The sequence below is a fragment of the Eumetopias jubatus genome, unplaced genomic scaffold, assembly GCF_037043125.1.
Source record: "Eumetopias jubatus isolate StellerSeaLion01/CBP00866 unplaced genomic scaffold, mEumJub1_p1.0 scaffold_10, whole genome shotgun sequence".
Taxonomy (NCBI): domain Eukaryota; kingdom Metazoa; phylum Chordata; class Mammalia; order Carnivora; family Otariidae; genus Eumetopias; species Eumetopias jubatus.
In genome coordinates this window covers 12,594,348-13,159,235 of record NW_028274816.1, presented here as the reverse complement: position 1 = coordinate 13,159,235, position 564,888 = coordinate 12,594,348, and the positions used below count along the sequence as shown (strand labels likewise).

Here is a 564,888-nt window from a genome sequence, read left to right as displayed (position 1 = left end):
GGAAGAGGCAGAGGCAGTGGCAGAGGGAGAAGCAGACTCCCCACTGAGCAGGGAGCCCGATGTGGGGCTCGATCCCAGGACCCCGGGATCATGACCTGAGCCGAAGGCAGACGCCTAACCGACTGAGCCACCCAGGTATCCACGAAGGAGAGACTTTAATCTGGGCTCTTTCTGCTATGGTTCCAGTCCAGAAAAGGGGGCAGGGTCCCCTTTGTCCTTGTAGGACCTCCCCTGGACTCAGGCAGCTCGGGGTTGGGGTAGTGAACACTGAGGCTGGAGGTCTCCAAATGGTCCAGGCAGAAATCAGGATTCTTGGAGCCCAGGGTCCCGCATGCTTTTTAAATATCTGACTGCCTTCTTCACCTTCGTGTCCTTGGGGTCTGAACAGATGGACTTGTTGTGGACAGTTACAAGCCTACGAGAGAGAGGAACCCGTCAGCAGGTGTCAGGGCAAGAAGGCCTTCCGGAGCCCTGGGATCAGCCTTGCTCTGCACTGACCAGGACCCTGAGGCCCCAAGAGGAGCACCTGGAGTCACACAGCACCTCGGTGACAGATCTGGGACATCAGGCTTGCCGGCAGTGGTCTTGACTCCCAAGGTCCCTGCCAGTCCTTCCCAGGGAGCCAGGACTGTAGGACGTTCTGCCCCCCCCCCCACTTCAGCTCGCTCACTTCCATCGAAAGCCTAGGAACTAGGGGTGCCCAGGAGGCGCCCAGCTCAGGTCCAAGCTGTGGGAAGTGACCACAGCGGTCACTCTGAGTGCCGGTGTGACATGAGGCTGCCCTGTCTCTCGGGGCCTCAGTTTCCCCATAAATCGGTGAAGAGGTTGTACCTCATGGCCTGGGGCCTTTTGGGACTCACAGAGTGGGGTGCAGGAGCTGCTGTGAGGAGCAGGGTCGGGGTGGGAAGGGGGCCACGAAGTCCCCACTCTCTCCTCTCCCCAGTGGCCCTTCTGGGAGCTCTAGGGGCCACCTTCTCCCAGACTCAGCTCCTAGGAGCACGGCTAGGGGGAAAGGTGAGGGGGCCGGGCACACTTACACGATGGCTTTCTTGGGACACTCCCTTGAGGTCTTGTACCACATTTTCAGCCTTTTGAGAGGAACGGCTCCTTTGAAGTACTCGAGGCAGCACTCCCGGCCCACATTGGTCCCTCGCACTATGGAGAAAGGAGGCAGGAGCGGGTGTGTCTGTGAGCGTCTTTGTGTGTGTGTGTGTGTGTGTGTGTGTGTGTGTGTGTGTGATCACAGTGGGTCCGTGTGTGTGTTTGGGAGTCTCTCAGAGGGGAGTGTCTTGTGAGCGTCTGTGTGTGTCCGTATGTGCACATTTGTGTACCTGAGGAGTCTGCCCTTTGGGGATCCCTGTGGGCTTGTAGGTCTCTCTGTGCATATATGTGCGGGTGTTTGGGAGGGTTTGTGTGCACAGGTCTCTCTGTGTGTCTTTGCCTGTTTGTGTCTGTGTGTGTCTGTGTGTGCATCTGTGTGTGGACACACTTGTGTGTGTGAGGTCTCCTGTGTGCTCTGGGGGACCCTGAGTGTTTGTATGTGTGTGCACACATCTCTGTGTGTGTTTGGAGGAGTCTGTGTGTATATATTGGTTTGTGTCTATGTGTGGCTATGTGTGTCTGCATGTGTGTGCATCTGTGTGTGCACACACTCAAATACCAGCCCGGAACCACCCAAGAATTTCCTCTGGGCCAGGCTCTGGGCTGAGCCTCTGCCTGCAGGAGATCATTCAGCCCTCACGGTGCACCCAGAGACAGGTACTACCACTACCCCATTTTACAGATGATTACACGGAAGCCCAAGGTGCAAAAACACTTTCCTGGGCCTCAGCTTCCTTCTCTTTGCACAAGAAAAAGTTTCCAACATTTGCAAATCGGCAAACCGGTGATGCGTGGCTTTAATTAATGCTACGCTCGAGTGTTTTCTAAGAAGCCCCCAACTGTCCTCCGGCCATCTCGGGGGTATAATTGGGTTGGACTAACTCACAGAGCTACCCTGACCTGCGTTTTACAGAAGTGAGAGCCACGGGTGACGGCTGTGGCGCTGTGGCCAAGTGGGGCGCTACAGCCGTGTTCCCACCTTGGCTGTCTTATTTCGGCCTTTCTCTTCCGCCTGCGGATAGACAGCTCTCCCTTCACGTGCTCCGGGAACCGGCGCTCCTGCCTTCCTGCTGATGCCCTCAGTGTCGAGAAAGACCCGGGAATAAAACAGCCGCTAACCAATGCTTCCGAGTATAGGTCATGGTCCGCTGTCAAAACCCAACCCAGGTCATTGGCTCTCAGTCACCGCAGAGAGAGACGGGCCAGCACTTTGCTCCTCACTGAGCCGATCCACAAGCTCTGGGGTGGCATCCTCCCTATGCCTCACCCTTTTCCTTTGAACGCCTCCCTCAAAATCCTACTGCTGCCAGCCTCCCCGTCCCTGGAGGAATAGCTGGGCTGTCACTAATGCATAAACAGTGGGCACTGCAGCCATGATCTTGGTGCCCCTGCCCCTCCTGACCCAGGCCACCTCTCCTCGGCTCTCACCTGCGTGGGTGACCTGCAGAGAAGCCCCCAGGAGGAGCATGACCAGGAGCAGCATCTTCAGGGGAGTCATGGTGCCAGGAGCCCAGGAGAGGACCTGTGAGTGTAGGTCCTTCTGCTCGGGGGGAGGTGAGGATGGCAGCCAAGTATGGAGGTGACCTATTTAACCTCTTTGGGGATCTTGCCCCACCTCCTGTCACCTCCCCCAGACATTCTTCACTACACCAGTGGAGTCTGAAGATTTTGAGATGATTCAGCACAAGTCGAATCTTGGAATGTTTGTGGCTTTCCAGAGAATGGACACTCCGTTGGGGACAGAGGTTGGGTATGTGTGTCCGGGGGCCACGACAGTGACATACTTCTCCTTTCACAGGGACATTTCTTGGTTCCTCTATTAAGCAGAACTGAAAAGCCTCTACCCTAAACCGGGTTGGCCTCTGCCCTGAGGCTAGTGAGCCTCCTTCAAGCATTGTGTCCTGTGTGTGTGGAGGGTGAAGGGGACAGCAAGAGCGGAGCCACGAAGGGCTGCCTAGCCTGGGCCTGGAGGAGCTCCCAGGCTCCAGGCGGGCCTCCTGGGTGGGGGTGGGGGCTCAGCAGGCTGCATGGGCACAGGGCGTCTTTCAGGGCGTACCCCAGCTCCACTCATTCTGAGAAAGGCTCAGGGCCCAGATGACTTTGGTTGTGGGTGCTTCCCCAAGCTGGGCCCTGAACCACAGGAGACCAGAGCCTGACAGGTTTTAATCACCATTTAGTCCAAATCAGCCCCTCTATAGATCGGGAAGCCCAGCTACCCAACATGGGGCCCCTCACCCCGGGTGGCAGCGATCTGCGAGGGCCCAGTCTGCAGTGGACATGTGGTCAGGGTCCAACGTGAGCCGTGAGCAGACTTTCCATGCACCATGGGCCACAGCATCCCTGCATCGGGCCCCTCCCCTGGCCACCAGAGAAAATGGCCAATGGTCTGCTCCGGGCTTCCCTGGGCCGGGTGTTAGGAGTCCCTTCCCCGGGAGGGAGAAGGGCCCGATGCAGGGATGCTGTGGCCCATTTGGACTAAATGGTGATTAAAACCTGTCAGGCTCTGGTCTCCTGTGGTTCAGGGCCCAGCTTGGAGAAGCACCCACAACCAAAGTCATCTGGGCCCTGGGCCCTTCCCATGCCCGCTTCCAGGTGGCAGCATCTCAGCAGGGTGACCCCGGACCCTGGTTCTGACAGGTGGGACCCGGGCCCAGCTCTGCTCTGTCCCCAAGTGGCCAGCCAGGAGCCGCTCAGATGACACCCGGGCCTGCGCCATGGGATGCACGTGTTCCTCTCGCCACAGCCGGCTCTGTCAACCTGGGACCATTGTTACAACTTCATCAGCAGGGATGGTGACCACAGCAGGTGCTGTCTGTGGAAAGCCACCCCGATGGGGGGAGGGGTGGTGCTCAGACTGTCACCTCGCAGGGCTCCTCCTCCTCCCCCCCACCCCAGGGCCACCTTGGCAGGCTGGGTCCCCTTCTCGTCCTGGCCAGGGGAGTGCCCTGTCCACGGCAGGGCGTCCCCTGGGCAGGATCATCTGTCACCGTCTTGCTGTGTGCCTTTGGGCAACGCACAGACCCTCTCTGGGCCTCACGTCATCACTAGTAGAGGGATGTTTGGACTGCCCCGGGGGCCCCACCAAAACGGCAGATCGGACATAGCTTGGTCCTCTCAGCGGCTCTCACACCAGCATTTCCTTGCTTCTCTTAGGGTTATGTCCCCCCCTCCTCAAGCCACAGCCAGGGGGGTTTTTTGCCCCCAGCCTGTTTGGCTGGGCCATTCTTCCTGTCTCTGGGACAGGCTGCAATGTGCATGTGCAGCAGAGGGGATGGGAGGGGAGTAGGGTCTTCCTGCCTGTGCTCATCTTGGGCACCCAGCTTCCTGCACAAAGTGGGGACAACCTCCACCCCAAACAGAGAAGCACCGAGCAGGCCCCATCCTGAGGAGTCAGAGGAGGCCAGCCTGGACTGGGGAAGGGGTGCTGGTGCCCTCGTGAGCCTGCCTGGGAGAAGACCACTCTGGCCTGGGGAAGACCTGGGCTCAGAGGAGATGCAAACACCCCGAGGTGGTTGGGGAGGGCCTGGGTCCCAGGAGGGGCAGAGGATTTCTCTGCCGATGCTGCCCCTTGTGGGTGGAGTATCTCCTGACCCTCTCCGTCCTTCAGGCTCTCTGCCCAGTGGCTTCTCCACCTGCCACAGGGGCCATGGATTGCTCTCCTGTGTTGGACAAGGCGGGGCTGTGAGAACGATGATTAATAACTTTATTACCAACGAGGCTGCCCAGCCCCCACCGCTGGGGAAACTCCCTGACTGGGGCTTGAGTCCCCCCCCCCTTCTTCTGCCACCAACTCAGAACTTTTCTCCAGAAGGACCCAAATTCCCCTATCCCTTCTAGGGAATTGGTTGTGACAGCAGGAGCAGAAGGTTCTGGACTAACTCTGGCCTGGTGCAGGATGCCTGGTAAGGGAGGGCACAGAGCAGCAAACATGTCAGTGGGCACCTGCTGTGTGTCAGGTACTCTGCCCGGGGCTGTGGAGGGAGGGGAACAAGGCCCGGCCCAACATAGGAATGTGCACGTGACAGAAAAGGCTGTGGGCCCAGAGCAGGGAGAGGTTGCTTCTTGCTGAGAGACCTTGGAGGGCTTCCTGGAGGCAGTGGTCAGCGAACTGGGCCTTGTGGCTGGGAGGATTCACACCAGAAGAAGGAGGGGTGGGCATTTCACAGGAGGGAAGCGCTTAGCATGGCGCAAAGGAGGGAATGTGCAGAGATAAGTGAGAGAAGCAGCCCAGAGTTCTGGGGTGGGGGGGTGCGGGCATGGTCCCGATGTGACGTGCAGACCGTAAACGCTGTGACGACAGGGGCACGTCCGCCACCGCGTGTATCCCAGCGCCTGCACACAGCCCACTCTTGACCATGAACAAAGGACAAGGACAAGGAGGTGAGCTGGACCCAGAGCCTGGGGAGGAGCCGCAGAGAGTACCTCACTTTGGAGACAACACAGACCAGGGACATTTTTGAGGTGGTTTCCTTGCCAGGGGTTAACTGGCTTATTCCTCCTCGGCTCTCCCAGCTATGAAATGGGTTCCCGGGGACCTTCCAGATGGGATGTCCTGGGGTCTGGGACTATGCTAAGGGCCTCAAGAGACCTTTACGGTGCTGGGCAGACTCTAGGGCTCGGAGGTCGGGCAGGGGAATCAGGAATGCTCCCTGGAGGAGGCAGTGGTGAGGCAGAGTTCTATGGAGGCTGGCTGGGGAGAGGGCGCCGGAGGAAGGGCAAGGTCACAGGTGGGGAAAGCAGGCTAGATGCAGGCCGAGTAGGACAACAGAGTTAAAGGGGAATTGGACCTGAGTGGAAGGGAGAGGCCAGAGTGACTGCCTGTCTCAACACCTCTGACTCAAGCTGACTCTGCAAAATGCCTTTGCACCTGCCACCCGTGCTGCCCCAGGGCCCGAGACCATGGCCACAAGGAGTCCCTGATGGACTAGAGAGGATCAAAGTTCCCCCACCTTAGCTCGGAGGGGCTGCAACCAGCCGGATTCTGGGTAGCTCACGCTGAAAGGGAGGGAGGGAATTCTTCTGCCCCACCTCTGGCTCTGCTGTGGGCTGGGGCAGAACCAGGGATGCTGTTGTCGAAACCCCCAAGAACTTAGCCCCAAACCACTGAGCAGGGGCCAGGTTGCTAGGATGGAAGCTCTCTGTCATCTTCCAATTGCACATGACAATTGTCACTGAGGTGGCAGCCCATGACAGCTGAGGCTCCAGGAGGAAGAATGACTTGCCTGGAGCCTCCCAGTAAGGATCTAGCATTTTGTCCATGGAGCTCTGTCCTCTGACAGCTGAAGCTAGATTCATTCTGTCCTTCCCATGGTGGCTGATATGTGAAGATCCCAAATGTGATCCCCATTCCCCAATCCCAAAATACCTCCCACTCCCCTGTCCCAAGGGCCTGATGTATTCACTGATGAGTCAACCTTCCCTGACAGGTCGTCCGTCTCCTTGACCCCCCCCATGGTCAATGGGCAAGACCTGTTCAGCAGGCCACCTGGATGTGTCCTTAACCAATCCCCTTGTCACCATCCACATGGCCCCCCATCTCCAACTCCCTGCTGGACTCCAGCCCCGCGCTCATCTCCCAGCTCCCGGGCTTGCCACTCCAATCCACCCTCCTCTCTGAAGCCCGGAGATCTTTCCAGAACACAAATCTGAGCAAGGCTCTCCCCTCTCAAAAATCCTTCCATACCTGCCCATTGCCCTCAGGATGAAGTCCAGATTCTCATTGACAACTCCAGCCTCAAGTTCTGCCTCCAGCCCCACCATCTACCCCATTACTTTATTCTAGCCACATGGACCTTCTTTCAGTTCCTTGAAAATGCCAGGCTCTTTGTATAGCTCTTCCCCCTATCTGGAACTCTCTCTCTTGCTCCCCCACACCGCACTTCCTTCCACTCCTACCCTCCTCAGATCACAGCTTAAACCCTCGCTTCCTTCCTTCAGCCCCCACCTTCCTCTGTGTCCTCACAGGTCACTGGCCTCCCTCTCATGCTCTCATCACATTACACTGTGATCACTGGTTTGTTTGCCGGGTCTTACATGGAAGGCTGTGAACTCCTTGAAAACAGGATCTCTCCTGTGTTCCTACTTGTAGCTCTAGGACTTAGCACCCAGTAGGTGCTCAATAAAATATGTTTATTGACTAGGTAAGAGGTGGATGGTTGGATGGATGGGTGAATGAATGAATGGATGATGGATGAAGGATGGGTAGATGGATGGAGGGATGATGGATGGATGGACAGGTGGATGGGTAGAAGGATGGATGAATGAATAGGTTGATGGATTTCTGAATTTCTGAACTACAAATTCCTGAACTACAGCTTGGGCATAGCTTACATTCTATCCCAGGGTCTCTTTCACTCCAGAACAAATTATTTTTGGTCCAGTGTGTCCCATCAGTTCATGAGACACACTTGAATTCTCCTGTCATAAATGAGGCAGAAGAACCCAACCAAGGCACTCATTGACTCTTTTCCCATCTAGTCTCCAACTTCCTTGTGGCTTGTGGCCATTTCCTGCCTCCTGTCAAACCTAAATTTCTTTGACCATGGCTTTGCTCTCATTCCTTCTTCATCCCAGGAAGGCCCCCTTCCCTCAGTTACACTCCCACCTCCTGGCTCTTTGTGTTCTCCCTTTCCATGGTCTCCTCCCCTCTGCTGATGACATGATCTAGGGTCTCTGCTTCTGGAAAACCCTCCTTGACTCCCCAACATGCTGTCCTCCTATTTGTCCTTTTATTCATGACCAAACTTCTCCGATGTGTGGTCTACACCTCCCACTAACATTTCCTCTCTGTTCACATGGGATTTAATTCTTAGCACTATGGCCCTGACACTCTGGGGAAGCCACTTTGTCTGGGCTTCTCAGCCACCCATGGCCACCCTCTGAACTTCCCATCCCCTCACAACGGGCAGCATGGGGGAGTGGTTACCCACAGATGATCTGGAAGCATTCTCTACAGCCCTGGGGCCCAGTCCCTCTTCCACCTGTTCCTGACTGTGTGACCAAGAACAAGTCTATGAGCTTCACTCTCCTCACCTGAAAATTGGACATGTTGATAGATGCTCCCTCACGATATTGCTGGGAAAATTAACTGAGACGATACGTGTAAACTTCCTGGTCTCCAGCTGGTTTGATGAATCTCCTTGTCATCGCTAGGAACCATTTCCCTTCCTGACATTCCTCCGCACCGGGATTCGGGATAGGTTTCTTCCCTGAGCCCTCTGCGGGTTCTTCTTTTCGGTAACATTTCTGAGCTCTCACTCCAGGCTGGGCAAGGCTCTCAGCAATTACATCTATTAGTTTACTTTGTTCTCACCATAACCCGAGGAGGTAAGAACTATTATTGCCTACGTTCTACAGATGAGGAGGAAATTGGGGACCAGCCACAGCGGTTAAGGAACTGGCCTAAAGGTCCGCAGGGCTAACAAGTGGTGGAAGCGTGTGTGGGTTTCTATCCTAGGGTTTGTTTTTGTCTCAGGCAACCCTCTCTCCCTCCTTGAGGTCATTTACTCAGGCCTTTGACCTTGAACCTCTGTCTCCAGCCCCAACCAGTTTCTGATCCCAAGACACCCCCCTGGGCCTTGCCCCATCCTCTGGCCTCCTCTTGAGCCTAGCCACTCTGGACTGCGGGCTCCTAAGAAACAGAAATCTGTCCCTTTGTGGTTCACTCAGTCCAAGAACAAGAAAGGAGGCGCCAAGTTCCTCTCAACCAACTCCCCCCCTTTTTTTGGCTCAGACTGGCGTCATTCTCCACCTCGCATCCGCCCCTCTGGTCTGAAATTGTGCCCTTGACTCATCTCTCACCTCCAGGCCCCATGGCGCATCAGGCACAGCCTCTGCCCAGCGATGTCTTCAGGGGGTGCTCAGCTTCCTGATCGCCTCCCCATTCCCACTGGCTGGGAACCTGAATCCTTCACACGGGGCACCATGTTGACAACTTCCAGACCTGTTTCCTCCTCTCTGGTCCTCCTGCATGCTCACGTCAGATGGGTCTTTCTCAAGGGCTACTCTGACTACACAGAGCCCTCAAGAACCATCAGTGGCTCCCTCTTCCCTGCCCCCTCCACTCAAAACTCTTCGGGCCAGCCTTTAGGCTCTAGCATCCCTCCGGATCATTCTCACCTCGAGGATCCCAGTGCTCAACTTCTGTGAAGGTTGATGTGCACCCTCACTAGGGGACTTGGTTGGCTATGTCCTCCTGTTGTCTGGATCACCCATCTCCCTGAACCAAATTATAGCCACTTCTCATATAGGACATGTCATAAAAGATTAAACAGGGGAGACCCTGGGGAAGGGAGGGGCTCAGAGCTAAGACTCTTGGTTGGGTAACCCCGGTTTGAATTCAGCTCTGCCATCAATGGGCTGTGAGACTTGGAGCCAGTGACTTCTCTCCGAGCCTCAGTCTCCCCACCTGCGAAATGAAAATAATAATAGTAAGTACATGAGCAGGAGTTGGTTCACATCGACTGCCTTCGGGCATGTATCTGGCAAATAGTACATGTTCCTGACTTTTAATATCATCTATATGCCAAAGACTCCCAACTTTTTCTTGCAAGCTCCAGACTTGTATGTCAGCTGCCTCCTGAACACGCGGAGCGCGCGTCTCAGACCCCTCCAAGTCCGAAGCTGAGTTCCCGATTCCCATCCACCCCCACACGTGCTCCTCCCCTGTTCTTCGCCAGCCCCTTCCTTCCCCGTTGCTTGGCCCAGAAACCTGGGCACCATCCTGACGTCTCTTCCTCTCACCCCCTCCTTGCCATCTGTCAGCCCCTCTCCTGGCTCCTCTGCCTTCAGAATCCCTCTGGAGCCCACCATCCCTCCCCTGGATCCCTACACCGGCTCCTGGCGGAGTCCCTGCCTCCATCCTCGCGCGCGCTCCACCCTATTCTCAGCACAGTCGCCACGGGAACGCGAATCTCCTCTGCTCGCAGCAAGCCCTGGCTCTCCCCTCCGCCCGGGAGGAAAAGCCAAAGACCCTGCAGCAGCCTCGAGGCCCCACCTGGCTTCCCATGCTCTGGCCTCACCGGCCCCCTCGCGGAGCCGCCGCCGTGCCCACCACCGTGCCCGACGCTCTCCCTCCCGAGGACGCTTCCCCAGACTGTTCTTTCAGCCTGGAACATTCTTTCCCCAGTTACATGCATGACGCACTCCTTCACCTCCTTCGATCTCTGTTTAAATGTCACCTTTCAGTGACGCCTACCCTATTTAAAACTGCAACCCACCTCACCTCTTTCTCTGCCCTATTTTTTGCTTTTTTTCTTTTTGCTGCCGGCCTTACCACCTCCTAATAACGACACCACTGACTGACTTATTCCGCGTGCTGTTCATGGCCCGTCTCTCCCTGACATCTGCCCTGGAACATAAGTGCCATGGGGCAGAGGCCCTGTCTCTTTTGTGCAGTGATCGTGGCTCGTGGGAGGCCCTCAGTACATACGGGTTGAATTCAGTGACTGAACGGCTAAATGGCTGGTATTGTTCTCGAAGCCGAGTACATAAGCACTTCTCATTGAGTCTCACTCTTACCCGTGGACGTGTCGGGATCTGTCTCCCTCTCTCGTGCCTGGGCCACAGCTCCTCTCCTGGCCCCCACCTGAGCCCTGTAAATCAATTACTTTCATTCACTGCTAGAGTCCAACTCTCTCTTTCCAGGGAGCCTTTGCTCCTCGTTCCAAGTATCTCACAGGCGGTCTTCGGCCTCCACACAACACTGGGACAATCCAGGGCTGAACTGCCAAGTGACCAGTTCAAGGCTCACCCCTCATGGTGCCACGATGGAACCTTCCTTTAGAAATGAGAGGCCTGCTGCAGCCTGCTCCAAACCTGGCAGCCTACCTGGGGGGCGGGGGGGGGGGCGATGGAGGTGGGTGGGTGGGAATCCTTCTTGACACACGGGACCCTTTCTTCTCCCAAGGAAGGTTTTTTTCGACACCAGGGTCAGCACCAAGAGCCCAGCATCCGGGAAGCACACCCATCCAGGAAGGCACCTTTTCTGAGGAGCTTGGGCCCTTTGAGAGGCTAAAGATCTCCCTGCTTTGGCGTCCAATCTCACTGCAAAGAAGCCAGCCGGGGAGGGCCAGCGGCGTTCGGCCATTTGTCACGTGACACGGTCCTACCTGTTTCGTGGCTCACTCGGGGGAGCCCACGGTGTGGAAGGGTGTGGCCGCTTCTGAGTAAGGTCCAGACCCAGGAAGCAAGTGCCTCTAGAGGTGACTGAGGTCCTGCTCTCCTTCTAGAGAGGAGCAGGTGCCTCCGCGGTCCTCTGGGCCCCGGCCAGAACGGGCTGGGGCTTGTCCTTCCACAGATGGGGGCTTTCTCCTCAACCCCACCTGGCTTCACACAGGCTCCTCCCTTCTTCCTGCTCTGCCTGGGCTTCCTGCTGCAATCCCGACTCGTTCCTTTTTTTTTTCTTTTCTCCCAAGTGAAACTAAAACTACCTAATCTAGCTCCAAAAATAATTTGGTGTTTTTATTGGCACCAGGTTGAATCTACAGACTTCCTTAGGGAGCTGTTTTTCCTGTCAATTCCCATCTACTCCTTGAAGTCTTTCTCACTCTCCTCCCCCAGCCAGCGACTCGTTCTGGAGCCCACGGTGGGCTGCAGGCTGGGGAGCACGGTCGACTGGCTCTTCCATTGTTGGGTTCCTTAAGGACACGCTCCCAGGGGAGGTGAGGGAAGAGCAGAGGAATGAAGTCAGAGAAGGAACTGAGGCCCAGCAAAGGTGTGACCTCAGGCAAGTGCCTGGGGTGGCTTCCTCCTGACATCCCATCCACAGGGGCTCTAGAGCTCCAGTTAGAGGGGCGCTGGAGTGTCCCTAGCTAGGGCATCCCTGGCGTCCGGCTCTTGATCTCGTCTCAGGTCTTAAACTCAGGGTCGTGAGTTCAAGCCCTGCATTGGGCTCCACACTCAGCATGGAGCCTACTTAAAAAACAAAAACAAAAACAGGGCAACTGAGCCTGGGTGGCTCAGTCGGCTAAGCGTCTGCCTTTGGCTCAGGTCATGATCCCAGGGTCCTGGGATAGATCTCTGTGTCAGGCTCCCTGCTCAGCGGGGAGTCTGCTTCTCCCTCTCCCTCTGCTCCCCATCCCCCCCCCGTCCCATTGGTGCGTGCTCTCTCTCTCAAATAAATAAATAAAATCTTTAAAAAAAAAAAAAAAGAACGTTAGTTAGTAGTGAAAGCAACTGAAGGGAGTGGGCTCTGGGTACACGAATGTACTTACCACTAGATTAAGGGCTAAATATTACCCTCCCTGAGGCCCATGTGCCTCTCCTAATCCATCCCTCTCCAGACTAAAAGACACTGAATTGGGCAGACATTAATCCCAAGCATTTCTTTGTCTTACTGTTGCACGTGTGCGTGAGCGTATGTGTCCTTACACCATGTATGGCATTGTTTATACATGTTCTTAAGCTTTATATTAATATTATCATATAGTATCTCTACTTGCACATCTTGCAATGTTGAACTTAAGAGTCATGTGTGTCAGGAGGAGCCCGTGTATTTCTTGTCACCATTTATGTGATCCCATGCAATGACTATACCATACCACAGTTTACTAAAAAAAAAAAAAGTGGGATCTTTAGTGTAGGGCTGCCTGCTGGCCTAGCCACTTACCAGCTGTGTGACCGTGGGTAAATTCCTCGGTCTCCCGGCGCCTTGGCACTTCCATGTGAAAAATGGCGTTCATGTGAGTAGAACCTCTCTTAGAGCAGGGGCAGGGAGTAAAGGAGAAAATTCATTCAAAGCCTCATAGTGGTGTGTGATGGAGACAGTGACCTGCAGGAGGGGAAGGCTAGAGTCTTATTCATCTCTGGCGATAATGGAATGACTCCTCCCTCCTCCCTGCTTCCCCGTAAGGACCCACTACTTCTGCCCTTGATAGTTTGGTAAGAGGACCGTGGGCTATGTACCTGCATCCCGGTGCTCATGTGGACGGGCCTCCAAGTCCATCAATCTGGTGATGGTCATGACAATATGGAAAAACTGGGAAATGGGCCGCACAGGTACAGATGAGGCCCCGGGGGTGGGGAAGAGAAGGGGAGACCCAGGAAGATGTCTAGGGGGACAGAAGTTCCCAGGCTCAGAGACTCCAGAGACCCCGGGGCTGCTAGATTCCCCCTCTGCCTGCTCAGTCCTCTAGAGAATCTGGAGGACCATCAGGACTGTGACCCAGTCCAGGCTTCCCAGGGGTCTTGGCTGGGCCTGGGGAGCAATTTCAAGACCAAGGTGTGATGGTGGAGGGTCAGAGGGGTTTAAGAGTGACTTGGATGCACCTTCACAGTGGCCCCTTTCAGTCTCTGAGATCCCTTTGAGGCAATTCAACATTTTTTGCCAGGAAGTGCCTTGAAATGCAGCCCCCCCGCCCACATGGATGGGTGGCTTGGCATAAATCAGAAAGCCATGTGGTACAGGCACCAGGTCAGAAAGAGCCAATGGGATCCAGATGGCAGTGGGTGCTGGCCCTTCCTCTCTTTCACTTCTTCCGAGACCTGTGGTAGTCACTGGGGCACAAAGGGGAAAAAGACACACACATCCTCACCCTCATGGATCTTACAGAAGCTCAGTGAAACAAGCAGGCACAGCCGGGTCACGTGAGGGTTATCATGGGTGCAGGTGTTGTGAGTACCCATAGCAGGGAACCTACGTGAAACCAAGAAGTTAGGGAAGACCTCCTGGAGGAAGTGACATCTAAGCTGAGACCAAAGGATGAGTAGGAGTTGCCAGAGGAACAGTGAAGGGGGGAGTTGTTCCAGGCAGGGGGACGGCCCGTGCAATGGCTCAGAGGGACAAGAGAGAAGATCAACTTGAGGATGTAAAAAAAATGTGTGGCCAAAGGCATAGCGGTGGGGGCTGGGTAGCAAGACTGGGGGAACAGGGGCGCCTGGGTCGCTCAGTTGTTAGGCATCTGCCTTCGGCTCAGGTCATGATCCCAGGGTCCTGGGATCGAGTCCCGCATCCGGGCCCCTGCTCCGCGGGGAGCCTGCTTCTCCCTCTCCCACTCCCTCTGCTTGTGTTCGCTCTCTCGCTGTGTCTCTCTCTGTCAAATAAATAAAATCTTAAAAAAAAAAAGACTGGGGGAACAATATCAAGAGAGGCAAGGCTGCAGCCCACGGGCCAACTGAAATCCTCCAGGAAAATAGAGACACTGACCGCGCCTTTGGTTCCCACAATTGTGCAAAAGCGGCCAAGTCCTGTGACAACAGGTCCAGGTTACCCAGGTTGGACTGCTGGGCTTAGGAGCTACACGAAAGACTGGTTGATCCAGATCATCTAGCAAACAGCTGGTGCTCAATAATGTTAATATTCTCACCATTTACTTCCTTGTCTCCTGAAGCCATCACTGGCATATCTGAGCCATGAGAGCTCCCAAGCATCAGCATATCTCAGAGAAACTACAAAGCCCTTCTTTCCACCTCCACTCAGCGAGAATCCCAGATAAACCCAGACAGCTGGCTGGTGACCGTCGACCATCCCATCGGCAGAGAGAGCATATGGAGAGTGGCGAGCTTGGTAACTGAAAGGCTGTTTCTCCCCGGTTAAGGGAATGTTTTCAAGCCTTTAACACCATCCTGAGGTTATTGACAAGTCATTCCTACTTGTCAAGGAACAACATACTTCTTTTTCCTGGTTGCTGTATCAGTCAGGATGGGCTAGGTTATGTTGCAATAACAAGTAACCACGAACTTTCCCTGGCTTAAAACCACAAAGGTTTGTTTCTTCCACAGAGGTCAGCAGGAACTTTTTCCATGGCTGGAGGCTCTGCTACCATTATCACTCTGAGACCCAAAATAATGAAGCGGTCACTTTCTGGAAAGCTGGAGGTGCCGAGCCAGAAGGACTAAAAGTTCTTTTTTTTTTTTTTAAGATTTTATTTATTTATTTGAGAGATAGAAAGCACGAGAGGGAAGAGGACCAGAGGGAGAAGCAGACTCCCTGCTGAGCAGGGAGCCCGATGTGGGACTCGATCCCGGGACTCCAAGCCGAAGGCAGTCGCTTAACCAACTGAGCCACCAGGCGCCCAGGACTAAGAGTTCTGAAAAGTCTCTCAGCAATTCAGTGGTTGAATCTAGTGATACACATTCTTCCACTCTCAGCTCGCTGGCCAAAACTAGTCATGTGGCCCCCGTCCACCCCAAGGGGGCAGGAAGAGCAACCCTCCCCTGTGCCTGGGGGTAGCCAGCTGGAAATATGTAGGGAGAGAGACTACCCCAGTCTCCACAGACCTGAAATTAACAAACTTCCCTTTCTGTCCAAGTCTGAGATTCAGACGTCTTGTTAGTCTGGTATCAATTAATAGGGATTCATTAGTTTTGGCCTTGCCAAGTTCAAAAGCAATTTATAGGAGAAAAGTTACCTCAACTTGAATGTCATCTATTAGTGTAGGGGAAAAATTATGCAAATTCCAAATTATTCTTATCTGCTTAATGGCACCCTAACATTTCTTCACCCTACTTTCCTGAAAACCAAGAAGACTACATTTCTTTATAGATACCTTATAATTCCACAGTCTTGCTTGGGTTGCCAATAACAAAAGTGAATAGAAATAGAATGTTTCAAATCCTTTGGAAACATCTACTGCATGATCATAGGTTCTGTTTACCGAGAGCTGGCTATGAGCCATGGAGAAAACTGAGGCCCAGAGAGGTTAAGCATCTTGCCCGAAGCCACACAGCCAGAAATCTCCATGCTATATTCTGCCCTTGTGCTGGTGGTTAAAAAAACAAAAACAAAAACAAAACCACACACTCACAAGATGCTCATTGCAAATAATTCTACTCTGTCCTTTGAGGGCAAGAGATCCCTTGAATTTAAGAGAGGGGCCTCTCTTCCATCAGTTTGGGGAGATTAAGATCTTCCATTGGTCCAGCCACTGGAGTTCGCAGTCAGTTTAAGAAAGTCAGCCTGGTGCTAGATCTTTTCTTAAATCCCAACAGCTGAAACATTCTTTCTCCAGGAAAACACATGACTAAGCAGAACTGAATGGGGCACGAGTTGTCCCCCGAGCTCTTGCACACATAGGAGCAGCAGCAGCACGCGCGCACGCACACGCGCGCACACACACACACACACACACACACACACACACACGAGCAGCTCCCAGGAGCCTATTATTCAGCCTCACCCTGGAAATTCCCAGCCATTCATTTCTTTGTTTTTCTGCCTGGCCTCACCCATTTGGGAATGTACAGAGGGCACAGGGGAGGAGAAGGGGACTTGTGGCAGGGCAGAGAGTGAGGAGCCTGTAGGTAGCTACCACCCACAGGACACTGCAAGCCTTGAGGAGGATGGAGTGGGCTGGCCTGGTGCAGGGGCAGGGCTGCAGGGGGGCGTGGAGGAGGAAGGGGGGTGGAGGGGGAAGGGGGGGGCTCTAAAACTTTGGCTAGGTGCCAAATCCCTAATTTGGAGGGCAGTGCAGGGCAAAGGAGGCAGGTAGGAGAGGAAGTGGTGGGTGGGGGCAGGGACAGCAGCTTGAAGGTGCAGAGCCCCAGCCCTCCCACCCCTGGAGTCTGGATCCAGTAGCTCTGAAGTGGGATCGGGCATCTACACTTTTAAGAATCTGTGGCTCATACTTTCAGAAACAATGGCTAAGATTCAAGTGCTGGAGAAAGACTCCAGGTCACATCCCGTCTCTGCTGTGTGACCCTGGGCAAATCATGTGTGCTTTGAGAGCTTTACTTTCCTCACCTGTAAGATGGGGACATTCTATGCAAAGAACTTAGCGCACTGCCTGGCACCGGGCTCCCGCCCCAGGCCACTGGCACTACTGAGGGGACACACCGTCCTCCAGGGGCCTCAGTGGGGGCAGGGAACTGTTGGGTTCCGCGAAGAGGCAGCTGAGCTTGGGCTTCAGGTCGTTCCACACCTTGCTCATCTCCTTGTGCCCTTGGATCTGTGAGTTGACAAAGGCCCCGAGAATGTGGGAGGTGAGGGGCAGGTAGACGTGGACCAGCTGCATCTCCTGGTGCAGGCAGAACAAGGAGAAGTAGCTCCGAAGCTTTGGCTATTATTATCCGCCATCATGGCTCAGAGACTTGACAAGCTCAGTCGGAGATTTCTGAGTCTCCAGCAAACTCTGCGTGAATCTGGGCACCACCTGAGCTGGAGTGCAGCTCCGTAAGCGAGAGAACACAGAACATTCCAGGATCTCTGGGGAACTGCTCTTGCCTGAGCCCGAATACAGGTTTCTCCCACCCTCCATCCTCTTGGGGAGCATGAGAAGTGTAAACCTTACCTAAGGATGTGATTAAAAAAAAATCAGACAAATCAGGGACACCTAGTTTCATTGCCAAGCCTCTGCTGGTGTTCCGTGTTGCAGGAAGGATGGGGTGCGGGGAGAGGCTGAAGACCTGTGACCTCGTCTCTGAGCTCCTCATTGGGGGTGGGAATGGGCAAAAGGGGGTGGGAATGGGTTGGAGGGGGCACAGGGAGAGCAGCTTGCTGCTGAAGAAAGTACTAGAATTTATAGCTTGCGAAGGGGCAGCAAACTCAGACTCCCACAGGAACCTCAAACCCACTGGGCGGGAGCCCGGTGCCAGGCAGTGCGCTAAGTTCTTTGTATAGAACGTCCCCATCTTACAGGTGAGGAAAGTAAAGCTCTCAAAGCACACATGATTTGCCCAGGGTCACACAGCAGAGACGGGATGTGACCTGGAGTCTTTCTCCAGCACTTGAATCTTAGCCACCGTTTCTGAAAGTGTCTACAGGGTTTGGCAGGTAGTAAAATGAAGGAGGAAGCCAGCAGGGTAGAAGCGAAGTCATGTGCCCATTGTGATCTGTTTTTCCTTGTCCTGCTTTTGGTGGAGACTCGGGCTGGGACAAAAATATCCTTGCTCTGAGACAAACGAGAGAAGGGCAATCATAAATGGCATGGCCTGATGTGGCCACAGGCTCCAGGAGCACGAAGGGGTGGAGGGGATGCTAGAGGATGTGGGGGGCAGGGTGTCTCACCCTGGCCTCGCCCCATCTCCAGAGGCAGCTGCTGCTTTGGGGCCCACCCAGCCCCTGTCCAACTGCAGGTCACATACCTGGTGGGACCAGACCTTCCCAGTCACGGAAGAGTGGGTTCATGTGTGTAATTTCCTGATTTTTAAATGCTGTCTCTGATTTTTAAAAACCCCGTGTATACATCAAACCTAAAATGCCATTGGTTGTGAGACATTCTGATATTTAATAAACAACTAGTCAAGAAAACAAGACCTGTCGATTAAACTATGACAAGCCATTGATTGTAAGACAAACCCCAATCGCAAAGATATCACAATGTGGAAAAAATGCGCACCTTCGGATCCATGAAATGCTGTGTGATAAGAGGCTGGACTTGGTCTGTGACACCTGGCGCAGTTCCCAACCTGCACAACTGTACATGGCCGCTCTTGGGATGCCACCCTGGGACACTGGAGGGCTTAGGGACCACCAGGAGGTTTGTGTTTGGGTCATATCTCTGAACACCCAAGTCCCTTGAGAAATAATCGCTTTTGATCTTTATCTGGACCAGCAGTGAGTCAAGGCAGCAAAGAGGAAAAGGTGGCCAATTTGCTCCCAGGGGTCATCAGATCACTAATGGTGATACCATGGCCCCTGAGATGGTGGTTTAGTAGTCATAGGGAAGGGTGGGGTGGCTCCATAAGGGATTCTGATTCCGGCCAGGGATGGGAACCACTAGGAGAAATCTCACATCTGATTTTATACAGGCTCAGAGAGGTAAAGGCCCTGCCCAGTGTCACACAGCTGGGCAGGACAGAGCCAGGCCAGGGGCTCAATCCTCCTCACCCTTATCCCCAGTGCTGCTTCTCCTGCTGACTGTAAAAGTTCCTGTCACTCTGCCCCAGGCAGGCTGGACCCAGAGATTCCTGGCCCTTCCCTTGTTCATTGCGCCTGAGGCTCCAGTTGCTGAGCCTGCCCTAGAAAAAGCTACGTTATTCGATTCACAAGACTTTTCCATTTTATTAGTAAAATACAAAATGGCACAGACATTGGTGATAGGGTTGGAAAAGCAAAAGGATCAACCAACTCCTTCCAAGGTTCCCCCCATATTGTCCTTGTCCATGTCCTGCTTGGGGGAACTAATCAAATCCGTGGAAGGGGGACTAGCTGCTCCCAGCTAATTGCTCACAAAAGTAGGGGAGCCCCATTCTGGGGGCCCCACCCATTGAAGGCTCTCCCACCAGCCTCGAGGAGCCCCCAAAAGTGCATTCAGACCAGCTGCCCACCCTCTGAGCCGTCAGAGTGCCCCCCACTAGAGCCAGGCCTCAACATCCCAGGTCATGCCTAGCAGGGGGTGCAGGAGGGCTGGGTGGACTCAGGTGGACTCAGGTGGCCGCCCCCTCTCTGTGGACCAGAGCTGTGTCTGCTTCCTCTGAGCATCTATCTGCCAAGTGGAGTGTCACCCACCCTGGTCCGTGGGAGGCTCCCCAGGTGGAGGAGGGCAAGGGTCACCTACGGAGACCTTTGAGGAAGGTGGGGAGCTGCCAACAGGGACCCTGAGGGGTGAGGCCAGCAGCCAAAAAGGGAACCCCTGACTTTGTGCCCACAACTTCCCTCCCCGCAGGATGGAGTATCTTTCAGAGGTAAACACGAAACCTCAGGTTTCAACGGTGGATTCTGGTTTCATGGAAAATGTCCTGGAAATCCCTAGCCCCGCCTGTGGTGGGCAGTGAGGTGAGAGAAGATCCTGGAATGGGGACAGCAGTGTTTTTAGGGAGCGAGAGACGGGGTGGGGGGGGCGGTGGCGGGAAGCCAGGCTGCAGGAAAGAAACAGCAAACGCGCGGGGCCCAAGTCCCTGAGTCGGGCATGGAGCTGCTTCCAGCAGCCTCCCCGCCCCCCCAGGTTCCTTTCCCTGAGCACCTCAGCCTTCCCCGGAGCCTGCAGGCCTTCCCTCCTCCTCAGCCCGTCCCACAGGCTGTCTCCACATCCCTGCGAGCCTGGTGAACACTGGGAGGGCTGCTCCCCAAGCCAGGCAGCGGCGTGCCCCTCAAGCACCCCCCCAGTCCCCACTCAGGGGGCCCACAGAGCTGACTCCCTCCCACGGAGCAGGACCTGAGCTTTCAGATCCCTTCCTTGCACACACACACCCCACCCCCCTCCAAAGTCACAGGGCCCACCAATGTGCCAGGCTCCCTGCTGGGTGAAGCCCGGCTAAGGTATTCTGTTGTGAGGCTACACCCCTGGTCTGGGAAAAGGGGTCTCTGGATCAATGAGTGATGCCCATCAGGGTACAGGTTATTGTCACACATTTGCCACATCTCTTTCCTTCCATAGACGGAAAACCAGAGGTACGAATGTCCTGCTGGGTTGGTGGCGGACCTGGGACGAGAACCCCAGCCTTCACACCCACAGCCGAGGTTCCGCCAACGCACGGCATCCACTGAGGAGGAGAAAAATAATCCAAGCCACGGGGTCACTTCATGTCCCCTTCCCACAATGCCTAACGGAGGGCAGAGCCTTCCCGGGAGCAGTCCCAGGGAACACCACACTAGGCTCATGCAAGAAAAGACAGGTCCCCGGCTGGGTGTGGGCTCTGTACAGGGGATGGGGGAGATAGCACCGCAGGTGGCCGGGGTGACTGGCAACTGCAGCGGGACCGAGAGACACAATGAGATCTGAGGGAGCGGACAGAGGGGGCCTGGCCTGAGGCTCATCTGAGAGGGGGAGGTGACTCAGAGGGGCTGGGCATTTTCTAATAAATAATTGTTCATCGGGTCTGGGACTGTCAAAGGGAACCTCTCACCAGCCAGCAGCAGAAGTTTCCTGACTTGGGGACATTGGGGTGAGTTGCAGAGGTCACCACTTCTGTCCCCAAGGGGTCAACAGTGGTCAAGTGTGGCCTCCTGGCGTGTGCTCGGGAGCCGGGAGCCGGGAGCCGTTGCGTGTGGAAGATCCTGCCTCCTCGCTCTGATCACCCCAGCTCAGGTCAGGCCCTTGGGTGAGGGTGGGTGTGAGGACGGGGGACCCCAGGCAGCTGTCGGAGTCGAACAACCGGAGGCAGGCAGGAGGCCAGCTCACACCGGCACCAGGACATAGGAGTTGCTGCCACAGCTCCGGGGGACGTAGCGAAGCCCCTCCACCATGTCCCCAGCTAGCTTGCGGGGGCAGCCCTGGAGGCTCTGATAGGCAAACATGGCCACCCCCAGGCAGAAGAGGAGGCCAAGGAAGGCCAACAGCCCTACCGCCTGCCGCCGGGTAGCGGCCTGTGAGTCGGGGACAGGGGTGATGACGACACCCAGCCTCTGGGGGTCCACGGTGGCATGGATGGGCTCCTCCGCCTTGGACGTCCAGCTGCCTGAGGCCACTGGCTCCCTGCTGGGGACGCTTTGAGAGGAGACAGGGACCATGGAGAGATGGGGCGTGCCGTCAGGCCCCCCGAAAGTATCCGTGTGAGCTGAGATGGGACCCATCTCCTCAGGCCCTAGAGAGTTCTCTGGCTTGGGATTGTCTCCTGTGATCCACACAGGTTGGCCTTCAGGGCCAACACTGTCCTCTGAGGCTCTGTGTGAAATAGTGGGGGTGTGGGTAGGGGGGGCCCGGGTAGCGAGGGTCTGGGTGGAGGGGGCCTGGGTGGGGGGGGCCTGGGTGGAGGGGGTCTGGGTGGAGGGGGCCTGGGTGGAGGGGGCCTGGGTGGGGGAGGCCTGGGTGGAGGGGGCCTGGGTGGGGAGGGCCTCAGAGGCCTTTCCCTCTGTCCAGAGGCCTGACCCGGGTTTGTAGGCAGGAGAGCTCTGCCAGGACGTTGCGGTGGTGAGGGTAGCAGCGTTGAAAAACTCAGTTTTCTGGGACCCAGCTGGAGGTCCTCCATCCGGAGCCTTTGGAGTGGAGGGGAACCTGGTCCCCCAGGAATCAGCCACTCCTGTTGGCAGCTCTGAGGAAGTCCCCGAGGCCCTCTGTGCCTCCTGGCCACTGTTTTCCTGGGTGGATTTGGGCTCTGTGACCGCAGGCCTGTCCATTCCCCTGGTGGCCGGGGTGGTCCTGGGCTCACCCACACCAATTTGCTTCTCGAACGTGCCGCCATTTTGAATTGGAAGAGCTGTCTGGCGTTCTAGATGTGCTATGGCTTTCTGAACCCATATCTCCTTTGGATCAGCACAGAAGGTTCTGTTCTTTATCGTCCTCAAGCTACAAGGAAGGAAAACAGGGACCCAGTGATGCCCAGAGGCCACATGGAGTAGAAGCATCAAAAAAATGCTCTGCAGGTGAACAGACCCGGCGGGAAACCCTGCTCCCACCCCTTATTAGCTGTGAGCTGTGAGCTGATTAGCTCAGGCCGCCTGACTCCTACAACTTGCGTGTCCTCACCTGAGAAATCGAGATAGCATACCTACCTTCTGTAGGGTGACCAGCCTCCCCAGAAGAGCTGGGACTGAGGGGGGTCCTCAAGATACAGGACTTTTTGTGAAAGTCCCAGAAAACTGGGGCAAGCTGGTCACCCCACTTTGGTGTTATTGTTAAAAAAAAAAAAAAAGAAAATTATGTAAAACACCCAACTCAGAGTAACAGCCAAAAATGATAACATTGTTAATAATAATAATAATGTCTTCGCCATTAAGGCAGGGGGCTCTGGGCTGTGCCTTCTGATTGGGGGGAGCTGACCACCAGTGTTCCCTGCTGCCAGGTGTATGACTGGTGAGCTCTGGAGTGGGGCCTCCTTTCTCTGGAAGGAGCTGACCCAAATGTCCCTTCCTCTGCTCCCTCCGTTACGGGCTGCCCTCTGGACCCTCTACCTCTTAGTGTGTCTCCTCAGGCCGAAAGCACACTGAGTGAGCTCCAGCCACATATATGGAGGTCCCGTTGGGACCTCGAGTACCATTTAAATCTTGAGCTTCCTCGGAAGCTGGGTGTGGCTGGCTCACTGCCGAGAACACGGCTCAGAGCTGACAGGAGCTCATGCTCCACACCTCTGTGCTAGGCATTTTGCCTATTTAAACCTCCCACCCATCCCGAGAGGTGACTATGGTGACCATCCCCATTTTACAGATGAGAAAACCGAGGCTCAGAGAGGTCATGTGAATGTGCATGGCTCTGGTTCACTAGGGAAACCAGAGAAGTGCAGGAAGCAAGCATAAGGCTTCAGGCCCCCAGAGGCGAGGTGCGGCTCGGGGCCATGGCCCCCTCCCTGGGGCTTCCCACTTCCTCTTTACCTAGAAAACAGAAGCAAATAATTGGGGGAGTCTGGGGGAAGCAAGCCTCAACAGGCGAGGGGAGGAGAGCTTAGGCAGTAGCCCCCATGCCCCTCTTAGCAGCTGCACGGTCGGTGGAATGAAGCACACGACTTCTTTTTGCTGAGCCCTATACTTCGAGAACCTGCCAGCCACTTCCTGACGCCAGGCCCGAAGGCCAGTCTGTAGACTGGCCCGAAGTCTCAGAAGGATCCTGTTTCCCCCACTGTCAAGTATGGATAATAATCTCTGTTATCGCAACAGCTTCCGGGCAGCCTGCCAAGCTGCTTATTTGCATTATCCCCTGTCATCCTCCCAACTATCCATTTCACAGATAAGGAAAACTATGGCCCAGAGGGTAGGCAACTGGACGCCCCGCCCCACCCCACCTTGTAAGTGATGGCGCCAGGATTTGCACCACATTGGTTGGAGTCTGGAGCCTGCGCTCTGAGACCACCATGCCTGATGTCCCCAAGAAATCCACCCGGTTCGACTGCCACCTGAAACACACCACCCGCTGTGGCTGTCCCAGGCCCCAGGCCTTTCAGGAAACTGCTCTCAACCTTTACCCTCGGGGGCAGATATTAAGGTCAGCCATGGGCCAGGAGGCAGGGGCAGGAGGAGAAATTTGCTGAGGCCCTTGGCAGGAGCCCAGATGAGAAAGAAAGATGTGGATGCGGATTCACAGAGGCCAAGAGGCCAGTACCTACATGATGGCAGGCTTGCCGCAGGATTCTTGATTTCGATGGTAGTGGTCTAGTAAGGCCACAGGAATCTCCGAGGTCATCCTGTTGCAGGTGATGTTGCATTTCTTCACACCGAGGTGCTGTCCTGAGCCCACAGAGGCCCCCAGTCAGCAGGACTGTCCAGGGGCATCTGGCTTCCCAGTCCCAGGCCAGCTCGTGCCAGCCACACCATGCAAGCCACAGCCGCTGCCCTGCACGCCCTCGTCTTCAGCGCCCTTGACCTCAGCCCCCCTGCCCCCCCACCAAAACAAAACAAAACAAAACAAACAAACAAACAAACAAACAAAAAAAAAAAACCTCTCTATGCCTCAGTTTCCCCACCTGTACAATAGAGACAATGATAGTATCTACCTCACAGGGATGTTATAAAAATTAATGAGAATGAATTCTTACTTATAAAGCTCCTACTGCCTGGTAAGTAGTGAGGGCTTACTTTTAAAATTAAGTTGTCGTTGGTCAGTTGTACAGAAGAGAGGACACATCTGAGAGTGACAGGGATCTGCCTGAGGTCACACAGCCAGCAAGTGAGGGAACGGGCTCTCCTCCCAGGCCAGGTTCTGGCCCCTTCTGGGCCCATGGCGGTATGCACCCCCCACACTCTCTTTACCCCAGTAAGTCACCTGCTCAACTATCGCCCCCAACCCTCCACCCACCACATACACACCCCATTCCTCCCTGTCAGGCTGACCCATGTTCGTGGATTTCCACGACCTCTGAGACACACGTCATATGCCCACCTATGACACATCCACATGCATCCACACACACCAACAAACAGGACGGCACATATGTACCCGCCCCTCCAAAACCACGTAAAGGCATTCATATGATCGGACACATGGAACAAATAAAAAGTGTTAAATGTGGAAGTATAGTCACCTTCTGAGGAGGCTGGGGGTGGGGTCCAGTGAATAGGGGACCCTTTGTTCTGCCGTGAAGAGCCAAGATGAGTTTGGCAGCAGTTGCTGAGGGGAACTGAGGAGGTCATTTGGAGGCCCCTGGGCAATTTAGGGGCACAGGAATAAGGAGGAGGGGTGGAGATGGGGGTTGTGCAAGGGGTGAGGGGCTGAGGGGGGTGACTAGGGGCCTGCTGATGGCACGGAGCCAGAGAGAAACCCCAGAACAGGTGGGGGGTGACTCAACAGACAGTTGAGAGCCCAAATATTTTTTTAAAGATTTATTTATGGGGCGCCTGGGTGGCTCAGTCGTTAAGCGTCTGCCTTCGGCTCAGGTCATGGTCCCAGGGTCCTGGGATTGAGCCCCGCATCGGGCTCCCTGCTCAGCGGGAAGCCTGCTTCTCCCTCTCCCACTCCCCCTGCTTGTGTTCCCTCTCTCGCTGTGTCTCTCTCTGTCAAATAAATAAATAAAATCTTTTAAAAAAATAAAAAAATAAAGATTTCTTTCTTTATTTTAGAGAGAGAGTGAGCGCACACGTGAGAGAGAGAGCACAAGCAAGGGGAGAGGCAGAGACTCTCAAGCAGACGCCCCGCAGAGCCTGACCAGGGGCTCGATCTCACGACCCTGAGATCAAGACCTGAGCCGAAATCAAGAGTCGGACGCGTAACCACCCCGGCACCCCGAGGAGCCAAATATTTCATATAAACATTTGAAGTTGTTTGCACTGCTTTTCCTCCTTCCTCCGTCCCCTAAAATCTCCAGCAAAATTTATTCTCCTTGGTGTCAGTTCAAGAGCAGTATGTGAAAAATAAGGAAGAGCTTGAGTTTCAGCTCTGGGTCAAGGTCATAGGCGGTGAAGTAAGGCCCCAGAGGGTTTTGCAAAATTCTAGAGGCCAGGACTTCCAGGGCAGGGGAGTCTAGTGAGCTGAATGATCTTCTCCAGCCAGGCAGGGCCTGGGCGGCCCCAGCTGACCCTTACTGCTCATGCACAAGTATTTACGAGGATGTGGACGTGCAAACATGCTCTGCTTTCCCAAATACAGGTGCAAGCACACACACATCCCTTCTAGAATGTGCCACCTCCTCTGCCATCACTTCCTCTTAGCCTCAGCCTACCCCGACTATGGAAGGGGGATTCGGGGCCTGCAGGGCTGCGCTGGCCTGGGCCATCCAGGGGCAACACTAGCAGCTCCTGGGGTGGGCAGAAAGCACTCGGTGGCTTGTCCCTGAGTCACAGGCTGCCCTTTCTCTCTGAAGAACCAGGATGTGAAAGTTACCTTGCTGCCTTTCACCTGCCTTCTTCCCCGGAGGGACTTTGGAATGACTCAGCTGCATCCGCCCCAGGCCCTGCTGAATAGAGCCAGGAAGCCCCCCTCCCTGCATTGGTCTGGCAGGGGTCTTAGGCCACCTGGAGCTGAGGGGAGGCTGCCGGGGGGGGGGGGGGGCAGGAGGCATAGGCTAGGTATGGTCAGTCGGCTCTCTCGACTCTATGGCCCAGGGTGGGGAAGACCACTGCTCACATGCTTTAAAGAGCCACAAAGGCAGCCTGACTCCAAAGTCCCCATCTTCTGCCACGGTGCCTACATACCCTTGGCCAGGCTCTATTCCTGGTTTTGCTTGGGGTAGGGCTATGTAACTAACCTGAGGGAGGGTTTCTCCTCAGAAGTTTTCTTTTCAGTAATTGGAAATAATGCCTCCAGCCAGGCAGCCATTTACTGTCCCATGAATTTCAGGAAGGCAGGGACTTTGTCAATCTTGGTGTCACAGTGCTTCTCAGCACAAAGTGGATACTCAACAAATATTCACTGAATGAAATAATGTCTCATTCTACTTCTCCTTTCACCTACCTCTCCATTTGCCCATCCATCCACATCCATCCATCCATCCATTGGTCCATCTATCCATCCATCAGTCCATCTATCCATCCATCCATCCATCCATCCATCCATCCATCCATCCATCTATCCATCCATCCATCCATCTATCCATCCATCCATCCATCTATCCATCCATCCATCCATCCATCCATCCATCCATCCATCCATCCTTCTATCCATCCATCCATCCACATCCATCCATCCATCCATTGGTCCATCTATCCATCCATCAGTCCATCGATCCATCCATCCATCCATCCATCCATCCATCCATCTATCCATCCATCCATCCAACCATCCATCCATCCATCCATCCATCCATCCATCCATCCAACCATCCATCCATCCATCCATCCATCCATCCATCCAACCATCCATCCATCCATCCATCCATCCATCCATCCATCCATCCAACCATCCATCCATCCATCCATCCATCCATCCTTCTATCCATCCATCCATCCACATCCATCCATCCATCCATCAGTCCATCTATCCAACCATCCATCCATCCATCTATCCATCCATCCATCCATCCTTCCATCCATCTATCCATCCATCCATCCATCCATCCCTTTCCTGATTCAGCCAATATTTGTTTGAATTACCTTTGAGTATCTACAAAGACCCAGGCTCTCTTGTCCTTGACCCTGAGCTCTTTCTCTCATTGGTGCTGGTGCTGAGCTTAGAGAGAATACCTCAATCCCAATAAACACCATCAGCTTGCAGTGTTTACTCGGTCAACCAATAAATGCTGCCATTCCCTCTTCCCTGAGCTGGGTGCTGTGGGGCATAGTCAGATGGAGGCCTGTCTCTGCCTTCAGAAGGTCTCAGCCTGAAGGGCAGCCAAGACAGGCCCACAAAGTACCAGAGCTTATCTTAGTTGAGCACCTACTTACTGTGTACTGGACTATGTCCTCAGCGCAGGTACATCTGCTCTCATTAATTCCCAACATCCCCAAAGGGAGTATTGTTATCCTGATTTTATTGATGCGGAAACTGAAAATCAGTGAGGTTAAATAACCAGCCCAAGGCCACACAGCTGCTTAGTGGCAGATCTTGTTTTCCTCCCGGCCTCTAGGCATCCCGCTGTTCTAAACAGCCTTAAATACCAGGTAGAAACACCATGTTCCAGAATATACCCCCAAATGTGCTGAGATTTGCACAAGGGAGAGACTACTTCCCACTGCAAGTAATCAGGGGAGGTTTCTTGGAGGAAGAATCCTTTCGGCTGGTCCTCAAGGACTGCTAAGAGCCTTACAGGCAGGAAAAGACAAGAATGTTCTGGGTGTCCCAGCAAGGTGGATAGAGAGAGAGAGGGCTTGAGCCATTGCTCAGGTGTGTGACCTGGACAAGTCTATTAAGCTCTCTGAGCCTCAGTTCCCTTACCTGTAAAATGGACATGCTAATATCTGTTTCACATGGTGGTTGTGAGAATAAAGATTTTTAAATATCTGGACCCTTAGAGTAGGGTTTTCTCGACAGCAACACCACTGACATTTTGGACCAGATAATTCTTCATCATGGGAACTGTCTTGTGCACTGTAAGATATTTAGCAGCATCCCTGGCCTCTACGCACTAGATTTCTGAGCATCCCCCAACCAAAAATGTTGAGACATCTGTAATAACAAAAATGTCTCCAGAAATTTGCCAAATGCCCCTGATGGGCCAAATCACCCACTGAGAACCACTGCCTTAGAGATACCCACAAGGATCTTCCCTCGCCTCCCTCAATGTCCCCTTCTCCAAGGGTCTTCCCTGACCCCTACTTAAAATCTGAACACCTCCCCCTGCAACCCTCTCTCTCCATATATATATATATTTTTAAATCACAGCCTGTTTTTCTAACAGACCAAATCGTTTACTAATATATTTTTTGTATCATCTTGTCTTCCCCAGTTGGTGCTCAGCACTCTGAGGTCTGGAATCTTCGGGAGTTTTATCCATTGATGTGGCCTCAGCCCTTACAACAGTGCCTGGCACATAGCCGATGTCCACTAAATATTTGTTCAGTGAATGAACAAAATGCACAAGGAAGCGCTTTGTGACACATAAAATTGTAACCAACGAAGGAATAGAGGAATTTTTATTTAAATTCCACGGGGGCCTGGATCTAACACTCTGAAGTTAGCCTTCCCTGCCTTCCCCATCCGCCTCCACGGCTAATCAGGGGGCAGACTACAGCAGCTTAAAACAGATTTTTTTTTTTCCTCTTTCTTGCTGGGGCTTGAGTAGGAGTGAATGCGTCAGTGCTCGGCGAGAAAATTCTCTGCTCTGACTTGTATCTGCAGGTTGGTTATATAAAGCAGAGGAGCCTCCCGCCTGACACAGCCCCGCAAACCCACATTTGGGGACTGACGCAGCCGCCCTACACCAGCTAGAAACCCCCAGTCCCCCAACCCCCACCCCGGGGCCTCTCTGTCTTCAGGACTGCCCCCTCGTCCTGCGGGGGGGGCTCTCAGGGCATCTCTCAGAGCCACAAATGACAGTGTGGGTGAGGACCTCCAAGGTGGGCCTGGCCAAATGCCAGGAGGAGGAGGCAAAACTCAAGCTCAGAAAGGTTGAAATAGTGTATCTTCCAGCAAAGTCAGTGACCAAGATTAGGGCAGAAACCTGATGTCCTAAAGCCTTAGGCTATAAACAGAGTGTCCGGGGTACCCTCAGCCCGCTCACCACCCCCTCCCTCTTCATCTTAGCATAGGAACCCTTCTCCCTGCACCCAGCGCCAGCCTTCCTATAAGTAATCTTCCTCCTCCCACTTCCAAAATACCCTCCTAGGCTTTGGAGCCCCACGGCACCAAGAGGCAATAGTTACATTTAAAGGTGCAGTACCTGGGACCAAAGAACGCAAGACCCCACTCAGGGTCATGGCTATGGCAAAGCGACCTCCATCTGACTCCCTGTCTTTCAGTGCTTACTATCTCCAAACACCTCTGGCCTCGGGGTTCAAGCCCACAAGGCAGGAGGCTAGCAGCCCTTGGCCCCTACTGGCCCCCACCCACCTGTTCCCTGGCCCGCTGGTTGGTTTCCCCCACATAGAGGGACTCGAAAGACAGTGTGTTCCATAGGGGTGTCCTGGAAGCTTGAGACCATTTTCATCCTACCAGACTTGCTGTGTGCCCCCAAGGCTCACTTGCTGTGAGCCTCTCTGAGCCTCTACGTGCCAGCCGGTCTAGGTCAAACAGTTCTCAGAGGCCATGTGGCCCACAGAGGTGGTGAGCACGCAACCAGGCTCTCTCCTGCCCTACTTGCTGGCTCTGCATCCTCGGGCCAGTTTCTAGACCTCCCTGGGCCTCCATCTTAATCATGTCAGGGGGATGAATACATCATGCCCTACCGTGTCCTGGGCTCCAGAGAGCCAGTATCTGGAGGTGAAAGCCTTTTCTGAGCTATGCTTGGAGAAGGAGGACGGTATCATGGTCGAGATACAGGCAGAGGGACTGGGGCTGCAGACCAGAACGAGCAACAAGCCCAATCCATGGTCTGCAGTGACCTTGATCTCTACTGGTCCTGGGCCCCCTACTCGAAATCAGGGCAGGAGAAAATCCTAACTGTGACTTGAGACTCAGGAGTCAGGGTTTCAGGTTACACATTAACCCGGGGAGGGGAGACCTAGCCCACTGTAAACCAGGGCCTCCCCCCCCACCCCCCTCCGCCCCCACGAACCTCCTCAGCCTTCCCTGTCCCCTCCCCTGCAACACCCCCTTTGTGCCTGGCACCCTTGTGCCACCCACACCACCTCTTTGCGCTGCCAAGCAGTAGCCCCCTTGCTCACTGGGCCAGGCGGGCAGTCCCTGGAGCCTGGAAATCTTTCCGGCGGGATGGGCAGCCCCAAATCTGGGGTCAGGGAGGGGTCCAGCCCCCTCCACCACACCTTCTGGAAGGAGCTGCTGTGGACCTTACCCAGGTGGGGTCTGGGGGCTCTGGTATCAGGCCTGAAGGGCACAAGTGGAGCCGGAGGCTCCCCTACCTAGCTCGTGCAGGAGCCCGCCCCACTCACCGGCCAGCAGCGCGGTCAGATGGCAGAGGGCGGCCAAGCGGAGCAGCCCCCAGAGGGGTGGAGGAGCCATGGCTGCGGACGGCCGGGGGTCCAGGCGGGGGTCCAGGCGGGGCCGGGCCGGTGTCTGAGCCAAGTGCTGTTCCCTCGCTGCCCGAGCTCTGTCGCTTTTTATAATGGGGCTTGCTGCCTCAGCCTCCGCCTCCAGCCCGGCAGGCAGCGGGTGGGAGGGGAAAGGAAGGGAGCCAGCCAGCGTGCGGCGGCTGGATTCCTCAGGATGTTGCCAAGGAACCGAGCCAGCTCAGGATCTGGGCTCCGGCCTGCCCCTGCCGGGGGAAGGGGGGGCGGTGTAGGAGGCTGGACCAGGCCTGAGAGCATTCAAAGGGCCTTCTCTCCCCCCGACCATCTGCTGGGGCTACCCACTTCGGGAGCTGGCCCTAGCCCTAAGTGGGCCACGAAACAAAATGGCAGGCTGGGGAGTGCTGGCTGCCGGCAAGCCAGGAGGGACTCAGGACCCTAGAGTCTGGCTCTGACAAGCTCCCCTTTGCTCTGGGAGAGGTATCTCTCCCACATCATGAAGGACCCCAACCTTGCCCCCTTGAAGCCCCAGCTCCTGGGGGGCCTTATTCATCAGTGTATCCCCGAGCCCAGCATGGAGCCTGGCAAACAGTAGGGGCTCAGTCCAGTCAACGTTTGCTGGAAGAATGATCCAGCCCAATTTCATAGGGACAGATGGGGAAACTGAGGCCCAGAGAGGGGGTGGGATCCCCTGAGGTCACTCAGAGCGCTAGGGTGGAGACCAGACTAGAGGTGCGCAGGGCTGTGTGCAGGTTAGGACACAGAAAAGAGCCCCGGCCTCCCTGCCTCCAGCTCCTCAATCTCTCCTTTCTTCCTCCACACCCACGGCCAGCCCTGGCTCTGGCCCCTGCAAGGAACGTCACGGCCACCGGCCTCACCCTGGGTCATTCGGTGGTCTCGGCTTGTCCTTGGCTCGGCAGGTGCCCTGGGGGAAGTCCTGCCTTTCTTGGGGGCCTCAGCTCCCTCTCTGCACAGGAGGGAGTTGGGCTCACCCACTGGGGAGGGAGCTTCGCAGCTCTGACTTCCCAGCTCCTCGCTCCGTTCCAGGTGGGGCTGGGAGGACCAGGTGGGACCAGCCAGCTCCCACCAGCCTGGTAGAAACGCCTCAGGTGTTGCTCCAGCACAGCCTTCCCTGAAGACAATGGCCACAGTCCCCGAGACTCCAGAAGACTCCAGCAGTCGCCTAGCCCAGCCTGGTGCCCAAGTTAACCATGAACCCACCACTCTCATCTAGGTGTCTCTAGCAACTAGCCAGCCAGAAACCAGTGTGTCTGTGAGCCACTGCCCCAGGCTACGGAGCCAGCTGGTTAAGGCTGGGCTGGGCAGAGAGGTCTCAGCTCCCAAGGCCAGAGGCTCCCCGTCTCACCCAGCACAGTAGGGGGGGCTGGGGCACGGAGGTGGGAGGCTGGACACTCCTTCTTGATGGGGAGGAGCACCCCTGGCACGGCCCAACTGCCTTCAGGCTCAGAGAATCCATCCCAGTCCATGCAGATATAAAGCAGGTGACCTTCACGTTTCCGTTGTCCAGTCCCTTCATCTTATGACTGAGAAAACTGAGGCCCAGAGAGGGACAAGGTGTGATAACACCTGCAGTCCGAGGTTCTTTCTGCTCTGCCCATGGAGGTAGGAGCAGATGACGAAGGGGGCAGATGGAAGGGGAGAAAGAAGAGAGGGTGGAAGGGAAGATAAGGCGAGCAGTGGGAGAAGAAGGGGCAAGGGACAGAAGGGGCTGGGGAGGGGAAGGCGAGGCAAGGGACAAGTCCTGGGAAGCCCCACACTCCATCTTTATGATGGCCATAAAACCTGGCCAAAAGCCAGGTTGGGCAGGGATTTGGAGGGTTAAGATCCTTGGTGCAGACTTTGCTCCAAAGAAGTACTTAGGAAGCGGGGGCCTTGGAATCTGATGGCCCCGGCTCTGGCACTACTGTGTGATCTTCGGCAGCTTCCCTACCTCTCTGCGTGCACACTCACTCCGAGACAGGCACTGTTTGAAGTGCGTTGTATGATTAACTCGGGTCACCAGGACCCGGCGTGTGAGCAAAACACCACTATCGTGGTCCGTTTTATGGATGGGGAAACTGAGGAATGCAAGAGTTAAGGAATTTTCCGATGATCACCAGCCAAGAAGTGGGGGAGCCTGGGTTTGCCCCTGCCCCCTGGCCTTGGAGTCTGAGCTCATGACCAGGAGGCTACACCACCTCCCTCCATCCCCACTGTGAGGACAGCGGAGAATTAAGTGAGTTGACGCCCAGAAGGTGTCAAAACACAAAGTACAGCTCTGCTTTTCCTTGCTCAGCCCTTGGGGACATCCCCTACCCTCTTCCGGCCCAGCTCCTCCCCCGACAAAGTCGGAATGGGCAGCCCCATCTATCTTACCAAGGCGTTAAGGACTGAGTGTTGATGATTCTGTTTCGACACAGGAACTAGGCTTTCAGGTCAGCCAAGACCTGGAGGCAAATGTGATCCCACCACTTAGAAGAATCACCTTTGGCAAGTTACTTAACCTCCCTGAGCCTCAGCTTCCCCATCTGTAGAATGGGATGCTAATAGTCACTTTACCAACTCACTCACTGGGGGAGGTCATAAAACGAAGGACTTTCGCAGTGCCTGGCATGCAGGAGCCATTGGGTTTTGCTAGTAAGCCCTGGTGTGTGCCTGGCACCGTGGTGGGACCGGGGACCCAAAGGCAAATATGCCAGGTTCTTGCTCCAAGGAGCCCCAGCTCATTAGGAGAGAGAAGTCCCACCAGAGACTCTAAGGCTGTGGGCCTTTATTCTTGTCCAGGAATCAAGGAAAGCAGGAATGAAAGACAATGTTTCGATCAGAAGAGGGGCAGACTTTTGCCCTGTTTCTTTTATGCTATTGTTTTGAAAATTCTAAACCGAGGCACCTGGGTGGTTAAGCGTCCGACTCTTGATTTTGGCTCAGGTCATGATCTCAGGGTCCTGAAATTGAGCCCCCCTGTCAGACTCCAAGCTGGGCATGGAGCCCGCTTGAGATTCTCTCTCTCTTTCTCCCTCTGCCCCTACCCACTCCCTGCTCATGCGCGCAGCCTCTCTCAAAAAAAACTAAAAAATAAAAATAAATTTTAAAACATGATAAACAATAAAGAAGAAGGAATGGAACAAAGACTTTTCATATCTCTGGCACCTAAATTCAATGATTAGCATTTTCCTGTTATGGCTTCTTCCTCTTCTTCTTTTTTGCCAAGCCATTTCAAAGTAAATTATGGATGTCTGAAACTTTGCCCCTAAAACCTTCAGCAGGCATCTCCATAGTATAAAGATGCACTATCTTACATAAATATACTATTATCCCACCTAACGAAATTAACAATAATTCCTATATGTCGTGTGACATTCAGTTAATAATTAAATTTCTCCATTGTCCCCAAGATGTATTTTATAGCTTCACCTTCCTTTGTCTTCCCTTCTTTCTTTGCCCCTTCCACTTCCCTTTCTTCCCTCTTACTTTTACTTTTTGAACCAGGATCCAATCTAGGTTTATGCCTTGCAGATGACATTTCTTTCTTTTTTTTTTTTTAAAGATTTTATTTATTTATTTATTTGAGAGAGCAACAATGAGAGACGGAGAGAGAGCACATGAGAGGGGGGAGGGTCAGAGGGAGAAGCAGGCTCCCCGCGGGGCAGGGAGCCCGACGTGGGACTCAATCTAGGCACTCCAGGATCATGACCTGAGCCGAAGGCAGTCGCTTAACCAACTGAGCCACCCAGGCGCCCCGCAGATGACATTTCTTTTTTTTTTTTTATAAAGATTTTATTTATTTATTTGAGAGAGAATGAGAGACAGCATGAGAGGGAGGAGAGTCAGAGGGAGAAGCAGACTCCCTGCTGAGCAGGGAGCCCGATGTGGGACTCGATCCCGGGACTCCAGGATCATGACCTGAGCCGAAGGCAGTCGCTTAACCAACTGAGCCACCCAGGCGCCCGATGACATTTCTTTTTAAGACTAAAACAGAACTCCCGCTCATTTTTCAAGGCATTGACTTTCTGAAGAGTTTCAAGACTGTTGTCTTTTTTTTTTTGCCCAAGGTTTATTGAAGCTAATACAGCACAGCAAAAGAGATCTAACTCATAGGAAAAGACTATTGTCTTATACACTGTTCCCATTCTTAATTTATCTAAATTGTTTCCTTGTGATGTCATCTAATTCATTCCCCTAACTTATGCTCTTCCTGTAAACCAGCATTAGAACTACAGACTCGATTAGATAGGGGCTACACAGAGTTGGCAAGAATCTGGCATGAGTCATACTCTGTACTTCATGGTGCACCTTACATCCACCACGGTACAGGCTGTCACGCTGCTCGTGGTGGGTTGATGGACAACCAACCCTAGACCTCTGGCTGGAGAAGTGTCAGCCCCTTTGTGATTTGTAAGTAACCCGCCCTGTGCCGACCGGCCAGATTTTGACATACTATTCCAGGCGGAGGGCAAACCTAACTAAGGTAAAAAGGGAATGGGGAATGGTCTGATGCCATGGGCTCTGAGGAAGGAGTGGGCAGGAAGGCTGCCATTGGACACCTGGAAGCTGGAGTGAGGAACGAGAGTCCTGTTCAGGGGCAGAGGGGAGCTGGGGGGGTTCTGAGCTGAGGAATAATTACAGCAACAATTGGAACAGCCCTGGGCAACAGGACAAAGGGTTTCCTCGGACAGTTAGTGGACAGGAGGGGTTGGGGCATCTCTGCCCACACCTTCCTCGGGCCATCTGCCAGCCTGCCTGGGTGCCCCAGGGAGCAGGCAAGCCTGCATATTCCTGTGGGACGCGAGGGACTCCCCTAGCCCCCAAAGCAGAACAGAAACAGCTGTGGGGAGCAGGGCGGGGCCCCCGGGACACTCCGGTGGGGCCCCAGGATGGTAGGAGGGCCACCTCCAGGGCCCCTGGGGGACGATCCTGCCTAATTCTTCCCCGCCTCACCCCACTCTGCTCAGCTCACCTCTTTGGGTCCATAAGAGGAGCTGCTCACATGTACTTGGCCCTTCCCGCCATCTGGGCACCTGCCTGGCCACACCCTCTTTTATACTGTGGTAAAATATCCGTATCGTGAAATTTACTTTTTAACCACTTCTAAGTGTTCCGTTCAGTGACATTAAGTACATTCACAGCGTCGTGCAACCATCACCGTCATCCATCTTTAGAACTTTATTATCTTACCAAACTCAACTGCCGGACCCATCAAACAATTAACTCCCACTTCCTCCTCCCCCCCAGCCCCCCCCCCCGGCAACCACCAATCTACGCTCTGTCTGAGTTTCACTACTGTAGGAATCAGACAGTATTTGTCTGTCTGTGGCTGGCTTATTTCACTTATCATCATGTCCTCTAGGTTCAGCCATGCTGTAGCAGGTGCCGGCACTTCTCTCCTTTTTAAGGCTGAATAATATTCCGTCGTATGTGTGCACCATATTTTGCTTCTCCACTCACCAGTCAGACACGCGGGCTGTTTGGTTATTGTAGAGAATGCTGCTATGAACATGAATGTACAAATATCTCGTCAAGTCCCTGCTTTCAATTCTTTTGTGTATATCCCCAGAAGTGAGATTCCTGGCTCATACGGTAATTCTCCGTTTAATTTTTTTGAGGAACTGCCCTCCTGTTTTCCATGGTGACTGTTCCATTTTACATGCTCACCGCCAACGCACAAAGGTTGCCATTTCTCCAAACCCTCACCGATCTTGTCTTTTTTTTTTTTTTTTTTAAGATTTTAGTTTTAAGTAATCTCTACACCCAGCGTGGGGCTTGAACTTACAGCCGAGATCAAGAGTCATGCTCCTGAAAGCAATTCATTGAATTTAAATAAAAATAAATAAATTTTTAAAAAAGAGTCATGCTCTATTGTTTGTCTTTTTTATAGTAGCTGTCCTAATCGGTGCAAAGTATTATCTCCTTGTGGTTTTGATCTGCATTTTCCTGATGATGTGGGATGCTGAGCATCTTTGCATGTGCTTGTTGACCCTTTGAATATCTTCTTCGGAGAAATACATATTCAAGCCTTTGCCCATTTTGTTATTAGGCTGTCTGTACCTTCTTATCTCCTTGGATTCTCACAATCTTGTGCACTGATACCTGCTTTTATTGCCCTCTGATCACAGAGGGAGAGATTGAGGCTCACAAGGACCAAGCAGCTTGCCCCAGACACCAGTCAGTGAGAGTTCCTGGGATTGTCTGAATCCATGACATGTGCCCTTCCCAAAGCTTGTCCCTGCCTCCCAGACAAGTGCTCTTGGTGTCTGAAGCCGCTGCACTGGATATCCCACCGTGAGAGCCAGATCTAAAGGGGAGTAAAGACCACCAGTGCCAAGATGTCTGCGGAGTGATGTTTAAACTGACATAATAAAGATGTCCCAAGGACGGAGGAGTCCTTTTCTGTTGTTCTGGCAGAATGAGTTATGTCTAGAACTCCAGGAAAGCGGGCCCATGTGAGAGTCCAGAGGAGTCAGCACCACATGAACTAGACGCTCCCCATACTCCTCCTCCCAGACACACAGCTTGGCTGTACTTCCCAGCATCCCTTGCGGTCAGGGTGGCCATGTGACTGAGCTCTGCCAACGGCAGGTGGACAGAAGCCAGAAGCCGCCTTCCCGGCCTGGCTCCCAGCGGCCTCATTTTCCTGTAGAGGAGTCCAGGTCCTGGAGGAGGGCAGGACCAAGAGAAGGAAGGAGCCTGGGTCCTTGCATGGCCATGTGCAAGGTCACCTACAGACCAGGATCGGATGTCACGGGAGAAGAAAAAAAGCTTGTGTGGAATCGAGTCACTGAGATTTTGGAGCTGTTTGTTGCAGGAAGCAACCTTTCCTGACTAATACACTCTCCTCTGCGTTGACGCTTGAAGGGGGAAGGTTGAGGTTGGGTTATTAAATCAGTGACTAAACGAATGAATGAATAAATGAATGAATATGTTGCCTGAAGCTCTAGACTTGGGGACTGAATGAGTGATTTCATCAGATCCTCCTGACAAGAGGTTTGGCAGGGGCCAGGCTTGGCGGACAAATGTCTGGGGTTTGTGTAGCTATTCCCCAGGTCCTCATGTCTAGTCCTGGCTCCCTACCGCCTCACAGGCTGACCTTGGGCAGGCCAGCTCACACGTCAATAACGTCAAGGGCTTCCCCACTGGGAGAGAGGGGGCCGCCAGCCCACCTTACCGGGACAGCAGATGCCAAGGAAGCAAGCAGACACTGTTGTAGAGGATTTATTTTTTCAGAAGGCCTGAGCGACACGGGCAGGACAGGAGGGGAGGGGAAATCCCAGGATGCTGGAGGGCCCTATGCACGGGCAGTGGGCAGGTCAGCACTCCAGGGAAGAGTTTTATTCCCCATGTCTTGGACCTAAGTCCCGCAGCCACCCCATAAGATGGGTATTCCCATTCTCAAGTGAGGCTCGGAGAGGTTCAATGGTCTCAGAATCCCCGAGCAACGACCACCCTGCTGCACCACCCCAGGCCCCCTCGGAAAGAAACAAGCACTTATAAAGTTTATTTCTTTTGCCTGGTGAATCTACGTTCCCCAAGGAAGTGCAGATAAGCCCCAAATCCCAGTCCCTATGCTGACCCCTGCCAAATCTTCACCCAAGGCTCTTTCATTTAACTATGCCCCGCACACTCCCAGGGCCAGAAAAGCTCCGCCTTGTCCCCCTCCCACACAGTTCTTAAAATTCTTCCATTCATCCACTTGGCCTCTTAAGCATTTGCCCTCTTTTCTTATAAAAATACAGCTAGAGTTTGTTAATACCAAGCCAAGGGTAGTCATTCACACCATAGCGAAAATTTGGTTACTGTTATTTGGGAAAAAGAAAGGGAAAGTGGGGGACTCTGAAGAGGTCAAACCTGGGTGTTGGAGGTTGGAGGAGCAGTCAAGACCAGAGGGAAATAAGAGGAGTAAAAAGGTGACACATAAAAATAAAATGGGGAAGAAAGGTGAATCTGGGCAAATTTGAGGCTTCACAGTTGACTCAGCTGGCTGCTTTCTAGATGAACTTGAGTCTCTGTATTGATGTGTGAGGGTCTTTGGGGGTTGAGAGCTGGGAGAGGAACATTACTTTTATTGATTCAGCCTCTAGCCATTCATTGAGCCCTGATTCTGAGCCAGGCCCTGTGCTCTGTGTTAGAGGCCAGGAGACAAAGTAACTCAGATGTGGGACCTTGGTCTAGCCAGTGGGGCTGAAGGACAAGCCCCCAAGTCCCGAGAATTCTGGGCAGACTGATCGGGGCTGTTAAGAGAGGGCAGAGGGTCAGGGGACATCTGAAAAATAAAACTCAATTGCTTGCTGCTTGGGTTGTGCAATGCCTTGGAGGGCCGGGAGGGTTGGACACACATAGGTGATGGAGAGACATTCTGGGCATCTGGAGCAGCCTGGAGAAAGACCTGGAAGTGGATGTGTACAGCATGAGTTTGGAAAACAGGGAGCTGGAGTCCAATATGCGTGAAGGGAAGTGAGGCAGGGCTAGAGGCAGGGGTGCCAGGCTCCCGAGCTTTCACCTCAGCCTGGGGCAAAAATGGGGAGCCATGGGAGGGTTTTGAGCCAGGGAGTGACTGAGCAGGATTGTGGCCTCTCTGGCTATGGTGGTGGGGCAGAGGATGGTTTGGAAGGATAAGAGGGGAATTAAGTGACAGTGTGGAGGCTTGTCTGAGGATGACAGCTTCAGGGGGACAGAGATAAAAGATGGTGGAGAGACTCGTTGGCACAGGCTTGTGTTGGGGGGCAGCTGTAATGGCCAGGAGGTGGGGTTCTGTGAGCCTTTCTGGACAAGCCAAGCCCATGAGTCCTCATGAGTCCAGTTTCTGGAGAATCTTCTTCACCCAGGGCATTCTGGGGTCAGCACAGATCTCCCGGTCCTTGACAGTTAGGAAGCTGGAAGGAGGAGAGAATGAGGGAGCATTAGCATGTGGCAAGAGTGCCACAGCCCTTCTCTGGAAGCTTAGCATTTATGTGTCACTTACTGTGTGCAGAGATGCCCACCATACAGAGTCACTTAGCATGTATGAGGCACCTGCCCCGTGCAGGAATACCAGCTATATAGAGTGGCTCAACATTTATGCGGCCCCTGCTGTATGTAAACACACTTTTCCAGGGGGCGAGGGGGAGAAGAGCAGCTAGGACTTCCTGGACTCTCAGTCCCTCGGTCCTGGGCTTGAGTGCCAGGTCAGGCCAGGGAATAAAATGCCCAGGAGTCTCGGGACCATTGCTGACATTGCCTTAGGGGAGAGAATATTGAGTAGGATCCAAGAGCATGAACTTTGGAGCCAGCTCATCTGGGTTAAAATCCTAGCTCTGACATTGCTAGCAAGTCCCTTAGTTTCCACATCTGTAAAATGGGGATGATAATCATGGCCCAACCTCATAGGATTTGAATGAAGATTAAATGAGTTAATACAAACTGACGTGCTCAGAGCAGCTCCCAGCTGAGAGTAAGGGCTCTGTGACTGCGCCAGGAGCTGGCCCGAACTCTTAACAATGATTTTCTAAATAAATCCTATGACGCCCTATTATTCTACCCATTTCATAGGTGAGGAAAGTAAGGCCCAAGGGGGTAAAGCAGCTTGCCTGAGTGCCAGAGCTGGTACGATCTGATTCACTGTGCCCCCAGGAGCCCAAAGAACAGAGAAGAGAGATAGGCACTGACCCAGGATCACACAGCAATCGTGGGCTAAGTCTCCCACCCTTGCCCAAGGTGTGGTAAGTAGCAGGCCAGGCCCTTGGGGCACTCGGCCTCAGCCATTGTTGGAAGAAATGGACTTAAAGCTGGCTGGAAGTCAGGGACATCCCCACAGCTCGACTCCCTTCCTGCCTCTCAAGAGCCTGTCCATGGGGCCTGGAAGCTCCAGGCTCCCCTTACTCCCCTGACCTGCCCCCACCCCACGGACAACCAATGAACAGAAAGAACAAAGAAGGCAGCAGTGTTGTTCTTGGCCACGTGGGCAGCCTGCCCGGCTGCACCAGGCAAGACTCAGCTCCTCTCTGAACCTCAATCTCCCCATTTGTCAAGACACATTCTCTCTAGAGTTCCTTCTGGCTCTAAATCCAATAATCACGTGTGCTGTCTTGTACTGAGCATCTCTTATATGCCAGGCACTGAGCATTACACCTTCCACTTACTATTACCATGTCCCGTGCTGCTCAAGAGGTTCCATAACCTCTCTGGGCCCCTTGCCTCACCTGGCAAAAGGGGATCACAATAGTACCCACAACTTAGGGTTGTTTCAAGGACTAAATGAGTTCAAATTTATAAAGTGCTTAAACAGTGCCTAGCATTTAGCAATTACTCTTTACAGATTTGATAAATAAAAATAAATGAAGGAAGGGTGCCTGCACACTCAGTGGGTGGAGTGTGCAACTCTTGATCTCGGGTTTGTGAGTCTGAGCCCCACGTTGGGTGTAGAGATTACTTAAAAGTCAAATCCTTAAAAAAAAAAAAAGCCAAATCCTTAAAAATAGATGATAGATAGATAGATAGATAGATAGATGTGATCGCTCCTGTTACAGTGATGGGGAAACTGAGGCTCAGCACTGAAGCCACACAAACCCACTTCAGCCCTCTTTGTTATTCATCCACGCACCCCTGTGAGGGATGGAAGATGAGTATGGAGGAGGAAGATGAAAAGATGATGGAGCCTCAAAGGGGGTCATGAGGCCCCAGGCCCAGACACGGCGCTGAGCACGTTGGCAGGCAGCAGTCTGGAGGGGCGGCCCCGGGGACAGGCCACGTCACCCGGCCAGTGGCAATGGCCGCCTCAGGCTCCAGGCCAAGGAAAAGGAAGCAAAGACATGGAGAGAAAGAGGCAAAAGAGAACAAGAACCTCAGGAGAAAGCCCTGAACGGGGATCCAGGAGTCCCGGTTCCAGCGGGGGCAGCCTTGAACAAATCAGTCCCCCCCACACACACACCCCGCACCTGTCTCTCCATCTGCCAAATGCAAACGATCACGCTCGTCGTAGGAAGGCTGTGAGGGTGACCCGAATTCACACAGGAACGCTCAGAACCGCGCCTGGCCGCCTGGCCAATGGGATACACTCTCTGTCAGCTCAATACTCTTTGGGCAAGAATGGGCTGCCTCAAATAACTCCCAGTGAGCTGGGGAGGATTCCAGATGCTTCTGATGGGAGCATCACTGCTGACTCAGAGGCTCTGGGCACGCTGCCGGCACCCTGCTCCCCGCGCTGCAGCTCCGCGCTGCCCACGCACACACTCGATCGTGTATACCGACAGCCGGCGCCTGGCTCATTCAGCTCCGCATCCTCGGGACCCGGCGCGCGCCCCGGCACCCAGTAGGCGCCCCATTATATTTGTTGAATGACGACACGACTTCTTTTCTTGGTACACCCAAGCCCGGGCTGAGCCGTTTCAAGGATGGAGGCCAGTTGCACTCCTCCCGTCCCTGGGTCTGCCCCCGCCCACCTGCTCCCGGGCCCTCCTGGGCCAAACCTGCCAGGCTCTCCAAGGCCAGGCCCTGCCTCCCCAGCCCCATACTCACACCACGCCAGGCCTCCGGCACGAGTCTGAGGTCCAGTAGAAAAACTTCAGCATGCGCGGAGGCAGAGGGTGACGGAAGTAGTCCCGGCAACAGATACTGTCTTCCACGTTGGCGCCATAAGGACCTAGAGGAGGGGAGTGCTCAGAAGACTCACCAGCTGGACACAGGCAGGTCACCCTTGGCCCCAACCTCTGAGCCAGCACTTCTATTCTCATGTGGAAGGTTGGTGTCCCGAGGACTCTGAGCCCTCAGAGTCCCCAGGCTCAGGGTCTCTGAGGAGCACCAAGGGCCCAGTCTGGGGTGGGGGTGGGGGTGGGTCAGCTCCAGGGAGAGGAACTCACAGCGACTGAGAATCAACAAAGCCCTAGGCTTCTAGGTGGGACCTGAGACTCTGCACAGGAAGGCGCCCCAGCTATTCAAGGTGAGGCCCATGCACCGGCACCATCAGCATCACCTGGGAGCTTGTCAGAAATGCTTGGCTCCCAGCCCCAGCCTGATCCCACTTCAGAGCTACTGGATCCAGACTCCAGGGGTGGGAGGGCTGGGGGTCTGCACCTTCAAGCTCCAGCCCTGCAGAGTCAGACGTGCATTTTGAGGAGTCCCCAGGCAATCACAGAAGTCGGCTTCAGCTCACACCTACTCCAGACTTCGTGGTGCACGTGGGGAGGCTGAGGTTCAAAGAGGAGGCTGTCTGGCCCAGGGTCACACAGCATGACTTTGGAGAGTCAGGATAAGGGCTCAGGCAGAGTCCAGTCGTGCAGACCTGGGTTCGAGTCCTGTTCTGCCCCGAGTCACCAGGCCACCCTGGGCAAGTTTCTTAACATCTCTGAGGCCCACTTGTCTCCTCTGACCAAAGGGGTGATAATAGTACCAAACCAATGGGGCCTTTAACGCAGGAAAAGCTCCCAGGAACCCCCAAAACTGAGTCATTATTGTTCCTAGCTGCCTGTCTCCCAGTCCAGTGCTCGTGCCCTGACCCAACACCAGAGAAGTTAGGGACTCAGTGTTGAGGGCAGGCTCTGGCGCAAACATGCGGTGGTAGGAGAGCAGGACCAGCTTTCCGAAAGAATATCCCTTACCCCAGCTCCTGCCTTTTTTTTTTTTTTTTAAGATTTTATTTATTTACTTGACCGAGAGAGACAGCGAGAGAGGGAACACAAGCAGGGGGTGTGGGAGAGGGAGAAGCAGGCTTCCCGCGGAGCAGGGAGCCCGATGCGGGGCTCGATCCCAGGACCCTGGGATCATGACCCGAGCCAAAGGCAGATGCTTAACGACTGAGCCACCCAGGCGCCCCCCAGCTCCTGCCCTTTCCCATCCCAGATGGCCCCCTTTGGTGGATCCTTCTCCATACCCCAAGGGTCCTATGCTTGAGTTCTCCGGACTAGAGGACCCCAGGCCATGCCCCCTACCAACTGAGACAGATACTAGACTCCAAGCCTTCAAGACTACCCATTTCACAGATGTGTAAACTTAGGCCCAGAGAAGTACCGTGACTAGCCCAGAGCCAGCAGCAAACTGGGGTCATCTGCTCTCAGTCCGGTGCTCTTTCTGCTTCATGAGGAAGATACCGCAGTGTCTGACCCTGGCCCCCGCAGGGAGCCCTCCCTCTCCCCAGCCTTACCTGCCTCAGTTGCTTGAAGTGTCAGAGCAAGAAAGACAAGGGCAGCCAGGAGCGGGGTCTTCAGGCTGGCCATGTTCTTGTTCTTTGTGCCCCAGCCCAGGTGTCTGTAATCACCGGATGATGGGAAGGTCTGGTATTTAAACACTTGTTACACCCACCAGCCTCAGACACTCTTAGTCACTGGTGGCCTCAGAATCTCTGACATTCACATTATGAAAGAAGAACTCCCGCTTCCTCCAAATAAAAGGAAATTCTCTGTGGCTGGGAACAGCTCAGAGGGGACCCCCCCACCCTGTCCTCCCCTCTGAGTCTCAGGAGACTTGTAAAACCCCCCCTGAGCTGGGCTTCTTAGAGTCCTGTGCTCCCCAGGGCCCACGAACTGGACGGCCCTCACCGTGCCGCTGGATGTCTCTGGGAATCAGTTTGCCCGTCTGGAAATGAGGGAGATGGTTTCACAGCCCTACCTATTTACTTCAGTGGTTGTTCGTAAGGCAGTGAGGACGTGGGCAGGGGCTGACCAGTCCTAAACCCTCACCTTGTAGCCTTGATGATCTTCATACCTGATCTCTCTTCAAAAGGAGAGGCCTGAGAACCTGTTGGGCTGGTTTCTGTGCCCCCCTCCACCCACCAGCATCTTCTACCGCTTCTCACAAAATCCCAACTTAGGCCAGTGCATGATCTCCTCAACAGTTGCAAAGAGCTTCCACACATTTCCCTCCTGCCTGTTCTTCCTTCCCAGCTGTCTCCAGTCTCTTCCTCATCCACCGCCTTCTCCATCTCTCACCATATCCACTTCCTATATTTCTCTTGGATCTGTCCCCTCCCTCCCATGCCCATGGTCCCTGCCCAGTCCAGGCCCCTCCACCCCGGGCTCTGACGCTGGCCGTCAGTTCTCTCTCTCCACACACAGCAGCCAGCGTGGCCCATGTTCAAAGCTGCATGGGCCTCTTTCCTGCTTCAGAACCCTGCTGTGGTCCTTTGACCTGAGGGCAGAGCCCAAGCTCCGAAGTGTGGCCTTCAAGGCCTCCTTTCCAGACATGCTCCCTCCCACCCTGGTCTCCGTCCTCTGAGGGGTCACGCCACATTCCTCACACTTCCCCAAAGAGCTTGGCCATCAATGCCCTTTCTACTTCTCTACCGCATAAACTCCTACTCATGCATCAAGAGCCATTTGAAATGTCACCTTCTAGGTAAGCATACCCCCTCATGACTTGAAGGTTCTGTGGGGTGACCTAGAACATGGCCCTGAGCAAACTACGTCAAGTTTTCTCTTTCTCAGACCCCTTCCTAGAAGCCAAGCTCCACACTCTTGGAAGACAAGGGTCTGCTTATATCTGTCTTGGCATTTCCAGCATCTACCAAGAGTGGGGTACACAGTGGGTGGTCAGAACACATCCAACGAAGGAGGAAACTGAGGCTCAGAGAATAAGGGGACTTGCCCAAGGTCACACAGCCGGTAAGTGACTGAGCCAGCCTAGAAATTCAGGACTCAGCCCTCCATTTGCAAAGGGTCCCATCCATCCATTTATTCATTCATTCAACAAATATTTATTGAGCCCTGTGGTAGACAAAATAACGGTCCTCCCAACATGTCTTAATTCCCGAAATCTGTGAATATATGACCTTACATGGTAACAAGGACTTTGCAGATGTGTTTAAGTTAAAGATTGTAAAATAGGGAGGTTGGATTCTCCGGGTGGGCCCAACGGCCTCACGGAGTCATTATAAGAGTGGGTCAGACTCAGAGCAGGAGGTGGAATGAGGGAAGCAGAAGTCTGGGAGATGCAGAACCATGGGCCTGGGAATGCAGATGGCCTCTGGAAGCTGGAAAAGGCAAGGAAACAGATTCTCCTCTGGAGCTTCCAGAAGGAACATAGCCCTGTTGACACCTCGATTTCAGTCCACTGAAACTGACTGAGGACATCTGACTTCCTGAACTGGATTTGTGTTGCTTAAAGCCACTATATTTGTGGTCATCTGTTACAGCAACAAGAGGGAACTAATACGAGCCTCCGTCATGTGCCAGGATCCGGGACATGGCAGTGAACACATCCCTGTAGCGTAGATTTTACCCTGGAGGCTGACGATAAATAGGCAAATACCAAATAGGGTAATATCGGGCTATCGTGAGTGCCGTGAAGAAAATCAAACAGAGGAAAAGAGACAGTGACGACTGGAGAGCAGTTTTGGGTGGTCAGTAAAGGCCTCTATGAGGAGGTGACATTCAAGCTGAAATGCACAAGATACCAAGAAGCCTGCCAGGGAAGAAAAGGCAAGTGCAAAGGACCTCGCAGGGCAAGGGGCTCCTGGGTGGCTTAGTCAGTTGAGTGTCTGCCTCTTGATTTCAGCTCAGGTCATGATCTCATGGGTCGTGAGATTGAGCCCTGTATCGGGCTCAGCGCTCCACACAGAGTCTGCTTGAGGATTCTCTCTCCCTCTCCCTTTGCCCCTCTCCCTGCTTGCACGCTCGTGCTCTCTCTCTCAAATGAATAAATACATCTAAAAAAAGGCCCTGACAGGGAGAGAGGGCTGAGCAGCTGGGGCAGAGCGGGTGGGGGAGCAGGAGGTGGCCACGTGGTTCCTGTGAACCTCCGATGGAGAGTCATCAGAAGTACACAGCATCACCTGGGAAGACCTCGTGTCAGAGGGCGTTACCCAAGGCCAGAAGGACAGACACTGTATGATTCCACTTCTATGAGGTTCCAAGTCATCAAATTCATAGAGACAGACAGTAGAATGATGGTTGCCAGGGGCTGGAGGGAGGAGGGAATGGTTAGGGTTTAATGAGCCCAGAGGTTCAGTCTGGGAAGATGGAAAAGTTCTGGAGATGGGTGGTGGTGATGGGTGCACAGCCACGTAAATGTACTTAATGCCGCTGAACTGTACTCTCAAAAATGGCTAAAATGGTAAATTTGATGTTATATATATTTTATCAGTTAAAAAAAAAGAATGGCTCAGTTGGAGAAGCATGATCTCGGGGTTGTGAGTTCGAGCCCCACGTTGGGTATAGAGATCACATACATACATAAATCTTAAAAAAAAAGAAAAACACGAAAGCATACGGAAAGATGCTCCAAATCATATGTCATCAGGAAAATGCAAATTAAAACAACAGTGAGGTACCACAACGTGCCCATTGGAATGGCCAAAATCTGGAACACTGACAGCACCAGATGCTGGTGAGGATGCGGACCGAGAACCCCAATTCATTGCTGGTGGGGATGCAAAATGGTCCAGCCACTCTGGAATGCAGTTTGGCAGTTTCTTACAAAATGAAACGTACTCCCAGCATAGGATCCAGTGATCACGCTTCTTGGCATTTCCCCAGAGAAGTTATTTATGTCCACACAAAAGCCTACATTCATATTCATAAATGCCGAAACTTAAAAGCAACCAAGATGTCCTTCAGTAGGGGGATGGATAAACTGTGGCATATTGAGCCAATGGAATATTCTTCAGCGCTAAAAAAGAAATGAGTTATGAGTTATCAAGCCATGAATAGACATGGAGGAATCTTACATTTACTTAAATATGACTAAGTGAAAGAAGCCAGTGTGAAAGGCTGAATACTGTATGATTCCAAGTCTACGACATTCTGGAAAAGACAAAACTATGGACACAGTAAAAAGATTGGTGTTTGCCAGCAGTTAGGGAGACGGAGAGATGAATAGGCAGAGCACAGAGGACTTTTAGGGCAGTGGAAATACTCTGTATGATACCACAATGATGGGTATATGTCAATAGCATATATTTGTCCAAACTCATAGAAAATGTAAAGCCAAGGGAAACCATAACATAAACAGTGTAATTAAGTGTATGTCAATGTGGGTTCACCAGCTGTAACAAATGGCCCACTCTGGCTGGGGATGTTGATAATGCGGGAGGCTATGCATGCGTCGGGGCAGAAGGTACATGGAAATTCTCTGGACCTTCCTCTCAATTTTGCCGTGAACTTAAAACTGCTCTAAAAAACTAAAGTCTTAAAAAAAAAAAAAGAAAGAAAGAAAAGAAAGGATAGGTATTACCCAGAATCTAATCAAGCTTCTAATCCTAACTTCTAGTTTGTAAGAAATACAGAGGCTAGAAGAAGATGAACGACCTCATGAGAAGACAGACATCTCCGGAAGGCCCCTCTACAAGGTAACTATCCTGAGATCAACAAAAAGTCAATGTTGTTTTAAAAAAAAGGTGGATAGGGACATTTAAGGTTAAGGAGATTTAAGAGACATAACAGCCCAAGATGTGCAATGTGTGGACTTCGAATCCTAGTTTTGGAACACCTGCTACAAAAGGCATTTTGGGGACAGATGGGGAAATTTAAATATTAGATGATATTAGGGCTTTATTGTTGATCTGCTTAGGTGGAATAAAGACTTTAAGAATATGTAAGAGAACGTCCTTGTTCTTAAGAGATGCACACTAAAGCATTTAGGGGTGAAGGTCATGAGGACCTTACTTTTGAAGAGTCCATGTTCAGGGGAAATATATATGTGTGTATGTACGCGTGTATATGTAGGCGTGTGTATATACAGATGTGTGTGTATATGTGTATATATGTACTGTGCATGTGTAAACGTGTGTGTGTTTGTATATAAGTGTATGCTTTGCACATATGCGTGTGTGTGCATATATGTGGTTTTGTATGTCCATGTACTTGTGTATATATACTGATATCCCAGAGAGGGAAAGAGAGAGGCAAAGCAAATATAGCCAAATATTAACAATGTTGCAGCTAGGTGGTGGATATGCTAGCCCTCATCGAACTACAAAATTCCTGAGCATTTGAAGTGTTTCATAACAGGGGTGCCTGGGTGGCTCAGTCAGTTGGGCCTCTGACTCTTGGTTTTGGCTCAGGTCATGATCTCAGGGTCCGGGGATGGAGCCCTGAGTTGGGCTCCGTGCTGAGCGGGGCATCTGCTTGAGATTCTTTTCCCCTCCCTCTGCCTCTGCCTCTGCTCCTCCCCACCCCCTCCCCTGCCCCACACCCACAGGCACACGTGCACACATGCTCTCTCTCTCTCTCTTTCTCTCAAATAAATAAATAAATAAAATCTTTAAAAAAAGGTGTTTCATAATAAAAACATGGAAAAGAAGAAATACTTTTTTAAATGTGGAAGTTATCCTGTGAAAAATTAGCTGTCATTGGAAAATCGCAAGGGACAGGCAGAGAACCAGTCTGGTGGTTCTTCATCTGAACTTGGGGTTTTCTTACATGGGGCCCTCCAGGGCGGAGGCCCCTCCATGGTGGGCTCAGGGGCTCCCCCTGGAGAGTCCCTGAGCCCCGAGGGACTCAACAGGCCCCAAGCCCTTCCTGCCGGCTCAGCCTCTGCCACCTCATCACCCCATTTCCCTGAGCCTTGGAAGGAGGGTGAGCCACACATGCAGCCAGCCAGGCTCTGCTCTCCAGGACCCCTCTGCCCCCCCAGAGCAGGCGCCGAGGCAGGTAGACCGTTCAAGGAGCCCTGAATTCCCAGGGAGGACTCAGGGAACCAGCTTTCAAAAAGGAAAAGGGAGTTCCTCAGGCAAAGGTGGGAATCACCGGAGGTTGCCCATGGGGCCGTTTTCTCCCCTCCTAGGGGGCGGGTGATGCTGCCCCTATCCTTCTGAGCTCGCTCTGAAAAGCTCCCAGATCAAATCTGCTTTTCTCCAAACTTCCTTCGTTTAAATTAATTCTTGTTTATTACAAAATACGTAAAAGTGGAAACAACTCAAAAGTCCACTGACAGATGAACAGATAAGCACAATGTGGTACACGCACACAATGGACTATGATTCAGCCTTAAAAAGGACGGAAATCCTGACACATGCTACAACAAGGATGAACCTCCAGGACATTTTGCTCAATGAAATAACCCAGACAGGGGCGCCTGGGTGGCTCAGTCGTTGAGCATCTGCCTTCGGCTCAGGTCATGATCCCAGGGTCCTGGGATCAAGCCCCACATCAGGCTCCCTGCTCGGCGGGAAGCCTGCTTCTCCCTCTCCCACTCCCCCTGCTTGTGCTCCCTCTCTCGCTGTGTCTCTCTCTGTCAAATAAATAAATAAAATCTGAAAGAAAGAAAGAAAGAAAGAAAGAAAGAAAGAAAGAAAGAAAGAAAGAAAGAAAGAAGAAAGAAAAAGAAAGAAAGAAAAGGAATAACCCAGACACAGAAGACAAATGCTGTAGGATTCCACTTACAGGAGGTACCTAGAGGTGGTCACATTCACGGAGACAGAAAGTGGCCTGGTGGGTGCCAGGGACTGGGCTGTTTGATAGGACGGAATTTCAGCTTGGGAAGCTGAGAAAGTTCTGGAAGGGATGGTGGTGGTTGGTGGTGGTGGCCGCACAACACTGTTCATGTACTTAGAGCTATAGAGCTATGCCCTTGAAGTGGTTGAAATGAGAAATTCTATGTTCATGCGTATCATACCTCAATTAAAATATACATGATTACATATAAATGGGTATTCACACCGATACATAGTATAGATCTCACGAGTCGCCCCTGAGGCAGGAACGGGATAGTGGGTGGGGGCAGGTGTTCAGAGGAGGGGAGGCTTCACTTTCCACCAAATATCCTTTTGTATGCTTTGAAACTTTTTTCCCCCCGTGCATGATTGACTTATTCAAAAAGATAACATTTGTAATGTATGCAGCACAAAAGGGGTAGACAGAGAAGTAATTCTCCCACCTCTAACCACCACCCTTCTGTGTATCATTTCTTTTCCTCGGAGAAAGACAGGCTTAACGATTTCTTGTTTGTCCTTCAGGAACAGTGTAAGCATATGCAAACACATATGTAAAGGTATTCCTTTGAAAGTAATGGAAGAGAGGGAGGGAGGGCAGCATATAGTAAATACCAAAATACTGTTCTCTACTCTGCTTTTTTCACCTAAAATGCATCTTGGAAGCGTGCCCTGTTAGTACACTTAGATTGGCCTCATGCTTCCCAACGGCTGTGTGGTTTTCCACTGTACAGACGTACCAAAATGTATATAGCCAGTCCCCTGTCGATGGGCATTTTGGGTTTTTCCAGTCTTTTTCATTTAAATTTTAAAAAAAATGCCAAAATAACTTTCCTTGAGCAAACTCACCAAGGGGAATGCATCTGGTGGATAAATTCCTAGAAGTAGATTATCTGGGCTTTTGCTTCCAGGGAGATGCAAAGAGAAAGTCCCTGCCCCAGACAGCTGCCTCGGAGCTTCCCCTTTTCGGCAAAAGCAGAAAGGGGGGGGGTGTCCCAGGAGGGGGCTCCACGTGGGGCTTTGGGGACTCACCAGGCCCCTGATTTGGGAGCGGCTGTGAGCCCCCACTCCATCCTGAAGCCTCCCGGAGGGCATCCCGCCATCCCTCCACTTGGCTGGGTGAAGATCAGCACCCCAGCTTTCCCAGGAGCTGGAAGGAAGGATAGGCGCATTTAAGTGAGGACAGTGGGCTGGCAAGTCTACGTGCTTGTGGGGAAAGAGAATTGGTCAAAAGCCCACCCAGGAGGCAAGATCTTTTGAAGGTCCAGACCACCACTTGGGCCAGACAAGCAGACTGTGAGGTAAGTGGGAAATCCTGATATGGAGAGAATGGGGTGAGGAGGAAGAAGTAAAAGACTTTGGGGCTAATTGGCCACAATGACAACCTGTATGATGATGATGATGACGATTGATGATGATGCCGACTGGTACTCACTGAGAGCCAGATGCACTGGGTCTTGGATTATACATTCACTATCTCACCATCTCCCCATAGCAACACTTAGAAGGGGCCACCATCATCATCCCCATTTCTCAGAGGAGGAAACTGAGAAGATCAGATAAGGACAGAGACAGTCCATGGCCAGCGAGTGATGGGGCTTGAATTGGCGCTTAGGTCTGACACCGGAGCCCAGCTGCACCCTAACCGCTCACCCTCTGCAGCTGGGGTCAGATTAGGCCCAGAGGCACCAGGGAGAATGGCAAGCCACATGTGGAGTCCGTAACGGCCTGAGTTACTGACGCCTGATGCCTCGGATGAGGAACCAAGGCTCAGAGACCGGAAGCCATGTGCTGGGGCCACACCACAGAGTCTGGATTGGGTCCCCAGGTTTGTGTTTTTGTTTTTAAGATACAATTCACATACTATAAAAAGTCACCCCTTTAAAGGGAATAAAATTCAGTGGTTTTTTTTTTTTAAGATATTCACAAGGCGTGTAACCACCTTCACTATTTCATTCCAAAACATCTTCATCACCCCAGAAAGAAGCCCTGAGCCTACCAGCACTCATCCTCCGTGTCGCCCCTGTCCCCAGCCCCTGACAACCACGAATTTACTCTCGGTCTCTCTGAGTTTGCCTTTTGCAGGTATTTCATAGGAACAGAACCACGCAGCATGTGGCGTTGTGTGTCTGGCTTCTTTCTCCGCCTAATTTCTTAAGGTTTGCCGGTGCTGTAGCATGCATCAGTATTCCGTTCTTGTTTCTGACTGAATGGTATTTCCTTGTGGAGAGACCATATTCTGCTCATCCATTCATCCATCAGCGGACATTTGGGTCATTTCCATGTTTTGGCTATTCTGAATCATGCTGCCGTGAACATGATGTCCGCGTTTTTGTTTGAGCATCTGTTTTCAACCTTTTGGGGTACGTAAGGAGGAGTGGCATTGCCGGGTCATAGGATAATTTTATGGTTAAATTTTAGGGGGCCTGTCAGACTGTTTCCAGGGAGGCTCCCGCAATTTACATTGCCACTGGCAACGACGTTCCAATTCTTCCACCTCCCTGTCAACCCTTATTATCATCTGGACTGTGGATTACAGCCATCCTAGGACGTGTGAAGTGGTATGTCATCGTGGTTTTGATTTATGTTTTCCTAATGACTAATGTTTCTGAGCATCTTATCACGTGCATATCGGCTGTTTGTATATCTTCTCTGGAATACCTATTCATGTCTTTGCCCTTTTTCTTTTTTAAAGATTTTATTTTCAAGTCATCTCCACACCCAATGTGGTTTCAAACTCACAACCCCAAGATCAAGAGTCACATGCTCTTCCAACTGAGCCAGCCAGGTGCCCCCATCCTTTGCCCATTTTTAAACTGAGTTGTTTGTCAGAGCGCGGGGGGTGGCTCAGTCCATTAAGTGTCTGACTTTGGCTCAGGTCATGATCTCAGGGTCCTGGGATTGAGCCCTGCATGGAGCCCGGCATGGAGTTCCCTGCTCTATGGGGAGTCTGCTTCTCCGTCTCCCTCTGCCCCCCTGCCCCTCCCCCTGCTCCTGCTCTCTCTCTCAAATAAATAAATAAAATCATAAATAAATAAAGTTGCTTGTCTTTTTGTTGTTGAGTTGTAACTGTTCTTTGTGTATGCTGATATTATTTTTTAATTCAATTAATTAACATATAATGTATTATTGGTTTCAGAGGTACAGGTCTATGACTCATCAGTCTTATATGATACCCACTGCTCATCACATCACATGCCCTCCTTAATGTCCATCACCCAGTTACCTCATCCCTCCACCCTTCTCCCCTCCAGCAACCCTCAGTTTGTTTCCTATGATTAAGAGTCTCCGGGGGGTGAGGGGATGGGTTAGCCTGGTGATGGGTATTAAAGAGGGCACATTCTGGGACGCCTGGGTGGCTCAGATGGTTAAGCGTCTGCCTTTGGCTCAGGTCATGATCCCAGGGTCCTGGGATCGAGTCCCGCATCGGGCTCCATGCTCAGTGCAGAGCCTGCTTCTCCCTCTCCGTCATTCCCTCTGCTTGTGCTCTCTGGCTCTGTCTCTCTCTCTGTCAAATAAATAAATAAAATCTTTAAAAAAAAAAAAAAGAGGGCACATTCTGCATGGAGCACTGGGTGTTATGCACAAACAATGAATCATGGAACACTACATCAAAAACTAATGATGTAATGTATGGTGATTAACATAACAATAAAAATTTTTTTAAAAAGCGTCTCCTGGGGCTCCTGGGTGGCTCAGGCGGTTAAACGTCTGCTTTCAGCTCAGGTCATGATCTCACGGTTCTGGGATCAAGTCCCACATCAAGCCCCACATCGGGGTCCCATCGGACTTACATCGGGCTCCCTGCTCACCCAGGGAGTCTGCTTCTCCCTCCCTCTGCCCCTCTCCCCCCTTGTGCTCTCTCACACTCTCTCTCTCTCAAATAAATAAATAAAATCTTTAAAAAATTTTAAAAAAAGAGTCTCTTATGGTTTGTCTTCCTGTCTGGTTTCATCTTATTTTTTCCTCTCTTCCCCTATGATCCTCTGTTTTGTTTCTTAAATTCCACATATCAGTGAGATCACATGATAATTGTCTTTCTCTGATTGACTTATTTTGCTTAGTGTATGCTGATTTTGGATCCTTATTTTCTCCCATTCTTTAGCTTGTCTTTTCACTTCACTGATAGTGTCCTTTGGAGCACCAAAGTTTTTTATTGTGATGACATCCTATTTATCTTCTGTTCCTTTGGTTACTTTGCTTTAGGTGTCATCTCTAAGAAACCATTGCCTTATCCAAGAGTGTGAGGACTTATCCTTATGTTTTCTTCTAAGAGTGTTACAGTTTCGGCTCTTTCATTTCGGTCTGCGATCCACTTTGAGTTTATCTTTGTATATGATGTGAGGTAGGGGTCCAACTTCATTCCTTTGTGGTTGTGCCAGCATTACTGGTGGAAAAGACTATGCTTTCCCCCATTTCATTGTCTTGGCACCTTGTCAAAAGTCAGTTGTATTTTGCTATATTTTAGTTTGTAGTTTGGTTTGTCTTTCTCTTTTTTTCATTAAAAAATAAAATATTTTCAATACAACCAAAGCTACCATACCCCTACCCTTACCCATTTCCCCTCCATCGCTTTCCATGGGTAACCACAAAACCACCATACTGAAGCTGCTGGGGGCCCCTCCCAAGAAGGTCATTATTCTTTTATAACTTTATAAATAAAATATAGTATTGTTTTGTGGGTCTTAGATAGGTAGCATCATACTTAATGTAACCTTTTACAATTGCTTATTTCACTCAAGCTCATGTTTATAAACTTTATTGATCCATGTGGATCTAGCACATTCACTTTCACTGTTGTGTGTAGCCAATTCTATTTTGGACGGATCTATTGTTTACCCACTCCCCTGGCAATGGACATTTAGGTTGTTTCCAGATGTTCACTATTACTAAGAGTTCTGTAATGAATGGACATTCTTATCTGGGTTTTCCTGTTCCCTTCATCTTTTTGCTCACTTTTCATTCTAAACTTGGTTCTCCTCTGAGGACCCTGTTCCCCTGTAGCCTTCTTAGCAGTGACTATTCTCACTGTGGGGCCAGGGGTGGGATAAGCATCCTCCTTGCTCTTCAAAGCTACTTCCAAGTCAGCCATTCTTCCTCTCTCCTTCCTAAAGCCCATAGATTCTTTGAAATGGATGTGCCCAGATGTTACCACCCCTTATCATTCCTGGTTGCAGCCCTCTCCACCCCCCTTGGCTGACAGTTTTAGCTCCCAGCTCATAGTCACTCTCTCCAATGTGATTCTGTCACAATCCTGGTAATTACAATAACCAGTCTCTCAGTTCCATGACCTCCTCTGCTCCGATGAACTCATCTTCCACCTACCTCAGCCCCTCCATCCCAAGGTCATACCCTTGACCACATAATTACCCGTAACAGTGCTTGCATAATCTCCATTTCAAACACCCTTCCCCAGCCACCACCGTCTATCAGTCCAGCTTACTGATTTGAGTATCCAATTCCAACAACCCTTCAACCCCACCCAGACCCCACCAGGGAAAGGGGACAACCCTTCAACCCCACTAGGGAAAGGGGACAGGATTTTCCCCTTTCCCTGTTTTTACTTCTCTCTTTACTCAGTTCAACTTCCACTTTACTTCTCTCTTTACTCAGTTCAACTTCCACTTTACTTCTCTCTTTACTCAGTTCAACTTCCACCATCTTCCATTATAAGCACTGTTTGCCTATGCCCTCAACTCTCTTGCCCGAATAACTTCCAACTCCCATTCTTCTTGCTACATCCTGGCACAACCATGACCAGAGTGAAACCCAATGCTCCATTCAGTGCACCAGTGCAGCTGGACATGGCTGGAGAGAAGTACCAAGTCATGCCAACTGTCCTTTCAAGATCACCAGTCTCCCATGGTCCCTTGGTGCTGCCCCAATGTCCCACATTTCCTTGGCTCGTTCACCCTCCCTGTCCTCCAGACCATTCCATTCTCTCTTCCCTCCTCTCAGACCTTCAACCCTTCCTCCCTGATCTGCACTCTCAACTGATGACCCTGATTCTGATTTCCCCAAGAAAAGAGAAGTTATCAGAAGAACACGCCCACCTGCAGTTGTAGTATCTGCCCACAGAAGTGCATCTCCCTTGCTCCTGACTAATCCCCTCTCCTACTCAAGGACATTCTCATTCTCCCATTTCTTCCTGGCAGCATCAACTTCCCCCCTCAACTGTAGCATCTCATCTGCATGTATCATACTGCTGTTTCTCCTATCTTAAGAAAACAATGACCTTGACCCTACATCTCCTGCAGACACTGCAATTTACAGCAAAATTCAGGAGAATAGCCCATACTTGCTGCCTCCAGTTCCCCTCCTCCTGTCTCTGCACCCCAATTCTGATTCCAAAGATTTCCTGGGAATTCTCTGTGATAGCAGATTCATGAAAGGAAGACCCACTCCAGGGAGAAGGATGGGACATGAAACACTGGAGCACATTGTATTTCTAGGGTACAGACAGAGGTTTAAGAAAATATTTTTAGAGGGCGCCTGGGTGGCTCAGTTGGTTAAGCGACTGCCTTTGGCTCAGGTCATGATCCTGGAGTCCCGGGATCGAGTCCCACATCGGGCTCCCTGCTCAGCAGGGAGTCTACTTCTCCTTCTGACCATCTTGCCTCTCGTGCTCTCTATCTCTCATTCTCTCTCTCAAATAAATAAATAAAATCTTTAAAAAAAAAGAAAATATTTTTAGGGATGCCTGGGTGCCTCAGTTGGTTAAGCATCTGCTTTCGGCTCAGGTCATGATTCCAGGGTGCCGGGTTCAAGCCCTACGTTGGACTCCTTGATCAGTGCGGAGCCTGCTTCTCCCTCTGCCTGCCACTCCCCCTGCTTATACTCTCGCTCTCTCCCGTGCTCTCTCTCTGGTAATTAAATAAATAAAATATTTTTAAAAAGGGGGGAAAAAGAAAATATTTTTAGTTTATGTGAGATGGAGAAATTGTTAAACACGTGAAGGATATACATGTCTTTTGTAGCTTAAAACAAATTGTTGGAATCAGGTAAGCTAACATGTGTTAGGAAATGTCACACCAGATGCTCTAACAGATAAGCCTCCAACTAAATAATGGCTTGATCGTGGATAAAAGTTTATTTCACACCACACAAAGTCCAAAACGGGTGTTCCTGATCGGGGCGCAGCTCTTCTTCAAGCAGTGATGCAAGAACCCAGGCTCCTTCCCTCTGTGGCTCCACTACCGTGAAAAAGTCACACGCTCATCTGCACGAGTGAACGGATTAGAATGCAGAGCATCGGGGGCTTTTCTGGCCCACGCCTGGGGGTTGGCACAGCAGCTCCGCTCACATCCCACTGACCAGAATTTAGACACGCGGCCTCACCTGACTGCGAGGGAGGTGGGAAACATAATCTGGCTGAGTGCCCAAGAAGAGGAAACAGGTTCAATGAAGAGTCAGCCAGTCTTTGCAAATGATGAACTATGAAAGTCCTCCAAGGAGCAGTGGCCGGGCAAGGAGAAGACGATTTATCCTCCCGCACCTTATTCCGAATGGAGAGCTAGCTCTGGTCTGGAATCAGAGAGCAAGCCCCATTGTCAAAGCCATAATTGCTTTTTTCCTCTTCGAAAAGCAAACAGTCCTACACATTCCATCCATCCCTTCAGCCATTTGATATGTTTTTGCATTTCCAATCTGGTTTTTCAGTGCTCTATAAAATGAGAGGAATCTTGAAGCTTTAGAATGCGTCTACTGTGGCTATCCCCTAAGGTTTCAGAGATCCCGGCTCTGGCTCGGCTCCAGCACCACTGGCAGCGAGAGCTTGGCTAAAAGTCTCATGCCCCTCGGGCTCGGGTTCCAGTTCTGTGAAATGGGGATGAGTAACACTTGCACCTCCAAATTGTTCAAGGACCAAAGACTTGTTCATTCTCTGCTTCAAACAATCCTCACGACAGCCCTTTGGGGTGGAAAGAGCATGGATGGCCATTGCTCATTCCACAGAAGGGGAAAGTCTGAGCTGGAGAGGTTAAGATGCCTGGCCCAGGGAAATCCCAGCAAGCAATCTCCAGACAAAAGATGGTGGCTGGAACTATGAGAGGACATGACACCCTCCAGGGAGGGAAGCAGAAGAGGGTGAGGAATAATGAAAAGAGGAGAGGAGAAAACCCATGGAGGTAGATCTCCAAGCTCAAGGTTCTTTCCATAGTGGCTCCTAACCCTCGCTTGCTTGTCACTTGTTTGCCCTGATGCCCAGCGATCTGGGTCCACAGGGAGGACTATGAGAGGTAGGGGGAGCTAAGGCACCTGGAATGCCCCAGAGCTTTCAGGCAAGAGGATGACTGAGACTAGTATCTCTTGAGAAAGGATCCTCCAGGACAACCCACAAAGGAAAGGGATGCTCTCCTTGGGTACAGTATCTTCCACATGGCCCGGACCCGTTATCCCGGGATGCTGTATCTGCCACGTAGGCCCAGACCCGTTATCTGAAAAGACAGAATGATTTAAAAAAGAAATGTAGCAAAATGTTAACAGTGACTCAGGGTGATGGGAATACAGGAGTTTGTCATACTGTTTTTGCAAGATTGCTATAAATTTGAAATTACTTCAAAACAAAAAGTAAAAAATAGAAGATTATCAGCACCCAGAAGCGCTCTCACGACCTCTTCCAAACACTAGCCTCTCAAGGGAAGCCACCCTCCTACCACCTAATACTGAGACCAGTGTTTTGTCTATTTGCACCATGTAGAAAGCATTCTTCCGTAGGTGGCTTCTGTCATCAACATGGTGTTTGTGAGATTCAGCCACGTGGCTGCTTTTACCTTCAGTTCATTTGTCCTTATTCCTACACCGTATTTCATTGTCAGAATTTATCATACACAGCTGGGATTTCTGGAAAGACCGATGACCTCTGAAAACACTCCCCACCAAAGAACAATGATAAAACTGTGCAAGATAGTCAAAAAGAACCTTTCAAAACTGGAAATTGATCAAAATCATATATAGTAGGCAGATTCATGGCCTCCCAGAGATGCCCATGTCCTAGTCTCTGGAACCTGGGAAGAAGCCGTTCCAAGCAAGTTTATGTGAGATTAAGGTCGCAGGTGGGATTAAGCTTGATAATCAGACGGCTAGACAATAAAGAGATTATTCTGGGTGATCTGGGCGGGTCCAGTATAATCATCGGGGTCCCTTAACTGTGCAAGAGGGAGGCGGGGTGAGAAAGCCTTGACTGGCCGTGGCTGGCTTTGAAGATGGAAGGGACCCTCAAGCCAAGGAATGCAGGCACCCTCTAGAAGCTGGAAAAGGCAAGAAAGCATTCTCCTCTAGAGCCTCCAGAAGGAAAGCTGCCCTCTGGACACCTCGATTTTAGCGCAGTGAGACCCATTTTGGATTTCTGACCCCTAGAACTGTAAGACGATTGATTTTTATTATTTTCAGCCCTAAGTTTGTGATATGGTGTTATAGAAGCAACAGAAAACTAATACAACACTCAAGAAATTGAGAAACGTTTACTCAAGAGAATCTCCGGAACCTGAACAGGAAGAGCGTGAGTCTATAGTGTTCAGCGTGAGGCTGTGTGGCATTGAGCAGGTCGCCTTCCCTCTCTGGGCCTTCAGGCCAATCTTCTCCAAGGAGCTCCTCTCTAAGCCTCACCAGCTGGAGTTTGTTGCTCCCTCTTCAGGGTTTCCACACACATGATTTACAACCACCCTCCCTCTGCCCCCACTTCCCCTCTCTTAAATAATCTTTAACTGAGCACTTAGAATGTTCTGGGTCTATGCCAAGGATTCCTCATGTGCTGGAGTCTCAGAACAATATTGAGAGGAAGGAAGAATCTGGGCACACTTGGTAGATAAAGAAACGGAGTTTTCAAGAGGTCAAAGAACTTATGTCACATAGCTAGTTAGCATCAGGGACAGAAGTCATACCAGGCCAGCTCTGCCAACTGCAGAATCCCTAAGGTGACCTACCACTCCCTTGGGCCTTGATATTAAAGTGTAAGCTTAGAAAAATTCACATCCACCCCCAGACAAAGAGGGCGAGCCCAGAGAGCAAACTGCCCAAAGACATACAGCCACTGGGGCAGAGCCAAAAGTGGAACATTTTCTTAGGCCTTTTGGATATTTATCGTGTGCTGGATGTTGGGGACATGGAGGTGACTAGAACACCTCCTGTTTGGGGCGCCTAGGTGGCTCAATCGGTTGGACATCTGATTCTTGATTTCTGCTTGGGTCATGATCTCAGGATCATGAGATCAAGCCCCTCATGGGGCTCCATGCTCAGCACAAAGTCTGCTTGAGATGCTCTCTCTCTCTCTCCCTCTGCCCCTCCACGCTGCTAGTGCTCTCACTCTCTCTACGTAAAATCCTTTAAAAAAATAGAACACCTACTATTTGCATCCAAGTTGCCCACAGATTTCATCTATGCAATGGTCGAAGCCAGGTTTTGAGCAGAAACTACAGGCCAGGCATTGTGTGGCTTACTAGTGTGTTCTTCACAGCGACCCAGGAGGAAAGGCACTCTTGTCCCACTTACAGATGGGGAAACTGAGGCTTGGAGAGGTGAAGGAATGACAGCCCTGGAGCTGGAGCTCTGGCCTGACCCCAACCTATTGTCCTAACCACCCTGCTGCCCTGCTTCCCTGGCTTGGGAACGCACAGTACTGGGAGTAGTATATAATACCTCATAACAATTATTATTATTTTTTAAAAGATTTATTTATTTATTTGACAGAGAGGGAGCACAAGCAGGGGGAGTGGGAGAGGGAGAAGCAGGCCTCCCGCCGAGCGGGGAGCCCGACACGGGGCTCGATCCTAGGACCCCGGGATCATGACCTGAGCCGAAGGCAGACGCTTAACGACTAAGCCACCCAGGCGCCCCTATTTTTAAAAAATGTATTTATTTTAGCGGGAGTGCATGAGCGGGGGGAGGGGCAGAGAGAGAGAAACTCCCCTGAGCGAGGAGCATGACCCAGGGCTCAGTCTCACGACCCTGAGATCACGACCTGAGCCGAAACCAAGAGTCAGATGCCCAACCAACTGAGCCACCCAGGTGTCCCTACTACATAACAATTACTATTATCAACAGGGTACTGTTACTAGATAGCCCTTCCCCTCAGGCCTGGGCAAGAAGAGTAGACTTTGGACAGCGGGCTCAGGATATTTCCTGGCCCTTCATCACCCCAGGGAGAGCAGCCAAACCCCTTCCTTAGACGGGAAGGTGACTCAGACGTTCCTCCAGGACATTCCAAGTCCGGCTTGAAATCCCAGAACGTCAAGACTGGCCCAACCAGCAGCTCCCATCTCTCGCCCAGAGAATGGCCTGTGGAGGGAGAGTCCCCAGGTGATTTCCCTGGCAGGGAGAGATGGGGCTTTCAGCAGCTGAGGAACAATCAGAGCAAAAGTTCACTCCCTGGGAACCACGGAGATGGTTCTGAGGTGAGAGAAGAGGAGTGATTTATCCAAAGGCCCCCAGATTTATCCAGAATCCCATAGGAGCCAGAAAGGCAGAGGCTGAGGTGAGCCTCATCTGGAACATTGAACAGCTCTTGGATCGGTCTACTGCTGTGTGCTTGAGGCTGGCGACACCATGATGGATAAGGCCCAGAGCCTGCCTGGAAATGTTCATGGCTCGCTGTGGAGCGACGTCATGACTGGGCAAAGCCAACATGGCGTGTCCACACCAAGGTGGAAAGGAGGGGCAGCCTGGCAGCCTAGCGGGGGATGCCGTGGAACTCTGCCTGGTGGGCAAAGGGGAGCATACAAGGGGAAGCATTCGGATAGGTCTGGAAGGGTGCATTTTGGGAGGTAGAGAAGGGAGGAAGGGCATTCTAGTAGAAGAGAACAACGTGACCGAAAACTCAGAGGTCCCGAGGACTTCAAGAGGCAGCAAAATATATAAGTCGAGAGCCCACAATTTAGAATCAAACTACTTAGGTTTGAATCGTGGCTCTATCACTTACAGCTGTGGACCTTGGCAAGCAACCTAACCCCTTGGTGCCTGTTTCCTTCTCTGCAAAACAGGGAAAACAAGAGTCCCTACCTCAAATGACTTTTGTGAATATTAATTCAATCCACATAACAGAGAGCTGGGCAGAGTTATCACCTGCTACTATTCACAGGCAGAATGTCCGTGGAGTCCAGTGCTCTTTCCTCTGAGCTTGTCTATATCTTGCTCTTTTGGGGCTCCATGAAACTTTCCCCCACTCTTGCCCAGTGTTGAAATTCCTGAAGGGTGACATGGAGAGGGGGAGATTCTGGGAACAGGGCTAGTGGAGCTTCTGGAAAATCCCAGCTGCAGGATTGGGATCCCACCTCAGGGGTTAGGACAAGACAGAGGAGATTCTCTACAGAAGGTGGGAATATAGGAATGGATGGAACAGAGAGACACCCCCACCCTACCCCAGGCAGTGGCCCTCTGGCCTAAGGGCTCTGGAAGTCTCTTGCAGGACAAGTCAACTGGAGTAGGAAGTCACAGATTTATGGCCATCTGTAACACAGAAAGAATTTGCCTGGACCTCCCAGGCAGGGACGTGGACTTCCCACAAACCACTGGGGTGGGGAAGAGTAGGCAAGGGCAGAGAGGCACTGGGGCTCCCTTGAACAGCTCAGTCCCCTCCCCTGGTCTGAGGAAGGCAGGGGGTCTCCAGTCGCCAGCCCACCTTGACCAGCCTGGGGCTATGGAGCCAGAAGAGGTGGCCGCCTTCCCCAGCTGACTCAAGTGTCAGTGGAAGAGCCCCATCTGAGCCAGCTGCTTTGAGGAACAGGATGTGCTCATGACTTCTGGGATGAGGGCATGTCATAAGGACACACAGGAAACGGTACTTAAGGAGATGGATGGGACTGTCTCTAAGGATCCCGTGGGGGGGGGGGGTCTCCTGCCCTCAGGAATGGGACCTCCTGCTTCCTGCGCCAGGTGCTCCGCCATCTTGGTGACTTAGCTTCTCCCTGGGTCTGGATCTTTTTCTGCGGCTGCTGCAGTCTCCCTAGGTTAGCCATGGCTCCCACCTCCTCACATCCCTCATGGCACATGGGCCCTACTCACGGCTTCCTCTCAGGAGGAAGCTTCCGTGCCACTCTCTTCATGTCAGAAGCACAGTGGGGTTTGGGGAGAGAGGCTAACACCCCAACACACCCTTCAAAAGGGGTGCTTTCCCTACAATTCTCTTTTCAACAGACTGATGATTTAATATCTAATTGATTTATTTATTGTAAAATAAATAAATACTGCATTTATTTTTGACATGTTAGTCAGTGAGGGCTGCTGTAATAAAATACCATGAACTGAGTGGCTTATCAACAACAGAAATTCATTTCTCACAGCTCTGGAGGCTGGAAGTCTGAGATGGTGGTGCCAGCAGGGTCACCTTCTTTTTTTCTTTTTTTTTAATTAATGTATAATGTATTATTTGTTTCAGGGGTACAGGTCTGTGATTCATCAGTCTTACACAATTCACAGCGCTCACCATAGCAGATACCCTCCCCAATGTCCATCACCCAGCCACCCCATCCGTCCCACCTCCCACCACTCCAGCAACCCTCAGTTTGTTTCCTGAGATTAAGAGTCTCTTATGGTTTGTCTCCCTCTCTGGTTTCGTTTTGTTTCATTCTTTCCTCTCTTCCCTTATGACCCTCTGCCTTGTTTCTCAAATTCCACATATCAGTGAGATCATATACTTGTTTTTCTCTGATTGACTTATTTCGCTTAGTACAATACCTTCTAGTTCCATCCACATCGTTGCACATGGCAAGATTTCATTTTTCTGATGGCTGCATAATATTCCATTGTATATATATACCACATCTTTATCCATTCATCTGTCGATGGACATCTTGGCTCTTTCCATAGTTTGGCTATTGTGGACATTGCTGCTATAAACATTGGGGTGCACGTGCCCCTTCGGATCACTACATTTGTATCTTTGGGGTAAATACCCAGTAGTGCAATTGCTGGGTCATAGTGTAGCTCTATTTTCAACTTTTTGAGGAACCTCCATACTGTTTTCCAGAGTGGCTGCCAGCAGGGTCACCTTCTGGTGAGGGCCCTCTTCTGGGTTGTAGACTACCAACTTCTTGTTTTATCTTCACATGGTGGAAAGAGGGAGTACACCAGCTCTGTGGCTTCTTTTTTTTTTTTCTGTAAGATTTTATTTATTTGAGAGAGAGAGAATGAGAGAGAGCATGAGAGGGAAGAGGGTCAGAGGGAGAAGCAGACTCTCCACTGAGCAGGGAGCCCGATGCGGGACTCGATCCTGGGACTCCAGGATCATGACCTGAGCTGAAGGCAATCACTTCACCAACTGAGCCACACAGGCGCCCCAATAAATAAAATCTTAAAAAAAAAGTACTAAGCATAAGGAGAAAAAACCTGATTAATCTGACGACACTAAAACTAAAACTTGTGTTCACCAGAAAACACTGTTAAAAAAGTGAAAAGTCAAACAGTGGGATAAAAAAGCTCTTATCTAGAATATATAAAGAACTCCTATGAAAATCAATAAGAAAATGACAGACTACTTAAGGGGAAAAAAGGGGCAGTAATGCTTGAACCAGAATTTCCCAAGGAGGATTTCCAAATGGCCAAAAAAACAAAGAAAATTTGAAATGATGTTCAATTTTATTAGTCATCAGGGATATGTAGATTAAAACCAGAATGAGGTACCCACTACACACCCATCAAAATGACTGACAAGAAAATTACAGACAATCCTAGTGTCAGCAAGGATGTAGAGCAACGAGAAACTTCATACACTGCTGATGGAGAGGTAAGTTGGAGAAAACTCGGGAAAAATCCTTGGCAGTAGTTACTAAAGGTGAATGTACGCATACCCTGTGATCCAGAATTCTACCGTTAGATATACACCTCAGGGAAATGTGTACATATGTCTACCAAGTGATATATACAAGAATGTCCACATTTGCAGAATTTATAATTGCTCCAAAGTGGAAACTACCCAAATGTTTATCAGTGGTAGAATGGATAAATAAATTGTATATTCTTTTATTGTTGCTGTTTTGTTTTTTTAAGTGTACAATGCAATGATTTTTAGTAAATGTAGAGTTGTGCAACCATAACCACAATTACATTTTAGAACATTCCATTACGCCTTGAAAGAGCCCTCATGCTCGTTTGCCATCACTTCCCTTTCTCTTTCCCCAACCCCAGACAACTACTAAACTAATTACTGTCTCTACAGCTTTGTCCTTTTTGGAAAACTCATAGACATGGAATCATCCATTATGTGGCCCTTTGTTTTTGCCTACTTTGACTTAGCATAGTGTTTTTGAGGTTCATCCATGTTTTAGCATGCATCAGTACTTCATGCCTTTTTGTGGCTGAATTACAGTATTCCATTGTATGTGTAGAATACATTTTGTTTATTCATTCATCCATCCATGGACATTTGGGTTGTTTCCACTTTTTGGCTATCATGAATAATGCTGCTCTAAACATTTATATTTAAGTCTTTGTGTAGACCTATGTTTTTATTTCTCTTTGGTAAATATTCCTAGGGTTACATAGAAAATTTATGTTTGACTTCTTAAGAAACTTGCCAAACTTTTCCAAATAGGAGGTACCATTTTGCATTTCCACCAGCACTTTATGAGGGTTCATCCTTGTTAACATTTGTTATTATCTGTCTTTTTTATTATAGTAATTCTTGTGATATGAATTGGTATTTCATCGGGTTTACATTTCGCTAACGACTAAAGATGTTGAACATCTTATCAAATGCATACTGATGTTCATATAGCTTCTTAGAGGAAAATCTATTCAGTTATTTTGCCTATTTTTAATTTTTTTAAAAGATTTTATTTATTTATTTGAAGAGAGAGACACAACGAGAGAGGGAACACAAGCAGGGGGAGTGGGAGAGGGAGAAGCAGGCTTCCCGCTAAGCAGGGAGCCCGATGCGGGGCTCCATCCCAGATGCCCCAATTTTGCCTATTTTTTAAACGAGTTTACTTTTAAGTAATCTCTACACTCAGCATGGGGCTTAAACCCACAACTCCAAAATGAAGAGCTGCATACTCCACCAGCTGAGCCAGCCAGGCACCCCTATTTTGCCTATTTTTGAATTGGATTATTTGTCTTCTTTCTGAGCAGTAATACAAAGTGTTCTATATGTCTTTAAACACACGCATAAATTATGAATATTTACTTCTAGTGATTAGATTTTCTAATGGTGACTCATAAGGTTTTAAATTTTGATGAAATCCAATTTATTAATTTTTTAATTTTATGGATTGTTCTTTTGCTGTCATATCTAGGAAACCTTTACCTAACCCAAGGTCACAGAGATTTTCTCCTAAAAGATCTACAGTTTTAACTCTACATTTTGGCCTCTGATCCACTTGGGGTTAAAATTAGTGGCTGGTGTGATTTGGGGGGGGTCCACCATCATTCTTTTGCATGTGCATATCCAATTGTCCCGACACATTTGTTGAAAAGACTATTCTTTTTCCACTGAATTACTCCTTTGTTGCAAATCAATTGACCATAAATGTACACGTTTATTTCCAGGCTCTCGCTTCTGTTCCACTGATCTATGTGTCTGTTCTTACTCAGTCCCGCTCTCTTCTTTATTACTGTTGATTTATAGTAAGTTCTGAAATTAGGAAGTTAGGCTCTCTAACTGTATTTTTTTTCAAGATTCTTTTCACTAATTTATGCCCTTTGCCTTTTAATATACATTTTAGAAACAGCTATTCAATTTCTGCCAAAAAAATGAATTTAATTTTGATGAGGATTGAGTTAGATCTGTAAGTCAAGTAGAAGAGAAATTCCCTATTGAAAATGAGTCTCAGGGGCGCCTGGGTGGCTCAGTCCTTAAGCGTCTGCCTTCGGCTCAGGTCATGATCCCAGGGTCCTGGGATCAAGCCCCCATCAGGCTCCCTGCTCAGCGGGAAACCTGCTTCTCCCTCTCCCGCTCCCCCTGCTTGTGTTCCCTCTCTGGCTATCTCTCTCTCTGTCAAATAAATTTAAAAAAGAAAAGAAAACGAGTCTCCCAGGGGCACTTGGGTAGTTCAGGAGGGTAAGCTTCTGACTCTTGCTTTTGGCTCAGGTAATGATGAGCCCCGAGTTGGGCTCCGTGCTGGGCGTGGAGCCTGCGGCTTAAGATTCTCTCTCTCCCTCTGCCCCTCCCCCCACAAAAAAAAGAAGGGAGGAAAAAAAGAAAATTAATCTTCCAATCCAGAGACATGGAATGTCTATTTATTTAGATCTCTTTAATTTCTCTTGGCAACGACTTATAAAATTGTCACTGTGCAAATCTTCTTACACTGCATTTGTTAAATTTATTCCAAAGTATCTTATTCTTTTTGATACTATTCTGAATGGAATTGTTTTCCTCATTTTATTATTGGATTGTTCATGAGTGGTATATAGAAATATAGTTGTTATAAATTGACCTTCTACACCACCATCTTACAGTACTACTTTTGCTTCTAGTAGGGTTTCTCCATGCCCTTCCCCTTCTGGCCAAGATTCTATGGCTCCTGTTCTAGGAAGGGTTGTTTGTTTGTTTGGGTTTTTTGTTTGTTTGTTTTGGTCCCTGAAAATTTTCTGTGTATAAAATCATATCATCTACAAGTAGGGATAATGTACTTCTTCCTTTCCAATCTGGATGCCTTTTATTTCTCTTTGTTGCTTAATTTCCTGGCTATCACCTCCAATTAAATGTTGAATAAAGGAGAGCAGAGCAGAAATTCTTGTCCCATTCCTGATCAGAGGGGGAATGCACCCAGTCTTTCGCCATTAAGTATGGTGTTCGCTGTGGGTTTTTCACAGATGCCCTTTATCAAGTTGAGGAAGTTCCCTTCTATTCTTAGTTTGTTGAGTTGTTTTTGTTTTTTTCTTTTTAATCAGGAAAGGATGTTGGGAGTTTTTCAAATTCTTAGATTATGTAAGTGTAGTCCTGTTAAAAATTTTTTTTAAATATATATAATGTAAAAAATGTGTAAAGTATTGAAATTCAGCATTTTTTTAAAAGATTTTATCCATTTATTTCACAGAGTGAGACAGCGAGGGAGGGAACACAAGCAGGGGGAGTGGGAGAGGGAGAGGCAGGCTTCCCGCTGAGCAGGGAGCCCGACGTGGAGCTCGATGTGGAGCTCGATGTGGGGCTCGATCCCAGGACCCTGGGATCATGACCCAAGCCTAAGGCAGACGCCCAATGACCAGGCCACCCAGGCACCCCTAGCATTTTGGTATTTTTAAAATGCTATAACAGTGACTGAGGTTTTAATTTCCTTTTAACACACTGGGATTCAAAGAAGAAAATCCTCAAAGGGCAGGGATCTCTGGCCAGAGACTTCCTGATGTTTGCAGGAAGAGGAGTCAGGGACAGAAAGAAAAACATATATGGTTGGAAAATTCAATCCTCATTAAGAGAGGCACAAAAAGGAAAGTGAAATCTCCCTCCCTGCCCATCGGAATCTCTGACAATAGCTTTTTGTGATTCATTGGTGGGGGGGGGGGGGCCGGGACTAAAACAAAAACAATAATAAAAGGAAGAAAAAGAAAATAAGCATGTGAACAGTTTCCATTTCATTTAACCCCTTGTGTCTCTGTAGGACCTGTTCCAGCAGGTGGCTGGGGCTCAATTCTCCTTGGCCAGGAACGCAAGCCAGAGGGCCTCCTTGGAAGCAGCGTCCCTGTCTTCCGTAAGTTAGACAGTGACATCCCCAGGTGGTTCCTGGGGAAAGGGAGGCCACCCTGAGCCTGCCCACCCTCAGGGCCTGTCCCCTGGCAAAAAACTTCATGACCTGGCTGTGGCCACCTTGGTCATCTATCCTCAGAACCACGAGCATCTCCCCAGTCAGATGAGAAAGGTGGGGAGGGTTTCCAGAGCACATAGGCCTTTTTCCAACATCTTTTTTATGATAAAAGGAATACATGCTCATCGTTAGAAATTCCAAGAGCACAGAGAATGAGAACTCCTTTCTCATCCCCTCTCCCCAGAGTGAACTGAGGTACCAGGTTTCTTGCCCTGGGAGGCAGTAAGGGTAATGATCCTATCCTACAGATGAGGACATCGAAGTTTGAGAAGAAGAAACTATCGAGGCCACACAGCTGAAAAGTGGCAAAGTTGGGATTTGAACTTGACTCTCCTGCTCTCAAGTCTACAAATTTCCACGAATCTATCAGAGGTGTAAGCCCTGAATGGCTCCATTCCAAGTGTGGAGTGCTTCTTTGCCCCATCCCTTGTCCCACACAGACAGGCAAATCCTCACGCCCGGATACAACACACACACAGCCTCTAAGCCAGACACACAACAATGCCCCCCATACCCACACTGGCCCAGCAGGGCACCCGCACCCCCAGAGACACACATCCATCTCTAAACCAGCACGCACACTCACACACGCTTAATCACACGTGTGCGATGTGCATAAACACACTCACACACACGCTCTCACTCCCAGAGACATGCACTTCTACGCACCCATAGACACAGATGCTGGCCCACCCCCGTCGTCAGAGCCCACCCTAGAGTGGCCACATCCCCATCTTGTCAAGCTGTCTGCAGAGATCCTGCCTTCTTCTGCCCAATCAAATTCCACTTGTTTCCTAAGCCTGCTCTTGTGTCAGTGGACGCCACCTGTCCGCAGCCAGAGCTGGGCACCCGTACCTCCATGCCCTTCCCCTTCTGGCCAAGATTCTATGGCTCCTGTTCTCACCCCATGGCCCTGGTACCTCATGGAGTTTTGGTGAAGAACCGCACGGCTCATGGCGTCTGCCTCCTGAGGTTTATGGGCACAGGTATCTTGAAGGGCTGAAAGATATAAATCCAAGCCCAGAGGTAGAAGCCCAACCCCGGTGACCTTTGCCTTCTCCAGCTGCTGGCTTCACAGAATGTTTCTGAATCCCTTGCCTCAGTTTCCCCCAAAAAGTTCTCAGAGGATAGAAACCTGCACATTCGGTCTAATTTGAGGCTCCCTATAAACGTAGCTCCTTAACATAGCAGGGACATGGGAGAGACTTCATGGAAACACACGCTCCTGCCCCCACACCTATTTGGGGCCCCTAGGGCTGGTGCGGAGAGGGCACTCAATTGGGGGACTAGGTAGAGAAAGGAACTTCTTCTCTCCCACAGCCAGACATTAGGAAAGAATTGCTTCCTCTAAAATGTCATCTTGGGGCTTAGAACACAGGGACTGAGGTCCTTTGTGGGGGTGTGGTAAATATCTGGCAGGAAAGACTCTGAATGTAGGATTTATCCATTCATTTGCTCACTTAATATTTCCAGGGGCACCTTGGTGGCTCAGTTGGTTAAGCGTCTGCCTTCGGCTCGGGTCATAATCCCAGGGTCCTGGAATCAGAGTCCCATATCGGGCTCCTTGCTCCGCGGGGAGCCTGCTTCCCCCTCTCCTCCCTGCTCATGCTCTCTCTCGCTGTCTTGCTCTCAAATAAATAAATAAATAAAATCTTTAAAATAAATAAATAAATATCTATATTTCCAGAGTGCCTACGAGGCACCAGGTTGGGGATCAGTGGGGGATGAAGAGCCCAGGCAGGCCCTGCCCACAGGGAGTGTGGGGTCTGGTGGGGGTACATGTGGCCTGAGGTTCAGGCACACACACACACACACACACACACACACACACACACACACACACACACTTGCATGTAACCACACACTGTGCTGGGGTTCTGGTGCACTTGTAGCGCAGACAGGGGACCTGCCCGGCTGGGCTCAGCTTCCCCGGGGAGGGGGTGTCCAGTGGAGAGCTGAGGGCCAAGTAAAGGCAACAATGCTGAATCTTTTTCAGACCGTGTGACCTAGAAAACTAATGCATCAGACTCTGCCTCATCGTTATGGGGAGCTTGGTAAACCAAGACACTCGCCCTATATATCTGCTGAAACCTTCGGAGAACACGAGAGGTATCAGTAATGCTTTTTTTTTCTTACAGTGAAAAGTCATTTCATGGCTTTTTATCTTTTGCATTGCAAAAGCAGTGAATTTGGGGAGCACAGCTCCCCCGGGGGAGATTCTGGCTGGGGCGCAGAGCACCCTGACTTTGTACGACTCGGTGATGACTCCTGGGACTCCAAGGGTCCACCTATCCCCTGCCCAGGCCCCCGCTGGCATATCCTTATCCTCTAGGACATGAGTATTTTTTCTAGAATCTGGATGCCAGTGGGCATAAAAAGGCACTGCAGGAAACAGAAAAAAACAGTGTTTCTGTTTCCTAGATAAAACAGAAATTGGTAGGCATAACAAAAGTTCAGAGGAAAACCCGCAACTATCTGAAGATGAAAGAATTTCTGGAGGAAATGTGGAAGCTCTGGGTGGCTCCACACTGGTGGGAAAGGCCTGGAGCTGCGGGTTCCTGTCCCTGCCCAGAATCGGGGCTCCTCTTTCCCGCCTTGGAAGCCCCATTTTGATGGGTTTGGTCATGGGACATGGCCTACAATCCTGGGTTCCAGCATTTCAGGGGCCAGAACCGACTCTTGCACAGCTGGGGAAACGCACCAGCCCTGGGTCCTCGTGGTGCACACAGAAAATGTATGGTGGGCAAGTGGAATATTTGTCTCTTTGTATTGCACCCTCCCCAAGACCCACCTCCCCAGCTTCCCTGGAGGAATCAGTGGCCCATCTTAACCCTCGAGTCTCCTCTATGCCACCGTCGGTTCTCCTCAGACCCATCTTGTCTGAGTCCCACTCCCAGGCCTTTGCTCACAAGGTGCCCCTTACCTGGGATGCCCTTCCTCTCAATCCCTGCAGACCAGGCCTGTCCTTCTTTGCCTTCTTTGGCATCACTGGAGTTTTTCCCAGGGTGCTGCCTAGTTTCATTGGATAGGCTCTGATCTCTTGCTTTCCAATGTTTTGCTGATTAGCCAGGAGTCCAGCACTGTCCCATAGAAAGATAACACAAGTCACATACATAATTAAATTTTCCTAGGAGCAACACTGAAAAAGTAAATAGAAACAGTTGAAATCAATTCTAATAACATTTTTTTTATTTAACGCCAAAATATGATCTCTTTGACATGTCATCAATATTATAAATTAATAATCAAATAGTTTCTGCTTATTGTCCTACTTTGTTTGAAATCCAGTTTGTATATTTCATTTACGACCCATCTCAATGCACTGCAGCCACATTTCAAATGCTCAGAGCCACCTTGTGATTTCCATGTTGGCCAGAAGAGATCTAGGCTGTATTCATCTTTGGGTTACATGTGGCGGAAGTTTACATTAGATTGTCTTAAGTGAAAAGGGGCATTGGCTCCTGAAACTGAAAAGACCAGGCACGCATGGCTTCAGGCACAGCTAGATCCAGGTCGGTACCAGAAGACTGGAGAGGAGAGGAGGAGGGACAAGCGATGGGAAGGGGAGGCAGCCATAGTCGGGGTTGGATTGAATCCAAAGAGGGCTCCCAAAGAGTCCTGGAGTATCAGGTAGAACAGGAAAGCCATAATCTAGTCCTGTGGATATGTTCAAAATATTTAATGACAAGTATGGCACCTGCCAACAAGAACAGACAACAGCAGGCTGTTGGGTTGGTGGACTGCAGGGAGTCAGGAGTGAGGAGGGGCCAAAGTGGTGGGGGACACACAGGGCAGCCCTGCTAACCAGCTAATAGGGCAGTAGCTTACTCCGGTACATGGATGTGGCGTAGGGAGTGTGCCAGGAGACTAGTCAGGGGGCCTAACCTCAGCCACTGCATCTCCCCTCCCCCCCTGCTCTAAGCACTCAGCCTGCCTGAGAGAAAGCCCTGGGCTGGAGGGACCCTAAGCAGAATACAAAAGCCTTTTAAGCTGGAAGAGGCAAAGCAGATGGGGCCAGTGAGGGGACCTGGAGGTGCCTGAGCACCAGATGGGCACGAGGAGCTGATGTGCCCATGCAATAGGCTGGACATGCGGGCCAGAGATGAAGAGGGGAACGCAAGGGGTCACGGGGGCCTCACCTGGGGAGGCTTCCTGAGCTCCACCATTGAGGGACAGAAAACCGGCTTGAAGAGCCTGGGGAATGTACTCGTCCGTCCGTCCATCCATCCATCCATCCATCCATCCGTCTATTCATCCACTCATGCAGTACTTCTTTATCAAGCTCCTGCTGTGTCACAGGTGCTGAGCTACCTGCTGGGAGTAACTGGTGAACAAAATGGCCAAGGCTCCTGCTGTTACAGAGCACAGAGCCTAGTAGGAGAGAAGCATGATCAGCAAAGAAGCCAGCCAATTAGCCCAGAGGCTTTGCATCTGCAAGAAGGAGGCCAGATAGAGAGCAAACAGGTGGTAAGGCGAGGGGCCACTTCGAGGGGCCACTTTCGCCAGGGTGCTGCGCCCAAGACATGGAAGCTGACACGGAGCAGGAGCGATGAAAGGAACCAGTCCTGCATAAGCTGGGGAGTGGGGGGCGGGAAATGGCTCCACAGAGGGAATACCAGTGCCAGGGCCCCAGGAGGGAACTTGCTTTGTGCACTGAAGAAACAGCAAGATGGGGGTAGGGGGCTGGAGGTGGGAGTCCAGGTTAGAGAGGTGAGCAAGGCTAGTTCTAATGCGGCAGTTGGTCGGGGTCTGCTGTGGTCGTGGGGATGCCTACGACAGTCTCTGCGCAAAGTCAGTTTGGCAGCTGAAGACTTGCCCCACAATAGCCACCAGGGGCCAGAAGCAGCACAGGGCTTTGTTTTTCCTAGGCTAACACATAATTCTCTGCAGGCACTCTACCTGCTCGGCATGCATTAACTCTTTCATCTCTACAACAACCCTTTGAGGCAGATACTATTCCTAAATCCATTTTACAGGTAGGGCAACTGAGGAACTGAGGAACAGAGAAGCTAAGTAACTCCCCTATGGTCACAGAGCTAGCAAATGGCAGACTGGTTCCAGAATCCACAGGCTGACACACTCAGCCAAGCTGCCTCAAGTTAAAATAGGCTCTGTGCCCCTTGCTTATCAGAGTGGTGAGCTACAGGGTCCGCTCCATTCCTAGGGTTCTCTTTCTAGGGTGACCTGAGGCTTTGGGGGCATGATAAGTGGTCCAGAGAAGTTGGAAGTGAGCTCCTGGCCTTTGGTCCCTTCTGGTCACCACCGTCCACATGATCCATTCAAAATCGGGAAACTGGGCCATCTACCTCTGACTATGCCAAGGCTGGACCTGGGTGGACTGAGACGTTCCCATCCCATCGCATCAGAGATCCACGCCTGCTTCATCCACTTCACCCCTGGGCTCCCCACTCAGGAGGCCGGGATGCCCAAACCAGGGCCTTGGCAGGGCTTTGGGGCTGGCGCCTGATGATTTCTGTCCCCCCAGCTTTGCCAAGGAAACCAGAGCCTGAACACAAACACTTGGTCATGCTGCCTGGCCTGGCTTGCTGGGAAAAGCCTACCCTTTCTTTTAAGTCTCCCCCGAGAATAAAAATAGGAGTAAAATTAACATCACAAAGTTTCGCTGGCCATTTGGCAACCTTCATTGGGTTTTGTTGTTGTTGTTACAGAAGACAATGTGAAGAAAGCATCTATCACAGTTCTAGGCCCCCAGTAGTACTCAAGAAGGGGTCTTGAGCCCGAAAAATCAGGCTCTACTTATCAGCTGGGCGAATCTGGGTAAGTTACCTGGCCTATCTGAGCCTCATTTTCCTTCTCTGTGAAATAGGAGCGGTGACGACCTATGTTGTGGTACCGTTACGAACATCAACGGAATGGGTGTAAAAAAGGCACTCATAAAACTCAGCTTCCTGCCACTCTTTCCCCAGGCAGAGGTGGTGATGTGTTCCAAGGTCACAGGGATGCTAGGATCCCCCTTTCGGGCCCCTCGGCTGGCTGAGCACCAGCTTGCCAATTGGCCGCTGACTCCATCCACACTAATTGGGGCCAAGCACAGGAGGAGCCAGGCTGGGGCATCCCCAGGTGCTGGTGGACTTCCCAGGCTGAGCTTAGGGGACTTTCCTCTTTCAAGCTGGACAAAGGCCCACAGTGGGGACTGGGTGAGGCCTGTCCCTCTATGGTCCACTGCTGATATCCAGGCTGCTGATAAGGGGGAAAATGAGATAAACAGGATCTCTCCTTGCCCATTTTTGGTCTTGGAGGCCTGAGCTACCTGCTTTTAGGAATGGGATCCTAAAAGCCTTCCTCCAGGCCAGGAGTCTGGAACCTGAAGAGTGTGGAGGGAGGACCGCTGACCATCCACCCAAACTCAGAGGATAGAGCTGGAGTGGAGCCCCAGCACTGACCCCCAACCAGCGAGCGCTTTCTCCCAGCCAGGCCGGGAGGGCAGCAGACAGAAAGGGGCCGGCTTGGGCTCCAGCAATTGCCTGCCCGTTTTCTCATCTCTAAAATAGTACACGGTATAAGGCCTGAGGGAGGGGGGTTCCAGAGGACCCTGACAAGTCATTCAGACTGTCTGAGCCTTAGCTTCCTGCAGTGGGGCAGGAGTGGGGAGCTAGCAGCCCCTATCTGATGCAGTTGCCTTAAAGAGAAGTTGTGAGTACCTGGTAACCTGGCCCCTCTATGGCCTTAGTGACTTTCTGTCCCATCTCTGTGTCCCGTCTCTCCACATCTGCACCCCAACAGGCACTTCAGCCAGCCAGCAAGGCTAGTTCTTTTTACCACCGAAACACATCTTGAATCTTGAATTCAGCCACCTTTTGCAGTCTTCACTTCCCTGGTCTAGCCACTTCATCTCTCATGGCCTTCTCCCTGGGCTCTGATTTTTCTCTTGGCTTCTCACATCCACCCTTCACACAGCAGCCAAAGGAAGCATTTTCAAAGGATCCAGTTAGGATCACTCCCCTGCTTAAAGCACTCCAGTGACACCACCACGCACAGAAGAAAATCCAAACTCCTCTCCCTGGCATCGTAGTCCTTGTGATACGAGCTTCAGCCTCTTCCATTCATACCCCTCCCCCAATGGCTTGCTGCGCCTCCAACAGATCACACTCCTCCCTGCCTCAGGACATTTGCATTGGCTATGCCTTCCGCGTAGAATGCCACCAGCTTTGATTTTGCTTGTTTCTCCCTGTCCAACTCAGTGTCACCTCCTCAGGGAGGCCCTCCTTTACCACCCTTCCCATGAGAGCTCCTAGTCATTTCTGATCATGGTTAAAGGAGTTTTTTTTTTTTTTTTTAAAGGTAAAATCATGATTCTCATAGAAATATGAAATGAACACAAGTCAAACATTTCATGGAATTCATTAATTCTGAGGAAACCAATAAGATGTTACAACTGGTTCTAAGGAGAATTCAAAGATACCTGTATGGGGTGCCTGGGTGGCTCAGTCGGTTGAGCCTCCAACTCCTGATTTCGGCTCAGGTCATGATCTTAGGATCCTGGGATTGAGCCCTGCCTAGGGCTCTGAGCTGGAAGGGCATCTGCTTGGGATTATCTCCCTCTCTCTCTGCCCCTTCTCCTCACTCTCTAATAAATAAATCTTTAAAGACACATGTATATTGGCAATCAGGAATGATGAAATGAATTTTTAAGTAGATGGGGAAAATGGTCAGTATCCAGAAGACAATCATTAATTGCAATTCACCCCGACAAAATCCACTTGCATCTCTATGGACGAGATTCATTTGTATGTAGAAGTAATGGAAAGCCCTATCAAATCAGATGGCCAGAACTGGTGCCCCAGACAGGATTGCTGGTTACCTTACAGGATACCTGGTTACCTTACAAGTTTCCTGACACATCCTCTGTCCTGCACTTATCAACACCTGACCTTCTTTGCCATTTTGCGATTCGCTTATTTCTTCTCTCTCTCCCTTCACCCCATGCTTGAATGTATCTTGAGGGCAGAAATTCTGTTGTGTAACAGCATCTAGAAGTGTCTGGCACATAGCAAGTGCTCCCTAAATGTTTGTGGATGCCCCTTCCAGTGTCCAGGGCAATTTGTATTTCAGGAAGATACAAAAGAGGTTCTTGCTGAACCCAAAGAAATAAATTCTGACAGCCAATGAGGAGGGGGCATTTGTGGGAAGGAAAGGGGATGGGGAGGTTCATCACCCGTTAAATAATCAGGACCTCTGTGTAGCCCAGAAGCCACACCACCCCTTGACCTCCCAAGCCCTGAGGGTCCGAAAGGGACCTGAGCCCGGGGTTGGTAGGGAATGTTCTCTGGCTGAGGCTGCTCTGTGATACCATCTTGGGTGAGTCGGAGGGCACTGAGGGGCAAATGTGACTCCACTACTCACAGTCTCTGAGTCTGTCCCCTGGACTCGAGGGTCGAGGGTCGGCTCACAGAAGTCACCCTCAGTCACCTTTCAGACCCACGTTATGCACAGCCAGTCAGGGGCCCAGCCTCGCCAGAACCTCTGTCTCCTGTCCCTCACCCCCCACCCCTTCTTGCCTGCCTTTCTTTAGGAGCTGCGTCTTCAGGGCCTCGGGGGAGCCTGCGAACTGGGGCGTATGACATCCTGGGAGGGTGGAAGTGCCCTTTTCCCTCCCGGAAATCCCCTGGAGAAAGGCGCCCTCGCCGCCCTTAAGTCTTCTGGTCCCTGGACGGAGCCAGGGGCGTGAGTAAGTCCGGGGTTATGGAGGGAGGGGGCGGAAGGTGCTGCGGGGGTGGGGATCTGCTTCCCACCGAGGCGGGGCGTGGGGGTGAGGGGCGGTGGCTGGGGAGGAAACGTGAATCACCACATGACAGAAAGCAGGAAGAGGGAGGCGAGGGAAGGATTAATCCACAGACATTTCCTGCGCGCCTACTGTGTGTCAAACCCGGTTTGGGCTCTAGGGACACAGTCAGGAACAGAGCGGGTGTCCCGCTGTGCCGCTGCAGGACGCGGTGGAACCCCGAGTCTGAATAAATGGCTGTAACACACATACAAATGTGAAGTTGCAGTTTCGACAGATGTTCGGAAGGAGAACGCGAGATGCGTGCGATCAGACCTTGCGATAGCCGGATTTCACCTGGTACGGGCGCCAGCAAACAGATCTCTAAGCCAGTGCGGGAAGGCGGGCTTGACTGCTTCGTGCAGGAAATGCACAAGGAAGTGTATGCAGAAATGCCAGGGTGCTGGCAGATACGCCAAGTCTCAACGTCGACTTGAATCGTAAATGAATGCACGCATGCACGAGTGCTCGGCCGGGGCACGAATGCCTGCGGGTCGAAGTGAGAGTTCTCCATTCTCCAGCACGCTGCGCGCGCCCTCTGCCGCCACCTCGGCGCCTCGCTCCGCCCCTTCGAGCCAGCGCGCCTTTCTAGTTCTTCCCAACACCCAGCGCGAAACAAAGCCCGCCCTCCTCCCTCCCCCCGCCCCCTCCCTTTCCCTCTCCCCGCCCCCTCCCTTTCCCTCCCCCCGCCCCCTCCCTTTCCCTCCCCCCGCCCCGCGTGCTGTTCGCTACGCATGCGCACACTAGAGCTATTCCGAAGAGGTTTAGTTGCAAAACAGGGAACGAGCAGTCAGGATGGCCGAGCGGTCTAAGGCGCTGCGTTCAGGTCGCAGTCTCCCCTGGAGGCGTGGGTTCGAATCCCACTCCTGACAAGAGCCGATTTTTGTTTCTCACCAACAGCTGTAGATCAACTAGGTGATACTTGACACATTCTGATAGCCTCCGTCTAATCTTTTTTTTTTATTATGTTATGTTAGTAGCCATACATTACATCATTAGTTTTTGATGTAGTGCTTCATGATTCATTGTTTGCGTATAACACCCAGTGCTCCATGCAATAGTGCCTTCCTTAATACCCATCACCGGGCTAACCCATCCCCCCACCCACCAGCCTCCATTTAATCCCTTTACGAAACAAGTATTTCCTTCTTAACAGGCATTTTCTTCCTAATGACATTAATTTGACTTTGGAATGTAAAAAGAAAGCCCCAATCTGTACCGCAGATCCCTTTTTAGGGAAGTCAAACGTACACGCTCCCCTCCAAGGTTGCGGGAGGAAAAGGGCAAAACGTAGGAGTTGTCAGAAGTGGGATTCGAACCCACGCCTCCAGGGGAGACTGCGACCTGAACGCAGCGCCTTAGACCGCTCGGCCATCCTGACTTCCTGAAGACTTAGCTGAAGTACTCCATGTAGTTGCTATTTCCATGCCACGCGCCTCGAAAACGAGCCGAGCAGTTGTGAAGTAGGCGGCAGCTCTGGGTCTGGACGGGCGGTCTTTGTCGTCCGCAAGTAAAAACCACCCGTGTTGCCGAGACTTACTGTTAACTTTCAACTGATTCGGTCTTTTTTCTAGGTATGTGTTAAGTGGAAACTCTGTAGCCTGAGCAGAAACGAAAAACCAGTGTACCCTGCCATCGATCGAAAATAACCCTAAAAATAAACGCAATGGAAACGAAACTATATTGTTAAATTCTAGCCACTCGCCAAGGTTCGGAACCTGAAGATGTGATGTTATTTTTAACGACTGCTATTATCCGTGGCCAATGTCGGGACTATTGCTGGGCCCCTGAGGGTAGTGGGGGGGGGGGGTTAGACGATTCTTTTTGGAAGGGAGGGGCTCTGTGATGGACTTTGCCGTGAGCTCCTCAGGACTGGAAGCCGTGGGAAACGGGATCCCATTCCACACCTGTTTAACTGGAGCCTCATCCAGAGAAAGTTGGCTTTTATACCTTTTTGATACATTGAACAGGGGAAAAGTTGGAGGCTGTTAAATTTGGAGAAGAGACCAATTATCTGTCTACAAAAGCCTGATGTGTACAAGGGTTTGAGATTGTGTCCGTCTATCCTTCTTGCTCCAGGAACTGGGGTTTGAGGTGGGCATGCAATGGGTGGGTAGTTACAGAGGAAGTTTTCCATAGAAAAAAGAGCTTGGGGGCGTCTGGGTGGCTCAGTTGGATAAGACTCTGCCTGCTGCCGGGGTCATGATCCCAGGGTCCTGGGATTGAGTCCGGATGGGGGCTCCTTGCTCAGCGGGGAGCCGGCTTCTCCCTCTCCCTCTGCCTCTGCCTGCTCCCCCTGCTTGTGCGCTCTCTCTGTCAAATAAATACATAAAATCTTGAAAGGAAAGAAGGAAAGAAAGAGGGAGAGAGAAAGGAAGGAAGGAAGCAGGAAAGAGAGAGAAAAAGAGAGAGAGAGAAAGAAAGAAAGAGAAAGAAAGAAGAGCTTGTTGGAAAGGAAACAGGGTGCCTGCATAGATAGTGATATCCCGGTCACTGGAGGCATTGAAGACAAGGCTTGGAGAGCCTCTTGGGGGAAAGGCCAGTGAGGGGATTGGAGAGTCCCTGTATTTGTGGGGTTCCCCAGCTGAACGCGAGAAGATATCTCATTGTGGTTTTGATTTGCATTTCCTTAATGATTAGTGGTGTTGAGCATCTTTTCATGTGCTTGTTGGCCATGTGTATATCTTATTTGGAGAAATGTCTGTCAAATCTTTTGCCCGTTTTTTTCACTTTGTTTTTGTAATTTGAGTTGTAGGGGGTTCTTTGCATATACCATAAATTAACCCCTCGAGTCAGATATATGATTGACAAATATTTTCCCCCATTCCATAGGTCACCATTTTACATATTGTGTCCTTTGATGCACAGAAAGTTTAATTTTGATATTGTCCAATTTACTTATTTTTACTCTTGTTTCCTGTGCCTTTGGCGTCATACGCTAGAAATCATTGCCAAATCCAAAGTCATGAAGATTTTTTTCCCTATGTTTTCTTTTAAGAATTTTATAGTTTTAAACTTAATGTTTAGGTTTTTGTGTTGCCTTTTTTTAAAATTTTTTATTTACTCATTTGAGAGAGAGAGCGAGAAAGCCAGCACAAGCAGGGAGAGAGGGAGAGGGAGAGGGAGAAGCAGACTCCCCGCTGAGCAGGGAGACCGATGCGGGGCTCAATCCGAGGACCTGGAGATCATGACCTGAGCTGAAGGCAGACGCTTAACCATCTGAGCCACCCAGGCACCCGGTCCTTTTTTTTTTTTTGAGATTTTATTTATTTGACTTTGACAGAGAAAGACACAGCGAGAGAGGGAACACAAGCAGGGGGAGTGGGAGAGGGAGAAGCAGGCTCCTGGCTGAGCAGGGAGCCCGATGCAGGGGCTCGACCCGAGGACCCTGGGATCATGACCTGAGCCGAAGGCAGCCGCTTAACGACTGAGCCACCCAGGCACCCCGTGTGTTGTTGCTTTTTAAAAAAAATTTATTTACTGGGGCGCCTGAGTGGCTCAGTCGTTGGGCGTCTGCCTTCGGCTCGGGTCATGATCCCGGGGTCCTGGGATCGAGCCCCGCATCCTGCTCCCCGCTCCGCGGGAAGCCTGCATCTCCCTCTCCCACTACCCCTGCTTGTGTTCCCTCTCTCGCTGTGTCTCTGTCAGATGAATAAAATCTTAAAAAAAAAAATTATTTACTTTAAGTAATTTCTACTCCCAATGTGGGGCTTGAACTCATGACCCCAAGATGGGGTCACGTGGTCCTCTGACTGAGCTAGCCAGGCTTGGAGTTAATTTTCACATATGGTGTAAGGGAGGTCCAGCTTCATTTTTTTGCATGTGGACATCCCATTTTCCCAGCACTGTATGTTGAAAGACCGACCTTTTCCTAGTGAATGGTTTTGACACCCTTGGTGAAGCCATTCGACCATATATACAAGGGTTGTGTGCACTTTTTAAAAACTAAGTGTTTCCTTGGAATAGCCTCATTTTTAAAACTGTAATAAATGTATTTTGAGAGGAATGTTATAATATGGCTATAATAGGACACCTGCATCATTACCTGTAAATAGAAGGTCACAGTAAAAATAAGCATAATGGGAACAAACCCCTGCCATTAAATTCTAGCCAGAATCTTTGCTCACTAAAAAGAGATGAACAGAATTAGATGTTAAAAACATATCAGCACCGAAGGAGCCTTTCTCATTGGCATAATTAGATTGAAAGCGAAGTTAAAAACAAAATGCTTGTAATGAAGCACCTGAAGTATTTGATGACTGCCCCTGGACCATCAAAAATTATCTCACATTCTGCACAAAGGTCATTCCTGGGGGGAGGTGCACTGCCCTCAGATCCTAAAGGGGGGGTTCTTTCAGTGATGCCTATTCCCCAAGCCTCTCCCACCACTAGTCCATACCTCCTGGGGTGGGGACTGCAATGGACTGAAAGATGCTCTGGTCTCCAGCTCCCTCTGGAGAAGGTAGGAAGGGGCAGAAGCAGCTGGGCCAGAAATGGGAGGGAGACACGCAGTCAGGCCTGCCTCTCAGGATTCCTGCTGGGGATGAGAAGCTGTAGACATTGATTCTAGTTCTGCTGATGTCTGTAATTCAATTGGTGACCCTGGGCAAGTTTCTGCCCTTTCTCCAGCTTGTTTACTCATCTGTAAAACCAATGATGAGCAGCCAGTTTGGAAAACAGTTTTGCCATGTCTTATAAAATGGATGATACACATACCATAGACTCCAACAATTCTACTCCTAGGTATTTATGCAAAAGAAATGAAAATATATCTTCACACAAAAAAACCTGCATGTGAATGTTCATAGCGGTTTTATTTATTTTTTTTATTTTTTAAAGGATTTTATTTATTTGACAGAGACAGAGAGCACAAGCAGGGGGAGCACAGGCAGAGGGAGAGGGAGAAGGAGCCTCCCCTGCTGAGCAGGGAGGTGGATGCAGGGCTTGATCCCAGGACCCTGGGATCTTCATAGCCACCCAAACTGGAAAGTACCCAAATGTCAATCAACTAGTGAATGGATAAAGATATTGTGGTATATCAATACAATGGAATACATTCAGCATTAAAAAGAAACAATCTACTTAACCTATGCTCAACAGCATAGATGAATTTCAAGAGCTTTATGTTACATGAAGGAGCTTTTCACAAAGGACTACTGTATCAGTTTCCTCTTGCTGCTGTAACAAATTATCACAAACTTAGTGGTTTAAAAAACCACAAATTTATTCTTTTTTTATTTTATTGTTTTAAATATTATTTATTTATTTATTTGACAGAGAGAGACACAGTGAGAGAGGGAACACAAGCAAGGGGAGTGGGAGAGGGAGAAGCAGGCTTCCCGCCGAGCAGGGAGCCCGATGCGGGGCTCGATCCCAGGACCCTGAGATCATGACCTGAGCCGAAGGCAGTCACTTAACCAACTGAGCCACCCAAGGTGCCCCCCAAAGAATTTTTTTTAAATTACTTACAAAGCAAGTCTCTGCCATTTTTACATATCATGTGGTAGTGAGGGAAGAAAACAAGATATGCTAGGAGGAGCACCTGGCTGGCTCAGTCGGAAGAGCATGCTATTCTCCATCTCAAGCTTGTGAGTTCGAGCCCCACATTGGGTGTAAAGGTTACTTAAAAAACAAAACAAAACAAAAACTTAAAAAAAAGGAGACATAAGCTAAGATACTCAAACTCTTCTCAGTGATCACCTGGAGGTGAAGGTGATGACGGAGCAGAAGGAAGGAATGTGAGGACAAAGCACAAGCTGACCTCCCACAACCGCCGTTCTCACCCCGACCCCCACCCCACCCCCCGCTCTTGGTGGGATATGTGTGACAGTCCTCCAGGAAACTTCTAACTTTTTAAAGATTGTATTTATTTAATTTGAGAGAGAGAGAAAGAGAGAGAGAGAGAATGAGAGCACGAGAGGGAAGAGGGTCAGAGGGAGAAGCAGACCCCCTGCCGAGCAGGGAGCCCGATGCGGGACTCGATGCGGGACTCCAGGATCATAACCTGAGCCGAAGGCAGTCGCTTAACCAACTGAGCCACCCAGGCGCCCCGGAAACTTCTAACTCTCTTAAGGTTAATGCTTTGCTAGAGGGAAAAACAACCTTAGCTTGATAATAGCAAGGCCTCCAGTATCTTGAGGGTCTTCTTTAGCATATGAAAGTCCTTTAAAAAAAAAAAGATTTTATTTATTTGACACAGAGAGAGCGCGCGTGCGCAAGAGCTCGCGCGCACAAGCAGGGGGAATGGCAGGCAGAGGGAGTGGGAGAAAAAGGCTTCGCAATGAACAGGGAGCCCGACATGGGGCTTGATCCCAGGACCCTAGGATCATGACCCATAGCTGGTCAACCAACTGAGCCACCCAGGCACCCCTATGAAAGTCCTTTTAGACACCTCCCTTTTTCCTTACCGCCCCCAATTACCAAGTATATGATCAGTCACCCCTCAAAATCCCAGGTCAGCAGCTCCTTCTGCCCTTGGGTCCTGTCCCTGTAATTTAATAAAAGCACCTTTTTGCACCACAGATGTCTCAAGAATTTTTGCTTGGCCCTCAGCTGCTCCAGACTTCACCAACCTTCCAAAATACATCAAAGGTGCAGGTTTGGAGATGTGTGTGTGTGATGTGCAATGAAATCAATTAATGAATTAATTATGCAATTGAAAATAAAGACATTAGGGCGCCTGGGGGGCTCAGATGGTTAAGCGTCTGCCTTCGGCTCAGGTCATGATCCCAGGGTCCTGGGATCAAGTCCCGCGTCGGGCTCCCTGCTCTTTGGGAGCCTGCTTCTCCCTCTGCCTCTCTCTCTCTCTCTCTCTCTCTCTCTCTCTCTCTCTCTGTCTCTCATGAATAAATAAATATTCATGAGCATAGGGCCCTGAGCATAGGGCCACGGAAAAGTGTTTAATCGATAGTTGCTGATTACAATCAGTACCTCCCAGAGTTGGCTTCTGGAAGCTGCTTGTTGGATTAGCCCCAGGGGAACTTTTATGAATTTTTTAAAAAATTGTAAATCAAGGGGCGCCTGGGTGGCTCAGTTGTTGGGTGTCTGCCTTCGGCTAAGGTCATGGTCCCAGGGTCCTGGGATTGAGCCCCGCATCGGGCTCCCCGCTCAGTGGGAAGTCTGCTTCTCCCTTTCCCACTCCCCCTGCTGCGTTCCCTCTCTTGCTGTGTCTCTCTCTGTCAAATAAATAAATAAGATCTTTTAAAAAAATTGTAAATCAAAAGATATAACTGCCCTCCAAAGTTTTTTTTTTTAATAATAAAATCCACCCCATTACCAAGGGTTTAAGAACCAGGTGAACTGGGCCCTGGCTCCCTCCTGAACCTCATCTCTCCCCAATCCCTTCAGCTCATAATCTTCTGTCCTTCCTCAAAGACCCCAAAGTCTTTCCTGCCTCAGGGCCTTTGCACATATGGTGGCTTTCTCCACTGGATTCCTATTCATCCTTCAGGTCTCTGTTTAAATGTTTATACTTTCCCTGACAACCCCCAACCCTCAATTATTCTTTCCCATCGAGCCCTGCTCTTTTCCTGTAGTAATACTATCACAATTGATAATTATCAATTTATCTGCAGGCTTGTATATCTAGTCTGTCTCCCCCATCAGACTTCCTAAGGGCAGGGTCTCTGGTTGGATGGCTCATAGCTCTGTCCCCAGTGCCAACCACAATCAAGGTACACATTAAACATCTGCTCAGTGCCTGAATTCCCACTGCCTCTCCAGCACGCTCCCATCCTACCCCAAAGGAGGGAGGCTCAGCACACAGTAGGGGCTTGACCAGAGTAGGGAGTCTTTATAAAACGGAGGAGAACTGAGACAAAGGCCATGTGTTCTATGTGGAGATGGCTGGCTCAGACCCCAGGGAGGGGGGGCAAGCCTGGGAAAGGACAGGCATTCTTGGCCTTATCCCCAGCTCTGTTTCCCCCACCCCATCCCAGAACTTCTAAGGCACCAGTGGAGACTCTGGGTGGGTGGCAGTTTCCAGCCTGGGGACAGGTTCCTTCCCACTTTTTCTGACTGAGGGCGAGAGTGAAGTTGGTCTGGAAGAAAATGTCAAAGTAAAAAAACAATGCAGTGATTGACTCTTGCTTGCTGCCATTTGAAAGGAATGAAAGTGGGATTAACCAAAAAAACAAAATCTAAACCAAAACCAAAACACTCTACTGTTTAGATGCTGCCTTGGAAACAATCATCTTACTGTTTTCTGTGTCATAATAAAATTAAAGGTTTACCCAAGAGCCTTGTGCAGTGTACAGGGAGGCTGGTCTCTGGGTTTGCAGCTACCAAGAAGCATGGCTCCTTTCTAGTGCCCACTGCATGTGGGGTTGGGAGGAGGGTCTCAGGTGCCTACAGGGAAGGGGTTGAACATTTAGGGGTGGGTAAAGGGCTCAGTCATCAACAACCAGTGATATTTTCTATCAGACATTGGCCATCAGATCTTGTCCCTCTCCTGTTAGAAACCCACCAGGCCTTAGAATAAAATATTAACCTCTCCCCTCCATTACTGAGTAGGCAGAATAATAACCATACAAAGATATAAAACCCTATCCCCGGAATCTGTATATTTTACTGTATAAAGAAAAAAAGGATCTTTGCAGATTAAATTAAGGTTCTTTTTTTTTTCTAAAGATTTTATTTATTTAGAGAGAGAGAGAGAGAAAGCAGAAGCAGCAGGAGTGGGGAGCCCAATGCTGCATTTGATCCCAGGACCCTGGGTTCATGACCTGAGCCAAAGGCAGACACTTAACTGGCTGAGCCACCCAGGCATCCCTAAATTAAGGTTCTTGAGGTGGGAGGTTATCCTGGATTACCTGGGTGGGCCTTAATCCAATCACAGGTGTCTTTCCTAGAGGGGCCAAGAGAGATTTGATCCATACAGAAGAGGAGGTGGCACTGTGATACTTGAGGCAGAGATTGGGGAGATTAGGTCACAGGTCAAGGACTGCCAGCAGCCACCACCAGAACTGGAAGAGAAACAGATTCTCCTCTAGAGTCTTCAGAGGAAGGCCGGCCCTGCTGACACCTTGATTTGGGCTCACTGAAACTGATTTCAGATTTCTGACCTCTAGAACTATATGGGAATACATTTGTTTTTTGTTTTTTGTTTTTTTAAAGATTTTATTTATTTATTTGACAGAGAGACACAGCCAGAGAGGGAACACAAACAGGGGGAGTGGGAGAGGGAGAAGCAGGCTTCCCGCGGAGCAGGGAGCCTGATATGGGGCTCGATCCCAGGACCCTGGGATCATGACCTGAGCTGGAGGCAGACGCTTAACGACTGAGCCACCCAGGCGCCCCCCCCCCCTTTTTTAAGACACCACAGTCAGTGGCAGCCACAGGAAACTAAGATCATCTAAATAGCCTTATGGGACCTGGTCTGCCTACCTGTTGAATCTCGCCCCTTGCTCATGTTGCCTCAGTCTCACCAAGGATCTTTCTGTTCTTCAAACTGTCTAGCTTCCTCCAGCCCCAGGGCCTTTGCACTTACTAAGTTCTTCCCTAGGCTGACCCTACTGATGATTCATCTCTCTGCATAAATGTCACCTCTCCGAGAGGTCTTCTCTAACCAGTTTATCTAAAAATTGCCTCCTGGCCATCTCTGTCACATCTCTCTATTTTATTTTAGTCACAGCATTTGTCACTGAGGTGGTTTTTTCCTCCCAGTCTATCACTTATCACTCCCAGTAGAAAGTGGGATCTGAGAAGCGTTGCCTGGCTTGTACCTGCTGTTTCCCCAGGGACTGGGATACGGCCTGACATATAGTAGAGGTTCTGCAAACGCTGGTTGATAAATAAACCGTGCAAGCCTTTACGGCCTGAAGAGAGAGAAAGAGAGAGAGAGAGAGAGAGAGAGAGAGAGAGAGAGAGAGAGTGTGTGTGTGTGTGTGTGTGTGTGTGTGTGTGTGTGTGTCCGCGCGCGTGCGCGCATGTTTCAGGGTGCAGGTGGAGTAAAGAAACCGTAACTCCAACATCATCTCCCACCTTGTGAGTGCCCCCCATGCACGCCCTCGCCACGGTGTGCCAGGAGTTTCTGTGAGGTGAGGTCCTTCATCTCTCCATATTACAGACTAGGAAACTGAGGCTCCATGATCTCCTAAGTTACTGCTTAGTATATCCAGAAGTGAAGACCACATAAACTGAGTCACGAGCAGCCTCAGCTGACTCAGAGCCTGACCTCCCTGGTGCTCGGTAGGTCGCCCGGGACTCCTGAAGAGTCGCTGCACAGAAAAAAGCGGATCGCGCTGTAAGGAGAAACTTCAGAGAGGCGCCCTAGAGGCCTCCGGGAGAGGCCTCGGAGTACTGCAGCCGCGTTTACCTCGGGCTTGGAAGTGACTGGCTGGCGGGGGGCGGAGCAGCGGTGAAAGCCGCGGCGACGCTGAGGGAGGGTCCCCGGAGGTGGCTTTCCCTAGGAGAGAAAAGCGCGGCGCTCCAGACTGGTTGTGGAGGAGCCATCTCATTTACCGCGGCCTCAGTTTCCCCGTCTGGAAAGTGGACGCGGCCACGAACGGCTCGAGGGGGGAACCGGCCGGCGGCGAGCGGAGGGTTAAAGGGGCGGGTCCCGCGGGGGGGCGGGGCCGGGGCTCGGCCGCACCTGGCGGCCAGCGGCTCTCCTCCCCGACGCCGCGCGTTGCGCGGGGTGCCGCCGCGGGAGCCGGACACCCCGGCGAGGAGCGGCTCGGCAGCCGGCACCCACCGCGGGAGGGGCGGCGGCGGCCGGAGCGACGTCGGGAGGCGAGCGGAGCAGCCATGGCCGAGTTCCCGTCGAAAGTGAGCACGCGGACCAGCAGCCCCGCGCAGGGCCCCGGCGCCTCGGTCTCCGCGCTGCGCCCGGACCTGGGCTTCGTGCGCTCCAGCCTCGGTGCGCTCATGCTGCTGCAGCTGGTGAGCGCGCGCGGGGCCGCGGGGCCGCGGGGTCGGGGTGGGGGGCGGCCGGGCCGGGAGGGCTCGGGGCTGCCTCGTTTGTTCCCAGAACACCCTCACCTTAGGCTCCGCCGCACCGCGCCTATCCCCGGGGCGCCTCCAGGACGTACGTCCCCGAGACCACCCTGGAGCCCTCTCACCTCGAGACGTCCCCATTGCCGTCCCCGCGAGCACCCGTGTTCAGGGTGCCCACTCTCGCACGCCCCATCATCCCCCGAGGTGGTCACTGGAGACCAGCCAAAGGAGCGCTCACAGACGCACAGTCATTGCGCACAATTCGCTCTCTCAGCCTCTCTGTCTCAGCCTCTGTCTCTCTCTGCCAGCACAATATCCCCAGCCCTCCAGGACACCCAGCCTGAGTGAAGCGAAGTCCACTCCGAGCGGCTCCGCGTGGCCGCGCCCCAGAAAGCCCCTTTTCTAAGCGAGAGGACGCCTCCGTTCCGGCGCATACATTTAGGCGCGGCCCTCTGGGCTCCCGTGCAGGGACCGGGCTTTTCTGGCTTCCCCTGGGTGCCCCACCGGGTTCCAGCCGGTTTGGCCGGCCCCGCGGGGCCGAGATACCGCACCCAGCGCAGGCGGGAGGGGTTTGTGGGAAGCCAGAGGCAAGGCTACGATGCCTCCCAGACCCTGGTGCAGAAGATCCCAGCAGAGTCGGACCAATCGGAACACCCTTCTCCCCACACACCAGTTTCAGGCCTGGCGATGTTCGCTTTCTTCCCACAGTACCCTCTGGTGGGTAAGGAAGCTGGGTGGCTGCCCCTGTGGGAGGATTCCCCCGGGAACTGAGGTTCCAGAAGACTTAAGGCGGAACTGGAGGTAGGCCAGGATCCATTTTCTTTTAGGGCATCTCCGCCGCCCCCCTCCTGCCTGATCCTGGCTTGACTGCCAGGCTGGAAGGCTGGGTGGTCTGAGACCCCCACCGCCCGTGAGCGCCTGGCCGCACTGGGTCAGTGGTAGCTCTGGTTTTAGGATTTCACAAATCTCTCTCTGGGGGGCCCCCCACCCCAGCCTCAGACTCTCTTGGAGGGGTTTGTTTAAAATGTAGATTCCTGATCCCCACCCCCGGAAGAAAATGTGGAATTGTTATTTGAATCTCAGGAAGTGCAGCCCAGAAATCTACATTTGTAATATTCTCCCAGAGTTGTTTTGGAGATTCCCGGGGTGGTTAAGAGGTCCAGTGGGGGGCCTGATTTAAATCTGCAGGTAGGTTTGCCCCTGACCCAAGCGGTGCTGCTGTTCTGGGCTCCAGGACAGGACGGTGGGGAAGGCACCGGGGGAGTGGGAAGGGATCGTCAGGCCCTGGTCTGAAAGGGCACAGGAGAGGGGGGTGAACTTGGAGTCCAGGGAGGTTCGTGGAGGAGAGGGATCTTTTGACTTCACTGTACTTTGGCAGAGGAAGGGAAAGGGTGTTCAGGGTTGGGAGAGTGCTGTGTGAGCCAGGGCTTGGGGATGGGCAAGTGGAAAGGAAGTTGCGGATATCAGGTGGTTGAAGCTGAGGGCGCCGAGTGCCCCGGGGAGAGATGGGGATCTTGTTCTGTTGGCTGCCTGGGGGTTTTGCAACCGCGGAAAGATCTCCGCTGGGCTCTGCGGCGGACGGTGGGGTGGAGCCTTGGGCTTAGCTCTTGGTTAATGGGACCTGAGCACTGGCTTTTGCGTTTGAACAGTGAGAAGTGGAGTTGAGAGGAAGGGGGCCCTGCTGTGCCTGCTGGGACCTGGGTAGATCCCTCTGGAGGAGGCTGCTGTTTCTGATTTGGGGGTCCCTGTGGGCCCAGCAGCCCAGTCCTGAATATCTGGGTCCCATTGCACAGATACGAACCCTGGGCTCTACACAGGGTGTAGGACTTGCCAGAAGGCCTTGCTTGGCACTTAGGTCTCCAGACACTGAGGTACTGGGTGTGAGGGGGGTGGCCTTCCTTTGCCCCCCTCCCCCTGCAGTGCTTTTGGGGCTGAGGGTGGGGGGATGAGGGTCTCCCATCAAAGGTCTGAAGACCTGTCCCTTGTAGTGCCTTAACCATCCTACCTGTGGGAGAAGCTGCTTCCTGAGCTATGTCTCTGGCCACAGGTAGTTCCAGTGGACAACTTCTTGGGTCCATAGGGGGCTTTACCCCAACAGGCACCACCGTCTGCTGGGAAGCCATAAAAACTCTCACCAGTCAGGTGCGAACTAGGCTCCGGGTTCTTTGGCAAGGGCTTTATATTCTCTGTTCACCCCATTTTATAGGTGAAGAAACCGAGACTCAGAGGTCAGTTCTTTGCCCAAGATATGAGTGATAGAACTGGGATCTAAGCCCTGGGTGATCTGACTTTTCTGGCCCATGCTTTTAATTACCACACTCAGCTGTGCTCCCACAGGGCAGAGGGTGTGGTGCTTTTGAGGGAGTGATGGAGTGGTCATCCCTCCCAACCCCCTAAAAGGCCGAGCACCTACTCTCCAAGGGCTCTTGGTCTGAGGGAGGTACCCAGAGGATGAGCTTTCTGCAAAGGGATCAGGGAAGGCTGCATGGAAGAGGTAGTAAATGGGAAGCTGAAAGCTAATTCTTTGTTTCCCAAAGGATTTGGTGAAGAGTTCTAGCTGTGGTGGGAGGAGGGAGGTGGGGTGGGCAGAAGGCCCCAGCTTCTTGGGAAGGAGATGTGTTCTTTGTCTGATATTAAATGTGTCCTGAAGGGAGCCTGAGTGGCTCAGTTGGTTAAGCGACTGCCTTCAGCTCAGGTCATGATCCTGGAGTCCCGGGATCGAGTCCCACATCGGGCTCCCTGCTCTGCAGGGAGTCTGCTTCTCCCTCTGACCCTCTTCCCTCTTGTGCTCTCTATCTCTCATTCTCTCTCTCTCTCAAATAAATAAATAAAATCTTAAAAAAAAAATAAATGTGTCCTGAAGAACCAACTTCAGTGTTTACTGATTTATCACCCCCCCCACACACACACACCCCATCTGGTTCCAGAAAGGACATTAGATGGAATGTGATATTTAGCTATGTACAACAGGAGTTAAAGTCATATGTTTCTAAAAGTTGGTGGTGTGTGCAGAGGAGGGGGAAGGATTGACTTAAGGAGAGCCAGAAAGAGATCATTGTCCTCGCAATCTATAGCAAGCTTAAGGCCTTCGATTCTTTGTCGAGTTTCCTAGCATCATAGGCAAAAAGGGAAACATGATGAATTTCTGCAGATAGTATCTAAAAAGCAAGCAGGCAAGTTTGATCTAGAGACAACTCTTGTGGTCATAAAAATCTGGAGGTTTTGATGCTTGTATAAGGTCACATGGGGTAGAGTGGCAGTCAGAATTTGCACTCAGATCCAAAGCCTGGCTCTAGCTATGCTTCCTGTTTTGTTGGTATGGGGTGCAGGTTCTTGGGGGTGCTTTGGAGGGGAAAGGGAAGGGAGACTCCTCAGGAGCCAGGGCCACTAAGGAAGGCTTTCTGACAAAAGTGGGCTCCAAAGGGTTTAGTTACAAGGAAGGAGGTAAGAAGGAGGTTCCGAACAGATGAACCTCAGATTAGCTTGCCTCAAAGCCCTGCAGTCAGAAGGCATCCCCGAGGCCACAGGTGTAGAAGCCCATATAAATGGTCTGTGGCACTCGGGCCATCAGTGTTTGGCAGGCTCTATCCTTCCTTTTTGCCGGACCTCCTGGGATTGGGGGTGGCCACACAATTCCCGTTTTGCAGGTGAATAAACAAGTGTCAGAAGCTTCACCCACCAGTAGATAAGAGTGATTTGTGGGTGATGCAGAAAGTGTTGGTGGGAGCACTGGCCTGAAAGAGAGCCTTGGGTTTAAGTCCTGGCTGCCCCTTCCTGTCTGTGTGATATTGTACCTTCCCTAATATCCTAGAGCTTCCGTTTCCTTGTTGGTAAAATAGTGATGGTGGGATAGTGAGGAATACGGAAGATGGTGCTGTAAAGGGCTTAGTGCAGCATGTGTTGGAATGAAGGGCAGTTAGGATTCACAGAGCCGTAGAATCCTAGGGTTCTCTTGCTTGCTCTGCTTGCTCCCAGAGGTCCCTCAAGCTTGCATGCTTCCAGGGTCGGGGAACTCACTCTCTCCCACGGCTGCCTGCACCATCCTTGTGCATTTGGGAGTATTAGAAAGTTCTTCCTTGCGGTGATCCTGACTCTTTCTCCAGCCTCAGCAAGTACGTCATTCCTCTCCTGTTGGGGGTTAGGGCAAGGCCTGCAAGTCACCTCTGTCCTCCAGGAAGAGGCTGCCTGGGAGAGGTTGTTGGGGTCTCCAAGGTGTGAGCAGAACTCAGCCCCATTGGAAGTGCTGTACTGGGGCCTCCCAGGGCATTCCTCAGGCCCTGCAAGCTCCCCGGCCACCTCCTGTGCCCAAAGGAAACCAGTGCTTTGTCTTGTTAGCTCCACCCACACGCCCCGCTGGTTGTGGCCAGGAGGGAGTTGAGTGTTTGGAATAAATATGTGAACACATTCTCCTTAAAAAATGAAAACCTTTTACAGATAAGGCCAAAGTTATTCTTGGATCCCTTGTCCCTCTCCCCAAGGGGACCCCTGTTGGGAGTTGCCAGTTCTTTTTCCTGTGCATTGTAAAAAACGGGGATGATTTTATTCCCTCTCCTTTGTTCAGCAAGTTGCTTTTCTTTCCTTTTTTTTTTTTTTTTAAGATTTTATCTATTTACTTGAGAGAGAGAGAATGAGAGATAGAGAGCACAAGGAGGGAAGAGGGTCAGAGGCAGAGGCAGACTCCCCGCCGAGCAGGGAGCCCGATGTGGGACTCGATCCCTGTGGGACTCGATCCCTGTGGGACTCGATCCCTGTGGGACTCGATCCCTGTGGGACTCGATCCCGGGACTCCAGGATCATGACCTGAGGTGAAGGCAGTCGCTTAACCAACTGAGCCACCCAGGCGCCCAGCAAGTTGCTTTTCTTACACCCAAGGCACCTGAGATCTCTTCTGTTATACAGATCCATGTCCCTCCCTGTTAACCGTTTCAGGGCATGCCCGACTCTCACTGTCATCCCCTTTCGTGTAGGCCTTTCTCTACTCATGGGTCCATTTAAAAAAATGGTTCTATCACTTGAGAAAATACACAGGCACACAGCAAAACAGTCCAGCAATACGAAGGGTAACTGATGCAAGTGTCATCTCTCTCCTCCCTGACCAGTCCCTGACCAGTCCCCCGAGGCAGCCACCTGCAAGAAGGCAGCATTCCACGCTGAGTCTTAAGCATTTTTCTGCATGTGACCCCTGTCCTCACTTAAAAACCACAGGTGGGAACACTCTGTGCATGTGCCCTGCCGTGCTTTTCCCTTGACGGTATGCACTTCGATGGGTCTTTCTTTCTCTAATCCTTCCTGTTCTGAATTTCTTTAATAGGTAATATATTTACTATGGTTCAGAATAAAATAGGCTGGGAAAGGGCAGGCTGACAAAATCTCTGTCCCTTACGGTTAGAGTAGCCCTGCCCATTCCCGCTCTGGTTTCCCAGGTTCCATTTTAGACTCTTTTTTTTTTTTTTTTTAAGATTTTCTTTATTTTTTTGACAGACACAGCGAGAGAGGGAACACAAGCAGGGGGAGGGGGAGAGGGAGAAGCAGGCTTCCCGCGGAGCAGGGAGCCCGATGCGGGGCTCCATCCCAGGACCCTGGGATCCTGACCTGAGCTGAAGGCAGACGCTTAACCACTGAGCCACCCAGGCGCCCCCCCCCCCCCATTTTAGACTCTTGAGAGAAACGCACATGTGGCCGCACATATGTGGCTGGAGAGTCCCATCTCTCCCCACTTTACCCAAGGGATGCCCTCTTTCCATCCTCATCCTTCTGTACCTGCTCCTTTTTCATGTAAAAATGTGTCTTGGTGGTCTTCTTGTCTCCGTGTATGGAGTGTGATCGCTTCTGGCTTAGGGCTTCGCAGTGGTCCATTGTGTGGCTTCCGTGGGACTTGTGTGGCCCGTCCCTTTGTGGACAGACACCTGGGGTTCCCGCTCTTGCTGTTGTGCACCCTGTCACAGTGAATGAGCCCACACAAGCCACTGAGCGCATCTGTGCAGTACATTTCCAGAAATGGGACTGCTGGCTCTGGGTGTGTGTGTTCGTGATTTTGGTAGAGCTTGCCAGATGCCCTCCGGAGGGGTCACCAGCATGGTGAATCAGCACCTGGGCCTGTGCCCCTCCATTGCTCGGGATAGTAGTGTTTTGTAGTTCCCTTATGAGTGAGGTTGGCCTTGGAAAAACATGTTGTTGAAGAGCTGTTTGTATCTTGTTGTCTGTCTGTATCTTGTCTGTTTGTCCTCCTTCTCCATTCTGCGGCGTCCTAAGTCTTTTACCATTTGCTAGGACCTCCAGATGATTGGCAAATATTTTTTTCCTAGTGTTGTTTTTGACTTTGCTCATAGTGTTTTTTTATGCCACATAGACTTCGGTTGTTTTTTTTAATTTCCCATCAGCATTTTATTTATTTATTTTTAAATATTTATTTATTTGTCAGAGAGAGAGAGCGTACAAGCTGGGGGAGCAGCAGGCAGAGGGAGAAGCAGGCTCCCCACCGAGCAAGGAGCCCGATGCGGGGCTCAATCCCAGGACCCTGGGATCATGACCTGAGCCAAAGGCAGACGCTTAACGACTGAGCCACCCAGGCGTCCCTTACTTATGTATGTATGTATGTATGTATTTTAAAGATTTTATTTATTTATTTCACAGAGGGGGAGAGAGAGAGATCACAAGTAGATAGGCAGTGGGAAAGGGAGAAGCAGGCTCCACACCGAGCAGGGAGCCCGACACAGGGCTTGATCCCAGGACGCCGGGATCATAACCCCAGCCAAAGGCAGACGCCCAACTGACTGAGCCACCCAGGTGCCTCCCTTATTTATTTTTTAATTGAAACATAGTTGACACACACTGTTACAGTAAATTACGATACATTTATACAGTGGCATATCATGCAGTTCGTAAAAAGATAATGACTTGCTCCTCTATGTAACGAGGGACAGTCTCCAGGCTGTATGGTTAAGTGGAAGAGGCAATGTGCAAAACTGTGTGTGTAGAATGTGCATGTGTGCGTGCGTGCGCAGTCTCTGGAGAGACACATAAGAAACCCCTCTTGGTTGTCCCTGGGGAAGAAACTGAGTATCAGGAGAGGAGGGAGACATGCTAAAAACACCATTTTGTTACCCACCATGTCATACAGATTACGTATTTCAAAAATAAATGATACAACTTATTTAAAAATCTTTCAAATACATGAAAATACAGAGTAAAAATATAGTACAGGTAGTTTGTGCTTGTGACAAAAACTGTGACGGTGGCCCTTGAAGGCCCCTCAGGCCCCGATTGGGGAAGACACCCTCCCATGAACACACGGCAGTAAGCATAGCCTTGAATTCAGTGTTATGGGCTGGGTGACCTTAGGTGGTTTTCTTAACCAGGTGTACATGGAAAGAGGCTGCAGAGCTGTCCTCCTACGGTGGATGGTTGCTGCTTCTGTATGTGTGACAGGGTCAGGTCGTGGTCACCCCTTGATAGCTGGTGAGTGGTTGGTGGTGGAATTCAGTGAGGCCCAGGCCCTGATTTCCTGCTCATCAGTGGTCTCGGGGAGCCCCAGGGGTGCTGCCCTGGTCCTCATGGCCACTGGGAACCTACCTGGTGGGCAGAGAGGGGTGAGCTGGTTTTCTTGGCAGCCCAGTGAGCTCGACCCTGGATATTAACAGGCCCTTTGCTGTTGGTCTGGATTGACCTATCCTGTTTGCCCAAGAGGGAGAGGGCAGGGTGGCACCCCAGGATCTCATGCACAGAGACGGTCAGGACAGGAAGACAAGGGCTAAAGGTTAGGCAGGACTCAGCATGTGAGCTGCTGGGCAACTGACCTGGGCCCGTACTAGGCTATTCCAGCTTTAATTTGGGGGTGGGGGTGGTCAGACAGGCCATCTGCCCTCTATGAGGTTAGCCAGATGAGGTCACCTGTCCCTCCTTGAAGTTGAGATGGGGCAGGGTTTGCTCAAGGTCACCCTCGTCATGACTGCCAGGATCAGAACTAGAGCCAGTGTCTGAAGAAGGAAGTCCAGGGAGTAAGGAAGAGCTTCGCTTCAGGCTCCCCCATCACCCTCTTCCCCAGCAGGCGGACACCAGGCCTCCTGGGTTTGATGAAGTTCCATGTGCTCCAACGGCCAGATCTCTCTGGAGGGCCAACCCCACCGCCACTCCCTGGGGGTTGCTAAGAACAGAAGCTTCTGTCACCCCCTCTGCCCAGGGGTTGGAGGTCTGCCCTCGCCCTTCTCTGCTCAGGTCCTCGGGGGAGTGTCCCCACCTCCTGTAATGTGGAGACCCTTCCGCAGGGAGACCCTTCCTCCCCTCTGGGTGACTCCATCCCCCGGGGCCACAGTGCAGGGATTGGGAACTGGCATGGGGATATGCAGGAGGCAGTCTGAGTTTAATGTTGGGAAGATTTTTCTAAAACTCTGAAAGTCACCATGGTAGCAGTGGGCCCCTCCACATGCAGTGTGCACACAGGTGCCAGAGGTCCTCGCTAGGGGGGCCCGGGGGGGCTGCTGGGGTAGGTGTGCAGAAATCGCTTCCATCTCTAGGGCTTAAAAACCGCAGTTCCGAGACTCGAGACTGAAGAATAGCAAGTAATGTGACAGGCCGCGTTTGGAAAGCCAGCAGGTGAACCAGGCCCTGAGCCAGCATTTCCAACCTCACCACCTTCTCTGCAGCAGCCCAGGCTGGGAGTGGCGTGTGTGCTGCGTGCGTGCATGTGTGTGGGGACTTGGCCGCGGGCTCCCTGCTTCACCCCCAGGGTCTGTAAGGGCGCCGGGCACACAGCGGGCCCTCAGGAGACTTTGTTCAATGACCAAATGATGGCTTTGCAGTGAAAGGGAGGCTGAGAGGCGTGAAACCTGTGGCCGCTGGTGGTGGAGCTGGGAGGCGGCCCCCAGGTCTCCCGAGTGCCCGGGGTTTACAGTGCGGGGATTCCAGGGAACCTTCCCTCTGCCCCGCCCCCCCCAGCCCGCCGCCTCTGCACAGGAAGGGGGTGGTGTGTGGATTTGTTGTGGCCAGTTCAGGCGCCTGGAGCCTCTGTCCCCTGCGCCTTTGTCTCCTCTGACACAATGGGTGGCTTTTTGTCCCCATAAAGTCCCTTTCACTGTCCGGAGAAGGGCCAGGGCGGGGGTGGAGGCTGGGCCTGGCCAGGCCAAGTTCAGAGTGTCCTCAGCTGCCCAGATGTGTCCCTGTGAGGGGGAACCCCAGAAGGGTTCATGTCGCCCCTGGGCCTCAGTTTCCTGGGTAGTGCAGTGGGGAGAAGGGAGTTTTGGTGGCTTTTGGGTGGGCCCCGTCCTCACATTGTCTCCGCAACCTTTGGGTTCATTGCCAACATTTAAAAAGCTGAAGATTGGGCGCCTGGGTGGCTCAGATGGTTGGGCGTCTGCCTTCGGCTCAGGTCATGATCCTGGAGTCCTGGGATCGAGTCCCGCATTGGGCTCCCTGCTCCTTGGGAGCCTGCTTCTCCCTCTGCCTTTCTCTCTCTCTGCCTCTCTCTCTCTCTGCCTCTCTCTCTCTCTGTCTGTGTCTCTCATGAATAAATAAATAAAATCTTAAAAAAAAAATAAAAAGCTGAAGATTTCACATACGAATTCAGATTTCTAGTGTCTCTTGGAAAATTGGAAGTCTCGGTTACCCCAGGCTTCATCCCTCTCCGCCCCCCCCCCCCCCCCCCACGCCAGCAGGCTGCTCTCAGCTCTGCAATCCCCGCCTTGGCCATTTCTGTGACCCACCTGCCTTGGCTGAATTTGAGTCCCCGGTGTCAGCCTCCAGGCCCTGAGGTGCTGCCCCTCCTGGAGGCTCCCCACTCTAGGAGGTACACACCCCCATCTCCCTCCCCAGAGCCCAACAGCCCTCATACCACCCCCGACCACTGCAGCTATTGACTTTTTCCTTCATGGCATTTTACCTGCAAGACATGCCTGTGAGGTGACCAGGATGGGTGTACCTGCCCAACCCTCTCACGTGTCAGATGAATAAACAGACCAGAAAGTTTGGGAGACTCTCCCAAGGTCACACAGCAAATCCACAAGGGTCTCACCCAGCCCAGGAAGTGGAGAGGGATTAGAAGGGTGACTGTCTTTGGGCGGGAGAAAACAGCTTAGTGCTGGGGCTGGTGGAGTCCCTTCCGTACCAGGGGGAGAGGGTTCTGGGCCCACCTGGGGGAGGTGTGCAATTGAAGAGTGTCAGGCCCAGATTGAAGGGAGCCTTGGAGAGCACTAAGTGGAACCTCCCTGCTCCCATTGTACTGAGGGGAAGACTGAGGTCTGAGGCTGAGGGCTTCTCCCCAGAGCTCCTTAACCTGTGAGGAACAGAGGGAGTGCCCTTCCAGGAGGCGGTCTTGGTTGAGCCAGGCTGGTCCTGGCAGGGCTGCCCTTCTGGGGCCTCCCTTCAGATAAGCCCGGCTGCCTTATCTGAAAGACAGGTGGGGCCCACACTGGCATGGGGCCTTTAGCTGCCAGGCACCGTGCCTGGTGCTTAAGTTTAGATATATTCTTTATCTCAGTGCGGCCTCACACCCCTAGGAACTGCGCACACAATTACTGCTACCACCTTAGGAACGTGGGCAGAGAATGGATTGGAAAACCCACATTCCAGCCTCTCAGGTTGATAATGACAGTAGAATGTGTTGATCTAAGTCCCTTACGTATATTACCTTTTTAAAAAAAATTTTTTTTAAGATTTTTGATTTGTTAGAGCGCATAAGCAGGGGGAGGGGCAGAGGGAGAAACCGGTTCCCTGCTGAGCAAGGAGCCTGATGTGGAACTGGATCCCAGGACCCTGGGACCATGACCTGAGCTGAAGGCAGCCGCTTAACCGACTGAGCCACCCAGGCGTCCCTGTATATTACTTTAATCTCAGAACTACCCCCTGAGATAGGCACATTTTGAAGATGAGGACACTAAGGCACAGAGAGGTTCAGCAACTTGCCCCAGGTCACGCAGCTGGTGAGTTGGCAGGGCCAGAGCCTGAACCCAGGGAGTTAGTAGGACAGCCTTCCATCAAAACTGATGCCAGTATCACGGTTAGTCAGATCATGACATCCGTCTGCTGTCAAAGAGCAGCTAAGATGTACTGGTTTCCCGGGGCTGCTACAACAAAACTACCATAAACTGGGAGGCTTCAGGTGGTAGAAAGTTATTGTCTCACAGTCCTGGAGGCTAGAAGTTCGCAAGATGTTGGCATAGTCGGTTTCTTCTGGGGGCTCTGAAGGAGAATCTGTTCCATGCCTCTCTCCTAGCCTCAGGCTTTGCTGTTCCGGCTGCTCACAGGTCACCTTCCCAGTGAGATCTTTCTTGGCCTCTGACCTGAAATTGCAAATGACCCCACTGCTTGTCTCTTCTCAGCTGCGTTTTCCCCATAGCAGTGACCCCGTGGCTCACTTGCATTCACCAATGCATTGGGCTTTTATCTGGGTCCCCTCAGTAGAGAGGGAACAATGGGAGAGCCGGGCTATTTGTCTGTTTGGCTCACAAGGCAGTACGTGTCCAATGGATGCTTGTTGAATGAATGATCCCAGAGAGGGGCATCCGAGCTGCAAGGCGACTGTCCTGGACAGAGGGGCCTGGGCCAGGCCCTGGAGACAGGTGGCCTTCTTCTGCTCTCCACCCTTGGCTACCTACTGCTGTCCCCCTCTCTCTGAAAAGTGGGGTTTACTCTTTTTTTTAAAGATTTTTATTTATTTATTTGTCGAGAGAGAGAGAGAGAGAGAGAGAGAGAGAACACAAGCAGGGGGGAGTGGGAGAGGGAGAAGCAGGCTCCTCACTGAGCAAGGAGCCCGATGTGGGACTCGATCCCAGGACCCCGGGATCATGACCTGAGCCGAAGGCAGACGCTTAATGACTGAGCCACCCAGGCGTCCCAAGTGGGGTTTACTCTTGCACAGTGGACCACAGGACAAGTCCTCTGGCCCCTTCTTCCGGCTGGAGGACGGGTCCACAGCCGGAGGGAAAGGAGGCCGCTCAAGCTAGCCGAGGGGTCGGCGTATGTGGGGCCGCCCTGTCCTGGTGGGGTCTCCCTGGGGCCCTAGCCTGGGGTGCGCCATTCAGATTCTTGGGGCTGGGGGAGAGTGGACGGGAAAAACCAGTCTGTCTGGTTCCGAGGGAAGAGCGGACCTTGAAACCGAGGCAGCTCCCAGGGCACAGGGCTAGGTTGGCAAAGCCAGGAGGAACCCCAGAAATTCCCGCTCCTTATCTGGCGGCTTCATCTCTCAGAGGCTGTACTTGGCTGATCTGGAGACCGGGGCTGGGCTGGAGGGCAGGGCAGAGCCAGGAGACAGCTCAGGTGTCCTCTCGTCTTTCACACATCACTAAGTAACTCTCACTAGTCTGGGTTCCAGAGAAGGACAGATCTGGGTTCCGATCCTGCCCTGCCCCTTACCCCCTGGCTGACCTTGGGCGGCTACAGACACATTTTCCTCTGAGCTTCTGTTTGGAAAATGGGGAAAATACATAGTACCAACCGATGAGGGGGTCATGGGGAAACCGTGAACCCACCGTGAACCCCATGGCTTACCTGAGGCCTGGCACAGAGCCGGAGGGCATTCAGTGGTTGTTGTGGCCAAATCTAGGAGTAATCATACCGATGATTGGTAGGTGCACATTAAGGTGAACCCGAATTGGTCTTCTCTTGATTTTCAGTTCAGTGCCTTTTCTAATTTCCCTTTCTGGTGGTTGGAACAGGCAGCACGTTGGCCTGGAGGCTCATAAGGACTCTGACTGAAGTGGAAAGATGACTGTTTGTCCCTGATGAGTCCAGTTCTCACCTGGGAGGGGCCTGCAAAGTGCTGAGTTGGGGGGGTGGTTCTCCTTCAGAGCGGTGGCCTCACCCAGCTCTGGGGGCTCTTGGCCCCCTTGATATGTCTGTCTCGGGCAGGGTGTCCTGAGGATGAGTGGTAAAAGGTGGGGGTGCTGGGCTGAGACACCCCAGCTCTGGGTCTTCACGGGCTCTGCCCCTGGCTTGTGTGCCTGCAGGCAGGGCCCTGCCACCTGTCCCGCCTTCCTCGCCTGCAGAGTGGGCCGCACAGGCCGCTGCCAGGCCGTCTCTGGTGGGTGGCGGGGAGTGCAGAGGGGAAGCCCTGAGACCGGCGGGGTGCCGTGTGGGTGGCATCCCTGCTGGAGAGAAGGAGTGGATGCATTTCTCACCGCCCCCCCCCCATGGGCTGAGACCTTTCCCTGGGTGGAGGGGGGCAAGGCCAGCAGCACGTTCAACAATTTCACACCTGCTTCCCGTGCAGGGCAGGTTTCTGACCTCCATTTCACGGATAAGGAAACTGAAACTCATTAGCTTTGCGCACATATGTATTGAGCAGGTACTATGTGCTAGGCACCGCTGGGCCCTGGAGATACAGCAGTGACCAAGCTCGGATTCCTCCCGGGACCTGTGTTCTGGCGGGGAGACTGGAATTGCCCCAGGGGAGCTGCGCAGAGAGGGAAAGGTCCTTGCCCAGGGTCCCACATCATGGGCAGGATTGAAGCCCAGCTGTTGGCTCCCAGGCCTGGGGCTCCACCTCGCACTTCACAGTGGGAAGAAAGCCGACCACACCCTTCCCCGGCCTCTTGTGCAGGAGGGGCAGGAGGAGGAGAAAGGAACATTTTCCTAGGGATTTCTGGACTCTTGGCCCACTCGGCTAAGGTCATTCCTGTCCTGACTGCGCACATGTAGGGGGATGGGTACGGAAACATCCCTTTGATCCTTGGCAGGGGCACTGGGACGGGAATGTGCAGCAGGTGCTCAGTACTGGCCGTGCTCCAGGGTGAGCACCAGCTCTCCAGGGGCTGGTATAGGAGCTTTCGGCCAGGGGACTTTTTGTCTCCAGAACTGGCAGCCAGAGATGGATCTGGCTCCTGAGTCTCTTCTCTGTGAGCCATCTGATGGTTGGCTCATTTTCTGGCTGTGGCAGGGTCCCTCTGTAGGCTTGCTGCCACAATGCCTGGATGCCGTCCAAGGAAGAAGAGGGACAGTTGTCTTTGTGCATCTTCATCATCAGCAAAGGAGCCTTTCTCCAAAGCCCCCCGCTAGACCCTCCCTGCCTCAGCAGCCAGCGCTGAATCATGCCTAGCTCCAGAGATTCCAAAGCATGCCCTTATGGAGAAGGGAGGATGCCCCAGCCTCGGGGATCTTGGGCAGCAAGGAAGGGGGTGAAAGCCGTGGAGGAGGCCAGGATGGCTCCGTGGGAGGTGTACTGGCCGCCTGGATGCAGCTGTGGATGAGACAGTCGCTTTCCTGCCCTCAGGGAACTCAAATCAGGGGAAGGAAACAGAATCCTGGTCCTGGGTGGTGGGTGCCTGGGGGGGGGGTGCCAGGCGGGCACAAAAGAAGGTTCTAGAACCCAGACTGGAGGAGCAGGGAAGTGTGCAACATTTCAGCTAAGACCCAAAAGGAGGAGTTACCAGGCAAGGGCTTGGTATACAGTGGTATGCACTAGGAGCCAAATAAATTTTTTTTTTTTTAAAGATTTTATTTATTTGACAGAGAGAGACACAGCGAGAGCAGGAACACAAGCAGGGGGAGTGGGAGAGGGAGAAGCAGGCTTCCCGCAGAGCAGGGAGCCCGATGTGGGACTTGATCCCAGGACCCTGGGATCATGACCCGAGCCGAAGGCAGACGCTCAACGACTGAGCCACCCAGGCGCCCGCCAAATAAATATTTCTTGACTAAAGGAGAAATGTGTCCTGCAGAGGGAGCCCCGTGGCCTCCAGCCAGAGTGGTGGGGGCTCTGGGGGACCCTGGCCCTGTCTTATCCCTCCAGGTGCTGGGGCTGCTGGTGTGGGCCCTGATTGCCGACACCCCGTACCACCTGTACCCGGCCTACGGCTGGGTCATGTTCGTGGCTGTCTTCCTCTGGCTGGTGACAATCGTCTTCTTCATACTCTACCTGTTTCAGCTGCACATGAAAATGTACATGGTGCCCTGGCCGCTGGTGGTGAGTCCCAGTGGGAGCACGGTGTTGGAGGGGGGTGTTGCTTCCAGGCTGACCCCTCTGCCTCTGGGAGCAGCTGTGACAGAGCCATCTTCCCTACATGAGAAGGGGCTGGTGGGGGTTGGCCCTCAGCCAGCTGCAGAGCTGAGTGGGGGAGGGAGGATCAATGGCCACAAATTAGGGAGGACGTAGGCTTGGCTTTCTTCAGGGAAGGGAGTAGAAGTGAGGGGCTCTCTCTCTTTTTTTTTTTCTTTCTTAGATTTTATTTATTTATTTGAGAGAGAGAGAGCACAAGCAGGGTGAGCAGCAGGCAGAGGGAGAAGCAGGCTCCCTGCTGAGCAGGCAGCCCGATGCTGGACTCGATCCCACGACCTGAGCGAAAGGCAGATGCTTAACCACTGAGCCACCCAGGCGCCCCATGACGGGCTCTTGAATGGAGAACCCACTGCATTTGGAATCTTGAAAGTGTTTTTCTGGTTTGGGGGGCAGTTGGGATTTGAACCTGTGTTGCAGGGGGTCTGTCAGACTCTGGCAGCCCTGGGCCTGGAGGCTGGGCTGAGCTATCAGGAATTACCCAGGATGAGGCCCCGACAGCCCAGGAGAGGGTGGCCTCCCCGCTTTGTTCAGGTCAGTCTCCTCGGGACACAGAGCTGAGAGTGGCCATAGGAAGTACCCCGGCCAGATACAGAAAGCTTGCTGGGCTTTTCTCCCTGACCCGGAAAACTCCTGCAGCTGGGGTCTGAGGCTTTTCAGTGAGCAGCGAGGCAAGAGAGGCGCATGATTGTAAGCCAAGCAAGGCTGGGACTAGGCGGCATTGTTTGGAATTCAATGACTGTTTAAACTGAGGAAACGTGAGTCATCCTCAAGACAGAACGGGTTTGTTAGATCTTGACATCACTGGCAGGAGCCAGGCAGTGTTTGTGGTGGGCGCTGGGCTTGGAGGGAAGATCCTGGGATGAGGAGGGGACGGCCGGACTTCCTGGCTAGGGTCCAGCCCCGGCCCCATGTCCTAGGAGCTTTGAAGAAAGAAATCTCCCAAGATGGCAGGGGCCTCGGTGTCTCTGAGCACAGATCTGGGGCTCCGGCCACCAGCTGTTGTTGGAAGGAGGCTCCTTTCCTGGGCCAAGATAGCAGGACAGTGTCTCTTAGACTCCTGGCCTATTAGCAGATAAGGCTTGACTGCATCTAGAGACGACTGGATTGGGTTTGTCAAATTGGCATTTTCTGGGATGGGGGCTACAAGCCCCCTATGGGGCCTGGGCAAGGTGAGTGAGTGAAATAGGTCAAGGAGAGGTTTTGGAGAACCTGTACCCGTCTCTCCATAGGGAACCACCTCTACCTGGCTCCTACCCTCAGTGGGAGTGCAGGCCCCTTGGTGCCAAATCTTAATATTTTAAGATGGAAAGTTTTATATGAGATCGTCAGCTTTTCATATGAAATCTCATTTTAGAATGTTGGTAATTTTTTTTTTTTTAATCTATAGGTTGAACCAAATGTTCCTGAGGGCCATCAGTTTGCAGTCTCTGCTAAGGCTGTTTACTGGCTCCAGGGGCCAAGCACTGGGGAAATGGGACTTGGGCCTGAATGTCAGCTGAGGGTCCTTTCTGCCAGAGTGGCCCAGAATTCTGCTGGGTCCTCACCCTGGCATTTGATATGGTGGCCTTGAGCCTAGGATGTGGCCCACAGGCAGACCCAGATTCCTCCCCCTGGAGGCAGAGAGGGATGGGAGGTCTTCCCAGGGCCAGCCTCAGGACCAAGACATGCAGTGCCAAGAGGGGCCAAGCTTGCGTGGAAGAGTGTGGCCCTGGAATTCTTTAGCTGGTGCTCTCAGAGATGGCCTTGGCTTGCTCTCCTGCCATTGGGAATGGGGTTTTGCCTTGTGGGGCTGTCACTGCCCCCTGACCAGATCACTTCAGGCCTTCTCATCATTTCCCCTCCCCTCTAAGCCCTACGTGTGTTTACGCTCCCCGCTCAGATGGCCTCAGGGTTGACCCCATGTGGACTGCCGTCCCGAGGAGCATAGTATCTGCCCACATCCTTGAGCCCCAGCCCCTGTTCTGGATACTAAAGGGGTGTGCCGGGGCGGGGGGAGCCGAGAGGTTCCACACTTACTGGAAGAGTCTGCCGTCTTAAGCCTCTTCTCTCCCCTTACCCCTCAGTTAATGATATTTAATGTGGGCGCCACTGTTCTCTACATCACGGCCTTCATCACCTGCTCTGCCGCCGTCGAGCTGACGTCACTGAAGGGCACCCGGCCCTATAACCAGCGTGCGGCGGCCTCTGTGAGTATGGTTCCTGGGGGCGCCCTTGGCAGTGATGGGGGCGGGGAATGGGTCAAACAAGTCTGTGCCCCTGGACTTCCACCACTCTCCGAGGCCAGCACCTGCCACCCCCAAGGGACCTCCTTCTCGGGGGTTTCAGGGACACTGAGCTTTATCTTCCATAATTAGCAGTAAACCTCAAGGAACTGGAACGCTTGGGAAATACTTTTGATGGTAAATAGAGGTTTTGGGTTCATTGTTGAACTTTGCTGGGAAGCAGGTGCTCCATACTGACTTAGAGTCCTGTGCCCCCTTGGAGAATCCATTAAAAACTGCCCACCCTTCTTGAAAAGGGCGCATGCAAACCTTTTGGTTGAAATCATTTGGGGGGATTTACAGCTCTCAGGAAGCCCAGACTTGGGCTCCATCCACATCAGGCAGCCAGGGGCAGACCAGTGACCGTGTCCACACCTGTCACGCCTCAGTCCATGGGCCCTGCACAGACACTTTCTCACAGGACCCCCTGACTCCCACAGTGAGGGGACAGGAGCTACCAGTCCTGTCCCATCTGGACAGACAAGGAAACTGAGGCTCAGCGAAGTGAACAGACAGAGGCACAGTCCAGGGTAGGGCAGGAACGAGACCAGGGCATGGGTTTCCTCAGTTTCAGAATGTGGCTGCAGGGCACCTTTGAACTGATTCCAGAAAATTCCTGGGTACCGTTTGAATGTTGTCTTTTTAAAACTAAGTCCCTGATGTGTGTCTCAAGGAGTTCCTACCCCTCGGTCATTCTCAGCACATTGTCCAGTTGCCCGTGTCACAGTCTGACCTACCTTGCCTGCGTGGTTAGTCATGGTTTCCCCCACAAGAACGTAACGTCGGCACCCCCACAAATACGTAGGAAATGTGTGGCTAATTGGAGTTGGCGTGGCTACCAGAGCGGCTTGTTCTGGTTAACTGGGGGGCGCTACTCCGGCTGTGTTGTGTGCCCATCTGAGGCTGTCTGGGGCTCGTATCTGCCCCCCCTGGGCTTCCCCCCCCCCCGCCCCCGCACCGGGCCACACTGCACACCGACTCAGCTCTGGTGTCTTCTTTCTCTTCCAGTTCTTTTCGTGTTTAGTGATGATTGCCTACGGAGCGAGCGCTTTCTTCAGCTTCCGGGCCTGGCGGGGAGTGGGCAGCAATGCAGCCACCAGTCAGATGGCTGGGGGCTACGCCTAGACCACCCGTGCCATGGCCCACCTTGGGGCTGAAGGCTGTAGCCGGGTCCCAGTGTGGGGCGGCCCGTGAGCCCGAGGCCTGAGCCCTCTGTGGAGTTGGCCTGGAAGGGACTACACTTGCTCTGCTCGTCAGACTCGGGCTCACCCAGCACTCCTGAGGAATCAGGATCCATCCTCTGGTTTGGCCCAAGTCAGCAAGCACAGGGGCTGGAAGGAGGCCGGTGGCCGAGACCGTATGCCCATCGTCTGTATTTAGTGGAAGGTGACGGGGGATATGAGGCTGTCAGTGTCTCTGCTTTGTCTTTTTACTTCAGTGTCCCAGGCTGGGGCCCAGGCTTCTCACCAACACTAAGTACACTAACAAGGACTCCAGACCTGCAGCCCCTGACCCTCCGTAGAATAAGCCTAACAAGCTACGTGTATTTATCTTAGTCTTTGTTCTGGGACTGCAGAGCAAGTTTTCGAAACCGGTCTGATTCCTTAAAACACAATTTGTTTTTTCTTAAGTAGGCTCCATGCCCTGCGTGGAGCCCAGTGCAGGGCTTGAACTCACGACTGAGACCTGAGCTGAGATCAAGAGTTGGCCACTTAACCGGCTGAGCCACCCACGTGCCCCCCACCGCCGCCACCTTAAAACACAATTCTGACTTGACCCTTCCCCAAACCAGAGGCTGCTTCAAGGGAGACCTTTGTGGAAAGAGGGTTATGGTATCTGACAGCATGGTCTTCCTTTCCTGCATTCCAAACGTACGAGTGATTTCACACAATCGGTTGGAAGCAACTTCTCAGTGATGAAATACCCAGCCAGCCTTCATCCCTCTCCCCAGCCCTTGTTTGTAATACTCCCCTGGGGAAAAGCTAACCATGCTGACTGCTTCCCTGACCCTGCTGATGAGGCACAGGGGCCATGGAGGAGGGAGAGGGAACCGGGACCTTGCCTGGTGAGTTGTCCTGTGCTTGGTGGTGACTTTGTTTTTGAGGTTTTTTTTTACAAAAATAAAAATGGAAGAACTTATTTGGAAAAGGTGTTGGGTAATCCTGGTTGTAGATGCTTATAAATTCTGGGAAGGTGCAGGTAAGGATGGCAGTGACAGGGGTTCCAGATGCCTGTGGAGGGCAAGTCCAGTTCTGGAGTTGCTCAGCAGCACCCGTGATGTCCTTGACCCAAGGCGGCCTGACCCACTTCCTGCCTGCCCTGCCGGGTACAGCCCTGCCTTATGCCGTGTGTCCCAACAGGTTTAACGGCCCCTTTTACTCTCACAAGGGTCTCAGCTGAACACTAAATCATGACTCTAGCTTTAGGCTCATTAGGTCATCTTGCTGGACTCAAGATTGCCCTCCTGTCAGCTCCCTGGAAGGTTTTGTGCAGTTCAGGGAGCATGTCATCAAAGCCGATGGCCACGCTTGATCCAGGAAGCTGGCGCAGACCCCAGCGAGGGGCAATCCTCCTGACTGAGCTCGTGCTTTTGCTGCCACCAAGTAACATGCTTTGAATCATCAGCTGAAGGCATTCTTGGGCACCCCTGGGTCCTTTTCTGGGTCCTGCAGTTTCTGTGACTTGTGACCAACGGTAGTCAGGAAGCAGATGATCCTCCTGAGAAGGCTGACAGCAAGGTCGCTCTGCTCCCAGCTCCTGCGCCCTTCCCTTCCCTTCCCCTCTCCTCCTGTAGGTGCCGTGTCAGCTCCCGTCATCAGAAGAGTACAGGACAATAGATCTTGAGAGACCACGCTCACATAACTTTCGTTAACAGTATATTGTTAGAATGGTTTTATCTTACTATGCCTTTTGAAATTGAATTTTTTTTTTAAGATTTTATTTATTTGACAGAGAGAGACACAGCAAGAGGGAACACAAGCAGGGGGAGGGAGAGGGAGAAGCAGGCTTCCCGCCGAGCAGGGAGCCCGATGCGGGGCTCGATCCCAGGACCCTGGGATCATGACCTGAGCCGAAGGCAGACACTTACGAATGAGCCACCCAGGTGCCCCTGAAATTGAACTTTTATCATGGGGGGGATGTAGAGGGAAAAACACAGTAGAGTTTGGTGCTCTCTGTGATCTCAGGTATGGGGGTGTGGGGTCTTGGGACAGACCCTGTGGACAGCGGTGTGTGGCTGCTGTAAAGTCGCACGGATGTGGCAACAACTCCAGCTGGAGGGGGGGGGACTTGGGGATGTGGCCAGACACCCACATCCCAGTCAGCCCCGGACAGGCCCAGTTCCTGCCTGTTGGAAACACAAACAGCAGCCCTTTTTACTCTCAAGTGTCTCAGAATTTGATCAGTTTCTAGTTGTTCCAGAATTCAACCAGAGAAGAGTTCAGTCTTAAGGATCAACCCATTTTCTTTTGAGGCTAAAGAGGAAACAAAATCATTAAGGAAGTCTTCAGGGTTTCTGACCTGCTACAACAGCCTACTCCCTTGCAGATGTCAGTGCTCAGACTCCTCCCTTTTGGTTTAGGCCCTTGCCCCACCCCCATCCTTCGACCCCGCAGTTCAGGTGAATATTGCTTTCCATGGGTGAGGAGGCCGGAGGCGGCAGCAGTACAACAGTGCAGCTGTCTCTGAGGCCGGTCGCCCTGAGGCCCTCAGAGGTGACACAGGAGAACAGAAGTTCCTGTGTGGACAGACAGGCTTCTAGTTGGTGGGTTTTTTTTTTTTTTCTTTAAGATTTTATTTCAGAGCGAACGTAAGCATGAGCACGGGGAGAGGGAGAAGCAGACTCCCTGCTGAGCAGGGAGCCCGATGCAGGCGCAATCCTGGGACCCTGGGATCATGACCTGAGCCGAAAGCAGATGCTTAACCAACTGAGCCACCCATGCGCCCCACTAGTTTGTTTTACAAGAAATCAGAAAGCCTATCTGCTAATATTTAGCTACAACAGGCTTCCTGCTTTTTTTCCCCTCTGAGTGGAAAAGAACCGTTTGCCTCTGTTTTCATTTTTCGTAAGTGATTCTTTGGACTTGTCGACATCCATGGCTTTTTCCCCCCACCAAGCAGACCAACAGGTCTTCATCAAGTACTCCGAACATGCTGGGCCTACCGTGCGCAGGCCTCTATCAAAAGGGCAAGAAGGGAAAGCAAGGCCAACAGAGGCAGCATTTGAAAAAGCTGGCAAGTCTTCGGCTTGAAAGGGGTGAAAGACCAGAGTAGCAGTGACCCAATGGCAGCAGTGACAGTAAAGAAGGGAAGACCCTGTGAAGAATCACAGTTCTTGCAACGCACCTCCAGGTTTATTCATGGTACAAAAAAGTATTTAATAAGCGCCACACAACAGTACAGAAAAAGTCTATATAGCTCATACTTTAAAACCAGAACAGGTGATTAAAATCAGTATAGAGTCTCATTTTTACTTAAAAACAATATAGAGGGTACACACTGGGAATTGAAATACCATGTTCTTTCTTTCTAGAGATGTGACATCTGTGTTTTCTGGTCAGTAATTTCTATGAAATATTGTGCTAAATCAAAGCATACAGGTGACCAGAGCTGTCTCCTCTCCTAACTCATGCTGAACTAGCTCAGTGGAACACCATCTTGGTAGGGAGATTTTGACAGGAGGAAGGAACTACAGGGACCCTACCCCAACAGAAAACCTAACAAACTGATTTATACAGAAAGGGTTTTAGCAAACCTATACAAACACTTAACATGCTGCAGGAAAGGAAGACCTTTGAGCCTACTTCCAGCATAAGCACACACTTGTTGGCACCCAGTAAACCAGGAAGGCCAACGTAGAAAGCATTTTTGCTTTCATAGCACTAACAGCTAAAAAGCACACAGCATATAATACTTTGATCTTTAAGTGGGTAATCGTGGAAGCTCCAAGATTATATCCACTAGGTTAGCCTGAGTATTTTTCTATAAAAATATTTTTCTAAAAATGCTTAAGAGAATTCTAGAAACAGACCACATCAGGACCAGCAGAAGGCAATGATGCAAGGACTGCAAAATAAGACAAGGAAATGATTTTCACGTGTAGCTTCAGGCAAGGGACATCTCTCAGTTGATTCTAACTAGCTGGAATGGGATGAGCTGCAGAAAGCTCAGCTGGGCAGGCAGCTGGCTTGACTGACAGCCTAGGGACACATTACCCCACAGGCAAAAAGCCCACTGAGGCTGCAAGTCTGAGAGACTGAATACAGAGGGCTGTGTGAGCACACAAAAAGCCTGGAGGACATGCAGAGCCTGCTGAGCCAGAGGGCTGGAGATGGCGGGTTCTTCCAAATGCTGCTGACCTACCAACACGTATGCTGGGGAAGGGGCAATGCTGGCCTTGGGCTTGCTCTGGAGGAGCCTGATGAAGAGGCCTGAGCGGGGTCTGCTTGGGGGAGGAGTGCTAGGATTACTGAACATGAGAAGGTGCTTCAGGGTCTCAGGAGGGTCAGACGATTGTCTTCTAACCCATCAATACTTAACATTAATAAGGAGTTGCAGAATGGTCTTTCCAACATGTATTCTGTCACACCGCCAGAGCCTCTTCCAGTCTACTGGCTGGCAACGTCCAGAAAGATCGCATTGCCTGGTGGTGGGACCTAGGGCCACAGGTCATTCTGGGAAGCTGGCACAGAAGATGATTTGCACAATGAAGTCACCACTAAACCACTGCTTAAGTCCAGTCCCCGGCCTTCTTTTTCCTGCATGAGAAAAAAAACAATCCTAAGAGGCAAGGAATAGGAGGGGAAAAAAAAGTCCTTTCTAGCTCAGAACCGTGCCTTGGCATGGGGAAGGAGGTGCTGGGCTGGGAGGATGGGCCACAGGGGAGCAGACTGGAGGGGGAAGGAAGTTATTTTGCATTCTTGTTCAGCACTGGCCCCATCATTCTTTAAAAAGTGCTCCCTCTCTTCACTGAAATATATTTTTTCCTGTTAAGAGCCTGCATTATAAGAGAGGCAAGGGAACGAGACCTGCTTTTCGGTTTTGTCCTTTTGATTATTTAGGGTCTAATAAGAGGTACCTGGGACCTGTTGTGACAAAACGTTAAGCATGCAGTCCCTCAATAAGGGTACTGGGTCCCTGATGGAGGAAAGCAGCTATGCTCCTGACACCTTGCTAGCTGCTAGACTGACACTGGCCAATCGTGGGGAGAAACCTGGCAGCCGGTCTGCGCTTGACAGGTCTACTTGGAATTTGCTCAGTGGTGCGATGTGGCTGACAAAGTGAGCAAGAGTGACTTACTGCTCTGTAGTCCAGAAACATTTCTTTAAAAGCCAGAAAATCTGTAAACGTGAGCAGCATGTCAAATATGTCACCAGCCACTTCATCTTTATGGTGCCTGCAAAAAAAAGGATGGCTGTTTCATCAAAGACTGAAACCGATTGTCTCTTCAAGATTCCACTAGAGGGTTTTTGAGGGCCTCCCACCCCAGGACCTGACCACCAAGTGCTCTCAACCTTCATGTTCATTCAATAAAGAAAAAGGAGGGTCTTTTTTCAGAGTGGAGGAGTAAGGGGGAGGGAAAAAAACGCAGAGTCAAGCTCAACTCACTGTAAAGTTGTGGTGAAAGCTGCCATGTTAAATCCAGGAATCCGCTCCAACAGCTGCTCTTCAATATACTTTTCTACCAAAGAAATCTGTCACGGTGGAAAGGAATCTTGGTTTTAGGAAAACAAGGTTGCTTTCCAGAAAGCCCGGCCTCTAGCGCTTTGCAAACATTTCCTAAGAGCCTATTCTACGAGCCAGGCTCCATGCTGAGCGCTCGGGATACCAAAGAACCAAAATACAGCGCCTGTCCTCAGTGAGCATGCGCCCTGGCCCACGCGGGAGAGCGGCTGCGCAGGCAACGGCACTGCGACAAGACGAACGCGCCCACGTAGGTGGAGGCGGTGGGCAGCAGGGCTCCCCTCCCCCCCATGGCAGGAAGCGAGGAATGAAGTAAGTAGGACCTTTTTTCTTGGGTAGATGGAATCTGTAAAAAGAAGGTACAAAAGAAGCATATTGTTGCAGGTAGTCCGTTTCCTTATAAGCCGAGGCCCGTCTGGAGAAAACTGTCGAGTCCGCCATGTTTCTAAGGTTAAGAAAGTCTGGAGGATCAAACCTTTGCTCAGACAGACGAGATCTTTCCAGGAGGTTACTTGAGGCCTCAGCACAATGGAAAAACCTAAGGGTCCAGAGCTGAGACTCCTGGGTTCTAGTCTTGGTCTCCTCACCAACTAATTAATGATCTCGGTCTTGGTTTTCACTTCTAACAGTCATGCAGTACCTGACTGGGTATGTAGTAGAAAAAAATAGTTGCCCCTTGAACGATAAGGGTTTGAACTGCGTGGCTCCGCATATTATGTGGGTTTTGTTTTTGATAAATACAAGACTTTAATTGTATTTTCTTTATGATTTTAATAACATTTCCTTTTCTCTAGCTTCCTTTATTATAAGAACACGGTATAGGATACCTATACAAAATATGTTTATCAATTATTTCTGTTATTGGTAAGGCTTCCAGTCAACAATAGGCTATTAGTAGTCACATTTTGGAGGAGTCAGAAGTTATGTGGGGATTTTGGACTGCACAGGCATCGGGACCCCTAGTCCCCACATTTTTTTTTTTTTTAAGATTTTATTTATTTATTTGACAGACACAGCGAGAGAGGGAACACAAGCAGGGGGAGAGGGAGTAGCAGGCAGACAGACGCCCCAACGACTTGAGCCACCCAGGTGCCCCTCCTCACATTGTTTAAGGGTAAACTGTAGTGTGTGCAAGACCAGAGGTTAAAGCATATGAATGCAAGGTATTGCGAACCCATATACTATAACTGATTATAACTGAAAACAGGACAATGATCAAGCCATTTTTTAAAACAGAAGTTGGACAAAAGTCACCAAACACTGCAGAGGAAAGCAATGGGAGGTGAAAACTAGACCGGATTCTTAACAATTCCTGGCAGGTATTGGTGGCAGCTTCTAAAAGTGCAGCAAACGTCAACATCTTTTGGTTCTAAATTCACATTTTAAAGAACTCCTAATCTCCGGGGAGAGAAACAAAATCACTTACGTATTCGTTAAAAATAGGCGTGTAGGTGAGTTTATTCTCTTCTGTGTCTTCAAACTCCTGATAGTACTTGTCCATGAAATTTCTCTGTAATAACTGGAACTCGTCATCTGAACCACAATAGGGAAATTTTATGCTTTTCAGTAGAGACTAAAAAACATTCTGACTGATACAGGCAGGAATTCTGTGCCAGCACAACTGCTTTCTCAGTGGCTGGTCTCTAGGAGAGGGAAAACTAAAGATGTTTTAAGGAAGTATTCGATAGGACACCGACATTCAAAGAGCACAATCCAGTCTTTTTATTAATAACAAATACTAATATTTTTAATCACATAAAATTCACCATTTTAACCATTTTTGAGTGTGGTTTGGTGGCATTAAGTACATCTCCATTGTTGTGCAACCATTACCACCATCCTTTGGTCCATTTTAAACACACCCAAACAGTGGCTTGGGAACGCCTTCACATTCCTTTTCCACAAAGGAATGGGATGGTTCTCTCTCTCTTTTTTAAAGATTTTATTTATTTATTTGAGAGAGAAAGAGTGAGAGAAGAGCTTGAGTGGAAGGAAGGGGCAGAGGGAGAGGGAGAAGCAGACTCCCCACTGAGCAGGGACCCTGATTCGGGGCTCGATCCCAGGACCCTGGGATCATGACCTGAGCCGAAGGCAGACACTTACCGACTGAGCCACCCAGGCACCCCAGGATGGTTCTAATAAGATTTCAGCAGCTATGGTGGAAACAGTGTAGTGGTTAAGCATATGGGCTCCGATCCTAGCTCAGTCACTTAAGTTGTGTGACCTTGGGGACATTTCCTAGTATCTCTAAACCCCACTTCCGTCAACTAGCGAATGAGGATGATCAGAGTACCTATCATAAAGGATTGCCAGGTGGAATTCAGAGGATTTGTGTAGAGATTAGCTTATAGCAAACACCTAAATGTGAAATAAGGAATTTTAACAAGTGAAGAGAATATTACTTCTGAAAATAAAAGGAAAGCTTCACAAATGACCTAGCCTTTAGGATAAATACTCTGAACTTAAAAAAGGCCCCTTTTCCCATGGCACACAGGGTGCCCAAATGGATGGAAGAACTCAAAAGTAGTCCTGAGGATTCCCCAGAAACCCTCAGATTCACACAGGACAAGGGCTTACTGGTGAAACCTCTGTATTTAGGTGTTAAGGGTGTGAACCTTTTTGGGACCTGAAGATAAAACTTGGGTCAGTAATTATCAGACTAGACTAGACTATGAAACACAGATTATGAAATACCACCAAAATAACGGAGTCCTTTTTTTTTTTTCCTAATTTAAAGAAAACTCAAAAGTTTTCTCAAAGTTTTTCACTCCCATGTTATTTGTCTTAAACCTTGGGTGCCTGTTACTGCTTATTATACTTAGCAGGTCTGTATGCACCAAAATGAATGCACAAAGAGGAACTCAGAACCCAGGAAAATACAGAACCAGCTGAAGTATGGCACTTATTTTCTTTATAGACACGTGTGCTATGGCTATGGTATTATGCTATGGTTCATGTCATGAAAACGTTAAAGCTCAAAACTGAAAAATGGAATTCCTCTTACTCTGAAATAAAGTAGGTCAGTCGCTCCTGAAGTTTTGCCAAGAGGCTCCTAAGGTCTAGGGCCCCATTACCTGAGTAAGTCCCTCCCAGGACCTGAAGCTATGGTTATTAGTTGTTAAAACAATGAGGGATGGGGCGCCTGGGTGGCTCAGTTGGTTAAGCGACTGCCTTCGGCTCAGGTCATGATCCTGGAGTCCCGGGATCGAGTCCCACATCGGGCTCCCTGCTCAGCAGGGAGTCTGCTTCTCCCTCTGACCCTCTTCCCTCTCATGCTCTCTATCTCTCATTCTCTCTCTCTCAAATAAATAAATAAATAAATCTTTAAAAAAAAAAACAATGAGGGATGTTTGCCTCTAAAATCACAGTAAGGCTTACTTAATAATACTCTGTGCTACATTAAAATTTATATTCAGCTTGCTGTTTTCTCTCAATATTAACTCTCCAAACCCCAAGGGTGTAAGAACTAAATTTAGAGCACAGGTTAGACTGAGGCCCAAGGAAGCTTACCCATAATAATGTCCTCTAAATATCCAACCACAGCATCAAATTCTGCATCAGAGGCGGAAGAGCTGAAAAATATAACTGGATTAGGTGCTCTTTCAAAGAATTCGCTTAAAAAAGTGTATCAGGGACATTTTCAAACATGCCTAAAAACAGCAAAGTCAACGTCCCATCACCCAGCTTCAACCAATTAAGAATGATTATTGCCTAATGTAGCAATTTCGAACAGGAAAACCCACTTGACACATTTATGACATCAAAGTTGAATGGCTCCATTTTCAGAAAACCTGTTAGGACACAAGGAGCCACAAAAGGAACAAATAAAGGGGAGCAACGGCTCGCAGGGCACATCTTAAGGCTCCTCGCATGTTTGTCCTTCAGGTTTACTCACCGCATCTTCGCTGTCACCCCCCACACCTATCGGCTTGTGAGCGTGAACCGGGCGCCAGCGAGATACTGGCCTGGGGGGCAATCGGCTCAGGAGTCCCCGAAGGAGTTGATGGTGGAGGTGGTGGTGGTGGAAGGTCCTCTGACCCGTGGTCGGCCTCGGCAGCTCAAAGCTGCCAGGTTTTGCTGACGACTAAGGGTCCGAGGCGGGGGGACTGTGATGGAGGCGTCGCTCATCGCCTGACACTCTCCCCGCACTCCCGTCCTCCCGGCCTGAACCTGGCGGTCGCTGCGGCCCCGAAATCGGCGGCGGGAACTGGGGCGGATCCTTGGCGGTCCCTGACCCCCATCCCACCCCTCCAGGGCACCGTTTCACAGGGCGGAGGCCCAGGCGAGCGCCGGCAGCGCCGGGCGGCGTCACTTACAAGGACAGCGCGAAGCTCTCTTCCTCTAGGGCGTCCATCGCCGCCGCCGCCGCCGCATCCACCCGCGGGGAGAGCGGGCCGGTCGGCCTCCTACCCTGTTCGCGGCCCGGGCCCAGCCTCCGCTCTACTCCGTAGAGTCCAAACGCGCATCTAGGAGGCCTCGCCGCCGACGCCGCGGTCGCTCACGGCGCAGCCGGGTAGGCCCTGCGTGCGAGGCCCGGGCCTCAGGCTCCCCGGCAGCGGCCACGCGCCTGCGGGGCACCCCACAACCGGCCAGGCCTCTCAGTGCGCGCCGCTGCCGCTGTGGGGTCCGGGCGTCGGTTACCCACCAACCGGCCCCACGCCCCGCCTCCCGTCACCATGGCCACCAAAACCCCTTCTGCCGCCTCCCGCTTCCCGAGAGCCAATCACAGGTGCGCGCTGCCTGGTGCCGGGGGCGGGGCAAAGGTGGGGAGAGGAAGTGAGGGAAAGGGATTGAGAGGCGCTAGGGGAAGCCTTTTGAGACTCAAGGGGACGCTTGGGGTTATGGGAGTGTTCTCTCTCTTTGTGGCGGTTAAATCTCACATTGCCCCCATTTTATGGAGAAAGGAATGGAAGCGAAGAGCCTCAATTTCTTCACTTGCAATTTGGGAATAAATTACAGGATTTAAGAAGATTAAATAGGGGGCGCCTGGGTGGCTCAGTCCTTGAGGTGGGACTCTTTTTGATTTCCGCTCAGGTCATGATCTCAGGATCCTGAGATTCATCCTTGCGTGGGACTCAGCACTCAGCGTGGAGTCAGCTTGAGATTCTCTCCATCTCTCTCTGCCCCAACCCCTTGTGCTCTCTCTCTAAAATAAATATCTTTTAAAAAAGAAGATTAAATCGTTTAAAGTGGGTCTTAAGAGCACTGTAAACTGCAGATTTCTTGGGAGCCAATCCCTTAGCTTTTTTTTTTTTTTAGGTTTTGAATCAGATAATGCAGACCTCTGATTCTCAAGACAGTTACTCCCTTTTGTGGAAAGAACGCCCACCGCAGGAAGTAGAAGTCTTGTAATTTACATCATAAAGATAATAGTCACACAAAAGATAATGTTCACATCATAAACATTATGTGGCATTTATTAGTTCCTTGGCTAATTAGGCAAGATAAAAGTTGACAGTCACTGAATCAACGTAATCAGAAATCGGATAACTTTGTTCCAGGAAAACTCTCCCAAACTGCCAAATTTTGCAAAAGGATTCCCTAGAGCTGATTTCTTTTGATTGGACCACTAGGTGTTATGTGTCTTTGGTTGCCATTGTACCCTTGGGCCAAATGTGTGGTACATGTCTAGAGTGATTTAAGCTCTGGCTTAGGTTTGATCTGAGGGTCAGATGGCCGGCCTGAATGAATTGACATTTTGAATGGATATAAAATAGTGAAGGGGTGTCTGGGTGGCTCAGTTGGTTGGTTGGGCAATCCACTCTGTGTTTGGCTCAGGTGGTGATCTCCGGGTCATTGGATGGAGCCGGTAATCTGCTTGTCCTCTCCCTCCCCCTCTGCCCCTCCCCTGTTCACTCATGCTTGCTGTCTCTATCGCTCTCAAATAAAATACAAAAAAAAAATAGGTAACATTGGGTTCTGGAACTAAAAGTGGTTACCAAGACACTGTTATATCCAGGGTGAATGAGATCAGTTCTCAGAGGTACTATAGTTACCACCAAGTAGAAGACAGGTAGCTATAACGGTTTGCTGATTAACTAGACTGAATTAAATTTAAATTAAGCCCTGGTTTTGCGGCTCAGAGCAACCTCAGCATTTCCTCATGACCTATTTTTCTCTATAAACCACTTATTTCTTCTGGACTAAATGAACTTGCCCACCCTTTTTCTTTTTTTTTTAAAGATTTTATTTATTTATTTGAGAGAGAGAGAATGAGAGATAGAGAGCACGAGAGGGAAGAGGGTCAGAGGGAGAAGCAGACTCCCCGCCGAGCAGGGAGCCCGATGTGGGACTCGATCCTGGGACTCCAGGGTCATGACCTGAGCCGAAGGCAGTCGCCCAACCAACTGAGCCACCCAGGCGCCCTTGCCCACCCTTTTTCTACTTCTAAATCATATATGGGATCAGACTGGAGTAGGAAACTTGATGATTTCATCTGTTCTGGTTATCTATTGCTGTTACAAAGCACCCCAAAATTTAGTGGCTTAAAACAACGATTATTGTGCTTACTAATCTGCAATTTAGGCGGGACTTGGTAATGACAGCTAGTCTCTGTTCCACTTGGCATCAGTTGGGGCAGCTGGAATGGTGCTAGAGGAGCTTCTTCCAACCTGCCAACTCACATGACTGGCAAATTATTGTTGGCTTTTGGCTGGGAGCTCAGCTGTGGATGTTTGTTAGAGGACTGGTGGTTGGCAGGGAGGGGGGTCCTCAGTTTCTTTCCATGTACGTCTTCCCAGGGATGCTTGGGTTTTCTCACACCATGGTGGCCGGGTCCAAGAGCAAATATTTCAAGAGACAGTAAGTGGAAGTTGCCAGTCATTTAGGGACTGGAAACTGGCACAGTCTCACTTCCACTGAATTCTATTGTCAGACACAGAGCCCATCCAGATTTTAGGGGAGGGTACGTAAACTTCATTTATATAGATGGGAGGGGTGTCAAACAATTTGTGGCTATTTTTAATTCACTTCACCATGTCTGGCTTTTTTTTTTCTTTTTCTTTTTAAGATTTTATTTATTTTTTTGAGAGAGAGAGACAGGGCACAAGTAGGGGGAGGGGTAGAGGGAAAAGCGGACTCCCCGCTGAGTGGGGAGCCCAACATGGGGCTGGATCCCAGGACCCTGAGATCATGACCTAAGCTGAAGTCATGCTTAACCAACTGAGCCACCCAGGCCCCCCCACCATGTCCAGCTTTAAGAACAAATGGGCGGGGCGCCTGGGTGACTCAGTCGTTAAGCGTCTGCCTTTGGCTCAGGTCATGATTCCAGGATCCTGGGATCGAACCCCGCATTGGGCTCCCTGCTCAGCAGGAATCCTGCTTTTCCCTTTCCCACTCCCTCTGCTTGTGTTCCCTCTCTCGCTGTCTCTGTCAAATAAATAAATAAAAAGTTGTTAAAAAAAAACAAATGGGCATAAATAATAGGTACCCATTTACTCAGGCATGTGCCAGTTACTGTGCTAAACATTTATAAATACATTGTCTCTTTTTGAAATACTTGAAACTCTGAGAAAAAAAGAAACTTCTAAAGGTTTTGTTATCTTGATCTTACAGATTAAGAAACAAAGGCTTAGAAGTACTTGCATACAGGTGATAAGTGGCATCAGGGAGCTGGAACTGGGTCTAGGCTTACTCCCAAGGGCATGTTTAACTGTCATGCTTATATATGGCTCCAATCCCTGAGTTCTTAAACAATACTCCTAGAAATCAGAACATGGTATTTTTCTGCTCAAGACAGAATGGTGGCCTTTAAGGGAAAAATTTAAAACTTACTTGAATATATTAAATGTTTTCCACTAATAATCATTTCCTAAATCCTTTGATTGTGGGTAGAGCATTAAAAAAATTTTTTTTAAGATTTATTTATTTGGGAGGGGGAAGGGGCAGAGGGAGAGAATCTTCAAGCGGAATCCCCGCTGAGTGAGGAGCTGGGTAGGGGGCTTGATCCCACAGTCAATGAGATCATGACCTGAGCCAAATCCAAGAGCCAGACAATCAAACTACAGAGTCACCCAGGTGTTCCTGTATTAAATTGGGGGCGCCTGGATGGCACAGTGGTTAAGTGTCCCACTCCTGATTTCGGCTCAGGTCATGATCTCAGGGTCGTGAGATGGAGCCCCCATTGGGCTCCACACTCAGTGCGGAGTCTGCTTGTCCCTCTTTCTGCTACCCCCCCCAGCTCATGCTCTGACTCGCTCTCTCAAATAAATAAAATCTTAAAAGCAATTGTTTTAAGTGAATAAATAAAAAATGGCCAGTCTTGGAAAGAGCTAGATCTTAGTTGGACGGTTTGTTTCCAGGATACATATTCAAGGTGTTGGAAATGCATGCAAAAGTCATTTTCTGCAAATGAAATTGTTTTCTGTGATTGAATCCTTGTTTCCTAGTGTGCAAATGGCACCATAACTTTACCTTGCTTTATTGATCATTCCAAAAAGATAGAAATTCATTAAAAACTTTTTTTTGCTAGAACCCTGGGAGCATTTACCCAATAAATCATTGGAGAAAGGCCAGAACTTAATTTTTTTTTTCTCTGTGGTACAGTTTATCATCAGTAAAAGCCTAGCTTTTAATTTCTCTTAAAATGCTTACATGCAATGCAGAATATTGATCTACTGTTTATTCTCTTCCACATTGTTATTCCCTAGTTTTCTATATGGTCTTTCCCTTTGAAGCAGTTCCAAGATTACAATTTATGAACAAAATCCAAGGGTAGATTTCTAGAAAGCTAATAGGCTCCTGCATTCCTTTGATTTGTGACAGATTACCTATCAATGCTGTTTTTCTCCACTGAATTTATAGGCCACCTTCACCACTCTGCTGGACTCCAAAGTCTCCCTACTGGACTATTTCCATGTTTTGCTTGTCCTCTGTCCTGCACCCCACCCCACCCCACCCCTTTTCCATTCTCCATATAGATGCCAGGGCTGTCTTTTAAAATTATCAAAGCACTTCCATGCTTAAACTCTTTTTTTTTTTCTCTTGCACTTCGTTCATGAGCGGTCCCCTGACCTTTCCAACATGGAAGCACACTGTTCTACTCTCTGTTCCTACCTTACGAGCTATGGGGCCTCCCCTCAGATCCTGGAGCTTACTGAGCTTTCCTCCTTAGTTAGGCCTTCACCTAGAATGTGTTCCCATAGCTATGTAGTCCTAGAAGCTTGTCCTCGGCCTCTGTGCCGGGCCACGTCCTACTTTTTCCTTGGCGTTGTTGCTAAGATTACTTCCTCAGTGAGGTTTCTTCTGCCCCCTTCTGATGAAGTTTTAGAATATAAGTGAGGTCCGGAGCCGACGACCAAGAAGGAATTTAGACGTCTCTGGTGCAAAAAGGCGATTTTATTAAAAGCACGCCCCGGGCTTGGGAGGGGTGGTTCATTATCTCCTTGGGAGCTGGGGCGGTGAGGGCAAAGGGCGTGTTCAGAAGGGCTGTCACGTGCCAGAGACTCTCAGGATACTGGACACCTGGCTACTGTCAACCCAGGGCTGTTTTTCCCTCTAATAAAGTACCAACGTGAAGACACTTTGCAGTTTCCTGGAGGAATGTTACGTTCCTCCTATCACACCGACTTGTCAACGGGCTTTAGGTTTAGAAGAAATTCAATTTTATTCACATTTCCTTCCGTCGCAGCCTCCCTTAATTTTATGGAGGGGTAGGTGATGTTAGGGCTCCAGGAACTGAGTTATGGGTCTCTGGAAGTTAAGCTATTGGTAAGAAAGCTTCTTCCTTGCAAATCACTAGGACATTTGTAAACTGAGGGAGACTCCTGTTCTTCTATCAGTGAACCATTTGTTCTTCCTTTCGCTCAGCCAGGAGTGCCTGAGGAATGTCACATATGGCACAGGGGGGGTGGGGGTGTAGGGCGTCAGCTTCTGCTTTGTCCTCAGCTGGCCTTCTGCTCCCTCCTCACTCCCACTCATCTAAATTAAGTGCCCCTCGTTCTCCCTCGTAGTACCCTAATCTTTTCTTTTAAGGCACTGACAATTTATTAAAATCAACAAATTTACTGTCTTCTACCCACTATCAGATGTAAGCTCTACGCACAGATCTGTTTTGTATACCACGTAGGCACAGTGCCCAGAACATATTAGGTACTCAGTAAAGATCTGCGGGATGAGTAAATGATGACCCTTGCTTAATTCTTTTTACTTGACTCTCTCCTACCCTGGAAAGTAGCCCTTAAAACTGAGAGGATGAGGTCTTAGAACCTTAGCAGTCGGCACCAATGAAAGTTGTGAAATCTTAGTCAAAAAGGCAACAAATGTTTTATTTCTTCAATGCAAATTACTGTATTCACCACAAGCTAAAGAAGAGAACATATATATATTTATATATATATTTGAATTTACGGAAGACCAAAGACATGGAAAAAAATCCAGCACCCCAACAAGTACAGCCAGGAAGGAAATCAGCTCTGTAATAGGACAGTTCAATGAATTACAAACAAGAAAGGGTGGGAAAGGAAGAAAAAAAAAAATGTGCATTGAGTTTAAGACACTGTAAAACTCAGAAGACGTATTTACTATTCAAGTATAAACTCAGTAAGGACTTGGCATAAATTGAAAGGCAGCTGCTGAGGTACACCATTATAAAATAAGTTCTATGAATTTACAATTCTACCTTCCAATTTTCTGGGAGAAAAAACCAAACTCTTGAAGGTCTTCACCAGAGACCCTGAGAGGGATTAACACTTTTGATGAAGACATAGGCAACAATCCATGATTGAATTTACTATTCAAAAACATGTATTTATTTAAAACAATAGGAATACGCGCTCTCAGACTGTCCTCTAAGAGTTTTTGAGACTGTTAGTTCAAGAGTTTCAAAGTATATTACTTCCAAAAACAATACTGATTAAAAAAAATTTTCAACAAAAAACAAAAAACCTGATTTGATGGTACCTTAAAAATACCCTAAATACCAAATTTTCTCCAGTCTAACATTGCAATTAATTTAAGAATTCCTCCTGCATTGTTAAAACATTTTTTTCCTCAGAAAATGCGGGTACTGAAACTGGATAGAAACACCATGAATGTGAAAATACCACCAGTTTTCTGCAGTTAAAAAAAAACTACAATGTTCTTTGGAATCACAGAAATATCAAAAATTGGGTTTTTTTTCCACAGTCTGTGCACCTTCTTTCAGGCCCTCCATGTTCCTTGTAGCATTGACCTGTGTGGTTCTAGTTTATAGATTCAAGTCTTGCAGTGCAATATCCACGCTTAACACACCGCTGTCTCTCTGACCAACGGGGAGTTATGCTTAACCCAGAAATGCTGTTATTTACTTCTCCATAATGACTTCTGCCCCAAATAAAAACTTCAGAATGAGACAAAACATCCTGTTAAACAATCAAATGCACCCAACATGGAGAATTCCGGTGTGGTTTCGGCACTCGGGAGGGCACAGTCTCCTATGGTTTTTCATGGAAGGACCACAGGCCTAGCTGTTAGCATTCAGCTTTCCTTGGCCTTAAAAGGAATTTCTCAGGGCTGGCAAGTTGGGTTAGATTCTAAGAGAATTTTGTCTTTGACAAACTACCATTTTTAGCATAAAATCTGGCCATGGCTATAAGTTTCAATGTGCGCACAATTGATTAGAGATGTTTTTTTTCCTTTGTTTTTCTCTTCAACATTGGCTGGAATTGAGTAGAAATAAGTCCATGATGCCTCTTCACGTGTGTCATGAAATATGAGAAATCTGTCTGACTCTAGACACTATTTCTTTACGACACAACGGGCAGGTCTCCAGTTGCAAGGCACAATCCATGCACAGGTCACTGAGGAGAAAGATACAAGCACTGGTTAGGTTAATGCTTCCAAAGGGCAAACCGACAATGTGCTGACTCAATCTGAAATATTAACAAGTTCGTTCAGTAAAAGGGTAATCATTACACATGGTTAAAAAATGAACTAAATAGGGGCTTTAAGCGTCTGCCTTCAGCTCGGGTCGTGATCCTAGGGTCCTGGGATGGAGCCCCGCATCGGGCTCCCTCCTCAGCGGGGAGCCTGCTTCTCCCTCTCCCACTCCCCCTGCTTGTGTTCCCTCTCTCGCTGTGTCTCTTCTCTGTCAAATAAATAAAATCTTAAAAAAAAAAAATGAACTAAATATATAAACCAACAGTGAGTCTCCTCCCATTTCTGATCCCCCATCTTCCTCTTCTGAGGAATAAGTTCAAGTACATTCTTCTAGAAAGTCTGTATGTACACAGCAAAAAGTTATAGATGTGGATATGTGGGTAGAGACACAACATGGTATTTTCCCAGACAGCTAGCCATTTATCCCAATATCAAACAGTCCATCTTGCACTGCAGAATTGACACAAGGCCTTTATATGTTAAATTTTCATTTGTATGTAATTAGTTTCATTTCTGGGTTTCTATTCTGTTCCACTGTCTGTCATTCTTTTCATATACTGGGAGCAAACTATAAGCATTTTTTTTTAAAGATTTTATTTGAGAGAGAGAATGAGAGAGAGAGCGAGCATGAGAGGGGGGAGGGTCAGAGGGAGGAGACTCCCCGCTGAGCAGGGAGCTAGATCCCGGGACTCCAGGATCATGACCTGAGCCAAAGGGAGTCGCTTAACCAACTGAGCCACCCAGGCGCCCTATTTATTTTAATATATCTTAAGATGTGGTAGGTGGGTGCCCTCCACAACTCTTCTCTTTCAGAATTTTCTTGCCTTACATCACATAAACTTTTAAATTAGCATTTCTATTTCTAGGGGGAAAAAGTTGACCCAAATTAAAATTAGGGTTTAGGGAAAACTGTCACCTTTACAATACTGAGAAGTCTTCTAAGAACAGACCCATTTATTCAAGTCTCGTATTGCATTCTTTAGTAGTTTACAAGTTTTCTTCTTATAGGCACCACATATTTCTTGGTTCGTATTCTTAGATAGCCTTTTTTTTTTTTTTTGTACTTTTTATTTAACTTATTTAAGTAATCTCTACACCCAACAGGGGACTCAAATTCATAACCCCAAGATCAAGATTTGCATGCTCTACCGACTGAGCCAGCCAGGCTCCCCTGGTCTGGAGAAGTTTATATAGAATGTATTCCCTGAAAGTTTTTAAAGAATTCATTTGTGAAACCATCTGGGCTTAGTATTTTTGCCTGGGGATGGGGTGGAGAGCCGTATGGGTGCAAATGTAGCTTTGATAATCATCTCAGTTTCTTCTATGGTAATAGGAATGCTTAGATTGTCCATCTCTTCCCAGGGTCAGCTCAAGTCATTCACTTTAATTTCCTTTCTCCCCCCCCACTTTAAAATTGTTGTTGCTGCTGAAAGTTGAGCTAAATTTTTTTTTGTCGTTTTTTAAATTTTTAAAAAAATTTATTCATGTGACTGGGGGCGGGGGGTGTGGGAGAGGGGAATATGAGCAGGGGAGAGAGGCAGAGGGAGAGGGAGAAACAGACTCCTTGCTGAGCCAGGAGCCTGATATGGGGCTCGATCCCAGGACCCTGAGATCATGCCCTGAGCTGAAAGCAGACGCTTACCCATCTGAGCCACTCAGGTGCCCCTTAAATTTTCTTACAACTCTTTAAATTTCCTCTTCCAATCCTGTCTTGTATATATCTATTATGGAGACTGCTCATACTTTAGATACCTGGTTCTAAGTTTTTAGATTTCAGCCCGCTTTATATATAATGAACTTTAATGAACAGCTACAGAACTAGAAACACTGTATAGGGTCCAAGGGCAGGCAGCCCCAGGATGGGCCACAATGACATGCAGATTACTTTGAGCTGAAAACAATCAAGGTCCAAAAGACTCAAGAAGAGACTCAGACCTCCCTGCAACTGCCTAAAAAGAATTTAGATAGGGCGCCTGGGTGGCTCAGATGGTTAAGCGTCTGCCTTCGGCTCAGGTCATGATCCCGGGGTCCTGGGATCGAGTCCCGCATCGGGCTCCCTGCTCCTTGGGAGCCTGCTTCTCCCTCTACTTCTCTCTCTCTCTCTCCATCTCTCTCTCCCTCTGTCTCTCATGAATAAATAAATAAAATCCTAAAAAAAAAAAAAAAGAATTTAGATAGAGGACCTGTTACCAGGAAGAGTTATTAGCACACTAAAAAACTTCATCTGCATAACTGGGCAACCTTTGTTTTCCAAACATCCCCTCACCTTCCTGCTAATGGCTTTCCTCCCCTTTTTCCCCCACCCCTACCCTTTCCTTAGCTTATGCAGACATATATACCTCATTTTGCCTGTCTTCGGAATTTCGCGTCTGTGTGGATTCCCCATAAGTACGAAACTAAATTTGATTTTCTCCTGTTAATCTGTATCATATAGATTTAATTCTGACTCCAGCTAGAGGAATCCTGGACAGAGCAAAATTCCCTCCTCCCCGACAACTATAAAAGCAATTCTAGAACAGGATGAGATTTTGCCTAATGTAATACACAAAAGAAATGACCAAACCCTCTTTACCTGTGTCCACAGGGCTTCAGTTGTGTGTCTGCTACTTCGTCACAACACAGGGAGCAGCAGTTTTCCCGGATACTGACTTGCTTCAACAGAGCAAGGCGCCTGTGCCTGAGTAGAAAGTGTAGTTTGAAACTTATTTGGTCAACAAAGAAATGGGCCTATTAGTAGTGATGCGTATTAAATGCTTTGAAAATACTATGTCCATGTGAAGTATACTATGTATTTCTTAAGCTCTGTTCAGTGAGGTTCTCACACGCATCTCATTTCAACCTTACATTGAGTGATTTTCTATGGTAGAGAACGACGGAGGCATGGTCATTCCCATTTTACAAAGCCATAATTTGTGGAAATGATCTGCGTAAGGTCACATCACACACATGGTAAACAGATTCAGGAACCAAATTCAAATCTTTTGGTTCTCAGGCTAGTACTAGCTTTATTTTACCAGCAAATTTTCACTTTTAAGTCCTACAGCTCTGAGAGTTTGATGAAAAGCAGCAGGAGACTTTCCCAAGAAAAATGCACACACACAAGTTCTTATACAATTTCAAGGTGTTGGGATGCCTGGGTGGCTCACTCGGTTAAGCATCTGCCTTTGGCTCAGGTCATGATCCCAGGGTCCTGGGATCGAGCCCCACATCGGGCTCCTTGCTCAGCAGGGAGCCTGCTTCTCCCTCTGCCTGCCACTCCCCTGTTTGTGCTCTCTCTCTCTCTGACAAATAAATCTTAAAAATAAAACCAAAACAAAACAATTTCAAGGTATCTATGATAGTCCAGCACAGACTCTTCTGGAAGCCCACACACCTCAGGTTAGAACTCTTGCATCACACTTCGACTCCGTCTGAAATAGAAAAGCAGACAGGCAGAACTGCTTTGTTGAAGGTGCAACCCTGACGCTGGGCAAGAGAACCATGAAACATTCACTCTGTTCACCTTGGGCCAAAGCCTGGAGATTCGGCAGTGAAGAGAGGAGTAAAAACATATCTCTGCCTTCAGAGAGCTTACACTCCAGTGAAGGGAGACTAGAAAGAAACCAGGTGAAAAAGTAAAATATATAGAATTTTAAGAGCAGGATGAAGAAAACGAAAGCAGGGAGGAGGATAAGGTAGTATGTACCTGAGAAGCAGGGAGATAGCATTTAAAAGATGGCAGCAACGGAAGGTGACATTGGACATGAAGGGTGTGAGGGAATGAGACCTGTGGCTATCTGGAGATACCATTTGTGATATTGTGATTTATAATAAATATGTATTTGGTCTTCATCTGGGTTCCTGGCAGAGGTCCTCAAACCCTGGAAATTTCCTAAGAGATGAGAGCAATACAGATCTTTTGTTATGTTAATTAGACAACTTTTGAAAAGCCCCTAGTTAACCTAAGTTTTGGGCTGGTTGTCAGGGGGACCAACCTTGTAATTAGTGGGTTGGAACTTTCACTCCTCCCCCCACCTCCCAGGAGGGCAGAGGGGCTGGAGATTGAGTTCAGTCACTAATGACCAATGTTCTCATCAATCACGCCTTCATAATGAAGCCACCGAAAAACCCAAGAGGAGAGGGCTTGAAAATCTTCAGGGTTGGTGAACATGTGGAGGTTTCGGGAGAGTGGTGCATTCACGGAGCATGGAGGCTCCTTGCCCCTTCCCACGTGCCTTGCCCTCTGCATCGCTTCCATCTGTTCCTGTATTATATCCTTTTATTGTAAACTAGTAAGTAAACTATTTTCCTAAGTTCTATGAGCCACTCTAGCAAATTAATCAAAGCTGATGAGGAGATCATGGGAAGACAGCGTCAGAATGGAGCTAATTGCTGGGTGGCGTTGGAAAACACACACTGGCCCATTCTAGTAGCAAGAATAGCAAGTGCAAAGGCCCTGAGGCTATAATCTGGTATGTTTCAGGAGCAGCAAGGAGGCCAGGGTGGCTGAATAAGGAGCATGAAGAAATGGGAAAGGGTAGGAGATAAAATCAGAGAAGTAATAAAGGAGAGGACAGGACAAATCGTGTACAGCCTACTAGGTCACTGTAAGGATTTAAGCTTTCACCTTAAGTGAAATGAGAAGCCACTAGAGTCTTTCGAGCAGGGAAGGGCATGATCTGATTTAAGCCGTAACAAAATCATTCTGGAGGCTGTGTTGAATAGACTGAAGGAGGTCCAGGCAGGAACAGGAAACCAACTAAGGAGCAGGGTGAAAACAATCCAGGTGGGAAATGATGGCAGCTTGGGATGATGGTGGCAGCAGTGAGGGTGATAAGCGGTACTTGGACTTGGGATGTATTCTGAAGGCACAGCTCCCAGGGTGTGCTGAGGGATAGGATGTAGGAAGAGCTGAAAGTAAGGTGTCAGAGATACTCTGGGATTCTGGCCAGGGAACCTGGAATGATAATGGAGTTATTAACAGATGAAGGAAGCCTGCAGTTCTACCATCCTGGCCACTGTTGCTGAGAGGTGGAGATATTCACTGTACTTCACTGTACTATTCTTGTTTTCTTTTGTGTGTATTTGAAGTTTCTCATAATAAAAACGTTAAGAAGGGGAAAAACGAATGAAGGAGAAGAATTAGAGACAGAGAGTCTATACAATATAGAACAATTAACAAGATCCCAGATAGTCACAGGGCCATGATCTACCATGAGGCCAGAAAAGAATATATGAGTAAACAAATACAAGCTGCACAGAAACTTTTGGAACACAGGCTGAAAATATTAATGGCATAGAAAACAGTCTCAGGCACATCCACACTTAATGTCACAACCTGCATCGAGGTGCAACTGGAATGTTAAAGGGGTGCAAGGTAGCAGCAGGAGGTTTCTGCGGCCTGGAGGAGGTTGCAGCCTCCGACTCCCACATCAGTGTTGCTGTCAGAGCCAGCGCGATGTAAGCTCGCCCTGGCTTGTAACTCCACTCTCACTCGGGGCAGGCTGCAGCAGGGGCCAAGCTGACAGGGAACTAAGAGACTACGTAGAAGCTGCCCATAAAATTCGGAGACTTTAACAGGTGACACCTATTGCCATCTGACTTTTGCCAAGTTTAAATCTGCAGGGGCGGTTCCCTAAATGCTGGAGCAGTGCGAGCGGAGGCCGGCCTCCATCGGAACTGCTGGGGCCTGCCCTCCACCCCTTTCAGGGTGTACGTCACAAGGCAGGCCACTTGCTGGGCGATATCCAAGATGACAGGCCAAGCAATAAAGGAACGAGGTACGCCAGATGAGCGAGGTATTACTTCACATGATCACCAAGAGGAATTTAAAGTTCAGAATCTGTCAGGCACCAAGACAAGGTTGAAAGGAGGTTCTAGGAATGACCCTCAGGTCCCTGAGCTGGTATGTAAGTGGCCCTTCTGTTCCTGTGATATTACGGAGCTTCTGCTGTAGCAGGCAAAGCTGCTGGGTCACCAAGTGACATTTTCTGGTTCATCTGGAAACTGCTGAGCTGCTTTTCAGCCTTGAGACACCGAGTCCAAGGTGAAGCACAGCCCAGAAGGGCTGTTTACAGACCTGCTTTTTCAGACAAAACAGGAGCGAGGATTACAATGTTGTGTTACAGATACCTTCAGGGGCATGATGGCCCAACCCTGGCTACAGCGTGGCCAGTGTGGTCTCCTTGAGTGCTTGAGAATCTCTGTCATTGATATAACCCATGTGGCATGAGTAGCAGGAATGCCCTTCCTCACACAGGCCCAGCAAGCTGTTAAAAAATGATAACTTTTGGCTCATATCCTGAAATAAGCTTCAAGTTGAGGTCATTACCAGGAAGTAGCTGGAGTCTTTCCCAGCTTAAGGAACAGATCACGTTCATCTCATGAGGGAGGAAAGCAGGTATTCATCCAAGGAGATAATTAAGGCCGATCACAATTTCTGGCAAAGAAGGGCTGTGAAATTATCCAAGATGGCATTCACTGTCCTAAGGGCTGCAGAACAGTGTTGGCACCTTTGCCGAGTGGCTAAACCCAACAAGAAATATGTTTCATTAAATCCTGAAGTTCAAAGCACATCTGTTAAAAGATGTACTTGATTTCCTAATATTTAGGATTTTTCATTGACATTCCGGTAGAGTTAGTTTGAGGGGCTTCTTCGTGTATGTGCATGTGTTATATTGTCTGGTTTTTGTACCGATGTTATTTAGCTCATAAAAATTATTTGGAATGATTTCTTTCTGGGTTCTGTAAATTTTTTTTTGTTTTTTGGTGCGAAAAGGTGGTTTTATTAAAGCGTAGGGACATTTATTAAAGAGCTGCTGTTCCGGGATTGTGAGGAGCAACTGATTATGTAACTTTTTTTTTTTTAATTTATCTGAGAGAGAATGAGCACAGAGGGTGAGTGAGAGGGAGAAACAGACTCCCCACTGAGGGAGCCCGATGCGGGGCTTGATCCCAGGACCCTGGGATCATGACGTGAGCTGAAGACAGACGCTTCACCAACTGAGCCACCCGGGCACCCTGAGGGTTCTGTAACATTTTAAATAGTAATGAAGTTGTCTGTTACTTAAAAATTTGGTGGAAATCTCCTGTGAAACCACCTGGATCTGGTGTTTTTTGGGGGACATAACTCTTACTTTGTTTCAGTTAATTTTGTAATAATAACTGGTTTGTTTGTATCTCTTCTGAGATCTCTGAGTAATTTTTATTTCCTAGGTCATCCATTTTACTCAGGTTTTCAAAACTATTTATAAAAAGCTGAAAAAAGTCTCTCAAGGAACTGCTATTTCAGCTTCTCATGAGATGCATGTGAAAGTCTGCAGACAGCCTAAGCAGATTCCTTACCTTGGCAAAATGATTTTCTCTTCAGCTGTGAGGAAGGCGTAGTCATTAAAAGTGCTAAATTTCATAGATGGTGGATATTTGAATGGTTTTGCTCCAAAATTGAACTCACATTGTTGATATGACATGAAACTAGCTGCAGCAAAAAATCCAGATCTACAAATAAAAACGAGGACAGAGGTCAAGAGAATTCATGAAAACAAAGTAAAGCTCATATACACAGAGCGGCTTTGAGATGTTGTGCCCTAGCAGAAAGGAAGGGTGACAGATTCTGTTCACAACCTAGACAGGACTGTGACCCCGACAATACCCTGCCCTCATCTTCCTATATCAAACTTCAGGACAGTTGTAGGTATGATCAAATGGGCCCCCAATAACTCGAAATAAAATGACTTCTCATCACAACTGACCACATAAATGGACAAAGTCTTTTTCTGGAGAAAAGTGAACTACATGAATCTACTTAGATTTCTGACTGAGGAAAGCTACTTACACAGTAGATGAAAAGACTTGCTTCTCAGGAGGCAGCTGGTTGCCGTTTAGAAAGAAGATCATTTGCTTTTCATTCAAGTCTAACAGAAATCCTACTGTGTCTCCTAGAGGATAAAGTGGAACACTGTTAGGGTAAGGGTATGTATTACTGCCAGGGTTCTGCTCAGTGTCTCAAGAGTTAAATACATCACTATTAAATCTGCATCTGTAGCTATGTATTTTTTTTTTTAAAGATTTTATTTATTTATTTGAGAGAGAGAATGAGAGAGAGCAATCACGAGAGGGAAGAGGGTCAGAGGGAGAAGCAGACTCCTGCTGAGCAGGAAGCCCAGCTCCGGACTCCATCTCAGGACTCCAGGATCATGACCTGAGCCGAAGGCAGTCGCTTAACCAGCTGAGCCACCCAGGCGCCCTGTAGCTATGTATTAACACATTCATCTTCCTTGCTGTTTCTGCAGCTGATCTAATATTTTAACGTATGATTAAGAAGAAAATGCTGCCAATTAATCTCTGACAAGCCATCAATTATAAGCTGCATCCCAATTTCAGAGATGTTAAAATGTGGAAAAATGTGCATTTTGGGATCAGTGAAATATGGCAAGGTCAAAATCCTGTGCTTCCTTGCCTCTCTGGTGAGTTACAACTCTCAGAGATAACTGCCCAAAAGCATGTTAAAAAAAAAAAACATTCATCTTCACTCAAAAGTTTTTGCCTTTTAGACTGTCAAAGATAAGCACATGAAATTTTACAGTGACGACAAGGAATATGGATACTCTAAGTTGATGGAGGAGAATCTGCCAATAGGTGGCAAAAGCCGGGAAGTCCTGTATCCCCCAGGGTAGAGAAGTTTCCCTTCGAGGGGTTTATCCTGAGAAAACCAGGATGGTTTATAATATTTTTTTAAATCATAATTTTAAAAATCACAACGTCACTCTCCAACCTCTTGGGGCATTGGTTGATAGAGTTTAATGATAAAATGGGCTATTGAAAAAGCCATTAAAAATAATGTTATTTTGGGGCACCTGGGTGGCTCAGTTGGTTAAGCATCTGCCTTTGGCTCAGATCACGATCCCAGGGTCCTGGTGATCCAAGCCCTGCATCGGGCTCCCTGCTCAGCGGGGAGCCTGCTTCTCCCTCTCCCTCTGCCGCTTCCCTTGCTTGTGCTCTCTTCTCTCGCTCTCAAATAAATAAATAAAATCTTTAAAAATAGTGTTATTTAATAACCTGCAGAGCTGTTCAAGGCATAACAGCAAAAAATACACCAAATTTTAAGTGTTTAAAAAAAATTACGAGGGATTTTCATTTTGCTTTCCCCCCCATTTTCCAAATTTTTATGCTAAACATATTACTTCAGTAATCCTTTTAAAAATTATTAAAACCCCATGGGCGCCTGGGTGGCTCAGTCGTTAAGCATCTGCCTTCGGCTCAGGTCATGATCCCAGGGTCCTGGGATCGAGTCCCACATCGGGCTCCCTGCTCAGCGGGAAGCCTGCTTCTCCCTCTCCCACTTCCCCTGCTTGTGTTCCTGCTCTCGCTGTGTCTCTGTCAGATAAATAAATAAAATCTTTAAAAAAAAAATTATTAAAACCCCAAGTGAGGCAGTCTTTGCGGGCAGTGCCTCCATCTTACGGTCTGCTAAACGGAGAGGCTTTGTGTTCCCTTAAGAACCCGCCAGCTGTTAAGAGGGCTTATATCGGCTTCTCAGGTTTCCTCTTATCCCACACTATCAATGGAGCTAATTAAGTGGAGCCACCCCCTCACAGGAGTGGTCAGATTCCTGTTCTCTTAGCATGCCTGAAAATTCAGTTGACATCTATAATGCTGATTGGGGCAGGAAACCAAAAGAGAGATGCTTGGAGAAGGAGCTGGGTTCTCTCCCCTATATTGTTCAAAGCCGGGAGTAAAATCTTTCCAGAGGTTCCATCCCCTACCATATGGCTCTACATCTTCGGAATGAAGTGGGGCCACCAGAAGGCCCTCCAAGAATACCATCCTCCAGTGCAGTGGGGCCATAGCAGGGTGGGGAGGGCGGGGGAGGACACCTGTTTTCTCTGTATTTAGTTCGGGGTAAAAAGACTCAATAATCTAACCCTTTAACAAACTGCATGGCTGTAACTTTGCTGCTTGAATCTTTCCTTAATAAATATTTTCCTGGGTCTAAGGCCTTGGACAGAATGAACACCTGAATGGGGCAAAAGAGATCATAAGGTAAGTTGATAAGATACATTCCTGCTAAAATCCTAGAGCCATGATTAAGAGTCCTGGCAGCATGTGCCCCTGTTGCATCATCCCAAGCCTGATGTCTGGAGAATGGAAGCTGGGCAGGTGTGTTTGAGGCTGGAAGTGCTCAAATGGTCCTTAAAGGCTGTTCTAGAGGGGACCAGAATGTGGCCACTGAAGAGTGCCTATTCCCATCTGGTCTCTGAAAAATCCTCATTTTACTGGCATTACGATGTCAGCGTCCTCCCAGTGTATCTCCCGGGATGCTCTGATTCAAGCATGAACCCAGAGGGGCGCCTGGCTGGCTCAGTCAATGGAACTTGCTACTCTTGCTGCTGGGGTTGTGAGTTCGAGGAAACTAGAATTCATATTTATCTTTTTTTTTTTTTTAAGATTTTATTTATTTATTTAAAGAGAGACAGAGCCAGAGAGCACAAGTGGAGGGAATGGCAGAGGGAGAGGGAGAAGCAGGCTCTGAACTGAGCAGGGAGCCCGATGCAGGGCCCAATCCCAGGACCCTGGGATCATGAACTGAGCTGAAGGCAGATGCTTAACCATCTGAGCCACCCAGGCATCCCCCTTTTTTTAAGATTTTATTTATTTGAGAGTAAGCGAGACAGAGAGAAGGAGCAAAGCAGGGGGGAGGGGCAGAGGGCAAAGCAGACTCCCCGCTGAACAGGGAGCCCAATGCGGGGCTCAATCCCAGGACCCTGGGATCATGACCTGGGCCGAAGGCAAATGCTTAACCGACTGAGCCACCCAGGCGCCCGGAATTCATATTAATCTTATCATTTCCGCCACTAAATTAAGAATTTTATAGTCCGAAATGATTTTGCTGAAGGAAGGACCCCACCAGAGGTGAACTTATCAGGAGAATACTGTTCACATCCATGACAGGGAATACAAAGGTTCATATCCCTTTTCACGTTAAATCTTCTTCCATTAAAATATTTTAAGGCCTAACATAATAGATGCCTCATCATACCCAGATGTCTTAACTTAGTTGATAAATTCACAGAGACAAACGTATACCTTCTCTCCAGCATGGGTGTAGATGAGGCTTGCTTCTGGCATTGTACCAGATTAGCTGCCGGCAGCCGTCATACGCACAGGAGTACTCGTCGTCCCCGATGCCGTAGCCTTCCTGGAGGGAGACAGGCCCAGAAGATTAGCAAGTTCTGCCTGCTATGTTCTGGGAAAAGACAGTGTGTCTTTCGTAACCATCATCCTGGTGGCTGGAATTCAAAGCTTTTCGGATGAAGGGAGCCTATGGTTCTTGGAAGATACCAAAATTCTGACCTCAAAGCCTGGTTCTCTGTGACTAGATCATGACTTCACCACCAAATACCTCCCAAGTTTCACATGTGTTAGTTCACTGAATCTTCACTAACCCCTCTGAGGCTGGTGGCATTATACCCCACTTTAAGAGGAAATAAAGGCTCCGAGAGGTCAACCGTGTTGCCAAGGACAAATCATTACTCAGAAAGTCAAGTCTGGATGCTGGAATCTTCTGATTCCAAGATTGGTGTGCTTTCCACTTCATTGTAGCTGGGCAAACATCTTTCTTGCATGTAGTAGACTTCACAACAACCACATGCTCAGAAATTTCAAAACTAGAGGCAAGAGAAAGGTTAGAGTGGATGATCAGCTAATAGCTATTCTGAGGTGGGCTTAACTGGAGCATCATATAGGTCCTTGGCAGCTTCTTTTATTACTTACTGCCTTTTAATTATTTCACAGTTATTTTATTGTTAAGAGTGGATGGAATCTTTTTTTTTTTTTTTTTTCTGGCAAAACACTAAATATATTTATAAGTCATCTTTGTCTGGAACCAAATGAGGAAAAACAGGTGCAGAGAGGAAAGGAGGGGAGGTGAGGTGAGGTTTAAAAGTTCCAATCATTCACAAAAGATAAAAGACATCTTCTGATAGCAGCACGGAAGCAGTCAGCTGTGCTGAGTAGACCATCCTGGGTCGACTGCAGACCAACTGTGTCCCAACAGGAGTCTCAAAGCCCCGTTCCTCGGCTAGTCCGGGGAAGTGGGTAGTAGTTTGATTGTTACTGTTGTTGCTCATCCTGGTATTGGCAGGTATGTTAAATACCGCAACTCTAATGAGTCCTGGGCAAGTATGAGGTCACTGTATGATTATTTATCTGGAGATGTAGGTGTATGTTCGAGAAGGGGAAGAGTGGATGGAATCTTAAGAAATTATTTTAAGTGCTTTTTTTTTTGAAGATTTTATTAATTATTAATTGGCATTGTTCTCCAGACTCATGTACTTCTGACTTCATGGTGCCACAATCAAGCCCCATGCTTCCAGGTTTTAATTAAGGCCCAGTCAAAGAGGAGGCCCTTCATCAGGGTAAGTTCCCAACGAAAGCAAGAGCAGACTGGGGTCTAGTTTTCTATCCTGGATAAGAATCTGACCTCTCTACTGGCCCTCTTCCTCCAGTTGTCTCTCCAGCAAGGAGTTTAGCAAAACACTATGCACAATTCCAAGATGCTATACAGCCTCGCTGAAAGGGCCCCTTCCAAAACTATGCTTCTGTGGCAGGCAAGCTCAGTTGGTTCACTTCTAAAACCCATCCTAGGACCTTATATATGGGAGACTATTGTTTAGATTAACAAAATAATCCAAGGGGTTTTCCCAGTTCAAAGGGTAAAACTCCTATGTCCATAAAAGAGTCCAGATCAAACCTGGATTAATTCCAAACAGCTTAAAATTGGAATAACACAAGCAAGCTGTTCAGGCTGGGCATCTGAAGGGTATAAATTGGCAAGAAATCAACATCTATAGGAAAGGGAGGAACCCCAGCCTCTGATACTCAAGTCGCGGTAGATGAATCCTGCTTCCTCTAGTGGGTTTCGTCTTCCCTCTTTACGTGACAGCTTTCTATAACAAAAGGTAAATGCTAAATATTGAAAACAAATGTGCCTACTAGTTACAAAGTAAAAGTCAAGTAAAAGAAGTCAAGCCAACATTTAGTATTTTATGAAAGGAAGAGAATTCCTACAAAGTTCTTACAGCTTAAACGCAAGGTAAAAGTCATCACGGGTTCCAATATAAAAACTGAGCCAGAGATGTGGCTGGCGCCGGAGGAGAGCCTACAAAGACAAAGGACACACCAAACCTCTAGGTGCAAACTTAAAACTCGAGGGGAAAAAAAAAACCAGGGGCAATTTCTCTTGTGTTTTCCTATTTCTGAACCGGGTTAGCAAACCCTTGTGTCAGATCTGACAGCATGTGGTTCAGCCTGAGAAATGATCATTGTGCAAACCCATCTGGAAAATTTGCGTCCTCCACCCACTCACCAAAAAACTGCTGTTGTCCTTGTTTACACAGTTCTCTAGGGTACTCACATGATTGAGAAATTTGCTGTCTCGTGTGGCCCAGCCGATCTGCATGACGCCAGAAGTGATCACGGTGACTTCGTAGTACCACACCCCGGCATCCACGCAAAAGGTGCAACGCACGCTTTCAAACGAGGAGGCATCACAGCGAGCCTGGCAAAACCAAAGCGTGTGACAGCCCACTGTCAATGCCTGAAGACCGTGGAAGTTAAGTGACTGCCCAGAGGTGGAATGTCCTCTTCCTTATTAAAGCTTCTGGTGGATGGTCGTTTCCTTCTCTGTGCATTCTCAGTGATACGAAGTACAAAACAGAATGAAGCACGCTCTCTCTTATAGTTTTATTCCTAGGGAGTTCTAACAGGGTTGGAAGGCCTCAAAAATGGCTGCAGTAAGCATTAACGGGGGCTACTGGCTTCTTTCTGAAGTACTTATAGATCTTTACCCTCCCGGTAGAATCTCTTACGAATGCATCAACATGGCCTTACCCTGCATGTGTTAGGATGCAGAGAGAGGAGGACACTGAAGGGTATGAGATGGGGTACCTAAAAATAATTGAAAGCAGAAAACCACGGCAGGCATTTGGCAATAACGTAAGATCAAAGAGCTGTCTGCAGCCGTTCTTCAAACAGCTCTTTCATCTTGACGTGTCTGGTGCCTGATGGTGCCTTCCTGTGCATCAGCAGCTTCCATCAGCCTGCACCACGAAATCAGCAACATTTCCACCGTCCAGGGAGGAGGGAAGCACTAGCCAGAATACAACTGGTGATGCAGGGATTCAAAAAGGAAGGGCCTCTCTTAGAAAACACTAGTCTTTGCGTCTTTAGATGAATAAAGTGGCAGAGATTGAAAACAGACATACTTAAATCAAAAAATTGTCTATAGAGAACAGACCGAGGGTTGCCAGAGGGGAGGCGGGCGGGGGGATGGATTAAATGGGTGATGGGGATTAAAGGAGTGCACTGGTTGTGACGAGCACCGGTGTTGTATGTAAGTGATGAATCACTAAATTCTACACCTGACACTTCCATCTATTCTGCAAGAAATGGCTCTTTGTTCAGAACCAGGGTGTGAAAATGAGAACAAGATTTTTCCCCCATATGTTCTGTCCATGAAAGCTTTACCTCCAAGCCATGAGGTGAGATCTTCAGGTACTCGCTGACATCGTTGCTATTCAGCATGGCCCTAATGCTATTCAAGTCCACTTTCTCATAGGTCAGCTGCCTACTGTCTTTTAAAACTGCAAAAGAAAAAGTGGTCATGTCTCTAAGGCAGGCTGTTGTGGAAAAAAAGCTAGTGTCTTTGCTGGCTGCCATTCTGGTTAAGAGGTGGGGGTGCTCAGAAATGGCAGGATAGGTAGGGAGACTTAAAACCTTGCCTTTCTGCTGCACGACCATATGAGGATCAATCAAGCCAAAGCTGGGACAAGCTGGGACGGCACTGCTAGGTTTAGGCTTCTGTTCCCTGTATTTGTCTTCACGCATGCAATAAAAGCCCAATTATACCTTTTGGGAATGAGTCTTTTTCTTTCTTTTTTTTTTTTTTTTTTAACGATTTTATTTATTTATTTGACAGAGACACAGCGAGAGAGGGAACACAAGCAGGGGGAGTGGGAGAGGGAGAAGCAGGTCTCCCGAGGAGCAGGGAGCCCGATGCGGGGCTCGATCCCAGGACCCCGGGATCATGACCTGAGCTGAAGGCAGATGCTTAACAACTGAGCCCCCCAGGTGCCCCTCAGAATGATTCTTTCATTGGCACTGCGCAGGCTGTGCACAAAGCAACTCTCCACAGTGCTGCGGTGGGAGGGCACACACACTCAGCCATGCCTTAGCACAATGCTAACTATGGAGGGGGGAGTGAGGATTTAGTAGTAGGATGGTTTTCATTCTAGCAGCCCTCGGAGGAGAAAAAGAAAAGCCAGGAGCAGCCCTCTTGGCGTAGGTCAGACGTGTCTTGAGTTTTGAAGAGCCACGTTAGGATTAGAAGAGTAAAGAGAGGGAACTCCAAGTGAGGAAAAAGCCTAGAGAGATCAGGATGACTGGGGCCTGCTTGTAGGACAGTGAGGAGATAGTTTGTGTAGGGAAGACTTGATTGGACACTGCCATCTGATTAACAGCCCAGATGCAGCAGGAAGTAGGGCACCAGTAAAAGTTTCTGAACAGGAGAGTGCTGAAATTAGAAGTATGCCATATAGGGGCGCTGGGTGGCTCAGTCATTGGGCATCTGCCTTCGGCTCAGGTCATGATCCCAGGGTCCTGGGATTGAGCCCTACATCGGGCTCCCTGCTTGGTGGGAGGCCTGCTTCTCCCTCTCCCACTCCCCCTGCTTGTGTTCCCTCTCTCGCTGTGTCTCTCTCTGTCAAATAAATAAATAAGGGGTGCCTGGGTGGCTCAGTTGTTGAGCGTCTGCCTTCGGCTCAGGTCATGATCCCAGGGTCCTGGGATCGAGCCCCGCATCAGGCTCCCTGCTCAGCGGGAAGCCTGCTTCTCCCTCTCCCACTCCCCCTGCTCAAGTTTCCTCTCTCGCTGTGTCTCTCTCTGTCAAATAAATAAATAAAATCTTTAAAAAATAAATAAATAAAATCTTATAAATAAATAAATAAAATCTTAAAAAAAAGAAGTATGCCATATATTCTTGTTTGGAGGGTCCCTAGAATACTTTTCTGCTACAATACGGCCAACCTACAGTATAGGCCCTTTCAAGGAAAATGTCACACTCACTATTACAAAATGAAGAACAGTGATCCTATATAAGAAACGGGTTTGGATATGGAAGCAGACATTTTAATAAAGCACAACGCCTACTTACAGAGATTGTCTAAGCTCCACTGGGCGCAGAAACCGACTTGACGCTTCAGATAATCAGGATCATCAGCCCAGGATTCCAATGTGATGAGTCGGTCACTAATACTGGATTCAGAGATAGTCAATTTATTTTCACCTGTTTGGGAAGACGGACACGCTGAATCAACCGTGAAAGAGTAGGATGATTTGCGGGGCAGGTAAGGGGTAGGAAGGAGTGAGGAGAGGCAATCAGAAAACGTGGAAACTAGAATAATGACCTAGCCCAAGAGCCTCAACTATTTTCTGGGAAGTAGCAATCTCATCGCTAACTTTTTAGCTATAAAAAGTGAGTAACTGTGGTCACAAGTTTTGATTCTTAGGTGGGAAGACTCTTGGCTTCTGTCCCTGTTACATCTTACTGGCCTTGAGGCATCTACCCAGAGAAAAAGAGAACATGTGCACGTTTGATGGGGCTCAAAGCATAAGCTCATCCAGTAAGTAAGAAAAGATTTTTAATAACCGATACGGAAGATCATTAGTGCAATAAGTCACTATACCTACTTGTCTGTGCAAACTTTTCCAGTGCGATAAGTGCAAAAAGCATGACTGTGGGGTGGGACTGTAACTTCTGAAAGACAACAAAAGATAAAAAAACAAAAAGGCAGAAACATCATTCCCCTGCAGAGGCAGTAAGTTAGCAATTTCCTCTTCGTATCCAATATGGGCTAGATTTGCTGGGAGCAGTCAGAAAAGTTTTACTTGTTTAAGTCCTCAGTTCTCTGTTTGCTAATATTGTTAGTAATGAGGAACCAAGACAGAGTCTCATAAACTCTTCTATTATTTTTAAGAAGTCACTGGGCCCATTGATAGATATGCGGTTCAAAAGTATTTTGTTAAAAGCACTATGTTATTCTACTTCGTAACATTTGTTATTAGGGCTTTGTGAAATAAAACCATGCTGATTCTTATATTCATTGAAGCAAGCCAAACAGAAACCTAGAACTGGAGCTAAGAATGACTTTTATTCAGAGTCCTTTAGGAACGATTCATCGTCACCAAGTTCCAAAATGCTAAATGTTGAAATGAACAACTAATGGCTTAGTTTTCAATCTGTTCTCTGAAAGGAACTGCACAGATGCTAATGATGGGTGGAAGAGCGCTCTTCCAGTTACAGTTAGCTTCCCACCACAGGTGCTCCCATTTAAAGAAAGGTCTTTCTGCTTAACATCCCACCTTCTCATAGCCATCCTTTCCCACAGCTCCGTTAGGAGTCTGCAAAGGAACTCTAGAACATCAGATGATTCCTACTCACTTCCCTGGGGCTCAGAGGTTCTGCAAAGCTCATATAACCACCAGCCTGCCCTGTAGCAAAGCCTGTTCGGCACTCTGCTTCTTGTCATACCTGCTTTCAATCCCTCTGTCTGGTTTTGCAGGCCCTGAGCCCTCCCCACCAGGCTGTCCAGGCCCATCCTCCTGTCTTTGAACAGTCTCCTGATCAGAGAGTTCTCTGTAATATGCCAGGAACATGGCCATTCCTATTTCTGGGCTTCTGCTGGTGATGGCTTTAGCCAAGAAACCCATTTTTCCCTCCAGGGTGCATGGATAAATACTAACTTATGATGTGACCCAGCTGAGGGCCCAAGTTCATGAGGAAGACTGTCTCCCACAGCTCTCTTAGTTCTTACCACCCCTATCTTCCACCCCTCCCCATCACCCTCTCAGAACTCTTATGGCACTTAGTGATTTTGCCCTTAATCACATCCTGTCTTAAAATGGAGGCTAAATGTCTTGTCTGGGTAGTTTTGATCCCTCAGTTAATCAGGAAGCTTCTTGAGGGCAAAAGACTGTTACACTACTTTTGTATCCCCACAGTGCTTGCTTAGCATCGTGGTGTGTTTTAAGTACATATCATATAGGTACTGAAAAATAAGATCTTTCAGATTTTGAAGGCCAGTGCTCACTAGGCCTGCAAAAATAACTTTCACAAATACAGACCAGTTCAAGTCTGTAGTCCAGCCCTGTGAGCAACCTGACAGTACGACCTCAGCAAACCACAAGCTTCACAGACAATAGATCAAATACTCTATGGCAACAGTTATAAGAGCAGTAGCCAGGGAGGGAGGGAAGGAGGAGAGATTTATATATACTGGCAATCTGACCTGACAGTTTCCTGGCTTGGAATGCCATGTAATTTTGTTTCCACTGTGGAGGTCCCTACTACCATTTGGCAGACTCTAAGGATACACACACAAAAGCCAATCATAGCAGCTATCTTATGACTAAATTTAAAACCAGACCAACTTGGCTGCTTTTGCTTGTAATGAATTCCTATCCCACCCTCATTTATTTATTTATTTTTTTTGAAATACAGGAGGGAATAAACACTCAGGAAACACCTGCAAATAAAATTTATAACTGATTCCATTCTCTTTGAGTGGTTACACTGGCAATTTTAGAAAAATGCACAACTGTAAATGACTAAGAATAACTGGCTTTGATGCCTTACTTACCAGACACTGTAGCAAATATTCCAGGATTCCTGGGCTAAGTAAGCCTATACTTGCGGGACCTGGACAAACACAACAAACATGAGATATCATGAAATGGGCCATATTCTTTTTCATCAGTAGCTAATAACCATAAAATTGCTTTCTGAACTCTTTGACAAGGTACTCTCATGCACATTGTCTTATTTAAGCCTCCTGCTCTGAGGCAGGGAATAGCACTGTTCCCATTCCACAGCCAAGCAACTGAGCCCACAGTGAAGTCACTCATTCCGGTGCGCTTGGGGCGCACGTGGCAGAATTGGACCCAGCACCCAGGTGTCCTGATTTTGAATACGTTGTTTCTTCCACCATACATGATCTAACTGGCTGAGCTATTCACCTGGATTTGGATGTTAACTTGCCTAAAGTGGGTAATGTTCATAAACAAGTTAAATATCTGCTTCTCTTCTCAGGAACTGCTCCAGTTTAAAGTTCCTTTTCCTCTTCCCCGACTTAGTATGTCTCCATTATCTGGCTAAACTTTATAAAATGTATACATGTATATTACCTATATAATCTTTATTATACTGAATTTAGCCTTTTATTCTTAGTTTTAAAGCAAATAAGTAAAACCTTTTCTTTTAAATGTCTCTCTGAAAATCCTCAAAGCTAAATTAGATTGCATTCATCTCTTTGGCCTTTGAGTAATTTTTTTCCAGTTGGTCTTTGTCCCTCAATTTTTTTTTTTTTTCCCTGGTGGTAGTGGTTGCAGGGGAGACACTCCTTTCTGGTACAGTAGGTTTGAATAAAGACCTGCAGTGCAATCTTCCCCTTTATGTCAAACAACTGAAGATCTTTCTTGGTAGAGATTCCCAGAGTTACCTGCTAGTTTCTCGGCCAAGCAGCCTAGGACTGCAGATGTATTCCTGTGTTTGGCAGGATGACCTGAGTCCTGGCAAGCTACTTCTCCATTTAAATTGAGAATTTCAGTCAATTTCTGGAGTGCATCCTAAAAACAAAAATGTACAAGTGGATTTGATAAATATATTACTTAGGCGTTTTTCCCCCAAGGGAATTATCTGAGATGAAAGCTATCGCCAGCCATTAAATTAACTCAAAATGAACATAAAGACATGATATAATACACCCAATGATGTCATTATTGATGGGAAATGTTATCTGATCAACCTGGAAGTTTTCTTACATGAATTGTTAGATTCCCCTTCATTCAAAATATACCAGTTGTATCAAAAATGCGATTTACTCTTGAATCATTAAACAAACTAAATCCACCCAAGTGCCAAAATGATAACACCAAGGGCCTTAGTGATGTTGAAGTAAAAAGTGACTTACAATTTTTTTCCTTTTTTTAAAATCAAGCAAGAGCAAATCTCACCAGAGTTTTGAGGCAAATTGTAACAGAAACCTCTTACAAGCTTAGGGAAAGGTCAGTTCTTCAGTGACTAGGCCAAAGGCTTTTCTCTTCTGTCCATAATGTTTTTCCATGTTGTGCCCAAATATCTGAGGCTTAAACAAATGAAAGATGCCAGCATCCAAAATTTGAAAAAAAAAGTAGTCCATAGAACATATAGACTAAAGCAATGAAAGTTTGATGCTTTTGTTCTATATAAGGGAAAAGCAAGGTTATGCCAATCTTTAATATGTTTAAGATTCACAAGTGCTTTCAGTATAACGGTTTTTTCTCTTAATAGAAAACATTAAAGAAAACCTTTTGTAAGGAGAAAACTCTTTAGTGGAAGGTAAGAAAATCAGCTCAGCAACTGAACATTCTATTTCAATTTCAAATACAGATTGCCATTTCAGATGTAAATGCTTTTTTAACATTTTAAACTAAAGCTTTATAGTACGCTATTGGTAGAAAGAGGATGTAGCACTTCATTAGTAATAAAAGACAAGTTTACCTAATGAAGTCAATACTGAATGAAACAGACCCCAAATGTATAAAAAGGAAATGCATTACGTCAAAAGTTCTTTGTGGTTGTTCATCCTCTGTTTAAGCGTATGTGACCGTTTCAGAAAAGACAAGTATAACTTACTTTAGTGGGCAATGGACATTCATCCAGTAACAATGTTATAACAGCTGGTCCCAGTGGATCTTCCAATGGAATAACTCTAATTAAAGACTGGACAACGTCCAACCATCCTTCATCTAAGAGCAAATCAAGAAGATTATATGGTGGAGGCACTATTTTAAAAATGTAAAAATATAGAACTTATAACACAAGGTGACTTCACAATAAAATCGAAACACTTTTGGCTTTTATCCTGTAGCTTTTAAGCAGCTAACATTGGCATGGATGTAGTCATTAATTTAGTCATCATGGTAGAACCAAAGATTCTTAATTTATAGAAGCCTGGTGATTTGGAGTTATCTTCATTTAGAGAAAATTGAAGCTATGGTCCTGGGTTCTCAAATCATAATTAAAACAGTTTCAGTGTCTTCTTTATGACATAGGAGTTTACTGAAAAGATTAAGTATCTGAAGCAGCTGGCTCTACTTTTAGAATGACACTTAGGAAACTGAGGGACAAAAAATTCCCCCCCATTCTGGAAGGGCTATGGTCAAAGATCTGTCAAATCCCAACAAAATTTTTCTTTTAATAATTTTGGTGAAATAAAACCAATACGGAGAGGTGCAGCTATATATTCAGGATGCAGTATACAGTGGTTATTATTACCCCTATACAGGAAAATTTCCATACACTAACGGCTCTTTTTCATGGTCACGTGTGTTAAGTACTTTTGGAATCTTATTTTTTAAAAAAGTGGCCACATTTCTTCATAATCATTAATTCATTAGAAAGTATTTTAAGAAAACTATAAGAAAAGAATACCTGTTTCTGCCATTTCGTGCAATGTAATCATTGAATAGGGAGGTTCCTGATCACTGAAAAACAAACAGTCAAGACATCAAACTTGAAGAACTAAGAAATGACAATCCCAAATAAAAACTCAAACTGAAAGTGTGGGAGGAGAGAGAGAAAGAAGAAATGAACATGAATGGATACGGAGAGAGATGGAAGAGACAGTTGCAGCTCCACTCCGTAAGGACCAACACACACCACATGTGCTCATTTCCAAACCGCTGTCTGTGATGGCCCACAAATAAAATGGGTGGGAGGGCATAGGAAAGGACCACCACTGGCCTGAAGTAAAAGCACAGGACTAAAACTGGAGGCCAGGGTACTTTCAGCTTTCCTCTAGAGGCCCAATGCCAATGAGATGAGTCAACATCATCTACCTCCAACTTACCTCAAAGAAACACCAGGAAGGGAGATTATAATCTCAACAGAGGATTTATGGAAGCAAGGGCCTACATAAACATCTTCATTTTTAAGGGTTCTTCTGGGAAATATCACTATTTGCTTGAACTTCATTAAATGGGTGTTAGAAGAAAAAGAAACCAAACTTAAGTGAGGAGCTACTTAATATTTTAGACACTGGGAGCACCTGGGTGGCTCAGTTGGTTAAGCATCTGACTTCAGCTCAGGTCATGATCTCAGGGTCCTGGGATCAAGTCCCACGTTGGGACTCCCGGCTGAGCAGGAGCCTGCTTCTCCCTCTCCCTCTGCACCTCCCCCTGCTCGAGCTCGTGCTCTAAGTAAAAAATTATTTTTTAATTTAATTTTAATTTTTTTAATTTAATTTTTTTAATTTAATTTAATTTTAAAAAAGTTATTTTTTAAAAAAGATTTTATTTATTTGTCAGACAGAGAGGGTGTGTGCCAAGTGCACAAGCAGGTGGAACAGCAGGCAGAGGGAGAAGCAGGCTTCCTGCTGAGCAGGGAGCCCGATGTGGGACTCCATCCCAGGACCCTGGGATCATGACCTGAGCCGAAGGCAGACGTGCTTAACTGACTGAGCCACCCAGGCATCCCATAATTAAGTCTTTAAAAAAAATTCTAGACAATGCTCTAAAATGGCATTATATACCTTAATTCAGTGGGTTTTCAATCTGTGATCCCCGGAATCTTGAGGAGGAGCTTTAGGGGAACTTCAATAATGAATGAAATACTCTCCATCAAATAATGGTAAATCTAATTGCTTAGGGAATATATTCACATTTACTTACATATTGTGGCTCTTTTACTAAGAAGAAACTGCAAAAACTATTGTCTTCAATCATTTAATCCTCAGGATAATCTTGTGATATGGGAATTATTAAGTTCATTTCAGGTACTTATTAAGTATTGTTTATTTGACATATCCTGTACCTTTCCATAACAAGGCAAAATTCTCATTTAAAAGATTTGTCTTAAATGATGTAACTGACTGATTACAAATACTTCTGGAGAGCAATCTAGCAATAATGAAATTAAATGTACCCAACAATGCTAGATAAACTATTACACAGGTAACAGATGCATATGAAATTATTTGCTGCAGTGCCATTTGTAGGAACAAAAATTTGGAATTAATCTAAGTGACCATCACCAGATTACAGGATAACAAAATATAGTACTTTCAGGCACACAAAGATATACTCTGCAGGAGTGAGAAGCAGTTGTAGCTTTACATACAGTAACATAGGTCTCAAACATAATGTTGAGAGAAGTTAAAAACAAGATTTATACAACTGTATCACTTATATAAATTTTTTTTAATTTATTTATTTGACAGAGAGAGAGAGACAGAGAAAGAGCACAAGCAAGGGGAGTGGCAGAGGGAGAGGGAGAAGCAGGCTCCCTGCTGAGGAGGGAGCACAGTGGGGCACTCGATCCCAGGACCCTGGGATCATGACCTGAGCTGAAGGCAGACGCTTAACCAACTGAGTCACCCAGGCACCCCACTTATATAAGTTGTTAAAATCACACACAAAACACTAACATAAACTTCCTATACAGACATAAATAAATATACGGCAGGCAGATTGGAAGAACATCACAAGAATGGCTACCCACTGATATTTGGATAGTGGGTGGCAAAGGGGACAATGGGGTTAGGGAAAAAGGGAAAAATAATAAAAATATGGCAAAGTCAGTGACCAGTAAGGACTATGAGGACCTCAATTCTACACAGATTCACTAAAAGGACACCCACATCCTTACATTCAAAAAACAAGATAAATTTCTTTGTGGAACTGAAGTGGAGCAGAAATTCCTAGTGGAAGGCAGGAGCTAAAGCCGTAGGACACCGGGGCTCACTGTCTGGAACTAGACAGAGGTGACCAGGAGCCACAAGCCTGTGTGGTAGGTAATGGGGACCAAAACCCCACCTGTGCAGCTTGGACAGGGTTGCCTGCTCAATTCAAGAAGTTGAAAAAGTTATGATCATCAGAGCTATAATTGGTATCAAGCTGCAAGTCTCCAGTGACAGAAAAGGCAAAGAAAGCCATGCAAGCAGGACTTGGGCTTCTCACAGTGATATGGGAACTCGGAACCACCAATTTTAGGTTCAGTCATAGCCTGAAGGTGGATGGGGATGACAATGAAAGTGACAAGAAGAGAGAGAGGCAGAAAGACAGTGTGACAAAGAGGGAGACAGAACACAGAGTGAAGAAAAAACTTCCATCAGGACTCTGTAAATTATAGTTCCAAACCATGAGAATAACATTAATACCATTGACAATCTGAGGATAAAGTCTCTACCAAAAAAATGCAAATAACAGAACTTCAAAATGATTTTAAAATAAGTGTTTCCTTTTTTTTTTTAAAGATTATATTTGACAGAGAGAGACACAGTGAGAGAGGGAACACAAGCAGGGGGAGTGGGTGAGGAGAAGCAGGCTCCTGGCTGAGCAGGGAGCCCGATGTGGTGCTCGATCCCAGGACCCCGGGATCATGACCTGAACCGAAGGCAGACGCCCAACAACTGAGCCACCCAGGCGCCCCTAAAGTGTGTTTCCTATAGCAGCTCTCTCACTCTAGCTTTAGAAACTGCTCTCCTGGGGCGCATGGGTGGCTTGATTGTTAAGTGTCTGCCTTCAGCTCAGGTCATGGTCCCAGGTTCCTGGGATCGAGCCCACAGTGGGCTCCCTGCTCAGCCAGGAGCCTGCTTCTCCTCTCCCACTCCCTCTGCTTGTGTTCCCTCTCTCGCTGTCTCTCTCTCTCTGTCAAATAAATAAATAGAATCTTAGAAAGAAAGAAAGAAAGAAACTGCTCTCTTCTCAGAGCAATGTTACCCTTTCCTAAGTAACAAGCAGAAAGAGGACAACAATCACGGTCAATCGCTCTCTAACTGCGACATCTGCATACACCCTTTCACGTAAACTTGTACTAAGTCCATCTGTCCTGCCGTTCATGGTTAGTTTTAACAGCCTTATCAACTTTATAGGTTATGAAATTCTTCTCCTTCAGTAGCTTCTGAAAAACAAGCTACAGTGACTAGGTTTGTAACTGAGTCCTGTTTTGCCATTAGATTTACTAACAGGTCCTGTCACATTTGCTCTCCATCTGCCCTGTTTGTTCATTCTCAGAAGTTATAGCTATAATTCGGTATAAGCAGGTTTAAGATAAAAGTGACCCTATTACTCAAATGTACGCTGCTTGCTTCATGTAAGTGAATTATACGCTTCATCAACAAGTTCATTTATAATTTTGTAACATTTTCTAAAAGCTTGGAGATAAAACTCCTACCTTGCTCCCACACACTCTTACTCTTTTTAAAAAATATGGCAAAGCCTATTCTGTACCTGCTTTTCCAGTGGGCTTAAAAACACTGCTTGTGGTTTACTTCCTTACTTAGGAAGGGCAACTTCTCATTATAATTTTATAGTATGTTTTGAATGTCACCATGAAGAATCTAAATAACAGCTTCTAGCCCCTTGCCTGGGTCTGAGGGATGAAAATGGCATAGATTTATATTCAATAAATATTTTCTACAAAAATAGGAACATTAAATTAGTTCAGATACCAGAACTACTTCAAAGGCTGGTTTAATAAACTTAGGAAGGCCTTTCTGAATTGGTTATGGAGAATATTTCTTCCTTTTTTAATTTTTTGTTATGTTAATCACCATACATCATTAGTTTTTAATGTAGTGTTCCATGATTGTTTGTGCATAATACCTAGTGCTCCACGCAGAACGTGCCCTCTTTAATACCCATCACCAGGCTAACCCATCCCCCCACCCCCCTCCCCTCTAGAACCCTCAGTTTGTTTTTCAGAGTCTATCATCTCTCATGGTTCATCTCCCCCTCTGATTCCCCCCCTTCATTCTTCCCCTCCTGCTATCTTTTTTTTTTCTTAACATATATTGCATTATTTGTTTCAGAGGTACATATCTGTGATTCAACAGTCTTGCACAATTCACAGCGCTCACCATAGCACATACCCTCCCCAGTGTCTATCACCCAGCCACCCCCTCCCTCCCACCCCCCATGGTTATAGAGAATATTTCTAAGAGCCACCTTTCCCCAGCATGTTTTACAGCAAATAGAAAAATGTGCAAAACAAATTTATTTCTATGAGGGGAAAAAAGTCACCTCAGAATAATATGCATAGGTATAGCTTGCTTAATGCTACAATTTTGAGGAATTAAACAAAACTGGATTTTTATAAATGTGATGATCAAATAGTTGGACACTTAAATTTACTAGCAGAGGCTGAAGCAAAAAGAATCCACATATAACTTAAAAAAAAACCCCACAACTGGAATGTGCAAGGCACTATGCTAGATACTTTATATATATTATCTCATGATAATCCGTGTAAGAAAGGTATTATTTCCCTCTTATAGATGAGGAATCTGAGGCTTAGGGAAATAACTCACCCATTGTCACGTAGCTAGTTAAGGAGCTGGGCCAAAATCTGAAACTTGGTCCATCATGGTTCTAAAACTTTTGCTCCTAACTACTGAACTGCATGGTTAAATCAAAATATTTTTTCAACTTGAACCACGTTCTCCCATTTCACTGTTATTCAATCTGGGATTTCACACTTACAGTTAGACAAAGCAGGGGAGAAACAAAAAAGGTACAGGTGAGCCCTGCAGTTTCAATTTACAAGCTTCCCAAATGGATCGGAGATGGCCAAATGAGGGAGGAGGATGAATACCCTCCTTGACCCAGGTCCTTCCGTTGCCAACAGAAAGCGCAAGAGCCATGCTCTTGAATCTCTGGTCAGTGGCATAGATAGGTAAGCAAAATAAGAGTTGGTCCTCATGAAACTATTTCCTACTGCAGCTTGCAACACAAACTCACTCCATGTTTACTACATGCCCTAATAAAGACTGTAGCTTTAATTAGTGTTTTCTGCTATCGAAATGTTTAGACATTTCCAGATAGGAGTAGATGTAGCAAGTAAAAACATCAAACCTTATAATTTACTCTGCCATCGGAGGAGAAATAAAATATTCTCCCTTGCCTTATAAGCTCATGGCTTGGTGAATATCTTCTAATAAAGTGAAGGACTCAAAAGTGATGGTTCCTCTAGAACATTTTTCATCACATAGGGCGTGACTAGGGGGTCATATACTTACTTATCTACAAGAGTCCGTATGACTGCTAGTGTGTCCAGCACTAGCCCGTCTACATTTTGTTTCTTTCTCCTTGGCTCATGGGGTCCTCGGCCCCTCCTTGGTGGCCGAACAGGATCCCGGGGTTGGCTCCTCGTGTCAGCAGTCGGTACTGCACTGTTCTCGGCCTGCTGCTGCTGGTTGTCAACACTGTCTTCTGCTCCGCTGTCGTCTCGGCAGATACAGGAATTACCCATGGTAGCTGTGGCACCTCTAGTCCCCAGGAAGTGGGCTATGTGCTCCTCAAGAGTCAACAGCAGACCCTGGCCAAGGCTTCTGCTCACTAAGAACACGGCCCAACCAAAGACAATCATTTAGATAGTTTTCAGTTTTCCAAGTACTGTTTTCATAATCTGGAGTCGAGGAACTTGCATTCTATTTGTTTTTAACAACTGAATGTGGCAGAAAGTTGCAGAACTGATCTCCAACATTATCAATTACAGGGAATCCGGATCATCCAGTGGCAGTTCTAAAACAGAAGAAAGGAAAAATGAATCCAAGGTTCTTGGTCACTTAATTACTCAAAACTTTCTTAGTTTGGTTTTGTAAGCATTAGGATCACAAGGGCAAATCATCTTTGGTTATTTTCATAGGTTTCCAACACAAAGAGGTACCTTTGCATAAGAAAACTGACAATTAAGAATTCCTTTTTATTATATTATAAAGTTGATTGCTAAACCATACCCATGTAAACAGGAGTGACCACTGATTTTTTTTTAACCGTATGTGTGGTTTTGCCCATACAGAAATACATTAGAAGAATGTGTGCAGTTGTTTCAAGCGCTCCTTTTGTGGATTCAAAAAAAAATAAACTGTCTCCGTTTTAAATTTAAATGTATGAGAAAAGTTAATATGTTTCAAATAGACTATCTAATTACAGATGTTTCTTGCTTACGAAGTTATGATACAAATGTGATAGCACCCACTATCTAGAAGAATAAAAGGTAGAGTGTTTCACTTGAATGCAATCACCAAACTGCACAGATTTCCCATTTGGAGGGACTCGAGAATTTACAGAAATCACAGAAGCATTTACAAAGCTTTTCTGCTCTGTAAGCAACCCTGTTTGGGGAGAGGCAAAAATGTATCACAAGGTTACATTTCCACAATGATCAGTTTGTTGTAGGCCATGTCTGCTACCAAGTTACAAAGAAGGATGCACCAATTATCTTTGTCCAAAAATACTAAGCACCTTGTGCCCCCATCATGGTGGCACCGGGAGAACAAAGATGGACAAAGCCTGTGATTTGGATGGAATTCATGGAGGGCCATTCTCATCCCATACAGTATGTTCATCAACAAAAAACCTAATGATAGAACCTGTTCTTCATTAACGAGAAAATCTGGTTAGGTTTAGAAAGGAGGATCTGGAAGAAGAAAATGGACAGGGTGGGGTTGGTAACAGAAAGCAAAAAATCACGCCAAGACCTGGAGATAGGGCCCATAGGGGCGCAAAGAGACACAAGGAATAGAGATTAGTATGCACTCTCCACTCAACATTTGGTTATTTATAATTAAATCTGCATATACTGAGTACCCACTCAGGAATAGAGATAAATGTGTAATTCAATGGAATTAGAAGCAAGAGAAGTTACTTCCATTATTGGGACAGATTTGCAGCAAGTTCTAAATATTTGCCCAGTTTAATTACTGCTCATGGAGGAAAACTGAAGAAAAGGAGACAGGTGGAGATGGAACGTCTTTACACATACATATAATAATCTAATCTAATCTGTATAGAGATGGGGCAAGACAAGAAAAGGAAGGGCAGGAGGGGGATGGGAAGAGAGAAGAGAGGCAACAGACATGATCTCCCTCCAGACTACCAAGACAGCAATGTCTGAACCAAGTCATACCATAGGTGTTGTTGGTTCCCCCAAAACAGTCAGGTGGTCTTTAAAATTTGGAGGTTAGGCTTAAAAGGATGTGACTAGAGTATAGGTAGGAGCATGAGGCAAGGATTCAGCTGGAAACAGCTTTTTAAAAGAGGACACAATCTAAACTGGCAAAGAGTTGAAGTTATACCATTCCCATTACTGCAGGGACCATGGGAGACAATTCCCCCACAGAGGGCAGGTAACCAAGAGATTTCAATGCTTAAAAGGACAGATGACAGAAATCAGAAACAATGCTTTTAAGAGGGTCCCTGGTGTAAATTTCAATTGATCTTATAAATTATGCTGCTTTCTGAGAAAGACCAAAATATAACAGTTAAGCGATGCTCCTGTCCTTCTCACAGAATGTTCGGAGAGGGCACGGTTGGAACAATGAGGGGTAAAGAATCCAAGGTTTTCTGGCAGGTTTGCCCAGCTGATATACCACTAGTGCACTCCCTTGAAATCCCAAAGTACTATATTGAAACTTTATCTGTTAACTTTTTATTTTTTTAAATATTATTTATTTATTTGACAGGGAGAGAGAGACAGCGAGAGAGGGAACACAAGCAGGGGGAGTGGGAGAGGGAGAAGCAGACTTCCTGCTGAGCAGGGAGCCTAATGCGGCTGGGACTCAAATCCCAGGACCCTGGGATCATGACCTGAGCCCATGGCAGACGCTTAATGACTAAGCCACCCAGGCGCCCCTGTTAACTTTTTAAAACAAAAAATGGATGCGCGTTCATTTTCAGACCCAAATGCTGTATACAGTCTACAGAAAAGTGAAAGCCTCTCTTCTGAGAAGAAAGGCTTTCTTCATAGCCCATTCCCTTTCCCAGAGGTAACCCCTGCTAAAAGCTTCATGTATCTGTTTCCATACCCATTATTATATACTCACAAAACTTTTTTTAAACTTAACTAGGACAATGCCATAACCATTGTTCTGTGGTTCACTTTTTTCCACTTAAACAACACATCTTTCTGTATCAGAATATCTAAAACCACTCCTCATCCCAGTTAAGACTGATTTGAAATCTATACTCTGGATTGTCATAGTTTCTTACTATGCCATAAAAATCTGTGTCTAAACCAACTAATACCTTGGGGATGGTAGAGGAGTGGTCCAGGATTCAATACAAGGGAACTCTATTTGGGAATGCATCATCTCCTGGCCAAATGCTTTCTCACCCTAAACTGCTCTGTGGTGTCAAGGTTACTAGAGCAGAGGGAATTCTACTGGATTCTCTAAAGCTTCTGAGCCTTTCCACACGATCAGTATGGAAGTTGGGACAGGCATGACATGCAAATAGTAGATTCAGTCCAACCAGACACATTAAATTGGGGAAGGTGTGTATACCTAAGGAAGGGAGACCAATCCGATATTAGAAAAAATTGGTAACAGGGCACCTGGGTGGCTCAGTTGGTTAAGTGACTGCCTTCGGCTCAGGTCATGATCCTGGAGTCCCAGGATCGAGTCCCACCTTGGGCTCCCTGCTCATAAGGGTGTCCCCTGCGTTCCCCCCTCCATGCTCTCTCTTTCTCTCATTTTCTCTCTCTCAAATAAATAAAATCTTAAAAAAAAAAAAAAGAAAAAATTGGTAATGATTTGAGAACGTCAAGGTGAGATTAATCCCAGAAAACAAAATGTTAGAGGGGAGAGGGCACCTGGGTGGCTCAGTTGGTTAAGCGACTGCCTTCAGCTCAGGTCATGATCCTGGAGTCCCGGGATCGAGCCCTGCATCAGGCTCCCTGCTGAGCAGGGAGTCTGCTTCTCCCTCTGACCCTCCCCCCTCTCATGCTCTCTCTCATTCTTTCAAATAAATAAATAAATAAAGTCTTTAAAAAAAATGTTAGAGGGGAGAGAACACAGGATCCTTACAGTTTAATACCAACACTTGTAAAGCTATTTAGATTAACAAGAAATGTTGGGAATGCTTATGAGAAAAGCAGTGGGTTTAAAAAAAGTTTGTTGAATCTCAGAGTCTTAAACTTCATTTTATCAAAAAAAAATTTTTTTTTTGCTAAACTGGATAAAGAATTAATCTATGCAGATTTCCTTTTAGTACAGTTCCAAAGTAAATGGAAGATATCTAATACATACAGGTATTTTTTAAAATCTGACTTAATTTGGAGGAAGATGACAAGAATGATGTGGCCTTTTTTTTTTTTTTTCCTATTTCCATACTGAATTCAAGTGTAGTTCAGGTCAGTTTCTTCTAAGAGTCATTTTCCCTAAATGGCCCAGAAAAAGATGCCAACCACAAAATTTGTCATAGAACAAAATGAAGTAAAAAAAAAAGTTTTCAAATATTTTAAAACCAAAGACTTTCTCTTTTAAGGACTAACTGTAAAGACCAGGTGTAAGGAAGACTTAACTAGGTGGGAGGAGCTGTGAGGCATTCAAAGGAAAGTCTATGAAACATACAAGAAAAAAGTAAGAGCTGGTATCTTTAAAAACCTCTTGAAATGGACATACAGAGAATCTTAAGGGTTACAGCTAAAGGCAGGGCATATTAATGAACAAAGTATAATCTTTTAGATTCATTCAGTGCCAAAGAATGTATAGTTTTTCATCTGGAAATCTTCGTCACTCTTGGTACCTTTCTCAGAGAACAAATTGTGAATACTTTAGGCAAAAGACTGGGTAATGAAACTAAACAATTATACTTTATACAGCTTTGTTTTATCTCATTCCAAAAAGCGTTATGTGGTCCTCTTCCGAAGGACCATTGTTTAAAGACAGTAACACTCAGCCTACAGATCTTCTGCAGGACGCCAGAGGCCTCCTCCAGCAGAGCATGGGTTTGCAGTTCGACAGACTGGGCTCAGGTCCCAGCCCTGCAATATTTACAGCTACACAGTCTAATTACCCTGGCTCTTGACACACTTTAAAACATGGAGACAGGGGCGCCTGGGTGGCTCAGTCGGTTAAGCGGCTGCCTTCGGCTCAGGTCATGATCCCAGGGTCCTGGAATCGAGCTCTGCATCGGGCTCCCTGCTCTCCAGGAAGCCTGCTTCTCCCTCTCCCACTCCCCCTGCTTGTGTTCCTGCTCTCGCTCTCTTTCTGTCAAATAAATGAATAAAATCTTAACAAAACAAAACATGGAGATAATAATAGTTATTACACAGTACTACAGTGAGGATTAAATGTAAAAGAGCATGTCAAACATGTGGCATGGAGCCTAATGCATTGGATCCAAAATGCAAGATGTTATTATAAAATGAGTAAATAATCTGGGATGTGGGGACTCTGGAATAAGACCTGATTTAAGAACATTACGATAATTAAAGAAGTTATCTTTTATAGTTCTCATCTACTCTGTACTAAAATAAATTTTACTTATCTATACTTTTAGACAAAGAACCTTGGAAGGGATTGTAGCTTAATCATCCTGAAGGCGATGGGTATTAGAATTGCTTAGGTACTTCTAAAAATGCAAATTCCTGGTTCCACTCCAAATCGCCAGAATCAAAATTTCTAGGATGTGGCCCAAGCACGTGTTTTCTTAAAATTCTCCAGTTGATTCTGATGGTGGCCAGCTCTGGAAATCATTGTTTTATAATATCTAACACAGAACCTGTCACAATAGGCAGGACCTACAGACGGAATGAAGGGACAAACGGAAACACTACAGAGTGATTCATCTGGGGTCAAAAATGTTAATCTCCCTTTCCAGAAAAATGAACTAAGACTATCTTTGAACATAGCATTTTGGAGAGGGCAGCCAAAAAAAACCCGTAAGAATACAGTTAAATCCATTAATGATTACATATAGTACATATCAACACAGTGAATAAAACAGCTCCCTATGTTTCCCACCAGATCCACTCTATGAAGCATCATAACCTGCTTATGGGTACCCTGCTAATGGGTATTGTCATTCAACTGTTGACAGGCTGAATGGAATAGAAAATGAGTAAGAACGGAGATTATGTAAAGGCAAAACATCTCAAATAGCTATATACTTCCCCATAACTTTGAAGACTACTTAGCATTAGATTGGTCGAGTCTCAAAAGAACCCCCCGCAAAAAGCTAGTCACATAATTTAAATAGACACAACGATTAGATCTGTGATTGTAGCAATCATCAACTGATTATAATGATACCGCTGGATGCCATTGCTTAGTAGAGACACTTTTTACCATCTAAATGGTAATGCTTTGTAAATCATTATACTGTTCATAGCCATTTTGCTGCAAGAGCATAATTTTAATCAAGCATTTCCTTTTACAAAAGAAAGTGAAGACTATTTTTTCCACTTCTATATCACTTGTGGTTTATTCGATTTTTACATTTTATCTACTTTAAAGCTGCTTTGAAAGGAAAAAAAAATCAAACTGGGCCTCTCAGTAAGTTTAGTGTTAAAGTGGTGAGCTCTGGTACTCAACACATAGACCTCTACCATCATAAACAGCTCACCACAGAGACATCTGGCCAACTGGTCTAACCCTGTCTGACAATGGTCCAGGAACCAGTGATTCATCTCTTCAAATATTTGCTTGCATTCAACCATAATACAGCTCAGTGGCATTAAGAATACTTTCTTTTCTCTGAAAATAAGACTTCAGGATTATGCTGCCAAGAAAGGAGAAGCTGGTTAAATGAATGGCCATAGGAAGAAAAACCAAACTTGGGGAATGAAATTACTATTGCTGTCATCTTTGCCTCATCATTCCAAAACAGTGTTACAGGATGCCGTAATTTTTTCCAATTTACTCACCAATTCCTGAAGACTAAATCCTACAGCATAAACAGTAGCAACATGTAATACACTGGAAATTTTAATGGTTTTCTTTCATTAGAAAGTGTTTTGGACTTTATCCTAAGGCAGTGAATGTATTACAAGTGGTAGCTTCCAGTGTCATATTTAGTGCCCCCTCAGTATTCTGTTATGAACAAGTTCAAACACAGAGAAAAGCTGAATTTTACAGTGAACACCTATATACCCAGCATTTACATTCTAACAATATCTTATACTTGCTTTATCACACATCTACCCATTTCTATCCATCATCAGTCCATCTAATTGGTTTTGATGCATTTCAAAGTAAATTACAGGTATCAGTATACTACCCCCTAAATCATTCAGCATGCATATCACTAACTGGACTTCAATATGTTTTTATTTATTTATTTATTTATTTATTTATTAAGATTATTTATTTATTTATTTGAAAGAAAGAGAATGAGAGAGAGAGAGAGAGAGAGCGCATGAGATGGGGGAGGGTCAGAGGGAGAAGCAGACTCTCTGCTCAGCAGGGAGCCTGTTGCGGGGCTGGATCCTGGGACTCCAGGATCATGACCTGAGCCGAAGGCAGTCGCTTAACCAACTGAGCCACCCAGGCACCCTCAATACATTTTTAGAGGTTAAATTTACATATAATGCAATATACAAATCTTAAGCATCTATGTGCCAAGTTTTGTCCAATGCATACACCTATGTAATGCAAACCCTATCAAGGTAAATCTACCCATAAATATATTTGCTTTTAAAATATTCTACAGGACACCCCAAAGACCATAATTTTTTTTTTGGCTGAAGATTGTGTTTAAGTTGGGAAAACTTGGGAAGTCAACAAGTGATTATTGGTAGTACAATAAGTGGGTAAGAAAAGTGTATTATATGTCAAGAGTATACTCGTGAGTTGAAACAGAAACCACCTGAAGACATTTTAACAAGGGTGTTTTTGTCTCTAGACGCTAAGGCATCTGATATTCTCTGGTTGGTGGGGGGGGGTGCGAGAGGGGAAGATTGTGAAATATTTGGTTTTAACTTCACTTTTCCTCCAAAAGGAAAAGCAGTTCTGGTAATAAGATATTTTTACATGTCACCCAGGTGTGCAAAACTATCTGCAGTGGCACTGCCACTTGGGGTTTAAGCCAGACAGGGTACTGTTATCCCTGGGATTGTAACTAACCTTCACATTGTCTGAGAAAAGCACTGGGGGATTCTGATCCTTCTGCTATGTACAGAGGTTAGTTTAAGAAAGTATGTCTTTGGGGCACCTGGGTGTCTCAGCCGGTTAAACATCTGCCTTCAGCTCAGGTCATGATCCCAGGACCTGGGATCGGGCTCCCTGCTCAGCGGGGAGTCTGCTTCTCCCTCTGCCTACCTCCCCCACCTCCAACTCATGCTGGCTCTTGCTCTAAGTAAATCTTAAAAAAATAAAATAAAATAAAAATAAAGGAAGAAAGAAAGAGAAAGAAAAAACATGTTGTGGGGGAAAGTAGTTAATTTTTATGGTTGCTCTGGTACAGAAGGAGTATCTTGAAAAAGCTTCTCCTAAAATGTTAAGAGGCTTTTAACTCAGTAGCAGTAGCGTTTGTGGTCAGGTGAGATTTTTTAGCAGAACAAATTACAGAATACAGCCCTAACCTGAAACAGTACAAATGAAAAAAGACACATCCTTTTAGCATCCAAAAAATGTAGTAAGAAATAAAATTTAGGGCTGGGATAAAGTAAGGAATTTCCAGAAGCAAATAATAGCAAAAAAGGAAAAGTAAATAATACTTGCCTGGTCTTAAAGATTGAGAAATTTGCCTTGAGCCCAGAAAGGAAATACTATGGAAGAACTGAGTTGAGCACCCATGATGGCTGCAGTACAGAGGAGAAAAACAAATGTAGTAGTCCATACTATTTGAGATTTTACCCCCCTAGGAGGCCAGATAACAAGAAATCGGTTATTCAAACACATTCATGATACACAAATAGGAGGGAAAAGAACTTTACTATTACAGAGAACTCTGCTATTAAAACAAAATGTGTTGACAGCATGAATAACAACACTTTCCTTAAAGAGATCTACTTAAAGCAGTATCTGAAAACACTCAATTGCACACTCAACTGGATACCTATTAGAAGCTAACAGGCAGTAAGTATTTTAGGTGAATTTATTTTAAAATCTGTAAAAACCGAGTGTTTCCAAAGGAGTTATCACTTTGAAAAACTCAGACGTCATCTAATAAATATAAATCCAATGCTTATATGCCAGGCACTAAGCAAAGATGAAAAGAGGTCCCTCATGCTCTTGGCAAAGGGATGAAGGACAGCAATACAGCAACACTGAGCGCCTGACCTATAATACAGCACATGCCATAGAAGCCTATGGATAAAGTGTCAGGTCTGTGAGGTGGAGGAACTTAGTGATTTTCAAGTATCTCTTACAAGCAAGTTTTTAGGTGACTATATATACCAGCATTAGCAAAAGGGGAATGGAAAATTTATATTTGCGCTGCTACACAATCATGTACATATTAAATTATAAGCCAAAACACTGTTGGTGGGAATATTCCCAACCACAGAGTAAAAGGTTAACCAAAAGCCCATAAATTAAATTGATAAAGATGAAGCTAATAGTAATTTCATTTGGCGGGGTGGGGTGCGGGGGAGGAAGGAAGCACAATGGAAAACCAAGATTCATTTGAGACAATACTGAGGATGATCCCAAATAAGCACCCTTCCTGAATATGGCAGGAACCCCCATTCTACACAGCACATGGAAGAAGCTCTGCAGTGGTGCCAAGGTTCCCAGGACAGACTCTAGGAGACAACAGTAAACTCTAATGTTATACTAGTTTTGGTTTATGAATTCCATGTTTCAGTAATTCTTAACAATTCACTTTGTAGGTTATTAATAAGTAGCCCTTAGGCATATGTAACTATGAATAACTATGAAGCAATAAGAACTGAAAAAAGGAGCTGTACTTCCCATAAAGAAGGGTGGAGTGGAAGCCGTACTTGGAGAGTCACTGCATCAGCGGGCCCAGGAGAGGGAACTTAACTCTTCAGGAGGTAGGAGTAAGAAAAAACTAACACTGAAACATTAAACTGAGGTACTAATAAACTTGCCAAGTAAGGTGTTTCAAACCTTCTATTTGATGTGTATAAGACCCATGAAATTATGCCTGGAAACTACAATTTCAAGCAACAAGAAAGTTACATGAAGGGTTCATTCATTAACAAACTTAAGTGCATCAAGTCTTTGCTTTTTCAAATGCATTCTTCATTTTCAAAAGCTCAGAAAGGGAGAATATTCTCTAACAGCCAACCACTATTTATAAAATGTTTGCCTCATTTAGCCTTGTATATATCACACAGTTATATACAGTTATCTATAGTTAAATATGCTTTTACATATTTAACCAGCAAGCATTCCCTTTTGAAATGGACACAGACAGTAAAATTTAGCAATATGTACCTTTCTTCCTAATATTTCAAAAGCGGACTTATTGAATAGATAAACCAAAGGGAAAATATTCATTCTTTCGCACTCCTAAAATTGTACAAGTCTCCTTCTAATGATTGTGGCCCAAATTTTAGCTTTCACTACTTCCTGACTTTTCTGTTTTTCAATTTTCTAAATTGTACACAAGGAAAAAACTATCCAAACTCAATGGTAAATGCAAAAATGCCAAATATTTGAAGAGAAGCTCAACTGATAGTTTACTACCCTCAAAGAACTCTTTGAAATAGATTGCTGGTTCCATTGTGGTTCCCATCTGTGGTGCCTAATGATTTTCCATTTACTTTTTCAGCCCTGTGACTATCACATCTACTTTACAAGGATCTGACCACAAAGCAGAAAACTTCCAATTTAAAGTTGTAATAGTCATTACCATCCTTAGGAATTCCTAATAATTTCTCCAACTATATAGGTATTAGAGTATCAGGTGAGTTGTATTTTAAAGGATGCAAAGTGACTTCTCACTTCATTAAAAAAATTACTTCCCATTATTTTTGTAATTCTTGATAGACTGACTTAAGCTCATGAGTAGAAATAGACTGCTGTAAATGCACTTCAGGAACACACAACAATTTGCTATTCTTTCACCAAAACATACTTCAGAGCTGTTGTTTTTCCCTATTCACTACAGAATAACAAAGTTTTACACACAATGCTAAGTTTTTACTTCCCCTTGATTTTTGGCCAATTTACTAAGGAAAAGTCATTTTTTTTTTTTTTGACAAATCAGAAAAAAAGTCCACACAGAGTATGCTGGAACATTTCCTAATCAATAACTTAAAAATAATCGTGGAGTACAGAAATAATGAAGGGTTTGTAAAAACAGCAAAAGTGGGACACAGGCATTAAGCAGTAGGAAAGGACAGCATGTATCCTGGGAAATCAGAAAGCTCATATAATCACCACAGTACACTTTTTTTTTTAAAGACCCATGAAATATAAAATTAGAAAAACAGGAAATGCAAGCCAGCTTTTTGTTAAAAAAAAGACCAAACTTAAAAAATCACCAATTCCCCAACATTTGGAAAACCAGCTCTAACAAATGCCACTAACCAAACATTAGGAAAATATCATACATGGACACAATTATCTTATAACCTCATAGGGGGAGCTACAAAGCAAGATGTCATTCCAGGAAATGCAAATTCTATATATGGTGAGAAATAGAGAACCACCGTGGAAGAGAATTTTAAAAGCAATTGCTAATGTGCCTCATAACCCTCTGAAGCCACCACAGAACACAGAAAGGCATAATATTCATGGGGGAAAAAAGGAGGTCTCATCTACAAAATCACAACTGAGAGAGGAAGCATGATATTCACTACATGTAGACACCCAAAGGTCATGATATTCACTACATGTAGACACTCAAAGGCCATACACACACACACAGACACACACGTATACATGGAAAAAGGGGAGAAGGGGAGGTGGTTTATAATATTGAGATCAAATTTCAGCCGTCAGAGAAAAACTTTCTGGAGGAAAAGATTGTATTATAATGCTACCTCCTGCCAGCACCATCAGAAGTTCAAAGTAAATCAAAACTCTGGGAGCAAAAACCGGAAATCCCTCCACTCCCATCTAAGTAGGGGCCACGGGTTTAGATCATAATATGACCTAGAAAGCCCGGAACCTTGAGGTTTTCAGTACAATATGGTTCCCAGCACCATAGGTGATCAACAATTGTATTAATGCTAATCCCTTACGTCTACATACTGCTTTACAGTTTGGACACTGCCTTCACTTTCATTCCTCAACCCTTTTGTTGGTAGAATCACAGTACTTTACTTTCCACAGCCTGTAGTTTGGAAAGTATCTTCACACACTGCTATTTTACAGAAGAGACCCAAGATTATTACGTTACTCATCTAAGAACCCGTACATGGTAGTTGAGGTGCCTGGACAACAGCGGGACTGTAGTCACTAATAGACACTTCCAACCTTTTGAAGTTCAAAGTACAACACTCCAGGGAGAGCAGCCTCATTCAGACGGCTCTACAGAATAGAACTGGACAGTCTCAGTGAACCATCTCTGCCTCGCTCTCCCTCCCCAAAGACAGGGAAACTGAGGCGCCAGGTAGTAACAAAAGCCTCATCCAGAGTCACACAAGGAGTGCTGTTGGGACAAACTCCCCCCACCCCCAACCAACCTGCACTACACCCAGAAACAACTGAATCTTGTGTTTAAGACACAGGTCGGTCTCCAGAGAGGAAAACCCTTGCCGTTACCGCTTCCCTCTCACTATTCCCCACCCAGGCTTTCCTACAGATCAGCAACAACCTCTCCCTAAGGCCCTTACCCATTTTTCACATCGGGCCTCCGGAGTAAAAGAATCCGCTAGCTCTGGCTCCCAACTCCTAGTCCCTTTCTCTGAGGGGTCTCTCGACCCCAAGGCATTTCTATGTCTCCCAGGGGAAGGTCCGACTCGCACCCGTGCCACCTAAACCTTAAACTCCACAAAAGAAAACCCTTCCAACGCCTCCTCCAGTTACCCCTTCCGTCCAGGACACTCCTGAGGAGCACCCAGGAACCTCCCACGAGCTACCTGCCTCTCACCTGGGCCCCTTTAGCCGCGGCCTCCTCGGAAGAGCGACCCCCAACAACCTTCGCCGGTCACGAACCCCCTAAAGGGGGAACACCCTCTTCCAGGTACCTCTTCGGGCGCCTTCAGCGCGGGCCTCAGTGGAGAACCTCCGGGCTGTTTCCTGGGCTCTGCCCAACGCCACTCCCTCCCCGGCCCCTTCCCGGAGTCTCCCCCGGCCCCAGTCCGGTCTCCCCGCCGCAGACCCGGGCGGCTGTTCCCCTCCCTCAGGGACGTCCCCAGCCCTCGGATTCCCCCCCGCTCCGCGTCCCCGGTGGTTTCCCAGAGCAGCGCGGCCGGGCTGCGGCACTGACTTCTCCAGCTCCCGGGCCCACCCGAGGGAGGGGGCGGCGGCGGCGGCGCGACTCCTTTGTGACAGGTCCGAGAGAGCGGTAAAGATGGACGCGAGGCCGCGGCGCTGCCATTACGCGCTGGGCCCACCCCCGCCTCGCACCGCCCCTGCCCTCCCTCAGTCCCCTAGGAAACGCCCCTTCCTCGGTGGCAAGCCCTCTCCCTGACAGCCAGTCATCTTTCAGGGAAGGTACCACGTGACCGTACGGCCCGCCCCGCCCCCCAAGCGCGAGCTGGCCAATCCCCTTGCTGAGGTGCGAATGGTCCAATCAAGTTTCTCCGGCTAGCTTTCCGGACACCGGATTTCCATCTGTCTCCTGGGGAGGAAGAGGGGAGCGGATTGGGTTACGCCGCCGGAAGCGGGGCGGAACTTTGTTGTGGCGGTGAGGAAGAGGAAGCCCTGAAGGGTCAAAAGGAATACAAAAGCAAAGGCTATCTTCTTTCTTTTCTTTTCTTTTTTTTTTTTTTTTGTCCTAAAGAGCGAGCGGTCTTAGCAGTGGCGGTTTGGGGTGGGCGCCGCCGAGGTGAGGGGGTCTCGCCTCCCGCACGCTGGTAGGTGAGTGCGGCCTGGGCCCTGGTCTGGCAGAGAGACCTGGGCTCCAGCTTCTTCGCTGAGGAGATGGGGGGATACGTTTAGTGTGAAGTTTAAGGCCAGGCCGGTTCTCAGTCTGCGCACTTGCGCAGTGTTCTGAGTCACTGGGGCCAGGGGCTTGCTGGGGCCCAAACTGAGGGGAGCCGAGGGAGCCCGTGGGAGGGCCTCCCAAGTCGTGTGGGGAAGCGTCCCGACCCTTTCTAGCGGTCTTGGGACTTCGGGCCTCTTGTCGTTTCTGCTAAGTGGGACCACCCAGCCTCCAAGGGAGGAGCGGGCTCTCTCTCAGGGGTCTTGGAACGGCTCTACTCAGGAGATGTGGGAGTGCCTGGCTGGAACTCGTTGAATCACAGAACGCAAGTGTAGGATGGGAAACACACTTATTATGTACCGTGTACTGTTTGCTGTGCTCAGTGCATTTTCTTCTAATAGATAAGCCAGCGTGCTCGTTTTGCAGAAGAAAACTTAGGAAACTAAGACCGAAGGTTGAAGGATCTTGTTTGAGAGTTGTTTGCGCACGTGAATGTCTGTGCACACAGGTGTAAATGTGGAGACCTACTCGTTCAGAGCAGTGGTTCTTAATCTAGTAGAAAACAAGATCTTCTGCGGCCCGTTTAAATGCGGTTTCTCCGACCCTACCCCCAGATAGTCTGACTGAGTAGGTCTGGAGTTGGGACCTAGGGATGCCAAGTGCGGGCCTGGTGGTCAGAATTCCTAATGACCTCTTGTGTACCAGCTGTGAGGTAAGATTTGTTCATTCGTCAGCTGTTTGGCTTATTGATATGTTAACAGGGACCCCATAAAATGGTTTGGAGGGCGCTGCTTCTGAAATTCTTGAAAGGAATCAGTGTTTATACTCCTTTTTGATACAAGGAATTGAGCTGAGATAAAGGCAACTTTAAAAGTCTTTCAAATAGAGCATGAGAAGAGCTGTTAACAGTTTATAGGGGTCTGAAAGCAGAGGCTGGCCAATTATTTTTCTCAGCTGAAGTGTTGGTGCCTTAATCCCTTACAACCAGGAGGAACTATGTCATGACCATTTATTTACCTGGTTAGCAGTCTTCCCTTTCTCCTAAGAATCTTGATGTTTGGCTAGAGTTAAGCCGCTGCCTCAGATACTGAAAACCACATAGCTGGTAAGTGAAGTAATTGTGTGTAGTTCCGCCATGGCTCCATCATACTGTAATTATGCCCTTGGGGCAGCTGAATTAAATAACTTCAGTGTGCTCACTATTGATCACCTTTTGGAAATGCTGTCTTCAATTCTTAAATATGGTCAGTTTCGCTCTTTATTGTAGGATATGTTTTAAAGATTGTGCTTTGTTTTTGGTTTTCTGCATTTTCATGATATATACAACTGTGGATGTGTTTTTGTTGGATTTGGTGTTTTATCAGACTTTGAATTTGTGGATTAGTGTCTTTCATTACTTCTGTAAAGTTCTCGGCGAGTTTATATTCATATATTGCTTATACCCCTTTGTTTATCGCCTTTGCTGATTTAACGCAGAGCCCTTCGCTCTAATGTCTATGTCTCTTACTCCCTTTTTATTTTTCCATACTACATCCTGGATAATTTCTTCTACATTCTCAAGTTATTTCTAATCTGTTATTACACTGAAATCTTAAATTCAGTTACTGCGTTTTTTGGTTCCTGAGGCTCTATTTGGTCCTTTTTCAAATGTGCCATGCTATTGTTTTACAGTTTCTTATTCTCTGCTCTTAATTTTGAGGCTCGGTTTTTATTTCTTTAAACACAGTAAGCATTGTTTTATATCTATGTGTTAATTCCACTGTGTGAATTCCCTTTGGGTTTATTTCTTTTGCTCAGCATTCCTGCTGTTTTTCTTCCCACTTCACTTTTACGGTTTAGTTCTTTGGGGTACGAGGTTGAGATGGAGAAGGAGGTGGCTATCAGACTCTATACCTTTGTGGACTCCTGGCTTTGACTTTTGTTTCTGTTGCTTCCTAAGGGCGTCAGAACAGCAGTTTTCAAGGTCAAGGTCAGAGAAATCCTCAGTGTGAAAACCAGTTTGAATATTGGGCTTAATTTCTGGTATCACCTTTTCTTGGGTTTTGGCCAAATTTTTTACTGTCTTGTTAGCTTCTCTGTTTAAGAATCATTTAAAAAATTTCTTCCAGGTTTCATTTGTTTTTATCATAGAGGTAGAGGATTGGTTTCAACTACCTAGCCTACTATTTCTGGAAATGAAAGCCCCCCGCTTTTTAAGGGTTTTTTTTTTTTTAAGATTTTATTTATTTATTTGAGAGAGAGAATGAGAGAGAGAGCATGAGAGGGGAGAGGGTCAGAGGGAGAAGCAGACTCCCTGCCGAGCAGGGAGCCCGATGCGGGACTCGATCCCAGGATTCTGACCTGAGCCAAAGGCAGTCGCTTAACCAACTGAGCCACCCAGGTGCCCCGCCCCCCCGCTTTAAAAAAAAATTTTTTTTTTTTTGGTACCGAGGGAGTTGGGGAGGGGCGGGGGGGGGCAGGGAGAGAGAGAATGAATATCTTAAGCAGGCTCTATGCCCAGTGCAGAGCCTGCAGGGCTCAATCACCACCTGAGCCTAAATCAAGAGTCCTACATTTAAGCGACTGAGCTACCCAGGTGCCCCCTTTCATTTTGATTTTGGAATGCGAAATTTGTGATTTCAGGGAATCTTGAGTTAAAGATCATTTTTCTCTGTATACCTAAAATTTCCACCACTGTTCCCTATGCAGCGTCCCAGCCGCTGTCAACATTAAGCTTCCCTGATGCTTTTTTCTAGTCTTTCTTTTGTGAACTCCTCAGTGCTTAGCTTCTATTTATTCTCTTAGAGCATTTAACCTCATTCTTCTTTTCCTAAAATTGCTTATGTGCCAACCTTATCTCTTTTTCTGACTGCAAGTTCCTCATTTGCTAAAAAGTAGAGTGCCAGTTGAGCACCTAGCACTCTGTGCCTTGCACATAATAGGTCCCCCTGTCAAGATTTACTTCAATACAACTGAATGAGTTAGTTAGCCTCGTATGGTTTGTGTAATGCAAAGCCTTTTTTCCCCTTAAATTCAGGCTTAGAGAGGAGTTACACAAAGCCTAGTGGGGTGGAGGTGCGGGGGGAGGTTCCAAAGCCAGCCCAGATGGTAAAATAGTGTATAATCAAAGCTACTTTTAAAAATCTTTTAGGGAGGCACCATATTGGATGTAGGTATACCGGCACAGCAAAATTCCAGCGTGGCCAGGTTTTACTCCAGCTTTGACACAGCTGTTGTTTTTCTTCCTTTGAGCCTCAGGTGAGGTGGCTGGTCTGCATTTAGGGGTCACAATGTGTAAAAACAAAAAAACAAAAAACTAAAATTAGAATCATACATAGGGAAGTGCTTATACTCTTGAGAGGCATACACAGACTGGGGAACTGAGGATCCCCTAAGGGAATCAGTATTTTAAGTTCTCTTTTTCTTCCGGTGCATATAGATGAACTCAGGGTAAAAGCATGTATGATGAGACTGTTCTTGAGCTATGGAAAGCTAAATGTATATATAGGTTTGTTTTTAAAAAATTTTTTTTATTGCATGTGTTTTTTGTTTTTTAAAGATTTTATTTATTTGACAGAGAGAGTGAGAGCAGGAATATAAGCAGGGGGAGTTAGGAGAGGGAGAAGCAGGCCTCCCACCGAGCAGGGAGCCCAATGCGGGCTCGATCCCAGGACTCTGGGAACATGACCTGAGCCAAAGGCAAGACGCTTAAGGACTGAGCCACCCAGGTGCCCCGCATGTGTTTTTTTTTTTTAGATGCATTTAGATGGTTTTTTTAGAAGATTACTACAAATTGTGCTTTATAATAAACATTTTATATATGAATGAAATTGCTTATGCTATATGCTGATGTTTAGATTCTTTTAGTCTCCTTTGCTACTGGAGTATGTTAAATAAGCCTTAGTGTTAGACTGAGGATTACTTTGTCTAGTAATAAATGCTAGTAGTGTTCTCTGTTACTAGTTGTCATGTTCTGAAGTTTTAAAATATATAGGGAAAGCCCTCTTGATCTGAATACTATGGCTTGCTAGAAGTGACTTGTGGCCAGAAAGCTATCTGTTTGGAATATAGTTGAGTTTGCCAGATGGCAGATTCCTCTTAATTGCTGTCCTGCATTTTGAAGTCCCATGTGACTTAAACATCAGGGTAAAAATGTTGGAAGGGCAGTACTTAAGTATATTTACTGACGAAAGGAAAGTAGATTGGCCTATTGTTTTTGCTACTCAAAGAGAAGGCTTATAACACCATAACACAGAAATCCAATCCCCCCTGGTGTGTTTTTATACTACAGTCTATCTAATGTTAGAATTAGGAGGGGGTAGTGGCCAGTGATGTAAACACTTACGTAGTCTGCCATCACAGAATTCAATTCTGTAGGAAACCAGATCTCATTAACTTGTATCATGGCACTCGGTAAATGGAATAATTTTTCAAGTCAGCAATAGCAATTACTTTGGGGGTAGCAATGTCAGTTTTCTGTCTTGTGTAGCATGTGGTGTAAGACACTGAGCCCATTTTGTTCCACCAGCCTGGAAATTAAATACCACAGTCTCCAAAAAGACACCGGAGTGCAGTGTTTAATAGTTACTTTGGCTTGAAATAATAAGAACTTTGTTTTTTTTGGCTGTCAAGCAAATTTGAAAATTACGTTCTTTATTTGTGTCGGTTTGAAATTTTTAAGTTTGGACAAAGTGATTTTGGTATGGTTTTGGTTTTCCATGAATTCCCTATTTGAAGAACTTAAATAATCCTTTTTAAAATAATGTAATGTTTAGTTTGATAATTACACTTGAATCACCTCAGAAATAAGTCATGTGGGTAAAGGAAAATTGACAGCATGTATTTTTTTTTTTTTTTTTTTTTTACAATTAAGCACACTGAAGAAAATGAGTATTCCCAATGTAAATCCTCTTCATTCCTACATGGATCTTTTTTTTTTTTTTTTAAGATTTTATTTATTTGACAGAGAGAGACACAGCGGGAGAAGGAACACAAGCAGGGAGAGTGGGAGAGGGAGAAGCAGGCTTCCTGCCAAGCTGGGAGCCCAATGCGGGGCTCGATCCCAGGACCCTGGGATAATGACCTGAGCCGAAGGCAGACGCTTAACGACTGAGCCACTCAGGTGCCCCCCTACATGAATCTTTATAGTTCGATCCCAGACCCCTGGGTTTGTGTTTTGTTTTTACTTATTCTAGCGAACGAAGGGGAAAAATAAGAGACTTGTGAAAATTTAGCTAGGCAGTAGGAATTAAAAATAGTTTAATTTCCAGTTTTTGCCTCCTTCCAGAGGAGGTAAATGAGCTGCAAGTACTCATCACCTCCCTCTTGCAGAATAAACAACCAATGAAAATTGAACTCTTCAAAGAAGATGCTTTGTGTGGGAAATACTTATTTGTCAGTATAACAGAGCATTTTTTAGTTGAAATTAAAAGAGAGTAGGAAGGAAGAAGACATCAATTACACAATATAGGAAAGTGATTTAATTTTTGGTCATGCGTTTCTAACTGCCCAGTTTTGTCATGTTTGAATAGCATTCCCTATGGGACATAGAAGCTTGAGCAAATACCTAATGTCTACCATTTTCTATAACTTACATTGGACAATACCTCAGAATATTCACGTGAGATCATTCTTTCCTGCTTAAATTCTTCCATTCCTCTTCATGGTTGGTTTATTCAATAAGTATTTATTATCTGCCTAATATATGCCAGACACTGTGCTGGATACTGTGGATACAAAGTGCTGCTGGAATAGTCACAAATGACAAAACACAACGGGTAAGTGCTGCGGCGAGTTACAAATGGCTTGAGTAGGGGCGAAAGTAGAAACAGGGAGGCTAATGGAAGGCTATTGTGGTAGCCCTTGCTGGATGAGGCCCTGAAAAGAAGAGATTAGAAAGGATTCTTCTCTTTGGATGGATTAAAAAGAGGTCATTATGAGGTAGAAACAGCAGAACTTGGTGACTGGTGAGATGTAGTGAATTGAGGGAGAAAGGAGCCTTAGGTTCATGGCTGGGTTTTCTGGGAAACGGGATGGATCCGTATTTATGCCCTTCATTGTTATCTCTTACCTGTATTCTTCACTTTGGCAATCCATTATATATACTATTATCTGGTATTAACTAGTGTAAGAGTAGTAACTCTTCCATTTATTTTTTAAAGATTTTATTTAGAGAGAGAGGCAGGGGGGAGCGGCAGGCAGAGGGAGAAGCAGGCTCCCTGCTGAGCAAGGAGCCACGTAACATATGGGACTCCATCCCAGGACCCTTAAGGCAGATGCTTAACCAACTGAGCCACCCAGGCGTCCCAGAGTACTAACTCTTTTCAGTTGACTTCCTCTCTGCACCCCATAGAATCTGGCACAGCGCTGGACATACAGTTCAGCACAATGTCCAGTTTATTTAAATTGAACTATTAATAAAACAGTAAAATAGAGAACCACGCTAAAGGGAAAATACAGAATTACCCAATTATATATACCTGTAAGTTTTTCCTAATTTCCCTCCGTTTGTGTAATCCCTTTGTTTATGTATTATATATCTAATCCCTATGTTTATATCACTGATCTATTTCCCCTCCACTCCTTGAGTGCAGACGGAATTTTTCTCACTCCTATAACCAGTCCAGGGCTTAGCTTTAGTGCTTTGTAGTAATGGCTGACTTTTCAAAGCATTTTTTAAGTTCGTGTCAAACACTGTGGTAAGTGCTTTGCATGAATTACCTTGTTTATCCTCACAAAAGCTCTCTCTTGTGCTGGACTGTTTTAATCCCCACTGGTGAGTGCGTCCTGTGGACGAGGGAACCAAGACTCCGAGGACTTAAGTGACTTGCCCAGGGCATACAACTTGTAATTGGCAGAACCGAGGTCTCTGGATTTCAGACAGAGTGTAGTATTTATCATTGCCTGTGCTGCCTTGTGTAAGGAGACCAGCACAGAAGGTCCTTGTTACATACCGGGGGGATTGGATTAGGTCATAGTGAAAGGTGTGTGAGGTGAAGCTTGCTTCTTGGCAGTGTGTATTTGACAGTGACGTTTTGAATCCTGAAAAAACCTGAATATTTCTGGAGAAGGAATATCCTGAACATTATCCAGAATACTTGGGAGTATGGCCACTTGTTCATGCACATTTCTGACCCTATCTCTGACCTCTCCTAATATAGAAAGATGACCAGATAGCCAGGAGTGCCACTGGGGGCCTGGAAGGCAAGGAGGGAATGATGGTTGAAGCGCTGGGGAATGAGGCCTATGGAAGATGTGCCAAGTGTAGAAAGAGAGGATAGAGCAGTCTGCATTCTAGTCTTGTGCCTTTTAACTCACAGAAATTCCTTGTAATTAGGTTGGCCATCCAGCTTGTTTTATTTATTTTGAGATCCAGGGAATATCAGGATTATTAGCTTTAAAGAGCAGAATTTTCATTTTCGTTAACCATCTCTGCTTCCTGGTTTTGTCCCTGTGGCGTGAAAGTTGGTTAATACACAGACTCAATCCTTTGGGTAGAAGTTGAATTCTAACACTTAAGAGGAAAGGATTGATGTGAAAGAAAATAAGGATTTCTTGGAATCCCGTAAGTTTACCTTTTCTCAAAATTGATAAGTGTCGGGAAGATTGTTATTTCTCTAGAGTTTATATTTCAAATTCAACCCCTTTTGCACATGTGTCTTGAAGCCTTTGTCCCTTGAGTTTCAGGGATTTTTGTTAAAGTTAAGTGAAGGTAGGTTCTTCCTTTTCCAAAAATTCAGCAGGCCGTGAAAATTAATGATTTTACTTTCTTAATTTTGAGTTATAAGAATAAATCATGCAGTCTGCATTCTTATATAGATGGAAGCATGTGAGATTCTAGGTTTTTTCATTTTGGCCTATTGGAACACTTTTCAATATTAACGTATTTTTTTTTCCATTTTTTAAAATGTACAGTGAGATGAAGAGATACATTTAGTAGGAATGCCAGGGCACTGTCATATCCTAATATTTATTTCCCAGGTTTAAATCCTTTACGCTCTGATAAGTTCACTGCTTTGAGACACTATTATTTTTCTCCATTTCATAAGATTAAAAGAACTAGGGATGTTTGGCCCAGAAAAGTGACAGATTAGGAGGAATGTGGGAGTTGTCTTCAGTTGAAGCATGGTCGCATTGGAAAAAGGATTTGGCTCCTTTTCTCTACTCCCAGTGGATTGAACCTATGTGTGGAATTTATAGGGAGACAGATTTCAGTTTGGTTTAAGGAGGAACTGTCCTACACGTCAGATCTACTTAGGGAGTCAGCTGCCTGGGAGCGAGTGCATTGGTCCCTGTTGAAGTTTTAGAATATGGGTTGGATGAAAATCTAGGTATGTGTGGGAGATTCGTATGTTGGATGGAGAATTATATTAGGCGGGGTATAAGGACCTGACCCACGCTGAATTATTTACCAGGAAATAAGGGTGAGGGGAAGAAACCAGATAGCCAATTTAGGGTGAGGGAGGAGAGCTGTAGCAGGCTAACAGAGGATAAGAAAGGGGGACATTGAAGGTCCAGTATGTCTCTCCCGCTCATAAGAGTCCCGATTTAAGAATATGTTGGCTCTTGTTTCGTAAGACATTATTCTGCAGAAGTTGAGGAATTTTTGGCATGGTTAGCAGAGACGGAGTAATTCTGTTTCTGTAACAGGTCTCTGGCTGGAGACATTGAGTGGGGCTAAATCATAAGTGTCCAGGTTGTAGGCTTTAGGTGGGAACATAGCTTCTACCAGTGGGTTTGGTTTTCTTTCTAGAAAATTTCAAAATTCTTTCTCAGGGTTGTTACATTGAACTAAATTGTAGCTGCAGGGGGATTTAGGCTGAAACTATTCTCTTGTTCAGAAGGTTTGGATTTGTTTTCTCAGCTTCCACATGTTCCCTCTCTCACTGTGTCTCTCTCTGTCAAATAAGTAAATAAAATGTTTAAAAAAAATGTTTACACGAACATTTTCAGCCTGGAATTTGGTATACGAAGAAAGCTGAAATTGACATGTCCTTCTTTTCGAACCAGTATCCCAGGTTTCTGGGGAGGGGGATGGTGAAGTGGGTAAGAGTATGAATTTTTTATGTCACACCTGGATTTTATTCTCAGCTCTACCATTCACCACCTTTTATTACCTTAGAAGGGTGACTTGACTTCTCTGGGCTCCCATTTCTTCATCTGTAAAGAGCTAATATTTCTCATAGATCAATGGGAGCATAAATGAGATACTATACATAAAAATGTATTTAGTGCATGGTAAGAGACTCAGTAGATGGCAGCTACTTTATTTTTGTGCTGTCAGTAGACTTTTTTTTTTATTGTGAGACAGCAAAGGCACGAGTGGTGGTGGGGGGAAGGGCAGAGGGAGAGGGAGAGAATCTTAAGCAGACTCCATGCTGAGTGCAGAGCCCGACACAGGGCTTGATCTCATGACCCTGAGATCATGACCTGAGCCGAAATCAAGAGTCAGACACTTAACTGACGGAGCCACCAAGGCGCCCCAATAGAGACTTATTTTTGTTACTAGAGGTCATCTTGGAATGGACATTGAGTTGATGTACTAGTAGTGCAGAATATCTGCTTCCTTATTAGAGTGTAATTCTATGAATAATATAACGTGTCTGAGTAGAGAGGTTAATTTAACATTTCTTCAGAAGGAAAGAAATTAGCAAAGAAAAGCAGAAAGGCTTAAAAGGAATAATGCACACTCATTATTTCCTTCTCCCTTTCTTCTGAAGAGAGGTTCAGGTAGAAGTATCTAGATTTGGGAATCTTGTGCATCAAGATATGCATAAAGTGGTTGAGGTCATTGTGGGAGTGAGAAAAGAGGAGGATTGAAGATAGACTCTGTAATGGCATAGATCCGTAGCTCACAGGAAGGAAGGTCAGGAAAGAGATGGAGGACTCAGTGTAGCCTAGTGCATCGGACATTGAACCTGAAGTTGGGAGGTCTGGGCTCTAGTCTCACTTTCTCCATTTGGGGTTTGTGTGCCTCTAGGCATATCCCTTCCATGCTGTCCAGACTAGACTTCATCTCCAACCAAGGCTCCTTGAATACTTGAGTTTCTCCATTCGGAATCCACTTGGAAACAATAACATGCAAATGGAGGTAGTGGAATGTTCCTGAAACAGGAATTTCAAGAAGGAACAATGTCAGATGTCACAGAAATAAAGGAAGATGAGATCTGAGAAAAAGATAGGATGCCCAGGAGGCCAGTTTGTCTAGAGAGGGACCGAGAAGTATTTGCAGTGTCAGACTTACTATGGAACAGCATGTAAGGGAGAATCATTCCAGGTCTTCTCACTGACTTTGCAAATAACATAAATGTTAATAAACCTGCCTGATACAGTAAGAAAAATGCAGTCGTGTGCTTTCACCAATGATCCATAAATGACTCAAAGATTTCTTGAATTCAAGGTTGAAGGGAATTTTGAGGTAGTCTGTTGCTAGGTGAGACAGCTAAAGCTCCTTGTTTCTCTTTAGAATTTTAGTTGGATTTCTCACTTGAAGTGTTTCATTTGTTTTTTTGTAGACCGATTGTGCCATTATGGATGGAGGGGATGATGGTAATCTTGTTATCAAAAAGAGGTTTGTGTCTGAGGCAGAGCTAGATGAACGGCGCAAAAGGAGGCAAGAAGAATGGGAGAAAGTTCGAAAACCTGAAGATCCAGAAGGTATATGGGCTTGTAGTCTGGCATTCAATATAATGATCTCTAATCTTCCCAGTAGCCCTGTGGAGTAGTTACTAATGTCCTCACGTGGGAGGACAGGCTCAGAGGGGTGCAGGAACCTATATAAGGCCTCTGTGGCTGGGAGCAGAACCAGGGTGCTCACTGTCCACTCCACCTTCTGCCTTCCAGAAGATCCTGCTAGTCTCTTCCATCTGTACAGGTGGATGCAGGATCTGAGTGACTGAGAATGTGGCTGCTGTATAGGGTTGGGCTGGCCCCGCATCCAGTTAACTGTCTCAGGCTGTGGGCCCTATTGACATTGGCAGTTGCCTTTGAGAACTGCTGGCCCCTCTCTGAGATCCAAAGGGAAGCCGTGGACTTTGTACTATTTTTGTGTTATCCTTGCCCTCAGATCATGCAGAGACTTGACTTTATCTTTAAAATCCTTTGTGATTCCAAAATAATGTGAAAAATTCTAAAGTATGTACCTTGTCTTTCCCCGTCCCTCTTCCTTTCAGAGTGTCCAGAGGAGGTTTATGACCCTCGGTCTCTATATGAAAGGCTACAGGAACAGAAAGACAGGAAGCAGCAGGAGTATGAGGAGCAGTTCAAATTCAGTAAGCTTCCGAAAACACAGTCCGGCACGCTCTGCACGGCCTTTGTGGTGCACTTTTTCGTCATGTAACACTTTTTCCAACTAGCCATGGAACTGTCCTGATTATCTAGTCTCTAGACGTTCATTTGGTGGAAAAGAGTCAACCTTCTGCCTTCTAGACCACACTGAACATTTTTCTTTAGAGCTCAAGACACCCATTTTAATTCTCGGTGCTAATGTCTGGTAATGGGAGAAATGCCTTGGTTTTATGCCGTGTTACCTCTCCAGAAGCCGAGGCGTTTACACATTCTTCCTTCTAATCCTCTAAAGGATCTGCCTATTGGGGGGGGGGGAGGAGAAGGAAAAATCTTATTTGACTGTTTTCCCTTTAGCTGCTAAGTGTTCCTTGTTCAATTATTTCCTCAGAAAACATGGTAAGAGGCTTAGACGAGGATGAGACTAACTTCCTTGATGAGGTTTCTCGACAGCAGGAACTCCTGGAAAAGCAACGAAGAGAAGAAGAACTGAAAGAACTGAAAGAATACAGAATATCCTTTGTACTTTGAGAGAAATCTGTACGGTGTCTGTTTTCTCATCAACGTCTGGATTTGAGTTTCTTCACAAATCGAATGAAAATAAGCTTTTTCTACCTAATGATTCCCGAGTTCCCTTTCAACACTGGTGTCCCTAGGACTGAATCACTGGCAGCGATTTATAGAGTTAGGTTGCATGCGAGAGTCTGTTGAAATCAAAAATCCAGATCCTTTAGGATTAACTAAAGGCCTAAATCCTAATAGTCAGTACCAGGGTATTTTTGCCTTGTGGGATTAGACTCTGAAACAGATGGGCAATGCAATAAACTCATCCAGGGGAGAAATTGGCTTCTGAGGTTTTTTGTTTGTTTGTTTTTGTTTTAAGTATTTATTTGACAGAGAGAGAGACACACACAGCGAGGGAGGCAACACAAGCATGGGGAGCGGGAGAGGGAGAAGCAGGCTTCCCGCTGAGCAAGAAGCCCGATGCGGGGCTCGATCCCCGGACTCTGGGATCATGACCTGGGCCGAAGGCAGACGCTCAACGACTGAGCCACCCAGGCGCCCCGGCTTCTGAGTTTTAAAAGGAAATGTTTAGCAACTCTCGTGTTTTTATTAAGACCTTCCCTAGAGGTGTAGCTTGGTCTGTCCCCACAGAAGGGTAGAGAAAACAAGAACGATGACTTCACTTTGGCTCAGTGTTGCCTTTTTCTCCTCCACTTGCATGTCTGAATAGGCATCCCACCTAGAGCTTGGCTGAATCTGAATTCTCAATTCTGTGTGCCACACCCCTACCCTCGACTCATCACACTGCTCTTGCCCCCCCAAGTCTCTTCTTTTTCTACTCTTTCTGATCTCAGTAATGGCACTCCTATGCCCCAAGGTGCCTGGGCCAAAAACTACCTCCAAAATGTACTCCAGATCTGTGCAGTTCAGCTGTCTGTCCTTCTTGGGACCACTGTGAGCACCAAATTAGTCTCTGCTTCTGCTCTCGTCCTCAACAATCCATTCTCCAGACAGCAGTCAAGAGGAACATTTGAAGACATATGTGGAATCATGTTACTTTCCTATTTGAGACACTCGTGGCTTCCTGTGGCATTTACACTTAAGTCTACATTTTTTACCAGTCCCTGCATGATTTAGGCCAACCCATCTTCCTTTTGCGTCTTGAACTCACTCCTTCGTGTTCACTGTACTCCAGCCTGTTGGCCTTCTTTATGTTCCTCTCACACTGAGCTTTGTGATTTCATTTCAAGGCCTTTATATATATATATATATTTTTTTTTTTTTTTTTGGCCTGGAATGCTCTGCCTTATGATTTGACAAGGCTGGCATTTGATAGCACTTGGGTGTCAGCTCCCATCTCTCTTCCTCATAGAGACCTCCCCTAGGCACCCCTTCTAACATTTCACTGAACCATGTCACTGTGTATGATGTCACCTTTTTTTTTCCGAAGATTTTATTTATTCATGAGAGACAGAGACCCACTGATACAGAGACACAAAGAGAGGGAGAAGCAGGCTCCCTGCGGAACAGGGAGAGCCTGGTGCACGGGGCTCGATCCCAGGACCCCGGCTGGGATCATGACCTGAGCTGAAGGCAGACACTTAACCGACTGAGCCACCCAGGTGCCTGATGTCACTTTTTGATAGTAATTTTCACTCCTGAAAAATCTTAATTTGCTTACTGGTTTGTTTGCCTCTTTACTGGGGAATGTCAGGTAAGATGCATAAAAATAGGGACCTGGTCACCACTGATTTCCCTAGTACCTGGCATGTAGGTTCTCAGTGTATATGTGAACAAAGTAATGAATGACTCTTAGGAGAGGTTAATGAAGCCACCATAGCTTTTTTCCTATGAGAAGGCTTATTTGAATATCTCAAGCTTATGTTGAATAACCTCACTAGTGTGATTGAACAGTCTTTACCTCTAAAATTGATGATACGACTGCGTGTATGTGCTAGTTGGTATTTTTTTGGGAGCATGCAGTAGGTTCCATTAAAGAGCTGTGTAGGAGAAGATGTGGAGTGATTCTCAGGGATTTGGTTTAAATCAAGGTGACTGACAATGGTTGAGATAAGGGGGCAGCATGATGCCACAAAACCTTCTCTGAACTGGTAGCAAAAGACTTGGCTTCCAGTTCCAGTTTTCCTAGTGGAATTGTGGTATAACATTTAAGATTGGAAAGTCACACCTCAATCCCAACTGTAGGATTGAGGCTGACTCCTCTGGAGCTCCCCTCCCCCACTGCCTTCCCTGGTGACTCCAGAATAATAGTGTGCGTTGATGTTTACAGAGATGGGCAGATAGATGTATTAAATTGTGTCAGGCACCAGACTTTTTCCCCTCAGGAAATACGTTAATTATACCAATCACTAGAATAGTGTCTTGTTTTATGTGCTTCATTTGGCAGGCGAGCAAATAAGATATATCTCCCAAAGCAGCATTCTGGAGAGTAGTGTTGGTTTGGTATGAGTGTGCAGGGCCCTTCAGTTTTCAGTTCAAAGGGAAGTATAAATAGGGCAGCAGTAAAGTGGAAGAAACTTTCCTGCCCTGCTAACATTACAGTACAACATTGTAGAGGCCCCAGGGGTAATGGCTTTTGTTGGAAACTTGGTAAGTTCCGACTGTCTAGAAAAACTGAGGAAAAGCCTTTCAACCCACTGATACATAATGCACTAATCCTAGCATGCAGGTAGCCAGAGACATGTTGAGATAGGAACTGAAGGATTAGCCATTTGTTTACTGAAGCTCTAAATCAGGAGCTGGTTCTTGGCTTTGCTTGATTGTTATAATATACTTTTTATAATGTGATACTTGTGAAGGCAGATAAGCTGTGGTTTGTGCCATATAAACAATAGAACTCTTGTTTTCTTCAGAGTATTTGAGAGTATGAAAGCAGTATTATGTGTTAAGAACTATGTAATTTTTAAAGATTTTATTTATTTGACAGAGGACACAGCGAGAGAGGGAACTCAAGCAGAGGGAGTGGGAGAGGGAGAAGCAGCCTTCCCGCAGAGCAGGGAGCCCGATGACCTGAGCCTAAGGCAGACGCTTAAGGACTGAGCCACCCAGGTGCCCCCAAGAACTATGTAATTTTAAAAAATTCCTCATCTAATGAATTCTTTGAGATTTTTGAGGTGTGTTTGTGTTTTTAAAGCATCTTAGGGGGAGAGGAACTTAAGGGGAAAAGGGCTTACGATTTGGCTATGAATCAAAAGTAATAATTTTACCCCCCCAAAAAAGAAAAGGTTGGAGGCTTTTTTTTTTTTCATTTTAAAAGAATAAAAAGTGAAGTGTTGGGTTTTGTTTGTGTCCTACTATTATAAAAACGTGCCTGTTCTTTTAATTTTTTCCATTTTTGTGTTATTTTTCAATATTAAGAATTCTGTAAGAGTTTATCCCTTAACAATGGAGTTGCAGGTAAAAATCAGCATGCTGGTGGTTTTTGGCATTTGGTATTAGAAGGATGAAATCTGATTCTTTCATTTTTATTCTAGAAAACCAAACATGTAATGTTAACATATTATCAGCTTTCATGTTGACTTTGAAACCATTAAATTGATGAAACTCAGTACTGAGCATTTTGCATAATCCCCATTGAATACTGCAAATATTTAAGGTAACTGGTGCTTGCAAGAACAGAGGTAGTGCCTGAAGAGTGATCAGAATTAGAATGTCCTTATTTCTGGTACCCGATTTTCTTCAGTGTTCAAAGACCATATACCCCTCTGCCCACCCCTTTGGGCTGATAATACCTGCTTCTTAGATTTCTTGGTCACTAGATGTCACTATTGTTCCAGTAAGGCACTGCTGCCTCTTAAATAAGGAATTGCACCACATCCAGCATTGAAAGCTCTTGCCTAGTGGGTTGTGAGAGTATGAAACGGAAGGAGAGGAGGGGCTGGTGGAGAGAACAAAAAAAAGTGACAAACCTTGACAGCCAGAGATGGACATCAGGCCTGTGAGAAGTGATGTTACAAGTGAACTGGTTGTGCTTTTATTTATTTTTTTAAAGATTTATTTATTTTAGAGAAGGAGAGAGAGTGCGAGCATGAGCAGGAGGGGCAGAGGGAGAGCGAGAGAGAATCTCAAGCAGACTCCATGCTGAGCGGGCGTGGAGCCCAGTGTGGGGCTTCACCTCACAACCCCTAGACGACAACCTGAACTCAAACCAAGAGTTGGACGGCTTAACTGACTCTGCCACCAAGGCACCCCTGGTTGTGCTTTTATTTTTTTAAAAATTTTTTAAACTTTTTTTTTTAAGATTTTATTTGATAGAGAGACAGCCAGAGAGGGAACACAAGCAGGGGAAGCAGGAGAGAGAGAAGCAGGCTCCCACAGAGCAGGGAACCCGACACGGGGCTCGATCCCAGGACCCTGGGATCATGACCTGAGCCGAAGGCAGACGCTTAATGCCTGAGCCACCCAGATGCCCCAAAACTTTTTAAGATTTTATTTATTTTAGAGAGAAAGCATGAGCAGGGGGAGGGGCAGAGGGAGAAGCAGGCTCCCTGCAAAGCAGGGAACTTGATGCAGGGCTCAGTCCAAGGACCCTGGGATCATGACCTGAGCCGAAGGCAGATGCTTAACTGACTGAGCCACCCGGGAGCCCCTGGTTGTGCTTTTAAAAACGTTTTGGGAGGCGCCTGGGTGGCTCAGTCGGTTAAGCGACTGCCTTCGGCTCAGGTCATGAGCCTGGAGCCCCAGGATCGAGTCCCATTTCAGGCTCTCTGCTCGGCAGGAAGTCTCCTCCCTCTGAGCCTCCCCGCCTCATGCTCTCTCTCTCTCAAAATCTTTTAAAAAAATAACGTTTTGGTTCATGTGTTGCATATGCACTGGGGTTTCTCATTAAAATCACATTGAAGAGGGGTTTAAAACCATTTCCTGGGCCTCTGGAGGTCCTCATTCAGTAGGTTTGGGACAGGGGAAGGACTCTGTTTTTTAATGAACCTTAAGGTGCTTCTGATGTTGTCTTGTACCAGCAGAGGAGTTAGTCTTTGTGATGTCCAAGATTGAATGCTACTATTGGTCATAGGACATTCTGCAAGATTTGATTTTACCCTTGGGCAAAAAAAGCAAATACTTAAAAATTTTCAGGGAAGCCACATTTTTTTCTGTGGCATTTATATTTCTTAAGATCTTTGTCTACCCCAGCAAGATGTGGCCCTGTCTTTGAGGAGGCTTTCTGACCATAACTCAGATTTTCACTGAGAATCAGAGGGAAAAAGTTTGCTTTTCTGTAATATTTGGCTTGATTTGGCTTTTTCCTCCATGGTTACCTTCATTTCTCTTCAAATCAGCTGGATATGACTGGCAGAATAAAGAGTAGAGGGCATTGTTTTTAATATAAGTAGGCTAAACATTACATGGCAGAGCTGAAGAGCTAGTGCATTATATGGGTCTTCTCTTGATTTACCATTGTCCTGCTGTAGCTCTTTTTGCTTAGTTTGACCCTTAACCTCTAACACAGTAATCTCAACAAAGTTGGAATTTCTCCAGAAAACAAGAAGGAGGTGGAGAAGAAAGTGGCTGTGAAACCCATAGAAACCAAGAACAAGTTCTCCCAGGCAAAGCTGTTGGCAGGAGCTGTGAAACATAAGAGGTCAGCCAGCACTCGCACGGCTTCAGTCTCCTCTGCCTGTGTACTCTGAAATGCCACTTGTAATGGTAGGCTGAGCAAACGTTTACCTAAGCGGCAGTCTTGGTGACGTTTCTTTGGTAGCCCTACCTCTCTCTCCCCCTCCAGATTTGAGCCTTGTCTCTCTGATTATTCGTTCAACAGAATAATAGCTACTCTTCACTGGACACCTGTCATGTGGCAGGCATTGTGTTAAGTGCTTTCCATTGTGTTAATGATCTTACTCTTTCCACAAGTCTACATAGTACAAGTTTGGTTGAGAACCTTTGTCCAAGATCACAAGTAAAGAAAGGTGGATTTCAATATTTGAGCATCTGTTTCTAGGCAGAGGAGGGTAGCGAGTTGTGTGAAGGCATTTGGGTAGGGTCTTATGGGGGCAGGGAGGAGGAATCCCATAGCTCCCTGGAGAGGGCCTGTGAGCTCAGGTTGGGGAAGGTAGGGAAGGCAGTAGAGGGCGATGTTGACCAGGTAGATGACTAGGGCTTTGACAGGCAGACAAGGGGGAGAACATCCTGGGCAGTGGGAGCAGCTGCTGCAAAGGCACTGTGGCCTGTGAGACCATGGAAGCTATAACCGTGGCACAGACCTGACTGGGTTCTTTGCTGATTGATGTGGGGTGGCAGCACTGCCTAGAGGTTTTGATAAGTTCTGTCTTAGGTTCCTCCCCTGCTAAATCCTGAAATGGCGCCAAAGTGATGAAATCTGGTCATTTCAACTTGACCATACCATGGACGAAATAATGTTAAGTGTGAGTGCAGTCTATTAGGAAAATCAGTATGGCATATTGGCAACCAGCCACGTGTTTTCAAGGGAGTGCATTGATGCACTCCTGTGGTTTGGCGCACCATCCATCTGCTGCAGATGTTCCTTGGAACACTGCTTACATATAAAAATGTTGTCATGGTTTAGCAGTGGAGGGTAGGAGTAGCACTAACCTGAAAAGGGCCAGTTACGTGAGCCATGGATTATTCCTTTCAAGTTATTTTGGGGTGGGGGGTGGTGGGCAGAGGGAGAAGCAGGGGGAGGGAGAATGTTAAGCAGGCTCCACGCCCAGCGGGGAGCCCGATGCGGGGCTCCATCTCTCAACCCTGAGACCATGACCTGAGCTGAAATCAAGTCAGACACTTAACTGACTGAGCCACCCCAGGTGCCCCTATTCTAAGTTCACAGAAGCTTTCATGCCTGGCCCAGTGTCTTTCAGGATTTGGTCCTGGGTCAGTTCTATTGGACTTCACCAAGAAAGGGCTCTCTAGGTGGGCACTTAGATACTTCTCAGCAGTGTCAGCTGCTAGCAGAATGGACGTTATAACTGCCTCCCTTACTTAGTCCTTAGCTCACCTTTTATTAGATCATCATTTATTGTCGTTTTGTGTGGCAAAATGCTAAATGAGTCTCCTGGGGCAGGCGTTCCTCATCTAACCAGGCCTGGGTTTATTAGAATCACCCAGGACTTTGTTAATGTGGATTCTAGGCCTCTCACTAATTCTGGTTCATTAAGCTTGAAGTGAGGTCTTGGAGTCTAATCTTTCAAGTTGCATGGATGATTCTGGTGCTTGTGAAAGAAAGTCTGATGCCTGGTGTGTGCTTAGGACACGATCAACATGACTGAGCCTACCTCTGTTCTCTCTCTGCCTGCCATCTCCCTGCCCTGCCATCCTCACCCCATGCTTCCAAATCTGCTTGATCATTCTTCTGCATGTCTTTACTTTTAGGAGTTTCGGGGTGTGTGTGTGGGGGGTCGTTTGTGTTTGGTTTGGTTTTGGCTACCTATATAGGTATCCCTAAACAGTATTAATAGCTTGCTTGGTTTTGAACTTTATAAAAATGGTTTCATTCTGTATATGATCTACAAATTTGGTTTTTCACTCAAATTGTTTCTGTGATTAAAACAATTTTGTGTGTGTATTCACGTGTATGTATAGCTGTAATTCATTCATTTTCCTTGCCGTATAATGGTGCTTTATATGAGATACCAAAATATGTCTGTTCTCTTGTGGATGCATGTTTGAACTAGGACAAATGGTGTCAAGAGGTTTAGGGCATGCTTTGTTATATATGTGCAAATGTTTCTCCAGAGCTCTCCCATCCAGTATGGTAGCCCTTGGCCACCTGTGGCTATCTAAATTTAAATTAATTAGAACTTAAATTTAAAATCCAGGTCCTTAGCCACACTAGTCACATTTCAAGTGTTAATGTGGCTAATTGCTGCCCTACTGGACAGCACAGATACAGTGATACATAGTGATTTTGTAAAATACTGTCTCCTTGTGGTCTTAATTTGCATTTCCTGTTAACTGACCTATTTTATATGTTGATTTGCCATTCATGTGTCCTATTATGTGGAAGGTCTGTTCATATATTTTGCCATTTTTCTACTGGGTTATTTGTATTTTTCTTTTTTTCTTTCCTTTTTTTTATTTGTATTTTTCTTAATAATTCGTAGGTTTATTTTTTTAAATATGGTTCTGACTTTTTCCCCCACAGTTTATAGCTTTTCTTTTTACTTTAATTAATTTTAAGGTGGTCAAATATATGTGATTTTAAGGTGGTCAGTTTTTTGTTTTTGTTTTGTTTTTTAAGTAGGCTCCACTCCCAGCGTGGAGCCCAATGTGGGTCTCAAACTCACAACCCTGAGATCAAGACCTGAGCTGAGATCAGGAGTCGGATGTTTAACCAGCTGAGCCACCCAGGGCCCCAGAAGCTTATTTTCTGGCAACATTTACTAAATATTTCTACCTTTCCCCAGTGACCTTCAGTATCACCTCTGTCTTAAAACAAGTTCCCGAGATCCATGGGTTTGTTTGGGAGTTCCTTGTTTTCTGTTCCTTGGATCTGTTGGACCAGTACCACTCTGTGTAATTATGGTAGCTGTATAAAAAATCTTGGTATCTGGTAGGACAAGTCCACTTATATTTTTCTTAGGGGTGTCTTGTCTACTTTTGGCCACTTCATTCTTCCATATACATTTTAGATTTAGATACATTTAAATTTTAGATTTAGATTAAATTTTAGATTAAGTTCTTTAAGTTTATTGGAATCTTACTAAATGGCTTGATAAATTTATGGAGAGAACAGATCTTTGCGGATGTGAGTCTTTCTACACATGGCATATATCTACATTTATTTGTTTCTTTAATGTCATTCAGTAAAGTCTTAACAGATTTTTTCCAAAAGGTTGTGCATATCTTTTGTTAGATTTATTCCTAGGTGTTTTAGATTTTTTTGTTGTTGTTGGTTTGTAAAAGTGCAATTGATTTTGGAGTATTTACATCTAGCCACTCAGCTCTTACTAACCTTAACAATACTCTTTAATAACTCTTACTTTTATTAGTGGATTCCTTTGAAATTTCTGTGTAGAGAGTCACTATCTGTGAATAATGACAGCTTTATTCTCTTACACCTTTTAATTTTTTTTTAAAGATTTTATTTATTTATTTGATAGAGAACACAGAGGGAACGGGAGAGAGAGAAGCAGACTCCCCACTGAGCAGGGAGCCTGATGCAGGGCTTGATTCCAGGACCCTGGGATCACGAGCTGAAGGCAGATGCTTAACCGACTGAGCCACCCAGGCGCCCCTGATTTCTTTGTTTTTTTTCGTTCTTACTGCACCAAGCAATGATCACCAATAAAATGTTGGAAACAATTACTATGCACATCCTTGTTTTAAACAGAACATTTATAACTTTTCATCATTAAGAATAGTATTTATTGTTTTTTTTTTTAGATAACTTTTAGCAGTTTAAGGAAGTTATGTTCTTAGTTTGATAAGGTTTTTTTGTAGCCACAAATTGTTAAATTTTGTCAATTTTTTTGTTTTTGAATTGAAATTTTTTTTTTATTCTGTTATGGTGAAAAATTAAGTTTAAGGATTTTTCTAATGTTGTATTCCTGTGATAAAACTAGCTTGGCTGTGATGTATTTAAATTTTTTTTTAATTGAAGTATAATTAACATACAGTGTTATTAGTTTCAGATGTACAACATAATGATTCAACAATTCTGTACATTACTCAGTGCTCACTATAAGTGTAGTTACCAAACATTATTACAATCCTATTAACTATATTCCCTATGCTGTGCTGTATTATAATTATTTTTAACTGCACTGGATTTGGTTTGCTAATATTTTGTATAGGTTGTTAGATCTGTGTTGATAAGTAAGACTTGGTCTGTTTCTCCCCACCCCCACTTTTTCTGATTTTGATATGAAGTTTAAAAGTAGCTTCATAGAAGGATTTAGGGAGTGTTCTGTCTTCTTCTGTTCTCTGGAGGAGTTTGTGTAAGATGGTAATGTTCTGTTTTGTGAAAATTTGGTAGAACTCCTCTATATAATCATTTTGGTCTTTTTAAAATTTGTGATTATAGGGTTATTTAAGTTTCTTCATGGTTTTTTTTGAGTCTGTTTTATTTAGTTATATTTTCTGGGAATTTGTCCATTTTGTCTTGTTTCAAATGCATTTGCTAAAGTTGTTAGTATTTTTTATTTTTCTGATTGCTGCTGTATCTATAATTGTCCCCTTTTTCATCCCAATTATTGATGGGTTATTCTTCTTATTTTGGCTAGTTTCTTCATTTCTCCTACCTTCTTTCTTTGGGATATTCTTTACTTCCCTCAAGTTTATTCTTTTATAATTTCTGTTACAAATGAGTGTCAGATACCTAGCTAATCAATTTTCCTCTTTTCTTTTCAATTAGAGACAACTAAAACTAATTCTTCCTCAGCTTTTACTGTATACAATTTTGTATTTCCAACTAAATATTTTTAAATATCCATTATGATTTCTTCTTTGACTCCTAAATTAGAAACAGTTTTTAAAGTTTCCAAACATATTGAGATAGCTTAACTATATTTCATAGGTTCTAAGATGAACCTTCCCCCCACATTTTAACACCTTATAATCGGTCATGTCTTAGAGTCTGTGATATATTTGTCTTTTGTTGTTTTCTACCTTAATTGTGGTTTATAGGTACTGATTTTGAAATTGCTTTAAACTCGCTTTGTGACCTATTGCTGAGGTTAATTTTTGTGAATGTTCAAAGTGAGCTTGAGGAGAATCATGTTTGTAATTATTCTGGGTTCTGTGTAGGTACAAACCAAAGAAGTTTGTTAATTTTATTGTTTAAATTTTATGTGTTTTTATATCTTTGCTTGCTCTGTCAGTACTTGAGTATTTTGAAATCTCCCATTATAGTGATGTTTTCTTTTTCTTCAGAGTTCTGTTGAATATTTATTTTAAGCTCTCTAATTAGAAGCATACATGTTCAGAATTATTATTTCTTCAGTGAATTAAACTTTGTTTCATTATAAACTAACCTACTTTATCTCTTGTAACGTTTTTGTTCTTAAATTCTGTTTCCCTAATATTATAATAGGTAGCTCAACCTTCTTTGGGTTAGTATTTGCCTTGGTAACTCTTGCTGTTCTTTTGCTTTCAGTCTTTCTGGGTCTTAAGTTGTTTGTTTTTGTTAAATTTTTTGGCGTGTCTCATAAATAGCTGATTTTAAATTTAGGCTGTTAATCTCGTTTTATAGGTAGGCTTAGATTTTTTAGGATTTTTGGTATGGTTTCTGCTATCTTAATTGTATTTTTACTTTAAAAATATTTTTTTCCTCCTGTTCTTTAAAAATTATGATTTTAAAATCTTTTGTTCGTCTGTTTGGATTTGTGTTTTCTGGTTTTGGTGGCTAAACTTGCAACTTACCAGAAATACTTAGCAAAACCTAAAGTTAAATAGCTGTCTTACTTTCCTACAAAATTATACATGGACCTTAGAACTTTGAGCTATAATCACGTCTTCCTTACATGCTGCTACTGCCCAGAACTTTAGTATGGTCATGTTTAACACACAAATTAGATTGTATTTGCCGGTTTCTTTGTTCACTAACCCTTCCTTCTGTGATTACGGCCTTCTTTCTGAGATCATTTCTTTCCTTGTTGAAGTGCTTGCTTTTTTTCTTTTTTTGACTGCCCTAAATATTAGCAGTAATGGTAGAGCTGGAGGTATGATTATGCCTTCTCTAAGCTACACAGCAGGAGAAGTACATTCTTTGACATTCTTTCAGTGAAGGTATTTTGGGTGACTTTCAGAATCTCTAGCATGTCACTAAAGAAGAGATTTCCTTTAATCTTTAAGAACTTAACTAAATTTTTGTCATGTGTGAATGTGTCCAGGTAGTCCTGCAACCCATCTTTGGTTCTAACCAAGATGAATGATAAGGACAACAAAGAATCTGAAGTTTAGGTGATGCTTGAAGATAAAGTGCTCCATTCCTTGAACTGGCCAGGGGTTTAAGTTGTCTTTATAACAATAATGTAATTGGAAGGAGATTAAGAACCTGAAATGAAGACTTTTCATTTCAGACCACCCCAGTTCTTTGAGGCTACCTAAAATATAAATGGTTATTGGAGCTCCTGATTTCAAAAGTTTTAATCCCCAAGATTGGACATAGCTCAAATTACCATATTTTTTGTTACAGCTCAGAGAGTGGCAACAGTGTGAAAAGACTGAAATCGGACCCTGACCCAGATGACAAGAGTCAAGGTAGGTGGCAGCTTCCATTTCACTATTCATAATACACATGAGCCATAGTACAGGGGTGGACTGCATTCTATCTATGAAGGAATGCATGGATCTCTAAGCAAGCCTTTTTCTACCAAGCAGGATTTATACCCGAGTATATCAGCTGCCCTGCCAACCAGTATGTTAGAAACCAGTGGAATTGATAGATGACAGTTGTGATCCCCCAGAAGTGCTTACACAGACAAAGCCCTGGTCATATCACTTCTGCTCACAAAGGGTTTTTCTCAGTCTCCCCCAAATGTCAAGTTTCTTGATTTCACCTGGCTGGCTACCAGTGAGAGGTAGAATGCCTGGCTCTTGCTGATGTTTGATTGGATTGAGGCTAGAAGCCTAATAACAGTCTCCAGAAGTATACTTTCTATGGTGGTTACTTGTATGCAATCAAATCTGGCACTGTATTAAGTGGCACAGAGTTGTAAGTGAAGGTGAGTGTTCCTGAGGGCTGGATCAGGGATGAGAAATTCAGGAGTGTTTTTAGTTCTACCTGGGACTCCCTGTGTGATTGAGATGCTGTGCTAAACTCAATGGGTCATCTATAAAACAGGGCTCACATTTATGTCTCTCCAAAAACTAATGGATATTTAAAAATAATATATCTGCCAAGTAACTGGAATTTAAATAAAAACTTTAAAAAATGAAAACAAGAGGGGCGCCCGGGTGGCTCAGTTGGTTAAGCAGCTGCCTTCGGCTCAGGTCATGATCCCAGGGTCCAGGGATCGAGTCCCGCATCGGGCTCCCTGTTCAGCGGGGAGCCTGCTTCTCCCTCTCCCTCTGCCTGCTGCTCCCCCTGTTTGTGCTCGCTCGCTCGCTCTCTCGTCAAATAAATAAATAAAATCTTAAATATATATATATATATATCTGCTGAGGGGCACCTGGGTGGCTCAGTTGGTTAAGCATCTGCCTTCGGCTCAGGTCATGATCCTAGGGTCCTGGGATCGAGCCCTGCATCAGGCTAACTGCTTGGCCAGGAGCCTGCTTCTCCTCCTCCCCCTGCCCCCCGCCACTTGTGATCTCTCTCTCTCTGTGTCAAATAAATAAATCTTTAAAAAAATATGCTGAGCATTGGTAATGGTGGGCTGATGCTGATAACTTTTTGCTCTTAGAATTTACTTTTTTTTTTTAAGGGGGGCCTAGGAGGGGCAGAGGGAGAGGGAGAGAGACAATCTTAAGCAGAGAGCAGAGAGACAGTCTGGGTGTGGAGCCCAACTCGGGGCTCAATCTCAAACCCTGAGATCATGACCTGAGCTGAAATCAAGAGTCAGAGGCTTGACTGAGCCACCCAGGCACCCCTAGAATTTACTTTTAAAAAGCACATTGAGTGAAGAGTCCCCCTTCAACATTATATATCCTCTTCCATCTAGTTCTTCTGAGAGGGAAACAGTATTATACATTTCTTTTGCATATATCCAGAGCTATTGTATGTATATACAAGCAATTATAAATATATTCTTTTAAAAATAAAAAATCTTATTATAGGCAACTTAAAACATATTCAAACGTTGAGATAATAGAATAATGAACCCCATCATGTAGCTTCAACAATTTTTAACACTTGTCCAATCTTATTTATACCTTCTCAACTGTAGTGTTTTGAGGCAAATACCAGACATTATATTGTTTTGTCAATAATTCTTCTTTATCCCTAAAAAAATAAGAGTTCTTTGTTTTTTAACAAGATTACAATACCATTATCACACCTAAAATAATTACAATAATTTCTAAATATTATCAGATAGCAAATTAGTATTCATTTTCCCCAGTTTTCTCATAATATTTTTTTCTTGACAATTGATTTTTTAAAAATCAGGATTCAAGCGAGGATCAGACATACATTGTATTTGCCCTATATGGCTTTTAAAAAAATATTGAGATGGACGATAAAATTCATTCTTTTAAAGGACACAATTCAGTGGTTTTTAGTATGTTTCCAGGAATGTGTATTCATCACCACTATTTAATTCCAAAACATTTTCATCACCCCAAAAAGGGGCCCCATACCCCTTAACAGTTACTCCCCATTCTTCCCTCTCCCCAGCCACTGGCAACCACTCTTCTACTTTTCTCTATGGATTTGCCTTTTCTGGACATTTCATATAAATGAAATCATGCAGTATGTGGTTTTTTTGTGTCTAGCTTCTTTTCTTTTTTTTTTTTTTAAAGATTATTTGAGAGAGAGAGAATGAGAGAGCATGAGAGGGAAGAGGGTCAGAGGGAGAAGCAGACCCCCCGCTGAGCAGGGAGCCTGATGTGGGACTCGATCCCGGGACTCCAGGATCGTGACCTGAGCTGAAGGCAGTCACTTAACCAACTGAGCCACCCAGGCGCCCTCTAGCTTCTTTTCATTTAACCTTTTCACTTTACAAAGGTCATCCATGTTGTAACATGTTTTGGTACTTTTTACAGCTGAATGATCTTCCATTGAATGGTATGCTGCATTTTGTTTGTCCAGTCATCAGTTGATTGGCATTTGGGTTGTTCACACTTTTTGGCTCTTCTGAATGATGCTGCTGTGAACATTCGTGTACAAATTTTTGTGTGAACAACTGTTTTCAGTTCTCTTGGGTATATACGTAGGAATGGCATTTCTAGGTCATATGGTAACTCTATGTTTATATGGTTGACTTTTTGAGGAATTGCCAAATTGTTTTCTCACGCAGCTGCACCATTTTTACGTTCTATCAGCAATATAGAAAGGTTCCAGTTTCTTTATATCCTTTTTTCAAAAATATTTATTTGAGAGAGAGCACAAGGGAGAAAGAGGAGGAGAGCAGGGGGGAGGGCCAGAGGGAGAGGGAGAAGCACTCTCTGCTCAGCAGGGAGCCCGATGTAGGGCTCAATCCCAGGACCCTGAGACCAGGACCCGAGCCAAAGGCAGACCCCCAACCCACTGAGCCACCTAGGCATCCCTTTACATCCTTATCAACACTTGCTATTTTCTTTTTTATTCTGTTCATTTTTGTGGGTGTGAAGTGATATTTCATTTCCCTAATGACTAATGATGATGGCATTATGTACTTATTGGTCATTTGTATATCTTCTTTGGAGAAATATTTACTCAAATCCTGAGCCTATTTTTAAATTGGGTTACTTTTTAATGTTGAGTTGTAAGAATTCTTTATATATTCTGGATATTAGACATTTGTCAGATATATGATTTACAAATATTGTCTTCCTTACTGTGGGTTTCATTTTCTTTGATAGAGTCCTTTGGAGCACAAAATTTTTAAATTTTGAGGACATCTAATTTAATCTATTTTTTCTTTGGCTTGCTTATGCTTTAGGTGTCATATCTGAGAAACCATTGCCTAACCCATGGTCATGAAAACTTAGATGTATGTTTTCTTCTAAAAGTTTTATGGTTTTAGCTCTTACATTTTGGTCTTTGATCCATTTTGAGTTATTTTTTGTTTGTGGTTTGAAGTAGGGATGCATTTTCATTCTGTGTGTATATCCAGTTGGTCTGCACCATTTGTTGAAAAGACTGTTTTTACCAGACTGAATTGTCATGGCATTTTTGCTAAAAATCAGTTATCTAACATGTATGGGTTTATTTCTGGACTCTCCTCTTCCATTGATCTGTATGTCTATCCTTATGCCATTAGCACACAGTCTTGATCACTATAGCCTTGTAGCAAGTTCTGAAATTGGGAAGTGTGAGTTCTCCAAATTTGTTCTCTTTCAAGATCATTTTGGTTATTCGAGGTCTCTTGCAAATCCATATGAATTTTGGGATCAACTTATCAATTTCAGTAAAAAAGGCAGTTGGGATTTTGATAGGCATCGCTTGAATCTGTAGATCAGTCTGAGAATATTGCCATCATACGGCATCTTTACAATAGGCTATTATGTCTTTTAAGTCGCATTTGACCTATAAGTTCTTTTGTATTTATTTTTTTGTTTCCTTTGTTTTTGTGAAGAAACTGGGTCTTTGTCTTGTGAGTTTGCCATACTCTAGATTTTGCTGATTGTGTCTCTATGGTGTTCCTTTATTCCTCTGTTTCCTGTAAAATGGTAATTAGATCTAGAGCTCAGTCAATTCAAGTTGATTTTTTGGCAAGAATACTTCATATGTTGGTTTGTGCTCCCTATCATCATCAGCATTGTTATTTTAATTAATATACTCTTCTATTCATTGCTTAATTCACATGTACCTTGGGGATCATTACATATCTGTACACAAAGAGCTTCATTCTTTTTTAAGACTATATAGTATTCCATTATATGGTTGCACCATAGTATATTTATCCAATTTTTTAAATAAAGATTTATTTATTTTAGAGAGCTCACACACGCAAGTTGGGGTAGGGACAGAGGGAGAGGGAGAGAGAGAATCTCAAGCAGATTCCCCGCTGAGCATGGGGCCTGGTGCAGGGATCTGTCTCACAATCCTGAGATCATGACCTGAGCCAAAATCAAGAGTCAGATGCTTAACCAACTGAGCCACCCAGGTGCTCCATCCTGCTTTTTATGATGAACATTTAGATTGTTTCCATTTTTTCTCTGGTACGAGGTTTCATTAAATAACTTTGTACATGTATCATTTGTCACATTCATGCTATATTAGGGTAGATACTTAAAGGAATTATTGGGACAGAGAGGATATAAATTTGTAATTCAGATAAATGTTGCAAAATTGCCCTGCAAAGAAGTTATCCCAGTTTACATTCTCATCAGCAATGTAGGAGCTCCATTTCACTGATATCTTTTTAATATATAGGAAACTTGCTAAATTGGCTGCTTAAATAGGATTACGTATATATTGTGTGTGTATACACATAGGTATATAAAACTTTACAGAAATCTTAAACATACTTCAATTAGTTAACTAGTAGCCCTGTATCTGGTGCTTATTCCCTTGTAGGAACTATTCGCATCAGTCAGTAGAAAGGAAAACTTGTGTGGCTTTTTAAAACTATCTCAGGTAGACACGTTTCAGAGCCACCTTTCTTAATCCCTTTGTCCTCCCCCACTCCATTCTCACAGTAGCATTCTTAGAGCTGGGCATGAAATACCCTCTTTTGCTAGAAGCTAAGGCCCCACAGGAAGAATACCCCTGAAAGCTTGCTTGAGAGTCTTGTCCTTGGCAGTAGAAGGCTTTGCCCCTTTCGTCCTCCCAGAAGGTAGCTCTGTAACCGTAATGGAGATTCAGGTTTCTCCCACTGGAGGCTCTGGACTTAAGCTCCAAGCAGAGCCAATGAATGAATGCACAGTTGGCCCCATTGACTCTCAAGTCACGCATCTCTTTGAATCCCAAGGACATTCTCTATTAGTAATTTTCGGTGTTAATTTGGTATGACAACGTGGTCCTGCAAATGCAGAAGTTGGCAGGAACTTCACCAAATGGGTGAGATCAGAGGGCACCATTTTGTTCTCTTTGGACAGTGTAACTATTTTTGGAATGAAATTTGTCAGAATTGCAGTCTCTTTTCTTTCTTGAAACCTAGATAATCGAGAGATTTGGGCTTTTGGCTTAAACTGCTGATGCCACCATGGTCCACATTCCTTGGTTTCATTTCGTTCTTCCTTTCTTTCTTTCCTTTCCTTCCCTTTCCTTTCTTTCCTTCCCTTTCCTCCCTTCCCTCCCCCTCCCCTTCCCGTTGCCCCTCCCCCCGCCCCTCTCCCTCCCTTTCCCCCTCCCCTTTCTTCCTTCCTTGCTTCCTTCCTCTTTTTTTCTTTAGATTTATTTATTCATTTGGGGTGGGGAGAGAGACTTTCAAGCAGAGTCACCGGTGAGTGCAGGACTCAGTCTCATGACCCCTGAGATCATGATCTGAGCTGAAATCAAGAGTCAGATGCTTAACTGACTGAGCCACCCAGGCACCCCTCCTTGGTTTTATTTCTGTGGCTGGCTTCCATCCTTCCCTTAGGCCAGCTCTAGTCTTACACAGGTACTCTGAACTCAGTCTTCCTTTTGTATCTAAGATAGAGCCTAAAATTCAGTTCACCCTTGAAATACTTAATAAAATGACATCTCACTGAACAGCTTCACATTAATTATTTTTCTGAGTAAATGGTTCATACCCTTATAAGATAGGTTTTTTTTTTTAAAACCAAATCATACTTTTTTTTTTTAAGATTTTGTTTATTTATTTGAGAGAGAGAGGGAGAGAGAGTGCACAAGCAGAGAGGAGAGGGAGAAGCAGGCTCCCTGCTGAGCTGGGATGTGGGGCTTGATCCTAGGGATCATGACCTGAGCCGAAGGCAGATGCCTAACCAACTGAGCCACCCAGGCGCCCCTATTCTCCCAAGTTTAAATTCCATTTGTTCTTTTTCTGTCCACTTTTTTTTTTTTTTTAAGATTTTATTTATTTATCTGACAGAGAGACAGTGAGAGAGAGAACACAAGCAGGGGGAGTAGGAGAGGGAGAAGCAGGCTTCCCGCGGAGCAGGGAGCCCGATGCGGGGCTCGATCCCAGGACCCTGGGATCATGACCTGAGCCGAAGGCAGACGCTTAACGACTGAGCCACCCAGGTGCCCCTGTCCACTTCTTTTTAAAGTTGTTTATTTTAGAGAGAGCACAAGTGAGCACGGGGGGAGGACCAGAGGGAGAGGGAGAGTCCTCAAGCAGACTCCTTGCTGAGCACGGAACCCAACGTAGGACTTGATCTCATGACCCCAAGATCGTGACCTGAGCCAAAATCACAAGTTGGACGCTCAACCCACAGCCACCCAGGCACCTCTGTCCCCTTTTCTGTTCAGTGGTTGGTTGGTTGGTTTTGGAAAAACTCTTTATATCCCAAAGAAGTCTGCTTTTGTGATATCTGTTGCATCTATCTGCCTCTGCTTTCCTGTAGTCTCGTCACCATCTCTGTGAGCAGTGTCACCTCTCATGTCACTTGTCTGTGTCTCCGTGTTTCACTGCTGCCTTTCTTCAGCAGCTTCTCTTCCCCTATTAGAACTTCCTGTAAGACAAGCGAATACACTGAGCTCCTGAACTCTGTGTATTGGCCGCTGGAGATCTCTTTTCGTTTCTCAGTGGTATTTTTGACTTACTCCTGACTTCATATACTTGGAACCATGTATCCTTTTCACATTTCGTTAGGGGCTTGTTAAGGCAAAAGCCTAGAAAGATACATGCTTGTCAGCCTGAGACAGGTTTGAACTCCAACCCTTACCCTACAGTGAGCTCTGGTATTGTTTTAGTACATTATTATTATTATTATTATTATTATTATTATTATTATTAGAGCATACATGCATGAGTGGGAGGGGGGTTGAGTAGAGGGAGAGAGAGGATCTTATTTTTTTTTTTAGATTTTTTATTTATTTATTTGACAGAGACACAGCAAGAGAGAGAGCACAAGCAGGGGGAGCAGGAGAGGGAGAAGCAGACTCCCCTCTGAGCAGGGAGCCCGATGCGGGGCTCAATCCCAGGACCCTGGGATCATGACCCGAGCCAAAGGCAGATGCTTAACGACTGAGCCACCCAGGCGCCCAGAGAGAGAGGATCCTAAGCAGGCTCCATGCCCAGCTCGGAGCCTGACGTGGGGCTCGATCTCATGACCTGAGCCAAAACAAAGAGTTGGATGCTTAACCGACTGAGCCACCCAATCGTCCCAGTTTTTTGATTCAGATTTGGTTTAACATTTTTTACTCTCAGTGGCCTTTAACCTTGGCCTAGTCGTTTGACCCCCCTCATCAGTAAAATGGGGGATACCTACATATCAGGTTGTTGTAGAGATTCATTGAGGCTGGAAATATTTAGAGGCAATGAGAGGGATGGAGTAGAGTTCTTAACTTTTCTTCTCACCCTCAAGTCCCCACGTTTCCTACACGTTTCCTAGATTGAGGCTTTCCATCACTGAGGTGCTGCCGTGGCTCTGGGTTTCCCAGGGCGAAAAGAGCCCTGCCTACTTGGTCACATTCTGCACCATCTTAAAATGTTCTCTGAGCGTGGTGTCAGTTTTGTCAACAGTAAAAAAGGAACACGGCTGTCGGATGCAGGTGCCGGTGGTGCTGACTGCATAGGGTGGTTGGGGCTTCATGGTAAAGCCTGGGGCACAGTGCCCAGTGCCGTGGCCAGCACCCGTCAGCTCCGGGAAAGGAGGTGAAGTCACGGCCCTTCCTCCTGTCTTGCAGAAGCCCCATCCTGCATGTCTCTCGGCAGCACGTCCCTGAGCGCCCCTTCCATCCACTGTCCCTCCGCAGCGGTCTGCATCGGCATCCTCCCGGGCTTGGGTGCCTACTCCGGGAGCAGCGACTCCGAGTCCAGCTCCGACAGCGAAGGCACGATCAACGCCACCGGCAAGATCGTCTCCTCCATCTTCCGAACCAACACCTTCCTCGAGGCTCCGTAGCTCCTGTGTCCCCCCTCCCGCCCCGACCCCGCCAGAGCTCCTGCCCAAGAGTAGGCCGGACGGTTTGTTCCAACTCCGGGCACCAGCTCCCTCAGAACTCCTTTGCCCGCTTCCTGTGCACACCGTGACATTCTTAGCCTCATCTAAAAATGTGCCAGAATTCACTTGTGGCCCACCTTGTGTTTGGTCTCTCTTTCCACTCCAGTGCAGATGTCCAGACCTGTCCCGCTGCCTCTTTCCTCGCTGCCGTGGTGGGGAGGGGGCCGCGGCTCCGCAGAGATTCCCCTGAAAATGCCCTGGGAAGACAGGCACCCACTGGGATGCAGAGTGTCTGGATGCCGTTGCTTTCTTGTTTTCTCCTTTGTTTCCTTTCCCAACAGCACAGAGAAGCAAGGGCAGTTACGGGACAGGTATCATCTATACCTTCTCTTCCAGCAGAACACACCATGTGGTTGTACTGCGTGGTGGTGCATGTTGGGGGGCTGGGGGGAGGAGGGCCCCAGGTGATGGACTGCTGCACTCCCTTGCAACTAACGGATTCTTGATGTTGTGTGACTAAGTAAAGATTATAAACTACATCTTCTGGGGGTGTCGCTTAGCGCTCATCACTCATTGTGGAGTTTTTCCGTATTCCTCCTTCCTTCTTCTCCCTCCATCCAGCGCCATTTAAGACCCTAAACCTTAGAGAAATGAACATGGGCCTATTTCATCATGGCCAGAAAGCAGAAGTGCGGGTAGGTATGTAGAAATATTTAGAGGCAATGAGATGACTTATTTCTAGCAGCTTCTGGAATTCTGAGTGCCAACCAGTGGGACACACCTGCATATTCTGACCACTCTGTGCTCTGTTGACGCCCCTCTCTGGTCGGTATGCTTATAGTTGAGGCTTCTAACTGTGCAAGCTCTTTCTGGCCTAAAGGTGCTGCCCTGTCCTTGCCTCCTCTCTCTTCCTGCACAGGGCAGCTTCAAGACTGTGAGCAGCCAAGACCTCTGTCTCCTAAAGGAGGCAGACGCTCTCCCTCTGGGATGGAGAGAGATGAGGTTAGAGGGAGGCATGGGCTTGAAAAACAAACAAACAAATCTGTAGGCTCCCCTGCTCCAGGAGAATGAGTCTGTACAGTTCTCTCTTCCCCTGGGTTCCTACGTCAATTGTTTCTACTTCTTTGGGTGTGAGATGGAGAGAGACACACACAGAATGTGTTGACACTGTGATGCTGGCAGGCAGAGCAGCTACTCATTTTTAATGTGGGCAGAGAGGCCCCTGGCTCTCCTCCAACCCACTGCTTTTCCCCTTCCAATGCAGTGACACTCGTGCCCGTTAGCAGATGGTGACTTCCCTTCACCCATAAGCGATGCCTTGTGAATCCTTCCTCCTTTTCAGGACCGCTCCATGCTAATTGTTCCTGACTGTCAGCACAGGCGCCTCAGCTCCATCCTAACAGACAAGACATTTAGGTAAAACTGTGTAGGCACCTTCTGCTTCTCTGCTCCATTGTTCCTGCGATTGAGCTGTCGTCCTTGCAGCGCGCGCACCATTTCGTGAGGCAGACCGAGGAGTCAGGGGCACCATCTCTATGTGGTTTGACTTTTTTTTTTTTTTTAAGATTTTATTTATTTGCAAAAGAGCGCACGAGCGGGGGTGGGGGGCAGAGGGAGAGGGAGAAGCAGGCTCCCCACTGAGCCAGGATCCCAACGAGGGGCTCAATCCCAGGACCCTGGGATCATGACCTGAGCCGAAGGCAGACGCTTAACCATCTGAGCCACCCAGGCGTCCCTTTGGTTTGACTTTTAAGAAGCCATTACTATTACCTCGTGGCCTCTGTTGGGAGAAGGGACAAAAGGTTGTAGGGATTAAAACTGTACATTAACTTGAAAGCTAATGCACCTGTCCGAGAATAAGATCTTGTGCTCCCAACTCCCTCTCCATCTACTATAAGCTAGATTGTGTTGAGAAAGTTGAGGCTCCTCAGATGGAGATTTCTGGTCTGTGGTGTCACAGGGGAGGCTGAGAGTCGGTGGTGATCCTCTCATCGTGTTCATTGTACCTGTTGGTGTAGAGTCCTGGAATGGAGACACACGTGCCGTAGAACCGTAACTAGCAGAGCAGGACCTGGTCTCCCCGGTAGAGGAAGCAGCCTTGAAAAGCATCTAGTGTAGACAGTGTGGTTCCAACCCAAAGAAGGATAGAAAAAACAGGGACTGCTTTAATCCATAAAGTGCAGCCCTCGGGCCTGAATAAATAATTGGGGTTTTATAACTAGGTAATAAGGGCTAAAGACAAAGTGTGTGGTGGGGTTTCTTTAAACCTGCTTACATTGTCCTGAGTGGTAGTATTCTTGCAACTCTTGAACCAGGCAAGGGAGAAAGCCTGTTTGCCAGTTCTGTCTGGATTTTCTAGCCTGTGTCATACCACGCCCTCTCAACCACTTCTGATTTTGGACCCTGTTACCCGCTCGGGTGGGGAGAAAGTGTGAAATTGAAAGCATCCATTTTTCCAAGTATAAAAAGGGGGGACTGATGTGACTGGATCCAGAGACGACCTGGCAGTCTTACAGATGCCTTCCCTGGTCTCAGGACCCAGGAGGAGAGAAGAGCTGGCTTCAGGTGCATCTTAGACTGGAAGTTGGGCCCCTAACTAGGGGTGACCTGGGCCAGCTCTTTGCATCCTTGTTCCTTCCACTCTCCACCTGGGGTTCTTCCCTTCTGGCTACCTCCTTTCTACCCAGGACAAGCTGCTTTTGCTTCAGACTTCTGCCCATTGCTTCTGCTTCTCCCTGGGAACTAAGCCTAGTTCCCCCTTCCCTGGATATGCTGCAGTGATTAGGAGCTTAGAGCCAGACATTTACTAGCTGGGTCAGTGGGGCAAGGTCCTTAACCTCTCGGGGCTTCAGTTTCATCCTTGGTAAATAGAAATAATGATACCAACTTTCTAGTGAGGGTGAAAGCTAGTCTGGGTTAGGTACTTGGTGTGGGATCTGGCTCAGAGTGTTCAGTAAATGGTAGCCATCCTCAATAGCCCTGATCCTGCTGGCCTCTCCTGTTTCTGGGTAGGGTGTCCAGAGCTTCTGTTAGTGGTGATGTATGGTAGGTCTTCCCGTCCTACTGGCATTCCTCAGTTGCAGCTAGAACGTCGACATGATGAAGGGTCTGATCTGGTCGTCAGAGCTCCAACCACCAGCTTCTGCTGTATGCTTCCCTCTCAGCTAAATGTTAATTGCTTAGGCACACCCGGTTCCTTGGCTCGGGTGTCCTACTCGTGGGTATATGGCTCAGCTGTTGTCTTAAGCCCCTTCCAGAAAAACAAAAAGGAGAGCTTAATGGCAGTGCACCATCATTTGGACTTGAGTGTTGTCTTGATTTTCTGGCGTGCCCAGCCTACTTAAGCGTAACGGTGTGGAATGTAGGTTCTGCTTGGTGGGAGGCTAGAATCTTGGCAACATCCTTGTAGTCACAGGGTGAACACAAGCCAGTTGCACATTCATGCCTTAGTGACGCTGGCAAGGGCTGACATTTTGCTCCCTTACGTGCTGGAGCTATGGTTTAAGGAGAATGGGAGTGTCACAGCAGTGACAGGCAGAATGTGTCCAGCCTCACAGCTTTGTAGAGAAGGGCAGCAAAACCCAGAGACAGCCACCAAAACCCAGAGACAGCCACCACTCTGAGCTGTTGGCGGGGCTTCACCCTTGCTATTTCAGTAACAGGCACATCATTATGCCTTCTGTGGATTTGTTTCAGTCATTCGATACTGAGGCTTGCTATGTGTGTGCCAGGCACTGTTTGGGACATTTGTTTGTTTTTTTAAGATTTTATTTATTTGAGAGAGAGAGAGAGCACACAAACAGGGGAGGGGTAGAGGGGCAGAGGGACAAGCAGATTCCCTGCTGAGCAGGGAGCCCGACTCGGGGCTCAATCCCAGACGCTGAGATCATGACCTGAGCCACACACGTGCCCCAGTTTGGGACATTTGTGGACCATTTTTATGGCCTGTAGTGTCTTTCATCCTAAAAAAAAAGCCCTGTGAAGCAGCCCTTCTCTACATTTGATAGAGAAAATCAAAATTCATAGTGGTTCAGTGACTTGCGTGAGGTTGCACAGTTAGTTGACAGAACCAGAATTTTATTTGAACCTTTAACTCTTTAAGTTTGGCTTTCTGTGGTTTCAGTGAAATTTTTAAACAAATGCTAGTGCCCAGGCCTCAGCAGCAGTGATGGAAGGGTGAAGGGATCTTTCCGATTTCCAAGTTCACTTTTCAGCTTGCTATCCATGTACCAAGAACCAAGTATCAGCATCACCAAGGCTCTGTTTGTTTTTATTGAGATATTATTGATATTAGTTTCAGGTGACAATTCAGTATGTATACATATTGCAGAATGGTCCATCCATTTTTCTTGTGATGAGAGCTTTTAAGATCTACGCTCTTGGCAGCTTTCTGATACACAGTACAGTATTAACTATAGTCACCAGGCTGTATATTACATCCCCGGGACTTATTTTGGTTTGTTTGTTTTTTTTAAGTGGTGATTTGGCCTGGTCAGGAGTTTGGGTGCATTCCTTTCCCCTGTGAACTTGAGCCAGCTGGGAGAGGGCTTGCTTGACTGATCCACTCAGCCTGGGCAGAGAAGGGGGAAGAAAGCAGAGATGTCGGGGTCTGCTCCCATGAAGCTTGGAGGTGAGGGCCGTGGCCACCACACCTGAGGTAGGTGGTCCATAAGAGTTTGAGCATTTGGGATGGACACTAGCATAAGGCAGGGATTCGACAGTAACATGGCCCAATAGATGTCTATCTTTCCGGTTTTACCAGTGTGGTAAATTCCTCCCGGGGCGGGGGGGGAGTGTAAGGGAGAAGTCTGTATGAGAAGTGGTCCCCCCAATAACACCTGTCCCCTGAGGGCTAAGAAGGGGATGTGGGGCTGGGAGGAGAGGCTGCTCCCCTTTAGAGACTTCTGGTCCATCATAGCTTGACAGATTAGGGGGTATGGCTCAGGGATAAAGCATTTGACTGCAGAACTTGACAGATTATTCCAGGCTTGGATGGGTACAAACTTCCCTGGATGTGACATCCAGCTAGACTCACTTCAGCTGCTGAACAGGTGGGCAAACAAGCAGACTTGTGCTGTTGTTCTTAACACCCAGTCTTAAAGCTGGCCCAAGCAAGGGTTAGGCACGAACCTAACCTGGATGGGATTCCATCCATGTTGCCAGCTGGCCCCATGGGCCACTGTGCTGTGATTTCCCAGAGGTCCTTGGGGAAGTGGGGCGCCATGCAGTCCTGCAGCCCTCTCAGAAGTGAAGGAGTCCCTAAAGGATATTTCAACTCACTTTTGGTGGCTGCAGAACCATCAGGGCATTGGAAGCTGAGGATAAAGATCTCCCTCACTTGCTGTCAGCATGTAGACAGGGGTCCTTGAGGCTACCAGGCACCTGGAGGTGGGAACCTTCCTGGTGGTGCCCAGCTCTAGAGGGCCCCAGTGACGACGACTGACCTGGGAGAGGGTCAGGGTAATAGACCTCCCAGATTGAGTGCAGAGAAAGGATAAATTCATTAGCAACTTGAGCAGACTCCCTTGCAGAGTCAGAGGAAGATGCTGTGTAGTAAGCATAGGCTCTGGAATCGGGCAGATCTGGATGTAAGTTCTGGCTCTGCCTCTGTGAGATTTGATTAGCTTCTCTGCTCATTTCCTCATCTCTGAAATGGGCATAGGCATAGGCTCTAGGCTATTGGACGTGTTCATCAAGATTATGCCTGCAAAGCTCTTAATGCGGAGCCGGAACCAGCGCTTAGTAGAACTGTTATTGGTTGCACAGAAGCCTGGGGCACACAACTCCAATGGGGAGGTAGATGAGACAAAAGGAAGGGGAGAAGGGAGAACTGGGAGGACCCCGAGAGTGGGCCCCTGGCTGGCTTCATGAAATGGGGCCTAGAAAGGAACAGCTTAGCATCGTGCAGGCAAAGAAGCTCTCACACACTGCAGGCCACAGGGCGTACCCCGAGGCCCGGGAGGCCTGAGAGAGGAGCAAACAGGTGGCGGCGACGGCTACCTTGTGTGTGTGTGCGTGTGTGTGCGTGTGTGCGCGTGCGCACGCACACACACGTGCAGGACAGTGTGTAGATTAAGAGGAGGGCGGGTACCACACGGTAGTGGCTGGGCCTGGGGACCCCGGGATTGGTGTAGGCTCCGCAGAGGCTACGGTTGCTGGTGGGGGCCCAGGGCATTTTATCTGTCCACAGATACCTACTAAGCCTGTGCTCTGTGCCAAGTCCTGTGCCAATTTAACAGGGTGAGTACTGTGCGCATGGAACGCTGCCCCACATTGCTGGGGGAAAGAGCTTTTTATGTTTCCTTCCCCAGATCACTGACCCATCAGGTCCCAGCTGAGGGAGGCACTGACACAGGGACATTGGAAACTGCTTTTATTACCCTGAGTATAACAAATAGAACACAGTCACAGTATAAAAAAACAGAGCAGGAAGTAGGTGCAGGCAATGACACAAAGTATGCACTGGGGACACGCTCCTTTCAGGGTCTGCAGCTAGTTACTTGGAAAAAGCCAGTTAGGATTGTAAAAATTTTCTCTTTAATAACAATAATTTCACTAAAATTATACAAAGTACATTCAATACTTAAGGGGAGGGAGGAAGCCAGTTTGGCCTGGAAGCATCATCTGTTGACTCCAACAAAGGAAGCCCAGCTGGGCTGGGAGGGTGGAGGTCTGGTTGTAAAAAATAAAAACGTGGATGGGTTAAAAACAAGGCCCCCCCACCAGGAAGCAGGGTGGGCGTGCACGTTCCTGGGAGGGCGGGAGGCCCAGCCGGCATGCTGCTGCTGGGCCTGGGCTGGTGCTCAGGCGGGCTCCGAGTGGGTGGGGGGCAGGTTTTTATGCTTGAAATACTGCACGACTTGTTGGGGCAGTTCCGCCAGCACAGCTTTGGCCAAGGTCTCTTTTGCTGCCTGCGGGGCCGAGGGGGAGATAGGGTCAGTGGAAGACCGTGGTGAGGGGCGGGCTCTATGCCCAGACTGCTGTAAGAGAAGGTGTCTCTGGAGGACAGAATCAGGGCGAAGGGCCAGGGCTGTCTAGAGCTCACGTCCCTTGTCCCAGCCAAGGTCTGAAACCCCACTGCTAGCAGTGCTTTTCCTTTACATGAAGTCTCTTTTCCTTGAGCACTTGAGATGCCCGGGGATCGCGTTTTAAGATGAATATGCCTGTGGGAGGCTTTTCAGGGAAAGAGACAGTGGAGGTGAGCTGCACAGCCTACTCACCTGACATTTCCTGAGCACCTTCTTGGCCCATATAAATGGGCCAGGACTGTCTGGCTCACTGCTGAATGCTCAGCCACAGGACAGCCATGGGGAGGTGCTCAGTCAGTGTCGCCAGCCATGGGGAGGTGCTCAGTCAGTGTCCTATGCATGAATGGGGGCCTGTACCACAAAACACCAAGAGTCCCTATGGCTGAGGGCACCAAGGTCTGGAGAGGTCAGGGACTTGCCCAAGGCCACAGAGTAAGCATCTAGTTAAATAAGAGTTGGGCCCCCAGGTGATGGGACATGGGTGGCATCTGAGACTGCTCCCCCTGGGATCCTGGTGGGTCCAGCTGCTAGTGCAGTGACCTTGTGGGCCGACCTGGGGTCACCTGCAGATAGGCCCAGAGCCACCTCCAGGAACAAGGTGGGGCCACCAGTCCCCCTGCGGGGCAGGCCATCCTAAGATGCGCCTCGTTTTCTATCTGTGAAGGAGGCTGGTTGAGGTGCGACTACCCACAAAAACCTCTCTCACCCCTGGGCCTTTGCTCTCAGCCCCCCGTCTACCTGGAATGCTTTGCCCCACCTGGATAACTCCAACTTCTGGTTCAGGACCTTGGTCGGAGGGCCGGGCCTCCCTGAAACCCTGCTCTGGAGCCCCAGTGTGGGTTGGGCACCACTCCCTGGGTTCCATGAGCTTGCTGAAGCCGGTGCTCACATGGTCTTAGGGGCTCATGTGGGGGTGGGCCCTCGGGCAGCACACAATGGAGCAGAGGGCAGAGGAGCCCAAGACCTTCATCCTTATTAACGCTGGTTGCTGGGGTCCCCTAAGCACCCCCTCCCCAGCCTGGGCCCACACTCACATTGCGGAACTCTCGGAAGGGCACGAACTGCACGATATCACGGGCTGCCTCCTCCCCGGTGTGCGAGCGCAGTGTGCGGCTGTCCCCGTCCAGGAACTCCATGGCGGCAAAGTCGGCGTTGCCCACGCCCACGATGATGATGGACATGGGCAGCTTGGAAGCCTGCACCACGGCGTGCCGCGTCTCCTCCATGTCACTGATGACGCCATCCGTGATGATGAGGAGGATGAAGTATTGCTGCAGGGAAGAGGCAGCCAGGTGCTCTGAGGCCTCTGTCCCCCCTTCCTCGGCCTCCCCCAAACCCTCTGACCCCTGGGAGGAAGGCAGCTCTCCATGCCCAGCTGCCGCCAAATCCCAGCCCCGGCCCGCAGCACCCCACCCCTGCAGGCCTCTCGCCATCCAACCCTGACCTGGTCCCAGCCCGAGGCACAAACTGCTCTCTTCCCCCTGCCCTGGCTGTGCCCTTAGACGCCACAGCTCTGTGTCAGGGCCCCAAACTCCAGGCCTGGCCCTCCGGTTGCTCTGCTGTGGGACGCAGGGCAATTGGCTGATGCCACGCCTCAGCTTCATCATCTGCACGGTGGCAGCTGCTGTACCACAGTGGCACTCTGTGCCCAAGAACTGCATCCCTGGCAGGCAGGCCCATGGCCGGGGAGGGAGGCGCGTCCTGGCTGACCTGGACCGCCTCGCCTTCTCCGCTCCACACCGATCCCTGCAAGCTGCTCCTTCCCCGGCTGCAGGGCTGGCCTCTGAGACAGGCAAGCTGCCTGGCACACAGGCCAGTGCTTCTGGGCTCACACAGCACACACAGCCTCAAGGCAGTGTTACTTCTGCAGTGGTCTTTCACTGCCGCAGACTGTACCCAGGAGGGAGTCTCAGGTCGGTTCTAGTGGGCCTTTAACGCCTCTCATTTGCTCACCTTCCTTATTAACAGAGGCGGGAAGCGCAGAGCTTCAGGGGATGAGAGTTTCTAGCTAGACTTCAATACCAGGTACAACGTTTTTTACTGTTACTCTCTATATATGGCAAGTGGTAACTTTTCACTTAACAGTGGGCTATACAGTTTCCTTATAAAATTACTTAAAATACTGAATAATTAGCATGGGCATGCATGGCCATGTGAACGGGACACGGTGGGCACATGAGGTTCAGGAAGGCTCCCTAGATGGCCTGGGCCGAGGCCCCAGAATACCAAGCCGGCTGACACCTTAGTGTCAGCTCTGTTCTTAGCACCCTCTGGCCCCTTTTTAAGGAACCTGGTTTGCCCCATCCGTAAAATAAACAGAAAAGCCCTAACTGGCCCTAATATTCTTTGAGGCTTTTGCCTTCTAGTCTGATCCTTTTGGTTCTCAGGAGAGGAAAAAGGGGGCCAGACTAGTCCAGGTCATAGAGGGCAGAACTGAGCCAGACCCTAGGTCAGCACCTGGCCACCTTCTCACCCAGCAAACCATTTGCTCACTGGGAACCATACAGAGGCTACAAGTTCAGGCCCCTAGGATGCCCTACTCTCCTGCTTGTCCCCCACGCACAGCCCTAGAAGGAGCGGGCGAGCCGCTCGGAGGTGTAGACCCACCATCCTAAACCACCTCCTGCACTGTGCCTTTAAGAGACCGAGCCCTCGATGCTGGGGATACCTGTTGCCATGGAGATGGCAGCCTGGATCCCTGTAGTGGAGGGCAGCAGCTGCCAGCCCCCCATGCCTGTGGTTGGAGGGCCTTATAAGCCCATCTACACCCTTGTCCCCCCACAGCCCACCGTTGTTCCAGCACCCCTTCTGTAAATGGCCCTCTAACCCCACTCCCCTCCCGCCAGAAAGTCCAGGGCAAGATTTCCAGGGCACCTAAGCTGGCAGGAGGGAAGGCACGGAAGGTCCTGGTGAGGAGGAGGGAGGATGCCTGGCCTCAATCAACAGGTTCACCACTCAGGGTGGGACTGGCCTCCCACCCTCCCCACCCCCCACGCGGCCCTCAGCTTTCTCCTTTCACTCAACCGCACATCTATGCCAGAAGATTGGAGCCTCAGGCCTGGGCCTCCCCCAGGACTTGGATCCTCTTTCCCAGGGAGGTGGGCGCAGCCTGGGGCTGGGTTCCTGCAGGACCATGGGCACCACCTGACAGGGCGAGAAAGTCCCTGCTAATGCACCACAGTGCACAGACCCTTCCTGCCATCCTCACACTGGGATTCTGTTTTAGAGATGAGGAAAGGGGCTGAGAAGGGGGTTCAGTGACTGCTGGGAACTGGCACATTCTAGATCCATACACAAGCCTGGCCGACCCCAGAGCTGGGGCTCTTTCCACAGCGTCCCCCCTCTGCCACCCCCCCCCCTCCTGTTTTGGTGGTGCGGCCTCACCAGTAATGGGCCCCAGCAGGAGGAGCTTTCCGCACCCTCTCGCCCCACTGTCAGACGGTCTCAATGTCTAGGACAGCAGCCCAGGGAAGAGCCAGACCCATGGCCCTGGCCATGAACCCTCACTCCTTTGCGTGCCAGCCAGCCGTAATACCCACAGCCATGGGCCTATCTCAGCTTTGGGCCAGCTGGGCCAGCCTTGGCAAGGGACCTGCAGCTAACACATCCTGTGCTTCTCACCCACCCGAGGCGGAGCCTCTACATTCCACTACAACCCCAAGGCTCTACAGCCCCACCCCCAAGACAGAAATGGGAGGGGGCTGTAGACGAGAATGAAAGGCAAAACTGGGCAGGAGGAGGTGGGAAAGGGCGCTGCTGTCCCCACAGACAACCCTGGTCTGGTCTCCCCTGCCCCCAAACTTTCCCACCTCCACACCCTTCCTGGTACCCTTCTTCCTGCCTGGCATACCCTTCCAGCCACAGTTCCAAGACCCATCAGAGCATCTATGCCTCCATCCCAAGCAGGTGGAAGGCCATCCCCAGCCCCGAGCTCCACTTCCCCTGCTGGCATTACCCCTTGGCGGGGGGGCGGGGGGGGAGGTCTCCTCTGGAGATTCCTCTCCCCACTACACACCCCAAGTGCTCCTCCAGGCAGCCCCTTGTAACCCTCTTCTGCATCTCCCAGCTGCGGCCCCCCGTCCCTGCCCCAGAACCACAGCCAATCACCATCAGGTCCAACCAAAAATCAAAGCACCCAACACCATTCAAAGACGGAGTAGCTTTTGCCTTTACCCAGAGGTTCTTCAGGCTTCTGGGGCTGTAAATAGCCACTTCCCCTAAAGCGTTTAACATATCAGATTTATAAGAAACCGACCACAATTCCAGTCAGAGTCTGGGGAAACTGCTCCCTGGCTTATTTCTGAAGTTGGCTGCCAAAGACCCTTGTGGGGGGGGGGATTCCAGGGTCCTGTGCCCCAGCTCCCCCTCCATTAGGACACCAGATACCTAGGTAACCAAGTAGGAATGGGCCGTGGACAGCAAGACCCAGGGCTTATGGGCAGAGAGAAGGATGGGGGCCCCATAATTGGGATCATCTAGCCCTTTCTGACCCTCTTAATACCCTCAGTGGCTCCCCATGGCCCTCAAGAGAAAATCCAGGGTCCTCATTGCCTTCCAAGGCCCTGTGGTAGCTGGCATTTCCCTACCCCCAACTCACCCCTCTCACATCAAGACTTCTTTCTTCAGTTAGGTCCAAACACCCTGCCTCCTGGGCTTTGCATATGCTGTTCCCTCCACCTGGGGCACTCCACGCCCACGTGCACGCATGATTTTCACGTGGCTAACTCTTAAGCATCCTCCACGTCTCAGCCTGGACGTCACTTTTCCAAGAAGCCTTCCCTCAGCCCTCTGGGTTAGGTGCCACCTTTAGGAGGCTGGGCCTCTGTCAGCACAGGTTTAATCACTGCATCACAGCTGCTGTTTCCCCGGCCAGGTTCCCCACTAGACTGCAGGCCCCGGGAGGACAGAGGCCACGCATCACGGTCTCCCTAGTGCCGCACAGAAATATGCTCCGGAAAGACGGGTGGTGTGTGTGAACGGGAGAGTGCAGGCCTGCCTAGAGCAATGCCTCCTACCATCTGCTCTCGAGTTCCTGTACGTGGGTGTGCACGCGTGTGCATATGTCTATGGCCAGGGAAGGTGAAGCCACACCGAGTATTGTCCACCACCACCCCCACCCCCCCACCGCCAAGCGGCTGTATAAAAGTAGCGCTTAATCCACAAATTATTTCCCTTTGCCTTGGGTCTAACTGTGCTCAGGGGCATCCCCAGAAGTGCTTACTGTGTGCCAGGCACCGTGCTGAGCAATTCACGTGCCAATCTGGTTGAATCCTCAGTGTTTCTAGCAGGCAGCCACTGTTCAGCACCTCCACGGTACAGGTGAGGAAACAGGTTCACAGAGCTTCAGCAAGCTGCCCTGGGTCACACAGCCAGGCAGTGGAGAAGCTGGGGTCTGAATGGGGTCGATGGGCCTTGGGAGCTCAAGGCTGAACCATCAGGCAGCACCACCTCTGGTGCATGGTGAGCTGCAGGCTAGAGCCCGGCCGGAGGTGGAGAAGTGGATCTGCTTGGACATCAGGGTGAGAGGGGCTGATAGACTCTCTGGTCCCACTCCTGCTGGGGGATGGCCCAAATCACACAGGGATGGGGGCGCTGCATCCTGGAGGGTGAGGGTGCCCAGAGAAGGCTGCCTCCCCAGGTTGGAAGGACCGGGTCATGACCAAAGTGGCTGGGGCACTGAGACCACCAGGGTGCTGCCTAAAAGTGGCTGGGGTATTGAGAGGATCAGGACTGGGCAGAGAAAGGGCCAAGTTTCCCGCTCCAGGGAGCCCTCAGCATTTGTTCCCCAGAACACCAAGATCCCCTTCCTGGCCTGCCCCAGGGCCCCAGGGCCCCAGGACCCCAGGCCCCTTTCTGCCCGGAGTACACCTCCTGCGCCATCCCACCCTGGTTCCGCCTGGCAAGAACACCGGCCTTACTCCTGCTACCACACCGCCGTTCTTCCTTTTCAACAAGGATGCAGGCCGTTTCTGCCATCCCTTTCAAAACTGGCTCAGGCTGCTAACAGGCTGGGCAGGAAACGGCCTGGCTGACCACAGGCATCCAAGTGGTGCAAGCCCAGGGGCTGTCTCGCCAACCAATTCCAGCCCTGCGCCCCCAGGAATTAAAAACCAGCCCCTCCCAGGCCTTGCCCTGGTCGCTGTCCCATTCAGGTGGCCCCAGATCCTCCCAACACCCCGGTGGGGGGGGGGGCTTTCCTTTGCCCTTTCATACAGGAAACGGGCTCAGAGCAGGAGGGGGCCTGTCCCTGGCCCTCAGCGGCAGGCGCGCCTGGCACTACAGCAGATCCTGCTCCCGGAGGCAGAAGAGACCCAGACCGCCTTCCTTCCCCCCCAGCGCTTGCGCCATGACCGCCTTCCTGCCGGCCCTGGCCTCTGCAGTCTGCTCTGCCTGTCCTTCCTCATCCTCCAGGTCTCTCTGGGGCAGGTGCTGTGTGATCTTGCTTAATCTCAACACCTCCTCCTCAGAGTAGGTTTTACTTGTTTCCCATCGTACAGACAGCGACACGGAGGCTCAGGGAGGTTCCGTGCTTTGCCCAAGCTACAGGGAGGAAGGGGTGGGGCCCGGATTCAGACTCTGGCAGCCTGACCGGAGAGCCCCCTTCCACCTCCCAACCAACCAGGCCGGGTCCTGCTGTCCTGCCCTCCCCAGGGCGACCCTGGTGTCCTCTTCTCTTGCTTAACCTCTATGGCCTCCATCTTTGCTGCCAGGCCCAGAAGCCAACCTCTGCCTCCCTAGGAATCAGGGAGGGGTCTCGCTCCTCTGGGGGCCCCAGTGGAGCGAGGTCCTTTTCCCTCTGGGAGGGGCGCTGGCGGGGGTCCCCGCCCCCTGCCTCCCGAGCCTTGCACAGCACTCCCATGGCGGGGCCCACGGATTCATCCACCCCCCGGCATGGTAAGTGCCTGCCATAGGCCGGATGGTGGCAAACACGCAACAGCCCGGCCAGTGGGGCTGGCAGTCGGTGGGGGGGACACACCGCGGATGAGGAGACGTGGACAAGGTAAACTAGATGCTGCTGCCATCCTGAGAGTCCAGATGAGAATCGACAGAGAAGGCAGGAGATCAGCCTCAGAGGGGTGGTCGAGAAAGGCCACGGGTGGGGGGAGGGTGGCATCTGAGGGGACACTGAGGAATGGGTAGAACCAGCCAGGCAGAGAGTCAGCAGGGCAGAGGGTCTGCAAGGGGTACAAGCTTGTGTGTTTGAGGGACAGGAAGAGGGTAGGATCAGAAGGGGAGGCAGGCGTGGTGGGTAGGAGAGGAGGTCTCTGTGGAAGGGAGCGGCTAGGGAGTGGCAGGCTCGGACCGGACCCCTGCAGGAGAATGGATTGTAGGGGCCAGAGACAGAAGCTGGTGGCCTTGGTGCTGGGAAGGACAATCTGAGATACCATCTTGGAGGTAGAGTGAAAAGGACAGTCTAGAAGGGACATCAGCCTGGGTGCAGAGACTCTTCCTTTCCAAGGGGGAAGCCCAAAGCGGGCCACAGGCTTGGGAAGGTCTCCCAGCGGGGAGCGGCCAGGCAGGAGGCAGACCTAAGTCTCCTTGGTGGCAGCCCAGGCTCCGCCACCCAGAGCTAGGAGCTGGGTTTCCCGCTTTGGCTGGAACCTGACAAGGTGGCCTGGGGACAGGGCCTGGGAAGGGCTACTTGTGGCGCCGCCCCTGGGGCTGGGGTTGATGGCTTCATGCTACATAGTCAAGTCAGGGCAAATCCTGGTAGGTGCAGGGGTAAGTGGACAAGGTGACCCTTGGTGACCCCAACACCGGCATTAGGCCTGAAGCTAGAGGGCAGAGAGAAGACCAGGGATGCAGATGCTATCGATGGCCGTCTGCCATGTATTCCAAATGCCACACAGTTGCCCTGGCAACCTTCCGCCAGGCCTGCCTCTAGCCTCATCACTGAGCACTGGGCCAGGGCCAGACAGTGGCCCAGAAGGTCAGCTTTAAGGCTGCAGGGACCACCGTCTCTTGGTTTCCATGTGTCCCAGGAATAACGAACACCGCACCTCCCACTGATTACAGTCCAATGTCCTACTAAGCATGAACGGAATCACTGTGTCTTTTTCAAGTCTGTGCTCCGGAAAGCCAGGACCAATCGAGTTGAGCTTGGTCCAACCCCCTTACCATACTTGCAGGTAAACCGAGGCAGAGAAAGCCAAACATCCAGTTCACCAGCCCCATGGGGGTGGGCGGATTAGGGATGGACCTCAGTCTGGCCCTCCTGTCAGGCAAGGAGGGCCCAGCCAGGGCCAGCCCTCTCTCACACACCCACGGCGGTGGCTGCCTACTCACCGTGGCCGTCTGCTGCTGTGTGGCCTGGGCCGCAAACCGCGCCACGTGGTTGACGATGGGAGAGAAGTTGGTGGGACCATAGAAACGGATATGGGGCAGGCAAGCCGAGTATGCCTGGGCGATGCCATCCACACCTGCCTCGCGGGGTGGGGGGGGGAAGACTGCGTCAGCCTCGGTCCCCCTGACCCTTCACCCCCCCTCATCCCATTTGCAGACCCTGCCTCTACTTCATGCTCGCCCCAAATGCCCCTACGGTGGCCAGCGTGGGTCCCGTGAGACCAGAAGCTCCCAGAGGGCAGGGCCAAGATGGTATAAAGCGAAGAGCCCTGAATATGGAGTCAGGCAGACCCGAGTTCGAATCCTGCCTTTGCCACTTCCTAGCTGTGGGACCTGAGGCAAGTTGTTTAATCTTTCTGAGCCTGTTTCCCTGTCTGGCAATGGGACTGATAATCTTCGCTCAGGCAGCTGGCCAGAGGAGGGTTCAGCAGGCTCTTCCCAGGGAAGGGACTTGGCAGCCGGCCATCTTGAGGTCCATTCTGGCCATGCTACAGCTTTTGCCGAGGGTTGCTGGGGGTGTGTGTGTGGGGGGGGCGGGACGGAGATGCGTGTATAGCCCCAGCACACAGTAGGTGCTCCGTAAATGGCCACCATTATGAGAAGACTATCCCACAGCCCCGTGGTCCTATCCAGGAGGCCTCTAGCTGGGGAGGAGGTTGATCGACCTCATTTTGGACAAAGTCTCTGGAGACGTGCTCCAAACTAGACAGAGCCCAGGAGTAGTACCGGCTACATTTCTGGCCAACAGATGCCCATGGCTTCTGAGTCATGGCATCGTTCCCAAGCTGGTGACTTGATGCATTTCCCTTCCAAGTACAAACTGGGCCCAGCTTTGGGAATCCCCAGGGAAGGCAGAGGCTCTATCCAAGCCAAATCCTAGGCTGGAAGGTCTCATGAGGGCGGGGCCCACCCTCTTCCATATCCACCTGGAGCCCCCTTCCTCTTCCAGTAGTCTCTTAACTGATTCTGGAGGCTCAGAGATCCTCTGAGGCCGAGGGGGCGGGGGTGAGCACAGGCACTACTCACTGCCTGCCCCTTTCTCCCCCCCACTCCCACACCGGCAACCCTCAGTCCTCGGTTGCCAAGGCTCTTTGTGGAAGGCAAGAGGGAGCAGCGTGGGGCAGAGCTGGGCCCTTCAGCAAGGGCGGGTGGGAGGTGAGAGACAGGTATATTATATCTGGTGCCCTTGACCACCTCCTGTCCTACACAGGGCTTCCTGTCAACGCTTCCCTTAATTCTCACCTGACCCACCCCTTCAGGTGAGCTAAGCAGGTATCACACTCCCTGTGGCAGGTGAGGAGGCAAAGGCCCAGAGAGAGGCAGTGATCTCTCCCAAGGTCACACAACCAGGAAAGGGCAGCGGCTGGCCTTGCATCCAGGACCACCTGACTCCAACCTCCAGCTCTGCCCCATCTGTCATTAGGAGCAAGCATGAGGGAGAGGGAATGGGAGCACGAGACAAAACCTATATGCTGCCCCTCCCTCCGCCCAGAGCAGGTGCAGGCGGGCTTGGCACTCACCTGAGCAGAAGGGGTTGGTGGGGTTGAAGTTGATGGCAAACTCATGGGAGACCTGAAATGTAGAGAAAATGTTGGGCTGGCAGCCTTCTGGGCCCAGGCCCCACCCATGGCCCGGCCAAAGCTCCCTCTGGGGCACCTGGCTTTTCATGCCCCATCCCCACCCCCAGGTCAAGGCTACTGATCCCCTCCCCATCTGCTTTCACCTCCACTGCTGGGGCTGAGCCACACAGAGAGGTCTGACTACTCTCACTCCATAGTGGGTGCACATCACCCCAATCTCTTCTGGGCGGGGGGTCAGTGCTGCCTGTGCCTCCTCACCCCCCTAAGAGAGTCCGGAGTGGGACAGAGGGGCCTCTGGGGGCATCCAGGTGGGCTCCAGGAGCACCTGGACTGCTCCTTTGTCACACACTATCACTGAGGTTCCACTTCTTTGGGCCCCAAGGGCTTTCCCCAACTTCACAGTTGGCACAGCTGCTAGCAAAGGAGCCCACGGTATGCCAGCGAGCCAAACCGGGGGTCAGCGGACAGCCTGCTCAGCCGGACTGGGGGTCAGGAAGCATCATGGGGCCAGACGGGGCTGCCTCCAGCCCCAGCCCTGTGGATCATCCTGCGCACTCCCCGATTGGGGAACACAGAGGAACACTAACTAGATGCTGGGCTGCAGTAGGACTGCGGTGGCTACAGAACCCAGGGCCTCGGGGGGCTGGAGCTCAGATGGGGGCCTCCCCGCTCTCCCTCCTGCTGCGGTCTCACAGCCAAAATCCCCACTCAGCCCCCCTCCCTACTGCGCGCCAAACCCCACTTTCAGAACTTTGCAGGCATCCCCTCGCTCCGGGTCATGACTCAGTGGGGAAAGGCCTCTTCCTACCCCATTTCCAGATGATGAGACGGAGACACAGAATGATCTAGAATGTTCCCAGGGTCTCACATTTACTGAAGGACAACGCTGGGACCAGAACCGAGGTCAGGCTGCCTCCTGAGCCCACGTTCCCTGAACTCACTAACCTCAGAAGGTGTTCATCTCCGTAGGAGGGCTGACTCCATCTTGTGTCTGCACAATGACCTCCTTCGGGGGCTACGTGCTCTAGGCCCCGGGAGGTTAATGTGTGCCCACGTGGGAGTGCAGGTGGGCTTGTTCTCATCTTCTCTGAAGTGGTGCACACAAGGCCCTACTTGAGCTAACCAGCAAAGATGGCAGGCACACAGGGGGCGCCACTTTAGAGCACCACCCTGTGGCCTCACCACCATGCCCCTTGCTCTCTAAAAGTTGTGGCTGGAGGTCCCACTTGGGTGGGGGAGGGCTGCATGCTGCCTGGAGGGCTGGCCCCCAGTAAATTACCCTGAATTAAATTGTGTCAATGGAGTGGCTGGCTTCATTTTTTGGTCTGAAAGTGCCTTCTTAGTCTGGAAGACATTTACTGACCCTCCTCCATCTTCTCACACTCTCCCATGGGTTTTAAATTAGGAAGATGAAGAGGTTTAGGGGAATGTCTGCCAGGTGAGAGCTTTATTCTGCGCGCAAACACTCCCAGACATTACAATGTGTGTGCTGGAAGGCCCCACCAACTCCAATGTGCCCATTTCACAAGCAAACAAACTGAGGCCCAGAGAGGGAAAGCCAGGTGCCAAGGCCACACAGCAGAACAGGCCTAAGACCTGAGCCCCCCCGTGCCTTGAGAGGGTGTTGGGGTCCTGGCCTTGCTGAACCCTCCTGGGCCAAGAGGTGAACTCTCCAGCACGGGGAGTTCACCCCAGCAGGGCCCTAGGGGTGGGGGGGATGGCCTGAGAAGACCCTTCCCTGTTCGGGGCGGCGGGGGGGGAATAGCTTTTCTGTTCTTTGCTCCCTCAGCCCTAAGGGCTGGCATGGAGCCGGTCCCCTGATGTCCTTCTTGGGTGCTCTCCCTGCCCTGGGGCCCTCTTCACCCTGTCCCCAGTCTGGGCTCCAGGGGGGTGAGGAGGCACAGGCAGCGCTGACCCCCCCCAGAAGAGATTGGGGTGATGTGCACCCACTGTGGGGGCTGGAGGTCCTCACTGCCATGGCAACTTGATGAGCCTCTATAGAGACTAAGAGGGGGGCTTGTACCGAGGGGTTGAGAGAGGAAAATGGTTGCCAAGGAAACCGGCCTCCCTGGGCCAATGACTTCCTGCAAAATCAGATTTTCGGAGATTTTAGAGACCACGGGGGAAAGCCCCCTCCGGGTAAGGATGGAGCAATATTCTGCTTTCCGGGCCACCCAACCTCTTCCTTCCTCACTCCTTCCCCCAGCCCCCGCTTTCTTTGCGGGAAGGCCTGGTGGTCCAAGCGAATGGGGCTGTGAAGGTCACGCATCCAGCCCAGAGGCCCCTCGGGTCATATGCTCCAGCAGCTCCACTTCACAGGTGGAAAGACTGAGGCTCAGAAGAGGCCAGGGAATGCCCGGGTGACACCAGTGAGCCACAGCAGAGCCAGGCCCAGATCTGGGAGACACGGGCGTGTGCCTTACAGCAGCCCAGCCCGCTCCCACGCCTGCTGCCCTGGTTTGCCTGAGAACTGCCAGTAAACAGGACAAGCTTCCTGGGGGCCATAAGCCAGATTAGGGGGCCCCTGGGGACCTGCTGGCCACAGGTCTTTGTCCTGGAACTCCCTGCTGCCTTCTGACAGTCAGTGCTTCTGGTCACCTAGCCGGGCCCCTGGCCTCTGGGTTACTTAAGACGCTGCTCCCTGTGGCCCTGGTGGGGGAGGGCACGAGGGAGGGAGCTGAAGGGACCCCAGAGGGACTGTCCTCTCCGAGTCTCAGTTACCCCAATCTTACGGTGGGGAGAGTCACAGCCTGTGCTGTGGGCCCAGACCTTTCCTCCCACCTGACCCCTCTCTTCATCAGACCGACTCTGGCTCATTCTGAACGTCCAAGGCTTCATGCCATCTCCTTAAGGAAATGCTTTCTGAGTCCCTCAGCCACTGACCAGGGCAGGGGTCCTTTTTGGGTGCACCTGGCCCAGCCCCAGGGAGGAACGACGGTCCCGAGGGCAAGCAGCTGAGTCGCATGTTCCTTCCGGGTTCCCACCCTCAGAGAACCAATACCTCTGTCTCCTCAGGCTGCTAGGCCCCAAATTCACTCTGTCAACAAACAAGTACACACCCAGTGTGTGCCAGGAGCCAGGACACACACAGGAGGAAACCAGGGGCCCTCCTGGACTGCTGAGCTCTGGAGGGAGGCGACAAATGAGCAAACCCACATATACAGAGGGGACCGTAAAGTTCTGTGAGGACAGAGCCCAGGACGGGAAGAGGGGCCCCCATGAGCTCCCTCGGGGAAGGCCTCCCAGAGGGAATGCCCTTGTGGCCTCTAGAGTGGGGGGAAACAAGTGAAAAGGAGTAACAGGCCAGGGGAAGGCCATGTGCAAAGGCCCTGAGGCGGGACTGAATGAGAGAAGGTTCAAGTGGCAGGAGCCAGGCAAGTTAGAAGGGGAGGGAGATGAGGGGCCATGAGGGGCCGGGCCTGGCAGGGGAGGTGGGATGCACCATCCGCCCTCGCCTGGACTGGCAGCCCTCCTGGCACCACCGGGCACTCCAGCCTGGCCAAGCCCTGTGTTGCCCTGTGACATTTCCAAGGAGGCTTTGAGCAAGAAAACATCTCATTCAGCCAGAGTTCTTTCAAAGCTGGCGGTGTCCTAGCAACGGGTTCCTGCTGGGCCTGGCCGCACCAGCCTGCCCCGCCCCCATTGGCATCGCCGTCTGCCCAGAGGCCCAGCTCTGGTCCTGCAGGATCCTGCCCGCCACGCCCCCCCCCCCCCCGCCCCACCATCCGATAGCCAGCAGGCCACAGAGCCACTCCCTGAAATTCGAGGTGAAGATCGTCCCTCCCCAGCTCACTTTGGAGAACAGCATGGGGCACAGCAGGGCAGACAAGAGGGGGCACTAGCTGAGACGCACATGCAGGCTTAGGAGCCCTCTGTGCCCATCCCCAGGCTTCTCACTGGAGGGGGAGCAGATTCTGAGAATAAACTTAAGGGTCCGCTTGCCCAGCTGGAATTAAACATGGCCTTGGGCAAGTCCTGTGAGCCTCTGTTTTTCCACCCGTAGAATGGACATCACTCCTTCTCTTCATCTCTCCGTCCTGCCCACCCTCAGCCCAGCCAGTCCCCACGCAGCAGTCAGAGCGGCCCTTCAAAATGGCAGCTGGCTGAGAACACCCCACCCGGACCCCGCCGCGGCCACCCTTTGCTGTTTAACATGCATCTGAGGCCCCTGCATGGCTGGCCTCCCAGCCCGCTAGTCATGGCTCTCTCCATCCTCCCTAGGGAGGCCAGCACGCCCTCTCTCAGTTCCTACACCTGGCCCTGGCCCTGGCCCTCTTCTTCGCAGGCTTTGCCCGGGTTCTCTCTGCTTTGAACACCCTCCCTGCCCCATCACCACCTCTAGTCATTCTGCAAACTTCTCCTTTCCCTTCCCTTCTTGACTTAGACCATGCCTCCTCCAGGAAGCCTTCTCTGCTACCCCCAGGCCGAGTTGGGGCCCTCCTCTGGGCTCCTCCCAGGCCCACGCTGCCCCATCTCTGCACTGATGACCCTGCCTGTCTTTGGGGTTGCCGGACAGAATATAGGATGCCCCGTTACATGTGAATTCCAGATAAACAATGGGTAACTTTTTAATGTAAGTATATCCCAGGCAGTCCTTAGGATATACTTATACTTAAGAAATTCGTTCGTCTGAAATTCAAACTTCACTGGGTGTCCTGGACTTTTGTTGGCCAAATCTGGCACCCTACTTGTCTTCCCCACCTGACTTGAATACCAGGGGACAGAGCCATAACTGTCCCGCTCGTTCTTACGGCCCCAGGGCAGGCGTGAGGTTCAGGCTGAGCCATGAGTGTGGGTTTGGGGTAAATGCAGAGAAGGCAGGGAGGCTGGGCCCCCAGCCTCTTCCAAAGCAGATTCAAGAGAGGCCATACACACAAATCTCATCTCGACCAAAAGGAAAGAGCCCAGCTCCACTCACCTTCCAGTCTGGGGGTAACTGGGCCCCAAAGCCCAGAGCCGGAAACATCTTATCACTAATACAGAGAGAGGAGAAGAAAACCACTATGAGACAGCAGGGCAGAGGCCTCACCAGCCCACACTCACCCCTCCCAGCCCCCACTCAGGGCTGGGCCCACTCGGCCTCGCACACCTCCAAGGACAGCAGGACAAAGCTCACCACCTCTGGAAAGAGCTCTCTTTGAATGATCTGCTGAGCTCACACCCACCTCTGCGTACCTGGTGAATGTGAGGCTTGACCCCATCTGCACCTGTGGCATACATGGCTAATCAATCACAGCACTTTTAACCAGTGGGCCTGGGTGCAGCAGCATCTAGATCCTTCTCACACTGGGACCTCGGGCATCCACTAAACCACAGTCTTTATGGAAATATACCGCCTGTCTCTCAACCTCCCTTTTGTGGCTGGGAAAAATTTTGAGAACCCTGGCTTAGCTTGAAGACACTTCATCATCCAGCCCTAGAGCCTACTCTCGTCTGCTTCCACACCCTGCCCTCCCTCACACCCCACTGCCCCAGCCCTGGCCACAGACCACTAGCTGTGGCCCAAACACACAGGGCACCCTCACGCTCCAATTTCAATCATGTTGTGCCCTCTCTTAAACTACCTGTCCCCAGTCTGTGCCCTGTGGTAAACTGCTACCCGTCCCCTACGGCCCAATTCAAACGGCCCCTTCTCTCCGTAGGTTTGTCTGAGACCCGAGAATCCCTCTCTGTCTGGTGCTCCTGTAGCTCCTGCTGTACAGGTGAGCTGGTCTCTCAGAACTCCAGGGACTTCTCCCGTCTTCCTCCTCGAGTGGGAGCTCCTGAGGGCGGGGATCGCGTCTCACCTGTTCATTCTCTCAAGGTGTACCCTGAGGAACCCCCTGGCTGTTGTGCGGAGGACAAACTGCCAGGGGCTAGGACAGACGCATGGAGACCAGTGAGGAGCTCCAGAAGTGATCTGGAGAGGAGGGGAAGGTGGTTTGAACAGGCTGGTAGCAGCGGCGGTGGGAGAAGGGGTGCGACTCCAGTGTTTTGAGAGGATTTGGGGAGAGAACGGGGGAGATGAGGGAAGGAGAAAGGGAAGGGTTTTGGGTGAGTGGTGGTGCCTCTCACTGAGATGGGGACGAGCACTCACTGGGGCCTTCCTTGCTAAGTCTGAATGCCCGTGAGAAGGCTCAGTGAGGGACCGAGTGGGCAGCTGGACACAAGGGACTCCTGAGCGGCCACAGGAGGCTCCTCCACCCAACCATGCAGACGGGGGCTTTCACCTCCCTTCCCCCGTGTGCTGTACCTCTCTTAATGTGACCAGGGATCCCAGCCACACCCCTCAGGCCCTGGGAGTCAGACCCTGCTCGTCAGGCTGCCTCTCTTAAGGAGGCCAAGTGCGCAGGATTCGTGAGCCTGCTGTTCCCGCCAAATCTCTGGCCCCTGTACCTTCCTTCCTGGTCTCCCGATCCTTTCACCCTCTGGCCTCGGAGTCCCAGTAAGCTCCACCCGTGGCAATGATGCCAAAACCTTCAAGTGACTTCGGATCCTCCCGGGCCATACCCCCTACACAGCCTTCCGCCACTGACCTTCCGCTGCGCCCCCGGCCCCCAACCCAAAGACCTCCAGGAAGCAGGGTCATGGGAAGCGGGCCCACACCTGCCAGCTGCTCCCTCCACGTTCCCAGCGGGAGTGAGACTATTGGGGACACTGGGTGTCGGGCCCAGGCATCAGAATGCCTGCAAACTAGTCCCCCTGATCTGTTTGACTTTGGATCACTTCTCTACCTGCATCCCCGGCCTACACTTCCCCAGCTCTAAAAGGGAAAGTTGCAATGATAGCAAACAAGTTTCATTTTCCATCTTGATTCGTTTTTCTTACTGGCTACTTGGTGTATCATGTGGAGGAGAACTCCAGCGTGGACCCGGCTCAGTAGGGAAGAGGTCAGCAATCGACTAGCAATGTCTGCCACAGGTGTAGGAGGGGGCAATAAGGCACATGTACCATGTGTCGGCCATTCCCAGGTTTGAGGATCTTTGGGTCCCTTCCAGCTCCGACAAGCTGAGCTTCCCGGTTGGATGGAGCCGGAGCTGATTCCAGAGTCCCCCCTCAGGCTTACCTGTCGTAGTCCTGAATGATCTGCCCGACAGCCCAGATGGCCGACAGATACTCGTTGGTGCCCATGGGGTTGATATAGTGCAAAGAGGAAGGGTCAAGGGGATTCCCGTTGGAGGCTGTGAAGTCTATCCCAACCTGTAGAGTGGGGAGAGAAAGGCCACCCAGGGTGGCCAGAGAGGCTCCAGCTCCCCAGCTCATCCCAGGGAACAAATGGGACATGGGAAGTCACTCATCTCCCAGTGCCAACCCACCCTTCCATAAGATGGTCTGAAACCTGGAAACTGACCGTGTCACTCCTTTGGCCCCAACGCCATCAGTGGGTCCCTACTGCCCAAGCATGAAGTCTACTGACAAAGTCAACGCACACTCCCAAATTCCTTTGTCCCCCTCACTGTCATGACCCACACACTCCTCTGTTTCCATTTCCAGGCCTTCATTCATGAGGTTCCCTCTACCTCAAGAGCCAGGCCATCTCTTCTCCCTCTCTCATTCTCCTCTAACATCCAGGCCCAATTCAGAGGTCCCTGCCCTACTGAAGCCTTCCCAGACACCTCAACCTCACCCCAAGCCACACTGTCCCTCAGGCCCCCAAGGGGCTCTGGGACCTGGGGCTGCCTGGTAGGCCAGTGCCCATCTGCCCAGAGTGTGTGCTCACTGTAGGCAAGACACGTGCCCCCAGAGCCAGGTCCAGGGCGAGGCAGAGAGCACCAGAGAAGGTGCTCCACAGGGGCTGAAGCTGAGATCTGCTCTCTCAGACCCCAGAAAACTCCAGCCCAGCCCCTGGAGGGGTAGCACCGGCGGGTAGGGGGGCAAGCCTGCCCAGCAGGGGAGGGTTAGGAGACGGATCTAGGGAGACAGATGGCCACCTTGGAACTTGGTCATGTGGGGTGGGTCTGGCACAGAGGAGGTGCTCGGTATCCGTTTGTTAAATGAACATGCACACACATGCAGAAGGAACGGGAGAGCCCAGCCTCTCGGAGTGAGGGGGGAGTGGTGACCAGTGGGGTTAGAGGTCAACAAGGCCAATCCCCTGACTCCGTAGAGTCGTGCAGGTGACCTCCAGTCCCATGGGATCTAAAAGTGGTGGCAAGGCGGGGAGATGGGCAGAGCACGGGACCCAGCACCTCCTTCCCCTGGGCCGGAGGTCCCCTTCAAGTGAGGAGCATCAGACCAGATGAGCGGCTCGAGTCTGGGGGGCATACACTCCAGGCCATGGACAGAGGGACAATTCGTTTACCCAACACTTACTATGTGCCAGGCACTGAGTGATTTGCTGAGGTTGGCACACAAACAAAACAAAGTCCCCGCACTTGGGGCACTCACAGTCCTCAGGGTGAGACAAACAGGGACAATAGAAAGATACTTAAATAACTTCAGAGTGGTCAAGTGTTCTGAAGACCACAAAGTAGGGGAAGTGACAAGGACGGACAGGAGGGTGTCAGGCGAGGTCTCCCTGAGGAGGTGACCTCTATGCCATGGCCCGAAGGGATGGCAGGGCAGCAGCTGTGAGAAGGTTCTGGAAGGAGTGTTCCAGATAAAGGAAACAGCAGATGCAAAGTGCTCAGACAGAAAGGTGCTTGGCATCTTGGGGCAACAGTAAGGACCCGTGCGGATGGAACTGAGTGAGCAAACAGGAGGGGTAGCAGAGGACACAGGAAGGCCTTCTGACGGGCAGGGAGGAATTTGGCTTTTTTTTCTCTCTGCAGGGGTGTAGCCAGCAACACTCTTGAGGGCTGGGCAGCCAGGCCCCAACCTACAGCTAAGCCCTGACTCAGGCTCAGCCACCTATGCCCTCTCCTCTGGGCCAGACACTCCCCTTGCCCCAGGGAAGTCCTCCATGAAGTTTATCCCCAGTCCGTCCGGAGGGAGGGAGCCTTACAGTGAACATGAGCTGGCAACCTCCCAGGATGTAGTCCAGGAAGGAGTAGTCCCGGTTTATCTGGAAGGAATCAGAATCAGGGGAGTCAGTGGGTCCCTGGCCTGCACCTGAGGGCCGGCCCTCCACCTGGCCATAGTTCCCAGGGGGAGCTGGGGGGCTGACTGCTCTGTGCCCTGAAGCCTGAGTAGAGTCAAGGAGGCCAAGGGAAGACCCGGGCTGATTACAACCAAACCCGAATCTCTCTATAACAAAGCGCTCAGAGCAACAGTTCCAGTGGGACATGCATACACGCGCACGCGTGCTCCTTCCAGGCAGGGTCCCTGGGCCTAGTGTCCGTTGTACCTACCAATTACACAGCAGAGAAAGTCTTAATTTGTTGCTGTTCAGTCCTTAAGCCCTCTTTGGCCCTGACGGACCTCCGCCCTGAGCAGAGAAAGACCAGGCCTCCAGCCCAAGGCCTTCTGCTATAATCAAGCTGCTAACACCCCGTGTTTGTTTTGATGGCCTTTTGCTCCTCTGGCGAAGGTAGTTACTGGCCTTCCTATTTGGGTGGAGTTATAAGGGGGTTCCTTTCAAAATAAATGTATTGAAGAAAAAAAAAAAAGAAAAAAACCAAGAATGGGGGGGAAAGAAGGGCTGATCACAAAAAGTAGTAAGCAAGGCGGGTGGCAAAAATCATGGAAGGGAGTACGAGTGACAGAAGTTTCAGGAACAAGGACCCCATGCCACCAGCTGCCAGCTTAGCTTTCCCAGGGCGCTTTGGTGTCATGACCTCACAGAGCAAGGAGTCGTGGAAGCCCCCGCCAGACTGCACAGTCTCCAGACCAGGCCACAGAGGCCCGGGGGCCGGGGCGCTGCCAGGCTGCACAGGGAGGATGCCGGGACTTACCCGGACCTTCAGGCCCAGTGTCCAGGGCGTTCGCTGCCTGGGCCTAGGCTGCCTTCCTGAGCACCCTGCCCGATTCCAGCAGATGCCGGCTCCTGGGCATCCAGGGGCGGCCCTGACCACCGCTGCTGTGAACTTCATTCCCTTTCCGAGCCTCAGAGGCCCCAGCGGCCCCAGCGGCCCCAGCTGCACCACGGGAGTCACAGTGACCTGAGCCCTCGATGATGTTGCTGGGCCCCCGCCAGATGTCCCTCTGCCCCTAGGGTGCCAGACACGCAACGGGCAAGCCGCCAGCACGGGAAGCATTTACCTTCCAACCAGGAGAGGCCCTGGAAGGTCATCTCATGCCCTCCTGGACCTCCTTATATCCCAGGAATATGATATGAGACGAACCCTTCACCTTTGTTTTTTACCTGGTTAACATCCCCATTCTACAGATGAGGAGACAGGCCCAGAGAGGTTAAGCTCAGCAGATCCCAGAGTCAGGATGTGGCAGAATCAGGATTTGAATCCAGGCCCTGCTGGCTCCAAACCCAGTGCTCTGTCTATCCCTTCTGCAGTGATGGGATATGATCCCTCCAACTGGGCCCCTGCTCTGGGCCCACCCCCGCTGGCTCACCTCGCAGGAACGCAGGATAATGATGCCCGAGTTTTTATAGTTCTTCTTCTTCCTTTGCTTCTTGGGGTTGATGCACTCAAACTCCAGCTGGACAACGTAAGAGAAAGAGAAGCTCAGCCTGGGGCTTCCCTGGGGGACTGACCCTCTCCTGAGCCCCAGGATTCCCTCCACAGTCCTGATCAGGGGGTAGCATGCCTCCTCCAGGAAGCCTTCCTAGATGTCCACACCCAGACAGTTTCTGGCTACCTCAGGCTCACACCAAGCTGTGCTTGCCCAAGATAGGAGGACCTGCATCTGTTTCCCACCCCAGATGTTGACTCATCTACACCATGTCCACTCATATACCCAGAACCATCACCCAGGGCCCACCTTCTTGTGGTAAGTTCATTTAACAGCTCTTGAGTGCTCCCCACATGCTAGGCACTTTACCAGGATCATCTCATTTATTTCCCAGTCTCCCCCTCTGCCCCATTTGACAGATGGGGAAGCTGAGGCTCAGACAAACTGGATGTCTTACTGAAGGTCATAGAGCCAGAGAGGTGGGATCTGAGCCCCAGTCTGCCCAATTCTAAGCCCGTGTCCCTCACCCGTCCCCTGCTGAGGTTTCAGGGTCACACACACAGGCCCATCTCACCGGGACGCCATCACGAGCCTCACACATCTGCGACACCGACGTCTGGAACTCGCCGATGAAGTCATGGCCCCCGTCATTGTCATAGTCGTAGCACATGACCTGGGGTGGGTCCACTGAGGTCACCCCAGAGCAGCCCCCAAGGAGGTGCTCTCTGGCCCCTCTCAGCCACCTGAGCAAACCCCAGGTCTTCCTTTTGCTGGTGCCTCCCCCTGTTCTCCAGCATCTGCCTTGCTGGCCTGGGACGATGCCGTGAGCTCCTGAACCGCCTCCCGCAGGAAGCCTTCCATGATTACTGGAAAAAGGAGCACCCCAGCAATGGAGGCTGTACACTCTGGAGCAGGAAGCTCGACCCCCAAATACCTGTCACTCGGCTTCTCAGCTGTCTGGGGCTGTGGCCCACCTGTCTTGGCGGGCCATGGCCTGGGGCCCTCCCCAGGGGCATTCCCTAGGGCGACCCTGGACATGCCTCTTGTCTCCCTAGACTGTTCCTTTCCTTGAGATAGGCACAAAAAATCCCAGCTTTCCATGCTCGCTCATCTAGCTGCCAGTCCTAGGAAGAAGGCAGGAATTATCATACCCATTCCACTGACGGATAAGCTGAGGCCTCGAGAGGGAAGCCCTTGTCCGAAGTCTCACAGCTGCAGCAGCAGACCCAGAACTAGAATTTAGGTTTCCTAGTACCCTGTTCAGGGATCCCTGCCCCGGCCTCGCTCATTCTGTCTCCCCCATCTGCTCTCAGTCACCGCGCCTGGGGACTGAGGTTCTGTAGCGCCCAGTAGTCACTGTCCTCATCACAGTGACAACCCTTGGTCGCTTGCACACCCGCTGTCCCAGGTGGCAGTGCTGCAGCCCTCTGGCAAGAGCCGGGCAGTCGTTCTGTTCCTGTTTCAGGAAGGGCTCACGGAGACGGGGGCCTTGCCCAGATGGCTCAGAGGGTCAGGCACATGTGAGACCAGAGCCGAGGTTCCCTGTCTCTCCCCCTACCTAGGCTTGCTTTTCCACCTTAATAAGAAGGAGCTTGGCCAGGGCATCCCCAGCAAGCCTGGGGGCACCTAGGAGGCTGGACCTGGCAGGGTGGGGCACAGCGCTCCCCGAGCCCGAGCCCCCTCACCTGGATGGGCTTCTCCACGTCCCCATCACACAGGGATACCAATGGTACAGTGAATGGTTTCCACACAGGGTCCAGCGTGTACTTGATCACCTGCAGCACAGGGAGGGCCAAGGCTGAGTGTAGGCCCAGGGCAGCAGTGCTCTGGGCTTGGGCCAGTCTGATGGGGGTGGCAAGGCAGAAAGGCCCACAGCCACGCTCCTGGGGATGGCGTGAGCATCCCTGTGGCAGGAAGGGAGCAAGTCCTTGAGGCGCCACGGTGGCTTTTCCCATTCCCTGCACGGCAGTGACCTCACAGCCCTGTCCTGAGACAATGGCGGGGGGGGGGGGGAGGGAGAGGGATGGCCGGACTACAGACCCACTGGCTTAGAGACCCCCAGAGCCCCGTGCACCCACCTCAGTCCTGTGAACCAGCATCCACTTGCCATCATCTCCTGGTTTATAAAACTCAAGAAATGGGTCTGACTTTCCGAAGAGGTCCTGGAGGAAGCAGGCAGATGCAGGTGAGGGAAGCATGGCTCTACCAGATTCAGAGGAGGCAGTGGCGGGGGCCGGGGGGGGGAGCTGCCTCCCCCAACCCCGCGTCAGGGGTGGGAGCTGTGGGCAAAGCCAGCCCCCTGGGGCCAACCAGCTCCCGCAGGAGAAACTGCCTCATCCTGGGGTTACCAAAGGCTGTGCTCAGAGACCCTGAGACCTGGAGCCTGCAGGCACTACAACTTAGATGGGACAGGGCTTCAAAAGGGTGATCGACGCCCGCAGCAGGATGTGATTTTATTTTAGTGGGGATCTGAAAAACTGAAAGTATCCCAGCACGTCACAGAAGGGATAGGATGTCCTTAATTTTATTATTATTTTTAAAGATTTTATTTATTCATTTGACAGACGGAGAGCGTGCGCAAGCAGGGGGAGTGGCAGGCAGAGGGAGAGGGAGAAGCAGGCTCCCTGCTAAGCAGGGAGCCCAATATGGTGCTCGGTCCCAGGACTCCGGGATCATGATCTGAGCCAAAGGCAGATGCTTAACGACTGAGCCACCGAGGCGCCCCGCATGTCCTTTAAAAATGCATTTATTTAAGTTAAAAAAAAAAGTGTCAGGAGGGGCTGCCAGGTGGCTCAGTCGGTTAGGTGTCTGCCTTTGGCTCGGGTCATGATCCCAGGGTCCTGGGATCGAGTCCCGCATCAGGCTCCTTGCTCAGTGGGGAGCCTGCTTCTCCTTCTCCCTGTGCCCCTCCCCCTGCTTGTGCTCGTTCTCAAATAAATAAAAATAAAATCTTAAAAAAAAAAGTGTCGGGCGCCTGGGTGGCTCAGATGGTTAAGCCTCTGCCTTTAGCTCAGGTCATGATCCCAGGGTCCTGGGATCAAGTCCCGCATCGGGCTCCCTGCTCCTTGGGAGCCTGCTTCTCCCTCTGCCTCTCTCTCTCTCCCTCTGTCTCTCATGAATAAATAAATAAAATCTTTAAAAAAAAAAAAAAAGAGTGTCAGGGAATATTCAGGGAAAAGAACATCCCAGGCAGAGGGAATAGCAAGTGCAAAGGTCCTGAGGCAGGAGGGTGCCTGGTGCAATCCTGAGACAATGAGGAGGCTGATTTGGCTGAGGCAGAATGAAGGTGGGAAGAGCAGAGGGGGTGAGGTCTGAGACAGGGAGTCCCCAGGAGTGGTTTCCAGTTATGTCTTGAACACCTCTAAATAATGGCAAACTCATTACCTCAGTGGTAAGGAGGTCCGAATTTGCTATGGACTTGTTCCTGGGGGGGGGTGGCGATGAAGGTGATGGCCGGAAGCACCAGGACTAGGCCCCACAACCCTGGGCTGGGGGAGGGATAGTGCTCCCTGATGGAGAACCCCCCTTCTCGCCTGCCTCACCTTCTTGTCCAGCTTCCTGCCCGCCAGACTCAGTGTGATGACCTGGTTGTCCGACAGCTCCTGGGCGGCGACCTGCGAGGCCGGGGGATGTGCGGGTTGGGACCTGCCCCTGTGACTCCCCCTGGCGTCCTGCCAGGCAGTGAGCACGGGTACCCAGGGCTCAGCTCTCCGGGCCGGGAGGGGGGAAAGGAGAGGAGGGATAGTGCCGGGCGACCCTGGACATGCCTCTTGTCTTCTCAAAACCTCCATGTCTAGCTTCTGGAAAATGGGGTAACCCATGTGAATCTGACGGATCAGAAGTGACCCCATGTGGCTCAAGAGGGGAGGCCCTGTGAAACAGTTACCAGATATGAGGGGTGGTCTCGAGCCCTGGGCAGAGCTTCTGGCCAGGGAGCAGCTTGATAGGCCCCCTTGGGCCCCCACTGCAGACCCCGGGAGCATAGCCACCTCAAAACGCCAAGGCATGGGGGCATTCCAGGAACTTCACTGTGCAGCTAAGGAAACTGAGGCCCAGGGCAGGGACAGGAGTCACCTGAGCTCCCTGTGCCGTTGTCAGCTCATACTGTCATCTGTCTTCCATGCCTTCGCCCTCAGCCATGGCCCTCTGGCTCCAACCCAGCCAGCAATGGACCAGCTGAGTGTCCTTGGGGCCACCTTTGCCCTCTCCGGGCCTCTGTCTCCCCCTCCCCACAGAGTGGCAGGGAAAGCCCTCGGGCCAACAGCAACACAAGTGGGCCGGGGCCTCTCTCTGCTAGGGCTACCTCTTCCCTCACACCTGTAGGACAGCCTCACCTACAAGCTAATGGACCCTCCAGAACCCCACACAGAGCTAGGCGGGATGCTAGGCTTCCTTTCCTTTCCTTTCCTCCAGCAGAGACTTGCTCAACAACCTTGCAAGGTAGATCCTATTATTGCCCCCATTCCACAGAAGAAGGACCTGAGATCTGGAGTGGCACCGTGGCAATGCTGAGGGGGGCAGTCTCCCAGTTCGGGGGGGGGGGAAGCGGGAGCCGCTGGGTTGGCTTCCAGGTGGAGGGGAGCTGGCTAGTGAAGGTATACAGATGGTACATAGATGGGGAGGTTCTGAACCCCAAGAGGTGGCGGGGGGTAGGTTGGGAGGGAACATTCCAGGTGGCAGGAACAGTAGATGAAGATCTGGGATATGTGTGGTATACTAAGAATTCAGTTTGCCTGGAACCCAGAGTATGTACACAAAGGAAAGCAAGGTGGGGTTCGTCACAGCCTTGAAAGCAAAGCTCCAGGGGCAGTGGGGAGCCGGGGAGGCTCCAGAGCAGGGGGGTGACTACATATGAGCACATACAGCTTCGGCCTCCTCCGTCCAGCCGGCCATCAGGCCAGTTCCTCTGGCAGCACACGGGCTCTGAACTGGGACAATCCAAGAGGGGGGGGCCCACTAGCCTAACTGCCCCAGGGCATTGCCTCTCTGGGCTCCAAGTCCCTCCTCTGTAAAATGGGTTTCCCTGCCTTGGAGGAGTCTTCGAGGACCCAGGACTCGTCCGCACAAAGGGCCTGCGTCAGGCTGGGATCACTGCGCACTGTAACCCTCTAACGGTAAACAGAGCTCCGCGGGCAAGGCGCTTCTCAAAGACCCCCTAGCGAGGGCAGGCAGGGGCGAGACGGGGAGGGCATGCTGGGAGGGCTACGGTGACCTTCAGGGACTGGGAGGAGGAGGCCACCAGGGCCTCTGGCAAGCCCCCTACTACCAGCTTGGCGGCCCCCAACGCATCATATGTGGTGCCAAGAGCCCGTTGCTAAGAGACCTGTTGCTAAGTTGTAAGTTGGGCCTTTTTACTCCAAACAAAGCTGGTGATTATCTGCCAGGGAAACAGCCCATTGATGGGGGAGGGACTCGGGCAGAGGCGGAGGGGTGCGGGAGAGCAGGGAGGGGGCTGGTACCGTAATCAAGCCCTTCCCTGCAGGCTTGTCATTCATCAGCAGCAGAGGCCGAGTGATCTTCTTGCTGGAGACGATCTGGGGGGGCGGGAGAGAGGAGAGTGGTGCTCCTGAGGGTTGGTGGGGAGGAAAAATGCCCAACAGCCACCACTCACAGCACGCGGCTCCATGCGGGTGCTGGCTACACCCCCCCCCTGCGTGACTGTCCTCCCAGGGAGCAGCCAGCAACCGTCGTTAACTCCACTGGGCAGCGAAGGAGACAGAGGCCCAGAGGGGTTAAGACACTTGCCCGAGGGCCCACAGCTGGTGTGGAATCCCCCAGTCCTACCCCCACTGACCTGCTTGCCCCCAGGCAAAGGCTCTTGCCAAGGGTCACCTTCCGAGGCACCTGCAGGGAGTCTGCAGGGAGTCGAGCCCCCTCACAGCCTCCCCTGAAGCCATCTACAGATACCGCCCCCATCCACAGGGTGTGATCCCTGATGGAGAAGATCAAATCCTGACTCCTCTTCTATTTTCATGCTCTGAATAGGGAAGATGTTCACACAGCGCTCAGCCATCAAGACCATATAGACAGGGAAAGCAGAACACACTGTAAAGCTGCCCTCCACCATCTCTGTACACCCCATTCCCACGCTTTTCGGGGGCCACCCTGGTTCTCGGCCTCTTGGGAGAAATGCCAGTGTTTGTGCTCATCTGTGCACGGTCCTATCCACCCCCATGCTGGTTTTCCTCCCCAGCCCACTTTCGCCCTTCACCACCTGCTCTGGGCCCTGGTGGCCTTCACCGCCGGCACCCCTGTCCTGCCGGTGCAGCCACTGGGGGCGTCCAAGGTCACCGGAAGACCAGGAGCGGAGAAAGGCCGTTTGGCACACGCGACGCTCCGCGGGGGGCCTTCGCTCTGGTCCAGAGGCCTCCCCACCCCCACCCTGTGGCCGCAGCTCTCCCCAGGCCCTGGCCACCGGCTGCCAGCCCTGCCCCTCTCTCCTGGCCAGGGGCGGCCGCTCACCCTGCAGCTCCCTTCCGTTACCCCTGGAAGGAGGGGACCCCAGGCCGGAATCCCAAGACATGCCCTGCTTCTCTCACAGCAGCGGGCCCAGGCTTGGTCCATCCCTTCTCCTGGAAAGTCCAGGCCATTTCAGTGTGCGCACTTCCTCCACCATCACTGTGGCCAGGCGGTCATCGTTAGCCGCCAGTGAAATGGGGGGAGGGGAGGCGGAGGCCCAGGAGGGGGCGGGGCTCGCCCAAGGGCACACAGCCGTAAGGGTGGTTGGAACTGGTGCGAGGGCCTCCATATGCTCACCAAGGACGAGCTGGATGGAGGGAGTGTGGCCCGAAGTGGGAAAGGAAGTTGCCCAAGTTTACACAGTAAGCCAGCCACCAAAACGGACTCCCATGGGTGCCCTGTTTGCTGGTCAGATGCTCCTGCACCAGAAGTCAAGACCACATCTGATTTACTTCTAACAGTCAGAAGTTCTGGCCACACAGTGTCCCCATTCCTGTGTGGCAACAGCTTGCTGACACTGCTGTGGGAACTCTTCCGCCTGCCCCCAAAGGCTACTCACCCCCTTTTGTACCTGCTGGCCCCCAAGGCTATCTGCATTTTCAATGCTACCTTGGAAGCCAGCCAGGAAGACGAACTAGGGAAAGCAAGCCGCAGAAGAGACTTGCTCCAAGGCACTGCCCCGTCCTTGGGAGCAGCGTGATGGTGGGCGTGGGGACTGCCTTGCCCTTGGCCCCCTGGAGGGGCCCAGCTTACCGTGCCCAGGCTGCAGGAGAACTGGCCCAGGAAATCATGCTCTTCCAGCTGTGTGCTGGACTTGTCCTGGTCGAACAGGGCGAACTTGAGCTTCTGCACTTCCTCGAAGTGGTAGTCAAGGACGAACTTCTTGGAGAACGCGGGGTTGAGGTTGTTGACTGCGGTTTCCGTCCTGTCATACTAGCAGAGGGTCAGGGAGACAGGACCCGGGGTCAGGCAGCTGGTTCAAGCCTTGTCAGGCTGCCTGGAATCATTCTGCGAACTGGCTGAACACCTACTCATGGCCAGTTACCACTCCCAGCTCACAGATGAGGACGCTGATGCACAGAGAGGTTAAGGGACTTACCCAGGGTTGAACAGTTAGAGGGGCAGTGTCAAGACCTGAACCCAGGTCTGTCTGACTCTAGCGCTGTCACTCTGAACTCTTTGGCCCTGGCGCCATACCAGGAGCCAGGGCAAGAGCTCGAGGTGTGTCTCTGCCTAGGTAAGTGACAGACAGCAAGTCCCTTTTCCCCTCAGGGCCTCAGTTTCCAGTTCCGTAAAACGACGGGATTTGACTATCAGTGGTTTCCATCCTTTTTCTCTTGGAAGAACCCTTTTTCCAAACCACATTTCACATGGAAGCTGAGAGAACAGAAAAAAGGAGGGGTCCGTGGGGGCAGGTGGGGGCAGATGTTTGTAGCTGGGCCTTGTGCAGCCCAACACCCCCCACCTACTATGGAAACCAAGGCCGGGGGAAAGGCTGGGCCTTGTATTGTGGGTCAGGGCTGGGGCTGGGACAGGAACCCCGCCTCCTGGCCTCTCTGCACGGGGCCCCAAACCGCGGAGTCCGGGTCATGGTCTATTTTGGGGCCCGGGTTATGTTGATTTTTCCTCCCACCCACTCCATTTCCAAGGGCTGGAGGAGCAGGGATGGAAGAGGTCTTGGCCCTGGGCTATTTTTAGCAAGGGTGGCCAGCCTGGGTGAGAGAGAGATTGTCTGGGGGGTGGGGGTGGGGGTGTGTGTGTGCCGTGAGTGAGGGTGGGGTGTAGTGGGGAGGACACTGTTCCCTGAGGGGTAGGTGGGGGCTCCAGAGACCTGGCAGAGGGGACCAGGATGCTCCAGGCACACTGGCTTCAGTCCCTGGCTGACCCCACGTCCCACCTCCCACTTCTGGCTGCGCACTGAGTGACACAGAGGAGTCTCTACCCATTCCGGGGCCCTAGCTTTCCCTCCGTAAAATGGGTCAACAACCTCAGCACCATTTCCTTGGCATCATAAGAAGGAGCCAACACCTGTGGAAACTCTTTGTAAACCACAGTATGTTCAGTGGTCTGTCCACTGTGGCTCAGTTGAAGAACTATTAAAAATAGATACATAGTTTGGAAATTTTACTTGCATGTAAAACCACCTCAAAGGGGACGCCTGGGTGGCTCAGTCGTTAAGCATCTGCCTTCGGCTCAGGTCAGGATCCCAGGGTCCTGGGATCGAGCCCCGCGTCGGGCTCCCTGCTCAGCGGGAAGCCTGCTTCTCCCTCTCCCGCTCCCCCTGCTTGTGTTCCCTCTCTTCGCTGTGTCTCTCTCTGTCAAATAAATAAAATCTTAAAAAAAAAAAAAAAAAAAAAACCACCTCAAAGGCCGGATACCAAACCGTTAACAGTGGTTCTCCCTGACACGCAGGTTTCCCACTGTTGTTTTCTTTAGGTTTCTCTTTTCTAAATATACTACAATGAACATAGACCCCTTTTAAAGTAAAAACAAAGCAACTTATAGAACTTGAAAGTGTTAATAGTTTGGATTTCTCAAAATCCTTCCTCAAGCTGCATCTCTCCCTAGCCCTCAGGCTCAGAAGTCCTTGGCACCGTCCACATCCCTAGTTCTGGGGCTCTGCAAGGGAGACAGGGGGAAAAAAATCCTCATTTCACAGATAAGGAGACAGGTTCAGAGAAGGAGAGCCACTTGCCCAAGGCCACACAGCAGGGAGTGACAGACCTGGGTCTTGCTCCAGCTCTGGGACCAAAGCCTGAGTTCCCCATTTCTCTGTCTGCTCCTCACTGACTGTGCGTTCATTTAGGAGTAAATGTGGAAAGTTATTTTAAAAATGGAAGCAGGCATTGGGCGCCTGGGTGGCTCAGTTGGTTAAGCCACTGCCTTCGGCTCAGGTCATGATCCTGGAGTCCCGGGATCGAGTCCCGCATCGGCCTCCCTGCTCGGCAGGGAGTCTGCTTCTCCCTCTGACCCTCTCCCCTCTCATGTGCTCTCTCTCTCTCATTCTTTCTCTCAAATAAATAAATAAAATCTTTAAAAAAAAAAAATGGAAGCAGGCATTTTGTAAAACTCTAAGGTTTTAACTATATATTATGGTAATTAAAAATATTGCAATATATGGGGTGCCTGGGTGGCTCAGTCATTAAGCGTCTGCCTTTGGCTCAGGTCATGGTCCCAGGGTCCTGGGATCGAGCCCCCCATCAGGCTCCCTGCTCAGTGGGGAGTCTGCTTCTCCCTCTCCCACTCCCCCTGCTTGTGTTCCTGCTCTCACCGTGTCTCTCTCTGTCAAATAAATAAAAATAAAATAAAATATATTGCAATATAAAACAATATAATTATAAATCTCGGAATCATAATAGCTTAAACACAAATATTATTTTAAGTAGTTATATACATACATTTTATTTATTTTTTAAAAATTTTATTTATTGGGGCGCCTGGGTGGCTCAGATGGTTGGGCGTCTGCCTTCGGCTCGGGTCATGCTCCCAGGGTCCTGGGATCGAGGCCCGCATTGGGCTCCCTGCTTGGTGGGGAGCCTGCTTCTCCCTCTGCCTGCCGCTGCCCCTCCTTGTGGTCGCTCTCTCTCTCTCTTTCTCTGACAAATAAATAAGTAAAATCTTTTAAAAATAATAAAATAAAATTTTATTTATTTAAATAATTTCTACACCCCATGGGGGGCTTGAACTCATGACCTTTCCAAGATCAAGAGCCGCATGTTCCTCTGACTGTGCCAGCCAGGTGCCCCTAAATACATTTTAAATAAAATTTAATTTTCTTTTTTAAGTAGGCTCCATGTCCAACGTGATGCTTGAACTCACGACCCCGAGATCAAGAGTCACATGCTCCACCGACTGAGCCAGCCAGGTGCGCTCTAAAATTTTATTTTAAAAGCAACCATCTTCTAAGTAATCCCTGTCGCACCCTCCAACTCCCTCCAAGGGCATAACCTGGAGGTCCCAGGATCCAGTGGGAGTCCCTCCCCAGCAACCTAGCCACCCCACACCTACCCCAGACGCACAAGGAGGGCTCTCACCTCAATCCACCTGCCGTCGCTCTCTGTAAAGAGGACACAGAAGGGGTCAGACTTGGAGGTCACATCCCGGTCCAGCAGGTTCTGGCCACTCACTGACAGCTCCACCTTGCACACGCAATACTGAGAGCCCACGGGTGCCACCCCCGCGGCCGGGGCGCCCCCACTAGGGATGTAGGCCATGGGGGTTGGTGGTGGTGGCAGCAGTTCCTGGCGGTCTAGGGGGATAGAAGTGGGGGTCAGAGAGGGTACAGACATGGGCTGTACCACCCCACCCTGAGGAGGTGTCACCCCCTGACCTTCGAGATGGGGGTAGAGAGATGGAAGGACAGGTGTGTTGATGCCAGGATGACAAAGGCACAAGCTTGACAAAAGGAGAATGAAGAAAAATGAGTCTCTGGTGGGCATGTTTAGTCTGAAGTTATTATCTGTGTTGGTCAATCTTTACCTATGAGACACGCACAAGGCCAAGTCGCCCCTGTCAGATTAGTGACAGATCACAGTGGACATGCGCATCTAAGACACTCATTTTGCCAGGAAAACCTGGGCTTCTCCTGGGCAATTAATATTTTGGGATCTTGTGGCTAGAGTGGAGCTTATGATAGCTCGGGTTTCCCTCTTTGCTTTGGCCACTAGGAAGCTCAATCTTGATAACTTATCCGAAATTTGACCTTGTTCATTGCAGCCTCGTTCATCTTGTGCGTCCTGGGCCTAAGCACAGTGACTGATGCACAAGGTGTATGCTTGCTGAATCAAAAAGATGAGCGTAGAAATCAGTGAATGGACAGACCCTCCACATTGCTCAGATCCTGCCTGAGTTGGTCCTTATCGTCAACATAGAATTTACACTTTCATTCGCATATGACTTCCCCCACCTTATGTACCCCTTCCACTGTCATGGCTAATTACTGGCATTTGCTTCCTCTAAAGCAGTTCAGTTTTCCTCCAAGTTCATCTGGAGCAAGTGTGGAGAGACCCATCTCAGGGCATGGAGGGGAGCTCTGGGCTCCACCCATAATAAGGCCCCATGGACAAGCCCTCTGGCTCTCTGTGCCTCAGCTTCCTCATCTGCCCACAAGACTTCACGACACAGCCCTCCCAGACTCCGGTGGTCGGGTCTTATTTCCAGCAGCTCGTGCATAGTTCACAGAGGCCCCATCACCGTGTGCATGAGTCCAGCTCCCACTTACCCACATAGGCCTTGACTAATATGTCACCCCCTCACTGCTGAGTGGGTGACCGGCCCTGCACTGCCCCAGAGCGGGGGACGCGAATCCAACTGACTGTGCTTCTGAGCATTGACTACGAGCTGAGCATGTGGTCTGCTAATCCTCATTCATTCACTCTAGAGTGTTTACTGAGCATCTACTAGGTCCCAGGCCCTGGGCTGGGACTGGGACCCAGGGCCTGGGATCCTACAGCAAGAAGGCCGCCCAGCCCAGTCTCAACTCTCACAGGCTAGCTGACAGCGCGGGGAGAGCCGCCAGGTCCTGGGGGGCACTGGGGCTTTATGCTGAAAGTGATGGAAGTCTCGGAGGGTTTTAAGCAGAGAGGTGACAAGATCTGATTTGTGTTTTGAGCAGCTGACTCGCTCCTGTCGGGAGAAGGGTATGTTAGTATGGAGAGGCAGCCTCTGGCAAGGAGGTGGCTGTCAGCCAGGGAGGAGGGACCAAGCCGCAGTGGCCATGCTGGGCCCAGCCTTCTCCCTCGGACCCGGGCCATGGCCCGCATCCTGAGCGCCAGCCCGCCTCTGGCTGGGCAGATGGAGGCCCTGGTCTGCACAAAGCCTGGGCGAGGGTGGGGCTGGCGCCAGAGGGCCCTCTTGCTCTCCAGACACAGTGCACCCCAGGGCATGCCTGACGGGAGGATCCGGGACACTGACAAAGCCAGTCCTCAGCCCCCTCCCTCCCACCGGTCTGTCCCTACGACCTCATCATCATCACGCGAACCCAGAGTGTCAGGACAGCACTGCAATTTGCCCGCAGGATTCATTCCTGTTGTGTAAAAATTAGTTTCCACTGAAAGGGCTGGGGAGACTGCATTCACTGTCCCTGTGTACAGCTGGGTGGCCCTCCATGTCGGGAAGGGGTTAGCAAGTCCTCGACCCAGTCTGGAGGGCAGGCGGGGTGGGGGGCGGGGGGGGTTGGGATGTCCAAAACGGACACCTTGCCATGTGGCTGGGGGATCGCCTGTTTATGCTCACAACCACCCGGAAGTGGGGTGGCCCCCAACAGTGACCCCCATTTTACAGATGAGGGAACAGGTCCAGAGAGTACAAGTCACCTGCCCAAGGTCTCAGGGCCAGGAAGCCACAGAGGCAGGGTATGAGCCGGGTCTCCAGGGCCCCCAGGCCCATCTGCGGCCTCTGGCCAGGGCTGGGGCACGGCTGAGGATGGTGAAGGAACTAGGACCTAGGCGGGGACGAAGGGGAGTCAGCATGGCCAAAGGGAATCCCACTTCCTCGGGAGTCTCACTTCCCCATCTCTGGGGTCATCCCTGACGGGTTGGGTTCCATCCAGGCTACCTGCCTCCTCTCCACCTGATGGGCCCCCTTCATGACACACTGGATGCTACACCGTTCCCCCTGCTGCCAAGTCAGAGGCATCTGCTTTCATCCCGAGGGGCGTCAGGGACTTCCCTGTGCATGCACACACAGTGTATGGTCACATATACACACGCGTATACGTGCTCCAGATGACCAGTGGCAAAGGCACGCACGCGTATGAACACCTAGGGCGGCTTCTCCCCTGCCCCTGCCCTCCCCCACGTCCAAGCCACCGCCATCACTCTGCTGTCCTCCCACCCGACACTGGCTCCGGCCTGGCTGAGGGCATGGCCGGAAGGGCCAGGTCCCAGGGGAGGGTCAGGCTGGGCCGAGCTCCTTGGAGCCCGTGGCAACTCCACCTGCTTTAGCCGGCAGGCCCCAGCTAGAGTGAACGAGAGGTGGGCAGGGGAGGGGTACTTCTCCCCCAGCTCGGGGCGGGCAGGTTCCCCATCCCCAACTCACCCTCTGGGAGGAAGCTTCTGGATCCCCGAAATGGGGAGCACATGATGTCCAGAGTTGGGGCAGGCGAGGGTGAGGGTGGGCCCCTCTGTGCCAGCCCGGCAGCGGGCAGGCGGGCCGGACCCTGAGGCCTGACGCAACGGAAAAAGAAATCACAGCTTATGCCGGGCCGGGCCCCCTCCCCTCCTACTCCAGCAGGAGGGCAGGCGGACAAGGTGTCATTAAGGGAGGGTTGGGCCTGCCATGCGCATCTGGGCTAAATGGAAACCTCCTTAATGCAGCACCCGCCCCACAGGTAATTTGAGGTTATGGGCTGCAGAGGGGGCATGGGGAGCCAGGGCCTGCTCGCGGATCGTCCTGACTCTTGGCCCAGGTGGGCACAGGTCTTCTAGGGTGGCCAGATCCTCAGGGAAGGAGCTGGAAGGGGGAGATACAAAACTAGTAGTCTCTCTTACAGATGAGGCAAAGAGAGGGCAGGGCTTGGGAATTCCCATTCATTCCTTCCACAAACACTCCCCGAGTGCCCTGCAATGAAGAGCAATGAACAAGACACAGAGGCTTCAGCCCCCCACAGGGTCCACTGGCCCTCGCTCCTAATACATCTTGCCCTTCAGGCGGACAGAACAGGATCTGGAGACTTGGGTGCTGAGCCATGGGCGTAGAGGGTTGTAGAGGGAGGGAGAGAACCCACCATGCATGCTCTTTAATCTCAGAGAAATGACAACCACCTCTTCCTGACACACATCACAAAGATCACAAAGTCGTTACTCAAACCCTGGACCCTCATGATTGCTCCAAGAGACCAGAAGGGGAGGGTTTCACATCCCCCTTCACAAGGGTGGAAACTGAGGCCCCGGAGGGGGCAGTGGTTTCTCCAAAACAGGGAAGTATGATGCTGAGGCCAAAGGCCCGGTTGCTTAACTCCATCCTTCCGCCCACTATTGGCCCCAGTGGCTCAGGACCCAGGAGCTTGGCTGTGCACCCTACTCACTACGGGGAGGAGATGCCGAGGCCTGGAGGGCTCCCAACTCAGAGATGGGCAGTGTAAGGGAGGCACCAAGAAAGGCAGGCAGAGGGAGATGGGCAGTGGGGCGGGGGAGGCAGACGGCGGAGCTGGGGGAGCCCGCTGGGGAAAAGAGGGGATGGAAGGTGAAGGGCAGGGCTGAGGTGCCCAGGGAGGCAGCAAGTCCCTACTCCGGAGAGTCTCAACTGGTGGAGAGTATGGGGCAAGTGTAACAACAGGACAGCCTGTCAGGACTTCTGGTGGAGGTCAGCAATGTGCCCCTTGAAAAAGCGTGTTTAACTTGATATTTAGAAGATGCAAAAAAGAAATGCCGTTTTCAGTGCCCACTATGGAAAATAACACTCCACAAAGTCTGGTCAGTGGCAGTAACAAGGAGGGGCTCAGTCTTCTGATCGGTGCCGGCGACAGTGAAGACCACAGGCTCTGGACTCAGAAGGCCTGACTTTGAATCCCTGGTTCTGCTATTTACCCGCTGTGCGTCTTTGGGCGAGTTACTTAATATCTCTGGCCTCAGTTTCCTCCCTCTACAAAATGATGACAGTGAGAGAGCTCTCACTGGATAGGGTGAGGATTAAGCACTTAGAATGACAGCTTGCAGCTGGTGCTATTATCAGCAATTCTTGATGGCTGCGGGCAGGCGGAGCAGATAGAAAGTTCGGGAGATGCATGAAGTGTACGGATTACGTAAAAGGGGCCGAGAGTTGAAACTGGTTGAGAAATATGGCTCTAGGCTCCCCTTTTCAACCGGAAGACACCGGGCTGGGATGCCAGTGGCGGGCAAGATGGTGGCTGGGGGGCCAGGGAGGGGATAACGGATGGAGGCCCCACCAGGTGCATGCCTCAGGGCCTTTGGGTCCTCACGCATGCAGAGAATCCCGCTCCGTGGGGTCTCGTCATTGACAGCAGAGACTCCAGCGGTGGTGGCCCCAGGCTCTCGCAGCTCCACATGTGTTTCCCAGGTGGGCCACCTCAGCATCTCCCGGGAGCTTGTCAGGAATGCAGCATCCTGGGCCCCACCAGACCTGCTCAGTCAGAACCCCTAGAGTGGCACTTAGCAACCTGTGTTTTAACAAACCCTCCTGGTGATTCTGCGGTGGGCTAAAGTATACACAAGGGCCAGTGGGGTGGCTAGGTGGGGCATCGTGCTAAAATGCAGATTCTGATTCAGCAGGTCTGGGAAGGGACCTCAATGTCTGCGTTTCTAACCAGCCCCCAGCATGCTGAGGCTGCCCATCTGGGACCATGCTTTGAGCACTGAGCTCCTAGATCCAAGGTTGCAATACGGCCACCTCATGGCTGGCCACGTCCCAGGGAGGGCTCTGGGTTAGCCCGCGCTTGGTGTAATTAGGCAGATGTCATATTTGGTCCTCATACCAGAACAGTTCCCAGCCAGGTCTCTGCAGATCTCTGAGTTTGCGATGTCCCGTCTAGAGGGTGACACTGTTGGCCAGAGCCCTCGGAGAACGAGATACCTGGTCCCCACTGGCCCTGATGGCTACACTGGCAGAATTTCTGGGGTCGGATTGTGTCTTGACTGTGTCCAGATCTAAGTCACCTCCTTTGCCCCATTTCCTAGACACGATGATCCAGGAAGACAAATGGCAACTGTATGAGTCTTCCCCAGAGAAAACAGAACCAATAAGATAGCTATATATAGAGAAAGAGATTTTAAAGAATTGGCTCATGCAGTTGTGGGGGCTGACAAATTCTAAATGTGTAAGACAAGACGGAAAGCTGGAAATTCAGGTCAGAGGTGACATGGCAGTCCTAAGTCCAAAATCCACAGGGCAGGCCAGGCAGGCGGGAAACTAGGCAAGATTTCTATGTTGCAGTTGCACTATATATATATATATATATATATACATATATATATATATATTTTTTAAATAAAGTCTGCCCCTGACGTGGGGCTCGAACTCACGACCCAAGATCAAGAGTCGCATGCTCTACCAACAGAGACAGCTGCCAGGTGGGTGCCCCTCTATGTTGTAGTCTTGGGGCGGAATTCCTTCTTCTTGGAGAAAGTCTTTGCTTTTCTAAAAGGCCTTCAATTGATTGGATGAGGCCCACCCACATCATGGAGGGTAATCTGCTTTAATAAAAGTCTACTGCTTTAAATGTGAATCATATCTAAAAAATACCTATACAGCGACATCAGACTGGTGTCACCATAACCTCGCCACGGTGACACATAAAATTCACCATCACTACAAACTTCAGCTCCTAGGAGACCCGCACGGGACAGGAAAACAGGGTGCTGGGGCTGGAGTTCTGGGCCAGCCCTTCCTAAATGTGGAAGCGAGGTGGGCCTACCCCTAGCTGTCAGCTGGAAGGGAAAAGAGGAGGCTGCTGTGGTTTTTCTGTTGGAGAAATAGTAATAAACTGAGAGTAATAATAACGCTTGCCCCAGGCCCTGTGCTGAGTACAGGATGGACTTAACTTCTACAGCTCCACAACATCCTTGAGCGAGGTGTTAGCACCACTCCCGTTCTCCAGATAAGCAAACTGACGCTTGGAAGGTTTTGCATTCCAGAGCCTCTGCTAAGATGACTCCGGATAAGTCCTTTGGTCCTTCTGGATCTTAGTTTTTCTTAGCCATCGACTAGAAAGTACAAAAGGCCTGACACACTGTAGGTGCTGGCTCAAGATGAGAAAAACCTCTCCGACAGCTACAAGCTGTCCACGACGTGGAGTTCCAGCCCCACGTCTGCGTGCCTCTGTCATTTTGCATACGCTTTTCCATCTGCCTGGAGTGCCCTTCCCCCTCGTTCACTGCACTCTTTCATTCTTCAAACTGAGCTCGGCAAAACCGAATGCCATCGGTGCCATGGTGTCCCCCTCACCCCCCTCTGCCACCCCCAGGCCGACAATACCAAGAGGGTGACAAGGGTCCCTGGAAGTCTCATGCTGCCAGTGCGAGTGTGGACTGCTGCAACCACTTTGGAGGAATATTCAGCAGGTCTACAGAAGCTACATCACAGGGGATGCCCCCGCAATGCCTGGCAGAAACATCATGCACGTAAGTTCACCAAAGGCCCCTCGCAATGACTCTCGCGGCAACACTATTTCTAGGAGCCCCAGACTGGATATGCCCCGAACGCCCACCATCAGGAGGAAGGCCAAGGAAACGGGAACGCCCACACCGTGGATTATACTGCGGGTCTCCTGGACATGCCGAGCACACAGAGCCAGACATAAAGGAGTACACGGTCCTGTCTGATTTCCTTTATAGGGAGTGAAACAGGCAATACAGGTCTATGCTGCTGGGAATGGAAGAGTGGTGGGACGGGTAGGGGGCGGGGTGCTTGTGACCGGAAGGGGGCACTGGGCCGGGGAGAGGGGGGCTCCGGAGACCGTCGTGTTTCCATGCCTGGGTCTCAGGCGCCGCTGACAGATGCTTTGGTTTGTGGACTGTCCCTGAGTCGTACCGTGGGACGTCTGCTCCATTTCTGGACATTTTATACTTCAGGGAAATGTTGTAAAACCAAAAACTCGGGGACTCCTCTACAAAGCCCCTCCTGAGCCCCTGTCCTTGGCGGGAGGCAGTGACATTGTCACCGTACTGTCACCACTGGCTTAGGAAATGTCACCGTCCTTTGCTGAAAGTGAGGAAAGGGGAAGGGGACTACAGGTTCTCAGAACACCGGGGTTGGCGAATTCTGGGATCTCAGAATCATGATCTGTGTCTGAATCTCCCAGCTGAAAGGCTTTAGAGCGTGTCTGGTCTCACCTTCCAGGCACACCCCAACCCCAGCCACAGCCCCAGCTCTCTGGGGACGGGGGTCCAGCCCTGAGCTGCTCACACCCCTAGGCCCTCCCTGCAAGCCCGGGGCTGCACCAGCTCCCGCCAGGTGGCACGCAGCCCCCAGAGAGTGGGTCCGGGCTCTCGCCAAGGCGGGGGGGGGGGTGGCATCTCGACACCAATCACTTCTCTACCTTGGCTAAGGCTCCGCACTCCCGACAGGCAGCCGGGCCATTATGGGTATAAATATAACCACAGACGCACAGCGAGGGAGCTGCAGCAGGGGTCTGACACCCCCGCCCCCAGGCCCCCAGCTTCCACCAGACTACACCCAGAGAGGGAGGCTGTTCTCTGCAGCGCCCCTGCCACCGCTGCCGCCAATCACCAAAGCTCTGGTCCCTGGGGAAGGGGGCCTCCCCACTTCAGCTCAACCTTGGTCCAAAGGCCTTGGCCCGTGTCTCCCCAGCCTATCACCAGGCTGCCAGGTGGCCCCCGCCGCCAGGTGGCCCCCATCCTCCCCACTCACCCCTCTGGGAGTCCAGGCACTGGGTTAAGTCCTGCTTCTGCCACCTCCTCCTTCCTTGGCCTCAGCTCCTTGGTCTGCAGAGGAGCAGGGGCCTGCCTGCCCTGCCGCCTCCCAGGAAGCGAGACAGGGGATGGGTGTGGAGGTACTCTGGGATGCAGAAAGTACTTCAGGGAACTTGGGAGTGGGCCTGGTAACGAGCTCGGAGGCTGGACCAAGCTAATAATGGAGGAGGGAGGGCATGGTGATGGTGGCCACCGGCCAGAGCCATTCCAACCTGGCTTCATTCGAAGGGGGCAGTTTCAGGCACGGGAGCAGCCCTGGGCCCTCCTTCCCTGTGGTGCCCATGCTCACCTGGGGACTACCATGGGGAGACTAGAGACAGGGGCTCCCCAAAAGTGTGTTAACTCTTGTAAGTTCCTTGCCCTCTCCGTGCCTCAGTTTCCCTGCCTGTGAAGGGCTTGGGCTCCTTCCAGCCTTGAGGAGTCTACACATACCCCTCAGTCTTCCCTGGGCTGCTCTGGGCCTCAGCCCCAAGCTCCCACCCAGAATCTCTGGGCTGACGGACCCTGAAAGTCACCTGGGCTCAGCCATTACCGAGTCCCCTCATGGGTTCCTGCATGGGTGGCTAGGCACCGCTGCTCACAGCCCTCCACATGTGGGGCTCTCCCCACTCTGCGTTGACGGCTTCCTCCTGTTCTGTAGTTTTCATGCTGCCCAGCCCACACCCTACCTCGCTGAAGGGCCACCCTCAGCTCGACAGCGGGGACGGGTCTCTCTGAGCCAGAGAGCAGGTGCTATATCAGGCCCATGCCTCCTCAGCGAGTCCTTCTGGTCAGGGACATCACCATCTGCTCTTGGGCTCTGGGTCCCAGCTCCCGGAAGTCCTCCCTGAGGAGAAGGAGAGAGTAGCACGGGCTCAGTGTGCCTGGTCCTGTCCTGAGCTTACAGCATTCCACTGAGGCCTCCCTGCGGTCCCAGGACAGGTGCCCTCTTACTAGCACCCCATTTTACAGATCGGAGAACTGATGCACAGAGAGGTTACGTAAACCGCCTATTAGAGGTTGAATTATGTTCCCCTAAAAGCTAAGTTGAAATCCTAACCCCCCAGGACCTCAGAATATGATCTTTTCTGGAAAGACAGTGGCTACAGATGTAATTAGCTAAGATGAGGTCAGATGGGAGTAGGAGGGGCTCTTGATCCACTATGACTGGGGTCAGGGCCCCGAGGGAAGGAGACAGAGAGTGGAGGGAGTGATGTTGCCACAGCTCCCAGGAGCTGGAAGAGGCAAGGAAACACCCTCCCCTAGAGCCTTTAGAGGAGCAAGACCCTGCCAACACCTTGAATTTGGACTTCTGGCCTCCAAAACAGAATATATTTCTGTTGTTGTGAGCCACCCGGTTTCGGGTCCTGTGTTACTGCAGCCCTAGAAAACTAATACACTACCCAAGGTCATCCGGCTAGTCCATGGCAAACCAGAGTGTGACACCAGGCAGCTGGGCTCCCTGCGTCCACGGTGCAAGGCACACCCTTCTCCGAGGAGCCACAGGGGTGATTTGGAGAGATGGCTGCGGGCCCCAAAGGAGGGAGGGGTCAGATGGTGTCATCTGCTGGGAGCTGAGCATGCTCTCTCCTGCATCATGAGGAGGGGACAGCCAGGTCACAGCGGGCAAGACACAAGGACCACCAAGGCAGAAAGAGGGCTCTTGGAATACACTAAGCATGTTCCTACCTTAGGGCCTTTGCATGTGCTGTCTCCTCTGTCTGCGGCCCACCTCCCTCTTTCATTCCTTCAAAAATATCCACTGAGCACCTGCTGGGCACCAGGCACAGCTGGGACACAGCCATGAACCAGAGACCACTGCCATGGATCAGCATGCCCGCTCCAATGTCACAGCCTCCTCCTTGAGACGCCTCCCTGATGCCTCCCACAGCGCCCCCCCACCCCACCCCCCTCACTTCATCTTCCTTTATTCTCTTTGAGGCATTTTCTGCTATCTGAAGTCTTCCTGCCTCCTTGCCATTTGCAGGACCCTCTCTGTCCCCCCATTCCACTCTGAGCTCCATGGCGGTGCCCTAGCTTCAGCACCGTCCCTGGCCCAGAGGAGCTGCTCAATAAACCCTTGCTGAGTGACAACCAGGTGGCGCACAATGAACGGAAGGTGGGGCCCAAAGCCACGGTGGAAGAAGAATCATGGCCCTCTCTGGTTTACAAGCCCTTTCAAAGCTGCCTGAAGAACCCCATGAAGAAAGCAGTGGGGAGAGCTCCTGGTAAGGAGCCCCATTTCCTAGACAAAGAAACTGAGGTCAGAGGGGTTAAGAGCTGTGGCCCAGGTCACGCGGGGAGTGGGTGACCCTCCCCAGCGCACCTCAGCCCCCTGGGGAGGCAGCGCACGGCATCAGCAGCCACCTCCGCCTCCTCCAGCCCCCAGTCCTTCGGTGCCAGGCAAATCCCACCCTCTCCGGACGCAACGTGGGCGGCCCCAGCCATTCATCTTATATTTACCGGGCACCTCTCTAAGGGCAGGGAAAGGGCCCTGAACAAGATGGGCACGGTCCTGGCCCGTCCATGGGGCTGCCCCTCTTTGGGAAGAGGGGCAGATAATAAGCTGATACACAAATGAATAAATCAGGTGAGCGCAGAAGGTGGCTAAGCCCTGAGAAAAATTAAGCAAGGTGATATCCAGTGAGTGAGCAATTAGCAGCTAATTAGCCTCATCTCAGACCCTGGAGGAAGAAGGTGAGGACAGAGCTAGTGGGGAAACTCTCCAGAACACCAAACAGCACCGAACAGCACAGTCCACTTGACTCCCACCCCGGAAGCAGGGGCTGAGTGGCTCAAAGAGGGGAGAGGGCACTGGGCTGAGAACGAGGAGGCGCCTCAGACCCCCACCCTGTTCTTAGGCAGTACAGGACCTCAGGAAGCCGTGACTCCCCCCTTAGGACCCCAGAGTCTCCCTCTGGACAGTGGGTGTGGGACATGGCCATCCTCGTCTCCAGCTGCTGCCTGCCAAGATCCTAGGGTGACCCAGCCTCCGGGCTCCCAAGGAGCCATCCTGTGTCCTACAGGGGGGCTGGGCAGGACAGGAGGGGATATCCTGCCCCCTTTCTGAGGCCAATTCTCCAAAGGAGAGGGAGCTGGATTCCTGAAATGATTGCCCCTGATCCAGCAGCCCCTGTAAGGGTTGGGGGTTGGGGGGGAGAAAAAGGGGGGAGTTCCATCGGGCAGCTGGGACCCTGGGCTGAGGGCTTCTCAGTAGGAGACCTTGCCTGGGGACAATGCTCCCTGCTTTGACAGGAGTGAAGGAATTCTTAGAGAATGTTCTTCTGTTTTTCCGTCACTCCTTAGAGCCCTGTGAGGCCCGCCCAAGGTGCAGGGAATGGGAAGACAATCGGATCTACCATCCCTCATGGTGTCCTCCTCACTGGGGTGGAACGTCCCCACTCAGGACACTGCACTTTGAACAGTCTAGAAGGCTTCTGAGGCTCTTCTCTCCAAGGAGGATGCAGGAGAGGGAGCAGCAGGCTGGCCTGAGAAAACCCCAGAAGGAATCCTAAATGCCCTCATCGGGCTGGTGGGTATTCCCAGGAACGATACTGACAGTTAACAGTGACCGAGTGCTTGTCACCAGACCAGTCCCAGTGCTGGCACGTGAGCCCTTTGTTGCCTAATTTAATCCTCACAACTCCCTTGAAATAAATACACAATTACCCTAAAAGATTACAAAGGTATACCGAGTATTGTTCTTACTACTTTACACGTATAGAAACTGAGGCTCTATCCCTGGCCCTCCTCTGTCCCTGAGTTTTTAAATTTTCATGGCCCCTGGGAGGGGGGGTACCTTGAAACACCACACATGCCATTCATGAAGCGCGCCCCACTTTGCAGAACCCCTGTGCCCGGCTGCAGCCTCCCAGCAGCCCTATAAACTGTAATGTGTCATAGTTTGCTTCATTTTACAGATGGAAAAACCCCCGAGCCCAGTGAGTGAGAAGGCACACAAACAGGAAGTAGCAGAGGGCAAGGAGAATCCAAGTGTCAACGTTCTCAGTCCCTGGTTCTTTCCATGGCCAGACCTGCGGGGGGGGGGGGGGGGGGGCAAGGGGGACCCCTCCCACCGCCGCCAGCGAGGCTGCCTGCCTGGGGCAATACCAGAGCACACTGGGCCCTACGTCAGACGGATTGCAATAAAACCACTCCTTTATGTTTGCACCCAGCCTCCAGGCGCACAGGTCCTTGACCATCAGCCCATTTTACAGATAAGCACGGGGAGGCTGGGGGCGGGGGAAGAGTGGCCCCGCAGCTCACTGCTGGGTGAACATTCAGACCCAGGTCTCCCAAAGCTGCCCAACAAGACTGGCCACAGGCAGGCTGCAGCTGCTGAAGGTTACAAAGGGGTTCCTCCCCCCAGTTACTGAAGCTGTGGGTACCCCAAGGAACAGAAAAAGCACTCCACCCATGGGTGACAGCCCACACCCCTAAGGCAAGCAAAAACTAAGGGCAGACAAAACAAAGGGCCGCTCATAATTCTCCCAGATCCTTCGCCGGTGTCACTCTCCCCAAATACAGAACAGGGCTGGGAGAATCACAGGCAGCAGGATGAGCCCTCAACTGGCTACCAGAGCCCCGGGGTCCAGTTCCCACTTGTGATCTTGGGCAAATCACAGCCCCCTTCCAAGGAGCCCCTCTCCAAGGAGCTTGTCCAAGAAGGGGGGGGCAGAGGGCGGGGCTGAGGGATGGGATGGGATGCGAAGAGCGGAGTAAGACACCTCTAGTCTCAGAAAAGCAGGGCTGCAGGGAAACGGAAAGGAATCAGGAGCTTCGCTCTTTCTCTCTCCCCATGTCCCCCCACCCCACCCCCTTAACCACAAAGGTGCCAGACAGCTTTTGCGAAAAAACTAGTTTGCAAACACACTTCGACTTCTGGGAAGCTGCCCAGCTCCACTCCCTCCCTTCATTCCTTCTTCCTGGGCTGGGAGCTGGCTCTCCGGCAGGGCGCTGGGGCGGGGGGACTGGGGGTTGACAGCAGGGTGCGGGGGGCCAGGGGCCATCCCGACCCCAAGTCTTCGGCAGCTGCGATGGTGTCGAGGACTCTACCTTCCCGACGCCCCCAGGCTCCCGGGGAAGGTAGGAGAGTCCCTAAACAGCTGGGCTCGAACCCCGAGGGGCGCCACCGTCCCGCACCCTCCCCACTTTGCCCCGGGACGCAGCCGGAGCGCCCCCGCGTGGCCGGGTCGCAGCTGAGTCACCCAAGTGCCCGAGCGTGGGTGCGCGCGGGTGGCGGGGGCTCGGGGCGCTACGGCCCGCGAGGCGGAACCCAGCTTCCTTCCAGCCCGCCACCGGCGCCAGAAGCCGAGCCCCAAGGCCGAACTTAGCGCTCGCGCCAGGGCGCCCCGCCCGCCCCTGGGCCGCCCGGGCCCCACTCACCGCGGGTCCCGCGGGCGCCGCCGCCCTCACGGCGCGGCCGCCGCTGCCGCTGCCCGCGCTCCGGGCCGCCGGGGCATCCCGGGGCGCTCCCCTGCTCGGCGGGGCCCGCAGGCGCGGGACGGACTCACGGCGCTGTCCGCGCGGCCCTGGCCAGCTCGCGTGCGCTCGCAGCCGCTCGGGGTCCCGCGCTCCTCCGGGGCGGGCGGCGGCGGCGGCGGCTCGGGCTCCTCCCTCCGGCCGAGAAGGGGCGGGGGTGGGGAGGGAGGTGGGGAGGCGAGGCGGGCGCTTCCTGGAGGGGCGAGCGCTCCCCACGGGCGGACCGGGGGCGCTGTCCCGCCCGCCGCCCGCGGCTCCGAGTCCGTGGCCGGCGCGCCCTAGCGCTCCGGGCTCTCGGCGCCGCGGGGGCCGAACACCCGGGGTCGGAACCCGAGGGTCCGAACGCTCGAGGCCGGAATCCGAGGGTCCGAACGTTCGAGGCTGGGACTCCGCGGATCGGAGCGCCGCTGGTTCGCACCCTCCCTGGCCGGCCTCGCCGGAGCCGCGGGCACCTCCGAGTTCCGAGCACCGTGCGCTCACGGCCGCGGATGCGGGAACCGAGGGGTGGGCTCAGCCCGGGGCCTGCGTGGGCCCCAGCGCGCCGCCTGCGGCCTCGACCCCCAGGGCCCTGCTCTGCGCCCTCGGGGGGTTCACCGCAGGGCTAGGTTCTGGGCCGCATTGAGCAGCACTAGGACCGCAGTGTCTCTCTCCCGCCCCCCCCTCCGCCCCTTCCGTAGTAAAAGAGCTCGGCATTTTCTTGTCGCCAGACACTGAGAAGATGACACATATTTCTCTGGCAGAGACGGTAGGATAAAGACAGTTTCAACAGTGCCTGGGGCTAATTAGCGGAAGCATAATTAAGGGGGCCTTGAGGCCCTGGCACCGAGTCCCCCCTTTCTGAGAAGGCCTTCTTTTACCCTAGAAGAAGCTCCAATTCTTAAGAAATGCATCTGTCACCGGGCGCTCCTGCTGCAGACCACTCCCCACCCCCAATTCATGGCCTCGGCCGACTGAGCCTCATTTAACCAGATTGTGGGAGATCTGGCGGCCCCGTCCAAAGCCCTTGGCCCTGCGGCTCAAGGACCGGGCGCTTGGGTTGTGGGTTTTCCATTCCAGGTAGGAGAGGGTTAACTAGGAGACTCACAGGGCAGCCTGTGAACCTCCCTCCAGTCTGAGTCACAGGCATTTGGCAGCCTTAGAGGGGCGGCCACTAAGAAACCCCAGGGCTCTGAGCTTTGTTCTCTGCCTGCCTGTCTCCCATCCATCCTTCCTTTCTCCAAGCTCTCCTCACCTTTCCTCCACCGAAGTCTTCAAACCCTCAGCCCAGCTGCGGGGCAAACCAATCTACAGGCATACTTAGACCCAGCTCCAGCCCCACCTCCCCCAGCAAGCTTTCCTGATTGATCTGGCCCCCAGCATCCCTTTCCTCTCCTTGCTTCAGAGCCACAGGAGGGGCAGGTCCTGGGATGAACAATGGTGAACCCTAGCACAGTCCCTCCCCTCAAGTTCCTCTCCTCTCTGGAGCAAGCCCATGTCCCAGGTAATTGTATTATTTTGTGAAAAGTGCAAAAGGTGGAGGTGGGGTGGCAGAGAAGACCTAACTCAGCCATGGAAGTCAGACTTACCCTGGAAGCCCTGAAGGATGAGGTAGTTGGGCCTGCCCAGGGTGAAGAAGATCCTGGATCCCTGACCAAAGGGACAGAATATAATAAAGGTCAGAGATCAGAGCAATTCCGCTCCTAAGTAGCTGCCCAAGGGAAATGAAAGCCTATGTCCAAACAAAAACTCCTACACAAATGTTTGTTCATTGCAGCGGGGTTCAGAATAGCCAAAAAGTGGGGACAACTCAAATGCCCATTAAGCGATGACTGGATAAACAAAATGTGGTCTATCCATACCATGGAATATTATTCAGTCATGGAAAGGTGTGGCGTGCATACGATCTGGACAAACTTTGAAACCATGATGCTAAGTGAAAGGAGCCAGTCACAAAAGACCACATATTGTCTGATTCCATTTCTATGAAATGTCCACAGTAGACAAGTCCACAGACACAGAAGGCAGCTTAGTGGCTCTCTTGGCCTGGGAGGAGAGACTGGGGAGTGATTGCTATTAATGTGGGGTTTTGAGCACCTGGGGGGCTCAGTCTGTTAAGCGTCTGCCTTCGGCTCAGGTCATGATCCCGGGGTCCTGGGATGGAGCCCCACATCGGGCTCCCTGCTCAGTGGGGAGTCTGCTTCTCCCTCTGCCCTCCCCCCTGCTCATGTGCTCTCTCTTTCTTGCAAAAATAAATAAAATCTTTGAAAAAAATATGGGGTTTCTTGAGAGATGATTAAAAATGTCCTGAAAGTAGATGATAGTGGTGGTTGCAGACTGTAGGTACACTCAGCCCATTGACTTGTATACTTTAAAGGGGTGAATATTATATCTCAAGAAAGCTGTCTAAAACGAAGTCAGGGATCAGGAGAGGCCAGAGGTCAATTGATGAAGGCCAAGTGTCCATCATGTGTTGATTCTACACTCTGTCCTTGATCCACACACAATGCAAGGCTGTTACAGCAAAATGTTGAAGGGAGTCTTTCCTCGCCGTGGTAGAGGTCTCTCTGCAAAACCAGAAGGCCTCGATTTCCTGAAATAGGTCTATATTGTGTGTGTGTGTGTGTGTGTGTGTGTGTGTGTGTGTGTGTGTGTATAAAGCACCTGCTGTCTGGGTGTTTATGTCCACAGTTCAGGCCGTCTGGACAGACAGATGAGAATAACCAGGGTTGCCTATACACTTCAGTGTGCTTGTGAATTGAAGACACTCCAAAAGAATGTGGTGTACCAGGCCCTGGCTGGCCTCAGGCATGCGTGAGGGGGTTGAGGATGGAGAGTGTCCTGGTTATTGATGCTGCATCCCACAAATCACCCCAAATCTTATTATCTATCTCTCAAGGCTCTGGGGTGGGGGGCGATCACCTGAGCTCAGCTGGAGTGGTTCCTGTTTAGGATTTCTCAAACAGTTGCAGTCAAACCCTGACAGAGGCTGGAGTTCTCTAGAAGGCCTACGTCTGGCCGTTGATGCTGACTGTCAGCTGGGACCTCAGCTGGAGTTGTCCACTGAACACCTATCCATGACCATTCAGGTGGCCTGGGCTTCCTCAGAATATGGCAGCTGTTTCCCAAGAGTGAGCAGCATCCCAAGAGAACCAGGTGGAAGTCTTGTTATCTTTTATAGAACCTTAGCCTTGGAAGTCATAATCCGTCACTTCTGCTGTAGTTACCAGCTCGCTCATGGGCCCGCCCCTCAGTGAGAGGACTGTCACTGTCATGGGAGATATGGTGGTGGCCATCTTCAGAGAATATCGTCTGCCACAGGGAGTTGATATGGAGATATATCCATGATGGAGACATCCCCTCAAGAATCTCCAGATTTGAGGCATGGAGTCGTGGCTCTGGGTTTGAATCCCAGTCACTCTAGTTACTGCCTGGGTGAGATCACTCAATCCTCTGGGCCTCAGTCTCCTCCTCAGTAAAATGGAAGGATAGATTTAGTATCTGCTTCTTGGGATGCTTGTGGGAATTCAGCGAGACCCTTATGTGGTTGGAATAGTACCAAGCATGCCTAGACACCGGGACTATCTTTAAGTTCCAGAGCTGTGGTCGCTGTAATGCAGGGATGCCCCCTTCTAGGGTCAGGATGCCCAGGCACCCCCTGCCCTTCCAGTCAGCCCCAGACACCTCCATCTGCCCCAACCTTGCGCTGAAATATTCGGGGAGGGGGGTGGGGACCCCGGTTGGCCTTTGTTCTCTAGTGAAAGCACCTTTTCTGTTGCCTCCTCCTCAGGGCAAAGGTCACTTTCTGGGCAGCCAGGGCAGGGCTGGAATTTGTGTGGGATGAGCCACAAGGTACAGTTTCCCAGGGCCAGGGCCAGGGAGGACTCCAGTTCTAGAGGCTGGAAGTCACTTGGGCTGGGGGCGGGGTGCTTCACTGGCTGGGGAGGCTGCCGGGCCGGGAGGCAGACCAGTTGTCCCCAGAACTTCCTGAGCCCAGCCCAGGGAGGATCTTTACCAAAGCAGCTGTGCAAGGTCTTTTCCTGGAAGCTCAGGGATGTGTCCAGAGGGTGTGTCCAACTCTGGCTGGGGTGGGGCCACTGCCCTCTGGCCTGGTCTTGGCCTTTGCAGGGGGGTTGGGGGCAAGAGCAGTTCTAGGTAGAATGCACAGCCCTCCAGACTTGGGTGGGGGGCTCTCTGAAGAACACATAGACCTGCAGACCAGTTAAACCCCCAGCCAGGACCACCTCAACTCTCTTCCCGTTCCATGACTGGAATTGCAGCTCCACGGAATACTGGCTGTGTGACCTTGGCAAGTCTTCTTCCTCTTTGGGCCTCGGTTTTCTCCTTTGTAAAAACAGGAGTAGACTCTTGCTCCGATGATGGCTATGGGTCTGCAGGAGGTCACGGATGGTGGAAGCCCTACAGAACAATAACCAGGCAAGGCAGGTGACAGAGGATTCAAAACCCTCCCCGAGGGAGTATTAACCAGAAGGTCACCTTTGCAGCACTGATAAAAATGGGTCCTTGTGCCTTGTTTCAGTTTGCTCATCCCCTCACTGTACAGATGAGAAAACTGGGTCTTCCCCTGTGGGACTGAGTCGCAAAATTTGCAAGTGGTTACAAGAGTAGAGCCTAAGAGCCTTCATCTCAAGGAGAAAACCGGTTTTTTTCTTTCTCACTTTTTTTTTTTTTTTTTGGTAACTCTAGGAGATCCTGGATGTTAATTAACTTACTGTGGCCATCATTTCACGATATATGCGAGTCGAGTCCTTAGCCTGTACACTCCAACGCCTACAGTGCAGTATGTCAGGTAAATCTCACTGAAACTGGAGAGAAAAATGAGCGAACATAAAAAGTCATGAAACACAGGCTTGCTTCCTGGTGCGAGCCCTTACTAGCTATGTGCCTTCGGAGAAGTCAGGAAAAATCTCTGGGTCTCAGTGTCCTCCTCTGGAAAGAGAGGGTCACCAGGAGCCTCGGGACAAAAGAAGGGGACGGGGTCGAGCCTTCCCGAGCTTTCTCAACAGGCCTCACATTCCACGCCTGTGAGTCTCCACCTATGGCTGCACATCCGCTTTGCCTGGGGCGGGGGCGGTTCAAAATACTCTGGTTTTTAAAAAGGCGTTTGAAAAAGCTCCCCGGGTGATTCTAACTTGCAGGCAGGGGTGAGCCCCACTCCCTGGTCAACAGCCTTGCCACGCTAAGTGTGGTCCAGCAGGACAGCTATCACTTGGGCGGGCTGGGGAGTGGGTGGGGGGGCTTCTTAGAAATGCAGAATCCTAGGCCCTGCCCGACACCTGCTGAACCTGCATCTGCATGTTAACAAGATGCCCGGATGATTCCATGCATGTGACAGTTTCCATAACTGTGATTTTATAGTTCAAGAAGTATCAGCCTGGGCAGTGGATTTCAGATGGGTGTGTCTGGGGACAAGATGGAAGGGGCAATCTGGGAGGATTTGAGGCCTGTGGGGACAAGAAGGGAGACTGTGACTCCCATCATAAAGGACAGAGGCCAAGTGACAAAGTAGCAAAATGAGCTTTTCCCAGCCTTGCAGACAGACATGGGCACTTACTGGCCCAATCACATTCCCGGGGAGAAGACTCTTGTCCAGAACCTGGGAATGCCATTTTCATTACACTGCTCACTTGGCCACAGCCTTACTTTTTTCTTTGAATTGCGTTTGTTTCATGTAGATATTTAAACAGCTTACTGTTCAGAGGAAGGAGGCGGGGACACTGGACCTCATCTGTGTTGGGGAGAAACAGTCCAGGCCTCCCAGCAAGCAGGTGGCAAAAGAGGAAGATGAATAAAATGAGCAAGGTGAGTGGGCCCAGCCGGCTCTGCAGTGCTGAAGAAACCGTTTATCTCAAGGCAGCTGCTGAAAGTTTCTTGGGCTTTAGAACCTGGGCAGAGCAGAAGGGGAAAGAAAGAGGAACAAGTAAAACGAACAAACAGCAAATGGAGAGTGTCCCTGGGCTTGAGGCTCTCCCGGTGTGCATTTCACCTGGCCTAGAGCTTCTGCTTGGTGCTCTGTTCCTTCCTCAGCCATGACTTCCTTGGGCAAGTCATCTTCGGGCTTGGAGGGACTCATACTCCAGCGCTGGATAAAGAGAGAAGACAGCACAGGGCCCCCTCGGTAGGAAGGTGCACCCCGAGGGCCCATGGTCACCTCGGCATCATTTCCTGGGGAGGGAAGACAGAATCTGGGGCTCGAGTTTTCCGGGAACACTTGTTAGAACCTCTGCCTGCCTCTCCCCTCCCCCACAACCAGGCGGATGACACCATTTGGTGCCAGGTGTGCCCTGACCTGGGCCTGATAAGAGTGTCCTCCTGCGGGGTGTGGGTGCTTGGCACTTGGCCGGAGGACTTTCTCCTCGTGCTTGCCGGGGGACTGGGGACAATGTGGAGGGCAGCAAAGGTCAGGGCTGAGCCATCCAGGTAAGCCACCAGCAGGCAGGACATCCCAGGCTCCTGGGCCAGGTGGGAACAGCTCCTAGCATCACCTCTTAACCTCATTCTGGGCCCAATGGCCAAGGAAGCCATCTCAGGAATCACCAGTGGGGCAACCTGCCCTCTAGTGGTGGTAGGCCAGAACTGCACCCTGCCTGCCTGCTTTTCACAATGGGGTGTGGCTCTGGAAGAAAGCTTGGCCAGGGATCTACTTGTTCAGTCCACAGGCGGGTGACAGGCAGTGGGTGCTGTTCTCCTGCCATTTCAAGCATCTCTTCACCTCATATGATATTCAACCCTGAAAGGGGAAGGGAACTAGCATGGAACCGGTACCTGCTGCCCACTAGGGACTTTGTATACTGTGCTTCCTGGACACCTCCGAAGGTCCTGGGGGCCAAGGGACATTCCTAACCCATGTCCAGAAGTAGTTTCTGTCTTCGAAGACAGGCAGCAAGGAGTCAAGTCACAGTCCACTCCATGCCCATCTGACTTCCCAAGCCATGTTTTTTATGTACCACCCACCAGTGGCCCCCTCCAGGTCAGGAGATTTCCAGGCCTTCACAAGGACCAGGCAAGCAGCAAAAGGGAGGGGGGTACGTTAGGGAGTGGTGGGGACTGTGGCAAACGGAGATGTGTGCCACATCTAAAGAGCACGGTCAGATGACTCCACAGATTCCCCGATTCCCTAACACCTAACGAAAGCTGAAAATCTGGATTTTCATGTAAAAGCTCTCACTTTTAAATATTGACGATTGATTCAGAAGAGTTTAAATATCATGCAAGTCAAACAAAGAATGTTTCTAACACTTTGAGCTTCTGTAATACCCTCATGGTGCCACTGACTCCGGAGTGGGGAGGCAACTTGTCCACGAGCCTGTGACCATGCAGAGACAGGGTCTGGACTTGACCCCGTGTCTCCTGACCCCCAGGCCAGTGTTCCTCTCAGGTCATGTCTCTGTGGTCTGTCCTGCTCTCCAGGCTCTGGGGCAGGGGGTGAAACACTCCTGACCTTAGTGAGTTAGCAAGACACGTCAGACTCGGGGTAGAGGCTGGGATACCATCCACATTTATTGGTCACATTTGGCTTCAAGCGTGGCAGGGCCATCCTCGGGCCTTTTTGGAAATAACAAGAACATCAGGTAGCACATGCAGCCCCTGCTGGGAGCTCACCCGGATCCTGCTGAGGTAGTGTCTAGACCCGGTGGCCTACCTCTACACCCTTCGACCTGGCTTTTTCCGTGACACAGGTCAGACTGGGCCCGTCCACTCCCGAGGACCATACCTAGATCTGGGCCCAACGTCTTTGGAAGCTCGGGTTTAAGAGGAGGGAGCCATCCCACTTACAAACGGGAAAACTGAGGCTTGAGGCAAGACAGGACTCATCCAAAAGCCTCGTGGCTGAGTCCCGGCTTGGCCCTCAGGCCACTGGGTTAGTCAGTGCTTGGATACTCTCCCTATCCCATTTCTGGATGGAGAACACTCCCTGGCCATGCTGCTCTGAAAATGCAACGTATAAATACTTACTTGGCTTTAAAAAGTAATAAATTAGATTTTATACCAGCCTGAGGGTATCTGGCCAGCCACATGTTGTATGATATGAGCATCTGTCACATGTCCTCTGTGAACCACAGATCATATGCCCTGCCATGGTGTGGTGCCAGGACCCATGCCACTGACCCCCAGGCCACGCCGCAAGTTCCACGGAACGTCACATAGAATTCTGCCGTGTGTGACCTCCTGTGTCACATATCACATCATGACACTTTCATTGTGTGACATGTCCCCAACTGGGCACACCTGTCACATGCAATACAGGATAGTCTTTTGGCCATATGAGGCTCCTAGTCCCTTCCTGAAGACCTTGGCAGGACAAATAGGCCCCTCCTTCTTGGGGCAGCACGCAGGGGCACCCAGCTGAGGCTCTTTTCCTGAGCCCTCTGTCCTGGTGAGCGGAAGTTGGCTTCACTTGGCTGAATTCGAAGGATCTCGAGGGGGGCCATCAACTACCCCGAGGGGGTTGGGGCTGCTTGTCGAAGAAAGCGAAGTCCAGCCTGGGCTCCTGGCTCTGCAGACGCTGGGCCATGTCGGGGGAGATGGGGTTGTTCCAGAGGCTGCAGGGCACAGAGACAGGCACTCAGCTCTGGGAGTGGCTTGCTCATCCTCTTGTCTCCATCCCTTGTCCCATCTACAGATGCAGAGACCCAGGCCCAAGAGGGGAAGAGCCATGCATGCCCAGAGCTACCTGGCAGAGGCAGCTTAGACCAGCATGGCTCCCCTAGGAGGATGGTGTCCTCCACACCCAGCTCCTGACTTCTCCCACTCAGTCTTCATCCCTAGGAGCTCGTGATCCCAGCCAGGACCATGCTCATATGACATGTTTGTGCAAATAAGGAAAACGCTCCCCTTCTTCCCGACACTCTACTTCCATCATTTGAAATTGTCATGAAATATTGATTTCTATTAAACAAGCCACTTCACTACATTTATTAGAACTCCAGCATATCTACTATGTGAATGATGTCCCGTAGAGGCAATGACCTTGTGCAGTGCACAACCTACACGGCTGTATGTGGTAGCTCTGATTATACCATTTTTAAGTGCTTACTATGTGCTAGGCCATTGGGCTCAGTGCTTTATATAATCGTTTAGTCCTCACAGCAACTTTCTGAGGTAGACACTATCGTTGAGCCCACTTTACAGAGGAGGAAATTGAGGTCAAGAGAGATGGAGTTACTGACATAAAGTTCCGTAACTGGCAAATGGCAGAGCTGGGATTTGATCCAGGTCTGCATGCTGTCAGATTCTTGGTGGAGAGATTCAGGTCTCCTCTGATAATCCCCAAGCCGGGTCTTGTCTCTCCTACAGGGAGTCCCCTCCCACCCATCATCCCTGCTCCTCTGAGCCCCTTTTACCGAATGACTTGGATGCCAGACCCTTGTGCCAGCCCTTCGACCAGAAGCCAGGCTCCACGAGCTGTGATCTGGTTCTTCTCCAGGCTTCCCAACAGACAGCAGAGAAAGGGGAAAGAGAAACTGGCATGAGTGTGGGGGATGGGCTCCCCTATATGCCCGGCCCCCGGGCCAAGATGCTTACAGAACCCAGCAGACAACCCAGGAAGGCTGAAGGCTGGGACCCAGGGAGAGCTAAGGTTGGCAGGGGCTTGGACCAGAATGTGTAACTCAGTGAGGGCTCTCTGGCAGGCAGGGGCCTGACCCAGTGGCCTCTTGGCTTTCGCCAAGGATGGGAGGTCCCCCTTCACGTTCTCCCCCAGTTCTGGTTTCCCAGGATGTGCCCCTCATACTCCATTCTCTTCAGCCGGCTCATCTGTGGCAGGACCTGGGCCAGCTCCGCAGCCGCCTCATCCCCGAGCAGATTCCAGGACAGCCTGCAGGGGAGGGGGCCTGAGGTCAGTAGTGGCAGAACAGTGAGGTCGAGGGGTAGAGACAAGGTGGCAGGTGGGGAGGGCTGGGGGCCGATGGTTGAGGCTGCCACGCAGGTGCAAGAAAGGCCACTCGACGGGGGTGCTTGTGCGCCCTCCCCGAAGACTTTTCAGGACGGAGGTGTTCCCTTCCTCCCCCCAACTGCACTTTTGAGCTGGTCATCCCTCAAGAACCCAGACAGCTTGAGAGCTGGCTGTCCAGAGAATTCAGAGCACACGGTCTGCAGCAACAATGTCCTGATCCAAACTTCTACCTTGCATGTGCCTCTATCATAATGTTTCCCCTATCTGTGTACCCCATTTTTCTTTAAAGCAGTCCTCCCCCTGCTTTTTTTTTTTACTTTAAGAAATTAATCTTAGGAAATACTTATCACTACTATCAATGGGAAACCTGTGCTGACAACCCTAAATAGAAGGTAGTTACAAGGGTAAATACAGCACGGACAACAGCATTAAGTTCTAGTTGGAACCTATGTCCTTCCAAACGTGCTGAGCCTGTGGCCTGCCCCCTGCTGGTTACAAAGGGAGACTCGCAAAGAAAAACTGAAGCGGAAAAAATTCAAGCCCTCTCTGGCGTGGTAATATTTCGAGACCATGACATTTAGGTTGCACTGGCTAATCTCTAATTTATCTTTGGTATGAAATAATTATCTGCTCCATGGTCATATACAATATTTCTTGGCTTTTCTTTTTTTTTTTTTTAAGATTTTATTTATTTGAGAGAGAGAGAATGAGAGATAGAGAGCACGAGAGGGAAGAGGGTCAGAGGGAGAAGCAGACTCCCTGCCGAGCAGGGAGCCCGATGTGGGACTCGATCCCGGGACTCCAGGATCATGACCTGAGCCGAAGGCAGTCGCTTAACCAACTGAGCCACCCAGGCGCCCCTTTCTTGGCTTTTCAAGTAAAAAATAAATAAGGAGAATCACCAGTGTTAGGTGTTAAAGATGCCTTAGCATGGATCTGAGACTTTTTCTTTGGTGTCATGTAATGAGAAAGATTAAAACCTTTAAGATGGACAAACCATAAGAGACTCTTAATCAGAGGAAACAAACTGAGGGTTGCTGGAGGGGAGGGGCACGGAGGGAGGGGGTAACTGGGTGACGGACATTAAGGAGGGCATGTGATGTAACGAGCACTGGGTGTTATATAAACCTGATGAGTCACAAGCCTGTACCTCTGGAACCGATAATACGTTATATGTTAATTAATTGAATTTAAATTAAAAATGTTTTTAAAAAGCCCTTTAAGATGCAAACCTAGTATCTCTTAGAATCCCCTGCGTCCTGTACCCTAGGAAACAGGATTTTCTTCCATCGTGTGGTCAGGGTTGCAGACTGGTCCTGGCAGTGTGGTTTGCCCCTGTGGCTGCCCAAGGTCGGAGCGCCTCTGATTGCCAAGGGGGAGGTGGGCATGGCCAGGAGGCGGGTGGGGGGCATGCTGGTGTCAGCCATGTTTCACTATGAGCAGGTGGTTTATAAATTGAGGCTCCATAAACCGGGTGAGGTGATCTATCTAGCCGCCTCCCAAAGGGAAGGTCAGGGGCAAAGAGCTTTTACAGACCGGCTAGTCTACCTCCCCGCCTCCCCTCCGCCACTCCACAGGCGGGGAAACAGGCAGGAGGGGCTGAACGGATTTGCCCAACATTGCTCAATGGCCAAAAGGTTCAAACTTCCTCGAAAGGAGGTTTAAGTAAGAATGACCTTCCCTGGGGTGCCTGGGTGGCTCAGTCGATTGAGCGGCTGCCTTCAGCTCAGGTCATGATCCCGGGCGTCCTGGGATCGAGCCCCGCGTGGGGCTCCTGCTCAGTGGAGAGTCTGCTTCTCCCTCTCCCTCTGCCTGCCACTCTGCCTACTTGTGCTCTCTCTCTACCTCTCTGTCAAATAAATAAATAAAATCTTAAAAAAAAAAAAAAAAGAATGACCTTCCCCATTTACAGATGGGGGACTGGTTGCAGAGGAAGGTGACCAGTTTTAGGCCGGACAGCGGTGGGCAGCCAGGCCAGGCCCCCAGACACCTGCTTTTCCCAGCTCAGGCTTCGTCCAAGCACTCACAGGATTTCCTCCAGGGCCGGGCAGAGAGCCAGGCTGGCGGCAAGGGGCTTGGCAGCGTGGTTGTCAATCTCACACGAAACCAGGCTGGGGACAAACAAGAGGATGGGATGGAAGGGTATCTGAGTCAGGGGCATCCCCAGCCAGCTGGCGTGCTTCTGCCCCACTGTGCAGTCAGAGCAGGAGGAAGAGGAATGGCTGGGGCGGGGGAGACTTAGGAAGGTGCCCCTTTTTGCCCCAGGCTCCCTTATACCTGAGGCCTCTGTCACTTCAAAGGCCTTCCCCGGTGTCAGAGAAGGGCTGCCCCCCCACCCCACCCCAGCTCCCCAGGTAGTCAGGAGAGGCTACTTACTCTATCTGCCTGAGCAGTGGGAGCCCCTGATGGAAATGTGGGACCTCTCTGGCCAGACAGTTCTCTGCCAAGCTGTAGAGCAGGGAGACACTTGTGAGAGGAGCCCCCAGACCCTCCCTGGCTGCTCCTCTGCCCGGGCTCCATGGCCCCCACTCACTTGATCTCCTCCACATATGGGAGTCCATCCAGGGCCCGGCTCAGAATCAGCACCCCCTCTTGATGCAGACCGCTAGATGGCAGGCTGGGGAAAGGGGAGTGGGTGAGGGGAGAGTGGGGGTGGGGGGACAGGGTGTGGGGATTGGGAGCCTTCCAGACTCCAGAAGCAGGGGAGGAGCGGGCAGGGTGCGGGGAGGCAGCCCTACGACAACATACCACGGTTTGACCTAAGGCTGGGCAGCTTGGTCAGTGGGGGCCTTGATCCCCCAGCGCTCCCAGGGAACCCCACCCGGCCAGCCCAGCAGCAGCCCCCCAGCGGAGGGACACTCACTGCAGGACTCTCAGGTGCTGGGGCAGTCTCTGGGCCAGCTCCAGGGCTGTGCTATTGCCCAGGACATTGTAGCCAAGCCTGGAAGACAAGAGGGATGAGGCTGAGGAGGCTGAGCACCGGGCAGGCTGGCTCCAGACCCCTGCACTGCCCTGGGCCCCCTGGGGACCACAAAGGCCAGGAGGGCAGTGGGGACACAAAGGGCAGAGGGCAGTGGGGACACACTCACATCAGCTCCTCCAAGTGCTTGCAAAGGGCGAGAGACTCTGCCAACCGCACTCCCCCAGCTGGGCCAATGCCATTCCCTGAGAGGCTGAGGGCGGGGTGGACATTAGACCCTTGGACACCCAGGTCCCCCCATCCCACCGCACCTGCTAGGGCTCAAGAGACCCTGTTGGGGCAGAAAGGGCCAGAGAGGAGCAGGGCGTGGGCTGGCTGAAGGTCTCAAAGTTGGCAGAACAGTTACACATAAGCCAGCCCCATCACTTGGACACTGAGGGTGGGGGAGGAATGTCAGCCTGAGCCGGGGCCAGTGTCTCCCCCGACCGCGGTGTGGCTACTGAGGGCCCCTGTCAGTAGGACTGACCACTCACTCTATCTTCCTGAGCTCGGGCAGCCATGGTAGGACAGCAGCTAAGTGCTGGGCACCGATGTCTCTGATCTGGTTGTGGCTCAAGCTTGGGGAGAGAACAGTAGGAGAACTGGAACCATCCGCCCGCCACCCATGTCATTTTGTCCACATCCCCCTCCCAGAACAGAAGAGGAGGCTGAAATCTGGAGAGAGGCCCCCGCTCACACTGAGCAAGTCCCCTCACCCTGTGTTAGGTGAGGACTTCAAACCCTTGTCTTCTGTTTAGGATGTTCTCCCCGATGTCTGACCTGAATCCCTCTTGCTGCAGTCGACACTCTCACATCCTATCTTGGGGTCTCCTGAATTTCTAGGCCCGAGGTCATGCAGTGGGAAGTGGGACTAAGCTGGGCAGGGCATACTCCATCAGGGAGCCCCTTGCTTTCGTCATCTGACCCTGCCAAAGTTGTCTTGGGTGGCGGGAGGGCTAGGCAACTCACCCCAGCTCCTTCAAGCTGCTGGCCGCTCTGAGAGCCTTGAAAAGCTGGTACCAGCCGACATCACGAATACCGTTCCTGCTCAGACTGGAGGAGCAGAGGCCTTGGTCAGGAGCAGGGGCCTAGGCCTTTGCAGGTGCTGTGCTAAGAACTCTACAGTTTGCAAAGCTTTTACACATCCAGGGACCCACATGCCAATCACTAAACTTCAGGGGCTGGGGAGGGGGGACAGGCAAGGTGGGAATGACCCAGAGTCCAGATGAGAAAACTGAGCCCGGGGAGGAGCCATGACTGGCCCAGGACCGCTTGTGACTCCCAGGTAAGGTGGAAATGCAAGTCCAGAGCTCCCCGCTCCCCTGCCCAGGAGCCGTGGCCATATTTTTTGGTCTGGCCAGGCTTTGCCTCAGCCTCTGTGTCAGGGAGCGCCGGGCCACCCTGGCTGAATGCCAATTTCACAGGGCTCTGCAATCCAGGCAAATCATTTCTCCACGGCATAGGTGTTCTAATCGATGCAAATGCTGGGCTTTTCCATAAAGCCAGTTTATTGCCCTTTCTGCGCCCTGACCTTGCCCTGCCCCCTTGAATGGCGAAAACAAAACCCAACAAACCAGCGGAGAGGCCAAGTGTCTCAGCCCTGTGTTGAGAATTTGAAGATTGTTTTGTTTTCTTTCATTTCACAAACTAAACTTGAGGGAAGTGCCTTTCTAAAAATTAATTTTGGATGAAATGACCTAGTCCCAACTGATATGCTTCCCAGAACTCTCTGACCTCTTCTGTCGTGTACTCTACTCGGCCAGCATGGGGGTGTGGACTTGGGGAGACACAGAGCGATGCTTTGTGTTGTCTCTTGGGTTTATCTGTAGTCACCACATTTTATATTTTGCAAAATCCCAAGAAAAGAAAGTGTTATGTCTGTTAATCAAGGTGGCCAGGGGCCCACGGGGAGAATGTCAAGGTCACCAGATTGGAGTCTAGACCCTCATTACTGGTCTGTGGCCCCCAGGATTGGTATTACTTGGGAGCTTGTTAGAAATGCAGAATCTAGGCAACACTGGTGCGTGGAATCAGACAGGCAAACGAGCACACAGAGGAATGTGTGCACATTAAGGGCTGTTCCAGGACTTGGGCTCAACCCCTTCCGGTCACTTCTGTAGCTAGAGGGAGCTGGTGGCACCGGAAGGCAAGAGAGATGGGCACCGACCTGAGAGGGCAGCAACGTCCCCAGGATGGGAGCCACAGAGGGTCTTCAGGGAAATGGCCCTAGTGCTTCCCTGGGCGGGTGGTCGCCACAGAGCTGGGGCATGTCATCCCACTCATTCCCATGGGGTCCCTTGGCCACTCACCGGAGGCTCTGCAGAAGGGTCATGTGGCTTAGTCCTTGAGTGAGCATGGCCAGGGCGGAGCTGCCCAGCGGGAGATGGCTGAGGCTGGAGGAAAGGAGGCCAGAGGAGGACTCGGCGTCACCGGGGTTGGGTCCCAGGTGCAGACCGAGGCCCCATCCAGTCTTGAGGCCTCGGTGCTCAGCAATCCCAGGCGACCCCCAAGATAGCCACTTACATCCACACAGAGTAGACATATTGTACAAAACAAAACTGCACGAGACACCCAAAGGCTGTTTCTCTGCACGAGTAAGCCCACCCAGGCAGCAGGTCTGTGTTCCAAATCACACGGGACCCAGACTGCGGACCAGGCAACCTAGTGACCACAGAGTGGGCATACACTCGAGGTCACGCACTGAGTTCGGGGCCGTCCTGAGAGATAGAACTCTCTCGTCCCCATTTTGCGGATGAGGCACACTGAGGCTCCGAGCATTATTAGAGAGCTTGTTCAAGGCCACATGGAAAGTAGAAGCATTGGGAACAGAACCAAGGCCATAGGACTCCTGTTCCTGGACCCCAACCATGCATCACCCATGAGATCACACTCCTTCAGGCCCTCAGCCTGGGCAGGAGAGGGGAATAATAATAATAATAATAATAATAATAATAATAATAATAAAAAAAATAGCAGCAGCCAGTACTTGCAGAGTGTGAACTCTGTGTCAGGTTCTATTATAAGGACTTCATATGTATTATCTCATTTAATCCTTGCCACAACCCTAGGAGGTAGGTACAGCTATTATCCCCAAAGTTAAGATGGGCAGAAAAGCACAGAGAAGTTAAGTAACTTGCCCAGGCTCACACATTCAGAGGTGCCCTGGTCTGCCTAGACTTGAGGGGGGCTCCAGGATGCGGGACTCGGGGCCCCAGGGAAACTGGGACAGTCGTCACCCTGCGAGTTGAACCCAGGTGGTGTGGCTCCTAACCAGGATCCATGCCCCTGACCATTTGGCCACAGATGGACAGGTGGAAGAAGCCAACTGGTGGCAGGGAGGAAACACTCAGAAATGACAGATCTGAAATGGGCAGAGGTATCTGGGCAGTGGGGATCCATCCCCGTTCTTCATTATGCCCACTTCAGAGTTGGGGCAGCCAAGGAGGTGAGAGGTAAGGAGCCGCACTAGTAGCCTGGGAAGCCAGAAAAGGGTCACACATCTGTCCTGTTCTCTGCAGTACTTCCAGCCCCAGGCCCTGGCCCAGGTGCCCAGGTAGACATCTGTCAAAGGCATGCATGAGCCAGTCAATGATCTCGCTGGGCCTCTAACACTCCCTCCCACCCCCACCCCCTCCAGCAACAAAAGCTTCCAGAACGAAGGGAGGCTGAGCAGAGGTGAAGGCACATGGGAGGGAGGCCAAAGAAACAGCCTGTAAGAAAGACATGTGGGTCCTCTGGCCAAAGGTCTCTCTGATACCATCCACATCCCAGTCCCCAGGACAAGCCAAAAGGGACAAAGTGGGAGACTTTTATTGTTAAGGGGCAAAAAGTCAGAAGGCTACTTTTAAACTCTATTCAACACATATGTTGAAAAAAATCTGGAGGAAAATTCACACACTGCTCATTCACAGCAGTTTCCCCAGGGGGTGTCACTGCCAGAGGATTTCGTGTCCTTTGTTACATATTTCTGTAATTACAGAACTTTTTATAAATAACTAGGGTGTCTTTTTGGTCATCAGAGAAACTTGGAGATTAACGGCAGACGATACAGATACCATGTAAAAGGTTCCATCTAGATGCTGTTATGTCTGGGCACGGGGTCGGGTGGGGGGAACCTGTCCTTCACGCTAAGACTGATTCTGCTCTTGCTGGAACTTGGTGACTTCCAAATTATAGGTGAGAGTAAAAACGTTGCCAGTTGCTAAGGAAATGACTATAAGCAAAGAGCGGTGGACAGCTGTGGGTCTTACCTGCCCACAGTTCATTTCCCCTCCTTCTGACAGCAGCACCCTGAAACACCACCAGCCCCCCAAGCCCAGATAGTTGAGTGGGCATGTGACCCAGATCCGGCCACTCAGAAGACTGTGTGCTTAGATCCACAGTGCTTGGCTTAGGGGTGGGCATGTGACCGGAGCTAGCCCAGTGAGAATCATCTAGAGTCTTGTAACTACAGAGAGAAAGGTGCTCCCTTTCTGCGAAGCTGGTAGAAAGGAAGCCTGCCACTGCAGGGATGGCCTGCCTGAGAATGAAGTCAAGATGGGGTGGGGATGGGGCGGAGGGAGAGAGAACAAATGCAGAACCCCTGGATACAGCCATGCCTGAAGTTAGCTGCTTTGTAATTTTCTGTGACACAAGCCAGTCAATGTCTGGCTTGGGTCAGTGTGAGTGAGTATTTTATTTCCAGGGATCAAGCATTTTGATGGCACTCAGAGCCAGGTAAGGGAGTAAAAGGGAGGGCAATTGGCTCACCTGTATCTATCCTGTATCCATTCAGATATGTCACAGTTTGTGTTACAAGAGATGCAAAAGTTCCTAGGCCTGCTCCCAGCTCCTCCCCACCTCCCCGCCCCACCCCCCCCTCACACCACCACCACCACCACTTACTCGAGCCTCTTCAGCCGGCACATCCCCTCAAGGACCCCCATCAGCACTTCGGTGTCCTCCTCACCAAACTGATTGTTGGACAAGCTGGAGGGGACCAAGTACGAGGTGAGTGTTAGACAAGCCTGCCCGGCTCCTGCCCGGCTCCTGCAGCTGAGCTGTCTCACTAGCTCCCTGTGTCTCTTAGTGCCCTCAGGAGGGCAGCTGGGGCTCTGCAAATCCTGGCCCACCCTCTTTGTCCAGGCCTCTCGGGGGCCCTGCTGGCTCCAAGGGCCGGGCTTTGGGGTCCCTGAGGAGGGGGCATGGCCATCTCACCTGGCCCAGCTGAGAAAGGAGGTCCTGGATGAGGGCTGAGAAAGAGGAAGCCAGGGACAGGGGACACGCGCGCGCACACACACACACACACACACACACACACACACACACACACACGTGCAGTGATCCCTTCAGCCCCACAGCCCTCCCTGTACCCTGATACCCATAACCACCCCAGGCAGAGAAGGGTGATGACCCCCACTTTACATTTTACATGAGCCAGCCCAAGCCCAGATAGGCACCGTTATTCGCCCTGGGGTCACTCCAAGCGACTGAAGCTGGGACCAAGAAGACAGTGCTCAGCCTTCCCAGGCCACACCCAAGGCTGCTGGGCTTCACCAGGGAGCCAAGCGAGAGGCTGAAGTCCCACCACCCACCTTACCAGCGGCCCAGCTGTCCTCCTCAGCCCGGCCCTGAGCTGGGCCATCCCTTCCCGGAGCCCCCCTCCGCCAACCCTGCGACTCACTCCAGCCCCTCCAGGTGGTGGCAGTGGCTCAGACCAGATGTCAGGTGGGCCAGGCCCTCGGAGCTCACATGGCTGGAGGTCAGCCTGGTGGGGGTCAAAGGGCAGCAGGTTGAGCAGAGGCTCTAGGTCTTGAGAGCTCAGAATGCTGATAGCAGAGGGCAAGGAGGAGGGCTGGGGCAGGGGGACAGCACCCTCCTTCCCTTCATAAATCTCCCCCACCATGGAATCATTAAGCTTAGAAACAGCTTGGACTAGCTGAGTATTTCCCTAAACCACAGTCAGGTAGCAACTTGCCCATCTACGCCATAGTTGGGCATCCCTGTAAGTCTAGCTAGCTAATGGGCTTTTACCACGAGCTCTGCATCTTTATTTAAACGACAAAAATGAGTAACAGTTATGACAGAGGTGTTAAAGATACACTGGCACCAAAAGGACACCTTCTCCTTGATGCAATCAGCTAGATTAAAAGAGAATTAAAAGTGAGAAAAGCTCCATTTTGCAACCATCCTACTGACATTTGATTCAGGCAAGAATTATCAATGGAAGTTGAAATTAGTAGGTGATAACGTGAGGAAGGACGGGATATCTACAGCGTCTTAAGGTGTCTCCCTACAAGATATGGGTTAATTAGAAAGGGGGAAACAGTAGTTCTGCAGGGGAAGATAGCTGGCAGACACCCCCACCTTCATGGGGTGATCACAGTTACTATCCGTCAGGGGACAAAGAGACAATGTGTGCCTCCTGAGGAGAATGTAACATCACCTCTGTGAGATTTCTGCCCCACGTGCAGAACCTAAATCTCAACGTGAAGAAACTTTGAAGCCAAACCGAAGGACATCTGACAAAATCATTGAGGTGTAAATGTCACGACAATATCGTCCAAGACAAAGAGGGGCTGAGGACCATTCCAAATTGGAGACAAAAGGCAAATGACAATTAAGTGCAGTGTGTGATCCTAGGTGGAATCCAGGACTGGAAAAAAATGCAACAAACATGACCGGGACATTTGGCAAAATTGGAATATGAAAGGTAGTTTTGATAACGATAGGGTACCAATGTTAAATTTCCTGCATCTTACACGTTTACTGGATTGTGGGAGGGAATGTTCTCGTTCTTAGGAAATTCACTGAAATAGTAAGGGGTGAAGGGGTGTGTTTATGCAACTACTTTCAAATGGCTCAGAAAAAGAGGGAGAGAGAAGAACAGAAGGGAAGGGCGAGGAAGGAGGGAGGAAGGGAGAAAGAGCAAATGGGAAAAAATATTGACAAGGGGTGAATTTGGGAAAATGGTATATGGAACTGCTCCTTGGTCTTCTGTTCGTTTGCAGTTATTTCAAATAATAAAGAGGGGGAAAAAAGGAAAAGAGAAAGCATTGAAGAGGAACTCATTCTTGTCACGTGGTCATGTGGATGACCACACACCCTGCCATCATAACCAGGGCCGAGAGTGGTCCCAGCCCCTGGGGTGCGGACACAGGGTTCCTCTGAGCCCAGGGCTGGGGAGCGCAGGAAGTGTGGGGCAGAGCATGGGCGGGTGAGTGAACATACTCGTCTGCATACCTGAATGTCTTCAGCTCAGAGAGGGACTCCAGGAGACTTTGCAGCAGCAGGGAGCTAGTGTTGCAGAGGTTCACCTGGGACAAGCTGAAAAGTCCCGAGCATATTCCAGAGGATTTCAGGTCGGATGCACCTCCGGGATCATCCAGAACACAGAGATGGGGAGCCCGAGAGAGGGGAAAGAACCACCCAAGAGCTCCCGGTGGGGGCACCTATGCCACCCTGGGGCTCTCCCCCTACTGGCCAAGTGTGATTCTCTCCTGCTTAGGGAAGCAAGAAGGCCAGAGAAAGTAATGCTGTCCCAGGCTCTGCTCATTCCCATCCCAGACTGGCCAGCCTCTTCCATGTGGTCTGGTGTGGGCACTGGGGGATGACCAGAGAACTCAGGGCCCTAGATGGTGTTTCGGGGTTCTGACCTGAGCTGCCGCAGCCTGGCACATGTCTCCATCAGCTGCCAGGAAAGAAGGCTGTGGTGGGTCCCAAGGTCACAGTGAGACAACCTGGAGGTAGACAGGGAGGCAGGAGTTTCTGAACACCTGGGTCACTACTGGGGACACAGTCCTTGCCTACAAGGAGCTTACCTTTTAGGGATAAATAAACACTAATGAAATAAAGTCCCACAGTTTTCTAGTCAACTATGGGAAGTGCTTTGAAGAAGTCCAGATGGGGCAGCTGGTATGGCTGTGCAGGTTGTTCACTGCACAAGGGGACTCAGCTAAGGAGGTGAGTTGGGGATGAGAACCAGCTGTGGTCTGTTCCGCATAATGTATACATGCAGGGCTGCATTCACTCAAAAGGGGTGACATTTTAATTTCCAAAATGTGCTGTATGGATCAGGGGTGCTGTGAATCCAGGCGTCTGTAAGGGTGGATCATGGGAGAACTTGACTATGGCCGGGGGTTCAGAGGGGCTTTCCTGAGGTGGCCGCATTTAAGCTGAGACTTGAAGGATAAGGGGGTAGTTAGGAGGGTAGGGGAGGAGAAAAGGAGAAAGAGGGTAGGAGAGGAGAGAACATTCTGGTCCAGAAACGGCCCGTGCAAAGGCCATGAGGTCAAACGGAGCAAGGTGGTGGTGGGGGAACTGAAAGGTGGTGGGGATGACTGGAGCTGAGACTGAGGTTTGGGGTGGGGCTGGGCAGGTTGGGCCAGAACTCTTTGGCCATGTAGACACTTCGGACATCAAAGGACACTGAGCAAGGCATGGGAACTACTGATCAGAAGCAGCAGTTACCCCCACCCCCAGCCCATCACCAGCTACGCCCATGGGCGCCCAGGTACTAGGTCCCACCTGAGGGCCACGGCCTCTGGGTTCCCCTGACGGGGAAACTCCAACTGGAGACAGAGCTGCTGCTGGATCTCGGAAATGCTGAGGAGAGAAGGGGTAGCCAGCGTGAGGTCCGAAGCTGCTCCGACTTTGGCTGCCGGTCTACTGACTCTGAGCTCCCAGACCCAGTAGGGATCTGGACATGGGTCAGTGGGACTCCAAAGCCTTTGCTCTTAGCTACTCCACGTCATTCTGCCACCTCTAGTCCTAGAGCCACAATGTGTGTTTACTGTAATCCAGGGGCCACTTCCAGACAATCAATGTGGATTCCCAGCTGTGTCTACCTGGGATCCACCAGCTCTTTGTCTTAATTCTGTGGCTGCCTTCCTCTCTCTGGCTCTGTAGCTTGATTACTGCACAGGTCCCAACAAATGTGTATCCCCTGCCATCTTGGGGATCTAGAGAATTTGCTAGTGACACAGCTATTACCTCACAGGGCAAGAAACTGATGTCTAGGTGAGGAATGGTCCCAGTAGTCATGAAAAGATGAATAATTCTGAGGGGCCTCCTCCCTCCACTCACCTTATTTCAGTGACGTTGCCTGAGGCCTGGGTGCAGACTTCTAGCAGGGCGAGCACCCCGGCTTTGCCTACCCATGGATCGTCCACCCTGTTGCAGAAGCAGGAGATGAAGGTCCCCCAGGGTGAGCCGGGGGTGGGGGGCAAGTGCGGGGCTCAGAGGCTTTTTGGTTTTGCTGGTTTAAAAACTATAAAATTACACAACTAAGCACAAGCATAAAACAGGAAATTAACATCATCTTTGTTCTGACAGTTACTGCAACAATCCCAACAGAAAATAGTCTTTTTATTTTTATTTATTTATTTATTTTTTAAAGATTTATTTATTTGAGAGAGAGAGAGAGAGAGTACATGAGGGGGGGAGGGTGAGAGGGAGAAGCAGGCTCCTCGCTCAGCAGGGAGCCCGATGTGGGACTTGATCCAGGGACTCCAGGATTATGACCTGAGCCGAAGGCAGTAGCTTAACCAACTGAGCCACCCAGGCGCCCCTAGTCCTTTTTAAAACAATAGTTTTAGACTTAAGGAAAAGGCCGTATAGTGTTGCATGGCAAAGATAAGGAAATAAAACCGTATATAAAACATTCCCATTTTGTATTTAAAAAAGGAAAAATATGTACGGAGAGAGAAGAAAACATAGAAACAGGGAGACAGAGATACGAGGAAAAGATATATGAAAAGCTAATGACGGTTGTTTAGATGGTAGAATTCTCACAAGTGGTTTTTTTCCTTTCTTCCATAGTTTCCAATATTTTTCCAGACTTTCTACAATGTGCGTGCATTAATTTAGAAGCAGGAAAAAAGAGAGTTGTTTAAAATATTCTGCTTTTGAAGTTATGTTGAGGTTTTTTTTTTTTTTGAAGTACTATTTTCTTATGTTCATCTGGATTTTCCACAAATCTCTACAACGAGTACGGATTATTTTTAGAGTATGAAAAGTTTTATTTTAAAGTGTTATTTTGGGTGATCCAGCAATTCTGGGTATATACCCAAAAGAACTGACAGCAGAGACACAAAGAGGTATTTGCACACCCATGGTCGCAGCAGCATGAAGCACCTCAGCCAAAAGGTGGAACCACCCAAGGGTCCACGGACGGATGAACGGATCAACAAAATGCGGTGGCTACCTACAACGCGACATCAGCCAGCCTTGAAAAGGAAGGAAACTCTGACACCTGCTGCAGCCATGATGCTGAGTGACACAAGCCAGTCACAGAGAAGATAAATCCTGCGTGATCCCACTTACAGGAGGCCCCTAGAGCAGTCAGATCCGTGGATTGAGAAGGAGAGTGGTGGCGGCCAGGGGCTGGGGAAGGGGGAAACGGGGATGCGTCTCATGGGGATAAAGTTTCAGTTTTCCAAGAAAAGAGCTGCGGCTGCAGAACAATAAGAATGTATTTAAAACTCCTGAACTGTACCCTTAAAGATGGTTAAGATGGTAGATTTTATGTGTATCGTACCACAATTGAACAAGAATGGTATTTGGGAGAACAACCAGGCTTCACGTGCCTCGTCATCGGCTGTGCTGAGACGTGCACAGCACTGGCCACGGAGTCAGGGTTTTGGACAAATTTATGTAACTGAGTCTCATGGAGCCTTCGGATCTAACTTCCATTCCGGGAAAGTCAGGGTTTTAGAGGAACAAACGCAGTGAGGTCAGGAGGAAGCCACCAGACAGAGCCCGCGAGTGTAGACACCGCCCAGCGGGTGGTTTTGTCCACAAGGACCCAGGGAGGGTGGGTGACACAGATTAAGAGTCCTAAGAGCCATCGCCACCCCATACCAGTGTGGGCCTTGACTGGATTCTGGGTCCGATGAGCCAGCTGCCCCATATGGGGACAGTGGGACCTTTTATTTTATTTTAAAGATTTTATTTATTTGAGAGAGAGAATGAGATAGAGAGAGAGAGCATGAGAGGGGGGAGAGTCAGAGGGAGAAGCAGACTCCCTGCTGAGCAGGGAGCCCGATACGGGACTCGATCCCGGGACTCCAGGATCATGACCTGAGCCGAAGGCAGTCGCTTAACCGACTGAGCCACCCAGGCGCCCCCAGTGGGACCTTTTAGATTGGAATGGGCCATCACGACACTCAGAACTGCCACTAATCCTCCCGGGTGCCCTCATTCAACCACGATTGTGTAGAAAAGGTCCTTATTTTTTTAAATTTATGGTGAAATGTCTAGAAGCCATGTTTTATGAGATCTATAGCTTGAGAACAATTTAGCCCCCCCCCCCAAAAAAATAAATAAATAAAAGACAAAGCAAACACAGAGAACCGTGGACAACTGTCAAGCCCGGAGGTTAAGGCTATGAGTCTTCACCATCAGTCTCTTTACTTGTTGGTATCTTCTCTGCTTTTCGGAAAGTTTTTTTTCCTGTTTTATTTGTTTTACAGTTTAAATTCAAGGTAGTTAACATATAGTGTATTATTAGTTTCAGAGGTAGAGGCGAGTGATTCATCGGTTGTGTATAACACCCAGTGCTCATTCCATCACGAGCCCTCCTTAAGGCCCGTCACCCCATTACCCCATCCCCCACTGCCCTCCCCTCCAGCAACCCTTTTCTGAAAGTTTTAAAATGATCATCGTGAGCATACACGCATGATATCTGTTGTATGTTATTGTTGACCTCATCTGGGTGTCCTCTGGGGTTTCCTTTTATTTCTTAAGCGCCCAAGCAGAGGTCCCACCTGAAAGAGGGTGGCTTCTCCAGTATGCCTGAGGGGGTTTCTGGGGCTAAAGGCAGGGTCCAAGTGGCAGGGTTTGGGTGCAGGACGTGGCTGGGGCCACGGTCCTGGGGGAGACCCATTCTCCAGGGCCCACCCCTGGCCCCTCCCAGGGGCACCGAGCAAGACAGTACCTGAGACTGAACAGCCCCACCGGCCACCTCAGCAGACTCAGGAGAAGCGTCAGCTGTTCCAGGTCCAGGCAGCACTGGGTCATCCTGGGGACAGAGGTCCGTTACCGGGGTGGCCCTCACCGGGAGCCCCCAGCCCTCCCCTGCCCCTGTGGGTGGGCCTGGTGTCTCACGTGAGTGCCGTCAGCTGTAGGGCCTGGTTCAGGTTGGTGGCCAGTATGGGCACATGCTCTGGCCCGAAGCTGCACTGGCTCAGCCTGAGGGCAGAGGGGAAGGGGCAAAGCTGGGGTGAGGCCTGCTGGGACTGCTGTCCTGCTTCCTCCCATCTCCCCCAGGGCCTATGGGGTGCCCCACCCTGAGGGCAAAGGCCTGGAATCAGGGCCTGAGAATAGGCCAAAGATGTAGCTCCGGCTCTGGGAGCTTCCTATCTCTTAAGAGAGATCACCCCACCCCCTGCCAAGAAAGGGCCGGGAAAGTCCCTTATTGAGCCCTGACTCTATACCAGGCCCTGGGACAGCATCTGGGTGCAGCGGATGAGCTTGCCTTATATGCAGCATCTCATGCAATTCCAACCACATCATTTACAGGCAGAGAAACTGACTAACCCAAGGACACACAGCTGGTGAGAAGTAAGGGCCGAATTGGGTTTCAGTCCAAGCCAGCCTGACTCGAGACCCCAAACCCACACCGTGGCTCTCCTCCCCAGTACCGCTTTACTCCAGGCTCCCTTGGACGGAGGAGGCCTGGGATTCCTGTCGGGGGCCCACCCTCCTGGCACTTGTGGCCCTGGGTGGCTAGCAGATGGGCCCCACAGGGGGCCGTTCACGGTCATAGGAGAGGGACCCCTGGAGACTTCCACGAGAGGCCGACATTTCAGCTGGGTATGCAAGGATTGGGAGAATTTTATCTTGGAAACTACAGGAAAGAGTGTTGGGTTGAGCGCCTGGCGGGAAGGAAGCTTCATCGGGCAGTGTGTGCTCAGTGAGTAAGGAGTGAAGGTCCCTTGGGCTGAGTGTGTGTGTGCATGTATGTTGTGGGTGTGTTGTAGGTGTGTGGGCTATGTATGGATGCATGTGTGTGTGTTGTGTGTGTTCTGTGGATGTGTACGGGTGGCGTGTGTTTGTATGATGTGTGTGTTGTATGTATATGCATGTGGAGTGCGTGCATTTATGTGCATGGTGTGGGTGTGGTGTATCTGTGTACGGCTTTGGGGAGGTGAGGAGGAACACAATGGAAAGTGGCAGCCAGATCAGACTGAGGGAGAAGACCAAGCTAAGGAATTTGAACCTGATCCTGGGGGCAATGGGGAGCCATGGAAGGGTTCAGCACAGTGGAGTGCCACAGTCCAGTGTGTTCTGGGAAGATCCCTCTGGGTGCTGTGAAGTGAATGGATTGGGGGAGGCCTGGCCAGAGGCAGTAGCCCAGTTCAGAGGCCATGATCACAGCTGAAGAAAGACATACAGAGGAAGTGACCCGAGGCAGTGGTGGTGAAGCTGAGAGAGAGCGCCCCAGGCTACCAGTGGGTAATAATAACAGCAACTGATACAGAACTCAAGTGAGCCAGGTCCTTGCCGGGCACTTTATACATATCAACTCCTTTAAGCCTCATAAGAACCCTAAGGGGTAGGTCTTACTATTATTCCCATTTTACAGATGAGGAACTGAAACACAGAGAGGTTAAGTCACTTGTTCGAGGTCACACAGCTGGCAAATGGTAGAGCTCAGATTTACCCCCAGGTGGCTCCAGAGTCTGAGCTCTTAACCAGGATACTCAGAAGCCTCCAGGCTTATAATTAAGGCATGGCTAAGAGGCATCCATCAACGCAAAGGCCTGGCCTCAGGAGTGGAGGTGCGGGGGTGTTGGGGGCAGATCTGGGGGCGGCAAACCCAGGCAGTGAGCGTGAAACAGGGTGTCTGAAGGAGGAAAGGGCCGAGAGAGGGAGGAGGCATGGAAGCTGCCCCAGGGTCAGCTTCCTCTTCCCCATTCCCTCCCCTTGACCCCTCCCGCCCCCCCAGACCAGGCCTTACCTCAGTGTCTTCCCGGCCTCCTCCTGTCTGGAGAAGTGGATCCAGAAGCTCTGCTCAGAGCCCAGGCTGCAGAGAGAAGGGTGTGGGGAAGCCGGAGGCCCAGCATCCTGAGCCCCAGACACCAGGGGCTGCAGGCGGGAAGGGGGCTAGGCCCGCAGGGACAAGGGAGGGTGAAAGCCACAGAAGGAGAGACCACAGGGGTCCCCCCGCACATTCTGTGAGGACACTGAATCCTGGCCTCCCCCACCCGGTGACCTCCCTGGTCCCCATGTCATGCAGGCCTCGGAGGATGGAAACCATGATCCCCCGTTCTGGGAACCCTGAGACTCAGAGAGGGGTGCAAGTTGCCCCAAGTCACACAGAGGGGGCTGCTAAGCGTGGGAATCTTGCTTCTCCCCACCGTCAGCAAGTGGCACCAACGTCTTACTTCACGGAGGCCTCCCGGATGCGTGGGCAGGAGGGGAATGTCTTCACCAGGCCCAGGGCGCTTTCTAGGGAGATGTTGTTGTGACTCAGGCTGGAAGAGAAATGACGTTCAGGATGCGGGGGAGGGGCAGCACCTCAGGGCAGCCCTGCCCAGCTCCCCCTTGTCTCCTGTTCTCCAGCTGTCTGTCCCCTCCGGGAGGACTGTCCTCAATGTCCAGGTGTCCACTCTCCAGGTGCAGACACCGAGGTCCAGAGAGAGGCCAGAGGGGCACTCTCCCCACACAGGCAGGACAGGCACCCAGTCCTGCGTCCTCAGGAGCTGCACCCACTGGGGCTGAGACAGGGTCGATGGGGCCAGGCTGACAGTTCCAGCCCCAGGCGCTCAGGGCCACCCAGAGCCCAAAGCTCAGTTGCCTAGCAACCTGCTGTATCTGGGCTCAGGTCGCTAGTCTCCCAGATCACCGGGGAGATGGGCTGAGAGTGTGGGTGACTTCTTAGGGACCCTCCCTGCTGTGGGGACATCTTCAGATCTGTGTTCTGTAGATTTAGTCTTTAGAGGGGCTTCAGGGACCGGAGGGACTAGAAGTCAGGACAGCTGTTAGAGAGAAACTGTCACTTTCCTGTCCCAAAGTCAGCCTGGGTCACCACGCTTTAGTCACAGCCTCTCCTGGATGTCTGGAGGGGGCGGGGGATCCTCCTCCTGGCTGTGCTCCGGGCTGCTCATCACTTACTCAAGCGAACCGGAGATGGGCAACTGAGGCAGACATTCCAGGATGCACCTGAGCCCGTCGTCACCCAGCATGTTTGCGGAGAGGCTACAAGAGGCAAGAAGGGATTGGCAGTCCGACGTGCCCCTCAGCCGGAGCCCGCTCTCCACAGGTACCATCACCGCTACTCGACCCGCACCGGACTAGCTCCGAGCCACTGTCACCGTGACCGGGCCGCACCATGCTCACTCCCACTGCACCGGCATCTCCGGCACCCCCAGAATGATCGCCTGGCACACCACAGCTCCTGCGCTGCCCCCCCAGCACCACAGGTGAGCGGTCCCCCCCTTTCCCTGCAGTGCCTGCTGCCCATGCCCAGGGCCCCCACGCCTCCCGCAGGCTTCCGGAGTCAGAGAAAAACCCATTTGCCTTTACCACGCCCGTGGCTCACAACAGGTGAGAACGGCAACTTTGAACAAGAATAAATTCCGGAAAAAAGAAAGAGGTTTGGAGGCTGGGTTTCCCCAGGAGATTTCCTTCTTTTAATTCAGGAATGCAGTATCGGATGGAAATTGTACTTGAACACTTTATTTCCCTCCCTTGTAGCCTTCTACGGTCGTGCTACGCTTTCAGAATAATATAATCAGCGTGCCGTGGAATGTCGGATTTTTGTCCTGCATCTCTGACCTCATTTTGTCCCTGATGATGACATTTTGGAGGCTTTGTTTGCCTTTTTGGGAGAGGCTTTAAAAATTAAAAATTGGTTTGTCTCATAAAGCCATTTGATAAAGTAATCTTTACAATTAGAAAAACTTCCCTTTAGGGGCGCCTGGGTGGCTCAGTCGGTTAAGCGACTGCCTTCAGCTCGGGTCATGATCCTGGAGTCCCGGGATCGAGTCCCACGTCGGGCTCCCTGCTCAGCGGGGAGTCTGCTTCTTCCCCTGACCCTCTTCCCTCTTGTGCTCTCTCTCATTCTCTCTCTCTCTCGAATAAATAAATAAAATCTTTAAAAAAAAAAAGAAAAACTTCCCTTTCCAATTGAAAACAGAAAAACCCAAAGATGTACTGCTTATTAGGAATTTAAATTTTGTGTGCGCGTGTGCGTGTGCGTGTGCGTGTTACAGACAGCTCTCTTAATGTCCCACTGGTCCTAAGCTGGACGCCTAGTGGTTGTGAGCCCAGACTCCATCATCTGTGTGACCTTGGCTGTGTGACCTTGGGCAAGTTTTTTTAAATCCTCTCTGTCCCTCAGCACTCTCATCTATACAATGGGGACAACAGTACCTAGAGTTTTGGAAAGATAAAAAGACTACGTGAAGCACTTAGCACAGTGGAGAAGATGCTCAGGAAGTGTTGCCTATTTTTTTTTTTTAAAGATTTTATTTATCTCACAGAGAGAGACACAGCGAGAGAGGGAACACAAGCAGGGGGAGCAGGAGAGGGAGAAGCAGGCTTCCCGTGGAGCGGGGAGCCCGATGCGGGGCTTGATCCCAGGACCCCGGGATCATGACCTGAGCCGAAGGCAGACGCTCAACAACTGAGCCACCCAGGCGCCCCAAGTGTTGCCTATTTTATTTTTCTACCCATGAGGGGGTTGTGCTGTTTGGGCACCCAAGACAGGTCACACAGATACCACCTCTCAACAACGCGAGAGCCCACGAGGCCCCACCCCAGCTGGCTCTGAGACCCAGGCTGAGCCACTGGGTACTCTTAACGCCCTGCCAGGCAGACCATGGGATTCTCCATTTTGGTTCCCATCCACCAGCAGAGCTCTAACGTCTTGATCATCATGAGGCCCAGGGGCTCCTATAGCCCTTTCTTGAAGGGCTCCCCAAAGTAGATCAAGGGACACACCCTGAACTAGCCCCATCATGGCAAGAGTGGGGAGTGGATGGGATGAAATGGGCACAGGGAAATTTTATGGATGTGACCCAGGATGTGTCCCAGACCTCCCTGTTAGCTGGCCCTGAGAAGTGTTGAGTGCACGCACACACGCACATGCACACGCACACATCCACCCTTCCAGTGCCACCCAGGCACATGCTCCCGTGCTCCCGTGCTCCCCTCCCTCCTCCCCTGCCCCTAACTTACTCCAGCTGGTTGAGGTCTTCACATTTGCTCAGCAACCAGCACAGCGGCTCCACGTGCTCCTGACTGAGGCTACAGCCCGTGAACCTGCTGGAGGAGGGGCACCAAGCCCAAGGAGAGGGCGCTGAGCCACTCAGACCTCTGCCCTGGCTTGTCCTGGGTGTGACCTCCAGCTCCTGCGGGGCCCCACCCAAGGTTGGATTCTCTGGAACTATCCGTCATCTGCCACTTACACCTCCCGCACAGCAGATCCCACCTGGCACTCCCAGGCTCCATCACACGGTGGTGCCCGACCAGCCACACCTGCATCACTTGGGAACTCGTTCAGATGCAAATTCTAGGAACCCTGCCCAGACCCACTGAATCAGAAACCATAGGATCTCTAGGTGGTTGATTCAAGCTCAAGTTGGACAAGCAGGGTGGGAGGGAGGGAAGAAGGGTGACACCTGCTGTTGCCTTTGATACTGGAATTGAGACAAAGGAGATTCAGAGGCACAGACTCCCAGTTATAAGTCAAGGGGATGGAAAGTACAGCATAGGGAATATAGTCAATAATTGTATGGTGACAGATGGCGACGGTCCCCATCGCGGGGAGTACTGCCTAGTGCACAGAGCCACCCAATCACTAGCTTGTACACCTGCAGCTAGTACCGCGTTGTAGGTCAGCTCTACTCTAGTAAAAATGAATAAATACATAAATAGCCACCCACAGTCTGTCCGCCCCGGGGCGAGGAGCACTGCAGAACGGCCTGGGTTCAAGTCCGGGCTGCCCCCTTCCTGCCGTGTGATTGTAGCTGTGAAGCTTATAGGACGTGATGTGCAGAAGGCTCTAGAATGGAGCCCTGCAGATAGTCAACATATCTTGATTCTCCTATTTATGGTTACTTCACAGCTGAGGAGGCTGAAGGCCGACAGGAGAAGGGCCTGGCCCAAGGTCTCTCGGTGAGCCAGCGGCATCAGTTATCAGAAACATCATCTCTGTGTGCGAAGGTTGCCCTCTGCTCCGTCATCCCGCCTTTGGGGATACCTGCGGAGCACGGGTCCAGGAGCCGGCAGGGCAAGGACACCTGTGTCTGGCAGTGGTTCATGCTTTACACATCGTCTCAGTTAATCCTTGCAAACATCCTGCAATATGATGGCTCCCCCTTCAGCTGTGGAAGCTGAGGATCACAGACGTTAAGGAGCTCGTGCAAGGCGTCAGGCCCCGTGGAGCTGGGATTTAAGGCCTGGTGGGCCACTTAAGAAGTCCTTTTCCTTGGACCAGGCCCCTGAACTCTGGTCAAGTCTGACAGGCACTCCTTATTTGCCTTTGCCAAAGCCCGGCCCTCTCTGGACCTCTGCTTCTTTATGTTAGAGGAAACAAGTCTGCTTGCTGGGTCCTTTCAAGGAAATGCCCCACGGCAGCAATCTGTACTCTATTCTAGGCATCCAGGAGGTGGGTCTACTTGTCCCCAATACCGACCAGGTGCCAGGGCGCAGTTTCGGGGACTTACCCACAGCATTCGCCTTCCCGCTCCTTGCTAGACCTGAAGTGCAGAGTCACATGATACAGGGACCTGGAGCAGACAGCACCTGAGTCAGCTACCCTTGGCCACAGTCTCAGGATGCCCCTGACTCGGGTCCTACTGCCTCCATCCTACCCTCTTACACCCGCCAGACAGGGCGCAACCCTCCAAGACTAGACCCGGTCCCGGTTGTCCTAGGGCAATGCCCACCTGAGATCCACCTTCTGAACCCGTGGGCACAGGCTGAAGAGATCGGCCAGCAGGAGGGGGCTCTTCGGGGACAGGCTCGTCTCGCTTAGCCTGAGAAGGAAAGGAGCGGGGCCTTACGGAGGCAAGTTGGAGCCAGGCAAGAGTGGGCGGGCAGCCTGGACGGGCTGGGAGGGAAGTGCAAGACAGGAGAGGGAGGGCAGGCGGGTCAGCAAGGCAGTAAGGAGGAAGGCAGGGACTCAAGTGGGGCAAATAGGGACTTGGGTTTGTGCCCCAGTTCGGCTTATCGGCTGTGTGTCCTCGGGAGAGTCACTTAACTTCTCTGAGCCTCAGCCTCCTTACCAGGAAAACAGGATTACTCATGGTACACCGTCCCCTGGGGTGTCTCCAGGACTTAATTACATCAAGCTGGTGCACTGCCTGGCGCGATACCCGTGCTAGTTTTATTATTATATTGTTTCTGCCCTCAAGCACGGACTTAACAGGTGAGTCCTGCTGAAAGGAAGTGGGAAGCTTTAGGTCCTTGGAGTAGTTTCTGCGATTTGGGGCTAAATAACTCGTTGCTGTTGGAGCTCTCCAGTAGGGCGTTCCGCGGCATTGTGGACCTCTACTCACTAAACCCGGTTCCTTGCCCTCCCTCTCCCCGCCCTCTTCCCCCTGCCGTGACAACCAAAAATGTCTCCATGGCCATGTACCACTGGGGAGCAAAATCCGCCCCCCCGGCTGGGAACCACTGTCTTCGAGAAGGTGAGGCGGCTGCATCTTGCCCTCGGAGGCGCCCTGGGCACCCCCACTTCCCTCGCCCCCTAAACCCTCCCTCAGCTTGTCTCATCCGTTCCACTCTCAAGATGCACCCTGAATCGACCTGCTTCCGCCCCAGCCCCACCAACCCCCGGCCCCACCATCTTCGACTCTACATGGCCTCTTCCCTACTCTCATCTCCACTCTTTTTTTTTTTTTAAACTTTTTATTTATTTATTCATGAGAGACAGAGAGAGAGAGAGAGAGGCAGAGGGAGAAGCAGGCTCCCAAGGAGCAGGGAGCCTGATGTGGGACTCGATCCCAGGACCCTGGGATCATGACCTGAGCCGAAGGCAGACGCTTACCCATCTGAGCCACCCAGGCGCCCTCATCTCCACTCTCGTCCCCCAACCCCTTCTCTACCCAGCAGCCAGGCTGAGCTTTTGAAAACACACATCACAGGGGGCACGTGGGGGACTCAGTCGCTCAAGCATCTGCCTTCGGCTCAGGTCATAATCCCAGGGTCCTGGGATCGAGCCCACTTCTCCCTCTCCCTCTGCCTGTCGCTCACCCTGCGCGTGCTCTCTCTGTCAAATAAATAAGTGAAATCTTCACACACACACACGCGCATCACACACACACACACACACACACACACACACACACACACGCATCACACCTCTGTCTTTCAAGTCCCCTTGGACAAAAACCCCAAACTCCTCCTCATGGCTCTCTCCACCTCTCTCCCCTCTCCACCTCCCCTCCTGCCACAGTGCCCTTCTGGCTGTTCCTTGAGCCCACCAAGTTCAATCTCGCCTCAGGGCCTCCTACATGCTCCTCCCTCTGTTTGGAATGCTGTTCCCTGCTCTTCACAAGGCTGGGTCCCTTTCGTCCTTCGGGTCGAACCTTAGTAACCCTCCTCAGAGGCATCCCCTGACCGCCCTCACTTTTGCATGCGCTCTTGACTACATTACCTAGAAAAATACCTCATCACTGTTTTATTGTCCAGCTGCCCACTACTACAAGGTAAGCTCCAAGAAGACAAGGACACGGTCTTTTCTCCCCACTCTCTGCTGTGTCTCCAGCCCTCCAGCGTATGGACTGAGTAATACAGAGCGTGAGCCCTGGTGTGGGGCAGGCTGGCCACCTCATTCCAAAGACAGAGGAGATTTAGGGGCTTCATGCTGTGTGACGTGGGCACGGAGAAGTCCCTCCCTGGTCTGGGGTTTCCCACCTGCTCATTTTAGCCTACCACTTTGTGCGTCCAAAGATGCCCTTCCCGTCGTGGGGGCCATGAGTGGATGTGAGGTCTGTTGCATCTGCCCACCTCTGGAATGTCACCTGGCTGTTCCTTCCCTTCCCAGTAGGACACAGGGATAAGCAAGATCCTGGCTGTGAAGTGAGCTGCCTCGGGTGTCCCAGAGAGCCTCAGCATTGGTACTTATGTTGCTGTTATTAACGGTATGATTTAATTTCCCGTTGTATTTTTCCATCCCAGCTGCAGCTGCTTTCCCCCTGCTGGAAGAGTATTTAAAGTAAATCCTTTTTAAATTCTAACCAGTCTGCGCTGAAATTAGAAAGCAGAGTTTTAAATACTTCGGAGGATGCTGCTTCAGTTCCCCTTTGGCGGAGTTAGACGGTGACCTTTAAAAACTGGCGTGTGACACAGACACCACCTACATCTGTGACGTCCCTTTCTAGGAGCTGGTGACCTTTCCGTGGGCGAGGAGAAGTACAACAGCCCATTTGCCAGAGACCCTCCATTCTTCAAGGTGCCTGGGGAACACCTGTCTTTTGGAGCCCCAACCCTGGGGGAGGGGTTGGGGAATAGGAGTCCCATTTGTCAGATGAGGAAACTGATCACATAGCACCCCACCCCCCTTCAAGGTTAGTAAGGTATTAGGGAAGAGCTCCCAGCTGTGCCAGATAAAATAAAAGCCCAAGAGAAAGGAGTAACTGGGAAGGAAGGGATGGGTTTGCAAGCCAAGAGCCTCAGCCCAGCACAGGGAGATGGGGAAACCGGTCTTACTGCAGCAGGCTTAGCTGGGGGAGCTGGGGTAAGTGATGCAGCAGGGTCTCCAGGCTCTGGTCACTCAGGACCTCACAGGACAATCTGTGAAACAAAGCATCCGAATGAGGTGGGGGAGCCTTGGGGACAGCTAGGGGTGCACCCTCACAGCCAGAGCTCTCTGGACACGGGTGGCCCAACACATTCCCTCCAAATTCCGGGCCCTTGAGTTATCATTGAGGCTGAAGGGAAAGGAAGGGCATACAAGTTTGGAAAGTGCTGCTTAAACCAAATGAAATAGTTTCCTTTGCAGCAGGACTTCTCAGAGTTTGAGCACGCTGCTGGGCATTGTGACTTCCCCTGGAGCTCTAACACTTTTCCCCAAATGTCACGGAGTCGCAGGAGTATTATTTCGAGGGCCCCGGAGATGGGCGCTCTGCAGAAGACACTTGTTAGGAAGAGCAGGCCACCTTGACCCATGGTGAGATTAACAGTGGCCGCGCAGGCCCGCAGCCCGCCAGCAAAGGATCCGAGGTGCGAGTTAGCTTGGGTCTCTGTTGTCCGTCAAAACCAGACATACCAGCCGATCACTTGTCAGGATAATCCATCAGAACCCAGTCCACTTGGGAGAAACTCCAGATACCCGCCCTTTGGGGCCCGCCTGGGCTGCAGCACTGGGACAAGCAGAGTGCCTAACCGCCCTGGGATTTACAGAGCATTTGCAGGTGTCTGGAGCAACTTCCCCACTCCCAGAGGCCTTTGGGCTGTGTTTTCCTTATGCCTTCTCCCCCTCTGCCCTTCGCTGTCCCTGTTCCTGTCCCCTGCAGGCTGTCTTCCCCCTCACTGGGCCCTCCAAGGCCCTGGCCCACCTCTACTGCGTGGTTTGCTGATTGGGAGCGACTGTGGGAAGGTCAGCCTAGGATTCCGGAGCTGGGAGCCTCACGGTGGAACCTCTGTGCCCAGGAAACTCTATGCCCTCTGTCCCAGGACTGGGCCCGGGGCTCCAAGTGCTGGCAGAACAGGGGGCCTTTGCTGAGGGGTGGTCCGTCCGCAACACCTTCCACGTGGTTTCCCTCTGGGCCCCCAGTACACAGTGCTAGGACCTCTGGCTGGGTCAGTGTGCACTTTACACACTTTTTTTTTTTAAGGCAATAGCAACTTTACCCACTACATCTCACATGGAATGCCAGAATGTGACCAGGCAAAGCAGACCTGCAGTGGCAGAATTTGGGGAGGGGGCCCGAGCTCCATCACCCTCCCTAGCATCTAATTATTGGAGTTCGGCATGAAGTACATTGATTACGATATTCGGGTATGCAGTCCTAGCCCTCTATCGTTGGCAAAGTACTTTCATGCTATTAACCCACTTTTTCCAGCCACAGCTGAGGGACGGGGGCCCTCAGACCCCCATCTGTGCTCAGAGCACCCAGCACTGCCTGGGGCAGCTTGCACAAAGCCTCCCACTGTGGAAGGTGAACGACAGCAGGCGGTGATGTCCAGCTATACCCTTGTGCCCCCTCCAGGGCCTGGTGGTGCTTAGCAGTTAACACGACAGAAGAGTGCTTTCTGCAGCACCGGCTCCCGCCCTACTGGAGGCAGCCCGGGCATCCATCTAGACTCGAGAGGGGTGGCTGCAGGGCCCGTGGCACATCTCAACTGTGGAGGGTTACTATTAAAAGGCACGAATATAAAACAATAAGAGGCACAAATATTCAAATGTTGTGTAAAAACACATCAGAGGTAATCAAGGACAATTAAAAGTCCACGGGCTACTTGATGATTTTAGTATGTCATATAATCATGCTAATATTTGAGGTCTGATTGGAGGGGAGGGGGGATGGGGTCACTGGATGACGGGCATGAAGGAAAGCGCGTGATGTAATGAGCACTGGGTGTTATAGAAGACTGATGAATCACTGACCTCTGCCTCTGAAACCAATAATACGTTATATGTTAATTAATTGAATTTAAATAAAAATATAGAAAAAGAGAAACAACAGACCCCCCCAAATATTTTAAGTCTGATAATGGTTTTGTGGTTATACTAAAAAAAATAAATAGGGAAAAATAAATAGGGAAGCCTGGGGTGGCTCAGTTAAGTGGCCAGCTCTTGGTTTCAGCGCAGGTCATGATCTCAGGGTCGTGAGATCAAGCCCCGCATCTGTGCTCAGCCCTGAGCCTGCTTCAGATTCTTCTCTCCTTCTCCCTCTCCTCCACCTCACTCGCTCTCAAATAAATAAATAAAATCTTTTTTTTTTTAAAAAAGGGTACTTCCTTTTTAGCTACACATACTACAGCTGAAGTTAAGAGGTGTCGGGGGCTTGCTTCAAAATACTGTGTGTGCACGTGTGTGTTGGGGCCATGGCATGGTAATTACTAGGGAAGGTAGACGGGGACCTGAGGGTCCATCCCACTACTCACTCTTTTTTCATATATGCTCCAAAGTAGCCATAATATTTGGGGTTTTTTTGTTTGTTTTTTTAATTAAAAAGTAACTTCACAGTGGGGACATCTGACAAAAACTCCCTCGGCCAGGTGGTCAAGGTCAACATCAACAGCGCTAAGTTCACAGCATGCACCTCTGAGATGGGACGAGAAGCGTACTTCATTCACTTCTGCGGTCTTCTTCCCCCATCCTTCCCCCAGACCCAGAACCCCAGTTTACCCATCAGAAAAACATCAGACACACCCACACTGAGGGACATTTCACAAATTATCTATTGAGGACTTCTCAAAGCTGCCAAAGTCATGAAAAACAGAGACTGAGAAATCGTCACAGACCAGAGAGGCTGAGAACATGAGGCCTAAATGCCATGTGGCATCCTGGACGGGATGCTGGGTCAGAGAAAGGGTCTTAGGAGAAAAACTAGGGGCATCTGAATAAAGCCTGGAGTGTGGTGAATGTAGCAAGGTTGGTTTCTCAGTCGTGACAAATGGACCATGACGGGTGATATTAACCACCAGGGACCACGGGCGGAGGAACTCCCTGGACTAGCTTTGCAACTCTTCTGTAAATCAAGCCTTAACCTATTCTAAAATAAACGCTTTATTAAACGGTTCATGGACTCCACATCCCAGGGAAGTCACGATGTACTGTCCCGAGACAAAAGCTCGCTGTGGAGATCTGACACAGTAAAATCCCGTGTCTGTTAACGATGTCAAAACCCCCTTGTTCCGGGTCCCTATGTGCGTGCACAAGGAGAGGGGCATGGAAGGACGGACACCAGGTGACCGTGGATGAGCTGCTCACAAGGGCCAGGAGGGCATCAGAGATGGGAGCGGGAGAGCAAGAACAAAGACCGCCGGGAAGACCATGGAGAATGCAGCGGGTCTGTGGCTCTGACAGGCAAAAGACTAAATATGTGCACAGACAAGGTGGGTCACAGGGACCAATGACGACACTGACTGGATGTGGAGAAGGGTTGATTTAGGTGAGGCAGGCTTGTCTTGAATTTCTTTATTGTAAGGTAATTGTTGTAGTAAAATGGTAACAATGAGGACAAAGGAAAGAGGCTGCCCATTTCTGCAGATGACAAAGTGGAGACACAAGGAGTTAGAGCCACGTGCCCGAAGTCACCCAGCCTGTAGGTGGCTGAGCCAGGGCTCCTGATTCTAGTTCCAGTCTCTGGTCACAGACCTGGGGGTTCTGGGCTGGCTGAGTGGGGAACCAGGAGACGGAGGCCCTGAGTGGGGGCCCTCAGAAGTGACACGCTGCAGCTAAGGAGGCAGGCACAGAGGGTGCCAGGGTGGGGTTCCAGGGGTGGAGGGAGCAGACCGGGGCTCCCAGTTGCCCTGAGTTGAGCAGATGGCAAAGGGGAAGCCCCGGGCCCAGCGCAGCCTCTCCTGATAGAAGGGCAAGGTGCCCTATCGGGACGCAAGGAGGCTGCTACCAATAGGTGAGGGGTGGGGTCGGGCTACAGGGGCTGGGGATCAGGAAGGACTCACCTGGCCTCTAACCAGGACACGTCCACCCCAGGTCACCAGGCAGATGCCCACATTGTGCCCCCTCAGGCTGTGCCCTCCTTACTTACTTGACTTCCAGAGGCCCCGGGCACTTCTCCAGAGTCTCACAGAGGTGGGTGAGGCTCAGGGGATCCAGCTGACACTGCCTGAGGCTGAAAGGGGGCGGTGGGCCGGGCAGGGGGTCAGAGAGGGCCCAGGGCCCTTGTGCAGCCCCAGGGGCTCTCCCCTTCTCCCTCCACCCCTCCTCCTCCACCTCCAGGCTGCAGGATCCTCCCCTCACAGCGCACGCTCGGCACCCCAAGTCTCCCCTACAGCCTGATCCCCACCACTCAGTGACAGTAAAGGATCCCCAGTGCGTAGCTGCCCTCACTCCATTCCAACGCCTCCCCACTGCCCCTGCCTGAGTCTGGGCCACCACTGTCACTTGCCTGGACCACTTTAACACCCTTCAACTCCCCTCCTGCCTCCCTGCAATCCTTCTCCGCCTGCCAGTGGCTTCTCCGCCCCCCCCCCACCCCGCATCTCCCTCCCCGGCTGCCCCGCCTCCTCCTTTTAACAGTGCAATCTGACCACGCCTCTTAGGCGCTTAAGCCCCCTGTGGCTCCCTATTACTCTCAGGCTAAAAGCGAAAGGGCTTTCCTACAGCCTCACTCGCCTCCGCTGGCCCTGTACATGCCCCAGCCACGCTGACATGCTTCTCAAGAGCTTTTCCTCCTCAGCTGACCCACCTGCCTGGGACACTCCTCCCACTCCTCCTCTGGATAAGCCTGTTTGGGCCCCAGCCGAGGCATCTCTCTTCCTAGGTAAGGAAATCAAGGCCCAGAGAGGGGAGGGGCCCAGCCATGGTCACACAGCCATGGCAGAGCTGGGAAGTCTTCTGAGAAAACAACGTGGAATCTTTTCTCTGGGGAGAACGCTGGGCCCGGCAGCCCCCCTCACCAGCCCTCATACTGGCCCCCTTTCTTTTCCTTCTCTCGAACTCTCTTTCCCCCCAGGCCTAGCCCCCAGGCTCTCGTTACTCCCTGACTCTTCACCTGTATCGTGATTACCCCCCAAAGAGAAGTGGACAAAACAGTACCAGAGGCTCCTGCGGACGCGGGGCTGACGAAAGGCCAAGAATTGGGCTCCAGCCGGGAACTCTGGCAAAGATCCACCAGCCAATTGATCCCTTGGAGTGGGGAGACCATTTTGAGAGGAACGTTCACATCACGCACATGGGAAGACAAGACACAGAAGTCAGGGCTGAAGGGGGCCTAGGGATAATCCAGTCCCTCCCTGTACAGATGGGGAAACTGAGGCCCATGGAAGGGAAGTCAGAGTGAGAAAAGCCAACAACTTACACCTGTCTGGGTGGCAGCACCTGGCTAGGTCAGGGGAAGCCAGGACAGGGAGCCCCTCCTCTCTCTGATCATCCCCGGGCTTCCATTCTCTAGGCTTTGAGAACCCAGAGAGTTCCCAGAAATGGGGACCCTGGCCCAGGATGCAAGACCACCCTGGCCTTGGGCCACTCCAGCTCCACACAGCCCAGCTGGTCTGGCAATGCTTTTCTCTGATACCTTACAGTGGTCCCACTAGGGGGCAGCTGGGAACATCTGTGCAGAACTAACAATCTGTTGTTGACTACAAAGGTGTGGAAACTTTTTCAGAACACAAACGGTCCTTGGCTTCTCGAACACCGTACACTCTGAGTGTGAAGGGCGGTGGCTCTTTTGAAGTCGGGAGTCTGCAGAGGTCTGCAGAAGTCCCGAGGGGCAGAAGCCTAGCCACCCTCCCTCCCACTCAGCAGCCCTGAGCGGGCACCTGTTCTGTCGCATCCCCCCCCCCCCCCCCCGCATCTCCCTCCCCGGCTGCCCCGCCTCCTTTCCAGAGCTAAGCGGCTGATTACTGCGAATGGAGGGACACAGGGGTACATCTGCAGAAGGGGTGCCAGACCTGGGTGGGCTACTCTAGGGCTAACAGTGGTCAGCACGGGGCTGGGGTTGGGGGCACCTGTAGGAAACGGAGGCCAGGGGAGAGGGGAGCCCATCCTTCCCGCCTTGGAGCTCTCCCTCCTCACCTGCCTGTTCTGTCACCTCTCAGGACGACGTGCTGGCTCTCTAAGCTGCAAACAGAGAGGAGGCAGCAGTCTGAGACAGACAGACAGACAACCTGGTCACGGAGGGCCTGGAGGGCGGCCCACTTTCTCAGCAAATATAACAATATTCATACTGAGCATAGTGACACGGATTGAAGCACATACAAAGCGCAGCACTGCCAGGACCTCCTTTTATGCTCACGACAATGGTGTGAGGTAAGAACTGTCCTTACTCCTCCTTAACAGATGAAGAAATGGGTACAGAGAGGCTCAGTGACCTGCTCAAGGCCGCACAGCAGGTAAGCGGTGAGCCTGGACTTGAACCTGGTCTGTCTGTGCCCACACCTCCCACTCTTGGAAGGGGAAAGGGGGGGGGTGGAAATGGGCAGACCCCACTGAAACCATGGCTCATCTGCCCGGCTTGGCCCTGGGCTGCCTGGCCAGGTGGCTTCCCTTCTAAATTCTCATCAGCTCCAGAGACCCCATGATCGAGACTGGTCCTCGAGCACTCAACCACCATCAGGGAGCTTCTGGTTTCCATCAAAGTCTCCCAGGATGATCCACAGAGTGAGCAAGGGAGAGTCGCTGGATCGTGTCCCATGTCAAACTTGGAGGGATGGGAGTGTCCTGGGGCTACTTTCATTCATCTGTCCATTCATTCATTCAGCAGACACCTGTCACACGCTCACGGGGCCTGGTGCTACGCAGGGCCCCAAGGAGGCGACACTGTGAACAGGACAGATGGGGAAGGTGGTGGGAGCCGATGGCCCGTGGGGTCAGAGGGCAGGGCGGGGGCCCAGAGGCACACTCACCTGATGTCCAAGTGGAGGAGCCACTGCAGAGTTGAAAAGCACGGGGTCAACATGAACACCGCATCCAGGGACAAACTGTTCTCACTGAGGCTGGAGAATCATAGGGGTGATGTTGATGGAACTCACCCAAGACTCACAAACGCCCTCTTTGTTGGTCAGTGCCCAGGGCAGGGGAGGGCTGTTCCTGAGTCCAGATGACAGAGCTCACTGAACCCCAAATGGCCAGAGGGCACCTCTTCTAACTCCCCATTGTACAGATGGGGAAACTGGGGCCCAAAAAGCAGCAAGGTCTTGCCCAAGGTTATGAGACATGCTGACGACAGAGCTGAGATTAGAACTCTGGTTCTCTGGGTCTGCGATGAATCTGGAGAGTGCTTTCAGGCCGGAGTTGTGCCTCAGTTTCCCCACCAGTGCCCAGTGCAAAATGAAAATGCAGGGACTCCTGTTCAAAAGGCAGGAACAAAGCTTTTCCTTTCTTTCGGGTCTGTCAATCTGTCATAGTGTTTTCTATTTGCCATTTAATGTTGCAGCCCTCTGGCCCAGGTACGGGTGGATGAGTGAGGATCTCACAGGTTGGGGGCTCAGACTATTTCACAGTAGTGAGAAGGTCACAGGGGGATTTGCCCCAAAGCACCAATCTCCATATAATTTGCCTACAATGGTGAGGCCTTCCTCCCCACCCACAAGCAGGCCCAGAACAGGAACAGAGGTAACCCCTTCTTCCCAGATTCCCCACGAAGACTGAGCAGGAAGGGCCCTCTGGCTACAGCACTCATTCTGTACTTGTAGCCCAAACCAAAGCCCCCTCCCTCTGATATTTTAGGTGTTCCCTGGGAACCCGGGGCCCAGAGAGGTGATGGAACTTGCCTAAGGTCACACAGAGAACCTAACAGTTGTGAGCTCTCCCCAGGGCTCCTCTCACTTTAGCCCCCAAGAGCTCAGGAGGAGAAGAATATGTGGGAGCCCAAAGTACAGGGGCTTTCTAGCATCCAGAAACTCTGGTCTGTTGCAGGCAAAGTCTGGAGGCTCCTGCTCTCCTCCCAGGGCCTCCCTCCCGCATGAACATCTCCCCCCCTCTGCTCTCCAGCTGCCCTGGGCACCCTGCTCGGGCATCTTGTCTGGTACACATCCTCCCCAGTCAGCCTGTATCCTAGGAACAGCCCCTCCCTGCAACCCAGGGCTGCCATTCATTAGGGTAACTGACCGTTAGCTAACGCTTCCCGCCCATGCTTGCACCGCCCCAGGTGGCTTGGGCCTCCCAGAGAGCCTGTGCAGAGCCACAAAGTCAGGTTCAAGAAGTAAAACCTTGGGACAGCAGCTGGATCACTGAGTCCCAGAGGCTCCCTCAATGAGACTCACAGCAGCTAACTACCCTTTGTGAGCACTTACCCCGTGCCAGGGACTGCACCAGGAGATTGACATGCGTTCTCTGATTTAATCTTTACAATAACCGGGGAAGGAATGAGACAGGACACAGAACACCCCCTCCTCACCCCCACACCCGTCTTCCTGATGAGGACAAGCGTCAGAGGCTTTGTCTAGTTGGCTACTCACTCCAAGGACTGCAGAGGTCCCAGCCCTGGGAGCAGCTGGGCCAGCTGGGCTGCGCCTTCATCCCCCAGAGCATTGCCTGAGAAGCTGGGAGGGGTGAAGGGGCAGAACAGGTTAGTGGAGGGTGGGCGTGGGGCCTGTAGGAGCTCTGTGTCTCCACCCCTGGGAGACAGCTTCTCCTGAAACTGGCACTGGGCCCTGGGCTACCAGACCAGATCTCAGCAGATCTCACACAGGTCCGCTGGAGTTTCCCCCACGTTTTCCATCCTGAGGTTTGTGACCCTTGGGGGTCCGGGAGGGGCTTCAGAGGGGTCATATGTGGGGACCTGCATTTTAGGGGGAAGGGTCACAACCCTCCCCGGACTCTCTAAGGGGTTCCTGATTGCAGCAGAGAAACACCACTGACCGCAATCTTAAAAAAAGTCAAAACAAAACCGCCCCCACCAACACCCAGGGCCCGCTGGGCTCCACCCACCTGCCCTCCACCAGCAAATACTCACTCCAGGTGGGTGTGGCGGCATCTTCCTCTCAGCGCCCTGCAGAGCTGCTCGAGGTGCTTGGCTTGCAAGCCGCAGTGTGTCAGCCTGTGGAGGAGGAAGCACAGCCCCTCAGGACAGAGGCCACAGTGGCCACCGCCCCCAGGCACACAGGGACGCACCGACACACAGCACACACGCAAGACCTCCTGCACCGGCAGTCAAGAGCTAGAGAGAGTCAGAGACACAGGGAGACCTAGATGGAGAGACACTGAGATGAGAGACAGAGGAGACGGATGCAGAGATGCACACGCACGCACGCACACCTATGCACGCATGCACAGGCACTTACACATGCACGCGCGTGTACACACACAGTGCCAGGGGAGGACAAACGGACGATGACAGAAAGGGCAGCAAAGACAGAGAAACAGAAAATATGAGAGAAACAAGCAACAATAGAGACAGGGAGATTCAGATGGACACAGAATAAGAGAGAAGGCCAGCAGAACATCGACGGGAGCCCTGCGGGGGCTGAGCCCAGCCCCAGGATGAGGGAAGAAGGTGACACATGTCCCCATTCTCTCCATCCAGAGTCCCCACGACCCATCAGCTGCTGGAGGCCAGGGGAGCTAAGAGGAGTGGGGGCCCCCTGGGTGGGGAAGGTCACTGAGGGGGCTGCCCCGTGAGCCCCGTCTCTGGTGGGCTGAGCAGCGGAGGTGGGAGGCAGGGAAGCCAGGCCACAACTCCTGGATACGGCAGGTTGTGTCCTCCAGGGAGCCCCTGGGGCTGGAGGCCTGGGGACAGGCTTTGAGCAGAGGAAGGGAAGAGGTAGGAACCACACAAGGCCGGCAGGCCATCTCTGCACCTGATTCTCGTGGGGCGCAGGGGCCGCTCAGAGGGCGTCCGGCACGTCAGGCTGACCCGAGGCGCAGCCCTGGAGGGACACATACCATGGCCAGGCTGAGCACACTCCCCAGCCACTGTCTCCGAGTCCACCCTCAGCCTCACCTCCCGCCGTTCAGTCTCTACACAAGGCCTGGAGAGGGCAGGCCCTGGTTCCACCCGGGCTTCTTGGCTTCCGGGCTGTGTGACCTGGGACAGATCACGTAGCCTCTCACCGGGACAAGGTATGTGAACCGCTTTAGTGCGGTGCGTGCCAGAGGGAGCCAGAAGTTTCTAACCAAAAGCAGAGCTGCAGGCCAAGCACTCTGCAAATCCTTGGGGTTTATGCTGAAGGACCTCAGTGTCTGGCGCTTGGCTCCCAGCTATGTCACCGCTACCCCAGTCGGCCATTCTGCGTCACAGGGCAACGGGGAGGCAGTCTGTCCTGTGACACTCCCCCTCTGGGCTTCGTCCCTTGCCAAGCCTGCTGGCTTCCTGCTCCTTCGTGAATTTGTCTAGGTCCCCTGAGAGTTGAGTGATGCTGTCCAGCCGTGGAGGTCAGGCAGGGTCTGGGCCTGGCTCAGCACAGGGCCCGGATGAGGTTGGGCCCTACCTCTTCTGGATCTCCTTCAGCTGCTCCTGCTCTGGGGCAAATACGAAGACCGCAGTTTTGTGCAGCACGCTGCAGAGGGAGAAGAGAGGAAGAAGGAGACAAGAGGCTCACAGGGGCCCGGGGGCCATTTTCTAACCTGGCCTGGAGGGACCGCAGAGGTACTATCCCCTGCCTCTAGCTGTGGCTACTTCCTCTGACTCTGCTGTGACTTCCTGAGCTTTTGGGCACCTGAAAGCTTTCTACCACAGAGATTTTGCAAACTTATCAACCCTTGTTTCCTGGAAAGCCCTTGAAAGAAAACTTCAGTCCTGCCTTTTCTCTGTCTCAGGCTGAAACCCTCCTCGCGGGCGCCTGGGTGGCTCAGGTGGTTGGGCGTCTGACCTCGGCTCAGGTCATGATCCCAGGGTCCTGGGATCGAGTCCCGCATCGGGCTGCCTGCTCAGCAGGGAGGCTGCTTCTCCCTCTCCTTCTGCCTCTCGCCCTGCTTGTGCTCTGTCTCTCTCGCAAATGAACTTTAAAAAAAAAAAAAAGAAAGAAAGAAACCCTCCTCGAGGCCTCTGCTGTGTGCTCGCCCAGAGAACCCTCAGCTGAGGGTGCTCACCCCAGTTCAGGGAGGTCACTGCTAGCTCCAGGACAGCTGCCGACAGTCTACATGGGGCTGTAACTTACAGCAGGAGCATCCCTAACCTTGCCGGTGTAAACTGAATATTAAATACACATTTTTTTAAAGATTTTATGTATTTTTTTGAGAGAGAGTGAGAGAGAGAGAGAGAGCGCAAGCAGGGGGAGGGACAGAGGGAGAAACAGGCTGCCCACTGAGCAGGGAGCCCGACGTGGGGCTGGATCCCAGGAACCCAGGATCATGACCTGAGCCAAAGGCAGACGTTTAACAGACTGAGCCACCCAGGCGTCCCTAATACACCAGAGTTCATACTTCTTCCATGTGGAGAACTTACAAATTATAGTAAAGTAAGAAGAAAATAAAGAAAAATCACCTACCACCTCTTCCATCTGTCAATGACCGCTGATAACATTTGGGAATGGGTTCTTTAGGTCTTTTGTTTTTTATTATTTTTTTACTTTTTTTAAAGATTTTATTTATTTGACAGAGACAGACACAGCGAGAGAGGGAACACAAGCAGGGGGAGGGGGAGAGGGAGAGGGAGAAGCAGGCTCCCCACTGCAGCAAACCCGATGCGGGGCTCGATCCCAGGGCCCTGGGATCATGACCTGAGCTGAAGGCAGACGCTTAACGACTGAGCCACCCAGGTGCCCCTAGGTCTTTTGTTTTTAAAATGCAACTGATATTCTTTCTTTTTTCCTTTTTCTTAAAAAATGGGATTAAAGGACAGATTCTTGTTTAAGAATTAGTTTTTCAAGGGATAGGTGAAACGGGTGACAAAATGTTGGTAATTATTGGTGGGAACTGGGGTGTTCGCCATTCTCCCTCCCTTTTGAGTATGTTTGGGAAGCTTTACTATAAAAATGGTGAATTAAAATTATACTACAGTCATCGCTCTGGACTAAAATTGTACCTTCATCATCACTTTTCATTGAGTTTTTCTCTCTGAAGGTAACTCAGTTTACTTACCTAATATTCAACTGCTGTATATTTAAGGTATGTTCATTTTTCCCTACTATAACTAACACTGAGGTGAATATTCCTGTATCTAAATGTGTTTGCACCAGCATGCTGACTTCTTTAGTGTAAATCCCTAGAAATGAATGGAGCACCATTTGGAATGAGCTAAGGATCCTTTATTGGATCATTATATACATATACAGTGAATCAAGGTCCCCTAATCTCTCTTTTGGGTTAATCGGTGTCTCTCTCCTTTGAGGGGTGTTTAAAGCAGGGACCACCCTACTTGGTTAAGAGCCCCTCTGGGTGGGGGCTGTGTTGACATTAATTAGCATCTGCCCTCAGCTCCCCAGACTGAATCCTGAGACTTACAGAAATAAGGTTGGGCCTTGTCTCGTGTCAGGTTCCCTAAGAAGCAGAGCCTGAGCCTCTGAATGGGGCAGAGAGCCAAGTTTCATTTGATCACTTGTGTATGTGATATACTGAAGGCCTGCTTGGGAGAAGCTGGTAAGGGACCAAGGGAAGCAGAACAGAGCAGGTCTTTGGCCTGATCCCACAGGGAGCTCTGGAGCATGAGGGCACCAAAAGTTTGTCCTACCCAAGGCAAGGGGGCTGGACAGTGACACCTCTGCCTCTCTCACTGGCCACTCCTGGTTGGGGGAATTGGGAGGGTAACCACCCAGGCACCACTGGCTCCTATTGGCCCCGGGGTAGTTCCCTGGAGAAGGTATAAACTGAGAGCAGCTGGGAAAAGAGGGTGTGGGCAGGGCTCCAGCAGCATCTTCAGGTCCCAAAGGCCTGGCCCAGAAAGAATGCTAAGGTCTTAGAGAGAATGGTGGGAGAGCCCCCGAGCTCCAGGCTGGAGGCAGGAGGGGGTAACAGTGGTCCACTGGGAGGTCCTACCTGATGTGTAGGTCTGCCAGGGCCTGGCACGTGCTCACCGCACTCAGCACACAATGCACCCCGTCCACAGAGAGCCCGTTGTCGCTGAGGCTGTGGGGGGGGGGGGCGGGCAGTCAGCAGACAGCTCAAGTCCTCAGGCCTAGACAGCTCCAGTCCCCTCCTCGTGGCACAAAGTAGCTTGCTGACCGTCACTCTGGGGATGTCCTGGGTCCTTAACCAGGGTGTCTCGAAGGATTCTGGCCCACGTGGATGAGCCAAGAGCTGCATGACTTCGTGCCCCACTCAGAGAATAAGGTTCTACAGCTTGAGTGAGAAGTGACTTACCGTTTTTACCTCTCTGAGCCTGTTTCCTGGTCTGTCAAATCACCACCATTTTAATCCCATTTTACAAACGGAGAAACTGAGGCCCAGAGACATTAAATGATGTTAAGGCTACTAAGTGACAGAGTCAGGACTGAACTCCCAAGGCAAGGCCCCAAACCACTGTTACTCAATCTCAACATTCCCCTACCCAACCCACGCTTGATGCTAAAACCTCAACACATCCCACCCAAACACCACCCCACCTGATACCGTGTAACACCATAGCACATCCAGCAGCCTACTACCCTTTCTTTCCATCCCACCACCCCAACAACCCACCCCTTTACCTCGGGGCACTGTGCCCCCACCCTAACACGCCTCTTCCCACTCCAACACCACAAAACCCATCCACTCCAAACCCTAATGAAACACCCACTGCAACACCCCACCACACCCCAGGGCTGTTGCAAGGATGAACTGGAACACAAGCCCCTGATGTACGAGGAACACGCTCTACACACCCAAGGGGTTTTAGTAACTGGAACTGAGACAGAGGCAAAGGCAAGTCATGGGCAGACCGCTCCAACTTTGCTGGTGCTGGGGGAGAGGTCAGTGGAGAAGCACTAGGCCACTGCAGGCATGCAGATCGGGGTGGCAAGGACCAGCTGGGGCTCTCTCCAGGGCTCCCCTCCCCATCACCCAATAGTGACGCTGGCAACTCACTCCAGATTCCTGGTGATGTGCAGCTGAGATGCGGCCTCTGCCATCAGTCGACAGCCTTCATCGTCCAGCTGGTTTCCTGAAAGGCTGAGACAGAGGGGCCCGATGCCTTGTGCTGGTGGGGTGGGGTCCCCCCTAGCCTCTGCACTCACGCAGTCCCTCCTTGGCTTTAGCCAAAGCAGCACTCCAGTAAATGAGCCCTAATAATGATGGATGCTGCACGGCTGTGTATGACGTGCCCTGTGCTGTCCCAACTGCTTCTACCATTACTGGGCATTTAATCCTCACAAGGACCCTGTGGAGCAGACACTATTATTATCCTCATCTTACTGATGAGCAAACCAAGGTTTAGAGCATTTAAAGCACCTCCTAAAAGGTGGACTTGGGATTTGAACCCAGGCAGCCTGATTTCAAGGCCCCACCCTCAGCTGCTTTTTTAAGCTTCAACCTGCATAATTGCTTCTTATGATAAACTCCATGGTTATAGGGGCATCAGATCTACCAGGGGGATCAGGGAAGGTTTCCCTGATGTTTGAACTACTTGCTTGAAAAACTAGGAGCTCAAAAACAAAACAAAAAAAACCAAAACAAAACTAGGAGCTCAATAGGTAAGGGGCGGGAGAGAAATGGGGGAGGGTGTTCCTGGTATTGGGAACGGCTCATTCAAAGGCCCTGGGGCATAGCTCACTGGCAGAGCTGAAAGGGAGACAGTGTGTCAGGATCAAAGATTTCAGTGGCAGGACAGAGTCAGATGGGCCTTGGTGGGTTGGAGGCAGCGTTTTAGATCACGCAGGATTTTAGGATTTGGGCTTCAACTATGAGCAGTGGGAAGGAGTAAAGGGGGGGGGCAGGCAGCAGTGAAATGTAGTTTACTCTCTGCCACGTGGAAATGGCCAGTGTGGAAGCAGGAAACCCAGTGAGGAGGCTGATGGGGTCATCCAGGTGAGGAGTGAGAGTGGTTTGGCCTGGGGAGCTGGATGAAAAGAGGGTGGTGTTGAGAGCTATGTAAGTGGTAGGTGGACTTGGGATGGGCTGCCTATGAGGGGAGGACAGGGAGCTGAGAGATGCCTGGCCTGTGTAGCCAGGTGGGTGATGGGGCCATACTGTGGGTGAGTGCACCTGGGGCAGGTAGGGGGTGGTCAGGCTTGGTGATGTCCAGCTGGGTGGAAGCGTGTGTTTTGTATAAACACCTTCTAATCCTGTCTTGGTTCTCCCAGTGGGACAATGTCAAGGCTCAAGCTTTGGTCACCAAGGCCCTCACCCATTCATCTTTCCCTAGGGTGAGGCCACTCACCTCACAACACCTTATGGCATTCCACCACTCCACCCTCACAGCCATCTGATTTCCTGGGATCGCCCTAGCAGGGATCCCCTCCTGGGGGGACATGACAGGACCTCTACCAATCCCTAAGCCCTACTCACAAAGGAGCTGGGCATTCATGGAATTTCTCCAGCCCCAAAAGAGAAGGCGGTCTCACTCTACTCTGGGAAGAAGACAAGGGAGGGGACCCTGAGGGCTGTGGTTTGGAAGACATGTGTGATGAGGTCTCCACTTTGCAGCTCTCAGTAACACTGGTTACAAGGACGAGGCCGGTGGGAGTCAGACTGTCTGAGCCTGAATCCTGGCCTGGACTCTTCCTAGACGTGTGACCTTGAGCAAACTTAACCTCTGTGTTGCTTAATTTCCTCCTCTATGAAGTGTGCATAGTAATAAGACTTACATCACAGAGATGGGAAGATTAAATGAGAGGATGTATGCAAAAAAGCCTGGTCCAGGGCAAGTGCTAAACAGTGGTAGCTGTCATGATGGTCTGAGTTCCCCAAATTCTTAATGAGGCATCATGCCCTTCCTTACACCACGCACCCAAAGTGGAGGCCCTTCAGACACTGCCCTGCCCCCCCCATCTCCCACCCCAGCACTTCCCGCGATACTCACTCTACATCGTCCAGGCGGGGGCCTTCCTGGAGCTGGGCTATGAGTTCCTGCACGTCATGGACCCTGAGCTGACACTGCTGGAGCCTGGAGTGAGGCAGAGGGGCTCAGGGCAAGAAGCTAGACCACACCTCCTCTGGCCCCAAGGGCCACCGCCGGGTGTGGGAGCTGGGGGAGTCAGGAAGCAGACAAACCTGGGGTCTCATCCTGGCCCTGCTTCTTAGTAACTGAACAATCTTGGACAAGGCCCTTGGCCTCAGTGTCCTCCTCTATCAAATAGGAATAATAAAGTGTACTTGGCAGGGTTTCCAAAAGAATTACAGTGAGGTAATGGATATAAAACACTACAGTGCCCAGTATGTAGCAAGGGCCCATTAAATTAGTTGTCATTACTGTTGTTATGGCCGATGCTCCTTATTCAGGCCAGGATGGCTTAAAGTCCTTTCTCTGCTCCATGCCTGTTTTTCCTTTTATCCTCCTTGCCCCTGCTCTACCTCTCCTCGGAAGGCGCCCTCCCCCCATATCACATCCCTCCCCTTAAGGCAATCGAGCCCACAGAGGTACCTGAGTGTCAGGCTTCTGCTCTGAGCCTCTTTCCTCTGGCTGGCATTTCCCTGTAGGTCTGGCGCTCTGGCAAGAACAAATCCAACATTGGCCTTGTCTTAGATTCCAGGGCCTGATTGTTTGGAGGTGCTAAAGGTGCTATTCAGAAAAGCAGCAAGAGCAAAAGGTTTGAGGGCAAGTAGGCTTTACTCAAATTCTGGCCTTGGGCAAGCCACTTCACCTATCTGAGCTTCCATGGTCTCTCTTCCAAGATGGGATGACAGTATCTGACGCAGATTGACTGAAGGATTAAAATGAGACGATGCACAGTCAAGCGCCCAGCATGGGCACAAAATTGAAGCTTAGTAAAAAGAAGCTGCTATTTCCATGTTGTGAAGCCCTCCATTTGTATACATGCCACCTGTGGTTCAAAAGGCTGGGAGCATGGACTGTGTGTGGGTCCAGGCTGTGGGAGCCACGGCACCTCCAGGCTCTCTCCCACTGGGCCAGGGGAGGGGTGGGGACTGCAGAGAAGCTGGAACGTCATTACCCAGGTTTTCACAGACCTCTAGACTGGCGCTGCCCAACGGAACTTTCCGCAATGATGAGAATGTTTTGTATCTGTGCCATCCACTGTGGGAGACACTAGTCTCCCCATGGCCACTGAGTACCTGAAATACAGCTAATGTGGCTGGTAAACTTAAATGTTCATTTTACTTAATTTTAACTAATATGCCTTTAAATAGCCACTTGTGGCTAGGGCCTACCATATTGGGCATCATAGCTCTGTACACCTGGAGGGGAAAAAGACCTTGGTCCTACTCGATCGTTGTATGGGGGAGAAAACTGAAGTTCAGATCAGGGAAAGGACTTGCCCAAGGACATATAACATCATCTGTCTGTGAGTCTCAGCCAGGGACGAGTGTGAATAAGTCCAGCTGGAATGTTCTCTCATGGAAAGGCTGCTTCCCTTTCTTTGCCCATGCAGGACCAGCCAAGCTGGAATCCATGCACAGCTGGATTAGCCAGCATCTGAGTGCCATCTGGATGTCAGCAGTGTTTTAAGTACTTTCAATGTGTTAATTCATTTAATCCTCAGAGTAACTCTGAGATGTGGGTATCATCATTGCCTCCCCCCCCCCAACTTTCAGATGGAAGAGTTTTCTGGAGCTTCCCCCACATAGTAACACCAATCTAACAGTATATTCATGCCTTCCCTAAGGGTCTGACTTGCTCTGAGATTTCTGGGGATGCTCCCCCACCACAGGAACCAGATGTGGTCCAGATACGCTAGAAGAAGGTAAAGTCCTTTGCCAACTCTGAAAAGAAAGCCTTTTCTCAGGCAGCCATAGCAAGAACAATCCCCACATTCCAGCTCTTCACGGGCTCTCTTGGCTACCTTACCCTGTGACTGCTTGAGCCCAGACTGCTCCTCAGAATGAGCCCACACCCACCCCCTCCCTAGGTTCTTACCCTCGCAGCTCTGCAGCAGTTTCTGCGGGCGGAGAAAGAAGGAAGATGAGGTCCCCCTCCCTGCAAAAGTCAGACACCAAGCCATGAGACCAATGGACTGGAAACCAGCACATCACCTGCTGCCTGCACACCCCTTGCAGCCCCGAACATCCAGAGAAAGCTGATTTTATTATAACCGACAAAGAAACAACTGGCAGAAATGCCCCAAATCAGACAAGTAAAATTTGTGACTATGTCGTTGCTCGATGAATCCCGAGAGAGTATTCTTTAAAAGTCAGGAAAACAATATTTACAGAGAAGACTTTAAAAAGTTAGGAATGCAAAGAGTTTTTGTGGGAGTTACAGTATTTTAGGGTTAAGAGGCATGGCACTTGACCCACTCCGTAATCCAAACAGGTAACCCCAGTTCAGCACCACGGAGAGCAACTCGCGGCTCATGATTCCTTCGCTATGCTTCCTAGACGCGTTGACTCATTCCTTCCACCCTCCGCCCATCCACCCATCCATCATCATTCTACTCAGCACTACCCACTGAGTACCAGGTGCCAGGCCTGAGCTAGGCTCTGGAGATACCGATGTGAATAAAACAGATTCAGGCACACAAGCGTAGCTATTGCATACGCGGCGCTCCATTTCCCACTCCCTACCTTCCCCTCCCCCTTTCTCCAGCCTCTGAAGGCTCAGATTCCACTCCTTGGGCTCACCTGACCTGCAGGGTCCTGACAGTAGGGCATGCGACCGCCACCTTTGTCAAGCAGAGTAAGGTTGACACGGACACATTGTTGCGGCTCAGGCTGCAAGATCGGGACAAGGGTATCAGGAGTGAATCCTGTATCCCATGGGCCCCAGACTTTTTTGCTCTCCAGGGGAGGTGGGTGGCTCAGGCAGGGGTGGGGGTGTGTGGAAAGACGGCTTACTCAAGCTTCTGGAGCCGTGGCAAACAAGGAAGTACCTCCACGATGTTCAGCACAGCCCAGTCCTTGAGCTGGTTGTCCTGAAAGCTGCAAGAGACCAAGGTCCAGTCCCTCAGCCATGGAGTTGGGGGCCTTGGGAGCCCCAGTTGGCAGGTGACACGGCTGCCCTCATGGAGGAGACACAAGTCATAGGCCCACAATGTGGTGGTAACCAGCTCCACAGTATCCAGTAGGCCCAGCTAGGAGGAGAATACCTCTGCTGGCCTCACTTCTGTCCCTATTCAGCCCCAATGGGGTTGTTCCTGCCGAGTGGCCCAAGATGATGGGCTGTGAAGGCCTCGTGAGGTGGAATGAGGACACCCAGCACACTGCTCTCAGGGCAATGTCTGGGATGTGCCTGAGGCCATCCAGTTTATCAGGGCCTCTTGGCTCTTGGGGTGATGAGCAGAGTCTAGACTGGGATACAAGAGATGCTGCTTCCAGCCCCAGCTCTGGCCTCGACTCACCCAGAACCTTAGACCAAGCACATTTCTTCTGACCTCACATTCCTCATCTGTCAAATGGGGTCCACAACCCAGCCTTGCCTGAGTTCCTAGCCAGAGGGACAGAAGTACGAGGGTACCTTTGTGCAAGATTGCTCTGGTTAGTGCAGAGGTTTAGAAATGTGAACATGTTGACACTTATTTCCCCCTGATTATTGAGAGTGACCTTAGTCTTTTCTCCTATCAGCCAGTGATCCCACAGAAAGGCACCCAGCTGAGGGGATAGGAGCTGTGGTCCAGCTAACACTCCACTCAACAAGCAGAATGACCTAATGCCACGCTGCATGTCTCTGGACAAAACGGTGCCTTTCTAAATCTCATAAAGGTGCCATATCAACTAGTGGTGGTTCTGCCAATGAGCTGCTGAGAAGGCTCCCCGGCCCTACCCCTCTCAGGCTACTCATCACAAACACAGGGCAGGAGTATATTTGCAGATATGTGCTCAGTTAGCATGTACTTGCATCTAAATGTGTATGTGGATCTAAGTGTGCACAGGTGTGCACACACCTATGAATGTGCAAGTGAGGGAACACATTTAAGTGAGCAGGCGAGTGCCAGTGTGCACACACATGCACGAGTGTGAAGGTATATGTGTGTTTCATGCATTTATGTGTGCCCACTGTGCCTGACACCTGCCTACACACTGCCATCCCTTCTCTCAAGGTCACAGAAAGAGGGGGAAGGGGCCTCAAAGTTCAAGGTCCTTCAAGACAGCCGAAAATATCAGATGAAGGAAGCGGTGCTTGAGGGTCTTTGGCAGCCTTGTGTTTGGATCCAGACCCATCCAGTTCTTGGACCAATGCCTCCCCTCTCTGGATCTCACTGAAAAACTGTCCAGATCCTGATGGAAAATGCAGGACTCATTACAGGCTCTGGGGTGGGGATGGGGAGCCCAGGGACCTGGGAAGTGACTTGTCCCCCTTAGCCAGCAGGTCATCTTGGAGCTCACTCACCTGACCTCTTCCAGCTGTGGACAGAGGCGCAAAGCCTGCACCAGGTGGCTGATGCCTCGGGCAGTGATCTTACTTCCTGCTAACCTACAGCGTAAGCAAAGGTGGTGGGAAGGAATGGGGGTGGGGAAAGGGGGCAGGCCAGGAATCTGCCCTGTGCAGGGTCAAAAGGAGAGGGGAGAGTTCCAGGCATATCCAGCTGAGGATCCCTCTTGGACCCAAGCCCTGGCTCACCCCAGCTTCTTCAGGCTCCGCATTGTCGGCAGGCTCCTGGAGAGGGCTTCTGCAAAGGCGTCCCCACATTTCCTGCTCTTAAAGCTGCCACAGGAAGAGGCAAGGTAGCAGAGGCTCAGTGCTGAGCAGGGCTTAGAAGCCATCACCCACCCCTTCCTCTGACAGATGGAACTGAATAGTTAATAGTTATAGTAGTGGGGGCGCCTGTGTGGCTCAGTCATTAAGCGTCTGCCTTCGGCTCAGGTCAAGGTCCCAGGGTCCTGGGATCGAGCCCCGCATCGGGCTCCCTGCTCAGCGGGAAGCCTGCTTCTCCCTCTCCCACTCCCCCCCGCTTGTGTTCCCTGTCTCCCTGTGTCTCTCTCTGTCAAATAAATAATAAAATCTTAAAAAAAATAGTTACAGTAGTGGTAGTAGCTCTTGTTTGTAGTAATAACAAATACGGATTATGGCAGAGGCTGCTAACTGCCCACTGAAACCCATTCTCTGTGGGTAGCGCCCTAACCGGCAGCATTTCCAGCCTCCCGTGCAGCTCAGAACATAGCTAGAGCAGCTATGTTCCCACCACTGGATGGTGAGCAGAAGGGATGTGCCCCATCTCAGTGTGTGTGGGCTTTAACACGCTGGGTACATCTAAGGCGTGCTCCACTTCCCTTCCCCTAAGTCAGAGCGCAGATATGCCCGTGACCCAGCTTTGACCATGCAGATCCAGATGCCCAAGGAGATGGTGGAGCATCAGTGGAAGGGATCTGGGTCCCTGCATGACCACGTGGAGCTGAGCCATCTCAGGGACCCGGACCACTTACTTCCGAGTGCTCCATGACAGTGAAACAAAATTCAACATTATTTAATCCACTGCATTTGGGGGTGGGGGTGGGTTCTCTCAGCCTCACCTTTTCTCTCGCTACTACTGCACATATTAACCCTCCCTAAGGAGGGTTTTCCTGGCATTCTCTTTTCTGGCTCTCACAACAACCTCATGTAGTGAGTATTATTACTGATTCATTTTAGGGACGAAGAAACACAGGCTGAGAGGTTAAATAACCTGCCCAAAGTTAAACCACATCTGGAGTCAGAGGCTCCAGCCCACGGCTGAGAGGGAGAGAGACTGAAAGCCCAGCAACCACGAGAACAATGTCCAGTTGAGAGCCAACTGGGCCCTAAGGTCTCGGGAGGAAGGGAGCTTTCGCACCGGCTCTCAGGCTGAGGCACACACAGTTCAGACTCCCTGTTCTGATGTTCGAGATTCACACCCAGGCTCCTGCGGGAAGGGTCTGACCGACTCCACCCTCCCGAAGCCCAGTTCCCTCCCAGGTCCTCCCCAGTCCTCCCCTGACCCTGCTCTCACCTGAGATTCTCTACTTGCTTACAGCCTGCCAGGGCCTCAGGGCAGTGGGGCTCCAGGGGGCAGCCCTCAAAATCCAGGTGAATAGGGGCATTCCTGTGCCCCAAGATGTTGGTCAGGGCAGCCAGGTCAGCAAAGGTCAGTGGGAAATTGTGGAAAGACAGGTGACAGGGGAGACTTTGGGCCACAAGGCTGGCCAGCTCGGGCTCCTGGGTCTCCCCCACGCAGTGACAGAGTGCTACAACCTTCGGCCCCGTGAGCCTGCGGGTGGCCAACTTCCTCAAGGCCTGCATCACCGTAGCCTGCTTGGCACCCACCCACGTCCCATCCTGCCGGGCCACGTGGCTGAGGAAGGGCCGGCAGGCGTACGACGCCAGCCCCGCCAGGAAGGAGGGGAGGTGGTCTAGGAGCCCCGGCCGAGCTTTGGTCCGTAGCACCCAGCGAGAATTGAGGGCAACATGGCCGGCAAGTGCATTTTTGTCCACCTTGGGGCTGGCCATCAGGTACAAGGCAGCAAAAAACTCCTGTAGGCTGAGGTGGGTGAAGGCATAGCCTGTACCCTGGTGCCCGGGGCCCGTGCAGACGCAGAAGGAGGTCAACAAGCCGAGGGCAGCCCCGAAGGCCATCGTGGACGGACGGATGTCTCCTACAGAAAAGATAACCTTGCCGGTCTCCAGGCCCCTCAGGGCCACCTCACTGAGGTCCAGCAGGGACTCGGGAGGCGGGTACCCTCGGGGGCCGAGGATGGATACCATCTGCACATAGTTCTGAGTCACGGTGGGCAGGAGGGATGCAGACTGGCCTGGAGAGCTGCATGGGAGCAGATGGTGGAGGCAAAGGCAGGTGACCTGGCAGAGCGCAGGCACCGCGCAAATGCTCTGGAGATGTCTGTTTTTCCGCAGCTCTGCCAGGGCCGCCTCCTGCCGCAGCTGGTCCGTGAAGAAGCGGACCATGTACTCCTCCACCCGCGGCCTGTCAAAACCCCACATGTGGACCGTGGCTGCCTCTGTGGGCAGGCAGTTGGGCAGCTTCCCTGGACGGGAGGTGGCCAGTACCCAGCAGCCAGGCAGCAGGGTCCCCCGGCAGAGGCCAGAGAAGAGGGCAAGGGCCGGACTTGGGTCCTCAGGACCTTCCTTCTCCCTGCTGGAATGGGGGTGGAGGGCCTGGTCCAGCCCATCAAAGATCAGCAGGACTCCGTCAGCGTTCTCCTCCAGGTACTGGAAGACCGAGTCAGGGCCCGCCTCAGGGCTCAGGTACAGGTCAAAAAGGAGCTGGGGCAGCGTCAGGAGATGTGTGATCAGGTTGAGCTGGCGGAACTCGAAAAGGAACAGGGCCTGGAAGCGGTCCAGCTGACCATCAGCCCACCTCTGGCAGAGCCGGTGGGCCAGGGTGGTTTTGCCCATGCCCGCCTTGCCCAGGAGCACCGTCACCCTCGGGCCCTTGTTGGCCCTGGTGTTGAAGAGGTCCTGGATGCTCACATCAGTGCCATCTTCTGCCTTGGGGTCCCCCAGGGTGGCCCCCTCCTGGGTGTTGAAGGGTGCCGTGGTCCGGCTCCACTGCAGGATTGGGGGGATGTAGGCCTGGTGGAAGGCAAGGGGTTGCCCTGGCCCCGGGATCCGGCTGCCATAGCGCTCCTGGGCAGAAGTCTTCAGCAGCTGCAGGTACCTCCTGGCCAGCTCTGCAGGGCGCAGGGAGAGGCATGAGGGCAGGAGGCCTCCCACCCCTAGATCCCCTCACCCCAGTACTGGTCGTTGGGAGCCTGTAGCCTCAGCTGTGTGTGCAAGGGGGTAGGGACTGGCAAGAATGCACAATTCCTAGGAGGAACTGGTTCCACAGAAGCACTGGTTCTGGGGGCCATTTAAATGGAGAAGTCTGGCTGGGGGAGTGTAGATCATGGCTCTGTTTGTTTTGCAACAATATAGATAGTGTAAAGTTGTCAGTGAGCCGGGTGGGGGCGGCGGGGGGGTCCTTTGCAAGATCTTAGAACAACCTCTTAACTGTGTATCTGAGTAGCCTGTTCCCCTCCCAACATTTCAGTTTTGCGACGCCCAGGGGTGAGTGCTAACGACCTGTAGGCCTAGGCATTGGCCAATCAGAACTGGAGCTGGGCCCTTACTATGCCGGGCATTGACTTTCTAATTGCTGGATCCCTGGGAGAGCTTGGGTGGCCCAGGGGAAGAACCAGGGCCGCTGTCAGGGGATGCTGGAGACAGGTGGCTGAGAACAGGATTCTTCTGGACAACTGGCGGAGAATGAGAAAAATTCTGTCTTCTCTACTCCCTCCTGCCTGGCTGGTCCTCAGCAGCTCCCATGCCTTGTGGTGGTGGTGGTGGTGGGGGGTCTCCCTGGTATTCTGCCCATCTCTAAACTGGCCAGTGAGGGCCCAGGTCTGAGGTCCTACTGGTCACCTCTCCTCTGCCCACCCAGGACCTCCAATCCATCTCTGTTGGAAGGAAGACAAGAGTCGCTGGGCTCCTGGAGGCTTATCAGCAGGACACGGAGTCCAGGATCTGTGTCCTGGCCCCAAGACAGGTCCTTATGTCTGGGTCCTTCCCAGCCTTGATACCCACCTAGCTGCTGCTTCTTGCACTGCTTCGGGTGGGGTGAGGACCCACAGCCCTGATAAGGCCGCTTGAGGCCTGGAAAGAATGAGAGAAGAGTAAAGGGTGAAGCTTGGGGGCCTGGGCTGAGGGGGCACTGAGCACCTTTGGGGAGCACATCAGGCAGTAGGCAGACAAATGTTGCTGCACCCAGGGACTGAGTGAAGGCAGGCAGCGGGCAGAGGCTCCATCAATACCAGCTCTGTTTGCAGAAGTGGGTCCCAGGCCTGGGTGAGAGGCCCAGAGGCTCTGGGCTGGGGGATCTCCCAGTCCAGGATGCAGGGAGCTGGGCCCACAGCCAGCAGCCTCAGAAACACTCAGCCCGGAGCACTGAATGGCCTGGGATAGACCCAGGTCTGTCGAGGCTACTGGTGGTTAGAAAAGTGGATTTTCCAACGGGCGTGGCTGGGCCGGTGGCCTCCCTCTGGGGTCAGTGTGTTTGATCACCCTTATGTCCCATCTCCCACACTTCCTCACTTCCTCAATTGGTTTCTCGAATTCTCGTCTGGTTGTAGATTGTCAAGAGTCACTTTAATGCCTTTCTGAAGAGGTTGGGAAAGGAAGACAGGAAGAAGGAAAACAAGAAGGAATGGGAGAGAGAAAGGAGGGGAGGAGGAAATGCAAGAAGACTGAGGGAAGAACGTGAAGAAGTGAGGCAGGGTACTCCCACGGCCAGGCGTCGGGGAGAAGTAAGGCAGGGTACTCCCACGGCCAGGCATCGGGGACCGGTCAGAGCAGCCCCTGAGCAGGCCCCTCGCCCTGCCAGGTGTGAGGTTTCTCAGTGCGGGATTGCAGGGAGACTGGGGGATCCCAGAGAGGGACGGGAACCAGTTTGAGGGTATTTTAACGTTCTGTCAAGTCCTCTATCAATAGGGGACCCACTGGCTAAATATCATTCAGGTCTGGTCACAGCCATGTGATAATTATGCCACCTCAATGACCCGGGCCAGAAGGGACAGAACTAAACGGTTTTGATCTGCTGGGGAGCTGGGATTATGGGGTGGATGTTTTCTGTTAAAGCCTGTTGATGTTACTGCCATGGACAGCTATAAGTAAAAAGCCCATACTTCTATAGAAATAAAGGTTCTTAGTGCACAGCCATCATCAGACACAATGGTGAAAGACAGAAAGCTTTCCCTTTAAGATCAGGAACAAGGCTGGGGCGCCTGGGTGGCTCAGTTGGTTAAGCGACTGCCTTCGGCTCAGGTCATGATCCCAAGGTCCTGGGATTGAGCCCGCATCAGGCTCCCTGCCGACAGGGGGCCTGCTTCTCCCTCTCCCTCTGCCGCTCCCACTGCTTGTGGTCTCCTGCTCTCTCTCTGCCAAATAAATAAATAAAATCTTAAAAAAAAAAAAAAAGATCAGGAACAAGGCAAGGATGACTGCTTTCACCACCTCTATGCCACATAGTAGTAGAAAGTCCGAGCCAGAGCAATTGGGCAAGAAAAAGAAATAAAACACATCTAAATTGGAAAGGAAGAAGTAAAACCTGTTTGCAGAAGATAGGGTCTTATACGTAGAAAACCTTAAAAACTCCATGAAAAGGTTCTTCGGAACTGATAAATGAATTCAGCAAAGTAGCAGGATACAAAGTCAACACACAAAAATGAGCTGCATTTCTACAAACAATGAACAACCTAAAAGGGAAATTACGAAACCAATTCCATTTACGAAAGCACTGAAAGAATAAAATGCTTAAACATTAACCAAGAAGGTGGAAAACAGCTTCTTGAAATGAAAACTACAAAACATTGTTGAGAGAAATTAAAGAAGGTGTAAATAAATGGAAATGCATCCCAGGCACATGGCCTGGAAGACTTTAGATTGCTAAGATGGCAGTCTTACCCCAAACAATCTACAGATTCAACACAATTCCCATCAAATCCCAGTGACCTTTTCTGCAGATATAAGAAAACCGATCCTAAAATTCGTGAGGCTGACGAAATTCTAAAAAAACTCCTGAAAAAAGAACAAAGTTGGAGGACTCACACTTCCTGATTTCAGAGCTTACTACAAAGCTACAGTAATCAAAACAGTGTGGCACTGGCATAAAGACAGATATAGAGAGCCCAGAAAGAAAACTTCACATATACGGTCAAATAATTTTTAACAAGAGTGCCAAGTCCATTTAATGGGGAATGGACAATCTTTCCAAAAAATGGTGCTGGGAAAACTGGACGCCCACACACAAAAGAATGAAGAAGGACCCTTACCTAACATCACATACAAAAATTAACTCAAAATGGATCAAGGACCTAGATATAAGACCGCTAGCAATAAAACTCTTAGAAGAAAACATAGGGCAAAAGCTTCACGACATTGGATTTGATAATGATTTCTTGGCTATGGCACCAAGGCACAGGGAACACAAGAAAAAGCAGACAAAACGGCTTCATGAAAGTGAAAAACATTTTGTGCATCGAAAGACCCTATCCATGGAATAAAAAGAGAACCCACAGAATGAGACATGTGCAAAACATAGATCTGAAAAGGGATTAATATCCAGAATATACAGAGAACCCCTAAACGCAACAACAGCAAAACAAACAAGGGGGTTAAAAAAAATGGACAAAGCACTTGAAGAGACATATCTCCAAAGAAGGCATAAGAATGGGCAATAAGCACATGAAAGGTGCTCAGCACCACCAATCATTAGGGAAATGCAAATCAAAACTACAATGAGATCGATACCACCTCACACCCATCACAAGAGCTACTATTAAAAAAAACAAAACAGAACAGAAAACAACAAGTGTTGGTGAGGATGTGGAGAAATCACAACCCTTGTGCGCTGTTGGTGGGAATGCAAAATGGTGCTGCAGATGTGAAAACAGTATGGAAGTGCCTCAAAAAATTAAAAATAGAATTACCACATGACCTAGGATTCTAAAGATATACTCAGAAAGAACTGAAAGCAGGATTTTGAAGAAATATTTGTTCACTCATGTTCACAGCAGCATTATTCACAATAGCTAAATTATGGAAGCAATCCAAGAGTTTATCAGTGGATGGATGGGTAAGCCAAGGGTGGCGTACACAGACAATGGAACATCTGTCAGCCTCACAAAGGAAGGAACTCCTGACACCTGCTACAACATGGAGATACCTTAGGGACATGAGGCTGAGTGAAATGAGCCCGTCACAAAATGATTCCACTTATAAAAGCTACTGAGAGTAGTCAAATCATAAAGACAGAAAGTAAAATGGTGGTTCCCAGGGGCTAGGGGAGAGGAGACTGGGGAGCTATTGTTCAATGGGGACAGAGTTTCAGTTTTCCAAGATGAAAAGGGTTCTGGAGATGGATGGTGGTGATGGTCACACAACAAGAGTGAATTTAATACCACTGAACTGTGCACTTAAAATGGTTAAGAGAGGGGCGCCTGGGGGGCTCAGTCAGTTGGGCAGCTGCCTTCGGCTCAGGTCATGATCTCAGGGTCCTGGGATCAAGCCCCACGTCAGGCTCCCTGCTCAGCGGGGAGTTTGCTTCTCCCTCTCCCTCTCCCCCTCTCCACCGCTTGGGTTCACTCTCTCTTTCAAATAAATAAATAAATAACAACTTTAAAAAAACGGTTATGTGTATTTTTGCCACAATAAAAAAAAAAGAAAAAGAAATAAAGGTTCAGAGACTAGAGCGTGGCCCATGAATCATGAGGTGGTCACCATTTGATCGCTGACCTCTGTGCTCTATCCGAAAATCAGTCAGAGGTTGCCAGGGTGTGGACAGCAGTCCGTGGATCAGTATCAGGCCCCAGGGCATGTGAATGATGAGGGGCCTGAGTCTGTGGGTTTGGAGGACGAGGCCTGAGGCTTGGGGACCGGGTGAGAACACGCTTCCCCTAGTGAAAGCAGACAGGATTGCGGCACTGCCCAAGGGCTGTCAACTTTCCACTCATGCAGAAAGCTCCAGCTTAGACCTGGGGAACAGGTATCAGGACAGACCAAAGCCTTCAGGGGCCCAGAAGGGGAGGAGGTGGGGCTAGGAGCCATGCAGGGGGGGGCAGGGGATATGTACAGATGTGTTCGGGGATAAGGAGGCTGGTTTAAGGGAAATGTCCATACCCAGCCACCATCAGCCTCCTCTGGGCTCGAGGTAGAGATTTAGCACGCTCACCACCCCCCTCTTACTCCGCACACCCAGGCCTCACCATGGTGGAGCTGAGAGGCAGGTTGGCTTTCTTCACCAGCCTCCAGCTGGCTGGGGAACCCTGAAAGAGAGAGGGGAATGTAAGAGGCTATGGGGATGTGGTGGGAGGCTCCGCGCCCAGCTCTGGCCCCGTGTCTGGCTCAGGGCTCATCCATCAGGGCGGGTCCCCATCAGGAGAGACCTAAGGTTGACACTCAGCCATCTGTGGAGGGCCCAACTGGGGAAAGCAGTTGTGAGCAGAAATGTGTGCATATATGCAGGTCTGTACATGGACAGGTATGTGTGTGCATGTCTGCATGTGCACTTTAGGCGTGTGTGTACATGTATTTGTGCACACACGTGTGTGATTATGCGTGTGCACTGTGAACCCCATGCATTCCCTACACTCTGCCTTGTGCTAGAGCTCTTGAGTGGGTTCTCACTTCCTCTCCAAGAACACTGTTGCCCCTCAGCGTTCTGTTTCCCCATGATGCTGCATAAGTAGAAGGTGCCAGGAAACATGCACGGAACTGAACACAGTTCAAAGCACCTGCCCATCAGCAGGGGTCGGAGGGCTCTGCCCGCGGCTCTCCTGACCACGCTGCAAAAAGAAACCTCTAAAAGCATGACGGGGCTATTTGCAATTTCTTGGCTGGAAGGAGTCACTGGTCCTTTCTCTCCTTGTATCCAGCCTTTCTGGGCAACTAGGGTGAGGCCAGGTGGAAAGAAGGGGTCTTCCAGGTCCCTAGCTGATTTGGGGAAACTCGGGAATTTACTCTGGAAAGTACTCTGAAACACAGAATTTGGTTCCTGGCTTGACCATGTCATCTTTGTGTGACTCAGGTGGGTCCTAACCTTCCCTGGGCCTCCCTGGTTCCCCATGACAGGGGGCCAGCCAGCTGCTCTGTGCCTCTCCCGCCTGCCCTTACCGTCTCTGTGGCCCCAGGTGCTCAGCAGCGGCACCTCCAGGTCCAGCGGTACGTCCAGCTCCATGCACACGCAATGGATGAAAGCCTGCCAAGTGGCCCAGCCATGAGCGTGCAGTCTTCTGAGTTGTAGGATGACCCCCTGTGTGGCATCCTGGGCCTTGTCCCCGGAGCTCAGCTCCATCTTGGGGAGGAAGAACTTCACCTTGGCATTCAGCCATTCTGGGTCTTTACTGAGCAGCCTCACGAGCCAGCTCCACAGGTGCTCGGTGCCCAGCTGGAGGCTAACGAGGTCCATGAGGAGCTGGCCTTGCAGGGACCGGGTGGGCAGGTGAGCTGGGGAGCAGAGAAGTTGGGAGACAGGTGAGCGAGGAGGCAGGTGAGTTGGAGGACAGGTGAGCTGGGGGGTAGGTGAGCAGGGGGACAAGTCAGCTGGTAGGAAGGCAAAGGGGGTAGTCAAGAACCATCTCCTACATTTGGGGGGCAGTAGATAGGCAGACAAGTGGTTTCTTTGTGGAGTCTCCCTGCCTGTGCCCAGGGATCGGTCCCAGAGAACAGTCCGCTTCTTCTGCACTCCTTACCTCCCTGCTTATTTGTGCCTGTGTCCTGGCTCTGAAAGGGTCCAGTTCATCCCCTGTGGCTGGTCCCCTGAGGATGCTTTATTTTTTCTCATTTCCATGGACCTATTTGTGCTGCTCTCTATCTGAGCTAAGCTCATGGCAGAGACAACTAGTTGTCCCCACACCCCTAATCTGTTCTCCGCTTCTTCCTTAGTATTGGAATTCCTGAACATTTCCTGGTCATCTGGAATAAGCTCTATTTCCCAGCCTCCCTTGCAGTTAGAATAGGCCATCTTACTAAGTTTTGGCCAATGGGATAAAGGTAGAAGTGTTGTATATCCTTCTTTGCTTCCTCCTGTTGGTTGGGATGTCAAAGTGGTGGCTGCACCTTGGGCAGCCATGCTGGATCATGAGGTGGAAGCCAGTGCGGAAGAAGGCAGCGGGTAAGGCTTTCCACCTGCCCTGAACTTCTCTGACATGACAAGGAAATACATTTCTATTCAAAGCACTATTGCTTAGGGCTTTTTGCTACTTACAGTGAAATTAAATGCTAGCTAATACAAACTATCTCTCTCTCTCAGCAAATTTTCCTCTTCTAAACTGGCACTCTCAAACCACCTGCTGGTAGGAATACCAATATAAGGCAAGGGACACTTACATAGCAAAGCTTAAAAAATTTTTTTAAAAATTGATTAGGCAATTCTTTTTCTAGCACTCTAGCCTTAGGAAATAATTATGGGTGTACATAAATATTTTAATTACAAAGCTGTTTCACTGCAAGTTTATGTATAATAGGTAAAAATTGGAAGCAACCTAAATGTCTAAAAATTGGGGATTTGTTAACTAACTGGTGGTCCATCACCCACTGGTGGTGGGATATGCTGTAACATTCCCAAATCTACTTTCTGGTATTATTTCCTTAAGAATAGTAGCAAACACTTAGAAAGCACAGACTATGGGCGAGGCACTGTTCTAAGAGCTTTATGTGTCTCATATAATCCTCATGACTGCAGAGACCCCACTTCCAACTCTGAAAAGAGTGGGAGGCTCACCCAGGAGGAGCAGTCTTAACTCTCAGAGGCTGGGGTGCAGGCCTATAACTCCTGAGGTTCAGACTGCAGCTGCTTCCCTTGACTCCCAGCAAAGGCATGTGTCCCCAGCCCCCTCTGGCCATACCTTGGCAACTGTACTGAAAGCAATAGCTCCTCGCTCAGCTGCAGAGCTTTAGAATTCATGAGACATGCTCACATCCATGGGGTAGGCAGGGATCACCATCCCCACTGAACAGATGTGAAGACTAAGGCCAAGGCTATACCCAAGCCAGGCTCAGAACTGAGATTCCTTGCCTGTCAGGTCAGCAAGTTTCTGAGGCCTTGGAGCCCTAGATGGCAGTGACTTGTGGTATCAGAGTAGACCCTTGGAATTCAGCAGACGGGGACTAAGTCCCTGGACTTGGTGTTATCCTGGTCAGAGGGTGTGGTTATGGCCTAGGGCACAGCTTCTTCTCTGGGCTATGGTGTTCAAAGTCCATGATGCCCATAAAGAAATCAGCCAGGACAGCAAGGTGTCAGGTGGAAGTGAGGACTGTCTAGGTGGTATAATTCTGCGTTAGTCCTTCGCCCTCAAATGTGTCCACCCTGCCAGTCTGACACAATGCCTTTGTTTCTGCCATTTATGCTCGGTCCCCTTGGGGTAAGGCATTACACTCTTTAAGGATAGCCAACCGTGGGAGAAAAAGCACATTACCTTATTATTGGCCATTGAGGCTTCTACGGAAAAAGAGCCTTGGAGACAGCAGATAATAGTAGAAAGATCCTCAGCCCCAGAGTTAGGAGACTAGCATTCCTGACCCAGCTTTGTACCCGATTCTCTGTGGTAGGCATTAGGGCTGTCTACAGGTGTTCTCTCTCTCCTCTTTCTGGACCCATGGTCAGATGGCACTCTCCTGCCCCCGTGAAGTCAGGCATGGCCACAAAACTTGCTTTGGTCAATGAAATACGCTAAAGAATGACTTGTGTCACGTCTGTGCAGAAGTTTTAAAAGCCAATGTGCACTTCACAGTGTTCTTTCTTTTCCTCTACCACAGGGACCAGCACTATTCCAGATCTTGGCTGCTCCTTAAGCCTGGGGCCAGCAAGAAGATAATGTGGACTAGAGATCCTGGTTGGTTGACAAGAGACAAGAAGTAGGAGCAGAAACAAGCTTTTGTTGTCCTAAGCTACCAGGGCATTGGTGGTTCTTGTGAAACCATAAACTAGCCTATCCTAGCTGATACACTTACAGTCTGGCCTTGAGCAAGTCTGTTCTCTAGCTGGGCTTCAGTCACACCATCTATAAAATGGGTAGATTCTGTCTCAAGGCTCTCCCTGATTTTCTGTGTCTGATGACCTTCACTCTCAAGCTGAATGGTGGCTAAGGGGCGGTTTGTTGTACGAGGGGCAGCCCAATGAGGTACATCTGACAGGGAGCGGTCCTGGTAGGGAGCAGGAGGGGAGTGAGGGAGGGGATGGGAGGGAAAGAAAGGAGGTAAAGGGTAGAGGTCACCTACTTGGCCTCCTGGTTCATCATAGATGTTCTAGGGTGTCTGCAGAGAGGGTCTCATGAGTACCTGAGCCAAGTCCTGTGCTCTGAGCTGGATTTGCAGGTTGTTTCCATAGGGTAGGTTCCTAAAGAGAGGACACAGGGCACTCTCCTCAATGGTCCAAATCCCAAGAAGAATGCTGTGGGGAAGGCACCAGCCCGTACCCTCCTCTGGAGAGACACCGGAGGCATTCAACCTAGAAGAGGCCTCTTGTACTCACAGATCTTATTCCCCAATCACATCTCCTTTAGTCCCCGGACAGTACACAGCCCAGCCCTTCTCCCTCTCCCACTCCCCCTGCTTGTGTTCCCTCTCTCGCTGTCTCTCTCTCTGTCAAAAAATAAATAAAATCTTAAAAAAAAAAAAAAACAGAAAGAAGAAAAGACAGGTTTGTGCCCCCGCCCCCCCACATTTATATGTTGAAGCCTACATTCCCAGTGTGACTGTATTTTTTTTTTAAGATTTTATTTATCTATTTGACAGAGAGAGAGAGAGAGAGAGAGCACAAGTAGGCAGGCAGGCAGGCAGAGGCAGAGGGAGAAGCAGGCTCCCCGTGGAGCAGGGAGCCCGATGTGGGGCTCGATCCCAGGACCCTGGGATCATGACCTGAGCCGAAGGCAGACGCTTAACCGACTGAGCCACCCAGGCACCCCCCAGTGTGACTGTATTTGGAGGTGGGGCCTTTTGTCCCTGGGTCATGAGGGCCATGTCCCTTGTGAGGGTTCAGGGAGCTTACAAGATAAAGGCAGGGGAGAGCCTGCTTCCTCTCTGGCCCCTGCCTCGCCAGGCACAAGGAGAGGGCGGGGCCATCTACAAAGGAAGACAGCCCTCGCCAGACACCGCATCTGCTGGTGCACTGAGCTTGGGACTTCCCAGCCTCCAGAACCGCAAGGAGCAAATGTGTGTTGTGTAAGCCACTCAGCCTAGAGTATTCTGTTACAGCAGCCTGAGATGACTAAGACGAACCAGCCTGTGACCACAGAAAGTAGAAGAAAAAAACCCCTCTGAATTAATATGTAGATTTAAGGCAGTGCCACTTAAACTATAGCAGGATACTTGGGACGACGTGATCCAATGATAATAACAGTCATTTAGACAGAAAAGGGTAGATATGACAAGTATTTATATGCCTCAAATACTTCATAACAAACAGTTTAAGTTAGAATGAGATAAAAACGGGGGCGCCTGGGTGGCTCAGTTGTTAAGCATCTGCCTTCAGCTCAGGTCATGGTCCCAGGGTCCTGGGATCGGGTTCCCTGCTCGGTGGGAAGCCTGCTTCTCCCTCTCCCTCTCCCCCTGCTTCTGTTCCCTCTCTCGCTATGTCTCTGTCAAATAAATAAAATCTTTAAAAACAAAGAATGAGATAAAAACGAGACAGTGAAGACAATTATAGCAAGGACTATTTGTGGGGAGAGGCAAGCAGTAATGGAGAGGCTTCCAAATATCATACAGCATCTTATTAAAGCACCTATCATTAAAACTTTATGGAATGGTACTAAAAATAGAAAAAAATGGCCAAAGGAATGGAATCAGAGTAGCTTCACACACACTTAAAACACACCCATTAATCAATGGCATTAAGGGAAGACATATGGAAAAATACATAGTATTAACACACATGGTAATACAAGTGTTCTAAATTTAAGGAATTTTTTTTTTTTTATTTTAGATTTATCTGACAGAAAGAGAGAGAGCGATTGAGGGAACACAAGCAGGGGGAGTGGGACAGGGAGAAGCAGGCTTCCCGCAGAGCAGGGAGCCCGATGTGGGGCTCGATCCCAGGACCCTGGGATCATGACCTGAGCCAAAGGCAGAAGCTTAACGACTGAGCCACCCAGGCGCCCCAAGGAATTATTTTTTAATTAAGAATGAAAACGTTCTGTATGGAAAGCAGGTGGCATCTCACACTCCCACTGAAGGGCCATAATGAAGGAAAAGACAGTAAAAGCGTTGGTGAGGATGAGGAGAAATGGGAACTTTATATACCGGTGCTGGGGATGTGAAATAGAGCAGCCCCCTTGGAAAACAGTGGGGCAGGTCCTTAAAATGTTAACCACAGAGTAACCACAGAACCCAGCCATTCCACTCCCAGATCTCTCTCCAAGAGCAACGAAAATAGACATTCACGCAAAAATGTGTACACAAATGTTTGTTACCCACAACAGCCCAACAGTGAAAGCAATGCAAATGTCCAAGAGCTCATGAATGGAGAAGCAAAATATAGTCTATCTATACGGTGGGATATTACTCAGCAATAAAAGGGAGCAAAGTGCAGATACACACAACAGCAAGGATGAACCATAAAAATGTTATGCCAAGCAAAGGAGCTTCAAAGTATATCATTGAGTAAATGCTTATTTGTGTGTGTGTGTGTGTGTGTGTGTGTGTGTGTATGTATTTGCATACACAGAGACCAACTCTAGGGCTACACAATAGACCAGGGACAGGATTTTGTCCAGGGAGGGGGTATGGGGGACCCAGGCAAAGGAGAACCCTCTATGCTATACTCTTTTGAACCAGTTTTACATCCAAACTTCTTAATAGGCACATTTTTATTTTAAAAAAAAAATCCATAAAGACATTTACATTAAAAACTAGAAGGGGTACCTGGGGCCTCAGTCTGTTAACCATGCGACTCTTGATTTCAGCTCAGGTCATGATCTTGGGGTTGTGGGATCAAGCCCCGTGTCTGGCTCTGCACTCAGCATAGAGTCTGTTTGGGATTCTCTCTCTCCTTCTCCCTCTGCCCCTCCCCCCTCTTGCTTTCTCTCTCTTCTAAAATAAATAAAATCTTAAAAAAAATTGAGTAGATGTTACCCCAATGTGTAAAGAAGATAAATGCATAGTGATAAATAAGCACAAGAAATGATCAATGATGGCTCACAGAAATGGAAGTTCCCTCCATAAGGTTACATAAAAGACTAAAATAGAAATAAGAAGGCAATCAATAAGAATAAACACGTATGTCAAGTATGACAGAGAGAGGCTAAAAATTAAAATCAAAAAGTAATTCATACCTATTGAGGACATATTTTATTCTACTTTTTAGTTGAACGTTTGTGTGTGTGTTACAGGCACAGAACGACATTTGCACTGGAAAATGAGCTGAAGGAGGTGATCGGTGTAAAGAATATGGGCTAGACGCCAGGCCAGGGCCTCTCGGCCTCCACTACTTCAGTTCTCACAACTCTGTGTCTTGGATGCCCTGTACGCATTTAAAAATATCTAAGTCCCAAACAGGAATCCCGACCTCCCTCTCCCTGCCCAGACTTCCTGCTTCCACCACCACCCTCCCCACGTCCCTGAAGGGCTGCCTTCTGCTTCCTGGAGCTCAGGCCGAGGAGGGCTAACTTTTACCATGTGGACTGCAGACTCACTTCCTCCACGGCTACCGCCTGACGCTGGCGCCACCATTTCTCACGTGGGTCCTTTGCACCGGGAGACCGGCCCCAACATCCTCCACAGAGGCTCAGAGTGTCCCTGTCAAGCTGTGGCCCATGGCAGGTGCCTCCATCTCAGAGAGCTCCCCCCGACCCCGAGTGAAAGCCAGAGTCCTTTCCAATGCTATCTGATTATTTGAACAGTTTTTAAAAAAACCAAACATGACAACTTTATTTTATTTTTTTAAGATTTTATTTATTTGACAGAGAGAGACAGAGCGAGAGAGGGAACACAGCGGGGTAGTGGGAGAAGAAGCAGACTTCCCACCGAGCAGGGAGCGCGACGTGGGGCTCGATTACAGGACCCCGGGATACTGACCTGAGCCAAAGGCAGATGCTTAATGGACTGAGCCACCCAGATGCCCCCAAACATGACAACTTTAAAATTTCATTTGTCACTTATTTTTATTAACTTTTGGCTCTTTTTGTGCACAGTTGAGAAAATTGTTCATTTTGTCAAGAATGTTCAAACACGAGGGGCGCATGGGTGGCTCAGTTGGTTGAGCGTCCTACTCTTGGTTTTGGCTCAGGTCATGACCTTGGGGTCATGGGATGGGGCTCCACACCAGACTCCGAGCTCAGCAGAGTCTGCCTGAGATTCTCTCTTTTCCTCTGCCTCTCCCCCAGCATGCATGCTCTCTCTCTCTCTCAAAAAAAAAAAAAAGTTCAAACATTAGTAGAGCACACAGTTGCATATGATCTTTTCCTGTACTTAGAAATCTCATATCTTCACACTTAATTTAGTTTATTTTGCTTTTTTTTCCTCATTAGATTGGCCAGCAGCTGCTGTCTCTTATGTTTAAAAAGACAAAATAAAACTTGCATTTCCATTTATCAATTCTGTGGAATTGTCTTTTTAGTTTTATAATTTTTTTTTAATCTCCTGACTTCTCTTCCCTAATTTACTGAGACTGTTACTCATTAAGCTTTTGAGTTAGTTGATTGCTTAAATCATTTCTAGTCTTTTCATTTTAAAAAAATAACAAGAGAAACCACTTTTGGCCAATTTCCATAAATTTATGTCAAGTTTATATCAAATTTACATTACTGGTGGATTATAATTATAATTTTGAAGTGAGTCATTTAATGGAGGGGTAAGTTATCCTTTCAACTTTTGCCATTACTTTTTTGTTTTACTATGCTGTACAAAGAATAAGTCCTATGCAATTTCTGCTTCGGGGAAGTATGTTGAGATTTCCCTTTTTTGCTTGGCATATGACAAATTTTAAAATATTCTATGACATTTGTAAAGCTATTCTTTTTCAATATATATGGGTTTAAATCCCCCCAACTTATGCCAAAATAAAGTCTAGATGGGGCCAATATTTAAATGTAAAAAGTTAAACTCTAAAAGCACTAGAAGACTACAGGTGTTCAATTTACAATTCATGAAGCTGTATGTTGAATTTTCTGCATTTTTTTCTACGTTATGATTTCACAACCAAGCGGTTAAAAATTTTTAAGTGCTAGAAGAAAACACAGGGAAAAGTTTTAAAAATAATTTCAGAGTAGAGAGGGTCTAGCTGAGCATGACACCAAACTCAGAAATCATAAAAGAAAAAGGGAATGAAATTGATCAGGTATAAATTAGAACTTTTGCACTGCCAAAGAACACAACAAATAAAGTGAAAAGACAAATGGCAAACTGGGAAGAATATCTGCAAGCTGCATCACAAAGACATGAACGCTTTTACTAAATCAAGAGATAGTGCAAATCAAATAAGACCAACGACCTGAAAGAACAGTGCACAAAGAACCTGTACTGTTTACAGAAAAGGAAATATGAATAGTTCTGAAGTATACATGAAAAGATGTTCAACCTCACAGGAAGTGAAATAAATACATGTTAAAAACTAAAAGAGATACATGGTTTCCCAGCTCTTAGATTGTCAAGGAAATTATATAGCTGGCAAGGTTATGAATTAACAGGCATTTGGATGCATTGCTAGTGGAAGTGTTTCCCGATACAACTTTATCTATGAAGACAGCAAATGCCACATAACCACACCTAGCCATTCCATGCTCACGTATTCATTCATCATGGGCAAAATAACATATGTTCAGGAACACTTAATGTGGCCTTGTTTACAGCAGTAAAAGACTGAAAAAACTCTAAATGTCCACTGAAAAGGAGCTGGTTAGATTACGGCATGCCCATACAATGGAATTTCATGCAGTCATTAAAAAGGATGAGGCTGAGCGATGTGGGATGATACAGAATGGCGTTCATAACACTCGAGCACATTCCTCTGGCCGGAGTTATTTCTCACACTCAGCCCTGGTCTGGCCTGGCCTCATTTCTGTCCGAACCTCCTATCAGCTTCCCATCATCTCTCAGGTAAAATCACACCACATTAATACGCCTGTCACAGAGTAGGTGCCACCTACACAGGAGGTAGCCAGGAAAGGTTCCCAAAGGATGAATAAACAAATGGTCTGTCACCATTGGGTTGCTGGCCACCTCCCGGCCCTCTCACGCACCTGCCACCCTGCGCATGGGACAGTACGCATGGCCCGGCCTCCCCAGCCTCCCTGCTTGGCACACCCTCTGCCTTCAACACCCTTCCCCTTTCCTCCCACCGGGCAAACTCCTCCTCTGCCCCCAGCTCGACTCCGGGAAGCCTTCCAGGCTGCCTTCCCAGACCAAGCCATGCCCCTCACCACTGCCCTTCACTCCTTAGCCTTCTTTTCTTTTTCCTCCGTGCAGGTCTGGCCACTCTGCATTGTCATTTCCTCTCGGCTGACCAGCTTGCCTCTGCATGCCGGTAATAGCTTGGGGGCTGGGTCAGTGCCCGATTATGGACCAGAGCAGATGCCTTGCCCCAGGGTCCTGGGTTTGAGTCTCTACTAGTTGCCAGCCATGTGGCTTTGGTCAGGTTACTCAGTCTCTCGGTACCTCAGTTTCCCCATCTGTAAAATGGGCATGTTCTAGATCAGGCTTCTAGAAGCAGAGCCCAAGACAGGGGTTCCTGCAAAAGTTATTTATTGAGAGGGTAAGGGAAGTCTCGCTTCAGCCCAATACACGGTGGGGGCCTGGGGCAGGTAGCTCTGGAGTGTGAATGACGCCACAGAGTCTGTCCTGTCCTGTCAAGGGGCAAGGGAGCCTGGGCCGTTACACTCCCATATCAGTCAGTCGTTGGCTATGGGTCATGTCCAATGCATGGGGAAGGGAGGCACCTCTGTATGAGATCATTGCTCTTAGCCAAGGGTAATCCGTCCAGAAGGGTGCCGATGCTGGCGGCTTCGGCCCGCAGTGGATGGAGGATGGGTGCCCTGGCTGACTTGGGGGGAAGCAGGTGAGTGAGAGGGAGCACCATCAGAGTCGGCTATGGATGTACTAACATCCACCAGGAAAGGCATCCAGCCCACGAGAAAGGCTCAGAACATGTCGACTATGATTTCAAATGGCACTGCTGTTGTTTGCTCTGTAACACCAGCCCCCAGCACACGGTACGAGGAGGAAAGGAGGGATGGCGGAGACGACACGGCTTGAGTCACAGACTTCTGACTGCTGTACCTTTGGCTTCTTTGCTCTTTCTGACTCCCCAGGCTTGGGTTATGGGGGAGCGCCCCCAGGAGGCCGGGTGGACCTGCCTTATCCACCAGCTTGTTGGGACCCGTCACCTCGTCTCTACCAGGGGGACCCCACCTGCCTTTCCTGTGCCTGGGGGCTGGTGGGCAGGGTCAGGCCGACCGAAGTCCTGTCCCCATGGCACTGGCAGGCCTGGTGCTGCTCCTGGCTCCTGGGCCGGGGTGAGAGAAGCGAGGACAGAAGGGGGCAGCTGAGGACAGCCGATGGGCAGAGAGGGACAGGGGTTAAAAAGGGCTCGCGTCTAACGTCAGCCCCAGAACGGCCATGGTCGGTGGGGCCATGTGAAAGGCGAGCCCGTGGACAGAAATATCCCACAACGCAGAAAGGAAAGTGCCATGGAAGCTGGTTTCTCGGGACCACATGGACAGTCAGGCTTGGCCACCCTGGGGTGACCCAGACCCACAGGGGCCCTCACGTCCTCTCAGAATGCCCCACGCCAAGCCCTGCCAGGGGTGACAACAGCAGCCCGGGGCCTCTGCCCTCCCCCAGGAGTGGCTGGCTGCAGTCCCAGGCTTCAGAGGATGCCTGAGCCTCAGTGCAAAGGGAGACAGAGCTGGAAGAGGCCCGGCTGCAGGTCCGTGCCGGGCCCATTTTATAGACGGGGAGACTGAGAGGCCATCATGGCAAACACGCAGCACAGGCAGGGCTGGACTGACCGGGTGGGCTCTTTCCGGGAGGCTGATGCAGCCCCACCCCAGGAATGGACCCCCTTCTCATGGAGGGGGTGCCCCAGAGCGCTCAGCTGCAGAAAGATGTCAACAGCCATTTCCCCCCTCACCCACAAAAGCTGGTGGAGCAGGCAACAGGGGTCCTCAACGCAGCACATTTCTGCGGGGGGATGATGACGTGGGTTGACTGTGCCTTTGAAAACCATCCTCTTCACTGTCCTCACAATGTCAGGGGCCCCCAGGACTCACACTCGGTCACAGGGCTTTATTGGTGCCAAGGCTCCCAGCGGCGAGGAGATCTGCCAGGCCACGGCTAGAGAGCCACAGAACTGGCAGTTGAGCAAACATCCCCTGGCTCTGGAGCCCTCTGGGGGGATGGAGTGCGAAGCTGGGGGCTGGGGAGGGGCCCGGAGAGGGCGGAGCAGCCCAAGTCTGCACTCTGGGCCTCAGGCCACGGGCTGTCCCTGTCCCGCATCCAACGAGGCCTCTCTCTTCTCGTCACTGCAGACTGGGGAATCTGGATGCCAGCCCACATCAACCACTTTAAGTCACCTCCTTCACCCCCACCACCTTTCTGCTCAAAAGCCTTGGTCTTTCCACCAAAGGACCCCCTAGGGTTTCCAGATGCACCCTCCTCTGGGACCAGGGTGCCCTAGAGTCAGCAGGTGACCAGGTAGTGGCCTTGCCTCTCCTGTTCAGCCCTGACGGTTTGGGCCCAGCACCCACACGAAGTGGCTGGTGAGGCTTCCATGGGAAGGCTTTCACCCAACACGTTCCCGGGATCTTCAGGCCAGGTCTGGGGCTCCCAAACTCGTTTTCACATTAGAATCATCTGGGGTGGGGTGGGGCTTTCAAAAATTCCAACGGGCCCCACCCTGGACCAATCACAGCATCATCTCTCGGGGTGGACATAGGCATCTGTACCTTACCGTGTGCTGACAAGCTTGGGAACGAATGGTCTAGGCACGATGACACCCAGCTCTCCACTCCCAGGTGGGGGAGAATGGCTCTGTGTTCCCTCGCACTTGGCGCCCTGCCTCTCCAGCAAACTGGAGCCAAGTGATTCTCGCCCTCTGAAAGGCTGGGGACAGGAAAGCCACCAAGATGGCCTTATTTAGATGAAACCCTGCAGGTGTCATTTAGATGACTAACACTTCCGCCTCTGGCCTGCTCCTTGGCACCTTGTGCCCCACTCTGTGGCTCTGCCAACTGCTCTCACCCAGGCCCTGGCTCAGCACAGCTGCACCCACTGGAAACAAAGCCGACGTCTGGAAATCCCCTTTATATCCAACCATGCAACTGTGAGGATCCCCGAGAAATATGGTTTTGGAGTTCGGGGGGACAGAGTCAGACACAGAAGGGTAAATACCATATACTCTCACTTACATGTGGAGTCTAAAAAGCCAAACCAAACCAACCAACCAACCAACTAACCTAACAAACAAAAGATACAGAGAACAGATTAGTGGTTGCCAAGGGGTGCTGGGCGGGGGGCGGGAAAATAGGGGAAGGGCGCCAAAGGGTACAAACTTCCAGTTATAAAGTAAATATATCATGGGGATGTAATACACAGCAGGGTGACTATAGTTAGTAATACTCTATTGCAGGGGCACCTGACTGTCTCAGTTGGAAGAGCATGCGACTCTTGATCTTGGGGTCGTGAGTTCAAGCCCCGTGTTGGGTGTAGAGATTACTTAAAAAATTAAAAAAAAAAATCTTAAAAAAATTTAAAAAATAATACTCTCTTGCATATTTGAAAGTTGTTAAGAGATAGATCTTAAAAGTCCTCAACACCAGAAAAAATTTTTTGTTAACTGTGTGGTGACGGATATTAACAATTATTGTGGAGATCATTTTGCAATGCATGTAAATATCAAATCATTATGTTACACACCTGAAGCTAATATAATGTCATAGGTTAATTATACCTCAGTGAAAAATGAAAAAAAAATTCTGTTTTTGAGAGAGACTGGTGGGGGAGGGGCAGAAAGAGAGGGAGAGAGAGAGAATCTCAAGCAGATTCCATGCCCAGCACAGAGCCCAACACTCGATCTCACGACCCTGAGATCATGACCTGAGCTGAAATCAAGAGTTGGACACTTAACTGACTGAGCCACCCCACCCAGGTGCCCCCAAAATGAAAAAAATTTAAAATAAATAAATACAAGAAGACCTAAGCTGAATCCAGAGACTTTTTCCTCACTGAAGCACCATACTATCTTCAATAATCTTCCTTCCATTGGAAATTACCATTTCCATAGATCTCTATTATTTTTCTGCTTATAAAATATAATCAGTCTTTTGAAAAGTTCTAAACATTGCAGAAATATGTCACTTGAAGTTTATATCTCACGATCTCACCCTCTAGAGAGAGGTACAGAATTTCTAAGTCATTTTATGCACATTTAGGTCATTTTTGCCTGATCTGAGACTCAGAAAAACCCTTAAAATTCTTCTAAGAAGCATCTCACATTTAGCTTTGTTTTCTAAAATAGTGTTCACCATGAAAAGAAGATAACCCTCAAAAAAAAAAGAAAAAAAACACACAAAAAAAACCCCAAAGTAAACAAAACCAAAATGACACTGTTGAAATAGAACCAGATCATTGCCTGAACTGGGGCCTGGCCTCCCGTTGCTGAAAAGGAGACCACGAGTGTGAGAAGCATTAACTCAGCACCAACTGAGACTTTCTCCTTGACTAATCTGGAAGGATTTAAGAGAACTGAAAAGAAGATAACATTCTCCCTTTATGACTCAATTTACATGAATGCCCGAACTGCACACTTCCTAAAATCATCTTGTTGACTCCTACTGGATAAGTCTCTGTTTGGGGAAACACCGACTCATCCATTTCAAGAAGAGGATCCTGAGGCCCAGAAAGGCACAGAACACCTTCAAGACCGCAGGGAAAAGGCTACCATGAAGACACATAAGTCAGCAAGCTATTTCCTTCTACAACCAGATGCCACAACAAGATCTGAATGTCTCAGAGTCCCAGCTCCCCAGGGTCTGAATGCTCCCTCCATTTCCCATGAGGGGCAGAAAGAACCACCAAGGCATGAGGCTGATGGGGGTTGGGGGTTTGGTGATGGTACGGGCTCCATCCCTCCACCAAGGAGATGGGTGTTGGGGGCATCATGTAACTTTCCAGCTACCTGCAGCTTCTACATCTGCATAGTATTTTAGGAGAGAAATTTAGAAACGTGGTCTCAAATACTTTAAAAATAAAGATCGAGGAGAGGATGCTGGGAAGATGGCAGAGTAGGAAGCACCAGGACTTTGTCTTCCCCCCAAGAACACAAGTGCATGTGCACAATCTAATAGAACTGTTCTGGAACTCTGGGGTCTTTGAATGCTTGCCACTTCCAGGTGAATGTGTGGGTGGCAAATCGGGGTTAATTTCAGTCAATTCTAGCTATAAGCCCAGTAGCAGCTATCCGTACCCCAGACCCGGCCACATGACAGAGAGCTGGCCGTGCATGTGTTCCTGGGGCAGCTTGCACACAGCTTACAAGAACTGGGGTGAGTAAAAAGGACTTTGTCCTCCAGATATTGGAGATTTGTGCTCTGCTTGCTGATTATTGCTTCTGATCACAGAGGAGGTGCAGAAAGAAAAGGCAGGCAGTCCTCGTTGTCAAATCTCCCCTCACGGCTGCAAGACCCTCTCCCTCCGGTTAAACTCTCGCGAGACTGAAAGGGCCGATCCCTTTGTCCCCACCATTATTCTCCCCTTTCCCCTTTCTGGGGCTAGGCATTAAAGACTAGGACATTCAAAAATGACCGCATATAAGGAGAAAATTAGAAAATAACCGTACATGCCCAAGGAAAACTCAGAAAAGACACAAGAAGACGTTAAGTTTACCCCTCAGACTCATCCTCAGCACAGAGCCCAGAACAATGCAAAAACCAACGCGATAAACAGAAACAATAACAAAAATCCAGCCAACTGTGGGGAAAGAGAGAACTTGATTTTCAGAGTTACCACATTATTATATTCAAATGTCCAGGGTTCAACCAAAAAAATCACAAAGCATATGAAGAGACAGGAAAGTACGACTCATTCGAAGCAAAAAAAAAAAAAAAGTCAACAGAATCTGTCCCTGAGACAATGATTTTAAAACAACTGTCTTAAAGAGGCAGCCACCTGGCTCAGTCACTGGAGCATACAACTCCTGATCTCGGAGCTGTGGGTTTGAGCCTCACGTTGGGTGTGGAGACTGCTTAAAAATAAAATCTTTTTTAAAAAACTGTCTTAAGTGCTCAAAGAACTAAAGAAAGAGAAAAGTCAAGAAAACGATGTGTTAACAAAATGAAACTATCAATAGAGAGAAAACTTAAAGAGAAATCAAAAAGAAATTCTGAAGTTGATGAGTACAATCCCTGAGATGGAAAATTCACTGCAGGAATTCAAAGGCAGATTTGGACAGGCAGAAGAATCAGTGAACTTCAAGACAGGACAATGGACATTACAAACAAAAAGAAAAACACTGAAGAAAAGCAAAACAGATAGGAAAGCAAACCGTAAGAGACTCTTACCTCTAGGAAACAAACTGAGGGTTGCTGGAATGGGGTGTGTGGGGGGGGATGGGGTAACTGGGGGATGGGCATTAAGGAGGGCCCTTGATGGAATGAGCACTAAGTATTATATGCAACCGAAAAATCACTAAATTCTACCCCTGAAAATAATAATACACTACATGTTAATAGAATTTTTTAAAATATTTTATTTATTTATTTATTGGAGAGAGCGCGAGCAGAGTGAGAGAGCAGGAGCGGGGTGGGGGAGGGGCAGAGGGAGAGGGGGAAGCAGACTCCCCACTGAGGAGGGAGCCCGATGCGGGGGCTTGATCCCGGGACGCTGGGATCATGACCTGAGCAGAAGGCAGACACTTAACCAACTGAGCCACCCAGGCGTCCCCTAAATTGAATTTAAATTAAAAAAAAAAAAAGTTGAGAGAGTTCATCACCACTAACCCTGCCTTACAAGAAATGCTCAAGGAAGTCCTGCAGAGTAAAACGAAAGGACACTACACAGTATTTTGAAGCTGTATGGGAAAATAAAGATCTCCATAAAGGTTAATACACAGGCAATTATAAAAGCTAGTATTACTGTAAGGATGGTTTGCAACTATACTTTTTGCTTTCCATGGGATTTAAGAGCCTAATACATTAAAAAAAAACAATTATTAGTGTAAAAGCTAGTCTCATTGTAACTTCGGTTTGTAACTCCAAATCCTGTTTTCTACATATTTCAGGAAACCAATGGATTTAAAGGAATTATTAGTTTATGTTTTGGGGCATGCAATATATAAAGATGTATTTTGTGACATCAACAACTAAAAGGAGTAGGGACAGAGATGTAAAGAAGCAGAGTTTTTGTATGTTACTGAAATTAAGCTATTATAAAATCAAATTAGAGTGCTGTAACTTTAGGATGTTAAATGTAATCCCCATGGTAACCACAAAGAACACAGCCACAGAATACACACACAAGGAAATTTAAAAAAAATTTAAACATTTCACTACAAAAAAATTAAACCTAAAAGAAGACAGAATGCAGGGAGTGAAGGACAAAAAAGCTATAAAGCATATAAAAAACAAATAGCACAATGACAGAAATAAGTCCCTCCTTATCAGTAAATATAAATGAACCAGTAAATATAAATGGATACTTTAAATATAAATGGATTAAACTCTCTAATCAGAGATTGGCAGAATGGATAAAACCACATGATTCAACTATATGCTGTCTATAAGAAACTCACTTGAGATACAAAGACAAAAACAGATTGAAAGTAAAAAGAAGAAAAAGATATTCCATGCAAATAATAACCAAAAGAGAGTAGGAATACTAATATCACAGAAAATAGACTTTAAATCAAAAAAGGTGTAAAGAGACAAAAAAGGACATCATATAATAATAAAAGGTTCAATACAACAAGGAGATATAATAATTATAAACATTTATGGGGTGCCTGGGTGGCTCAGTCGGTTAAACATCTGCCTTCAGCTCAGGTCATGATCTTGGCGTTTCTGGGATTGAGCCCTGTGTTGGGCTCTCTGCTCAGCAAGGAATCTACTTCTCCTTCTCCCTCTGTGCTTGCTCTCTTTCAAGTAAATAAATAAAATCGTAAAAAGATAATTATAAACATTTACATATCTAACAAAAGGCCATCAAAATGGAGAAATAGAGTTTTACAATAATATTTGGAGATGTCAATGCCCCACTCACAATAGAACAACCAGAAAAAGAGAAGGAAATAGAGGACCTAAGCAGCACAATAAATCAACTAGATAAGAGACATACAGAACACTCTACCCAACAAGAGCATATACATTCTTCTCAAGTACACACACAACATTTCCCAGGATGGACCATATTTTAGGCCACAAATTAAGTCTCAATAGATTTTGAAAGATAGATATCACACAAAGTTTCTTCTCTGACCATGAGATGAAATGAGAAACCACTAACATAGAGAAAACTGGAAAATTCACAAAATTGTCAAAATTAAACCACACATTTTCATTTTTTTAAAAAATTTTATTTATTTGTCAGATAAAGAGAGAGAGCACAAGCAGGGGGAATGGCAGACAGAGGGAGAAGCAGACTCCCCGCCGAGCAAGGAACCCGATGCAGGACTCGATCCCAGGATCCTGGGATCATGAGCTGAGCCAAAGGCAGATGCTTAACCAACTGAACCACCCAGGCATCCCATAAACCACACACTTTTAAACAACCAATAGAACAAAGAAGAAATCACAAGGCAGATTAGAAAATACTCAGAGGGGGTGCCTGGGTGGCTCAGTTGTTAAGCGTCTGCCTTCGGCTCAGGTCATGATCTCAGGGTCCTAGGATCGAGCCCCACATCAGGCTCCCTGCTCGGCGGGGAGCCTGCTTCTCCCTCTCCCACTCCCCCTGCTTGTGTTCCTGCTCTGTCTCTCTCTGTCAAATAAATAAAATCTTAAAAAAAAAAAAAGAAAATACTCAGAGATAAATGAAATAAAAAACACAACACACCAAAACTTATGGGACACAGCAAAAGCAATTATAAGGGAAAAACTTATTGTTGCAAATGCTTATATTAAAAAACAAGGAAGGTTTCAAACCAACAGATTAACCTTACAATTTAAGGAACTAGAAAAAGCAGAACAAACTAAAACCAAGACCACCAGAAAAAAAAGAAATGATTAACTATTAGAGCAGAAATAAATGAAATGGAGAACAGAAAAACAATAGAGAAAAATCAATGAAACCATAATTATGGGTTCCTAAAAGATCAACAAAATCAACAAACTTTAGTTAGATAGACTAAGAAAAAAGAGAGAAGATTCAACTTACTAAAATCAACTGAAAGTGTACCAATTCCACAGAAAAATAAGGATAAGAGAGTATTATGAACAACTGTATGCCAACAAATTGGAAAACCTACATAAAATGGAGAAATATCTAGAAACACACAACCTGCCAAGACTAACGAAAAAATAGTAGAAAATCTAAAAAGAGCTGTAGCTAATAAGGAGATTAAATCAGTAAGCCAAAATCTCCCACCAAAGAAAAGCCTTGGACCTGATGGTTTCACTGGTGAATTCTACCACACATTTAAAGAACTACTACCAATTCTTCCCAAACTTTCCCAAAAATGAGAGAGGAGGAAACACTTCCTAACTTACTCTATTAGTTCAGCATAACCCTGATACTAAAGCCAGACAAAGACACTATAAGAAAACTACAGACTAATAATATCCCTTATGAACATTAGTGTGAAAATTCTGGAAATACTAAACTGAATGCAAAGCCTATTAAAAGGATCATACACTGGGATGCCTGGGTGACTCAGTCAGTTAAGCGTCTGACTCTTGATCTCAGGGTCGTGAGATCAAGCTCCGCATTGAGCTCCGCACTCAGCGGGGAGTCTGCTTGAGATTCTCTCTCTGTCCTCCTTCCTCGCCCCCCCCCCAACGCCTGTGTGCGTTCTCTCTCTCTCTCTCTCTCTCAAATAAATAAATAAATAAATAATTTTTAAAAAAGGATTATACACCATAACCAAGTGGGATTCATTCCTGGCAATTGATCAGTGCAATACACCACATCAACAAAAGGAAGAGAAAACATAAATGATCACCTTGATTGATACAGAAAACGCATTTGCCAAAATTCAACAACCTTTCATTATTTTTCTTTTAAAAACTCGACCAACTAGGAACACAAGGAAACTATCTCCACATAAGAAAAGCCAAGTATGCAAACTCACAGCAAATACACTCAACGGTGGAACACAGCAAGCTTTTTCTCTGAAATAAGGAACAAGACAAGCGTGTCTACTTTCCCCAATTCAATATAGTAGTGGAATTCTTAGCTAGAGTAATTAGGTAAGAAAAAGAAATAAAATGCATCTACATCAGAAAGGAGAAAGTAAAATGATCTGTTCGCAGATGATATACAATATTCTTCTATGTAGAAAAACTGTTGGAACTAATACAAGAATTTGGCAAAGTTGCAGTATACAAAGCCAACACACAAAAACCAGTTGCATTTCTCTACACAAATGATGTCGAATCTGGAAGGGCAATTACAAAAACAATTCCACGCACCCTAGCATCAAAAAGGATAAAATACTTATAAATTAACCAAGGAGGTGAAAAACGTGTACGTCGAAAACTATAAAACCCTGTCGAAAGAAATTAAAGGCATAAACCAAATGGAAACATATTATAGGTTCATGGATTGGAAGACTTAATACTGTTAAGATGTCAATATTATCCAAAGCCATCTACAGATTCCACATAATCCCTACCAAAATCCCAATGATTTTTTTTTGCAGAAATAGAAAAACCCATCCTAAAATTCATATGGAATCTCAAGAGACCCCAAATGCCACAAGAATCCTGAAAAAGAACAAAACTGGAAGACCCATAATTCCTGATACCGAAACTTACTACCAACTAAATCAAAACAGTGTGGTTTTGGCATAAAAACAGACATAGATTTGACTCTTGAACAAGATGGGTTTGAACTGCGCGAGCCCATTTATACAGAAAATTTTTTCGAGAAATACAGTACTGTAAATGTATTTTCTCTTCCTTATGATTTTAATAACATTTTTTTCCCTCTAGCTTCCTTTATTGTAAAAACACAGCATCTAATACATATAACATACAGAGTATATGGTAAACGACTGTTTCTATTCTTGGTAAGGCTTCTGGTCAGTTGTCTGCTATCAGTAGGTAAGTATTTGGAGAGTAAAAAGTTATACAGGATTTTTGACAGCCTGGGGGTCAGCACTCCTAACCCCCACGTTGTTCCAGGGTCAACAGTATAGACCAATAGAATAAAGTCCAGAAATAAACCCTTGCATATATGGCCAAATGATTTTTGACAAAGCTGCCAAGACCATTCAATGGGGAAAGGACAGTCTTTTCAATAAATGGTGCTGGGCAAACTGGATATCCACACGCAAGAGAATGAAGTTGGACCCTTACTTTATACCACATACAAAATTCACTCAACATGGATCAAGGGCCTAAATATAAGACCCAAAACAATAAAACTCTTAGGAGAAAACACAGGACAAAAGCTGAACCACAATGATCTGGCAATGATTTCCTCTTACCCAAAGGCACAGGTCATCGAATATCTATACATACACACACAAATTGGACTTCATGAAAATTTTTAAAATTTTGTGCATCAAAAGATACTACCACAGAGTAAAAAGGCAACCCAGGAATGGGAGAAATTATTTGAAAAACATGTATCTGACAAGGGATTTATCATCAGAATATATAGAGAATGCCTACAATTCAGTAACAAAACTAAATGCCTGGATCTGAACAACAAAAAGACCAACAACTCAATTCAAAAATGGGCAAAGGACTTGAAGAGACATTTCTCCAAAAAAGATATACGAATGGCCAATCAGCACATGAAAGATGCTCAGCATCACCAATCCTTAGGAAATGCAAATCAAAACTACAACAAGGGGTGCCTGGGTGAGAACACACACATCATGGCCCCCGCATCACATGGAGCTCCCTGCTCAGCGGAGAGTCTTCTCCCTCTCCCTCTGCGCCTTCCCCTGCCTGTGCACACACGCGCTCTCTCTGTCAAATAAATAAAATCTTTTTTTAAAAAGATTTTATTTATTTATTTGAGAGAGAGAATGAGATAGAGAGAGGGAGCATGAGATGGGGGAGGGTCAGAGGGAGAAGCTGACTCCCCGCCGAGCAGGGAGCCCGATGCGGGACTCGATCCCGGGACTCCAGGATCATGACCTGAGCCGAAGGCAGTCGCTTAACCGACTGAGCCACCCAGGCGCCCCTTGTTTTGTTTTTTGATAGTAGCCATCCTAATGGGTGTGAGGTGGCATCAATCTTATTCTAGTTTTTTTTTTTTAAGATTTTATTTATTTAGGGGCGCCTGGGTGGCTCAGTTGGTTGAGCGACTGCCTTCGGCTCAGGTCATGATCCTGGAGTCCCGGGATCGAGTCCCGCATCGGGCTCCCTGCTCGGCAGGGAGTCTGCTTCTCCCTCTGACCCTCTCCCCTCTCATGCTCTCTCTCTACTCATTCTCTCTCAAATAAATAAATAAAATCTTAAAAAAAAAAACAAACAGAAAACAACAAATACCGGCAAAGATGTAGAGAAATTGGAACCCCTGTGCTCTTTTAACTTCATAAAAATAGTCTATACCTTCCTTTAGAAGTCCATGTTGAGAACCTAGCCTAAGGAAACAATCCAGAATGTGAGCAAAGCTCTAGGTACCCGGGTGTCCATCACAGTGCTGCACGTCAGCGGGGGCTGCCTGACTTTTCCTGACACAGACAAACTGGCTCAGCCACCAGGCCACCTGCAATTCCCACGGCCTCGGGAAGGTTAGGGCCCCCAACCCGGGTCTCCGCCCTGGGGAGGGAATAGGAGGCTGTAGTGATGAGGTCTCCTCCGGGGGGCGGCTCCTGCTGCAGGTCCAGCCTTTTGTTAAATTACGTGCACAAAAATTAACTTGCAATAAGCATGTTGAGCACAGAAGACTTGAAACAAGTCCGCCACCTTCCCTTGCTCCTTCCCTCCTCTCCTCCTTTATTCTTCCCATTGTCTCTGCCTGGTTCCCTCTTCCTCCAGACATCAACATGGCTCATGGCCCCCTGCCTCACACCCCTCAACTGTCCTGGTGCCCCTCATGGGAGGGCCGTGCCTGGCCTCTCCAAACACAACCGTTCCCGCAGCCCCAGGGTGCCCACCCTCTCGCCTAACTTGTCTTTCTTCCCTGCAGTCACGTACCTGTGACTTGTTTATTACCTGTTTCTGTTGGCACATCCGTGAGACTTGTCATGTTCTCAGCTGTAACCCAGTGCCCAGCACAGGACCTGACATGTTCTGGAAATTCTGTGCTGAGTAGGCTAATGATTGCTGGGCGGAGCCAGGCAGGCATCAGTGCTGTCAATACCCACCTCCTGTGGAGTAAGGGGCATCACCCCATCAAGAAGTTCCTGTGTGTGTGTGGCGGGGGGGGGTCTCCTCCCTGCGTGGCCTTGCCTTTCTCCAGCTTCCCTCTCTCCTCCCTTCTCTTGGGAGCAAACACAACACCGCAACCCTAGCACTCCCACCGCACTCAGGCGCCATGCAAAGAGCCTGCCCGTCTCACTGCGTCCCGGTTCCTGCTGCCACTTTGCCCACAGGCCCCACCCGCCCCAATCCTAATCAAGGTTTATTTTCCCAAAACTACTTCCCTTCCTGAGAGCAATCTGGTGGGAAACGTGGGAAGAATTAAAATGTCACACTTGGTGTGTGGGGTTTTTTTCTTAATCTATAAAACAGAGGACACAGTCCATGGGTAGAAGAAAACAAGACCCAATCTAAACGCTTAAAAAGGGTAGATATGGTTCCACCATCCTATGGACAACTATGCGGCCACTTAAAATGCCAGTATACTCATATTATAAAGAGTTTCCCTAATATGTACAGTGCTTTTACAACTAAATAGGAAAAAGACTACCAATCCAATGGACAAGTGGAAAAAGAATATGAATAGACAGGCTATGGAAAATGAACTACTAATGACCCTTAAATATTTGAAAAGGTAAGAGAAATGGTGGGGGGCAAGACCTCATTACTCATCTCCCAGGTCTGCAAATAGGGAAAAGTTTGATAACACGCCTGCGGGGGCAGGTGTGGGAAGCAGGCCCCCTCGCACGTTGCTGCTGGGAATGAGATTTAGTCCAACACTTAAGGAGGGTAATTTGCCATATTTATCAAAGTTCAAACTGCGTTATTTCCTTTGACCTTGCAAATCCATTCCTGGATGTCTGTTCATCCTCCCTCCTGTTCCTGTTCCCCCTCCCTCCCTCCCTTTCTTTCTTTCTTTCTTTCTTTCAAGATTTTATTTATTTATGAGAGAGAGAAAGAGTTCGAGAGAGAGCGTGGACATGTGTGCAAGCAGTGGGGAGGGGCAGAGGGGAAGCCGACTCCTCGCTGAGCAGGGAGCCCGACGCGGGACTCGATCCCAGGACCCTGAGATCATGACCTGAGCCGAAAGAAGACGCTTAACCGACTGAGCCACCCAGGCATCCCTCCTGGATGTTTTTCTTAAAGATTTATTCTCACATATGCACACATGATGCTTAAACAAAGATATTCATTACAGCACTGTTTGGGATGGCAAGAGATTGGAAACAACCCAAATGCCCAACAGTAGTTAAATTAATTATGGCACAACCATAGAATGAAATACTCTGTAGCTGTTAAAAAGAAAAAAGCAGATTTTTTGTTTTGATGTGGAAAATTTCCAAATTGCATTAAATTTTAAAAAAGATAAAAAACACTATATAGAGTATATCACCATTTGTGAGAAGGGGGATATCTATTAATCTGTATCCATGTTTGTAAAGGCCCACCTGAATGGTCTTTGGAAGGAGATGTAAGAACCTGATAACATTGGTGCTTTCAGGGAGGGTAATCAGGTGGCTGGGAGACAGGGGAAGGAGGGAGATTTACTTTTCATTATACACCTATTTGAATGTTTTATATTATTTTACTATATGAATGTGTTAGCTACTCAAAATGAAATAATTTCAAAAACGATATACGATGTACTTTTCCTTTAATGGGTAATTCCATTTTATTCAGTTTAAAAAGTATAATTCCATTTTGGTTTTTATGTATGAGTCCATTAAAAAATATGAATATACACACATAGAAAAATGACTGGAAATCAAAGTGCAAACAGAGGTCATCTGAGGTCAAGTCAGTGTTCCCTCAGGCACTCTGAAGTTCTCCTTTGCTAAATGTCAGAGGCATCTCGGGGAGAAGGGCTGCTAAAAGCCTTTCTGGGGAAGACTCCTGTGTCTGAGAATTTATCAGAAGACTCTGGAGTGACCCAAAGGATGGAGCAGGAGTCCCATCACAGAGAGTCAGGCTTGAAACAAGCAGGATAAATGAGTGAACTCACATTTCCCCACGACTCTCATCTCTCCATCCCAGGAAAATGACTGGTTTCATGCCCTGGTCAACTAGGGAGAAAGGATGACCACAGAGCAGAAGAAGAGTCTGGGATCAGAGATGGCCAGAGGAACTAAGCTCATATACACCTCCACCCTCCAGATTCACAGACGGCTAAAGAACACTTAGGGCTTCCCAAAGGAACAGAATGGGGGTTCATGCCAACTTTACTCAGCTCTCAAGGACCCAAGAACCCCCAGATAGCATATGGGTGACACAATCATGCCCAGTTTACAGGTAACAACAAGTCCCACATATAACCAAGTGCTTGCCTGCCCCAACACTTTTACAATGGTTTTAAGTACAGTGTGTGGGAGAGACAGGTTCTCCAGGGTGGCCAGAGGGATCAAAAATCTTGTCTTCTCCAGGCAGCCTACCCCAACAGCCAGACTGATCATTTTTCATTTTTTTATTTTTTCCTTAGCAAATCCTCTGGGTGTTTTCCTTGTAGACTGGGTTTCGGCCAAGGTAGACTTGGGGCTACCAGCCAATGCTCAAAAATTAGATCTGGCAAAGGACACCAATAGTTTATGTCCTCAGAACACCTACAGAAAGTTTTTACAAAGTATTGGCACTTGTGTTTATTTCCTTGATCTTTAGGCCAACCCTGGAAAGCAGAAGCCAGCTTCTGGGCTGGTGAATTAGCTTCCTAGCTTGGTTACAGTTGTAACAAAGCACCCTCTGTGAGTGGGAGGATCCTTCCTTGCCTTTTCTGGTTTCTGCTGGTTGCTGGCCATTCTTGGGGCTCCTGGCCTTATAGATGCACCATTCTGATCTCTGTCTCTGTTGTCACATGACTGTCAGCTCATGGCGTGTCTCCATCTTCATAAGCTGACCTCCTCTCTTTTAGGGACACCGGTGATACCGAATTAAGGACCCACTTACTCTGGTACGACCTCATCTTAACTAATTACATCTGCTATGAACCTATTTCCAAATAATATCACAACTCAGATACTGAGTTCGAGGACGTCAACGTATCTTTCTCAGGGACACAATTCAATTTATCACAGCTGGAAAAAGACATACTAAGAAGTTTTGTGGCATTTTCCTCAGCGGACAGGGGGGTATGTGTGTTGGGGGACAGAGAGACAGACCCGGCCCTGCAAACATCCAGTCACCTCTGTTAACGGGTGGTGGTGTAAAGCTAAGCATACCATACAAACTCTTCCAGAGAACTTTCCCTTCTGCTGGTCTGCCTTCACTGAGGACCCACTGCTCTCCATGTGCTTTGAGGTGGACCAGGCCCTGGGGCATATCTCGTCCAATTGTGAGGCATGCTCTGAAGGACGCATTCTCGCCCGCAGTTCACAGATGAGGGCCGTGGTCCGCCTGCCTCCCACACCAGGTGCCGGGCAGGCCGTGTGCCGTGTCTGGGGACAAGGCAGGTGAGCACGATCGGCAGCCAGTCGGCCCTCTAGCTGCGCAAGGCTTGAGGGAAGCCTGCTGCAGGGAAGCCCGCACGCACCTTGAAATAATCCGTTTTCCCTCCCATTCTGTTCTCCAGCAAGAGACCAAGCCGAATGCCTTTCTGGGCTTATTGCTTCTCACAGAGAAGGAAAAGCAGTTTGGAGGGAGGAGGCTCTAGGTACTGGCCTGGGGCTACAGCCCACCTCCTGACACCCCCAGGTTTGGGAGGCTAGGATGCACTGGTTTTCAAACTGTTTTTTTAAGTCAATCTTTTATTTTATTAAGATTCTATTTATTTATTAGACAGAGAGAGACACAGCGAAAGAGGGAACACAAGCAGGGGGAGTGGGAGAGGGAGAAGCAGGCTTCCCGCTGAGCAGGGAGCCCGATGCGGGGCTCGATCCCAGGACCCTGGGATCATACCCTGAGCCAAAGGCAGATGCTTAACGCCTGAGCCACCGAGGCATCCCAAACCCCCAAACTTTTAAAAAGGAAACGGAAGAACCCCCGACATAAAACGGATGCAAACTAGGATGAAGGTGGAGGACCTCTCTCATACCTCCCCAAATGGCCACCTCAGCAAACTCTAGGGTCCTGACCTCCTGAGTGAGAAAAATGGCTGAAAACCATATAAAATGCAAAAAAGCAAGTAACAAAATGATGCCCATGTATTCACCCTATTGTGAGGTTAAAACGTTCATCAGATATAGTCTGTGGCAATTTGACACAAAGAAATTATTCTTAAAATGCTTCAGATGGTACTGTGGTTATGTTTTTTGTGTTTTTTTTTTTTAAAGATTCCTTATCTTTTAGTGCATTCTGAGATACTTTGGTTGAAATGCTGTGATGTCTGTTTGCCATTTGTTTCAAAATGAGGTGTGGCAGAGATGAACCGGGGCTGAGGAATGCTGGAGTTGAGTGGTGGTTACACGGGGCTTCCTTATATCCAAACCAGCAAGTTGGCACGGCTAAACCTAACTAACTCTGTTCCTTCTATCCTCGGATAGGGGCGGCACTGTCCATAATTTTTAAAAGCATATTTAGGCTAAAAAGTCTAAATTGTGCAGAATGAGCCGCGTGACTTCTATAATGCTTTTTTTTAAAAATTATTATTGAGGTAGAGTTGCCATACAATGTTATATTAGTTTCAGGTGTAGAACAGCGATTCCACAATTCTATACACGTGTAGCTACCCTCTGTCACCGCCTATACTCCTTCTGCTGTGCATTCACCTCTGACTTATTTATTTCATAACTGAAAGTTTGCACCTCTTTTTTGTAAAGCACTTTACTGGGGTATGATTGACATGCAAAAAGCTGTGCTTATTTAATGTCAAAAAGCTGTGCTTATTTAATGTATACAACCTCATGAGCTAAGAGGTGAGTATGCATCTGAGAAATCGTCACCACAAGCTATGCCCTAAGCCTATCCATCACCTGCAAAGGTTTCCTCCTGTCCTCTATTATTATTTGTGCGTGTTTGCTCTAGGCTCTAGGCTGTACAGTAGATCTCTAGGACTTATTTGTGTACCCAACAAAGTTTGTAACTCTTGATCCCCTTTATCAATTTCGCCCCTCCCCCCACCTCCCGCTGCTGTAATTCTTTAAAAAGCAATTAAAAGAGTTCCAGGAGCGTTGGGAGGGTGGGGAGAAAGGGGAGCGCAGCCGCGTACCCCGCCCCTCTGCCCGGGTGACCCCGACTTGCCTCCCTCTGCGGCTCGCACCCCTGCCCCCCAAACTCCGCCGGGCAGCGGGCGCCCCATCTGTCCACCGGTCCGTCGGTCCCTGCGGCCAGCCCCCCCCACCCCCTGCCCAGCGCCCTCGGGCACCCCCTCCTCCCCGCGCCGCTCGCCCGGCCGGACTCGCAGCCCCGGGGCGGCTCTCCACTCACCCGCCGCGCTCCGGCCTCGCCGCGCTCCTGCCTCGCCGCGCGGCGCACGAAACTGAAACCCGGCAGAGAGCGGCCGGGCCAGCGCTGAGAGCCGGCGGCCACTGCCGGGAAATCACGTGGATTCGAAGCGCCGCTGCCGGCGGGGGCGCGGGCTGGGCGGGGGCGCACGGCGGCTCCCGCGCTCCCCACGCCGTGCGCCCCCGGCCAAGGCACGGCCCCGGGAGGCGACTCGGAGGCAGGGGCGGGCGCGCGCGCGTGGAGGGGGTCAGGGCGCCGCAGGAGGACCCCGGGCTGAGTTCCCCTCTCCCGGCCTCCTGGGACACTGAGGAGGCGCGGATGGGGTGGGAAAGAGGAGAACCCAGCGGGCCTGGCCCCTGTCCCGCGGTGCTCTCAGAATGAAAGGAGGGGAGAAGGGGGCAACAGCAATAATTGGTCTTATTAACTGAGCCTTCGGCTCCCTGACCCGGAGCCAGACACTATCTAGGAATTTATCTAATCCTCAGAATAACCCTAAAATGCAGACGCAAAGCATGGCCCCATTTTACAGATGAGCAAACTGAGGCTGAGAGAGGTGAACGAATTGGCCCCAGGGGAACAGGGAGAGATGAGAAAGAGAGGAACCAAGAGGGCCACCGGGACAGAAGGAAGATGAGCTGGCTCCCCGCCGGAGGGGCTCTGCAGCAGTCCTGAGCAGGGGCTGGTCTAACTACCCCTCCAAAGCTCCACTACAACCTCCTGGCTCTTCTGCACCCCTCCGGGGACAGGGAGCTCCCCTCCTCCTGCAGAGGACACAACCATACTGGGGACAAGTCAGCCTGCCAGGAAGGTCTTCCACTCACCTCCCCGTGACAGCTTGCACTCTCAGATCACTTCCGTCCCATGTGAGTATGAGGGTACCTCAAGTTAGTGGTTACATCGGTGTCAGACACCCTGCATTTAAGTCCTACTCTCCAACGACTGGCCAGACACCTTTACTAGAGCCACCTTGACCCTGCTAGAGGCTCTGCCTGCCAGTCTCCATCAGTGTTCCTGGTCTGCTTAGTGAGCCACACCCTTGCTTTGGGCCCTAAGAGATAAAGAGAAACAAGCCCAAGAGAGGGGCTCCTGGGTGGCTCAGTCCGTTAAGTGTCTGCCTTTGGCCGAGGTCATGATCCCAGGGTCCTGGGATGGAGCCCCCTGTCGAGCCCCCTCCCCCCATGGGCTCCCTGCTCAGCGGGGGTCTGCTTCTCCCTCTCTCTCTGCCATTCCCCCTGCTTGTGCTCTCTCTCTCTGTCAAAATAAATAAATAAAATCTTTGAAAAAAACAAAAACAAGCCCAGGAGGGCACTTGAAGGGGCCAGAGCAGGGGTTAGAAGGAACCTGGCTCAGAAGATGGTGGCCTCCCATCAAATGTTCCCAAAGGTGAAGGGGCATCTCTCTTGCCTCCTAGTCAGCAAAATACAGGCCAGGCCCTTTTGGCACCTTCATGATGTGGACCCTGACCTCATCTCTCTCTCCTCTTTGTTCTCTGCGCTATATTGGCCTCCATTATGTTTCTTTTTCTTTTGGGAGGGGGAGGGGCAGAGGGAGAGGGAGGCTGAGAGAGAATAAGCAGGCCTCACACTCAGTGCAGAGCCCCATCCCATGACCCGGAGATCCTGACCCAAGCCAAAATCAAGAGTCAGATGCTTAACCAACTGAGCCACCCAGACACCCCTCCACTGTTTCCTGAATCTGCCATGATTGATTCCTTCTGCCCCAGGGACTTTGCACCTGCTAGTGTCTTCCTCTTTCCCCATCCCATTTGGCCAGTGTGGCAGGAGGTATTTTCTCCACACATCCTTCTTGGAGCCTGGTGCCTCCCAAGGCTGGGATGATAGAAAACTTCTGTATTATGGCCTCAGGGTAAGAAGACCTGCTCTGAGCATAAGGTGGTCTGGCTGAAAACATGCTTGCGAGAGGTGTCTCTTCCAGGTTAAAGCCTGATTTGCTTTTTAGAGCCTCCATCCTCCTCTTCTACCAGAAGGTAGACCTCTGTGAGGGGCCCTTACCCTCCCTGCCACCCTCAGGACCCAAAGCCCCCTGTGCCCCCCTATTCGCTGTCCAACACTGGAGTCGCACGGAACAGGATGAGTGACAACTCACGCAGGAGCCTGGTCAGCGGGGGAGATGGCACCTCTAATGCCCACCTTTGGGTGGGCAAGGGGGCTGAAAGGGGCCAGTGCTGGGGCTGGGGGGAAGGGGAGAGAAGCTCTGAGACATGCTCTCTGCCGACCAAGGGGAAGACAAAGAAACCCAGCCAGGCCAATTCTAGCTTCACCTTCTGTCAAAGCCACATGGGCAAGCAGATGTCCAAAAGAAAGTCAAGGCCGGCTCAGTGTATCCTGTGGGGAAGGGAGCAGAAAGCTCTCGACAGGGCCTTCCAAAATACCCCCTGCACACCCCGGTAAGGGGGTCTGAATTTCCCCCATTAGCGTCACCTTATATGGATGAATATCCTACAATGTTGGGGTCAAAAGGGAATTTGGAGAGCATCAAATCCAACACTCTCATTTTATAGGAAGGGAAACTGAGGCTCAGGGCTGGGCTTGCACCAGGTCCCAGCCTTCCAGCCCACGGCTCTTTCTGCCACATCAGGCTGCCAGTCGGAGACCTGTGCCCTTAAAGAGGGTTGAGGCATCCTGTGTGGTGGCAGAGATAATATTCTCTGGGTCAACCCAGAAACAGGGATCCACGCTCTGGCCGGTGCATGGGTGTGCAACGCCACCAGCAGGAAGAGCTGCCTCGGAGGAAGGCGACCCCGGACTCCCCATGGCTGGAGGGTCAGAGGCATTTGCAGCTCTGCCCGAGGAGAGCTGAAAGGTGAGTGAGTGCCTCCCCATCAGGCTCATGTCCCCCAACACTCCTCCAGCCCACACCTGACCTCAAGGATGACCACTGTGGTGATCACTGACCACAGGAATCTCTGGACAGACTTGGAGCTTCTGTGCCCATCAAAGGGCCAGTGTCAGTGCTCCCTGGGTACCCAAGTGACCCACGGGGCAGATGGCCCTGCAGCCCAGGCAGGCACGCATCTATATGCCTGTGGTAAAGCACATCCCATCCCACAAATCTCGTCCTGCTCCCCACGTCAGGGGGTACCTCTTCCGAGTGGTGCCTGCTAAGCCCTGGGGTGGGCTCTGACTGTCATGCCATTCCACGGAGGGGAAACCAAGGCCCCGCCATTGCTCTCTTGCACTTCTCAACCCCCTTCATCCATACCACCTGCCACCTAAGGGCCTTCCCAACAGACACCCAGGGAGAAGGGTGGGTCACAGGAAGAGACAAGGGAAAGATTGTACGGTCTTACTGCCTTCGGTCCTGTTGCCTCATTTCCTTGAGTGCCTCCTGTCTGCTCTGTAAGATGGAATGAACTACAGAGCTTGTCTCTTCCTGTCTCTCCAAGAGCATTTCCCTCTCTCGAGTTGAAAAGTCTTCAGTTTAATTCGGAAATCGAAAAGAAAGGAGAATGTGGCCCTCTGTTGCCCTCGTCCCCCAGAAAAGAAACTCTAGGAATAATCCTAAGTGCCTCTGCCTAGTAGTTAAGACCCTTCCTAAGAGAGCTGTCTTGAGCACCCTCTTGAGATCTGCCGTCCCAACTGCGAGGCCTTGGCTCAGAGGGTCCCTTCCTCTTGCCACCCCCTCCCTCTGGTCTTCATGCTGATTCTTCCTCCTATTTAAGAGTCTCAGTAGGAGGGGTTGCCTGGCTCGCTCAGTCCGTAGAGCATGCAACTGGGGGTCATGAGTTCGAGCCCCATGTTGGGTGTAGAGCTTACCTAAAAGAAAAAAGTCTAGGTAGGGGTCCTGTCTCCCCAGCAGTCAGGTCGTAAGTCCTGGGAGGAAGGCGCCATATTTCCCCACCAATATCTGTGCCTGACACCAGAGGGACCAGGAAGAGATTTGGGGAGTCTGCCACCCCTCCCCCCCCTCAGCAGCACATACTGGGAATCCCAGAGGCTTAGGAAGAGCTTCCTTTTGGAATAGCGGGCCTAGTTGGTAGTGATGGCATTCCGGGGGAAAGTGAGCAGGTTCACTGTGGTCCTCTCAGGACCCTGGACTTCTCTGCACAGAGTGGTTGGAGAGTGTGGGCAGCCATGGACCCCAGGAAATCGTGGGGTCAGGCCTCACTCTTGATCTTCTGAAAGATCAAGTTAGTGGTTTCCCAGCATCTGTGGCTTTGGGGTCACGTGGGCCCTTCCTGTCCCAGATTCTCACTTATCCACCTTCCCAGCAACTTCTTCCTGGAGATCAGAAAACAATGTGCACCAGGACCTTCCCACACAGCAATGGCCTGTGCCTCCAAAATGAAAGCGGCATCAAAGCAAGGTGGGGCTTCGTCTGCTGGCGGTGGAATTTACCTGCATTTTTACTCTCTAGAGACCAAGTAGACTAGCTGGGCACTACTCCAAGTGTGGACCCTCCACAGGCAGCTTCCGGGCAGAGAGGGAACTTGTTAGAAATGCAGGCTCCTTCCCACCAAATCTGAAGTTCTGAGGGTGGGCCCAAGAATCTGTTTTAGCACCCCCTGCAGGTGATTTTGATATATGCCCAAGTGTGACCCACAGAGAACTTTCGAATAGCTTCTTGAGAGTGAGTCATGAGTTCTGTTACACCTTCCCTGACTACTCGATTTTTTCCTTCATAACTCTGGGCACAGTTAGTGGTTAGATAGTCTTTTGCTGGTTAGTTATTGGCACCTCTACCCATTAGGCTGTAAGTTTCATAAAGTCAGGAACCGTATGGGCCTGGCCCAGATTAAGACTTCAATAGATATTGTTGTGGGTTTTTTTTTTTTAAGATTTTATTTATTTATTTGACAGAGAGAGACAGTGAGAGAGGGAACACAAGCAGGGGGAGTGCGAGAGGGAGAAGCAGGCTTCCTGCAGAGCAGGGAGCCCGATGTGGGACTCGATCCCAGGACCCTGGGATCATGACCCGAGCCGAAGGCAGACGCTTAACGACTGAGCCACCCAGGCGCCCCTCAATAGATATTGTTGAAAATACATACAGATGTACATTACATACATACGTACATGCTTACATACAAGTACCGGGGACACAGAAACTCTTCGCTCTGGTATGAATGTAACAGATGACCGTGAATAAGTGTCCTTCCGGTTCCAGCCTCTGGAGCTCCCTCTGTACAGCGAAGGGGTGGGCCCTGCTGGTCCTGGACGGCTGTTCCTGCTCTCTGCCATTTTAGCAGGGGCTCGGTTTCATGCCTCTCAATCCAGCCATCTCATACCGGCTCCCCCATGTCATCTTGCCCCCCACCAGCCCCCAAGCCTTCTGTGGTTTCTGCTGCCTCCTTCTGGCCTTTAAGACTCTAAGACATGATACCGACCTACCTCCTGACCTGCAAGCCCTTCACACCCCAAAACAACCCTTCCCCTCAGCCGCACTAGGAGTACCGCCTCCCTAGCGCCCCTGGGGTCCCATCAGTGTTGTCCCATCCATTTCCCTCCCCAAATCCCCCCCCCAGCCAGGACACTTTCCCACAGCTCTCTCCCTGCCTGTTGAGGTCCTGTTAAATCTGCCTTCTGGAAGCATTCCTGCCCATAAAAGTCTTGGTTCACAGATTCCTAAAAAGCTTTTATGTCACAGTAAGACTCAAAAGCAATAGGGAAAGCATTCCGGGCAGAGGCAACAGCATGTGCAAAGGTCCTTTAGAGGGAGCATGACTAATGCAGGGGATGGAGCTGGGGGGTGTGGCCCAAGGTAGCCTGGGCAGGTCAGCAGGACCTCCAGTTTGTGGACTGTTGGGCTGGGCTCAAGGAGATCTCTCCTCAAAAAACAACTGAACCAATGGCTATATTACAACAAAAGGTTTTATTTAATACATAGCCGAGCTCAAAAGAAAGAAAGGGATAATCTCAGGTACTGGAGATGCAGAGAACTGAGAGCTAAATTGTAAGTAAAGTAGCCCAGAGAGATAAGGATGAGGATGTGGGCCCAAACCACACCCGCCTGGGGTCTTAACACCCTCGGAGGGAACGAAGCAAGATGAGGAGGTGGGATAGAGACATCTCCCTTCCGTGAAAAGGAAAGTGAAGAAGGCGGCCACAGGGAATGTTGGCGTGGGGCTGGGTGTGGATATAAATGGAAAACCCCAGCTCATGCACACGCAGTGATAAAGTATGTATTTATACTGTCAACGTGCTGTAGGACTTCCTGAGCTGAGGAAAGAACCTAGAAAAACATCCAGACGAATGAATAAAGTCAACTCTGGGGTTCCTGGCAGAGATAAATGCAAAACCACCCTCTAAGGAAATGTAGGTAATTCAGAGAGCAGTCTGTCCACAGGACAACCAAATTCCAGTAAAGATGGGCTTGTAAGTAAATGAAAAGTGAAAATGAAAATGAAAATGAAAAGCCATACAAGGAAACCATGTACCACCAGAGAGAGCTAGCAGAACACAACCAATTGGAGGGGAAGCACCCCGAGGAGCTGACGGAATAGAACCACCTGGAGGACGCTACAAAGGAACTAAGTTTTCACTGATTAAGGAAAGAGAGCCATAATAAAGTCACAGGACTCCAGGGATGAATGAATGAATGAATGAATGAATGAATGAATGAATGAAAGAAAGAAAGAAAGAGGGAAAGAGAGAGAGAGAAAGAGAGAAAGAGAGAGAGAGGAAGAGAGAGAGAGGAAGAGAGAAAGAAAGAGAAAGAAAGAGAAAGAAAATGAAAGAAAAAAGAAAGAAAATGAAAGAAAGAAAGGAAAAGAAAAAAAGAAAGAAAAAAGAAAAGAAAAAGGAAGGAAGGAAGGAAGAAAAGTTAGCTTGGAAAATGAACTCAATAGAATTTCTAGAAATAAAAATTATTGATATTAAAATGAAAAACTCAGTGAATAAGTAAATGGATTAGACACGGGTACAAAAAGAATGAGAGAACTGAAAGAGGTATCTACAGAAATCATTCAGAATTTAGCATTGAGCTAATGAAGATATGGAAAGCAACTAAGACATGCCGAGCGGCTAAGACACGTGGGGTGGAGTGAGAGGGTCCCACGTGAGTCTAATGGAAATTCAGGAAGTTAAGAACAGATACAGCAGGGGAGAGGCAGCAATCGGAGAGACAGTGACTGAGAGCTTTCCAGAGCTGATGGAACAAGACCTGGAACTGAACAATTATGCTAGGTCCAAAACACCTCGGTTGAGCGGTAGATGAGCGCCAGATAATACAGGAACCTGGAGGCCACAGTTTTGCCTGTATCCTAAGACTCTTTATCCTTGACGAGTTTTCAGCAGGCAAGTGAATGGTCAGTTTCGCTCCTTGAGGCTGCTGTGGGCAAGAGATTGTACGGGGCTTCAGGACGCAGGAGGCTATAGATCAGTCCCCGTAAGAGAGCGTGGCAGCCGGGCCTAGGGAGGAGATGGAAACAGACAGACAGGACTCAGTGAGGGGGAAGAGCAGGTCAAGGGCAAGCCCAAGATTCTGAGCTGCATAGTTGGAAGGAGAGAGATGTTCGCGAGCTGAATTCACAGGCTGGAAGGGGTTGGTCTGCAGTTCAGAAGGGAAGAACCATCCTCTGTTAGAACAGGAGAGGAAAGGGCGCCTGGGTGGCTCAGTCGTGAAGCGGCTGCCTTCGGCTCAGGTTGTGATCCCGGGGTCCCGGGATCGAGCCCCGCCTCGGGCTCCCTGCTCTGCGGGGAGTCTGCTTCTCCCTCTGCCACTCCCCGTGCTTGTGTTCCCTCTCTCGCTGTCTCTCACTCTGTCAAATAAACAAATAAAATCTAAAAAAAAAAAAAAAAAGGGCAGGAAAAGAACAACGGGAAAATGGGTGAGTTGGTGGTATGGGGAACAGGAAGATGAGGGAGCGGTTCTGTTGGCCACACTGCCCAGCAATCTGGGAAGTAGGGGGCAAGGCTGTTTGTGGGGAGAGAGTTGGGAGACAGACAGGAGGGGGCAGCTAGAAATTCCAGGATGGTAGAGAAGGACCAAAGACGTCATTGCTGTGGATAGAGAAGTGGACTGACCAGAAAGCCGAGGGAGGGCTTATGCACAAAGGGCAAAGGTCTGTTGAAGGTGGGGGGTCATGGATTCTTAGTGGAACCTCACTTTGGGAAGTGGATTATGGACACCACTGCCACTGGGCAGAGTGGGCAAAGCCCATTACCTCTAAGGAGCCTACGACCTTCAAGGAGCCCGCCTGAGGTCAACTTTGGAACTAGGAGTAACTGAAAGTCACATCCTCTTGCTGGGGCTCTCTGAGCCTTGGGGTTGGTCATGGAGTTTCAGCCCCCCACAAGGCCTTATGGCCTGGATAATGCCCACCCAGCAGGGGCATGGAGTACAGTCTTTGAGGGCATCATGGCTGGGCTCAAACCCAGCTCTGGCACTTACTAACAGTGTCCCAGCGTGTAAATGATGAACATAGGCTTGGACACGAGCAGTGGTCGTGAGCACCGAATGAAGCAATACATAAGGCATCTAGCTCAGTGCCTCACATCTAGAAGGAGCTTAGCAGTGGCTGTTATAATGGTTGTCATTGCTGTTGGCTACAGGGGGCTCCCAAAAAACAGCAGGACTAACCTCAGCAGGTTAGTCTTAGGACTCTCAAGAGCAGTCAGGCCTTGGGCCTCCAGGGTGGGCACGAGGAGCATGATCAAAGATGGGTCCCAGTGAGGCCCCCTGGGAAGCAAAGACCAGAGGGCAGAGACCGGAGGCAGGGAGACAGGGGGCCACGGGGACCCATTCAGACTCTCATACTTCTCGACCCACCCAAGCCCTCACCACGGGCCTGACCTCAGCCTGTAGAACATGGCACAAGGAAATAGCTATCGTGCACCAAGCATCTACTGGGTGCCAGGCACTGCACTGAGGGTCTGTTTGCATTTCCCACTTTGATCCTCGCAACCACCCCATGAGGTGCTCACCACTGTTGCACCCACTGAACACAGATGGAAATGGCTCAGAGCGCTTACGTGGCCTCCATAGAACTGGGATTTAATCCTGAGTCTGTCCCAGCCCAAATCCTGTATTTTTTAAAAAAGATTTTATTTATTTATTTGACAGAGAGAGAGAGAGAGAGAGTACAAGCAGGGGGAGTGGAAGGTAGAGGGAGAGTGGGAATCAGGCTCCCCGCCGAGCAAGGAGCCCAATGCGGGGCTCCATCCCAGGACCCTGGGATCATGACCTGAGCCGAAGGCAGACGCTTAACCGACTGAGCCACCCAGGAGCCCCCCAAATCCTGTATTTTAAGCCACTATGCTATACTGTGCCCAGAAGCCAGAGTCCAGACATATCTGCTGTCTTCCTTCTCTGTTCTGTTCTATTCCTTCTTGAGAGAGCGATGCAAAGAATTCTCACTGTCCCCATTACCCAGCTCCACCTAAAGTCAATCATGGCCAATCATATATTAACTCTACTCTACCCATGTCTCTTTTGGATAACAGTTATATATTAATGAAATTCACTCTATGACAATCTGGCCTTTGCGAATTATCGGTGATTTATTAAGGATAATATTTCTTTGTACTTTCAAAGGCACATCTGCCATCTCTGACCTCTTGTGACATAGGTCTAGGATGGCTTTATCCTCATTTTTACAGACGGGGAAACTGAAGACCAAGGTCCCACAGGGAATGAGGGGCTGGATCTAGGACACCCTCACTCCAAACCCTTGCGGGCTGGTGCTTTTCTCAAGAAAGGTAAAGCCACATTCCAGCATCCCACCAGCACCCCCTAGTGGCTGCAAGACGTTTACACCGACTCCAGCATCAGATTCCCTGGGTAAAGCAGGGATCCACTTGGGATGAGCCTATCTGTGGGGAGGTGGGGGAGGAGGAGGAGGTCGGTTTTAGGACAGAGATAAGGTTTCCGAATAGTGTCTTCCCCACCCCTTGGGCCTCAGACACACACACACACATGGACCCAGCCTGAGCCTGCTGCTGTCTGTCTCCGAGTGACCTTCAAGCCGCTTGACCTCTTTCAGTTCCTTCTTGTTCGGTGAGCAGGGCTATCAGCGGGATGTGATGAAGATAAACCGAGACATCATTTGTAAAGGTTCCTGGGCCCTAGCATGCTTCAGCCCTTGGAGAGTCAGGAAACCCATTTTGCCAAGAAATCTTGTTACCCTGCCTCCGTTTACCAAAAGGAAGACCCTCATCTGCCTAAGGCAGTGGAAAAGGGCCCTTTCAAGGCCTGAATCTTACTGGGGCTATTGGAGAGGTTGATACACTCCAGTATATCCCCAAGGGGCATGTAAGGTTAGGGTAGATTGAAGAAGCATGGCTGGGGGCTGGGCAGGGCTATCAGGCTTCTGCTCCCAAAACCAAGTCAGGTGGAAAGGCCTGGGTTCTCTCTGTGGGCTGGGAGCAAGGATCAGGCTACTCCCCACGACCCCAGTGTCCAGCCTGTTCACACCTCAGGCCTCACTTACTTGAACAGAGCACATCTCACCTGGCCAAGCATCCTCATGGCCTCTCACCCTCGATGTCTGGGTAGCTGGTTCACTGGAAGGCTCTCTGGGCCACCTTGGTGATCTCCTGGTTCACTAGGCGGGAGGGCAGTGGTGAGGGGCTGCAGGCCCAGGCCCAGCCCCCTACAGCCACCCCCAGCCTCGGCCATAGCTCAGCTTCTTCAGGATGGGGCGGGGGGACTGGGCCATACTCTGGTGTAAGTTAGATGGCTATGCTCAGGGGACACAGAGAGAGCCCTGAGCCCTGACCGTGGCCAGAGATACTGGCCAAAAGCTAGCTTCTTGATCCGGACCCACAGGAGCCCCGTGATCCCAGTCAAATGGCAGCCCCTGAACCAGACCATGCTAAGCCCAGCCTCACCCAGCCCCTGGAATACCTCCTCCCCCAAAATACAAACCGAGTCTACAGTCCTGGGTCTCAACCATTGGTATCCTCAATCAGAAATCATTGCATTCAGCCCCCCTGTGCCCTCTTTGTTTTGAGCAAGAGGCCGAGGCCCAGAGAGGGAAGAGTTGCTGGCTGAAAGGGCCTCCCGAGCCCGGGCTCACTCTTCACCCCCAACCTGTGTGTTCAGGTCTTGGGACACTGACCCGCCCTCTCCCCAGCACTTTTGCCCTCTTTGGAGGTTCCCAAATCCTGTCCATCACCTGCAGCCTGTCTTGGGAGGCAGGATGAGGCAAGGTGCTCTCCAGGAGCATAACTCCAGGTCCTCTGGCTGGCACCCTTCAAGTACTCCTTCCGGGGACACCTGCCTGGAATCAGAATTTTCTGGGTGTCTGGACCACTCCTGCACCTGGGCTCCCCTGTCCTTGGCTCCCAGATGGGACGGGAGCAAGTCTGAGTGAGTGCCTGCCATGCCCAAGGCCCACGCTGTACTCTGACCGTCACAGTGGCCCCCAGGAGCCCTACAGACCAGTGAACCCAGGGCAGGAGAAGCCAGCCCTCACCTGGCAGCTCATGGTGCAGGTTGGGAGGTCTGGGGAGCCTGGGTCCAGGGGGCAGGAGGCCTGGGGACACACGGGGTGGAGTGCGGACCTGCCTCACGTCCTAAGCTAGTAACAGGAACCAGGCTGATAATGACCCTGGCTCCCCGTGCCAACGTCTCTGCCTTTACGGCTGGTTGCTGCCCTGACCACTACAGGACTCCTTCCTTGACCACCTATCCTTGCCCTTCCCTCCCTGATGGATCCTCACTGTGCCTGTCACTGGACACGTAGCACCATTCACTCAACAAATATTTACTGAGCATCTGTGCGATAAATGGTCCCGGGCAGGGAGGCAGAGGTGGGAGAACAAGACAGCCCCTGACCCTTCCTGTCACGGTCCTGCGTTCTAGTGGGAGATACAGCTGTGGTCTCAGGCTCCTGCTGTGTGGTCTTGCTTCTGCGGCCAGAGCCAGAAGACCATGTGCCTATCTGCTGAGTAGTAATAGCCCCTGTTCACTGAGCTCTTTTACGGGCCTGCTAGACTGTGAGCTCCTTGAGCCAGGATCACGGCTGTGCTAGATCTTCACATAGTAGGTGCTTGGCGCATGGTAGGCCCACAAATGCTTACTGAATGGAGTATGAAATGGCAGGTGCTGTGCTGAGCTCTTCACATGCCTCATTCCATCTTCACAATCACTCTATAAGCAGCCACCGTCTGATGCCTCCAATTCCTAGGTAGGGGTCCGAGGTCAGAGAGGTGCGGTGAGCTTTTCTAGATGATACAGCTGGTGGCCTTTAGAGCCAGGACTTACACCCGAGGCCCCAGGCCCGAGTGAGGGGTGGTGAGGGCATGCACTGGGAGTCAGGGATGGGATCTAGCAGGCCCCTGACACATTCACTGTGTCACCACGGATTGGTCACTGGCTCTCTCTGAGCCTCAGTTTTCTCATCTGTAAAATGGGAAAAGTGTTGACTGCAGCCCTTTGCATTCAAGGAGATAAAGGGAGTGGACCCCATAAAGAGTCCTAGATACAGGCTTTCGCTTGATTTGCGCACAGTACCTCTGGGTCGGTACACGAGATGCTGAAAGTATGGGCCGCCTCTGGGAGGAGTCAGGTGTCTGGAAGAAAGGGTAGGCGACTTCTGTGCCTTTTGAACTTTGACTCACATGAATGTGTTATTTTTTTTTAAAGATTTTGTTTATTTATTTGTCAGAGAGAGAGAGACAGAAAGAGCACAAGCAGGGGGAACGGCTGGCAGAGGGAGAAGCAGGCTTCCCGCGGAGCAGGGAGCCCGATGCGGGGCTCTATCCCGGGACCCTGGGATCACGACCTGAGCCGAAGGCAGATGCTTAACGACTGAGCCACCCAGCCGCCCCAAATGTGTTATTTTTAAAAACATTACAACATACAGTATTTCACCCACAGCTGGAGCCAAGAATTCCCCTTGGCAAAACACCAAATGGTCAGTTCCTCTTCCTCAGAGCTCCTGGACAGGAAGCCAGGGCTATGGGGATCTGGCAGGATGCTGTCGCCAGAGGGAGACCCTCTTGGGCGGGTCCCTTCCCAGCCCCATGTTGTGCTCCCACTCACAGAGTGGAGTGAACCTCACTGATGCCCAAGGCGCTGCCCACTTGGCCTGTTCCCCTCTACCCGGCCCTGGGCACCCAGCCCTCGGGGGTTCATACCCACAGTCATTGCCGAGGCTCCCCTCAGCTGAGCTGGTGTGTGCCCACTGGCCTCGCCAGGGCAGGGGATGGAGGGCACTGGTTTTGCCAGGCCTCTCAACAACCCCATCTGGCTGGGGGAGCCTTATTAATGGGCTCCATTTCCTAAGAAGCAGCAGGGGCAGGGGTGAGGGCTTCCTGGCAGGCTATGGTTCTCGTGTCTGCTACTTCTGTTCTGCTCCTGAGGCCTCGCAGGGCAGTGACCGTGGGTGCCCCTGGCTGGGGTACTGATGGCCAGTGGCCATGCCTGCCAAGAGGAGGGAGGCTTGCCCCTCTGCCTGGGCAGCAGGTGCCGAGGGGCCTGGCCCAGGAGCAGGAGAGGTCACGGGATCAAGATTAAAAAGCAAAACAAAATAAAACCAAACAAAACCCAGGAATGCCTATCCCTGCCTCTTAGACTTTCAAGATGTCATTGTCACCATCATCACCTTCACCATCACCATCACATCAGCTATTTTTTGAACCATATGCTTTTTGCATTATCTCATTTGACTCTTTTTCTTCCTTTTTTTTGTTGCAGTAAAATATACATACCTTAAGACTTATTATTTTATTTATTATTTTTTAAAAATATTTTATTTATTTGACAGAGAGAGACACAGCGAGAGAGGGAACACAAGCAGGGGGAGTGGGAGAGGGAGAAGCGGGCCTCCCACGGAGCAGGGAGCCCGATGCGGGGGCTCGACCCGAGGACCCTGGGATCATGACCTGAGCTGAAGGCAGACGCTTAACCGACTGAGCCACCCAGGCGCCCCTAGACTTTACTTTTTTAGGACAGTTTTAGGTTGACTACAAAATAGAGCAATAGTAAAGAGAGTTCCCCTATGGCACGTGCTTTCCCCTCATATTAACATCTCGCATTATTTGTAAGGTAACTTTGTTACAATGAACGATACAATGAATTTATGAACTAAAGGCCATAGGTATCCCGGCGTCCTTAGTTTTCACCTCATGTCCTTTTCCTGTTCCAGGATCGCATCCAGAATATCACATTGCATTTGCTTGTCGCGTCTCGTTAGGCTCCTGCTGACAGTGACAGTTTCTTCGGCACTCCTTTTGAAGATCCTGACAGTATGGAGGAGCGCTGCTCGGGTAGCATGCCCCCTGCTGGGATCTGGAGGAATGGGTTGTCGGGACATCACCGAGGCCGAGTGTCCTTTCATCACTTTGCAAGGGTGCGGACGACGGACGGGACTTGTGTGCCCGTGGCTGCTGACCTTGACCACCTGGCTGAGGTGGTACTTTCCAGGTTTCTCCCCCACAAGGTGACCTTCCTGCTGTCTGTACTGTACGCGGTGTAAAAATCACTAAAAGCAGCTCTTTACCTTTAGGGCGGAGCATCTGCCTAATTTATTTGGAATTCTTCTGCATGGGAGATTTCTCTCTTCTCCCTCATCCACTAATTTATTCAATCATTTATTTATATCTCTGTGGACTCGCGGATGCTTATTTCATACTTTGGGTTATCATCCAACACTACTTTATTTTTTGTTGTTCTTGCTAAAATGGCCCCATATTTGGCCACAGGGATATCTTTCAGTTGGCACCTGTGTCCCTTTGACACGCCGCCATCAACATGGTGGGTTTTTTAAATGTTAATTAATTCATTTTTAAAATTCCAGTTTAACTAACTGGAACTGAAACTCTGTCCCCATGAAACACTAACTCCCCATTCCTCCCTCCCTCGGACCCTGGCGGCCCCCATTCCATGTTCTGTCTCTAGGAGTTTGACTATTCTAGGAACCTCATGTAAGAGAAAGTATACAGTATTTGTCCTTTTGCAACTGGCTTATTTCACGTAGCACAGTGTCATCAGGGTTCATCCATGTTGTACCTGAGTTCAGAGTTTCCCTCCTCCTTACGGCTGAATAATATTCCATTTTATACACACACACACACACACACACACACACACACACACACACACACACATAGAATATTACTCAGCCATAGGAAAAAAAAAGAATGAAATCTTGCCATTTGCAACAATATGGCTGGATCTAGGGGATATAATGCTAAATGAAATAAGTCAGTCAGAGAAAGACAAATACCATATGATTTCACTCATAGGTGGAATTTAAGAAACGAACAAATGAAAAAAAGATAAATCAAGAACTATAGAGAAGAGGGGCGCCTGGGTGGTTCAGTCATTAAGCGTCTGCCTTCGGCTCAGGTCATGGTCCCAGGGTCCTGGGATTGAGCCCCACATCGGGCTCCCTGCTCACCGGGAAGCCTGCTTCTTCCTCTCTCCCTCCCCCTGCTTGTGTTCCCTCTCTCGCTGTGTCTCTCTCTGTCAAATAAATAAAATCTTAAAAAAAAAAAAAAGAAACTATAGAGAACAAATTGGGGGTTACCAGAGGGGAGGTGAGTGGGGGGACGGGTGAAATAGATGAAGGGTATTAAGGGGACACTTATCATGATGAGCACCGAGTAATGTATGGAATTGCTGAATCACTCTATTGTGCACCTGAAACTAATATAACATTGTACATATATACCACATTTTGTTGATCCTTTCATCCATTGATGGACATTTGGGTTGCTTCCACTTTTTGGCTGTTGCCTTCATCTTGTGAATAATGCTGCTATGAAGATGTGTGTACAAATATCTCGATTCCCTAATTCTGATTTCTAAAACTATTTCATTAAAGTATTTATCTTGACTACCCGATTTCTCTGGCTTCATAGATTTTGTGCCCAAGATGAATGCATCCCATTCCAATAGAGGGTTTCCATTGACTTTGCCCTGTTAGTCAACTACACGATAGTAAGAACTAGCTAATAAATTCCCTTCCTAAGAGTCAGTGTTGACCATGAAGAGGGCAAGAAGTATGTAGGCATTAGGCTGGGCGGCTGAGGCAAGAGCGAGGACTGACTTCATCATTTGCTCCAGTGTGGGGGACTCTGTGACCGAGGATTTGGGGTGGCAGGACCTGCACCCCCAGCCCTGGAGGGAGAATGGATTGGAAGCAGCTGTGGCCCAGTCCCCTCACTCTCATGAGAAGAGTCCCAGCCTGGGAGATAGGGGATGGTTGTGATGTCCCCTCCCAGGGACAGAGCTGGTGGAGGCCTCTAGGTTCAAAAGAGAGGCAGACAAAGGGTCAGCCAGCTGGGGCAGGAAGGCCTCACCTAGGCTGCAAGGAGGGGCCTTCCCCTTCACTGGAAGGACATGAGGAGCCCGTGGCCTTCTGTTAGCAACCAAGGACTGAGGTAGAGGCTGACATTCTTGCTGCTGGTCAGTGACCTGGGGAAATGCACGCTTGGTCATTGTCACAGTTCAGCTCCAGGGGGATCTCAGGCTTGGAGCTCCTCAATCTCCCAGAGGCAGCTTCACGGAGTGAAGGGGGAACCCGATCAACTCGTGGGAGTCAACTGTTAAATTTTTAGGAATTCTGCAAGCCAGTTATTAAACACAGCTATTATTAGAAATTAAATGATATAAATGATATTAAAAACAAATTTAACTCAAAACATCACTTCCGAATTCTTTTACTACTAAAGACGTCCTTGGGGTTATTGACATCCACTGGATCTGTAGAGTTGAAATCACTATGTAACTCTGTGCTACTGTACATCTCTTGCCAACTTGGCATTCAGTGACATCATGCTGGGAGCTTGAAATTGGCCATGGTGGGAGTATTTATACCACAGAAACTGGCAGAGGCTACATATCAGGCTTTCTGCTCTGCCCCCCAAGAACCGATTCTTCAGCTTCTGCCAGCACACCACTGACTAGGAACCTGAAATCTAGTCAACTGGCTCCACCGACCAGCCCATGGCTTGCCCCACTCCCACCACGCCTCCCTTCCCAGCTCCAGTGGCACCTCTTCCAGGAAGCCTCCCTGGATTTCTTAGCCTGAACTCCCCAAATTCTTTCTCACCTCTTCCGTCCTCACATAGTATTTCAGCCTGGCTTTTTTCCCCTCCCTATAAACTTTTTTCTTTGATTATATATTTTTCTTTATTATAATTCATGCTCCTTGTAGAAAATAATTCAGACAAGCAAAGTAAAGGAAAACTTGACAGTACCTGTGATCCCATCCACTTCTCTGGTGACAACTGCTATTTGCATCTTGGTCTGTGTACCTTCAAACACGTTTCCGTATATCTAGGTGATTATTATTTATTTTTAAATGAGATCATATTTTTACAACTGCCTTTTTTACTTGCCATCTTACTTAAGGCCTTTTCTTTATCTCTATAGAAATAAGTACATTTATAAAAGATCTTTGTTTAAAAATTTGTATAGTGTTCAGGACGCCTGGGGGGCTCAGTCACTTGATTTCTTGATTTCTGCTCAGGTCACGATCTCAGGGTCATGGGATTGAGCCCCAAGTGGAGTCGGCCTTCACGCTCAGTGGGGAGTCTGCCTGAGATTTTCTTTCTCCTTCTGCCCCCCCTCCCCTGCTTATGCGTGCACGCTCCCTCTCTCTCTCAGAAACAAAATTTGTATAGTGCTCTACTCAGCAGCTGCAGTACGATTAATTGAACCACACTGGACCGTATTGTATGCATGCCTTCACGTACAGCCTGAATTATGTCCTAAGTTTAAATTGCTGGAAGGAAGTCTTGCTAGGTAATGAGCATGTCTGTCTTCTCATTTCTCCCCACTATTTTTCTGTGGCTGTGTGGATACATACACACACACACACACCCCCTCCACATTTTTTACAAAAACAGGTTCCTCTTACACATGCCATTCTGCAGCCTGCCACTTAAAAATGATCGTTTTATGATCTTTATGATGGTGATCAGGGTGATGGTTTGCTAACATCTGGTGCCCGGATTAGCTTCCTGTGGCTGCTATAACGAATTCCCACTAACTTGATGGCTTAAAACAACAGAAATGTATCTGCTCACAGTTCTGGAGGCCAGCCGTCCCAAATCAGCAGCCCTGGGCCGGAACCCGGCGTCCGCGGGGCTGCACTCCCTGCCGAGGCTCTAGGGTGATCCCGCTCCTCGCCTCTTCCAGCTTCTGGTGACTGCTAGAACGCCTTGGCTTGTGGCCACACCTCTCCCGTCTCTGCCTCCGTGTTCACATGGCCTTCTCTCCATCTGTGTGTCACATCTCCTTCTGCTTCTCAGAGAGGACATTTAGTAGCCACCCGGCTAATCCAGGATAATCCCCTCATCTCAGATCATGAACTTAATCATGTCTGCAAAAAAAAAAAAAAAGAAAAATATATTTTCTTGCCATATAAAATAACATTCACAGGTTCCAGGGATCAGGACAGCCATACCTTGGGCGGGGGGGTGAGGGGGACATTACTCAGCTGACCAGTGTCACTGGGGGAGAGAAGCATATAACAGGATCCCACATCCATAAAGCAGGTAAGGACGACAGCCCCTGAACGTGGTCTGGATGGGATATTTGTAATCAGATTGTGTTGTCGAGGCTGCCCGTCCTGGACTGTTAATGTGCTCACCTAGGGCTGGGGTCGGGGCAAGAATGGGGAAGTAATGGTACCCCCCGAGATGCAGGGGACTGCCGGGCTCCTCGTGTATGGTCCCACATAAGGCGCACATTCGGCTGAGAGCAGGCCGCGGTGTCTGCGGGTCTCCAAGGAAAAGGAAGGGCTTCCTAATGAGAACCAGCTCCGTGAGGCTCCCAGCATGGGCTGCTCACTGGCAGTGGGACTTGGATAAGTCACGTGAGCCCTCAGAGCCTCCGCCTCCTTTGAGGGTCGCCCTGAGAATTCAGGAGGTGTTGCTTGGTGCAGGCCTGGCCCACAGCTGGCTCCAGGAGACAGGAAAGCTACTGCCCACGAATGTTCTCGGCTCCAGCCAGCTTTACGCGGGCCGGGCCCGAGGGAGCCGCCCATCACCGGAAGGGGGGGTGCCGGGCAGCCAGCAGGGCTTGCGGGAAGTATCTAGGGAGAGGACGAATCTGAGAAGGAGTTGGGATTTTTGTTAAATGGTGCTGCTGTCCCCAGGCTGTCTGTGCTCCCAGAGGGCCAGGTGCCCAGGGCACCAGGCCAGTTGGGTCCCTTCTCCCAAGCCCCCGTGAGCCCACCGGAGGTCGCCCGCGGGTCCCAACCCGCCCTACAACCAACATCCCACTTACTGCGTCCTAGGCCTTCCAGAAGCCCTCAGCCAGGGGCAACGGGCAGAGGCCCGGGGGAGGTCGAGGGAGGTGGAGAGGGGCAGAGGAAGCCTTCAGATGGCCTCCAGGGCCAGGCTCAGAGCGGACGCGGCCTGCGGGGCAGAGGCCCCGAAGATCTGAGGCTGTGGGTTGAGGAACAGGCCGAGGAAGCCCGCTGCCCAGCCATCCGCTGCCCCGCTGGTGGCTGGTAACCCCCCGGCTGCAGGCGTCCTGCCTACGCAGTCTCACTGGGTAGAGCTGAGGGCTGGGGAGGGGGGCGTGTCACTGTTCACAACACACACCTGAGGCGCCCCTACCCCCGCACCTGCCCCAATAAAGCATCGCACGTGCCGACAACCGCGTGTGCACGTGTGCGTAGACACGCCCACCCCGCGCGCACATACCGGCCGGCCACGCGGCAGCCCCAGCTACATCTGCCCGCACCTGTCCTCGCACCCCACCCCAGGAGCACCCCAAAACACAAACAGATGCGCCGCTCCTCATGTCTTTTTAAAAAAACATTTTCATGGGCTCTACGTGCCCAAAATTTTTGGCGTAGAGTGTTTCCTGAACCTCGATCATTCAAGGACTACTGTCAGGACTTCTGTCTTCTCTGCATGTGCTTTTATTTTTTTATACCGTGAGCAAATTCTTTATTAAGCTATTTTAAATGCCTTAAAACTGCATGTGCTTTGTTTTGTCTATTATTTACCTAACCTTTTAAACTGACTTGCTTTTTTACTTAAATGCATTTTTTAAAGGGATCTTTGTATTCCCGCTTTAAGTGGAAAAATACACGCATCTAAACCATTTAAAAATAACATGGTTATTAAAATGAAGGGTTCCCGCCATGGACCCTCTAGATCTGTTCTGCATGCCTCTTCCAGGTCACTCGTGGCACCTTTGGAAAACACTGCACTATTTTGAGCCTCATGCGCCCGTGTGGTGGGCAGAGCAGGCTTTTTATGCCCCAGGGGTCTGCGTTACAGGTGAGGAAGCGGGAGCTCAGAGTAGGGTACAACTTCCCCAGGGCCCCGTGGCTGGGGCTCAAACCAGCTGTCCTGTCCCCGCGCACTCTGCCCTTCCAGGGGACGACCCCCCCGGCCTCACCGCTACAAAGAGCTTCCCCTCGCAGGCCAACGCCCGTAAGAACACACCACCGCCTTCCCTGCGGTCGCCCCAGTCAGCCTTACCCTTGCTGACCCCATGTCCCCTAATCCTGCCCTGTGTCAACAACAATCTCCACCATCCCCTCGCCGGCTTTTCTCCACCTTCTTGCTCTGGCTCTGGATTTGCAATTTCTTGGCAGTCTTTCATTTTTCCTCCCTCTTCCTTCATTTAACTCCAACTCCTTCAAGAATGAGCCTCCCCACCCCGACCCCTTCTTATGGCTCCTCCAATGGCTCTCTCTCATCTCACTTTGACGAAAACCCGCATTCCTTACAGTGGCTGCGAGGCCCTATGTGACCTCACTCTGCCCACCTCTGGGTCTCATCGCCCACCGTTCCCCTTCAGCCACCTTTCAAGACGCTGTTTATGCCGAGCCTCTTCCTACCTCAGGGCCTTTGCACTGCGTGGAAGGCTCTTCCCCAATTATTTGCTGGGTTTGCTTCAGCTCCTCCTTCAGGTGTTGCCTCCTCAGAGGTCTTCCCTGACCACTGTCTAGCTACTCACCCTGCCCCAAACCCATGCTATCTAAAATGTCCCCCAACCCATTATTTTCTCTCTTGTCTATGTTTCTCCCTTGCTAGCCCTTCTCATTTTATGTCCATTTGTTCCGTTGCGTGGTGTCTGTCATCCCACCAGGACATAAGCTCCCTGAGGGCAGGGAACAGCCAGCACCAAGTGGGTCCTCAATACAGAATTGTTGAGTGTAGAGTGTAGGGTACATGTGCCTGCCCGTGTGTTCTTCAGCCAGCTGTGTGGACGGGGGACCACAGGGACCTTCATGCTCAGGCATGGACGAATCCAGTGGGCATCAGAGAATTTGCTCCCGTGGCTAGGCCACAGAGACTGCTGTGAGCAAACTACTCTTGGATGTCACCGAATCAGAGACAGCCTTCCCCGACCCACTCCCCAGGTCCTCGTGCCATTGATACCCCACCACTTCCGGCCTCACCCCTTCCTTCCTGCAAGCCTACCCGGCCCCCTCCCAGGGACGGGAGACCTTTACAAGGCAGAGCAAAGCCTTTCCCAGAGCCTCCCCGACAGGCATTTGGTCTGAAGCACAGCCAGAAGAGGTGCACCCTCTTCTGAATGCGTGACACAGCCGTCCCGGAAGCAGCCTCCCATTGGCCAGCATGGCACCCCAGGATGAGGAGCAGGACCCTCATCTCCAAGCCAGGACCCTGTATCAGTCAGTGTTCTACCAGAGAAACAGAACCTGTAGAAGATGGGTTCATTGTCGGTTTATTCCACGGAATGGGCTTCCGTGATTGCAGAGGCTGGCCAGCCAAGTCTCAAGTCCTAGGGCAGGTCAGCAGACTGGAGACTCTGCAGAAGCGCCCTTGCAGACTGTGGGCTGGACTGCTTCTTCCTCAGGGAAACCTCCCTTTTGCTCGTCAGATCTTTCAGTAAATTGGATGAGGCCCACTCTGATTATAGAGGATAATTGCCTTTACTTAGAATCTACTGATTGTAGATGTTAATCACATCTGCAAAATCCCTTCACATCAACACCTAGCTAATGATTGATTGCATAATTGGGCCTTGCCATGGTTGACACGTCAAAGCAACTTTGATCACACTTTGTCCGTTCAGTACCCATGCCCGTGTTCTTAAACCACACTTCATCTCTGGATAAAGACAGTAACAAAGTCACGCTTCCACTTAATATGATGCCACTATCCTGCGGTTTTCACAGAAAACATGCTGACCCTTTCCCCAGGAGAGGATGCCAAGTCCTTAGGTGATGGTCACTCTTGCCCTGTAACTAAAAATCCTGTGATGTAAAAGTTAGGTATGATTAATTCATCTTATGTTAGATGATAAGGAGACAAGGGAAGAAAATATATAATTTGCAAATGTGTGTGTGCAAACATACAAACAACAAAATGAGGAATATTCAGGACAATTACAGTCCTCATTTCTACACCTGGTCATATGGCTGTAATTGGGGATTTATAACTCCCTTCTTCCACTACCCATTCCATGTTTTCAGTTAGCACCTCAGATGGGTATAGTTCTCTACCTGGCCGAGTGACCCAAACCTTCATTCCTGAAGAGTCACGGCCATTAGCAGTCCTACCTGAATTGGGTTGTTAAGTTTCCATTGACTTTAATCACAGGGCATGGTAGGACGACACACCCTAATGGATCTCCTGTATTCCAGAATTCTTATCTTCATTGTAGAGTGCAGCCCAATTTCCTCTTGATAATCAGGATGGATCTACCCAGGCAACAGAACTCCCTTCTTTGCCTGTTGAGTCAGAAGCAGGAGGATCGCAAAGTGGCCAGGTCTTAGTTTTCAGTTCAATGGACTCATTGTCTCCCAGTGGACGCATTACTCCCTGTTGTGGGTTGAACTATGTCCCCCGAAGTTCCTGTCCATCCAGAAACTTGGAATGTGAAAGGAGGTCTTTGCAGATGTAAATCCAATGACTGGCATCCTTATAAGGTCATATGAAGACACAGAGACACAGAAACAGAGGGAAGAAAACCATATGAAGGAGGCAGAAATTGGAGTGACACAGCTACAAGCCAAGGAGCATCAAGAAATTGCTGGCAACCACCAGAAGCTAGGGAAAAGGCATGGAACAGGTTCTCTCCCAGGAACCCCAGAAGGAAGCCATCTGCCAACACCTTGATTTCAGACTTCTAGCCACTGGAACTGTGAGAGAATAGTTTTAAGCCACCCAGTTTGTAGAATTTCTTATGGTAGTTCTAGGAAATGAATATACTCCCTTGGGAACTAAGACCTCTAGAGCAGAGCACAAGATTGTGGGAAAGAAGTAAAATTTTTTCTCATCGATCAATAGGGTCATAGTGAGTGCTACCACTCCCATTTCTGCCTCTTGATCCCTGGACCTGTTGGGAGAAATAGCAGCGTAAGTTGACATTGATTACAGCCTTCTGGAGAAACTTGGCCCAGCCCTGCAAAGTATTGCCACCTAAACATTCCACATGGTTCGGTCCCAGGCACCTTCCTAGGAAGGAAGAGGCTGAAGACCGCCCTCCCTTCAGGCCCATCAGCATTTTGAAAATCCCAGAAGTCTGGGATCAAACTGTGGTTTTCAAATTTACTTGACCATGAGCTCATTTTTTGCAATGTTTCTCCGATGGAACTAGGATTTAAGAAAACACACTTCGGAAAATGCAAACTTAAAAGAAGCTGCTATGGTTTAAGCTGAAATGAGGAAATTTTGTTTTCAGGTTATTTCTTTGCTACTTTGTCATGGAGATCCAAACCAGTAATTTTCTAAATACAAATGGTGGTATGTAGTGCATTATTATACTACATTTAGTAACTGTTGTGGAAGCATCAACATTTCTGCCTTCTGCCGCATCCCCCACCTGTCAGCTGTCTTAAACCTTTCCTGTTGTCTTTAAGATCCCCTTTGTCCTGGTGCAGCTTGGGCCAATGTGAACCCTTGTCAGCTGTCCTCGGGAGCATCTTCCTGAAATTATTTTGGGCCCATGGAATCTGGAGTTTCATCTTCACAGGCTGACCTCACAGCGAGAGCGGCCCCACTCCTTTAGAAACATGAGACGGATATCACCAGCTGTCTGGGGCTCCAAGCACTTGTCAGATGGTGAGGCCCCCTCCCCTGAAAATCAATAGGCTTTTCTACCCAAGGCTTGAAAAAGACTTAGTATGAACTGTTCGATGAGTGTTTATTTGATGTAAACGAGGTTTTCAGTAATGATTAATTTAAATGATCACAACCATCATACAAGTGATTCACTCTGCCAAAAACACCCTGCCCAGGCCTTCGGCATTCTGCCTGTAGCACGGTTTGCTACAGTGTGTGAAAAATACACGCAACTGTGTTTTGAGATTAGTCTGAAAATTAATACTTAAAAGATTAAAATCACAGAAGCAAGCTCAGCTTACAAAAGCCTGCTATATGAGCAGGTGTAATTACCACAGAATTGCCAAGATGGAAGGTACTTAGTGTTTTTTTTTTTAAATAGGCTCCACACCCAGTGGGGGGCTTGAATTCACGACCCTAAGATCAAGAGTCCCATGCTCTATCGACTGAGCCAGCCGGGTGCCCCAATGCCACTAACTTGAAACCTGGGGAATTCAAGTTTGATGGGTTACTACAAAACCAGTACTGTTGGAATCAGGGAATGGGGACAAACACAAGTATATTCTTAGTAAATTAAAACTTTCATGGCCTTACCTTATCATTCTTCATTAGTACAGTCCTTTTATGAAAAGCAGCAGAACATTCAGGTGACTTACAAGTTAGCAACTCAACTGTTGACCACCCAGTGACATGGACATGGAGCAAACTGCTAAGATCACAAGAGTCTCTGCCAGGGTCATTCATAGTAAAACTTTATTGAACAGAAAACCCAGCAAAGGTTTTCACCTCTGCAAAGTTCCCCTTGGTTTAAAGTAAAGCACTGCATTTTAAAAAGCAATTATACATAAGTCTTTCCTAGAAAAGTCCTGCTAAAACATGTCTAGCAATTTCATTGATTATATAAAGTAGTACACTTAGTGTAATTTAAACATTCCAACAGGAATCAAATCGTACCAGCAGAACCATTTCTGCATCTATGATATCGATGTACAAACACACATGCAGACACACACACCTGAAAGTTCCTCAGGCATAAACATGCGACACTAATGCCTTCTATTTACAATGCCTATGAAACTACATACAGTATATATTAAAGCTCTTCAGAGAATAAAGACATGAGAAGCCTTGGACATTTTTTGTTCATCAATTTGTATCATGGCTTCACGTCTTAGTTTCTGCTTTTGCTTGATCACAAAAGCATATCCTCCTCCTTGTTGATTCTCCAATTCTGTGCCACTGCCATGTCCAGGTGAGGAAATCTAGCTGGAGTCAGAAGATCCAGTCCATGCCTGTCGAAGCCTCCAGCAGCCAGAAAGCAAGCACCATCAGTTTGCTATGGCTGGGGGGCCTTCTGGAAGAAGAGAAGCAAAGAAAGTCTTGAAGACAAGCCAGGCTGTGCTCATAAATGAAGGGCTGGTCTGCTCGTCCTCTAGTACATCCCTGTCTGGAGGAAGGCGGTTGGGGTCTTCACCTTCAGGATCAGGGCCTTCCTACAGTGAATGAAACACAATGAGAAAACCATTAGAAAATAATGTTAGGGAAGGGCAGAGTAAATCCCTGGCCCCATATTCAAAGCAACCAGGCAGACAGGACTGCAGGAAATGGCGTCCTCGGCTGGATGTCGAGTTCTCAGGCCTCACAGCACCACTGCTGGTGACCTTCTCACAGTTTTGAAAATCCCTGGCATTAAGTATTAGAACAAAAGAAGTAACTAGATCTTTATTATTAAACTCATGAATTAAGTTAACCACTTCGTTAAATATGGATATTCTGATTTTGGCAGTGTTCCGAGCTAAGAAACTAAAAATGGAAACCCAGCATTCTAAAAACAGATACTAGGGGGCGCCTGGGTGGCTCAGTTGTTAAGCGTCTGCCTTTGGCTCAGGTCATGATTCCAGGGTCCTGGGATCGAGTCCCACATGGGGCTCCTTGCTCCGTGGGAAGCCTGCTTCTCCCTCTCCCACTTCCCCTGCTTGTGTTCCTGCTCTCGCTGTGTCTCTCTCTGTCAAATAAATAAATAAAATCTTTAAAAATAAAAAAATAAAAACAGATACTAGGGTGGTAATTTATATTATAAAAGAATATCCTTTGGGATTATGGATTTTAAACTGCTCTATAAATCTAGGGAAATTCTCCAGGAAATCCATTCTGGAAGTGAGACATGCTTATATTCCTAATCTTTGATTAGAGTAACTATCCATTAGCAGTTTCCATGGTATAACACATTGTTATAGACCTCTGAATGCTCAAAATAGTGAGTTTAAAAAAAACATTATTTACATTTGCCAAAATGCAAATTGCCACAGGACTAAAATACCTGATGGATTTTATGGCATACTCAAATGTTTTTTAAAAATAGCTACTGCTAGGGGTGCCTGGGTGGGCTCAGTCAGTTAAATGTCTGACTCTTGGTTTCTGCTCAGGTCATGATCTCAGGGACATGGGATTGAGCCCCGTGTTGGGCTCCGCACTTGGTGCAGGAAGTCTGCTTGAGATTCTCTCTCTCCCTCTCTCTCCAACCCCCACCTGCTTGTATGCATGGCCTTGCCCTCTCTCAAAATAAATAAATCTTAAAAAAAAAAAAAAAGGTACTGCTCTAAGAACAAATTTGAAAAAATCTTGAAACTTCAGCCTAATGAAATGGTAAACTATGAGGCTAAATATCTAAATGTTAAGGATCTGAGAGCCTGGCATTTCACATGAAGCTTGCTGGGCCCCCCGGAAGCTCCTTACCTGTAAGTTATTGTTGGGGTCCTGATTTATAGCTTCATGAGGAGGACCATCGTTTGGGAAGTTCTGAACCGGCCTCTGTCTAAATGGAAACCACCCAACGTGATGCCTTCAAAGGAAGCACATAAAAGTTCACCTCAGCTAATCACAGTCAACTTTGTTTAAGAATTTAAGGGTCTTGATTTGATAGGGTCCCCCTTGCTCTCCTTTTCTAATCACAGCAATGCTCTGATTAGAAGCTCACAGCCAGGCCCATCTGCAGAGACTTTCTACCACACCATCTCCTAGACTTCCTCATTGGCCTGTCAGCTTCTTCAAGGTCACTATGGGGACTATGTTTTATTCAGCACTGTGTGCCCACCAACATTAACAGCACCCTGCACACAGAAACTGCTCTTGCTGATCCTGAACTAAACTTCACACCTGCAAACCTGAGCAGGGGGTGGGGAAGGGATAAACACACACACGCACACAGAGCTGGGGTTATAATATGTAATAACCTACATAATAATAAGACCTAAATTTGGTCACAAATATATGATTCTAGAGACTAAAAAATTTAAAGAATTGACTAATATTTTATTTGGAAAATCCAACTAAATACAAGTCTTATAGCAAATATGACAAAATATTAACAATGATTAATTCTGGATATAAGAGTAATTGTTTTATTATTCAAATATTGCTCTCTTAAGATTTTTAAAACTAAAACAAAAATCCATTTTCACTCCATAGGAAAAATTTGTCAGTTCTGACCACAAACAAGGACATATCAGTCTAGGCCAGGGTTTCTCACCTTTGGCACTACTGACATATTGGGCTGGATATTTACTGTGGGGCTGTCCTGTGCTTTGGAGGATGTTTAGCAGCACCTCTGGTCTCTACCTACTAGATGCCAGTAGGACCACCCCCTAGTTGTGACAGTCAAAAGTGTCACACCCTAGGAGTACAAAAGCATCCTGGTTGAGAACCACTACTCTGAGCCGTGGATAAAGCCAAACGTCAGGTCTGTAAAGGTTCCCTGGCCCTTTAGAGCTTTGCTGCCGTCAGTGTCTGACCTCTAATCCTGGAAGGCAGCAACTACAGCTTGATAAAAATAAACTTGTTTTTATTCAAAACAAATACAATTTTCCCTTTCATGCTTTAGAATGGCCGTATTATTGTGGTTCATGAGCCTGGCAGGTACCTTATCTAGAAGAAAACAGAATGTCCTTTTTGCATTGACATACGATTAATGTGTTCTCAGCAGTGCCCAACCAAACTGTCAGTTCCTTGCACTGAACATGCCAGAATAGTTGCTGTTTAAATACACTTCCATAGGGATGCCTGGGTGGCTCTGTCGGTCAAGTGTCCAACTCTTGATTTTGTCTCAGGTCATGATCTCAGGATCATGAGAGCGAGCCCCGCATCGGGCTCTGCACTGGGCATGGAGCCTGCTTAAGATTCTCTCTCTCCCCCTCTGCTCCTCCCCCTGCTCGCACTGTAAGTAAATAAAATCTTAAAAACAAAAACAAAAACACACTTTCATAAATAATGACTGAGACTGCTCAAAAAAAGAAAAATCTGTACTTGGTTTGAGCCCCCATGCAGCATTAATTTGTAATAAAGGGAAAAAAGGAAAGCAAAATCATCTGCTTACAGGTACATAACGACGGTGGCCCCCATGACCATAAGGAACCTGCTCAGGGAGGAGTAGAAGTAGAGGATACTGAGAAAAACGGAAAACGTGGCTGCTGAATAGGTCCAATCCAACCAATCTCGATTTATTTCGTCATCTTCTTCCACAATAGGGCCACCTTGTGCATTCATCCGCAAATTTTGATTGGCCCCAGGATTAACCACCACTGGAGGAGCGGCATTCTGATTGGCTGGCTGGTTCTCCGCTGGAAACTGGTTGTGAATAGGGGCTGGAGCAGGTGCAGAGACCACAGGTATCTCTTGTGCACTTGGTGAGGGGACAAAAGCCCCCGATGCGGCAGTGGCCGCTAAACTAAAATAAAATCGACAGAGGCAGATACTGTTGAGAGCAAAGCACTGTGAAGCCTGTGCTTCTCATAGCCTTATTTACACAGGGTCTTTTACTGTTAAGAATTATAAGTAGGTACATGAAAAATTTGACTTTTAACTTAGTGAATAATTTCTTTACTAACAGTTGAATCTATAAATGCCTTTTCTGCTACTGAGAGCGCCACGTGGTAAATTTCATCTGGAGTTGAAAGTGTAAAACTATAAAAATATGGTACAGTAGCAAATTAAACTTTTCATGAAACTAAAGATACCTGGTATTGAAAAGTAACTGATTCTAAATGAGTCATCAAACTATGTACAGACACAAGCCCCCTATGTACAGAATTAATACACAAATTAGGTAGCAGTTATCATTTACACCCTCCTCCACCCACCAGGCCAGACAGAGCAAGGCTCTGCAGAAACTGCATCCCTCCATCCCTCGCCCTGGCCGCCCCCAGCAGGACAGGAAAGGACTCACTATTGCATGTAGTACTGCCGTGCGTAGATCTGCTGAAACCAGGAGAGCTGCAGCCAACCATAGGTTGTATAGCCCGAGAAACCAGGCCCCAGGCCTTGGAACACTGGCTGGGCAGCTTCAGGCCTATGACAGATTTTTTTAAAAACACTCATTTTGACTTGGTTTAGTATGAATAAACGCAAAGGTCTAAATTACAATTAGGACTCCAAAGAGAGAGAGGCTGTATGACAGTTCCCTGGTAGAGGACTGTGTGAGGCACCCGGTGTGATGCAAGCACAGGCAGTGCTGACAGAGGTCTGCTACTGTGGCCCGGAGCCCAGCGCTGGCCTCTCACAGCATGTCATTACTAGGACGTGTAAACCAGCCGGGCCCGTTCAGGCTAGGTGGACCCTCACCCCCAGTCTCCATTTGCTGAGTGTCACTGCAGCTCTAAACCTACTGTTTGTCCTTCAAAGAGCAGCTCTAAAAAGCCACATCTCTCTCAAAGCCTTTCCTGAAGAAAACTTCCCCCTCCTCCTGCTACCCATTTCTCCCCACCCCTAAATCTGAGCTATACGGGGTGGGGAGGTGGGAGTTACGTGTGTATGTGGCGTCACTCTCGCGTGCTTACTGACCACTTGTGCCCTGTACAGGCTGCTGGGCTGTCATCTCACTGGATCCCCAACAACCCTGTGGGGAGGAAGCTTCCCCCTCCATGTCACAGAAGGGAGCCTGAATATAGCTCAGGGAAGATGAGGGATTTGCATGAAGTCACTGAGCTAGTTAAATAGCAGGGCTGGATTTGAGACCTGTTTGACACCAAATTCATATTTCTTAAGCAGAGCATATGGGTGTCATCTTTGGCTTTGTGCCCCTTTCAGAGTGAACTCCTTTGGCAGCAATTCACAAAACTAGAAGAATTGTGGAAAAATCAGGAACTGGTTATGTGATCATCTCTGCTGGTTAACTCCCATCCTTAAAATTATATGCACTGGCTACTCAACAAATAGGTGTTGAATAAAGTCGACAGGTTTTATCAAGGTGAAATTCACGTACATATGGGCCACAAGTCTCAAGTTGTATGGCTAGAATAAGGGAGGCAGTTTTAAGCGTTTCTATCCAATTATCCAATTTATATGCGGACAATCTTTTTCTCTTTTAAGGGCTCAATCTCACGACCCTGAGATCGAGTCAGACGCTCAACTGACTGACCCACCCAGGTGCCCCTATGCGGGTCTTTTAACCAAATTCCCTAGCCAGAGTGTTTCTAAATGGTATTCCAATTCAAGTAGGTCTTGGTATAATATTGTTTTTGATCATTTAAAAATGTTATAGTGCAAGGAAATGGGAGGATAACAAAGTGCTTTTGTAGTTCTGATGAGGACAGCATTGTAGATATGCAAGAGAACTCTAAGGTTTTACTCAAGTATGTAGGGCTGAACTGACATGATGTCTAGGAATTACTTTTAAACACATCAGAAAGGAAAAAGCAAAGGGGGAATAGATGAAACAAGCACGGCAAAACTATGATCATTACTGGGCTCAGGTGATGTCTGTGTGAGGTTCATTACACAGTTCCCTCTGCTCTTGTGTGTATTTGAAATTTCCGTTAAGGAAAAAAAAAAACCCAACTCATCATTCCTCAAATACCTGACTTTGTCAAAATCAAATATTAATAACTACCAAGAAAAGGAAACCAGGGGAATTGAGGGGCTACAGAATTTCAACTTGTAGTTAATTATTTTTTTCTCATAAGAACTTTCATAATAAGATGTTCCAAGAGCTATGAAATCCAAACATTAGAGCATTTAGTCACTCTTGGCTTTTGCTCTAAAGACCAGACCTTTTTTTCCCAGCTCCACCAACTCAGTCCTTGGCAGAGCATTTCTTAATCTTTTCACCTTTTGTCACCCATTGTTATGACAGACAAAGCACAAAGCCATTGGCAAAGCAGCTGTGAGATGCTTACACCGGCTGTTTTCTCCGCAGCAGCAGCACTAAGTCCCTCTCATGAGGTCAGCACAATGAGAAGCACACCCATGTGAAAAGGGAAATGCCTACATTTTCAACTCGTGCATCCCCATGTTTATGTGTTCCTAAAAGGCTGTGTATTAAGAAAAGTTAAATACATAACAGATCTTTAAAGTGAAGCCCTTAGAAAGCAAAATTTTGCACATTTTAAAGTTCTGTGACTATATACTATAAATATACTTTATTCTTAAAATTGATGCAAATGATGCACGTCCGTGTTGTATAAACCTGGTTCTCTATTGTAACACTCACCTTGAGATATTCTCCCATCCAGAGGGAGAAAGGTTCCGAAGAACCTCCCTTTGCCTTAAGCTATCACCTGAGGAATCCCCAGGATACTGTCCCTGATGGAGACCAGCAGGCTGCTCTGTGACTTCAGCAACCTAAGTAAGTGTAAGATGAATATTAGAACAAAGGATCTGATGCAACTGTGTGCAACCAAACTAGAAGGATTCTTTTGCTGTGAATGGCTTATGTCCCTCACCCCGACCTCTGAACTTGACAAAAGTAAACAGATGCAATGTTATGTAAAAAATATTCTGAAATTTGTTCAACCCAATTTCAATATATAATTATTTTAAAAATCCATATTTTTTCCTCAAGTAACTATGCAATTTCATTAAAATCTTCCAATGAAGTTATCATTGATGAGAAAGCATCCTGATAATGTTGTTCTACAAATCTTATGGTGCTAAATTTACTAAATCAAGAAACTAAATCTGACCAAGATTTATAAATACAACCTAGCCAGCAACCTAAAGGAAAGAAATTTCCTATCCTATGTTCAGATGTTTCAGGAAATAGAGTCGTAATCCTAATTTAGAGTGTATCACTACATTAGAATATTATTATTGTATATTCAAATCAACACTGTGAAATGAAAAATAAATTATTTTGGTTGTCAAACGTAAGTAAGTCTTTAGAGATCCCGTGATAGAGATGGTGGTCTTTTCCTATCCAATTAAATACATCACAATGAAAATTTCCGAGGGAAATATATTCACTTTTTTACTGTTCATAAAAATGAGTGATTCCTTAACAGCAGCTTATTATGTGCTAAATTCAGTAAAAACCCATTTTAGAGTGTCTTGCTAATTTAGTGATCTGGATAAACAGCTATCGTAGGTCAAATCATGCCCCGGAAGATAGTGTAATGTAGAACTCCACTTTCCCACTACAACACTAATGGCATAGTCTACTACTATAATAGCAGACATGCACTTGTATTGATAAGTTTCTAACTCCTGATTATCACTGGGGAAGAAACAAACTATTACTTGATAAAAAGGCAATAAAATCTCTTAGGTTTTTTCCAACTCCCTTTATTTCTACCATGAGGATCTGAATTATAGAGATTGCTATAATCTTGAAAAAGCAGACATACCTTTGCGCTGGTTTCTGACATTTTTGAAGGACCCTTCACATTGCACACCAGATGCAAAACATGCCGTTTTTCCTGCTAAAAGTAATAAGGAGGTACTTTAGGACCTAAATTCAACCTGGTAAGTGCTTAAAAAACATTCAAAAGTTAATGTGTAAATGATGTACCTTTGGAAGCAAGTCCTTGAGACACTGGTGATCCAACAACAGCTTTCCAGAATAAATTAACCTCTGGTCCTCTGGACACTAGTCATGAAAAGAAGGAGTAGCACAGGTCAGCATTTAGCTCCCACAAGTTCCCAAACACAGAAGAAACTTTTATACAAATAACTCGAACATGGGTGTTTTTCCCTAGAATCACAGGAAAGCATTTTTCCAAAGGTCTCATATACAAAACTCTTTTTTATAAAGTGCCGAACTTTGAATTTCTCTCTAACATGCAAATAAATTTAGGATGGCAAATTATCTCCAGTCCACAAAACCTGTGGTGACCTACTTGACTTTTAAATTCTCAAGAAATTCCTTTCTGCCATTACCCAAAACACAAATTGTACGGTCTCAGAGAAAACTCAAAGTGCTCCCAAGCAAGGTCAGCATTCACCAAAATCACCTAGTATTGTCCTAAGATAACACAAAGCAATTCTAAACTAATTCTAAACTCTCAAAGAGACTTTTCCCAATATACAAATGCAGGTATAGAGGCGGCATACAAACCTGTGAGATTTAGTATCCCTGTTTGAAGGGAGGAAAAGTCTGAAACTGACTTGTCTAAGGTCACCTGGGGCTAAGAAGTCAAAACTCCAACCCCTCTTCTCCTTCCCAGTAATTTCAAAACTACAGGGACTCGCCACACTTTCATACAAATCTCACTTTTAAAATCTATTTTTAATTCCTTTAAAAACCATACTTAAAACGAATGGCCTCAAACGATATATACCAAAGCCAGTACACTAGAGATCAGCAACCAATGCCAGTGCAACAACTATTCAAAATTTGGCATAAAGCTGCTCCTGCCAAGTAGCTGGAGATTATTAAGCAAACTGTTTAAAACAGTCAAAACAACAACTGTATCTATTTATCTGCATAAATCAGGAATTTTTGACACTATGCACCTAAAACTACAGAATCAAATCGGATACTTTCTTCACCACTGTTCCAATTGACTTTATAGGTAATGACATACACCTAATTTTGTAAAATGCTCCTGTAGAGGTGGGGTCCTGCTTTACATTAAAGAGTTCCACACTAGTAAAGGTTTGAAAACCATAGCTGCCTGTGGGTTTCCTTTTAGAGGCCTAAACTGACATGCTGTGTCTTTACCCAGAAGGCTGATTTGAAAAAAATTAAACACGTTAAACAACTATTATAAAAGTAAGACTTCTCAGGTTAGAAACCAAATGATGAGTGCTCTCCAGCCGTAATTTTTAAGCAGAAATTTACACACCTGAGAGGTCTTTTATTTGAGTCTTCGGACTTAATAGGTGATGTTTGTCACCCAAGGAAGCCCTTAAGGGAAGCTCTCCTCCAAAACACTGCCTTTTACCAAATGATGCAACTAGTGACTAAACCTATTTGCATACCTCCATTCTCACAGCAACACGGCCACCTAGTTTCCTGGAAGCAGCTGTGGTGAAACTACAAATAGTCCCAAGGGGTATGCTAAAGAAATGAAAGCTTATTAGATAAATAAGCAAAATTCAAAAGAATAACTCAGAAGGAAAACTCACTTCTACCTTCCGTACTGAACAAATAAGGAGCAAAAAGAGCCTGACCCCCGAGCTACCACACCCGGCAACTTTACAGATAAGAAGGAAGAATTTCACAATCTTTTTCGCCCCGATGTCTCCTCCTGTCTGATGGAGAATTACACTTGTGGGCAGTAAAGCACACTGCTGACACTTACATAATATCAGAGTAGAAAGTAAATACAGGAAGGATGCAGCCGCCTCCATCACGTGGTGGGGACGGAGGGCGGTGCTAAGGGTGATGTTGACAGATGTGTCCGCCAAAACAAAGCGAGGAAGTCTGTAATTGAGGGGCCGAAGTCTTAAAGCCCAGACTCAGGGAGACTCTGTCTGCCTGCTTCCCTTCTAAATCACTCCAGCCAGAAAGCGCGCGGGGCTCCTCCCCGGGACTCGGCAAAGGCTGCGGCGGAGTCCGGTGCGGCAGGGAGGGGCCCAGGGCGGAAGGTGGACGGGGAGGGGAAGAGCCACGTCTCGCTCCTGGGTGTGGGACCTTAAGTACACACTCCCGGGGCGCTCCCCCCGTTTCCCTCGCCACTGGCCCCTGCCTCCTCCGCTCCACACCGAGATGCGGCAGGCAGAAAATCCACTTGGCAGCATTTCTGTGTCCTCGCTTCGATCCAGTGGATGCAATCCTAACGCGGAACGCCTAGTCGCCCTGTCCTTTCGGGGAAACTGAGGCTAGAAGGGTGCAATGACTCACCCAAGGTCAAACTGCTGTCTCAGCGGCTTGGCTAAGGCCCAGGGGACGGGGCAGTGGTCCGGGAGGTGGGGCTGGAGGGGGACAGTCTTGGGGCTGGGACCACAGGAGGTGAGGTGACAGGGGAAGGCGTCCCGTCTGGAAGGCGGGGCGATGGCGGCCTAGGACTTGGAGGTGACGGCCATTGGGCCGGGCGAGGCGGTGCCTACCGCGGCAGGGCAGGGCAAGACCCCAGCCCCGGGGAAGTGACCTGGTGCGGACCAGCCGTCGGGGGAGGGGCGGCGAAGGGAGAAGCTGGAAGGGAAGGGGAGGCGGACGCGAGGCGGGCCGAGGGGATGACAGCCGGGGCGGGAGGCGTTGGCCGGGGGAGTCGGGGGCCCCTCTCACCGGGCGCTCGGGGTAGACGCGGCTCAGATGGGCCTTGAGGCGTCCCACGCTCCAGCTGCGGTCGCCGCTCAGCTCCAAGTCGCGGTGGCGCTGGTTGGGGCTCTTTACCAGGAGCGTGACGGGCTCGGGCTCGGGCTCGACCTCCATGTCGGCTGCGCTGTGGGTTCCGCGGCGCTCCGAGATGCCAGGCAGGCGGCGGCGGCGACGCAGCCACCCACCAGCTCCGCAACGACGGTTCGCGTCTTTGGGGCGCGCGCCCCCGCCTCAGGCGCCTTTTATAGGCACCTCGCGCCAGGGCTCTGCGGCGAGAACACTCTGTGGCTGCCTCCCATTGGCTGAGGCGGAGGTCACGGCCCTAACGTGGCTCAATCGGCGCCCGGATCCGTGGGCGGAGGGGCGGGGCGAGCACGTGGTCGCGGGCTGATGCAACCCGTCGGCCGTGCGTCACCCGGAGTCCCGGCTGCGGCCCCGGAACCCGGGTTCGGCGGCCATGTTTGGGTGCGCTGCGGCCCGCCGAGAGGCTGAAGCGCTGAGGTCCTGATGGAACTGGGGTGCGCCCTACGTCGGGTTGTTCCAGGCGCCTCGAGGAGGGTCAGGCCGGCAGACCCCCGGCTTGGCGGCTTCTGCAAATTGTGCCCTCACAAAGCAGCTCTCCCCGCCCTTTTTGACCCCAGGCGTCAAGGCGCACTTCCCCTTTCCCTTCCCGGTGGGCTGCCCAGGACGTCAGGCCCCACAGCCTGCCTCACGGGGGAGGCCTCCCCATGCCTACCCCGACCCCAGCCCAAAGAACAGCTCGGGGGACTCCCATTTGCGAATTCACCCGGAAGGGCGGCCCCGCAGGCCTTAGCAGGGCACAGAAGAAAGGGTGGGATTCCTCCCGGGGCCAAGGACGGAGCCAAGGACTGAGGCTTCCCACCTGCTGTTGCCACTTCATCGGTGGCCTCAGACGTGAACGTTGCACCCTCAAGTTTGGAGCATCACCTTTATGACTGGCAAACGGGCCACACAGTCCAACTTAGGCTGGGAGACCCTCGGAAAGGGCCTCGCTTTATAGGATGCTAATACATGCTTCCTTTAAATTGGGGTTGAGACCAGGATGGGAAGGTTCTGAGTTTTCTAAAAGGTGTCTCTGATGTAGACAACCTTCCTCCCTCCCCTCTGTAGGAAAAAAGGTCTTGAAAAACAAAACTGACATTGTGCGGGCCCCATCCTTAGTCCAGTCCTGTTGGGACATCTGTTTATCCAGGTGTCAGGAGCTTGGCAAGGGCAAGGGCAGGGGGCTGACGGGAGGAGCCTGGTCTGGTTAGTGGGTGTGGTACTACAAACTGGGCGGCTCGAAGGACAGAAATGTATTGTCTCACAGTTCTGGAGGCTGGAAGTCTGACATCAAGGTGTTGGGCAGGGTTTGTTCCTTCTGAGGGCTTTGAGAGAGAACCTGTTCAATGCCACTCTCCTAGCTTCTGGTAGTTTGCCTCAATCTTTGGAGTTCTGAGGTGTGTAGCAGCATTATTCCATCTCTGCCTTCACAATAACACAGTGTTCTCCCTGTGTGCATGCCTTCACATAATTTTCCCTCCATGCATGTCTGTCTCTGTGTGCCAATCCCCCCCACCCTTTAAAAAAAAAAAGATTTTTACTTACGAGACAGAGAGAGTGCACAAGAGTGCAGAAGGAGAGGGAGAGAGAATCTCAAGCCGACTCCTCCCACCCAGCGTGGAACCCGAGGAGGGTAGGGGGCTCAATCCCATGACTTTGAGATCATGACCTGAGCCAAAATCAAGAATGGGATGCCCAACCGACTGAGCCACCGGGGCACCCCCACCCCACCCCACCCTTTATATAAGTACACCAAGTCATATTGGATTAGGGTCCACCCTACGGACATCATCTTAGTTTGATCATGTGCAAAGACCACATTTCCAAATACAGTCAACATTCATAGGTACTGGGGGTCAGGACTTGAACATCCTTTTCCACAATTCAATCCATAACAGTCAGCCTTAATGTAACACAGAACTAGGGTGACTTCTTTTTCAGCAGTCTTTTTGTTAAGAAGGTAGGTGGAGGGCTTTAGAGATAAATTGTCCCCATGCTCAGATTTCTGTGATTGGTTTTTGTCTGCTGAGGACGGTTTTGTCTATTTTCATCACAGCTGGCTTCACAGGTGTGGGACCCGTGCAGTCACACGCAACTCCAGTCTTGGTTTAATGCTCTGCTGTTACTGTCCGAAATTCTGAATAAATTCTGAACAAGAAGTTTTGCATTTTCATTTTTCACTAGGTCCTCACAAATTATGTAGCTGGTCCTGCTTTTCATACATAAGATGGAAGAAAATGACTATGATCTGGTAGTCTTGGAACTAGCTAGAAGCTGACCGGTGGGGTCAGGTCATATAAAATAAGCAGAAGCCTTAAAGGAGGCAGCCAGGCAGGAGATAATGACTTTATTGGGGAATTAAGTATGCCACATGGCATGGTCTCCTCTAGCCTGCAGTGACAAGCATCAGGACCCCTTAAGACAGCACATCCACTTCCATCGCTAAGAAAGTAAAGGGGTGTGTTTTTTCCCTTAGGGAAAAGGCGATCTAATTTCTGTGATTCCCTTTTATCTCCCAATAAGAGAGCTCCTCTTAAAGGACCCTGGTGGTTCTGCCTATAGCATATTTAGAAAAACATTAAATTCAAGTCCACAAACATGCCAGGAATAGAAAGATAAACATGGAGTGACCCTATTTTCAGTAACCTTACAAAGATAATAGGGGGTGATAAGACAGTACAAAAATACAGAAATAAAGGACAACCCAAAAGTCTCCCACATTTCTGAAGGACTCATGATTACACTGAGGGATTTCATAGCGGCAGGAGGAGAAGAGGGGAAGTCAAGAAAAAACTTGATTGAAGAGGTGGAATCTGAGCTGGACTTTGAAGTATGCGTGGGATTTGAATAACAATAATGTCAGCAATTACTGATTAGGCCCAATAGAATGACTGTGTACAGAATTTGAATGGGCAAGTATTAACTCAGTGGTTAAACTCATGGTCCCAGAGCCAGGCTGCCTGTTTTCAAACCTAGCTTTTGCCACTTGAGAGCTACATGACCTTAAGCAAGTTACTTCTCTGTACCTCATTTTCCTCTTCTGCAAAATAGGAAGAATAATAGTATCTATTTCATAGGGTTGTTGTGAAGTTTACATGATAGAACATGCTGAAGGTCTTGGGACAGATCCAGGCAGGAAGCGTTCAATAAATGTTAGGCATTAGTATTTAGCAAACTGAAACCAGTCCAGGTTCAAACTGAACCTGGCTAAGAAACAAAATCACCCAAGGAACTCTTTTTTTAAAGTAAAGGTCCCTGGGCACCTGGGTGGCTTAGTTGGTTAAATGTCAGACTCTTGATTTTGGCTCAGATCGTGATCTCAGGGTTGTGAGACTGAGCCCCGCATCAGGCTCTATGCTGGGCATGGAGCCTGCTTGAGATTCTCTCTCTCTCTCTCTGCCTCTCACACCGCCTCCCTGTCTTCCAAATAAATAAGTAAATAAATAAAGATCCCTACAACACCAACACTGAGTATTGACAAAGATATGGAGCAACTGGAACTCTCATATGTGGCTGATAGGACTATAAAAATGGCACAACCCTTTTGGAAACCGGTCTGGCAGTTTCTCATAGAGTTAAACACACATTTATCTACAGCCTAGCCATTACCATCACAGGGGTTTACCCAAAAGAAATGAAAGACTTGCACAAGAATGTTCATGGCAGCTTTATTCATAATAGCACCAAACACTGGGAACGGCCTGTTGTCCGTCACCAGGAGACTGGGTGAGCAAGCTACAGAACGTCCATACAGTGGCATACTACTCAGTAATAAAAAGAAGAACAACTACTGATACATGCAGCAGCATGAATGGATCTCAAAACCACAGTGCGTGAAAGAAACAGACAAAAAGAGTACGTATTATAAGATTCCATTCATATGAAACTCTAGGATAAGCAAAGTTAATCTATGGTGACAGAACACAGATTCATGGTTGCCTGGGAATGGGGCCAGCAGAGACTGACTTGGAAGGGACATAGCAGTGGTGTGTCCAAGTCAGCTGGTATGGCCCCAAGACCAACTGTGAGCCTCTTCAGTGACAACTCTTTCAGTGACGTCATATTGATGGCTTGAAATTGGCCATGCTGGGAATGTTTACACCACAGAGATCAGCAAACACTACAAAGCAGAGCGTTTCTTATCCCAGGGAATCAGTTGTTAAACTTTTACCAACGCACCACTAGGCATGAAGAAAACTTCTGCGCTGTTATAATGTCCTAGCTTGACAGGGTGTGGGTTACACGGGTACAGACATTTGTCAAAACAGATCAAGCTGGTCACTTAGGATTTATGCCTTTCCCTGCTTGCACATTATGCTTCAACGAAACATGTAAAGGAACAAACAAAAAACCCAGGATGGGTGTCTAGGTCCCATTTTAGGCCTATCAAATGGGGCCTGATGCACCCAAGTTGGTACTGGTTCAACGGCCATGTTTGGAAACCACTGGTCAAGTTTGACAGTAAGTACAGGGTTTATTTTATTTTTTAAGATTTATTTATTTATTTGACAGAGAGCACAAGCAGGGGGAGCGGCAGGCAGAGGGAGAGGGAGAAGCAGGCTCCCTGCTGAGCAGGGAGCCCTATGTGGGGCTCAATCCCAGGACCCCGGGATCATGACCTGAGCCGAAGGCAGACGCTTAATGACTAAGCCAGCCAGGCACCCCAGTACAGGGTTTATTTAAAAAAAAAAAATAGTGATGAGGGGCACCTGGGTGGCTCAGGTGTTTAAGTGTCTGCCTTCGGCTCAGGTCATGATCTCGGGGTCCTGGGATCAAGCCTTGAATCAGGCTCCCAGCTCAGCAAAGAGACTGCTCCTCCCTTTCCTTCTGCCCCTCTCCACTGCTTGTGTGTGCGCGCATGCTCTGTCAAATAAATAAATAAAATCTTTTAAAATAAAATAATAGTAATGATAACTTCAGCGAGAGGTAAAACTATAAAGAATTCTTGGGACCACCTCCGGAAAGACTTTATACGGTCACCCTTGAGAGCTGGCCTTTTTTGCGGGCAGCGGGAAGTTTTCGAGCAGTAGAAGAGACATGATCACAATCTGTGGATCCATATCATCACGGAGGCTGCATTTGAGGGGGAGAGACTTGGGGCCAGAAGACCAACTGGTTCATTCAAGGGGAAATGTGGATGAGCACTAGAACAGACCAAGAAAGGAAATGTGGGAAAAATGGAAAATAAAACATTGCAGAAATAAAGCAGGGAGGGAACGAAGGTGGGCTCATGAGTGGAGCTAATGGTGAACACTGTGGCGTGCTTACACACGCCACACACACAGCTTCGAGAACCTTGCATGATGCCTTCATTTACTCCTCACAGCGACCTTATGAAGTAGGATGCTATCATTATTTCCATCGTACAGCTGGGGAAACTGAAGCATGGAGAGTATAAGGAACTTGCTTAAGGTCACAGAGCTAGTAACTCTTTGCAATTATTAGTTTTTAATTAACTGTACTGAGGTATAATTTACATACAGTAAAATACACGGATCACAGGTGTACCATTCAAAGAGTTTCGGCAGGTGTATTTGCCTGTGTAACCCACATCACTGTCAAGATCTAGAACATTCCTGTCACTCCAAAACTTTCCCTAGTGCCCCTCCCCAGTCAACCCGCTCACCCTCCCCCGCTGTCCTGGCCCCAGGCATCATGGATGGGCTTTCTGCCACTCCCAGTCGGTTGTGCCTGTTCTGGAAGTCCATATAAATGAAATCATACAATATGGATTTTGTGTCTGTCAAAGACAGAAATTCAAGCAGATCAGAAAAAGAAATACAGTGAGCTAAAGGGAAATCCAGATTCTTCAATGAGATTCCTGGAAATGTGGAAATGAAAGGACTATGGAGATTTTTTAACTTAATCATAGTAGCACTTTCGTGGTGCTTTCTCTGCCGAGACCTAATTCATCTTTAAATTCTGAGAAGGGGAAAGGGAAGAAGGAGTCAAGATCTGTTTTACTGTACAGTTGGGTTGTGAAGGTCTGGAAGGGGCCTTTGCAAATCCTGAACAGGCAAAAGGTCACGGACAGAGCACGTGGTTTATTTTAAACAATCTGGGGTTTAGGCCCTGCTGTACCTCTATACTTTGTTCTTGGAACTCTCATTTTATTGGGACTTTAGAGATGCCCCCAAGCTCCAGCCAGAAACCTTGCCTTTTATGGTCATTTCTGAAGTCCCAATTTGGCCACACACATGCCATCTTCTTTGGCCCAGGAAATGGGCATCCTGTTTCATACTCATGAAATCCATCCCACAGCAACTCTTGTGCCCATGCTAAGCCCAGCGGGAAGCAGCTTGCTTTCTTCACCAGAAGTAGCCCTTGAGGCAAATCCTCCCTTGTGATGTGGCCAGTGATAGGGAAGTGTCTTTGCTTGATCAAGGAAAGAGGTATCTCAGACTGTGGTTTGTAAACTTTGAGGAGTGTGACACCCACTTCCTGTTATTTCAGGATAACTCTTGCGTGCTGAACTCTTAAAAGTGCTTGTTACATACCTTTTTTTTTTTTTTAAGATTATTTATTTATTTATTTGACAGAGAGAGACACAGCAAGAGAGGGAACACAAGCAGGGGGCTTGTGGGAGAGGGAGAAGCAGGCTTCCCGCTGAGCAGGGAGCCCGATGCAGGGCTCGATCCCAGGACACTGGGATCATGACCTGAGCTGAAGACAGACGCTTAACGACTGAGCCACCCAGGCGCCCCTACATACCTTTTATTTAAAGAAAATTGAAACGGAGCTGGTTTTTGAAAACCCCAATTGTCTCTTGACTACTCCTAGGGGAGTTCAAGGCCATACACCAAGGGGATGGCCAGTCAAGATTGATGATTGGGGCCAGCAATGGGCCTGATAGCTAACTGCATGGTGGGTGCACTTCTAAACTCGGCCCTTACGCGGTTTAAAAATGTATCCAGGGTTCATTTCCTGGACAACGTAAACATAGAATTACCATATGCCCCAGCAATTCCACTCTTAAGTATATATCCAAAAGAACTGAAAACAGGAGTTTGAACAAAAACTTGCCCATGAATATTCATAGCAGCACTACTCACGATAGCAAAAAGGTAGCAGTAACTCAAATGTCCATCAACTGATGAATAGGTAAACAAAATGGAATATTATTTTGCTACAAAAAGGCATGAAGTCCTGACACCTGCTGCCACACGGCTGAGTCTTGAAAACATTATGCCAAGTGAAAGAAGCCAGACACAAAAGTCCCATAGTACATGATTCCATTTATATGGAATATCCAGAAGAGTCAAATTTATAAAGACAGAAAGCAGATGAGTGGTTGCCATGGGTTAGTGAGGAGGGATTGCTTAGGGGGCTCGGATTTCCTTTTCAAGATGATGAAAATGTTTTGGAGCTAGATGGTGGTGATGGCCACACAACCATGTGAAGGCACTAGATGTCACTGAAGGATACATTCTAACACCAAGCCCTGTGCGGGTGCTGGGGTGCAAAGATGGGTCAGACATGGTGGCCATCGGGGCTGACATATGCTCATTCACCTCTTTCAGTAGTTGAGATATTGAAATATCCCATGCCAGTTGGTAAACAGCCATTGCCCTGAGTACCCTCCAGCTGTCCCGGCCCCTCCCCTGAGACTTCTAGATCTCACTACCATCCAATAACCCAAAAGTTCACCCCAGTTACCACCTTCATAGATCTCATGGTCAAATGGTGGACACTCTAGATTTTGCTTGAAAATGATTACCTCCTGCAGAATCTCACGCTTTGAAGTGCACACCCACAGACCACAAACTACACCGTGTTCTTCTGTGCCTCCCTCTCTCCCACTCCCACTGAGCACCATTTCTGTCCTCATGCTACCAGCCCCTCAAAATCTTCTCAACTCTTGCAGTTCACTTCTGGCCTCTCTAACCATCTGGGAGCTCATGTACTTTTATCATTCTCCTTGACTCTCTCCTGCCTTGGCCTTCCATTCTTTTTGCTTGCCTAGCCCCATTGCTGGGGAATGTGTCACCTGCCTTCTGCACGTTCGCTTTCTGCCCTGGTGCTCAGGAGCCCTGCCAGGGCAAGTCACAAGGGCAAGTGTCCTGAGAGTTTTGCACCCTTGGGCTGGCAGACGTCAGCTATGCCTTCCCAGCTGGTGGGCAAACTATCCCCCTGCATTTTGTTGATTCCCCATTACTACCTCTTGGTCCATTAATTTCTTCCTTGCATTCTAAATCTTTCTGCTCTGACCTATAAATACATCCAGGTCTCTATTACTCACCCCGCCCTGTAACAGAGACATTTATTGCTCAATGAATATTCAGATGTTCCCCCCAATTTTCCAGCACTCTTGCAGTTAGGTGGAGCCATTGGACTGATCTGGCTAATGGGCTTCCAGTGGAAGTAACCCGTCACTTCTGGGCTGAAGCATTTGGAAGCCAGTGCACGACATTCCAGCTCTCTTTCCCCTTGCTCAGTGAGTTGGGAGCTACTGGCTGAGGTGATGTCCTCACTAGATGGGAGTAGTTTTGATCACTGGGTGGTGATCTGGAGAAGAGGGGCCCCGAAGAGTTGCCTAACCAGCACAGAGATATTTGTAAAAGAGAAATCAGACTTTACCATGTGAGCCACTAACATTTAGAGGATAATTTGTTACTGCAGCATAGCCTAGCATTGTACTGGCTGATACACACCCTAAGATAATAATAATCAGAACACCTTCCCTGGAATCTGCTTCTCCTTCACGTTTCCAACTCATTTTTTCCCACCTGATTTTCCTTATGTTTCTCTCCATTGCTGGGGAGAGAACTTCACGTGTAAGATCTATATGCATGTCTGCTGCTTTCCTTTTCTCTCTACAAATTATTCCTCAGTACCTGGTCCCTGACTCACCACTTTACCAAATTATTCTCTGCAAAGCTCCAGTGATGTTCAGTACCCAAATTCAACAGCATTCTTAGCAGCTTCAGCCCCTCTGCAGACAGCTGCCCTGAGGGTCCGCTCTGCTTCTTCGACCCTTTCTCTGGTGTCTTCTGAGAGCTTGGTTACCTGGGTTTTCCTCCTGCCCCATCAATGCTAGTTCTTGGGCTGCTTTGCTGGCTGCCCCTGCTTCTTCCTGCCCCCTAAATATAGCCCATCCCAAGGTCTAGCCTGCAACCCTCTCCACTCTCTGTACTTTCTCTCTTGGTGATCTCACTCAAACTTTGGCTTCAATATTCTTGTTCATGAGTGTGACTCCCAAATTTACTTATGGTCTCTGTTCTCAAAGAGCACCCAGCTAACAGTGGACACCCGAGCTCTCTGAGCTCTAGGACCACAATTCTGCCCACTGGGATGTGTTCACCCATCAGGTATCCAAAACCAAACCCACTTACTCTCTGTCCTTCCAGCAGAAAGCCTGTTACCTTGCCCTCCATAGTACATGGTTTCCCCATCTGACAGCTGCCCAGGCTCAACTTTTGGGGCCTTATTTCTACCCACACATACATCCAGGAAATTCCTAGTTCTGGAAGGTACCATTTATACATTCTTTCCTCCAACTCCTCCCTCCTTTCTGTGCCCTCGGCCACTCCTAGAGCGTTGGGCCTTGCTGACTTGCCTTTGGAGTCTGCACAGCCTCCTCCCTGGGTACCCTGCCTTTTCTCTTCCAGCCTCCTCCATCTCTTGACCAGCTAAGCTTCAGATCTGCCCCTTCACCTTCAGTGGCTCCCTAGTGCCTCTGAGTCAGTTATGAGCTCCTCAGCCTCAGAGTGGGGGCCTTCTACATTATTACTTTCCTGATCTTATTTTTCCACATCCACAGCCCTCATACTCCAGGAAAACTGGCTTATTTCTTGTTCTCCAAACAAGGGCTCTCCTTATTCGGGTCGTTGCTCGAGCTACTCCTGCTCCCTGGGAGGACCCAACCCCAGCCCTCCTTTCTGTCTGTAGAATCCTACCAATCATTCACACCTATTCTAAATGCCATTTTCTCTAGAGAGACTAGCCTAATTCCCTTGATCTCCCGTGTTTGCTCCCTCTTTCACATCCTTAGAGCTTTCTAACTGTAACTCTCTTATAAGCTGGGACGAAAAACACTTGTTCTCTCTTGACACGGTCCTTCATCTGTATGACATTTTGCAGTCTGTCCTCTCAGCCAGGTGGTTCTTCACAAGGCTCTACCCACATGGCATTTTTAGAAACTGAATTTGTTTTGGTTCCATTTTAGGAAGTGGCACTTATATGATGCTTGTGTTTTCAATCATAAGATTAACCCTCACTTCAAACGGAGAATTACCAATGAAGCAGTGGCTGGGCCTTCCTGGGTCCTGCTTCTGTGAACACTTTTGAATTTAGCAGCATTTTTTGTGACTTCCTGAGCTAAACATAGCTACAAGCGAAACCTGGCTGCTTTGCATGCGCTTGGGGGCCTTCCAGCCAGGTGGTTCTTCTGGAACATTCCAGCTAGCTTCATCCCTGTAAAACTCACCTCTCCCTCACCACACAAGAAAGGCCAGGCTCTGGCCTGGGAATCCAGTCCAAATGGGAACTCTCCATGTGCTCATGAGGCCCACAGCTTTCTGCCTGGGGGATAGAACTCAGCAAGCCTATTGGGTGAAAAATGGGCCATGCAGTGCCTACTTCAAAGCCACCACAAGTCTGGGCAGGAACCGAAGGAGGATGTGAACTGTGGAGGCTGAGATGCTGAGGAGAAAATTGAGAGCTGACTGGACAGTGGCTCCCAGGGGACAGGGGTGAGGTGCCCCTGCTGGGGGTGGCCAGCATGGCTGCTGGCTGCTGCTGGGCCCCGTTCCATGCACAATGCAAGGAAAGACTATACGGGAAACACCTTCCACTGCTGAAACTCATGAAGGTGGAGGATCTTATCACTCAGAGGCAGAGAGAGAGAGAGAGAGAGAGAGAGAGAGATACACTGGGAACTGAAATCTATTACCATTCTGCTGCTCTATGGGCCAAACAATGAATCGGAGGGCTTTCAAGGGCCCCCCACCCCAGCCCATCCCAAGGCAGGGCAGTAGGAAGTAGTGGCTGAGGGTGGAGCGTGGCTGAAGAACGTGTTCTCCAACCTACCCCCAGCACCCATGACTTTGATCCACCATGTGTGGGCCAAACCACAGTCATCAGCAGGCCAGCTGGCTGGGGACACCTGTTCTGGTCCGGCTCTCTCCTGTCACAGACAGAGGCTCAGAGGGGTTAAGAGGTATCTGAGGTTGCACAGCCAGTTTTGGGGGAGATAGAGACTCAAGTCCAAGCCTCTTGGTAGCCAGGCCGTGACTCTTTCCATTTAACCCCTCCACCTCTCGGGTTGAGGCAAGAATGAGAATACCCAGAGGCTTTTATCAAGACAGAAGAAAACGAGTTCCCTGTGCATCTGCAAACACAGGCAAGAGAGGCAAAGGGAACGTAAGCGGTTCCTGTGGATGTTCACATGGAGATCTGCTGTTATGACCTAAAGGACCAGTGGGAGTTCAGGGAAAAGTTCAATCCAGGGTTGAGAAAACAATACAGTTAATTTTTTCAAAACACTCAGCAGAGTTGAGAAACAGTGTGTTCCAAAACAAACAAAATCTGTTGACTGAGTGACATATTTTTTATTCATTTCATTGTTTTTGACCTTACTGTTAACTCAAGGCTTTTAAAAAACAAAACAAAACCCAAAGCTGTTATTGTTCAAAATGCAGTTTCCAAGAGAGTAAAAATTAGTCTTTTTGTTTGTTGGTTTGTTTTAATGCCCTAAGCCAGAGCCTTCTCTAACCTTGGATCAGGGTCTCCCCAATCTATTTGCGAACTATTTGTTCAGGGAATAGTTTTCTATGTGGCTCTAGAAAGGTAGGCAATCCCTGAGCGAGGCTTTGCCTATCTGCAGTTGCGGGTTGATCCCAGGTCTATGGAATGGCTCAGAGGCAGGACCGCCCTCCCGTCCGTCAGGAGCCAAGAAGCCATCCCCGGTAAGCTCAGCCAGGCACCTGGTCACTCTCGGCAAGTAAGTCCAGATGGATGAAACAACTTTGGGCCCCTAACAGCCTGGGAGCCCAGAGCCTTTGGTCTCTGCAGCGAGGGTACCTGCGAGGCACCGAAGTCCTTTGGGTCCTGACACTAAGAAAGAGATCTCTGCCTTCATGACCATGTGGACACTTCAATGGGCTTGGAGGGAGCCTACCAGACCCAAAGATGCCTCGTTCCTTCGTCTACCCTGAAGAAAGTGGCTATTGCAAGAAGGCCTGGCCAGTCGTAGCCCCCCAACATCCTACTTGTAAGCTGCTGGGGTGCGTCTAGAGCTGAAATGCCTTTCCAGGGAGCCTTACCCACCGACACTGGACTTTTCTTAATGCACATTCTGCTCTTGTGTCCTAGCTCGGTTGGTGCAAACACTCTGGGGGTATCAAAACACCCTTACCTGGGCCAGGCTCATCTTCCCCATGTTCCTTCTCATCTCCGACCCCCATCTTACACCCCCCCCCCACGGCAGCCCCCTCTGCCTCCGTCTCTTGCTGCTTCCTCCCCCCCTGTTCTCTTTCCCTGACTTGGGTGGAGTGTGGACCTTTCTGATCCTTTGCCAATCTGGTCATCTTTATGCCTCTTCTCTGCTTCTCCATTCCTGACCCACCAAACCTGAATCTCTAACCAAACCTCCACCCTCCATCCTCAGCCAAACCTGAAAGTCAACACCCTTCCATGAGACACCCTGAATCTTGCCCCTCCTTTGAAGCTCTTTCTTGACTGATGCCCACCATCAGTACCCCTCCTCATGTGTTCTGTTCGTTCCCTTTCCTTCTCTGTGGGATATGCTGGGGAAATGGCAGTGATGCCCAACACGGCCTTTCTGCAAATCCCAGGTCACCACCCATTCGTGGATTGCAACCCACATTAAAAAGAGAAAAAGAAATATAATAGAAAATATTGGAGTGCATCACCCATGGTAAGAGTAAGTATTGTTTCATTTATAGTTTCAGTGTGTGTTTGTTTCAAGTATCAACATAAAAGATATTTCTTACTGTGGGTTGCAGCCTAAATGGGTTTAAAAGTCCCTGATCTACCAAAGAACCAACCTGAAGGCTGAAGACACATTATTGAAAGTGAAGAGAGTGAGAAGTGGTTAAAGAAATTTACATCATGGAAGCTTGAAGGGCCCTGTGATTCCTCCTTCTAAGGGCTGCAGGAGGACGCCCATCCCCCTGACTGGCGGCCTAGAAACTGCCACATTCACACTCAGCACTCTGACTCAAATTTGCATATAAATCAAAGACTGGGGGTGCCTGGGCGGCTCAGTGGGTTAAGCGTCTGCCTTCAGCTCAGGTCATAATCCTGGGGTCCTGGGATCGAGCCCATCATCATCATCATCATCATCATCATCATTGGGCTCCCCGCTCAGTAGGGAGTCTGCTTCTCCCTCTCCCTCTGCCCTTCCCCCCCACACTCCTGTGCTCTTTCTCTCTCAAATAAATAAATAACATCTTTTAAAAAAAAATCAAAGACTGAAATCTTAATTCACTGTAATCGAGATCAAAAGAAAACTTAAAAGGAAAATGGATCCACCAGAGAAGTTTCCACACAACTTCATCGGCTACTTCTCTGGCCCATAAAAGCAAAGCCCAGAGGACTGTCCCAGGGGAGTGGGGCTCAGCCAAAGTTTGGAAATCTACCAGCTTCTTCAGTCGGATCATCAGATGCTTAAAGTACAACAGGACATGAGAGTCGGTCCCACAGACAGGTGGATGTCCTGGGTGCCCTCAGCTGTGGGCAGGCGTGGTCCAGCCTGGAGTTACTGGCAGTAAAAGGTGAGCACGTTCTCCTGGTTCCCTCGGATCAGGATGACCGGAGGTCGGAGGTCCTGGGACAGTGTCTCCAACCAGGCCATGTACAGCGAGCTCGGGCACTTCCCCTTTCTCCCTATAGGCAAGGTACTGCAAGCAGGAAGAAGCAGCAAATAAACACTTAGCAGGAGCCCTTCCCCACACAGCCCAGCCTGTGATTCTCTTTCTGATCAGAAACTCTGTTTACTGACTCCTTCAGCGCTCCTTCTTCCTAGCCACCTTAAGAACGACCTCCCGCTCTCCTTAAAAGTACAACTCCAAATGTACCTTCAGCTACAAAGCTGGTGTAAACAGAGCCATGGCCTGTAAGACTCACATGATCTGGTCTCCACCAACATCCACAACCTCACCTCCTTCTACCCTCGGCCTCGCTTACAACCCTACAGCCATAATGGCTTTCTTCCATTCCTGAAAAAAAAAATGGCAAGCTTGCTCCTGCCCCAGGGCCTTTGCATGTGATGTTCTCCCCACCCAGAAGGCAGCGTCTCCCACCTTCCACCTGGTTGGCTCCTTCAGATCACCCAGGCCTTGGCTCACCTGCACCTCCTTCTCGGATCACCCCCTTCCAGAGCAGGCTTGCTGTCTCTCTTTATCATAGCACCCTGTTTCATTGTCCTCACAGCCCTTCCCACTCTCCAGACCCTCTTTTCATTTGTTTGTTATCTGTCTCCCCCAGTCGACCGTATGTTCAGGCCAGGTCTGTCTTGCTCATTATCCTTTCCCTGCGTCTAGAACGCAGTCTGATACAGTGGCGGGGGTCTCTCCCCCTCAGGCCACTTGAATCACGACGATGTGATCTGCTCACACGTTTCAGCTGAGTACCCCTGTCCTGCCTTCCACCATGTATGCGAGGCCCTGGGACCAGTACTCCACCCTTGCCCTGGGAGGGCCCTTGTCCACATGGCAAAGTCATGCAGATAATGAGGTGCCCTGGGGCCACCATTCAGCCAATATCATCACGGCTGTTTCAGGAGGTGACTTTCTCACCATCTTGGGATTCCAAAAATGCCTCAGGATGACCACAGCTGACCTGCTCTTGACTCCAGGACAAGGCAGTAAGTCCCAGGCCAGGCGGGCGGGACGTGAAGTTGGGGCTGCCCTTTGCAGTCCGTTTTCCTACAGGACATCCCTGGCCACTGTTGCATCTGAACTTGAACACAACCCTTGGGAACGGGGCAGGGCCTGCAGCGCTGGCTTTCTTTCCAGCTGAGGGCACCAGGCAGAAAGGAAGACGCTGAGCGACCCTGGCCACCTTGCCGGGACTCTGGGCGCAGGGCAGCTGTGGGAGCGGCATTGTCCCTCCTCGGCCACGTGGCTCACGTGGCTTTGGCAGGTGGCTTGCAGCCTTGAGCCTCTGTTTTCTCTTCCTTGAGGTGAGGACACACACACCTCCCTCAGAGGCTGTTAGTGAGCTTTAAAGAGGTCAGAGCCTACAAAGGGCGCCTGCAGTGCCCGGCACCTGGCAAGCACCTCCTCGTGGAAGAAGCTATTGTCACACTGCAATTTAGCAGCAGCAAGCGACAAGCTGGTGAGCGGCAGAGCTGGGACTCCAACCAAGGTCCTGGGATTGTCCTACCCCAGATGCCTCTGCTCACAGCGACCCTCACTGAGAAGGCCAACAGGGGGCCCTGGACACCTGTCCCTTGCTTAAAATTCTATCCTCGAAGCCTCCCTTGGGACCACCTCCACCCTCCTTTAAGAAAGCAAGGTCCCCAGACGCCTGGGTGGCACAGTCGGTTGAGCATCTGACTCTTGGTTTCGGCTCAGGTCATGATCTCAGGGTCATGGGGTCAAGCCCCGTGTAGGGCTCCACGCTCAGCATGGAGTTTGCTTCTCCCTCTCCTGCTCCTCCCCCTGCTCTCTCTCTTTCTAAAATAAATAAGAATATTTAAAAAAGAAAAGAAAAGAAAAGCAAGGTCCCCGGGATGGGGAAAGGCCGCAGGAACAGGGGTATTTCATAAAGCTCGCGTTGCCTTAGAACATGTTTGTGTCTAGTGACTCTCAAGGAGAAAGGGAAATGGAAAGATCAAAACAAAACTTTCCTGATTTCACAGTGGTGCTGAAGTTTTGGTTACATCGTCGACAAAGCTCTCCGGGAACTCCTACGTCATTCTCCGGCACTGAGTTCAGAAATTTCAAAGGCTGCGAGGGGGCTGGTGGCTGCATTCTCGAGGGGACACCCGTCACTCCTGCTCTGGCCTTTCAAGCTTCAGCGTCATGTCCCCTTCCCCAGCAGAGGCTGTCCACCTGTCCACCCATCCACCCGTCCGAGGGACAGGCTCCCTTTGCACTCTGCCCCGGCACCTGCCAACGACCCCCAACTCCTGCTCCCAGGATACGCGCACTGGCAGCTACAAATCTTCAGAAGTAAAGCCGCTCCAGAAGAGAGGAACTTTTTGTTCAGATTTGCATCTCTTGGCCACAAAGAAAGGCAGGCTTGGCCCTAACCTCGATCCAAGGCTTCAAAACCCAATCCTTACTTCACGGCTGTGGGATCCTGGGCAAGTTGCCTGACTCCTCTGAGACTCAGTTTCCCTCTCTCCAAAGTGTGTGTGTTGTGGGGGTGATGGGGGTAAAACAGAACCACTGCACAGAGTTTTGAAAATTACTAAGGCCCCATGTCTCCAGGGTGGCTCAATCAATAAAATGCGAAGTTGATTATTATTATTTCAATTATTATTTGCTTTTGAGGAGGGTGTCTTTATAGGAAAAGAGGGATCGAGTCCCAAAAGGGAGACCAGAAATAGGTTGCTCGTCTAGGCAAAGGTTGTTGGGCCAGCTTATTATCTTATAAGGCTGGTTTATCAGCTGCGAGGGTGAAGCTGAACTCAAACATAGGCCATTAATCAGATAAACTGCTGTTATTAGGTAGACAGCAAACAACCAAGTTCTGCCCCAAACCTGCTCTAGAAAATGGTCTGAGTATGCTCTTCAAAATGCTGGAAAGTGTAATTTTATCTTTCCTCCTGAGGCAGGGGAGGATTTTTTTCTTCCTCAGAAATCATAGCATGTTGGTGTGAAAAGGACAACCTTGGACATAATTAGGTTTAACCCTTCTTTATAATCAGGGAGACTGAGATGCAGAGTAGGCCGCACGGTGAGCAGAGACAAAGCGCAAACCTGCTTCTCGGAACGGGGCTGGCCCTCGTGAAGAGGTGGCTTGGCACATCCCAGGCACCATACCCAAGGAAAGGTCTGGGGAGTCGTCCCGGGATGAAGCCACTGTCTTGCACTCTGACCCGGTCCACAACCCAGGCCAACCTTGCCCTAGGTTGCTGGGTGTTGGCCAGAGGCTTGCAGAGAAACGCAGCCCTTTCTCTTACCACAGTTCCCGCGTCAAGGAAACACAAAGCACTTCTTTGTACCAAAAAAATGCTCTCCCTAAGAGCCCCAGGGAGCAGAGCCGGCTTCCTGGGCATGCAAGCTGTGCAGTCACATGCTCCCCTCCGCCAACACTTAGAAGGGTCGCATGCTGGGTTCCACCCTCCACTGCTGCCTTCTTGCCATTCTTAATACTTTTTGAATAAGGGGTCCCACTTTTTCATTTGGCGCTGGGGCCCCTCAGTGGTGTGCCTGATCCTGGTTTCAGGGTATGAGAAAACAGGTTCTGCCAGCTTCGGGGCCATCCTGAGGAATTCCCAGGTGGCTAGCCCTCAGGAAAGCCAGGCCAGTTATGGGCCTTGCCAAGTATTCCCGTTCCCTCTGAGCTAGGCTTCCCCTGGGAGAGGGGAGTCAGCGGGCCCGGCTGCCCGTGTTCTCCCTCTAGGCCTCTGGGACCCCCTGTGCCACTGCCACCTGTGCCCTCATCTTCCACTTCCTCGGCTTCGGCCCCGACCCACGAGAAGTGGCTCAGAGCGGGCCACAGGTGGCCGCAGCCGAGGGCCCGTGAGGCATGGAGCCTGGCGCAGCAAGCTTCTGCTCCTGCCGCTGCCCAGGCTTGGCACCCACCACAGCCGGGGGTGGCCCATGGCCAAAGAGGCCTGGGTGATTCCCAAACAACCAGGAATCGCTTTTCTTCTGGAATGAGCGGGGTCGTTTTTGCCAAGCTGAGTTTGGCAGGGAAAGGTGGCGAACAAGGGAAAATGGTGGGGAGGGGAGCCGGCGAGGCCGGAGATGGGTGAGGTCCTAGACCTCTGCCAAATGGCGCTCAGGTGAGGGGAGCCGAGCGGGGGCAGGCCCAGCCACATGCCAACAGGCCGCCTGGGCAGCGTTCCCTGGAGCTTTGGGCCCTTCCGCCTCACAGGGGAGGGCTCGGGCCCTCAGCCGGCGTGCACCTCCTGAGCCCCCTCCCAGAGCGGACATCCTGGGCCTTGGGGACAGCCTTCCCTTCCCAGCAGTGGCTACTTACATGACCACCAGAGCGGCATCCCGGGAGGAATCCTGCAGAATCTCATTCAGCCTCACCTGCCGGAGGGACTGGAACAAGGAGAAGCCACGGGGTCACTGCCCACATCCTCAAGAGTGGTCCCCGACAAGCCCAGGGGCGTCTTGAAACATTTCAGACCAGATGCATGAATTCTTCCCCCTCAAGTATTACAGACTCTCCCTCCTCCGAGACGGAAGGGGACCCTCAGGGTAACAGAGTGCCAAGTCCACCTCCTCGGGAAACCCTCCTTGGCTTTTCTTTGCCAGACCTCATTTCCATGACTGGGGGTGGCGGGGATTTGTTGGGAGAGAGAGCACATTCTGTGGTGTGGGGTGAGCTGGGTCCACATCTCAGCCCTGAGAGCTCACAGCAGAGAGAACCCGAGCAAAGCACGTGGCCTCCCCGAGCTTCATTGTCTTCACTGTAAAATGGGTACAATAATCCCATTATCGTATCGGGGAATGTGGGCAGCACCGAGGGAGATAACCCACGCAAAAACACGCGGATATTGAGGAGGGCTCAGCACTCGGAAGGCACTTGATAAGGTAGACTCAGAGCAGAGGCGGAATGTGCCACCTCCCCCTCCATAACAGGCTAGGCCAGACCCTTCTTTGGACACTACACTTTATCCAGCATTTTCCAAGGAGCTGTGAGCCCTCTGGGGCAGGGTCTCAGGGCTGACAGATCAGAACTCCCTAAAGCTTATGTGAGATTGGGTTGTGGGGGAGACTCCCTCCCACCCCAAGGCCTGTCTCCAGATTGTTCAGACGTGATTGACACTCAGAGTCTGATTGTGGGAGGACACCCCATTTGAGAGAATGGAAAACATTGGGGAAGTGAGTTCAGTGATTTCACAGACTCCAGACCCTACACTGGTGACATTTTGGGGGGAATAATTCTTCGTCGGGGGAACTGTCCTGTGAGTTGTAGGATGTTTAACAGCCTTCCAGGCTTCTACTCACTAAGTGACAGGAGCAACCCCACTCGCCAGTGGCAGACAGACACATTGTCAAATGTCCTCTGAGGGCAAAGCGGGGGTGGGGGACCACTGACCCGGAGCACAGGGAGCAGAACTGCTCACCCCATCTTCAAGTGGCCATGGCAGCCACTACCCTCTTTTAGGCCTTGAAGAATCTAGAAGACGCTGTCTGGGCGGGGGTGGCCATGATTTTAGGCTACATGTAGGGTGGGGCCTGCAGGCTAAGGGGAATCTTCAAGCAGCTTTGTTGGCCCACAGTGCAAGTTCTACCTTGACCTTTGCCACCTGTGCCATGAATCCCTTCCACCAGGCATAGAGGGGAAGAGGGAGAGCTCCCACCAGTCCATCGCCACAGCGGGCCGTGACTCATGCCACGAACGGCTCTGAGTTCCGCAGCTGATTTACCTAGCGTCTGTGGCTTGAGGATACCTCAGAGGCCAGGGCATGGTGGAGCAGGCCGGTCAAGGGGCGGGGGTTAAGGAAGCTCAGGACAGATGGGGCACGTGGCCCTGACCCAGAGGAGCGCCTTGACCCCCACCCCACCCCAGCCAGGCCCTTCTCCCTCGGGTACCTTGACTCTGTTCTTGTTAATCTCCTCGTCTGAGATCTTCCAGGGGCAGTCCCGCCTCATCTCTGTGACAGTGGTTTCGTCCTTGAAGCCATCATTCAGGCGGAAGGGTGCAATCATGTCCTCAAACCGCTTGGTGCTTGGGACAGAGAGAGCAGGTGAGACCGGGTGAGACAGCCAGTTTCCAGGACAATCAGGTCCCCCAAGGGAGACGGAGATGGGCGCCACGGGGACATGCTTTTCAGGTTGAACGCATTCTGCCGCTGTGGTTTACATCAAAGTGGCTTCCATGTAAAAATCAGCACTGACCCGTTGGGTCTGGCATGCCACGGAACTTCTGTAAGTTGTCCACAACGCCTGGCCTGGGATCTACCCCCACCCCGCCAACCGTTCCCTGGGTGGTTCCTGAGCACTAACTATCCTGCGCCAGGCTCTGCGCTACATACCAGTGAACAAAAAAACCCTACAATGTCCTCTATCTACGGAGCTCACCGTCTGCTGGGCAATAAACAGGCAAATCTAGATCACGAGCTTTATGAAGAAAGCACAAACCGAGTACCAGGACTGGAAATATTTGGGGCAAGGAAGGCCTCCCTGAAGCTGAAGGATGGCTGTCCTTCTGAAGCCAGCTCTTCACAGGCCAGGGGGTGCTGGAGCACACAGAGCTGAAGGTGCAAAGGCCCTGAGGCAGAAGTGTGTTCGGTCTCTTTGAGGAGCAGCAAAGGAGCCAGTATGGCGAGAGCAAGGTGAGGGCAGAGGAAAGTGGGGTGAGTGAGGACACACGAGTGTGGGAGCCTAGACCACGCAGGCCTTCGCTGTTTGCCCTGAGATGGGGAACTGCTGGAGGCTGTTCTGTATGACTTGTCTTACAGGATTAAAAATAGAAATTCAGACTGGTCGGCCCTCAGATGAAACCCGCTGCAGCCATATGGACGGAGGAGCTCACACTGGGGAAGAGTCAAGAGAAAAAGGTCCAGGGCCGAATCTCAAGGATACTGGCAAGTGTCGCTCAGGAAAAGGAGGACTAACCAGCAATCGGAACTGAAAGAAGGGTGGCTGAGGTAGGAGGAATCCTGTGGAGGGTGAAGCCTCCGAAGCTAAAGGAAGAACTGTCCCAAGAGGGAACCTGTGTGGGATGCAGCGGAGAGGCAGAGGAAGATGAGCCAGAAAGGGGTTCTGTGGGGGAGGCGGAGGCCAGTGATGACACCGGCGAGGGGGATCTCCGTAAGGAAGTGGCTGCAAAGAGTGTCGATCTCTTTGGAGAAGTTTGGCTGAGCGAGGGAGGAGAGAGCAGGCCAGGAAGTGAAGGCAGAGGAGGGCCAAGGCTGGGGTTTTAAAGATCAGGGCTGCTGCATGGGGCCTGTGGGCTTGCTCTCGAGCTCCTCCCATGGGGAAGGATGCCCAGATGTCTTCAGTTGTTGCTCCTCCACCAATAGAGACAGCCCAGCTGCATTCTCTCGTGCTTTCTGGTGTGTCTCTACTGCACTCCTCCCGTGGCCCTGGATTGCTCCCGCCTGCACTTGGGCCGGTGTAGGAGCCGATGTCCATCACCGCGGACTAGGTCCTGCCCTCTCCAGGCAATGGGGAATATAAGGGAGAGGTAAGAGATCGGGACGGACCTGACTTTACCGAGGAGAGTGAGGGCTGGGAAACCTCATGTACATGGATTTACAGAAAGCAAGCCCGATTTTAAATGTCTTAAGTTTCAGACTAGTGAATTGAATCATTGAGCAGGTGAGTCATCATCCCTTCGGACCCACCATTGAGCCTAGCTAGAAGTTCACATGGGGATTTGCTTAAAGTCCGTGAGCTTGCTGGTGCATGGGGGGAGGAGGAGAGTTATGGCCCAGACCCGTCAACGTTTTCCCCACTCCCAGCACCAGTGTGTTCATGGAAATAACATCAGGGGCTGTGGCTGCCACGCTTCTGCCTCAGGGCCTTTGCACCTTCGGTTCTGTTTGCTCCAGTATCCTTCAGCCCCGTGGAAGGGATGTGCCTCTGCCATGGCCCCTGCCCTCCAGCCATGTGTTTCTGGGCATGTGACTCTGCTAACCCCGGTCATGGCCAACTGGAGCAAAGGTAGCCAAGAAAGAGGCTTTGCGGCAACCTCTTCCTGGGCCCCATGGGCAGGGCTGAGCTGGGCCAGTCGCAGTTCCTTTTTCAAGAACTTCAGTTAGGCAAGGCTTAGAGAAGGAAGCAAGTCTGTAGTGGAGCCAAGACCTCATGAAAAGGTCAAGGTCTAGAGCTCAGAAGCCACGAGGAGGCAGAGGCCATTGATCCAGCATTTACTGAACACTGACTCGGGGCTGGATACTGTGTTAAGCACTTTATACAGACTGTCCTTAAGACAGTGGTTATCCAAGTGAAGTGCCGGGACCAGCCCCTGAGAGCTTGTTAGGAATGCAGTTTCTCAGGCGCTATCCGGGACCTACTGACTCAGAATCTTGGGGCGGGGTGGGGCGGGAGGAGCGGGGCTCAGCAAGCTGTGTTTTCATAAGCCCTCCGTGTGATTCTGACACAGGCCGAAGTTTGAGAACCACTGCTTTATGACAACCCTTCAGGGTGCTGGAGAAAATTTAGAAATTCATGAGTAGCAAGCAGTGTGAAGTGTGAAGCCAGAGACCGCGCCCCCCCCCCCCCGTTCCTCCCCCCAGGTCTGGGGGTGGGTGGCGGTGGGGTCCCTTGAGGATGAAACACCTGCCTTCCCTCGAGTGGCAGAACAGCCGAGACTTGCACCTGCTTTAAAACACTTGCTCTAAGGAAAGCACAAATGTGAACATTCACTGTCCTCCAGCCCAGGTATGTTTCTGGCAAAGACCAGAGCTCTGATATGCAAAGAAGGAAACCCTGACAGGGAAGATAAAGGGCTGCAAACTCCTCCCCTTCCTCTTTCCTCCCCTGAGCCCTGTCCAGGTGGCTGACAGAGCCTCTGCCCGAGGCTCACCAGACACAGGGGTGTGTGGGGCACACAGCGGGCCCTTCTGCCTGGGAAGTAAGTCAACACAGAGAACTTACTGCTCAGCCCGCGGCTTCTGGTTGATGTCAGGAAGGACGTGAACTTCGTGGAATCCCAGTCGGAACTTGCTCAACAGGGAAATGATCCTGGAAGATGGAGATTTTTTAAATGCGTATTCTTCCATTCAGTGAATTTGTACTGAGTGTCTACCGAGGACGCAGCAGTGAATACAACAGATCAAACCCTGGCCTTAGGGAGTTTACGTTCTCACGCGGGCAGGGGTGAGATAAATATTGATAAAGTAGGTCAGAGGATGAAAAGCGGTAAGGAAAAGTGATTGAGCAGTATTTCCCCAAGTACCTGGTGGCCATCTCTGGACTAGCACACCTTACATTTTAACGTCTATACATCTTCCAGGGACCTTGGTACAATACAGAGTCTGATTCATCTGGTCTGGGGTGAGGCCTGGGATTCTGCATTCTGACAAGCTCCCTGGTGATGGGATGCTGCTGATCCCCAGAGAACACTTTGAGGAGCAAGGGTCTAAGGGATAGAAGGTAAACCACAGGAAATTGCAGGGTGGGCTGCAGAAACAGAGATGACACCCATGAATGAAGTATAGAACCGGGAGGAGCGAGCCATGTGGCACTGACTTTGCATGTAATGGGAGGAGACCGTCTGTGGTTGGTGAGAGTCAGGGAAGGCTTCACAGAGGAGGTGGCAATCTAGCTGGACAGTGCATGGTGTGCGAGATTATTACAGGCCAAAGGGGGGGTGAGGTGGGGGTGTCCCCAGTGGAATCAGCCAAGGAGACTTCTAAATAATACCTCTGCCTTGGCTCTAGCCAAGTACATGGGGATACCCCAGAACAAGCTGGCAGGGTTTGAGTGCATGCGGGTGGGAAGTCCAAATGAGTGAGGGCATGGCGGTGCAGGAGGTGGGGCGGGAGCAGTGAGTGGCTGGCTGGGTGGGGGGCAGGGGCCAGGGATAAACCTTAAGGACCAGGCCACCGCCCAGCCATCAAGCTGCTGCTGGTCCCCGAACTTGGGAGGGAAATTAGGAAAGCAGAGCTGTGAGCAGATGTGCTGGTATGCAGCACGGGGGTGGCAGGTCTGGGCAGGGCCCCGGCCAGAGGCAGCGCCAGCCTGGCCTCGGGGTCACAAGGAGGCCAGAGGGCTTGGCCTTGCTGAAGGACAGTTGGGAGGCAGAGGACATTCCACAACCTTCACGTGCCGGACAACCCGTGAGCCCATGGTGCCATGGCCTTGAGCTCCACTAAACCTGCTGAGCCCGGCTTGCATTTGGGGCTGCAAGAGAAAGCGGAGCCGGTGAAGCCGCCTTCCTGACTTCTTTATCTTCTGGAGATCACAGCAAGGCCAGACGCTGCTTTCCTCAGCACTGCTGAGAAGGGCCTTCTGGGGCAGAGGTTCTCAGCAGGGGTGAGGACCAGGAGATGGGATTGCCGGTTGCCCTTAACTCACATGGCGGGTGACTGAGAAGGGGTCATGGGGACACAGTCCTGGTGGCACAGGCCCCATGGTCCTGACCTAGGGGCATCAGGGTGGGATTGTTGCCAAGAGCACCAGAGGCCGGGCAGTTTCTTCTCTTTGGCTAATTCATTGCATGACCTTGAGCGAGCCACCCATTGTTCCTACCTAGCCACCCCCTCTAGTGGTCTTCCATCCCACAACCTTCCACCTCACAAGGCCGTTGCCCAACTCTAGGCACACCTGTCTACCTACCTTGACCATTTACTTCCTTTTCAGCTTAAATCAACTCACATTCTTCCTTAGCCACACCTTGAAATTTCGTATGGCGATTTTCAACAGAAAACCAGCATCTCTTGCCAGAAAGAGGCGATCAATAAAACCCAAGTATATAAACAAATGTGACTAAATTCTGGCTGGTTGAAATAAATTCTGCTGTTGCCCACCAAGCTCTTCAGCCAGGCCTGTCCTCTCTGGCTGAGACAGACTAGCATGGGTTCCCGAGCGGAGAGCCCTTCTCCTGCGGAATGAGAGCCACACGGTTGGAAGAGAATCAAAAGTCACTTCTCGGGGCCCCTGGGTGGCTCAGTTGTTAAGCGTCTGCCTTCGGCTCAGGTCATGATCCCAGGGTCCTGGGATCGAGCCCCACATCGGGCTCCCTGCTCAGCGGGAAGCCTGCTTCTCCCTCTCCCACTCCCCCTGCTTGTGTTCCCTCTCTCGCTGTAGCTCTGTCAAATAAATAAAATCTTAAAAAAAAAAAAAAAGTCACTTTTCACCAAGAAATCCAGTGGGATTTGCTGCCCCAACTCCTGGCCCCTAATGTTACCTCTTGTCTCACCAGGGACAGCATCCTAAGCTTGGGGGTGGGGGTTGCCCTGAAGGATCCTTAGCCCCACCTCATTCCTCAGCAGGAAGGGCCTTCCTTCTCCGTCCTTCACTTCACACAGGTTTCTCCTTGAGCAGATTTGTGGCTTTAAAATGTAACACTCCTCCCCGTCATGGCTGGAACTAGGGCGTCAGCGTCTTATTAAAGGGGGCATGGGACAGCAAAACAACTTCCAAGATGGACAGGAACCTGCTCCTGCCTAGAGCTCCCTCCCCACTGCTGTGACCTGGAGAGGGCTGAGTCCACCGGGGAGGGGGGGGGGGGGGAGGGGGCACACACGTAGGGGAGAGCAGGAGGGGGGCACCATGGGCAGAGCTGGGATGGTGCTGGTCTTGCACGGCCCCCCACCAGCGCTCCCCACTTACGCCTTTCTCTCCTGGTCCATCCTGTTGATCTGGCCCCCCACGAACACGCGGATCCTGCATTTGCTCCATCTCTTCTTGCGGCCAAGAAGATAGGGGATGAGGAGGGTGAGGCCTGGCAAGGAGGGTCCCCGTAAATCAAGGGGGAGCTGCTCTCAGGATAGAGCACCCTCCGGGTTCCCGCCCCATCTGCCACTGGCACGCCTCTTCCTCTCTTTGGACCTCAGTTTACCCATCTATGTAATGAGGGTGCTAGACTAAACCAAGGTGGCACACGGGGCTCTCTGGGTTAGGGTTCATGTAGCCTGCATGATGTTTTTAAATCCATGAGCTGGCATTTAATAATTGGGCGATTTTCACGTGAAAATCTGAATTGCTGGCTGGGGCGCCTGGGTGGCTCAGTCGTTAAGCGTCTGCCTTTGGCTCAGGTCATGATCTCAGGTTATGATCCCAGGTCCTGGGATCGAGCCCCGCAAGCCTGCTTCTCCCTCTCCCACTCCCCCTGCTTGTGTTTGCTCTCTCACTATGTCTCTCTCTGTCAAATAAATAAATAAAATCTTAAAAAAAAAATCTGGATTGCTGGCATTTTTTTTTTTTTTGAAGATTAAAGATTTGACCAGTGGGTGGGAACCCTCATCCCTCCTTGTCATCTCTCCACATGAGGCCAAAGACCAGCTGTCACTTATCACTGTGCAACCCTGGACCAATTGACCAATTACTTCATGGCTCTGTGCTTCAGTTTCCTTCTCTGTAAAGGGGTCTCATAATAGTTCCTGCCTAGGGATTGCACTTAGTGTCAAGCGTGTGGTAAGTGTTCAGTCTACATGAGCTATCATGCCGAGGATACATGCTCCTAGAGCAGTATTTTCTGTCTAGGTTGGGCTCTATCAGGGGTGCAATAATAAAGCCGAGAGAAGCATTTGTCTTAAGAAAAATGAGAGAGAGAGTATTTTTTGGGAAGTGAGGAACATTCCTACAGCTTCCCCCATTTATGGCAGGGGCCCGTGACCCCCTAAGGCCCATCTTGTCTGAACATTCCATCCCATGCTGACCTCAGCTCCTCCTACAAAGTCCCCCATTTTACAGCCAAGAAGAGGGGCTCAGCCAGGCTTCCCCCAAGCCCAGAGGTCCCTAGTCCCCTTCGCTGGGCTCTGTGGTCCCTGCAGGGGCCTTGTCCACAGTGGCCAGGAAGGGCAGGCCCTGGAGGGAAGGCGGCCCTGGGGAGAGCTTGTGACCAGGGTGGGCACTGACCTCCGTCATCAAAGAGCCAGTAGATGTCAATGCTCTTCTTGCCCTGCTCAGACTGGAAGATGGTGCTGGCCTGCTCCTCCCGCACTAGGGCCTCAGGGTCCACTGCGGGAGCAGAGGGGCTGGTTACCTCGGAGCAGCACATCTTCAAATGCCTGACTCTGTCTGAAAACGGAGCCAGCTGCCCCGTGAGGTGGGCTCGCTGTCACCTGCGCTACGCCCACGGCAGCAGGAAGCCCCGCACTGAGGGCGTGCATGGTGGGGACTGGCCCAGAGCTCCACCACTGGCTCTTCGGACAGTGAGACCCTGAAACCCGATTCTCGGCCAGGAGACCAGGAGCCAGGGTCCCGGACGTGCAGTTCCCTTATTCCCCTGCATCCCAGGGCAGCAGTGGGACGGGACTCTCCTCCCTGCCTGTCACCCCTGAGCCTGGCCAGGGGGCCCTGGGAGGGGTCTCACACATGGGCCCCGGAGCCAGCTGGGCGGGTTCCCACAATGCCAGGTGGGTTCCCGAGGAGGGCTGCACTGTTGAATGCTGCCCATGCCCATCTGCCCTGGTCCCCGGTTACCCAAACCCAAGGGTCTTGGGCACCTCCTGCCCATGACCAGTTTCGCTCATGGCCCACCACTCGCTGCCCCACAACGTGAGAGCATCCTGAGCCTCTGAGTGGGGTGCGGACTGACGTGTGCCTGAGACAGACGGCCTGGCCCCGCTGGTGCTGGCTTCTTTGCCATCCTCTGCCGGGTCAAACACCGGGTCAAACACCGGGTTAACTGCAAGAGAGGGGGCAGCTTTGTTCCCGGGCTCTCCTCAACGTGGGGCACTTCTGGCTTCCTCCTCTCCCAGGCTACCCCTTACAACTAGGAAGAAAGTCCTGACTCCTCACCTTCCCCTCCTCTGGCCCCTGCCTCCCCCTGGCCCCGGCCCTTGGCGCTCCAGCCCCCCCCCCCCCCCCGCCCACTGCCCTCCTCCTGCCCCTGCATCAGGCCTCATCCAGGTGTCCCCTGAGCCAGGAGCCCTCACAGCAACCCCCCTTCTCAGCAAAAGTCCCCATCATCGGAGGGGCCTCTCTGACCACGTGCCCTGTGTCCTTGTCACTGTCTGCCATGATTTATGGGTCCCCCGCCTTTCCTGTGGGAACCCAGCTTCCCCGGGCTGACTCGGTTTCGTTCCCTGCTGTACCCCCAGCCCCGAGCACGGTGTCCGCCAGGAGCACAGTTGCTGGTCTGTGAATACTGGTTTTTCATCAGTATTCCCGCAACAGCTGCTGTGCGTCAGGCCGCTGTCTGCCCAGGGTGACGCGGATCAGGACCGCCAGCCACAGATGCGGCCTCACACCTCTCAGTCCCCGCCCCCCGGTACCACCCCCTTTTGTTTTCTATACTGTGATTTCGTTCAGTCCTCCACATGTGACTAATGCAGAGTCTGCACATCGCTGTGTGATAAAAGTAAAACACAGCCCTCCTCGGTGCCCCACACAGGGTCTTGGGGACCAAAACGTCCAGGTTCTGTGGTCTTTCTCTGTATTTCCATGTTCTGGTGTCTTTATGTGGGCATTCTCCTTTCTCCCCTCTTTTCCTTCTCCCTCCCTATTAAATCGTCTTTATCCCATCTGCTTACAAAAACCCTGATAGTGGTTCGGGAGCTCTGAGGTCCAGTCTTGGTTCTGCCCCTAGCTGGGAGCGTTACCTTGAACTGGGCCAGTGTCTTCAGTTGGAAACCTGAGGAGCTCTAAGAGGCCATCAAAAGCTAATTTTTAAAGCTTTTATTCCTTACTAATGTCCCCCTCTCTTCCCTCCACCACTTAAAAAAATCGGGTTCTAGAACTTTCTGGGATCCTGTTCTGGTTTTTGACAGGGGCTCCGAGCAGGTGGGGCGTGTACTCACTGTGTGCCTGCATCACCTCTGAGACGTTGAGCCCCTCACGCATCCTCATGACACACACACCATAGTTGAAATCAAAAGCATCACTGGAAAGAGGAGAGGTGGGGTCAGGCTCCTCTCGGTCCTAGCCCCCAGCCCCCAGCCCCCAGCCCCCAGGAGACCAGATGTCTACAGTGGGCCCTGCCTCCCCACCGTACCCTTCTTTCTCTCGGGGCCTCAGTCTCCCCACCTGTGTAACGTGCAGGTGGGGAGACTCTAGCTCTACAGTCCGTGGCACTAAGGATGCTGCAGACCCTGTACTCAGGGGGAAACCAAATCAGGCCCATCTTCAAGACAGGCCCTGTCCTCCTAAAACATTTGGATAATCTGCACAAGCCTGCCAACAGAGGTGGGCATGGGAATTCTTAACCCTATTTTACAGAGGCAAAACTTGAGTTTCAGGGAGTAACTTGCCATGATCCATGCTAAGGAAATGGCCAGCTGGCTTTAGAATCGAAGAGCTGAGACAGAACCCTGAGGGTTGGCACACACCGGAATGGCCCTGCCCAAGAGGGCAGCAACAGCTTGTCTGAGGGAACGTCGAGAAGACTCCCAGCCCAGAAGTATATTCTCTGCCCAGTTGACAGAGGGTCCCAGAGACCACCAGTAGGGCTTGATCTGATGGGCTCAGCATTGCCCCGTAGGCTCCTTTAGTTGTACATCTCTGGGACAGGCACTTCACAGGCCCCAGCATTTTGAGGTCTTGGAACACTGGAGCTGGGGGGATGCTGGAGAACAGGTATTCCACTACCTGTTGTCATTGTCAGAGGCAGCTGAGATGCCTGGCTCAGAGTCAGGTGGCTGGGTCACAGCAGACCAGGAAGCAGGTCCCAGGTCCCCAGCACTCAGCTTCCTTCCTTCCTTCCTTCCCTCCCTCCCTCCTTCCTTCCTTCCTTTTTCTTTTCTTCCTTCCTTCCTTCCATTTATTAATTTTTAAAATGTACTTCTATTTTTACTTATTTATTTAGATTGAGAGAGAGAGCATGCACAGGCAGGGTAGGAGGAGCAGAGGGAGAGAGAGAATCCCAGGCAGACTCCACACTGAGCATGGAGCCGGATGTGGGGCTCGATCCCACAACTCTGAGATCACAAGCTGAGCCGAAATCAAGAGTCGGTTGCTCAACTGACAGAGCCCCCCCGCCCCCCCGCCCCCGTGCCCCAGCCTTTGTTCGGCCTGAAGCCCCCAGGCAGTTTATCTTCACGGTCCCATTCCCCACACTGCTGCCTCCTGGGAGGCCTGGTTTCGCTTCCTGCTCCGTGGCACCACCTCACAGCTCCAGAGCCGGCTCTCTGAGGATCTGCTAGAGTCCACAGGCGGGCACAAGGTTTTCACCTAAAAACCCACCTTTTCGGCTTCTCTGAGAAACCAGAAGCTCTGGCAACACTGGGTCCACATTTCTAGCTGGGCACAACTGCTCACGGCAGCTTGCCACAGTCCCCTCTGCTCCCTATGGTCTCCTCCTCTGAGTTCCCTGCATGTTCCCTGCCCATCTTGGCGCCCATGGCCCAGAGGTCAGAGCGGCGAGCCCTCAGTGGGTCTGTTTCTTCCTCAGCTTTGAACCAGCGTCTTACAATATCCACTGCGTCCCCCCTGCTTCCCAAGGCCCAGCAAACTCCAAAGGCCCAAATCAACAGACCCCAGGCCCTGCCTCCCTCATGCCCTCACTCACTGCAGGATGCCAACGTAGCCTTCCACTGTGGCTGGGGGAGCAGACTGCCAGTTCTTCTTGAACCCAACTACCAGAATGTTGGGCTTCATTCTCCCGAGACCTGTGGCCTGCAAAGGGCGTGGGGCTGAGGTGAGGGGCCGGGCCTCGTGCCCCACAGGGGCTCAGTTCTGTGACTGGGGTGGGGCTCGCTCAGCCCCAGCTACCCTCTCCGCCACGTGGCGAGGGCTCAGGAATCACATCCCGCCAGTCAGGGTCCTGCCCGCCTACACACACCCGGGAGAGAGGGAAGCTACAGCCAGAAGCTACCAGGGCCAGACTGTCCCATTAGCTCTGGATTATCCCACTTCCTGCTTCTCTAGCAAATTATTTCTCATCCCAAGGGACTTGAATGTGGATGCCAAGCTGAGAGTATCCCCAGGCCATCTTACCCTGACATCTTTTATACTTCTTTTTTTAGTGTTTAAAAATGTTAAGAATTTTTTTTGAAGTGAAATTCCCATACACAAAATTAACCATTTTTAAAGCATATAATTCATTAGAATTTAGTATAGTCACAATGTTATGTAACCATCACTTCTATCTACTTTCAAAATATTTTCATATCCCCCCCGAAGAAGATGCTGTATGTTCTTTTTTTTAAATGAGAAGTATTTAGAATTATTAGGAAGGACTCTGATATGCTGGCTCAGGATTAACAACTGTTACTGTATCTATGCATCCCATTTCACAAGCTGAGAAAACCGAGCAGGAAAATGAATTGCCCAGTGGAATGTTCTAGAACTTGATCTGAGTGGTGGCTTCACACCCCTGGGTGTAGCTGCATATGTAAATATGTATCAGACTCTACACTTAATATTTTTCACTTTGCTGTCTGTAATTATATTAAAAAAAAAAGAAAACAGAAAAACAAGAATTGGCTCAAGATCACACAGTCCCCATGGGCTCCCAGCTCAGTTTCCCATAGGCCCTTGGACACCGTGAGAAAGTGCCCTGAGTCAGCATATCTGGAGAGACAAGAGAGGCAGGCACTCCTGTTGCAGCAAAAGGAGCTTCAACTAGCCCCTCGGGACATCCTGCCTTCCAGGTTGTCACACAAGCATTAAGTCCTATGGGGAAGCCCGGAACCGGGGGCACCTGCATGAGAATCTGAACACCACTGCGGAGGTCCTCGGCAATGACGTCCGAGTAGAAGGCCTTGATCTTCCTCTTGTTCAGCCACTTGGTGTGCCCACTGGCGCTGAGCCGGAGCTCAGGCATCCTCTGTTTGCGGGGTCCCTGTGGGTGGTGGGGGCAGGTGACATCAGGAGCTGCCTTCGCCCTCTGGCCCTAATGAGATTCAGCCCCTTTCCTCCCTGGAGTCTGCCCCAGGGGCTCAGCCACACCATTTTTCCCCTTTGGAGTTGAGGGAGGGAAAGAGGAGGAGGGGAAGATGGAGGGAGCAGGCAAGAGGCTGGGCAGCGGGGAGAAGCCAGCGATGGGGACAGGGGAGGGGAGAGAACCAGGCCCACAGCAGGGTCTGGTGGACTCTGCTTGCTCCATAGGCCCTCCGCCCCCCACTCCTCCCCACACTCTCTGGCTGCCGTGCAAGGGTGGACTTCATGCCCAAGGGCTCCTCCAAGGGCATGGCCCCACCCCACCTATGGGGGCCACTCACAATGAGCACGTGGCCACAGACCATCAGGCTGAGGTTCCGGGTGAAGGTGCCCACAAAGTCAACCAGGGCTGGGCGGAAGTTGGGGGGACCCGTAAGCACTAGGCATTGGGGGCTGAGGAGGGGAAGGGAAAAGAGCATGAGCCATCTGGACAGAGCCCACGGGGATCTGGGTGCAAAACACAGGTGCCGGGGAGAATAAAGGCTGGGGGTGGGGAGGCACATCACTTACAAGATCCTTGTGCCATGTGGGTGGGTGGGTGGGGGACTCAGCCTCCTGATGAAGAGGCAGCCGAGGGCCGTGGTCAGGGGCCACTGCCAGACTCAGCTGGAGCCAGACAAAATTGGTCACTCACCAGCTGTGTGACCTCGGGCCAGTTACTTAATGTCTCTGGGCGTCCATGTTCTCATCAGCGACTGGGGTTAGTAATTTCATATGCCCCAGAGGGCTGTGGTAAGGTGGAGTAAGGCACTTTTGAGCAGCAATGCAACGCGAATACATATGGCTGATGTTAGCGTTACCATCTGGTGGGATGGAGTCCCGGACACACGACTCTCCTCGCTTAGGAGAGGTTCGTCACGGTCAGCCTCATGGATGACTGTGACGGGGACTACAACACCAGATTGTCCTTGGATAGCCCTTTGCGTCTCGAAGAACATATTCTGCTGTAAAAACTCAGGTACAGAGAGGTCACTAGACTGGCTTGGTCCCCACTGAGCCACGTCATCCCAGGCCCCTCACCGCGGAGCGGAGCTCCTCCACCTCTCTTCCCTCTCTGAGCCTGGGCGGTGCCCACCCCCCAGGGATGCTGGGGCAGGTGACAGGTGGTTTGGAGCCTCCCAGAGCAGGGACATGGCTGCGCTCACCGGTAGTTCTTGATGTGGTCCTCTACCTCGTTGAGGCCCACTGAGTAGCTCAGGGCCAGGTTGTAGGAGCCGGCCTGTACCGAGGAGCCCCAGTTCACCTCTGAGGGTGGGGGGTGAGCACAAGATTAGAAACCCCTGGGAGAAACCAGTTGTGCCAAGGGAGGGAATGTTGACCTTCTTTAGGAATCAGGCACTGTGGGAGCTGGGCTGCCTGGTGGGTGGACAGCCTGCAGATTTCTTCCTAATGTTTGCACACATCATACAGCTACATGTTTAAAACTTACACTCCAAAGCATTAAACTCTAGGGACACCTGGGTGGCTCAGGTGGTTAAGCGTCTGCCGTCGTTCAGGTCATGATCCCAGGGTCCTGGGATTGAGACCCACATTGGGCTCCTTGCTCAGCGGGGAGCCTGCTTCTCCCTCCCCCTCTGCCTGGCGCTCCCCCTGCTTGTGCTCTCTCTCTCTCTCTGACAAATAAATAAAATCTTAAAAAAACAAAACAAAACAAAACACCAAAGTATTAAACTCTACAAAATATTCACCTCCCTTGACCAACAGACAACGACCTGGAAGACCAGGTTCAAATTTAGAATTCTAGGCTTTCCTGGAGTTCTGCATCTTGTCCTGAGATCGCTGTCACCCCAGGATCCTTGCTTGCATGCTGTGTCCACCTGCCTTTCGGCCAGCCAGCCCCTGGCCACCCCTCAGGCCCAGGTGTGCACCCCAGCAGCCCGGCCACTTCAAGAGGATGGCCCTGGGCAGGCAACTCCAGGGTCCTGGGAACCAGGGGTGGGGGGCCCAGAAGTAGAGGTGTGGGCTCTGAGTGGGCACGCCCCCACAGACTCCTTGCCCCATGGGGAGGGACGGGGCTGGAGGGTCAGAGCAGGGCCCTTGAGAGCACAGAGCCTGACACAGGCCCTCTAGCTGAGCTGAAGGGCACGATGGCTGGCTTGGTGCCCTCGGGGGGTGGGGGAAGGGGAGCCTGAGCCCCTGGGCAACCTGAGCCCGCACACCTGGCTTTTTGTAGATCACATAGAGCAGGAGGAAGACGACGACGCCGATGGCGATGAGGGCTGCCCACCAGGTGAGGAGGAACATGATGACCACAGAGATGACCGCCCCAAACAGCGCCGCCCACTTGCTGTAGTATTGGAACGAGGGTCTCCACCCTGGGCGGAGGACACAGGTCGGTGGGCACACTCTGGAGCTTCCTCCTGGACCAGTGCTGCTGGGCGGGGCTGGGGTGCCAATGCCAGCCATGCCCAGAGCCAGGGTCCCAGTCTGTGCCCACCTGCGCCCCACCCTGCACCCCAGCTCTCCTGGAGCTGGTCTGGAGGCTCTGGGGAGGACCACACACCCGCCTTGGCTGGCATTAGGCCATATTGACAGGCTACACCAAGGACGAGGCATCCAAATATGGCCATATGTCAGCAACAGCACCAGCTCCCGTGTCTCTCGCGGAGCCAAGGGGCTGGCAGGCCAGGGGAGGCTGTGATTCTGCCTGGCTCCACACCCCTGGGCCATTGCAGGGCCACCAGGGACAGCCGCCCCATGGCACAACTGTGGGGCGCCACGGTCCCCGGGCTAAGGAAAAGGTGGCCTGGCGACCAGGCCATTGGCGATTTGGGGATAATCAGAAAAAGGCTTTCTCGGGATACTTCACTGCCATCTGCCAGAAATTTTTTAGAATAAACATACAAATGGATGACGTATGCGAGCTGCACCTCAGGAGTTGTGCAAAGTGCAACTTGCAACAACCTGGGACTTTGGGCAATTTTCTTCCTTTTCTGGGGAGTCAGATTCCTGACTCCTGTAAATTTGATGGAGGAAGGCACTAGAGAAATCTCTGCACCCTGCAAACAGTGTATGAATCCGTGTTCAGTGTAGAGTGTAAGTGCTTGAGAAATGAGAGCTGCTATTATTATTATGACATGAATGGTCCCTTGAATTGGTTTCGGTTTGAGAGGTGACCTTGGTGTGCCCACCTACATCCGAGCCTTCCCCGACCCCACCCCAGCCCCCCCGCTCCGCATGCCTCCTCCCACAGAGGGGTGAGGGGGCTGCTTACCAGGCGAGTTGGTGATGGAGGCGTGGAAACAGCTGAAGTTGATGAGGGCGTAGGAGCACAGGAAGAAATTGGAGATGATGGGGGCAATGGTGTTGAGCTCAGCTTCGGGGCCCCAAGGGAGAGAGAGAACAGTCTGTTGGGCAACCCGCCAGGGAGCCACCTGGCACCCTCCCTCGCAGTTGGGGGATTCCAGACAGGCCCCAGAGGCTCAGTGCGTCTCAACCTTCTCATCTGTGAAATGGGTCCATCATTTTGTGAAACAAAGGGCCGATGTTTTGTTTACTGTAAAAGGCGGCTCTTAAGAGGGTGCAGAGAAGTGGGAGATCTTATGGGAGAACCAAGGACAGTGGCTGTCATACTTTTTTTGTAGCCACAAATTACCGTAAGAAATATATTTTACAATGTGATCCAAGGCCCATGTCATCTTTTATCTGAAACTCTGGGACCATAGGACACACAGAGTTCCACCCACAGTGGAAACCCACTCAAGAACTGGGTCCTCCCTTCCCTGTCTCACTCGGCTGCCACTGCCCCTGGCACCCCCAGACAAACTTTTGCATGGGTATCCTTGTTTCAGGGGCCTGCTTCGAGGGGAACGCCAAAACAAGACAAGCACCTCTTAATGTGTCGGGACTTCTGAGCATGATTCCCTTGAATCGCCACAAGAACCCTGCCCCAGAGCATCTGAGATTACGGTTCTCAGTCTGAACTGCGGTCAGATCCACTCAGATCAAAGGACACAAAATCTGAGTTGGGGGTAGACTGCAGGACGAGCAGGAAGCAGGGATGTGTCTGGGGAACACCAGGCCTGACTAGAGGTTTCCATCCCCTGGGGGTGGCCCTGCTGCTTCTTCATCTGGTTCAGGATCCAGGAGTACCCAGTGTCTGGCAAGGCTTCCTTGATGGAAGAGAGTAGACTGGTAGGGTGAGTCTCATGATTGCTGATGCCGGCATGAACAGCAGGGATTCAGCTATGGCAGGACCACGGGATGACCAGCAGCCAGCCCCTGCCCTGCTCCTGCATAGGCAGCCATAGCATGGCCACTGTCCTTGCTTGGTGTGGCCACCTTTCTCCTAGTAAGTTCTGCCTTGTTGGCTCAGTAAATCAGGAAGTACTGGGGAGTGTGTGCATGAAATGCGATGCATGTGCATGTGTGTGTGTGTATGTACACACAAGTCTCTGCCTGCCCACCTGTGTCGCCCCTGCTATGCGCTGTTGCTCCCATTCTGCAGACGAAGAAACTGAGGCTCAGGAAGGTAAAATGATTTGTCCAAGGTAGCACAGCTGGAATATGGCAAAGCCAGGGTAGAAAGCCAATCTAACTAACTGGTTAACTGGGGTCTTTCTCCTGGGGCATCCTCTACCACGAAGTCTGAGGGGTCTGGCAGCTCAAGGTCTGAGAAACGAGGTTGTATAGTTTATACATCTACAGAGATATTGATCCAGCTCTTTGTGTCAGCTCCCAAGAGCTGTCCTGGGCTCCAGAGTTGTCCTGGGGACTAATTCAGACCTGGGGGCTGGTGGGGAGGGTGGGGGGGGGGGCCACTTGCCAGGACACAGGAATGCAGAATCAGCAAGAGCAGGTAGGGTCCCTCTAACAAAATAGAATGGTCCACCTGGTGTGGTGTGGCAGCCACCTGTCTGGAGAGGGGAGAGGGGCGCAGACCACATGACCAGCCTCACCCACTCAAGGGCTAGTCACTGAGTGCCCACTCCCTGCCAGGCCTGGCTGGGCACTGGGCGCCAAGGTGAGCAGCACCGAGAAGAGCCCTCCCAGGCCCCTGCACCCTGGCAGCCTCTCACCGATGATGATGAAGGCCACGGCGATGGCGTAGGCCAGCAGGTAGCCACGCACCGGCTCCTTGTTCTTGCCGTAACCCTTCCCGAAGAAGCCGATCAGCGGGTACAGCTGGTCCTCACACAGGCACTGTGGGCACAGGAAGATGTGCTCACCCCAGGCTGGGCCCCCGCCCCCCTCTCCTGCCCTACAGCTCCCTGCCCCGCCTGATAGCTCCCTGCCCCGCCCCAGGCCCTGCTTACTCCCTCCACCTCAGCAGGGTGCTTCCTCTAATCTACATCCTGGTTTCTGTCTCTTAAATGGGAGTCATCTCCATGCCCACCCACACCTCACCAGGGAGACAGCAAAAGGGCAAGATGAAAGGGGGGCAACTGCGTCAGGGTGAAACAGGGTCGGCGGACTTGCAGATGGGGCGCCAGGTTGCGCAGGGGAGACTCTGGGGTGGGAAGTGCAGTGCACACCATGGGAAGGGGGCTGCTTCCTGCACGAGTTGGTCACTGGCCCCCTTTGGCCTTCAGTCTAGACTGTCCCTGTCCCATGATACCGCCAGACCTTTGTAGCAGTCACCGGGGGACCCTTGCACCTGGGCCTCCCGGACCCTCCCGCCGCCCATTCCGCAGCCTCACCTGGAAGACTTTGGCAGCAGAGACGAGGCAGGCCAGGGCAGAGGAGAGGGTGGCCCCAAAAATGCCAGCCGTGATCAGGGGCGCAAAGCCGGACACCATGCTCATGGTCTGCGGGGACACGGGGTCCAGGCCCCTTGTGGTGGAGCCCCTCATGCCTGGAGCCCCCTCCCAGGGCACCCACCTCAGCTAGGTCCCGAGGCCTCTGAGTCCACACCGCTTACCTGGGGATCCCAGGGGCTGCTGAGGCAGGGGCTAGGCCCCAGGGCCCCCACCTGAGCCTGAACCTCAGCCCCCCAAGCCTGGGGCCCAAGCCCCGTGCGTCCCGGCCTGTTCCAGCCCTAGTCTGGGGCGGCCTTCCCGGCAGGGGCCGCGCGCACCTGGTAGTAGTTGATGAGGCCATAGCGGCAGCTGCGCTGGTGGGCACACTCGGTGAAGTTCCAGCCGTAGCCACAGGCCAGCCCCTCGCAGGTGCCCGAGCCGGGGGTCACTGTGTCATTCAGGGCCCCGGAGGCGTCGCGAACCACGCAGGAGCCTGAAGAGGGAGCAGGGCTTGGGGAGGCCTCCCTCCCTCCCCTCCCCTCCCTCCTCTCCTCCCACCCCCAGACACGGGTCACTCCTGCAGAGGGGGAGAAGCTGCTGCGGGGCCAGCTCCCTCTTTAGCGTGTAAGGATAAGTAATAATAATAACAATAGTAACGGCAACACAAATGTGCCAGGCACCACGCTAAGGAAGCAAGCATCACCATTGCCTTTGTTGTTACTGTCATTCTACAGAGGCCCAACAACGTGAAGTGGCTTGTTAAGGTCCCCACCCCCCCACCCCCCACTCCCCCCAACCCCGTCCATGTCCTCCTCAAAGCAGAGGCCAGACTGGCTGCGCCCTGGGCCGTGTTCCTTGGCCCTCTGTGAACAGCCTGCCTCACAAGGTGGTTAATGGGAGCACCTGTGAGGACCTCAGTGCGAGGCAAGTGTCAACAGCCCAGGCCTGGGTTCAAAGCCTGGCTCCACCACTCAGTGGCTGCGTGACCTTGGGCAGGTCCCTTAACCTCTCTGAGCCCTGGTTTTCTCCTCTGTAAAATGGTGGGAAAGGCAGTGCCCGGATTAAATGTGATGAGGCACGTGAAGGGCTGGGCCTATGGTTGAGACAAGGGCTCGTATCATCTTCAGCCACCACCATCATTGTTACTGTTATTATTATTAGTCGTCGGGTCAGGGTATAATTTGTCCTCTAGCACTTTCCCACCCTTGCGTCTGTAACTTCAGGTTTGAAGGGACCAGAAGAGCCTGGTCTGACCACCCCCATGCCCACCACAAACTACCACCTCCCATGAAGATGTTCTGGTCACCACCACTGGCCCCCCAAAATAAGGTTTGAGGCTCCACTTCCTGAGGTGGCCATGTCCTCCTGGCCCAGCTCTCCCTGTTGGAGAGCCAAGCACCCTGAGCCCCTTCCAGTGGTCCTGGGCAGCTACTCACCAATGGTGGCCGAGATGGCCAGGTAGGAGACAGTGGTCCAGAAAATGGCCATGAGCGTTCCCTTCGGGATGGCTACAGCAGGGTCCTGAGGGGAGGGGGAGGGAGGGAGGTCACCAGGCAGCCTCTGGGCCTCCTTCCAGGCCCTGCCCTTGTCTGAGGCCGGGGGTGGGCCAGCGACCCCCCGACCCGGCCCCCTCTCAGAGCCCCCTTCCCCAGGGCCCAGGGAGGAAGAACCCTTGCGATTGCAACCCACAGAGCAGAATGGGACACAAGCAAGATCATGGGGCTGAGAACACATCCAGGCCCTGGGAGCCTGAGGCACGGAGAGAAGCTCCAACCAGCTCCATGCCTGGTTCCCGAGGACACTGGCCAACGCAGGCTCTGGGGGCCCTGAAGTGGGGGGCTCTGGAGTCAGCCTGGTTGTGCTCACTTCCAGGTGACCGGCTGGGTGGTGGGCATGCTCTTTTACGCCTCAGCCCCTCCAGCCTCACAGGGATGCCGGCTAAGTGACTTAATCCACATCAAGCTCCCAGACCAGGGCCCGGCTCACAGGCAGCGCCGGCTGCGGGTTAATCACCATTATGCACCAACTGGTCTGAGGGCTTCCGCAGCAATTAAATATACAGACAAGCCCCAAACTCTCTCCCCTCCGAGGAAAAACTCTCTGCTGGCATTTTCCTAACAGAAATAGCAAATCTTCACACGTGCACATCACGTATTCCACTCTTCCAGAACCTTCCTCGTGTATAACTTCCTGTAAAGTGGCCAGAGTGTCCCCACCCAGCTGGTGGGGAAACTGAGGCCAGGAAGCTGCACAGAGGGCCCGGCTGGCTGAGCCAGGGGCGGCTCGTTCCCACCACACGGAGGTCCACAGCCTCAGGCCGCTGGGGGCTGGTCCCGGGTAGAGTAACACAGGCCAGGATTTTTCCAGCAGGTTCCCTGCCAGGTGTAGACCCCAACACCAGGGGCAGGCCACAGGAGCGCACCTCCCCAGCTTTTCCTGGGCTGTCCTGCACAACTGGCAGGTAGAACCACAAATGACAGAGCTGGAAGGGACCATGACATCGTTACAGGCAGGTCCAAACCAGGCTGGCAATGACCCGCTTCTCTGCCTCAAACACTCAGGAGCCTGAGTTGGAACCGACGGTCACTCAGTGATGAGCAAGCCCCGGCCCTCACCCTGGAGGACCCGGGGCCCCAGGGAAGGAGGTACAGGCGGGATCCTGGCGACACGGGGCAGATGGCCCCTGTCATGGGGCAGGCTGGAGTGTGCTGGAGAACAAGGTGGGGGGAGGCAGAGCAACACGGCAGGAACCATGGAAATCCTCATGGCAGAGGGGACGCCTGGGGTGGCTCTGAAGGCCGGGGCTGGGAGGAAGGGAGCGGTAGGGCAGAGCCAAGTGGAAGCAGAGGTGCAGAGGTGGAGGGGGGCCAGGGGCTCTGGAGCTTCCAGGTCTGCTGAGGTCTCTCCTGGGGGGGGGCCCTGCCAGCCCTGCTCTGGGTACCAGGATGGCCCGACCAGGTCAAGCACGCAGAGTCCCTGGTCCCTAGGCCAGCAGGCCGGCTCAAGCTCCCATCCCACCTCTAGTGGGTTGGATGGTGTCTCCAACAATTCGTGTTCACCCAGAACCTCAGAATATGACCTTATTTGGAAATAGGGTCTTTGCAAAATGTAATTAGTTAAGCTGAGGTCCTACCTGGTTAGGCGGGCCTTAAATCCCTTGAGGAGTGTTCCTCTTCTCTCGGACACACAGAGGGAAGGAGGCCATCCATGGGAAGACAGTGGCAGAGACTGCAGAGACGCAGCTCCAAGCCAAGGAAGGCTAAGGACGGTCGGAGCTGCCAGGAGCTGGCAGAGGAGAGGAAGGATTCTCCCCGAGAGCCTTTACAGGGAGCATGGCCCTTGGCACATTTGTTTTGTTGGACTTTGGCTTCCAGAGCTGTGCAAGAATAAATGTCTGTTGTTTTAAGCCACAGTGCTTGTGGTCGTTTGTTACAGCGGCCCCTGGGACATGGCTACTCCAGGCCTCCATCCAGCCCCTACATCTCGGCCTGAAATCTCTGCGCCCGGCTCACAAGTCAGACATGTCTGGGTCCACATCCCAGCATCTCCCCCCGGCTGTGTGAGCTGGGACAAGTCCTTTAACCTCTCTGAGCCTCAGTGATGCCCCCAACCCCAATCTGTGAGATGAGAATCAACGTAGCACACAGCCAGCACCCATAAATGTGAGCAGTTAGGAGCGGGGGCTGTGTCGTGCTCAGGGATGCACCCTGGGGCCACACCAGGCGCGGCACAGACCCCACATCAGTCACTAGGAAGTCCCTTGTCTCTGAGCCTCAGCCTCCCCATCAGAAAATTAAGCTAGTAAAGCTTTCCTTGGCCATAGCCCAGGGTGATGGTCACGAGACTGCTCTGTGAGAGCTAAGGGGCTGGGGAACGTCACATCCTACTGACTTAGGGGTTGATTGTCTCTCTTTCTCACCAGAATGTCGGCTGCATAAGGGCAGGAATTTGTGTCTTTGTTCTTTGTTTACTGCTGTATCCACAAGACACTGGCACAAAGCAGATGCTCAGAAAATATTCTTGAATGATTAGTTTATGATGAAGTTGAGGCCTCTTTGCTCTAGAAACTTGCCCTCCAGCCCCTCTGCTGTGTGGCCCTGGGCAACGCCCAGCCCTCTCTGAGCTTGGTTTGCTCCTCTCTGAAGTGGGGGTGACGAGCCCTCACAGCTGCCCCCCACCAGGATCATGTTTGGAAAGAATGAGGCCCCTGCAGCCACATGGGAAAAATGACCATGACCTTGACAACCAGCCCTTCGTACTTCCTTCGTGCTGGGCACTTTTCCAAGCGCTTCACATAAATCAGCACGTGGAATCCTTATTCCCTGCTCTGGGAAGCAGGAGGGGGTGCTATGAGTCCTATCTTATAGTTGGCAAAGCTGAAGCCCAGAGAGATTTTAAGGGACTTGCATAAAGTCTCTGTGAATGGGAGCTGCTCTTCTGCTGAGGACACACTGTCTCACGGAATGGGCAGAGGGCTGGACCCAAGAGAGAAGGGCCCCTTGAGGGCTTGAGGGCATTCAGGACAGAGCAAAGGTGTACCCCTACCCCCCACCCCCCAGCTCTGGGACAGCTGCCTAGCTCTGACACCTGCACACCGTGCTGGTTGGTAACCTGAGAGGCTGGACGAAGCATCTGGATAAATCGCTAGGCTACGATGGTCTGTAGCAGGGCTGGCAGGAGAACCGGGCTGTCTGAGCACAAGACTGACCTCTGCAGGGACCTCCTGGCAGGCAGGCAGAACAGGCCTCTGCTGGCCGCTCCCCAGAGAAGTGAGAGGAGCTGGGCAAACATGGCCACTCTGCAATTTCCAGGCCATGCTGTGTGCCACCTGGGCACCCCCAGTTAGAGCCAGGCCGGGTGGAGACTGTCTCCAAAGCACCGTTCTTCATTCATTTAAGAAAATGCATCAAGGAGCACCTTTCAGGTGGGACCAGAAGCTGGAGGGAAGTGTTCTCAGCACTGAGCCGGGTTCTCGCCGTTCACCCCACTTGCACCCCATCTATCTCCTTGATCCTGCCTCTGCAAAGACACCACCGGCCCCTTCGCTCCAGCCCCATCTCCATCCAGAAATTTTGCTGGAGCCTCTGCTGACATTCGCCTCTCCTTCTTCCCCACTTCGTACTTCTGCTCTAAACCTCCCAGTCAATACGTTTCACCATTATTCACTCAACAAACGTGTACTGAGCACCTGGTATGTGTCCGACTCTTAGCTGGGAATGGGGACATAGAGGTAGGCCTCAGTTCTCCAGACAAAGAGAACTGGAAGGGGGAAGAGACACGTAAATGGCCTGACATCATTCGGCCAGGGGAGCCAGGACTCTGACAGAGGGCTGGGAGAGATTTAAAGATGGAGGTGTTATTTGGAAGAGGAACGGAACTTCTCAAGGTGAAGAAACAAGGGTCGGACGCCCCAGGGAGAAAGCACAGCAGAGACAAAGACACAGAGGAGGGACAGGCAGCACAGGGAAAGCCGCTGATCCGCGGGGCTGGGGCGGGGGGCGCGGGAATGACAACTGCGGGCCGGAGCCCCAAACTCTGAGCAGAGGACAATGGCCCGCATCAAGACAGCGGGGAGCCCTGAGAGGATGCCAGCCTGGTAAAGATGTGCATGAACCAGTCTGAGCCTTGGCAGATCAAGCTGGCTCAGTCTTCCCCCTTAGGCTGAGAGTCCCTTAGGCTGGGAACTAGGGAGGAGGTCCGCCCGTTTTAGGGTGGTCCTCTAGGCCTAGAGCAAAGCTGGTGTCAATCAACAACCTTGGAATTGAGTGGGGTGAACGGAGTCGGTTTGGATTGGCTGCAATTGAGTTGAGTTGGACTGGACTGGATTTTAGAAGCTCTGGCCCCACTGTCTCAGTGCCCAGCTCAGTGCCCAGTGGGAGATCCTGGTAGGACAGGGCCAGGAGGCAGGAGGGTGGGCATCCTGCTCACCTTGAGGTCCCCGGAGATGTTGGCCCCTGCCAGGATGCCTGTGGCTGAGGGGAAGAAGATGGAGAACATCCCGAAGAAGCTGCCATCCACGCCCCGCCAGTCGGGCACCAAGTTCTGGACAAAAATGTCCGCTGGGAAGACCAAAGCCTGAATCAGGGCCACCCAGAAGGCTGGACCCAGCCAGGCAGGCAGGAAGCTCCTCCTCTCTGGCAGCTTCCAGTCCTGGGAGTTGGGGGTCCCATCCTTCCGGTGCCCACAGAATGGGCCAGATGGGTGGGCAGACTGTACCTGTCCGCAGAGCCATGGGCAGGGCCCCCAACCTGCACGTACCCCGGTAGCTGAAGAAGCCTTTGGAGGCCTTGTCCTCAGATGGGGGAATCAGCGTCCCCACCAAGTAGTTGGCAAAGGAAACCATGATGACAAGGAAGAAGAGCACCTGGGCCTGGGTGTAAAGACCCTAGAGGTCAGATGGCCTGGCCCCGCCTGCTCAGGGAGCCCCAGCAGGACAGAACCTGCCCAGAGTCCCTCCCTCCCCCATTCATTCATTCATTCATTCATCCACCACCCATTATGCTGCAGGCCCTGTTCTAGGAGTTGGCGATATAGCAAGGCTCTTGTCTTGCTGCTAAATACGGAACACGACTCTAGAGTAAGAACAAGGGTGTGTTGGGGACTGTGTGGGGGCTACGTTAGCAGAGTGGTCTAGGACGGTGTCTTCAAGGGTCCTAAAGGAGGTGGAGAAGTGAGCTGCAGAATGATCAGGGGCACAAGCTGGGGACAGCGAGGAAGGAGGCTGGCGGAGCTAGAAGCCAGAGTGAGGCGGAGAGAGGAAAGGCGGGGGTGGGGGGCAGGGGCCAGATCTGTCACATCTGCCTGCTGATGCCCCATATTTCTTCTGCCCTCCTTCCATAGTGCTAAGCCTCTGATTTTTGGCTGGATATGGGGTCACATGAGGACACATTTCCCTACCCTGCCTGCCCCTTAGGTGTGGCCACGAGACCAAGTTCGGGCTGATGGGATGGATGCAGAGGGATATGTGCAACTTCCAGGCAGGGCCCGAAAAGGAAAAGAAAAAGGCCCTCTCCCCTCCCTGCTGACTGGACTGTGGCCACCGTGGAGTAGGTGCATGAAGGCCATAGGATGGAGTGGTCTGGGTGCCCGAGCCCCGGGAGCCACACACACCCGGACTGTTACAGGAGAGAGGTCCCGTTCTTTAGGGTCTCTCTGTCACAGCCGCAGAACAAGAAGCCTGGTTACTACACCGAGAGGAGGCAGAACCGGGCCTGGGACCCAGGCCTCACGACTCCCGCTTCTCCACCTGATCACTCCCAACCTCCCCTTCTCACCTTGGCCTCCCACTCCATGCCAGCCAGGGAGACGGCCAGCAGCACGGTGACGGTGACCACGCCAATGATGCGGATGTCATTGATGGGGTCCACGATGGGTGTGCCATTCTCCTGGGGAGGGGGACAGGCCAGGCTGCACGCTGCCCTCTGAACATCCCCCCCAGACTCCTCCACCTTGATTCACCTCAAGTATGGGTGTCCTCTCACGGCTAAACAGAAACACAACCCCCTTCCCTGCCAACAAGAGCCCCTAGAGTGGCTGCCATGCCAGGCTGGACAGTTCAGCTCTAAAGGCAACACGCAGCCCTGAAGGGGACTTCTGGGAATGGTCTTTATTTGAGAAGATCATCATGGTCACCCACAGCGGTCAGACTGTGGCCGTGGCCCTTGAAGGGTAAAATCGGGCAGAGGGGCGGGCAGGAAGGCCTGGCCCAGATGGGGTCGGGGAGAGCAAGGGAGGCTGCCCCGGGTTCCCTCGGGCTTCACCTGGAGCAGGTCCCGCACAGTCTCTGCGAAGCCCACGGTATGCATGGCCACACCCACGGCGTTGGCAAAAGCAAAAATGAGGCCAATGGAGCCCCCTAGCTCTGGGCCAAGACTCCGGGAGATGAGGAAGTAGGTGCCACCTATTGGGGACAGAGCCAGGAGCCATGAAACCAGCTGGCTGGGGTGGGCTTGGGGCAGGCAGAAGCTGAGGCTGGGAGAGGGTAACCATGGGATCCCCCCCCCTCCCCTGGGCCCACAGCACAGGGTATAACTGAGGCCATCCGTGGGGGACCCAGAGCCTTCACCTGGAACCAGAGGGAGCAGCCTGGGGCATCCTCATTTTGGTGGGGATGGGGGTGGGTGAGGAGTGGCTCAGAGACCCATTCCCGGGGTAAAGACTGGGGGAGCAACCGGAAGAGGAGGGCCTTGGGGGTGGGGTGGGGCCCACCTGACTTGACCTTGCCGTTGGTGGAGATGGCCGAGATGGAGAGGCCGGTGATGGAGGTCACAGTGACAGAGAGCAGGATGATGGTCCAGGTCAGGACTGTGGGGGTGGGTGGGGGTGTGATCACCATAAAACTCGGCAGGGGCATTTCCCAGGTGAGGAGCCATGTGAGGAACCCGCGTCAGCCGACTGGTTCACCATGCCACCTAAGTCACCTCCCTTCTCTGAGCCTTGGTTTTCTCATCTGAAAAATGGGTCTCTGTCTCCCTCCTGGTATATTGTGAACAGCCAGAGAGCTGATGAGCCACTATATAAAGGCTCATTTGTTATGGAAGGGAAGGCACCCTCCTTTAGTAATAAAAAATAATCACCACTTGAACACCTTTGGGTGCTAAATCCTACGCTGTTTTACATGCATCATAGAAACCCCACAATAGGTCTGGGGATGAAGGACAGTTATCACCCCCTTTTTACTGATGAGGGAACAGAGGCTCAGAGAAGTTAAGAAACTTGTCCAAGTTCACACGCATCAGAGCTAGCTTCTGAACCTTGGTGTCTGTCCAGAGCACAGGTTTTTAACCTGGACGCTGTGCAGTAGAGATTGACTCCAAGAGGTTAAGTGACCTACTAAGGGCAAAGAGAGCCAGGGAGAGTCCTCAGGCCTGATAACTCCATGTCCAGACTCCTCTGCCACACTTCCCTGACCTCTGTCCCTGCAGGAGCCCGTGGTCTCTGCGGGCCAAGTTCAGGACTGAGGCCTGGGAGGATCGGGTCTCAGGCACACCCTCCTCCTTCCCCCCGGAGATGGCACTCACCAATGCCTGCCTGGCCTGTAATCCAGGGGAGCCGTAGGTAGAGGATCACGCCCCAGATATTGAGCATGCAACGGATCTGGGAAGAGAGAGGGGTTGGAGGCCACCTGGGTGGGCCGATACCCCAAAGCCAAACACACAAGTCCCTGTCCCCAGTCATGGCATGGCATTGGGCACTTTGGCCTAGGGGACACCTGGCTCCTTTCTTGGCTCTCTGCTCACTTCACTGGGTTCCCACTTCAGTGCCCCTCTAGTTCTGTGGGGCAGGGAGGGGAGGGGTACCCAGAGATTCACCTGCCCCTCCCACCCGCTTTTCTGCCCTTTCACTGGGGTCTGAGGATGGGCTGCAAGCATTATCACCTCTCACCCGGCCCCAAGCCCAGGATCCTATGTCTGCCAGCCCCAACCATGGCCCCAGTGGCCGGCTGTCGGCCCAGGGCCTGGCATCTAGGAGGAGCTCAGCAAATAGCAGCTGAGCCAATGCCCAACATGCAAGCAGAAACAGCGCTCGGGTTGCTGTGAGTTCAGCTTCCAAATTTAAAGCATAGCCAGAGGCTACAGCTGAGACTGAATTCCAGGGAGGTGCGGGTGCTGATGTGGTCTCTGGCCCCAGCCAAGTTCTTGGGGTGGGGCAGGAGCATGTGGTATTTACAAGGTGGGGAGACTTCTAAGGCCCTCTGTGTGCTCTGAGACACTGAATGGGGGCCATGCCAGGCTCTGGCCACCACAGCCCGGGAGGAAGATCCATACTCCATAAACGAGCTGCTAGGGTGGAGGGGAGCTCACAGTTCAGATGGAGAAACAGAGACACAGACAGCAGGCATTTGGCAGAGTAAGGTCAGAACCCAGGCCTCCCCCCGCTGCACCTCCCCTCTCCCCCCACCACCCTCCCAGAGCAGGACCAAAGCCTTCTTCTAAATCTCATGCGATCCCCTCTGAAAAGTCCCACAATGCCTTCCAAAGCCAAGTTCATTTGATTTTTGTTGTTGTTGTTTGAAGACTCACTGGTGCTCTACACCACAGGAAACCTCCCCCTTCCCATCCCCGAGAATGACAAAAACAGGCTCATGGATTTGTGTGTTTAGTGCTGCCCCCTGGTGGCTATGGGTGAGGACAGTTTCTTCTAATAATCCCAAGGTAGGCATTGATCCAAGCTGTTCACGTCTATTAACTCATAATGCTCATCTTTCCACAGGTGAAGAAACTGAGGCACAGATAGGTTAAATAACTTGTTCAATGCCACAGGACACGTGAGTATCCAGAGATCTTTCCCAGGGTAAGGTATCAACCTGGGGAGCAAATGGGGTTTGAGAAGCACAAAACCAGGGAAAACTGGAAGTCACTCTGCCCATGGGGAAACTGAGGCCCAGGCTGGGCCTTGGGTCTACCCTGGCCACTAAGACCTGAGAGTCAGCTGCACCTGTCTCCCCATTTCCATTCCCGGGCATCCCATCCTCACCCTACTCACCATCACCCCCTTGACCCAGCCGAAGCGCACAGGCTCCCCGGGGTTCTTCTCACTGTTGGTGCCTGGCTCATCTTCCACCAGCCCGTCGGTCATTTCATGGCTGGGCCGGCTGTCAAAGGCCAGGGCATGCAGGTGGCTGCCTTCCTGCGGGGAGCCCAGAGGCCACAGGTCATGCAGGCAGGGGACATGACCATCCATCTCTCCGTCTTCCACCCTTCAGAGTCCAGCCTCCCCCGCAACAAACCCGGCGAGCCTCCCCTCCGCTGCAGACCTTCCGCATTCCCACCTCCCCATCTCTTTCAGGTGTGTGCAGCCTCTGTTTGTGTACTTCCACTGACAGGGAGCTTATTACCTCTCTGGGAGGCCAAGATTGTTCGATTGGGTGGTCAACGACAGGACAGTAAACATTACTGCACATGTCCGGAGCTTTATAGCTTCCATGCCTGTCTTTCATTCAGGCCTCTCAACCCACGAAGAAGACACTCGTGGGTCCCCGTGGCACAGGTGACAGGGCCAAGATTCAGAGAAATGAGGTTCCTGGGTCAAGGTCACATGGCAGGGAAGTGGCCAGTCTTTGAGCTGGTGCTTACCTTGAGGAAGGAATGCAGATCGGCCAGCGTGGGCCGGACCTTTCGGGGCTCCCCGGGCAGGGCGCTGTTGGCATAGTGCTCATAGGCCGGCACGACGTCGACAGTGTTGTAGCCGAAGGTGCGCATGTAGAAGGTGCTGCCGTGGCTCAGGTGACTGCTGTCGTAGGCAGTTGGCGGTGGGGGCTCCTCGCCCCCCAGCAGCGTGCTGATGGTGAAGCGCCCGCTGCACAGCGCGGGGTCCCCTGGCATCTCTGACGCCGGCAGCTCTGCCATTGCGGCTCTGGGTGGCAGGGGAGGGGGCCAGGGTCGGCGGCGACATGCTGGGGGGCTTTATAGGCTGGGCCCACAGCAGGGAGGAGGCAGGGAGTTTGGTCCAAACCGCCCTCGGCTGGCGACCAGGGTCCCCGGACAGGGTGGGAGGCAGAGCACGTGCCCACGCCGTCCTGCCCACCATTTGATCGCTGAGATAGCAGCCCTGCCTGGGACCAAGAGGGCTGGGCTGGGCCAGCGCCAGACACAGGGCGGGAAACGGGGAAACACGCCCAGCCCTGGGTCCCCCGGAGGTTCTTCTGAGTCCGAGAGCAGAGGATATCTGCAGGACCCAAGGAAGGAGTACTTGCCAGAGGGGACACTTCGGAGCCCTATGAGGGACCCTGGAGACAGCCTAGGCAGGTTCAAAAACCTCTCATTTTTGTACATGGTATTTAGTTTTATTTTTTAGGTATCTGTGGCTAGATGAATGGTATCACATTTAAAAAGATACACACGTATATATAAAAGGTTAGTTTTCTCTGACTTAGACCTCTGACTCCTGGTTGTGCATGTCCTTCCAAAGACATCCCGGAGTGTAGAAACCATTATGAGCAAGCACCCCCAAACCAGAGTGCAGCATGTGCCAGGTGTGCTCTGTCGCCCCCCGTGGACTGACGAGTCCCTGGGGCTTGTGGCTGGTCAGTGGCCCGCAGGGTAACCGGGTACCCAGCCCTCACACTCACTGCAGCCCATTCTGGGGTGGATGCCTGATGTGCCACCAGAGGGAAGGTGAGCTTGCACTCATGATGCTGCCGAGTGAGTAGGGAAAAGGGACATGGAAATGGACCAGCCCAGCTGTGGAGTGAGGGCAGCAAGGAGAGAGATGCTTCTAGAAGATGGGGGCAGCAGGGATGGGACAGACCCCTGACCAAGAGTCTTGGAGGATGAGTTGCTTCTCCGGAGGCCGGGAATGGATGGAGGTCATTGCCAGCTCCAGGCTTCTGAGTTTGCCAGCCATCCGCAGGAGGGACATGGAGGGACACATTTTCTCTCCCTCCTTGCCCCGCCTCTCAGACTGGGGCTCTCTGAGAGGCCTGGAGTTCTCTGGACTCCATGGCCTCCAATAGCACATCAGTCCTAGTTGACTGAGAACTAGGGGCCCAGGACAGGTGTGCCCAACCGTAGGGCCAGGCAGAAGGGGGCAGGTAGAAATGCTTGGACTGTGTTGGAGTAGCAAACAGTGTGAGGGAGTCACGCTCCAAGATAAGGGTTCTTATGGAGCCCCACACAAGCGTGGACAAGTTTTTATACCTGAGTGCATTTATCTGGGAAGGGGGACATAGATTTTGCCCAACTTGCTAGAAGGCAAGCCCACGGGAGCAGGAATCTGGGCCTTTCTTGTTCACTGATAATCCCAAGCAACCGGAACAGCACAGAGTAGGTACTCAATAAACGTTTGTTGAATGAATATTGAAGGGGAGCCAGAAGCAAAGAGGGCAAAGAGCAGCTGCCATAGAAACCCTTGGCTGACAGTATTACCCCAAGTCAGGGCTGCAAGGGGCAGCTCCTGGGCCTTCAACCAGCTCAGCCAGACATGGAGGGGAGCCAGGGATGACAGGCCCTCGATGACAAACCCAAAAGGTTATGATCACTGTGTAGCTTTTTGCAAAGTTTATAAATTCTTCATATGAGTTAATTTTTTTAAAAGACTCTTCTCGGGGCTCCTCTTAATGAGCCCCAGGCTTGCCTACCTCCTTATGAGGATCTCTAGCCCCCACTCAGAGAGGCTTCTGGAGAAGTGTGTCCGCACCCTCCACACCGGCCAGTGGGCCAAGGGCTAGGAGGTGGGGCCTCCAGGTCAGTTTTCCACCTTCGCTGCAGCCCGCACTCGGGCCAGGTCAGAGAGAGGCCAGCGGGTTACTCATTTCCTCGCACGGCGCCTCTGGGCAGATCTTATCATTCTCTCACCTTTCAGCTGCCACTTGACTGGTAAAAGCCGCAGTGGCCCAACACCCCCTTCCACCAATCCTACACACCCTGTCCCTGGAGCAACTGTGGAAATTTCCTGATTAACATCTCAGGAGAGGATGGGGCGAGAAGGGGCCAGGGCTGGTTTCCAGCAGCACTGAGGCCACAGACAGAGAGAGGGGCCGCAGATTTGCCGGGTGACCTTGGGCAAGTCACTTCCTCCTACCTCCATGAAACCCAGGCCCAGGTCAGCTCCAAGGTCCTTTCCAGCCCCAGAGGGAGAACATCTGCTGCTTTAAGAAAGCTTTCCTGCCCCTTTCATCTCTCTGGGGTGAGGGGAGTTAAACAGGACCCCTTGAAGGGCTTAGCAATGTAGAGCTGAAGAGACTGTCAGAATACCTTGCCCCAAAGCACAGAGCCCCAGGAAAGGGGATTCTTACACATGGATGGCATGTCATCCAATCGGAGACACTCTTCCAGGTGGGGGACACAGTGCTGGCTCGGACACCATACCCGTCTTGCAGGACTTCAGCTTCCACAAGGCTCCCCAAGCCCTGCGGGTCTGGGAGCCAGGACTCAGAATCCAATGGACCCCGAACAAAACCCTGAGATTGAGTCTCAAGCTCACATCTCAGGCTTCAGTTTCCATGTGACTTCGAACAAGTCACCTGCCTGGGATAAGCCTCAGCAGCAGAATGGGATCGACAGCTGCACTGGTGTCTGGTATGACCCACCTGGCCAGTGTCAGCCCCCAGCTGAGAGCCTTAGGGCTCCTTGAGTCTCCCGCTTCTCAGGGGGAAGGAGAACAGAAGCAGGAAAAGGAGCTAAGGACTCAGTGGTCAGGAAACTCCCTAGAAGTGAAAACCCCTGACACAGGGCTGAAATGGTCAGGACGGGGGGTGGCGGGAGGGTTCTGCTGCAACCTCTGGATCTTAGAGCCTCCTGTCTTCATGGGCACAGAGCCACTTAAGCATTTATTGGGCTCCTTCTGTGTACCAGCACTGGAATTCACAGCCTCGCCTAGCAGACAGGCCAGCAAGGTGATCGTGGCAACTGGCTGGGGGTGGGGTGGGGGGGTGGGGGTGCTGCCCGGGAGAGGGAGGGGATTCTGGGGCATGGGGTCAGTGCAAAGGAAGGTATGGCCGGGTCTGGAGAACACAATGCCATGGGGATCAGGGGAGGAGGGAAGAAAGGGGGGAAATATGAGGTGTTTCTTCATTCACACACATTTATTGAGTGCCTACTGCATACCATGCCCTGTGCTAGGCAAGGGAGGCACCATGGAGAATAAGACAAAGACCCTGCCCTCCTGGAGCTCACATTCTAGTGGGGAGACAGTAAATAAACAAACAATCCTTATAACACATTTAGTGATAAGTGCTATTAAGAAAACAAAACGTTAAAAAAAAAAAAGTTAGGAGGAGCATCTAGGCCTGAGAATGAGGAATTTGAGCGAAGCTCCAACAATACGTGAGCAGGTATGAGTTCAGGACTTCCAGACTGAGGGCAGAGCATATGCAAAGGCCCTGGGATCAGAGTGCAGTTGGAGCAAGGAGGCCAGTATGGTGGAGCAGAGGGACCAAGGAGACGGGGTTTGAGACATGAAAGGGGGAACATGGGGCCTTGGAAACTAGGGTCAGAAGTTCCACAATGTGGTGGTCAGATTTCTATTTGTCAAAGATCACTTTGGCTGTTGTGCAGAGGATGGACTGAGGGAGGCAAGGCAAGGCAAGGCTAGTCAGGGGCCACCACAGGCGCCCTGTGGTGGTGGCCAGGCCGGCGGGGAGCGGCTGTGGGTGGCGGGGTAGTGAGGGGCGTTGGGAGTTGAGGTATATTGTGAAGGCAGAGCTGACAGAGCTGACAGAACCAGCACATGGATTCGCATAGGGCAGGCATTTGACAGAAGAAGGGGCCGTGTGGGGAAACCTGGTAAGGCCAGGGTAAGGAGCCTGGCTTTTGTCCTGGAGTAGCCGATGCCATCTATTTCTGGAAAGCTGCGGCGGAGCAGCAGTTGTGGTGTGAGCCTTGCAAGGCAGAAAGAACAGGGCCAGGGAGGGCCAGGAGGGGCTCTGGCAAAAGCCAAGCGGGAACAGACAACAGCCCAGCTAGGAGCCCCAGGCTCACCCCTGACTGCATCACACGGGAACCCCTAACGAATGCTGGCTCTCTGGCCCCACCCTGGAGATCCCAGGGGCCTGGGGCAGAGGAGAGGGGGTGAGGGGCTGGCCTCAGTGTTTTTGGAAGGCTCCCCAAGTGATCCTGAGGGGCAGGCTGACTGAGACGCAGGGAACCAAAGAGAACACTCTTTCACACACAGACTGCCCCCCTCCCCCACCTCAGCCCATCTCCACGTCCGTGGCCGCCCGGTCCCACGAGGCTCTCCTGGAGAGGATGAGTATGATGCAACCCTGGTGTCGTGAAATAGCCGGGTAAGAGGATGCGCTGCTCGTCGGCCTGATTCACAACACCAGCTGCAGCAACATACCAGAAGTCCGCTGGCTTCCTCCTCTGGATGTGGCTCCAGCCCCGTGCAAACATCCTCCCCGACGGATGGCTGCCCCCGGGGGCCAAGGCAGTGCCAGGGCCTAGAGCTGTGAACGAGGGAGGCAGGGTCCCTGCCCGCGGCGGGGCTCACAGACTTGACGGCAGCGGGGAAGGGGGGGTGCACACACATACCCTGTCCAGTGCCGGGGGTGAGGCTGGGGGCAGAACAACTATGGTGGAGGGGGGCCCAGGCCCTGGGAAGCCAGAGGCTGGACCGCAACCCCTCCAGCAGCCAGGCCCAAGAAACAGATTTCTCCCCAGCCTACAGACCACGCAAGTGTGCCCGTGGCAGTCCTGGTCCTTCTACCAGACAACATTCTAGCAGCTAGACACTGAAGTACCATGAGGCTGCTGGCCCCTAAAGCAGGAAAGGGAAACATGCTTGATGAGACATTTCCATTGTTAAAGGAGGGACTCCTTGTTCTTTTCCTTCGTGGTCGGACTTGCGCTTTTTTTTTAACCAATTGAGCCAACATTTGTTCTACAAGTAATTGTAGAAATTAGTAATGTATTAGATGCAGTCTGGCTAGTTTGGAGGATAGTGATCAGGCCTTGTCCTCAAGAGGCATATAGCTCGTCAGAGAAGCAAAGCCAACAGTAACCACAACCCCAAGGCATGAGAGCATAAATCCCTGGATTCAGAGGAGGGACAGTTGCCTCTGGCTGGGGCAATGGAGTAGGGTATATGAAATAGCATACTTAGAACAAAGGTCAAAAGAAACAAGCAATCATTTAAGGAGGGAGAGTGTCCTATGTGTGCTTGGAGCTTCCTGGCAGGCAAGGCAAAAAGCAGGATTGTGATCAGCAGTCATTATCCAATGAAAGAGTGAGGTTTCATTCCCCTCCAACCGCTTCCCTTTCTCATAGAGAAAAGGCATCTCCACCAGCAATTTACCCCTCCATCTGGGCTTAGCTGAGCAGATCGCCAATGCAGGGGTGGCCCGAACTCAGTCCAGCCACACCAACACAAACTGAAGCCATAATTCTGACAAAAATTCCGTCCTGTAGTAACAGATATAACCACATGTCCTTCTATCCTGATGCCTCTGCCAACATGCTCTCCAAGACACCAAGAAGCCAAACCCATTCTCTCCTGCCCCCAGCCTCTCACTTTTATAAGACCAGGGCTCCAACCCCTGAGCTCTAGAGACTAACCTTTCATTTTTAAATACATCTTTAGGTTTCCTAAGTTTACTGTAACCCTTTTTGCCTCTCTTGAAAGCAATAGGAGAAACATAGTTATTCTGCCTGATTTTGAATTCCATTGTGTATTTCTAATCAGAATACTCTTTAATGGGCTCTTTCATGGAGCCCAGGAGCTCCCACAGCTGGGATCAAGGGCCCTAGAATCACAGAGCTGCCTTTCAAAGCTCAGCTCCTTCATCCTGCCCCCCAAGCCGGGCCCAGCCCTAGACATACGGAGGTAGTGAGGAGGATGTGAGCCAAAAGATGCCCGGCCCTGGCTCTGCACCACCTACCTTCTGACCTCAGCCCTATCCCTATACACACCTTAGTTTCATCGTCAAATGGATAATTCCTCTCGGTCAATGGTTTTTTTGAAGATCGGGAGAGGGAGTGAAAGAAGTATTTTAGAGGATATTAATGGAGCTCTACAGTGTAAATGATATGTATATAATTTTATCCCAGCTCTTCAGCTACCAGGAAAGAAAAGTGGAAGAAGACCAACCCACCCTTAAACTGCTTATGGCAGTGCTTTCTGGTGAGGGCAGTTGCTGAAGTTTATTAAACAACAACGAAAGAAATTAAGGCACGGGAGAAGTGATAGGAAGAGTTGCTCAGGATTAGGAAGCAGAAACCCAAAGAGAGTTGGCTTTGGTCTTTTGCAGTCATCAGAGCTCAGGCTTTGACAGAAGCTGCATGTAAGGGCAGCACACATTCAGAGGATCCTAGAAGCTCAGAGTGGGACGGGCTCCTCCCTCCATTGGTGCCTCTTCACCTGATATTTGAAATAAGCTGCTGAACACCTTCATAGCCCAAGGCAGAATCCCAAAGGATCTTCTGCCATGGTTACCCTGCACCCCAGGGGTCAGGTGCAGGGTGACACTTGCCACTGAGGTTGCTTTGTGCAAACGTGGGGAGAGGGGTTGGATCTAAGGGGACTCTCCCCTCCAGATTGGGTCACTCTGGCTGGGTGGGGGTCCCGCGGGGTGTGGAGCCCCACAGCAGGAAGTCTGAGGGGCTGTGCGTGGAACAGAAGTTAGCAGCACCACTGAGCACGTGCACTAGAGAGGCTCGGAGAAAGCCCCCACCTGCCAATGGTGGATGCAGGAAGGCTGGGGGCAATTGGACACTCCCAGGGATTCAATCAGAGTTGTCAGATGGTCATTCACTTGTGATTACCTGTGAAATGTGCACCCTACCCCCACCTGCCCCCACACACAGTGCGGCTCTTCAACTGATGCTATTTTTACTGGTTAACCACCTAGTATGAAAGACTGTGCTAGACAGCTGCCCTTGACCTTGGTGGGTACACGACGGGCAAGCTGGTGGGCTCGGGTGCAATGCATATTTTTCCTAACCAGTCAGAATTTTTATCTTCCTATTTAGTGCATCTCAGACATTCTAGGATTTATTGAAAACCTGTGTTGAGAAGCAGGGAAGGGGCTTCCATACTTAGAGAGGCCTAGAGGCTGACTACTCTCTGCTTTCAGCCAGAACAAGGGTTCTTGACCCAAGGAAAATATTCTGGGGAGCTTCTAAAAAAAACTTCAGTCACTGCATAAGCCCCTCCCCAGGCCAACTAAGGCAGACGCTCAGGGCGCAGAGCCTCGAATCTCAATAGTTTTAAGAGCTCCCTGGGTGATTTTAACGCATAGGCAGGGCTGAGACTGGCAGAGCCGGAGTTAGAAGGTCGAGGAAAGATGTGTTGACTGAGGCTGTGTGCAGCGCAAAGTGTGGCTCTTCTTCATAAAGGTAATGCTGATCCAGTTTCTTAAAAACTATCTTCCGTGTTATAAAAGGTTTTTAAAAAGAGCTTTTTCTCCTGGGTTGACACGTGATTACAAAAGCAGGTCACCGGCCTTTTGTGCTGAATTCATTGTCCAAGGCCAGCGAGCAGCCTTTAAATTGATTGATTTATACAAACCAGTGTGTGCCCCCAAATCAGACCACCCCCTGCCTGGGGACCACACCTCCCCCAGGTGCCCCCCTGTCCCACATACTCACCTCTTGAACAAGGTGCTTGGCCAGGAAGGGTTGAACAGGAGGCCTAGGGCCCCTGGCAGGACTCCACCTGGCTCCAGGGCCCCTCAACTCACCTGAGTCCTGCTGTTCTCCTGCTTCAAGGTCGTAGGAGAGGTTAACAGCTGCACGACACGGCTGGTGGGTGCTCGGCTAAGAGGGGAGCCGGGGTTCACTGTGTCCTGGGTTGGCATGACAGCCACACCCACACCACACCGGCCCCGCCATGTCTGCAGGTCTGAACCCTGGTCACCTGCAGATGGCTCCCGCGTCCCCCGGCCACAGGAAATCCTGCCTGGGATCTTCTTTAGCTGGCTTTGTCTTACAGCATTTAAGGCTTCCTATTTTATTATGGTGGGTCTGTGGGTGCGTGCACACGCACTTGCTTCTCTCTTTCCCTTTCTGTGAGCTTAAGCAGGGACCGTGCCTCAGTCTCAAAAAAGCCCCAGTCTTGGGGCTACAGCTCTTAGCCCCAAGGCCTCTGGTGGGTGCTGAATGGCTGAGGGAAGCTACGGGAAAAGGACCTTTGCTGTGGGTCTCACTCCAGTGAAACATAACCTCCTCGAGGGCAGGGACGTTGGCTCACATCACCGTGTGCCTGGGGCACAGGGTAGATGCTCCCACATTTTCCACTTAGCAGTCACTGAATCCACAGGAATTACAAGCTGAACTTGATACGTCAATGTCTGTTGCCTGACAGCGAAGTTTTAGCCTACCAATTGTGACCTAATCTTGTTTTTGGGGGGGGAAGCCATCCCTGGGGTGGGGTAACTGATCTACCCCGCACCCATGTGAAGAACCTGTTGGGAAGGACAGAAGCCAAATGCAAGAGGACATACCTAGAGCCCCGGAGACCCGTCTAAAGGAGGCTGGGAGGGGCGCCTGGGCGGCTCACGTCATGAATCCCGGAGTCCCGCATCTCTGCAGGGGAGCCTGCTTCTCCCTCTGACCCTCCCCCATCTCATGCACGCTCTTGCTCTCATTCTCGCTCTCAAATAAATAAATAAAATCTTAAAAAAAAAAATAAAGGAGGCTGGGAGCAGGGTGGCCAACATGAATTTTTCTGGAGGGCCCACGCTGTGATAGGCAGTAGTTAGGTGACTTCTATAAACGCTATCCCTGCCTTCTACCTGAGCAAACTGGTGTAGAGCAGTCAAACGACTTGCCCTCAGTCATTCCATCACCCAGAGCTGAAGAAGGGGCTTGAACCCAACTCCCAGCCCAGCTCCGAAGTTTGTGGTTGGCTCTTGGAGACGCCCTGCTGCGGGCTCGGTCCATCCAGGGCTCTGTGCGCTGAAAGCCTTCGCTCTTGGGGCTGTTCTACCGTCCTTGCCCTGCCTTCTCAGCACCTGCTCTGGCGCTGAGCTCTCTCCTTTCCGGATGGAGGTGTCCCGGAAGGCTGGAAATCCTTCTTGAGCAGTTTGCTCTAATACCAGCTGCTGGCCACCAGAGGGCCACATCCCAAACATCTGTATAGGAGGAACCGAAGTGCCCTCTACGGTTTGGTTTAATTTTCCTGAAAACACAAGCCAGTTTATCGGTCAGGCTGATCAGCGCGGAGGTTCAGCCACAGACCCACAATGGGTCCTCATTTGGGGTGCCCAATGACCCTGGCCCCTTTCCTTGCCACCTGGGTGGCATTTTACAAAGTTCCACCGTAGAGCCTCTAACTCTGAGACCCGCACAACAGGGCCACACTCGGCCCCAGAGGTCTTCTCTCCATCTGCCTCCACCCCCCTCAACAGTTTCTCTCGCCAACCACAGGCTCACTTGCGCCTGCTCTGGGAGGTGCTGCAGGGTCCTGGGAGAGACCATTAAACCCAACAAGGGGGTGTAGGGCACTTTATGAGGCCCAAATTCCCAAGTGATTCATCAGGAAATGGCTTCCCAAAAGCTCCAGGGGGCAGAACAAGCTGAGGGACCCCATGCAAAGGGAGTGGGCTGAAACCATCCTGGGAAGCCCCTTCTGGGACAGAACACTCAGGCCACCATGCAGCTGGAGCGGAATCACTCTAAGGCCTCTTACCAGGACAAGGTCCCCCCTGGTGGAGAGAGATGAACACCTCCTACCTCCTCGGCCATTTGCATATCCCCAAACCCAATCCCAAGCCCAGACCCCGAAACTGCCCCTCCCGGTCAGAAATGCAGGCCGATACTGTCCAAGAGAGCAGGAAACAGCTGTCCTGTGACCAAGCCCCTTCTCTCCCACCATCTGACCAAAGCATAGCCCCCAATCCTGCCTCCCCTTCCCCAAGGCCAATAACTGGCTCTCAGCCCCCATTTCAAACACTTTCTACTGAGAGTCCCAAATAAACAGTCACGGACTTTTAGCAGTTCCCAGTCCCAGGACGCATGCCACATGCTGGGTTGATCGCCAAAGGCTCTTATCATCACCCCACCACACCTCCAGCCAGACTCTGACCTTCCTCAGACCCCCGGCCAGGGAACTGAACTCAGAGGCCAGTGGGGGAAGAGCAAGACTTCGGAGTTGGGACAGGAGTCCTGTACTTACACAGACCCATGGGGACTTTGCAGACCCAGGGACCCGGCAGGCCGTAGCCTTCCTTGCAAGGAGTGGAGAAGGGGCCTGGCTCAGTCACCCCCAAAGGCTGGGAAGAGGCATTTCAGCTGCCTTGTGAGGAGCCTCAGGCTGGGCCTCAGCTAAGAACATTCCCAGGAAGGAAGGCCCAGGAGAGGTTTCTGCTCTCCTGAAGGACTGAACAAAGGGAGCTCATGGCATTTTGGGAGAACATTCCAGAAATTTACTGGCTATAGACAGGGGTGGTGGTGAAAGAACCATCCCAAACAGAGTAAATGCAGAAGTTACTTTACAGAGAGGAACATGCAGAACACATACACTGACTCTCTCCCACCTGCCCCTTCTCCCCACAAACACCACACAGTGACAACGTCAGAAAAGCAAAGACACAAGGAAATAACTGAGTAAAGCAAAGAATTCTCCCCACTGAGTTTCTAAGAAAAGTTACTAACCAAGTGAGAAAAGGCTGTACTTTGCCTCCTTCTTCTCTATTTATAAAATACACATTTGAAATTCCTGATGGAAAAATACCCAGTAGATGATAGCAGCTGGGGTCAACCGGGGCCCACAATCATCCCACGCAGCCAGTCGGCCTGGCTCTTCGAAACTGATTTCCAGTTACTGCCCTCTCTCGAGTGACTTCATATCTCACTGTCATTTCCGCTGCCCACAGAAGCACAAACGGTGCAACAAATCAGTGTAATCCAATTTAGCTGGAGAGCTCCTGGAGCCTGGGCCAAACCCGGACGCCTCCAGGCAGCAAAAGCCAGCAGAGGCCAGCCTGGATAGGGCAGCCAAGTAAAATTGGGACCTACTTATAACTAAGAACTTATTGTTTATGGGAAATTTAAATTTAACTGGATGTCCTGTATTTTTACTTGCTAAATCTGGCCCAGGTGAAGGGGCCTTCCTTAGCTGTAGGCCCTGCAGCTTTGGATGCCACCTGAGAGCCTCTCTAGGCCTCTCTAGGTAGGCTGGGACCACCGAAGGGGCCATGATGTGTCTGTTTCTGTGCTAGAAATCCTCTCTGGGATCATTGGCTCCCTGCTTCCTGCTCAAATAGAAGCCACTGCCTGAGGCACTCTTACTCTCCCAGCCCCCAAAAACAGATTCTCAAAAACCCCAAGGGTAAAGGCAACAAGGAGGAGAGTAGCCAATGCAATGCTGGGTTTTGGCCAGCCCTCCCTACCCCCTTTTTCGTTAAGATCTGGCCTTTATTGTTAACAGTAAAGCAAATTTCTACCCCCTTCCTCTCAACATCTCCCTGCGTACTGTGCAGCTCTGCACCTTCCCTTCTTTGAAGCATCGGCTCTGTGTCATCCCACCCCAAGAGACACTCCTCCCCGCCTTCCTTCAGATTGTATGCCTGTTAAAGCCCCTGACCTGAAACGGGGAGTCTGAGTCCAGGCATGTGTATGTGGGGAGGGGGCTGGCACAGGAAGCAAAAGAAAAGAATCTGCTTGTTCAAACATTTGCTGAGCAATCCATTGTGGGCTATATACCCAGAAGGCACACAGATGTGATTTAAAAAATCAAGGTTAGGACAAAAAGTTTTTCTCTCTTCCTGGGTTAGCAACTTCAAGCCACCAGTATTTCCACTTAGGTGATCATGACAAATAGAGGAATGGGGGTGGGTGGGGTGGAGGAAGCCTGCTTTCTTAGACCTGTGAACAGTTTTGGGAGGGCAACGTGATTACCCTGGCTATCCCCAGCAACCGAGCAGGGCCCAGCGCATGCAGGTGAGCGGAACCTGGGCCGGTACAGGGACACCTAGGCCTTGTTCAGCCAGGCCCTGGACTCTAGGCAGCCACGTCAGCCATCTTAACAAGGGGAGGAGAGGCGCAGATCATTTGAGTTTCGTTTTCAGAACATTTTCGTTAGTGGTTTTAAGTTTCTTTCCACCAAACTTTCCAGTTAGAAACAAGTGGCAGGAAGACAAATGTCTTTCCCTTCTCCCCCTGCCCCGTGAGGGATACTAGTTTACTATAAAAAGGTCAGAAGATGGGCTGGACACAGGTCACTTCTGAATTCAGTCTAGAATGAAGAAAAGGAGGACATTAAGGACCCCCCAAAAGCCTCATTTTTCTTGAGGGCTACACAATTCCTATTTAATGAGTTGCTGTCTTCTTCCTGACATTTCCAAATTGCAGGTACAAGAGCCTTATTTTATGGATATACAGTGAGCACTTTGAATGATACTGTAACATGCACATTTTCTCCCAGTTTGCTGGACACAGGGCCCAATCTCTGTGGCAGACTAATGCTGAATGAGAGTCCAGTCAGTGTGTGGGGCCTGCCAGCACTTTGGCAGGCCTGGGGCAACTCACCAGCCTGGGGTTTGATTCAGGCATCTGGCATGCTGGAGTCACTTCCTGAGCGGTACGAGGAAATTTGGCAGTGATGCGAACTACCTAATGAGCTAGACAAAAGTTCTGATGCCTAATGGAGAAACAAGGACTGTGGAGATCCAATCTATGGTAGTAGAATGTTGGCACATCTGCACATAATTGCTAGATTTAGTATTAAGGTTTGGCCAGAAGAGTTTACTCAAATTAAGAGCAGGCAGGGGTGGGGTGGGGTGGGGTGCGGGGGGGGGGGATCCAGAGTGAATAGTCCTGTTTGGGAGGGGTGGAGGTAAATCAGCAAATACTGGATACTGTGAGGGAAAAAGTCTACAATACTGTAGGTAAAGTAACCAAAACCCTATTTAAATGTTGCATCAGAAGAGTAACAACAATTGCTATAGTGCCATGAAGTCTCTAATGAGACTGGTCAGTTCCAGAGGGGTGGGGGTGGGGCCTACAATCAGGCCCCAGTGTGGACGGGCACTTCCCGCTCTTGGATGAGCCCGTCCAGCTCAGAAGTGATAAAACCAAAGGACCCCCTCTGAGAGAGCTCACCAGTTCCTCTCGTTTTCCCTTTGAAGTCAGGCAGCCAGAGCTGTTTTACTTAAAAATAAAGATAAATAAAAGAACAGAATCCTTGAAATCCAGTCTCAAGGCCTCTGAAAAGGACACTGATGGAGTCAGTACTTCCCTTTGAGTGTCTCAGTGAGCCACTGAGGTAGGCACTAACCCTGTCAGTCTCGAAGTGCCCTTGATTTTGTTAGAAAGATTGGAATCTCATCCCTGGAAGATGAGACTTCCAGTGCCACGCTGTCTCTGCATAAGCAGTCGTAAGATCACGGACCACCGTCAAGGGAAAGGATTTTGTTCCCTGAATGGGTGAGCGGAAGATGACTTTTACCTAATGACCTGTCACAGGATCATGATTTCTGGGCACAAGCTGTAACCATGGATACACAGGAACCTGTTATGTTGTGGCCTTGCAAACAGCCTTGGTCTCCTGCGTCTCTACACCAAACAGGCCACGCGTCACCACAGAACCAGCCCTGGGATTTGTTCTGGAAGTCTGGCCCTTCTGGTATGAACCCAGTTATCTCATTTCTCCTATGGATGGCTCTCTCTGGGCAAGTCTTCGGTGCCAACCAGGGACAGCTTTCCTCTCAACTCCACACAGCTCCATCAGGGCGGTTCAAGGTCTGGTTTCTTTTCTCCTGATTTTTTTGTCTCCTCCACAGGTGGAAGGGTGGAGGGCCCAAACCCCTATGCAGGGCTCACGGGCAGTTCTATTTGGCACCAGGAGAACGACATGATGCAAGGAAAGGCAAATTCCCAATGAATTCTCACGGTGGGCCTGATGAACAAGTGGGGAGCCGGGGAGCAAATACATAGTAACTTGAGTCTCCTCACGTTGGTGGCACTGTTACAGGTCCATCTGTGAGGAAGACCTAATATTTAAAAGCAGAATATGAAGTCGCACTTTATGCAAAGTCCACTGAGTACTCTTTTTGTAAAGCACTGTAGAAGCGAATTGTGGGGACTTGTTTAAAATATAAATCAGCACATATAAACAGGGTACAACTTGCTAAATCAAGTCCCCTGCAGGGCTCATCTTCTGAGACTTTCGTAGTGAAGCTCAACTGGAGGCGAGTTCCAGGGGTAACAGGTGGGACAGGAGGAAGGCAGAGGCAGCCCCTGCCGACCCTCAGGCCACGTCCTTGATGGATCATGGATTTCAACTGATGAACAGCAGATGGTCCCATTATTATTTTGGGAAAGAGCAAAGCTTTCCCAAAGGAACGTTTTTAACAACTGCAGGACAGCAAGGGTATCCATGCCCTGTGATGAGAGAGAAACTTCTCTCCAGGAGGAAAAGCAGCTTTGGAGACTCTGGGATCTTAACATCCTCCTGGGAGAGCCAGCCTCAGGAACAGTCAGTCGGTAAAACCAGCATGGCTGGCCGCTGCCTGATTTCCTGCAGCTCACTTGGCCCATTCAGGAACAAACAATCATCCTTATCTTCTCTCTAGTTCAGTATAGGGCTTTAGGACTGGTGGTGGGAGAAACAGAGCCAGTGATGGGGGACAACCTCTGCTCCGGGACCAGGCACCCTCAGTGCCGAGGCCCAATGGGATCTGGATTCTGTAGATCAGCCCTTGGAATGTGAACCATGAGCTTGCCTGGCCAGTGGGCCTCATCAGTGAGAAATCGGGAAGGATGGGTTGTCCATATAGAGGAACCAACCACCAGAGAAGGGAAAAACGAACTCTATTAGAAGTCTTCTGGAAGAGGGGAGTGCACAGGGCCACGCGGGCACCTCAGTGGGGCAGCTAGAGGGAGAAGCACTGAGGTTTGCCCTTCCTCATGTTCCAGCTGAGATACCTATGATGTTCCTTTTTTAAAAAGCTATGTTTTTCTAGGTCTGTTTTCATCTCCAGTGGGATTTCAACAGAACGGCAAACTAATCCTGGAATCAGAGATGATTTGGAGGATGGTCTTAGACCACCTGGACCCCAAGGCACACCCGAGAGAAGAGGGGGGCATGGAGCACTTGCTAGTTCACACACACACCCTAACTCGCCCAAGGCTGAGGGTGGCTTTCACAAAAGAAAATGTAAAAAATGAACCGTGACCCTGCCATATGGAATATAGTATCTAAATAAAAGCAACTCCCAAAGGCTCCATTTCCTTGCTCATTTTGGGTGAATTTTTAATCATTTAAGGTCAACTTTAACCAAATCACAGATGCCTATATAAGCCTATCATTCTCTGGCCCAAGCACTAGTGAAGACATTTCCTCCCACACAAATAAAAATTTAAAAAAAATTCAAAGTAAAAAAAACAAAACAAAACAAAACAATGAAAATAAAAGAATGTGAAAACAAATACAAAGAAATTTATTGGTGCTGACAAAAATACATAATACAAAAAACAAAACAAAACAACAGAAACAAAACCAGAAACCCCACCCCAGAGGGCTCATGTGCCCGAGATACTGACAGCGTGCAGTCCCAGAAGCCCCTCAAAGCATTGCACTTAATTCATGAGGACCTCCATCTGCACCAGCCTTGCATTGGTGTCCCCAGACGTCCGGTAGGGTATCATCCCCGCAAAGGTGATCAGGGCTCGGGCTTGGCTTCGGAGTTGCTGAGAGAAAGGAAAGAAGAGAAGAAAACTGATGAACTTCCAAGTCAGGGCACTACCCGGGGAGCAATCACCATGGTCTTCCACTTTCTACCCCTTGGTGTCAGGGCCAGATATCTGATGGGTGGATGACAGTCTGACCCTCAACTGTCATGCCACCCGCATGGTGCAGAGTTAGCAAAGCTCGTCCACTGGGGCCCCAGTTCCAAAGCAATGTTCCTTCTACTAAGCAAAAGACAGACGGGGTTTGCCAGGCAAGCTGCCTCGCCTGCCACATGCGACCAGCTTCAGACGCAGCCCCATGCTTCAGACGCCCTGCTCTACTTCTCCCCGTCTCTCGCTCTCTCGTGGCTGGTTTCTGCCGACCTGCCTGTGTGGGGATCGGAGGTTTTCAGGCCCCCACAAAAGCATCCAGTCCCATTCCAGCTCTCTTCCTCTCCTGCTTCTTCCCTTTTCCTTCCTTTCACTTCTCCCATCTCTTCCCTCCTAAGTGCTGGGCCCTCTTTCCTAGGCAATAATATCGTTCCAGGAGGGAACAAGATTTTAATTCAGGCGATTCCAGTAACAGGAAAAAAAAAAAGGAACAACTTTCACTCTGATTTCCAGGTGATAAATTACTAAATCTGGAATAAAGAAACTCAGAATAGCTTCAGGTTGCCTTGTGTTGAGACATGTTGGGTGCTTATAGCAGCAAGAAAGGAAACTGTATCTAGAATAGAAAGGGAAAGTCTACAAACATCTTTTAGACCAGTAACAAGACTTTTAAGGAAAACCCAAGGGTCACTTACTAGGCTTCCTAAGGACCATTCAAGAAGAAAACAAAGCCAAAGGATTTTTACCTGATATATGAAATAAACTGGCAAGTATATGTCCTAATTAATGTCCAAACCAAAAGAAATGTTTACTTTATGATGAGAGTATCCATTAGACTTTCTTTAAAAGTATATAAAAGTGGGTGCCTGGGTGGCTCAGTCGGTTGAGCGACTGCCTTCGGCTCAGGTCATGATCCTGGAGTCCCGGGATCGAGTCCCGCATCGGGCTCCCTGCTCAGCAGGGAGTCTGCCTCTCCCTCTGACCTTCTTCCCTCTCATGCTCTCTCTCTACCATTCTCTCTCTCAATAAATAAATAAAAATCTTTAAAAATAAATAAATACTTAAAAAAAAGTATATAAAAGTACATGGGCTTTCATGCCTGATTTGAAGCTATTTACATACACTTTAGGGGTGTTCAGGCAAAGGGGCTCATCCCCTTACTGGGCAGCACTGCACTTTAAACCACGAAGCCACTCCTTGGGCAGGCAGCTTTTACACTGAAGTCTCTCCTTGACCCTACCCATCCCTGTTTTTCATAAAAAAGGAGTAGTGGGTGAGAGGAAGACAGAATGGCTTTATACGTGATATTTAAAAAACTAAGTGCCTAAAAAAGAGAGCTTAAGACACAGAATGTGAGTTCAGCTGGTCTTGCAACAGTTCCCTTCAAATGTGGGACAAGGGCCTGCCAGGCCACGGCTCTACTCTGTGGGCAAGCCCTCCTCTGGCCTGTGAGCGGCACACAGAGCACCAGAAACATCTACCACTTCACCACTCCCCTGCCAAGGCCCAGACATGGTGAGCCCACCGCTGGCACAGGTCCTGACATTTACTTTTTACGTGCTTCAGGCTCTTGCCTGTCCAAGGGCGGACGGGAGACCATCACACGGATGGACCTACCACCAGCGGCCATTCCAAGCACGGCTCTCTACACTGCTGCAGGTGGAAAGTTCCACCACCACTCACTAGACAGCAGTTCTGTCATGAAGTGCCTGTCGGGTCACAGCTGAGAGCCCAGACACCCTTGGAGGCAGCAGACTACATGGGGAAGTCAAGGGGAAGGTACTCTAAATTGGGTCAAACACATTTGCCCTTTTGTCAAAATCAACTGGACAACATATGCCCTGTGAGTCCCAGGCCTCTACCCAGACTTGGCTTGACCCACACAATGCTGGAGGGAGGCCCCACAAGCAGCGGAAAAGGGACACTTGCAGACACGGCTCCTTCACCTCCCCGAGGGGCCCAGAAAAGCACACTGCTTCCTGACTCTGGGCCTCAGTTCCCTCAGCTGTAAAATGGGGATTAACAATGACTGCCATAGGGACCTCTCTGGGGTCACTGTGAGGCTCAGATGAGAAAAGAAACAAGGGTTTGCATCGAATTCATGTGTTGACCAAAAGTACTTATGTTCTGCTGAAAGTGCTGAGACTCATAAATGACCTTTTCATTTTAAAATGCGTAGGACAGGGGCGCCTGGGTGGCTCAGTCGTTGGGCGTACCGCATCAGGCTCCCTGCTTGGTGGGAAGCCTGCTTCTCCCTCTCCCACTCTCTCTGCTTGTATTCCCTCTCTAGCTGTGTCAAATAAATAAAATCTTTAAAAAATAAATAAATAAATAAAATGCATAGCACATTCCTATGGAATCACTATAAATTGGTATTCTGTTTGGTTCTTTTAAAAGGTGGTATTTGCATGGGGCGCTTGGGTGGCTCAGTTGGTTGATTTGGGCTCAGGTCATGATCTCAGGATCGTGAGCTTGAGCCCTGAGTCGGGCTCCACGCTGAGCGTTTAGCCTGTTTAAGATTCTCTCTCTCCCTCTGCCCCCTTCTCCCCTCCCCCAAGCCATGGCTTGAGTATGCTCTCTTAAAAAAAAAAAAAAATTATATTGGCAGACTTCACTTTTTTTTTTAAGCTTGAGAAGAGCGGCAATCCCATTAATGTTCAATTTCTTCTGAGAGACTCCTGACACAAGGTTTACCCAGCTGCTAAGCATAAGGAAAAAGAGCATTTGGGGTCAGGAGCAGGGGTCTCATGAGATGTCACAGACGGCAGACCAGAAGGGTGGTTCTCAGCGATGGTTCTGGCCAATGCTGGGATCTTACAGAGTCTCGGTCCTCGATGACTCGCTGGGGCCTGGATGCTGAGGATGGACTTGTCCCCTTAAGCCTCTTAAATTGTGTGAATAAGATGTTCATGGTGGCGAGAAGCACTTCTGAGAGGTTGTGCCTGATCTGTGCAGAGAAAAACACATGAAGTAAGGAAAAAGAACAAAGTCCTGGGGCTGACAAGTGAGTGAGTGAGTGAGTGAGTGTGAGTGTGTGTGTGTGTGCTGGGGGTGGGGCATGTGAGCACGCCACTTCCCACAGCTGCCAGGTAGAGAACTGTGTGTGTGTGTGTGTGTGTGTGTGTGTGTGTGTGTGTGTGTGTTGGGCATGTGAGCACGCCACTTCCCACAGCTGCCAGGTAGAGAGCTATTGGGTCACCAAAAAGTAGCCAATGGCACCAAAATGTCAAGTGTGAGAGCAAAACCCAGGCGATGCTGCTCCTGTGAGGTGGGTCACTCTTCTGTTCCTTTCTTTATGCCACCCCTCCTAAGTGGGGGCAGTGAGCCAAACTCACGTTGACCATATCTGGTCACTATGTACGCTTGGACTGGCCAGCAGAGTGATTAGCAAAAGCAGTGTGGATTTCAATGTCAGTAGGTAGGGAGGCACACATTAGTTCTCCAGTCCCCACCACTGCCTGCTTAGACCTGCCCAACTGTCTCCATCGTACATGCACGGCCCTGGCAGAGTCCTCGGGAGCGCCTACAAGGGCAGGCCTGGCGCACCACTTCAGTCCCTAACGCGGTGAACAATCCATCCCGGAGAAGGCAAGAAACAACAAAAGGGCAAGGGGCTGGGATGGAACTGATAGCAGGTGTGAAGGGCAGGTGAGCAAGGGGTAAGACCTTCTAAACTGGGAGTACCACAGCAGGCAACACGTACAGAAGCTGGCCTCCCTTCTTCCTCGATAACAGAAACATGTTTGCATAAAAGGTATTTGCTTAAGGAGTAACAGCTTTAAATGGAAACACTGTTCGTGACATCCTAGAGCCAGGCAGCTGGCCCTGGGGTGGCCGTGGTTCTAGAGAAAAGTTTTACCTGAACTGCATGTAGAGGCCAGTCTAGATCAGAGAAACCACAATTTCTGGGGTTAGGGCCTGGGTATGAAGATTTTTTAAAGCTCTCCTGGTAATCCAGTGTACAGCCCAACTGAGTACCCTTGGGCTAGATGGTGGCAACATGCTGGAAACCCTTCAGAGAGACAGTGGCTCGGAGGGTCATGGGCTCATGATAACTGAGTCCATGGTCACTGCTCTCCTCAAGACAAACAGTTCAGAGAAGGGAAGGAAGGAAGTACATCATGGTACATGTTTCAGACACTCAAGGGAACTACTTAAAGACGATCAGAGCTGAGCAGTAAGACACTCTCTAGAACAAGTAGATAATACAGAATTAAACCAGACCTCACAGGATCAACCAGAAATCTGTTCCCCCAAGAGAATGTCTAATCACTACTAAAGTGACTGTTTTCTGAGTCAAGAATTTGGACAATAATCTGATGGGGATAGGTGTACTCACAGAAAAACCAACCCAGATATCTGAAATTGGACTTGCCTTAGAAAACTCAGTCTGGGTGGTTACTGTACAAGGGCTCTTACTGTTACCAGCTACATTAAAACAAAAGCTTTCAGCAGAAGTGGGGGGAAAAAATTTCATAACGCAGGAAGAAAAGGACTCACTTCATCACTGAAATTTCTGAAGGCAGCCACTCTCTCTTCCACACTTTCCTGATTCAGGGGCACCAGCTTCAAACGATCAATTATCTGTTTAAAACAAAACCCCAACAGCCCCATATGATACAACCATCATAGTCATTTCATCTCCTTAAACAGACAGACAGCATCTAACATGTTATAAAGGGCTTCTTAATAGAAAATGCTGCTCCCTCATATACACAGAGGCTTTGATTCTAATTTGCTAACTTAATTCCTAACCTCATTTTCTGAGGCAATTATAAAATTCCGAGATTTCAAGTTACTTTGAACAACCTCCAGTTTTCAGACTCATGGGGAAAGGAATAGGGGAGAAAAAGAAGAAAAAAGAGCAACACAGAAATCCCCTTTCAACTCCTAGGATCATGCTTGTTTTCTTTGTTTAATAGGCAAAGAATGTGGTAACATCTCCTTTGTTTTTTTTTTTTCCATCTCCTTTAAGTGTTTTGAATTTCCAAGGGCATACATTAACCCGTACTTCAAACACCGCTCTTGAAACTTACATCAAAGGCTCTGTCGATATGACCACTGTGATACTCATCAAAAAAGGTGATCAAGTCCAACAGAAGATAGAATGTGGAGTCCACAAATTTATTTGCACTGATTCCCTGAGCCCTGTACCTGAAAGACAAAAAAGAGGGAAGGGGGGATGGGGTAATTATGGAATTTCTGTGCAACCTGTAACTGTAGAACAGCATTTGAAAAATGTCAAAATCTCTTGAAATCTCCAGAGGAGGTAAATTAAGGAGTAAAAAGTAGTGTTTCTTTTCAAATGGCCAAGAAGTTGATGGTGGATTTGCTATGAATCCACCTGTAAACATTTTGCATGAAGCAATGCTTCTCTAGCCTCAGCCACCATCTCAAGCATCCAAATCTCCAGGAAGGGTGAAAGGTTCTGATGGACCAAAAGCCTGGCAGCCACCACTGGGGAATGTCTGCTAAATGGATTGTCTGATAAGGAGTGTTCTTCTGTGCTACCCCAGGAAAGCATCTCCAACCCAGTTTTCTCTGGGTCACTTTACTAGGAGTATCTGTAGAGGGCACAAAAAGTAACGACTGTTGCCTCAGCCTGGGAGTTCCATCAGTTAAAGTCTGATAACTCAGGTATCTCACCGAGGAAGGAAGGTAGATTCTTAAACACTGGCCACTACCATCTCTAAGAATTCCCCCCTCTAGCCATCACTAGCTTTGTTCCAAAATGTCTTGGGAGACGGCTGCTAACAGTATATAGAGGAATACAATGCCTAGAATTAAAGCCAACACGCAGGATTAGAATGTTGAGATATGTTTTCATACCCTGCTTTCTAGCAAAACTCTGAAAGTCTGATAGTACCAAGTATTGGTGGTTATGACGTGGGGAAACAGGAACTCTCAACAGTGCTGGAGGGATGTGGAGTCTCTGGGAGACTACTTGACGTGACTAGTAAAGCGGAAGGTGCATTTGGTGGGTACTGACGGCCTGGTGCTGGTGCTGGGCCCCCACAGAGCCTCGGAGCCAGCTCTCAGCCTTACCGTTCCGCGATGGAGAGCGCCATGTTCTTCAGCCTCTCCTTGTTGGACTGTGGTGCGCTGATCTGGGGGACGACAGGGCTGAGTAGCTTGTTCATTAGCTCCAGCACCTTGTCAGCATTCTGTTCAATTGTTTTTAAAATTAAGGAAGGAATGGATTAAATAATCAGTAAAAGAGAAAAGGAAAAACAAAATAACCCAAAGAGGGAATTTTCTGAGACAATGGATAAAAATGGTTCTGCGTCTTGATCTGGATGATGGTTACAGATATATACCTATGGAAAATTCGCCAAGCTGTACACTTCATGTTTGTACATTTTTCTACATCTTAATTAGAAATTAGAACCCAATCAAAACATCTTTAAATTTAAGAAAATGAATTATAAACCTCCTTTTGGCCTACTTTTCTCAGTTTATAAAAAAAGAACATATTCTTTTTTAGGCCACACAATGATCAGCAGTCACCATATGTTCTTATGTGGAAATACTTATTCTAGTTCTCTCAAAATGCCTCAGCTGTCATTCCCTTCCCTAACATAACAGTGCTCACCAGCATGTCTGTGGCTACCAGAAGGGTAAGCAGGAAGGCATTTTCACCCAAAGTTTCACCATCGAAACGTGATGGACGTTTATTCTGCTGCCAAGTGAGACTAGAGCTCAATGCCTGCAGGATATCCTTGCAATATGTTACTCTTGTTTGGCCAGAAATACCTTATGGGCAGAAATAATTCTGTAAAATGGGAATTTCACCCCGACCGGACCATTAGCTGCCTAAGCACTAGGAGACAATGCCTTAGTAGGAGAGTGGTACAGCAGTGGTGTCATCAAAACGTTTGTGCATTTAATGCCAAAAGGCCGGCAGATCTATTAATAAGTAAGGAGAAGGAAAAGGGCACATTTTACCTTGGCAAGGTCATAGAGCTTTGCTGCTTCTTCAAACAGTCCTTTATTTTCTGCCACGGAAGCAACTTTGTTGATAATAGGCTTTGTGTCACTAGTAAACTTATCTATGACTCCAGGCTGACAAGACAAATTATGGAGGGGGAGGAGGAAAGAGACGGTGCACAGAGCTGTTATTTTAACCACAGAGAAGCAGTTGGAATCTGAAAACTACTTTCACTGAAAATGCTCGCCCTGGGCAATGCATATATGTCATCAGCCATACTCTGGCTTTCTTGAAGATGTAAGGTCCTATTAAACATATGAAAGGGGCCAAGGAAACGACACATGAGGAAGGAGACTCACGGGCACCACAGAGGAGCCAGCAATAAGACATCTGTGCTTGCTAATTGTCCAAAATGATCCAGAGGGCAGGTGAAATAGCCAATGATCTTACATTTGCTGATGAGTAGGCACTAGGTGGAAAACTCAGGAGGCTCAGAGAAAATATCGGAAAGATTTTGGATTTGCTTTCTAAGACAGATGGCAAAAGAAACTCAGTGCTGAAAAAATATATGGCAAGGGGTGTACGATAAATTTTTTTTTAAATCACCATCCACAATCACCAGCAACCAATGGTCAGGAGCGTGTAAGAGGCCTTAGGAAGCACAGAAGAGCTAGGGCAGCCTGCTCCTGCCACCCCGGAGGCAGCAAAGGAGAAGAGCGAAGACCATGGGCTCCGGGGTCAAATTCCAGTTCCCCCTCTTACCAGCTGTGTGATCCTAAGGAAAAGAACCTCTCTTGCCTCCATTTCCTCACTTGAAAAGCACCTTGTTGGATTATTATTGTGGTGGTTAAATTAGAAAACACCTGTACAGCGGGTCAGGACTGGTTTCAGACACCCAGGCCTCCGCCCCTCTGGTAGGCCTCCCCATGTGCGTGACGGGGCTCGGGGAATCACTAAGGCTCACAGGCCCAGCTGCATCTCTGGGGGCAGTGCAAAGTTCTGAGTCCTCACAAACTACCTTCTGAGAGAGGTCAAGCATATTGCTAACTTTTCTATCTGGGGAGAGTACATGGACTAAACAGTTTCCTTCCTTGCATGTTTTCTGAGCCAAGAATAGCAGAAATGTGGCCTTCTCGGCTCAAAAAATGGCAGGCATGAAGAGTCCTCTGGACATAGTAAAAAAGCTATCTAATCAGGGCACCTGGATGGCTCAGTCAGAAGAGTGTGTGATTCTTGATCTCGGGGTCATGAGTTCAAGCCCTACACTGGGTGTAGAGATTACTAAAGATAAAAAAGCTATCTCATCATAAATTGACATATTTTAAAGAGAAATATAAATGTGTGTTAAAATCAAGGGCATTATTTGTGGCCTGTGATTTTCATTCTTTGTTTTTTAAACTATGTAATTTCATTCAGATCTGATTCTTTGTCACCTTGAATCCTGAATTCTAACTACATTCTTTTAACAATTGTACAACCCCAACAGCAAACTAACACATCACGAGAAGTACATTTAACCCACCTTTCTACTTCCATCATTCTCTAGTTTCCCAAGAATCATATCAAACTGTGGAGACAAAAAAAGTTTACTCAATTTACTGGACAAGGACATACACATAAGCCACAATTCTGTGGAGATGAGAGAGGGGAAGAAAATAGGGGAGGCAGGAAGAGTTTCACATAAACCAGGACACAGTGAGACTGAATCAGTATTTTCACTCCCAGAAACAAAAAAACTCAAGAGAACAGAAACCCCCTGGGGCCATATCCACCACAGCCATGTTGGGGTACCATGCAGTATCACGTTAGCACGGGTGTGCGCACTGCAAATCATGGGTGGGAGAGGAGGGCAGAGGGCCTGACTTACCTCTCGACTTTCTATCACAAGCTCACTCACGCAGCGCAAAAACATGTTTTCTCCTTGACTATCTTTCTCGTCCCTGGAAGGGGACAAGAGCAACATGACTTCTGGCATGGCCTTGAGGCCCCTAATAGTCCTCAGGATGGCAGAAATCAAAACCAGCTCAAGTAAATGGTCAAGAGAGTTTTACCTGAGGAAGTAAAAGTACTGGAGCGCCTCCCTCGGATCTGTAGACTCAAACTTGCGGGTGTAGAGCATGAGTAGCCGCACAAAGTTCAGCCGCCGTATGCAGGGAGGGTCGCCGGGCTCGTGGCTGACTGCACCGTGGGGGAAAGAAATGGTCACGCTCACGCTGCCCCTCTGACCCAGGCAACCAGAGACTACAGGAGCTGAATCCAAAGACTCAGCAGCATCTACTCCTGCGGCCTGGCCAACATTTGCCAATCAGCTTCAGTACCCTGTCCTCCGTTTCCTTCCACGTAGAGTGGAGGAAACGGCATTTTGTAGTAAATTACTAGGACGCCGGTCTCTGGTTATGGCACGTGCACTGCGTGATTCTGCTGCACTGCTAAGGAATCTGCAGACATTCGTCCACATTTACCTCCTGCCTCTCTTCTGACTCTCCCACCTCAGGTGGGCATGCACAGAAAGGGGCTGCTGGGGTTTCCAGTTAGGGCGGTAATGGGAACATTACTAGGGACTGCATCTTCCACTCCGTTCTCCAGGCAGTCTGGCTGACTGGCCACGGCGCCGGCCCTCTGTACAGTGCTGTCTACACGGCTCTAGAAGGACTCAGACCATTGGCTCAAATCCCTGCCGGCTGCAGTCATGTGTCCGCTGCCGCCCGCCGGGGGTGACACCAGTGTTATGGTGACACCACTGCCAACAAATACTCACGGAGCTGAGCACTCTGTCCTGAGGATTTTAAAAGCAGCTTCAGCTCAAAGAGCACCAGCGCCACGTGGACAGCGTGGCAGCGCAGCCGCTCCATGCGGAAGAGGAAAGCAATGGCGGCTTCGAACTGCGCCGTCAGGAAGAGGACTTGGAAGTAGAGGAAGGGCTGCTGGTTCACCGTGAAGTGGGACTCGCCTGGGGGACAGGAGACAGAGCTGACTCAGGAGCTGAAGCCCATGCTGACGGGATGAAGGGGCCCTGGCAGACACAGTGGACGGCTGTGGGAACCACGACCTGGCTCCATAACCTTCTCCAGCCCTCACAACACAACTGGCAAGTAGGGTCGTGCTGTAAACCCAGACCGCCTGCACTAGGGGGGAGAGGAGGAGAGTTCAGGACCTTAAAATGCTACATAAAAGAGGCTGTTTATCTCCTTCACCCTGGTAACAGTCCCTCAACAAGGAGAGGAAGGAAGATTTCAAAGAGGCTTCAGTTCACTCAGATTCACAGGTGTGTGAATTCAACAAATGCTGACCACTCGGGATCTTTTCTTCCCAGAATTCTTACACACCCCTCATCTGTGCTCAGATACGGTCCTTAAGAGACCCACAAGGAGGTAATAGCCAAGTCCTCGCTGTGTCTCTCCCTGAACCAGAGCAGTTCAAAGAACTAGGGAGAAGAGCTTACTGTATAGGACCACATTAATCACGTACACTGCTGAAGCTCACATGGCCTCTACTTGAATTTAAAATCACTAGTTTGTTGTGTTAGGCTTCGAAGATCCAGAGTTCAGAGATGAAGGATTTTCCCAGAGGAAAGCTAAGCTGTGACCTTCGGGGACAAGACAGAGAAGCTGGCTCTGTTTAGGATATCTTACCATAGTCTTCCAACAACTGTTTCTGGAACTGTGAAAGAGTGAGCCTGTCTTGTGGCGAGCTGGTGCCGTCGTCATCGAAACACACTTGGTTCAACTAAACCCCCAAGAGAAACACACGCATTGGTACGACCTACTTCATGAGCCAGGCATGCAGAGCCGTGGGGGCTCAGGAGACACGAAATTACCAGTCCTAGCCACCTACTGGCATCACACATTAAGCAGGTACAAGCTGCATGCAGAACACGAGCAGAGGGAAGAGGCGAATGCCCTGCTCGGGCAAAGGAAGCAACGCCTGCCTTAAGCCACAGGTAGTCCTCGGTCTTGTCAGCTACTTCGCTCTGGTTGTCGGTGATGTCACATCTGCCAATGATGCAGTACACGGCCCGCTTGTAGGGGTCCGTGTTGTTCCTGAGGGCCCTGCGGTAATGCAGTCGGAGCTTGTTTTCTGTGGCTGGAGACAACCTAAAGACACAAGGAACACAACAGATACACACACACACACTAAAGACCCTCAAGGGCATTTGAAAGCACCCCAGGTCCCAACCACATAACAGAGTTATGAAGGCTTCCTTCACAGACACTGTCCCCAACCATATCCCCTGGGTACCACCATTTTAACCTGACGTGCAGCTACCAGCCACCTGTGTCTCTCTGCCTGCGGCTTCCTCCAGTCAAGACCTTCAGGGGCAGGTCAGAAATGCTAGGGAATTAACACTCCCGCCCACTCCCCAGCAGCCCTCAAGCCGTGGTGGACAAGAGTGAGCCTTCCCTTAGCTGTCTTAGCCCCCCTCTGGCCTCCTCACCGCCTTGTACATGTAAGGTCACCTCCCAAATAAGCTACTTGCACTCAAATCCTTGCCTCGGGGTCTCCTTCGAGGGGAACCCTAAGCCATGAACCCTACTCTAAACTCTCTACTATGAGCAAGACAGGGGCTTATGGTTTAAGATGATCTCTGGACATGGCATTATTCACACTACCTAAAAAACTGCCTTGAAAACTATCTCCAGTACTCCACAGGAGAAAATGGAGTGACCACCATTTTTTCTTTCAGATACAGTACGTATATTTAAACTGGATTTGAGTGAATAAGAACTTAAGTCCAACTGCATTAACAAAATCCAGAGAAAAATTAATCCAAGGAGTTCCTTAATGGAAGAGAACTAAAAACAAACAAAAAAAATCCCTCACTTAGTTTCAATGATTACATTTCAAAATTACTAACTTTTCATTCTAGCCTTTGAGCTAAAAAGTGTGTGACCACATTTTCATTGTGGGCCAAATGGAAAAGCACCAAATGTTAAATGAAGTGGAATACAAAAGAGTTCATTTTATAAAGCATCCTTGATCAATGCCTGGGATTTACAGAACAAGTCAAAACATGCTCCCAACCACAGTCCCTCCCACTGGTACAGAAAAATGCCCAAACACAAACACATGTAAGTCTAGACATCAGTATCAGAGCAGGGCTCTTTTAATGTTCTCAACTGCTCTTCCCAAGACAGTTCTACTTGCTTTCTAAACTTCATTTTTTTTCCCCCAAGCAGGGACTTATTTTGAGCCATGCACAGGGTAAAAGGGCAATGCCAGTGGAGGCCACCCTGCTGATTCCAACTGGCTTCTTCTGGATGTACCATCTAATTCACCATACCTTCTGTCCTTGCTGTTCATGTACTCCTGGAACCAGGTTTTAAACTCTCCCAGCTGGTGCTGGGCTCGGTTAACCACCTGTGAAGCGGCAAACAGGTCCCCACAGCGCATGCAGTAATAAATTAATGCCCACACAGGATGGCCTTCCACCTCTCCATCCTAGAAGAGGAAAGATGCTCAAATAAACAGGCAAACAAAGTTAACTGGTGGCTTTCTGATGCACTCACCTCTCCTCACATTAAAGTCACTTCAGTTTCACAACAACCCTGTTAGGTGGGGACCATCAATAGCCTCCTCCTCCCTGTTTTACAAACAAGGAAACTGAGGGAAAGGGATGTGAAGTAACTTGTCCAAAAGCTGGTAAATGCAGTCTGGCTCTAGAGCTTTTCCTCAAGAGCACTACGTGCCCCAGGTGACTGATGGCCAGCCTGCGGGTTCACTGTAGAATCCCAGTAGCCAGTATCTGGGTGACATGTTCTGGGACAATTCACAGACACTCATTCTTGCAACCCTCGCAAAGCAAGGGCTAAAGACGTTTACTGAGCAATAAGAGACCATCATTACTGCACTTGAGTTTATGAAATGTTAACTACTAATGACCAGTCAAATGGATACTGGCACTCTCATTCATTCGTCAGTTGTCCATCCACTGATTGAGTATCTTGGTTTTGGACATAGTGCTAGGCACCGGGGAACTGAGAAGGCAGCCCCATTCCCAGTCTCCCTGTACTCGAGCTTATCTATCCTCAAAACGGTTTTGTCATCGGCTGCACGGTGGCCTGTGATTACTTTTCTCTCCACTTCTCCCCAACTCCTCCAAGGAGGTGGGTCTCAGACTTCCTTTCTTGGTCCCTCAACCCTTCCCCCCACAGGACTTTTTCTAAAACCAGATCCGATTGTGTCAATTCTCCACTTAAACCCCTTTGAGCTCTTTACATCCACAGTGCCTAGCCTGGTACTCCAGAACTTCACCTGCTGGCCCTATGTTTGCCAAGCCCTGCCACATGCCCGATATGCTAGATACTCTTTCCAGCCTCCATGTATGTGTTCATGCTGTTCCCTCCACCTGAAATATCCTTTTCCAAGACCTCTAGCAGATGAGCCCCTATTCTTTGAGGGCAGTGCAAACCTCACCTCCTTTATGAAGACAGCCTCCTCTGTATCCCACCACCCTTGGCATAAAGCTCCAGTTTAGTGCTGTGCACACGGTATAAAAAACTGTAAGATAATTCCCCCAACTGGACTATGAGCTGAAAACAGTCACATTCTAGGAACTATACTGAACTCCAATCTTTCAGATGTTTGAGCCAACAATCTCAAGAGTCATCCCTGACTCTGCCTGTCACACCCACATCCAAGTCTTCAACAAGTCCTATGGGGCCTACTTTCAAAATACGTCAAGAATCCAATGGCATCCTCCCCCTGTGTCTTCCCCCACTCAGCTGAGCAGCCACCACCAGCTCAATACTAGCCTCCCAAGGTCCCCCAGCCTCCCTCCTAGCCCCACGCTCTGGTCTTTTTTCCATACAGCAGTTTGCAGACATAACCTAAATTTAACGGCAAATGCCTATCTGAGAGAGACTGACTACAGGTGTGTAACTCACCACACAGAGAAAAATGCCAGTACCTGAAGTCCAGGCAAGGGAGCTGGAAGTTTGATGTTCAAGAAACTTCGAACCAGCTGGTAAGTCCCAGGCACCCCGCCTAGCTGGGCCTGATGCAAGTTTCCAAAGACAGTCACAAGGGTGTAATTCTTGTAACTGGAAAAATTGAAAAGGAAAAAAAAAAAAACGAGAGAGGTTGAAAATACATATACATATGTTATGTCCACATCCATGCCATTAGACTGTGAACTCCACAGGGAAGGGCCTGGATTTCCAACCTCACACAGAGGAAGAAACCATGCATGCTTAATGAAGCAAACTACATTATTTACCCAGTGGGGAGCAGACCATCCTAAAGATTTCTAATCGCCATGGATGCTCAGAAGAATCCCTAGAGGAACATAATTGTGGACTTCTACTGAATTAAGGCCTAATGTGCAGACTGCTTTAGCTCACAGCTGAATGCTTTGGTGGATTCTTTTTAAATTTTTTATTTTGAAAAATTTCAAACCTACAAAAAATTAAAAGAATAGCCCAATGAATGCTCATATACCCTTTACACCTCGATTCATCAGTGTGAACCTTTCTGTACATGTTTTATCTCTAAGTAGATAGGTACATACACACACACACACACACACACACACATATACACCCACTTTTTTTCTGAACCATTTGAAATCTGTAAAAACAAAACAAAACAAAACACCCTTCTGCGAAACTACGGAAATCAGGGGCTGCTTGTGCTTTAAACACTGCGCTATGTATCCCCAAAGAACTAGGACATTCTCCTACCCAACCTCAACACCATTATGACACCAAGAAGCTGAACAGTAATACACTGTTATTACCTAAAATATAACCCACACTCAAATTTCCCAGTAACGTCCTTTGTAGTGTGTGTGTCTCCCCCCACGTCCAGGATCCAAGCGAGGAAATGCATGGCACTTAGTTGTCCTGCCACTTCCAGTTCCTTTAATCTAGGGCAACTCTACCACCATTTTTCATGACACCGACCTTTTAAAAAGAATCCAGGCCAGCTGTCTGGTAGCATGTCCCACAAGCTGGACAGTTCCCTCACGATTTGATTCAGATTCAACTTTTTGGACAAAAATCCCACACAGCGGATGCTGGTACTGCCCAGGGAGCCCCACCACAGGGCAGGTAATATTTGGTCTGATTACTTGGTTAAAAGTGTCGTTCACCAGATCCCACCACTATAAAAGTATCTTTCCTTTTGAAACTGGTAAGTACCCTGTGAGGTAGTCCTTGGAAGTCATGTGGATATTCTGCTTACCAACAATCTTCTACCCAGTACTTGCAGTTTCCATTGCTGCCCTTGCTGAACCAATTATCACACTGATGGCTGCCAATGATTTTCTATCATTCCCTCTTTACTTACTTGCTAGCATGCTTCTTTAAACCCTGCAAATCCTTAAAATCTGTACTGTTTTTAAAGTGCTTCCATACTAAGATGAAATGGTTCCAGTTACAGATATCCAAATATGGGGTTAATATAATAAAGAACTTTCGGGGTGCCTGGGTGGCTTAGTCGGTTAAGCGTCTGCCTTCGACTCAAATCATGGTCCCAGGGTCCTGGGATCGAGCCCCGCATCGGCTCCCTGCTCGGCGGGGAGCCTGCTTCTCCCTCTGACTGCCACTCCCCCTGCTTGTGCTCTCTCTCTCTCTGATAAATAAAACTTAAAAACACAAAAACCAAAAAACAACTTTCTAAATATGGTTCTTGTCCAAAGCAAAACAGACTGACTCAAAAAAGTCAGGTGCTCCATATGCACAGAGATATTCAACACCAGATTAAGTAAAACAACAGAATGAGAGAGTGTGAGAGAGACAGAGAGAGAGAAACATCTAAATGTCAATTACATACACACACAAAAATAGACTCAATGGAATTTGATAGTTACAAAAAATGATACTGACAAAGAATTAAAAAAGCAAACTACATAAAGCCACGTATTTACACATTTGGATCGTAACTGTAAAAAACAAAATCAAACAAAATATTCATATATCAAAAATGGGGGAAAAGTTCAAGTGAAAAGGTACAGGAGCCTCTGGATGTGGTATAGGGGACCTCTCCCCTTTTTGTCAGGTCTTTTGGCATTTCCCCAAATTTCTATAATAAGCATGTAGCATTTTTATAATGAAAAATAAACAAAATTCAATCTAACAAATGTAGTGAGTTTCCCCAACACTGAAAGTATTTAAAAGCAGAGGCAGGAAAAGAGATGAGAGAACCGAGTCCTGTAGCAGCCGGGACAAACAGACGCCCACTACACTCTCTTCAGGCTTGAATTAAGACAACCCATGTGCTGATAAAGGCCTAAGTTGAAGAAGCAGCCTGAATTCCTTCAGGGCTTAAGAAAAATATATACTGTTTTGAATCTGGTATGTAGCAGGGAACAGATCAACCAACCCTGTATTTTCTCATTATTTTCAGCCTTATACGCAAAAATCATTTGGAACTGGATCTACTTTGCCATGCTGTCAGTAGATCTGCATTGGCAAAAATACTTCAAAAGTGAATATAACTGGGGCGCCTGGGTGGCTCAGTCAGTTAAGTGTCTAACTCTTGATTTCGGCTCAGGTCATGATCTCAGGGTCGTGGGATCAAGCCCTGCGTCAGGCTAGACACTGAGTGTGGGACCTGCTTGGGACTCTCTCTGCTCTCCCCATCTGCACCAATCCCCCAAATGTTCTCTCTCTCTCTCTCAAAAAACAAACAAACGAAAGTATAATTATCCTGAAATAGTCCCTTTTATCAAAAGAGGATAATGAATTCTTTTTTTTTTTTTAAAGATTTTATTTATTTGAGAGAGAGAGTGAGAGAGAGAGAGCACACGAGAGGGGGGAGGGTCAGAGGGAGAAGCAGACTCCCCGCTGAGCAGGGAGCCCGACGCGGGACTCGATCCAGGGACTCCAGGATCATGACCTGAGCCGAAGGCAGTCGCTCAACCGACTGAGCCACCCAGGCGCCCGAGGATAATGAATTCTTAAAAAGCATGCCACCAGGGAGTGATGCCACTAGAATGAAAGGACAATAAGGTTACAATAATTGTGGACAGGAAACTCCCAAGTAGCTCCAAGTGCTTCCAAAGGAATTAAGGAAAGGGGCGCCTGGGTGGCTCACATGGTTAAGCGTCTGCCTTCGGCTCAGGTCATGATCCCAGGGTCCTGGGATCGAGCCCCACATCGGGCTCCTGACTCAACGGGGAGCCTGCTTCTCCCTCTCCCTGGGCCTCTTCCCCTGTTCATGCTCTCTCTCTCCCTGTGTCTCAAATGAATTAAAAAAAAAAAAAAATCTTAAAAAAAAAGGAATTAAGGGAAAAAAACAATTTTCAAAGACAAATAAATAAAATTAAATAAGCAAAGTGGAAAGAGTAATAAATGAAATGGGATGGCTTACAAGATATAAAACTAAGGAATGCTTGATACCACTGGTAAAGTCAAGCACCAATGTTAAGGAGTAGGTTTACTAAAGAAAAAGCAGACATGAGCAGTCATACCCATTAAAAAAAAAACCCTAAAGGTTTTTATATATTCTAAGAAATTTGGACTCTTTTTGCTGCATGTAGCAATACTACGATATACATTAGGATCTTTATGGCTGCAGATCAATATACCCAAAACTTACATTATAAAAATTTAGCAAAAGCCTGAGAAAATACTTATTAACTCTTTTGTGCCAACGCAAAAAAGAATTAAAAAAAAATTGGGGGAGTTCTGGATTTTTCTTAACAAGGGAATGGAGGCTAGTCTGATGGTGTTCATTTCATGTAGCAATTGTATAATTATTACAGTATAAAAACCTACTCTCTGCTGCACCAAGTCTGAATTACCTCAGTTTAATTGACAAGGAAACCTACGACTTCCTAACCAAGTATTATTTGTTGCTAAAGGGCAGACACAGGACCGGGCACTGGCAGCTGCACAGGCTCACTGGAAAGCGCTGCAATTTAGCAAGTGTATTCAACTCCGCTTTCTCTTTTCCAACTAGCAGAGAGGGGCCCAGCAGCCTGCCTCTGAAATAAAGAGGGTCTGTTGCACACTCATGACAACCCCTGCTGGTAAATTCAGAGCTGGAAGGAGTGTCCGCGGGGAGGGATGAAAGGCCCAGGCCCTACCAACGAAGGAGATAATAGGGCATAAAGGCCCAGCCACAACGCCCTCGGTGACCAACTCCAGTTAGTGAGGAGATAGCAAAGCAACCCAGGCACAAATCACAGGCATCAGCAGCTGGGAAGGATCCAGATGCGTAAGGGATTAACAGAATAGAGCCAGAAGGAAAATAAAGGTTCAAGGACTCTTCCTAAGGCTTGAAGGTGGTAAAATTACACACTTCCCAGGTGTAAAAATTAAAATGCTCAGAGAAAACAAAAGAGCCTAAGGAGCAATGGCTGAACCTCATTAGGGAACAGGATCCCAGCCTAAGGCTATGGCCTAATAATCCTGATGTCTCCATACTGAGGGCCAGGGAGCAGGGAAAGAAAAAATGAAAAGCCTAACAGCGCTCCCACTTGCCCTGATTTTATACCGTTGCAGACACAGTCCTGGTAAAGAAGCATTTCTGAAAGCAGGATTTGATCTCTCAGCCTCGCTCAACCTTGTGCTATGAAGCACTTCGCCCGAGGACTACTGAACACATGAGAACGGGCTGACTTGCGGGGACTGTGAAGCCAGCTGCACCGTGCCAGGGCTGCCTTACCTCTGCTCCAGATATGCCAAGGCCTGCCTGACAAACTCCATGCGCACTTCCACGCTGCTGCGGCTCTTCAGGGCATCACTCGCTGGCACCAACAACACATCTGTCATTTGTTTTACCATGGTCCACATGTCCGAGATGTTCTGCACATAAATGAGACTGCATGTGACAATGCTGCAGGGCTGGAGAAACGGTCTGGCTCTTCACGGCTCTGACCTCAAAGGCAGAGAAGGTAAGGAGGGGGAAGGGGTTAATGTACTTCTGTCTGAGGCCCTCAGGCTTCAGCTCAGTACAGGAGATGCACCTCTGCCCTGCCGCTGCCGGTGGCCGATGAGCGCCTTCCTGTCCTGAGCTGGCTTTCAGATCGATTACCATTCCAGGTCTGACATAATCACCCACATAATGAAGACCACACAACAGTAAAAGGAACACTGAGTCTCTGTGGGTTATCCCTTACAAGAGAGTGAACACATTTATAATTGTCCAAAGCTCTAAGAGTTTAAACTCAAGTAGCTGCATTTCAGTCCTTACAAGGTCATCTGAGTTTCTTAAGACTTAAAGAGTTTAACCTAAATAATACAGGTGTTGTCTCCCAGAGACTCTCCAGGGGCCATTGCTCTCACCCCGCTTTGTGAGTGTCACAGCCTCCCATTTTCTTTCCCACTCACTCCCTTCGAGACGCCTCCATGACAGCCTCCCAGGAAAGGAACGGCATTCTCTCCTTCGTGTTACCACCACACAGATGGGACTCCCTCTCCCCAGAATCCTCCTGGCTGTAAATCTCCCCTTAAAAATGGATTCCCTGAACGCTTTGCAATATTCTAAAGTTAAGAATCCTTGGAAGACAGCACTGATTGGAGAAGAGCAGGTTTACACTTTTTCCAAAGGAAGAAAGAAAATCCTGTTCTGTCTCCTTCAGAAAATGAAACTGTAGAAAATCTACCCAAACGTGACTCTTTCTAGGTGGTGAGATGGTAGGTGGGTTCTTAACTTTACTCTTTAGATTTGCTTGCACTGCCTTATATTTTACTATATAAAAAAAAAAAAAGTCAGATGTATCTTTAAGGACCCTCCCCCTCCTCATCTGTGTGTGAGTACTTGCTTCCGTTGTATCATTCCCTCCTTTCCCTATTCCTCCTGGCCACCTACCAATCCACCCATCCACTTTCTTCCCCCTAGGTGGAGAAAACTGGCCACGAATAAGAAGTGAGGGACAGGAATCAGGAATAAAGATGGGGAGTCAGAGAGGAAGGGAACCAGCAGCACACAAAGAATGCACCTAAAGACCACATCTGAGTAATGTTCAAGGGGCTCCCTGAAGTGAAGACCACACCCCTTTACAATTCAGCTCCTACAACAGAGTCCCAAGGTAGTCTGTCTAAGGAGGAAAACCGGTGAGGGAAGAGCTGAGTCTTGACAAGACTTCAAAGCAATACAGCTCAAGGAGACTTCCTGTGACCATTAATTGATCCTGGCTGGGCCTTCTAAAGATGCATTAAAAATACATGGAGATGGCATCACCATCAAAAACCACCCCAAAGTTATTTAAAATAAAACTCTGAAGGACAGTTAACATTTTATTCCATGGAGCAGGGTGTCTCTTGAGCACATTTCTGCCCTGTCAGCAAGCTGCTAATCCCATCTGAACACCAATGCCACGTTTCTCCTTGGGTTAGCTCCGGGCGCTACCTTATCATCCAGCTCTGCGACCGAAGCACAGAGTTCCACGAGGTTAGGCTGCAGGTGCCCATTTACAATCTTCTCGTTATAGATATAAATCTGAAACGAAAAGCAAAATAAATGGCACAATTTCTATTTTCTCTTCTTTTTAAAACCTCTTGAGGCAGTTCTGAAGCCAGCTTCTGCCCAACGCCCAGCAGAAGCTTCAGCCAACCTTTCCTTCCTCAGTGTGGCTGAGCCATCCATCCTGCCTGGAGGGCAAGGCCTCTGGCCAGCTTCCCAGATGTGCCTTTGAAATTCAGGCAGCAGCAGCAGCAACACACCAAAGAGAACTGCTGCCCCAGCCTTCCTATCAGCTGAAGAGTGGAAGGAGGGTTGTCCTGGTAGAGGAGGCCCACAGGCACTGCTGCCCCTCCCTGGCCAGCAGATCCTCCAACCCAGCAAGCGAGGGCCAAAGGGGAAGATGGGACTACAGGAAGACTTCCACTGCTGCTTCCTAAGAACCTGCGGCAGAGTCTGCTAATCCTTCTGGCAAAAGGACTGAATGGCCCCAAGCCAGGGCTGGTGGACTGAGTAAGGAGTGTCAGGCTGCAACCCTCCACGTGGGTTTTAAGAGCAGTTGTTGCATGTCTGGAGAACCCACTTCTCGAGGAAAGAATCCCTGCTCCCTAGGAAAATTTTCTTGAGAAAAAGGAACTATGTGATATTTAAGGTATGGAAAAACCACTATTACTTTGATTTTTATTTTAAAAGAACTGAAATAATGATGGTAAAAACCTGTGGGTTTGGGCGCCTGGGTGGCTCAGTTGGTTAAGCGACTGCCTTCGGCTCAGGTCATGATCCTGGAGTCCTGGGATCGAGTCCCACATCGGGCTCGCTCAGCAGGGAGTCTGCTTCTCCCTCTGACCCTCTTCCTTCTCGTGCTTTCTATCTCTCATTCTTTCTCTCTCAAATAAATAAATCTTAAAAAAAAAAAAATCCGTGGGTTCTATACTCTTTGCATCTGAAGTCCTTGTCCTACACCAAGGACTGAACAAGGTAGTGAGGTTAGATGAATCAGGACCCCATTGAACCTTATTTCCCTCTACTTTATCTGGGGGATGGTATCCCGTAGCCTCCAGAGGCGTTACAAAGATGAAATAAAATGTTTTTTAAACTACAAGGTGGGGGGGCACCTGGATGGCTCAGTTGGTTAAGCGTCTGCCTTCAGCTCAGGTCACGATCCCAGGGTCCTGGTATCGAGCCCCACATAGGGCTCCCTGCTCAGCGGAAAGCCTGCTTCTCCCTCTCCCACTCCCCCTGCTTGTGTTCCCTCTCTCGCTCTCTGTCAAATAAATAAATAAAATCTTTAAAAAAAAAATAAACTACAAGGTGTTTATTCACTTGACGTGCATTTATCAGGAGCCTTCCCTTTGCAAGGTAATTTATTCAACTCAAAGATTCTCTCTCCACTAGAGGGGACAACCCTGTAAACAGATATATGACATGGTGTCCTGAAACTAGAAAATGTTTCATGGAGTCTTAATTTCACAGATACAGAAGAGACATAGTTTCTCTACTCACAAACTTATCATTTCATCAGGCCTAAATTCTGGTGGTGGCTGTGGCAATGGGAGGAGTCAGCCATATAACGAAGGTGAAATTTAAAGGATGGATGGGGCGCCTGCGTGGCTCAGTCGGTTAAGTGTCTGCCTTCGGCTCAGGTCATGATCCCAGGCTCCTGGGATCAAGTCCTGCATCCCTCTGCCTCTCTCTCTCTCTCTTTCATGAGTAAATAAATAAATAAAATCTTTTAAGAAAAAGAAAATAAAAGATGGAGATGTAGCGGAGAGAAAGACAGAAATCTAAATCTGTTTTCCCTTCTATCCTGATACTATTTTGTGCGGAAAAACAGCAAATTATAATGAAACACACAGGGAGCCAACACTGTTTTATTCAAAAGGTCAATTCCAGGTTTGTACTGTCCCCTCAAGGTAGTTTTAGTCCAATAGCCTCTGTGCTCACCACAGAGCATCTCAATCCATCTCCACGCTACTGCATAACCATGATACACCATGCTTACCAAGGCAGAAAAGCATTTAGAAAATTTCTATCAACAAAGGGGTGAAGAAAGATTTCTGATAATACCATCAGCCTACAAGGTAATTCAGTTAATAGAGAACTCCATTTGCTAAGCAGTGCAATTACTCGAGGCTTTACTATACCTGGGCTATGGCAAATGCAAAATGAGATGCGCTGGTCAATGTAGAGGGCAGATTTCCATTTTCCTAAGTCAAATGTGAGTCATTCTATTACCCAATTTGATGGAATTCTCCAGTGACCTAGGTGGTAAAACATTAACCAGTCCTCTGAATAAAAACCCAACTTGTTTTCAGGCTCTGACTTTCACATGAAGTCTTGGTTCTCTTTTACTCCCCAGAGCGCTCACATAGAATTGTCCTGGGTCCGATCTTCTCTGAGAGCATGCTCACCTGCCGGGCGTAGGCCATCTCAATGCTATCCAGAGAACTTCGACCAGGGGGTCCCACATCACTGATGTAACTTGGCTGTAGGTAAATAAATATGCAGCATTGTGATTAAGAATAGCATTTACATGTAAAGAAAAAAAAAATCCTACAAACATACACTCGTCTTTAACAAAGCTGTGAAGTCTCTTTCATACTAAGACTTCTTCAAAATGAAGAATTTAGGGGGTTTCAATAGGACAAAACTCTCTTCCCATGAATACACAAAAAGGGAGCAGGCATGAGACCCAACTCAAAAATAACGGGAGGCTAGATAAGCTGTAAGGATATCTCAATGACTATTCCTGGAAACGCACATCTTTCCAACAATCGGATCAATCTCAAGCCCCATTTCCACACCATCCTCTCCCTCCATGTGTTCACACCAGTGAAGCTGTTGTTATCTGTGGGCTTCCTGTTTCCATCAATCATATCAGACAGCTGAGGGACTGGAGTGTAAACGGTTACAATTCAGACATTTTCAATCCAAAGCCCACACTAAGAGAACAGCTGCTGATTAACTTTCTACACCTGAAAATACAAAGCTAGTCTAAGTTGGGCGGTCATTGATTCAATCAGCAAACGTTTGCTAAGCGCCCACCGCATGCGTAGCTGTGTGCAAGTCCACCCCCACGGGGATGACAACAGGGCAGCCCACAGAGCCTGTCCCCAAAGAGCTTCCCATCTATGGGGAGAGTCAGACACAAACAGAGGGAAAAGTTTATTAGGCTTTTTTTAAAGAAAGACTAAAGTTAAATCTTTAGTTAAGTTTCATTCTCTACTGTAAACAAGTATGGTTCAAAATTAGGTATATCTTATTAGGTATATTCTTAAATTTCTACAAACCTGTGCTATAGCAAATTTTTTTAAGTTTCTCCCATTGAAAAAAATGCAATGCTGTATTGACTAAAACAAAACAAAAAAAAGGAGTTTAAAGCAAGCAGGTTTCCTGGGAAACCGGCAGAAGACAGCAGCAAAACTTGCTGGCACTAGCAAAGCTGGCAAAAGGAATATTTGTGTGGGCAAGTGCTGGGAGTAGGGTGGCGAGGAGAGCGGGCAGGAGGCTGAAAGGCGAAATTCTGAAGAGTGAAGGCTGAGCTGTCAGGACACCTGGGTTCCGGGAGGGCCACTTCACTCCCTGACTTTGGGGTCTGGGGCAAAGCACACTCTCTTGGAGCCTCAGGTTCCCCTCAGTCGAACGAAGGGGATGTCCTAGACAACCTCAGAAGGTCCTCCTCAGCTCTGATTTTCTGCAGTCACTGCTACTAAAAGCTTGAAACAGTTTACTGACCTTGGCAGATGCTGCTGGCTGGCCGACCCAATGATCATTTCAAATCCCTACCTCTCACCTCCACTCCCTGCCACCTTTCAGTCTAGCAGAGGCAGTTAAAGACACCTAATAGTGTGTTGGTCAATGTTTAACAACCGGCTTGGAGAAGGGGCCTGATGTGTAGTGTCGGCTGGTTTCTATGATGTGAAGACTCCCACCATGGCAGATGTCAAGCTATCCCAAGGAGTATCAGCTAGACTGCCAACTTTCTGAAAATTTACCTCTACCCACTACTGAATATACGCTTCCCCAGCTTCCACTGCAGGTGGGAGTGGCAGTGAACCATAGTTCTAGCCTATGAGATGAAGCACAAGTCTGGAGTACATTCTGGGGACAGCTTCTGCTCTTCCTGATGAAGCGAAGATGAAGAGCCTGGCATGGCCTTCCAATCCCCCTTGACGCCCCCCAGTGTAAATGGGATGCACAGAGCTGTAGCAGCATCCTGTGCGCCAAAGCAAGTGATGTGCTGAGGATGGTGGTGTACAGAGAGGCACTGGGCCTCTGATGGCGGCGCAGAACAACTGAATGAAGGCCCACGCTCTCTCCACACCCACAGACTTCCTGTTAGGTGAGAACAAAATAAATCCTTATTTAAGCCACTGAAACTGGTCTTCTGTTACTCACAGCTGAAAGCATTCCTATCTGAAATACAGAATTAGTGAAAACCACCAGGTCATAACAACAGTTACACTTATTAAGTACTACTATATACCAAGCACCATCTTAATTCCCACAACCCTAGAATGTACTTTTATTATGTCAATTTTATAGATGAAGACACCAAAGCACAAAGAAAGCAGCTTGCCCAAGGTCACTCCAATAGGAGGCGGTGGAGCCATTGTTTGAGTGCAGTCTGGCTCCGTAATGTCTGTCAGGGCAGCCCAGGGCAACTTTCCAAGGACAGCCATCAAAGACCAAGAGACGGGTGGTTAGAAATCCTGGCTCCAGTACTCACTACCATTATGATCTTGATTGCATTCACTGCTTCTTTGGAGCCTTGGTTTCTTTAGCTGTAAAACAGGAGCGGTAACAACATCCACCTCCGGTTTGTGATCAAGATGAAGCAAGGAGAAAAACAGTACTTACCTCACAGCATTGTTGTGAGGAATAAGTAGAAAGAACTCAGCACAGCCCCCAAACACTAACTATTACCACCTTTTAAACAAAACATAAACAACTATAATGAACATAGGAATAAACCCTATTGGATAGATATGGACACCACAGAAACATAAACTATTTTACTTTGTGCTGGCTGGAAATTCTCATCTCATTTTTCTACAATAAATACATATTCCTTGTATGAACAGAACCCCCCAGCAGCTCATTCTCTCCTTCTGGACTAATTCTGAGTGTTCCCAGTAACACACAGTTGAGGCCTATTCTATTAGCCAGCCAGCCATACTTTTGGAACAGAACTAACCATATGAAAGTTGATGATCCCAAAGTCTTTTTTATTTTATTTTATTTTATTTATTTATTTGAGAGAGAGAGAGAGAGAAACAGTATGAGAGGGGAGAAGGTCAGAGGGAGAAGCAGGCTCCCTGCTGAGCCGGGAGCCTGATGTGGGACTCGATCCCAGGACTCCAGGATCATGACCTGAGCCGAAGGCAGTCGCTTAACCAACTGAGCCACCCAGGCGCCCCCAAAGTCTTTTTTAAAAAACAGCACTAAGTCTATTAACTCCAGTAGCCTAATTGAGGGGAGTGACTAGGAGGATAAAAAGGGGAACACAACACTAAAACATTTCTGCAAGGACATAGCTGTTTCAGCTATATATACGTAAACAGCCTTGAGAAATATGTTCCAGTACTAAAACCTAACTTTTAAAAGTATCCATTTAAAAAGTAGTTGCTTTTCAGCCTTCAAATTTCCATTTAAATTAATTTTGCCTAATGCTCTTGTTTTCAAAGTTACCTCTCCTTCATTTGCCCTTGGCCCAGTCTCCGTCACACCACACATAAAGTCAATTATCCCAACAACAGGATGTGTACGTGCACATTCCTGAGCCGAGGAACCAGCAAACATTCACTGGAATTTCAAACCCAGGAGCTGCTTGAGGGCTGGGAAAGCAGCTGCCAGTATGTTGTGTGGGATTAATTCCAAACCCCTTGGACACTTGGGTCTCTCTGCACCAGGGCCTGATGGCACCACGACAGGAACGACAGAAGCAGGGAATCAGAGACCAGAAAGGCAGGGAAGATGGGCGGGCAGGGCCAGAGAGGGCAGCAAGGGGCTCACCCAGGAGTCTGGAGATACGACAAGTGAAGAATCAGCAGGGAGCACAGAAATGAGAAGTCTTCTCAGAATAGAGGGTAATCCCAAAACATTAATAGAACATTCCAGGTCAGGTAGGAAGTGGCTGGAGGGTGGCAGCAGGGAACCACAAGCTTTGTTAAGCAACTACTTTTGTACAAAGAATATCCAGGTACAAATAAAACTTTTCCCAAGAAGGGCACATTCTACTTAGAGAGAAAAGATTGTAACTAGCATTCTTAGCAAAATAGGTATGGGGTAAAAAATATATATGCAAATACTACAAAAGGATGAGAGTTTATTTCCAAGTATAATGTTTGATTTTATATAAGCAAAATGGAACCAAAGTGATTAATTCACAATAGCTGGCTATAGAATCTGTACACAGAAGTCCAGTACTACTAGAAAGAAACACCAATTGGGGACCAGAAGACCCAGGTTCTAAATGCAACCCAACTGTGTGACCTACAGTAATGACATCTTCACTTCTCTGGAGCCTCCATTCTTCACGGACAAAGTGGGAAGGATTCTTGGGCCATTTACACAATGAAACCTATAGAGCCACTAAAAAATGGCAGACACCTACACGTACTAACACCTAGAAAAGGCTCCAAACTAAGTTCAAAAAAATCAAACCGTAATGCTAAGTTGTAGAATCTAATATATAAGATGGTGTTATTTATGGAATAAATGGACCGCGATGAGCTGAAGTTGTCCGTCTACAAGTGCACAGGAATGCACGAGAGGGAGCTCGAAGGACAGCAGGTGCGTTGCTGTCAGACGTTATGGCTGCGTGGAGTGAGGAGAGCGGCCAAGTGTCCGAAAGGGCATCTATATCGCTCTACCGTTGGAATACTGTGCAAGAAGGTGCTCGTGTATGATACATCATGATGTGAAAACGAAGGGCCTGTTTGGGTTTTTTGAACTTCTTTTTGAAAGAACAGCAAAGCACTTTCTATACTTGAAATCCCACCCACATTCCAGTTTGTGAAAGAAATCTTCCCCCCAGGAAATGACCAGGGAGCCATAAAATACAGTTTGGAATCATCTAGTCTAGAGTTTCCCAATTCAGACTCTGTTGGTCTCTATTTGACTGTATTCCACTGAATCTAATACATCATCTATGATAAGACAGGTTATTTATGTACCACTAGGGAAGGGAAAATGCTGTCAACTAAATTATGACACTGGATTTAAGATACACCCTGATTTCAGAGATTTTAAAATGTGGAAAAGTTTTGTGACTGGGAATTGATGAAATCTGGTATTATGTCAGTTATCAAAATGAGAAATTATATTCAACACTCACTGTTTGTGCATCACAGTGTGAAATGTTACCTTCACTATCTGCAATTAAGCTACAACTTAGCTTCTCAATGGAGCCTGTTGCTTGCTAGGCTCAGTCATTCTCCAGACAATTACATTAAAGAACCATCTACGGGGGTGCCCGGGTGGCTCAGTCGGTTAAGTGTCCAATTTTTGGTTTTGGCACAGGTCATGATCTCCCAGAGAGAGCCCAGCAGGGAGTCTGCTTCCCCTCTGCCCCTTCCCCTGCTCATGTGTGTGTGTGCTCTCTCTCTAATAAATATATAAAACTTTGGGGGAAAAAAACCCCATCTGTTGACTACATCTAATACCAATGCAGGCATGAGACTGACTGTACTGAAGTTAGATAAAAACTGACTTTTAAATACTGTTTTAAAAGTTGGCTAAGATATATCAAGGATTCCCAACACTGCTCAAACCCCATGTGTTATCATGCGAGCAGCACAGCACTGGGGGTGTTCTCCCTCCCACTAACCACATGCAAGGATGCCACAGGGGTTCCAGAAGTCTCTTTCTTGCTTCAAAGCACATGGTTTTTATTCAGATCAAACTTGAGAAGTTATTAACAATCTTTCAATTCTTCTCTTCCTTTAAAAATTCCACCTCTTTCTTCAATCATATTCTAAGGAAAGCAATTTCCCAAATTGAATTTATTCTATGGAAGCATCATTTCCCTTCTTAAAACTTGCTGGAAACAGGTATCACCAATGTGTTGTTGCTCTTCTGTTATCAGAAGGCTTGGAGGTAAAAGGTTCAGGAACCTACCATATCCTAGTTCACTTCTGCTTTTATTTATTTTTTAAATTTTTTTTCAAAGATTTTATTTATTTGACAAAGTGAGTGAGACAGAGCAAGTGAGCACAAGCAGGGGGAGATGCAGAGGGAGAGGGAGAGGGAGAAGCAGGCTCCCTACTTAGCAGAGAGCCCAACGTGGGGCTGGTTCCCAGGACCCTGGGATCATGACCTGAGCTGAAGGCAGATGCTTAACGACTGAACCATCCAAGCACCCCTCACTTTTGCTTTTAAAAAAAGTCTCAAGGGGTGTCTGGATGGTGCAGTTGGTTAAGTGTCCGACTCTTGGTTTTCGCTCAGGTCGTGATCTCAGGGTCGGTGAGATCGAACCCCATGTGGGGCTCTGTGCTCAGCCTGGAGTCTGCTTAAGACTCTCCCTTTGCCCCTCCCCCATGCTCTTGCTCTCTCTAAAATAAATAAATTTTTTTTAAAGATTTTATTTATTTGAGAGAAAGAATGAGAGAGAGAAAGCATGAGAGGGGAGAGGTCAGAGGGAGAAGCAGACTCTCCACTGAGGAGGGAGCCCAATGTGGGACTCGATCCCAGGACCCCAGGACCATGACCCAAGCCGAAGGCAGTTGCTTAACCAACTGAGCCACCCAGGCGCCCAATAAATAAATCTTAAAAAAAAAAAAAAGTCTCAAGCTTCTCTTTATATTAAATTATCCAAATGTGAACATTTTCCTTCAAATGTAAGGTCAGCTCAAAATGATCAAAAGCCTCCTTCCTAACCAATGATTCTGGATGCCAACAACCTTATTCCTGACAATAAAGTGCCCAGAAAAGAATGGTTTAGATGGCAAGTCATACTTCTTTAATTATTTCTTCTACTTATACACACAGATTTCTTTCATTCTGAGAGATACTTTATAAACCAAGGGAAATCCCTGAAAGGGGCCAGATCCCTACTGAAATGATTAAAATAAATTTCATGTGTAGCTTACCAAATACTAACAGCCACCATAAATACTGCTCAGATGTGTTGCGTGCGCACTCTCTGCCATCACCTGGCGAACCCTTTCACACGTGTTCTACATTCCTTATGACACTTCTTCCAGAGGGGCCATTTTCAAGAAAGACACCCAGGCCCGGGAATCCCAAAGCCTATCTCTGGCCTTCACGCTATGTGGTTTCCTATAAACAGGGTAGAGGAAAATGCCTGCCCAAGTGGAGATAACATCACCTTTCCATTATTGTTTGAAGAAGATTAGAAGGAAAAAGCCTGTAGAAATGGTTAAATTTTAAAAAGGCAAAAAATACCAAGCATGTGGCAAGGATACGGAACAAATGGAATTCTCTCACAGTGCTGGTAGGAGGGTACATGGATACAACCATTTTGGAAAATCGTTTGGCAGTATCTGCCAGTGATGAACACACGCATATCCTCTGACCCAGCAATTCCCCTCTTAGCTGTACCCAACAGAGACGCAAACATATGTCCACCAAAAGACACGTACAAGAAGGTTCACAATGGCACTATTTATAAAAGCAAAGAACTGGAAACTATCCAAATGTCCATCAACCCAAGAATGGATAAGCTGATTCTAGTTATACTGTTCAGCCATGAAATGAATGGCCCACAACTACATGCAACGATATACAGTATGTTCAGCAAAAGAAGCCAGAAACAAGAGTACATACTGCATGACTTCATTTACATGAAGTTCAAAAACAGCCAAAATTAATCTACGATGTTAGAAGTCAGGACCATGGGTTCCCTTGGTGGTGGTGGTGGTGGTGAAGTAGTGACTGGAAGGGCACACAAGGAGGGTTGTTGGGGTGCTGGTAATAATCTGTTTCTTCATCTAGGTGTGTTCCATTTGTGATAATTCACGGAGCTGCATACTTAATAATGCATGCACTTTTCTGTATATATGTTATACTTCAGGAAAAAATTTCAAAACAACAGCAACAAACAGAACCAACAAGGTTGCAGAAAATGGCATTTCCCTACGTGACCTAAAGGGAGAAGCATCTGCATCCCTTGCCAGCTTTTACAGCAATGCTATCCATTATGCTAGGTGTCACAATAGAGAAGAGCAAAAGTATCGATAACTCTCTTCCCAGGGGACTCGAGGTCAAGGAAGAAAAAGTCTACTAAATAGACTAATCTATTTTTAAGAGAAGGGCAATCAAAAAAGAACATCTCATTAGCAGCTTATAATTACTTCCAAATCCCAATACAGACCACAACCTATTAACACCATTTTAAAAAATGAAGTTTATAAAACCATGAGTTGTTCTACTTATCTGTCCAGACTCACAAGAAATTGAGAAACATTAGACTGGCCAAGGGTTTTACGCATTAGTTCTTCTTTCCCAAAGATCTGATCTTAGTCTTTGAAGTCTCTGAGTCTAAGAAATGTGCCACGGGGTCCTTAATGAGTAGTTTCCTAACACAAATGTCTTTAGCATTTATTTGGGGGCTAATTTAACAGAAAAAACTGGTTTTTAAATCAGTACGGGATGTATGAAGTTACCCTGTAGGCATGACACTGCCAAACTACCCACGTTTGATCCAGACTTCAACAGAATAATGGTATAGAAGCCAACAGTCCTGGATCTCACCAGTATACTACGTGTCTCTCTGAGCCTCGGTTGTCCTAGCTCTTGTGAGAAAAGAATGCTAGCTAGCCACGGAACAAATTCCAGGATAAAGACTTCATTCTCTCTCTCTAATAAATAAATAAAATCTTTAAAAAAAAAAAAAAAAGACTTACCAGGAAGCACTGGTAATATTACTTGAAATGTCTTACACGGTAATTTTTGTTAACACTGTAATTTTTAATCTGCACCTCTAAATCATCTGAAACAACTTTTTATAACAATAATAAAGGGATGGCCATTATGGGTCAGGTGTATTATCACTAATCTTCCCAATCATCCCATTTCACCAGTAAAGACACTGAAAGTCTGCAGGGTTAAGTCCCTTGAACAAGGTCTCAGAACTAGTGAGTGGTGAAGTGAGGATTTGACCCCCAGATCTGTTCGCTCCTCAACAGCAGAGTGGTAACTGTGTGGCAAGTCATAGCTCCCCAAAGCATAAAGGCAGACATGACTGATCAAGCAAGATGCTCTTTCCTGCCACTCCCAAGAAGAAGCCTCAAAGTCCCTCTCAGGAAAGATCTCCAGGATACATGAAGTGAAAAAAGCAAGATACACAACAGAGCACAGAGAAAGCTAACTTTTGTGTAAGGAGGAGGGAGGAAGGTAAGAATGTATAATCTCATATACCTGTGTTCATATAAAGAAACAATGGAAATATAAACAAGAAAATAGTAATAGTGATTACATCTGGGGGAGGCAAAGCGGGGAGGGAATGAGCTTTTGAGGGACAGGGTACTTTAATTCTTGAATCATATAAATACATTGCCTTTTAAAAAATCAGATTTCAGAGGGAAGAAAACCCTCAACTTAGCACTACCCCCAATCAATAAACACTGGCAATTAAAACAAACCCTATTTAACATTCTCACTCTAAAATCAGTTTCAACGTATCTCTAATACTTCAGCTACCACAAAGTTAGCCTGAGCCCAATGACTTGTTCAGCAAATATTGCTTGAGCATCTGTTCTAGGCACTCATCTAGGCACTGCGGGTATGAGTAAAAACAAGACAAACAAAATCCTTACCTTCACAGAGCTTATGTTCTACTATGAGAAACAGGCACTAAGCAGTATAAAGACATGAAACATACACAATGGTACGTGGAAGGAAATGCTAAGAAAAATACGGCAAGAAAAGGGGATACAGGAAGTGTTGAATGGGGAGAGGCTGTGTTAGATTCCAGGTATCAAGGCCTTGGAAGGCCTCACTGAGATGGGACTGGATAAATATTTGAAGGAAGTGAGGGAGACGGCCACACAGCTACTTGAGGAAGAACATTCTCGACAGAACGCAATAGGAAGCACAGAGGACCTGAGGCAGGAGCAAGCCTGCCGGCTCTGTTCAAGGAATCTGTCAAGGAGCTTGCATGGCTGGAGCAGAAAGAACAACGGTAAGAGTAGTATGAGGTGAGCTCAGAGAGGCAATACCACTAGGTCAGGTGAGGACAGAGAGGTCATGGTGAAGACTGGTTTTCACTCCAAGTGAGGTAGGTGTCACTGGAGGATCCTAAGCAGAGGAGTGACATGATCTAACCTGTGTTTTAACAGGGTCATTCTGGCTGCCGTGTTGAGAAGATATTGTACAAGGCAAAAGCAGGGAGACTAGTGTGGTCGGGTACCTATAAGATGGTTCCCCGCCCCCCCACCCCCCAAATCCCCACCTCCTAGGATTCAAGCTCCTGTATGATCTTTTCCTCATGAGTATAGGCTGGATTTAGTGACTTACTTTGAACAGAGGGGATGGATATTACTTTCATGATTAAGTCACAGAAACTCTGGTTTCTATCTAGGGAGCACTTTGGCTCTCCCTCAGATTCCCCACTCTTGCTCCAGGAGAAGCAAGTTATTATGTTGTGAGCAGCACAACAGAGAGACCCACATGACAAGAACCTGATATCCCCAGCCAAGGGCCAGAGAAAACCTAAGGCTTGCCCAGAGCCACACTGAGTGAGCTTAGGAGGGGATCCTCCCTGAGTTGAATCTTGAAATGATAGCTTCAGCTAACACTAAACCCTGAGCCAGAAATCCCAGCTAAGCTAAATGCTTGTTTGCAGCCACTACGGTTTGGATAATTTGTTAGACAGCCATATTAGGTAAAACCAGCAGTTAGGAGGCTAGTTCAATAATCTGAGAGAGAGGTGATGGTGGTTTGGACCAGAGTGCTAACGCTGGACTAGTAAGAAGTGGTTGGAGTCTGGGTATATTTTGAGAGTAAGGTTAATTGGACCTGCCAACATGAGAGAGAGACTAGGTGGGAGAAGGAGAGGACAAAAATGAATCTGAGGTTTTTGATCTGAGTAAGTGAAAAATTGGACTGCCGTTTATAAAGATGATAAACTCTGTGAAAAGAAGTCTGGCAGGCTGGCATGAGAAGGGGGATGGTGGGCAGTTCCTATCATGACCCAACTATGGACATGGAGAGCTTGAGATGGCTATGAGACACCCAAGGAGAGCCAAAAGGCCACTAGATAAATGAGTCTGGGCTGTAGGGCTGCAAGGTAAATCTGAATCGTCAGCATAGAAATGGTATTTAAAGCTACAAGCCCAGATGAGATCAACGGGCAGTGATTGAGGGAGAAAGCACAGGTCAACGATTGAGCCCCAGGACACTCAAACATCTAGAGGTCAAGGAGCCTGAGGAAACTCAGCAAAGGAAGCTGAGCAGAAACAGCCAGACATGCTGGAGGAAATCCCAACAAATGTGGGCATCCTGGAGGCCAGGGGAAGAAAGTGTCTCCAAGGGGAGATGGTGATTATCTGCGCCAAGAGTCAAGTAGATAAGCATTTCTTGATCTCACATTTTTATTAGTAGAGGCCTATCTTTTAGACTCAACCTACCTCAACCTACCTCATTTTCTTGAGTAAAGTCCAGGGTATCTTCTCCTGATGCCAGCAGTGTGTGGAGAATTCGCTGTTTCACTTGCTCCCACTCGACCAGCATGGACTCTCGATGGTACTCCTCAGCCATGCCAAAGGTCTGTCAGAGAGGAAAAGAAGGGAGATGATCCAAACGGGAAAACAACATGGTTTCCTTCAAAGTTCAACAGAGACTCAAAGCCCCTCCGATGATCATCTTTCTGTAAGCAGAGCAAGAGCGACCTACTTTAAAAATTATCCTTAGAGTCTAATGCATTAAAAAAAATTTAATAGTGCTAAAATACTTAGAACATTTACTTCTTAACCACTTTTGTGTACAGTTCAGTGATGTTAGTACATTCAGACTGTCGTGCAGCCATCCACAGCTCTTTTCATCTTGTAAAACTGAAATCCTGCCCTGTTAAACACTGACTCTCCACCCTCCTTCCCCCAGTCCCCAGGAACCACCACTCTACTTTCTGTCTCTCTGTTTTCGACTACTTCCAAGTACCTCATATAAGTGCAATCATAACAGTGTTTGTCTTTTTGTGATTGGCTTATTCCATTTGTATAATGTCTTCAAGGTTCATCCGTGTTGTAGCATATGCAGAATTTCCTTCCTTTTTAAGGCTGAATAATATTCCATTGTGTGTGTCTATTACATTTTGTTGATCCATCCATCTATCCACGGACACCAGAATTTCCTTCCTTTTTAAGGCTGAATAATATTCCATTGTGTGTGTCTATTACATTTTGTTGATCCATCCATCTATCCACGGACATCCATCTATCTACTTCCACCTTTTGGTTATTGTGAGTAATGTTGCTATAAACATGGATGTACATATATCTCTTCAAGCTCCTGCTTTCAATTCTTTGGGGTATATACCCAGAAGTGGAACTGCTGGATCACATGGTAATGCTGTGTTTAATTTTTTGATGGATTGAACAGTGTTTCCATAGACGATGTACCATTTTACATTCCCACCAACAATGCACGACAGTTCCAGCTTCTCTACACCCTTGCCAGTACTTACTATTCTCTGGGTTGTTGGTTTTTTGGGGGGAGGCAGGGGGAGAGATAGTAGCCATCTAATAGGTGTGAGTTGATTTCTCATGGTTTTGATTTATTTACATTCCCCTAATGATAATAATGTTTAGCATCTTTTCATGTGCTCATGAAGATAAATACCTTTTTAAACCTCTGAAATTAGGCTACATATTACAAGTGATAGCATGTCACAGTTTAAAGTGAAGTACTTTTCTTGGATTATAAAAATCAATGGTTTTTAGTAAATATCTAAGAAAAGACAAAAACAAGAGAGTCTCTCAATGTCTTTATTTTTTAAGAGACAGTAATACTTTCATAGGAAGAAGCAAATCAGTAAAAGAAAAGTGGCACTTTCTACAACTGGGTCTCCCACCACTCTACCCAAAGTGATCACGAAAATGTCTGGCAAACCTCACGCCTGTCTAGTGGTAATACTGCAGGTTGTTGCCAAAACAAAGGTGCTCAGAAAGAAAAGGAAAAAGAGAAAGAAAGGAAAGAAGGGAGGAAGGGAGGGAGGGAGAAGACAAAACAAAACAAAACAAAACGTTCTTGAAGAAATGAAAGCAACTTATAAATACACTGAATCATGACCATTCTTAGCCTGTTATTCTTTAACTGGCAGACTGGGTTTCCCAACAGCTTCAGTCCACTTTTCAAAAAGCCATTTCATTTACAATCAGATTGGCATCTAATTAGGCAGCACCAAGGGAATGAGTATTAGTAATGCCTACTTTATTTCTGGCAACACAGATAATTTATACTGATAATATCCATATACATGAGCCCTGAGAAACTGTCAGAAAAATCATATACACTTTTCCTACAAATGGGATGTTTGAGTATCGACCAATATTTATTAAAACGTGAAAAAGACAGATAGCATATACAAAAATAATTAGGAAGAAGGCTGGCATATCCTGCAAGTCTGATTTTGGTCCATGTATCAGTGAATCCCTTCTCTAGTATGTATTCTGAAGACACAAGGAGAAATGACAATCACGAACTTTAAAAAGTCTTCCACCTCGTTTGCTTCCCACTGAAGTCAGGCAGAATGGACTATCCCAATCAGTTAGACTGGGGTGAAAAAATACCCAAGGGAAAAATCATTTTCTCTTGTTACGTTAGTGAACTTGAATATGAGAGCTATGCACTTTGAATAGAGAGAAGTATACTAGAACAGAAAGGCGGTGTGAGGTGTAGGAGAAGGGGTGGAAGAAGATATCCAGAAATGGTGCACAAGTGAACCAGTTTCTTCTCAACTCTTCCTATGTAGTGGTCAAACCAACAACCTCCTCAGCCTTGAGCCTCTCCCAGCAAGGGAAAAATGAAGGGCGATGTGGCACAGGGACCAGGATGGGCAGAAATGGGGAGGTGGGGGAAGGCTGGCATACCACACAGCTTTCTGAGCCTGCAACAGGAGGTGAGGTACTGCCTAAGCTGTGGTATTGACCCACGACACCGGAGTGTCACAAGAGTTTTTCTTAAGGATAAGTCCTCTGGCTGGTAAAGAATGGCAGAATAGTGAAAGCAACTGAAGAAAACAGACACTATACTACGCAGAGAATGCTGTTGATGAGGACAGTGGGCACAGACTTCCAGCATCATTTAAAGGGTAGAGTGACAAGAATGGGAATTAACCAACACCTGTTCATCAGGCTGCCCACCTATGTGCCAAGAACTCCTGTTTCAAGAACACAGGAAGTACTCTGAAAACTGGCAGCTTTCTGGGCTCAAATCCTCAGATATATCTAAGCAGTATGCCAGGCTACTCATTTAAAACAGCCCCACAACCTGAATGAACAGCACTGTGGTTCCATTCATCATTAGTGTGATAAGGAGCTTCAAATAAAAATAAATGGCCTAATATTAAAATTCTCTTCCTTTACCATGCAACCCTAGCTTATCTTAATTACATTCGAGCTAATGAACATCTAATTTGTGGGCTAATCAGAGATGATCAGCCACCCATCTGCCCTATTTCAGCCTATTCCCTTTAGACTCATAACTGAACCACTGGATTAGGTGCAAAGAACAATGTTAACCAGGAGAGCTAATGAATGAGAGTCAACAGAGCTACTAACTGACAACTAAGAGGAGTGAAGGTCTGAGGCAAGGTGAAAGGTAGGGAACAGTAGGGACAAGAAGCAGAGGAATCCGAGGGAAGAGAAAAGGGACAACCTGGAAGGGTGCATGGATGTGTACAAAATAAAAGGAAGGAAAGACAAACCACAGAAAATGACAAAGCAGTGGAGAAATTATAAATTACATTGGACTATTTCAAGTTATGTGTGGACATCTCTCTCTCTGCATACCGTTAAGAAAGGAAGATAGGAAGACAACTGGGCAACTGAATTAAAAACGGGTGAGGAGCACTGGAACCCCACTTTCATAAAGGGAATAGGGAAATACGCTTTGACTTCACACCCGCTTATTATTGAGCTGTTTCTGGCTTTTGGAAACTCTACATATGTTCTGATAATGTTGTTCTGTTTTTGCTGGGATGCACCAAATGGAATAACATAGGACACATTTGTGGTTTTGTAGCTTGTTTTCTTGGCATTTCAGCAGGACATTGGCAAGTTATTCAAACATGAAATTAGCACCAAAATGCCAGGAAGCCGCTCACCTTTTGTTTGAAAATAATTCTTGCTCAGTGGTAGTCTGCTGGTGTCCAGACAGGTGAAAGGTCTCCCCCCAGGCCGGCTCCCAACACCGGAACATCTCCCTCACAAACACATATGCACACATTTTGCACTGTGGTATGTCACTTAGATGTTTTGGCTGGCTGCACATTTAGTCTCAGTATGGCACAGAGACTGCCAATTCCAGAAACACATTCCGCAGGGTAAATGGATTAATAAGGCTCGGTGGCATTCGACAATCCTAATTTAATTTCACTGGTCCTTTACAGCAAGAGAATTGATGTTGGTGAGTAATTCACTCAAAGTGTGAACAAAGAAGCCTTTATAAAAAAAATTTTTTTTCAAATCTTAATCTATTTCTAGGAATAAATACTACTGCCAAAAAAGTACTTAATAAAATTTTGGGGATTTTGTTTTTACTCTGATAGTTAAATGTACCAATCATTTAAATAAATGCCTTTGGAACATCTTACAAATTAGAGCTGGCAAGCCCCCTGCTGCACCCCCCCCATATCAGCCTTCCCGAGATAGTCCCAACTGCCCCCCCCATCAGCCTTCCCGAGATAGTCCCACCTGCACAGAACATTTTAATAAAGCACACTGACAAACGGTTTTTTATTTTATTATTTTACACTATACAAGTAATTTTAAACTATGTAAATAATACATAAATATATTTCACTTGATATAAGAGTTATAATGTAAACAACAGAGCAGAGGTTTCCCCTTCAACCCTATGCACTTCTGCAGAGACACACACTGCTGGCAGACTAGAGTGAACCCTCCCCAGCCTCCTTCCTGGGGACTGCAAACCTTCCTCTCCCCGCCCCCCAAAGGACTCCAGTGGCCTAAAAATAAAATCTCTTACTCTGTAATGGGATCTTTTGGAAAGGTTTTGAGCTTCTAATTCTTGTCAGAAACAAATGGAGATAACACATGTTAGTAAACAATCCTTGAGTATCTTGAGGGAATGCCTGATGCAAAATATTGCTGCCCATAATATAATGGCTACTCTGGCTGACTTCTTTATCATCCTGTGGACAGCCAAGCTGGCTTTCTTTCCTTTTTTTTTTTTTAAGAGCTTGGGAAAATTGTTAATGTAAAAGGTAACATGGAAAGTCAAATTGTATGATAAAAGGAAAGATTAAGGAAAAATATCCTTGATCATAACTGCTGTTCTGAAATGCTGATTCAGTCAGCTGAAATCAAAATACCATTTTATATACCGTAACAATGAAACCAAAGAATTGTCTGGCCTTCCACTTTAAGATTAATTTAATAATTAATTGACCATTCTGTTTCAGATGCATTTCAGTCACTAAATACAAGTAGAGTTACAAGCATGATTATCTTCCTCAAAAATGGTTCCTGTAGAACTCCCTCTGGTGAACTAACTAAGGAGGGAGAGCTGGGCCTGGACACAGGCTCCAGCTTCCAGAACACTGCTGCCCTCTCAATGGTGTCCATCCTCATCTGGGTTCCTTACCCTCTTCCGAGACTCCTCAATGGCAGACAGCAGGGCATTGTCCTTCTCATTCTTCAGGAAGCCCTAGGAAAGGGGGAGAAACGACACAACTTAGGTTAAAATCAACCTTCAAATAATCAAAAGTACACTGTAGGGGAAAAAAATCGCCATCAGGATATCTGCTATCCTGCCCTCCTTCACCCTGACAGAAATTTCTTAACTCAGAAACATCAAAATAGATGGTTTTTCCAGGTGTTTCCTAGTTTCTTTCATTTTGAGAGCACATGATGATTGTTAGAAGCTGAAGTCCCATGAAGGAGCAGCTCGAGTCTCACGTCCTATAAACATGTAAAATGCAAACTAACAGTCAAGACTGCCCTTCAGTATTTCTGAATGGCCTGGATTATAGACACAGCTTTGACTACACAACAGTCACAGTGCTTCTGTCTTTAGTCTATATTTCTCTGCTGCTTTTTCAATTCATTCTTCAATTTCTTCCTAACACTGCAGAAGCAGCACCATCCACTTGTCTGGGCGTTTTCCATTTACTGGTCAATGGCTGGAATACTCCCACAAACAAACAAAAACCCACACATTTCTTTTGGGGTTTTGCCACATGCACTCCCTCCCTATTTCAGGCCTGATGACACTCGCTTCTTGTTTAATATATCTTGTAGTAATATAGATGGGATGAACAGAAGACCAAGACTGATTTAATATGCACAGGGCTAAATGCCTACAACATGCAACCGCATAGTAACATGATGACAGCCTTAGTTTCAAATTAAGGTGCCTCCATTTACTGATGGCATGAATTTAGCCAAGTCACTCAAACTCTCTCAACTTTAGTTTATCTGTATGTAAAATGAATTTTAAATGAGATATGCGATCAAGCGCTTGACTCAAGATTCAATACACATATTAGAATTAATGAGATTTAGGGGCGCCTGGGTGGTTCAGTCAGTTAAGCATCCGACTCTTGATCTCAGCTCAGGTCTCGATCTCAGAATCATGAGTTCAAGCCCCATGTCCAGCATGGAGCCTATTAAAAAAAAAAAATCAATTAGATTTAGACCTGTTGGTGACATCAAAGAGGGAAATGCCCAGGAATATGAACTCTCTGGGGGAATATAATACAAAGCAGAATCAAGCTAAAGTTTTGAAGACATGCTAAATTTTAAAACCATTATTTGACAGTATTGAAAACTTACTGTCATGGTTAGTTAATTTTTGATCACCTATTATATTTTTAACAACTATAACAGTTTAATATATGTTGTTCAAGCAGTCCCAGATACTAAGTTGCTGATTCTCTAAAACAAAACAAAAGAAAACAAACAAGGGGAAAGGGCACTAAAATTGGGAATATAAATTTAAATAAAATATTAATCTTCATAGATTCCCCTCATTTCTTATGTACTGGCCCATGATTCTCCCACACCTGCTGTCACACCCCAAACTGGCAGTGCACTGGATTGAACAAGGACAATGGCAAGCAGCCAAGGAAACAGTTCCCTCATAGGCTTCTCCAGGGCAGTCCCTGAGGCAGCTCTTGGGCAGCTCTGAGGGCACAACATGAAGACTGCTCCAAATACCCACACTGCTATTTGGTGATGGGGTAGGGTGGGGAGAAGCATTAGTTACTTGCCTACTAATGCAATAGCCTCAATAAACCAGAGCACATAAAGTTAGGACCCCATGTGGTCCACACAGAAGGAGGCAGCTTGGCACCACATCCTTGCTTCTGGCCAGACATGAAATGATGGGGAGGATTTTAACAGACCCTGTTTATACCCTTTCACAGCAAATCAATCAAGTCAACAAACCTTTATTATAATTTCACTTTCACAAGGAGTCTTTAATGGCTAAAGCTAAAGGTTTTAGTATTACAGTTTATAAACAAAGCTATGGGATCATCATTGAATGTTGGTCCCAAACAAATGGCAGGCATAGATTGTGTTTTGTGGCACCTTTTCCTGGCTGCTGCTATGGGAGGTGGATTGTCTATGCAATCCATCTTTGGGGTAAAGGTGGAGGGTGATAACCACTGCCCGACAAGGCCTGGCCTTATTTTTTTCTCTCTAGTTGGGGTGGGGGGGCACTGTGCCAAGTGCCCCATGCCCTTTCTGGGCTTCCTCTGCTCTTCCCAGTGATCAGCCTGTCCCATTCCTTTAATGTACCCATGTCTACATGTAACCCATGCATGCACGTGTGCGCACGCGCACACACACACACAAAACACAAATGCAAAGCAATAATCAGACACGTTTGTTTAAAAGCAACATAATATGTTGTAAGAAACACAATTCCAAATTTTCTAAGAGATGAAATGTGAAATAGTGATGAAAGAAAGGGAAAAAGATACTGTTTTAGGGGCAGATGACTCTCTTCCTGAAAATATTCATTATAAGCCCACATCTCAAAAGTCTCACTAATAAGTAAATCAAACACCTGTGCATGAGAATCAGATTTTAGACAGCGTCTACCTATGAACAAAGACCATGAGCCATTAAACACCTCAACAATTGGGCTTTCTCGATAGCACAAACTGGGCCCACAAGATATACAGATCTTTTTTAATTTTTCATCCTTTATTCCTCTCTAAAATTGGCTACATATCACATTTTATTTTTAAAAACAACACATTAGTGGCCTATCTTTTGAAAATAATCTTTAACAGAACTATAACGTATACAGTCATAATAGTTCCGGGGTCTGAGTGCCATCTAGTGGCAGTTACTTTCTTTTAAAGAATACACACCTTGAGGGAAAGTAACAAATTAAAGAACTAAATAGTTGGGCAGAAAAATACCTGCCTCGGCCCAAGTTTCCCACGGATCTCTCCCTCGACTTCCCTTTTCCACGTGTTTCCTTTCCTTCCCACTGCTTCTGGGAGATACCTCTCACACCCCACATCCCAGAGATATACTTTTAATAGCTCATCAGAAAATGGGTTTTCTGTAGGACTGAGGGCATGAAGGGTGACCTGAGAGGTGCCTTTCTCAATGAAGACCCTGGTCACAGACAAGACTGAACAGCCCACCTCCCACTTGGAGATGCCAGCCATCTAACTGTGACCCTCAGAGCACCGCACCCTAACCCTCTTCTTGCCAACAAGCACTTTTTTTTTAAAGATTTTATTTATTTATCTATTTGACAGAGAGAGAGAGAGAGATTGGAAAAGCAGGAACACAAGCAGGGGGAATGGGAGAGGGAGAAGCAGGCTTCCTGCGGAGCAGGGAGCCCAATGCGGAGCTAGATCCCAGGACACTGGGATCATGACCCGAGCCGAAGGCAGACGACAAGCACTTTTTAATTGCTCACAGTCTTCCACCCAACCCGTCTACTGCTGGTCCACTCAATAAAGAACATTCCACAAACATCTGCAGGCCTGCTAAGTAAGATAACTACTCCTGACTTCCCCATCTGTATACTGCTCCTCACTGCCAGAGTCCTGGAAACAGACCCTCTTCTAACTGGCTCCTTGAATGGGTTTTGGTTTCAAGCTTTCTGTAACATATAATAGCTCCCATTCAGGAAGCAATTAAGGGCCAGACACTGCTCCAAGCAATTCAAAGACATTACTGCTAATCTTTTAACAATATGAAAAAACAGACATATCACTCCACTCTGCCCCCAACCACCCGCTCTCCATTTTACAGGTAAGAAACAGACTCTCAGCATTTAACTAACTGGACCACAGTTTCCCAACCAGGAAAAGGAAGAGGCAGAATTCAAACACAGTTCTGACTCTCAAGAGACCCAATGTTTCCAAGATAATAAGGGAACAGTACACTTCTAATCAAGAAAATGAAGAAAAACTTCTCTCTAAAAAGACAGAGTCCAGGAAGGAAGAAAAAAATATCTTTAAATTTGTTTTCTTCGTCCATTATCAGTTCCCCTTTACGAATGATGAAGTTGAAGGCTCAGAGAATACTAACTCTTGTACCAGTACTAATAAGGGCTAACCCTTTCACTGCTATGGGGATCACTCTGTACTAGGCATGTGTTACACACATCTGGTTCTAGTCCTCGCTTTTAACTCAACACTAAACTGTGTCTCAGTGCTACTTAATTGGATCATACGTTAAAGTATGTCCTTAATTAATATAGATTTTAATGCTGAAAGGGCCATTCGAGATGGTTTCTAGAGCTTCTACCAACTCTACAATGCTGTGGGTCCATACTAAGATCACCTAGTTTGTAGAATCCAAATTTTCTGACCCCTTTTCTACCTTTTCCCATTCTACCATACTGTCTCTATCACAGCAAATCAAGGTAGAATAAACATATTTTATGACTGCATATTTATTTTTTTAAAAGATTTTATTTATTTATTTGACAGAGAGAAACACAGCGAGAGAGGGAACACAAGCAGAAGGAGCAGGAGAGGGAGAAGCAGGCTCCCCGCTGAGCAGGGAGCCCGATGCGGGGCTCGATCCCAGTCCTGGGATCATGACCTGAGCCGAAGGCAGATGCTTAATGACTGAGCCACCCAGGTGCCCCTGCATATTTATTCTTTTCTTCCTCCTTACCTCATATAGTTAGGGGAGGAATGAGACAGTAAATATCACGTTTTTGGCATTTCTTTAGAATGGTGTTTTTCAAAATGTGAGTCAGAACTCATAATTGGGTCATGAAACCGATCAGCACTTTTTTTAATGAAGTAACATGCAACAGAGATATGTGGTATGGGTAAATACTGTTCTGTGAAACTTTTCTTCCAATTATGTATACATATTTTTATGTATGAAGTAGGTCATGGTATAAAACATACCTCTTACTATGGGTCACGGACAAAAAGCTAGAAATTACTGCTCTAGATGTCAACTCTTTGGCTTCCCAAAATACTACTATTTATTGCTGTGGAACAAATAAACACCATATATCTGCCCAAGCAATATCTCCAGCCATGTGTTCTTTTTTTTTAAGTAGGCCCCACGCCCAGCATGGAGCCCAATGCGGGGCTCGAACTCACCACCCTGAGATCAAGACCTAAGCTGAGATCAAAAGTCAGATGCTTAACCAACGGAGCCACCCAGGCAACCCTCCATGTGTCCCACCTTTAACAGAGGAAATGGGCTGCCTCGTAATGTAAAAAGGTTTCCCCCACTATCTGAAAGTAGAACATTCCTTTGAAACCTTTTGTAAGCCAAAAAGACTTTATAAAGCAAAGAAGCACGTATGAAAAAATTTCTGAGTGTTCCCAGACCCCCAAAATAACCTCTCTTTGGCTTTTCTGATACCTTAGAGTACATCTTGTTAACGGAGACACCGAATAAAACAAGATAAAGCACAGATGCTCACAGATACGGTTCAAGGCTCTGGCGGCTAAGGCTGAGATGCTGAGTGCGGCTCTCAGTCCGAGGGGCGCTGCCCGCACCGCTACTGCTCGGGGTGTGCGCTACAAGACAAACGCTGATGGCTGCTTTGCTTTTCACCTTTTTCGTAAAAACAGAAGTCCGCTTTGGATTTCTTTTGGTTAGCAAAAACAGGTACTTCTGTAAAAGCAAAGTGGCATAACACGGACTTTTGAAAAGTACAGGGGATATCTGTACTAACCAAAAACAACCCAGAACCTAACCACAGGTAAGCCATTCTCCTATCAAACGTGTGGTTCCATCTCAGGGACCTGACAGCCACGCTGGGAAAGACAGGCAAGAAACGGCCTTATTTTTAGTCACCAGGCAGGCTGGGTTTCAGAATACAAGTGGCAGCTAACTCCTACTGCAGAAGAAGGGAGTGGGCACAAGGATGTTTGTTTTTGTCATATGGCCAAATTCTCTTAGCTTATTTGCTTTCCAAAAGTGAAAACTGTAAGAAATAAGGGTCTCTGTGCGAAAAATTTCTGTATCCACTTTAGCTAGGAAAGTAAGATGGCAAAAAGGAGCTTACAGTGACTCTTTTCAATGTTCTTCGCTTCCCACCTACAACAAGTAAGTGATTTGCTGGACAGTTACATAAACAGTTTGAAGATTCTGAACATAGATTTCCTGACCATTAAAAAAGAAAACAAAAGAGATAAAATAATTAGTCTAGCTTGGCCCCACAAAGCAAAAGCCGTATTTTACATGGTCCTCAGAACACAAAAGACCATTCCACGTCTCTTCCCCTTCAAGAGATCAACTGGCAATCTACTCTGACAAAATTTAAAGTGAAGCACCCACAGCAGGCCAGGCTTTCTATGAGAAAGTATCTGACATAAGACAAAAACACACAGCGAGTGCTTTAAAAGTCTTATATCTTCTCTCATTTAATACATAACAATATACAAATTAATAGGAAATCTGTAACCAACATTCCAAATCAAAATAACACAAGTAAGCAGTGACAGTAGAAAATGGTCATCGTAGATGAAAAAAAAAAACATTGCCAATACACAAGCAACAGCTAGGAAGGCAATGAAAAAGGACAAGAAAACTAAGCAGACCAAAAAAGAAACTTAAAAACCAGAATAATCAAGAGGATCGGCTCCAAGATGGAAAGAGGACTTCCAATAAGCACTGCAAGTAGCCGTCAGAACTTTAGATAGTGAAAGGGAGAAGTGTCTGATTTCTAGAAAGACAGGAGTGTGAGTTGTATCCACTATATGCTTCTGCTCATTCTAAGTAAAATACCTACTACTCCTTTAATCTTGCCTAAATTTCCCTTCTTCCCAATTTCTGAACAAACAAGCTCTTCGGAAACCTTCTCTTGGGTGAAATTTTTACAAAGGTAAGGCTACTACTTCAGGAGAAAGTGAGGAAGGACAAAGCGAGATAGTGTGTTCAGATGGGCACAACAGAAACCCTGCCAGTACTCGGAGCCGCTGGGCTTATCAGATGGTGTGGACAAGCTTTTCATTAGCTCCCTTTGTGGCACCTACAGAGAACGCCTCAAGGAATTTTCAGGTGCAGAGAGATGTTCATTACTGATAAAGCCTAAAAGATGAACAGAGAAATTTTTGTATTTAAACATTTTCAAGATTTGGGGGAATTTCACATGGTTTTATAGCATGTTTGGTTATTTTATCAGAGCAATATTTAATGGAATACAGTAAGGATGTATAAAATGTCAGCCTAAAACACCCAAGAGATAGTGCATCCCCTTTTGCAAGGAATACAGACGGAACAGCAAATCCAGGCTTTATTCTGCAACTCAGGTATTTAGAGTAAATCCCACGGCTTGTTTTCTACAAAAAAGTTTAATACTTTAAATTGTTTCTTCACAGACTGCATTACATTTAAAAAAGTAGACACACAGATACCTTTAAAAAAAAAAAATCCCCCTGCAGAAAGCAGTGCTAAGCCAGCAGCTGACATTACCAATTGTAATAGATTTTTAATGCTGCTGTATGATTTCTCACTGTGCATTTATGCAAAAGCCTAGCCGCTCTCATTCAGCAGGTGGCAGCAGACCCTGCAAGAGTGGCTGAGGAGTGCCACCATTTGCCAGCTCAGCAGATCCAGAGGCCCGCAGGCAGCTCTGGACCCACAGGTGGCAAACCCTGTCACTGTAACATGGCGCTGCATGGGCACCAGGCCATCTGTCACTGTCAGGCTGCAGGGTCCCATTTTGTACATGGGTTCTACTACTGGGCTAAACAAAGGGTCACACAATTAGGTGGCAGATTTGGGTCCATTAAGGCAAAATAAATCACTTGCTCCCACAATTAGCACTGGTTTAAAGGATGGTCTACAAATTCTCACAGGTTAAAGCTAACCCAGTGTGTCCAAGGAGATTCAAAAGGTAAGAACACACAGCTCTGAGCAAGTGCCACCTTCTGGATCCAAGCAGGGCCTTCCGGACAGCACTGACTTAAGCATGCCGGCATGCCTGGTCTCTTCAAGGGCATGCCAGTCCAGGGGTGATGAAATTCCATCCAACCTGTGCCTTCTGCAAAAGCCACAGACCTCTGAGAGAGCCATTCATACAAGCCCACCTAACTGCCTTTTGTGGATCCCTTCCTATTATCCTCCCCAACCCACGAAAGGAGGAGGAGGAGGAGGAGGAGGAGGAGGAGGAGGAAGAAGAAGAGGGAAATAACTACCGTATAACAAAAACCCAACTTCCGAGACTTTCAGTACTGAGTAAAGAAACAATGTAAGAGGCAGGACTCATCAGGACCCAGAAGGGGAAGTCACTGAGGACGGGGACGTGCCATTCCTGTGTGCGGCAGTGAGGGGTGCAGAGTGCACAGCACACCTCCCTTGTGAACACAATGGAGGCACATAACTACCAGATGTCTCTTCCTATTTCTACGCCAAGTCATGAAGCTGCGGCTGCTTCTGAGCACACTGGGATACTGCCCTTGCAAAGTAAGGCTGAGTTTAAGAGCTGCACCCTTGTAAGGGCCAGTTAAATCTCTTGTGCTACTGCTACAAAACTGGTTGTGCCCTTTTAGGGAGTCCAGGGCACTCCAGTTATGTGTTCCCTATCTCTGGCCTTCCAGGAAAGGAAAGCAATCTGTTCAGCTCAGTCACTGGGAGACTAGGTGCAGAGGGTAAGAGCATAAATTAATGAGTAAAAGAATAAAATGATGGCCATTTAGGCACTAGTGAGAAAAAAAAATATCTCCGGCAGAACTCCCCGTTCCTCCCAAATCCAGCAAAGCCCTGCAGTGACCTTTCGGGGTTGCGAAAATAACTTTCCCCTGCTGGTCACAAGAGGTCTGGGGAGATGATGTGGCTTGCTCAGTGCTGACAATCTCACCACTTCATGAAAAACAAGCCAGAGCCTGCGTCCTAGTGAGAGAGTGGGGCCATGATACAGCAGGATGCGCCATGCTGCAGTGGTTGGGCCTCTGCTAGCCATCCTCTCTCCCCACTCCTAGAAGTGGGGCAGGAAGGAACAGGAACACTAGAAGCCAAGACAGAGATGGAGGGAGGGCAGCCAGCCAACTGTTCTCAGACTGCTGAGGTGGCCCCATGGGAGAAAGCAAGGACAGCAACTCTGAACATTTTATCTCCCTGCCGCACCCCCTGCCCCGGTAAAAAACTAGTACACTTACTAGGGCTAACCTTTGGGGACACAAGAACAGGGAAGATTCTGAAGAGAAAACTTCAATCTAGTTTTGCAAATGGGATATAATAGTGTGGCAAAGTATGTCTGGCTTCAAAAACAGCACCGGAACCTTCTCCTCACCCAACGGTACAAAGAGATCTAAAAAATATTAATGCCATAGCTATTCGAAGTGACGTTAGTAAGGCGAGAGAAGGAGGGTATACATTAAGGGACGATAAAGATGTTTTATTACGTCTTTGGGGAACTGATTTCCAACTTGGAGATGGATCAGTCCACAGTCAAAGAACTTTAGGTACTAAAACTGCACTGCAGTATAAAATGGGAATGCATCAATAATGGCCTCTTATCATGGCCGACATCCCCTGCCGCTGTCCCCCAAACCCACTCTGAAAGAACTCATCAAAACAACCCTGTATTTTATTAAAAAACATAGATCCCCTGCTTTCCCATCTAGTGCCTTTTCCCTTTGGAAACAGGAAACAAAAGCAAGATTTGGGGGCTGTGAGAACAGACAGCAGAGGGTGTGTCTCCGAGCCGGTCAGGTGGGAACCGAGAGGTTTTTGCCAGGCTGGTTTCTACAGCGCTCGGGATTAAGTTCTACTTAGCAAGCACAAGGAGCGCTGTGAGTCAAGACAATGTTTGAGAACCACGTGTCATACTAATTCCCTGCTGGTACGCCGTGTCAGTCATTTACACTGCAGTCGAAAATCACAGCTCCTCCCGCTATGCAGCATAGCTTATGCTGATGGGATTGGAGCATTGATCATCATGGCTGTCGAGAAAAGGGAGTTCTGGTTTTGCAGCAGTTTCTTCTTATTCAGAAATTCTTTTTCAAACGTTTGTCTGGAGTCCACTAAAACAAGCAAGAGACTTTTATTTATAACTTCCGGTTGTCTTACACGGAATTTGTCATGGCACGCCTCTGCTCTGCTAACAGTACTTGGGATTTTACTCTCTCTCTCAAACCTTAAGTTTGGAAACGTTTTGACTTTACCCTGTCAGAGTTGAGGGAATGCCACAGGATACACTACTCACCATTAATCACCATGGGTAGAGAAAACAGAAAACACTGCCTAGCTGGAGTGGCAAATACAAACTACAGGAGGAGAACGCAAGACCATCTTATGAATACAAATAGCCTGAAACTGACAGGGAGCTAAAACCTTTCAGTCAGCCCTTCCATACTAGGAAAAGGGCAACCCTGCACTAGGGGACCCCTCGTACCTACAGCTGAAGGAGTCATCTGCTGGGAGGGCGTGTCAAAATGCCCGGCTCCATCTCAGCTTAGAGCAGACGAATGTGATGACCATGCCCATTACAGGAGATGAGTACTTCCTCCTTTGAACTGAGCCAACATGACGGACTACCTAAAAGCTCAGCTTGCAAAATGTGTCTTATTTTTAAATGTTTGTTTATAAATGATAAATTTGTAAATGCGTACCGACTACAACACAGGCCCAGGAAGACTCCAGGCACAGTTCAATTAAGTCATTTCTGGCAAGACTGAGCAGGAACGTCTCTGTGAGTTAGGCTGCTCAAGTAAAGACAGGCTCTGCTGAATGCTCAATCCATCAGGCCCATCAGTTACCAGCAAGTCCACAAAGAGAAGACATGGAGTCAGATGCAGACAGAGGCACAGCACAGCACAGGTAAGGAGTCAGGTGGCCTGAATTTGGGGCAAAATCAACTGCTTTGCAGATGTATGACCTTGAGAAAGTTGTTTAACGACAGTAAAGCCTCGCTTTATCGAACTGTAAGACGAGCTGATGACGACACTTCATCAACTCCGAGGCCATCTCTGAAATTCCAACTCCAGGAGAGAAGGGAACAGGTAAGAAATCAGCACTGTCACACTACCACTATGACTACAGACTGTCACACTACCACTATGACGACAGGTTACTTCCAAATTAATCCATACCTTGAACCACAAAAGAAATACAATAAACTTTGTTTTTGAAGGTGGCAATATTTATTTTACATATAAAATAACCTAAGCCCACACAGAGCTAGAATGAAAACCAGAGTCAAAGACAAATAACATCTTTTCATAGGAATGCTAGTTTCATCTTGCCATAAAGGAGACTCCTACTGTACTGTTTTCTAAAAATCCATCCTATATTGGAAGGAGTTATGTTTCTACATTTAAAAAAAGAAGAAGAAGAAAACACAAAGCAAGGGATTTTAGAAATGTTGATATAAAATAACTATTTAAAATTTATTTTATCCATACCTCACCAATTTCTTAAAAGTAACAATTGGAAGCTATTTAGATATAAATGCTAATTACGTCTTTACTTCAGGAAAATCTCAAAATTCCTCTCTTCTAACACAATAAAAAGTAACTGCAAATTGGCAAAGCAGTGCTACTAGAGGTGTCTCCAAACTTGATTGAAGAAAAATGACTCGTGCGGTGCACCTCTTATCACAGCGTTCCTGGTGACGCCATTTTACTCCTTCCTCACTGCCATCTTAGTGCCACAGAATGCTTCTAGCGGGCTGGCCGACATGCTTGCTTATCTACATTAGGGCACTGCCAGAGCATTCAAAGGTTTGATATGACTACATTTTTTTGTAGCAAAAAGAGCCAGCCCCTGACTCTTTACTACCAGCCAGGCTAAAATTGCATGAGAAAACCGAAGAGTTTCCAGATTGAAGAGATTTGGGAATCTCCCCTACAAGTACCAGAAAGGAGAGCCTCTTCCCAGTAGCCAAACTTAAGTAGACCACGGTAGAGGCAAAGAAACTGGAAAGCAATTGGGTCTCTGCTATCTCCCCAGGAGTATCTCGTACATGGCTTCCATAAAGCCAGAGAAAGAAAACAAGACCGGAATCTTCAACCAAGTTTTACTTTAAAAATTTCAAAGGAAGGCTTTGTGACACCCTTCATGCCATCCAACCAAACATTTTATGCAAGCAAAACTGCAGTTAAAATGGAGTTCTAATTTGCTGCCTAAAACTCTTTTATTTCAAAGAGCAAGCCTTGTAAAAACCAAGGGGAAAGAGTCCTTTTGCATTCTACCATATATCCAAACAATGAATATATTAAATGTCCTTCCTGAGGTTAAAATAATCATATTGAGACCTAGGCTCTTATGCTGCAACCCTAAGATTTATGTAAGATTTATGGAATCTTTGTAGGATTTTGAACAGGGCTTAGGATAACTGAGACCTCCTATTTCAATGAAAAGACTGATATGAAAACCTTCCTCTCCCTTAATTTCAAAAACATCTATTAATTAGAGAAAACCAGCATTCAGTGAGTAGGATGAATAAGAGCTAGTGCAACAAGACCTGGAAGAACAGCTGGCTTTATAAATTTGATACCAAGTGAAAAAGATGCTCAAATACTCAGTTCTGTGAAGATTCAAACTCCTGAAACGGCTACTAAAGGATTTTGAGCAAATTGTTCATGGTACAGTTTACTGTAAAAATACACTTACTATAAATTCTTCAGGGTTAAGTGCCGTTAAAAAAATAAACACAAATCAAAGTTAAAATCCACTTATTTCCTCTCAGTAACAGCATAAAGGAACAAAGGAATAAGCCAAGTCAAATCCAATTAATTCTAAGAATCAAGATTTCTAAGCTTACAATCACAAGAGTTTTCCACAAGTAGCTTTGAAGTCACAACTATTAATTAACAGAAAGCACTAAGAATTATCCCCATTAATGAGAGTGAAAGTCTCAATCTATTGATCGTTTAGGACAAAATCTTGTTTTGTTACATTTTTTTTTTATATATTTCAATCAGCTACTATAGATCATTAACACGGAAGGGTTTTCTTCTAATAACAAAAAAACAACATAAAACCTAAACTAAAATCCAGCAATTTTCTTTAGGACTGGAAAATAAACTGTTTGTAAAAGACAATGAAAAGAAGCCTGAACTCTTAAATATATCACATTTGGATTTTTTTTCTCCCAAGTGTCATTTTCACCTTTTGACTGGTGATAAACTCATACCTCTCATTAACTTAAATTACCAGAGAAGAATTAATTAAAAGCATGTGTTAAAATCACTCATAGAACCTATATTCCAAACATACATGTATCAGCCTTGGTTTCTGACACACACATTAAAAACATACATCCAAGAACCTCTGTCTTACACCTTTAATATCTACAGCATTCATTCTAAAGTCTATTTTGCCCATTCAACCAAAGATAAATTTTCAACCTCTCCCCGCTATATGAGTATATGAGAAATACTTACTGTAGACAAAAGGATTCCATTTTCTTTCTGGGAATATTCTCCACCCTTCTAGAGAACTCTTCTATGCAGTGTGCAAATTCATTTTCTGAGTTTTACAGTCACAAAGCTCTTGTGCCACGGAGCCGAATGTAAATGAAATGGCCTGGCCCTGCAGCTGCCTTCAGAGCGCAGCTCACCTCAACCATGATACAGCTAATTGTTAAAAATGGTGGCTGAGACATTTTCCATACATTAAATTAAGGAGCTCTGATAAACATGCTGGCATCCACCCACTTCAGACAAAGGAAAATAATTTGCAACTGTACCAAGGCACGGATAATTGAGTCATCTCCCATACAGGGTCAGTGTGAGAGGTTTCCTCCATCTTTACAAAATGCAAACCACAGCTCATTGTCTCATCTCAGAATCAATTCCTTGCAATGCTGCACTGGGTCAGAGTTTTAAAGGAATCTTAGTCGTGGGTAAATCCACACCTCCAATGCCGAGACGAGCAAAATTCTCAGTTCCTCTCCCTTCCCTGAGTAGCTCTCCTCCATTCCCCACTTGACAGCTCCTCAAGTCTTCCTATTGTTAAGAGTACAGAAAGTCCCCCACCTCTGAAGGGAGCTAAATCTCTCAACTAGGTGAGCAATTTCCAAGTCCCTGCTTCGGAAAGAAGTCCAGACCCTACAGGTCCCATGATACAAATACATTCCTTGGGATAAAAAGCTATACATCACTGTCTTCTCCTGCTGTTTGTAAGGGAAGACAACAAGCAAGCTGCTTTTTAACACTGAATCAAAAACATTTTCATCTCTGATATTAATCAAGGTATTAAAAATATTAGAGGCAACATTTATAATTTCATTACCTTCCAGATAATGCTTAACGACTTAGGAAGTTTCCATCTCATGTACAGAAATCATGTTCTCTATACCAAAAATGTGAAATATATTGAAAGGGCTTATCCTCTTTTGAGGATAAATTTAAGAAAGAAAAAGTAACTATCTTAATTGAAATTGCCTACATGTGATAATACTTAGAAGTCCACATCTTTGGTGTTACTATTTAATTCTTCCCATTTAAAGCCTTATGCCAAAGCATTTCCTGTGAGATAATCCCAAATACCTCCAATAGTACTTTTTCCCCATAACAAAATATAAATGACTGAAATAAGGAATCCTACACAAACACACAGACACGGTCACCTAAAAATCCCAAAGATCTGGTTTTAGCGAAGAAATTCTATTTTAATGTTTTACCTCATATAAGAATTCTGCACTTTACATGCATCTTTCAAAAAAATCCTAAAGAAAGTCCATACTACTTACTACTTGAAGTCTGCAAAAATCCAAAATAACCAACTATTTAAATCTTTAAGCAAATACCTCTCTGCCCCACCCAACAGATTTCTTTTTTTAAGAACAGTATTAGAATGACAAGGCACAAATCTGAACAATTCTCAGGAGAATCAAGTACTTTTTCTATCAAGTAAGTTAAATCCTCTGAATTTATCTTGAAATTTTAAACAAGCCAAGCCCTTGTCTTTCAAAGGTACTGCAACAACATGCTGTCACTCTATTTACTAGGATGCATTTATTTTAATTTCTTTACAAAACATAGACAACCCTACCTGCAGCTCTCAAATTTTAGGAGTTACAGACCGGTCGATGCTGTTGGTCACTGCAGCTCTTCCATACCTTCTATGTGGGATGGGCTCCACCGGAACCAGTGCTCAAGTTTTTCCCACTCCAGACAGCCAGGATTGGGGTGGGGAGGGGGGAGGAAAGGAGAGAGGAGAGGGAGGGAGAGGGGAGAGAGAGAAAGAAGAAAAAGGAAAAGAGAACACTCTGCAAATGATGATATGACTGAAGCATTAAAGAGTCCAATTAGACAATGAGATTGCAGGGTCCCCTCAGAAAGGGTACACTGCAGCCCCTGGGGCACAGCATCATCATTCGTACTGCTCTACACAAATTGAGAGAAGTCAGCCATCAGTTTGAAAGCACAAACTGATGGGAGTAACAGTTTATAGGTTACAGAAGGGTATTTTATTGTTAACGGACTGTACCAAGTTAAGATTTAAGAGGGGGAGAGACAACATGTAGCCAAGGAATGCTATGATACTTTTTTTTTTTTCCGACCCAAGCCACTGCAATTACTCTGATGTGAATTTTTGATGACTTCCGACATCTTGCATGGTTAATAATTGCTTCAGCTGTCATGTTTGGTTAATGTGGAAAATGCATTTGCTGCATTGTGATGCAGTGCTGTGGCCACAGATTGTAACACCAGTTGTGAAGCTGGTCCCTTAACTGAGCAGCAGGAATTTGCACATGCCATGATGCTAAAATAAATGGTAGTTAAAAGATTTTATACAGCAGCAGACAGATTCTGCCATTTTAGCCTACAGAATGTGTAGATCCAACATACACAAGCATCTCATATCGCTGTGCCCTCGTCAATTGTACCGTCCTTCAAACAGAACAGTAAATTCACCATCTTAAATGTTTGGCCTCTCAGTAGTTAAAAGATTTCAATACTGTTTAAATAACTATTCAGATTAATTATAGCTTTGAACAGAACTGAGGCTATTTGCATTTCAGGAATATACAGCCAATGAAACTGTCAGTGACACAGGAAAATGCAGACCTTTTATTAACATATGCTCGGCTCAACTGTCACTTCTTTGTACAACATTTAGGGAAAAATATATGATGTGTAAGTAATGAATATTCCCATTCTACCATAATGGTTTTTAAAAAAGCTCCTCAGACAGGGATTTTTTTTTCTCCATGTTTTAATGTATAACCTGAAAATTAAAGACTACATTAAAATACCAACATAAGCTTTTCATTGTCACTAAAAGAAACTCAAAGCAGCAAACAACTGTGCAATTGAAGGAAAGCTTGTGAAAAAGCAAAGATCAAACCACATAAGAACCCGGCATCAGATGATTAAACTCAGGTCAGTCAGGTAGTGAACCGTCATTATGGTGCAGATTGAAAAAAATATAGATATATATTGCAAGAAAGACCCTTCCATCTTCAAAAACAAAAACCACAAACCCTGCAATTGCAATCTGTTGGTGGCAAAACCAACACCTATACTGCAGAACCAGAATGACACATATTTGCCAAATCTGTAATATATTTTTATACAAATATTAATTTGGCTAAGCTTCTTATTCATCTGCAATCATTTTGGTATTTAAAGAAGCACAACAAAGTTTTGTTGCTTTAAAAGAAAAACAATTAAAATAATTTAACTTATATTTCTTACATCAGAACTTTAGCCAAGTAAATGCTCAGAGTTGAAATGTTGCAGACACTTCTGCCTTTATTAAAAAATAAATAAATAAATAAATAACCGAAAAAGAATGAACATAGGAACACACGGGTATCTGAACAGTGCATAACAATGAAAGAACTTCTGCTACTAACATAAAAATCAACTCATGATTTCCTTTGTTTTATTCATTGTGATAGCACCAAATGCATAATTTGGAGGTGCATGTGTTAAACAAGCACTGTAAAGCGGAAGAGCATTCTAGTTTTGTTTCTTCCCCTCACTTAAAATTAACTGCACCAACAGTGCTATTAGGTGCCACAGCACGTGTCAGTAGTTGCAGCTAACATTCAACAATTCAAGCTTTTTGTTGTTGTTGTTCCAGACCCAATACAAGGTACCATTAGCAGTTCGGAAACTGCAGGAACGAGTGTTGGGGGTAGCTCTGAAATTAACCAGGCTCAGCTTATGCTCCAATTACCGAACAAAAGACAATCCTGGGGGACCTCTCTCTGAACCAGTGCAAGAAGCAAACTCTTTTGTTTCTGATCAAATAAATACTGCACTGGACCAGAGGTCGGTATGCAATAGGAGTTCTCTGCCTGGGAATGGAAGGGGCAAGGAAAAAAAAAAAAAAAAAAAAAGAACCCCCAAATCCCCGTGTGGTTAAGTCAAACCATTTCAGTGATGGTCAAAACCTATTCCCGAGGGAGACATCTGAAGTTCACTACAGGCGAATGAGATAACCCCCCTTTCATTACTAAAATTAAAACAAAACAAAACAAAACAAAACAAAACAAAAAAGACCCCACCTCACTGAGTCCCTATTAAGACATTTTTCTCCAACAGTACAGACAACAAATAAGAGGATATTTCTTTAAGCTAGGATCAATTGTAAACCAGCTCAGACTCTGTTTTCCTCCAATCTATGAGTATGGCAAGGAAACCAGATGAGCTGCAGAATATTCTGACTACAAAGGACCCTGGAGCAGAGGGTACAGAGAAGTGTTAACTAACCTGCCTCAGACTCCAGGTGCCTGAATATGTATGTGGAGGTCATTAAAAAAAATACTGAAAAGAAGCCACCTTACAAAGGAGGTACTTCTCCACTTGTTTTATCACTAGCTGAACATAAAGTGATCAATTCCTTAATGTTTATTTGGTAGCCCATTATTTTTGTTTTGGCTTTATATAGACCTAAGCACCAAAAACTAGAAGAAAAAAGGATAGGTTACTAGGGGACCTAGCAGTTATTAATATAAGGGATAAAAATGGGCTTGCTTATACAAATGGAAATAATGTCCGATCTTTTCATCAAAGGGATCGACACCACATTTCAAAATCCTCTGTGCACTGCACCATTCTTAACAACAACAGCTAGTTGTACATCAGATACACACTATATAAAAAAAATCTAGACACCCAAAAGTACAAAGACAGATGGAGCTTACCACTCAAAGTGGATTAAGGTCTTTGTGTATTTGAAAGATATCTGAATTTCAGGTGAGGGCCTGAATTCCTAAATAGTATTCTATGCAAAATCCAACAAAGCATGCCTTTACATAGTTCCTTAGAACTCACTGTAATGAGAATCTTCAACAGAAAAGCTTCAAGTTTGTTATTTCTATTTCCATTTCTCTAGATTCTACTAATCAGTCCATAAAAGAACTTCTCAGCAAAGTACACATACAGGAGAAAGATGTTTCCTAAAAAAATAGGACACTTTATCCAACTTAAGGTATCCAGATTCCAAAGACTCTCTGACCCTTCATGTAGTTAACTGGTTTGAAAGATTTCTAAATAGGGGAAAAAAAGGGGTGGGGGGAGGCTAGTTCCAATTTCCTTAGGCCCACACTTGAAACACATCAAGGATGAGACATTTTTGAAGGTGTGGCATTAGTACTCCTTCTTTCCTACCTATTATCATTAATAAATAAGGTTATAGAACAGAAAAGGGAAGCCATTGAAATTCTGTGGTTTAAGTAGAATTATAATCATAATCACCAGGTGAAATTATCATGTTCAAGTGAACAACTATAAAGCTCTAACGGACCCTGCATATTGCAGGGCTTTATCCAGAAATCAAAATCTGACAGATCCCTGGTGAGCTCTGTTCTACCTTCTGCCAGGTTCACGGGACTGCTGGGAAGATAAAGTAGTATCACTGGTGGGTAAGTGCTTTTAAGAGTTAAGAATGTGAGGCTGGGCAATTACTGTGCCCTAACCCCTAGCCTTCTGAGGCATAGCTGGACCCCACTTCCCTTCCCAGCCATCCCCAACCTCCTCCTGGCTCCTTTCTCCTCACTGAGACCTTGTTCCCTTGCCCCACGCCATACAATTCCCCTCCCATACATTCATTTTTACTGCCACAATTCTTACCTCTAGACCAGTGGCTCCAGAAAATTCTATCTGGAGCTATTTCCTGAACAGTGCTTTTTATTCCATCTCTAAATGTTTCAGGGGCATTTCCATGGGGATGTCTTGCCAGAACATCAAAAACTGAAATGAAATCGCAACTCTCAATCCAGTTAATCTTCCTAACTTCTCTGCCTCGACCAGTAACACCAACCCTTCTCCTCGTTACAAACTTCAAGTTATTTCTGAACATCCTTCTTAAGCCCATCAGGCACCAAGTGTGGCAGATGTTTTATTCCAAGCATCTCTCACACATCTTTTCCCCTGTGTTTTCTCACCAACCAACCTGGTCCTGGTGTTATCACCATGGCTGGGTTCTTACAACTGTCTCTGAACAAGACCTCAGCAGGTATCCCTTCTACTGGCCAAGCCAACTTAGATGTGTTTCCACGGCCCCCTCCCTTTCTTCTTGACATTTACCTGCTCCAAAACTTTTGACAGCATGTACTGCCTACACTGCACTGTTTGGCAGTCACTCCTTCCACATCTGATACCCCCTCCCTGACAGATTTCATTTCTTAGCATATAACTTCTGTTCTTACCTCCCTGACTCTGGTCAGGCTATTATTCTCATATCCTCTTTTACTTCCTGCAAGCTAAGCCCATTTAATCTTTCAAAGGCCCGTTCAAATCCTGTCTGTTCTAGGTGGTCTTCCCCAACTACCCCAGAATTCACTCATCATTACCCATTCCTCTCCTCTGAAGTCCCATGTCATCGAGAACCTCACATCATTCCCACTCAATTCTGCCTGTCATTTTACACTCTCTTGGACAGTTTGATCCTCTTATAGCAATGTTAGTCAGTCTTGACTCTCCAGGTGAAAGACAATGAACTTATGAATTTATGTTTATTCTAATTATCACCAGTGCCTATCACAGTGTTGTCCTTAATGGGGACTCAACAAAAACACTTCATTGATTTTTATCAGTGTTCACTAGACCCCACCCGGGTAGACACAGGTAATGACTTCAAGGGGAGCTAAATATTATTTTTGCATGTTGTTTGTTCTTTCAAATCTCTTTAGCTCCCTGAGATCACTGCAGCCTTAGGTAGTAAGACAGATGCTGAGGTGGTTCTTGGCCAATGTGCAGAGGCACCAAACTCTTCTCTGTGACTAAGCATCATTACCAACAGTATTCAATTCCCAAAGTCGGCTTCCTTCTCAGTTGCATCCAGTGCCAAGGAGGTTCAGGGAAGATGAGATGGTCCTGGCCCAAAGTCAGTGGCGTGGCATTCACAGCTGATCTGTCCTGACAAATCAGCTGAGAATGAAAAAGCAATCTGCTAATTTTATCAATGACATTTCACCTTGAGTATTGTTTTAAGTGAGGGCCACTAGATTTAGGCAGTCAATAAAAATCAGCTGATTTCTGCATGTCATTATTTAGCAGTAAAACAAATTGAAGTTCCTTCTCTGTTGCTCATATGCAAACTTGTCTGCCCAAGGGTCAAGAAAAAACAGGGAAAAGAAAGCTCCCTCTGCATTGAGGAGCTGATGAGTTTCTGCTGCCCCAGAGCAGAGTTCTGCCTCTGGTATGTCTATAAACCAAAAAGGGTGGGAGCAGGGTTTAGAAGTAGGCCAAAACTTCACACACCAGGGTGAAGTAATTTCGGAAGTAAGATTTCCACTTTAAACACTTTCTCAAGGAAGCAGTTCCCCAGTAAATGCAGCTACTGATGGGAATAGGCTAAAATGGGAGGAGGCGGCATCTCTCCTCAAATATTCCTCCAGGGCAATTCACCACAGTCCCAGATTTCAGAAACTCAGAATGAGGAGAGCTCTGTCAGTCTGTGTCTGTCTGTCTCTCTCTCTCACACACACACACTCACACACACACACACACACACAATATATATCGCAGTATCTATCAGGCCTCAGTACTTAAAGGGCAAGAACTTGTAGACTATAGGAAGAAGTTCTACCTCAATTAAAAAATATATGAAATAATAAAGTATATGAAGACTCGGAGTCACAGCCATGAAATTTCAGGGATAATTCACTTCCCTTGTGGCACAGATTAAGAAAATAAGGGACGGAGAAACTCAGATTCTGGCCAAGGTTACAGAGTGACCTGGTCTAGGTCCTGGGTTCTGGTTCTGGGTTTCATGCTACAGAACTCTTTGCACAGCACTATGAGACACCGTCCCAAGAAAAACTGCTCAGGTATGTATCTGAGTCCCAGATTCCATGGAATCTTAAGTTATCGCATGGGGGTAATGGTGGATACAAAAGAAGGGCGTCTAGCTTACTAGTTCTTATTACCAACGTACTGTACACAACAGATGTATTTCTTACCAGGTTGACTGTAAATAGAATTCTGTTAAACAAATTCTATTTTAAATTCAGTAGGGAAGCTGTTATTCGAAGGAATACTAAAACTAAACATCACCCCAAGATTTCTTTTATAAATGCAGATATTCAAAGTTTGGATTTGCTTACTGAAGCAAGGTTCATCATATTATTACTGTTATTTTTATTTTTTTTAAGATTTTATTTATTTATTTGAAAGAGAGAGAATGAGAGAGAGAGAGAGAGAGAGAGCACACGAGAGGGGGAAGGGTCAGAGGGAGAAGCAGACTCCCTGCTGAGCAGGGAGCCTGATGCGGGACTCGATCCTGAGACTCCAGGATCATGACCTGAGCCGAAAGCAGTCGCTTAACCAACTGAGCCACCCAGGCGCCCTATTACTGTTATTTTAGAAAAGAGACACTAATTTAACTTTCATGTAATTTTTTCCTGCACATATTTTCTATTTCTGCTATTAATTGGAAAACACTAATAAGATGAGGAAGTGATTAAAAAAAAAATGACTTCTCAATAGAAAGAAAAGGATTACTAAAATTATCCAATCCTCAACAACTTAAACAGGAAAAAACTATATTTATTCCATTACCTGGTCAGATTTTCAAATTCACTGCCATACAAAATAGAGTTCCTGTAATTTTTCTATGAAGGAAAATTGTAGGCAGGATTCTATTTTCTCATTAATCCTCATTATAAAGTTAAATATGGCATTCCTCAAAGCAAGAAATAAATGTTGGCATTAAGACCTAATAAAATTAGGGCGCCTGAGTGGCTCAGTCGTTAAGCGTCTGCCTTCGACTCAGGTCATGGTCCCAGGGTCCTGGGGAGTCCCACTCCCCCTGCTTGTGTTCCCTCTCTTGCTGTGTCTCTGTCAAATAAATAAAATAAAAAAAAAAAAGACCTAATAAAATTATACTCAAGGATGCAAGCCTTAAGAAAATTATAAAAGAAAATAAGCAGAATAAAAATTGTACAAGAATAGCAACAACATGAATGTGAAACAGAACACACGGCGAGGCCTCACAGGATGCTGGCCATGCAAGAGGCCCGGGAGAGCTAAGAGGAGGCCTTGCCCTCCACCCCACACGGATTCACGTCAGGACACACAACCAAAGCAAGCCAGTCGGTGCCTGTATGACACCGGTCAGGTTTTCATCTCTGTACTTCTTACCTCTACAATAGGAACGCAAGGATTTGCAATTCTATTATGAAAATCAGGCTGATTTTAAAATCTGCTTTTCCCACACCCTTCTTCTCTCTACCAGCCTTCCAGCAGTGACACGGGTGGAAATCATTTCAAAAACAATGGTCCGGTTTTATTAACATGCTTCTTACCACTAAGTCCTCCAGCAAACTACTGAGGTGACTAAACCATTTCCAGTTCTACTACTTTGCCATCTCGCATCCTTAAGTTGATACTGGTGTATTCCAAGTAGCCAAACCCCCTCAGGTAAACCCAAAAACATTGAAAATCTACTCAAGATGGCGACCCTATTATATCCACTTAGGGGGCTTAACAAAGCATCATGCACAGGGGTAAGTGCTCAATGTGTATTTATTGAATAACCTGTAAATTGTTGGGGGCTGTTATTCAGAAGCTCTGGAAATGTCTACATAAGAATGCAGACTGTCACCAGCCTTCTAACTGTGGTGTTTTTTGGCAAATTTACACCTAGAATGAAATCAGAAGTGTTCCTGTGAAGCTGGCTACCTATACAGTATTCAAACTTAATCTAATTAAGTTCTATTTAAGCCTTACTAATGAAATGAGTATGATGAAATATGGGTAAAATGCCTCCTTAAGGCTACTTACATATGATTTCTAAAAGGAAGAGGTAATGAAGTCTAGTGGAAAGCACACTGATGTTGGAGTGAGAAGAAGTCGGTTCTAGGCAGCCCTACACAAGTCACTCACTCCACGTCTCGGTTTCCCCATCTATAAAATGGGGAACTGCCACCAGACCTACCTGAAGTAAGAACACTATGTGTATCTTCAGCTGCCTATACAACAGAATTACTCTTCAAAACAAAGAGAAGCCATTTCAAATGATTTCTAAGACACAGGCTTTGCACATTTTAATACATTTTTCAAATATGCAGACTGATTTAGACATTTCCAAGGAAATAGTTATTCTGCCTCTCTGCTTTCTTTCATGGCATCTGTTGTTACTAGCAGAGAAGGAAAAGTAAAATCTAATGTCATTAACAGTAGACCCAAGAGCCCCAGCACTCATTCAATGCGGGAGGAGGGCACACAGTGAAGCAAATGAAAAGGTAAACAAAATGAGGATGAGAGGAGCTGAAGAGAAAGGCAGAGAAAATCAGGTTAATGAATAAAAACAACAAGTCCATCTTTCATCTCTCCTGGCTCCTACTGATGGCAGACGGTGTATTTAATCTGCTGAGAGACCAGATTTAAGGCCTCCCTTTGGCATAGTCCATCCATGAATTATTAACATTTGCAGAAGCAACAGCACATCCGCTCACAGCGATCAGAGAGGATAATGATGATTAACCAAGATGGGATTATTAATCCCTCCACTTCCCTTTCCTGTCTCCCTCGCTCCTTCTTTCCCCTCTGGGCTCTGACTGCTTTTTAGGCAGTGTATTTTGAGTACAGCCTCAGTATCAGAGTCAATACCTCCATAGTGAAAGAGTAATCAATGACCAATTGTAAGTCGTAAGTTTTTAATATATACAAGTTTTTCAGATATATTTTATTGACCACTGTGTCCTTGATGAAGCAAAGGTACAAACGAGGGTGGTTACAAATTCCTTATGGACTCAAACACTCAAAAGATAAACACACTGCTTTGCAGGCTCCAACTTCAGGGTTGGTACACAGGTGGATGAAGTTTAAAAGTTGGCAGAGATGGCTAGAAAAGCAAGATTTACCTACACTAGACTTCTGTCATCACTTAATCCAGTTGATCTCAAACTGGAAGCTTGTTAAACAGATTCTGGGCCTCACCTCCAGAGATTTGGATTAAACAGATCTGGGGTGAGGCCTGAGAATCTACATTTCTAGTAAGTTTTTGGTGATGTTCATGCTGCTAATCTGAGCACCACACTTTAGAATAACCAGCAAAGAGCTTCTTTCTGTTTTGTCAAAGGCATTCAGGGCATGAGAGGAATGGAGAAGGAAATTAAAACCAACCTGAGGCAGAAAACTAATACAAAAACAGAGATGAGATTTGCAGTTCCTTTGGCTTCCTATCTCCCAGGGAAAAACCTAGATGCCTGAAGGGCTCTGCAGTATGTCTGCTGCTCCAAACTAAACCCCGTTCCATAACACTCCTCCTCCCCCACCACAAAATGAGCTAGTAGGATGAATAGTTAACAAGTGGTGAAGAACACACATGAAACTGGGGCTACATTAATTTATAACTTAATTCCTAAAACATGAGAAACAAAATCAAATATTCCCCTTTCTTTGGTCATTTTCTTCCCCATCAGTCCCTCTTCTTAGGATTTGGCTTTAATGTATAATCAATCCTCAGAAAGAATGAGTAAGTCGTAACACCCTCACCCAAAACCTTAGTTTGCTATGTACAGAAAATTCTTAGACACCCTCAATATCAAGCTGAGTCAGGCACCAAAAAAAATGAAAGCAGACTATTACCAGGAGCTATTAGGAAAGGGCCCAATATAAGGAAACGCACTTCAGGGCACCCATTAGAAGAGGAAAACCTAAGCAGGTTAAGTAGATGGATAAAACTAAATACCGGGCGCCTCGGTGGCTCAGTTGGTTAAGCGACTGCCTTCGGCTCAGGTCATGATCCTGGAGTCCCTAGGTCGAGTCCCGCATCGGGGTCCCTGCTCAGCGAGGAGCCTGCTTCTCCCTCTGACCCTCCCCCACCATGTACTCTCTTCTCTCTCAAATAAATAATCTTTAAAAAAAAAAACTAAATACCACATCTTTGGGGTCTGCAAATGCAATTGAAAACACAAGTAATGAGAACACATGAGGAAGAGGCAGCCAACAAGGCCAGGCTCGCACAGAATCATCTTTCCACCTGGCCCAGCTCAACCACACGCCTAGCCTGGGTTCACTCTACACTGCAAAACAGTTGCGGAGTTGCATGCTGTGAGGCTGCAGGAACCATTTTCACAGCTAAGAGATGCTTGGAAAAAAGGAGGTACACTCCCCCATTAGCAACAGCTGCCAATGGTACAGCCGGTTTAAAGGGGTGGGGGGAAGGAGAGAGGGAGGGATGCAAAGGACAGGAGGAAAGTGAGAACGAAAGGAAGAAAGGAGAAAAGATAAAAAGAACAGACAAAAGGAATGGAAGGGAGGGCAGCCTAAAGGAAGGAAGGAAACTGGGAGAAAGGAATAGAAAGCAAAAACTGGAAAAACAAAAACAGAAAACCTCCCGCCCTAATCTGCTCTAAACCCTCATAGTCTAGTCCACCTCAAGTTGCAGATAGGACATGTGCTCCGGTTTGCCACTTCGCATCCGCTTGCCATCAATGACCTACTCGGACAGCATAAACCAGGTTGACTGGTTCTATCCAGTGAGCCAAGTCTCTAGAGACCGAGCCCCTTCACATAAAGGGCATCTGGAAACTATTCAGGGGCAGCAACAAACATCGGTATCATTTGCGTTCCAAAGTGTACCTCGGATGGGAAAAGTGAGGTTTGCCACCACTCAGTTTATGGTATTACTCTTCTAAGTAGCATATTTGTCCCTACAACTGATTTAGTTAACCAGCAAAGCTTTCACACAGAAGGGAATAAATGGAAATGTCACAGGCAAGAGGTCTGAAAGGAAAAACAGGACCAAAACATCAAGAAATGACCAGTGACTAAAGGACGAGCTTAGTGTCTTTGCAAAAAAAACCCCAAATATAATAACAACAATAATAATAATCTGGAATTTACCTAACCAGTCACCCCCCGATGCTTTCCTCAGCAAGGCATGATAATAAGGATACAGGGCAAGGAATTAAGAAGTATCTAGGTTCAAGTTCCACCTTTTGATAGTAAGTACTCTCTCCATCTTGGTTTCAGTATGTTCCCCATCATCTAAAAAGATGATGCCAACACCCATTCAACCCATTCCACCTCAAGGAATAAGACAGTGATGGGCAAAGCCCACTGCCAAGTATCACACAAATGGAAGAAGTATTATGGTGTGCCACTCAAAATCCACATAATATTTCTGGCCTATTATTTTCCCCTGTATCTTCCAAATTAGGACAAAGTCACAGACAACCATTCTTTCAAATGGTTGGAGGGGAGCAGCAAAATGACATAGTAATTACTCATGAAACCCGCATGTCTCAGATCCCTTTTCACACATTAGGAAGCTTTTCCATTACAGAATAAAGGAAAAGACTGTACATCGTTTTCTAAGAATTAACCAATTCTGAACTATGAGGGTCATTTTAATAGCCGATCTCTAACACATGCTTCATGGACTAGTTCCTCACCTCCCCGTTAAATCTATTTTCCTTGTCACTCCAAACAGATGTTCTACAGCCTCAGGTACCTAGTTCAAACAATTTAACACTTCCAAAATGGTGGCTGTTCTGACAACTTCGAGGGGAAATATGGCAGTCAAGACAGCATACTTGGGGCCACTTTCCAAGTTCTCTGAATTAAGCTTATCTTACTTTTGTAATAAGGGGGAAAAGTGAATTTTCTCTCCCAAAGCCATTCAGTTCCCACTCACACTCTCAGAATCCCAAATTTAACGTTTCCTTGTCATCTACTCCCTCAGCCCCCACCCTCTCTTCCAGTCAAGAGGTGTCCAGGTTGTAAAAGAAGAGGGGAAAAGTCTTTTGCAGACAGTGATTACTTCTCCTCTAACCACTCTGAGCCCAGCTCCCTCTGTAAGCAGAACACTTTACCGGCCCCTTTGCTAAATTCTAGTTGCAACTTCATGCTAGGAGAGTGGCACTGGGCACAAGCTGAGGGCCACTTACATGGGAATGCCTAACTATGGCCTACTCTGGAACACCATCATGCCTTTTCAGTTCCCTGCTTGGTCTTCTCTTCAAGATTCTGTTACGTTAGTCTGCATTTATTTGTAATAGCCAGTGAGTCCAAAATGTACCAATCTGCGTGACTCCAGGTCACCTCACTTTTATGTTGTCTCCTAGAACTGAATGAGTAATTTTGCTGTAGAGAAATTCCTTCCTGTATTCTGGAGCACACACAAAGTCGAGGGCCTTGTCTGTGTCTATAAAAACCAAACACACATAATACCCTTAGACAGCCAAATCATATTATAAGATGCAAGATTTCAACATTCCGGCACACTGCCAGAGCTTAATGGCCAGTCAGACGCTAAGTAAGGAAATGGGTCTGCATTAAACCTACAAATAAGTCAGCAATCAATAGTTCAGGATTACAGTAAAAAACTTGATGTGCCCTTTAAATTGCTTCTAGCATCATTCTTCTAACTCAAGCTCAGCTTCGGAAGCAAAACAAAACAAAGATGATCAAGCAAGAAGCTGAACACAACCTATTTTCACAAGAACAAAGACCTGGCATTTCAAAACTAAAAGCCGCTCCAAGATTCCACAGAAACCCTTTACAGTATACCTGTAGGGCAGCAAACCTGAGAAATAATAGGCTGAGCTTTAGACAGTAAATTAAAATGACAGCTCAGCAAGCACAAAACTATGGCAAAAAAGCAAGCACCTGGAGATAAACGGATAAAGGGCGTTTGGCCTTCCCACAAAACTCATCTCCCCCACCCCTCCCAAAACCAGCAGGGCTCTGTATAAAGGTTTAGAAAGCATGTTCCAGCTTTTTTCCCCACAGTCAACATTATTTTATTACTAAGTGTTTGTAAATAAGAGCAATGCCCACCACATCCATTCACTGTGGGCTTTCTACTCTTTATTTTGCTCTAAATGAGCAACCAATGAGCAATATTTCTATTGAAACACTTTCACTACTTTCCTCTTTCAAATATATCTTGAAAATTCACTTCTTTACTAACCAGTCTTGATGTACAATGAAATTTAAAACCCAGGGGACTAAGGGCACAGTATCGAACTCAAACCAACATAAGGGAGTTCAAATCTGGCATATCTACCCTCTGTAGGCCTTAGGTTTCCCACCAGTGAAATACGGTTAACAATAGTACCCACTTCAAATGGTTACTGGAAACCCAGAAGTGTTTAGTACAGTGTCTTGACGCAATAAATGTTCAGTAAACCTTATCTCTGCCTCCTCGATTTTAGCTGCAGTAAAACAGAAGACAGGAACTCAAACTTTCCTGCCAGTATTCACTGCACCAGCAGGGATACTTAAACTAAACAAAAAGAAAGGCAGATAGGGAAGGAGGGAAAAAGAGGAAAGGTGCGGGGGAGGGGGAGAAGGAAGAAAACACAACCATTTAAACTAGTTTACTCAAAGTGTAGTTGAAGGAGTACCAGACCCCAAATAGTTGGTGTCTAGTCTGCAGCAGGTAAGTATAAAAACGGAGAATAAGCATTTAGAAACTTTTAGGCCAAGCTGATGGAGTAATTTTGTCCACTGAATTTCATTTGAAAAACTAAGGCTTGTATTTTGCATGTCTTTTATTTCTTTTTTTTCCCCTAGTAATTCATTTTTACTGTATTTTCCTATGAGTATCTCTCACCTGGAGATGAACTGGGGGGGAAAAAAAACTTGTTTGGGAGGCACTGATTCAGTAAGCACCTTCTCAATGAAGAACACCCACCACCATACTCATTCAACATGAAGACCTCTGGGGCAGTCTGGGACCTCATCACAGAACCAAGTGCTACTGTGAATGCCCATAAATCTTCAAGGATCCACAGGCGGGGCACGTGGGTGGCTCAGTCAATTAAGCTTCTGACTTTTTTTTTTTTTTTTTAAGATTATTTATTTGAGAGTGGGCGCCTGGGTGGCCCAGTTGGTTAAGCGACTGCCTTCGGCTCAGGTCATGATCCTGGAGTCCCGGGATCGAGTCCCGCGTCGGGCTCCCTGCTCAGCAGGGAGTCTGCTTCTACCTCTGACCCTCTTCCCTCTCGTGCTCTCTATCTCTCATCCTCTCTCTCTCAAATAAATAAATAAAATCTTTAAAAAAAAAAAAGATTATTTATTTGAGAGAGAGAGAGAGAAAGCACAATCAAGGGGAGCGGCAGGCAGAGGGAGAGGGAGAAGCAGGCTCCCCACTGAGCAGGGAGCCCTATGTGGGGCTCAATCCCAGGACCCTGGGATCATGACCTGAGCTGAAAGCAGATGCTGAACCAACTGAGCCACCCAGGCGCCCCAAGCTTCCGACTCTTGATCTCGGCTCAAGTCTTGATCCCAGGGTCCTGAATTCAAGCCCCATGTTGGGCTCCACACTGGGCGTGGAGCCTACTTAAAAAAAAAAAAAAAAAAAAATCCACCAGGTCCTGAGCTGGTGAGCTGGTCCTTCTGAGACAGACTGATAAGTACTGTGGATAAGAGAGAACCTAGTAAGAGAGAAAGCAGTTGCAGATAATATCACACCAGAGTATTTTGGTACCTCAAGCAAATCAAGCATATTGTAACCTTCCATGGCCATTTCTACCTGTCCTTAAGATAGCAACAGCATTTTAACATAGACAGTTTTCTCTTTTTGAAAGAAAAGGGAGAGGTAGAGAAAACTCTTCCTCATATCCTACTGCTCATGCCATTCAAAAAAATAAAGCAGATCAGGTAGTAATAATAAAAATCGGACAGTAAATCCACACTCCCACTTATATTCTGCTGACCTAATCCTCCCGTTTGTTTTTACAAATGAAAAGAATGACCCTGTCAGTCCTGGTTGTAAATATGTTCTATAAGACAAGGCTTCTTTCCATACAAGTCTCCTAAGCTGTGTCAGCCCAGTCCTGCTCAGCAGACCCGCTGTGGTGCTTCGAGAGCAATGGCTCTCTGAAAAACAGGGGCAGGATTTGGCTGTGGTATCTCGGCCTTGCAGCCACTCAGCGGTGAGAAGCGAGGCCTCACCCTTCTGTCCTCCAAGATAATTAAAGTGGTGCATGCACCGCTGCTGATTGTTAGTGTTGCAGACTCGGGGCTGTCAGAATTGAGGGCCTGAGCCTCAGCTCGGCTGCCAGCAACCTGAGCTGGAGGGACTCACTCAAACTCTCCATATCTCAAGTGCACGATGGAAGCCAAGCATCTGGGAAATGGGGAAAAAGCCTAAAAAAAAAGCAATACATACTAGTTCTGAGAGCTCTGCAGCAAAAGAAATTCTAATACAGGTCTTGTCAGTAGAGGATATTGCCCATCCTTTCTCCCAGCTTCTGTTCCTGGTCCCCAACCAACAAATAAAAAGAGGCAAAACCAGGAGTCTCCCTTGTCTGAGCCCCCTCTCACTTCCTTCACAGAATGTGGATTCTTGGGGTGCCTGGGTGGCTCAGTCGGTTGGGCGGCTGCCTTCGGCTCAGGTCATGATCCCAGAGTCCTGGGATGGAGCCCCACGTCGGGCTCCCTGCTCAGTGGAGAGCCTGCTTCTCCCTCTCCCTCTGCCTGCCTCTGCCTACTTGTGATCGTTCCTAGTGGAGAGAGTGGGAACCTGGGTCCCAAAGTTTTGTATCCAAGGAGCCACACAGTGCCAACCCCCAACAATGCTAAGAGCCACATCAGGCTACAGGCCTGGACAGCTTTAAGATCGAACATTCCAAAATGGAAATAAGAGATCACAGGGTGCTGCGGCAAGCAGATCGAAGCGGTGCACAGGGTCAAGGGCTGCCATGTGAAAACAAGACTGGTCTAGAGCAATGCATTTGATATTCGACGAGGTTTTAGCCCCCATTTAAATTACATCCGCTCCAATATCAAACAGTTCAGCAGATAAAAGACATGACCATTTCTGGTTCCTGAAGCCAAGCAACTTAAAGACACCAGACTGCAGATGACAATATGTGCCCCCCACCTCCAGAGTGCTGGGGCTTCGATAGATATCGGCAGGTTAAGAGACAGCTCATGAAGGAGGGAGGGCACGACTCAACGCCGTTCAAAGGCACCCGGGCCGGCCCGTATGTGAAGTGCTCTAGTAAATTATTAGATAAATATTTTAGCCATCGGCTTCTTCCAAAACACTCTTACGGAACCATTCCAACTTCTTTCTTCTTTAGTTGGTAATTGATATTCCTTTGCTCACTACAGTATATAAGGAACCTCCGAGAAGACAAAAAAGCCTGTCATTTCCTGCTTGCTCAGAATGCATTCAGCATCCATTTACTTGCTTGTTCTGAAAGGCCCGCATTCAGGAATAAGTGTGAATGGCTAAGTAAAAAGGCTGAAATCTTGTATCCTGGCTCACATAAAAGCAGTTTTTCACATTTTCCACAGACGATGCCTTTAACACCCATTTTTATTCCAAAGTCACCATTTTTAATTCCATTCACAGGATACTTTAATGTAATTGCATACTTTCTACCAGACCACAAAGCCTACCTATTCCCTTATCACAGACAGGCAGAAAAATTAAATCATTTCAGTACTTACCCCAGCAATCAGTATCCGACTACCTAATTACAAACACAAAACAGGATGGTACATTAACCTGCCTCTGGGAAGACACTATTTTGTCTTTTTTACGTGTTTACTGGTTTTCACCAGCTGAGATTTACACTGGGTCAGGGTTTAATGACAAGGAACAGCAAATATATTTGCTAAGCAGGGGTGATGTGGACACTGCAGTGTTCGCACAAGAGACAAAGCCGGGTACCGTGACTGCCCTGAACAAGAAGACAGGACACAGTGAGATGTAGGTCTTTTCCACATGTCGTTCGGCCACTACAACCGAATGCAGCCTAAAATGTACCTGCTGTTTGTTCCAGGAAAGTGCTTCTCTCTAACTAGCAGGCTTAGGATCCAGTGAGAATTGGGTTCATTATCTAGTGAACCCAAGAGCATTAACTACAGGTTGTTTAATTTAAGTCCAGAATAAGCTTCGAAAGGACAAGATTTAAATATCCATTAAAGTCTTCTAAAACCTCCAAAGAAAGGTTACTATGAACTTCCCGCTTTCTTAGGGGCAAGAAGAATATAAGCAAGGAGGTCAATAAACACAAATGCTTAACTAAAAACCTTCACACTGTTAGATTCTCTTATATTTTTATATGTGAAAACATTTAAAGAGCAAGATCTTATTCCTTCAGAGTCCCATCAATTCAAAATTTCTAATCATCCAATTTGGGCTAGTTCACCACTGCAGAAAAGCCTGCTCAGGCATATTAAGAACAGAAACAACATGGGAGCTAGGTATGTTCTGCCCACTTAAAACACTTCTCAGGACTGTTATACAAATGATCAGCACGCAAACAGATGCAACTTTTTTTTTTTAAGATTTTATTTATTTATTTGACAGAGACAGTGAGAGAGGGAACACAAGCAGGTAAGTGGGAGAGGGAGAAGCAGGTTCCCCGCTGAGCAGGGAGCCTGATGCAGGGCTCAATCCCAGGACCCTGGGATCATGACCTGAGCCAAAGGCAGACGCTAACGACTGAACCACCCAGGCGCCCCCAGATGCAACTCTTGATGAATGAACCCCATCTCTTCCTCAGATTTACGAAAGCAGCTCTGGTAAGGCCTCTCCCCAGTATCCATGCTTAGTAGTTTCGAGAAACAAATGAGAATGACTACTTAAAAATAATCCCGGAGTTCAGATACTGTTCATCCAATCAGACTGCACTTTCCTGCAGCAGATTTGAGCAAGGGAAAGCTTACTGCACTTCTCCCTCAATATTAATATTTTGCCAGTAATATTCCTGAAGAGCTGCTATTAGCACACTAATCATTCTAGGCAAGGCTGACCCTCTTTCCAACAAACAAACTGCCACAGGATTTCTGGAACCAGTTCCCCACTAACAACTTGCCAGTACTACAAACACACAATTAGCAAGCAACACAACCACTTTTCCGCTTAGCTGTTATATATAGCTGCATTTAAGCAGCAGTCTCTTAATTCTGAAGATCCAAAATTAAAAGATAAACCATGAAAATAACAATTTAGGTGATAAGGGGTTGCACAAGCAGTGATTCATTTTAATACTTATGCCAAAGCTATTTAGTTCTTTCTGATTACTTAAAAGATAAGCTAACAGTGGTCTGAGCATACTCTACATTTCCCAGGCCAAGGGCAGAAAAAGGAAGGAAATAATGAATATTTTATTATGGATACAGTGTGGTAAGCAAAACAAGTTTCTAACAAAGTGAATTATTACTGCATCATTATCTTGTATGTGATAAATCAGTTTCCCTGACTCTAATTTTTTTATAGTTCTTTTAATCACTATTTAAGATATCTTTTGCTCTCTACTCATATAGGACAGGACAGGACAGATTTCCATCTGGAGATTTACAGATTATGAAGACCTTCAGTATAGGGTCTTTCCTTTCTTTCCTTCCTTCCTTCTTTTTTTCTTTCCTTTGGTAGAAGGGGCTGAAGAGATAAGAATCACTTATCTAAGATTTGAATGGGCTGCCAAGTTAATTCTAACATAAGCTAAATTTCTGTTTACTTTGTGGGGAAACATTTGGAAAGTTTTGTTTTTTCCTAAGCAGTAAAACCGACACACTGTATTTGAAGGCTGTGGGGAAAGAGATCTGAGAAGACCATGAAAGAGGCGGCATGTGAGGAAAGCCTCACAGGGTTAGACTGAAATGAGGGCTCGGACATTTCAGAGGCGCTACTCCAGGCTAAGGAAGGTGATAACCAAAGGCCTAACGTATAAAAGAGTTAGGCAACCTGGTGGCTGAAGTATAAATATGCGCACACGCACACACATAGATAGATCCTCCTACTGCAGGAAAGTAGCGCAATTTAGTCCCACCTATACATACTCCAAATACTAAGTATTTAATACTTTAGAAAAGCAGACAGTTCCTATTTTAAAAATGTCTCTGTAGAAATCTCTTAAACATATTACAGAGTGTTAGCCTGTTTGGAAACAGTAACTACTATTTAGCTTGATATGGGGCTTCCCACAGCCAGGAAAGAGAATGTTAAGGGTGAGGTCAGATACTTGGTTGAGGTCTGCAGTCACTGGAACAACTAGCAATAGACGGCTTAGCCCAGTACTCCACATAGCTGTGAAAGAGTGAGATCTGACGATGTTTCATTAATTACAGTTAATTTAGTCTTAAGATTTCTGGCACTATAAGTGTAGTGGGTTGACGTGTGTCCCCCAGCAAAAAGATATGTTGAAGTCCTAACTCCTAGTACCTGTGCATATGACCTTAATTTGGCAATATGATCTTTGCAAATGTGATTAAGTTAAGGATCTCAATGTGAGATCATCCTGGATTTAGGGTGTGCCCTACACCCAATGACTGGAGTCTTTCTAAGAGAAAGGAGAGGGAGACTAAACACACAGGAGATAAACCTTGTGGAGATGGAGGCAGACATTAGAGGTAAGAAACGGCTAGTGCCACCAAATGTTCGTAGAGGAAAGATTCTCCTCCTACAGCCTTCGGAGGGAGCATGGTGCTACCAACACCTTGACTTCAAAGTTCTATACTCCAGAACTCTGAGAGGATAAATTTCTTTTCTTTTTTTTTTTTTTTTAAGATTTTATTTATTTGTTTGAGAGAGAGAACGAGAGAGAGCATGAGAGGGAAGAGGGTCAGAGGGAGAAGCAGACATCCCGCTGAGCACGGAGCCCGCTGCGGGACTCAATCCCGGGACTCCGGGATCATGACCTGAGCCAAAGGCAGTCACTCAACCAACTGCGCCACCCAGGCGCCCTGAGAGGATAAATTTCTAATGTTTTAGGCCACTGAGTTTGCGGAAACTTGTGGCAGCCCTAGGAATCTAATACAGGAAGTTTAGCAATAATATTATTATACTTTGGTCCAATGCCATTTGGAAATAATACAGCCTAATGCAGAGAAACTGCAGCTCCCATTTTTATGGCTAACTCAGGCAATTTCTGCACAGCCTTCTTGAAATATACATGTAATCTAGTGAAAAAGCCCATATATAGCCAAACTGTAAATTTGCACTTTATTACTACGTGATACAATTCCATGGTACATTAGGTCTGTTCAGATCATAGTAAAGATGTGCGATCTGCCCTTGTTATTTTTTTTTCCGAAGACAGAAGTGAGCAAGTGGAAAAGAAGAAGATAGCAGGAGGGGAAGAATGAAGGGGAGTAAGTCAGAGGGGGAGACGAACCATGAGAGACGATGGACTCTGAAAAACAAACTGAGGGTTCTAGAGGGGAGGGGGTTGGGGGGATGGGTTAGCCTGGTGAATAGTATTAAAGAGGGCACATTCTGCGTGGAGCACTGGGTGTTATTCACGAACAATGAATCATGGAACACTACATCAAAAACTAATGATGTAATGTATGGTGATTAACATAATAAAAAATTATTAAAAAAAAAAAGAAGTGAGCAAGTGGACCTCTGTGAGAGGACCTGCACTTGCAAGCACCCCGAAGTCACTGAGAACAGTACAATCATTTCGGTGCCATGCCCTGTTAATATTTGCTCTTTCCCTCTATTACACAAATGTACAGGCCTTCTTTATGATGATTTCCAAAAAATAAAATCAATAAATATTTTTAAAAATTCTCCCAGCATCAGCCATACATATATCTAAGTAAATCTTTTTTAATGTTACCTTTGCTGGCCACAGCAATCTTTCAAAAATGCATTCTCAATGCATACCAACAACATTAGTTATGACAAACAACAAAACAGTTAACAGTGGAAAGCCTGTATTAATTTCAAGCTTTCTGGTAGAAACAGAAGGGAATATAATCAATTCTGCCAGACAGAAAAGGACTACACATGTACCTATATATGTACCTGTACATGGGGAAATACCTTCCCAAGCTCATATGTAATGCAAACAACGGGTGGTACAAAGTCTTGGACAGCATCTGTCAAAGAATGCTTCAGCATTTCCTTCTATGAATTTGTAAATTGACATAATAAATTCACTCTGATTGCTATCTGGCACATGGGATTAGGATGCATTCTCATCTCAAAAACTGCACTGGCTGGAAAAATTTATATACAAAAATCCATTAGACTTATGGTATGTGAATCCTGTATCTCAATAAAGCTGTTAAAATAAATGAGGGGGGAAAAGTCCATGAAAAAATACATATGGCTTTTCTAAAAACAAACAACTGAAAATGACTAAGTTAACTCTTCTTGGATAATCAATACATCATGAGAAGAATTAAAAGGAAGACTGCTCCATGCTCAGGCTGAAAGCTGACTTGGCCCTTACATCTGACTACTAAACAAGAAATCAGGCAAGAATATGTTGATACTGTGTATATGGGGGGCTTAAGCATAGGTCAGGTGAACTCCACAATACAATTTAAAACTTCCAATTCCTATCAATAACTAGAACCATCTCAGATTAAGCCAAACTTTAAAACTTAAATTTTCTCCTTTAAGTCTTTGTAGGAAAGAAGATGAAATCAACAGAACAATTATTTTGAAACCAGTAAGTCCTTTTTTTTTTCTTTGGGAGAGCACATGGGCAACCAGGGGGTAAAGGGCAAAGGGAGAGAATCATCTTTTTTTTTTTTTTTAAAGATATTTATTTTGAAGACAGTGAGAGAGAGGGAGTGTGAACTGGGGGAGGAGCAGAGGGAGAGGGACAAGCAGACTTCCCACTGAGCTCAGGGACCAACTCGGGGCTTGATCGCAAGACCCTGAGATCATGACCTGAGCTGAAACCAAGAGTTGGGACTTTAAACTGAAACTGAAAGCCATCCAAACACCCCAAGAGAGGACCTTAAGTAGGCTCCACGCCCAGCACAAAGCCCAACCTGGGGCTTGATCTCACAACCCTGAGATCATGACCTGAGCCAGAATCAAGAGTCAGACGCTTAAATGACCAAGCCACCCAGATACCCCAAAACTAGTAAGTCTTAAATTTTTACTTTAGATATAGATGATCAATTCCCAATTAATCAAAAGTTACCTTGGACTGACCATTTTGCATTTTTGAAGCTATTCTGGAAAAGCTCAAGAGGTAAAATTTTGAAATGAAAGCATCCTTCCTCTCAAAGTTCAAAGATTTCCAGGACATGCAGGACCAAAACTCTTAGCCACGCTCATTCCAAATTAAGAAATTCTCTTTGATGTGACCGAGCATGCACTGCTGGGAAACCATCTAATGGGGGTGCTGAAGGAGTGTGTTCATGCATTAAACAGAAGGTTAGGAAGACTGTCATGATTCAATACATTTATAAACCTGTCATTAATATCTCAAAGCAGAGGGGCGCCTGGGTGGCTCAGTCGTTGGGCATCTGCCTTCAGCTTAGGTCATGATCCCAGGGTCCTGGGATCGAGCCCTGCATCAGACTCCCTGTTCAGCAGGAAGCCTGCTTCTCCCTCTCCCACTTGCCCTGCTTGTGTTCCCTCTCTCGCTGTGTCTCTCTCTGTCAAATAAATAAAATCTTAAAAAAAAAAATCTCAAAGCGGAAAATGGAGTACCACATCAGAATTCATGAGGTACATCACTAAATGTGCTGAGTATTCCAGATTTGTATGACAAATATGCCAAAGAACCTTTAAAAGCAGTTGGTTTTAAAAAGAAATTTTTTGGAGGTGCCTGGGTGGCTCAGTCAGTTTCGCCTCCGACTCTTGGTTTCAGCTCAGATCATGATCTCATCATAATCTCATGGGTTGTGGGATGGTGCCTGACTGGGGGCTCTGGGGCTCAGTGGGGAATCTGCTTCAGAGTCTCTCCCTCTGCCCCTCCCCCGACACGCACATGTTCAGGTGTGCTCTCTCCCTCAAATAAATAAATAAAATATTTTTAAAAAAATAAAAATAACTTCTTTGGTATTTTAAACATTAAAAACACACAACCTTTCAGCGAGTGCCATTTCTTCCACACTATTAGGGATACTCCCCAAAATATATGACTGTTCAAATTAATTTTTTAGCTTTATCCCTTTTGCCCACCTCATCCTTGTTAAAAGTATTGGTTTATAGCAGTAAAATAGAAGGGACAAAAAGGGACAGCGAAAAATAAACAAAACAAAAACAAGAGTTAAGTATACATGCCATTTTAAGAGTACATGGAAATGAGCAGGCATCCATAAGGTGACAAGCTAATATGATTTAGTACACAAAATTTTAAAAAACTAGTGACTATGGGAACATATTGATAACAGGAAAAATAATATCTATAGTTAACTCTCAACAGAAACATAGGGTTTTCAGTTACTGAATTGGAATAAATACAGTAAACTGTGGCCATTAAATGGATTAAAAATAGTTCTTGGGAAGGATAGTGGGGTAGAGAGTTAATTCAAACTGAGCCCATATAATAACAATTAGTACCCATCTGTAAAATGATTTGCCTTTGTAGAACCTGCTTCCTTTCATTTCAAAGGTAAATCAATGATTAAAATGGTAACTCACAGTCCCTTCACTCTAACATGAATGCAGCATCTCAATTCCTCAAAACTAAATGAATCACAAGTTTTTTCCTTAATAATGTATGTGTGTGTGTGCACACGCACACACACACAAAAAGCAGTTTCTGATTAGATTAAAATAGCAATCAATTATGCCAGTGGCATGTTAGGTTAAATGAGACTGGAGTGCTCTATTAGACCATTTCCTGGTGCCACTAATGCAGCCAAATACTTCCTAGAAATCGATGAGTAGGTTTCAGTAAATAGTACTCTAAGTTTTCCCCAGCTCCTTGCCAACCAATACAAGCAAGATGTAGAAAAGAAATGTGGAAGACGAAGAGTAAAATTATTTGAGATCCAGCAAAGAAAGCAAGAGAAACTTATAACTAATGTCTCTGGTGCCTTGGATTAAGCCCAAGGAAGGAAGAAAAATCTGTTCTCATAATTACAATAATCTAAAAAGTGCAGGTTGGAATTGCTTTCCTAAATTCAGCCTCTCAGAGTACTCTTAAAGTAACCTATGTTCCCTACTATACCTCCAAAGCGGAGTCTCCCAATCTCTTAATATCTCAGGAAGAGAATTAACAAAGAAATCTAGAATTCCTAAATGAGCTGGTCAAAAAGGGCCAGGGCCTTCAGCTTGGTTTGCATACTCAGGATTCCACCTGCACCAGTCCTGGCAACCTGCAGGCCCTTACCTGAATGTCTGTGTCCTTCACAGGCTCAAGAGGCTCAAAGGTGGTGGCCGCACTCAGACTCTCCAATCGTTGGGAGATGTGGGATATGTCAAGTCCCCGAGACCCAAGGAGAACTGACCTATATGAGGATATGGGGCAGAGAGAAAAAAGCAGGATTAGGACATCTGATATGCTTCATAAAATACCAGAGACTATTTTTTATTCAAAACTTCCTATGTACTGCTCAGACACTTTCATATGGTTTTTTATACCTTTCCATAAAGATCACATGGAGTAACAGACACAATATTGCATCTGGTAATAAGATAGTTCTGGTCATGCCTGAATTAAAATAAAACTTGCCTAGAGTAAAATGCAATAAAATGATAGGCTAGACAACTCCACACATTTTACACTCAAGAAAATCATGAGTTAGACGCTATTCTCAATCCCCATTTTACAGATGGGGGGAATTAAGGTGCAAAGAGGTTAAGTGACTTCTCCAAAGTCACAGAGCCAGGAAATGGCAGAGCCAGGTCATCAGGCTCCAGAGCACAAACTCTTAACCACCATCCTGTATTCACAGCCTCTGTAAAGACAGATATGTGAACCACAACATCTGAGAAGCTACAAGAGTAACCCAGTCCAAACTTTATTAATGAGTTGAAGAAACTAAAAGTCTGGGACCATCAATGATTTGCAAAGGGCAGTCAAACCAGAATCCAAGGCTGGTTCTCCACAGCTTCTCTTTAAAAGCCAAACATCGTTATCTAGTATGTCTTCAAGTTCCCACTCTGCTGCCCAGTCCAATAACACAGGAGCCTGTCACCTAATAAATGCTTTGAAGACAGACGGGAATAATACAGCTGGATTTATTTCTACTCACTTGGGGGAATATAACAATGGAAGAGTTTTTTAAAAAATCAGAGTCTCACTAATATCTAGAACACGCTCTACAAGAAAGAAATTTAGGGAATCAGATGCTTAGACTGTTGTTTTTGGATTATGATGTAGTACCCAAAAATCCCACTGACAAAGTTTATGTTCCTTCTGAGGCACTCAGAAGCTACACCACTGGGCAGCACAAGTAGCCCTAATACCTACAGCTATGACACTTAAGATTTCTACTTCTGAACTAACAGACTTACTAGAGAACTTTGTTTTTATTTCTATTCTACTAAGTACTACAGAAATAGATGATGTGCACCCAGAGGGCTCCCCACTGTAGATTTTTGTCTCTTCCATGTAGACAGGTCAACTAGAATGCCATCCCTGAGGGCTTCTCCTCCCAGGCTACCATGTCAGATAAATAATCTTGCCTCTCTCTTCTAACAATCCTGAAAGCTAACTTTCTAATACAGTAGTTCCCAGCCCTGGTTGCACATTAGAGTCACCTAGGCAACTTTCCTCCCAATGATTCTGAGTAGTACTGGGTGAAGCCTGGAGCATGGAGATCAGTGTAATGCCCTCCCTTCCTTTTTTAATAATAGCTTTACTGAGATATAATTCATATACCATACAATTCACCCATTTAAAGTGTACAAATCAGTAGGTTTTAGTGTATTCAGAGCTGTATAACTTTCACCACAATCAATTTTAGAACATTTTCACCAATCCCTAAACAAACCCCCTACCCACCAGCAGTCATTTCCCATGTCCCTTCCCAAACTCCCCCCCAACCTCTGACAACCATTAATCTATTCTGTTTCTATAGATTTGCCTCTTCTGGACATTTCATACATATGGAATCATACAATATGTGGTGTTCTGTGACAACCCTCTTTCGCTCAGCATAATGCTTGTCAAGATTCATTCATGTTGGGTGCCTGGGTGGCTCAGTTGGTTAAGTGTCTGCCTTCGGCTCAGGTCGTGATCCCAGAGTCCTGGGATTGAGTCCCGCATCGGGCTCCCTGCTCAGCGGGGAGCCTGCTTCTCCCTCTGCCTCTCTCTCTCTCCTATGAATAAATAAAATCTTAAAAAAAAAAAAAAGATTCATCCATGTTCTAGTATGTATCAGTACTTCATTTCTTTTTATAACGGAACAATATTCCATTATATGGATATGTCACATTTTATATTTATGAATATATCCATTCATCAGCTGATAGACATTTGGGTTGTTTCTACTTTGGGGCTATTATGAAAAATGCTGCCATGAACATTCATGTACCAGTTTTTGTGTATGTTTTCATTTTTCTTGGATATATACCTAGAAGTAGAATTGCTAGATCATACAGTAACCATTTAACCTTCTGAAGAACTGTCAGATAGTTTTCCATTTTACATTCTCATGCGCAATGTAGAAGAGTTCCAATTGTTTTCTACATCCTCGCCAATGCTTTTTGATTATAGTTGTCTTAGTGGGCCCTCCTTTTTAAACCCTTATAGAAAAACAATTTTAAATACAAAATTAAGTAGTAAACCTCCTTGTACCCATTACCCAGCTTCAACAATTAACAGGTCAGAGTCAACCTTGTTTCACCTATATACCTACCTATTTTCCTCTTTCCACCACCCAAATTATTTTGAAGTAGATCCAAGACAGTACCCCGATTATTTAATAATTAAAATTTTGTGTTTTTTATGACTGGTATACAAATAAGATCTCTACTTATGAATAATATGCCTAAATCTTTTTTTTTTTCAAGATTTTATGTATTTATTTGTCAGAGAGAGCACAAGCAGGAGAGCAGCAGGCAGAGGGAGAAGCAGGCTCCCCGCGGAGCAGGGAGCCCAATGTGGGACTCGATCCCGGGACTCCAGGATCATGACCTGAGCTGAAGGCAGCCGCTTAACCGACTAAATCTTTTTAATCTATAGGGTGCTCCTCCATCTCCTTTTCTTTTTCTTACAATTTCTTTACTGGGGACTCTGGATTATTTGTCCTGTAGAGCAGTACTACTTAAACCTGAACTGTACATGTGAATCACCTGGAAAGCATATTAAAATGCAGATTCTGATTCAGTAGGTCTGGGATGGGGCCTGAGATTCTCCATTTCTAAAAAGCTCACAGTTGATGCTTTTCCTATTGATCCATGGACTACACTAAAAGTAGGAAGGATACAGTTTCCCACATAACAGGTTTTATGGACTACATCCCCAAGATGTCATTTGACATTTTCCTCCAGCCTCTGTATTTCCTATAAATTGAAAGTAAGCTCTAAAGGTTTGATCAGATTCAGGTGTCCTTATTTTTTGGTTAGATTACTTGAGACTTTCATTAAGAAATCTGGTTATTTCTTTTGGAATGTTAGCAGATAACTTATGATCACTGCTTAAAGTCATTAATTCCTTAGAGGCTGCAAAATGGTGGTGTTCTTTTTTTTTTTTAATTTATTTATTTTGGGGCGCCTGGGTGGCTCAATTGGTTGGGTGGCTGCCTTTGGCTCAGGTCATGATCCCAGGGTCCTGGGATCAAGACCCGCGTCGGGCTCCCTGCTTGGCAGAGACCTGCTTCTCCCTCTCCCTTTGCCTGCCGCTCTCCCTACTTGTGCTCTGTCAAATAAATAAATAAAATCTTAAAAAAAAAGATTTCTTTTGAGAGAGAAAGAGAGAGAGCACATGGTCGGGGGGGGGGATAGTGAGAACCTCTAGCAGACTCCCAGCTGAGTGCAGAGCCCAGTCTCACAACAATCATGACCTGACCCAAAACCAAGAGTCGGATGCTTAACCAACTGAGCCACCCAGGCGCCCCAGGTATTCTATTTTTATTAGCCAGAATATTTCCTTTCAGAAAAACTTTTCATCCACTATGTGGTTATTCTGAATAATGAGATGGTTCTCCAGCATCCTCAAAGTGACTGATGAGTTTCGTTTTAGTATCATTATGAACTCATGAATTTAAACAGTCATAAACATATGAACTGAAACATATTAAGCACTTACTGATGTGTTTCAGTCCACTGCAGTTACTATCCTTATGATGCTCAAATTGTCTCCTCAGCCATTAGAAACCTTTTGAGGATGGTTTTGAGTTCTTTTGACATGACTCACATTCATCTTATACAGACCTGGAGTCAGCCAACTGTCCAAAGAACCCCCATTGTTTTATTAAAAGATGGATTTTAGAGGCAACTATCTAGGACTGCTCACTGGCACACTGGAGGTCCTTTCCGTAAGCACAGCTAGAAATAAAGTTTTTCCTTTTGTTTCAGTTTTCTTAAGATAAATTACATGGTGAGTTTATACTAATACTTCCAATTCAAAATTTAAAGCACAAAGTTTTGGGTTAACCTCACAGATTTTCTATCTGCATATCCTTTCTCCCACACCACAAGTCCTAGTTTCAGCATAACCACCATAACTACTTATTTGCTTTATCCTACACTATACACACAACAGTCTCAAAACAGCAGTAACAACACCTCCAACATGATGACTTATAACAGAGTAAGATATCACTTGGAACTGTTCCTCTCTGTGTGGTTATGTCACCAACTGGATTAAGCATTTATTTTCCTTTTTTTAGGAATTCCTTTTTTGAAATTTAAGTTTGTTTTATAATAATGTAAAATATTTACACAATTCCAAAGTCAATTTATTAAAAAAAAGTCCCTGTCTTCTCTACCTTATTTAAGGTTACTTGAACCTTTTGTTTGTTTACCTTCTGTTTAAATCATGCCTTTTTAAGAAAGGAGGGAAGAAAAGCAAGGAGGAAGACCAGTCTGAGTGAGTTCTCAGGAAAGGTGCCAGGATTGGGAAAAGACCAGAGTACCAGCACAGGGGAGGGGTAGATTGGCACAGTTTATGTGGAAGGAGAAAGAAAAAAAAAAAAACCTGAAAAAAAAAATATCTGAAAGCAGGAAGAATGTAGAATGGAAACTAATGGCCAAAAAGTAGAACCTCTTTGTATATACAGTACCTTGTTTTATACATTTGGCCACAGACTCGTGAATATTTTCCTTCAATTTAAAAGATTAATTTTAAAACCTGAAATTCTTAACACCCAACAAAGATTTACATTTCATGAACCTCTGAATCTGAATTCAAATGAATAATCTTTAAAATAATTATTAAAGCAATTGCATTGTGAGCAGTGACTAAATTATTTTATATCAACAAATTTAAAAATTTTAGTTGTAATTATGGTGCTGTGATTTTATTATTGGAGTCATTACTTAGAGATATATTTGATGTCTAAAATCTGTTTCTAAATCTGAGTGGGACTACAGATGAAACAAACAGGGGTCATGATTTAGTAATTACTGAAATTGGGTGATGGGTATGTAGAGATTCATTAAACTTTTGTCTCTACTTCTCTGTATGTTAAACGCATTTAGTAAGGAAATTATTTAAGAAAAGAAAAAGTCGTATGAATCTACTTACTAGAAATAACTATGAAATTAATAGGATTTGTAGGGAAGAGGAAGCTCCTAGGTGAGAGTATGCAAAGCCAGACGGTGGGAAATTCTATAAAGACAAATGAGTTCAGTCCTTCATTACAAAATAGCTCCAAGGGAAAAGACCAAGTGAGCACTTACTGAATAAAAGAAATTTAAAAGAGATTTATCAAGGAGTCACAATACATAGGGCATATTTGGATTATGAGTCAAACAAATTGATAAACATTTAAGAGATGAGATATCTGAACACTGACTAAAAATCTGATATTAAAGTATTATATTTACTTGTATTTTAGATATAGAATTGTAGTTATGCTTAAAACTAATGGAATTAGTTTCTAGAGATTCACTTGGAAGTATCTGTGGATGAAATAGTGAACTGGCTGGGATTCGCTTAAAAATTATTAGGTGGGGGCATATAAAGAAAAACTGTCCCTGATTGGTAATTATTAAAACTGAGTGTTAAGATTCAAAATCTAGCCATCCCATGGAACGTGAGATACAGGCACTAAAAACTCATGAATTCAAGAAAAGTGAAACAATATTCAGAAGAAAAATTAAGCCGCAAATTGGCTTGTTTTTGGAAAAGAATACCTCTACAGAACTGAGGTACCCTGACTGCTTCATAAGCATTTATTTCACTTCTTAAACACCTCTTCAAAATATATTCTTGGCAGCTAAAAAAAAAAAATCATGCCTTTTTATTTTCTGTTTTCTGATGCTTTGACAACTGGTGCCTTGCTGACATTGGAAGGGCTGCCCTTCCCAAGGTTAGCTAATTCTGAGAGGCCAGTGAGTACAAATTTCAAATGCAAACTAATGAGACCAGAGCCCATACCCCAACGACCTCCTTTATTGGGCCACTTATCACCCTACGGCCAGGTACCAGACAACTAGAGACAGCCCCTATACCTCAGAGCCCATTGAGATTCAAACTAGCCAATCCTAAGCTTGCTGACCCTGCCTTGCCTCACTTTCCCAGGGAAACCATAATACAGGCTCTTGCCTGCATTTTCCCCTTGCTCTCACCGCATCCCGACTGACCCCAGTGCTGACCTATGATGTGTCCTGTCTCATTTCTAGACAACTGTGGGTAGAAACTCCCTTCCTTCATGACAGTCATTTTCTTGTCTGCATGTCTCACTATACCTGATTAATGCAAACCCCAGGGACTTTTAATACACCTTCCTTTTTTATCAATAGATATGTATATACATTTTTATCACCTGCTTTTTTAAAACAGCTTTATTGAGATACAATTCACATACTATACAACTGCCCATTTAACTGACTTATTTAGTGGTTTTCAGTATATTCAGAGTTGTGCAACCATCGCTAAAATTGATTTTTAGGGGGCGCCTGGGTGGCTCAGTCGTTAAGCATCTGCCTTCGGCTCAGGTCATGATCCCAGGGTCTTGGGATGGAGCCCTGCATCGGGCTCCCTGCTCCGCGGGAAGACTGTTTCTCCCTCTCCCACTCCCCCTGCTTGTGTTCCCTCTCTCGCTGTGTCTCTCTCTGTCAAACAGATAAATAAAATCTTTTTAAAAAATTGATTTTTAGGGGCGGCTGGGTGGCTCAGTCAGTTAAGCGTCTGTCTTCGGCTCAGGTCATGATCCCAGGATCCTGGGATCGGGCCCTGCATCGGGCTCCCTGCTTGGCGGGGAGCCCACTTCTCCCTCTGCCTCAACTGTTTCCCCTGCTTGTGCTCTCTCTGTCAAATAAATAAATAAAATCTTTAAAAAAAAATTGATTTTTAGAACACTTTCTTCACCCCACAAAGAAACCCCCGGCTCATCAGCAGTCACTCCCCATGACCCTCAACCTACCCACCCCTCCTTGGAAACCACTAATCTACTTTCTACTCAATTTGCCTATTTAAGACATTGCACATAAATGGAGCTCTACAATATGTTATCTTTTGTGACCGGCTTCTTTCACTTCGCATAATGTTTTCAAAGTTCATCCATGTTGGAGCATGTATTAACAGTTCATTCTTTTTATTGCCAAGTAGTATTCCATTTTACAGGTATGCCACCTTTTATTTATCAATTGATCAGCTGACAGACATTTGGGTTGTTTTCACTTTTTGACTATTATCAATGATGCTATGAACACCCACGTACAAATTTTTATGAGACTGACGCGCTACCTACTGCGCTAACGAGGCACCTCCACGTACAAATTTTTATATGGACAACTGTTTTCATCTCTCTTGGGTATACTCCTAGGAGTGGAATTGATGAGTCATATGGTTACACTGTTTAACCTTTTGAGGAACCACTGGACTGTTTCCCAAAGTGACTGCAATACTTTATATCCTACCAGCATATGAGAGTCTCAATTTTTTCCACATCCTCAACACTACTAGGGTCTGCCTTTGACTATAGCCAACCTAGTCCGTACGTGAAGTGATTGTCAAGGTGGTTTTGATTCACGTTTCCCTGAGGGCTGGTGATGCTGAGCTTCTCATAATTTGCTTGCTGACTGTGCGTACATCATCTTCGGAGAAACAGCCATGCGGATCTTGCTCATTTTTAAACTAGGTTGTGTTTTTATTGTGTTATAAGTTTTTACATATTCCGAATACAAGTCCCTTATCAGATATGTAATTGGCAAATATTTGCTCCCACTCTGTGGGTTATTTTCTCACTTTTTTCAAAAACAAATATTTTATTTATTTGTCAGAGAGAGAGTGCACGCACACAAGCAGGGGGAGTGGCAGGCAGAGGGAGAAGCAGGCTTCCCGCTGAGCAGGGAGCCGGATGTGGGACTCGATCTCAGGACTCTGGGATCATGACCTGAGCCGAAGGCAGACGCTTAACCAACTGAGCCGCCCAGGCGTCCCTATTTTCTCACTTTCTTAATAGTGTCCTTTGAAATATGAGTTTTTAATTTTGATGAAGTTCAATTTATCAATTTTTTATTCTGTCACTTGTGCTTTCAGCTCATATCTAACAAAGCTCTGCCTAACTTCAGGTCAGAAAGATTTATACCTATGTTTTCTTCTAAGAGTTTTAAAGTTTGGGCTCTTACATTTAGGTCTGTCTTACATTTAGTTAAGGTGTCCAACTTCTTTCTTTTGCATAGGATATCCAGCTGTCCCAGCATCATTTGTTGAAAAAACACTGAGTGCTCTTGGCACTTGCTGAAAATCAGCTGATCACAGACCCATGGATTTATTTCTGGACTCATCATTCTATTCGATTATTTATCCTTATGCCAGTACCACACAGTCTTGACTATGGTAGCTTTGTTTGAAGTTATGAAATTGGAAGTGTGAGCCTTCCAACTTTCTTCTGACTTTTAAAGGTTGTTTTGGCAACTCTAGGTGTCTTTATTTCCACATGGATTTTAGGATCCACTTGTAAGTTTCAGCAAAAAAGCAAGCTGGAATTTTGATAAGGATTCCACTGAATCTGCAGATCAATCTGGGCAGGTATTAACATCTTAACAATATTAAGTCTTCTGATTTGTGAACATTGGGTCATTCTATGGTAGTGCATATTTTCATTCTTTTGTATTACTGAAAAATACTCCAAGTATTGTACCACATCTAATCAACCTGTCCCCTACTGATGGATGTTTTGAGTTTTTAATTTTTGCTATTACAGATAATACCACAATGAATATCATTCTGCACACATCTTCTGTACTTTTGCCAGTGTGTCTTTGGGATAGATCCCTGGAAAAAGGACTGCTGGGTCAAGGGTAAATTCGCCTGATATTGCCAAATTGTGTCCGACAGGTGCCATATCCCCGCCAGTGATATCTCAGAATGCACCCAGTACCAGGCAATTTTAAGGTGGACTAGGGTTGAGAGCCTTGAAATTAAAAAAAAAAAAAAAAAACTAGCTATGAGAGTACTCAGAAAAGTCATCCGAGTGGGTGTTGCCTGCAGGAACTGTCCAGTGAATAGGCAGAAGCCTTGATGGGGAAAGGTGGACAGAGAACTGAGGAAAAAGGGGAAGGAATTTAGAGTAAGAGGAAGGCTTTACAAATAAAGGCTATACCAGAAACTTCCATCTTCTAAGGGTGGAAAAATCCAAATGTTCCTTGCTTTCTACCTGCCTCAATTTCCATAAACTAGGCAGCTTCTCCTGAGCAAAAAACCACAGAGGCTGGAATCAAACACTCTAGGTCCCAGGAAAGTAAGAGGACAAAAGGTGTCCTCAGTACACACAGGGAGCAGTAACAAAGTCAGGAGGCCTGGGTTCAAGTCTCACCTCTCTCACTGCCTAAAAATCTTAGATGCATCCGTTTTCCAAGCTTCATTTTCTTTCTCTGTTAAATCTGAAGAAAAATCCCTGCCTCACTCACCTCTCAGGCTTGTGAAGACCAGTCAGGAGAACGTCTGTTCTCCTGACAATTCTTGGGAACTGAAAAGTGCCATACAAATGGGAGAGATTCTTACTGAGCAAGCTGGATTTGAATTCTGGCTTGGCCACTTGCTATCTGACGTTTCTCAATTATAAAACAGAGATAATAACACTTATTTCACAGGCTTATTTTAAGAAGAAATTATATAATGCATGTAAAGTGCTTGGCACGGTGCCTGACAAAGAGCAAGTTCTCAAAAAGGTTGCTTAGTAGTATTACCACAAGTAAAGTTATCATTTACTGTAAAACTTTGGGCAAATAAATGTTCATATATGCTTTGCACGAACATGGAGAAAAGTGTGAAAGAAGCAGCAAATCAGTAACACTAGTTACCTTGGGGGATAAAGTTAAGGAGAGAGAGTGATTGCTGGCTTTCTCTTTGTACAACTCTAAGTTGTTTGGCTTCTGAGTCTGACTGAAAAAATCCAATGAGGCATCTCTGATGGGAAAAAAGGGGGGATGCGATTGAAAATGGGTACCCAGGGAGGGCTTCACAGCTACTGATGATATTCTATGTCTTCACTGTGCAACGGGCAACTCATTTTATTATTATTTACACCAGGAGTCAGCAAACTTATCCTGTAAAAGGCAGGCAGTAAATATTTCAGGCTCTGCAGGCCATACAGTCTCTGTCATAACTACTCAGCTCTGCTATTGTAGCACAAAAGCAGCACAGACAATACATAAATAAGTGTGGCCATGTTCCAATAAGACTTTAACAGGCAGCGGGCTGGATCTGGCTCATGGATCATAGGCTGATAACCCCTGATTTACACCTTTATATATGTTATGCATATTCTTCTTCATGTCTGAAGAAATTTAACAATTTAAAAATATCAAACACACATGCAAAAAAGCTTTCAAATCTGTTCCCTAAAATGAAAAATCCAACAAAGTATATTTAAACAAATGAATTCAGCACAGAACAATTCAATCTTAAATCTACAATCTAATCTTAACTAAAATCTTAAAGACACATTTTCTTCCAAAATTTATTTCATGTAAGAAAATTTTTCCTGCTCAGTTCTCTCCTCTGCCTTCACCCTGTACTAAAATATTCACATCACACTTTATGTCTGCCTATCAAGGTGGAAAAATACAGTCATCAGCCCTTCAGGTTTCTTTTTAAGCACCTGCCCCACCCCATACCCATTCTCTCAATGTTTCAACTTCCTCCTCCTTAAAATAATGAATTTAAGGTAGAAAGAAATGAGGAAGAATGGAAATTTACAAGAAAGAGAGCATGACTGATAATTGTTACCAAGAAAACATTTTCCCTTTTTGCTCTTAATAGGCTGTAAAGCTGATGCAATTAAATTATAACTATAGCAACTCAGCTGGCATCACGGTCCCTTTGCTCCGGCAGCATCCTTGCACACAAGCACAGACCTTGCGTGCTCAAGGCTGAGGCTAACTGCAGGCAGTCAGCAGCAACAGAAAGGAGCCTGCCGGAGGACAAGTAAGCAGCGATGTCTAAAGGCTGGCAGGGGTGATGGGGAACGGTGTAGGGGAGCAACTGGCTGGATTAAAAAAAAAAAAAAAAAATCCCTGCCAGGGTTCCTCTGATTTGTCTTCACCAACACCAATGGAACTGAAACTAACCAGTATTTAAAAAAATAAAATTCTGGGGAGACCTACAGAAGAATTCCCACAACATCCTTACTAACTCAGCTGAGCAGCCAAAGCATTCGGCTTTCAAGATTAGTTGGGAAAAGAATGTAGACCTTATGCTCACTCTTGTGACATTTATTACAACCCAAAATAACGTCCCTGTAGAAACATCAGCACTTAGGTCTTTCTCAAGTTCAAGCAATGAAGACTGAGCAGATGACTGACAATTTCCCACATCTCCCACACAGAATCTCAGTGATTTTCCAGACCCACTGAGGTCACAAGTACCGGCACCCCTCCACCCTTCCCTGGCCCTTCCATCGGGGCTAAAACAGCATATGCTCTGGAGTCAGCCTTCCTAGGTTTGAGATCCGGCTCAACACTCACCAGTTGTGTGACCTGACAGTTACGGGCCCTCTCTGAGCCTTAGCTGCTCAACTGTAATAAGGGGACAACAGTCCTAATATTCGTTGTGAGGATTAACAAACTCTGAAGTCTAGCCAAGTTTCTGACACATAAGTCATCAGTAAATCACATTTCTTATGGAAAGCGGCAAGGTTTTTTTTTTCTGTCTCCCCAAAGTACAAGCTCCTTGAGGGCAAGAACCATGTCTAATTCATGGTTGTAGCCCCAGAGATGGCCCAGAACTGGCTAGTGGGGCCCCCAACACATGACTGTGGAATCAACAGCCCACTCCTGCTCCAGTAGCAGCAGAAGCCACTGGCCAGACAAACAGCCAGTACTTTTCTTCAGCTGCCCACTCTCCAGTTCTATGGTCACCTGGCAGGCACTACGCGTCCAAGGCCTTGTAGTAGCAGCTGTTGGGGTCGCTAATGATGACCAGACAGAATCACCCCTCACGTGGATGGCTTTTCATCACTGACTGCCCGTCAATTTCTTCCGCATGCATTTAAAAAGTGTGCTCATCTCTGAGTGCTCCCTGGCTTTGAAGGTAACACTTATCTGTGTAAACCACACTTACTAATACAGTAACAGGAGCCACTTATGACCCAATGGTCAGCAAAGTCAATCAGGAACTACTGTAACGGGTTTCTGTGTGACAAAGCTCTTCGTCCTTTCCCATCCTGATCATCTCTGCCTGTGATACGGGCTCACAGCTTGGTTAGACAGACAAGCTGGAAAACCTGGGGGCAGGGAAACAGAGCAAAGCTGCTGACCTGTTTAAAAAAACCTTTCTGAATTCCCAAGAATCAGGTTTGTGTCTGTCATTTACAGACTGCATCTTAATTCAAGAGAGGAAAAGAAGAATCGGATCCTGCCCCTGAGCCACCCAGTAGCAGTGCTGCCTCCCCACCAGTACTCACGCCTTGACATCTGCTGTCTCCTGAGACGTGCGTGTGAGGGTACGGGAACGCAGGCGCTCGCCTGCCTGCTGGATCTCCTGCAGGTTCCGTTCCACATGGGGAAGCTCTGAGATGCCCTCAGTCTCAGCAGCAAGCTGTTCAGCTTGCTGAAGGAGCTCACCAAACCCCTCAGTATCCATTGGAGTTGCAGATCCTAGCTGGGGGAGGAAAAGAAGAGACCTAAATCAAGGGGAGGACAGGCTTCGAACGCTGCCCGAGTCTGTTATAAGCTAAATGGAACACAAGGACTTTTTGTAAACAGACAAGGAGACAGCTCACCAACAAGCAGGATTTGTTCCTGAACAGAGCCCAAGAACAGGCCTGACAGAGAATATGAGTCAGACTGTGAAGAAATAGATCATTTCTGTGCATATTGACAACCCCAAGATTGATTCCTGCCACAGAACAAATGCAAAGATATTAAGCTAGACCAGAATTCCTGCCTCCTTCCACAGACTCAAAGCTGACAAGAAATGGAAACCCCGGTGGCAACCGCTGAGAGGCTAAACAACAACAACCCTGAACCTCTTATTCCTCCACCTTTCTTAGAAAAACCCCACCATCCAGAGAGGGTGGGGCAATTTATAAGGCCCTAATCTCATATGATTCTCAACAACTCTACTGAGGCTCCTGAGTGGACCTGAGAAGCAACTCCAGTCCACAGAGCTGTCAGGTGCCCAGGGTATTCTCGGCGGCAATGTGGCTGGATGGACACAGGAACACAGGTCTTCTGACTAATCCTGTCTTATTCTCACACACCTGCTCCTTCACTAACATAAAAGACAGTCTTTTAAAATTCACGTTCAAGGGGCACCGGGGTGGCTCAGTCGTTAGGTGTCTGCCTTTGGCTCGGGTCGTGATCCTGGGGTCCTGGGATCGAGCCCCGTATCGGGCTCCCTGCTCAGCGAGAAGCCTGCTTCTCCCTCTGCCACTCCCCCTGCTTGTGTTCCCTCTCTCGCTGTCAAACAAATAAATAAAATCTTAAAAAAATAACAAATAAATAAATAAATAAAATTCATTTTCAAGTCTCCATTCACACATTCTTTAGTTTACAAGGTTACTGAGAGCAGAGAGCTGCTGGTTATAGATGACGTTCAGGACGTGAGACTTAATTGTTACTATACCTACTACTTTTAGAAATGCCATTGCTGGGGCACCTGGGTGGCTCAGTCAGGATGTGTCCAACTCTTGATTTTGGCTCACGGCATGATCTCAGGGTCGTGAGATCGAGCCCCTTGTCTGGCTCCATGGTGGGCGTGGAGCCTACTTAAGATTCTCTCCCCCTCCCCCGCTGCCCCTCCCCTACCCCCTCTCAAAAAAAGAGAAAGAAAAATAAATGCCATTGCTACTAATAATTGTATTAATAAAAATAGCAGCTGGCTTCTAGACCATAAATATTAACAAGACCACCTGTTTTTCTCCAACAGCTGACTGAGTAAAGTCCTATGAACAGTGATGCTATTTGAAGGACATTACATATTTATGAATCTTATATATACTGTATCATCCTTGTATAAGATTCTTTTTTTTTTTTTAGATTTATTTATTTATTTATTTATTTATTTGAAAGAGAGAGAATGAGAGAGACAGCACATGAGAGTGAGGAGGGTCAGAGGGAGCAGCAGACTCCCCGCCGAGCAGGGAGCCCGATGCGGGACTCGATCCCCGGACTCCAGGATCATGACCTGAGCCGAAGGCAGTCGCTTAACCAACTGAGCCACCCAGGCGCCCCATCCTTGTATAAGATTCTTGACCAAGAGAATGTTTTTAACTCTACCACTACTTATATCAACAGAACATAAACAGTATCACCATCATTAAAAAAAATTGACATTGTTAAAAGGTTAACAAAATTATTTATGAAAAAACTAAAATCCTTTAAACAGTAGCTCTTGTTGGATTATACTTTTCTTCTTTGTTTTAAACCCATGTCTTCTGGGTGCCTCTGTGGCTCAGTTGGTTAAGCGACTGCCTTCGGCTCAGGTCATGATCCGGGAGTCCCGGGATCGAGTCCCACATCGGGCTCCCTGCTCGGCGTGGGGTCTGCTTCTCCCTCTGACCCTCTTCCCTCTCGTGCTCTCTCTCTCATTCTCTCTCTCTCAAATAAATAAATAAAATCTTTAAAAAAATAAAAGTAAAAATAAACCCATGCCTTCTACTGCACCTTTGGTCTACAATGGTAGTTACGATGGTGATGTAATATACAATTATATCTCAGCTATAAAGCACTGGTTATTGTTAAAAGGGCATGGTTATCAACATAAATCCACAGCAGGAGAATGAGGACTTTTTCAAATGGACATTAAAAGACATTAACTTTAAAGGTAAAGGCACAAGGTTAAAACAAAAATAGCTCAGCTGGGTAAACATAAAAACACTTGGGTATTCTTTAATCTTTATAGACAAAAAGTCATATACACACTAATTCTCTTCCTAAAGTTTCTAAATAATCATTGGTGTTGTTTTGACCCAGTAGAACGAGGCTGTAAGTGGCCATCTTTATCTGTGGGAAAATGGGGATGGGAGAACAAGGAACACATTCTCCCAAACATTAGAAAGAAATGAGTATTTTTAAACAACAGCTCCTGTCTGATAGAGAAACGCTTTTCCTCAGAAACCAACAGGGCCAATAACATTCTACTAACAGAAACACGGTCGCTCACCAGAAAGGGGAAAGCAAAGTAATATGCTGCCTCTTCCCCCTACCCCTTTTTTTTTTTTTTAAAGATTTATTTATTTATTTGAGAGAGTGAGAATGAGAAAGAGAGAGAGAGTGTACATGAGAGGGGGGAGGAACAGGCTCCTCGCTGAGGAGGGAGCCCGACGCGGGACTCCATCCCGGGACTCCAGGATCATGACCTGAGCCGAAGGCAGTCGCCTAACCAACTGAGCCACCCAGGCGCCCCCCCCACCCCTTTTTACTCTAAGATAAAAATAATTTGTGTCACAGAGCCAAAAGACAAAAAACTACTTTTTTTCTTTCATAAGGAAAATTTTAGAACTCCCCGAATAAAGAACTGAATGAAACAAACTTTTCTAAGTTTAAAAAAAAAACAGGAAAAAGAAATACATCTAACATTTTGCATCCATGCCAGATAAATTGACAAAGGATATGCTCAACTCCTCAAATGACCTGCCCATACAAAGACTTATAGAGTGATGGAGAATATAAATAATAAATGCAAAATAAAAGTCATGATTTACTTTAATACGGTCCAGTAAATAAGATTTTTTAAAAGATTTATTTATTTAGACAGAGGGAGAGAGCACAAGCAGGGGGAGGGGGGCAGAGGGAGAAGCAGGCTCCTGCTGAGCAGGGAGCCTACTGTGGGGCCTCAATCCCAGGACCCTGGGCTCATAACCTGAGCAGAAGGCAGACGATTAACCGATTAACTGACTGAGCCATCATCTTCTGAGCTCTAATCTTTGTCAACAAAACCTGCTCCTCGGTCTTCTCAGTGTGGAGCTGCCACTACTCAGCTGCTTGGGCCAAAATCCTTGAAAGCCTCCACAACTCATCCAGGCCAACAAAGTCTTTCAAATCTACCTGCAAAACGCACCTAGAATCTACTTCTTCCCACCACCTCCACCCACTCAAGTCATTATCACCTCTTCCCTGGCCTCCCTGCTTCAACCACTGCCTCCTATAGTCTATGTGATCCCTTCAAAGGATCCTTCCTCTGCTTAAACCTCTTGTACAGAGTGAAGCCCTAAAGAGCAGACTTACATCCTCTTACCTCCCAGACTCATCTCCAGCCCTGTCTCCTTTTCCTTTCCTGGGCTCCAGTCACCCTGGGGCCTCCATGCCAGTCCCCCAATGGGTCAGGCACATTCCTGCCCTAGAGCCTTTGTACGCCTTCTTTCCTCTGTCTGGAATGCTCCTCTCCCAGATACGCTCCTAACTGATTCCCTGTCTCTGTTTTTGACGCCAACCTAGAAAAAAAATATTTAAGAGTGCAATCTGCAACCACCCCTAGCACTCCTCCTCTCCCTTACTGTCCGTCATCCCTGCTAGAATGTAAGCTGCACAGGACAGGGATTTTGTGTTTGTGTTTTGTTCACTGATGTATCCCAAGCTTCTAGAACAGCACCTAGCACACAGTAGGTGCTCATTTGTTGAATGAATAAAAGTTTTATTCTTCCATTTGTGGAGAGTCTTCTTGAAGGCTTCCTGCATTTTCCTGCCAAATCAGCACCCACGGGCAAGCAAAGACCAGAGCAAAAACATTCCCTTCCGACTACCAACTGATACTTAACATTTCTGAGGCTGCACAGCATAAGGCAGTGACAGTATAAATGGCATGAATTCAGATCACACTTGGTCCAGATTAGTACTTTCCCTCTAAATACCCAGACAAAAACCAATGGTATTTTAGAGGAAAATAAACAAACCCCAGTTTTCAGGTGAACAGAATACCAAACCAAAAGAATAAATACACGGATAGAAAGAATTTCATTATACAACTTCAGAGTAGAAAATAAGCTTGTTCCATGTCTGTCTGAGAGAAAAGAGCTATATATTTAATACAATACTTGGGAAAAACTGGATCTGTCCTGCATTATAACTCACCCAGTGGAAATTAATTTATAAAAGTTATTAAAGTTTCCAAATCTATACTCTGATGCAGTCATCATCCTGTTTCATTAAAATTTTTAAATTATGATTAATTTCATAAATATAAGGACAATTTTTACCCCCTCCACAAAATAAATACCAATTTAGCCATAAAATATATGTGTTAAACCAACCAAATACCAGTTTTGACTCAAGATACTAAAAGCTGACCATGAAAATAACTTCACTAGTTTTGTCGAAGAGAGAACTTGGGGGTGGGGGGAATGAAGTCTAAGCCCTTTGTTGGAAAATCTGGCCAGGACACATGCAGAGACTGGACACCAGCTGTACCCTTGACGAGCTATGGAGGAGGAAGCCAGGAAGAAGCCACATGGAGGACCCAACCAAGGAAGCCGAATGTGAAACAGTCAGTGCAGCAAGATTGGGGCTAGAAGGGAAAGGGCTAGCACTAGGGCTCCTCTGCCATCAAGGACTGAGCCTGACTGAAGAGGCCTTAGGAAACACTGAGAGCTGCTTCAGAGAATATCACAGGGTACCAATGCCCTGGGCATCAAACCTCTCCCATGCCACTTAGCAGAAGTCCTAGTGAGCCTCCCTAGACCTCCTCAAACACCAGAGCAAACAAAAGCTTTAAAATGAAGGGCAAAGGTACCCCTGCTGTTAGAAAGCAAGACTGGTTACTCTTGGGGGGAGGGGGCCAATGTGACAGAAGGGAGAGTTCTGAGAGGCTGGTAATTTTCTGGGGTTTTTTTTAGCTGAGTGCTGCTTAACAGTGTGCTCACTTTGAGGCAATTCACTGAGCTGGACTCAGGATTTGTGCACTCTTCTGTGTATCATACTCCAATAAAAAAGTTACTCCCAAAATGAGAAATAATAATCCATGGTTTTTCAGAGGCTACAGTAGGACACCCCACGATGTTAGAAATAAGGAATGCTCTTAGTGAGAAGTTTCTGTTATCGAGATCTCTTCACTACACATAGAGGATGCTGAGAAAATTAAGCAGAGAAAAAATTAAAGCCCAGAGCTTTAGAGAGACAGCTTCTACCTACAGCTAAAATCAAGGGCTGAGCAGACTTCCATTTCCTCAAATTAGTCAGCACTCACCTGTCTGTCATTCAGTATCCAAAAACTGCCCCTTCTAGGCACATAAACATTCTTAAATGAGAGGGGAAAAAAAAAAATCTCCAAATTGCATATAGGATGAAATGAACTAGATAAAAAGGCAGAGCAAAAATGCATCAAATAATTTCAGTTCACTTGCTATTAATAATGTGTCTTAATTATGAAAAATATGGTGATTTTCACATTCTCAATATAACCACGTTAAATATTTAATCAAGCCAGAAAAGAGTAGTGTAGTATAATAAAAAATTTATTTGGTCTTTGTCCCAGTTCCTGGCACAAAGCTCCTAAAACCCTTGGAATACCCTGAGATTATGAGTCTTTTTGTAACTTACAAGGAGGCCCCCTTGAGCACACTTGAGCTTATGTTAATGAGGTGACTTGGAGTGGGATGGGAGGCTGGATAGCCTCAGGGTGGGACCAGTCACCAGAAAAGACCAAATGATTAGAGGGTTGGAGCTCTCAGCCCCAGCCACCAACCTCTGGGAAGGAAAAGGGGACTGCAGATGAAGCTCTACAAAAACTCTTAACAATGAGATTTGATGACCCTCTGGGCTGGGGACCACATGCTGGGAGGGTCGCACACTCCAGTTCCATAGAGACAGAAGCTCCTGTGCTCAGGGTCCTTCCAGACCCCTACCTCTCTATCTATCACACTGCTCATCTGTATTCTTCATAATAAACTGGTAAACATAAGTAAATGTTTCTCTGAGCTCTATGAGCCTTTCTAGCACATTAATGGAACCTGAAGAGAGGCTTGCGGGAACCTCCCATCTATAGCCAGTAGCTCAGAAGCACGGGTGACAACCTGGCCTTCTGACTGGCTTCTGAAAAGGGGTGGGGGGTGCACAGTCTTGTGGGACTGAACCCTTAGGCGGTGGGATCTGATGCTGTCTCCAGGTACACAGTGTCAGAAGTGAGTTAAACTGTAACAGCCAGCTGGTGTGCAGAGAATCTCAGAATTGCCTGATGTGTGGAAAACCCACACATCGGGTGTCAAAAGTGAAGTTCTATAGCGGTGAAGCAGAGTAGTGTGAGAGTGAAGCAGACACACCAAGAGTATTTTTCCCTTGCAAATGGATGATTAAATATTCAAACTGCTCAACACTTCTAGACCATTTTACATCAGTATTCTCAGAGTGGCCCCTTCAGGATTTTGCAGATGGTCTGTTTCTTCATTTCTTACAGTATTCATGCTTATTGTATTAAAATGTCTACACATCTGTTTTCTGGTATTAATTATTAGTTCATTAGTGTCTTTTCTTCTAAAGCTTCATCAGCCACAAGGAGAACACGTCTTCCCACTTTCCCAGGGCTTTGTGGGCTCCCAAGCTGGGGAACCACTGAGTGCTTTAAAGACCACTGGGTCATCTCAGAAATGGCTGTAATGCACTAGTTCTCTTGGCATAAGCCCATGTGACTTCCAGGATATACTTCCAAAAACTAGCACCTTCAGTGCCTCAAAGCTGACAGAAAACAAAGTTAAATATGAAAGAGCCTAATAGCCACCCATCCTAGACCTGTCTACCAAACTCTTCCAGTTTCTAGTCTTTGAGACTGGCATCCTAGGGCAAGGGTCAGCAAGCTTTTTCTGTAAAGAGCTGGACAGCAAATTATTTTAGGCTTTTGGGGCCATTCTCTATTGCAACTGCATAATTGTGCTCGAAAGTGGATAATAGGCAAACAAATGAGCATGGCTGTGCTACAGTAAAATTTTAATCATGGCCAGTCAAATATGAATTTCATCTAATTTTCACTTGCCACAAAATATTCTTCTTTGGATTTTTTTCCCAACAATTTAAAGATGTAAAAACCCTTCTTAGTTTCTCAGTCCTACAGGTTTATATAGTTCTCCAAGCCCTGCTTTGCCTAGGGTATCTGAGCTAGACTTCGAAAGTAAATCCTGATTCAGCACTTACTGGCTATGTGCCCCTGGCACAGCCACCCTCACTAGACCTGAGCAGTGAAAACATTGCTGTAAAGATTAACACAACAGGCCCATTGTCATTCCCCTTCCCTCTTTAAACTGTTTATTTAGAGACTATATTTGGGGGAAGAAATCTGTTTTGTAAATGAAATCTATCCAGGAAACGTTCTTTTGACCTAATGCACAGAATGCTAGAGGGATCTCTGCTCTTTTCAAGTGCAGTGTAACATATCAAACCCATTTGCATTTTTCCTTTTCTTTATCGATAACCCACTATCCAAACAGGACAGTTATCCAAGGAATATGAAGGGGTAACAAAGAGACAAAAAGAAATAGCACGGACATCTGTCTTTCCTTCAGTGTTAAAGGAATCTCTCAGTTCACTGACTGTGCAGGGAAATGACACCAACTATTTTCCCTGCAGAATTTCAATACACTCAAGCAATACTTGTAAGTACTCATTGTGAAATTCTAATCTTACCACACACCCAAATATTATCTCTTTCAACTACAAAGATCCTGCAATCTAAAAAATGCACTTTTAGCATTGCTATATTTTTATGGATGCTGTCAGAGGGGGGAGGGGATTTTTTATATACTTCAGAGGAAATAACTGGTGCTAGTTATACCTCTCTTCTTCAAATATACAACTAACAGTGTTATTCCTTTTACAATTATTTTTAGAAGTTTTAATGTGACAGATAAACAAAACACACACACACATTTTTTTAAACAGAATGGGTAAACAGGAGAAGACTGCACTTTGAACTGCCTGGTTTGAATCTACAATGTTCACTTACTAGCTGAAAGTAGGTCGATTTACCCCTGGGATAAAATCTAAATCTCTCCTCTCAATTTCCTCATCTATAAAAAGGAGATGATAATCCCTATCTACTTCAAGGGGTTGATGATACACAGAAAGGATTTTATAAACTCTACTGATTTATATCATCGTAAAACATTCTTTTAGCTTTTATTCCAAAGTTGCCAATTTGGCAACATTTTGTCATTTAATTATAAACATCTCTGCTTCAAAAATCTTCTAGTAAATATTTGATACGAAATTATAACTTATTTAAGCACAACTTCATCTCATTAAGAACTTCTGGAAGACAGTTACAACTTTTAAATGTATATTTCCCACTATCAAATGATTTTTATTAGAACTCCAAATTTCCACAGGGAAGATGTGATTCAAAAGAAATTTAGCACTGAATTTTGAGTAGAAATCTTGCCCTCAAACCTTATTAATTACACTTCACAGGATTAAAACACAAGAAAAGTGTTCAATATTCAACACCGAAGATTACTGAGTAAAGCCTCACTCAAGGTATCAAAAGCTTAAGACTGATTCTGCTCTCCTCTCTTCTTTTGAAAATGTAAACTATGGTTAGATGACTGTATCATTCCACTTTTTGCTGTATCTGTCAGCTGTCATTTATAACAACAACCAAAGAGAAAATTACATCCTAACAGACACTATTGTTTCAGCCACCTTTAGGAAAAGGATGAAAAAAAAAATCTGTTGTGGATAATTCTTTCTAATCCTGAGAGACTAAGTAAAAGAGACTTGGATCTAATCATTCAGAAAGTAGACTTCTGGGGCGCCTGGGTGGCTCAGTTGGTTGGGCGACTGCCTTCGGCTCAGGTCATGATCCTGGAGTCCCGGGATCGAGTCCCGCCATGGGACTCCCTGCTCAGCGGGGAGTCTGCTTCTCCCTCTGACCCTCTTCCCTCTTGTGCTCTCTATCTCTCATTCTCTCTCTCTCTCAAATAAATAAATAAAATCTTAAAAAAAAAAAGAAAGTAGACTTCTGGAGAAAACAAAGAACTAAAATCAATTATCCTAGACAGAAGAGAAATTAAAGACCTAGGTGATTCAGTACTAGTACTGGCCTGGGTGATTCAGTGTTTGCAGTTAAGGAAGGCACAGTATCAGCTTTCCTGATACATAAAATGCCACTTGTATTTCATCTCCAATGAGCAAAGAGGAGCAACCTGGCATTACAGAGAAACAGAGTATCCACATAGGGAACTTTCTGATAAACTCTCAGCTGTCCGGTAGGCTGTCCAGTCCAACAGCAGAGTAGAAGCTAGGCCTGGAATGGAAGAACTGTGCACCGCAGCCTGGCTTTGCCCCACACCAGCCTCTGACCCTGGGGCTAGTGTGGGCCCTTTCCCCTCTCTGGATTCCAGTTTCATCACCACTGAGATGAGTGGGTTGGCTCCGGTAATTTCTAAGAGCCTGCTCCTCATGAAGAATCAGAATATTTTATGTCAGTCTATAAACTCACTTCATGTGTCCTTGGAAGGAGCAGCCTCATTTTAGTGGTGATGGAAATTATCTGTATATATAGAAACTTAGGAATGACACCAGCCCCATCTTACAACTGATATAAGCAGGGGAAGATCATCAAGTTAGTCTCTAAAAAGTCTTTGGCTTTGGTTCTTCTCTCTAAACCAATATTTCTCAACTGGGGGCAATTTTGCCTCCCCAGAGGTCACCGGCAAAATCTAGAACCATTTTTGGTTGTCACAATTCAGGGAGACAGGCCACAGGCTACTGACATCTAGAGGGCAGAGGGCAAGGGTGCTGCTAAACATCCTATAATGCACAGCACAGCCTCCACAACAAAGAATTATCTAGCCCCAAATATCAACAGTGCAGAGGCTGAGAAGCCCTGTTGTAAACTAAGGAAGGCTTCTTGTCCTGAGGGCATGACACCAACATCAAAGGCACTAGGAACCTCTGGAAATACATGCATACTGTTTTTCTTAATATAAGGAAAGCACTACAGCTTTTATCAGATTCTAATAAAAGTCTGAGTCCTCCACCACCACCAAATAATCTTAAAACCACTATATATACAGAATTCTCTCATTTGGGATTTTTATGGTGGTGTATTCATACCCTGATATATCACACAGTAACAGAAGAGAATGAACTACAGCTACATGGAATATGGATAAATTCTGCAGACACAGTGGTTAACTAAAGCAGCCAGATTTATTTAAAAAACCAGGGGCACCTGGGTGGCTCAGTCGTTAAGCGTCTGCCTTTGGCTCAGGTCCCGATCTCAGGGTCCTGGGATTGAGTCCCACATGGGGCTCCCTGCTCAGCGGGAAGCCTGCTTTTCCCTCTCTCACTGTGTCTCTGTCAAATAAATAAATTAAATATTTTTAAAAATAAATAAATAAAAAACAAACATACTGCATGACTGCATTTAATGGATTTTAAGAACAGAAAAACTAGGGGCGCCTGGGTGGCTCAGTTGGTTAAGCGACTGCCTTCGGCTCAGGTCATGATCCTGGAGTCCCTGGATCGAGTCTCCCTCTGACCCTCCCTCCATCTCATGTGCTTTCTCTCTCATTCTCTCTCTCTCTCAAATAAATAAATAAAATCTTAAAAAAAAAAAAGAACAGAAAAACTAAATCATCTATGGTGCTAGAAATCAGAACACTAGTTATTACGGTGTGGGAGAGCGATCGATTGGAAAGGAGCACGACAGAACTTTCCAGGTGCTATGGACTGTAACGGGCCCCTCCAAAATTCGCACGTCGAAGCCCTAAGACCCAATGTGTGGTATCTGGAGAAGGGGCCTTTGGAAGGTAATTAGGTTTAGATGAGCTCATGAAGATGGGGCCCTCATGAAGGGATCAGTGTCCCACTAAGAGACACCAGAGGGCTTCCTTCCCACCCAGCCCCCTACACTGCATTCACCCAGGAAAGAACACATGAGCAGTGAGATAGCAGCCAACTAAAAACCAGGAAGCAGGTCCTCACCAGGACCCAACCATGCTGGGACTCTGATCTCAAGACTTCCAGCCTCCAGAACTGTGGCAAAATAAACTTTTTGCTATTGAAGCCACCCAGTCTATGGTATTTTGTTATAGCAGCTCACTCTAAGAAGCTGGGGTATTGGAAGTGTTCCATATCGCAGTATGATTGGTAGTCACGAGTGAATACATAAAAATACACTGAGCTATACACTTAAGGTCTGTTCACAGATAATTCACAGAAAAGCAAGAAACATTAGCACAGTAAGAAACCTAACTTAGCATCGCCTCCAGAAAGCAAAGGGAAGAGTTGGGACTTTTCATTTTATACCCCTCTGTCAGCCTGAATTCTTTTCCATGGCTATATGTGACCCTGTCTAATTTTAAATAACTTGTTAATTTCTAAATTGCTCTAAACCCTCTGCTTCAGTGTGTTTGTCTCACCACTGGCCCCAAATCCTCAATGGCAATGACTATCAAATCCACACTCCCACTCTGCTCCCTGCACTCACACTCCAACCCAGAGCTTCCAGGCACTGCCTACACGTTTCCACTCCAGCACATAACTGTCACACCTGGCACGTCTCAAAATGCAGTTATCCACTCCCCCACCCCCTCCTCAGCTCCACCTCTCTGTCCCCTGGCTTCTCTCTCTCTCTCTCTCTCTCTCTCTCTCGGGTTCTAACTCACCCTTCTCCTTTACATCTGTGCATGACCTCAGACCTTATTTACAGGTATTCTCCACTCTCCAGGCTCAAAAACCAACAAGATGCAGATACATTTTTTGAGAGAAAGGGCAGGTATTCCTCATTATCCAAACTCAGGAAACCAAATACTTTATATTCAGCTGATGGGGACATCATTCTCTCTCCAAACTTGCTATCCAAACTCTCATCACCTAACAGATTTAAGTAGCAAGAGATACTTGTATTTTTGCAGCATCTTCTAACTATTGCTTTTTTCCCCCAGCTTTATTCAGATACAACTCGTACATAATACGATGTAAGTTTAAGATATAGAGAGTAACATATATTTCTGCATGTATTGGGAAATGATTATCACAATAAAGTTAGTCTAACTGTTGATTCTATCTTCCTCACCATCACAGGAGGCCAGACTTCCATCCCTTTAAACCCAAGTTCTTGAGAGACACTCGGACATGTCTTCAAGCTTCTCCCTCTCCACATCACTCTGCCTGCTGTGGTCACCTCAATCTTTCCAGCACTTTCCCTATGTTGCTCCTGCTCAAAAGCCCTCCAAGCCTTCCACTCACAGGGATCCAGATGAGGCAATGCTTTTGATGAAACCCTATCTAACAGTTACCCAATCTACTCGGCCCCTAACCATCCTTAGGTATGCCTTGCTATATGCCCTTGCTCATGCCATTTTCCCAAAGGGGAAAAATGTACCCTTGAGCTCCACAGCTCCTCCACTTTCTAGTGGGGTGACTGTGGACAAGTTACTTATTCTTGCTGGGCCCACCTATGAAATGGAAAAAGAGCTCCATCTCTACATAGCAACCGCTCAGTAAACCTTGGCTATTGTTCTTTACCACCAGTTCAAGTCCTGCCTAGCAGATGGTTTTCCTCAACACCCACCCCACAAAATCTCCCCTCACCGAAATTCTTTCCTACTGTATTCATTTATCTGCCTTATGGTTTTCCATGTGGCCAATCTTCAGTTCTGGTGCTCCACAGGGTTTCTGCAACCTCCTTATTTCACTTTGGAGCTCTTTTTTTGTCAATATGTAGCTGTCTGGTGGTTATTCTTCTATTTTTATGTGGGGACAAGCATCAGGACCTCTTAGCTTGCCATTTTGCTGGTATCTCTCTCCTTTATTTGTTTTACATTATCGTCTGTTAATATTTAGACCCCCAAATAGCCTGAAGTTTAAAGCATTCTGTAGCTTTTTTTTTTTTTAACTCCAACAGTGTCCTCAAACAGTAGCTAGACCCCCACCACAGTCACTGACTGACAGAATAAACTTCTGCAAACTTTGCCAAGAATGGCTAATTGACATAGGGAAACTGAAGGGACCCTATGAAAGACTGCTTTTTTTGCTGCCTTTACTCTTGCTAGGACCTGCACCTCCACCTTACACATGCCTTATAATACAGATAACATATGTCCCCTTGTACAGGTCAAGGAGTTTCTCTGGAGTCTTCCAGCACATCTAGATAACAACTAAAGAGTGACCAGGCAGGGGCGTCATGTATGTTTTCCAGACCACTCACTGCCTCACCAAGACCCCTGGCTCCAGGGCCTAAGTGACTTACGGAGGACACCTAAACATTCGTCCATTTTAACCAGTTCCCAGATGCCTAAAAAGACACTTAAAACAGATCTCAATCCTCACTAAAAACCCTACCCCCAAAACAAAGACGAGACTCACTCTTCTTTCCTTTCTGCATCTCTCAGACTGTATCTACACTCTCTGTCTTCAGTAAACCCTGCTCTTACTTTCTCTTGGCTCACATTTGATTTCTATCCCACGCAAGGACAAGAACACCCTTAGCTGATCCTGCAGGACTTCCTCTGGGTCCTTAGACCCAGCCCTCCTGCACCATAATGACTCCTTATTTTTAAAATTCCTATGCTGGGCGCCTGGGTGGCTCAGACGGTTAAGCGTCTGCCTTCGGCTCAGGTCATGATCCCAGGGTCCTGGGATCGGGTTCCGCGTCAGGCTCCCTGCTCCTCGGGAGCCTGCTTCTCCCTCTGCCTCTCTCTCTCTCTCTCTCTCATGAATAAATAAATAAAATCTTTAAAATAAATAAATAAATAAATAAAATAAAATTCCTATGTTGACATTGTAAGGGCCACCAAAGTTAGAACCCCTCTTTCCTCCCTTCCTGTAACAAGTATTTATTAAGCATCTCCCATGTGCTGTTCAAGGCACTGGGGATGGAGCTGTGGAAAAAACAGATAAGATTCCCAGGCTCAAAGAACTTATATGTCAGAAGAGAGACAATTAAAAAAAATAGACACATGATGCCAGGTATCGGTAAGTGCTACAAAGAAGATAGAACAGGGAGATGTGGTAGAGTAGACAGTGGGACTGCTTTAGCTGGGGTGTTCCATGAAGCTTCTTTAAAAAGAAAACCACTGAGGCGCCTGGGTGGCTCAGTCAGTTAGGCATCTGCCTTCAGCTCAGGTCATGATCCCAGGGCCCTAGGGCTGAGCCCCATGTCAGGCTCTCTGCTCAGTGGGGAGCCTGCTTCTCCCTCTCCCTGCCGCTCCCCCTGCTTGTACATGTTCTCTGTCAAATAAATGAAATCTTTAAAAAAGATTTTTTTTAAGTAAAAATAAAAAGGAAACCACTGAACAAAGACCTAAATCATGTAAGGGAATAAGCTATACTGATAAATGTGAGGAGAATGTTCTTGCAAAGGAAACAGTGAATGCAAAAGCTTCAATGCAGAATCATCTTTAGCATATGTGAAGAAGATCATGAGGCCACATGGCTGAAGCACACAATCACAGGGTAGAGTGGTGGGAGAAGGGGTTAGGGCAGGGCCTAGATGGTACTGACTTCACAGCACAAGGTAATAATGTTGGATTGTAATCTATGTGTGATGGGAACTACAGAAGGGTTAAGCTTTTTAAAGGCTCCTTCCCACTTCTGCATGGAGAACAGACAGAGGGGAAGAAGGGCACAAAGTAAAACCAGGGAGACCAGTCAGGAGGCTGCTCTATCACCCAGATGTAATACATGAGAGTGGTGTGAACCAGGATGACAGTGGTGGAAGAGACAAATAAATAGTAGGTCTGACTCATGTATACATTTTAAAATAGATTCCGTGTAAAAAAATAAATAAAAATAAAAAAAATAAAATAGATTCCGTGTAGATATAAATCACTTATGTACAGTGTGCGAGTGAAGAAGTCAAACACAATGCCAAGGTTTTAGGCCCAAGTAACTTGGGAGCATGAAGGTGCCACTTACTGAAATGAGGAAGACAGGGAAGGGAGTAGATTTAGACATCAGAAGGCTATTATGACGATGACATTAGATTATATAAGCAAAGCCCAAGGCAGGGACTCACACACAGCCAGAACTCAGGAAATGATGGCTGTCCTTATTTTCACTGTCTTTGGCTCCTTCTCCTAGAGTTCAGGTCTCTTCCTTCCTAAAATAATTCCTCATCAATAGGGGAAACTGGGTGAGGGGTACAGAGTACTCTGTACTAATCCTGCATATTTTCTGTAAATCTAAAACTATTCTAAAATTAAAAGATTAAAAAAATCCAGGGTGCTTGGGTGGCTCAGTCAGTTAAGTGTCTGCCTTCGGCTCATGTCATGGTCCCAGGGTCCTGGGATCGAGTCCAGAATCTGGCTCCCTGCTCGGCGGGGAGTCTGCTTCTCCCTCTCCCCGCCCCCCGACTCATGCTCTCTCTCAAATAAATAGGAAGAGCTTTAAAGATAAATAAAATAAATAAATTATAAAATAAAATATATATGTATAAATATATATTTTTAAAAAATCCTCAAACCCACATGCTCCTCTAGCTCCTGCTCTCTCTACAAAGAGACAGCCATCCTTTGTCACACCTCACCCATTCATCACCCACTGCAACCTTATTTCTGCTTTTGCCCCCCTCCTACTTCCTGAATTCCTCTGCAGCCACCAATGACCTAACTGCTAAGTCCGATGGACTTTCAACCCTTTCTCTCTCACAGCCTCTGATACCCTGACCATTCCTTTCTTCCTGAAACACTCTTCTCCTCTGACTTGACGACACCGCCTTTTCCTGGTCCTCCTCCTGCTTTTCCAGCTCTTCCCTCTCTCAAGCCTCCTCTGCTGTGGCTTCGACATCCACCCATCCCTTAAATGCCAAGCTTCTATCCTTGGACCTCCTCTTCTCAAGCTGCATATTTCTCTGGATAAGATCCACCATTGGCCGTGGCTTCAACTAGAACCCCTTCCAGTGGTTATTAATCTTTTGGACGGCCATGGACCCCTGCGAATCTAATGTCCATGTACACATGTGCACACAAAAGAACCACACACACATTCTTAAAGATACAGTCAGGAGGCTCACAGGACGGAAGGGCCACCTGAACACCTCTGAGGACGGTCTGGGCCCAGATGAGAACGCCAATTTATCAAAACTAAGGTTTGGTAGAAACTATTCTATGCCCAGGCCAGCTCTCACCTGAGCTAGTATCTCCAACTGTCCCTGACAGCTGCACTTGGATGATCCATGGGTGCCTCAAACCACACGTGCCCCAAACCAAATTCATCACTTCTCTCTCCTCTTAGCCACCAATACCACCACTTCCCCCTCCTGCGTTCCCAGTCTCTCAGTAGAACTACTAGCATCCAGCAAGTCAGCCAGAGACCACCTGGGAGTCACTTCAGGGTCCCCTTCCTCCGCTCCTGAACATCCAGCCAATCTCCATGTCTACCTCTCAAACCTTTTGCAAAAAGGAATCCTCATCTCTCTTGCCCCCGCTCTGACCCTCATGCTTTTCACCTACTTCAGTAGTCTAAGCCTTTGCGTTCCTCTAACTCACCCTCCCCTTGGCAAGAATTCTTTTTGAAATGCTCCCCTGCCTTAATCCAACCAGGGACACCTTCTGTCCCCTCCACAAGGAAATGCTTGTGATCTGGCACTGTCACCTTTACCATCCACATCTCTCACTACCCTCCCCCAAAGATACCCTAGTAAGTCTCTACTCCTGGGGATGCTTCACGCTGTTTCCTCCCTTCATACTCCTGCACGTGTAGCTGCACACTCTGCTATCACATACCCCAAACCTACACTGTCACATAGGGAACTCCTATATATCCTGAAAAGTCCGCTAGGGCAGTCCTCCTCACCCCAAGCCCCTCCCATACTATTCTGAACCTTCATTACTGTTCTTCTCTGGTGAAATAGTTGTAATTATTTCTTCCCATGTCTGTCTACTTCTCTACATGGCAAATTCCTGTAGGGCAGACTGCTCAGTGGACTAAGCTGAATCCTCAGCAGCCAAGTTTGGCATTCAATAGGTACCAAATAAATGTCTGATGAGTTATAAAGTGGCTTGTCCCCTGAATACACCTTGGGCTCTCACCTCTGGGTGAGATGGGTCTTTGCTGACCTCTCTCTCTCCTTGGAACATCTGTATTTCCCTCTACCTTATTTTCTACTTCAGTCCATCAAGCAGCAGATTCAGACACTCAAGCTCACCACTTCTCCAACTGTTCCCACCTTAGGGTCTTTGCACTTGCTCTTCCCATTCCAGGAATGCTCTCCCACCAGACATTCCCATAACTTGCTCTCTCATTTCAATCGGGTCTCTGTTCAGATATCCTTCTCCTCCTTTTAAAAAACAGCCCTGACACTACACTCTATATCTCTGTTTATTGTTGGTGGCATTCTCTATAGGAACATCACTTCAATGAGGGCAGGCGTGTTTCATTAACCACTGTGTTCCCAAGCCTGTATCAGTGCCAGAGCATTCCTTTATTTCATATTTATTGAGCACCTACTGTGTGCCAGACCTAGGTGCTGAAGATCCACCAAGGAACAAAATAGAGAAAAATCCTCCCCACTTCACATTCTGGAAGGGAACAACAAACAATACACGAGGTAAATAACTAAAATATAATTGCTAACAACTACTAAAGCAGTAAAGGAAAATAGGAACTGGGGAAAGCCTCACTAGGTGACCCCTGAGTAAAAACCTGAAAAAAAGTGAGGGAGCAAACCACAAGATTATTGAACTGCAAGCACAAAAGCCTTGAGGCCAAAGCATGTCTGACACGTGGAAGAGGAGGGTAGCAGAAAATGAGAGTGGGGAAGTAACAGTGGGTCAGGTTATTTAAAGTCTTATGGCTCAATATAAGGCATTTGTCTTTAAATGAGATGGAAATCCATTGTAGGGTTTTTACGTAAAGGAGTGATAGGATCTGACCTGTTTCAAAAGGATCCTTCTAGGTACCATGCTAAAATAGGGCATGAATGCAAGGGCAGAAGTAGGGAGACCAGATGAGAGACTATTTCAATAATCCAGATGAGAGGTGGTGGTGACTTGGCCCAGGGTGGCAAGCACTGGATGCGGAGTGAGAAAGAAAGAGAGCAGTCCAAGGTGACTCAAAGGTTATTGGCTAGAGCCTTTTATGTTACTCAGAAAAAACAGCAAGAAGAGCAGTCTGGAAGGGGAGATGATGGGAAACTTGCTAGGCCTATCTTGGTATGTTCAGTCTGAGTTCCCTATCAACCATCTCGGTTGAGAAAGAAGAGAGGAAGCTGGGTATTCGTCGAGGGAAAGCCTCCCCCCCCCCCCCCCCGCTGGAGATACAAATATGGGATCTGATAGCCTAACATATACGTATCTAAAACTATGAGCTTTGAAATAACAGTTCACCGTGAATGAAAAATCAAAATGTCCCAAAACGAAATGCACAAAGAACAGATGAAAGAAAGAAAAGCTACGACGTCCAAGGACACCCTCTCTCGTTCCACAGGCAGAATACAAAAGGTGACCCTTGCTCATGCTAAAAGGCATTTCGGCCAAAACAAGTGACAGGGGCAAACCAGCACCAGCGGCTCTGTGAATGGGTGGTCCAAACTCTGACCGAAAAATCCCTGGGGTCAGCCCCGTAATTTTTTTTAAGGAGACCCAGTACACTCAGGCACTGCCCTTGCAGAGGATGAGGTGTTGCGGGACCCAAGAAAGTGCAGGCCACCTCCAGGTTCTAATCTCCAGCGTGTCCCTAGAAGGGGAGCAGCATTCCCCTGATGCCGGTACAAGAGACAGGCCAAGGGTTGGGAGAGGCTCAGAGGGTCTTCACCCTGGCTCGAAAGACCCCCACCCTCGGAGAGCAGGGTACGTCCGCAGGAGACGAGCGAGCAGGCGGAGGGCTGTGGCGGGGAGGGGCCCCGTGGCGGGGAGGGGCCCCGAACCCAGCTCAGGGTGGGCTCACAGGGCACTGGGTGGGGGTGGGGGCGTGGCGCGCCGCGGCAGAGCGCCGTAGTGGCGGGAAGAGGGGAGTCAGGGGGCCAAACCTCCATGTTCAGAAAGAGGGCAGATAGAAGGCACTCCCAGGGCGCTGCCCGACGCTATAATGGGGGCCGGTTCGACAAGGCGCTGAGTCGCCGGCGTCAGGCGTGCTCGGCTACCATGAGGCGAAGGGGAAGGAAGAGCGGCGTAGATCCGAGCGTGGGGACCGGGCTCCGCCCAGCCTCGGAGCCCCGGGTTCAAGGACAGACCCCCACAAGTGGGAAGAGCATGGGCAGAGACACCCTTACCCGACACCGCAGCCTTCTCAGCCGCTCGGGTCCCGGCTGGAGAACGCGGCCACCGCTTCTCGCGCCGCTCGCCCGCGCTTCCTGATTGGCCGAGGCCGGCCCTCCCAGAAGCCCTCGCGCGGCGCGCAGCCAAATAAACTTTATAGAGACCCGCAGAGGAGAACAAGGACATGGGCGGGGCTGGGGGCGGGGCCTCCGGCTGAGCTGCTACGCCCCCCACGCCCGGGGCCACCGCCCTCACCCTTCCCTAGTGGTGAGAGTTGGCTCAGCCCAGAGAAAGCGAGTGCGCACAATCCCTTGGGTGGATTTCTTACCCTTTACCGATCGCCATCCTAGTGCCAGGTACTTTTCGAGGCGCTAGGGGCACAGTGGCGACCGCGACAGACAAGATCCCTGCCCTAATGGAGTTGTCAGGCCGGTGGGAGAAACAGACTAAGTAACTGCCAGTTTGTAAAGAGGGCTATGACAAAAAAGCAGGATAATGGGAGAGAGAATGCCTTTGTGGCCCCAAGGACTCTCTGAAGAGGTGCTGAGCTGAAATACAATGAGAAAGGGTCAGTCCTGCAAAGTTCTGACTGCAGAACATTCCAAGCAGAGGAACAAGAGTGAAGAAGGCTCCATAGGTAAACAAGTTTGGTGTGCGAAGAATAGGAATGTAAAATGGTACAGCCTCTTTGGAAAAGAGTATGGAGGTTCCTAAAAAATTAAAAATAGAATTTCCATATGATCCAGCAAGTCCACCTCTGGGTATATACCCAAAAGAATTGAAGGTCTCAAAGAGGTAGGTGTACACCCCTGTTCATAGCAGCATGATTCACAAGAGCCAAAACAGGGAAGCAACCCAAGTGTCCATCGACAATGAATAGATAATGTGATATATACATACAATGGCGTATTATTCAGCCTTAAAAAGGAAGAAAATTCTAACATATCTTACAACATGGATAAAACTTGAGGACATACTAAGTGAAATAAGCCAGTCATAAAAACATTAATACTGGGGCGCCTGGGTGGCTCAGATGGTTAAGCATCTGTCTTCGGCTCGGGTCATGATCCAGGGGTCATGGGATTGAGCCCCACATCGGGCTCCTGGCTCAGCGAGGAGCCTGCTTCTCCCTCTGTCTCTCTCCCTGCTCATGCTTTCTCTCTTTGTATCTCTGTGTCTCAAATGAATAAATAAAATCTTTAAAAAAAATTAATACTATGATTCTATTTATAGAGTACTTAGAGTAGCCAAAATTATACAGACAGAAAGTAGGGTGGTGCTTGCCAGGGTCTGGGGCAGGGGGAAGGGGAATAGTGGGTTTTTGTTTAATGAGTTTAGTTTTAGTTTTACAAAATAAAGAGTTATGGAAATGGATGGTAGTAATGGTTGCACATTACGAAAATCTTTAATATCCCTGAACTGTACACTTGAAAATAGTTAAGATGGTATATGTTATATTATGTGTATTTCAACAGAAGAGTAAAATTTTTTAAAAGGATGTGGAGCAACTTGGACCATCGTATACTGCTGCGGGGGGGGGGGGGTTGGAAATAGGGACAACCACCGTGGAAAACTGGCAAAATGTATGAAAGCTAAATATACACATACTCTATGACCCAGCAATTCTACATATGCATAAATTGTACATATTTTCACCAAAAACCACATACAACAATGTCCATAGCATCCTAACCCAAAAGTGGAAATAACCCAAATGTCCGTTAACGGAAGAATGGATAAATAAATTATGGTGTGGGCATATAACAAAATACTGCAGTAACTAAGAGAATGAACCACACCCACAAACAACAACATGAATGAATCTCACAGATGTGATGGTAGGCAAAAGAAGCCAGACCCTAAAGGAGGACTCCGCTGATATAAAGTTCAAATCAGGCAAAGCTAACTTATGGTGACAGATGTCAGAATAGTAGTGATTTTGAAGGGCGGAAGGGCTGTTGACTGGGAAGGGAAATGAAAGAATCTTCTGAGGTCTGTTAATGTTCTGTTTCTTAATCTGGGAGCTGAGTGCATGGATGTATTCACTTTTTAAAAAATTCATTGAGCAGCACATTTAAGATTTGTGCACTTTACCACACATATATTATTCATTACGCTACAATAAAAAAAAGTAAAAAATAAAGTGAAATATTCACTGCACTGTGGAATGTTAAATGTTTTGCTGTCCAGAATTCATAACACTTCCCTTCCCCCAACCGTTTGCAGTCTGGAACCTTGTTTTATTTCTTTGATCTTCCCCACAATCCCCAGCATGTGGTGCTGGGAAGGAAAGCAAGAAATATTTCTTAAATGACAGACAAAATCCAGCACCATGATTGCCCCCTATCCTGAACTTCATTGCCAGAGATGGGTTCTTAGTGGGTGGCAGCAAATTACATAAAGCTTCTGGAACTGTGGCTGAGTGATCAGCAATATTCTTTACAAGTCATTAAAAGCTTATAAAGGGGGGGCGCCTGGGTGGTTCAATCGTTAAGCGTCTGCCTTGGCTCAGGTCATGATCCCGGGGTCCTGGGATCGAGTCCCACATCGGAATCCCTGCTCGGCGGGAAGCCTGCTTCTCCCCTTCCCACTCCCCCTGCTTGTGTTCCTGCTCTCTCTGTCTCTCTCTCTGTCAAATAAATAAATAAAATCTTAAAAAAAAAAAAAGCTTATAAGGGAAGCTTCTCACTATGCACTGCAGATGAGTTTTTAAGATTTGTGCACTTTACTAGATGAAATTATTTCTCAATAAAAAAGATCAATACACTTCAAATTAAAGAAAAAGTGATTCACATCTAATATTGCACTTGAACCTCGCAACAACCCAGCATTGAGCAGAGCAGGGCTGATCATCATCACGTATTCTGTGGGGAACCTAAACTCCAGGAGGATTAAATGACTTACCCAAGGTTACATAGGGAAGTAGTGGCAGAGCAGGGCCTATACTCTCTAGTCTTGGGATGTCAAGGCCAGTTGTTTCCTAGTCCAAGGCCTCAGGGGTGAGCTTAGAAGCCCTCATGAACTGTAACAATAAGAGCTATCCAGTGGATTGGGATCCAAACCAATACCACATTCTCATTAACTAGCAGCAGCTAACTATCAGATGATGTTGTGAAGGTGGTAGGATTTATTAAACATCTGGTTGTTTTATTTGTTATTAAACATACTGACTGTTGAATGAAAAAAACCCATCCTACACATCTCTGCATTTCTGCTGTTTTAAAACAGCTTTGCTGACATCTATCAACTTTGTTTATGTCAAATTGTGCAATTTGTCACTGATGCTGCATTTGCCAAAAGAAAAGTGAATTTGATTGACAAGGCCCAAGGGCTTCTCTCTCTTCCTTTTCAACATTCCAGATGTTTAAAAAAAAAAAAAAAGTTGGATCCACCCCCAGTAAGGCTCATCTGCGGGTGAAAAATAGTACCAAAGGATCTTGAGGGATATGGTTTCAGTTTCTGTAGAAACTTTGCCTCCAAGAGACCCCATCTTCTTGATTGGTTCAAATTACCCTCAGTTTTCGATTGCTGCCTTTCAAATGCAGCCATCTGTTTCACGGCCCATCTGTCAGGGGCTCTGTTGTGGTTGATTATTAGATGTGTTTGCAGCTGGGGGGGTACTTAAATGACAAAAGAAAAATTGTCTCCAAGAATGAAAGTAGGAAACAGCAGCAGACTTCTAGCTATTACCACTCTTAGAAGAAAGCAGAAGACTTCATCCTTCCCTGCAAACTCAGGAGAAAATTAAGATCGGCAAATAAACATGGCCAACAATAGTGGACGTGGGTGGCTTTGGGGCTTTCCACCCCTCGTTCTCCCTACCCAAGGACACACAGCTTATTTTGGGGGGATTACCTGTTTTGCATAGTGGGTATTCTTGCGGGGAGAAATGATCTACCATGAATGGTTGTTCTAAGGCTTAAAGTAGTCAGTACATGTTAAGGTTTAGAGCAGAGTCTTGCACATAGTAGGTGCTCCGTAAGTGTTAACTGTTCTTATTTCTGGCGAGGGCCATTGCCACAATACTCTAGAACTGAGTAGAGGCATCCCTGGCGCACCAGGACACAAAGCTGCATACCTAGCTCGGCGGCCAGCATACCAGGACATTGCAATTGTCCCAAACTTTCCCCGGATTTGAATCCCTGCAGAACACCGGCAGCTTTGTGTCCACCAGGGGGCTCCGGTGGATAACGTTCATTGAGAAGGATCCCACATGCCAGGGGACTCTCAAAATGAAGGCTCCAGGCACCCGCCCCCCACCACGTTCTCAACTATGCGTGAAGGCAGAGCCTGAATCTCTCAGATATAACTGGCATCCCCAGCATCTGACCTGAATGGGGGGCTGACAGTGGCGTGTGTGACATAGTATAGCAGGGCCAGCTTGTATATGTGGTCTTGGTGGTCAGCCACTTCAGCGGTGCTGTTAACATTCTTGGACACTGGAGGCATTTCCTGAAACTGCGGTGTGGCCAAACTTGTCTTGCCCTGAGAGATAAGACTGCTAAATCCTGGGCACCCAGCAGAGCTCAACTTCAGTGAAACAACGCCAAGAGTTTACCTTTGTGAAAACCATAACATACATACTTAGCTGCCGGAGTCCAGCTCCAGCGGGGGAAGGGTCCTTGAAGGAAAGGACGGCGTCGGCAGTGAGGAGACACGGACACACGATCCGGTTGCGAGCATCTCCCGCCCGATAGCCTCGGAGGGACTCTTTTTATTCATTAGTGTTTTCTTGTTTTTCCATTCTTCCATGTGATCTTATTTTATCGCCATCATTTCGGATTTAGAAAACAGCGTGACCTATGAAGGTTATCTACTTTCTCCAAAGGCAGCTTACAATGGGTGCACCCTATCTTATCAAAGTACTTCTTCCATTGCTATAGGTCTCTTGTCCTTGCTCCGTAGACACCACGGAGGATCACTCCTTTCCCAGAGGCTGTCAGATGATGCCCGCACCCTTTGTTCCTTTAATCTTATACCATTTGTTTATGTCCTCATTATCAACTCCAGTATAGGGAATGGGAGTAGGGGCAAGGAAGTTATCCTATACCAGGGGCTTGCCTCGAGGGGCATACCAAAGGTGGCCTCCTGTTTTGTATACAACATAGGGAGGTTCCTGTCCTGTGGAATGTCATGAGATTTTTCTAATGTTTCAGAGGTGCCTGAGGAATCTCATCAATAGGAATTTTTACCGGGCCTGGACCCAACAGCTCCCTTACAGATTGGAGGACACTGGGTATTTTCACTTCTTGGCCCATCGTGGGCCTTTTTGGAATCAGTTTCATTATGATTGCTTGCATAGACATAACTAAATTTATAAATCATTGCATCATGAAACCCCAGAATTGATTATAAAGATTGCCGCAAATAAAATGAAAGGAAGTAGCAGGAGCCAGCTGTGGAGTCTCCTGATTTTTCAGGATTGTCCCTCATACTTGGACTTTGTCAAACAGCATGAGTAGCTTGGCTCGTGCCACTCAGCCAACTGCAGCCCCTGGCTGATGGCTGTCTTAGATGTCTCATTTTAGAGTAGAAGATTAAAAATCATCCTTAAAAAGTCAAGAAAGAAGGCAGTTGGGTGAAAACAAAGCTTTATTTATCCATCTGGCTAATAATTTTTTTACTGGAAAAATAGGTTTGCTTTTTTGATCCATAAGCATCTTCACAGAAATTTCCTTTTTATGATACATTTGATTTTGTATTAGAAGTCTGATCTTTAGTTTCATGCTTAAACTGGAAGATCTGAAAGGGAGAGTTGTTATCCAATATGGTCCAGATTTTTATTTTTAGTTATTTTTTTAAGATTTTATTTATTTATTTGAGAGAGAGAGAGAGCAGGAGCGGGAGGAGGAACAGAGGGAAAGGGAGAGAGAATCTCAAGCAGACTCCGTGGAGCATGGAGCCCAACAGGGGGCTTGATCCCACGATCCTGAGATCATGACCTGAGCAGAAATCAAAAGTTGGACGCTTAACCGAGCCACCCAAATGCCCCTGGTCCTGATTTTTAAAATTGTCAATTTCTTTGGTGTTTTAGTAATATCTATCCTGGCAAGAAGCAACTTCTCTGTTTTTTTTTTTTCCCCTGAAATGTATTACTGCAAATAAAATTAAAATATGTTCATTTCAATGCAAGGCCTTGTACAGAATGAGCACTTAATAAATGTGTCAAATGAATGAAAGAAAGAAAAGAACCCGAGAACAGGAATAATTTCTGTGTTGTGAGTGTGAATGGGCTTGACTTCGCCCATTGGTGCATTTCACCAGCTGGCAACATTTAGGGAGGATCTATTGCCATTTATTTTGGCAAAGAAGACTCTTTGCTCCCTGCCTTCCATTCAGCAAGCCGGGAGCATGGGTGTTTGAGCAACCAGAGCTGCTCCTTCCTGGATTGCTGGATCAGGGTTGCTTTATCTCTAGCTAGTGAATAATCTTAGCACCATACTTTACACCCAGAAGGGTGCATAATTAGAATATATTGAATTAACAGTTTCTCACTTCTCAGGGACAAGGAACACTGGAGAACCCTATTATAATAAAGGGAAAGTTAAGGGAAAGGAACTCCATATGCCAAAAACTTTATTTATGCTGTTTAATTTAATCCTGCCAAGAACCATTTCAAAGCATCCCATGTTTCAGAGGAGGAAAGGAGGCTGAGTGGAAGAAGTTGCCCAAGGTCACATAAATAAGGAACCAAAAAAGGATCTGAACCCAGGCTGGTCTAATGCTGCAGCCCTGGGTCTTGCCACAATACCATTTTCTTTTTAGAACTAATTTTGGGCCACAAGGGTCTGCTGTTTAGAGAGAAGTCAAGCAGCACACCCCACAGCAGGGTCTCAAGTGAGGCTAGAGAGGCAATGGGGGTCATGCCAATGTGGGGACAGCACCTAACAGAAGGCACCTCCTTGCCTCTCCCCAGTCCTGGCCCTGGCACACCCACTGTGAATGGGGGAGCAGGGCTTCAACTTTACCCTCTGAGACACTTCATTTCCAGGCCTTATTGCACCATTATTGTTCCCAGGTATCCTTGTGATACCCTGGGGAAAAAGTCAGGGGACCCAAATTCTACCTGTGGCCTGTTTGGGACAGGGGGGCAAGACATTTTGCCTTCTGAATCTCAGCCCCCATCATGTGTCAGGGGGAGTCAGTAATGCTCATCCAGGTCTAACCCACCTGGCAGGATGCAATGAGACTCCAAGGGGAAACTTTCAAAGGCTGTAGGAATGTTCTAGAGAAATTACTTGGTGTCTGGTTTTGGTTTGGGTTTGGGTTTGTGTTGCCTTTTTTTTTTTGGTCGTATCCACTAACCAAAGAATGAAAAGTTGACTTTCGTCCTCTCCCCAACCAGGAAAGCAGCCAAGTGTTAGTATTTGATTCAACTGCATAAAACAAACCAAAAATAATAATGATAACAACACCAGCACCTATTGGCTTGAGCAAGATAAGACATAATTTCTCTGTCACATCAGAGAAGCCTGAAGAGAGGCCATGCAGATAAGGTGGTGGCTCTTAAATCATCAATGACCCAGGCTCCTTCTACATTCTTGCTCTAGCATCCTTAGCATCCTGCCTCACTGCCCAAAATGGTTGCTTAAGCTCCAGCTCATGCCCAGGTTCCAACCAGCAGGAAGGAGGACAGAAACCTGAAGGAGCATTTCATCGCTTTTAAGAATACATTTCTAAAGTTTTTTAAAGATTTATTTATTTATTTGAGAGGGAGAGAGAGAGAGAGAAGGAGGGAGAGAGAGGAAGGAAGGACAGAGGGAGAGGGAGAGAATTCTCAAGCAGACTCCCTGCAGAGCACGGAGCTCGATGCAGGGCTTAATCCCAGGACCCTGAGATCATGACCTGAGCCAAAATCAAGAGTTGGACACTTAACCAACTGTGCCACCCAGGCGCCCCTCTGAAATTTTATATCCACTTCCATTTGCTAGTCATTGGACAAAACTTAGTCACATCGGCTACCCCTGGTTGGGAAATGTCTTAAGTGGAGGCACATGTCCCAGATAATTGAATCCTTATTACTAAAAAGAAGGGGATATGGATATTGGGGGGAAAACCCATTGTCTCTGACCCATCATGTCATAGATACTTAAGTTCTGGGTTCCTTGTTCCATGTGGCAGGTGTGTATGTGTGTGCATGTATTAAGGAATGGCGCCTGCAGGGGAAAAATACATGATAATGCACCATTATCTGGTAAAAATATGGTCAATAGGCAATGACTCTTAGACAGAAAACTAGCCCTAATCAAAAGGAACAAGACAACCAACTGGTTTTCACCAACAATTAAAATTTCTGAGCATCAAAAGGACACCATTAAGAAAATGAAAAGGCAAGTCACAGACCGAAAGGACATTTTTCTAATACATATATATGGCAGAGGATATATATCCAGAATAAATAAAGAACTTCTGCAAGTTAACAATAAAAAAGACAAATTCATTTTTAAAAATGGTCAAAAGGCTTATAGGCACTTTATGACGTACCAGTAAACACATTAAAAAACAACCACACATGGGCGCCTGGGTGGCTCAGTTGGTTAAGCGACTGCCTTCGGCTCAGGTCATGATCCTGGAGTCCCGGGATCGAGTCCCACATTGGGCTCCCTGCTCGGCGGGGAATCTGCTTCTCCCTCTGACCCTCTTCCCTCTCATGCTCTCTATCTCTCATTCTCTCTCTCTCAAATAAATAAATAAAATCTTTAAAAAAAAAAAAAAACAACCACACAACCTCCTTAGTCATCAGAGACCTCTAAATTAATTAAAACCACAATGAGATACTACTTCACACCCACTAGAATGGCTACAATATAAAAGCCTGACAACACCCAGGGCTGGCAAGAATGGGAAGTAACTGGAACTCTCGTATTTGGCTGGTGAGAGTACAAAACGCTACAACCACTTTGGGACCCAGTTTGTCAGACTCGACCAAAGGCCCGGCAATCTCACTGCTAGATTTCTACCCAGGAGAGATGCAAGCATGTGTCCACACAACACCCTGAACAAGAATGCTCATAGCAGCTTTCTTCATAACCACCCTGAACTGGAAACAAGTGTCTATCGAAGAACGGACAAGGAAATGGTGGTGCGTGCACACAGTTGAATGGTACTCAGAAATAAAAAGGAACCAACCAGTGATACATGCAACAATATGGATGAATTTCAAACACTGGGCTGAGAAAAAGAAGCCAGAAGTACATAGTATACAATGTCATCTACTTGAAGCTCATAAGCAGACAAAACCAATAGGGGATAGAAATCAGGACAGTGGGTAGGAGAGAGCAGTGTCTTACGAGGGGGAAGACAGGAACCGCTGGGCGATGGCCACGTTCTGTCTTGCTTGACTGAGGTATGGGGGGTGTACATTTGGCAAAATTCATCAAGCAGCATAGTTAAGATTTGTGCCTTTTGCAGAACGTGAATGTAATTTTATCTCAAAAACTCTGTGTGTGTGTGTGTGTGTGTATGTTATGAATCGCCATCCCTGACCTCAGAGATTCTGATTCATCGGATTCAGGGAATTGACATTTCCTGGCCTAGGAATTGGCTGTGGTATCACTTCTCCACCTCAGGGTATCCTAGTGCAGGTGGACAGGACAGATGTGATTGTTGGAACTGGGGAGGGATGTGTGGCTCTGAAAGGAGTGGATTCCTGAGATCCAAAGGACAACAGAGTGGCGGCAGGACACGTTGGGGCAGGGGCCTGGGCCCACCGCACAAACTGCCCTGGCAGGGGTCCCTCCCACGGAGGTGGCACAAGCATGCTTGGGACTCTGGTACCTCCTGCTGGGGCTTTGGGGGAGCAGGCAGGGCCCCGTCGTGGAGGCCCATGGTCAGTGCTGAGCATGGCTGGGAGAGCATCTTTGTGGCCTGCCTAGAGCAGCTGCTAACAGATGGCCCGTGGAAGCACAGTCCTCTGAGTGGCCTTGTGTAGCTGGAGGCACCGTGACATCAGTGTCCGGGACTAGCAATCACAGTAATACCTAACATTTATTGAGTCCTTTATCATTGCTAAAAGCTTTAAATGTATTTATTCATTTCATTATTCCCATTTTATAGATAAGACAACTGAGACCCCGGAGTGGAGGAGGGAGTCTTAGCAACTTGCCAAGCTCACACAGTACTGGAGGCAGGATTTGAACCCAGAAGGTCTGGTTCCAGGACTCATATCCTTACCTACTATGCTGGTCTTTTTCCTCCACGCATCATTGCTTTTCTGGATGTCGCACAAATTGCTATAGCCAGAGGTAGGGAATGGAGCCTCAGACGATGATTGAGAAGAAAAAAAGGTGATTTGAGATGAGACTTCTGGAAGCCATCATGAGTGGGAAGCCCCAACCCCCCTGCAGGGCCACCCACATCTTGTAAATGAAGCAGGCAGGTGTGAGGCACTAGGGAGTAGTGGGGACTGTGGCATGCACACTTTAAAGTGGGCAGCCATGACTGAGATAGTCCCATTGAAGCCATGCAGGAACACTGGTCCTATGCTCCTGGAGACCCAGATTTTTAAAGATTTTTTTCTTAAAGATTTTATTTATTTATTTATATATATATTTTTTAAGATTTTATTTATTTATTCACGAGAGACAGAGAGAGAGAGAGAGAGTGAGAGAGAGAAGTAGAGGGAGAAGCAGGGAGGATGAACTCCCAAGGAGCAGGGAGCCCGATGCGAAACTCGATCCCAGGACCCTGGGATCATGACCTGAGCCGAAGGCAGATGCCTAACCATCTGAGCCACCCAGGCGCCCCAGATTTTTAAAGATTTTGATTCTTACAGTCCACTTCTCAATCGGATGAAATGTGCGGGTATGCTGCAACTCAGGGATACAAGTTGCATTATCTGCTGCCCTCTCCATCGTGGGTCTCTTGCAGCAGGACAGACAGCAGGCCAGTGTCCTTCAGAAGGCCAGGCCTCAGTCTTCTAAAAATGAGGATATTTAATCCCTTAAAAGCCTACCCTAACCTGCATATCGAACCTGAACTTTGTGAGGCAGCCAGGAGAGTCCCACTCTGCCTTCCTATGTGTACCTATCTTCCTGACAAATAGTAGCTTCATCCCAGAACCTCACTATCCATCCTTCTCAGAGGCTCCTTTGCCCCCTGCCAGCTTTTTCCAAAGGCCCATAAATCTGCCAAAGCTTAGGATAATCTTCCCTTTGCCTCCCACTCTGCCCCCCCCCACCCCCCGCAGGCTCCTCCAGCTCTTTGACTGATTTTTTTGTTTATGTCTTAAATTCCATTTGAGCCATCACGTGGCCCAATCTTTCATCTCGTTCCATATCTAGCTGCAGCCTGAGCTTGGGCGTTTGTGGGCTTTGCAGCCAGATATGAAAAGAGGAGCGATTCATTTCCTGCCTCCCACCTCTCCAACCCCAAATCTTCCAGTTTAATCCAAGAGCTCTGAAGATTGGCTTTAACCTCACAGATGCTTCTTATGAAACCTCACTCATCAATAAGTGTCAGCAAGGGTCTCAGAATGCAGGATGTGGGTGTTAGGGCGCTCCAAACCCCCTCTCAGGCTGTCACCCTCCCCTACATGACCCTATGACTTCTGCCTCCCCCTGAGATCCCTGGCAGGTTATATCCCACTCCCTGGGCAGCCAGGGTCTGACAGATGTGAGGGAGCAAAAGCTCACCTCCCTGCCTATAGCAGGACAAATCAGTGGTATGAGTTCTACTCCAGAGCACCCGGGTGTGAAAGGTCAGGCTAGGCTCAAGGGTCCCTGACTACACAGCCTTGCTCAGCCCTTCCCTTCCCTGTTCTGCTTCCCTCTGTCCTTCAAGAAGTCACGTGCATGGAATCCTTGTCTCCAGCTCTGCCTCTGAGAAACCGATGGGCAGAAGATTAGCGCTAGGCTAAGCAGGGAGAGGGGCAATACCCAAAAAACAGAATGGCAAAACATTCCTGTATTCTATCACTAAATGTGAGACTTTTTCTAAGAAAATATTTTATCTATTTATTTGAGAGAGAGGGAGAGAGACAGAGCACAAACAGGGGGAGGGAGAGAGGGAGAAGGAGAAGCAGGCTCCCCGCCGAGCAGGGAGCCTGACGTGGGACTCAATCCCAGGACCCCGGGATCATGACCTGAGCCCAAGTCAGATGCTTAACTGACAGAGCCACCCAGGTGCCCCTAAATGTGAGACATTTAAATCATATTATCATAGTGAAAAAATAAAGTCTTAATATTCCAACAATAAGGAATGGGCTTAATAAATGACAACACAAGCTTATGATGCATATTAAGCCATTATTAACAGTGCCGTACAGAGCATGGCAAAATGTTGACATTTATTGAAGTGGGGGGATGGGTACTTGGAGGATCATTTTACCATCCTCTCTACTTTTTTGTATGTTTGCAATTTTCTATAATGGCTATAAAAAGATGGATGAAGAAAATGCTTCAAATATTCAATGATATTTGGAAATTGTTCACACTATATAGTTAAGTGAAAAAACTAGCTGATACTACTAATCCAACTATTTAAAATAATACATCTATATATGCATTTAAAAAATTTTTTTCAATTAAGAAATTGAAATGTACATCCCCAGTGACCCAGCAATTCCTCTTTTTTAAAAAGATTTTATTTATTTATTGGACAAAGAGAGAGCGAGCAAACACAAGCAGGGGGAGTGGCAGAGGGAGAAGCAGGCTCTCCACTGAGCAGGGAGCCCGATGCGGGATTCGATCCCAGGACCCTGGGATCATGACCCAAGCTGAAGACAGAGACTTGACCACCCGGGCGTCCCTCCAGCAATTCGTCTTCTGGGCAGAGAAACAAGCATGAGAGAGGAGATGGGTAAATGGACTAAGTGTCCATTAATAGAAAAATGGCTTTTTAAACTAATATCATAATTATTTGAAATATTAGGTAGCAGACAAAAAGAAACTTACTAGCTGAAACATAAGGGCAGGTACTTTCTAAATACTTAGGCACACTGATCTCATTCCATAATGTTTGGACTATAACTAAGCCATTTTATAGATAAAGAATAGAAAAATTAAGAAACTTGTCCAAAGTTTATTGGCCCATGGGTGATCCTGGGGTTTGAGCCCAGGTGGCAGTCAGCCTGGCTTCAGAGCCCATGCTCTTAGCCATTATGCTATTTTACCACTTAAGAATGAGATGGTCCCAGAGGTATTAACAAATTTATCAGATCTAACATTTATCTGTAGCATCCCACATGGCAGGGACTGTTTTTAATAGTTGATATGTATGATCTCATTTGTCCTCAAAACAACTCTTTGAGGAAGTGAGATACTAACTACTAAAAGCTTTCTTTCACAAAGGAGGCAGTTGAAGCACAGAGAGGTTAAGTAAGCCACCCAAGCTCACACAGCTAATAAGTGGTAGAAACAAGGTTCAAATGTATGTAATCAACTTCCAGAGCCTCCACTCTCAACCCTTTGCCCTAAATCATTAAATCATGCAAGTTGCACATCAATATGAGCAATACAGTTCAAACAATATATATTCTCTTTAAAGACATATAGAAGTACATAGAAAAAGTACTCATATGTCAAGTAAAAAAAAAAATGCAGCCACAAAGCTGAATTTGCAATATAAAGTAT

The 564,888-nt window shown here is 48.8% G+C and overlaps 12 protein-coding genes and 2 non-coding genes across 44 annotated transcripts; 3 read left to right on the top strand and 11 right to left on the bottom strand.

Moving 5' to 3' along the window:
- Positions 1–303: 303 nt before the first annotated feature.
- Positions 304–2,599, bottom strand: CCL17 (C-C motif chemokine ligand 17). The gene is made up of 3 exons (XM_028090947.2): positions 2,530–2,599; positions 1,038–1,155; positions 304–415 (listed from the first exon to the last, which is right to left on the bottom strand). Exons 1-3 carry the CDS (start codon positions 2,597–2,599, stop codon positions 304–306), a joined length of 300 nt encoding a protein of 99 aa, XP_027946748.1.
- An 18,495-nt stretch (positions 2,600–21,094) lies between these two features.
- On the bottom strand, positions 21,095–30,854 carry CX3CL1 (C-X3-C motif chemokine ligand 1). 2 transcript variants are annotated; one of them, XM_028091384.2, is made up of 4 exons: positions 30,764–30,833; positions 23,953–24,073; positions 21,692–22,202; positions 21,095–21,571 (listed from the first exon to the last, which is right to left on the bottom strand). In XM_028091384.2, exons 1-4 carry the CDS (start codon positions 30,831–30,833, stop codon positions 21,095–21,097), a joined length of 1,179 nt encoding a protein of 392 aa, XP_027947185.1. The 2 variants fall into 2 exon arrangements, with proteins under 2 accessions (XP_027947185.1, XP_027947176.1); XM_028091375.2 differs by having other exon boundaries at positions 21,095–22,202; positions 30,764–30,854.
- An 8,766-nt stretch (positions 30,855–39,620) lies between these two features.
- CCL22 (C-C motif chemokine ligand 22) lies at positions 39,621–44,019 on the bottom strand. Its single transcript, XM_028091760.1, has 3 exons — positions 43,947–44,019; positions 42,326–42,449; positions 39,621–39,705 (listed from the first exon to the last, which is right to left on the bottom strand). Exons 1-3 carry the CDS (start codon positions 44,017–44,019, stop codon positions 39,621–39,623), a joined length of 282 nt encoding a protein of 93 aa, XP_027947561.1.
- Positions 44,020–78,470: 34,451 nt separating this feature from the next.
- TRNAL-CAG (transfer RNA leucine (anticodon CAG)) lies at positions 78,471–78,553 on the top strand. The gene has a single exon. It is a non-coding gene; the product is annotated as a tRNA-Leu (tRNA).
- Positions 78,554–78,979: 426 nt separating this feature from the next.
- TRNAL-CAG (transfer RNA leucine (anticodon CAG)) lies at positions 78,980–79,062 on the bottom strand. The gene has a single exon. It is a non-coding gene; the product is annotated as a tRNA-Leu (tRNA).
- Positions 79,063–88,427: 9,365 nt separating this feature from the next.
- PLLP (plasmolipin) lies at positions 88,428–106,985 on the top strand. Its single transcript, XM_028097317.2, has 4 exons — positions 88,428–88,562; positions 103,333–103,506; positions 105,663–105,785; positions 106,869–106,985. The coding sequence occupies exons 1-4, from the start codon at positions 88,428–88,430 to the stop codon at positions 106,983–106,985; spliced, it is 549 nt and encodes a 182-aa protein (XP_027953118.2).
- A 3,199-nt stretch (positions 106,986–110,184) lies between these two features.
- On the bottom strand, positions 110,185–117,205 carry ARL2BP (ARF like GTPase 2 binding protein). Of its 2 annotated transcripts, none has more exons than XM_088027396.1 (6): positions 116,858–117,205; positions 116,052–116,113; positions 113,968–114,074; positions 112,467–112,552; positions 112,158–112,254; positions 110,185–111,638 (listed from the first exon to the last, which is right to left on the bottom strand). In XM_088027396.1, the coding sequence occupies exons 1-6, from the start codon at positions 116,893–116,895 to the stop codon at positions 111,528–111,530; spliced, it is 501 nt and encodes a 166-aa protein (XP_087883522.1). In that variant the 5' UTR covers positions 116,896–117,205; the 3' UTR covers positions 110,185–111,527. The 2 variants fall into 2 exon arrangements, with proteins under 2 accessions (XP_087883522.1, XP_027952086.1); XM_028096285.2 differs by having other exon boundaries at positions 110,185–111,616; positions 116,858–117,199.
- Positions 117,206–122,781: 5,576 nt separating this feature from the next.
- RSPRY1 (ring finger and SPRY domain containing 1) lies at positions 122,782–164,674 on the bottom strand. Of its 2 annotated transcripts, none has more exons than XM_028094136.1 (15): positions 164,541–164,674; positions 151,487–151,991; positions 145,903–145,955; positions 145,105–145,217; positions 143,930–144,056; positions 143,072–143,130; positions 141,123–141,189; positions 140,587–140,718; positions 138,903–139,018; positions 137,791–137,934; positions 135,462–135,573; positions 132,211–132,313; positions 131,721–131,873; positions 126,970–127,074; positions 122,782–124,318 (listed from the first exon to the last, which is right to left on the bottom strand). In XM_028094136.1, the coding sequence occupies exons 2-15, from the start codon at positions 151,834–151,836 to the stop codon at positions 124,222–124,224; spliced, it is 1,731 nt and encodes a 576-aa protein (XP_027949937.1). In that variant the 5' UTR covers positions 151,837–151,991; positions 164,541–164,674; the 3' UTR covers positions 122,782–124,221. The 2 variants fall into 2 exon arrangements, with proteins under 2 accessions (XP_027949937.1, XP_027949932.1); XM_028094131.2 differs by lacking the exon at positions 164,541–164,674 and adding an exon at positions 164,202–164,414.
- Positions 164,675–164,938: 264 nt separating this feature from the next.
- Positions 164,939–198,055, top strand: PSME3IP1 (proteasome activator subunit 3 interacting protein 1). Of its 2 annotated transcripts, none has more exons than XM_088027393.1 (7): positions 164,939–165,133; positions 175,691–175,832; positions 176,348–176,446; positions 176,851–176,973; positions 182,430–182,562; positions 189,076–189,140; positions 197,260–198,055. In XM_088027393.1, the coding sequence occupies exons 2-7, from the start codon at positions 175,706–175,708 to the stop codon at positions 197,475–197,477; spliced, it is 765 nt and encodes a 254-aa protein (XP_087883519.1). In that variant the 5' UTR covers positions 164,939–165,133; positions 175,691–175,705; the 3' UTR covers positions 197,478–198,055. The 2 variants fall into 2 exon arrangements, with proteins under 2 accessions (XP_087883519.1, XP_087883520.1); XM_088027394.1 differs by lacking the exon at positions 164,939–165,133 and adding an exon at positions 170,901–170,953.
- A 5,817-nt stretch (positions 198,056–203,872) lies between these two features.
- On the bottom strand, positions 203,873–256,616 carry CPNE2 (copine 2). 12 transcript variants are annotated; one of them, XM_028091318.2, is made up of 18 exons: positions 255,247–256,616; positions 254,953–255,145; positions 253,973–254,065; positions 250,829–253,658; positions 235,449–235,663; positions 232,168–232,347; positions 230,415–230,489; positions 228,498–228,569; positions 227,034–227,117; positions 226,641–226,730; positions 225,530–225,628; positions 224,896–224,982; positions 223,391–223,450; positions 221,513–221,646; positions 214,408–214,459; positions 212,831–212,964; positions 205,579–205,815; positions 203,873–204,427 (listed from the first exon to the last, which is right to left on the bottom strand). In XM_028091318.2, the coding sequence occupies exons 5-18, from the start codon at positions 235,626–235,628 to the stop codon at positions 204,100–204,102; spliced, it is 1,812 nt and encodes a 603-aa protein (XP_027947119.1). In that variant the 5' UTR covers positions 235,629–235,663; positions 250,829–253,658; positions 253,973–254,065; positions 254,953–255,145; positions 255,247–256,616; the 3' UTR covers positions 203,873–204,099. The 12 variants fall into 12 exon arrangements, 11 of the variants coding, with proteins under 11 accessions (XP_027947119.1, XP_087883514.1, XP_087883515.1 ...); XM_088027388.1 differs by lacking the exons at positions 250,829–253,658; positions 253,973–254,065; XM_088027389.1 differs by lacking the exons at positions 250,829–253,658; positions 253,973–254,065; positions 254,953–255,145; positions 255,247–256,616 and adding exons at positions 244,472–244,629; positions 249,168–249,377.
- Positions 256,617–256,735: 119 nt separating this feature from the next.
- Positions 256,736–316,395, bottom strand: NLRC5 (NLR family CARD domain containing 5). 10 transcript variants are annotated; one of them, XM_028091267.2, is made up of 49 exons: positions 316,306–316,395; positions 313,201–313,533; positions 312,294–312,353; positions 308,119–308,187; positions 305,552–307,226; positions 304,207–304,290; positions 303,976–304,059; positions 302,484–302,567; positions 302,271–302,360; positions 301,567–301,626; positions 300,335–300,394; positions 300,115–300,180; positions 299,554–299,637; positions 297,621–297,704; positions 296,595–296,684; positions 294,110–294,178; positions 293,480–293,548; positions 292,636–292,719; positions 292,139–292,222; positions 290,585–290,674; positions 289,755–289,799; positions 288,777–288,866; positions 287,767–287,850; positions 283,757–283,840; positions 280,990–281,079; positions 280,768–280,830; positions 279,278–279,364; positions 277,211–277,294; positions 276,481–276,570; positions 276,054–276,119; positions 274,199–274,282; positions 274,029–274,112; positions 271,178–271,264; positions 270,620–270,697; positions 269,749–269,832; positions 269,336–269,419; positions 267,777–267,860; positions 266,999–267,082; positions 264,424–264,507; positions 263,084–263,167; positions 262,609–262,692; positions 262,245–262,328; positions 262,019–262,096; positions 261,689–261,772; positions 261,532–261,603; positions 261,183–261,266; positions 258,994–259,077; positions 258,605–258,688; positions 256,736–257,803 (listed from the first exon to the last, which is right to left on the bottom strand). In XM_028091267.2, exons 2-49 carry the CDS (start codon positions 313,493–313,495, stop codon positions 257,692–257,694), a joined length of 5,667 nt encoding a protein of 1,888 aa, XP_027947068.1. In that variant the 5' UTR covers positions 313,496–313,533; positions 316,306–316,395; the 3' UTR covers positions 256,736–257,691. The 10 variants fall into 10 exon arrangements, with proteins under 10 accessions (XP_027947068.1, XP_027947077.1, XP_027947105.1 ...); XM_028091276.2 differs by having other exon boundaries at positions 279,278–279,361; XM_028091304.2 differs by lacking the exon at positions 262,609–262,692.
- A 49,591-nt stretch (positions 316,396–365,986) lies between these two features.
- Positions 365,987–376,439, bottom strand: HERPUD1 (homocysteine inducible ER protein with ubiquitin like domain 1). Of its 3 annotated transcripts, none has more exons than XM_028093195.2 (8): positions 376,206–376,439; positions 373,545–373,622; positions 373,381–373,455; positions 372,249–372,379; positions 369,987–370,109; positions 369,138–369,488; positions 367,502–367,607; positions 365,987–366,258 (listed from the first exon to the last, which is right to left on the bottom strand). In XM_028093195.2, the coding sequence occupies exons 1-8, from the start codon at positions 376,350–376,352 to the stop codon at positions 366,094–366,096; spliced, it is 1,176 nt and encodes a 391-aa protein (XP_027948996.1). In that variant the 5' UTR covers positions 376,353–376,439; the 3' UTR covers positions 365,987–366,093. The 3 variants fall into 3 exon arrangements, with proteins under 3 accessions (XP_027948996.1, XP_027949003.1, XP_027949009.1); XM_028093202.2 differs by having other exon boundaries at positions 373,381–373,452; XM_028093208.2 differs by lacking the exon at positions 365,987–366,258 and having other exon boundaries at positions 367,504–367,607; positions 369,295–369,488.
- A 12,343-nt stretch (positions 376,440–388,782) lies between these two features.
- Positions 388,783–424,919, bottom strand: SLC12A3 (solute carrier family 12 member 3). 4 transcript variants are annotated; one of them, XM_088027383.1, is made up of 26 exons: positions 424,647–424,919; positions 424,057–424,200; positions 422,592–422,667; positions 421,780–421,875; positions 421,332–421,471; positions 420,846–420,956; positions 419,830–419,941; positions 419,500–419,630; positions 415,008–415,092; positions 413,910–414,064; positions 413,533–413,640; positions 412,912–413,035; positions 411,108–411,209; positions 410,053–410,208; positions 409,039–409,138; positions 408,175–408,286; positions 407,655–407,795; positions 406,521–406,627; positions 404,815–404,897; positions 403,611–403,700; positions 402,929–403,090; positions 401,681–401,792; positions 399,002–399,088; positions 395,990–396,125; positions 394,422–394,489; positions 388,783–390,163 (listed from the first exon to the last, which is right to left on the bottom strand). In XM_088027383.1, exons 1-26 carry the CDS (start codon positions 424,917–424,919, stop codon positions 390,022–390,024), a joined length of 3,153 nt encoding a protein of 1,050 aa, XP_087883509.1. In that variant the 3' UTR covers positions 388,783–390,021. The 4 variants fall into 4 exon arrangements, with proteins under 4 accessions (XP_087883509.1, XP_027950478.1, XP_087883510.1 ...); XM_028094677.2 differs by having other exon boundaries at positions 402,929–403,030; XM_088027384.1 differs by having other exon boundaries at positions 402,929–403,030; positions 403,617–403,700.
- A 15,447-nt stretch (positions 424,920–440,366) lies between these two features.
- Positions 440,367–551,414, bottom strand: NUP93 (nucleoporin 93). 2 transcript variants are annotated; one of them, XM_028096528.2, is made up of 22 exons: positions 551,332–551,414; positions 531,653–531,849; positions 519,019–519,136; positions 479,794–479,856; positions 474,607–474,735; positions 463,416–463,490; positions 460,954–461,043; positions 459,268–459,407; positions 454,565–454,697; positions 452,939–453,096; positions 451,586–451,751; positions 451,290–451,383; positions 450,416–450,607; positions 449,709–449,835; positions 449,525–449,597; positions 449,180–449,224; positions 447,675–447,791; positions 446,775–446,893; positions 445,766–445,883; positions 445,230–445,313; positions 443,548–443,676; positions 440,367–440,639 (listed from the first exon to the last, which is right to left on the bottom strand). In XM_028096528.2, exons 2-22 carry the CDS (start codon positions 531,829–531,831, stop codon positions 440,529–440,531), a joined length of 2,460 nt encoding a protein of 819 aa, XP_027952329.2. In that variant the 5' UTR covers positions 531,832–531,849; positions 551,332–551,414; the 3' UTR covers positions 440,367–440,528. The 2 variants fall into 2 exon arrangements, with proteins under 2 accessions (XP_027952329.2, XP_087883508.1); XM_088027382.1 differs by having other exon boundaries at positions 531,653–531,845; positions 551,332–551,407.
- Between the last annotated feature and the right edge of the window lie 13,474 nt (positions 551,415–564,888).

What these genes read in the sequence shown, in the direction of transcription:
- CCL17 (XM_028090947.2), bottom strand. Translation starts at nt 2,599, where the DNA reads ATGACTCCCCTGAAGATGCTGCTCCTGGTCATGCTCCTCCTGGGGGCT. An exon ending in TCTGCAGGTCACCCACGCAG is followed by an intron (nt 1,156 to 2,529) that starts GTGAGAGCCGAG and finishes CTTTCTCCATAG; the next exon opens with TGCGAGGGACCAATGTGGGC. An exon ending in TGTCCCAAGAAAGCCATCGT is followed by an intron (nt 416 to 1,037) that starts GTAAGTGTGCCC and finishes TCTCTCTCGTAG; the next exon opens with GCTTGTAACTGTCCACAACA.
- CX3CL1 (XM_028091375.2), bottom strand. Translation starts at nt 30,833, where the DNA reads ATGGCTCCTCCACCCCTCTGGGGGCTGCTCCGCTTGGCCGCCCTCTGC. An exon ending in TCTGACCGCGCTGCTGGCCG is followed by an intron (nt 24,074 to 30,763) that starts GTGAGTGGGGCG and finishes CTGTGGGCTCAG; the next exon opens with GACAGCACCTCGGTGTGAAG. An exon ending in TGCGGCAAGCCTGCCATCAT is followed by an intron (nt 22,203 to 23,952) that starts GTAGGTACTGGC and finishes CCTTCCTTGTAG; the next exon opens with CTTGAGGACGATAAAGAACA.
- CCL22 (XM_028091760.1), bottom strand. Translation starts at nt 44,019, where the DNA reads ATGGCCAGCCTGAAGACCCCGCTCCTGGCTGCCCTTGTCTTTCTTGCT. An exon ending in ACTTCAAGCAACTGAGGCAG is followed by an intron (nt 42,450 to 43,946) that starts GTAAGGCTGGGG and finishes CCCCTCCTCTAG; the next exon opens with GTCCTTATGGCGCCAACGTG. An exon ending in TGCCGGAGGCCTGGCGTGGT is followed by an intron (nt 39,706 to 42,325) that starts GTGAGTATGGGG and finishes TCCTCCTTCCAG; the next exon opens with CTTCCTAACTGTCAAGGACC.
- PLLP (XM_028097317.2), top strand. Translation starts at nt 88,428, where the DNA reads ATGGCCGAGTTCCCGTCGAAAGTGAGCACGCGGACCAGCAGCCCCGCG. An exon ending in TGGTGCCCTGGCCGCTGGTG is followed by an intron (nt 103,507 to 105,662) that starts GTGAGTCCCAGT and finishes CTTACCCCTCAG; the next exon opens with TTAATGATATTTAATGTGGG. An exon ending in ACCAGCGTGCGGCGGCCTCT is followed by an intron (nt 105,786 to 106,868) that starts GTGAGTATGGTT and finishes TTTCTCTTCCAG; the next exon opens with TTCTTTTCGTGTTTAGTGAT.
- ARL2BP (XM_088027396.1), bottom strand. Translation starts at nt 116,895, where the DNA reads ATGGACGCCCTAGAGGAAGAGAGCTTCGCGCTGTCCTT. An exon ending in GAGAGCTTCGCGCTGTCCTT is followed by an intron (nt 116,114 to 116,857) that starts GTAAGTGACGCC and finishes TATATTTTTCAG; the next exon opens with CTCTTCCGCCTCTGATGCAG. An exon ending in CGCCTATTTTTAACGAATAC is followed by an intron (nt 112,553 to 113,967) that starts GTAAGTGATTTT and finishes CCACCGTGACAG; the next exon opens with ATTTCTTTGGTAGAAAAGTA.
- RSPRY1 (XM_028094136.1), bottom strand. Translation starts at nt 151,836, where the DNA reads ATGATTGTCTTTGGTTGGGCCGTGTTCTTAGTGAGCAGAAGCCTTGGC. An exon ending in GCACGAAATGGCAGAAACAG is followed by an intron (nt 145,218 to 145,902) that starts GTATTCTTTTCT and finishes ATTTGCTCTTAG; the next exon opens with ATGAAGGATGGTTGGACGTT. An exon ending in GGAAAAGTTTGCACAGACAA is followed by an intron (nt 140,719 to 141,122) that starts GTAGGTATAGTG and finishes CTTCCCAAACAG; the next exon opens with GTGAAAATAAATTGACTATC.
- PSME3IP1 (XM_088027393.1), top strand. Translation starts at nt 175,706, where the DNA reads ATGGATGGAGGGGATGATGGTAATCTTGTTATCAAAAAGAGGTTTGTG. An exon ending in AGAACTGAAAGAATACAGAA is followed by an intron (nt 176,974 to 182,429) that starts TATCCTTTGTAC and finishes ACCTCTAACACA; the next exon opens with GTAATCTCAACAAAGTTGGA. An exon ending in CCCAGATGACAAGAGTCAAG is followed by an intron (nt 189,141 to 197,259) that starts GTAGGTGGCAGC and finishes CCTGTCTTGCAG; the next exon opens with AAGCCCCATCCTGCATGTCT.
- CPNE2 (XM_088027387.1), bottom strand. Translation starts at nt 238,495, where the DNA reads ATGTGCTCCCCATTTCGGGGATCCAGAAGCTTCCTCCCAGAGG. An exon ending in TGCTGGTTCACAGGACTGAG is followed by an intron (nt 226,731 to 227,033) that starts GTGGGTGCACGG and finishes CCTGTGCTGCAG; the next exon opens with GTGATCAAGTACACGCTGGA. An exon ending in ATCATTCAGGACTACGACAG is followed by an intron (nt 214,460 to 221,512) that starts GTAAGCCTGAGG and finishes TCTACATTTCAG; the next exon opens with GTCTCCCATGAGTTTGCCAT.
- NLRC5 (XM_028091267.2), bottom strand. Translation starts at nt 313,495, where the DNA reads ATGGACCTCGTTAGCCTCCAGCTGGGCACCGAGCACCTGTGGAGCTGG. An exon ending in TGCCGGCTGAAGAGGCTCGA is followed by an intron (nt 264,508 to 266,998) that starts GTAAGTGGTGGT and finishes CCTTTCCTCCAG; the next exon opens with CCTCAGCCATCTCCCGCTGG. An exon ending in CCCGAGCTCAGGAAGATAGA is followed by an intron (nt 262,329 to 262,608) that starts GTGAGTGGTCAG and finishes CCCCGCCCTCAG; the next exon opens with CCTCTCAGGGAATGGCATTG.
- HERPUD1 (XM_028093195.2), bottom strand. Translation starts at nt 376,352, where the DNA reads ATGGAGGTCGAGCCCGAGCCCGAGCCCGTCACGCTCCTGGTAAAGAGC. An exon ending in GCGTCTACCCCGAGCGCCCG is followed by an intron (nt 373,623 to 376,205) that starts GTGAGAGGGGCC and finishes TTTCATGACTAG; the next exon opens with TGTCCAGAGGACCAGAGGTT. An exon ending in TGTCAGAAACCAGCGCAAAG is followed by an intron (nt 372,380 to 373,380) that starts GTATGTCTGCTT and finishes ACACTTACTTAG; the next exon opens with GTTGCTGAAGTCACAGAGCA.
- SLC12A3 (XM_088027383.1), bottom strand. Translation starts at nt 424,919, where the DNA reads ATGGCAGAGCTGCCGGCGTCAGAGATGCCAGGGGACCCCGCGCTGTGC. An exon ending in CGTGGCCTTCATCATCATCG is followed by an intron (nt 411,210 to 412,911) that starts GTGAGAGGCTGC and finishes GGGGCCCCGAAG; the next exon opens with CTGAGCTCAACACCATTGCC. An exon ending in TCTGTGGCCACGTGCTCATT is followed by an intron (nt 407,796 to 408,174) that starts GTGAGTGGCCCC and finishes CACCACCCACAG; the next exon opens with GGACCCCGCAAACAGAGGAT.
- NUP93 (XM_028096528.2), bottom strand. Translation starts at nt 531,831, where the DNA reads ATGGATACTGAGGGGTTTGGTGAGCTCCTTCAGCAAGCTGAACAGCTT. An exon ending in GCGCTCTCCATCGCGGAACG is followed by an intron (nt 445,884 to 446,774) that starts GTAAGGCTGAGA and finishes TTTGTCTTTCAG; the next exon opens with GTACAGGGCTCAGGGAATCA. An exon ending in ATATCGACAGAGCCTTTGAT is followed by an intron (nt 445,314 to 445,765) that starts GTAAGTTTCAAG and finishes TGTTTTAAACAG; the next exon opens with ATAATTGATCGTTTGAAGCT.